This window comes from Excalfactoria chinensis, chromosome 1, assembly GCF_039878825.1.
Source record: "Excalfactoria chinensis isolate bCotChi1 chromosome 1, bCotChi1.hap2, whole genome shotgun sequence".
Taxonomy (NCBI): domain Eukaryota; kingdom Metazoa; phylum Chordata; class Aves; order Galliformes; family Phasianidae; genus Excalfactoria; species Excalfactoria chinensis.
This window is the reverse complement of record NC_092825.1, coordinates 136,638,809-137,215,524: the sequence shown is the minus strand read 5'-3', so window position 1 is coordinate 137,215,524 and position 576,716 is coordinate 136,638,809. Positions and strand designations below refer to the sequence as shown.

The 576,716-nt window shown below is 41.6% G+C and overlaps 5 protein-coding genes across 24 annotated transcripts; 2 read left to right on the top strand and 3 right to left on the bottom strand.

The window, feature by feature from the left end:
* The first annotated feature begins 95,006 nt into the window (after positions 1–95,006).
* IPO5 (importin 5) lies at positions 95,007–130,687 on the top strand. The gene is made up of 26 exons (XM_072348272.1): positions 95,007–95,365; positions 98,111–98,191; positions 102,833–103,025; positions 103,485–103,587; positions 103,828–103,924; positions 104,911–105,015; positions 108,305–108,427; positions 108,515–108,635; positions 111,293–111,380; positions 114,756–114,862; positions 116,305–116,429; positions 116,519–116,608; positions 116,710–116,883; positions 117,119–117,337; positions 117,986–118,069; positions 119,072–119,204; positions 119,292–119,413; positions 120,009–120,105; positions 120,884–121,056; positions 122,041–122,152; positions 122,667–122,722; positions 124,585–124,707; positions 125,047–125,266; positions 126,343–126,571; positions 127,457–127,598; positions 129,940–130,687. The coding sequence occupies exons 1-26, from the start codon at positions 95,087–95,089 to the stop codon at positions 130,024–130,026; spliced, it is 3,483 nt and encodes a 1,160-aa protein (XP_072204373.1). The 5' UTR covers positions 95,007–95,086; the 3' UTR covers positions 130,027–130,687.
* Positions 130,688–142,508: 11,821 nt separating this feature from the next.
* FARP1 (FERM, ARH/RhoGEF and pleckstrin domain protein 1) lies at positions 142,509–336,086 on the top strand. 6 transcript variants are annotated; one of them, XM_072348212.1, is made up of 28 exons: positions 174,903–174,923; positions 175,535–175,652; positions 177,223–177,418; positions 272,129–272,233; positions 276,736–276,778; positions 278,296–278,374; positions 280,521–280,618; positions 285,093–285,207; positions 286,363–286,510; positions 289,148–289,243; positions 289,745–289,908; positions 290,706–290,774; positions 291,520–291,595; positions 293,797–294,037; positions 307,497–307,687; positions 309,448–309,537; positions 311,516–311,649; positions 319,251–319,332; positions 321,869–322,106; positions 323,883–324,013; positions 326,108–326,176; positions 328,992–329,081; positions 329,759–329,841; positions 330,207–330,319; positions 330,784–330,947; positions 333,369–333,476; positions 333,723–333,874; positions 334,613–336,086. In XM_072348212.1, exons 3-28 carry the CDS (start codon positions 177,248–177,250, stop codon positions 334,692–334,694), a joined length of 3,132 nt encoding a protein of 1,043 aa, XP_072204313.1. In that variant the 5' UTR covers positions 174,903–174,923; positions 175,535–175,652; positions 177,223–177,247; the 3' UTR covers positions 334,695–336,086. The 6 variants fall into 6 exon arrangements, with proteins under 6 accessions (XP_072204330.1, XP_072204305.1, XP_072204347.1 ...); XM_072348229.1 differs by lacking the exons at positions 174,903–174,923; positions 175,535–175,652 and adding an exon at positions 142,509–142,787 and having other exon boundaries at positions 307,500–307,687; XM_072348204.1 differs by lacking the exons at positions 174,903–174,923; positions 175,535–175,652 and adding an exon at positions 142,529–142,787.
* A 3,050-nt stretch (positions 336,087–339,136) lies between these two features.
* STK24 (serine/threonine kinase 24) lies at positions 339,137–398,736 on the bottom strand. Its single transcript, XM_072354747.1, has 11 exons — positions 398,566–398,736; positions 386,460–386,690; positions 359,053–359,109; positions 355,598–355,706; positions 355,330–355,487; positions 350,751–350,936; positions 348,946–349,091; positions 346,784–346,907; positions 345,025–345,093; positions 343,526–343,662; positions 339,137–342,074 (listed from the first exon to the last, which is right to left on the bottom strand). Exons 1-11 carry the CDS (start codon positions 398,605–398,607, stop codon positions 342,038–342,040), a joined length of 1,296 nt encoding a protein of 431 aa, XP_072210848.1. The 5' UTR covers positions 398,608–398,736; the 3' UTR covers positions 339,137–342,037.
* An 11,349-nt stretch (positions 398,737–410,085) lies between these two features.
* Positions 410,086–433,011, bottom strand: SLC15A1 (solute carrier family 15 member 1). The gene is made up of 23 exons (XM_072343446.1): positions 432,887–433,011; positions 430,365–430,396; positions 427,553–427,637; positions 427,327–427,468; positions 425,828–425,947; positions 425,571–425,670; positions 425,243–425,333; positions 423,917–424,000; positions 422,391–422,473; positions 421,163–421,249; positions 420,453–420,542; positions 419,813–419,857; positions 419,678–419,710; positions 419,467–419,555; positions 417,853–417,934; positions 416,269–416,394; positions 414,856–415,005; positions 414,301–414,350; positions 413,616–413,723; positions 413,387–413,483; positions 412,822–412,968; positions 411,928–412,035; positions 410,086–410,952 (listed from the first exon to the last, which is right to left on the bottom strand). Exons 1-23 carry the CDS (start codon positions 432,888–432,890, stop codon positions 410,761–410,763), a joined length of 2,145 nt encoding a protein of 714 aa, XP_072199547.1. The 5' UTR covers positions 432,891–433,011; the 3' UTR covers positions 410,086–410,760.
* A 13,011-nt stretch (positions 433,012–446,022) lies between these two features.
* On the bottom strand, positions 446,023–557,883 carry DOCK9 (dedicator of cytokinesis 9). Of its 15 annotated transcripts, none has more exons than XM_072348008.1 (54): positions 557,650–557,883; positions 524,774–524,890; positions 515,567–515,656; positions 513,851–513,933; positions 512,277–512,346; positions 508,215–508,310; positions 507,466–507,600; positions 506,132–506,306; positions 504,808–504,875; positions 502,528–502,602; positions 502,292–502,432; positions 501,743–501,943; positions 501,477–501,599; positions 499,411–499,493; positions 498,883–499,005; positions 497,763–497,842; positions 497,491–497,678; positions 497,304–497,369; positions 496,429–496,521; positions 496,026–496,149; positions 495,540–495,661; positions 494,032–494,118; positions 492,929–493,018; positions 490,423–490,538; positions 490,213–490,282; positions 489,954–490,079; positions 489,753–489,824; positions 483,857–484,003; positions 483,082–483,165; positions 482,556–482,667; positions 480,711–480,889; positions 479,984–480,100; positions 478,252–478,375; positions 477,378–477,511; positions 474,204–474,318; positions 473,951–474,017; positions 472,454–472,501; positions 469,863–469,999; positions 463,971–464,086; positions 463,234–463,371; positions 462,764–462,946; positions 462,013–462,126; positions 461,675–461,890; positions 460,669–460,726; positions 459,158–459,264; positions 455,649–455,771; positions 455,186–455,299; positions 454,491–454,526; positions 453,519–453,665; positions 451,382–451,592; positions 450,062–450,252; positions 449,215–449,315; positions 448,919–449,057; positions 446,023–447,292 (listed from the first exon to the last, which is right to left on the bottom strand). In XM_072348008.1, exons 1-54 carry the CDS (start codon positions 557,761–557,763, stop codon positions 447,170–447,172), a joined length of 6,309 nt encoding a protein of 2,102 aa, XP_072204109.1. In that variant the 5' UTR covers positions 557,764–557,883; the 3' UTR covers positions 446,023–447,169. The 15 variants fall into 15 exon arrangements, with proteins under 15 accessions (XP_072204109.1, XP_072204145.1, XP_072204101.1 ...); XM_072348044.1 differs by lacking the exons at positions 469,863–469,999; positions 557,650–557,883 and adding exons at positions 469,310–469,353; positions 542,322–542,947; XM_072348000.1 differs by lacking the exon at positions 557,650–557,883 and adding an exon at positions 530,291–530,561.
* Between the last annotated feature and the right edge of the window lie 18,833 nt (positions 557,884–576,716).

Sequence of the window (576,716 nt, the reverse complement as noted above, 5' to 3'; positions counted from 1 at the left end):
TATTACTTAATTCTGCTCTTGAAACAGAGATCCTGGCACATCTTCAGTTTTCTGGCATGTATAACCAGTCAGGATTCAAGAAACTAACAAAATATTTTGGGCATGCTGATAATGATGCAGTGGTTTGCTGATGACCTCTGTTGGAGGGATAACCATGGCAGCAAAAGGCAATGTCTTGTGAGATTTCCTTTCTACTCAGAAATATATATATATATATATATATATATATATATTTTATATGTGATTATAGCTTGCCCACCAACACATGCACGCAGTTGGAAACACTTGCAATTATGCGTTAGAAACCAGGACAATGTGTACTGCTGTTTCTCACCATCACTGATCCCAGTGCAAACAGACTGCTCTTCTAGGCTGCCTCCCTTACTCATCTGGAGCATGTACCAACCCTGCCACCCCCTCAGAGACAATGCCAGTATGACACTGCTGAAGCATGCACAGACTGCTCTGGCTGTCCCAAGCTCCTTTCCTTACCCCGTTTCAGCCCAGGATGGCTGTGTTCGTGTAGCTGCCGAGCTCCAAAGATCCCTCTGCCAATCAGGTGCAGAGTCCATAGCAGGATTTGCCTTACTACAAGTGTTCTGAGACACTGAAAATAACCATTGGTGTATTTGGACGTGATATCACTTATGCTAAAGAAGCACCATGGATTCTTCTGTATCTTTTGTGTTGTGGCTGCCAGTACAGAAATCAATCTGAATTACAGTACTGTGTAGAAGACAAAGACCACCATGCAGCTTTAATGCATGATAGAACACTGCAAGGGAGATGTTCTCACTCACTTCTAGCTTATTACCAGAGCTGTCCCCTTTCACTTCTATCCTATGGAACAGCAGTGGTTTGCAGTATTGTGGGCACAAATTATTGGCATGTTGTTCTGTCTGTTTGCTGGTGCCTGACAGTTTCATTGCACCCTTCTCCAGGCATGCTTTGCAACTACGCATTAAATACACAGCTCCAGATATATTTAAAGATGGAAAACTTCATCAAGGTCATAGTTTTCACATCGTTCTGATTTTCATTAGCAAGCCGATTTTATTTTAATTTTGTGAAGCTTTCAAGTAGTCATTTGAAAAATATCCAATATGGGCAATTACATGGCAGAGTGCACAAACAACAAGCTTGTTGTATATCTCCGCCAGGAGCACACTTCAGAGCTCTGCGTACTCAGAAACCATTTCTTCCACCTACACTAAAGCAGCCACTATGGCAGGAGGGCCATTACAGACTGAAAGTTGCACCTGGGGCTTTTATGGAGAAAAAAAAGAAAGAAAGAAAGAAAAGATGGCTAGCGACCTCCAGCCAAAATGCGAGTGCTGAGATTAGGTAAGAATGAGGGAATTAAAGAAGTGTTGTGCCACGTGCAGAATGCCACATAGGTGGCTGAAATGGAGCATCTCTACACCCCAGTGTGTTACTTTGGGTTGTGCTAGAGCCTGGACAGAACCTGCAATCTCTGAGGTCTTTATTTGGATGTAAATCAACAGTCATTTGTCTGTGGGATGTGTGAGAGGGGGATGAAGATGCCAGCTGTTTTGAGCGCATCACTGGGTTAAATCCTGTTCACTCCCAACACCTTTTTGTGATTCCTTTTGTGAGGGGCTGACTATGAAGACCTGGTTATGGTCATGTAGGTTTGAGAAGTGGGCCTGTGCGAACATGAAGTTCAACATGGCCAAGTACAAGATCCTGCATCTGGGTCAGGGCAATCCCAAGCACAAATACAGTCCTGTGGTGGACTTTGTAGAACTAGCAGATGAAAAACTGGACATAGAACCACCACCTGCAGCCCAAAAAGCCGACCATATCCTGGGCTTCATCAAAAGAGAGGTGGCCAGCTGGGCAAGGGGGTGATTGTCCACCTGTGCTCTGCCCTTGTGGGGCCCCAGCTGGCATGCTGTATCCAGGCCTGATGCCCACAAAACAAGAAAGATGCGGAGCCACTGAGGTGAGTCCAAAGGAGGTAATGAGGATGATCCAAGCCTGGAGCATCTCTCCTGCAAAGAGAGGCTGAGAGGCTTGGGGTTCGTCAGCCTGGAGAAGAGGAGGCTGAGGGGGGAGACCTCACTGCAGCCTTTCTGTACCTAAAGAAGCCTACAGTAAAGCTAGAGAGGACTAGACTCATTTATCAGGGAGTGCAGTGATAGAACAAGGGGTAATATTTTAAACTAAAAGAGAGGAGATTTAGATTAGGTATTAGAAGGAAATGTATTACTTGGGGAGTAATGAAGCACTGGCACGGGATGCCCAGAGAAGCTGTGGCTGCCCCATCCCCAGAGGCATTCAAGGCCAGGTTGCACGGGGCCCTGAGCATTGGGGTTTGGTGGAAGGTGTCCCTGCTTATGGCTGCAGGCTGGAATTAGATGATCTTTAAGGCCCCTTCTACCCCAGTCTATCCTGTGATTTCATCACAAAATGCTTTGTTATACATCTGGAGCTCCCTGCTATCTTCATAAAAGAAAAAGAAAAAAGAAAAAAAGAAAGTTAAAAAAGATAACAGCAAATGCTATTACTGCCATTTAACCATGTTTAAAAACTACAAGTCATGACATTAAAATAACTTTATATCAGCTCTCACTTTCCTTTAGCAGGGAGAGGCCTTTGATAAAACAGGAACCCTTATGCCTGAACACCAAACTATAGAAAACATGCCTACATTACAGACAGGAAAGATTATATTCAACAGCTGCCCAAAACAAATCAGAATCTACTTCAGCATAAAATGTGGCATTGCAAATTGGTGTTAAAACAACTCGGTTGTGCCAAATGTCCTATTGTGAAAATGTGATAGTCGTCAGTGGGGAACCTGGCACCTGGTCACCAAGAGAAGGTACACTTTACAAAGGCCAGCAAGAGATCATAGAATCACAGGATCATAGAATGGCCTGGGTTGAAAAGGACCACAATGATCATCTAGTTTCATGGGCAGGGTCACCAGATGGCATGGAAGGAACTGCAGCCTGCTAGCATCAGCCAGCCTGAGATTCTAATTCAGCCCTTCAGATTCTAAGCTGAATTATCAACTTAGTCTGAAAAAGAAAAGATTCAGAAACAGACCATTGATGGTAATTAACAAGTGCACTTTGTGGGCTTTCAGTCTAATGAATACACAAATGAAAAATCAATGGAGGAGGTTTCCAAAAATGAACATGGCAACAATCTTAATCTTGGAGTTGGCTCAAAGACAGCTCCTCCAAAACCAGCTCTGAGGCTGCGTTCCTACTGTACGTTTCTATTATTTCATTGTACATCTTTCCCTCTGGGGAACTCATTAGTCCTTTTTATTGATAAAATAAATACAAGTTTAATTTCCAAATTAAAACAAAAACAAACAAACAAAACAAACAAACAAACAAAAAAACACATTAAAATAATTACATCTGCAATGCCCTTGTTTGAACATGATAAGAGATCAGATCAGTCAGAGGCTAAAAATGATTCCACATCTTCTGAGGGCCATTTTACAGATTTGCTCAGAGTGAAGCAACCACAATGAGTACAACCTTAAATAAAGAGGATTAAGCACTGCAAGCCAGCAAACTCGGCTGAAGCTGCAGTCGGACATTATAAATGGCCAGCTTCATCTCCTTTTTGTTGAAGAAATACAGTATACATTTGTCTTTGTTACAAGGGGGCTGTGCAGTGTTTGTATGAATATGCTATAGGATGGGACAGTGGCCAGTCCCAGCCACAGCGTGGGGGAAGGCACAAAGAGCAGTGCTCAGTCTTTCCCTTTGGGGCTATCATAGAGCCTCAATTACCTCCCCATGACACAGTCAGGCAAGGGTCTGTTTCATACCTGGTATCGCTTCTGAATCATATCTTGCCTGGAACAAGGTTTTGGCAATGAAAAAGATCACTTCCAGCCAAATGAGTTATCCTTGAATTCTGGGAAATACTGCCTGGGAGAAAACTGGAGAGGTGTAATTGCCAGTCAGAAAACCACACAGGATAGCAGGCACCCCTGGTGGTCAGGGCTTGCTTCTGGGATGTGAAGTGACTTAAATCTCCTCCTTTTATGTTTTTCTGTGCTCTGGCCCAACCCTCAGTCTACATCCTCCTGCCGTTTCCACACTGCTGGATATGATGCCCCATCACTCCCTACTAGTGCTACCCCATTGCTCTCAGCAAGAAAACGCATTACCCAAACCATCTGGAGGCTGAACATAATCGTTAATTTGATTCAAGAAATATTTAATATTTATCTATAATCCAGAAACATTTTGATTTGAGGTGGATCCAAAATGAGATTTTGCATTTAGTGTCATCACAATGTTGTAAAAGCAGCGATTCCCACCGCCACTCCCTTTCTGACAGCAATTGAATCTGATTGTACATGGCACGTTTTGTGCTGCTTCTGCCTTCATTAATTAAACTCTTTTGCAACCATGGAGTTGCATCCGTATGCAAGTAAAAGGAAAACTTGGCATGATCTTTTTAGGTACTTTGGGTCAAGTGATAATTTGGCTCCCAACAGCTCAGAGGCAAATACCATTATCCACTCAGCAGCACTTCATCTGTATCAGCTTTCCAGCTGTAGAAAAAGGTTTGTAATTAGGAGGCCTTGGGACAGAGAGAAGTGTCTGGATGCAGACTCAGGGAGGGCTTTCTAAGTGTATTTGTTGCTCATGGCCAGTATGCAATTCTTGCTTTCGATGCACTCAAAAGTGAGCAAAGAGCAGGAAAGAGCAGAAACAACGGAGCTTTCTCCACCTCCTGCACCAGGGCAGAACAGCTCTGTTTGGACAATGACTGTTGCTTCCTGGTCATTTTAAACTCAAGCTCCTGCTCCTACATTTTTGTGATCTTACCACCATTCACCTTTCTCTTAGTCACTGCAGCAAGCAGGACCCCTTGTGAACCGATTTGCCCTCTTTTTTTCTGGCCCTCACTAGTTTTCTGAATCCATGGCTTGAGCAGAACTGAGAAATGCTGAGGAAGCTGAGTTTGCTTCTTGCCCAGCCATGAGAGGCCAGAGATGACCCAGAGAGGATGCAATGCACTGATGGCTCTAACAAAACCACAGGGGATGGTTTTCCTTTTGCTCTGCCCATCAGGAGAGCTAACAGTGCTGTTGACTTTCACCTGTGGACCACTTTTTCAAGAGGTCATTCAAAACTGGAAGGCATAGGCACACTGGAAAACAAAGGCAGAAACTTCATATCTGCTTTAAGCTAAGGAACAAATGCAGTAAAACACATAAGCCAAGCAGTTCAAGTTTAATTCTGTTGCTTATTGCTGAAGATGGTGAGAATTAAAATCAGTCCCTCTTTCTTAACTGTATTCATTCATGATGTCTTTTTTTCAATAATCACTGAAGGAACTGTACCTTGGAAACATCCACCCTGCACCCACCTCCCAGCCCATGTCAAGCACTAAACCTCATTTTCTTTCAGCTGCTTTTGGAGTTCCTCTGTTTCTGCACAGTGTGCCCATCCTTCTCCCACCAGGGAACCTGCTTCTTCAAAAGCAACCAGCAAAGGTCCCCTCTCCCACACAACTCATGTCTGGAGGGTCTTTGCAAGGAGGAGGTGGCCTGGGTGTCACAAGCCCCTAGGACTTGTCTTGGAGCCTGCAGTCATTTAACAGAAGTGAGTGACTGTTTCTTTATGATGGTTCTAGGTAAATTACAGCATAGGCTGCAGCCGCTGCCCACACTGTTTCAGCGATGTTTTGTCCTGACAGCCCCTGTGCTGTGCTCTGAGCAAAGAATGGAGCCTTTTGATTTACAGTACCATGGAACTGATGGTTAGATTCATGATTTCAGCAGCACCTATTTAATTCCAACTGCACCACTCCAAACTCGTTGTACCTTTGAATAAGCAAGCATGCAGAAAGAGGGGTAAGCCTCTGCACGCTGTCCAGTGTTTACGTTGCTCTTGGACATCATCTGGACCAAGTAGTTCAGAGCAAACAAGAGGTAATAAGCCAAAGATGGTCTGAAGAACATCAAGGCTGGAGAGCCCACACTGAGGTCTCACTGCCAGGGGGTTCTCAGCTCACATCTGAGGGTGCAGTTGAGTACAGCTTATCCAGATAAAGGACTTTCCTCTAAGAACATGAATTAACAAGCAAGTGTTATAACTGGTGTATGCGCTTCCAGCATACAATTAGCTGGATTTCTCCCCCTGTTAGATTTCTAAAGCCATGAAAGCCACCAGCCTGGTGAGATCAGCATGCCAACCTCAGCTGGAAAGTGTTGTGCCCCCACAGCACCTACCTGTGCCCACATAGTCTCACAAAACATAGAAACAAAAACCACAAAAATGCCGCCTTCTTCTGGGAGAAAGATGGGAGGAGAGCTATTACCGAAATACAAAAGTTGTGCATTACAGTAAGTCCTTGTTCTCAGAGACACAAATAAAAGGAGTTTCATGATTTCCTGCTTTGAGGAGTAGAGCTGGAGGAGTTAAAGCTTGTTAGGCTAGGGTTCATCCCCTCCTATGTCCTCTGGTCTTCTTGGTCTGTTTCTTGTCGGCAGTTAGTCCTCTTGTAGATATCTGCTCATTGAGAGGTGAGGGCATTGCCCTGCCAAGCAGCTTAGGAGGAGCCAGCACTGCCAACTCAGACTAGAAGACATCTGAGTCTAGAGGCAAGGTGAATGCAAGAAGAGAATGGCATGTCCAAGTCTAGGGCAAAGCCTGGAGCTGGCCACAGGTGTTGTCAGCCTTCACTCCCTGCCTTTATCTTGTAACCAATGTGGACGAATGTCATGCTAGATCACCCTGACTTGAAATAACACATGAGCATCATAAAGAAGAACAGTGCACGGGCTATTACAGCAGCACGAGTGTGTAATGGCTTTAAATTGATCTACTCAACTGTTTAGAAATTTTTCTTGAAAGACTTCACTCCTCTGCAGATTGCTTTTCAGCAAAATATAGCTGCAGCATGAATGCTACTGGTTGTTCTCTACATCTCCGAAACCAGGCTGATAAAAGGGGCACCTTGCCCCAAATTCTGAAGGACCAGAAGGGTGGTGCTGGACATCAAAGTGGGCAGAACTGAGCTCCTCGCAGCTGGGTCAGCCCCCACCAAGGAGAGAATCAAGGGAAGCTGTAGCCTTCTGCCAGACAGTTGGTTGGCCTTCTCAGAGTTAATATGTTCTCAAATGGGCACACAAAGAAAAGGTTCAGGCAACATCCAGCCTGCCACCACTAATTAAATGGCAATTTTACTGATATTAATTGATACTGCTACTGTTGAAATAGAGAAGCCTTTCAGCTGATCAGGAACGTCCGTCTTCTCTTACCCAAAATGAGCATCCCAAGACATAGGCTGAGGTGTGTTAGCAAAAAGGTGAGATGTGGCAGTGCCAGCCTCTGCCTGATGGCTCCTGCTGCACGGCAGTGCAGAGGATGTGATCCCAGGAATATCCCATGGAAGACGCAGACCCACAGAGGATGCTCACAGCCACGCTCCCTTTGGCCACCAGAACAGGGCAGTCCCTCAGCAGTGTCATGGCAGATGCACAACAGGTATATGGGAGAGGCAGGGAATTGGTACCTTATGCTGATTTCTTTACAGCCCATCCAGAGAGAGCCATGCAGATGAAGTTATTTGATCTGCCTGATTTGTACTCACAGAACTGGATGCCATTCAGAGGGACCTTGACAGGCTGGAAAGCTGGGCTCGGGTGAACCTAATGAGGTTCAACATGGCAAAGTGCAAGGTTTTGCACTTGGGCCGGAAGAACCCCAGGCACTTGTACAGGCTGGGAGGAGTTGTCCTTGAGAGCAGCTCAGCAGAGAAAGACCTAGGGGTCCTAATAGATGAGAAACTTAACATGAGCCAGCAGTGCGCTCTGGCAGCCCGGAAGGCAAATGGGATCCTGGGCTCCATCAGGAGAGGGGTGGTCAGCAGGGATAGGGAGGTGATTGTCCCTCTCTACTCTGCTCTTGTGAGGCCCCATCTGGAGTACTGTGTCCAGGTGTGGAGCCCTCAGTACAAAAAAGATATGGTGATTTTGGAAAGGGTCCAGAGGAGGGCCACGAAGATGATCAGGGGGCTGGAGCACCTCCCCTATGAGGACAGGCTGAGGGAGTTGGGTTTGTTCAGCCTGGAGAAGAGAAGGTTGCGGGGTGACCTCATTGCAGCCTTTCAATACCTGAAGGGAACTTACTCCCAGGAGGGGAGTAAACTCTTCGAAAGGGCTGATAATAGCAGGACTAGGGGAAATGGTTTTAAGTTAAAAGAGGGAAGATTTAGGTTGGATGTTAGGGGGAAGTTCTTTACTAGGAGAGTGGTTAGGTCCTGGAACAGGCTGCCCAGGGAGGTTGTGGATGCCCCGTCCTTAGAGGTGTTCAAGACCAGGTTGGACGGGGCTCTGGGCAACCTGATCTAGTAAAGGCGTATGTTTGGTGGCCCTGCTAGGCAGGGGGGTTGGAACTACATGATCCTTGAGGTCCCTTCCAACCCGGGTCATTCTGTGATTCTGTGATTCTGTGATTCTGTGAACTGAGCCAGACATTGCTGCTGTTCTCACCTGTCCTGAGTACTACTCTGAGTTTGCCTTTGGGAGTTAAGGACCCTGGACACAGCTTGGCAGATGTGGACTTCTGAGTAAACAGAGCAGCTGTGATTATTGTTGATCAGCTGCTAAAGTCAGGATGGTATTAGGTATGACCAGGATAAGAAAGAAGACCTCACTCCACCTGGGAAAAGGAGTGCTGGCTAAGCTCCCCAAAGCAGTCAGTAGCTTTCCATAAGGAGATGCCGTAAAATGTGGACATGGACGAATGTTGTCCTGCATATGCAGCCATGCCAGCTGTGGTTCCTTCCCATTTGCTGGAAGAAGCATGATGGGGAGGTGTTGCCCTGCCCGAGAGAACACAAGAAGGAGCTTGAGGCAGAATTTTGAGTCCTGCAACCTTCCTGGCACCTGCTTCCCACAGCAGCTCATTGGCCTCCAGTTCCCCAGCTCTGTAAGACCACAGAAATCCAGCCTACACTCACCACACACTGTGCAGGAATGAGTCAGTCACTGGGGCTGTCAGAGGTGATGCCAGCACAACTGGAAGGAACGCAACCAGCATGTGGGATGGGCGAACAGCAGAAAAACGTTCTGTGAGTGAGTGATGTGCCAGATCTGTTTGTGTCTGCTGCAAAGAGCAGTTCTGTCTGTCATAGGTGAGCAATAGGATTGGCTGATTAGTTTTATGGGGTTTTTTTTGGTAATAGCAGTTGCACAGAAATCTGTGCCACAAATGAATCAGAGCGTGTTCTAATGGGAAAGAGCACAGACATTTTCTTCTTTAGAAAGATCGAGAAAGTGAGGCATGTTCATCTACCTTACCTCACGTATTTTGTTTTGTTGTCTTTCCTGATAAGTGACCTTTGATAGGAAACTTCTTTCATTGCTTCACTCAGATGTGGAGAGGATTTGTTTTGCTCTTATGAAATTGTTCTAGTTCACATGGGTCAGTACGTGTGAGCCTTATGGTTATCAAATTAAGAGGGATGACCTTAAGTAGAGAGCGAGGCTACAAGGAGAGGCCTGCCCAGATTTCTCCCATACGGGTCAGGGCACTGAACCACACAGAGTGGTTTGCCTGTGTTTTCTGCAGTTGTTTTCAAGAAGTTGATAGTGCCCCTGTATCGTCCATTCTCAGAGAACATCTGATTTTATGCTATATAAAAGATTCATGGATTATTATGCTTCGAGGTAGGAATTATTCTCATGTATGACAGCCAGCCTTTCTTAGTCACAGAGACATCTTTTTCCACTCAAACTGCTTTGGAGCTGCTCCGTTAAGCACAGGACCCTCAGGCTGGGTGTGCAGACCTACCTCCTGCTTCCACCCATTAGTGTTACCTTTCAGAAAAAAAATAAAAAAAAATAAAATTTATTTTAAAAAAAAAAGTGTTTGTTTTAGCAAATACAACCTCAACTGCAATATTTATGGGCTGAAGAGACTGTGAGAACCAGCTGGTTCTCTTCCCCCTCATCCCTGACCACGGTGTTGGCTAACCCTGTGGTGCATTGCATGACGCCATTGGACAACACTAATAAAGTCATACAGTCACTCTCTCCCAGTGCTGAGAATGGACCTGTGCTGCAAGAGCTGGATGATACCTGAGGCATCCTCCTGCCTACAAACTTCTCCCTAAAGCCCCATCCACCACTACATAAGATGGGTTAAATGAAAATCTGGAGCACATTTACCATTTTATCTGGTTGTGTTGTATCTAACTAACACAGGCATCTTCACTGTGCTGTCCTCTGGTATTACAAGGAAGCACATAAAGAGTTAAAAAACATTGAAAGATTCCGCAGCCCTTTTTCTATCTTTTTTACAAACGCTGATTTAGATTTATGACACTAAGCTGGGAACATTTTATAGAACCTCTGACTTAAAGCATTGGCAGCACATCACCGCAGAGGTCTGCCTTCCTCTTTCAAAAAAAAAAAACAAAACAAAACATGGAAATAACAGGCTGGAGCAGGCTGAGATGGCAGGCCAGCTGTCTGCTATTTGAATGCCATGAAAACTCAAATACAGCTGCAGATTCAACTTTGTTCTGGTCAAATACAACAGTCCTGGAATGTGCTCCATTCCACTGGGGCATGAATGGTGTCAAAATTAATGCTGCTCTTTTAGCACCACAGATGAAAAGCTGCTTGGCAATTCTGTAGAGGCATTTGTAAATGGGGAATTACTCAGGGCTAGATTGGTTTCTAAGGAGGTCCTGCTAAGATCAATTCCTAACTTTTTCTACCAAACATTTTAATCACTGATTTACAATAATGGAGAAATCATGACTGAGAAACTCAAGGAGGCAAAAAAAGAAATCACTTGCTAGCATGGGCATGAGCAACCCATAGGTGTTTTAACATGGCCAAATGTGAGATTGTGAACCTGTAACTGCAGATTGTAGGTTGAATTTTAGAACTCCATTTCCTAGGTTTGCTAGGGAAGGAAGGAAGGAAGGAAGGAAGGAAGGAAGGAAGGAAGGAAGGAAGGAAGGAAGGAAGGAAGGAAGGAAGGAAGGAAGGAAGGAAGGAAGGAAGGAAGGAAGGAAGGAAGGAAGGAAGGAAGGAAGGAAGGAAGGAAGGAAGGAAGGAAGGAAGGAAGGAAGGAAGGAAGGAAGGAAGGAAGGAAGGAAGGAAGGAAGGAAGGAAGGAAGGAAGGAAGGAAGGAAGGAGTTGGGGGGGAGGGAAGAGAAGGGAAAGGGAGGGAAGGGAAGGGAAGGGAAGGGAAGGGAAGGGAAGGGAAGGGAAGGGAAGGGAAGGGAAGGGAAGGGAAGGGAAGGGAAGGGAAGGGAAGGGAAGGGAAGGGAAGGGAAGGGAAGGGAAGGGAAGGGAAGGGAAGGGAAGGAACAGGATTTTGAGGCCTCTTTATTCTGCATAGAAAAAATGTAACAGCAGTCAGTGGCTTGGTGTTGAAAATAGAAAGGTTAGATGAGAAACAGGATGCAAATCATTAAGTATGCAGTTCTCCAAGTTTGCTTAGCTTGTTGATTTCTACAGTACTGGAAATTTTGAAATCAATTTAATTTTTTTCTGGAACAGATGCTCTTGCTCCAATTAATTTGAAGAAAACTTATGGTCTGCCATATGCAGATAGTCAGAAAGACGGTCACTAACAGTTCCCCCCGGACTTATAACTTATGAGAATAAAAACGGAATTGTTACATGCAGCTGATTTATATTTGATGCAACACAGAACTCTGTCACCTATGTGTGAGTGCTGATATAATTATGCCCCTAATGGATTTATAGCTGCTACAGCAGGGCTGGCTTTCTCACTTGCTTAAACTGAGATACCCAAATTCTGCTCGCAGTATAGTGCCATTATATCGCTGCTTCTGTTTTGGGCAGCAGTGGTACAATGGCAGCATCCTGTCAAGGAGGCATGGGCTCCTTGTCCTCCCACCCCAGCTGTCCTACCTCCTCTCTGGCTGAGGCTGCATGTGTTGGCTTGCCAGGGACCAGGCAGCCCATGTTTCACACCATCTCACCAGGATTTGGGAATAATTAAGCTTTGCATTGCAGCATGCAGCCTTGGTGTGCTCCCAAATGTTAGAATTAATTCTAGCGACTTGCACACGGCTTCCAGCAAGCAAAATGAGGTCTACAAAGTGCTCCTGCGCCAGTGTGGTGCAAAGAACGACAAGCAAGGAAACAGGAAGGGATGAAATATGATTTTGTGATTAGATCTGTTGGTGATGCTGAAATCCTGGAAGCACCATGGGGCTTTTTGTATGTTGCTGGGTTGGCTTTTTTTTTGTTGTTGTTGTTATTGTTTTTTCTCCCATAAGAATCCCATGTCCTTGGTCAGAAGGAAATGCCACCCCGGAGTGAGCATATAGGAAGCATACAATGGGTTTTATTCATACCGAGAATCCTAAACCTCTCCAGTGCTAACAGATTGAAAAAAATGAAGCGAGGATAGTGGTGGATGTGCAAGGCACACAGTGAGTGACACACTGTTAATACAACTAATTCCCTCTCCGAACAACTGCAGATCTCACAAAGGCATCTCTCCTTTGAATAGAAGAGCCTGAATGAAAGAAGAAATGGTGCCGCTCACATAACCTTTTTTGTATGAATGAATCATAGTTCTGGTGCAGAAAGTTAAAAAAAAGGTCTGAAAAAAAAAAATAAACTTACAGCATGATAACTATAAAATTTCTGTGCAAAGCATACAATGAGTTTCTTTATTAATCTTTATCTTGCAAATCGACTGGTATTATTCCCTCCTGTTTTGATCTTACTTTGTTTCCTGTTTAAAGCCAAAAGGCTGCCAGTTGAGGGCTGTTTTAATGTATGCCCTGAGTGTTATTATATTTGCATAACAGTACCTTTCTGAGAGGCTCTTGTTTTCCACCAGCCACACTGCTGCCTTGCTCTTTGTGAAAATCTTGATTGGATTTATGGCCGATTAAGAATTCTGTGTGTTAGGCATCCAGCCCTGCAGATACCTCAGCATATCTTCATTTTCATTAACAGCCCCATTCAAGTATGCACAGCCACTGAAGGGTACGCAGTTAGATGTAAGCATGCACAAAATCAGACTCCCGGGTGCCATTATCCATTCATAGCTGCGAGAGACAGCGGATGGAGAATGAAGTGCCCACGCCAGCTCCTAACCAGAGCTCTCAGATATTCACTCCATCCCCATGTGAGAAACGTGAAGGGGAACTTGATGTGGATAATGAGCTGCTCCACAGTTTGATCCTTCGGCAGTGCAGACCCTGTGGATAGTCCAACACCTGCTCAAAGTGATCTCCGATGTTGTATTTGACTTGCATGGCCTGGAAAACTGAGTACCTTCATGGTGGATGAGTTGCTCTGAAACATTAATATTCTTCACTGCTTACTTCTGACAGCAGACTGATAACTAATGGATAATACCGGTCTATTACTGGATATTGATCTTGAGGAATTTTTGTGCATTTCATGTTGATTAAATTATAGTGCTTTCAGAAAAAGCTAATACTTCAGTTATTAACGTAGCCAACTTGAGAAAAATCACTAAATCAATCATGATACTGTTATCATGGGTCCAAAATAAAGACCTGATTGAAACCTGGAGGGAAATTATTTATCTACATGGGAAAAATTACCAATGAACTCACAGCATGGTTCATTGCCTTTATTAACAAAGGACTTCAAGACGGATAATTTATTTCCCAATCGACGTATTGGGATATTCATGCTATGTTATTGTGCAACGTTAGAGCATTTTTGGTTCATAAACTTTTGTAGGAGAAATTCTTAATCTCCTGAACTAACAACAAAGCTGTTACAAAATTCCTGAAAATGAGGTACCACCTCCTGATACCATTTTGCATTTTGGAACTGGAAGCTTGCCACCTTCCCTAGTTGTCTCTGGCTGTGGGAACCCCAATGGCCACATCATAGAGGCACTTGTCTCTCTTCCCTTGAGCAAGACAACTTACCTCTCTCCACTGTTAACTTCTCAAGTGCAGTGCACTAAGGTCCATTCCCTTCCCAACACTGTGGATGAAGTGTGCCGACCACGCTTAGCAGAAGCTGCAGGTGCTCAGACTCCAGGAGGAAGGGCACCCTGTCACCTCACTGGCTGTCTTATGCACTAAGAATAAACTGTAAGTTACTTGAAATTCACTAGAGTGTCATCTTTGGCCATCTTTGATTAGTCCCTTGTTTTATAATACATAGTGCAATATCTCAACTCCTTTATTGTGCTCATTCCCCATTAACCACTACCATTACCCACACATTATCATAACAAGCAACCCTCCTAGCCATCACTGTTCCTGCTACTAGGTCTTCTTCAGCTTCTTCATTACTCACTCACAAAGATGTGCCTTATGACTACATTTATTACTCCTATTTTGACACACATACAGACACACAGTGTATGATAATGACTCAGTCATCACTGCCCCGAAAATGACTGTCTTTAAATATACAGAATCCACATACCACCTTCAGTCTCCAATACACTTCATGTAATAATTTTGTATGCTTGTCTTTCCATTTCATAAGTATAAATTTCTTGCATTAAATCTGAGTAAAGTTAATAATCCTGAAAACATTCAAAATCAAAAGGCATTCTAGTTTTGAAGCAGTAAAAAAGTGAAATAACCTTTTTCAAAGGCTGTATTAATCTCCATTTGCATATCCTCTAAACTTCAGTGCTTTCTTTATTTTCATGAAGGCAAAATTGGCTGCCGAACAGAAAACTAACAATAAGCTGAATATGTAATGTTCCTGAAGACTGCCAGCATTTACACAAGGTGGGCCACCTTAGCTCTTGCCTGCGATTTTTGGTAGTCGGCCTCCATGCTTGTGCCCATGCTACCTTATGTTACTGATGCAGCACCTGAAAGGAAGGAGATGGGACTGAAACAGGGGGGTCTACCCCTCCCCACACCCTATACAAATATTGTGAGCTTTGCATCTTTGAGCTTTTGTCACTCTTGCCCTTCTTTCCTTTCCCTTCAAATCTGCAAAAAATAAGGACTAAAAATCACCTCTATTTAATCTGGAAAGACTTCTTAGCACATCTTCTTAGCAAACCTTCTATCAGTCTATTTTTGCACATAATTCATTGTCAGCCCTAGTGAGGCATCATGCTGCCAGTTTGGCTGTGTCTCTGAGCTGTGCAAGCCCTTGTGACCATGAGCTCCTCCTAGCAGGTCTGGTGTCATGTGGCGCATACAGGACTCAGCAGTATTTTTATTTTTGATTTCAAGAACTTGCTTCAGCTGGAAACTGAAGACCTGATGCCCTGGAGCAATATAGTAGAGCATTAAAGCAGGTGCTTAGAAGAAGTCCTGTTGAGTGAGGTTACTCATACAATGTCTTGGATGCTCTTGAGGACTGCGTGTCTCATGCCTTCCCACCTACACACCTCACTCCAAGCAGATATGCCAAGAGCAGCCTCTCAGTTTTTCAAAACCTGAACATTTCACGTTGCTTTCCAGTCCATCTTTCACAGCTCTGCATCTTTGCTGTTAGGAATCGCAGGATTAATATTTTTAATATTCATACCAACCATATCATAGAATCGTTTAGTCATTTGAGTTGGAAGAGGCCTTTGAAGGTCATTTAGTCCAACTTCCCGGCAATGAACAGGAGCACCTACAGCTAAATCAAGCTGCTTAGAGCCCCATCCAGCCTGACCTTGAGTGCCTGCAGGGATGAGACTTCCACCACTTCTCTGAGCAACCTGTTCCAGTGCCTCACTACCTTTACTGTAAAAAATATTTTCTTTGTATCCAGTCCAAATCTCCTGTCCTTTAGTTTTGAGACCATTTCCCCTTGTCCTACAACAGACTTCTCTAAAGAGTCTGTCCTCTTCTTTCTTACATCCCCTCTTCAGATACTGAAAGGTCCCTCTCAGGTCTCCCCTGAGCCTTCTCTTTTCCAGGCTGAACAGTCCCAGTTCTCTTAACCTGTCCCCATAGGGGGGTTGTTCCATTCCTTGAATCATTTGTGTGACACCCTTCTGGACACCCTCCAACAAGTCCACATCTCCCCCATACTGAGGACTTCACATCTCAACACAGTACTCCAGGTGAGGCCTTACCATAGCTGAGTGGAGGGGCAGGATCACCTCCCTCACTCTGCTGGTCATGCTTCTTCTGCAGTCCAGGTTACTGCTGACTTTCTGGGCTGTGAGGGCACATTGCTGGCTCATGTCCAGTTTGCCATTCACAAAGTACCCCCAAGGTCTGTGTTCCATCCTTTCATCCCTGAGTTTGTACTGATTGATAGTAGGTGTTGCCATGACCCAGGTGCAAGACCTTGCACATGGTTTTGTTGAACCTCATGAGGTTCTGCTGGGCACACTGCTCAAGCCTATCTAGGTCTCCCTGAATGGCATCCCATCCCTTGGGCATGTAGACCACACCAGCAGCTGGGTGTAATCTACAAACTTTCTGAAGGTGCATTCAATCTCACTGTCACTCGTGAAGATGGACATTGAACCACTGACCACCACTCTGGATAGAATCTCACAACCAGTTTGTCACAACCAGTTTGTCACTAAACAGTCCACTCATCAAATCCATGTCTTTCCAACATGGAGAGGAGAATGCTGTGGGGGATAGTGTCAAGAGCCTTATTGAAGTCCAAATAGATTATATAAGTGGCTTTTCCATTTTCCACTTACACGGTTATGCCACCATAGAAGGCCACTAGATTGGTCAGTCAGAACCTGCCCTTGGTGAAGCCATGCTTGTTATTCCCTATCACCTTGCTATCTTCCATGTACCTTAGCATAACTTCCAGGAGGAATTACTTCGTGATCTTCCCCAGCACTGATGTGTGGTTAACAGGTCGGTTGTCCCCTGCATCATCCTTTCTACTCTTCATAAAAATGGGTATGACGTTACATTTTTCCAGTCTCTAAGGACTTTACCTGACCACCATGACTTTTCAGATATCATTGACAGTGACTTGGTGACTACATCAGCCAGTTCCTTCAGGACTCTGAGATCCATCCCACTGGGATCCACAGATGTTCAGATTTCTCAGGTGGCTGCATACTTAATCTTCATGTGCAGACCTATTTCTGATCCATCTTCTTGAGGACTGTGTAACGGGCAGTGACCAGTGAAGACTGGCATAAAGTTGTGTTTTTATCCTTGAAAAGGATTATTTTTAAGCTCCAAAATGTTGCTACCTCACAAACCACTGCTATATGAATTGCCTCTTTTGGAACATATCTTTAGAAGCCTACGTGGCATCCATGTAAGGATAGCTGCATTAGGTGGACTAAAGACAGCTGAAGTCTTCCACAGTGTATCTAGGACGGTACCCCCAGTACAACCAACCTCATTCTACACATTCAATTCACTCAACAAACTTTCTCTCCAAATTTGTGTATTTAATGTAATATTTTTATATAAAAACAGGTCGACATTACCCCAAGAGACTTCAGTCCCTAAAATTAGATTTGCCAGCTCACAGCACTAAGGAATTACTTCCTTTCTCTTTTGGCCTTGCACTGTCTCTTCCAGCTACTCAGCTCTTTCTGGTTGAGCCTTTCTGAAAGCATTTCTGAATCGTGTGTTATTTCATTTGACATTTTTGGTCTTGTGCTGCATCATTGATCACACACCAAGGAATTCAACAATCTAGCTTCCAGGCTTGGTTTCTACCTAAGATACTGGTGTACACTGAATCACCAGATCTCTGTTGTTTCATTTTTTTGCATTTGAAATGCATAAGCTAGTTTCAAACAAGAATGTAGAACACATGCTTTATCAACACATATCCAGCAGCGTGCTTCAGTATCTCAGTTGTTTGTATTTTGACCACATTGTTCACAGGCAACATCTGAAGGCTTTCAAGATTTTTTCACATATTTCTGGGGATGTGCAGAAGGTTCTGAAGATTTATGGGTTTTCAGTGGTGTTTTCATGTAGAATTATTGCTAAAAATTAATTCCAAGACAGTGTTGGCATTTCCACTGCAATATAAACTCAGCCTGGTTTTTCTTCAATGAATGATTTATTTCCCCTCCATTTTGAAACTCTGATTTACAGCTATACTAGGGATTGTGGCAGAAGCTGGTTAGTTAGCAACAAGCCTCTTGCTTTCAGGTAGGCAGTTATATCCCTATTTCCTTTAGTTCAGTGACAGCCACTATGCTTTTCATAAACAACCAGGGCATAGACTGCTTTAATATTCTAACAGCTTGGCATAGATCTCAAGTAGCAAGGAGAATATCATTTGTGGTTTTGGTTTTAATGTTTATTTGGGGGTACAACAATTAGAAAATCTATCATCCAGGTCTGCAGAGATTTCCTGTGTTTCCACTGTGGAATGTCACTTTACATTTCCTGAGAAATCTGTAGTATTTATTTGGTGGCTTGCTGTTATTTATTTTGCAATAAATTTAGTACAAAGAATCCTAAGGGTGAAAGCAGTTACCATTCTGTTTGGCACGGTCCGAAGTTCGCAGTGTCACAGTCCAGGAATGGTACATTTTCTGTAATTTTCCTGAGAGGTTGTTGAACTCAATCTGAATATTTTTCTGACATAAAATCTCGGTACAGATCTTCCAAAGAACACATCGCTCTAACGCTGTTCTTTGGCGTATAACAAGTGTTGCAAACAACACTGACATCAGAAAAACTGCTGCACTCACTTCAGCATGCTAATAGTTTGGGCTTTGCCAGCTGTCAGAATTAGACCTTTGTTGGTTCTGTGCATCTACAGGTGTGAAGAATTCGCAGAGAAGAGGGCATTGTCAGGCCAGTGAATCAAACTCACTAACAATCTTTCAGTGTCACCACCAGATTCAGCTGTTCACTCCGCGAATCTGAAACCCATGACATAGTTCATTTTTCAGCTGTCGTGCACATTCACATAATGTAGCTCATTCACTGTGTGTTGCCCACTTCACGTATGAATGTGCATTCACTTGAAAAGCCCATGAATACCCTTAGGTTTACAACACAGATACTGTAGTGTGGTGCATTCAGCTTATCTGCATAGCTTTAGGACTCACATGGCAGTATGAATTAATCAAAAGTATAATGGTTTTCTACTTGAAAAGATACCAAAATGCTGCTATGAAGATTTAGTCACTTCGTAAAATACAGCAAAATGTATTCATAAAGTACAGCAAAAGGAAATCAGAATTCTTGGACAGAGTCTGGGCTGCTGTAAATTTCCTCTAAAAGTGAAGCAGAAGAAAACACTCTTCTTTCTCACATCTAGAAAATGTAAACATAAGAAACCCTCAAAAATGTATGTAATCATGTACACTAGTAATAGTCTGGTGTTTTTTTGTTGTTTTTTTTTTTCTGAGATGTTCTTGTAGCTGTGATAGCAGCATGAGGATACAAGGAAGGAGAGGTCGGCAGCTGGAGCAAATATTAATTACCACAGTATAAAGCATGACATCTACGTACAAAGGTTGTCTTGGTATTATTTTCTGTTTCTCTTTGTCACTGACTTTGATATTATATTTACCACTGGAGCAGAAAGGTGCAAGTCATCTGAAAGGAAATCTTGCAATTTTCTGGATAAAATGCAAGAACACTGTAATTATACCCCTGCTTAGTAACCAGATAGGCCTGCTATTTTTTCAGATCTGTCCCCATGCTGTAATACTCTTTAATTGATGTATTAAGTGCTCAGAGGGCAGAGTTAGCACCTTACTGTCTTCACAGATAGTAGAGGGGAGGCCCTTTACATTTTTAGAGACTTCAAACCCTACTGATTTCTCCACATCCACACAGCAAAACCGCTCCTGACTGACCTCACTGCCTGCACCCCAGCAGGGAATGGCTAGCACAAATGCACATCAATACCCTTACCAGTAGGCAGAATGTGCCTCTGCATTCCCTAAGGTGTGCTGTCACAGCATAACATGAGAGTACAGGTAGAGAAGGTCCTTGCTGTTCGGACCAAAACATATATTTGTCAAAACCCGACAGTCAGGAGTATCTTACTTCTCTGGATATCCATTCTCCTGATGTTGCTGAGAAGAGTGATACACAAACCTGTGTAAAAATCTAGGATAAAAACCATTCGATAAAGCATTATAAATTGTGGAAAATAAGGAAAATTGGTTCTGCTCTACTAGCTATATCTCAAGACCTAGCATTATTTCATCATCCCCTGATGCTGTATGGATGGGAGATACAAATGCATATGAATAGGGACTCTAAGCATCTCAGTGATCGGATGTATGGTGTCCTGTACTTCATGGTAAGAGAAGCAAGCACACGAGCATATTTTAGTATGACTGTGTGGAAGCATCACAAACCACTCATATTCCTCGGGATATCCTGAGAAATGTGAGGGACCTGACTGACTGCACGAATAATCATCTGTGGACTTAAAAGAAAAAAAGACTGGCTGGAAGAAAGGTGTAACATTCACTTCACTTGATAGTAGAGAAACATTCTATAGGTTTTAATATTTGTATACTTTCACAGTGTTTATTCCTTTCTCATGTTGTTTCTCCCTTGAATAGTGCAACATCTGTAACAGTTCAGTACTATTCCTTGACCACTGGTTGGTGTTTACATGAGACCCCATGGCCATCTGAAATACCACTAGAGTCCCATGCTGAGATAATTCAGGTGAGTCCTGAGTCTTATCATTGCCAGTCTCTGAAAAGATTTCTTCATGGAAGGAGAGGGTGTGATCAAGAGGCTGTTGGCACCGTGCGTAACTCAGTGGATGTTTTCAATGTGCCTTTGAAAAGAAAGTTGATGCAAACCAAAGAGGTGAAATGAATGAAGTACCGCCAATTAGACTGAGTGTTGTTGCAACAAAAACAAGACAAGAAACAAGCAGAGATCTAAGGTTGCTCAAGTCAAAAGGACAAGTGGGATGTGCAAATACAGGATCTGCAGCAAGGGTATTCAGGACACCTTCACATTCCGAGGTGGTGCTGTTTGAGTAGAGCCCATGTCCCATTTCCTGAGAAAATGGGAAAACAAGTCAGTGCTGTGCTGGGTCATCGCTGTGGTCTCAATAGTTCCGGTGGATTGTTGTTGCAGTTTCCGTGGTGTATAAGGCGGTAGAATAGATTTTAAAGGACAATGAAGGATATGGAGAAGAATGAAAAAAAAAATAAAATAAAATGATGTAAAACTCACAGATTTATCAAAAGTGTATACCTGATATCTTTCCTTGATGGGATTGATTTTTCAGACAAAGGAGATATATCTACTGCTCTGTAAGACCTAAGGTATTGTGCTGCATTGGAAACCATCAGTAAAAATCAACGCTGGGGTAAGAAATGTGAGGCAGAAGAGAGCACATAAGTAGAAGTGATGAAGAGAGGTTATGAACAGAGCTCTTCAAGGTTCAGCCTCAAGATTAATCTTAATTAATGTTTTCACTAATGAACTTGATGCAAAGTCATTGTGCTAAAGTATGCTAAAGACACTTAGGTGAAAGGTTTAAAATATAACAAAGAAAAAATGAGTGATTTTGCAGACTCTCATAACAGAAATGGAATGACATGAAAAATCATGAGGAAGAGGAGTAAAGGACATCCAGACACATAGCAAGATTTGTGCTATAAACCAATGGTGGCATGTATAAAGGACAAAGGAAGAAAAGGACCCAGTTGTATTTGTAATCACCTTGATTGTGGTAAGTTACTAATTTGATGAGGCTGTAGAAAAGGCAAATGCAATCCTTAAACCTTGGTATAAGTAGCAGAAATGGAGAAGTATTAATGCCACTGCATTAGTCATCAAGGAGATATCATCTATACTACCATGTACAATAGGAGACATGAGTAAAGATGAAAGTGAGCTGAAAGACAGACTACTGTGAAAGTAAAGAATAAACAGTTTGTTTTAAGTATAGTTGTTAATACCATGTTTTGCTCTGAAGGCTGGGATTAGGCATGTGCTCTGTGCAGGAGCAAAGAACTCTGAAGGAGAGCAGAAAATAAGAGTGGCTAATGCAGAGAAAAGGAACATGGGGCTTATAACAACTGAAGACCGGGTCTAATGACTTTGGATTTCCCTTTGTCCTATTCACTGCACACTGTACTGACTTTGGGCTACAGTGCCAGCAAGTTGGCTGTTTTCAGTGGAGTTGTGACACTTCATCTGGCCCATAGACAACTAAAACTGAAAAAAAAAAAAAAAAAAGGAAAAAAAATTGTCATAAAAAAAATGAAGAGCATTAGTGAATATGGGTCGCTAAATGTCAGAAGTGGTTCTAGAGAATATATGGACATACAGATGTGGGGAACATGCAGTTGTCCTGTGGGTGGGATGGGACCTGTGCAAGAAACTTCCCAGAGATCCAACATGCGACACTCAGCCGATCTCGAGGGATCTTCAGTGTTGATCTCACCAGTGACTTATGCAGCACTTCTCTGCTTATGGAGCTGTGGAGAATCAATTTGAAAGACCAATGTTGCAGCAGAGCTGAGAGAAGTGGTTGCTGCTAGCTGGTGAGAGGGCAGGAAAGGCACAGCAAGGCAGGCAAACACAGCTCTGTAAGGCATGCAGGACTTTGAAGGATGATGTTTGATTTGGTATCTGCAATCAACTGTGTTTAAGGTTGGATGGATAGAGAGCCTTTATTTTAAAGAATCAGAAGAAATGCTCTTTTATCATGTACTGGTTGAGTAATTACACATACCACTGGCACTATCCATCCTATTTATTTTTATAGGTGAATAACTAGGTATATGAAGAACTATTTGAATGGATCAAACCAAAGAGGTAGAGGTCTGTGGTGTGTTGTTTGCTGTCACTGTGAGGAGGGATCTGCCTGTCAGCCCTTCCTTCCTCACATCAGTATCTCCCTCCATACCTCCCATAATGTTTTGGTGTGTGATGTCTGCTTTCCTCTCTGCAGCATGTGTGAGGCAGATCCCAAAAAACTGCCCCCAGAGTTTTTAGATCTCAGAGCTGAATGGAGTCAAAAGATCCCAAAATTTGTCTCGTATTTCACCGACCCTGAAAGATAACGCTCCCACCAGGAGGAGAACAAAGCTGCAACTTACAGTCCTGAGGGATTAGAGTTTGTTCTGCCTCCAAGACTGTCTTTAATTGTTTCCCTGTTCAGGTCACAGCGCAGGAGTGTTTGTTTCTGACATTCCTATTTACATGCCATACGCAGAATGGATGCACAGAGAACAGTCTTTCTTTGTGGCCTCTCTGCTACAGAATGAGGCCACAGTGCTCAAGGAGCTGCAGTTCAGAAGCAAAAAGGCAAAGAATGAGGGGATGTCATTGGAGTGCTTGCCTATAACTCACGAGTCAAAAATGAGAAGTGGGCAGCAAATCAAGCAGGTGGCCTGGGACCAAAAGCAGCCTAAAATTCTCATTATTTAGGAAATGTGAAAAAAATACAAAGGAAAAAAAAAAAAAAAAAAAAAAAAAAAGAGAGAGAGAGAGAGAGAAACAGAAGTCAAAATCATAATGGAAGGAACAATAGATTGCATTTGTCAGTGCTACCCTACGCTGGCCAGATCCTGTACTTAATGACTGTTGGGAGGACTCCTGCTGCCCACCAAACCCATCAGCTGTCAGTGCTGAGTTCAGCTGAGCACTCGTGCTCAAGTTGCTCACCCCACTCTGATGCACAGCTTCCCAGGGTCTGATGCTGCATTTCCCCACTGCTGGTTCTGGTGTGCTGTCAGAGGCTGATCTGACAAGTAAGCAAAATACTGCGTCTCTGAATATAAACTGTGAGAATCAATGAACTGGGGAAAAGCCAAGCTAAGTGGGAGGAAAGGGCAGGAGGAAAGAGCATCTGGAGTGTATTTAAAACTCCGACCACTTTAATGTATATCATCATAGCATGTAATCCCACGGGACAAATCTTGCGGTGATCCTCCAGGGGAAGTTCCCAGTTGCAACACATGCTCTGTTCCTGTAAGGTCATGGAGTCCACTGCCTTCCCAGAGTTCCCAAGTTTTATAAATGCATACTCTATATACATACACATATAGGATGACACTTCCCAAGAGAGAGTATCTGGGGTGGTGGGAAAGCTTATGTATTTCAGTGACCCAGAGAGCTGTGCCAGGACTTAGCTCCAGATAGGGCTACCCAAGCCCCAGTCAGGGAGCTAAATTACAGAAATACAAGGATGGAGGCATGTTGTCCATCTGCAGGTGTGGGTGGCAGGGACCTTGGTTGCACTGCAAAGATCAGTCTGTTGTGTCTAATAATAAATGGGAAAGAAACTATCAGAACTGGAAACACAGAGAAAGAGATAATGTGTCCAAAGCACCACTTTCCTGGTTAATAAGCACTGGTACCTTTGTCAAACTTGGATCAAATTCCATTGCCTTCTCCACCATACTGCATAATGAAGGCTCTGCAACAGCTCGTGGATTCCTTTTCTTTCCTTCCAGCAATGCCTAAATTTGCACCCAAAATTAAGTGATGAAGCATTAAGAAAGGAGTTTGGGGAGTCCAAATGTAGAACCACTCGATTTGTTTTGTATTTCCTGACTGTGTAAATACACACACACACATGCACAGTGGGGTTGTGTACAGCATGGAGGCAGGTTTACCAGATGGTATATGAACGCTAATTGCTGGCTGTGAAGCCCTTCAGTTTGGAACTGTGGCCATGGCCAGACTGTGTAAGTGAATGCCCAAAAGGTGGCTTTGAGGTCTGTGGGTAAGAAATTCCTTAAATGAACACAGTTTGTTTGGGAGTTTCTTGCAGTCTTGCTGGGAAGCTCCTGGGAGAAGCCCTAAAGAAAAGAGCAGAAACACCAAGTAGGCCGGTGGGGTTGGAAGGCTGTTCCAGACATTACCATGGTAGGGTGAGGATGTTGCAAAATGGGAAAACTGGGGCAAGGCATGAGCTGCTGCCAGGCTGAGGCTCCCAAGGGGCAGGCCACTAGCAGTGCTGCAGAGTGACAGTCCCAGAGGCACTTCCAGCCACAGGCCAAGCTCTGCCTTGACACATGGGAAGAGCCCCAAGGTCCAGAGAGTTCAAAGCAACTTCTGGGACAGCCACAGTGACAGCTTTCATATCTCAGTCTCACCCCATCTCTCCCACACACAATTTGATTTGATACAAGGGGTTGTAAAGGAAGCAAGCATCTATGGATTTGTTTAGGGCTTATGCCAGCTGGCTGCAAAGCCACATGCTAGGGCTATCATTATATCTCTTGCAGACCTCCTCTGGCAAAAGAAGCGTGTTGACCCTGTAAGGTCTGTGGGACGTTGCTTACTGTCATCACACCCATATCAGTATAAATACTGTCACATCCTCAGGACAGCGTGACAAAGCCTGTGCACTGGCTGAGTCACTCGCTGGCTCTCCAAGGATTCCAGCTTCATCTTCAGACTTGAATGTACAACATGTTATAACAGCTCTGTTCCAAAAAATGTGTGCAAGAATTTTGAATGCATGTTTGTTTGGTTAATGACAAGGGATAATTCTACCTCTGGGGATGCACAACTCTCTGTAAACACTGTATCTCTGTTTTTAGTGAAGTGAGTGTTGCACCAGCAGCAATTAAGCCAAAAGAGTGTGTTCAGTGAAGCCCGGTAGTTAGTTGGCAGAACAGATGATCATAGAATCATAGAATGGCTCGGGTTGGAAGGAACTTCAAAGATCACCTAGTTTTAAGCCCATGCTGTGGGTAAGATTGCCACCCACAAGCTCAGGCTGCCCAGGATCACATTCAACCTGACCGTGAACACCTCCAGGGACATCCACAGCTTCTCTAGGCAGCCTGTGCCAGCAATTCACCACCTGATATTTCTTTGTTTCAGGGAAAATCCTTTAGAACTAAGGCTCTGGTTGCAAAGCCCAATGCTGTCTAAAAACAGCTGTGCAACCTCAGCTATTTCAATCATTCTGGCCATATTAAAGCATACTTTTGATCAGGCTAATTTACCTCTCTGTACACTTTGGAGAACTCTTACATTCCCAGTGCTTAAATCAGAGCCAGGAAATTGGGCTTCACAGCAAAGCAAAGCAAGCAAATTCCCAATCAAAATGCACATGATGCAATTGAATGAGACCTGCTCCAAAAGTAATGCTTCCTATTTTATTATGTTGGCCCACGACATGGATGTTGATGATATGGCAATGGAGGTTGAACCTTCCCACCAAGTTCTATCCGCTTTTGTTGCCAAATGATGGATGGCAGCAGAGGGGCGATCTGACAGAATAAGTCTGACATGGAAGTGCGTATGAAGCAAAGGGGTGTCACTGAATTCCTCCAACAAGAAAATATGGTACCCTTTGACATCAATTAATGTTTGCTAAACATTTATGGAGACCAAACAGTGGATATTAGCACAGTGGGGTGATGGGTGGTGCATTTCAGCTGAAAAATTGCTGTATCAGTGTTATCGTGCTCTTTGTACCTGTCGTTTGCATGGAAATGAATAGAAGGCATTACTTTTGGAGCAGCCCACACGTGCTGACAAAGCCCTGCTCTGCCTAAGTGCACACATGTCACTGTGTGTACACACATAAGTGTGTGTGGTGTCGCACCCATTCATAAAACATGAGCCATCTGCTATATGTCTCAGGAGATAAGAGCAGGTTCTCCTCCCCCAGCATTGTATAGCTGATAGAAGTGACTTGGGAGATCTTTTGAATAACAAATGATGTTGATCATGAATTTGCTGGTTTTAGATTGTATTCACCACAGAAAAGATAGGCCCTGTGGATTCCTGTGTGACTTTGCTTGTAGATTCTATACTACCTCTGTTGCATATAATTGTGCTTCATAAAGCAGCCTTCTGTGGCAGAAAGTAAATGCATAAAGACGATGTCTACAACAGCCACGACTCTGACAATGAGGTAAAGGAAGAACTGAACCCGGTTTGTGAAAAGAAAGGGTCTATTAACAGAAACAGAACATGTATTAGGTGGGCCACTTGTACCAGATTTCTGATAACTTACAGGACTCTGAAGCATGACATGCCCCTACTGGGACCAAGCATGTGTTATTCCCAGACTCCATCCTCTGGAGGTATGCTATCTGCAAAAACAAGCTGTGGATAGAGGTCAGCTCTCCATCCATACAAAGCCCAAACCTCCAACCAATCTGCTTCTTCCAAACCTGGAACAGACCTTGGCAAAATTACTTAGCCCTTCACCTCCTTCTCCAGATGAGTCAGGGGTTTCACCGTGCTGCTCATATAGGCTCTGCAAAGACCACATCTGCCTTTGTCAGCCCTGTGTTAGGCATCCATCCACGTTGCAGCCAGCGAAACACTCATATATGTGTCCTGTTTACAAGCACCCTTTTTTTTCATATTCCTTCCTGTTTGACGTTCCCAGCTGCCAGACATTCCTGTTTTTTTTGGCCTCTCGGCTGTTTTCAGGATAGTTGCCCATACTGCTGTTCCTCCTAACAGTGTGCCATCATATCCTGAAGGAAGGCAGCCGCAAGAAGGCTTCCCATTTGAGTCATCTTTTTGTTCAAGCAGGAAGGATGACTCCTTTCTGCCATCCCTACAAGGCACTCCTCCAGTGACAAACCTGGAGTTTTATAGTATTTATTATAATAATGAATTTTCAAGCAGTGACCATGAAGCAATGTAAGTCAATACCATTTTTCTGGCTTTAGAAGAGCCGTGCTGACTTACTTCAACCAAAGATGTATCCCTCTCTGCCTGCCATAGTAGAACATTTCTCCCGGAAGAAAACTGCATATGGTAGGATTTCAGGCAGTTGGAAGACTCTTTAAATTGCATCTTTTATTTCTCTTGCTATTATTTTTTGTCATTATTCCTAGATTCCCTATAAGGTTTTCAGCTAGAATGAATGAAATTACAATTCAGGCTTGGCAAAAACTCCTCCATCTTTGACATACACTGCATACCATATCTGTGACTTCTGCGCTCCTATTAGTCAGTCAGAAAAATTAGCTTTGGAGCCGATGGTTTCCCACTGACTATCTCTGAGGAGGCTGGAGATAAGACTTCCTCTACATTTCCACCCACTGGGACATCATTAATACGGCTTCCTCATGGATGTGAGCTCTCTATAACACTCTGTTCCCAGGCACTCTCTCCTTCTGGACTGCTTTGGTGGAAATGTGATTTCCCCCTGCCCCTCCACCCTGGTATTTCATTCTCTGGCAAGCCTGCAGGTTGCTGTGGTATGCTAGAACAAGGCATCCTACAGCTACATCCGGAGACCATACTGACCACATCTTGATCTATATTGAGTGCTTGTGATTCCTCAGCCATACAACACTGCCACTTCTTCCATCTGGTGACATGGCTCCAAGAAATATCAAAGAGATGAGAAACCTATTTGTCCTTAAGTAGCTATCTGTTTCCTTTTTGAACATTGGCAATAAAACTCCAGCCAAGTGCCAGAGCTGGTCCATTTTTAATTTTCAATTCAATTAAGCACCTAAGAAAAAGGATTTGCACTTGGCAGTTGATGCTCCAAGGTCCTGGTTGAAGTAATCACCCCCGGGAGCTACTAAAGTAAGTGAAGGGCAGAAGTTTCAGCTGCCTAAAACTTTCCCTTGTGTTACCCCTCCTCATCTGAAACCATCATGGGCTAAAACAGGGGATGCAAAGTGGAGGAGCTGGACATGGGAAGCTGATATACACAAAAACTTCTGGAAACTGTACAGACAGCACACTGTCTCTGAGCAACATTGCTCAGATGAGACTGAAGCCTTTCTCTCAGATCATTTTGTTACACAATACAGAGAGGCTGTTGGTGACCCTGGTAGTAGTGCAACTCTGCCCATGCTACAGCACCTATCAGGAGGACAAGGCTGACCCTGGGTTCTCAACAGTGTCCCATTTCTCAACCCCAAGGGAGCAGTGAGGGTAATGGTTTTGGGGGATGTGAGGCGTTTGGTCTGTGTTGATTGTCTTACTAATTCTTTACTATAAGGGTAGGGAAGCATTGGAACAAGTTACCCAGAGAGATGGTGGAAACCCCATTTCTGGACACATTCACAGTCAGGCTGGATGGGGCTCTGAGCAAACAGATTGAGCTGTAGGTGTCCCTGTTAGTTGCTGGGGTGTTGGACTAGATGGTCTTTAAGGGTCCCTTCCAACTCAAACGATTCTGTGATTCTATGGTCTTCTTAAAAATGGAGCCTGTCCAAATTTCCATGCTTAAATATGTTACTCACACATACCTACAGCTCTAAACAGATTAATAATTAATTGACACTAGACAGGCAGTGATGATCTGCAGAAAGCTTTTCAGAGATGTTTATTCTAAAAAACCCAATACATTCCTCCTCATCCCTGAGGAATTCTACAGTCCATAGTTGCAGCAAAGAAGAGACTGCCTGTAAGGACAGATAAGGTCGAAAAGGACTGTAAGGCATGGGAGGAGCAGGATGCTGCAGAAGAGCGGTTCCATGGGCAGTCTATACATCTCCAGTGACATACAACATATGTAACTGTCACCCCACTCCATACCTACCGTTTAACGTGCTTTCAGCAGTGCAGTGTGCTTCTCTGGTGTCCTCTCTGCTGTAGAACAGGAATCCCTGCATCTTCTTGGGGGAGGGGGGAAGGAAAGAAACAAAACCAACGACAACAAACACACCACATGGGAATTCAAGAGGAAACAAGAAAAGAAGAAAGCACTAAAGATCAGTGGAAGGACAACCGGACTTTAACAGGAAATCAGCTATTTGAATGCCTCTTCTCTCATCCCTGGGCTACCAGATGTAAGTCTCTGTCATCTACTCTTCTTTCGAACAAAACTTCCCTATCTGGCATGCAGCTGTGGAAGTGCAGACAATGAATTTACATGAGGAGAGCTCCTAGCAGCTTCCACGCTTCTTTGGCAGATTTGTACAAACTGGATATGACATTACCAGCAGCCAGCCAGGTCCTGCTCCAATAAACACTGCAATTTATTATTAAACTAAAGGGGGCTATCTCAGCAAGGGCTAGTGAACTGATCACCTCTGGCCAGTGTATGAAGTCAGATATACTGGTTTTACCCAGATCTGGGCTGTGACAATGATAAGTTTAAGATAGGAAAAGATGTAGGGGTTAGTTCTGCCTTCAGTTCAGAAAGCTGAATTTTGGGAAACAGTACCTAAAGTAATAAATACTCTCACCATGCATCTTACACTCAAGCTCTACAGAAGACCTACTCTTGCTATTAGGTTATGCTCTACAAAACCTTCCCATGTTTTCCCATTTCTTCACTGAGTGGCCACAGTGCTAATCCTCTTGCTTGTTTCCCAATAGTACTCTTCAGCTTTGTAACTGGATAAGAGAAAGCCCAAAGCTCTGTGTCAGCCAGAACGGGATTTTTTCACACAGAAGAGAAAAAGTATTCTACTTGATTCAGCCATCACATCCAGAAAGACTCCCACAAATTCCTTCCTCTGATACAAAATGGCTATTCCAATTGTCTGTCATTGGGGTCCACTTTTCAATGGCACCATTCAAGTTCTTTGCACCCCAAAAACTTTGCAAAGAGACTACAACATTTCTAGGCAGAAAGCCAGGACCTCTGCAGTTCTGCAGCAGGTGATAGAGGCAAGACACTGGCTGTGCTCAGGCCAAGACTTGAACAGAAAAGCTCTGGATGGTCAGAAATAATATTTCAGGGAGCCACATAAAGGAGCCAAAAAGATGAGCCATATGCTATGGCTAGATATATGATTCAAAAGCTGCTTCTTAAGGAGGGGTCAGATAGGGCTGAGTTGCAAAGGCTGAAGGAATTAGGCCTCTGAGAAGGAAGAGTGTCCTTAGAAAGTTACTCCACACTCATTTTCAGGCAGATAAGATCCCATGAACAAAGTCATCAAATGCTGTCCTGGGCTGCACACACAAGAGTGATGGGACAGTGTTAGGAGTGTCATGTTGTGAGATATTAGGGAGCTGTGGGCAATCCAAGGGACATCCTTGGGATCAGGAAGCAGGTGCTGTGGAAGGTGGCTCATATATCCCTGGAAAGCCAATCCCAGCGGGAGGATATCTTCCTCACAAGAAGGCTTCCCATGAAGAAAATGAAACATCAGCCACATCTGAGCCTGGGATATGTGCTCAGACAAAGTGGAGGGTCTGGAGAGGTATCCTTCAATAGCTGCTAAGGCAAGACAGACCCCAGGCCCTTGGCAACTGGTGCCCAGAATACATTTTCTGGTATAGCCTTCCAATAACTATATATTATCCAAAAGGGGGTTCTTTATGGAATGCAAAAATATCACAATATGCAGTACCACTATTATTCCCAGTCCTTACCTTTCCATATTAAAATCATAATCCTTTCCATCAACTCACCCTTGGCTCAAACAGGCCTTGTGACAAGATATATTTATCTATGTCCATCTGAAATCTCAAGACTATTGTCCAAAAAATTTAGCTCATATCTGCTTTCCAGTGCAGTGCATATTGATGTGCCTTACAGGCAGTGGTTTCATCACACAACCAAGCTCACTATAAATATTTTCGACAGTGGCAGGATAAAGCACTCAGAGAGGGGAGATGACAGCATACTGGAAAAGCTATGACACGTATCTCTAAAGCTTGTACTGAGTTTCAGTTCTCCATGTGCATTTGGGGAGCAAACATCAGTTTGGAGACAGAAGAACAGTTTGAGAGAGTAAGCGGGCAAAGGGAGACTGAGTGACTCACATGTATCACAGAGCTCCTCAAATCATGCTTTCAGCTGAGATCCCACTCTCCTTTCCCACTTGGGCCCCCACAGAGCCACCCACTCTTCTTCCATAGAAGCATTCCTTTCTGGCATTTTTTGTCTACAGTCAACACTGCCTAATGTTCTCCTCCTTTTCCATGAACAAGTCCCATTTACTCAGCATATATCTGCAGGGAGTCTTTCCTAACATGAGGGAGGCCAATGGGAGGTGGTAGTGTACAAAATATATATAAAGTGAGCATAGACTATAAAGGGCCTTAAAAAATGAGACCTTCTTCATTATGTGACACAGTGAAAAAAGAAAGTCAATTGAGAAACACAGAGTCTGCCAACATCAAAGCACCAGTATTCTCCCATAGAAGCTGACAGCACATGGCTTGGACAGGTACAGTCTTTGCTGGGAAAAGAACTAGCTGGAGGGCCAGGCCCAGACAGTAGTGGTGACTGGAGTTAAATCCAGCTATCCCCAGGTCACACGTGGTGTTCCACAGGGTTCATTACTGAGAATCCTTCCTGTTTTATATCTTTATTGATAATCTGGATAATTGCATGCACTCTCAGTAAGTCTGCAGATCACACCAAGTTGGCCAGAAGTGTTGACCTTCCTGGGGGTAGGAAGGTCATACAGAGGGATGTGGACAGGCTGGATATCTGGGCTGAGGCCACTGGGATGAAGTTTAATAGGACCGGGTACCGGATTCTGTACTTTGGCTACAGAAACCCCAGGCAACGATACAGGCTTGGGGCAGGGTGGCTGGAAAACTGTATAGAAGAAATGAACATGGGAGCATTGGTTGATGTTCAGCTGAACATGAGCCAGCAGTGTGCCCAGGTGACCAAAAAGGCCAATGGCAACCTGGCTTCTATCAGAAATAGCGTTGCCAGTAGGAACAGGGAATCGATCACCCCTCTGTACTCAAAACTGGTGAGGCAGCATCTCTAGCACTGTGTTCAGTTTTGGGCCCCTCACTCAAGAAAGACATTGAGGCCCTGGAGCGTGTTCAGAGAAGGGCAATGAAGCTGGGAAGGTTCTGGAGCACGAATCTTATGAAAAGCGGCTGAGGGAGCTGGAATTGTTCAGTCTGGAGAAGAGGAGGCTCAGGAGTGACCTTATCACTCTCTACTGTGACCTGAAGAGAGGCTTTGGAGAGATGGGTGTTGGCCTCTTCTCCTGTGTAACTAGCCATAGGACTAGGGGGAATGGCTTCAAGTTGCACCAAGGGAGATTCAGGTTGGACATTAGGAAAAATTTCTTCTCTGAAAAAGTGGCCAGGTGCTGGAATGGGCTGCCCAGTGTGCTGCTGGTGTCACTGTCCCTTGGGGTGTTCAAGAAACATTTAGGTGTTATACTGAGGCACACAGTTCTGTGAGGAGATATTGATGGTAGGTGGATGGTTGAACTGGATGGTCTTGGAGGTCTTCTCCAATATTGGTGATTCTATGATTTTTGCTTCAGCAGAGCAGGTGGACCATCTGGCCTTCAGAGAAGCCTTCCAACCTCAACCATCCTATGACTATGAGATTCTGTGGAATCTTTGCAACAGCTTTTCAGATGAACACCTGGAAGACAAGACACTTGTATTTGCCAAAGAGAGGTGGTGATTCAGGAATCAGGACATGCATTTAATCTCACAAATGTGTGGCCAAAATTTTAAGAAAGCAGACAAACAGAATGAGTAGAGTGCAAACACTTTACTCAGAAAGATCTAAAAAACAGTTAGAAGTGATGCCCATGGTAAGAGCCTGCCCTGCAAGCAACTTGGTTGCATTCTCCAGTTTTGAGGCATGAAAGGGTTCTTTCCGGATGTCTTGATCTTGATCAGCTAAAGAGAAGGAAAAAGCCTGAGATGTTAGTTTAGACAGGAAAAGAAAGTCTGCAACTGAGAGGAGAATAGGACATTGTCCTAGTTTTTGGTAGTGAAGGTACTTCAACTGATCATGATTACCTATTCTTATAGCAAACTACTTGCATCTCTTCTTAAAGCAGCGCATTTCTGCACATTTCTCTGCTAGATTCTTTCCAGAACTGAGTTATCTAGCTTCCATATGAGGATGTCAAGTGTAATAACTCTACAAAAGTCAACAGATGACAGGCACCGATTTTCTCCTGTCAGCCAACCTTGTCCAAAAAGATTAGATTGGTTCCACATGAGTTGTTCTTGACAATTTCCCTTTTGTTTTACCTTTCAGTTGTTCAACAATAGCTTTATAATTTCTTCCAGTAGTTTTTAGCAAAGTTAAGTTGACTGGCTCTATCTTTTTCTCCTTGAAAATTAATTACAGCAGTTCCCACTTCCCAATTATCAACAGCTTCCTACATTTTCCAGAGTTCTCAGCTATAGCACCAGCAGGCTCCAAACTGTCTCAGGTTTACTAAATAAGTGATAACGAACTTCATCAGACCCTGGGAACCTGAGACCACCTATCTGTCTTATGGACATATTCTCTTTCCCTTTCTTGTTATCCCTCCTATCTTCAGAAAGGGCAAAAAGAAGGATCCAGGGAACTACAGTCTGCTTCACTTGATCTTCATGCCCGTGAAAGCAAAGGAACGAGTAATTCTGGAAACATTTCTAGGCTTCCGAAGGACAAGAAGGTGATTAGAAGTAGTCAGCATAAATTCACGAAGATAAATAATGCTTGACTGATTTGATAACTTTCTATGATGAAATGACCAGGCTTGGTAGATGAGGGGAGAGCAGTGGGTACTGTCTATCTAAATTTCCATAAGGCTTTCAGCACTGTCTCCAATAGCATCCTCACAGAGAAAGAACCGGGGTGATCTGTTGCTTTTAGCTTCAGGAACATCCAGATAGATAGGACTGGTGACTAAACTCTTTACAGCTTCAGGCTGTTGGGATGCACAGACTCACGCTCTCAATTAATCTCTTTTGCAGCTGCACACATTATCAATATGGTAATGTCCAGCTGTATGCAAAAATCAACACTGATATAAATATGCACAGAAAAGTTTAACACAGATATCTTATTTAAAATGGTGCCTGCTTGGTAGTATGGTCATCTAGAAATGAAGGCAAGGAGGTGAAGAGCTGACTGGCCACAGAGCTCAAATCCCTGTCATCTTCATTTGCTTTATTTCTATAGCCAGCAGTGTAGCCAGGAGCTCCAACAGCCAGGAGATCACCAAGCCAATGCTGAAATTCCTTAAAGTTAATTATGTAAAAATAGATGGGCTGAAAAATTAAAAATAAAAATAAAAAAATGAAAGGAGCAGAAAAATCTTGCAAGTTTATAACCATCTCTGTTAAAGCTTGTTGCAGAAACACAGAGATCTTCCTCATCAAAATTTTGCATATTGGTTGCACCCACTTTAAGACATCAACATCAGCAGAACTTTGGATCCAGTGTGTTTTGGAAAATTTCCTAGGAACAGACTTAGGATTTCCTAAGCTTTCTGTGTCTCAAATATAAAAGTCTTTGTATTTATATTCTTCAGAAAATGTCTCTTGCATAAAATTTTCTTCATGGCATTTCAGTATACTTTGGTAGCCCATATTTCCTTAGTGTACCAAACATAAGTCTGTTGCAAATCAATGACATAAGTTCTTACTTTCAGCATGTATTTGTTGGAAGTTTTTAACATGTACTTGTTGAGATTTATGTTCAGTGTCATACAGAACAGGTTGAGGTTCTCTGATGTTGAAAAAAATGCAGATGTAGAGTATGTTGTGCACCAGCAATTACTCCTGGAAAATAAACCGCATTAGGGAATTACATACATATTATGAAGCAGTTCCTTGTAAAGAATAAGGACAGTTAAAGCTGCTTGGGAATTAATTCCAGAGTGAAATGAACACTGTAGAAAAGCAAAGACTGAGTGTGACCTTTTGCAGTCATCCTGGAAGCCCATGACCAGAACTAGCCAGGTGCTGTGTCATAGCAGATACCAGCCAGCAACTTACATGCTGTTAATCTATAGCATCTGACCATTCAAACGTTTTTAAACTTCACCTGCTACAAAGGAAAAGGCATTCACTTTAACCTTCATGAAACACTGCTAACTTCCAATAGTTCTGTTTATGTGCTCACACCTTTTCCTTTCACTGGCATACATTTCTTTTAGTCAGCTTATACCCCCTGGAAGCATTCAAAACTTGCAAGTGACCTGCTCAGATTTTTACTGCAGGAGTTTTTCTTTCTTCCTTCTCTTTCCCTGGCTAAATACCCTCAGGCTCCTGAAAGATTCAAGCCCACTAAGAAAGACAGATGGCCTTTTGATAACTTCTAGTGGAATGTGTAATGTGGGATTCCCTTCCATGCTGAACTCCGTGACCCAGAATGAATGTGTGCAAATTTCAGAATTCTACTTCAATAATTAAATGAAAATATAATAAAGTATTTGAGCTGTTCTATTCCAAACTTACAAAGACAGCTACTAGTATCGGAGTAAAATGGAAGCTTGTACATGGCAATGACTTTAGTGCAGAATCGTGAATAGAATACATGAAAAATGTATTCTAGTACTGAGACAAAACTACATGGAAGGTAGTCTCCTTTCCAAAATAGTTAACTAATTGCACAGATTAGCAGGGTCACTGGGATACTCAAATGCATTACGGTCTATTCTTTCAAACACAATTAGGAGCATTCAATTTAAAAACCAGTCTAAATGGGCTCATTTTATTCCATTATTTCAATCTAGCTAAGAGTAAATCAGTGAATAAATCAACATTTCACCATTAGCTGATTGTTATGGAATTAACAGGAAGCTGGTATTACCAAGTAGTTCTTCATAGATTGGCATTCTACTGCAATAAGCCTTGTTCTGATTAAGCTGCCACTGTGCTTTTATGCTCTTTCATATTTTCATATGCTTCTGAAAAGTAACTGAAGAGGATATTGTGTATGGCCCAGATAAAGCCCATAATGCTCCTTTCTGTTTCACACAAGATATTTGTTGGCTTTTTTCAAGATCCTTTTTACAGTATTTCTACTATGCATGACAAATTGAGCTTACTGGCTGTTTGCAAATCTTACAAGTCTCTCCGTGCTCAAAATATGACTAGGATGAATTAGCCACAGTAAAACTTCAAGCCCCAAACACTGACTTCCTGAGCTAGAAAAATGAATACCCTGTCTGCTCTGAGTAATAACACTTTTCCCTTTATGTACATCCGCTCATGGAAGGAGAAATGAAACACTTAGCCTGCACGTTCCACATGTGTAAGCATCTGACAGCATGCTCTAGGCAGGCTCCGACCTGTCACATGCAATACTGGAAGAATTCAAGTACAGTCATGGGAATTTTTATGCAAGATCTACTTAATACTTTCGAAGTGTTTGACACTTTGTAAGTAAAGAGGCCTCTCACACAAGAGCTGGATGAGTTAACAAGAATTAGAGTAGCAGAGAGTATTATTTGGTTTGCTGCACCTTTTCTACCCCAGAAAGTTAGTCAGGAGGTCTTTCTGTCAGAACAATGTCAGACTATGTAAAAAGTCAAAGGGAAATCTTCAGCAAAACCAGATGAGCTGCTCAAAATTATTTCTGTCCACAGCTGATAGAACAACTGCAAGTAGTGGACAAATTACTAAATGTTAAGAGATGTCTTAAGTTTCAGGAAGATATCACCATATGTAGTCCGTAAACAGATCAGAAATCAGAGGAAACTACATGACAAGATTATGTTCTCTGTCTATGATATTAGCGGGGTAAAGAACAAATAGGTATAATTTTCCTGGATGGAGCAGTGTCAGGCCAGTGGAGTAAATGTAGAACTTGTCAGTGCAATTTCAGACACACTTGTATATAAACATCCCTTAGAACAGAGCTGTCCCAGTTCAAGGATCTCTGTGTGTATATGCTATCCAGTGTCTGTGGAAACCGTAGAGAACCCAAACATCTCCTGCACAATAGAATGAATTCACACACACAAATACAGGACTACCATTTGCCAATAGCAGTGTTTCACAAAAGAGCCATCCCATCTTCAACTTCTTGGTCTTCATCCTTAAGGAACATCTACAAATTCCAGTTGAAGAACAGCCCTGGAAACTGCTAGCCATAACTCAAGTGAGTTCTAAAATCATTACCTCGAGGCCAACAATGCTTTTACAGCACTTCAGACTCTCCTTAATCCCTCCACAGAAGCTTGCTGATGGGGTTATTTCTGTATTTCACGCTGAGTGCCTACTGGGTGTGTATGGGCAACTGCCAATCATAAAAGAGAGCAACTGCTTGCATTGCACTGTCTGCAGACCTGGCTTCTTGGCTAAGCATCTGGCCCAGGACCAGGACCACTGAGGGCTTCAACAAAAAGAGATTAATTACAGGTAACTCTTAGGGCTCGGGTGTTATTTAGATATCGGGTGGCTTAGCTCTTTCAAGTAGTAGGCAGACACTGCCCAGACTTGCAGCTATACTATGTGGGGGCTGCTCATAACAGTGTGCTCACTGAAGGTGCTCTTGAGAAATAACGCAGTCATAGAGTGTTAACTGCATGGGTGTGCTCCCACCTTCAGACACGTTCTGAAAATCTGCCACCTCCGTCTTCTACAAGGCAACTTATTCACGCATCTCTTTGTTTACTGTATTATGTTTAATTGTATCGCTACATAGGATGCAAGGACAGTGAATTGCTATTACTTTGCTATGGATGTATAACCCAGATAAAACAAAGAGGGCTGTCTCAAAAACATGGCATCACAACAAAGTGTCATGAAAGTGAATAATTTAGAATAGAAGTTAATTTGAGGAAAGATTGTTTTATGTTTCAGTTTGGGAAGTAGTTAGATATTTGCGTCAACAATGGAAAGGTGGATAGATACCGCAGTAACATCAAATAAAATATACACTTTCCCTAATGAAAAACAATACAAGAGAATGCAGCATACTAAAATAAGAGAAATAAGAAGTAGCTATTGGCTAATTATTGCTTTTGCAAATGGAAGAGAGCTTCTCTGAGATCATAAGCTGATTATTGCCTTTCAGAAACAATGAAAAGAAGTAGAACATAAGAGTGCAGAAGCAGCTACTGTCTTCAGTTTTAAAATGGAGTTCACATGTTTGGGATTAACAAAAATTAGCCAACAAAGAAGACGCTGTGACTTAAATTATGCTGGGAGATTTGTCTGAGCCAAGCTGACCAAGTACACTGCTTTGTCTGCTCTGTCCTGCATAATTAACTATCTTATTAACTACACAATTGATTCACTACCTTACTGATTGATTGTTGCGGTCGCTCTCTGTTTCTGCTTTCTTTCTTTTTTTTTTTGCTGACAAATTTATCAGTTTAATTGCACAACTGTCTCCTTAAGTGATTCATTCCCAAATCAATTCTCCCACCCACTGCGGAGCCCATCTCGCCCCGCTCACTGCTCTGCTGAATTCTAAGCCTTCACCTGCCTGATCCCCTTGTCATGTGTGACAAGTTGTGCAGCCTCTCGGGACTCACACCGCAGGCTCTGTGTGATATTTTGGACATTAGGAGACTTGATATTTATTCTGCGTTTGCAAGGTGAAAAACTCCACTGTAAATTGGCAGTGATCTGCCTTTTTGTATCTGGTGGTGACTGGAGCTACAAAAGGTTGTGATACAAGACGTGTCAAAAGCCGGTGGTTCTCTGTTCATTACAGAAGCCTCCTTTAAACAACAAGATTGTGGAGATGACAACTGACTGCCATCATAGTGCCCAAGGTGAAACTGCTTTTCAAATTTTAACTACAGAGGATAAGCCAATCCGCTTGTTGCTAGTCCAGAGGAAGACCATTAGCCTGGCTAGCTGGCTAGCTAAAAAGGGCAGGAAAAGCCACTTAAAAATTAACTCTCTACACTTAAGGCCTGGATCCTTCAAGTGCTGAGTTTCTCCACAGAAGGAGGCTCCACTACTACTCTGGGCAACCTAACTTGACTAACTTGCTTGACTAACTTCTCGATCATAATTTTTTCCTTATCTCCTGTCAGTGTTTCCTTTGGTGCAACTCATGACATTGCCTATATTTCTCTTACTGTGCAACTACCAGGTGAGCTGGGATCCATCTTCTCAGCAGCTCCCCTTCCCATAGCGGAGGGCAGCATTTAGATGTTCCCTTGCCCATCTCCTGCACATCATGTGCTCCAGCAATATGACCGTATGATAGCAATATGAGAAATTGCCAAATGTTGCAAGCAGTGGAAGGGCAAAAATGGGTGGACAACTCCAACCCGCAGCTAAACTAATAAAACAACAGGAGAAACTGATGGATATCACATGCAGTGAAAGGAGAGCTTTGGGAAATCCCCTTGGATGAAGGATATCAAAAGATAGTGAGAAGAGAGATTTCCAAGCTTACCAGTGCCACTGACTAAGGCCAGAACTAATAAATAAAAGTGTGCAATCCCCAATCCAGGGCCAGTGGGGAAAAAAACAAAAGGTAGACAGGAGTGGTTTTTATTGTGGGGGAAGAAGAAAAAGGAATATAAGGGGAGTCAAATGATGTGGTTGTTCAGAGGTCATCGGCTAGATTTGTTCCTGCCTGAGGCTGCATGACAGCAATCTGTTTTTTTTCTGTCCATACCACTCATCTCTCTCCGTGATAAGGGAGACCTGGAGGGTTTCTCTGACTGTTGATAAGGGAAGCCCCAGAAGAGATGGAAGATCAACCAGACCTCTCCCACATATTCGGTGCTAAATGCAGGACTTTCTTCTTTCCATTTCACTATTTCCTATTACCAGCTTTCTATATTTTGAGATGCTCCATCTGCATTTCACTAGGCATATCCACAATCCTTCAGGTTTGCTTTATTTCCACCGTGACCTCATCTTCCACCTTTTCTTTCCATGTCAATTAAGTGGCAATACAAGATATAACAGGAAGTATTTTTCATCTACTATAATCAGTACTCCCTGCTTCAAAAGAAATAGCTTGATCCACTAGATTTTATTAGCTTTCTGTATTGAGAGTGTGAGTTTTCAGTAGTGATGTAGTGGAAATGGTACGTGAAGGCCTGAACTGGCGATTGAGCACTTGGTAGGAAGGCAGGGCCAACCCAGGTGAGCCTGGGATAGCTTAGACGAGGGGAGGAGAGAAGTCTGTAGGTTAATTCTACTGACTGGGGAATGGCTTGGCTCTTACATCTGTGGAAGTGCGAAGGACTTCAATCATATGAACTGTTTCATAGAATAATAACTTTGAGTTGGAAAGGACCCTTAGAGGCCATCTCATCCAACTCCTCTGCAGTGAATGGGGACGCCTACAAGTAGATTGGGTTGCTCAGAGCTCTCTCTACCCTGACTTTGATTGTCTCCAGGGATGGGCATCTACCACCTCTACAGGCAACCTGTTCCAGTGTTTCACCACCTTTATGGTGATTTTTTTTTCCTTTATTTCCAGTACTAAAATTTCTCTCAGGGTTTTGCAAATGCCTATTTACTTAAAATCTTAACAATGTACACCGTTTCAGATTGATAACAGGATAATTTTTTTAATTCAAAATGAAAGGTAAATTCATTATAAGCTGCACAATAGCTCATCAAGTGACTTATCTCTGATTGAGGGAAAAGTTACAGGCAAAAGCAGTAGTAAGTAAAACACATCTTTACCTGGATAATATTCCCTCCAAGCTCCAATACTACATTCAGCATTAAAGTTAAGCATGTGAAAACAAGTATTCAGCACTGGAGACTACTGTTTACTTTTTACTTTAAAACAGCTTTCAGAAGCAAAAACGTAACAGTTTGGTTGTGAAGCTGCAATGAACGAGAACTGCTCAGATTAATTCCTACATAATCAATGCAGATCACTTTCATTCCAAAAGGTGACCAAGATCCAAACTGAGCTGGTTTCCTATACTCATATCTAAGCATCATGTCTAAGGAAGGAGTCCTCAAGGCTTCTCAATAACTTGAGAGCCCCAGTCCCACTCAGTTTCCCCTGCAGTGTGGAGCATAATGTCTCATTCTTCCTAGATGGGGAGATGCGATGCATCCACAGTTGGCCTTCTTTGCAAGCACTTGCCTTCTACTTTTCCACTTTTTTTGTGTGTGGAGATGTATTGCTTTCTTACAGTAAGGATGACTGTGAAACTGGCATAGACCCAGTCTCTCTCCTTTCAGAGCAACTGTGTGCATTTTAAGTTGGAGATTTCCAGGAGCACAGGCTTTTTTTTTTTTTCTTTTTCTGTGAAATGTGAAAGTTTAGGAGGCGTTAGGAAAAAAAAGAAAAGAAAATGCTGTCACAGGTCTTCCACATCTTAAATTTAAGGTGATGCACTGTAAACATTTATAGACATCCCAACTTGCAGAAAGCTTAAACAGTAAATCTTCAAGTTATTTTACAAACCATTTCTCCCTTAGTGTATTCATACCTTAGCCTCCCAACCTCTTCTTAGTTCCTCTGCCACCACCTTCCTGCCTTCCCTGGACCAGCATCCCCAGACCACCTCCCTGGGCCTCTCTCTGATCTCAACTTTGCAACAGCCACCAGCTTCGGCTTTGCAAACTCAGGATATTAAAGATTTTTGAATTAGAATATAGAGGGCTACGTGACTGAAATAGCATCTTTGTGTATGTGATTTAAGTAGAGGCCTACAATCAATGTTCACAGTTCCATTCTTGAGGTACCCACAAGTTTAACTTTGGATATGTGGTATTAACTCCTCTCCAGTACTATTAGGACCCATGAAAATGATGTTCTTCCAGTCCTACGCCCAGAGGGACTGGATTTGTTGATGGATCCCCCTTTCCAGTGCACTCAGATGTCTGTACCTCTGATGGTGCTGGCAGTCACTACTCCTTAAGGTCTGCTACAGAGGAAGAAAACAGGATGTTTTTTTCATGCAGCAGCCTGCTGGATGCAGTGTTCACAGATGGGAAGCTGTGAGCCAACACATTAGCACTGCTAACCAGCTGAGGGAAGGGACTGTCCCACTCTGCTCAGTGCTGGTGCAGCCTCACCTTGAATGCTGTGTGCAGCTTGGAGCTCCACAGTATGAGAAGGACATAAAGTTGTTAGATAGTGACCAAAGGAGAGCTCTGCTCTCTGTGACAGAGACAGGGCCCAAGGGAATGGCATGGGGCTGTCAGGGGAGGGGCAGCTGGGGTTCAGGGACAGGTTCTTCCTGGAGAAGCCCACCACCCATGGACAGGGTTTTCCCAGCCAAATAGGTTCCAAACCTGCTGCAACCACAGCCTTGGGTCAGGCATGTGTGCAAAACGTTATGCAGCACTCAGGTTTTATTTTTAGCTGCAAAAGGGATAAGTAGCAAGTCATTGAAAAGACATTTCTCTGTTGCTTATCTCCTCCTTTTGTGAATACAGATCAGCCACTGGGAAAGATGTTTACAAGGAAGCTGTAGCGCATTGCAGACTGTTCAACTTTTATGGAAAGTCCAAGTAAACACATACGTAACTAACCTTTCTACTTTACTATTACCAGCTAATTACCAGAACCAGCAAAATAAGTCATCAGTTTAGGGCTGATCAATGTTATTTGGTATATTTTGTTTTCCAAACAGAACACGTAGCTTCTCCGAAATTAAGGGCAGATTGGATGCCGTGTGAGGTCAGCACAGGACTGAACATTTGATCAGGTGTGGTTAAGGAAAAGAGCCATGGGTTGTCTTCTCTGGGTAAAGCATACTAGGCATTTCAGGGTAGGTTTTTGTTTTTCTTTAATCCCCAGCCCTTCACAAAGTGCATTTATGTTCAAAAAGAGATATTTCTCATAAGCAGGCTTTTTGTGTACAGCAGTGCTTCGGCTGTATCTCAGAAATTAAGAGTCGTCTGTGTGAGATCTGCCTTAATGACTAATTTCCCTACCATAGAGTTTAAAGTACAAAGAACTGCCACCAAATTGCAGCACCAAGCTTTCAGTTGCTATGCAACACTCCTGTCGCAGGTCTCCCTTCATCTTTCAGTGCTTCTACTCCAGCTCCATGGATGAAAGTTATGCAATGCTTTCTAGATACTTAACAGCAGATGTATTAAATTTCTAATCTGATATAAACCAGACTGCAATTTTGTACTAAAAAAGTCACATCAATGAATTTAATAATGTTTCAAATTATAGTCTTTGATAGCAGAGTATCTAGTTTTCAAATTTACATTATGCTGATTCTCCCAGTGTATGAATCAGCGACGACTCTTTTGTCTATGCCATCTTTTAAGTGCATGTGGGATTTTGCCAATATTTTGTAGGGGAAAAACCTCACCTGAAATTTCATGAACCACCTGTTGTCATCCTGAATGGCACCAAGTGCAAAGAACTTGCTGAACAGGAGGCGGAAATTGACTCCATGACTCCTGTAATGGTGGCTGCCTGCTGGTCTCCTTCTTCCTGCTGACCAGTCTGGAGGTACCTGCTATATAACGCCTCCTCCCATACTGAATGGGAGCAATGGGGTTTTCCATCAGCCGGAATCAAGTTTGAAGCAGTAAAGACAACAGAAATGCTTTGATAGTTTTCAGAGAAACTGTGAGTCACTCAGTTGTCTGTGATGTTGCCGTTTAACTCAGATAATGTCTTCCTATTTTGGAAAAGAGTAATTTAGCATTATTTGTGAATTGTGATCAAAATGTAGAGCAATCTAGATGTACTAAGGCAGCTATGCAGCCACGCAGGGCTCCAGAGCAGCTCTCAGTTGGCATAGGCAGCCATTTCGAAGCACAGCAGCCACTAATCATCCAGAAAATAGTGCTGTCACATACAGAAAAATGATTTCCCTTTCTTTTCCCTCTATGGATGAATGCACAGGTTCTCTTGTAGTGCGTTCCAAAATCTGTTTTGAAAACACAAGAGTCTCATTCTATAAATTAGGAAAAAGGTTTAAATTTCATGTGGAATGAAGCTGGTGTGAAATGTTGTCTCTTTGCTGTGATGATGGATATTAATATCTTCTGTTTTGCTATTTGAGTAATAGAATTACATACTAGTAGGGTTGTTTTTTTATATAATAAAATGCATTCCTGAAAATATACTACTTACAACATTTAATTTATGTTCAAAGATAGTCTGGATGTAGGCTGCAGATCTGTTTATTTATTTTCTTCAGTTGTTAACCTGAGATTTATAACAAGCTTTACCATTCAGTGCATTTGTCTGGGATCAGCGGCTCTCTTTCAACACAAATGCTAGGCTTTATAAGGCATAAAGCATAATAGGTTGAAGGCTTTTGTGAAGGCAATAACACTTTAAAAAGTTAGCATTTCATAAAGGCAGATTTGCTTTTTCCCACTGAAAGCTTCATTCTGCTGCAGAGGGAAGTGCAGATGAGTCAAGAAAACAGAATGATTTTCCTTGCATTCAGAGCCTGTGAGTGAAAGCTCATGTTTTTCCCTTTTCAGAGAAGCATCGTGTCCTCTCCTAGCAAATTTTCACGAGCCAGCTGGTTTTTCACAGGGAGTTTCTCCCCCTTCTCTGTGCCATCAGTTGGCCAAGGCTGGGCCTCTCTAGAGTCAGTGCTGGTAGCCCCAGATGCCTGACAGCCCCACGCATTTTCCCTCTCTGCACTTCCATTTCTGCGTGGAAAAGAAATGCATGGGGCTGCTCTTCTGAGCATTTTGTGCCCTTTATTTTTCCTCACAGCTGTTCTTATTTTCTGCCTTATTCTGTTCCCATAGCAAGGATCCAGAAAAAAATGGTGGCCCGTATCTGGACAAGTAGGAAAGGTTTCCTCTTCATTGCCATGCCACTGTTGTTTTGCTGATCAATCATGAATTCCGTGCATTATATATTCTTTTATATAAGTCTGAGGGAGTGCAATCAGTGTTCAGCTTATAAAGTCAGAAAGTCTGAATGTAAAGTCTTTAGAAATCCTGGCTCCTGTTTGGACTGATAAAATATAGCTTTTAAGCGAATTTGACAAGACAGGCTGAATATAATACACAGGGGAGAGCATGGTACATAGGCTTTTGTTAAGGAGCATTTAATTTGACAGTGACCACCTATCACCAGATATTTTCCCTCGCTCTGAAGGAAACCTTTACCCTTACTCTTCTCTTTATGTTGTTTCCTAAGCTTAGGACTCACTTCTGCAATAAATAGCCTATTAGGTGACTCTTAAGTTTGCAGTCTCCATGGGAGCTGTGCTGCATGTTAGCTCAGCATCTCCTGCACAGAGCTTTGTACTGCTGCTGTTCGCTAATAACAAAACAGGGGAGGACATGGGCTGAACACCGACTTTCCATCACACATACTGCTTGCTAACATCCTTTGCGGCTGCTGTGCAAACAGCACTCATATATGATGCCCAGGAATGTCACAAGAAAAAGAATATGCCATGAAGGTTTTCCATCAGCAGCAAGGACACTCAGTTCGCCATAGGGTTTGACTTCATGACCAGTGTGTGAGCCCCAGTCTGCTTGGCTCAGGGATGCAAACAGAGCCTATGAAGTTACCGCCAGCTTTGCACAGAGCTCCCAGGTCCAGCAGCATGCAGTTGCCAACGTTTGCTATTTCCAGGATGTTAATCTTGAGTCAAAGGCTGGCTGCATTCCAGCAGCGCACAAAATCTTTCCTTTCCTTGTAACAATGTGATGAGCTTTAGGGCTCTTCTGGGAAAAAGGTGCTATCGTATATAAGTATGTGGTCCCTATCCTGACCCTTCAATTAAAAATAGCTGAAAAAAAAAATAAAAAAAATCACAAAGTTGGCATGCCAAAAATATGTGCAGCAACCTGGAACTCATACTGTGCTTCCCATTTGTTTGTGACGCAGGAGCTGTAGTGCACATTGCATTAAGGATATTTGGGCATCAGTGTGTACCTATGTGAAAATGTCCACCTGCGCACATGCCCATGTGTAAAGGAGCACAGCCCCTTGCCAGGCACTGCTGCACTCAGTCTCGCAACTCCTTCCTCTGCTGTGCCAACATTGTGCCATTTTAAATGCTGCATTTCAGCCCACTTTATGACATTCCTTTCCAACAGAACCTTAGCAAGAAACAAAATGTATTGCTCTCTGTCTGGTCTCTAACTGGAGCTGGGAAACAAGCATGAGCACTTCACAGAATCACAGAATCGCAGGGGTTGGAAGAGACCTCAAGAGACCATCAAATTCAATCCCCCTTCCAGAGCAGGTGCCCTACAATAGGTCACACAGGTAGGCATCCAGATGGGTCTTGAATATCTCCAGAGAAGGAGACTGCACAACCTCTCTGGGCAACCTGTTCCAGTGCTACATCACTCTTACCATAAAGAAGTTCTTCCACATGTTAGTATGGTACTTCCTATGTTCAGGTTTTAGGCCGTTACTCCTTCTCCTATCACTGCACACTACTGAGAAAAGCCTGACCTCATCCATTTGCCTCCCACCTCCTTTTAGATACTTATAAACATTTATCAGATCCCTCTCAGTCTTCTTTTCCCCAGGCTGAACAGACTCAGGTTACTCAGCTTTTCCTCATCCACTTCTGCTGAATGTCTTGTAGAACAGACTCTCCTCTGTGTCATTTAAAACAATCATGTCAGTTTAAACAATTACAGCAAGAAATTAGATCTCGGATGTGAAATAAACATCTAACTTTGGTTAATCTGCTATTGATCAGGTGAGAATTGATTCCGAATGGACAAAGAAGTCCATATTGGCAATGAACAAGAGACACGTTGCATGAAGATAATAAAACGCATAGCTTGTGAGGCACTCCTGTATACAAGACAAAGGACAGAATAAGAACTACATGTGGATGTAATAAAGAAAGATGAACAGCAATTGACAGTGCAGTGTCACATGACAATTTTTTCCGTAAATTAAGATAATTGAACTAATTAATTACTTTCTTATATCTTGCAGATACCAGAGCAGACAAAACTTACCATGGGTACCTTACTGGAACCCTGCTAAAAGTATCCCCAAACCCTGGAAATCTCAGCGGTGGATTTGCCTGAAGTGCAGATCAAATCCCCAGTTCTCAAGTTTGTTCAGGTTCATAACAGAAGACAAGAAGCAGTGAGGACTGAAGTGGTTAGAATTCCAATTTGATTTTTCTAGATATAGAGAAATTACAACCAGTTTTCTGCCCTGGGATCCAAATTAACACTTCAGTTAAACAGTGGTAATGATAGTATTCAACTTAGACTTTTTAAATCTTTGAAGTTGATTTGTTAATACGAAGTCGCTTTCAGTGGTGACACTGTACACAAGACAACGTATTTAACAAGGTAATTAATGCAGACACTAATAAAGAAGGGAAGAAATCTTGACTTTTCTAGAATGGGGGATAGAACAGAAAATCCTGAGCAAAATTAACTTTTCTTCTTTAAAAGCGTTTCTCACTTTTGGTGAGTGCTCTCACTTGTTTACTTTCAGCTATAAATACCAAGTTCCAAAACACGCTGCACGTCAGTCAAACCATTGTTCCAACGGGGTATGTAAATAAATGTAACAGTGTAGTATTAAAATTACACACATCTATTTAACTTTGTAAGAGGGAAGCATATTTAGAATGCCAGAAGTAACCTGACTCACATCAGACACAGAACACAGACTGGACCTGGAACTGCAACATCGGGTTTGATTTAAATATATAGAGACACATCCTTGTTTGTAGAGATGCTGATACTCACCATCCCAGCAATATTACATTATGGAAAACACTGTGCCAGGAATTTCCTAACAAACCACAGAAAATCTCATATCTGTGAAAGGCAATGACTTCGCAGCAATCATAGTAGCAGGATGTGGGGAGAGAGCAGGAAGAGGGATGGGAATACGATAGGCTTGAGAGGTCCGAATGCTTGGCTCCAAAGAGAGCAGAGGTTGGGGCAAAGGAAGGGATGAGTGCAGAACCTTCTGAAACCCTACTCCTTCCTATCCTATCTCTGTTAGTCAAGGGGATTTCAAGAATATGGCTTTTTGGTTTCCCAGAAGTTTAAGTATGTCTGCCCAAGTAAACAGCTCAATGACAGTGCAAAAAACGAAGAAAAATTTCTCCATTGTCTCATGTCTCCTCTTTGGGAACAGATACCCCTGGGCTCTTGGCTTTTGTCGCCAGCTGATTGCATTGTGCAAGTTGTAAGCGCTCACTAATAAAATATTGGCAACAACTCACCAGGGGTATGGACTGAGGCAACTGTTTGATTTATTAGCACCAATAGCCAAGGTGGGCTCGCACAGCCAATAAAATCAAAAAGCTGTCATTCACCCATTGCTGGACATTGCTCCCCCAAGGCAGAGGCATCTGATCTGCTGTGTACCAGCTCTTGAGCTGCCACAGTTTCCAGTCCAGAATTAAGTTAAACTGCTTCATTTTTCATTATCATCTCTCCCAGAGTAGTGATGTTCCCCTGTGGGCATTTTTCTTCCTCCTCATAGTTCAAAATATCCAGTTTCTAAGTGAAACTCTTGAAAAAATGAAGCAATATTTGGGAGAATCAACCAGAGTTGTTGGCTCTCTGTCTTCCTAAACCTACGCTGCTACTAGTCCTTGAGTTACCAAAGTGAAATTAGGCTTGGTCTCTCTGCGTTACAGGATTACACTGGCCATGTACCCCAACTAATGAGTTCAGGAGCACCATATATGATCAAAAAGCTCAAGACTGGGCTGTTTTTGCCGTATGGTCACTCCCAAACTAAGCTTCTTCTCTTTCCGATGCAACAAAATCCAACAGCATCCTGCCCTAAATGGCTGATTAGTCCTTTCAAAATAGGTGCTGCTGTTCACATGTTGAGTACTTCACTTGTTCCTGTTTGGTCTTATTTATAACAGATGTAAGGGGTTGCATTGCATTATTCCTAAATTCCTAAAAAATAAAAAAAAATAACTTAAAAAAATCTGCAGTACTAATTAGAGGATAGTTATCCCAGCTGGTAACCTTTTATCTTTGCTGGATACTTCCATTTACCAGCAAGGCAAAAAAAAATAGATAACTGCCGTCACTAACATTACAGCAATCAAATGGTGCATGCTGCCAAACACAGGTTGTTGTTTTCTTTTTTTTCTCCAATAAAACTTATTTCCTTTAATGAGAATAAATCTTTCCAGAGCACATTTTCTTTCTGATATGAATAAGTGGTTTGAAACAACAGCACACGCTTGCCTGTGTGACGTCTTTTTAACATCAGATTTCTGGGCTCCAAGGAAACCAAGCATGCACACAATATACAGAACCACCAAGGACAAGGTGTTTTGTTGGCTTTATTTTTTATTATTGCACTATAGCAGCACCCTTTTATCTATTCTGGGCTGTTAGATACCATTTTGAGATACCTACTGGTGGCAATATTTTCACATTGGTCTAATTGTAGGAAAATCATTGTGCAGACACAAGATGTGCTTTCTGAGGTGTATCCAGGAAAGGAAAGCTTTACAGATGTCTCGTTCCACTTCTCATAGGCCATTCAGATAGAAGGATAAGAGTAGAAGGGCACTGTGGGTCTGTTCAGGAAGACTGAGCAACTGAACCAATAGAAAAAAAAAGATGAATAATCCTGTTTCAAAACTGCTCCTTGGGAGGATTTGCTACCACATTGTTGTTGCAGGACCAGCTGATATAGAGGATGAAAGGCTTCCTGGGCAAGCCACTGCAGGGTTCCCTGTTCCTCAGGACTGGGGAGATGACCCCCTCACTCAAGGATCCCACCATACTACAGGGTGAAACCCTCCCAGGCTGCAACAGGTGTGTGTGATAGCCACACTGCCAGTGTGTTTTACAAGAGGAAGAGCACTGCTCTGGGTATATGGAGTAGTAGAGGATTTACACCTGAAAAAGCTTTGGGATTGTGGTTTTGCTTTATTTTCTCATCCAGGTGAATCACAGAACTATAGGGGTTGAAAGGGACCTGTGGATATCATCTGGTTCAACAACCCTGCTAAAGCAGGTTCCCTACAGTAGGTGAAGAAACATTCTGGATTCAAGTATGCTTTGAGAGTCACAGTTGTTTTCCATCAGGTTCCACCCCTATGAAAATAGATGTTTTTAGCCAAGCAGCAAGCACAGGCAGGTCAGCTGCTCCAAACGCTCCCCCCTTCCAGGAGGCAGCTGCCCAGGTTCCAACAAAAGTTTCCTTGCAACTAAAATTCCTGGTGATAAAGAAGAACAGAAGGGGAATGTAAAATAGGGTTTTTAAAATGAGGAGGCACATGTGAGCTTGGCACTACAGAAACCCTGCTAAAGGGCAGCAAGTTGTTAATGTGCAGCACAGGTAGCTGCCCAGAGGTTACCTTTAACCAGCAGCTTAGAAGAAAACACTGTAATGGAAATAGATGGGGTGGGGAAGGAAGCAGCACATGAAGAATGTGCAGAGTCAGTTGTAAGTATGCCAGGGTACAAAAAAGCCCCAAAAGGCCTGGTTAGCTACATCCAAGGGAGAGAAGAAGGGGGGGAAAAGGGGCATTTACAAGCATCGGGAGAAAGTAACTCTTTAATGTATCTGGATGTGGCTCTGGGCAGCCTGGTCTGGTGGTTGGCAACCCTGCATATAGCAGGAGGGTTGAAACTTGATGATCATTGTGGTCCTTTTCAACCCAGGCCACTCTATGATTCCATGATTTAATAAGTCTCAAGGGGGATGGCTGAAGGAAGACTCTGACATGCAAAACGTTAATTTCTATATTGGGTTTGTTTTCATCATGGAAAATAGATACATTTAATGTCTTGCCTTAAAAGATTTACAAGGAGCAAATTAATATACACATCATATATAATAATTCATTCAAACTAATGAATAAGAAAAATAATGAAGAGAATGGTTTAATCGTATTTATCTGGCTGATTTCTCACATAGCACCGTCTGGCAGTCCTTGATGGAACCAGAGCAGAACATCAGCTTCTCCCTTGAGGTGTCTGACTGCCAGGTGCTTCTCAGGGTACTGGACCCCTTCCCTGGGGCCCAGTGGCTGGTAACAACACAGAGTGGGCAAACCTCCATCTACCTTTTTGCAGAAACATAGTTTAGAGAGCTCTTGCTGTTTGAACCATACTCTTATGATCTCAAACCTCTGTTTTTATGATCCTAGTAACTCAGTAGGCTTTGAAGGTGGGGTGGAAATCCCCTTGTCGCAGAAGCTCCCTGGGATACTCCATGCTTCAAGGGAGCGGGACAGGAGCTCAGCTAGAGGAGTGGGCCATCCCTCAGCCACACACACTTCTGGGAAGTAAATGTTTTTCTCTGAGATCCCCATAAGAGAAAGCATGGTTCAGGTGCTCTTGTTAGGTGTTCCAAACCCAGAGTTCAGTGCTGACTGCTGAGGATGTGCTCTTTTTTTTGCCTTTCATGGCTTGTCTGTAACCTCCAGATCTTCGCATTGGGAAGGCATTTTCTTTGACAGGGACCAAGCTAGCAGATTCTGTCTCCTGTTTGTTCAGTCTGCTCATGTTACGTAATTACAGCTGAGGCCGTAGTTACAGTTCCAACCCTTCCACAGCAGGCCCCATTTTAATAAGACCAGAAAATTCCTATTTCTTTCCAGAAACCTTTTGGTCTGATTCTCTGATGATCCACATGAAGTGTGTTCCTTCAGGCTATCTCTGACATGGAGCAGAAATAAGGTCCTCTGGAGCAAACACAGCTCAGAAATAACTACTGCTTCCTGGCTGGTAGTAAGGCAGCAGGTAGGGAAGTTGTCCTGTTGTGAGCCCACACTGGGCTTGAGGAGATGCTCCACAACTATAGCTCCATGCTAAGCCGCCCCCAGAATTGGTTTGTAGTGCAATGGAGTCAAGAATGCATCATAATTCTGTAAATATCTAGTTGTGGGAGTATGAATACAAACAAACAAATGCAAACTAAACCATGTTTAATTCCAAAGAACAGCAAGTCTCCCTGAGGTTTCCCATCCTTCAACACCAGTCAATACCAGAATGAACAAGACTCTCCGATGCCACCGCCGCATTTTGCTGTATCCATCACCTCCACTTCTGACTGTCTTTCCCCTTGATTTTAAGGAGAATTTAAGAAGAATAATAGAATTCAGAAAGACTGCCATACTGACAAGAGGTGCGTGCAGATGTATTCTCATAGCACAGTACATAGTACAAGGGAGGAACAGCAATTTATTTAACACAGACAGTAATGTCTGTCTGAGACTTGCTTTTGTGAACTGCTTATTGTAGGCAAAATGTTAATTAATAAGGTATTTCAAGGGAGTAGGCAGGCCTCCAGGAAGTCCTCGGATTTGTCTGACACTAGCTCAGACTTCAGAAGCCAACATTTGTCATCAGCAGCAGTCACAAATGCATTTTTATAGTGGAGTTCCTTGTGCATTAAGTGGATTGTGTTTAATCCCCCGATGACAAGCAAAACGACATTAGTCACTATCACTTATATAATGAATCACAAACATATCATTACAGACTCACCCTCCATGAGCACAGACTCTGGCAACAGAGAACAGCATGCCAGTCTAAATAAAGGTCATTCCCAGCTGTGATGGGGAAGAGGTGAGTGCTTTTGGCTCTTTCTTACTGCCCTTCCTTTAGAGGAGTTTTCTCAAGACAACTGGAATCTCACAAGAGCTCCTGCCCTTACACCTTACCACTGAAGCTTTGTTTCAGCTCTGTGGCCTGTTGCACTCATCTCTCCACCTTACAAAGCCTGTGCTGGTGGTACGCTGCACATGGGAATGGGGAGTGCAACACACTGTCTCACAAACACAACCAACCTTCAGTGCTGGTGCATTCATTCAAAGCAGTAGGTTTGCTCAGAATCAGATGCTGGTTTGGGGGTGGAGTTTGAGAGGACTTTTAAACACTTTGAGGTGAGCCAGCTGTACCAGCAGAGCCCTCTCTCCATGGATGCCAGCTCCTCTGGAGCTCCATGGGAACACAGCTGCAACCAGCTTCCTTGTGTCTCTTCTGAAGTTTGGCTTTTAAGAGCTTCAGGCTTTCTTCTTAGAGAGTTCCTGCCTCTGTGTTTGTGATTTTATCCCTGTGTATGGGGAAAAAAAAAGAGACTCCACTTAAGGAAGATAAACTTCAAAGAAATTAGCATATCCATTAGCTGTCTGAGTACCAGCGACACAACACCCTCCATCAGGTACATCAACAGCTATAAATTGTACAAAGGCAACTCCCACATTTTGCCCAGTGCTCATTACTTTCCTGGCTCACCAGAAGAGCTCAGAAATAATTTAGGGATTCAATAAACTCATTAACTACTTCCATTTGCAATTTAGGATGCTATAATCTGGTCTTGCTGATTTGCATAAATTACATCTTTCTGACTCATATCATACCTGTTTCTTTCAACCTAGGCTTTTACTTAGGAGATTTACACTACTTCCTAATTGCACATACTCAAGCTTTCTTATTCAAGACAGGTTTTTCTGAAAGTATTAGAATAATTTTAAATACGTGATTAATGGTTTGCCCTTTCTCATTAATGGGCCGATCTTTCATTTTTTTCTATTTCTAAGACATGTTTTTAAAGCGGGATAAGAACTTCTTTCACTGCCCTTAGTTAAGCTGCCGCTGCTACTGCACTTACACTCCTGCTCACCGTTCATAGCCCCATGCAAGGCAACTTCCATCAAAGATGATCTCAGCTCTGAAAGGCACAAGCCTAAGGCAGACAAAGAAATAAAACAAAGGTTAAATGAGGGGAAAAAATACAGTCAACAAAGAAAGCAATTTGTTTCTTTGTAGCCAGGAGGCTGTTTCTGACAAGATGTCAGGGCCAAAATTTCTTTGTATTCAACCAAGTTCTCAAACATGGGATGTAGTTCAGCTTAGGGTGAAACTTTTATCGATTAAGAATGAACCTGTGCTTATGAGTGTTTAATTTACAAAGCTGAGAGTTTGTACTGTTCAGGTTGAAGTCAGTGGGAGAACTTAAAGTACACAGAGCAGGACACAGCACTTGGTAACTTCAGGTACAGAATTTCCAAGTCGTGAAACTAGAGATTTAAGGTCTACACCAGAGACAAGTGACTCCCAGTTACCTTCAAAAAGATGGACTGGACAATATTCTCATCGTGATGAATTAAAGCAAAAAAAGAAAGAAAAAGGTATCCAGATGGAAACTTGTCTCCAGACAGCTTCCATTTCATGAGCTAACTCCACAGACATTGCCCACAACATCTGAAAACCAAAAGAGCCTCAGTGGGTTACTGCAGAGCTCTTGGGATTTTTAAGCTGCTGCCAAGGGAGGTTTGAGTCAAGTAGACAGTATATCTGAGACAGGTTGTGCAGGAGGAGAAGGTGGGTATAGGCATGGCAGATGATACTTGAAAAACTCAGCTGTGTGTCATTGGTCTCCAGTTGGGCCTGAGGACAGACAAGCTGCAGCAAGATGGGGCTTCTGCCCCACTGTCACTTTCTCGGGCATGTTCCATGCTTTGAACACCCAGATGTCTATATGATAAGGAATATGCAGCAGGCTGCAGGCCACAGAGGCTTCTGCCTTGGTCCCTTCGGCTTAGAATCGTAGAATTGCTCAATTGGAAAAGACCTTAAAGATCATCAGTCCAACTGCAACCTAACCGTACCACCCTAACCCAGCACTAAATCATGTCCCTGAGCAAATCATGTCCCTCTCCTGCTCTTAGGGGAGAGGATGGGCTCCAAATCTGCCCTGAGTCATGAATCTTTTCTTCTTTGTATTACATTGTGCATAGCTTAAGGGTCCATAGTGTTCCCACGGCCCTTTCAGTCATGAGCTTAATGATATCATGTTCTGTTTTCCAAAATCCTGAGGAATGGTGCCCCATTCCTTACCTCTATAGTGCCTACTATAGGTTTGTGAGATCACAGTCATTCTAGATATGCAGCTCTCATATAACCTATGCACCACATTAGCTGGATACCTTTCAGGCTTTTCAGTCCTCACAATAAGATTATTTCACGTCTGTCAGGCTGAGTTCCTGGTTAGATATCTAGGTAAGGTACTTACCACTTAGCAGCAGTGCATTGGCACCTAATGTCCATCTTTTTACCTCCAGCAAACCCAAATCTTCTCCCACAGGATTGTTAACCTCATTTGCTGGCTTAAAACATAACTACTGAAGTCCTGGTGATAGATAACACATAGAACACCCTACATCACTTTATTTGCCTCGTCATTCTATTAAAATAAAAGCCTGTGTGACACTCAAGGCTTCAGGAAACAATTTCATGTTTCTTCCATGAGCTTTCTTTTTACTTTTCACCACAATTTGAATTCAGAAATTTAAATTTGGTGTACAAAAAGCCATTTCTGTCACAGAGAACAAATATAGTCCCTGTGAAGAAAACAGAAAACAGGCAGCACATTTATTATTTGCTTTTCAATTCAAATACTTTTTCAAATGCCAAAAGAAACAGCAAATTAGCATACGGGTGGGCTTGCTGATATAATGGACCTGAGAGCAAATCCACATTTTGCTGTAAGAGCTACAGAATGTGTTTTGTCTTCTCCCACCATTTTTCATGCTGAATTTCACTACCCTTGCACTTAGGGTGGAACAAAGTTGTTCAATGGAGTCTTATATAAGAAGCACGTGGCAGAGCACGTTAGCAGCTCCTGCAAGGATGTTAAAATGAGTGAGCCTCTGCATGAGTAAAGCGGTCTGACTGGAAGACCAAACAGAAAGACAAAGATGAGCTTTCAGATGCCTCTTCCTGCATGTGTTGATAATAAGTTCATTTTTTGGAATGGAGGTTACCATCAGTGTCAGACGCACGCAAAAACCAAGGGCCGATCAGCTCCTGTGGGAAAGATTAGCATAGTTTTGCTGAGACTGGTCAGTCGAAAACAAAGCGAATAAGCAACACAGATTTGAAGTGTGTAATGAATATATCCTTTGTACTCTCTAGTCCTTAAGTAAATAATGACAAGCAACTCTGGTTGAGTCATGATATTTCTTTAACAATGAGATTTTATTCTCTATGTCTGCAATAACATTATTTAGTTAGATGCTGTTCAATCTCTAATGTATGAGACTTTCTGTATCTTTTTTTTTCTTTTTTTCTTTTTTTTTTTTTTTTTTTTTTTTGTGAGGATAAAATTACAGAAATGTGCTGAAGGGTATTTGAATGCCTTTAATTTGAGAGCCAACCATAAGCCCACGTAAGGTACTCTGCATTAGCTATTCTAATAAAATGAATTTTCAGGTGCAGCATCAAGATTGTATCAGGGCAGAAATGCTTTCAATCCAGAGTTTTAGCCCGGCTGAGTGAAGCTCAGTAAAGCTTTCAGTTCATTACATAGCACCTTGAAGCCATGGCTCAACTGCTTTTAATTTTTTTTCCCAGCACTAGTCACCATATCATGAAACTCCTTTAAGGCAGAGCATGGAAACTTTTGTAGGCTCTCCACAATATGACTGAAGAAAGATAGAGCAGTAAGACGCCTACACATCTGGCCTTTCTTCAGCAGCCTTTGGCAGGTGTGGGTGAGCTGGTTCTCATCAGAGACTAGTGAGGACTCCGAATGGGTCATCATTGTGTGGGAGTAGATGGCAGAAACATGCTAGAAAAGAAAATAGAAAAGTTTGTTTGCTGGTGGAGGAGATTTAAAAATTTGTGACCTCTCTCAGGTCAATCTGCTGTGGATACCTGTTGTTCACACTAGTTATACAGTAATGTGTAACTAGTTTGACAGCCCGGCAATTCACATTATATATCACTGGCATTTACCCAAATTGTTCATATGTTTCCCATGTACATCCTCAGTCCTTGGGGTTACTCTTACACCCCAGCACACGCATCACTCTATGCCTGGCCTGGTCTGCAGTGGTGATGAATCCTGCACAGTAGTAGATTCTTCCTACGGCTCCACCAACGTACCTCAAACCTGCCCAGTGTGCAAAAGTGCATTGCAGCTTAGCTCCAGCATTCATGGAAGTAAGGCCATGCCAGCATGTGCCATGCAGACCTAAGTAAGTCAGCTGTTTCAGAGCCACCAAACAGTAGAATCATAGAATCACAGAAAGGCCTGGGTTGAAAAGAACCACAATGCTCATCTAGTTTCAACCCCCCTGCTATGTGCAGGGTCACCAACCACCAGACCAGGCTGCCCAGAGCCACATCCAGCCTGGCCTTGAATGCCTCCAGGGATGGGGCATCCACAGCCTCCTTGGGCAACCTGTTCCAGTGCGTCACCATCCTCTGTGTGAAAAACTTCCTCCTAATATCTAACCTAAATCTCCTCTGTCTCAGTTTAAGACCATTTCACCCTCATCCTATCACTATCCATCCTTGTAAACAGCCATTCTACCTCCTGTTTATACGCTCCCTTCAAGTACTGGAAGGCCACGATGAGGTCTCCCCGGAACCTTCTCTTCTCCAAGCTGAACAAGCCCAGTTCCCTCAATCTTTCCTCATAGGAAAGATGCTTCAGCCCTCCGACCATCTTAGTGGCCCTCCTCTGGACCCGCTCCAAGAGCTCCATGTCTTTCCTGTACTGGGGACCCCAGGCCTTGATGCAGTACTGCAGATGGAGCCTCACAAGAGCTGAGTAGAGGGGGACAGTCACCTCTCTCTCCTTGAAGTAGGGACTTCAGTACACTGGGCCTTGCCAGGTCATCATATCCATTGAGAATGAGTTCTCAAGCTATCGGAGCTTTTAGAATCTTATTGGTGATTCCGTGGCTGCCAAAAGTCATGTATGGCACCATGCACCCTACTTTCTAGTAACCTCCTCAGATTACACTGTCCTGTGGCTTACCAGAAAACAAGAATTTGCGTGGTGATGTTTTTGATCAAGTTGTGTTATAACAGACGAGATCTAAAGACACAAAGGCATGAAGCTCTTGCACTACTGCAGAGTAGTTAATGCACAGTTCTTGTGAGCTCCATTAGTGCAGGATAAGGTTTCTCTTTTCAGCTTGTAGGTACAGGAGAGTTTCTTGCAGCAAAGGTGACTGCCTGCAGGGCAGGCTGGCTCCTCAGTACGGGTGGGCACTTGCTAAAGGCAGAAGAGTGTAAAAACGTGTAAGAGCAAACAGATCCAGCTGCCTGTACTGTATAAGAAAACCTATACAGTGACCTGGAAATCCAGTCACTCCTTCAGTCCTTTAGGGAGAGGATGGGATAGGAGGCCTTAACCAAACCTACAGCATACACTGCCTCCATCCTGCAAACCAGGCTGTCACAGTTCACCCTATCCCTTCTGCTTTCCAGAAATGATAAATCCCTGGCCTGATTTCAGCCCCGTAAATCTAGGGAAGCAAAATTCTTGTGTTTCTATGCAGCAGAGAAGATCTTTGCTGGTAGCACTGAAGGCTTAGAAACAGTTTCTCCGGGTTTCTGCTGAATCACTGAGCCACTCGCACCAGGGTGGTGACCTTATTTTGAGGTAAAGCACTGTGAACATTAATAGATGGTATTCAAACTAAGGCTTTTCCATGTCTTCTATAACCTTTACAGATGATAGATCCTTTTTTGAACGGGCAGCAAAATCTCCATTAAAGGTCCTGTACACTTGTGGTTTGGACCACCTTTCTTTCAGCTTTTTCCACCCATAAGAATGCGCTGGCCTATGTCTGTGCTGTGATCTGCAACTGCTCCTGTCAAGTGCTCTTATCACTTAACTGTAGAATAATCAGTTGTCACCTAGTTATGTGTTTATGGCATATACATTAAACCATTTTGGAGATAAGAAAAGATTACTGACACACACACCTTCACTAATTCACTGACAGAGGAGTGAGAGTGAATACAGCTGTCAAGGTACAATGACAGAATACATCAGCATTAGAGTGATCAAACAATGCAGGCAAATATAGTCTATAAACATAAACCTGTTACAACAGCAGTACTTTATGACTTTTGGCAGCCTCAAAGTCATCAATAAGATCCTAAAAGCTCCAGTGACATGTGAACTCACTCTCAATAGATACGTTGTCAGAGCAATTTAATTTGCTTTGTGGTGGTGTCACTCTTTGTTGGAGAAGGACCTTTCTCACCCTCAGAGTTCATTAATGACAGTGTCAAAAACAATCTTATTGCTATGACAACAATGAAGAAAGTTGAATGGAGGCTACTGGATAGCAGAAAGCAGATATTTCAAGAGGATGTACTTGGCAGACAGGCTCAGGCCAAGCAAAATGCTGCTGCTTACAAAATATGCTAAGGTAAGTTCAAATTCAATGTGTACGAGCAGCTTCTCAGTCTTTAAATATGTCTCCCTCTGCATAATTCTTTTAACAGGCGCCATTTAGTAAAAATCATTTTCATATCAGCATATTAGAAAAAAAAAAATATTCAGTGATTTATGTCAAAAAAACCTGGCCAGCTTCACCATTTATAGATGGCAGTATCTTTAGGGCCCTTTTCATCCATCTCATGGTGTGTTTTTTTTCATGGCAACAGTGACCTTGTTTATATTGTTTCCGTTGTTCTTCTGTTTTGCAGTTTAGTCACACAAGCAGCATTTGATGGAGTATAAATGGTAAACACAACTCTGGGTTAATGATTTTTACGGTCTAATTATTTTTTCTGTGGCAACAAATTTCCCTTCTATCACTTTGTAATTTTCTCTCTGTGAGACTCATCGGCTGTCACCAATAATGCAACTCACGGCAGGTAGAGCCTTACACGGTAGCAACCTGAGCCTCCTTCTGGGCATGGATTTAAAGCTCTTGGCTACCTTCAAAGAGAGCTCAAATTCTGGATAGCAGCTGCAGGTTCCACCAGGGTAAGTACACAAGTATTATGTCTATTTTTTCAAATAAATCTTTGCCTGGTGACAGTACTTACATCTCACCAAGCATTCTTGTAAGGCCTCCTCACTTAAGAGGAGGATACTTTAGGATATTCACCCCAGAAAAGCACAAGGTACGTCTGTGTGCATTTTTGTCCCCTATGGAGATTAGGTTAATAGCTACTAGTTTCCCTTCACTCCTTCTGTGCGTGCTTTTGGACTCTTCCAGAGGAATTTCCAGTTTAGGATATCTGCCTGCAGATTCCATCAGTTTAGTAGTGCAGGAATTATCACCGATCTGTTTTAAAAGTCTGTTTTTAGGAGTTCCAGTGGCATCCTGGAGCACTGGAGAAGGGGTGGAGGGGTAAGCACACTCATTCAATGGTCATAGTCTTGAACCAGCAAACAGCAATGATGACCTCCAAGAAGACAAAGAAGTCAAAGAAGATGAGTCCCCAGGGTGCCTCTCAGGCATCCTTTTGTGCCTGCTGGGTTTGCAGGTGCACTATCCCAAGGTCCTAAACAAGCAAGTTCACAGTAACAAGTTTGTAAAGAATAAGTCTTTAGTAAAACTTCCTTGCAGGAAAGATACACTGGTTTGACAGCAAAGCAGAACTATCCTGTGAGAGAACAGGATCGCATATGTCACTGATAACCTCCTTTGACTTGGTTTTGTGGTAATGGCCTTGCATTGCAAGTGTTTGAGACATATGAAACACACCCCAGAAAGTCAGAAAGTGTTTTTTGTTGCTCCTCTACAGGCACCGAGGGATGGGGTTAATGGGCAGAGTGATGATGGGTTGATGGTTGGACTAGATTATCTTAGCAATCTTTTCCAACCTTAATGATTCCCTGATTCTGTGATTCCAAGAAATGAAAAACTGAGTAAGCCCAGATGTTTGGCATCCCAGGGTGAGGCCCTGAATCTACCCAAATCAGAAGCAAGCTAATTCCAAATAACTGTATTTACCTTTATCTAAACTATTGATTTTCCTTTATTTTTGCCCCCCCAAGCTCATTTCTCCAGGTCATCTGCTGTGATCAAACTGATGTGATTCTGGACCATCGCTTGGAAGCATGAGCACCCGGTCCTGCATGTTCATGTCCTGAGGGAGTCACATACTGATCACATAAGAGCAATGCTTTTTATTTTTTCTTATACATTCTCCACGTCATATCTTTACCATCTATTAACCTGATAGGATTAATTGGTGATAGGACAAGGGGGAATGGTTTTGAACTAAGACGGGAGAGGTTTAGGTTAGATATTTGGAGGAACTTTTTCACACAGAGGGTGGTGATGCACTGGAACAGGTTGCCCAAGGAGGTTGTGGATGCCCCATCCCTGGAGGCATTCAAAGCCAGGTTGGATGTGGCTCTGGGCAGCCTGATCTGGTGGTTGGTGACCCTGCACATAGCGGGGGGGTTGAAATTAGATGAACATTGTGGTTCTTTTCAACCCAGGCCTTTCTGTGATTCTATGATTCTATGACTGGTTTAAGGACAGAGGCTGTACGCTACTGTTCACCATCACATCCAAGTCCCCTTCCTAATCATATCTAAGGCTAATGAGGAAATCACAGAATCACAGAATGACCCAGGTTGGAAGGGACCTCAAGGATCATGAAGCTCCATGCTTTCCCCTTCAATTAGTATTACATTGCATTAGCTGACCTGTCATTTTGTTCACCTTGTTTGGTTCTCTGGAGTTCCACTCAACACTCTCCACTCATTACAGATTCAGAAAATATTATTCAACAGGTCAGAGTTTGAGTACTCTTCTCTTAGTCTTTTGCTTTCTTGGAAACGGATTCATCTAATTCTTTATTTCCTGTTTCTTGGCTTTTGCTCCTAGATAATGCATTGTTTCTCTGCACAGAAACTGCTGATGTTTTTACACCTCCTCCTAAGGAACCTTTCCCTCACCTTTTAAAAGTTAAAATAAATTGTTTTTACTTCTTGCTTTTTTATGCTACCTTACATTTTTACATTGCTTTACTGACAGATTCAAAATATTCAACTATGTATCAGTGAAACGCAATTTCCCATTGCAAAAATTGGTGGATTGCCTTTTCCCCTAACAGCTCCTTTTTAATATCTTTTCCTTAATGCTTTTTTTTCTTTCTTTTTTGGAGGTATGAGACATGATTGCAAAAGCCATTATTATAATTTTCAGCAGCAGAAGTCTGAGAATATTAGGAAGAGATGAGGCAACTCCAGGCCAGCCTTTGATATTTCATTGCCATGTTATTATGGCACTCTTTGCTGGGTTCATCTTCTGCCTGCAAGTTGATTAATCAAATTCTTTTGAATACTAAACTGCTGTGCAACCCAATTCTACTAACTTAGCCTCTACTCAAACTCAGACAAGTACCCAGGTAGCAAATATTTTCAACATGAAGTGAAAATGGAAAAGCAAGGAGTAACACAAGAAACTACAGAGAAGTATCATCACTGAAAGCAAGGCCATCAGATGGCTTCCAGGACCCAATCAGGCTGAGCAGTGCCGATACATTTGCATCAATCTTCTTCCTTAGGTATAACTATTTCATCCTTTTTTTGCTTTTCTTCACCAATGAAAAGGCAGAGGAGTGTGTAAAGTGTGAAAGACACAGCAGTTTGTCTGGCCAGAGATATCCTTTTTTGTCCTGCCTTTGCTGTGGAGAAGTCCTGCAGAATGCCTTGGGTCCTAGTCTGGAAACCCCATTAAACGAGCCAAAAAAGGAACCTAAGGACTTATCTTGACTTCTACCAAAAACAGTATCCCACCAGTGCAAGACCTTAGAAAGCCTACTCCTGCTGACCCGTCAGTTAAGCACCTGTCAGAGGTCTGTGGTCCTTGCTGGCCGCAGTCATTCATTTTCTGTCATTATCTTGCCTTTCAAAGATAGGTTTTTACTACACATTAATTGCCCTTGTTAGTGAGGTTCAAAACCATGATAAATTATTCAGTGAGCTCTTCAGCCATATTTACTCACTGAAGGGAGGATGCCAAGGGCCGTGGCAGGGGAAGGCTTCTGCCTCATGTGTGTGATTGGAATGGGGGATGAAATACAAATGTATTTGCGTTCCTTGCACAGAAAATAACAGCAAAAGTCCTTCTTTTTTGCTTGATGAAATTTCTTTGCTGTAGTTAGAGAAATTCATTTTAGGTTATGGCTGATGAGAAGTAATGAAGATCTTGTCTTTTCCACTTCACTGCATCCAAATGTTGCAACCATGGCCTGTTCAAGGAGAATATTCTGGGTTATTTGCTCATATGTATAAAAGTATCTGAGATCAACAAGAAACAGAAGACCAGAAACCTGGTAATTGATGGTACTGTAGTGTGCCAGTGAAAGACTCCTTATGAAATATTGCAATAAAACATTAACACAAATCTCCCTGTGCAAGAAATGTGTACCAGGATGCCTAGCACCCACATCTTGTCACCTAACAGTAAAGGGTTTGCTGCAGTTTCAATGCTCAATTAGATCTCTAACAGGGTGAATATAGATACATCCTATGTCTGCTGCACCACACAGCCCTGCTAGGCCTGTAATGGGAGGGGGCTGCCCTGAGCATGACAGTATTTAATTTGTACTAGAGCAGGTCCAGAAGGCCACAGTCAGGTTTGTCCCAGCTGAAAAGATCCCTGTGAAGATGTGTTGGGTCAAAGCCAAGTCATGTCAGCTTACCATTAGCAAAGGAGGTCCTGTGTCCTATGCACGGGTCTCTTTACCTGCTGCCTCATCACTTACATGCTTCCCTGCACTGAAACCATTTCTCAGGCCGGGCTATTTTGAGGCAGGCAAATATATCTCCTGTGCATGGTCCTCTGCCCCCAGTCACTTCCCCTCTGCTATTGAGCCAACACATATTGTTCCTGGGTCTGTTGGGATGGTAACTTTTCCTACCTTTTTTAACAGATGGAGTGATAAGATTTCTCTGTGTACTTCCTTCACTATGCAGCAGCACATTTTGTTCCATGTCCCCCATCTGTGAGCGCTAATACAGGTAGCAAAAGGTTAAAAGGCAGAGAAAAAGCAAAAAGTGCAAGGTACAGATGTGCGGATGGAGAGATTTAAAAGTTTCTGTGAGGTAAGAGAGAATCATAAGATATGAAGGGAGTCATTCTTTCCCATATGCAATCAGAACTATGATCCAAAATATAGTGATTGAAGTGTCTGTCACGCTGCTTATCTTCTGTGTGCAACAGTATATCCGAAGTCCCATCTGCAACAGAGGATGCACAGGCTTGTGCTTCAGTGAGATGACTGACTATCAAGCATCTGTATCTGTCTCATTGGGTTTTACAAATGCAAGTGGTTTGGCTTGAGATCCTACCAGTCCCCCTCATACTGCAGCAATATTCACTGCAATCATTAGCATGTGCTCAGACTTGCAATAGATCATGGATTCAACTCTCTTTTTTCTTGTTAAGTGTGAATCTAATTCTAATGATAGATGGCAGATGGGCCTGTGTGCTGGTCACACCAAGGGCAGGGCAGGGCAGATTACTCCCCTTGACCTGGACAAATGCACCTACAGCCTCTATGCCATTTTGTGACCTGATCCAGCAATTACACAGCAGCTGGAATGGGCTCCATGGGTAGAGCAATGTCGACAGTCCTGTTACAGACAAACGAAAGAGTCAGTGAAGCCTGGAGAGCAATCAAGCTAAGAAAATATTTGAGAGGTTGGGTGTGCTGAATAGCTCTCTGGCCTTCACTGAGTTGACTGAGTCTGTGACTTAGTTGCCTAAAGGTAGTCAATCTAGTGCCATTTAAAGTATCCTGAATGGCCTGCAAATCCTTATCTGGAAGGTCTGCAGCTGTATCTGTCTTCACCAAAGGGCAACCCAACTGCCACCAGACACCTGTATGGGGGTACCTGAACCCAGCTCTTGATTGTGATTGACTGTAATGGGCTTTGATGCTCTTGCTTCACGTGAAGACTCATATACACTGAAGGCAAGTGCTTGAAGAAGTCTGGATCCCTCTCTTAAAAAGAAACAGTTTATTATTTGTTTTAACCGTGTAACTTGAAATGTGTAACTTTTTTTTTTTAAAGCCATCTTCTTATGTAAAGGTAATGTAGTAGATTTATTCTATGTAGATTAATCAATGCACGTCAGCTGGAGGCTGTAGGAGTGAATAACGAGTTGCAAGGTCTCTAGAAGGAGATTGAATGGCTATTTTTGACAGGGTAAATTAGCATTATTTTTACGCAGTTTTTAATTAGATCCTTCTTTCAGGGTTTCTACAAGTTCCTTACAGTAGGCAGGAAGGTGGTTTTTGTTTTGTTAATGTGTAATTTGACCTCTTTGGTTTTTCTTCCTTCCTTAGCTGCTGGAAAAACGGGCTAGTTCCAGAAATGGGATGAAAGGCAGGGTATGGTGGTAACACTGAAAATATTATAGAAGCATGTTAATGTGTTTTGATGACAAGATTGGGTTTGAATGGATCAGCAGACCCAGAGGTAGGAAGGAACATCCTACCAAGTCAAAGTGACAGCACCACTGGGAGAGAGGGTCATTGTTTGTTCCTCCCTGCAACACCAATACACTCCAAGTCCCAGCATTGTGTGGGCCTTTATTCCTTACAAACCAGCTCCCATTGTAGCAATCCAAGTCATTGACTCTTTACTGTGACCTTTCATAGAATTTCTAGCTCTTTGACTTTTGTACTGAAGGTAAGGCACATCTGCAAGGGGTCTGCAGTATCTGATCTGCGTGGAATGGGGGTTCTGCTGACCCTTATGGATTAAACATCTACTGTATGAGGGCTTTTAATTTCAGGGCACTTGATCAACAATTTAGTGGCCCTCATGTTTCACACCCATTAGTTCCTACAAAATAGCACGGTCATAATCCTCACGCTTGTGTATGCTGAAAAGGAGGGCTTGTACCATGATAACCACAGAGCAGAAATTGCACAATTATCTTATGGCAGTTTTTTTTTTCCAAAGCTGTTTATTAAAATTCTTTCTAAAAAAAGTACATGCTTGTAGAAACACGCTAAGGGGAAGAGTCAGAGATTTCTCAGCTCTGAGCAGACAAAAAATAAGTTTGACTCAGATGAAATTTTCTTCATATAAGGTTGTTACTGTAGTGTTGCCTTTATATTCATCCATGTCACTGGCAAACAACATTAGTGATTCCTGGTTGACTCTTCATGATCCTTTGTTGGAGTTATGAGTCTACAACATCCCTTACTCTGCTTATAGCGTGGGTGCCACTGAGCTACATGGGTCTAAGATCAGCAGGAGACAAACATAGAACAAACACACTTGCTCATTAAGGGTGGGACTGCAGACAGCAGGTTTAGATGTTTACCTGGAGGTCAGGTGCCTGACCAACAGTGGTTTCACACATACAGTCAAAAGAGGATGAACAGAGTTTGGGCCCATAGGCTCTTGTAAGGTAACTAACTCCACTGAGTCAGTGTGGCTGGTCTCCATGGCAGCCATTCACCTGAGGCAGGGCCATACAAGATGCCCCAGGTGAGGCTGGGTAGGTATAATCCATGCCTTCCAGGAGCAGCTCCTGGACATGATGCAGCAGTTTTTATGGCACCCTGAATGACACTAGATAGCTGCAATGAGGCAGTTAAGCAGTGCTGCAGACTCACATAACCATATATTACACTTCCACTGTGTGTTATGCTACGTCTTACTGACCTAAATTGCATCTCACCTCCCTGTGTTATGTTCAGCTTTCATCCAACCTGGTACTCTAGTAGGAATCAGGAACAGAACCAATCTTAGCCTGCTGTTTAACTGAGTAGGAGTGTTTCAGCGCCACACCAGCTACAGTGCAGAAAAGATACAAAGAGAAAAAACGGGGTAGTTAATAGGTGCTCTGTCCTGTTTTTCTGGATAAGGAACACTGGGATATTTTTGTCTCCTCCGTCAGCAAGGATCCATATGGATGCACCAGTTGCTTCAAAAATAATAGTCAGCTTCCACCAGCATTCAGATGGGCCCTATTTCAGGCCCCATGCACGTAGCAAACAAAAGGTGCCACCTAGTGTCTCTGAGCTGTATCCTAAACCAAAAAGGGAAATCATTCGTACAGTGCATTTCATGTCTATTTCTTCATCAGCAGACACAAAACTGATCTCCAGGATGCACAAGCACTTCGATTCAGGCAAGTTTAGGCAATCCAAGGCTTATAAGTCCTCTGTTTCCTTTTATTCCATGCTATACTTCTCCAAAGTCTATATCGACTTAGTCAAAGATATGGATATCCAGGAGTAGAATCCATTGGTTCTTCTGCATTAAACAATTCAAAATCATTGTAAACAATTATTTACTTTTTTTTTTTTTTTTTTTTTTTTTTTTTTTTTAACAGGCTGGAATCTGAAATATAGACTTGCAAATTACTAGTAAATTTCTGTCCTAAGGTGTTTAATTTCATTTATAAAGTGGGAAAATATAGTCATTTGCTTTCCTACAAAGGAAAAAGAGACAGTTTCAAATATAACAAAATGGACGGTACAGTTGGATCTGTAACAGGACTGAACAGCCTAAATCTAGTCTAACTGCTTCTGTGGATGCCTTTGACAGAGGATCTGATCTCTGAAAAACCACTGAGACCCTAACTCTACCTTGCTGTCATCCTTGCAGTGTTAAATCCATCAACGCATATGTCAAGCCAAGCATTGTGGATGGGCTATGTCCATCCTGCTCAGCCCTCATCCCCCCAGAAACCAGGAGGCCACATCTATCAGGTGCCACTCTTGTCCCTGGCTCTCATTACAGAGCCAGAGCAATGCCCCTAATGAGCTACCAATAATTGCTTTTGGTTCAATGTACTTCAGATAAGAGATGGAAAAAGTGATGCTGCCCTGACCAGTCTTTTCACAGGATGAAGCCGAGGAGGGAGCTGCAGACCCCAAGATGCAGTGGGAGAGCAGGTGGGAGTCCTGGGAGGAGGCAGCTGGAGGTTGGGGTCAGTGCTGGGGGACTGTGTTCTACAGCAGAGGTGGACAGAGAAAGCTGCTGTGGCCCGGTTCATGCTGACTTTTGGAACCGATCCTGGCCTAAACCAGCCCTTCCCATGTTTTATATTGAAGGGATCTAGTTTCTTGGGAGTGAGCTGCAAAGCTGTTTTTTGAGAGAGCAACAACTTTTATCTGCATCGATCGGCACCATTGCTATATCCAGCTATTGAGGACCATCCTGCAGCACCTGGAGGTTTACCCACAGATGCAAAATGGATAATGCAAAGCAAGATATGGCAGCTGTTGGTGGCTTTGGCTCTGGTTCACAGTAAGGGACTCTTGTTCTTTTTCTTTTTTTAAGGAAAAAAAAATGTAGAAAACAACACAACAGAGACGCTTTTTGAAAGAACAGCCACATGTGTTACCTGCTTTAATTTGCAGGTGTCTTTCTACCTCCTAGACTCAGATAAGGCCAACAAGAATGGATGAACATGTAGGAGCTCGTATAGCTTCTCAACTTGCAGAGCATAAGTAGAACAACTGCAGTAAAACAAAAGTAAATGAAAGAAGCCTGCCATAGATATATTTCTGCTTTTCACAGAATCACAGAATCATAAGGTTGGAAAGAACCTATAAGATCATCTAGTCCAACCGTCCTCCCTCCATCATACCTACAGAAAACCACTAAACCATATCTCCTAGCTCCCTATCCAGATGCTTCTCGAACACTGCCAGTGATGGAGACTCCACCACCTCCCTGGGCAGGCTATTTCCTCCCCTCAGGATTAACTTCCCTAAGAAACCTCTGCTCCATCCTGTTTGTTGCATTAGCTGTATTCCTAAGTATTAAAGGATTATTCTGTCAGAACAAATGCCATAAATTATACCACTTTTGTTTCCCCAGGACTGCTTTTCACTTTGAAGAAAATATGAACTGCTGGGAGAGCTTACATGGTTGCTATATCTCTTTCTTTCCTAAAGCAAATTGTATGTGAAGCATTCCACAATACACTTTACTCTGCAAATCTTTTCCTTGATTACTGGGATATCTGTATGTATAAATAGATGCTGCTTGTTTTGCGTGTCTGATTCATTCTGCAATGCCACCATCCAGTGTTAGCGACGCTTCACTGTCATTGTGATGATTCTAAAACCCTGCATATTGAACTGGAATATAGCTGAACATTTCAGAAGAGGGCAGAGGCTGAGAAAATAAAACTTTGAGTATGTTCCAAAAAGCAGATTAAAAAGAGAGATGGAGATTTTGCACACCGTTATGAGTTTGATTCACTTCCCTTATTCACTAGCCTAATTCCATAGTAGGAGACCTGTGGGCTTCAAGCATTCTGTTGCCTTCTTTTGGGAAGTCAAGGTCATGCACATGTAACATTTCCAGAAGATACGTTCTGGATCCTTGAGCTGAGTCCCCTGGAATCAGAAGACAATGTGAGCAGACCTTCCAAACTGATCATATTCCAGGTTAGAGCCAGTTGGATATGCATTTTGTATGGAAAACTGTCACTGATGGCTTGAAGCTTCCTTCTAATTTCCAGAATAATTGGTGCGTAGCCAGAAATCACAAGCTCTTTTTATCAGTATTTTTCCTAAATATGATAGTTTTTCTTTCCTATGCATTCACTGATCTCAAACTCAGATTTTTTGAATAATAAAGATGGAATAAATTCAAAGAGCCATACAAGCCATTGCATTGTTTCAAGGTAGGATCATTAGCAATATATTCATACCGTCTCTGACAAATTCGTGTATTATCAGCAACTAAAGGCCTTCACTTATGGTAAATATTAAAATCCATTAGGCAACACATTCCAAACTCTGGTTAAGAAATCTTTTTCTTAATGCCTAATCTGCCTCTTCCCTTCCTGAAAAATTCTATCTGTTTCTCCTTGTCCCGTCCACAACATACATGGAAACCTACACAGAGAGCTTCATTTTACAAGCGGTGTTGGGAGACTGTTAGCACTTTTTCCTCTCCTACTTTAATAGTGGAAGCTATACAAATTACCCCAACCTGTTCACATAAAACATGCTTTCTAGACATCCGGCCATTCTGGGCAGCTTCCAGTTGGCCCCCATTACAGCAAACTGTGCTGTCCAAGAATGGAGGCAGTACTGCAATTAACATACCTCTATGTTGCAAAGTTTGAAATATTCTGTTCCTTTCCATATATTTACTAACATGACCTTTGAATTTTCGATTCAAGATTACCTTGGGATCCACTTGGGCTGTCATATTGTTTCCTGAAGAGCTGCTATATGGCTATTATTCCCTATCTCAGTTTGAGAGTTACTGCAAATGGAACCGAATCTTATTTTCCACCTAGTTCCTCAGAAAACAAAACACGCACATTTAGGCAGCTGCTTTATCTGTTTACCTGATACTTTCTAATTCTCTTCAATTTTCTTGGAACTCATTTGCTTCTCCGATTTAGTTGAAAAGCTGCACAGGCATTAAATTCTTTCAAGCTGTGTGAAAATCAATGACCAGGTAGAGGCAAAAGATGAAAATTACATCCAAGACAGAGGACAAGGTTGCAGTATGAGTGCACCATGTGTTTATTTTGTCTGGATAGTAGCACAGAGCAGAGCCAGGGAAAAACATGTGGTGATGGGAAACAGCGCTTTACAGGGAAGACGGAGAAAATGAGAGGGCATGTTCACACATCTCGCATTGCAGACACAGAAAAGGGAAATAAATCCACAGCTCCATGAACTGGCTTGATTCCAGATTGTTTCTCCCATCACCAGCATTGCAATTTCTCTCAGGTTTCGGTCACTGGCAAATTTAATAAGCATATCCTATTTCCTCCTCCAAGTCATTAGTGAAACACCGAGTCAGTGCACACCAAGGAGGGAGGCTGCTGGACCTCGGCACTGCCCCTTTTCTGCCAGCAATATAACAAGCAGAACATTCTCCAAAAGTCATTTTTCAAACCAGTGTTGTTCCTGTTCTCTTTCAGGTTCTTTAAGCAGATTAAGCAAGTGAAGCTTTCCCATTTCTTCTTGTGAACCACGAGATAATGGTCTCGATGGCAAGTCCTGTTCATCTTTATTGAGAATGGTCCTTCAAAACTCTCTTGAACAAGGATAACCAGAATTGCAGAGTGCAGAATTGGTGCCATGGGATTACTACTGGCTGTACAGCCTACTTCATCACTGCTGGAAATACTCATCTGCTTCTTCACTGTCCCTGTTTTTTTCCCATCAGCTTCACATACAGCTTGCAATCAAAGAATACAGGCAGTTTTTCTTCAGTTTTGCCATATCTGACTGATGCACTCACAGCTTATAGGAAGAAGTAATAACAGCTTCCATTCAGTAAATGACCTCCCCTGTCCCACTTGGTCCTGTTTTTACTGCTGTTTGGGAATACAAAAAGAAACATCATCTATTCTAATTCTCCTCTGCATTCAGAATGTCTCTCACTTTCAAGTCAAAAGTAAATTCTGTTTGTATACTACAGAATCTAAAATACTGATAAACTCCCTTCAATCCACTTTTTTATTTTTAAACACAGTTTTTTTTCACCCTCAGTGTAACAGCTCTACATCTAGCTTTAAAAGGCATTCCATCAGCAATAAGTAACAACTCTCCGTGTTGCAACATTGCCTGCGCTTACTGACCTTGAGGAAGCTGGAACCTTCATGTCACACTAGAAATCTTCATCTCTTTACATGATTTGCACCATTAATGATTTAAATAATAATAACAACAGTTCTACATGTACTACTGGTTGAGCTACATCCATGGATCCTGTCCATTACATAGAAGTAATGGGCATTTTCGGACACATACTATCTGATTTTGATCCCTCTGGTCTCCTGTTGGAAAACGATCCCCCACTTATAGGGCCTTTATTCAACACCTATTTGATGGAATAAATCCACGAGGATTTCTCATCCTTGGGTCAGGACCTCATTTTCAGCTTTGTTTGTAGCACCTGTCACCAGCCTCAGCAAATCTGACTCACTGGCAAGTCTGGAGTCAGGTCAGCCAACGCTACTTTGAGCATCCCTGCATCCCCTTTCATTATACGGTGTATATCCACCCTAGATGATTCAATGGAATGACAAAAAACATTTTTGTTTTTGTTTTACGAGAGGAATGGCTTGTCTACACTGTGCTTGTCTGCTGTGAAGGCAGAGGAAGCACAGGTTTCTTTCTTGTCCTCGAGATCTACCTGTCACCCAAGCACACACAAAGAACTGGAAATAACTGCAAAAGTCTGATGTAATCTGCCTCTCAAGCAGCATCCTGAATGAACCACTGTGGTTTTTGCACTTCACTGTGGACTTGCCACTGGGAAGTCTACCTTTCTTCCACAAGCTGCATAAAGCAGAAAATACATAAAAATATGTTTTATTTTATTCCCGAATGTTAACTGCAAGTGTTTCGCAAAAGAGCAAGTTCCTTTACCCACCCTGAAATCCAATACATAAGAAGGAACTTTTTCTCTCAGAGAGTGGTCAGGCACTGGAATGGCTGCCCAGGGAGGTGGTGGAGTCGCCATCCCTGGCAGTGTTCAAGAGGCGTCTGGATAGGGAGCTAGGAGATATGGTTTAGGGGTTTTCTGTAGGTATGGTAAAGGGAGGACGGTTGGACTAGATGACCTTGTAGGTCCTTTCCAACCTTGTGATTCTATGATCCTATGATCCTTCTGCATGCTGTGCAGACAGCTCCCATGTCTGGTGACAGAGGTTCATCATTCCTTTCCACATGTATGCATTACGAGAATGTATTTTTTCAGGATTTTAATAACATCTCTCACAATTGATACCACACGGAGGACTGGAGAGACAAACCATTTCATCTAATTATCAGAGCCCCCAAGTGTTTTTTTTTCTCCTAGGAGAGGCTGGTATACCTCCCAGTCTGTTTTCAAATCTCCAGTGTATTCACAGAACATATTTCACACCTGCTTTTCATCATTTCATATTCTTTCTGCTCCTGACAACCAGCAGTGCATAACAGAACTCACTTAATGCATTCACTGATGAGCTCTGCTAGAAACAGCAGATCTGGAAACTGATGCACAATACTGGGAAGGATGTGCGCTGCTGCTGGCTTACATTTTAGGGTTAGCTTCAGTCCCTCTTCACCTGCAGATAAATTCTGCCCTTTTGTTAAATCAGGTGTTTCAAATAAGGAAAAATAACACTCGGGTCCTTTTCCCAGGACTCTGGGGAAAGGTTTGGAGGTCTTAACACCAAGCATGTGCCTGAAGTCAAGGTGTTCTGCTACCACAGTGCAGAGGGACAACAGCATTTGACAGAGCTTAGATATGAGACAAAAAGGAGAGAAGCTAAGGAGGACCTTCTGAGAGCCATCAGCAAATCTAATGAAAGCAGATCTCAAGTACGGATAAATAGATTGTGGCTTTGAAGTATGGCAACCCCTGATATGCCAATGTGTTTGGTTTTGTTTTTTTTACATTAAACCTGTGTCCTAAATCAAATACTCAGACTTTGGAAAGATTGTAGAGAGACAGCTTGAGCCCAGAGGTTCTGCTGCATTAAATGAATTTCTTAGAGGAGTGCTGGTGGCTTCCGCAATCCTGCATTTCTACAGTGCATTGGATTTATTTTTTTAGTCTATCTGATAATTCCAGTGAGCTTGAAAACAAACATGGTCCTACTGACAAAACAGAGCCAGTTTTTTCAAGTAAGGTCTTCCTCTTTTTCTTTCTGACTTTTTTTCTTATTTCTCCTTTTCTCGATCAAAAATGGAGACAACTGGTTGATTAGACACAGAAATTCATTTGTTTTCCTTCTTCTCTTAATGAAACAGATTGCAAACATTTGAATATGGTATTTACTGTACAGCATGATGTCAAGAAGAATAACATTTCATGGGAGGAATACTCTGAGGGAAGCAAAGGCATTTGAAGCATTAGATACTTGGCTTTCAGATTTCTAACAGTTTAAGAAGCAAAAATATCACGACATATCCACATGATGAGAAATATTTGCAAACAGAATATATGTGGCTTAAACCCCTCCAGAGATTCCTTGAGGAATTACAGATCTCCCTTCTGTTTACTGAACAGCTTGCCTATTAAAATACTAGAAAGCCAATGCCTTCAAGCAAAAACTTAGATGCTCTCCTCACTTGCACTCTCCACATCTATTTGCATACCCAAAAGAGGATTTAGAAATGCTTTACAATGTGTTTTTTTTGAGAGCTGATGCCTTTATTTAACTTAATCCTCAGATCTAGTGGGTGGCAACCCTGTCCATGGCAGGGGGTTGGAACTGAATGAACTTTGTAAGATCCCCTCCAACCCAAGCCATTCCATGATTCTATGATATTCTGAATAATACACAGAATCATCTAAAAAATAATAAAACTCACTAGTTCAGGAAGGCTAAGGATTACTGTCCCTCCATCTACCAGCATCTTTCTCTTTTATCTCACTAACCCAGCATTTCAAAGTGAAGGTTCACTTTAACATTTTAGATGAGGAATGGAATGTAATTTTAAAAGGCAGGGTATCTATCTTATCTTCAAGGACACTGGTTATTTGAATAGTATTATCTCTTTTGTAATGCTTGCCAAAGTATATGCTGGGAACATAAGCTAGGGAAAATTAATTACAGCCAGTGTTTGTGTACTCCAATGCAAAATCACTGTAAACTGTACCTCAAAGCATCCAGACTCTCAGAAGTGTGAAGAAGTGGATCTGAGATTCTTCTGAACTCAATGAACTGAAGAATAGAGTTTTTTACTGAATACACCAATGATCAACGCCATTACGGTCTCACTCCATTCATTGTACTAGTTTCAATTAACGAGATGGCATCTTCAGAATTTCCATTGCTCTGCTGCAGAACTGTGGATGAAAAACTAAACTGCGGCCTGTGGGAATTGGTTACGTTGTATTTTTTGTTGCTCTGAAAATATAAGAAGGAAGCGCAGGCCTTATAAACGTGACTAGTATTCCTACCTTTAGCAACAAATGCAGACGTAGAGTTGTTGTTCAGCCTCACCAATTGAAGGAATCATTATATAATTTCAATTATCTCCCATAGTAAGCTATGCCAATATAATCATCCATTATTATATGGATTATTTTGCTCTGGTAGATTTTATCCTCCCCAGAATCAGAAAGCAACTGAGAATGGGATACAATTTGTGTAAAGATAACATTCCCATACCCTAGGAAAGAAGGAGGTTGAAAAAAGTATTAAAAATGGATATCAGGAAGACATCAGAATCCACAGTGAGAACTGAGTTTAGCTAACTCATGTTCTTTCTGCTTATATCAAATGCAGAAAATAAGTACACACCCATGGAAACTAGGTCGGAGTGACTAGGGTATATATAAAATACAGCAATTGCATAAATAACTGGGGAAAAACTCAGAAAAGTCCAGGCCAAAGAGATCTGAGTGGATAAGAGATTTCAAAGGCAACAACAGATACTAAGTGACAAGATGACAAAGAAAAATGCCAATCAGTTGATAGACTGAAAAGAAAATCTATTGGCAGATGGCATCAGCAAGGACCAAATGCCTTTCTGTATTTGTCTCCACATTAAACCAGAAATCAATTAGTTAATGAACCAAACAAGAGAGACAAAAGGGTTAGGCCTGTGATTAGGCTAGCATAAGACAAGTTAAAAAGTATTTAAATCAAGAAAGCAATATGTTTTCTTTAAATCAGCCAGGCCTCATGTATATTATGCTAATAGAATGTAAGCAGTGACATTAGCATTCTTTGAGCACACTTGGAAGGAGTACAATAGGTACTGTCAGAGACTTACAGTCCTGCAGGGCTGTCCTTGGCCTAGCACTATCAGGTTCTGAAGGAAGGAGGAAAAGAAAATATTCCTACTGAATCTGCAAATACATATATATATATATATATATATATAAGGTGTTAAAAAGGGTGTGAAGATTTACAACAGGGTTAGATTTCAAAGTCACTGACAATCAGAAGACATTCTTTCTAAAGTAGCATAAGATTTAACAGGGTCAAGTTAAAAACTGTTCACATCTACGCAGGAAGAAATAAGTGCATGAGAAAAGGATAGAAAGTAATGAATGAGAGAGCGGACCTGCAAACAAAAAGGCTTCAAGTTTCAGGGAATCATGAGCAGAAGAACAGGAGTCAATAACAGCCAACGCTGCTGCCAAAAATCATATATCCTACCAGGTCATAACTTTAGGGGTATAGCCCATAAAAACAATAAGGTGTCAATCTGGGCTGCCCATGCTTGTTAGTTATGAGCAGGAGTAATGACTTAAATATCTAACTCTACTTTTCAGGACAAATAATGAAGAAAGTACAGAGCAGAGAAATCAGAATGGTCAGAGATCTAGAAAGGAAAGACTGAACAAGCAAATGTTGCTCAGACTGGAGAGAAGACTGAAAAAGACAACCTGCACCCAAGAAAATCCCAAACTGGGAATAGGTCTGTCTACAGAGAATGCAAGCATGTACAGGCTTAAACTGTAACAGAAAGGATTCAGATTGGACATCACGGGAACAAATAAATCTAACAGTGAGGACACAGAAGTGCAGAGTAAGCCATAGCAGGAATGTGAAAGATCCAACTTGAGAGGCCTTTAAAAATAGGTTGCATTACTGCTTGTCAAGGAATGATGCTCATAGAGGCAATACCATCTTTTGGCACAGGAATAGACTGTATGGCCTCTTAAGAGTCTCTCCCAGCAGTCTTGTTTCACAGTTCTGTGTCTCAAAAGATAATTTGGGTAATCAAGCAAGTTAATTAACACAACTTTATACATCTTAATTCTAGTCTCAGACTTGCATCTCTCTATTTCTAGATAAACAGCTCCAGTAGATTTGCTTTTCAATTGTAACACAAGGAACAGTCTTTAATGAAAGCTGATACTGTAGCACTAGTCTATGCCAAGTATCCAAGCAAACCGCAAGATTATAGACTCCAATACGGAGGCATAAGGAGCTAAAGGGTATGAGCAGCTACTGGCAGCTCCAACCAAGTGCTGCTGGTGGGACTCACTCTATCTCAGCTACTTGAAAGCCAAACAAATTACTACTCACATGTTTTTGAGTACATGACCTGTCAACTACAGTTTCATCCTGCTATGAACTGCATGCATTAAAAGTGGGGGGAAAAAGTATTAAAACTCCAGCAAAAAATTGTCTTAAATTTATTTAGTACCTAAACAGCGCAGTTACATTCACAGTATCCCATTGTTACTGATTCAAATCCATTTACTCTAATTTAGAAGTTGTTCATTTGCAATTTTAAGCTACTTATAGCTGTTCTCTGCCACAGGCAAAGCTGCAGTAAGATCACTCGCTCTACACTGTCATTCCTAGGAAGGACAAAACAAATTACTACAGTTCTTTGAAAAAGAGAGATTATGGTGTGCACATTGTATTCACCACTAGATGGGAGTGGAACATAATCTTCTGGTTGATCTTTAATAGCATTGATAATGTTAATAGTTTCTCGGCTGATTACTGAAGAATCATTCTGTCGATAGAGAGTTGCTTCACCATGTCTAGAACAAGCTATGGGAGCAACACTTCACTTTTACTTAACAATTCCATAAAGTAATTATAACAATTACCCAGCAATTTATGTACACGTGGAAACTGTGTGCTTCTTTTTATCATACAACATCCTCTTGTGTTTTCTTACAGCTTTTTAAGTCAGCCTTGAAAGCCTCCAGACTGGAGTATTTATAGAGTAGAATGCCTTTTCCTAACAGTCCTTTCTTCATGTCTCTACCTGACTTGAAACTGATATCCTTGCAGTACCTTAGTCTCTCATTAGTAGCTATCAGTAGTTATCACATTGAACTGCATATGGATTATCAAAGAAAAAAGTGCAGTCATGAGTTTCAGTCTATTCTTCCTTCTTTAGAATGGAATATATATTAAAAAATAATTTTATTTAAAGCTAACCTTTATGGTTTCACTTTGTTTTTACTACTGCTTAAAAATACGAAGTTAAAGCATATGTTAAAAGAAATACACTGGAGGTTTCTGACATGATGTGGAAGGTGAAGACTGAAGGATTTCACCTTGCCTTTCCCAGTGCAGGAGTTATGGGGCATTCCAGTGAAGTTAGCAAGGAGCTGATTTAAACAAGCTACAGGAAGCACCATCTCCTGTCATGTGTAAATTGTGGAACACAGCATTAGGGACTGCAGTGAAGCTAACATATAATGAATGCAAAAACTGATAAGACACGTGACTAGTAAAGCAGATTCCTGAAGAATGTATCTGTTAGTTTTTGTTTGGGGGTGCCCAGAAGTGTTAAAAGCAATGACCAAGATGCAACTGTACTGGAACTAGTACAAGGTGGAGGAGTGTAGTTCTGTTTTTCTGCTTTTCCTCCTTATTTTTAGGAGTATCTCCATTCTTGTTCCTATTTGATCCTTAAAAATCCAGCCGTGTTTTGGGGACAGCTCCCCGGTGGCACAAAAGAGGCACAGTGCCAGTGGTAAAAACGTCAGTGCTTTCTTCTGGGGCTAACCACCTCCAGGGCAGCACAGGTTTGTGTCTCACTATTTGTTGGCTACAGGCTCATCTGGGAACAGATGCTAAAGAATATCTGCTTTCACACGTATTCAGGAGTCTTATTGTCATTGTTTAGGGTGTAGCCCTTCTCTCTCGGGGTCATCCTATTCAGCCAGTTTTACCATGTGCAAAGAGACTCTGCAAGCAAGATAGACACGGCTTAGAAGGGAACGCACAAAGCAGCCATTTCTCAGTGAATGCACACAAAAGATAGCTGGAATTTAATGAGTTACCAAGCTTTAGGACACTCACCGCACTGATAAGACCCCTAAGGAGCTTTTGCTGGCCTGGAAGGCGTCAGGCAGGCTGGGAAGACTTAGTCCCTCTGCTCTGCTCTGCTGAGTTACCTACTCCTCATCTCTGCTTTTCCTGTAGGATTTCATACCTAGATAAAACAACACAGTGCTTAAACCATGTGCCTTCTCCAGGCAGTTCTAACATAAATATAGCCACCCTGGGCCACCAGCAGTACTTCTGCAGTCAAAAATAGTAGGGATGACGCACAGCCTGCTCTCCTCACCTGCCTGACTGCATATCCATTACAGCAGGCCTGTGACAAGTGTATACAGAGCTGTCCTGCCAGCCCAATGTCAAAAGGGGATTCTCCTTTCTCATGTTTTGCCATACAAATTTTGGTTCATGCCATGCCATGCAAATGCATGGCAATGCCATAAAAAGTTTGGTAATACAGAACTTCCTGAGGTGCAAAATCAGTTCCATTTTCAGTCAGGGGTCCCTAGCAAGATGTCACTGAAACTTTGTTTACATGAGAAAATGGTTTACACAGAGATCAAGATGAAGCCTACGATGCTCAAGTACCTCCTCCAAGCTCTGGCAACAGCTGGACCCCCACATGACATTTAGATTGTTAAAAATTTTGGCCTAAAAGGCTGTTAATGAAATCAGAAGCAGAAGAGTTTCAAATCACAGTACACTGATACATTGAATAGATTGGCTACAGTGACACACTGGATCTTCCTCCATAGCATCCCTCATCTCAGCCATCAGCCTACCCACACACATACCACATCCTCCAGGCAGGAGGCCTCCATCCTGCTGAGTCATGCAGGAGTCAAAGGGCTGGAGTACCTCTCTTATGGAGACAGCCTGAGGGAGCTGGACTTCTCCCTGCATAAGGCTTTAGGGAGACTTCACCTCTCTGTGGCCTTCCAGTACTTGAAGGGAGCTTATAAGCAGGAGGGAGACTGAGTTGTTAAGTGGTCTGATAGTGATGGGACAAGGGTGGATGGTTTTAAACTAAAAGAGGGGAAATTTTAGGTTAGGTGTTAGAAGGAAATTCTTTACTTAAAGGGCGGTGAGGCTCTGGCACAGCTGCCCAGAGAATCAGTGGTGCCCCATCCCTGGAGGCACTCAAGGCCAGGTTGGATGGGCCCTGGGCAGCCTGAGCTGGTGGAGGGCAGCCCTGCCCATGGCATAGGGATGCAGCTGGGTGGGCTTTGAGGTCTCTTCCAACCCAATCCCATCTGTGGCTCTATGATTTCCACAGTCTCTTCTCCCTACCCCTCTTCTTTTTTTCCAAGGAAAGATTCAGTGTCCCTTTTCTTGCTTTACATTTCAGCCTAATTTTAGGTGTGCTACTGCTTGCAGCTGTGAGGAAATGGGAAAAGGGTCACTTCCATAATTAGCAATTTTTAAGAGCAGAATTGGCTGCTTCTGGGACATCACAACTTCTGTGCAGCAGAGTTCAAATTTGTAACCAGGTTGATTGACAGAGGCCAAGGCATGCTGGGGGACAGAGGAGGACAGTTAGTAGGAAAGAGAATGCAGTGCATGCTGGCAGTGTCCCAGAGGAAGCTCCTTCACCGGGATGTGTTTCATTAGAGGAGGTAGTGTTACTTTGGTGTGGGGAAGCCAGGTTATATCAGCATATAACCAGCATACAGTCCTGCACTAAAACAAGGTAGTTTTTGCCACAAAAGCTTTAAATGTTCCTGTTAGCTCATAAGAAAAATACGTTTTTCTAGTTCGCACCAAGAGACTTGCATCAACCAAACAAAAGCTAGTTCTCCTTTGGTCTATATTTATATACATTTATCCATATTTCAACCACATGATGTAACTTGGAAGTTGATTGCAGAATCATAGAACTGTGGGGGCTGGAAGGGATCTCAAGCAATCACCAAACCCAACCCCCCTGCCGAAGCGGTCTCCCTAAAATAGGTTGCACAGGTAGGTATCTAGAAGGGTCTTGAATATCTTCAGAGAAGGAGACTCCACTGCTTCTCTAGGCAACCTGTCCCAGTGTTCCACCACCCTCACTGTAAAGAAGTTCTTCCACACATTTTTGTGGAACTTCTTGTACTCCAGTTTTTGGCCATTGCTCCTTGTCCTATCGCTACACACCACTGGAAAGAGTCTGGCCTCATCCAACTGCCATACCACCAACATCCGCCTCTGACATTGTGGGCCTACATAATAAAACAGGAGGCATCCCTTTCCGAGCAGTCCTTATATATCCTAAACAGTTAATGCTATCATATCTGACAGCTTTCTTTCAGTAATAAATTTGCACTTGTAGTTCACCCTTATAAATGACTTGCATGTAACACAAAGCAGTTAAAAGTATGCTGTGGGCATTTCATCAACTTTGACAGCTCGGCTCACACCCCCTTTACTTTGGCTGGGTCTGTCTAATCAGAGCAAAGGGCAGGATCAGGGGCTGTCATCTCCATAGGGATGACAGCTGCCTCTCATTTGACCTATCTTCCTTTTTTAACAGCTAGAAGTAACCTGAACTGCACTTCATCTCACAAACCCTGGCTCTCAGTTATTTCAAATGGAAAGAAAGCAGAGAAGGAAAAAACTCTTAGTGAACAGCCAAAATATTCTATTTATGGATATGACTTTCGTACAGGGAGACTTCATTCATTTTTAATACTATCTGCATTTTTTAACCTTTGCTGCCTTTGGTTAGTAATTCCATTTTTGCACTCAGAGTAAATGCCCCCCGGTGATGATTCAACTACCACTAAAGGAAGAATGTGAAAGATTTTTTAATATCATAATGTCAGCCGACAAAACGCTGATACACATTTGCTTGGAAATTATGGGGTTAGGTGCACGATAATTCTCAAGAAGAATAAGCAAAAATTCCAATTAAGAGGAAAACGGCAAAATATATCCAATCAAATGATCCAAATGACAGGCAAATAGAATCATATATTTTATCTAAGATAATGACTGCTACAGCTGAAGCGATGGAATCATTCTTCTCTTAACATTTTGAAATAGCTCTGGAGAGAAAAGCTTCCAGGATTTACTAGCTTAAAAGTTCCAAACTGAAGTGCTTCTGGTGACTTGTGGCTTTGAGGATTTCCATTATGACAATAAACAGAGATACAATATAAAGAAAAATTTGGCTGTTTTGTTTTGGTTTTTTTTTACCCATAAATAAGTGTACATGAGAACTAAGCCAGAATAAACAGAGCAAGAGGATTTATATGAACTCTGTGGGCTAACACATTTCATTTTTATGTTTTACGAGTACAACAGAACACAATGAAAGAAACTTTCCTGGTCGAATGGAATAGTATAAAACTCAGGGGAAACAGCTGACCTGAAAGCATGCTGGCAGGACTTGCTAACTCCCACGTGAGTCTGTATTACCTTTTACATATTGTTGTGGGTGATTCTTTTGTAGACAAAACAACTTGCAATTTTCTCTATGGGCCAAAAAGATTTTCTTTAAAGTTGCCAACCAGAAGGCAGTTGTGAGTTACTACTATTCTCCAGAACAGAAAAGAGAAACTCTCTTGAATCAGAGCCATGAAAGAGTGAATACACACACCAGAGCGTTACAGAAGGAGCTGGGTGAAGGCAGACAAAAAAGGCAGGAACTTGACTCTCAGATCAGCCAGTGCAACAGTAATGCATTGGCAGAATGAGATGGCTTAGCACAGCTAATGTGTACAAAAGATGCACAGCTTTTTGTCAGAAACAAATCTGTGCGTGGCCCACTCATTCTTCTGTGGGATTTGGCTGCACTGAGTAAATGGCAGAGGTAGCACGGCCTACCCTGAAGGAGCCTCACCTGCTTGCAGTGAGCTTGTTCAGGCTGGTTGCTGTTGCTGGCACCTCACGCAGTGTCCTGGGCACTGCTCCTGCTACCTTGCAGGATTCAGAAACGCTTCTGGAGCTTCTGTAAACCCTGAAAACCAAGATTTTTCTACATTTTCATAGAATCATAGAATTACCCAGGCTGGAAAAGACCTTGAAGATCATCAGTTCCAACCGCAGCCTAACCAGTACCCTATCTCTAAAAACCCTCTGCTAAATCATATCCCTGAGTACCACATCCAAACGGCTCTTAAACACATCCAGGGATGGTGATTCAACCACCTCCCTGGGGAGCCTATTCCAGTACCTAACTACCCTTTCTGTAAAGAAGTTCTTCCTAATATCCAACCTAAATTTGCCCTGGTGCAACTTGAGGCCATTTCCCCTCGTCCTATCACTTGTCACTAGTGAGAAGAGACCTGTCCCACTCTCACTGTAAGAACCTTTCAGGTACTGGAAGAGCACAATAAGGTCTCCCCTCAGCCTCCTTTTCCCCAGACTAAACAGCCCCAGCTTCCTTAGCCTCCCCGCATAGGGCTGATTCTCCAAGCCCTTCACGAGCCTCGTTGCCCTTCTCTGGACCTGCTCCAGTATCTCCATATCTTTCTTGTGCTGAGGTGCCCAAAACGGGACACAGTAAATGGCTAGGATGTCATGGCTAGGATGTCAGAGAAGGAAGTATATTTATGACTCTAATCCTTCCATCTCGCACAGATACATATAAATGATAATGACACAGATGATGTATCAGTGACCACCCTTCCTCTTATCCTTTGCCCAGCAATGTAGTACGCACCAAACCTGCTGGCTTCCATGATGCTGTTTCTTTCAGATCTGCTTCACAGAAAGAGGAAGGCAGAGGAGAATTTTGCTAAAGGTCCTTAGCATGCAACCATAATTACTGCACCTTGGCCCACAGAGAATCCAGCATAGCCTGCTCAGCAAGACATCCCTCTCCCTTTCTAGAAGTGGTACCAAAAACTGATGTCACACATACCACATTCTTAGCAATTAATTTGATTACTTCGGCAGAGCCAACTTGACCAGGCTAATTCTCCAGCAGATGTCCAAACAGGCTCCTCTGCAGCACTTCCTCAAGACGAGCACCAGTGATGAACACCACAGGCTGTATCTGAAGTCTACACAATGATTTCTGCAATGATGAAGCTCCCTGGAGGTTATCCATAATTCTGAGCACAAAGACAAGGGAATATGACCAGCCAGAGGAGGAGCTGCCAGATCACTCACACTCTGTGTTTCCCAGTCTGCTGTCCAAGGCAGGGAGCTGGCAAGAGCTCTTGGAAGTTAGGCAGTGCCAGCAGGTATAGAGGAGAGCTGTCCTCTTTCTCTCAGCTCAGGTGTGCCTGACTGGGAATTCAGTCATCATGGGCTTCATCAACTAAAGGAGAAAGTGAGGTACTCCCTGGGATAATTCCAGAGCTGGATGAACTGAATTGCCCTTGGGTGGCAGCTACTTTTCTACTCTGAATAAACAGGGACCCTATGGTAACTGAACACCAAGCAGAAGTGCATCTGCCTGCATCTGTTTTTACTTTGACTTTTCAGGTAGCACTTTGATAATTAAAGCAGCTCATTTCCTTTTTGTTAAGAACCAGCCATCTCCAGTTTATTGATAGTAAATTTTGCCTTAGTGTAGATGCATCGGATTAATGACACTCTTTATTTAATCGCTAGCTGTCTTCCATTTAATTGCAAAGAAACAAGAAGTGGTAGCCATACTGAAAAGTTTTCTTGAAGTACAACAAAGCAGCAAGCAACCCACACATGCCAGCAAAACCATACTCAGTACACCCAGGCTGCCAAGCAGAGAGATTTACATACTATATTTGGCAAGTAAAACTGATATTTCATTTCAGAAATGATCAGTCATTGCAACCCGTAAAGTGAATCTGTCAGAGCGTATTTGTGCAGAACGGTCCTCACCCCAGGAATCTGAAACATTTGGCACACCTACAGTTCACAGCCACCACCCCCAAGACACCCACACTCATGCTGCAAGCTGTTGGGCTAATCCCAAAGAAACATGTAGCCGGTCAATGCATTTCTCATGTGTGGCTCAAAAAGGTCCACATGTTTTTTTACTGGAAGACTTTCTGATCGTGCAAAGCCATTGTTTGGGGTTCAGTTCATAGGAAAAAAAAAGGCAGGGGAAACACCCTCTGACTTCAGAGATGTTCCCTTGAAAAATCCAGCTGATCTCAAAAGCAGTCATAGGAACACAGAATCACAAAGTCATTTGAGTTGGAAGGAACCCTTAAAGGTTGCCTAGTCCAACTCCCTTGCAATGAACAGGGACACCTACAGTTAAATCAGGCTGCTCAGAGCCCCATCCACTCTGACCTTGAATGCCTCCAAAGATGGGGCAAGTCCTTGAGGAGCTCTTTTTCAGCTGAGAATCATTAAAGGTGAATAATTGCAATTGAATTTGTTCATAATCTAGGAGCCTAATTAAGCAACCCCATAATCTGGCTCAGCCTTATATTTTTTGTAGCATTTCTGTATGAAAATTATTTATCTAATCCTTCTGCAAACCTTTTTGTTCCATTTCCTTCCTCTGGGAGTGCCCAGTTAGGTAAAGAAGCACACAGTGTCTGAGAATCCTGAGAATCCCCGGAGATCAGCACTCCTGGACAACCTTCATTCAGCTGCTCCATTCCTAGTGTTGCCTAGACAGACTTTTACAATTATAGCACACCCAGGATCTCAAATTTGGATTGCACCAGACATAAGGAGTGACTACAATATGTCTGGCCATGACGTAGCTTGTCCATGAAGCATGAGTAATCTGATCCAGCTGCACTCCACGTTCACACTGTGTCTCTTGCAAGGCCTCTTCTGCCTCTTGCTCCTTTAAGCAGCAAAGGTGTCTGCCCCAGTCATAAAGACCAGCTCCAGCTCTCCAGCCAGGTGTAGCATCTCCCACAGATAAAACAGGCCCTCTGCTGGTGAAGGTGCTGGGCACTTCCAGACTCATAGAGAACTGCCCTGTAGGAGCTCCAAAAGCTTGTTGTGAAGGAAGGTTGTTGCCATCAGCCCAGCCAGACACTACAAACAAGTAGTGGGAAGATTGCTGGTAATCACAGGTGCTTCCAGGAAGGGAAGAGTGAGTCTGATATACAAGATCTGAGTGGCTTTGACACAGAAATACATGTCATGTGGTATAAGACATCAAGAAGCCAGAGATCAATCAAGCCAACCACAGTGCCGGAGCTCCTGCAGATTATGAGGTGTGTGTCTAAAAAGCAGTGCTGATGCCTCAGAGCTTCATCATCTGCATCCAGTCAGGTAGGGGCTCCGGAGGCTGTGCATGTTTCTTAAAGTGGCCTAGTATTAAAGGTGAATCACTGCCAAGCATTTTCATGCCTAAAGCACCAAGATGTATGCCTTTAGTCAAAGCAACCGAACCTCGCCTATCATATCCTCAAAGTTCCTTCCCGCTATCATAGAAATCAGATTGTGTTCTTCTGGGAAACTGAACTGTTTTCTGTCACAAAAATCTTGGCTGTCTTAGATCTAGCAGGAAAACAATGTGCTCCTGCTGAATCTTCACGCTATTCTAGATCTGTGTCAAGGGGAATCTGAAGAAGTCCATAGTTGGAAGGAACTTTCATTTTTCTACTTCTAGTTGCTAGAGAAAGGCTTCTGCCTGAATGCCTCCAGCTTAGTATCTTAGATACTTTGTCATCACACTTTGATGGATATTCCTGATGGTTTGTTGTTTTTTTGTAGCAGATGCTTGGTATAAGAGAAGACTATGCTCTGCATAAGAAGGCATGCCTTAGCATAGAAGAACAAGGCACGCTGGGGAGAAAAGGAGAGTAAGGATCTTTGGATTCTCAGGAGGAATCCTAATGCAATCACACTGAATTTTCCCAAGGGTGCATCATTTCTGTTCTCCTTTTGGAACTTTGTTGTTATTTTAATAGTCTGATTTTACAAAACACCGTGGGCATTGGGGTGATGGGTTGACGGTAGGACTAGATGATCTTAGAGGTCTTTTCCAACCTTAATGATTCTATGCCCACAAGAAAAGCATGTTTGCTCAATACTGTGGTTCCAATGAGTCCCAGTAAAGAAAAAACTCATGAAAATAGCACTATTTCTGACCCCTTTTTCCAAACAACCCCCTTTTCAAGTCAAGCATGGGCTGCCTAGAAAGACTTCTGTAATTATAGCACATCCAAGACCTAAAACTTGGATTGTACGAGAAAAAAAAAGAGTAACAGAAGCAAGCTCAGCTTCTGAATAACAAGCACAGAAACCACAGAGGTAAAACACTGCACAGCCACTTTTACTATATATTACATCATACACCTAAGGGGAAAATTCTGGGGCAGTTTCCTGATGATTCAGTGTGTGTCATTAGCTTCCCTTGAGAATTTTTGAGAACAACAGAATCTGCCTGTCCCTACATTTTTGAAGTATCTGTATCAGCAAGTGGTGAAAAAAAAGTAAACTCAGGAAATATTGAAAGAAAAAATAGGAAAAACCTTGCATTTGACTCTGATGCAAATTGGTCACGCTTTCCCACCAATAACCTTTATTTCACTTGCTTTCATGAACCAAAAAAAACTGATGTTGATTCAATTTTTTCCTATCATTTTATTTGACCCATTGTTGCTGTCGCCACTACCGTGATAGTGTCCACAACCTCACTGTACTCACATCTACTGGTTGGCCTCCAAAGGCATTCGTCAAGCATCTATGAATATCAATGGGTGCCATCTTTTCTGCCCAGAGAAATTCAGTGACACACCTTCTCTTTGTATGTACTTCCACGTCAAACTCCATTCTGTCAGACTGCCCCTCCTCTGCCGTCTGTCACACAACAACATGGAGAGGAATATTGGTGGGAAGGTTTGACCTCTACTGCCATACCAACATCTGCCTGTGACATCATGAAATAACATAATAAAATAGGAGGCATTACTATCGGAACACCCCTCACGTTACCTGCAGTGTAGCTCACTCGAAACAGATCTGTCTATTGATAGAAACCATCAATCAATAGGACCTGCCCTTCTTACAGTTGTTTTATCCACTCTACCAAGAGTCATTCATTTTCATTGGCTGTTTAATTAAACATCTGTCTTTCACCTTCTTGTTACAGGAAAATCCCCACAGTAAACTACTGATGACACCCTTTAAAACGATGACACTTTGTAAGATTTGTTTATATTTTACATTACTTTTTCCAATCTCCTGAAAGGGAGAGAGCAAGTAAAAGGTAATATGTTTCACCAATTCATCCTAAGAAAAATCCAACATAGACTCTCAGGATCACAGCAGTAATACATAAATACATAAACAAACAAACTGTATTTGTTATGTTTATTCACATATGACATTAAAACAAATATTAGAAACAATGGCTACTATAACAAGCTAAAACCATTTAGAACACGTTCCTATTGCTCCCGAAATTAAGCTGGACTTTTGTTCTGCTACACCAATAAGAAGCAACAGCTATACAAACTACAACATTGGTACCCTATGATTCTGGGTTAATTAACGTGTAAGGCACAACAAAGAGATATTTGAAATGCTTTTCTCTAGAAAGACTCATAAATGTTTTCAGGCAACACTTGAGAACCTGTTAAGAAGGATACAGGGCAGAAACAGCACATCAGCATGGGGAGAAGAGATGCTGTACATTTCTTCCTAAATAGCAGCCACGATCCAGCATTATTTTGTTCATATTTCAATACAACAACAAATATTGTGCCCTATCTTTGGCATAAAATAGGTGATTACAGACTCCAAACAAATTCAACAAAAGAGCAAAGAATACAGATGCAAATACTGTGGATAGCATACGTGAGATTTACTTGACTGAAAAGACGTAGAGAAATGTAATGTTGGAAAGCTAAAAGTGACAAGACAAATAAAGTACTTGCTATCCTTCCAAGGTAAGTTTAGTATTCAGGGCAATTAGAACTAAATTAAATCTGAACTAGATTAGAATGAAGCTCTTTGGAGCTCAGTATGTCTTGCAGACTGTTCTCCATCTCTGTTAAAGAAAAAAAAAAAAATCGAATCTTTTAATTAAAAGATTTGACCTTCATTCTTCTTTGGGAGCAACTTTTAGTTTCTAAAGGACAATGAAAAATAAGTGACTGGAACCAATGCCATCTCATACTCTGTGTCTAAGAGACCCAAGAGCAAGAATGGCATGCCACGGGTGGAAGATGGGTGGAAGACATGACAATATTATATGACATGTCATAGCTAAACATCTTCTAAGCAAAAAGGAAATTAAAGCATGATACAAGCACGGTGGCACATCCCACCAGTTTTGTAGTTTTATCCCACTCTAAATACCAACATTTTCCATCTTCATTTCAACCACATGGACTGATTTCCGACAGAGCACTTAGATTTTTCCAAGAATGTGACTAAAGGACATTCTGCTTTGACCTCAACAAATTCTTACCAGTTTTCCTTTGAGGCAATGTTTGTTTGGAAGGGCTTGAAATTTCAGTTGGAGAAATTTTTAATGTAACTGTATGGCATAAACTGCCTCTGGGATTAAAAAAAAATAGTTTAGCTTCTAAAATATTGGTCAGCCTTAAAAACAGAAGTCACAATGTGAATGCTGACTAAAGACTTGTTACAAGTTCTATAAGAAAATATCCTGAAAATGCTGATAAGAGCGATAATCCTGTAGTGCTCTACTGGGCAGGATTTTTGCTCTGCAATAGTACGCCTGAGCTGGCTTTGGCCAGGCAGCTGGAACTAATCCTTAGCACCTGGAGAACACAGAGATACTCACTCACTGGAAAGCCAAGTCAAAGACAAGGCCGTACCTTTACCATATTCTGCCTGAGCATCACAGAACAGATATTTACACTTCTTATTTTTTTAGAATAGTTTAGCAAATGATTCAAGTTCACAAAGACAGGCTCTCCGGATTTTGAAAGTTAAGGTTCTCTGTGCAAACAAATTTCAGATTTTTTAATCAACATTATTTATTATCACAATTATCAATTATTATTAATATTTATCATTCTTTCATTATTTATCAACATTAGAAGCATGGCCAGCAGGTCAAAGGAGATGATCCTCCCCCTCTACTCTGCCCTGGTAAGGCCTCATCTGGAGTAGTGTGTCCAGTTCTGGTCTCCCCAGTACAAAAAAGACAGGGATCTCCTGGAGAGAGTCCAGCGGAGGGCCACAAAGATGGTGAAGGGCCTGGAGCATCTCCCCTTTGAAGAAAAACAGAGTGACCTGGGTCTGTTCAGGCTTGAGAATAGAAGACTCAAAGGAAATCCGATTAATGTTTATAAATATCGTAAGTGTGGGAGTCAAGGAAACATGGCCAACCTCTTTTCAGCCATAAACTGGAGCATAGGAAGTTCCTCACCAATATGCAAAGGAACTTCTTCACAGTGAGGGTGACAGAGCACTGGAACAGTGGCTGGATGAAGCTCCCTGGGCTGCCCAGGGAGGTTGTGGATTCTCCTCCTCTGGAGACATTCAAGACCCACCTGGACATCAACCTGTGCAACCTGCTGTAGAGGGTCTGCTGTGCAGGGGAGTTAGACTCAATGATCTCTAGAGATCCCTTCCAGCCCCTACAATTCTGTGATTCTGTGATTACAGCACAGTTACCTGCATGCACGGCCTCCTATGACCAAGGAAGTTCAAGGAAGATTTAAGGCTCAAGTGCAACAGTGTAATTCATGTTTTTCATATATATCACGGTGATTACATATTATCTCTTTTAGCTTGTCCTCTTAACTGCTTGCTCTTGGCCCCCTAATTGTAGGCTAGAGTCTTTATTGTGATAAGCACATTCACTTTTCATCAAAGGGAATGGAAGTGCCATATACACAACTTGTAATTTGTGCTTACATTCACTACTTTCCTCTGATCACAGGAGGTGATGCTTCCCCGGCATTGATCATCTCTCCACTCAAGCTCCTGTTGCAGCAAAAAAAAACCAGCATTACGCTGCTATTTTTGCTACTCTATCACTTACAGAATCATAGCTAATTTTCTGCCCATATTGTGTGCATACATCCTTCCACCTGCTTGCCAAAGATTCTGACCAAGTGATTGAATCTCCCTTCAAGTCCAACTCCTGGCTCCACACAGCAACACCCAAAATCCAAACCCTATGTCTGAGAGCATCTTCCAAAAGTTCCTTGAATTTAGGCACTTTGGGGTCATGCCCACTGCCTGGGGAGCCTGTTCCAGCACCCAATCACCCTCTTCCTAACCCCAACCTGACCTTCTCCTGACACAGCCCCACGCTGTTCCCTTGGGTCCTATCACTGTCATCAGAGAGCAGTAGATCAACTCCAGAAAGTTCTGACAAATGCAATATTTTACACACACACACACACACACACAAAGCAAGAGGTTTACAATATAAAGCATAGAATAGATGACATTTAACATTCAAGGCATGCTTGAGGCATGTAAATCTTAGTAATTTGGAAAGGTACGGTGCGTAATTATGTGCTTACAGAATATGCTTCCTTCCAATAGATTTCCCAATTATAAGTCAACTAATATGCCAAACCAATTAATGTTCTGCCTAATGCGCAAACAATTACAAAACTGAGTTCTCCAGAGAGGTCTGTTTTTCTGTCAACATAGGAAAAAAGGGGTTGAATTTTCACTGTTTAGCAATCTCTTTTCTCTCGCACATAGAGAAGCTGGAAGTTGTACAGCACTAACTCAGAATCAGCCAAATCTTCAGTTCTGACAAATCAGCATAAATACAGCAGCGATGTTTTTTCACAATGATTTTCATGATCTTTCATGGCTTCTGAATAATACCTGATAAAATGCCACACATAAAGCGGTGCTGCTAAGTTAGTCTTGGCACAGTGTAGAGCTTCCACATCTTTCTGTAGGAAAAGGAAAATGCTGGCAGGAGCTGAGCAGGTACTCCACAATATCTTGCTCATCATTTCAGGAAAAAAAAAAAACAACAAATCTCTATTTTCATTCTGTTTACTTATGAAGTATGCTACGCAGTGAAAAGGTAACTAACAGAAGTGTATGAAAGTAGTTGTGGATCTGCCTGTTCCCATGCAGCCTGGCAAGATGCTTCAAGCATGAAGGGTTGCCAAGTAAATAAAAACGTAATAAGACCTGCCAACATTCACTCATTCAAAACTACATTCTTTCATACTGAATTAATTTGAAGATTGTCAAGCTTTGCCCTGAAGGGATAAAGGGCACTTACTGCGGGTATTATGAGACACTGACAAAAATCTCACTGCTATCCATTCCCCGAGGAGCCTGAATTTGTGATTGATGATGCTGCATTTCATCTAATAGCCCACACAACAGCAATGCACTCATTTTGGAATAATTCTCTTCACGATCATTTCTTGATTTTAAGAGCAATGCTCCTTTTCCACATCAGGAAAAGCATCATCCATAGGCTTTCATGTCTAGCACTGGCACATTGTACCAGTAGTTTAGGCTAACACAGAGAGGGTCAGGAAGCTTATTTACACCGCTCAAAGCCTCTGTGAAAAGGCTTTATGCAGACCAACTTGTTAGACTGACACGTTTGACAAAACATCGTAATAAAAGCAAAAATACAATTGAATTCACCTAAAAGTCTTCATTATAATCATTGAATTATAGAATATCCAATTTAATTTCAAGACGGGAACTCTACAATTAACCATTGCTTTCTTTGTTTTCGGTGAAAGCAGAATCCCTGTGTTTTAGCATTTCAGAGAGTAGTTATGCCTCTCCTTAGCATCTCTTGCATTTTAAATCCTTAATGTATAGGATCTGCAGTATAACTTGCTTGTGAAGTCTCTATCTTGTCATAGTGCTTGTAAACCATCCCAATGACTCTTGAAAGTTCCCACCCAAGAATTCTGGATGTCATTAGAAGCTGATGGCATTCCCCCCAGGCCCCCCAAACCCTCGTCAACTGGTACTCCTATCAGCTCTCCTTTAGGCATGTTTGTATCATCTTCATCAAGCCCAGATGAGCCTTTCCAACACAGCAAATCAGCAGAGGCCATGTGTCAGGGCTTCTTGGAGTATCTTGTAAGAGTTAGGGGCTATAATATAAATACATACATAAATATATATATATAATATAATTGGATACAATGATTGGATCGGGCCCTGGGCAACTTGGTCTAGTATTAATTGTGAAGGTTGGTGTCCCTGCCTGTAGCAGGGGGCTTGGAACTTGACGATCCTTGGGGTCCCTTCCAAACCCAAGCCATCCTATGATTCTATAATGAGTTGAAAGAATATAATCTCTGCTATCACATGCTTCACATGATCTATAACTCCTACCAAGGAAAAAAAAAAATCACCACAATAAAACAGATGAGAGCAGTTTTCTCACAGAAATGCTGCCAACACTCGTTTAGCACCCACAACAGCGACAGCAGCACACCCAGTGCCCAAAGCCAAGTCTATTACTGAACAGGAATTCTTCCCATCCCCGTGCTCTGAGTACAAGAAATAGATGAATGAAGGATGTGTGGATCCTGTCATCTCATTACAGACAGGCTTGCAGTTCCTTACCTTACCCTGCATTTTGGCAGCACAACGCTCAGATGTTGTGTCCTCTTAATGGTCAGCTTGCTCTTGCTTCAGCCAGCCCCCACAGGACCATAGCTTGCTGATGACATCAACTTACTCTGACTTTTGTTGGAAATCTGCCTTCACAAACTTTTCAGTCTCATACTGGGCCTCTCAGGATATCAAGGCTGCTCTTTGTTTGTGATTCATGGTCCACGTGGACCATCAACAGGCACTTTACATAGACAGTAGATCTGATATGGATGAACCTCTTAAGGATTCTAGACATTGTTGGCCTGTTACTATACCCAGTAACTAGGTTTGGATTTATTTTGCTTTATCTCCCTTTCAGAAGGAATGTATTTATTTCCCCTTTATCTCATTTTTTGCTTCTGAAAATTACAGTATATCAAACACTTCACATATAAATCAGCATCAGAAAATGTTTCACAACAGCCAGAGACACCTTTCCTTGTAATGCCTGTTATCCCACACCTCCTATTACTCTGGCATAAACCCTATAGCATTCCTCAGGTACAATAAAACCATTGTCCCCCAGCTCTCCCTCTCTTTATAATCCATTTGCTAGCAGAGATGCGAAGTTTAACAGACAATTCCATAAAGTTATTGCTTTCTGAGGACGTCAATTTCCATATATCCTTTTCATCTGCCTGCAGAGTTTTAAAACACCAATGAAGTTTCTTCAGATAAGCTACACACTTCTTCAGACCAGGCTGTTACAAGAGGTCAGTGTATTCTGACTTCTGCTATTTAATGAACATCCTCCTTTCTTCCAAAACTTGAGATACTCTTTTAGTAGTTATACTGCCTTTTTCCTTAGTTTAATTAAGACAGATTGCAGAAGCTGGGCAACGTCCAAGAGCACCAGGGCTGCTGTGTTTCGCGGCTGCATCTGTTTGAGCTCTTCTCAAGTGCCATTTCAAACCAATCTTTGGAGCTGATACCCGCTTTGTTAGCACAGTTTCTGGCAGCTTCTTGCACTTCAGCTTTGAACTTGCCCCAAGTGAGAAGGAGCAACCAACTTGGCAGGCTGATTACACTGCACTGCTGGCATGTGGAACTCCTTGAGATGCCTTCCAATACCTTAGCTACATTCTACCCGCGTGAAGCTTTTAATCAGATATCACTCAATTCTGACAGCGTTTCCAGCTGATCTGCTGGGTTCTTCTCAGCTTATTCTCAACTCGGTGGCAATTCTCCCTTCTATGTTTTGGATACTATGGAGAAATGTATTCAAATGCCTTCCAAGAGCACTGTTCTACATGACTCCATTGATTTATCACACACACATGTAGAGAGGCCTCCTTCCTCAGCTTTCTCTTACAGATTGCATTGAGTTGCTCCTACCTTTCCCTTCTAAGGGAGCTCTGACTGACTGACTCCAACTTCCAGAGCCGGCCCCAACAAAGATGACTTGGCAACTGTGTGTTTTGCACAGTTGTTTCTTAAAGCCAGTCAGACCATTTCTACGTAACAACCCGCTCTCGGTAAAATGAATGTAAAATGAATACTGTTCATTTTCCATTCATTCTCCAGTCCTCATCCCATACTGCAGTCCGCCCCGCCAGCACCCCGGGTCGAGACGCGCCCAGCAAGCGGAGGTGGGATCACGTGACGTCACGACGCGGGCTAGCAGACGCCTCACGATCTCCCGCGCTTTCCCAACCCCCCCCTTTCTCCAGCACGGCCCCTCCCAGCCCGCGCCACCCGACCGCGCCTCTGACCAATCCTGGCGAGACCGTCACAGCCGCCCGCCAATCAGAGCGCAGCTCGGGGCGTTTTCCCGCCCGTGCCTCCCGCCCCCGGCCCGCAGACGCAGCACTTAAAGCCGAGCAGACCCGCCCCCCGTTCCGGGACGTCACTCGGGCGCTCTGCCCCCGCCGTCCGACTCACGGCTGGGGCGTCATAGAAGAGCAGGCCAATGGGAGGCGGAGCCCCGAGTGTTCCAGCCAATGGGAGCGCAGGAGAGCACGGCCGGCCCCGGAGGGGAGCCGGGAGAAAGCGCGCCGGCGGCTCCTCCTTCTTCTCCCTCCCCTCCCTGGCTGGGCTGGCAGCGCGGCCGGCTTCCCCCGCCCCTCCCCGCCCGCCTCCCTGTCCCCGCCCGCCCGGCCTCCCTCTCTTTCCCTTTCGCAGCAATGGCGGCGACGGCGGCGGAGCAGGAGCAGCAGCAGTTCTACCTCCTGCTGGGCAACCTGCTCAGCCCGGACAATGCGGTCCGCAAGCAGGCCGAGGTAACGGCGCCGTCCCGCCCCGCTGCCGGGCGTCGCGCCGGCTGTCAGTTCCCCGGGGGGGAGCCGGGAGGGGGGCAGGGAGGTGGCGAGGCCGGCCGAGCCCCACGTGTGAGCGGCGGCACAGCTGCCGGCGGCCTCGCGGCCGGGGGGTGGCGGCGATCGGGCCGGCGCGCTCCGAGGGCCGCGGCCGGCCTTCGTTCCGCCACCCGGAGGCCCCCTGGGCTTCCCTGCCCTCCGCCAGGTGGCCGCCGGCGTCCGGCCCGGCCCGGCGGGGAGCGGGACCTCGGTCGCCTCGAGTCGAGGAGTCGGGGGTTAACTCGGGTAAAGCCTCAGCCTTCCGTCAGCGGGGAAATATTTCACCCCGAGCGGCGTTTTTTGCTATCAGCAGAAAGTTTTCCGACGCGCGATTCCGGCCGGGATGCTTTGTGGTGTTAAGCCACGTTAATTCTCTCTCTGTGTGTCACGCTTAAGGCTCTCCATTGTGGAGCGAGGCGGCGAATCGCGCCCGGCGAATCGAATCGGTGCGCCCTGCCTGTGGCGGCCGGCGGGGTCCGCGCCGTGACAAAGGAAGGGCCGATGTCGGCCCTGCCCGACCCCCAGCGTGTGGGGCGGTGGGGAGGGCGAGCTTCGATATCGATTGCAGCCAGCGTTCGGTAGAGACGCAGCAAGTGGTATTGCCTCCTCCCTAGCGTGGGGATGGAACACAGGGGCACTCCGCTGCACCAGGGTTTTCAGTTTTCCTATTTTATTTATTTATATGCATATGTTTTTGGCTCTCATTGTGCTGTACAGCGTCTCTCGCAACTTTCTGAACTGTGCTAGCATGTGATGCGTTAGGTAAACTGAAGCAAATTCCTTGGGAAGCTGTGCTGTAAGGCCTGTGAGATAACAACTGCTCTTGGAAAGCGAGGCTCCAGTGTTGACTTTTACCACTGGTACCACGCTGGAATTTGTTAGATCCTCCCAGATAAGAGGGTTCTGTCCTTTTGGATCCTGAAAGCCACCAAGAAGGGTGAGATGGCACAGGGCCCCCTGAGCAGCCTGCTCCTACCTGAATGCTCCATACAGCCTGGAATCGTTAAGCCTGGAAAAGACCATTAAGGTCATTTAGTTCAACCATCAACCCATCACCACCATGCCCATTAACCATGCCCCTAATAAGAAGTACCAGTGGATCAGGCCCTGGGCAGCTTGGTCTAGCTGTGGTGTCCCTGTTCATTGCAGGGAAGTTTTACTAGATGGCCCTTAGAGGTCCCTTCCTACTCTGAGGATTTTATGATTCTATGATCTCAGTTCACATCGGCTAAGCCAAATAAAGAAGTCAACAAAAGGAGAGCTAGAGCATCTACGTGCTAGAATCATATGGGACCCTTAATCTTTGATGTTAACCATCAGCACAGTCAGTTTTCTAAACTATGCTATTGGAAAGCAGTATCAGGTAGTACAGGAAGTCAAATAATTGGGGATAAATGGAATAGCTGGTATTTGTGCCCATTGAAAAGCAGCAAGATGAGAAATGGATGCGTGCACACTTGATGGACTCATGCTTGGGCTGTTTGTTGATTTATGTGAGGGCTACAATATGTGAAAGATCAGGCTTGAGATGAAGATGTGTCATTCCCTGTTGGCCAGATAATAGGGAAAGCTGTAAAAATCAGCTGGGAGCAAAATCTGACCTGAACTATTAGTTAAATACTTATGTATATCCATTTGTGTGTGAGCTAGTTGTCTTGTATCTACCAGCACAGGGAGTGAGTTCTGCTTTGGCCATGGGCTGCTCTTACTTATCTGAAATCACATTGCTGAACTGCCAAAGTGATCCTAGTTGGCCACTGAGTGGGTCGCTGCCATTCCTAGTGAGTTAAAGGAACACCAGAAAGCATGAGCAGGGATTCAGGTGTCTGTGAAAGCATGGCTTCAGATCCAGGCTGGGCTTGTGCTTAGGAAGCGCAAAGTTAGTTTGTTTATAAACAGTAGCGGGATGTAAACATAAATGTTGGTGGAAATGGTTAACCTGAGAAGACTTTGTCTTGACTCTAAACCTCATTTAATTTTGCAGTCTCCATGAAATGATGGGATTAAATGCAGGCATTCATAAGGGATTCATCTCATTGATTGCAAGTGTCTACTGGCATCTAGAGAGAGCATGATGTGCGAGTGGGCCCTGTGAATGAGGCCTGCTAGGAAATGGGCCCTGTGAATGAGGCCTGCTAGGAAAAGACCTCAAAGATCATCAAGTCCAACTGCTGCCTAACCATAGTATCATGCCTATGAAAAATAACACGCTGGGTATTTAGTATATTAGAAATCAGAATTTACACTTCTAAAATGCTGATGTATACAATGTTTCTGGTAGCAGAAGTTCTGTTATTGCACTGACTGGAGCACTGAGTAACAATAAGGGCTTTTCCTGAAGAGGGGAGGTTTTAAGTGGTCTCATTTCCCAGCAAATTGTGCTTTGAGAAGAGCACACGTGTAAGAAAGTATGCCTTAGAAATGGACAGTATGAGATTCAGGTAGGAGTTTTAAAACCAGAAGTGCTTATTCAACTCACTGTAGTTGAGTTGTGTAAGTCGCTGCCACATGGTGCTGTAAAGGCCAAAAAAGAAAAAGTTCGGGAAAAAGAACTGAACTAAATGCATGGACAGCAGGTTGGTCAGTGGTTATTAACTTCTTGATCATAGCTTAGGAATAGTGTGTTTTTCTAGTAATTGCTTACAATAAGCTGCATCTTCTTTCATGCAGGAGACGTATGAGAATATTCCGGGTCAATCCAAGATCACCTTCCTCCTACAAGCAATCAGGAATACTGCTGCTGCTGAGGAGGTATGTCTCAATCTTTGAGTTCTGCAGTTCTTCAAAGGACCGAGGAGGAGGAGGGAAGGCATCAATTACGGCCATTTGGGGATAAATGAACAAGTTCGGCTTTTAATTGTACCAACTTAATGTACTGCATACTTGTAAATGGTCGGAGTTCACTAGCTCAGGCTTCATGATGTAGGATGTTTAGTCTGAAAAGTAGTCTTTTGTTAAGTGACTGCTTAGATCTCCGTTGCTTTCTGGTTTTGTATTTGGTTTAATAAATGAGTTCTTTCCTTAAAAACACGTAACAAACACCTGAGTGTTACTGCCATGTTCCTTTGAGTTACCGTTGAGAAACACTTTCCATTTTCAGGTTCTGTGCCTAAATGTGTTAAACTTTGCTTACGTATCGTCTGAAACATCTTGTGCTTCTTAAATTAGAATGGGGGGAGATAAGGTAGCAGCTGATTTGGTATGTTTTAATCAGATGACTTCTGTGTTTTGCCTTATCTGGAAAGGATGTGCTCATTAAGTCATCCAGCAGTGTTAGAGGACGAATGGCTAGCAGGGCAAGCACTAACATAGTTGTAGGTTTTTTGATGCTCATATACTAACTGTGGCTTTTGAGTATTCCTTAATTCTGTGAAGGCTCACGTGCTGCTGTGATCAGGTAGTTCTGGTGGTGGAACTATTTGCTTTTAGATAAACAGAGTGAAGCGCTGCTAAGCTTTTAAGGTACTGCAAACTTCAGAGTCACTTAAGAACAAAAATCTTGGACTAGTTTTTCTTCATGTGTAGAGTTTTACTGGACAGCTGAAGGATGTACCGTGTAGAATTTCCAAATGAGATTGTAAGGAGACTGTAGCAGCACTGTTCCCTTCTGGATAATGATCATTTCTGGTTGATAGCCATCAGTTTCAAGGTAGACGGTATTTGTGCTTTTTGATGCTCAGAGGGTATCAGCTTACTAATACTGATGCTAATCTACATACAAAGCCATATTCATCTGACAGTCCTTCGGTATTGTACTAGCGACTGGTTGCAGAAAAGCTGACTAGTTTTCCCTCCCGCTGCTCTGAGATGGTTCTGATGACGAAGTTGTAGAGTGATCTGTCCTGTATTTAAATTTGCATGGAAAATAAGATCCACTGCTGCTCCTTCTTCTAAGGGTGATACTGTGCCCTGGAACTCATAGCTGTATGCACATGCTTCTATTTTTTTATTGAACGCTTATGATAACAGTCTGAGTTGACAACTATGAAGTCATGCTTGTGTTAATAAATGATCTCTACTGTTACTGGTTATTTTTACTCCTTTTATGTCAGCTAAGCAAGTAGTCCAGAGTCTAAAACTTACTCAGAATCTTGCCAACAATTTAGATTTCAACTTGCTCAAGTGCAAAGTAACTTCTTTCTACCTGTAAAGGTAACTTTTACTGAAGATGACAGAGGGTAGCAGTTGTAGAATAACTGGGCAAACCAAAGAAAGGTTTAAATGCTTGTTCAGAACTTCGGTAGATATTATGTAGACATGCCAGCACCAATGAACACGGGCTGCTGGAAGGAGGCTTAAAGTCCTGCCCAGGCCATAGGGAAGCTGTGTTCAGATGCATGTTCATCCTGAAGCCTCTCTCTGCATTGCTTTTTTCCACCCCTTGAAAACCAGGCCAAAGAGAATTCTCCATCCTCTTTACTAAAGCTGTTGTAGAGACTGCAGGATTCTTAGGACTTTTTGGGCAGTGGTTGAGGGGGGGATCCTGCTGGGAGCCTGGTTGCTTTTAGCATTTAGCTGGTGAAACAGGGATTTAGATCCTGCTCAAAGGACAGCTTGTATTTGACATGGGGAAAAAAAATGTTAAGGCAAACTAGAAATAACTTTGAAGAACTATCTTTACAGTGGGTTTTCTCATTCTGAACAAATGCCTAAACTGTGGAAATCATAGTCATACAATGGCCTGGGTTGGAAAGGACCACAGTGCTCATCTAGTTTTAACCCCGTGCTATGTGCAGGATTGCCAACCACCAGACCAGGTTGCCCAAGGCCACAATCAGTCTGGCCTTGAATGCCTCCAGTGATGGGGCCATCCACAACCTGCTTGGCAAAATAATCATCTTTTCCCTTTGTTCTCATATCCTGAACCCCGAGTCCTCTGTTATGAAGTGAGGACTCTGGTGTTGAACAGAAGGGCGATAAATATTCACAGCTTATTTGGTGGGCTTTTAATTCTCAGGATGTATTTGAAGTGTTAGAGGCTGTTCTTTTGCATCTTTGTTTTACCACCTCGATCCGAGAGAGGAACAGAAGAGATATATTCTCTTGCGTTTGTTTTCTTCCTGGTTGATTTTTGTCCTAATTTACAGCCGAGAACTTTCAAGCACTGTGAGATACAGGAACAAACTGTGCAAAACTGAGTTTCTGTTGTACTGACAGCCCTCTTTAACATTTCTTAATGTTCTTTCTCTCCTCTCCATATTGTCACACAGAAACTGCATTTCTTAATCTGAAAACTGTGGGCAGCTTCCTCCTCAGTATTTGCAGGGGAAGGCGGACAGCCTGCCGACTGTTGGTGCACCACAGTTCTCCCTTTGGGCTGTATGGGAACCTTAGGCACTGTGCGCTTTGAGTTCCATGTGGGCCTGGATCCTTGAATGAAGTTCTGCAAGTTCCTCTTTGGTTTACATCCCATGTATTGATTGCTTCCACCTATGCGTGTTTTCTTCTTTGAGGAACTAAGGAGCAGGAAAACAAAAGCAAAAAGAAACAGACACAGTGACTGTGCTGCACCAGTGTAATGCAGATCTCTGTGTTCTGCCTGCCTTGGTGCTTGTCTTTAACTTTACAGTGCATCTGTATTTGTCTTTCAGTATTTCAAATTAAGTTCTTTGGTGGTGGAGGGTAGGATCTCTTAGACTGTATGTTTTAAGGGAAATGAGCTCTATTCCCTGTTCAGCTGCATAGGATTGATTCAGTCAAGGAATGAATGCATCACAGGTCCAGCCATTATCAGATGTGAGAGAATATGTGCAGAAACACAGTGCTGTGTATGGAAAGAAGTTGAATTGGAGTTTTTGCCTTCCTGTTTAGTCCTAGGAAATTTGCTCCTCAATCAAGGCTTTTATGTAAGTTCACACTACGAGTGAGTAGCAATGTGATCTTTCCCAGTCTTAGTTTTTCTAGGAATGGGAAAAGGGAAGGTTCTATTCCTGCTGTAGTACCATTAAGTTTTGGAGGAAAGTTGTAAGGGGGATTCACAGAAGTAGTGACGAAAGAATCTCTTTGCTTACCAGCTCATGCTCATGTGTTGTGATACATTGGTTGAAGGCCTCGGCTTATTATGGGCACTGTAACACAGGCAGACACTGTGACCCCCTTCACTGACTTTCTATCTTCAGTAGGTCTAATAAAGCAGATCTACTAACCCTGCATGTGTGGTGGCTTTGGCCTTTGCTGGTGTGGAGGAGGAGAGTAAGGTCCTGTCCTAGTCCTTCCCTTCTGCAAATACAGAGACATTTGGTGTGCACTCTTTGTGAAGAGGAGAGCTAGACCATAAAAACACACCCTGAGTCTGCAGACTGCAAAACACAACGAGACAGCATCTTTGATGTTATGGCAATACCTGCCATGTTAAAATTCGAGAGTGTTGGTGTTTCTTGTGTATAGCTTATGCTGTAATGATACTGCTGAAAGATCTACTAGAGATCTGACTTTATTAGCTCTACTGCTCATTGAATGCTTTGGAATTCCAGGGACTGTCACTAGTGAAACTGTTGTCCATTCAAATGCATGTTAATCTAAGGATATCTTAAAGAAAACAGAGTTCATTTGAGTTCCCTAAATACAAAGTTTGCATTTGAAATTTGGAAATACTGTGTTTTGTGATTCCACAAAACATTTTGTTCTACGTGTTATGCTTCGGAGATTTGGGGGATTGTTTATAATTACTGCTTGTCCATCTAGAATTAGTAGTTAGTGAACAATGCGCTAAGTTATTCAGAGTGCTTTGCACGTCTTTTCTGTAGGTTTTGTTCTATTCATTCAGAATTACTTGGCTGTTCTTCTTGTTTCCAGTTCTTTTACAATTGTAAATAAATACAAACATGTAAATGACACACTTGTGGAATTGCTGTATGCAAACAGGAAGCATAGAGAATTGTAATATGTACTATTTGTGGTTCCTATACTCAGAGTCACGTTTAAAGTGAAGCAGTTCATTGTAGGCCTGAGAGAGGCTGAAAGCTTCGACTTGTTGTAAAGGAGAATCAACTTAATGACATGTCTAATGATGATTTTACCAGTTATTGTAATTGGCATCTGTTGCCTGAGAGGTATTTTGTTTACCAAACAAGTCTATACAGTGAGAACCAAGCAGTACAGAGCATTATACCTGGAATCTTTCATCATGAGAGCATGGCTTTTCTTTTTCAATACAGTTCAGAGGCAGATATTACAGAATACAGAAAAAAAATTGCATAGGGACCCTCAAAACCAGATAGGTGCTAAGCTTCTAGTTCTTGTAGTTGACTTGCTCGCTAGTTCTGCCTCTATATTGCTCCTTCTAAAACATCAGTTGGTTTATGGAGTGCTACAGTTACTCAGGAAGTGGTTCTCCTTTCTTTGGGATTCACATCAGAACTCCTTTAACGTATGTACTGTCCCATCCAACAGGCAAGACAGATGGCAGCTGTCCTTCTACGACGTCTTTTGTCTTCCGCTTTTGAAGAAGTTTATCCCGCCCTCTCACCCGACGATCAGACCTCTATCAAAACTGGACTGCTGATGATTATTCAGTTGGAAACGCAGTCCAGCATGAGGAAAAAAATCTGTGACATCGTTGCTGAGCTGGCCAGGAACTTAATAGGTACTTTACTTCAGATAATTTTGTGGCAAAAGGTGTCGATAGTTTTATTTTTCTCTTGTGTTGCGTGGGCTTCAGCGCATTGTGTATTAATTGATTTGGGGATTTCAGATAAGATGTAACATTTGCTTATGTTGTACTTGATCAGACAAAAGTAAGATTCCTTAGTTCTGCTTTTTAAATTGCTTGCAGTGAAGTTGAATGAAGTTTTAGAAAGGCGTTACGTTTCAGTTCTAATGAATGTTGTGCTGAGCAGTTACTCTTGAATACTGTTATAGCAGTAAATAGAGATCTCTTTGTGCCTTTAGATCTGCCATTGTAGCCGTATCTTATGCTGTGATTTGGATGCTTCCTCACATCATTTGTTCCGAACTTCAGTACTGATGACCGTTTGCCCTTCTTAATTGAGAGAGAGCCGCTCTTAGCTTGCTTATCCTAAAACTCTTGTTGTGTTTTATCTAGATGAAGATGGAAACAACCAGTGGCCAGAAGTTCTGAAGTTTTTATTTGATTCTGTCAGTTCTCAAAACGTTGGACTTCGTGAAGCTGCTCTGCATATTTTCTGGTAAGCTTTCAGGCTTTGCCACATTTTTCACACGTGATCCAAGTCATATATGTAAAAATATAGTAAATACCGTCACTACTTAATTAACAAGTGAGCATAAGTTGTGTTTATTTTAAGAGCTCAGTGAACCCCAGTACTCATATGGTTGTAATCTGTATCTAAAACAGTAGGTAAGTTTGTGATAGCAGTTGCAGCTGAACTGTGTGAAGTTGCACTAATGTTCTGGTCTTATCTTTTCAGGAATTTTCCTGGGATTTTTGGAAACCAGCAGCAACACTATTTGGAGGTTATTAAAAGGATGCTGGTTCAGTGTATGCAAGATCAGGAGCATCCATCAGTAAGACTGTTGTTTTTGATGGTTTTTCTCACTCCAACTATCGAAGTTTATTGTGGTGGTTTCAAACATTAAGATTCCTAACAGAGAGTTGTGTTACCTGAAGTCAGTGTACATCTGGAGGTGTTTTTACTATGCCTACAGTAAAACAAAAGGCTCAGATGTCCTAAGGTGGGCTCACTGGCTCATAGCACTGCATTGGCCAAAACTCTTGCCTGGCAGTTTTGCTTGGAGAAACCTATTTGAAGTGACTAAATGTAGAGCCAGGGGTTTTAACTGACAGTGTGAGTGATCAGAAACTCATTGTTAAGCTCACTTTCTGGCCCTCATCTTTAACAGAATAGATACATTCCGTACTGGTCAGGCATGGTTTGCTCTATGGACATGCAGCGAGTCTTGCTTTTCTGGAAGGATTCAGATTTATTGATTTGTTCAGAAAATTGTACTTTTGTACTTTGAAAGCATTTCTCTTGTTCAGGAAAATGCTGGGCAAGTGTAGGAAACCCTGCTGTGATATATGGGCTCAGTTTTCTGCTCCTCCGTGGGTTACTTTGTCTGACCTTTGAAAGTCAACCGAGTAACATTTGGAAATACCACAAATCATGCTTTTACACAGAAGCTTGTTTTACAAACTTAAATCACACTTTTTGAATAAGGGGACTTCGAAGTCCTTTGGAAAGGAAGGCGGGGAAGAGAGCTTTGTTTTTTGAGATGGGAAAAAATGGGCAATCCATGCTAAATCAGAAGAGTAGCATGATGAACTTTTTGGTATCTCAGAGGACATGGGTGCTGAGAATCTTACCATTTTACCTTAATTTAAAGCAAGATGCAAAAGTCCGTGTTAAAAACTGATTTCTGTGTCTATTAGGAAAATGTAAAGAGAAAATGATAATCCATCTTAGAGTCTTGCAGTGGGTATAGTTTTAGAAGAAAACAAATGTGTTTTATTACCAGTTCCTGATGTCTTTTTCTCTAATCCTGCTTTCTAGATCAAGACTCTGTCTGCCAGAGCTGCAGCTGCATTTGTGCTTGCCAATGAGCACAATATTCCCCTTCTTAAACATTTTGCAGACTTGCTACCTGGAATCTTGCAGGTGAGAAACCACACAGGTATTGATAATGTGCTGTTAATGTGTCTGTGTTGACTGGATCCCAGCAGAAATTATTTGCCTGCGAACTGATGTAGCGTATAAATCTTTGCTGAGATCTGGATTAATTGTTAATTAACCTGACATCAGTCACCAGCAAGATGGAAACCAAAAAGGGATTTTGTAAACGAAGGTAATTGACAAGGTTTAAGGAAAATAGGGTCCACTTACCAGCATTTAACTGTGTAGATAAATGAGTTTAAATTGTTTGTAAGATATTCAACTGAAAATTGTACCACTTTTAAACTACATTTCACTATCATGGTTGATTAAAATACAGTCTATCTGGTGGTTTTTGGTAGACAATTAAAACCTGTTTACCTGTGATATGCCGTACCTCATCAGCGTAGAGGAAAGCACACAGTTATTCAGAACAAAGTTCTTGAAGTAAGAACAGCACTCTGGATAAAAGGATCTTTACTATTTGATGAATTGAATTTGCTAACAGGATGACTTACTGTGCTTTGTATGATGTGTGAGACTTAATAAGGACCATTTTAGGAGGTTGATAGTTGAGCAGAGGCTGGTATTCTGTAAGTTTATGAGTTGGTCTAAGTTTACTTCTGTGGAGAAGCCTGTTGTAAGCAAAAATGGAGACAGAAATGATTTGAGCTCCGAGGGACTGCTCAAATTTCATGGTTCTGTTCACTATCTGTAGCAATGCAAAAGTGGAAATAGCTGGTTACTTGTGATAAGAACTGTAGTGAACATTTTTTGAATGAGGCTAAGTTTGGGATAAAGAGCAGACTTCGTGCTTGCAGTTGGTACAGGAGGCTATTTTTGACAGAGTAAGCTGTAAACCTGGTCCATGTGAGTGTTGTGGCAAGCTACGGGGAAAAAAAACAAGTGCCAAGGTTTCTGTCTTCTGCACCTGTTGGTGTTCTGCTTGATCTTAAATGGAAAGGGAGAGGAAGTTGTTTTTATATAAAATGATGTTGAAAATGTGCACTAGACTGCACAAGGTGTGTATCTGGATATGGAGTTCACTATCTGGTGGTTTAGTGTTTGATTTTGGCAGTGGTAACTGTGTTGTTTAAATCGTAATTGAGAGGACCTTGGCTACTAAGTACTGCATGAGTGGGAGCAGGGCAGGATTTGGGGTGGGCACGCCATTTGTCTCGATGTTCAGCAATTAAATAGCAAGTTGTTCTAGGCTACAGGTTAATATCCCACTTGGCATAGTATAACTTTGAAAGCTATTTTAGCATCTTAAAGTGCATGTTAACGATTGCGCTGCAGCACCTGGCTTGAATTTTCAACTATTTTGCAACTGTAGATCTCAAGACTACGCTACAGAGGCTGTGTTTTAAAGCACCTTATTGTGAGGAGGTCTTAATTCTCTGGCTGTGGTAACACAAGATGGGTATGAAAATCCCAGTTTATAAATAGGAGATGGGATGTGTTAGAATAGCGGTGAGTGACCTTTGGAGACAGTTGGATGCTTGTTGTTGTTGTTGAAGTATTGCTGTGATTTTAGGTTGCGTAAGATTAAATATCTGACTTGGCAATTCAGTCCTTTCAGCAGCAGTTATAGGAAGCTGGACTTTCAGAAATGATTGTCGAATTTTCTATCAAAAGAAATTGAACTTGCAGCAGTGGTAAAAAAAAAGTGACTGGAACTTCAGTTGAGTCTAATTGCTGGTGTTCTATACTACTAATAATGTTTTAGGACTCAACTTGTCATGCAAGTTCAGAAACCTAGTCTTGTCTCATACACTGACAGTGTTAAAATGATTGTAGAATATGGAGTTCTAAAGAGACTTCCAGAAAATACTGCATTCTCTTCAGAATCAGAATGAGCGATAGCTGCAAGAAAGGAGGATGCAAAGAGATTTTTTTCATAACTGTGATGTTGACAAATGCTGCTTTGACATTGAAAATGAGATTGTAGACGACTTAAGTGGCTTTATCAAAGACATTGGATTCTAGATTAAAGTACATTAAGTTTTAGGGCTTTTTATGTCCTGCTCACAGAAGTTGTAAACACCATCAAGTGTGTGATGCTTTGGTACCGAAGTATCAATCTGGCTAGTTAAAAGTAAGTTCTAAATTACCTTTCAGAGTGTGGCTACAGAATAGGAAAGATACTCTAAAAAAAAAAAAAAAACAACTTGATTTCTTTTTCTCCTTCCCTGTGTCTTGTGCTGGGAAGTTGAAAGTTCTGCCTCAACTCAATGGCTCTGCAGAATTGAGTGGGGGGTGGGAAAAGAGTTACTCAAACTTAGGATTGTGTGTGTTTGTAAGTTTAAGTTATTCAAAGCTATTCTCACGTGACAGTGAAAAAAAGAGCTAGGCTGATTCTTTTCCTTCTTCTGAGGAAGAGTTGAGGTTTTCCTGTGTTTAAAATGCCGTCTTGAAGTTGTGCGTTTCAAAGCATGGGTTTTGTTTGTTTGGTTTTTTGCATGTTGGCATCAGATTTATGACCTTGGTGTTTGCTGGGTGTCAGTTTTCTATGTTAGTTTTAATCTAACTGATAAAAAAGAAAAATAATAGTATGTAGCTTTATGCTCCATAATTTACAGAAAGCTTGAAGGCTTTGGACCCTGTATGTTATTTCTGAATGTGAGCCAGCAGTGTGCCCAGGTAGCCAAGAAGGCAGAAATGGTATTGCTAGCAGGAGCAGGGAGGTGGTCATTCCCCTGTACTCAGCACTGGTGAGGCCGTATCTTGAGTGCTGTATTCAGTTTTGGGCTTCTCACTTCAAGAAAGACATTGAGGCCCTGGAGTGTGTTCAGAGAAGGGCAATGAAGTATGAGGGGTCTGGAGCCACAAGTCTTAGGAGCGGCTGAGGGAGCTGGGATTGTTCAGTCTGGAGAAGGGGAGGCTCAGGGGAGATGTCATTGCTCTCTTTAAATACCTGAAGGGAGGTTGTGGTGAGCTGGGGGTCGCTCTCTTTTCTTGTGTAGCTAGCAGTAGGACTGGAGGGAATGGCCTCAGGTTACACCAGGGGGAGACTCAGGTTGAACATTAGGAAATACTTCTCCAAGAGAGTGGTCAGGCACTGGAATGGGCTGCCCATGGAGGTGGTGGAGTCGCCATCTCTGGAGGTGTTCAAGAAACGTTTAGACATTGTACTGAGGGATGTGGTTTAGTAGGCGATGCTAGCGATAGGTGGACAGTTGGACTGTATTATCTTGGAGGTCTTTTCCAACCTTGGCAATTCTCTGATTCTTTGCAGTCCCTGTGATATACTGTTTGCTTTTTATTCATTCATCTTTCATTTTATCCCTTGTAGGCTGTGAATGATTCCTGCTATCAAAACGACGACTCTGTCCTGAAGTCCCTCGTAGAAATTGCAGATTCTGTTCCGAAGTATTTGCGACCACACTTAGAACCTACATTGCAACTAAGCCTGAGGGTAAGGCTAGGAACTTCTTTAAACTGCTATCTTTGTTCCTTATGAAATGTCTGTTCTGACTGTTGGCTCCGATCTTCTGGATTGTAGTTGTGTGCAGACACCAGTCTCAGTAACATGCAACGTCAATTGGCGCTTGAAGTCATTGTGACCTTGTCAGAAACTGCTGCTGCTATGCTGAGGAGGCACACTAACATTGTTGCACAAGCCAGTAAGTCTTTTATTCATTTTTCTCTGATGAAATAACTTGTCTTTTACATTATTAAACTGACTTTGCAGATGTTCAAGTAGCAAAAATGTATCTAACTTTTATTTTTACTGCTGCTGGTAACTTGAAGTGACAGAGTTGAATTTTCTTATGGAGAAAATACTTTTTTGTCACGACTCTTCACAAATTAATCTGCTGATGCGGCCACCAGAAATTTGTGTAAAATTACAGTGGACTCCCATGAGGTGTTTCCAAAGAAAATACAGCTTTCGTGCTGTTCCTGCTGGCTTTGGGAACTTGTAATGTTTAAAAAAGAAGTTGATGCATTCAGTTCTGAAGTCCTACGTTTGGAGTTTGGTATGTAGGCCAGATACTTTGTGGTGCTGGCAACTGAAGGCTGAAGGAATTGGGTATGTGTGTTGAGCTTCAGTGTTGACTTTAGGCTGTGAATTTAGAAATCAGATGCTCGTGTAAACACTTGAACTAATTAGTCTACTAAACACGCTAATGGTAAATTCTTTGGAGAGGAGCTTTTTTAGTCACGGATTATTTGAGATACTAAAAATAACCCTTCTGGACAGTCCAAGCAGCACTGCTCACTGCTTTTAAATGAGCAGACGCACTGCCTTTTAAACCCGTCTTATGAGCAGTTGAGGACACTGACACAGCAGAATGGCCTTTATTTCTTTCCTTACTCTGCCATACTTCTTTTTTTAATCATAAGCTTGGAAAGTTACAGGTATATAGATTAATAAAGCAGTCATAAAACTTGTGGCAAATGTCATAGTTGAATCTGATTGGCATTATTGAAAGTATTGTCTAGATACTGTGTAAACTTACAGAATAGCTTTCTAAAGAATCATAGGATTACCCAGGTTGGAAAAGACCTTGAAGGTCATCAAGTCCAACCGCAGCCTAATCATAGTACCTTAACTCTAACAACACTCTGCTAAATCACATCCCTGAGCAAGAATGACTATTTTCATATTTAAAATGTCCTAAAGATGTTTAGAATGCTGTGTGTTCATTCCATCCTGTAGCATGCTGAGAATATTAACTTGAAACTTGCTGAATGTCCCCAAATCACTACAAGCTTCTTAGCTAGTCAGGCAGCGTGGCAGAGAAGTCATATCCCTTTAGAATGCTTTATTTTATGTTGGGGAGGTAATTGCCGCTTTGGAATGAAACGTTTGTATTAAGATAGTTCCTTAGGATAAGGCGCCGCATGGAAATGAAATGCTTTTGGTTTGCAACCTGCTGTAAAATCACTCTTAATGAATCGCTAAGATTTAAAAAGAAAGAAAAAGAAATCCTTTTGCAGAGCTCATAAAGCACTTCTGTTCAGAGAAGGAATAAAAAGGTAACAAAAACGGATTGCTTTTGTCTTGGTTTTGTGATGTAGTTTAAAGGACTTTCTGGTTTCATTCGACTAAAAAGTTGCTGAATCACTGAATTTTTCACAGCTGGAAATTGATCTTGGGTAAAACTGTCACCTTGTGTTGGGTTTGTGGCACGTGATCCTGATGTAGGAGCAAGCAGTGTCCTGTTACCTGAGTTTTCTGCTCAGGAATCCACTTGGGTTCACATTTCCCACTTTGAGCTCCATCTTCAAGATAAGAGGTTTTTATTTGCTTATTGTTTAGGAACTAGAGATGCCGCCTAGCTTTGGTGGTGGTTTTTCCTCAGGAGTGGCAAGTCCTGGCATGCTTTGGCAATAAGCAAAGCTCAGTTGTCTTCATTATAAACAAATAACCAGTACGCTGGCAGTAGTTAAGGTAAAGAAAAAAATATACAAGTTCTCTGTAAAGCTGTACTCACCTGCAACCAAATTCATATTCAATGAACAAATGCTTTTTAGGTATGATGACAGCCAAGCAACTTGGGGCGATGGTGTGTTCTCAGCTGTACTTGTTAGCAGTAATTGAGATTGATGTGAGTTGTTGGAACTTTATAGTACTGGTGGCAGATAATGATTGACTTCCACCTTTCACAGTTGTGTCAGTAGATCATTTTCACATGTGCTTATGAGTGTCTGAATTGCTTCTGGGCTCTAATAGATTTTTCTTGAAGAAATAATTTTCAGTGACTGCTAAGTATAGAGAATTCTGACACCTGAGCATCACACTAGAGACTTGTTAGTGTCCATTAAGCTATCTTGATATGTCTGGCTGGAGATGCATAGCCACATCAAGCAAATCAATCCATGACTTGATCTTTTTTTTTGTACTTGTTACACGATACTGATATTTTCATCTGTCATCAGTCAATTCAGCAGGAGTTTCTCTTCTATCCAGTTGTGCAGTGAGGTGAGCTTGCTCAGGACTGTGCCTTTTTGGTAGCTAACAGTAGTAGGAGTACTATGAAATTTATCAGCTGCAGTACACCCCAATCAGGCAGTAAATGTTAGCAGCAGCACAGGCAGTAATGATTTTTTGATACAAAAAGCTCTCAGCTTTTCTTTGTTCTTCTGGATTTTAATGTTCTGAAAATCTGTTCTGAATTTATTGCTGATGCAGTTTGACAGACAGACTTGGCTGAGTGCTCCTGGAAGAAGAAGCCTTTTTCTTCAGTGATTTCTAAAGGGAAACTTATGATTTAGGCTTGTTCTTTGAGAATCGTATTTTAATTAAACAACCTGAGCTTAAAACTTGTTATTTCAGTTCCTCAGATGTTAGCGATGATGGTTGACTTGGAAGAAGATGAAGATTGGGCAAATGCAGATGAGCTTGAAGATGATGATTTTGACAGGTAATTGTGCAACTAGTTGTTTCAATATGCTGCCAACACTGCATGGCTAACGGTAGCTTGTAAATACAGGATGCAAATGACTGCAATGCATTAGAATCATAGAATCATAGAATTACTCAGGTTGGAAAAGACCTTGAAGATCATCAAGTCCAACCGCAGCCTAACCAGTAGCCTATCTCTTAAAAAACAACCACAAAACAATACCACAACAACAAACCTCTGCTAAATCATATCCCTGAGTACCACATCCAAGCGGCTCTTAAACACATCCAGGGATGGCGATTCAACCACCTCCTTGGGGAGCCCATTCCAGTACCTAACCACCCTGTCTGTTTACTCATACCCTGTCTGTTTGTCTCATTACTTTCTCTTTACTCTTGTTTTCTGTCATGAGCAGTATATAAGAACGATCATAGACACTGAAGAGTAAAAACTAAAACTCTAGCATGAATTGATAACTTCAAGTAACAGAAGATAAATGTGGGAGATGTGTAATTGCAAGTAACCACACTTGGTTGCAGTTTATTTGTGGATTATTTAGGCTCTGTGTAGCAAGTAAATAAATCCTTTCAGAATTTTCTTATTGCTGTAATGCACATCTAGAAGTTGCGTGTTATTTTGCCTGCTGTGTTTTGCATGGCTTTAACTTCTCACCTCTGTTTTTTTATGTTATTTACTCAGTTTAGAATTCAGTTCTAATCTCTTAAATTGAGAGCTTTTCCTGAAGTTAGGTGGAATCAAAGCTGAGCAACACTGACTTCAGTCACCTCCAACCATTTGCTACGCATTTTTCAGTATCTAGGCCCTTGAAAAGGTGGCTATTAGTAGCTTATCTTGCCTTAGGTAAGGAAGACCTGCTAAAGATGTCCAGTCTTTCTGAATTCCTGTGTGCTTTGTAGCTTGCTCCAACTTTCCACTCTAGACAGTGGTATGTCTATGGGCTCCCATACCTGCCCCTGTCCAAATAGAAGTAAATGAAGTAGAAGCAAGCAGGAATGTGTACAGTGAGCTGGTTATGTCCACGCAACTGCAGAGACGCAGTGTCTTTTTACCAGGCTAGGTGCTTTCTGCAACATGTGTCTTCCTTGAATCCTCTGATTGTAATTAGTGTTTCAGAACAGTTTGTGGCAGAGGACAAATTTTGTCACATGCACAGAAGAGGAGAAAGCCCTTAAGGAAGAGTAATGAAGGAAAAGCAACTTTTCTTTTAATCAGTGTGTTCTTACTAGAGCTTCAGTTGTATTAGTCATGCGAGTTTTCCTTCTCTGAAGCAGCTTTCCAAACCTGTTCTTGCAGTTTTATATATAGTAATTTTGTAGTTTAGTCTGGAAATACTTACTGCTTTCTAGCAGATCTTTTCCCCCCATCTCATAAATTAGCAAACTAGTTGGAAATATTCATAGCGTGATAGACAGTAGGAGAGAGATGTCACTACTGATCTACGTAGGAACTTGTACTGGATATCAGGCATATAAGCCTGCAAAACTGATGCACAGGAATTAATGGAAGAACCTCTTATGCTCAAGTTGGAACACTTCTTTTTGGTTTCTCTTGATTATGGAATGGGAACTAAACTACCTACTTCTACCCCTTCCCCCGCACCCTTCCCTTCTCCTCCATGGTAATTGAACCATTTTAGTTCATTCTGCTTCAACTTTTGAAGTTTGCCATACTGGCATTCAAGTTTGTTAAGTATTAGAATCTTTTCATTGGCTGAAAATAAAAGTTGAAATCCTTATCAAGTCTTTTAGGGTGTGGGGTTTCATTTCAGTGGCCTGTTTTAGGCAGCTTAGTAAGTACTCTGAATCATCCCCTTGAGGCATGCCAATTTCTCTTTACTGTCAGCAGAGTAGTTCTTCCCAACACAAGCGTGGATTCTAGTGTGAAATTCCTTCTGTTAAAAGTAGGAAGCAAAGATAAAAGAACGAGTTAAACTCGATAAACTTCATCTAAAGGAGAAACTCAGCTGTTCTGGTCCTCAAAATAGTAGGAGAGCTGGAGGGTTTGAAACAAAATCCTAGAAACCAGATAGTTTATGGAGATTGTATTTGCTTAGTTTATTCTTCAAGCACCTTCGTTCATGTTACTGTGCATTTCCCACTACTGAAGTTCATCTTTGTAGGGAGTTGTTAATGAGCATGATATGCTTTCTAGCTTCTTGTGCTTGAGTACTTTATAGCGATGTAAGATGCTTGGAATTTATTTGCAGTCCAAGGAACTGGCTAATGATGATCAGGCTGTAGCCTAGTTAGGGTGTGTTCAGGTCTGACTAAGGGGGATGTGAGTCAGTGTACATAAAAGCATCAGGGATTATTAAGCATTTCCAGTTTCTTTGTCCCTTTGACTTCACACGGCAGTGAAATTCTAATAAGGGGGGAAGGCTCTAATCCAACTTCCTTGTTCCCCAGCAAAAGCTTTGCAAAAACTGCACAGAGATGTGTGGTTGTTTTTGTGAGATAATACTACCTCTATTTCCTCATATTGAATGTATGAGTTAACGGTGGAAGGAAGGAACTCGAGGGACGTCATTTCAGATGAAAGCAGCTAAAAACTTCAGCGAGTTTGCTCCAGTCTAAATCTATGTGCCCAAGCTCTGGCTGGTGATGCTTCTATCTGAACACGATTAATCTGAAGAGGAACATAACAGTATTGTGATTATCTTTATCAGCTTTGTTAGCAGCATGTGAATTTTTAGACTATATGTGCTTTTTAAAGAGACTCGGGGATTCAAGCATGATAGTCTGAAGACCTCTATTTATGGCCCAGCCAACCTGATACTTGAAAGAAGAGGGAGATTCATCCTTTTCTGGACCATTGTTCAGCTTTTCAGTCAGTACAGTGTCTAGAAGGCACTATAATAACCTTGAGTTATTATAGCCATATAAGCCATACCCAGACTGCAGCAGCAGCTAGCTGTGTCCTGGAAACTCCATTCACTTCTCTGTAAAGATTAATTGTACTGGGTAGAACCAGTCTTTCAACATAGGTAAAGTTTGGCTATTCTCAGTTCTGGAACTGGCTGCAAGTCACACATTTCTCACCTGGACTGGATGTTTCTTGCCTGAGTCATTGGCCGGGGGATGTGCTGCTGTGCTACTGATATGGCAGCCTTGCTGGATGACTTACACAAAAATATGCTGGCCAGTATTATTAGTTCTACAGATAGGACGTTTTTAAGTGGAGGGTGAGTAGCTATTCTGTTGCTGAAGCACCCATCACGTGTGCTTTTAGAGTTGGGCTTACCTTATTTACTGACGGAGTCTTGTTTTCTCATTCAGATGGCAAAAGTTTGAGGAGTGGAACTGCACAAAAATGTCGGGCTGTTTGTTTTGCTGTAGATGTCAAATGTTTGTTATGTTTGTCTCTGTTGTTTAGCAATGCAGTAGCTGGTGAGAGTGCGCTGGACCGGATGGCATGTGGCCTTGGAGGAAAGCTTGTTTTACCTATGATTAAAGAACATATCATGCAGATGCTTCAGAATCGTAAGTAGATGCAAACTTGTGCAATTCTTACCTTTTTGGGGAACTTTGATACCTCTTAAGTCTTTCTGCTTCGCTAAGTGATGTATTTCATGCACTGCTTTTGATTTCAGCAAAAAGAAATGCAAGTGCAGAGTACTTTGAAATGCATTGCTTCTCTTTACACTGGACCTCAAACAGCTGAACAGGTGTCAAAAACAGACTGATTTTTGTCTTATTTTCTGCAGTTCTTAGTCAGTGTGGTGTCATACAGTACCTTAAGTGTACCCTGTTCATCTGAAGCTCAGATCTCTTTGGAAGTGCAGCATTTCAGTGAATTTCTAATCCTTTCCAATCCTTCAATAAGAATTTGTCTCTGTCACACCCCCTACTTCCTAATTTGATGCATCAGAGTTAAATATTTGTTCTATGAGATGGTTATGGATATTCTTATCAGTTCCTTCGAATGCTTCTTTTCTTCTTACAAAGGCCTGTAATGCTCGCTCAGTCAGCCTTTCAAAGCAGAAAAAGTATGTTTATTGCATACACTTTCAATTGGCTTGTGATTTGAGCTGTCAGTATAGGAGATAGCTTCCAGACTGGCAAATGCAGTGTTCTGTAGAACCCACAGAAAAGAATGGAGTTAATGGTTATAAGACCTTTTCTCCTGTGAAGAAGTCACACAGCTGATGTGTCTGGTGCTTTCTTTCTGTTGGGTTAGAGCAGTACCTAACAAGTATGTTTCCTTCTTTGGGAGAGGGAAATGCAATAGGTACAGTTTGATTCAGGGATTCTCATTGATAAGAAGTTCTTAACTATAAGAACATCCAATTATAAATAGCAAAAAAAAAACCCATAAACTGCTTCACTGTATCTTCAATCAAGGTGATAATTCATCTCTTCCTGAAAAAGGAGAAGGCGATGAAAGATCAAGTGCCACAATACCCACCTGTCTAAGATGAGATCAATAGGATTTGACGGGGGGGGGAAAGCCTCATTAACCCTAAATGGAATATCAGTGCTCTTAAACAGTTTTGATGCAACTTCTGAGTATTTTAGTTCTGACTATTTGTTATGAATTCATATGTTTGATTCCATAGTCCTTTCTTTTTCCCCCTCCTGACTTAAAGAGTGAAATGTAGGCTGCTCTAACACAGTGGGAAAAAAGAATGTTTCCTTGGTTAGCTCATTTAATTAAAATGCTATTCCCGGATGGTAGTACTGTGTACATAATTGTATCTGCTGCTTAGGTTTTTTTCAGCTCTGGATTTGGCCTGGATTAAATACACAGCAATTTGAGTATCACTGAAAGATGAGAAAAGTCGAAAGCGTATTTACAACATAAATTGGTTGCATTTATTTCCCTTCTCTCACCTATTCTTCCTGCCGCTGCCCCCTGCTACCCCACCCCTCAAATAGAAGTGAATTGTCTTTTTAATATTGATTGTCATTTTAATCTCCTGTAGCTGACTGGAAGTACAGACACGCAGGCTTGATGGCTCTCTCAGCCATTGGAGAAGGCTGCCACCAACAGATGGAAGGAATTTTAAATGAGATAGTTAATTTTGTTCTGCTGTTCCTTCAGGACCCTGTGAGTATCAAGTAGTTAATTATTTCCAAACATTTTCATTTCTGCTCTCGTGACTGTTTCTTAATCATCTGAGGGAAATAATTTTTCAGCATCCCAGAGTGAGATACGCTGCTTGTAATGCTATTGGACAGATGGCAACTGACTTTGCACCTGGCTTCCAAAAGAAATTTCATGAGAAGGTAAGAAGTAAAACAGTGTGTGTGTGTGTGTGTGTGTGTGTTGGAGGGGGGGAGTTTCATTCAGAAACTTGCTATTCTAAAAATGAACGTTTCTGTTTCAGGTGATAGCAGCCCTTCTGCAGACCATGGAGGATCAAGACAACCAGCGTGTTCAAGCTCACGCTGCTGCAGCGCTCATAAACTTCACTGAAGACTGTCCAAAGTCACTGCTAATTCCGTATTTGGATAACCTAGTGAAGCATCTTCATTCCACTATGGTGATAAAATTACAAGAGGTATAAGATAATGAATGAACAGCTTCATAACAGGTGATCTCTTGCATGTGTACAACTAGTGTAGCCAATCTATGAGCTATAAAGCAGTAGACGGACCTACTGTCATTACACACTGACCAAAATGTGGAGATATACATATATGTGTGTGTGTGTGTGTATATATATGTTATTTTAAATGCTGTTCATTGAAAGTATTTGCTTTAAAAATAAAACATTTTATTCTCCTCTCTTCAAGTTGATACAGAAAGGCACTAAGCTGGTTTTGGAGCAAGTTGTGACTTCAATAGCATCGGTTGCAGATACAGCAGAGGAGAAGTTTGTTCCATACTATGACTTATTTATGACCTCTCTAAAACACATTGTTGAGAACGCTGTTCAGAAGGAACTAAGGCTTCTGCGAGGAAAAACTATTGAATGCATCAGCCTAATTGGTCTTGCTGTTGGTAAAGAAAAGGTAAGATCTCGACCTGGAGAACAGAAGGATCCAGGGAGGCATGATTGTGGCCTTCCAGTACTGAAAGGTGGCTTATAAATAGGAAGGAGACAGACTTCTTACAATGTCTGATAGCAATAGGACAAGGGGGAATGGTTTTAAGCTAGAAGAGAGGAGAATTAGGTTAGATTTTAGGGGGACTTTTTTTTACATTCAGAGGGCGGTGGGTGCTGGAACAGGTTGCCCATAGATGCACACTGTAAAAGTGCCGATCAGCAAATGTGAAGGGCTGCCTAAGGAATCTAAGTGATGTTCTGATAGCAAGTTTGAATTATGGTCACAGATCTTCCTTTTATTGAGTGAGGAAGGCAAAATCACGCTTCAAAGTAGAATAACATGATGTATGGGTTAAGAAAAGACTAACCTTCAGTAAGTAACAGCTCTTTATGCTTTCAAGTGTGTGAATAGAAGTACAGTGAGGCTGAAGACCGCAATCTTTTAGTGATGCTTCCAAAAAGAGTGTTTGTGCTTGTATCTTTCAGACTTTTTGACGTTTTAACTTCTGTCTTGATAACATGTTGGACATTAATGCTTGCACTGTTTGGTGTTGAGAGTCTCAGCAAAGGCCTCCTTTGGTTTGCCTTTAAAAGCACGTTTTCCTATGTTTAGTTTATGCAGGATGCATCTGATGTAATGCAGCTGCTGTTGAAGACGCAGACGGACTTCAGTGATCTAGAGGATGATGATCCACAAGTACGTTAAATTTATTTTGTCTCATTTGTTAGGATTTACAATGTTTTTTGTGCACATGACATTCCTTAAAGGGGGGGGGAAAAAAGTAGCTGCACAGTTAGGCTAACAGTTTACCACATAGAATTATAGAATTACCCAGGTTGGAAAAGACCTTGAAGATCATCAAGTCCAACCGCAGCCTAACCAGTACCCTATCTCTAAAAAACCTCTGCTAAATCATATCCCTGAGTACCACAATCAAACGGCTCTTAAACACATCCAGGGATGGCGATTCAACCACCTCCTTGGGGAGCCCATTCCAGTACCTAACCACCCTTTCTGTACATCTTCTATAAGGGATTGACTGCCCTGATTATGTCCTTTAAATCTCTCACAGAAGCATCATTAGGAGATCAGACATCTACAATCCATACTTGCTGTATCATTTGCAAGTCATCACTTGTCTAGTTGCTAGTGCTTTATTTGGCATTGTGTGATTATTCCTTTGCTGTCATCTTCTTATAAATAGTTCCATGAGTTCTACTGGGCAGCTGTTTTAATGAGCAAAGAACTATTTGGACCTGTGCAACTGAGAAATTCCTCATAAAACACTACATTTGTCTTTAGCACCGCTTGCTCTTTTTAGGAATGAGACTCAATGAACAGCATCACTTAAATTCAGGAAATTATTCATTTCAGAAAGAAATGGACTTTTGAAGAGTGTCATGGTTGCCTTACATGTATATCTTATACTACCACATCTTTGATAAGAGATGCCAATGCGTTGTTTCATGAGATGCCAATGCGTTGCTTCATGTAAAGGCTTGGGGGAGAGGTCTTCTCAAGCTTAATTTTTACACAACATACATATCGGATTTAGTGGTTTTTTCAGTCTTTCAAATCTATCATATCTTTGGGGGAAAAAAAAATCTGTTGTAAAGTGTTCTTTCTTTATGACACCATTATAAATGTGTATTAGAATAAAATGTATGACATGAAAACTTCGACTGTCCTCTCTTACAGATTTCTTACATGATCTCAGCATGGGCCAGAATGTGTAAAATTCTCGGAAAGGAATTTCAGCAGTACCTTCCTGTTGTCATGGGCCCTCTAATGAAGACTGCATCCATTAAACCTGAAGTAGCTCTTTTAGACAGTAGGTTTTAAGCTGATGCTTTGCTTGAAAAACACTGAAGTAAATGGTTGTATTTTAAGTTATGTACTTCTTTTTTATTAAAAACAGCACAAGATATGGAGAACATGAGCGATGATGACGGTTGGGAGTTTGTAAACCTAGGAGATCAGCAGAGTTTTGGAATTAAAACTGCAGGTCTTGAAGAGAAAGCAACTGCGTGCCAAATGCTGGTGAGTAATAAGGCAGTCCTGGTGATGGTGTGTATTGCTGGGCAATGAAGTCTGGGGCTGAAATCTGTAACAAAGCTATTCTTTGTAGTACCAAGCTAAATAGCTTTGGTTTTCTTTTGGTGGTAGCACTGAGTTTAGGATTCAGAACTCCAGAAACTGGAGCATAGGCAGTTCCGCACGAGTGTGCGCAAGAACTTCTTTACAGTGAGGGTGACGGAGCGCTGGAACAGGCTGCCCAGGTGGGTTGTGGAGTCTCCTTCTCTGGAGATATTCAAGACCTGCCTGGATGCCTACCTGTGCGACGTGGTGTAGGGAGCCTGCTTTGGCAGGGGGGTTGGACTCGATCTCTGGAGTTCCCTTCCAACCCCTATGGTTCTGTAATTTAAACAACTTATTTTCCTATTGTTTGAAGATAGTTTTCTAGAACTTGAATTTTTAAGGTGAACAGAGCTTTTCTTTGTTTGCAGAACTTCTACAGGACAGGAGATGCTGAAGATTTTTAGTTCTTTTTTGCCACTGTGCTGTTTGTTTTTCTCATTAAATATTGCACATAACCTGGCACGTTAACACGGCACTTTCATGTTTTGTGTTTCAGGTTTGCTACGCGAAAGAGCTAAAGGAAGGGTTTGTGGAGTACACTGAGCAAGTTGTAAAGCTGATGGTTCCATTGCTGAAGTTCTACTTCCACGATGATATCCTATTAATAAATCCTACTGTGGGAATGGAAGCTTAGTTTGGGAAGAATCGAGCATGCTTACAATGTTTCCCTACATGAATAGAGAGTACTAATATTGTAATGCTCTACTCTTTACAGAAGTCTTGTCTTATATTGACATATAAATATATTGACTAAATATTGGCATATTTAGTCAATAAATCCTAGTTTTCCCCTTAGTTTCTTTTAAATAAGCTCATCGGTAATGTAGTAAGCAAGCTGTGCAGAATATTTTGTTGGCATCAACAGATTAAGGCAACTTGAATACATTTCTTCCTTGAAACAACTTCTGAATAGCAAACAGTTTAATTTTTGTATTCATAATCATAGAATGGCTCACGTTGGAAGGAACCTCAAAGATCATGAAGCTCCATTTCCCCCCTGCTTAATTGGGCAGGGTTCCCAGCTGCTTAATCAGGCACTGGACCAGGCTGCCCAGGGCCCCATCCAACCTGGCCTTGAACACTCCAGGGATGAGGCACTCACAGCCTCCCTGGGCAGCCTGTGCCAGCACCTCACCACTCTCTATGTGAAAAACATCCTATTGACATCTGATCTGAATCTCCCTTCCTGTAGTTTAAAACAGTCAGTTTCCCCTCCCCCCTGCCCTTATCCTATCACCTCTAAGAAATCAACACATAACAAAGAGTCAATTTTGGATAGGAAACAAATGTCATTATAGCTACTGGTACTTGTAATCTAAGCACTTTTTTTTGTTGTTGTCCTGAGTTGTTTTATTTCCTTAATAACAACACGTGTTCGAGTGGCAGCAGCAGAGTCAATGCCCCTCCTTCTCGAGTGTGCCCGAGTCCGCGGGCCTGAGTACCTCACACAGATGTGGCACTTCATGTGTGATGCGCTCATCAAAGCCATTGGGACGGAACCAGATTCAGATGTTCTTTCAGAAATAATGCATTCTTTTGCAAAGGTAACTTTCTTAAAAATGTCGTGACAACATTGTTCATAGCCTTTGAAGGTAAAAGAAAAATGAGTGAACAAACATGTTTGCATTTCTTTCAGCTGCTTAAATTAATACCGGAGTTGCTTATTCATCTCTGCTCAGATATTTCTAATTGTACTTACTTAGGTATTTTGGTTCTCTGGGGGGGCAGGAGGGGGTATAAATATTAAGCTAAAATAAACACCAGGCTTGTTTATTTTAACCACAGACCACTCAAACAGTGTGGGTGAAATGTACTGTGAAATTACACCTAACTTGATTAGAATCATAGAATCATAGAATTACTCAGGTTGGAAAAGACCTTGAAGATCATCAAGTGCAACTGTAGCCTAACCAGTAGCCTATCTCTTAAAAAACAACCATGAAACAACACCACAACAACAAACCTCTGCTAAATCATATCCCTGAGTACCACATCCAAACGGCTCTTAAACACATCCAGGGATGGCGATTCAACCACCTCCTTGGGGAGCCTATTCCGGTACCTAACTACCCTTTCTGTAAAGAAGTTCTTCTTAATATCCAACCTAAACTTGCCCTGGCGCAACTTGAGGCCATTTCCCCTTGTCCTGTCACTTGTCACTAGTGAGAAGAGACCTGCCCCACTCTCACTGTAAGAACCTTTCAGGTACTGGCAGACGGCAATAAGGTCTCCCCTCAGCCTCCTCTTCCTCAGACTAAACAGCCCCAGCTTCCTTAGCCTCTCCTCGTAGGGCTGATTCTCCAAGCCCTTAACGAGCCTCGTTGCCCTTCTCTGGACCTGCTCCAGTACCTCCATATCTTTCCTGTGCTGAGGATTAATGTGTGAATAGATCACAGCATGGAAGTTCTGTTAGTTATTTCTGCTAGTAATCACTTAAAGCGTGAATTAATACTTAATGCATGTTTTAGATTTCATTGAGACTTCTCAGGTACCTTAAATCTGAAAAACAGATCCTTTTCTTTCACTAGTGCATCGAAGTAATGGGTGATGGATGCCTCAACAACGAACACTTTGAAGAACTTGGAGGAATATTAAAAGGAAAACTAGAAGAGCACTTTAAAAACCAAGAATTAAGACAGGGTAGGTCAGCAGATATTGCTGTTAATGTGTGATAGCTCTTCAAACAGAATTTAATTGTTTCTGAACACAAAAATGCCTAGTTGGGTTTTCTTTCATTTCCATATTCAACCAACTGGACTTGGAGGCAACATGTTCTGATGAATGCCAGCTCTGGGAGGGTGGGGATGGCATAATTTACTGCAGTGCTGTAGTTTAATCAAAGCTTTATGTACAGATGACTTGATGGCTCTCGTGTCTGTAGTGTTGTCACTTCTGCGATCTTTCATCTTGGCAGTTTTAAAGCAATAATAATGCCTTATTTATATGTGCCTTTTTGTGGTTAAGGACGGTTTTCGTGCTGTTTTACATATTCTTGGTCTGAGCTGTCACTTTTGTTTTTCTGTGAAAGGTCTTTAAAGCTTAAAGACAAATTCTTCTTGCATCTTCAGATTGTGTTTCCTGTATTGTTTCCAAATCTGTTATATTGCTGCCTCGGCAATATAATGGTTTAAAATGTTGTTTTTCTTTCTTTTAGTGAAAAGACAAGATGAAGACTATGACGAACAAGTTGAGGAGTCATTACAAGATGAAGTAAGTTGGCTTGGGGGGCTTTTCCCAACATAAAACACTGAGATTGAAGTACACGACACAGAAATGGTTAAGTCAAAGCATCGTGCATCTTCTCAGAATTGTTTCTTCCTGGAAGAATGCACTGTTGCCATATTCCTTCAAGAAATGGGTCACAGTACTTGTATGGATTGCAAGACATCAGTGGTTTCCTTGCTCAGTGTATACGAAAGGAATAAGTTTGAGATCTAGCTTTTCACTTACGAAAATAGTATCACGAGTATCACAGCAGGACGACAGAATGAACAAATGGCATCACGTGTTTGCTCATGAGAGAATACCAGAGTGACTTTGCTATGATACTGAGCTGGCTTTAGTTTGAAGTAGAGGTGACTCTGGTGTTATAGGAAGAATAATAAAGAATAAGTCACTGCTGCTTATAACGAGAGAGGATACTCAATGAATTTAAGAAATAAGAAGTTTTTGCCACATGATGAGTAATTAAAGCTTGTCTGCTTGAATTTAAGCTGCTTGCAGACCAGAGTTTTCTTAACAAATCATACATGCATCTGTAAATACTTGATTAAATAACAGTGCATTTTCTGTGCCCCTTTCCTTTGGGAACATGAAGCTGACATTCAAAAGGGTAAACTTGGGCACCCGCATAATGGCATTATCTAGGGATCAAAACCAACTGAAAAAGAATAAACAAGTTTTGAGTCAAAAGCCCCTCCTGACTATTTTTATCTGCTCTTATTTGATGTAATTAAGCTTCTTTGTGGCTGTCACTGTGTAGTGATAACGAGAGAAAATGGTAGCAAACAGAACTACTTCAGAGGGGCTGTATCTGCCCTCTGCAACAGAGTTTCAAGGCATTCTTAAAAATACTTTCATTCATATTTGTTTGCTTTTAAAGTCTGAAGTCTGGCTTGTGTGCACTGTCTTGTGAAAGTAGGAGTAGGACTGGAATATCACTTTCTATGTGAACAGAATTAAGATATGATAATGAGCAACACCTGATCATACACCTTTAGTCCCAGAACTGTGTACATAGCCCTTACCTCAAGGCAGCAGGAATATTATGGGATACAGAATGGCAAGGACAGAAGTCAAGAAAGATGATCAAAGAGTAATGTCAGTCAAATATATTGGATACAGCCCTGGCTTGAGCAATAACTTTAAAGTATTGTGTTTAGCAGGCTTTGTGGCATGATAAATGGTCACTAGTTACTGGTCTCCATTAAGGGGGGAAAAAAATAGCTATATTGTTTTCCTGCCTGAAAGTATAAACTGATTAAGGGGACCATGCTGTGTACAACAGAGCAAAGTCAAGTGGTTTTTCCAATGCATGCGTGCCTAGCAGACAACTTGAAATCCTCACTTGGAAATATTTTGCGAATTGATAGCTGAGTCTATGTGATGGTTATTGGACTTCATTGGTTTGATACATTGACTGAGCAAGGAGAAAAATGGGATTAAAATAAGAAGATTAATGTTCCTCATTTTTGCCACATTCGAGCACAAAGGCTGCTATCTCTTTGCTTTTAAATCAAAGCTTGTTACAGTTTGTGTGAGCTTCAGAGGAGGAAAAGGGCCCTCTGTTTTCTGTAAGCGGAGTCCAGTGAAGCAGTAAATCTACACATTTGTCTTTCAACTTTCCACCCCTGAAACGAACCTATGAGTCTGAGGTGATTGGATGCTTAAACAGCAATGGATTTGGGCTTTACACCAAGAGTTCAAAATATGGGATGTAAAGAGGCTATTGTTGTACTAAACAAAATCATCTAACAGCTTTCTTCTATTAGTTCATAAACCATAGTGTTGCATGTGATTTCCTGTATTTTAAGGATCATTAGTCTCAGTGTGAGTTGTATCTTTCCTATCAGGATGACAGTGACGTTTATATTTTGACTAAAGTATCCGACATTTTGCACTCAATATTCAGCAGTTATAAGGAGAAGGTGTTGCCATGGTTTGAAAGGCTACTTCCACTAATTGTCAACTTAATTGTAAGTACCCTGTTCTCTTTTTATTGTGTTTTTCCCTTTTGTTTTTTCGCCCCTGAATGTTTAATGGACCTTCTATGCAGGCCTCTCGGAGAATTTGGTAGATAAAATGTAGCTGTGGTTGTTGTACACAATAGTCAAGTCCAGGTTTAGTTCTGGGTCTGATAGGAGGTTAAGCTGCAGCTATCACTATTGAAACTAATGATTTGTAGTATTAAATCTAATGTAAGAATTTAAGAGAAATACCAGGCTGCTGTTACTGTGACTTTGTTGAAATAATCGCTGACTGTACAAAATTACCTGTTTTTAAGGTGGCTTAAACATGATCTGGTTTTGTTGCAGTGTCCACAGAGGCCGTGGCCAGATAGGCAATGGGGACTTTGTATTTTTGATGACATCGTAGAGCATTGCAGCCCCTCCTCATTCAAATATGCCGAGTACTTCCTGAGGCCGATGCTGCAGTCAGTATGCGATAACAGCCCAGAGGTTAGGCAAGCAGCTGCCTATGGTGTTGGAGTTATGGCACAGTTCGGTGGGGACAACTATCGTCCCTTTTGCACAGGTATGTGTTCACCAGGTAAAACCTCTTGAGTCTGTTCATTTCTGAAGTCTGTGTAGACACAGGTGGTGAGATGGAGGTCAGCCTCTCCTCCAGGATAACCAGTGATAGGAGGAGAGGGAACGGCCTTGAGATGCACTAAGGGAGGTTCAGGTTGGGTATTAGAAAAACCTCCAGAAGAGTGGTCAGGCACTGGAACGGGCTTTCCAGGGAGGTGGTGGAGTCGCTGTATCTGGGGGTGTGCAAGAAACATGTAAGTGTGGTACAGAGGGACGTGGCTTAGTGGGCAGTATTGGTGGCAGGTGGATGGCAGGGCTACGTAGATGATCTTGGAGCTCTTTTCCAACCTTGGAGGTTCTATGGATTATAAGTGTGACATTAATGTTCATTAAAAGTATGCGTGCATGACTGATTTAATTAGTTATTAATGTAGCAGAAAGTTGGCATTTTTCCTCAAAGTTGGATTTTTTGCTATGCAAACTATGCCAGATGGTTTCACCATATGAAATTACTTTTATGAGCTTTTGCTAGCTCACCTTTTAGTAGGCCAGGGGAGTGTCTGTCCATATAAATGTGTATGCAGAAGTGCAGTAGGCAGGCAATGTTGATGTGCGCTGCAACCCGAATTAAAGTGGTGTTTTTCATCATCAGTGTTTATAGAAGCTGATAGATAAAGTTAGTTGTCTATTTTATTTTTCCCATAAACTATTGACTTCTTGTGTATTGTGGGTCATGTAACTTCAGTTAAAAGACAGCAGAAGATAACTATTTTTTTCCTCTTCTGCCCTTGTAAAGCAAACTCAGTCGTGGGTATTAGCTGTTTTCTTGTTTCTTCTGTCTGTATTTTACAGGTTACTAAGCAGGGAAGAACCTGAAAGCAGAGGAGTGCTGGGACAGCTGGAATAGTGGGGCAGTAGTGGGGTGGGATGGCTGGATTTTGTTGCATGGGTGAACAAACACCACAATGTAGTTTATAGACTTCTCTAATATAAGCAGTCAACCTATGTAAGATTTGTGAAGTTAGTAAAATGTAACTTGATTGTGCATTAAATTGTATTCTTCTGTTGTTTCTCTATTAGAGGCGCTTCCATTGCTGGTGAGAGTCATTCAGTCACCAGATGCCAAAACCAAAGAGAATGTCAATGCAACAGAGAACTGCATTTCAGCTGTAGGAAAGATAATGAAATTCAAGCCAGACTGTGTAAATGTTGAAGAAGTCCTGCCACACTGGTTATCATGGCTTCCACTTCACGAAGATAAAGAAGAAGCTGTCCATACTTTCAATTACTTGTGTGACTTAATTGAGAGGTAAGGTGATGTTATCGATGTTATGTGTAAAGCGAGCTTGTTTGCAGATTCTTTTCTTGCATTCGTTTTCTGAAGCTGAGAAGCTGTCAGGTTTAACCTACTTAGACTTTAAAGAAAGTAATTTGGGAAGTCATAGCAGAGTCTTCCAGAATGGTATTGTAAAGTGGAAGTTGCAGTTGTAGAGAGACACCATGGCGATACCAACCTGTATGTGTGTACACACACAGAAATGAAGAGTTCTAATATGAGCACAATTCTCTTGTCCACAGATGTGTGCAGAGTGCTCAGCCTTGCTGTGCACTTCTCTAGAGCTCTGTCTGTCCCGCATTCACAGTCTCTGTGTTACAGCAGTGGCAGGGTTGGAAGCAGGACGTGTTTTCCTTTTCAGTCCCTGGCTGCCAACACTCCTTTGCTCCAGAACTTGGCTGGGAAAGAGAGAGCAAAACTGTTTACTGGTGGTGTCAGCGAGAGTGCTGGCAGAAAGCTGAGGTCACTCACTGGTGCTCTATTGACACCAGTAATACAACCTCCTCTCCCTTAGAGCACTGAGAGAGAGAAAGAAGCCCTTTTAGGCAGGGTATTTCTGTCACTTTATTTATGGTTTCATCTGCATGGAACTCAGCAGTTCCATAAAGTACTGAACTTCTTTCTGATAAAGCGTAGGCGGATTAAAAGCCAGCTGGTTAAATATTAACAGGAGGAGGAACGTTCAGTCAGCAAGCAACAAAGCTATGCATACTTGCTAAGCTGAGTGAAACTTGGATGTAAACAAGCAGCTTAAGAATAAGATATTTCAAAATCACTAGGCTTAAACGTGAAGTGTTTACATCAACTTTTTTAGTCGAACATGGCTTTATTTTGTAATATGTATTTTCATCATAACAGCAACAATCCAGTTGTCCTTGGTCCCAACAACTCTAACCTTCCCAGAATATTCAGTATAATTGCGGATGGTGAAATTCATGAAGCTATTAAACATGAAGATCCATGTACCAAGCGATTGGCTAATGTTGTTCGCCAAGTGCAGGTAAACACTCTCTTTCTTATACATAAAGGGGAATGCTTAGGATTTGCTTTCGGAAGTATCAAAACCATTAAACTAGTCCTGAGAGCCTTGTCTCCTTAAACAATAGTGCTTCAACCAGTGATGATGGACGTTGTTGGACATTCCTAGAACCATTTCTGTTACAACTTGGTAATGATTGCACTTGAATATAGGAGTAAAGTCTGTCTTTATATCTAAGGTTCTCAGATGCTTGTTAATTAAGAGTCTTAAGATGCATAGCCCACCTGATGATAGCATCAGGTTTATTTGATAGTTACAGCATTTAATGATAGAAAGACGATATGGCTGGATGTGGCTCTGGGCAGCCTGGTCTGCTGGTTGGCGACCTTGCACGTAGCAGGGGGGTTGAAACTACATGATCACTGTGGTCCTTTTCAAGCCAGGCCATTTTATGATTCTATGATAGAAAGTAATGTGGCTGGCAAATATATGGCCTATAGAATGTGTATGAGATTTGGAGCAGCAGCTATTCAATCGTTGCCCCTTGTATCTGTCATCCTTTGGGAAAACTTGGGGTTCAAGAGTTGTAGGAATATTGGATTTGGGGAAGGATTTACTTGGATGACTGTGTCAGCCTGCAAGATCTAATATGTCTGGTGCAAAATGACTTCCATTATTGAAACTTCAAATGAAGGCATACAATGGGGAATTAAATCACCAAAAATTAGAAATGAAACTCATGCAAGAGTGGCCACTGTGGATTCTCATTTACTGATAAATGAATCCTTTGCTGTTAGTATTTAAAGTCTGGCTATGGAACTTATGGTTTGTCAATACATTTATTCAGTCTGTGTACCTATATAGGTTATTGTGTATTGTTTTGTCTTGCTTTTTCAAAGTCCAGTCTTGGCCAAGACTGGTAGGTATATATAGGATGGAAACTAGTTTTGTCTCAGTTAAATAATTTAGCTTCAGACTGCGGGGGAAAATCTTAAAGCTTGTGATGTGGGTTTATTTGTTTGGGGGATTTCTTTCATTTTGCAGTTAGTGGCTTTTTTGTTTGTTATTAATTGTAGCTCACTGTTGCCAACCTTGCATCTCTCCACACGTAGTAACAACTTCAGTAGAGCATTGCAAGTGTTTTATCCCATAGAAGGAGCTTGGAAGGCAGCGTAAGTGCTAGCAGTTTCCTGGAATCTGGGAAGCGGCATCAGGCAGAAGGGCTTTCTTTTGCAGTTCTAAGTGAGCTGTTCCACTGCCAGCATCTGACAGGAGTAGCATTATGGTCAGAGCAAGAATCTCATATAAACGTCTTTCCCTCGTGCTTAGTTGTTCTCATGCCAGGAATATTTCAGTGTAGTATCAGTTTAAATGTCATAAATGCTGGCAGAGCACACGTAGTTCTACAACATTCCACAATACATCGAGAGTATAAAATGTCCAATCTTGTTTAAAACAAACTTAAAAAAAAAGAAAAGCAACACTTGGGGTCTTTGTTTCCAAAGTCTGTGAATCCATTTCTATATGCTTTACAAAGAACTGTGAGAAAGGGGCATTTATTATAAAGCTGAAAAATGAAAGCTTGGAATAAAACAGTATTTTAAATGTACTTGAAGCACATTGCTGCTACAAAAGCTAATCCGATGTCAAAGCTGGTCACGTAAGGCAAGGTGCAGGTTGCTTCCATCTTTTTTTAGCTAAATAAATGCTTCTTCCAAGACTTCTTTTTGTTTTCAGGGTCTTCTACTGGTAACTTTAAAATGGTAGCGCATACGAGGTATAGTGGGGCAAAGGAGGAGGTGGGTTTACATTTACCAATAAACAGCCAAATGACTTCTCTGTAGAAGGAAGCTTACTGTTCTTCTATCTAAACAGTAATCCTGTGCATCTGCGGCAGAGTTTCAGCCTCACTCACTCACTGTAGTCATCGTGTTATAACCTCAGTGCTCAGCTCCTCTGAAGATGATGTGCCAGTGCCCAAAAGATAACCTTTTTATTTCAGCACGATTTGGTTTTGCCTGGATGTTGGATCTTTTAACTTCAGTGCAAACGAGAGCGAATGGTTGGGCACTGCTAACTAAAGAATGAAGAGTTGGTTTTTGATTTGACCCACTTAGCTATGGGGAGCTCCCAGGAATTTCAAAGCAAATTACTGTGGTGCTGTTTAACCGCAGCTTGCCTTTGAGTATTTCAGGGCATCTCTCTGAATGCAGAGTCGTGCATAACTGAAGATTTCAGTCTGTCCTTTAGCCTCTGTTACAGAAATTAGCCTGGTGAATGCTGAGCTTTCTAAACATAAAGTTGCAGTATATGCCTTAGAAGCTTGTGAGCCTATATAAACCTGACTTCTGTTTTTTTCTAGACATCCGGAGGACTGTGGACAGAATGCATATCACAGCTCAATGCAGATCAACAGGCAGCCATACAGGAGCTCCTGAACTCTGCTTGAAGGGCCTTAAGCATCATCTGCAAGAAAACTAACTCCAAATAAACGTTTACCCTATTGTTTAGGTTTCTTTTGTTTCTTTATTTTTGAGTAAAACAGAACTGTAGTGCGTGTAGGCCATTCTTCTGCAACCTACAGGCAGTGGCAACAGGAAGAAGCATTCTTTCCGAATGGTGTTTAAATCGGTATCTGTCCCACAACACTGAAGAAGTTTCCTGTAAACCCTACAATAGCACTGAAGAGTATTTTTCTAACGGTATTAGCCATCCATACGATGGCGAAAGGGAAACAAGTTGAATTTTCTCATTAGACGTAATGAATTAAGAAACAGCTTTAAGACCTTGTATGCAGCAGTAGATGTATGTTATGACAGATAAACATTTCTCTACATCTAGTGTTAATTGTATTAATCGGAGTGTGAGTCTTTGTAGGGTAGAAAGTGTCCTTCTGCCCGACAAGTTAGTAGATCAAAAGATGAAAAACCGAAGACAAAAACATCCAGCATGAAGACCTCATTGATCGCACTTTCAGATTCCCAAAAACAACTTGTACAGTGACTCAATGAGGAAAGCTGTTCAGCTTCCAGCCCTTGAATGTGAAGTCTTTTTGGCATGTCTGACAGTATCTCATTCACTCCTCAATAAATGACATTGAAACACAAGAAGCTTGTGTAGAAGTCCAGTGATGTGTGGTTCTTTTAATTCCCCCTTGTGAAAAGATGCAAGTAACAAGCTAGACGAGTCATGATTTTATATTTGAAACTTTGTATATTGTTGCCTATTACAGATTTTATGCATTTTTTTGCTTGACTTTTTAAACAAATTTTTCACCCGAGTGTGTAGAATGGAAACTTAACTGCGTTCCTCTTAAGACAGTAAATTTACCTATCTTAAAAATGTTTTGTGTTCAAGTGTAATTGCATTTCGTAACTTATAAAACTTAGCGTCATTCCAGCTGCAAATGTGTGACGTGGTCTGGCAGTCGGTGCTCACAGGTAGTATGTTTTGGGGTTTTGTTATATAATTGGTTCCCTGACATGAAAGAATCAAGAACTGTTTCAGGTCTCTGTTAGTACAGCAAGAGCAGCACATCATTTCCTAGCTAACCTAAGGCTAAAATAAACATAAGAGTACTGGAGTTCTAACAAAGGTCAGCATGAAGTTTGTGCTTTTATTACTTTCAAGATGCTAGAATATATATATTTATGTGGGTTTTTCCAAGTCAAATGCAATCTCAATAGACCCTTAGAGCATGCATGTCTTTTGAAAGGTTTTCTTCTTTTATAAACAAGAAAAGGTGGAAATTGACATGTAATGAATTTACCATAGAGTAAGCTTAGCTTTGCCTCTGAAAATTGTTTGAATAAAATAGTACAGAATAAGGTATATCAAAGACTGTCCAGGACTGTTATCTCCTAATACTTGTGACATTAAATGCCTTAATCATATGGACTGACACTGCAGTTCATTCAGAAGTAGCTGAACTAACAATATAATAATCTCATATTCCTATTTTGTTAATTGTTTTTCATCTTGCATTTGCCAAGTTGAAGCATTCCTGCGTTGTGACATGAATTCTGAAGGATTAGGTAGCAGTACTGTAAGTCAACTGTCCGACTGTAAGTCAGGGCAGTTACCTCCATCACCAATCAGTTAGTCAAGTCTTTGATCTTTCCTGTTTGTTAAGTTTCAGTTGCCTCGATGTGAATTTCCCCTCGGTCTAAAACACTGTGGGGAACAACTTAAGCTTTTTTTTTCATCTGTTCCCTCAAAATTTCCCTTCTTTGTAATATCTGTATTTAGAAAAAGGCAATTGAACTGCTGTTACGATGCCCAAAACAACATTGACTTTGGCTTTCCGAGAGTTTCTGAGTTTGAGTTTCTGGCTCAGTGGACCAATTTTCACCTTACTTTCAGCCCAAATAACTTGGACCAAGTAGAACTGGAACTGCAGATTGCTCTGTGTGCCAGAGGAGCACCGAACAACATCGTGCGGTTGCTTTGGCCTTGTTAATAATCCCTTTATCAAAGAAAAGAGAGCTGATTGAGCGCACAGTTCCTTGAAGTACACAGAGGTTCCCAATGAACTTGTTAGAGATAAGCCAAATCTGTAGCATTTCCTTAACACGTGTGAGCTTTAAAAGCTGAATACTTTTCACCATTTTAAAAGACTCTCATTTAGCTTCTCCTAGTTTATTACTTGATGTTTATATGATCTTCCTTGAGCAATGAGGTGTGGTTGCCCAGAGTGTGTGGTGCTAACAGTAGCTTTATCTGCAATAACCACAAAATGAAAAGCTGCTGTTAGGAAGGAATCTAGCAGTGGTTACTGATAGGGGAAGGGATGTAGTTTTATTTCAGCCACTTTCAGGTTACACTTCACTGAAATACTCTGCCATGGAATTTGGTAGAAGTACTTGATGTAAGCACAATGAGCACTGCAAATGGCAGCAGTGATCTACGTTGCCAGAGCAAAGAGGTGCCCCGGAGCCCCCCAGACACCCCAACAGAAGTGTTCCTTGTTTTTAGAAGCAGTTCACTTCCCAAAGCTTGGGTGAGTTCCCATTGAAACTCTCACCCATGTAAGAAAATGAGTTGGTAGATGTATGCTCTTGACGCAGCATTTGTGTACAGTTGGGACTCATCGTCATCACTTTCTCTCTGCAGAGACTTCAGTGTAATGCCGAGTACAAGGGCTGGTGTTCCACAAGCGCAGAGCAGCTATGCCAAATGTTTGCTGTTTTCTACAAGTCTGAATCTTTCAGTCTCATGTATGGAGTAAGGCGTGAGAGTACAATGTGTTGCACAGCTGGAATTTTTGATGAAATAAAGCATTAAGGAAGGTGAATTTTCTAACGGCTCTGTGTATGCATCTATGTCCTGGTTATGCATCCACCTGGGTTCTTGATCTGGAGCTTTATTTCTGCCCTAGTGGTATCCATTGGCGTGTGCGTGTGCATCAAGTCTTCTGCATCCAGTAAGAGCGGTGTGAAAAGTCGTGAAGTCAAGTGTCTGCCAGCCTGTATTTTATTTTTTCCCAACTTTGATGTATTTTACTATGGGGAGCAATCAGCCTTTGCTGCTTAATCATTCGGTTCTCTCCTAGTAGTACTTGCATGGATCGTGAAGAGCTCTTAAATTCTAAGAAACGCATTTGTTGACTTCAGGGAACAGGATCTATGCTTCTGTCTGGTAGAGGTGATTATCATCACAGTGGTGCTTGCAATGCTTTGAAGGACACCTCACAGGACAGTTCAGCGTCTATTGAGATGTCAGGAACCTGGGATAAGTACCAGATAATGGTCATGGGATTGATCTCACCTGATATAAGGTATCTGTGACAACATTGGCATGTAAATAATTTTCTGCAGCTCAGTCAACTCAATAAGGGAACAGAGATGTATCTAGATCATCTAATCTACATCTTAATTACATCTTAGTTGTAAGGAAATGTTAGGTTGCTCTCTTGAGCTGGTAGACCAGGTGTGGTTAGTGCCTCCAGTCATCCTTCAGATGGTGCTTGTAATTAGCAGTGCAATGGCACTGGGTAACATCCACAATTGTACCACAGTACAACCGCTTGGAAATAGATTTCCTGGAACCTATTTTTTCCCTACTCCTGGGTTCAAGAAGTACAAAATATTCTCTCCCCATCAGTCTCAGCCATCCCCTTGCTGTCTCACTGAGTCAGCTCTCATGAAGATTTCTCAACCCATTGAGGCGTTTCACATTGACAGGTAAATTATCTGCTAATTAATTCCCATTCACTTGTAAGCTTTAGACAGCACTCATTTCTGGAGGGTGTAAGTTACCTCCATTGACATCTCCTTCTGTCATCAAGTCAGATTTCTGTCTTCTGCTTCATCGCATTTAGCCTCTGATAACAGATTCAAACCACGTGCGTGCCTCTGCCTCTACTGAATTCATTCTTTCCTCTCACGAGAGGGAAATGCAGGCTACCCCAGGAGCCACGAAGTTGCTCTGTTTGTTCTTATCTCAGGAAGAGGTTTCCATGGATTTGTTTCTGATGCAGAAGAGATGCAAGGACTGAGGAACCACTTGGGATATGAGAAGGCTGTGTGTTTCATCCCTGGTACTGGTACTACTCTTGTTTTAAGGAGATCTTACCTTTGTATCTTTCACTGGCTTAACATTAGCTAGTGAAAATTCAACAGTAGTTAATGCCTGAAGGGCTGTTGGTTGTTTGGCCTACGGGGTTGGGTTTTTAATTGGTTGTCTGGGCTGGGTTTTGAGTTTTTCTTGTAGGATGTGGTGCTGTGTGTAGCTTTAACTAAAACCCACAGTTTGGATTCTGACCTGAGAAAAATGTGATCATAACACAGCATCTTTAACTGGGGAAGCTGACCTTGCTGGAATTACCTTAGTTGTTCAATATCACAATTTAAAAATGCCTACTGAGAATAAAGCAGCAAGAGATGCTTTTACTGTGGAGATGTGTAGTCATCATTATTTTGGGTAAAAAAATATCACCAAAAAGTTGTCTGTTAAGTATTCCTGAACGGGGGGAAAAAAAAAGCATAGGAAAAGATGCCACACAAAATAAGGCCATATCAACACTTAGCTTGAAGTGTGTTCTGTGCTCCAGCTAGAGTTTCTTCTGGCCAGCAGATGGAGACGGTGCAGCTGAGTATCAGAGAGTTGTGCTCTGTGCTAGTGGAGTTTACTGCTCCTTAATCCCTGGTTGGAGGTGTCTCTTACTAGGGCTGTTCTTATAAAGAGCAAAAGCTTGCAGACACTGCTGGGGGTAGCGGAGTACAATAAGAAGGTACATTTCAAGTGGAGATGTAGAAAGGGATTGCTAATGGTTATGGCTCTGGAAAAAAGCAAACAAGCAAACAAACAAAAAGCCCAGAAACAACCAGAACCCAAATCAGCACCGAAATGGCATAGGCCGAACCAGCAGGACCTGCTCTCCCTTCATCATTTGTGAATGTAAAACAGAGCTCCGAGTGGTTGCCCACTGTAACTTCTTTTTTTCTTTGTTAAACATTTAATAATGTTTTATAGGTCCTGACGTAGGAGCAGCAGATGGCTGGAAAGTGAGAGCAAGACAAAAGCCATCTCGTCTGTGGTGTCTGGCCTGCTAGGCCCAAACCCTTGCTCTTTCAATAGAAAAGATGCTCTGTTTCCAGCTGTGTTTTGTAGGTCTTTTATCCTTGGGTACCCAAATGATGTATGAGGATGTTTTCAAGTGTTGCAATTAATACGTGAAAGTAATTTCTGATGGGTGTGTCTAGAAATTAAACTGAAGAACCTGGGAAGCTCTGTCAGCATCGGCTTGTTAGTGCTCATTAAACAAGGCATCCCAAGGAATCCTTCCTCAGCAAATCCATAAATCATGGGCTGTCAGGAGCAGGGTAAGCACGCCAGGGGGAGGCTTGCTCTACACTTATCCCATGCCCCATGTTTTCTCCCTCAGGCTCCCACAGCCATTTGCACTCATCCCTCATTACTGCATTCCTGCCCTCACCTTTCCCCCCTACAGTTTTGTTCACACAGAATCTCTGTATACCTCCAAAGCTCTTCTCTGTGTTTCCAGAACTTTTTGATATAGAAACATATCTTCAAACAGGTCATATAGGATCAGCTAGGGTAGGAATCACTTTTTATATAAAGCATATTTCAGTGCTGATGTTCATGTAGACACTCGCTGTGGGGCCTGGAAAGGAAAAAGTGCTTTCTCATCTCGGCGGTGCTGAGCATTGCATGGCTACTAAACAAAAGACAAAGGAGAAATACTTAGTCGAATAAAAGCATAATGAAATGTTCTGACCTTTCCCCTCCCACCCTGCACTGTTTTCAGGTAGCTCATATGCAGGGTTTTTTCAGGTATTCAAGAGTGGCAAACATGAAATGCTGAATTTTAGTAAGTAACCTGTGCAGGGATCAAAGTGCAGCAGAAAGCAAGGCATGCAGCGAGGCTCTCTGCCTTCCCCTGGTAGAAGATTAAACAGCTTTAATGTTAGTGCAGTTTTATGGGAACTGCAGCTCCTCTGTAACTGGCCTGCCTCTTCAGGAGAAGACATTACAGCAGGAAGCAGGGATTAGGGTTTCCTTTCCAGTGCCAGAGGGAGATATGGCACAGTGCAGATGTGCAGTGCCAGAGCTGTCAGCAACCACGGGGAGTCTGCGGAGGGAACGAGCTAACCAGACAGCGGTGAAGCAATTAGAAATATCAAAGGAAAGAATGTGCTTTGGAATGTAAAAGCATGAGATGATAGGCATCTTTAGTATAAAGAACCGGTTAAATTTAGTGCAGGCTATTATTAAAACTCCTGGCACATTAAGACATTTCCTGGGAACTATTCTGGTTAAGCCTGCCCTATTTCAGCAGTAAGTTTAATCCAGTTATGTATTAAACTCATTTTGAAATCTAGTACCTAAAAGAATAAGATTATTTTTTCTTATTTTTTTCAATTATCTTCTTAATTCTACTGACAATAACAAACGATCACCACAGGAAATTAAGAGGGTTTTTATTTTTTTGAGATCAAATTTGTCCTAAAGATCACCAATAAAGAAAACTGATAAGCTTCTGTGCTTCATTCTCCCAGCAAATAACAAATCTCATATTTAAAATAATTACAAAGTGGAAAGCTTTACAATGAACTGAAAGGACATGGAGCACTGTAATGGCGGCGGGAACAAAGACATGGGATGTACAGACCACTCACTGAGGAAACTGCAATAATACAGGAGACATAAGGGATCTTAAGAGATGGCACACAGAGCATCCCCATCCGTGTGCCAGCATCACAACCTCAGGAACAGGACAGCAGTCATCACACATGTTTCCAGCTCTTGGGAAGAGCCCATGCTGCCATGTGCACTGAACAGATGAAGTGCAGTCTTTGCAGTGACTGACCAGTGGGGACATTTGTACAGGGAAGAACATGGAAAACAATTCTGCGTATCACTGTCTGCAAAGTGATGGGAGCTCACGGGGAAAAAAAAAGGAGAGGCTTAACCCACTCGACCAGTAAGGAAACTTTTCCTTCCTGAATCAAAAGTACACTGCAGCAGAAAATAGACAGCCATTGAAGTTCCTCCTTGTTGGTGGAACTGATGCTTCATATCTTTCAGTAATCAAGTAATACTTGATTTTATTAAAGGTAAATTATGCAGATCTTGCTAAGCTGTCTGGAGTAAAATATTGTCTCAATAAATTATTGAGTCCCTTTCATTTTCTGCACAGAAAGTTTCAAGGATTCCTTTTGAAGAAGGGATTTCGTTAATGAAATTAAACCCAAATAGAATCTAATGGTCTTGTTTCCCTTCACTCTGGTGTGTGTCTCAGATGAGAAGCAAATAAATTACCGCCCTCAGCAGACGCGGTGTCTGCTCTGACATTTGGAGGAATTGGCTAATTCCAGAGCCTGCCTTCTGAGGCAGCACAATCAGACAGCGAGCGGATGTTTGCCCTGACAGGTTTTGCAGTTTCTCCCTCCAGCCAAATGCTGGTGTTCTAAAAGTGAAAGCAGAAGGATAGGACGATGGATAAGATGGTAATGAAGTCACCTGTTGTAAGCAGCTGATGTAAAAATGAAATGCCTGTTGTTCAATATGAATTTAGGAAAGAGCCGTGAGGAATCCTGGACGTGATGGTGCATGAGATAAGGTTCCCACACTATCCCGGGAGGATTTATTCAGATGTACCACAGTGTTCCAGATGTATTCGCCTGCAGAAAGTCACGGTAAAAATATTGGCAGAGGGATGGAGGGGAAAGTGGAGAGCAAGAGGGTTATTACAGCCACGGGAACCTTTAAGTCTTGATGATGTTATGAGCCACATTTATTGTTCTGTGTTCTTCCAGTTTTTATATATATGAGAGTACTCTTCAGCTGTAATTACTCATGGTATAAATTCTGAGGGGCTGTAGAAAAAGCATTGTTTTCCCTGTTATAGAACTATGTTTGCCGATATCAGCCCAGATACTGAGATGGTTCTTCTTTGTTGCAGTGTTAAAAGGTCTCAGTATCATTTAATGAATTTAGTTGTATGAGTCTTTCTGGAAACCATCACCTTCCCACACACAAACCTTTTTATAAAGTTTGCTCTGTCCAAAATGACAAAAGCGCTGGAAGGAAATGAGCCATGATACAGGGAGTTCTACCTCAGACTCTGAATTATTAAGAGACATTCTGTTTTATTCTGTTTTCAAGCGGATTTGGTTTTCTTCTCAAAAAAAGAACTGAAAGATGGGTGAGGTTGATTGGTTTCTAAAAGCCACATCCAGAAGCAGGATCGCTCCTGCCGAACACAGCACCTTGCGGTGTGGGCTCAAAGCCCTGCATGAAGAGGCCAGCTCTTCTTTAGTAGCATTTTTATTTAACACACGAAATCATTTCCTATCTGCAAATGTTTTCTTTTTCCATTATCTCTCTCCTCACCATGACAGAAGAGGTATGTTGCTTCTGATGGGAATCGCTGCAGGGGAGAGATACATATTTTGCTCTGACATACAGTGTTTTCTTTCCCTTCTTTTGGGAGAAAGGGTGAAAATGGATTTTAGGAGGGGAATCCTGAATACAAACAGCAAAAGGATCTTCAATTACTTTTTTCAATTTGCATTTTCTCGGCTCCTGTTTTCTTAAATATTCTGATACATGTCACTTGAAAAATATAATTTTGCAGGCAAATATAATAGTTTATTTTCTTAATAATGTTTTTATTTACATTGCAATACTCTAACATCTTTGTCATCCTGGCTTGTATCAGAAATGATTTGGTGAGCAGGACTAGGGAAGTCATCCTTCCCCTGTACTTGGCATTGGTGAGGCCTCACCTCTAATACCGTGTTCAGTTTTGGGCACCTCAGTACAGAAAGGACATGGAGGTGCTGGAGCAGGTCCAGAGAAGGGCAACGAGGCTTGTGAAGGGCTTGGAGTATGTGTCCTATGGTAAAAGACTGAGGGAACTGGGGCTGTTTAGTCTGGGGAAAAGGAGGCTGAGGGGAGACTTTATTGCTCTCTTCCAGTATCTGGAAGGTGCTTGCAGAGAGAGCGGGGCAAGTCTCTTCTCACTGGTGACAGGAAGAGGGGAAATGGCCTCAAGTTGCACCAGGGTAAGTTTAGGTTGGATATCAGGAAACGCTTCATTACAGAAAGCGTAGTTAGGTTCTGGAATAGGCTCCCCGGGGAGAAGGTTGAGTCACCATACCTGGTTGTGTTTAAAAACAGTTTGGATGTGGTGCTCAGGGCCATGATTTAGGTTGTTAGAGTTAGGGTGGTATGGTCAGGTTGTGGTTGGACTCGATGATCTTTTCCATCCTGAGCTATTCTATGATTCTATGAATTGCTACAGAATTTTCAGTGTTATTGAAAAAATAAGCCTTTCTTTTCTTCTTGTATGCACAGATGTGAAAAAGCAACCATAAAATAAGCAGAAGTGATGCAATCTTATGTTGTTTTGAGGAGAACAAGTTGCTCATTAATTTGCAGTGAACTTTTTTGCTCTGAAGCTTCAGGGATGATTCATCTATTGACTCACTGATGATCACCTTAGCACGTAGAAGTGGCTAATGTAACAAACGCATTCATCCTGAAAGACAAATGCATTGGACAACACAAGGTAAATATGATGACATGTAACAAAGATGATGTTGTACAATAATAATGAAGTTAGGATGTGGGGCTTGTTCTGCTAGCTTGATATACAAAGGCTCTCTTTAAGGTCTTGGGAAACTTTTGCATTTAGCCTTAAAAAGCTCTCTTTTAATTCACCGTCCTATAGGAGCAGGAAGCAAACAAAATGTGGTAATTAGCAGGCTGTTAGTACTTCAGTCACTTCTATTTAATAGTTGAGTATTTCACCCGATGAAATTCCTAACGTTTGAGAATGGTAATGGATTCCTTTACTATTTGGCAATGGGTCTTTTTGTGTGTGGGGTTTTTTTTTCTCCCTTTGTTTTTCCCCCAAAGTTAGAGCTATGTTCTACTGCTAGGACTATATAGTTGTTAGTTATCACTGCTTCTAGCTGTAGTTAGGTGTTAAATTCTGATGTAGAAGCAAGAAGATGCGTCAGTCTAACACTGCTAACCCTACCAGAACATCAAGTGGTATGATCATCTTAACTGAAGACTGTAACACAAATATATCATACACAGAAAACAGTGAGGTTGAGGGAAACTTAATAAAGATAATGGTGAAATAATACTGAAAGACTTGCATGGAGAATTCCACCATGCTCTTCAACTGAATTAGCAAAGACATGTGAGCTATCACAACTTACTGACACAGATACATGCCAACGTTAGGAGCAGTAACATTAAGACACATGAGGGAAGGCCTAAAACAGACTGATCAGTGCCTTAGGTTTGCAAGATCGAGCCACAAACCACGCTTTCACCAGAACATACTGATAAATCTAGAGCAAAAGTATTTGCTGAAAGGGTCTTTGAAACAAAATTTCAAACTCCAGGGAAAATATCTGTGGAATGTTTATGAAAAAAAAAAGAATTATGTAGACAAAAGATGTAGCTGAAATACATTTCTATTAGGGCAGCAGGAGGCACAGAGGCAGGCTCTCAAGATATCAGAACCCTTTCAACTAATGTCTTCCTTTCCGCTCCTTGGGTATAGCAGAATTGAACAATGGTGCCCATTGGCTTTTGGTTAATCTGAAATCCAGTTCTTCAGTGCCAGTGGATGCAGACAGAGCTTACTTTTTCTTTCAAAAACATGACCAAACTAGAACCATTTTTCTCAATTCAGCTGCTTTTCAAGAACACGTGCTGTTTCTCTCAGATGATCCCAACTAATTCCACGTCTCATTCAACATGGAAAAAATGTGACCCTGCGTACTACAGGAATCTAACAGCAGCAATTAATGCTTTTCGGAAGCATACAAGCTGCTGCCATGTGTCGTTTACAAAAGAGAAATCCTTTGTAGAGAAAAAGTGCTGTTTATAATTGTAGAGAGCATCAGTGGGAGCAGATGGGTGAGAGATGCCTTTGTGACTGACTGGATGAACAGTGAGAGAGTAAATTCTTGACATCTTTAGATACTTTGATGTCGGCCACTAGTTGTGCTCCATTCTTCCAGAAGACTCAAGAATTGAAGGTCAACTAAATAAACCAGATAGACGCAAGCTTGTCTGTGTCTCCTGGAGGAGTGGCCAACGTGTTACCATCTCTGATGCCTCAGTAAGATTACCATTCAATAAAAGATGTCACTGTTGCTTTTTGGAGCTCAGTAATGAATGATCAGTAGCTGCAGGGCAGTTTATTTCTTCTGTTTAATACTGAGGAAAGTTTCAAGGCCGCTGAGACTTGATAGGCATTGAAGATGACCTCATTAATTTGATTACAACAACTCTGTGTTAGATGTGAATGAGGCATTAGTGACTGGGGAGCCTATATACAAAGCTCCAGGAAATTCTAAATGCTGTTGCTGGCCCTTGCAGTACCACTCTTACTCTAACTGCACCTTAATTAGTAGTTAAAGCTGCTGACAAAATAAGTGTTTGGAAAAAGCAAAAACTTGTGTCTGTGTTCTTAATCCCCGTTCGTGCTGTTAGGATGACCGTGTAGCTTTTCCTCTTGGTTTTCTACAGACAGATCACTGTTTTGTGTGGAAAAGGTCTGAGGAGAATAACAACAGTTACTCTCTTACCAAGTGTTGACAGCTAAGGACAATTTCCAGCCTTTCAGTCAGTTCCCCGTGTGCTTCGGTTGAGGTCTAGGAGCCGACAAAAGAAATGGCTCTCAGAAGGTTGGTTGGCGCATCCCTGCAGGTACACCAAGGTGTCTGTTGTGAGGTGTTTGTGCACAGAAGCGCCACTGCTGACAGTAGAGGAATTTGTCTATGGAGGGTTAAGCAAAGGCACTTCCTAAGGCTTAAGTTAAACAAATGGATAGCAGTGTTTCAAGAGCTTCTCCTAAGTGTATTTGGGAGCCTTTCGGCCATTGCTCTAGAACTCCTCTGAGGAGATGAATGTGTGCCATAGAGGTGCTTGTGCTCTGAGAGAGGCACAGTCCCCAGCTTGCCCCTGCGTGGTGTTCTCCCATCCCACGTACAGGAGGCGTTTTTCAGAGGCAGCCACTTGTTGAATTCTGTCCGGGGAACTGCCGTCACCAAACGATGAACGAAGCGAGCCGGCTCTCAGAGCAATAGGAGCAACCTTCCTACTCGTCCCCGCAAACCCCTTAACAGCACGGTCCCACAGGCCACAGAAAGGGGCAGCGACATACCCTACTTCCATGGGGCGGGAGGGCGGACCCTGCCCGGAACGCCCGGCTCTCACAGCCACCCCTAGGCGGGAGGTGCCCCGCGCGGCGGTGAGCGCCGCTCCCGCCCCCGACGGCCGCCAGGTATCCGGGCGGCGGCGCTCCGCTCCCTCAGCCGCGGGTAGCGCCGAGACGGGCGGCCACGGCGATCCACCGCCTGTGAACACTGGAGGGGGCTGTCGGCCGCCTCCTCCCGCCCGCGGCTCCCCCTCCGGGAGGGGGCAGGGTTAGGGGAGGCGCGGCCGCGCTGCCCGGCGTCCAGTTCCCGCTTCCCCGGTCCGCGGGCGGCAGCCGCCTCCCTTCTCTGCGCCCGGCCGGGTGGGCTCCCCGCGCTGGAAGCCAGACATGGCGACCCTGCTCCCTCCAGCCCCCCGCCGCCCTCCTTCACTCGCCGCCGCCTTCTTCTCCCCTTCCTCCCCGCGGAGCTTTTAATGGCTCGGACCTCCGGCGGCCGAGCGCCACTGCCCCTGCAACAGCCGCAGCGAGGAGAGCCGGCAGCCCCAGCCCCGCGCACGGTAAGGACGGCACGGCGAACAATGGGGCCGGGCGGGCAGCGCGGCGGGGGCTGCGGGGTGGGCGGCGGGGAGCGACCCTCCCCGGGCGGTGACAGCGGCGGGCACCGCTCGGCCCGGCTCCCGGCTTAATCCCATTAGCGCCGTAAGCCGCGGGGCGGCACCGCGCCGAGAGGCAGCCGCCCGCTGTCCGGACTGCGCCCGGCCTCGGGGCAGCGGGGGCGGGCGGGTGGCTGGGTGCCTTTTGTCGGCCCCCAGCCGGGAGCCGGAGCCCCGGGGGCTGCCCGCCTTCCCCTTTGGCCGCCCCTCCGCTCCCGGCGGCCGGCTTCCTGGCCGAGGGGGGCGGAGAGGCGGCTCCGCCGGCGGAGTCCCCTCGGGGCGGGGGGGAGCAGCGCGAGCGCTCTCCGGGCCGGAGCCGCTGCCCCGCTTCTCCGTGCGGCGGGGCCGGTAGCGGCCGCCCGGGGGCCGCTGCCCTCCGCGGGTCACGGCGCGGCCGGGGCTCTGCGACGCCTCCGCCGTGGCCTCGTGTGCGGGCTGAGGAGCCGGCAGGAGAGTTGTGAGCAGGCAGAAGTTTATTTCCAGAGCGGCTGCTCGCCTGTAGTAGGCCTTATCTTTTGTGCCTCCACTTTTTTCATGTGTATGTGTGTGTGTTTTTTTAAAGGGCACGCAAACTCTGTGGAGCCTTTTTTTGTGTGTGTGTTTCTTTTTCTTTTTTTTATCCCCTAAGTTGCCGGGTTTACTCGGTTGCTGGCATGAAATAAATGAAACGCGCTGCCTGTTTCTCCTCCGACCCAGCCCTCCTCGTGGGCTCTCCTGCTGCAGAGCACCGTCTGTCCCTGCAGCAGAGTGGGAAGCGATCGCTGCAGAGGAGCAGAGCGAGGCCCTGCTTTTGCTGTCCCCCGGATACTTTGCCTCTCGCTCCGGGTGCTGCTTCCAGTCTGAGCGCACAGCGAGCAGTTAATGCTGGAGCCGGGCCAACGGCAATAACGCTCTCCAGCAGCCCGGTTAAGCAAAGCCCCGAGCGTGAGCAAAGTCCCAAACGTTCATCTGAATTAAGATCTTATTTATTTATTTATTTATTTATTTTTCTTCTTTCTTAATAATTATTTCGTTCTCCCCTCCTCTCTGTACTGATGGATGTGGTGTCCGGCTCAGAGCCATCCAGAAGCTAGGAGGAAAGCACTGAATCCACTCTATGTGTGTGTGTGTGTGAGAGTGCATGTTCCAGGCACTGAGTTCCACCTGCATGGATGTGGCGATGGGCCGGGATCCCCACAGCCTTCCTGCTCAGCGCTCCCACAGGGATGGTGCAGCCTCTTGCTTTCCTTTGGCAATAGCAAGGGTCAGGGTTTGTATGTGACGTGTTGAGCTGTGACTGCTATTTCTGAAAGCTGAAACAATGCTGTGTCCACCCAGACACCGAGTTCTTCTTTTCCCTGCAGACTGAAGCTCAGGTTTAGCTGTGAAAGGAGCTGTTGGCAGCGGGGCTGCTGCCGTTTTCATGGGAAGGGGTCAGGAAACTGCATTTCTCTGCTTGGTTTTGCTTGGCACTGCCTTATGAATGGCCACTGAAATTGCGCTCTTCTTCTGCTCCGTTTTCTTCAACAAGCCAAATAAATGAGAAGAGTTTATCGACGAGGGCGGAATGTTTGACACACGCAGCAACACGCAACTTGACGTTGTCAGGAGTTGGTGGGAGACTGAAAGTGTAGCACCAGAGCCTGACTTACGCTCAATGGCTGCATTTCAGATCGGAAATCCCTTTCTTTCTGAAGCTGACACAGTTCATCAGTCACTGTGTAATCAGTGTCCTAAATCTGGCTACTTGTAACCAAATTTTTGTGAAAGAAAATCATGGATGATGCATGGCCGAAGGGGAACTGCCATTTAAATGTGATGGTTTAAGTAAGGAAAGACTTGCTCTAGGAGATGTGTTTCTGCATTAAAATTCAGACAGAGAATTGTAAATGTATAGAACTGCTCAGTAAATTTTCCCTGCTGAATTGAGATTAACATAAGAAACAAATGCAAGCCTTTGCTTAGGAAATTCATATATGATGAGAACTAGCATCTAATAAAAAAAGAAACCACAGAAATTCTTGATGCTGCTGAACAGCTTTTTAGGTTATATATGTTCTGTGATGGAGCTGCACTGTTTGCTTCAGAATATCTTTGCATTAAGTCATTGGCTGAGCAAGCCTCCCAGGGGACCTGTGGAGTCTCCTTCTCTGGTGATATTCAAGACCCACCTGGACACTCTCCTGTGAATCTCTTTTACAGAATGACCCAGGTTGGAAGGGACCTCAAGGATCATGTAGTTCCAACCCCCCTGCCTAGCAGGGCCACCAAACATACGCCTTTACTAGATCAGGTTGCCCAGAGCCCCATCCAACCTGGTCTTGAACACCTCCAAGGACGGGGCATCCACAACCTCCCTGGGCAGCCTGTTCCAGGACCTAACCACTCTCCTAGTAAAGAACTTCCCTCTAACATCCAACCTAAATCTTCCCTCTTTTAACTTAAAACCATTTCCCCTAGTCCTGCTATTATCGGCCCTTTCGAAGAGTTTACTCCCCTCCTGGGAGTAAGTTCCCTTCAGGTATTGAAAGGCTGCAAAGAGGTCACCCTGCAACCTTCTCTTCTCCAGGCTGAACAAACCCAACTCCCTCAGCCTGTCCTCATAGGGGAGGTGCTCCAGCCCCCTGATCATCTTCGTGGCCCTCCTCTGGACCCTTTCCAAAATCTCCATATCTTTTTTGTACTGAGGGCTCCACACCTGGACACAGTACTCCAGATGGGGCCTCACAAGAGCAGAGTAGAGAGGGACAATCACCTCCCTATCCCTGCTGACCACCCCTCTCCTGATGGAGCCCAGGATCCCTGTGTGACCTGCTGTAGGGAACAGCATGATAAAAATCCCATTTATTGACATTGTCCACCGACTTGCCTCGCTAGTTCTGTTTCTTCTTTTGGAAACCAGTGAGCTTGTCTGAAAAGGGCCTTTCCAGACTTGATTCCGTGACCTTGAAAGGTGACAATCTGTACTTTCTACAGTGGGATTTGTTGTTTTTGCCAGTGCTTGACTGACTGCAGGTGCTGAGTAGGCCGTGAAGTTTGTAGTTTACAGCTGGACTGCTGACTTAGGGGGAGAAAAGGAGCGACTGCTTTTCTGGTTGTAAAGGCACGGAAGACTAATTACAGGGGTATAAAAGGTCATCAGGCTCAGCCAGCCTGGAATTTGCACAAAATGTCAGTAAATTTGCCCTGCAGAAATATGGACGAGACAGACAATTTAGGTCAGCCTTCGTCAGATGTGGGCGCTATCTTGTTTGTAATCAATTGCAGCATTATGAGCTCTTCAGGCTGGTCTGTAATGAAACAAAGTTGATTAAATATTAGGAGAGAGGAAAATATGAGGCGCCTTTTTGAGGGGGTTTGAGACGCGGAGTCTGAAATGACTTTTAAAATCCGGATACATAAGTTGTGGACATTATTTTTAATGTTTGGGTGTTTAAAAAAGGGCTTAGTGAAAAAGAATGGCGGCTCTGTTGCTATTCAAACAAAATGAAGCCTTGTTGGTGAAATTGATGGAGGTGCCAGCGGGCTGTTTTCTGTTGATCTCAGAGGGAATCATGATTTCTCTAACAAGCCCTTGGAAGTTAGGCATCTGTTTTGGCGCTGCTACGTAGAGTGGAACGAAGAGCATCAAACTCTAGTCACGGAGTTTGGATACTGAGATTCATGGCTGAAGGTGGCCTCACAATGCACATTTGTTGCTGGATGTGAGGAACTGGTGCAGGGCTGGCTGGTATGTTAGTGTAAGGCAATGTGTTTGTTGCCTGGGTTTTCTATCCCTGCTTACAAAGTGGGTGTTGTGCTGAAGCCCGCTGCAGGACTTGTTGCTGCTTTCCAAACCCATGGGGCCTTGCCTATGCACTGCTCTGATACTTGCCATGAAATATATGCATATGTATATATTTATTATTATTATTATTATTTCTGCTACATTAGCATTCAAGCCAGAAGATTTCAAAAGGAAGTAGTGATGTTAGGAATAATTAAAGTCCTGTGTACCTTTCAAATATGCCAGCTTTGCTTAGGGGCCTAAGTAAGGGTGTGGAGCTTGCAGGGTGATTGGACATCCCGGAGTGTCATTCCATCCTGCACGTTTCCTTACAGAAATCCTGCAGCTGGAGATGTGCTGCACAGGTGGCTCTGTCTGAGGGAAAGCTGTGGCTTTCTGAACTGAGACGTTACAGCGAGTCATCCCTACTTGAAGCAGCAACTTTCTAGTGCAGACCACGCAGCAAATAGGACGGGCTGCTGGAGTATCTGGCTTGTCTGGTGCAATGCAGTGTTTTTTTTCCTAGGTCAAAAGATGACTTACTGGCGGACCTATCAGGAGTGCAAACACCAACAAGTTTCAAGTGCTCCCTTCTCCCTCCCAGAGGCTGCTGCTCCTGCTGGCCACTGCTGGGCTTTCTGCACCTCTGCTCCCAGTGGTGGGAGTATGGTGGGCCCTGCAGTCTGGCTGATGCTCACTGACAGTGGTCATTCATAGAATCACAGAATATCTCTAGTCAGAAGGGACCCATAAGGACCATAGAGTTCAACTCCTGGCTCCACACAGCACCACCCAAAATTCAAACCCCGTGTCTGAGAGCAGTGTCCGGATGCTCCATGAACTCCAGCACTCGGGGCCGTACCCACAGCCCTGTGCAGCTCATTCCATGCCCACCGCCCTGTGGTGCAGACCCTGTCCCTGACCCCCAGCTGCCCTCCCCTGACATCTCCATGCCGTTCCCTCGGGCCCTGTCGCTGTCACACAGAGCAGAGCCCAGCGCTGCCCTCCACTCCCTGTGAGGAGCTGCAGCCGCCATCAGGCCTCCATCAGCTCCTCTGCTCTGGGATGAGCACACCCGGAGACCTCAGCCACTCCTCATATGTGCCCTTCTCTCTAGATGCTTCAGTACTGTATCTCCTTAGCCAGGGACCCTTATTTCCAGTCACTTGTACCACAGCACAGGTCACAAGGAGATTTGTCGATTTATTTCAGCAGCAGATGTGGCACTGGGCTGGTGATCAAACAGCACAAGGAGGGTTGTGCTGCTCACTAACCTGTGTACATTTAATTGGCTCTTTCTGCTCTACATCATGTCTTTTTCCTGCTGATTTTCCTCTCTCATATAATTTCTTTCCATGCCTGGAATAAACAGTCGAGCTGCAGAGCTTGTGTTCGTTTCTCCTATACATCTCTAAATGTTATTTTTGGTCGTGTCCCAATGTCTGTCTCCCAATGGAACAATACCTAAGGTGCTCTGGCGGACCTTGGCTAGCCCAGCAGTGGAGCAGGCAGCTGGCTCATTAGTCTTTTATGTCTCTCCTTATCAGTTTTACTGAGAAACTCCCTATCGCTTTGCTTGCACATGTTGGAATAATGAGGTGTTCTGTTCAGCAGGTTTGTGTGGTGGTGAATCTGGCCTGGAAGTTCAGGGAAGGCTGCTATTAAGTAGTATGATATAGTGAGTATGTCTTTGGTAATGGCCTTATTCCCTTCCGAGGTGAGTTTCAAGCGGTCTTACGCAAAGAGGGCTAGGAATTCTGAGCGGGCTCTAAAGCTGAGTAATACGGGAGTTATTTTCCCTGACATTAATATGTAAGTGAAAATGAATTGTAAAAATAAACCTCTTTTAAAGAGGACAAGAGAGTCTGTGGGGGTACAGCTCCCTGCCCTGTTGGAGCCAGGCTTCCCACTGCTTGGAACACAGCAGGTATCTGGAACCTCTTCCTGCTGCCGTGCTCTTCTGTGATGGTGGGAAGGCAACACAGGTGTGTTTGGGGTGGAGTAGATGGATTGCTTTCTGTGCTTTCCTTCCTCTCTCTCATTTCTCTTTCAGCCCGCCATGAATTATCCAGGAGTTTGCTGCTGCTTGTGCTGTGCCATCAGGGTGAAATGATTTTGGCCTGGCTTTATTTTGTTAATTCTCTGCAGTCTTATGATTGCAATAACAGTGGTTACAACTGAGAAAGGTCTGGCCGGCTCTGACTGTGGTGCAGAGTAGCGGTGTCTTTTTCAGATTAAGGAAAAGCATGATTTGTTTAGTTTGTCCTGCCTGAGGGTATTTTCTCAAACATCAAGGCTAAAAGGGAAGGTAAAGATCTTGTAAGAGTCTGCAGAAATTACTGTGGTTTTTCCTCTTTTTCCCCGCTCAGAAGAGTTTTCTTGTTTTTCCAAGTTAGTGTTTAGTCCCTTAACAATGTGGCAAATATTAATGGGAAAGCTTGGAAAGGAGTTTCAGTTCTTGGACCTTTCAGAGGTTTAGGAGTGTGTGTAACTTCATGTACCGAGTAGTTGGAGTGCATTGTAGGAGTTACCCTCTTCATGAGAACCTGCAAGAATAACCCCCACGGAGGCAATCTGCAGCCTCTCTTTGGAGACTTCAGCTCCCATCTTCATGGAAATTCATCCTGAAAATCTGCTTAGCACTGTGTTTGTAAGACATATTTACCTCAAAGATGTTAAACGTTCCATGTTTTTGTTGCATTTTTGAACTGAGGCATCGCCGTATGCATATCAGAAGGCAAACTCTATGACTGTGCAGTTGTAACCAGTGTTCATTAGCTTTATTATTTTATTTTTTTTTACACTTTAGCTGAATTAATTGATGCCATGTGTAAAATAGAATTGTTTCGTGTTCTGACGCAGAGCCATTTTTACCCCTGGTGTCCTTTGAAATGTTGAGTGTAATCGGCCGTACCAGGAAAAATAAACTATTAGAACCCACGAAGAGAAATAGAAAATGAGCAGAAAGGAGAGGGCTCCTAATATAGACCATCAGTAATGATAGTGTGATTCTGTGGTTCAATGAATATTGAACCTGAAGGTAGCAGAAAATATCCTAGTTGTGCTTCAGCAGTAAATAAATAAATAAGAGATAGCAGATGGCGTGATAGTATTCTGGTGGAGAGAAGGGCAAGCGGCTCTGCCATGTGAATATCAAAAGGGTTTTAGAAGGCACTATAATGAAGTCCTGCTCACAGCTTCGCGTTTGCTAATAATATTTGAATTGCGAAACAAGTTGCAAGTGGAACGGTTCCAATGACATGGGGTCGGTTTGCCTAAAGGAGTGAATCAGAAGTGAAATTGGAAGAGAAGAATTTCCCAGTAGGCACGTAGGTGGCAATTTCTCATCCCCTAAATGTGCAATAAGAAGAGGGGACGGTGTCAGGAGAAAGGTGAGGAAGGGCTGGTTGGTGCAGCAGCTGCTGTAGGAAGAGCATTGGGTTGTTAGAAACTAACCTTTCCTAGCTCTGGTGTTTGTTGACTGTGAGCAGGTTGTGTAATGGCACTTTTATCCCATTAAGCAGCAGAGCTGTGGGGTAGGGGCAGAGAGTCCATGTGGAATTCATGCCTGATTGTCCACCATCTGAAGTGTACATCAAGGAATGTTTCAGAGCCCAAGCTAAGAAAATGTCCGTCGGGCAATACCTTGAACATGAGCATTCTTCCTGTAATGGTGTGTGCAGTGACTGCGTGTTAAGGCACCAGAGAAAGTGCTGGAGCAGTCTCTGGTTGTAATAACGCTTCAAGGATCATGCGAAGCAATGGACAAGCAAATGACACTTGATGGCAGCTCTCTGCTTGAGAGAACCAGACCCAGGGAAGCCAGTCCTGTCTTCCTGAATGAAGAAAGAGTACGTGATGGAGGAGAGCCAGGGACTAATAGCAGCACACGACAAGTGTGTGACTGAAAAATTAGATCACTGCCCTAGTGGAGTGGGATGTCTATCTGTGCATACAATGAGAAGGGTGAAGTCAGAAGTGTTTTCTTTTTCTGCAGCCAAGCAGTAGACTTTTCATTTTCCTCCAATTATAAAAGCAAAAAAAACCCAACAGCAAGCTCACCGCTCAGTCTGTATATTCAAGAAGATTCAGGTGCATATGGAAAAGAATGAAAACCAAATGTAGTATTCTTCTTAATCGTGTATTTGCTGAGATTGCTTTGACTCTTAGGGTTGTTGGTAAAATTCCACGGGACGGTGGATTGGACTGCAAAATCCACCTTCAGATTTCCTTTATTTTAAAGCAAGATTAATGTTTGAAAATTGTATTTCATTATGACTTAAGCCACATAAGCCAGACAAGAAGCAAAGGGATGGGAGCAGACCAACTAATATATGGATAAAGCATAACCTGATGAACGCTGAAGTTGCTGACTGGAGGGATAGTGAGTCTGGTTGCGTGTGGATGAGTGGATGTAAATAACAGAACTACGTTTTCCTTCTCACTGTTCTATAAGGAAATGAGAGGGAGGGCTAGGTATACCTCTTCATCTCTTGGCTTGGGATCTCTGCAGAAATCTGTGTTATTGAGGATGTTTCTGGTTGCCTGTCCTTCAGGAAAGACTGAAGGGAAGGGAAAATGGTAGCTCCACATCTATGCGGTTATCTGCAGGAAGATGCAAACTGCTTCTAGAAATTGTAGGGCTTTGCATTATTGGCTGTTCTGGGTTAACCTCGGAGCAGCGTGTCTTTTAGAGAATGGGATCGGAGAAGAGTTCCAGCTTGGCAAGGACAATGTGATTTGGAGACATGGAAGAGAAAATTAATCAGAATAATAGGTCTGGCCATTGCAAGTAGGTTGAGCCTAATGAAATGAATATCCGGAAATTAATTATAAAACCAACCCGATAACATTTAATAGGACTTAGAAGATATTTGTGAGTAACTCCAGTTTTTCTTTTTTTGTAGAGGCATTCCCAGGAGCGGATTAAGAATATCTGCTTTTCGTTTCCCATAGAATATCCAAATCACAGCAAGCAACCCTACTGTGCTCGTGTGCATGTTTCCTTTTGCAATCAAGCAACAGCTTGGCTCAAGTTTGGAAAGGCTGAAGTTCTGGAGGGTTGGATTATATGATATCAGCCGGGGAAAAGTTTCCTGAAGACTTTTGGCACTGCCTGACTCATGTGAAATAAAATACGCTGCAGCAATTTGTAATCTGTGCGTGTGTTAACCAATGGCTGCGTTTATTCTAAGCATTAGCTGGCTTGTTTATGGTAAGTCCTGGAAAAGGCTGTTTTTTCATTAGACTTCCAGGCTAAATTTAATTGGAACCTTGTCAGGAAGAAAAGCTAGTTGGGTCACTTTGGAAGCGTTTAAAGAAGGTTTCGTAACTCGTTCTTTGGTATTCCTCCAGTAAGGCCGGATCCTTTTTATCTGTGAAGCTCAGAGCTCCAGGGGACAATAAAGACTCAAACCAATCGGAAGTAATTGCACCGAGATCATCAGCATAGTTTTGTTTAAATTACAGCGTGCGTTTAGTACTCTCCTGTTGGGAAAGTTTAATCAAATTCCTCATGCTCTAGGGACGGGGCAAGGAATCGCAGCATCAAGGGTGCTCGCCTGGAGGACCTTGTCTTGTATGTGTGTTGAGTGGTCACGGGAAGGGAGCTGTAAAGCTGGGTGCTTGAGCTGGAGCGGTTCTATGCCAAGCTGGGGCCAAAGGCTGCCTGCTAGCTGCCTGCTTTCCCTGCAGCCTCACCTGGCTGCAGCAAGGTGCTTAGGGCATCATTGGAAGGGAACTCTGCTTATGTATTACAGTTGCATGGCAATATATGCCACGGGGTGTTTGAGCCTATTACTTTGCACGTGTTTTTTTCTGTCTCCCCTTTATTTCTTCCCTCTTTCCCCACCTCACAATTCTCATGTGTCTGCACTCTCTGGTTTAGTAGCACGTTTCTTTTTTCTGATTTGGTAATGAAGTTGAATTTCTTTGAGGGTGAAAGAAGAGCATAAGGTAAATTGAGATTCTGTCCTTCTGCCCGTCACTTGTGCTGCTGCCAGAAGGCCTGAGAAGAGCCATTACCTTGTGTTAGTTTTAATGACAATTTGTGAGCAAAAATACACCAAATACCATTGTAACTGCAAGACTGAGATTAGGGAAATGTATTTGATCACTGGAAATTAACAAGCATACGGCTTTTCTTCTTGAAATAGAAGGCAAAGGATTCTAACTCTTGATAATTCAGATCGATCCTTCAACAAAGGAAGGTTCTGTTGGTGCTATTTTAATGAGCTTTTCAGATAGTAAGAGTTGTTCTGTGTTCTCCAACCTGGTGGTACTGATTACGTGTATAATATTTACCTGCTTTTCCTTCTTGGATTTTACACAGTTTTGTTTCCTATGCGTTTTTTTCCCCCCCCATACACTTACCATCTGTGACAGCTTTTTGTAGTGTTTGACCATAATATCTGTGTAAACCTTTTCCATCGATGAGACAAATGAGGTGGAAAGACACGCTGTTAGTTGTTTGTAAGGTTTCAGTAAGCTGATAGCCAAAGCAGTTGTTTGGTGTAGAGCCTTGGAACTTGTTGGTTCTTCTTCTATGTCTTCAACAGGTGTAGCTCTGTGAGTTTTGAACACTTCTCCCTTTCTGTTCTTCTTCCTGCTTGCTTAACAGTAAGTAAGGAATGCAAACCTTCAGAGGCTTGTCTCGGGTTTTGATGGCCCAGTGCTGCGTCTTATCATGCAAGTGAAATACACCTTGTTCTTCTTGCACATGCACTGACTGTGGAACAGTTACCAGCTGTCAAGAGAAGCTGACTGGTGATGTCTCTGATCATGGCTGATTTCATTTGTTTTTCCACTGAGAGAAATCTATCTCATTTTTCCATGGATTCACAAGTCAATATTTTTTCCTATTGCTTAACCTTGAAGAGTAACCGCGTATCTTTGCGGCAGGCCGGACATTATATTCTGACTGCTAATTAGCACTGATATTATCTAGTTAAATTTTTGTTCAGCAGTTTTGTAGAGCAAGGTTCCTGCTTCTCCTTCCCGTTGCCTGCAGAGCTGTATTTCAGTGCTGAACCCAAGTCTTGGGGAACTGCAAACTTGAGCCAGGCTTTGTAGGAATTTTGGCAGTCGTCCTGAATTGTCTTTTGCGTATCCAAAATCAGATTCAAGGTTGCTCCCTATAAGGGCTGATATTTTTATACAGGCTTCTTTCAGATGTCATAAATACCACTGCTTCCATTAAAAGAAAAACAAAACACAACACTCTACTCCATGTAGTTTACGATGTTACTGCTGGGGATTTTTCCTTCTGGTAAATTGGCCTTTGTAAGACTTCTCAGATTCCTCCTACATCTTCAGTCTTCCTATTCAACTTGCAGACCACATCCTTTGTGTACCCCTTTGAATGACTGGTTTCTTGCTGTTACTGTTCCCTTTTGTTCTGCTCGGGGTTGCCCATTCTTGGCATAGGAGTTGTTACCTGCAGAAGGAGCACTGCCTGGGCACTGCTGGGGCTTTCTGCTAATTGGCTTTCGGAAGGATCACGTGTAACCTAGTTACTGGATCATTAGATCTGTCAGTCTCTCTCTTGGCTTCTGGATGTTAATATTTCTGCTCGAGCAACTATTTTTCTTTTAATAGAAAACAGTCTGTGCTGCTTTTTTCTCTTGAAAAAGGAGTTATGTGTTATTTTTACACTGAGCTAAAGCGGTCTGTGATTAATAACCTCAAGGTTCCCTTTTGTTAGCACAGACGTAGTCATTTTATCTGTGTTAGTGAGGCATAGATCCATGGTGACCTATTTTGGTTAGCATGTCTCTGTTTTCTGGGCTGAAGGTTGATGGCAGAAGTGCATCTTGTTATTTCTTGGGTATGCTGGAGGTAAAAAGGGGAGCAGCGTATCGAAGTGGAGCACAGATGACATTAGAGATGTGTTAAGATTATGAAAAATTTAAAGCATCAAACTTGTTTTTAAAGAACTGCCTCTAACAAGGAGTTCATTTACATACCTCCGAGCTGGTTAAGAGCCTTCAAGCAAGCTTGACCTTGCTAGAGGAATTGAGGAAGGTGCCACTGTTCCCTGTATCTGTTATCAGAGGTTCTCTGCTGCCTGGCACTATGTGCTCCTCACTGAGACGGCCACTATTTCTTCTTTATCAGATAGATGCAACTTTGAATGCTCTTTACTGAACGGATCCATTAAGAGAACTGCCCAAAGGACAGCTTGTTTTTGCAGAGCTTGCAGGAAGTTGGAGTAACTTTGCAAGCCGAGGGCTGCAACAGCACGTTATTTATTTCTCCTTAAAGCTATATTGCATCTGGCTGTTCTGCAGGTCTTTCTTGCTAGGAATTTACTAACTGAGGGGAAGAGACTTTACGTGGAATGAGTGGTTGTACTTCTCATTTTTAAAAGTTATCTTTCATTAATAAAAATAATCCCGATTCTTTAACTTAAAATATCTACCAGCTTCATAGTTAGGTAGCTGCTGCTTATTGCTTTCCCTATCTTAAGCACTTTAGACAGACGTGAGACAAGCCATGACTTTCCCAAGCTGCACATATAGTTAGTGTTCCCTAACTCTGACTAACTGCTTGTAGCAGTAGTTGCAAGACTCGTGCTTAGTTGCAAGAAGGGTGCAAATGCCAGGGCAGTGACTGTGTCTGCTTTGTTTAGTAATAACCCCCGTGGTTTTACTAGCAGTTTTATTTAAACTTGACTCACTGAAAGAGAAGTGCCGTTCACTTGGAAGCTGAACTTTCTAAGGCAGTGATACAAAGAACGCCGTGTAGGTCTGGTAAGTGGCAATGAAATGAGATTCATCAGAGCAAACACAGGAGAGTTGTGGATGGCAAAATACCGGCTTTTGGCTAATCACTGGAGGGTGGGAGTGTTTTGTCCTGAGTCCATAGGATGCTCCTGCTAACCTGGCTGCACTGCGTGGGCTGATAGTGCTATCTCTTCTGGCATGCTGAAGGTCAATTGGGGACATCACAATGGGTGAAGGGGGAGTTAGGGCTAGCTAGATAGCAGCATGTGTATTGTATGTGGTCGTGTGTTGTTTTTTCTCCCTGTTGTCCTGCATTGCATTGCAAGTGTGTTGGTAGCTGTTCAGCATTGATTGTAGTGTGGTGACTGATCAAAATGAGTTCTCTTTTTGTAATCTCTAATATCAAGTAGAGCTTATCAAAGTTATTGCAAGGCTAGAAAATCAGCTGGCTCATATTTAGAGTTCACTTTAGCATAGCTAGGACTTAACATACTTCCTGGTGTCAGCCTTTCATTCTGTGTATGAGTTGCTGTGTGTAAACAGGCTGCTTGCTTGTTATCCAGGGATTGCTCATACTTCCCCAAAGTGTTACCTTGCAGGCGGTACCACAGGCACCATCTTCTCTTTCATAGTGTAAGTACCTGAAAAGGTAATACTGCTCTGTAGGTCCTTCTCTTGATGTCTGCAGAAAATATTCTTTTCTACGGGCAGAAATGTTTTGTGTGGCCTTTTTTGAAGGGGCAACAGGGAAGGAAGAATTCCATGCCCCTTGCTAGGCTGTCTTCCAACACATATTTTTTCCTGTTTTCTTCTGGATGATCATATCTCCTCTTGAGACATTCCTTTTCTGCACCATCATCCAGAAAGGCTGGTGCTCATGCTGCAGCACACAACCTCATCTTCAGTCCCTGCAGGCTGACGAAGTAGAAACTGAAGCATGTTTCCACAGAACCAGAAACACAAAAACCATTAAGATTTCTTTCCAAACCAGTGGGGAAACGTCCCCTTTTCCGAAGGGTTCCTGCATTCTTATGGACTGTTTGTGCATCGATTGATTGGGACTCTCCTGGTTGTAATGCAAAATGTTCATTCGTTGTCTTGTTCTGTGCTACCCAGCTGTGAAGACAGCTGGAATGAGGATTTTTTCCAAAGTATCAGAAAACTAGAGGAGAAATGTTTGAACTTTTTGGATGTTTAAGTTGTAACGGGAGGTCAGATTGCAATCGCTGGCAGCACTTTTCTAGTGTTTCACTAGGACTTCCAGTAAAATTATTTCAGTATGGAGGCAGCAGCTTGGAAACGTTAACTTAAAATGAGCAATGTGAGATGGCTGCAAAGTTGAATGCAGAGCTTGGGAAGAGGCACAGCTGTGGAAGGTAAGCAGATTGACTCCAGGGCAGATAAAAAATAATTTAAACATCTTCTCTTAAAAACATCCTGTTAAGAATAAAGCTGGCAAATTAAATTTGAACCACAGTAAATTACTGCTGCAGGGGCCTTACCTGTACCTGTTAGTTTCACTTAAATGAAAAGCTTTGGATGAGTGACAGCCGAACTAAGCAGGTCAAAAGATGCACCTTTTCATTGCATACAATCATTTAAAATATATAAGGTCTAAAGGAGAGCTGCCCTTAAATTTTTTAGATCTCTATTTTGGTATCTTTACACTGGATAAAGTTCTGGTTTTTACGCTTTTGGAAGTGCAAGTATGTTCGTGTTTTGAGATACAGAAAAGCTTGTGAGTTACAGATTACATTTCGGTTTGGCTACCAGATGCAGGGAGGACGTTCTCTTTTGGAATATACTCAGGACTGAAAACTCATTTGGGAGCTTGGAAAGCAGGGGAGCTTTGGAAAGCAGGGGAGCTTTTACTTCTTCCTTTATCCTTTTTTAATCTGTGAGCAAGGTAATCAGACGGGAGAAAATTAGGATTACGTACATTAACACTTGAAATGCATAAAGAATTACAGCTGTCTGCTTGAAGACATTTTGTAAATGGGTGGGTATTTTAGACACCGAATAGATTGCCTCAACATTACAAGACATTTGACTGCAACCGTATTGAACAATATTATTTATGATCTCCAAACCTTAATCTTTCCATTGCATAATAAATCATTTCGTTTTAAGTAGTGATCATGTTTGGGGTATTTTTTCTTATTTTTTCATTTTCTGATGCATTTTTAAGGCGGTGTTTTGGCCATTGTAGTGTTTTCAGTATAGTTCCTTTCAAATGAAGTGTGTTGAGCGTCACAGTAAAATCAGCATTGCAGCATGAAGAGATCTGCTCATTCCCAACGCAATAGCTGTAAAAGCAATATGTGTAAATGCAGCTACGTGAAACTTAGAAATGTGTGTAAATATTGTGTAACTGGTTGGTTACAGAGAGAAGAGGCATTAAAGTAGGTGTAAAGAGTTACCTGATTGCAGATAAATATTTCCAGGATGTATCAGTTGATAGACACGAACCTCTGGAGGAAAATGGCAAATGAAATCTTAATGTGAGTTTTTGTGCTGTTTTTTTTTCCCATTTGGATCATAAAATTTATTAAAAATTCTTCAAAAATAGTCTTTTATTCCCGCTTTCCCAAATTTAACATTGCAGTAGAGCATATATTGAGTAATTAGTGAGGTGAGTCAAAAGGACGCTGTCGAGGTGCAGACTGTGACGTTGCATTATATTTCTTAAATGCTGAAGGGCAGCTGGATAGAAGGACTTTTTTTGTCGTTATTACTCAGACTCCATTTGTTTCCAAGCAAGGCCTGTGATAATTCTCCTGCTAGTCCTAGTCTGGGGAGCTCCATATCATGAGAGGCACAAGCCTGTGCTCGTTTGTGCCTATTTTTGACTTTCACCTCATTTTCCTCTGCAGACAACTTGATGCGTGGCTGATTGTGTATTCAGATGAGATTTCTTTCCCCTATACATGTGAACTTGAATTTCCTGCCACTTCACTTCTTGGGGGGTGAGTGAAATAACCTAGATGCAGATCCTTCCAAGCACAATTCCTGGAAACTGTAGGCTGTTGTGGGCATGTTTATTTTTTACTTGTCTCCTTGCTGTGATAACCTCAACTTTTTGAGGAAGGGAACAGACAGTTTATTTTAAAACCTGCTAGAGCAAAATGCCATTTACATAAGCAACAGCAGATCCCTTCATACTCCTGAGCTCAAGTTTCCTTTGTAGGGACTAGGAAGGCGTTTTGTGAGTATGAACAAACTATGTTTGGAGTCCAAATCGATTCTACCCTTTGATTTTTTAGAGGTTTCTTCTACAATGCAAGACTGAAAACAAAGAATCTCACGTACGCTTAAACTGAAAAGTGCTGTGCTTGAACTTTCTTTTAGGGAGTTTACAGGAGCTTGGTTCAGTCAGTCTCTGTTCATCCTTATAGTCCAGGGCTGTTTTGCCCTCCTGTCTTAGTGAAGCTGGGCAATGAAGGAATACTCTTGTTGATCTGATGGGTAGTCATATAGCTTTGCGGAGTTTTTCCCATGCCCTTCTTCACCTCCCATTCTCCAGTTTTTCTCCCTTGTGGTTCCAAGCTTTAATTTTACAGTAATGAGACTTGTGAATTTTTGCTTGCATACTCTTCGATACCAGAAGTTGGGCAGCCTAGCAAAGATGTGCCTGCTGACCTCCTTTAGCAGTTCAAAGATTTCAGCACTTTCTCCTTCTGTGGTTGGATCTAGAAGGGATTGTCATAGTTGTGGCTGTGGTTCCCAGAGTATTCATCCATGATTTATAGCCAGTCAGTCACAGGCCCTCTCAAACACGCCTGGTGTGACAGTAGCTTCTCCTTTGGGTTAAATGAGAGTGCGGTTAAATAGCCTTTTGTTTAGGTGAGACAATAGTCTCTGAAAGATGTTTTTCTTAACAAAGCTCTTAGGAAACTGCAGGCTTGTGCTGAGCAGTTGGAGCCCTGCTGGTGGTTGGCTTCATTGTCTCACTCCTTGGCTGAATGAATTCCGAAGCACACAAAGGAGCGTGTTTAAAAATGGTGTCATTTTATGGCAGTAATTGTTCTGATACTGTTACCAGAAGAGTTTAGCAAATTCCCCTGGAAAACATCTTTGTTAGGGCACTTTGACTTGCCCACTAAGCCTGAATACAGGGCAGGGGGGAAGGGGAGAAAGAATGACTTGATTGCAGAAGGCACCTGATAGATGCTCTGTGTTGAGCATGTAACAGCATAAGAGGAGCAAAATCTAGATGCTGTGTACAGAGGCAAATAGAGCAAGAGAGTCACTACCTCTGAAATAACCTTTCAGGCAGTGGTACATAAAAACTCCATTTCAAGACCGTGTTTGCTGTTAGGCAAAATGTGAACTGCCATGGCAAAGTTTCCTGCTGGTGAGTAGGTCTTACTGAGGGCTGTGAAGCTTGGTGCAGCATTCCATTCCTTCATAGGGTTTGTTTGAAAAATGCCAGGATCATAAGCTGCTGAAATGGGAAACATGAAAGGAATTTCAGGGGCTGAAAAAAAACCAACAACCCGGAGCAGACAAATATATCTTGACATTAACTTCAAAGGGTCTGTAATACAGAGGAAGTTGTTAAGGCTGAGTTTGACTATAGGTTTGTACTAAACTGGGAAGAGCTGGTGTTGAAAGCACAGAAGCATTGAATAGGGTAAGAATAGGGCACTGATCAGCTTTATGGCCTGAGGGGAAAAACTGGCCTATTCTTCCTTCCATAAGAGAGTTTTCAAATATTTTCTGTTTGAACTACATGTATGGTCATACTGAAGAAATCTGCTTTTCTGATACTTGTTATACCTAGCAGGCACATCGCTGGTGGTGGATCCCATGACTGAAATAGTATGATTCTGAGTGTTTTATAGGGAGCTTTAAATGATGACTTTTAATGGCCGTTCTCTGTCCAGTAAATATTCTTAGAGTTAGCAGCACTCAGGGACATGGAGAGAGAAAGAGAGGAGGTACCAAGAACTAGAGTAGAGATGTATTCCAAGATGCATCTACAGCTTTGCTTTGAGGCAGTGCACTGCAGTGATGCAGTGTTACCACAGGAGGTGGGACAGCAGTTACCTGGTGTCGGTGTTCTGGATGGAGTTGCGCTTTGGTGAAGGGCATAGCTGTTCTTTGGAAGTCACTGAGGGTCACTGAAAGGTCGTCTTGGTGTCTGTGTTGGTGTCAGTGGGTTAATCACTGAGCCAAGGCAACTAGGCCCAAGAAGGTGATCCGAGAGGAGCTAAACAGATGGACCGCCATCTGACAAACGCTGCCAGCATCTCAAGGAAGAGGTGACCTTTTCATGCAACAGCAGAAGGCATATCAGAAACTGAGCTTTGGTGTTCAGCAGGCTGCTCAGTTGTATTTCAGATTGTGTTAAGAGTTGTTGTTGCTGTTATCTGCTGCCCAGGAAGGAAAATGTGGGCAACTGTTCTGTTGCCAGCCTGTTGTGGCAACCAGTAGGAACCAACTATGGCTTTATGCAGAGGTTTGTGTGGTCAGCATTGTTCAGCTGAGAGCTTGGACAGTGGGTGAAAGCAATCTCCTCCAGGCTCCATGGTGGTGAGTGGTTTGTGCAGAGCAGGAAAACCACCACCCGCTGCAGGAGTTACAGGGTGTCTGAAATAGCAGCTGAGCCCAAGGCAGTATCAGAACAGATTGGTTTGTTGCTTTTGTGGCAAAACTCTGCATGCAGAGCACAATAGGAAAGCGTGAAAGGTAGTGTTTAATGCCAGAGAGAGAGGGCAAGGGGCAAGAGAGGTCTGACTGGCCAAGCTGTTATCTGGAAAGAGATTTGAAGTTGGACGTTTCCTCATGAGTGATTCCCAGCGTGTTTGAGGCTTTATGCATGTTTCAGCTCACTCGGTTTCTCTCAAGAGAAGTAACATACCTGAGCTCTTAATATTTTCTAGATACTTAAGCTATAAATGGTTGATGCTGCAAAATGCAAATTCATTTCTCTCTGGAAGCACAGTTAGTGTTTCTGAATGGAAACCAAACTACGTATACTTTCTTTAGGGCATTTTAAGCATGTTTTTAACAACAGATAAGAAATCCTTCAGGCTAACAGCTAGGCACAAAATATAATTGTATTTATAGTACGGTGCTAAGGCTGTGCAAGGTGGTATATGTCTCACCTGGCAAATGGCCGCCTAAATCTGTTAGTACCTCATAAATCTCAGAGAGGCTTCTTTCCTGACATCTTCCAGGTCTGTGGTCTGCCTGCCATGTATTTAGGAGATTCTTGTGAGGAGAGCTGCGTGAGTGGTAGGGGACGTGAAGGAAGCACAAGGTTTTGCACTTCATGTTGTATCTTCCCTTGCCTGTCAGCTTCACAGTCCTGCAGGAGAAGATCACCCTCTTTGTTCTTCCTCCTTCTTCTTCCTCATTGCCTTCTGCTTTTCAGCTTCTCAAGTGACTTTCAAATTTGCTAGCGCAGCACCGTAATTGATTTCAGCCAGCTAGACTGGGGGGCAGGACTTCTTTTGTAACTCGGCTGTAAGGAAGCTTTTAGTATCTGTTAAGGACAAAACAGGAGTGAGTAAATCTAGTTGTTCAGTGTAGGTGAAATTATGGCTTAGTCATACCTTATGCAGTCTGGAAACATGTAGTCTAGCTGTGTTGGTGTAACAGGAACATGCTTAATCGAGTACAGCCACAGCGGGAAGCAAACCTTTGTTTTGTGGCTTCAGCAGCTGTATGCAGCTGGGGAGGTGGACATCAAAAGGTTGGACTTTTCAGCAATATACTCAGCACTGCGGATTCCTGGACCTGGAACACAGGATTTTGTTCTGATGGCTCCAGGCAGGGATCTGGTTTAGTCCTAGTATCCTACCTCAGCCAATGGCCAGTAGTAATGTTCGGAGGAAAAAGATGATCCCTCCCAGTTTTTTGGCAGACTTTGGTTCAAGGGGGCTTTGAGCAAGAAAGTCATTTCTGCACCTTTGTTTAACAGCCCCAGGCAGACTTTCTTATATAAATACATCAAATCATGCACTAATCTGTTTTAATTTTTTTGCTTTCATGGCATCCTCTGGAATGAATTCTGTAATTAATTGTAGCGTGGAAAAAGCACCTCCTTTTCCTCTTGTTTTTAAACAGGCTGCCTGATAAACTTCAATTTATGCTGCCTAATTCACACGTTCTGGGACTTGACTTCCTATCTGCTTTATCTTTATTACAACGCTTTTCTGGTTTTCACTCTGGAAAGGAAAACATAATTCATTGTTCCGTGGGTATCTGAGGTGATACAGTAGTGCTGTTTCTCCCTCTCCTACCTGCTTTGTTTTCCCTCTTCTGTCTTGTTTTGGGCATGGATGTTTTCTATTCTGCTTCAGTTTGTGCCTTCCTGAGTCACTGTTTCCCTTTAATTGCTTTTTGCTCTGACCACGCGGGATCCTGGCTTGTGTGTGTGAGCTTTGTGCAGTCGTTTTTATCTAGCTTCTCCCTTTTTCAATGGCTTCTGAATCAACTTCCCTCCCTTGAATCAGTTGAGGTAATGTGGAGCAGCGTTGCTTAGCAATGCAGGGAAGCTGATACCGCACCGCTTGGGTGCTGTGAATGCTGCAACTGGGCTGAGCAAAAGAGCTTACTTGTCCTTTGTGGCCCATGCAGGGAAAAAAGTCCTGGTGTTTTCCACTGGCTTTAATGTTGTTAACACCATAAAGTGGTTGTTTCTATTTTTTACTTTTCCTTTAGTGCTGATGAGTAGCAGTTTTGGAGACTGTCTGTCTTGGTCCTCTACACACCAAGCAAGGCTGTCATGAAAGCCGAGCTAAGCTTTGTGGGATGTTGCAGTCCTCCAAAGCAGCAGATACATCCACTTTGGTGCTTATGGCAAAGGACTGAAAAGCAGAATGAATGCGATATCCTTAGCCATGTAAGAATACAGAACAGGTTATTTCGTCAGCAAATGTGAAGGGTATGAATGGGAATTGCTAGATTTGAAATAAGTATATCTATTTAACTACCCAAAGCATCTTAAGAGTGCAGCCTGATGAACAGCTGAGCTGTCAGACCGGAGCATGGGCAGCAATAGGCCAAGGGCACACCTGAGTCAGCCAGCCCAAGCCTGAAGGAGGAAGCTGGGTGCTGAGGCTGCAATGGCTGCTGCCACAGCCCGCCCTGAGGTGGGTGGTGGTGGTACTTCTTTCCTAGGTGTTTGACTGAGCGGTTGGTCTCCTATCTCGCATAGCTGGCAGTCTTCTGAACTCACAAGTGCGTTCCAGCGGCCTGCTAGTTTATTCACTTCTGATTTAGGCCATTTAATCCATAGTACATGCTCATTTATCCTTGTCTTTAAGGAACGAAACATGGAGCTGCTGAGGGGATTTATAGCAGGTTCATTGCCATGGTTTCAGACAGCCTTGCGTAGCCTAAAAATAGATACAGGAAAGAATATTCTCTTCCCTTGTCTCCCTTCCCCCAAGCTCTCTCACTAATTGGAATTTCCTTTTCTGTTTGTATATTTTAGTTGTGGATTTAGTGACTCAGAGGTCAAGCAAATTTGTCCAGTGTCCTGTGTGAACAAGGAGAGCTCCCTACAGTACCTGAGGCGCTGGGGAGCGGCCACATGGCTGTGTGCTGTGGCTGCTGCTTGCTCTGCCTCTGACGGTTCAGCTGGTGTGAGGGGACCGTGCGCTGGGGACACCTTTGGAGCCAACAGTGTCAGTGGCAAACCGTGCTCGGCAGGGGAATGCACAGAGCACGTGAGGTGCTGCCCACAGCCTGTGCTGCTGCCTGCTCTGTGCATGTTGAGCAGGCCACAGGTGCACACAGCAGCTCGGCCTGGCGCTGGGGTCTGGCCAGGGGGCTCAAGATCATGGCTGTGGCTGCAGCAGAACAAGCTTTGAGCTATCACTTCAGCCAGCGCTCAGGCTGGCTGCTCTTGGTCTATGCATGTCTGTGAAATGGAGGTAGAATGCTGACTAGCACTCACCGTGGTCCCTTCTTACATGTGCCAACTAAACTATATTTACCTTTGGGTTGGGTAGCTGATGGTTGGGTTTTGTTGTTTTGGTTTTTCTTCCTCTTCAGAAGAGGTGTTGACTGGTTCTGTTAGCAGGAGTCCCAGATGCTTTTAGATCTCTCTCCCCAGACAGGAAGGGCATGGTCTGGAATTGCATCGATGCCTTGAATTTCCTGCATTGCTTCCTGTTGAATTCATGGGCCAAAAGTTATGGCGGGAGATACTGTGTCACGGGGCCTGTGTTCAGTGTGCAATTCCTGAGGTTCACTGCGTGCCTTTGTACGTTGGAAAGCAAGTAAATAGCCCTATGGCATACTTATCAACTTGTGTCTGCCAGTGACAGGTTTGGGGGCAGAGGGGAAGGTGTTTGAGTTGGGAAATCCTGTGTGGCAAATAAGGTGTCAGTTCTGCTGATCTCCTTTTCCTGGCCAAAGCTTTGACTTCATTCAGGAGAACCTGCAGTAAGTTTGATGGTTTGTTTGTGTTCCTACTGATACTGGGCATTTTCTTTCTTCCTGCTTGTGTGGTCAGGGTGGCCTAACCCTTCCCTGTGGAGTCTAAATAGAGAAGGGTCTGCGTGATGTCAGAGCAGAAGTATGTTATTGAATGGCTGCAGAGAATTGCTATTTCCTTCACTTCTGGCATAAAAACATTTGAGCGTTCCCATGTTTCTGAATTGATCAGAGTTGTGACGACTGTGCATCTGTGCATGTATGAGGTGGATGGCTGGAAGCAGGGATGGGGAGAAACAGGGGAGGACCTAAGGCAGGGAGAAATTTGCTGTGGGCATCTATAGGGGTAGAGAGGTTGGGGGTGGGGTAGGGACAGTGCCAAGCATGTTAAATTGTATGCTTTTTTTTTGTCTGGATAATAAGGTGTCATTTAAAGACAGATGCTGTACTTGTAGCCTATGCAGAAATCAAAGTATGCATCTTCAGGAAGTATGAAAATGGAGGATAGTCTTTTCTGGACTCTCAAGGTAGTGTGAGTTACGTTATTTGCTTATTTGAGGTGGGTAGCTAAAGGGAGCTGATGGCCTCATGCTTCTAAGAACTGGATTCTGGCCTTGACAGAAGTCCCTCTGTTGTCAGGAAATGACAAACACTCAGAAAATAGTTAAAAGTCTTGATAAAACTTGAGATTTGCCAGCTAACTCTCAGAAAGCCTTGTGTTCTTGAACGCAGCCTGTAGTAAAAGGACCTGTCTTCACATTCTGCAGCCTTCTTTAGATGTGAAATACTCGAAAAATGATGTGGCCCTCAGAATTTCAGATGGGGAGCATAGAATTGGTGGATTTGCTTTGGATTTCAGTCTGTTTGACCTAGATCAGTAAGTGGATTTTGACTACAGACTCCTCTGAGGCGGTATCTGGGTACCTCAAGGACCTGGGTTTTCTGTCTATAATTCCATATATATGAAACATGGATAAATGTCATTCCTCTTCCTTTCATACAGGTATGGTGATTCTAAAGTTAAGTGTTTTTTCCAAGAGTAAATTTACCTGCAGAAAGATAGTTGTTAATTGTCTTAACAGCAGGGTGTCATTAATAAGCCTTAATGATGCTGCATGGAGGGAAAATAAATACTGAATGTCTTTCCTTTAACTGGCAATGCTACTCTGTGCAGTGACTGAGGCAGAATGCTTTTTGGCAGCGTCAGGGTGGGGAAATCAGGTTACAGCGTGCAAGAACAGGAAGGGCTACCTTAGAGTCTGCTGGCATGCTTTAACTCAAACAGCTCCTAGTTCTTACCTCTTCCTTTAAGGACTTTTTCTCTTATTGAAATAAATGAAAATCCATAATAAGCTTTTTCCCCTTTGCCTTCCTCAATCTGTGCATGGGCCCCTATCTCCATCTTCTTCCTGGCCCATCCCTTCAACCACCTTGGGAGCGGCATTCATCCAGCATGGCTCCAGGTGTGATTAGCTCTTCCTTCCTACCATGTGAGACCCATGGGGAGGTCAGGCACCCTGCTCACCCTGCAGAGCTTGGGTCAGCTCTGTCATAGACAATCATGAAGATGCAAGGCCTGTCGGACTCCTCTCTCCTCTGACAGAGAGGCATGGTTTGCTTGACATTGGGGAAGCATGCAAAGTTCAAGCATGCTCAGCTAGGGAAGGCTCTTGGGAGATATTAGTTATTCACACTTCAGAAGTCTCTGCCTGCTCTATGCCACTATCGGATGCAGTCATAAAAGCTTCTTTCCGTGTTCAGCATAATCTAAAGTTACTTGAGAGTCAGGAGCCAAGAAAAGAAGATGAGTCTATAATGTTCTCGCAGGGGGAGCAATCTAATAGCCAGGCTTCCTGTTGACCTAGCGCACTAGTGTGACCTGCTGTTATGCCCTATGGTGGCTGCGCCGTAGTGGTAGTGGAAGTCTTTTATTTAGGGAGAGCATCCATCAAAATCATCCAGGCAGTGTTTCCTTTGAAGTCCTGCGTTATTTGCAGTGGCCCTCTTTCTTCATGATCTTTCTCTGGCAGCTTCTATGTTGTGATGTCTTAACTGAAAAAGAAATACATAAATACGAGTCATTTCTTCGTTCCATTTAGATTGTAAAGACTGTTTTTGGGTACTATTTCTGAGGATATTTTAGAGAGAATGGTGCAGGCCAGTGGGCAGATTTGGCAATATTTCTGTTTTCTCTGCTTTCAAACTCTGCAAGGAGGGGAACAGAACAAGAAAACTGATGCTTCCCACTGGCCCCTTTGGTGGTAAAAAGTATAGATTCTGCAGATAATGCTTTTTCACACTTGTAAGATAGTAATTAGCTTTGAAATGCATCAGAATCCAGGGAGATGTGATCTGTACTGAAACAGGTTCGCTGATAAAAGTACAGTGATGTGGTTGGTCAGGCAAGCCTGTCTCCAGATCCAGCCTGTAAAGCTTGCAATAGTAGTGCTGGGGTTTGGAGTAACTTATGCCAGCTTTCATTGTGAAGAAAGTTATAGGTAAAATAGGTTATATGGGAAAGCAGTTTATTTTGCAGGCATAACGGCAACTCACAGGTTTTTTGGTCTAACAGGTTTTTTGGTCTGTCTTTGCCTTCTGTGAAAAACAGCCCAAGTCTGTGTTCATGCAGCATATCGAATACTTACAGTTGAGCTGGAAATAAAATGTAGACTTACCTGTGGCCGCAGAACGCCTCTAATAGCTGTTCACAAAAGAGACGTGGTGTTATCAGTTATCTCAAGACAGAGAGGTATTGTGTCTTAGAAGGTTGGGAGAGCTGTCGTCAGACAAAAAGGGACAGACAGTGTCTAGACGCACAGCTCAGCACAGGTAGGGTTTCTCCATAGTTCTTTCAGTGCTTCTACTGTTGGCACAAAGAGAAATGAGATAGAAACGTAAGCAAGTTTGAAGGTTTTGCTGTAAGTTTTACAACTATTTTGCAGGGGGGGGGGGAGGGGAAGGCAGTTTCTAAACTCTGTAGGATATTTCAATCTAGATTGTGTGCAGTCTTAACCTCCCAACCCGATTGCTGCATGTCCACCGGGATGCCAATAAGTCTATTAAGTTGTTTTCTAAACAGCAGTACAAAAAGCAATTTAGTTTTCTTGATGGCCCAAGCATTTCTTGCTGGGAGCTGTGTTGTTACCAGTGTGGTTGTTCTTTGGCCAAGTATAATGAAGGCTTCTGGTAGAAGAATTTATATATATATATATATATATATATATATATATATATATATTCAGTCATATTGAACTGTTTTACAAACTTATAAAATGTCTCTTTCAGTAGCAAATGTTTAAATATTTAAAGCCTGCAGGATTTCTTTCTGTTTTTGCAGTGGGTTATGCACTGTGTATACAATCGTGACCATAAATATGTTTTTCCTGGTGGAAGACCATAGACTGTGCGTATGTAATAATTTTGTGGGATTCTGATCACAAGCTCTGGGCAAGAAGGAAGCTAGTCAAGACCATTACGACTTCAATTTAACATGTTTGGATAGGCATCTTCCCTGGGTACGTAATGCTGAGTGTAGATGTCGTTGTCCTCTGTGGTTACAAGCTTCAGGGTCATGAGAGTGGTGCGAGCTCATGCACAGCTGCTTTTATGCAGCGTGTGCTGGTCAGCTCATGAGCTGCTGCTCCGTTCCTGTGCCGCGTACCATCAGCACAACAAATCGTATGTACCTGGTCTCTGTCTTAACAGGGTAGAGAATGGGGATCTGTGCGTGCTGACTGCAGCATCTTCTGCTGGGTGTCTGCATGCTCAGGGATGGGAGAGTTTCCTTGGGGGGCTGCTGAAACACTAGGGTTGAAATCCTGCTTCTGACAGCTCTCTGGAGGAGTCAGCACAAATACCTCAACTACATATTTGCATTTGGTTCAGAGAAATACTATATCCCGCAAGCTGTTTATTTCTCAAAAGCAGGTCTATCTCAGAATTTTCCTCCCAGCTGCTGAACGGTAGTATTATCATCGTGTGTTATTAATTCTTTCGACATGTTTTTATTCCACGGAAAACATAGATGTTAACTATAGGCTGGGTATGAGTTGCTGGATCCCTTTCAGAATTCTGTTAAATCTGGAAGCAAATCAGATTACTTTCTTCTTCTAGGAGCATATTCGGCTTGGCTTTCCCATGAGGTGTTGTATGGGTGAGTGAGCCCAGAGCACTCCAGCTGGTGCAGCAGCTTTATTTATGCAGAGTGATGGCATGAAAGGGTTTTGGAAAATGCTTTTAATGGTTTCAGGAGGGGTTCGTATTACTGCTGAACCACCAAACTGCTTTAACTTCTTACCCACTTCACTCGTGTTTTCAGTGACTAACTGTGGGCTCTGGGGGGACCCATTGATTGAGAAACTTTCCTATCTGGGAACACAAGAATGAGAGGCTTTTAAAATCCCTCTTTGTATGTTCCTAGCATGTATTACATAGCAGCAAAGTTTCCGCAGCCTTTCCGTCCATTCAAATTGTAATGTGTCTAATAGCAAACCAAGCGTTTATGTAGCAATATCTGCTTCTGAGCTGTTAAGGGATTTGTGGCTACACAGGCTTGACTGGAGCTCTCCATTTCATAGAATCGCAAACTCACTGAGCTTGGAAAAGACCTCCAAGATCATCCAGTCCAACCATCTGCCTACCACCAATATTGCCCACTAAACCACATCCCCCAGTACAACATCACAGTGTTTCTTGAACACCTGCAGGGTTGGTGACTCCAGCACCACCATGGGCAGCCCATTCCAGCACCTGACCACTCTTTTTTGTGAATCAGCCCTATGAGGAGAGACTAAGGAAGCTGGGGCTGTTTAGTCTGAGGAAGAGGAGGCTGAGGGGAGACCTTATTGCCATCTTCCAGTACCTGAAAGGTTCTTACAGTGAGAGTGGGGCAGGTCTCTTCTCACTACTGACTTGTGACAGGACGAGGGGAAATGGCCTCAAGTTGCGCCAGGGCAAGTTTAGGTTGGATATTAGGAAGAACTTCTTTACAGAAAGGGTGGTTAGGTACTGGAATGGGCTCCCCAGGGAGGTGGTTGAATCGCCATCCCTGGATGTGTTTAAGAGCTGTTTGGATGTGGTACTCAGGGATATGATTTAGCAGAGGTTTGTTGTTGTGGTATTGTTTTGTGGTTGTTTTTTAAGAGATAGGCTACTGGTTAGGCTGCGGTTGGACTTGATGATCTTCAAGGTCTTTTCCAACCTGAGTAATTCTATGATTCTATGATTCTATGATTTTGGAGAAGAAATTTTTCTTGGTATTCAACCTGAACCTCCTCTGACGCAACTTGAAGCCATTCCCTCTAGTCCTATCACTGGTTATGTGTGAGAAGAGGCCAACCCCCACCTCAGCACAACCTCCTTTCAGGTTGTTGTAGAGAGCGATAAGGTCTCCCCTCAGCCTCCTGTTCTCCAGGGATCAAGTAAACTACTGAATCCTTCTCCCCTCAGAAAGACATTTGGCTCAGACTCTGTCACTGATTTTGAAGGGAAAGCACAGTTGTTAGGGGAGAGTCACAAGCCAAACAGTTAGAACTGACCATTCCCATTGCGTTGCAGATGAGACACTGTTTTCCCTTCCAGGAATAGCCGAAGCTACCTATTTGTACAGTGTTGTTGGGCTTGGCTGATGTAAAAGCTGAAGAAAAAACTTAAAAATTGGCTCTGTTGGTTTGACTCTGGTATTGGCATTCCTGACTTGAGTAAATAGCATCAATCATTGGCACAAGGGAACACGGTGAAGAATAAAGAGTGGGAACAAGTCCCTAGGGCTTGGGGAGTGGTCACAGCTAGTCCAAGGAAACCTCACGGGAAGAGCCTCCTTGGGGGAGGGTTCCTTTCAGAAGGTCAGCATGCAAAGGTTTCGTTGAATATAATGGCTCATATAAATGTACAATTGCTGCATTTCTACGTAGGTATATATGTGTGTGTATATATTTGTGTGTGTGTGTATTTCTGATGACTTGGTTTGCATGATATTCAGAGAAGGAAGAAAAAAGAAGGGTTCCGTGCCTGCCAGAAATTTCTAATGCAGGGTTGTCTGGAAAGCACAGCACACAAGGAATTAGTCTGTTTACTGCCTTGTTGATACTGTTGACAGTAATCAAAAGTAATTTCAGCTTTGTGTTGTTGTTATTCTTTTTTTAATACCGTTTGCAGACTAGACTGGCTCGATCCACGGAGCAGTCTGTACTTATGCTTCAGAGATGAGATTTTTTTCACAGAGGCAATTGCAAAAGTGTGCAAGAACACGTTGTTGCATTCGTTGATAGATCTACTGACAGGTGTGTAGTTGAGGAGAGAGACAGTGTGCATTAGATTTGTGCAGGGTGGGACTGCTCTTTGCTGACACCTGGCAAAAGACCTGGAATGTGGGACAGCTGCTAGCACCACAGAATCACAAACAGCTCGAGGACCTGAGCGTAATGAAGATAAATGAGCTCAAGCTGGAAGCTGAATGGCCCTAAAGGTAAAAGTAGTAATGAGCATGGTTGCTCTAAATGCTGTACAGACAGGCTTGCAAGATGTGTTTTTAATGTCATGTCTTGTCCTTTACATACATATACGTTCATTATTCCAGATTTCAGCCTACCTTACTGGTACGCTGATTAGTTTGAATGTCTGTAAAGCTGCTGTGGCACTTGACCCGATTTCTGTGGTACAGTCACGCTGATGGGCAGACCGAGGGCTCAGATTTGTATTGCAGTGCAGTTCTCTTACTTGGTAGCACCAAATTAGCTGGAATAAGAAACCAGTGTCAGATTCAGGGACAAGTAACGCAGTCGCTAATGGCCTGCCAGCAGCTATGCGCCAGTGTATGACAGTCTGAGAATTTTACATTGGTTTCCCATTCTACCTAATTTGGTGTCATCAAGCAAAGCAGCGGGATTTAGAGATTTCAGTGTCTGACCGAGATGGGCAACTTTGTGGGCTGTGTTTATTTTCATGACAGGTGATGATTTGTATGCTCTTGTGGTTACTCTGCTTTATTTAAAGCCATTTCTCTTTGCTGCAAAGTGTGCAAAATGCTACAGTATCCAGTTCTGAGATGGGCAGAAAGTAGGCAGCCATAAAAAATAGAAAATCTGTTTTTAGAAACTAAACCCAGTTTAGGGACTCGCTCTCCATCCTGTTCTCCGCTGACCGTACATGGGGACGATATGTGAGCCTCTAGTGCTGGTCTGGACCATACCATACCTAGAGCCTCCCTACTTCTGAATTCATTACAAAAATATAGATCATTATTTTTTAATCCCAAAAGAGAGCCCAAAGGTACAGAAGAACCAGCTTCATGTAATACTTCCTTCTCTCTCTACTATGCCCATTTTTCTTTTGTACTGAGTTCTGCAGTATTACAACTTCAGCTTTTCCAACATTGACTTCAGGGCAAGGATCACCTCTCTTGGTCTCTTGACCTCCAGGTGATGCTTTGCCTAATGCAGCCAAGAATATTGTTAGCCGTCATAGCAACAAGTGCACATTACTGACTCACATCCGACTTGGTGTCCACCAGGACTCTAGATCATTTTCTGCAGAGCTGCTTTGCAGCTGGTTGGCACTGAGCACCTCGTGGTGCCTGCAGTTGGCTGTTCTTTCCCCAGTGCAGGACTCTGCACTTCTCCTTGTTGGACTCTGTGAGGTTCCTGTCAGCCCACCACCCCAGCTTGTCATAGACCCCCTGAGTGGCAGTGTGGGCCTCTGGTGAGTCAGCCACTTCCACCAGTTTAGTGTCATCCATGAGTTTACTGAGGGTGCACTCTGCCCCCATCATCGTGACCTTTAATGAAGATGTTAAACAGGACAGGCCCAGGACTGACCCCTGGGGTACTCTGCTCATTACTAGGCTCCAGCCAGGCTTTGTGCCACTGACCACTGCCCTTTGGCTAGTTTTCAGTCTGCGGTTTTGATTTACTGGCTGTCTTTCATCATTAGTACTCACGGTGTGCAAACTCTCAGCTGTTCTTCGTTTTGGAGCAAGAGTTGAGGGTGGTTTATTTGTTTTGCATTGGTTCATCGTTATTTCAACTGTAGATTTTGCAGATGAAATAATGTTACTTAGTTTAATAGCTTACTATTTTTATCATTATATTTGCTTGATACGAATCTGCCGCGTCATTGTGGAGATACTGGGATAACACTTCATCATACAATGGCTTGGCAGAAACATTAATGTCTGGTGCAGCTCTGGATGGACCTTAGAGACGGTGGCAGTTTCTGTCTCACAGACCTGCCACAACTTTTTTCTCTGAGCTCTTTGTGTTCAGACTCTGCCAAGCATCCTTTCTTTCCTCATAGGTTATTTATATATATAACTGAAGAATAGTGCTCTTTAAAGGAGTGTTTCCAAGCTGGTATTCCTTGTAATCCTCTCTGCAGCTGAAGCTTTCCAGAGGTTTCACAAGAAGCTGAGCATGACAAGCACTTGCGGGTAGTCTGCCTGGATTGCTGCTCCACATTTGTTATCCCTTGGAAGGTCTGGATTTTGTTTGTTATTTGTTAGTCCTCCAGTGCTGCTGTAGTTCTTCCTATCGGTCTGTAAATCATTGAGATGGTTTGAGTCGTTTCGCCCGGTGTCATCTTGACTACATTGATCTCTTTCAGATGTCTGATTGCTGTGTGATCTGGGATACAGGGGTGGGACAGCAGCTGAAAGGCCTGGACTGCAGCCCCTGCCATGTGGCTGCTTTGCTCCGTGAGCTGTAAGGATGGCCATGCCACTCCACTGCACCCATTTCCCCCACACCTTTAAGAGATGGATAGCATACAGTGTGTTTCCATCTTTGCTTTCAAAGTGTGCTGTAACAAAAGTGGGAAGGCCCTCTGTTCCCAGTGATGTGCTGCCTCAGCAAGAGCAGCCTTCAGACTTGCCTCAAGTGTCTAAACCTCCTTGTCTCCTGGGAAGGCTGAGTGATTAATGGATTTGATGAGCATGTATTCCAACAGGCATTCTGCTGGTGTTTCAAATGTTGTCTTATTCCTTTCTTTTCCCTCAGTATTTCCTAATGTTTTTTATGACCTTTTGTTCTCCCCACCAGAACAAAAAAGGTGTTGCTTCTACTCCTAGGTCCCTTTAGGCTACTGTTAGGTCACTTTAATTGTTTTTCCTTCTGACAAAGTAAAATACAGGGAAACTTCATTTGACCTGAACCTTTCAAGTGCCATAAAATGCACCTGTTGAAACCTGGGTTTGAACACTGAGGACCTCAGTGGCACCGTGCTGAGGCCCATCTTGACCTTTGCCAAGTGTATGCTCAGAACTTGAAGTTTTTGTCTGAGCATGTAGATGTGGTATCTGTGTAAGTGGGTTGTTACCATGTACTTAGGACAAAAGCACATTGAATAATTCATCTGATGACACACATGGCTTTCTGTAGTGGCTGCCCTACTGTTGTTGTTGCCCCCCATTGTGTGAGATGGCTTGAGTTGAGCTAGTGGCCTGCCAGCAGCTGCAAGAACTGCTGGCTGTGCTCAGCTCACCCTGGCTTTAGGTTAGCCAGTGTGCAAGGAGCCAATTTAATTTGTTAACCCAGCAAAGAACAAAACACTAAATTATTTTCTTTTGGATTATCAAGGTTCATTGGCTCAGTGAAGGGTCTGAGGGGGGTGAGACTGTCTTTAAAATTCTCCATCCAGTGTCCAGACTTGATCGTTCTCATTGTGACAGATGTTTGGTAGCCTAATCCCCTTGGGCTTCTCATAATGTTCAGCAAGTGTTGATGAATGTCAGTGGGTGCCATTATTTCCACATGGAGGAATTCAGTGGCACTCCCTTTGCTTCATACACTCTTCCGAGTATGTCAGATGCCATTCTGTCAGACCGCCCCTCTGCTGTCATTTGTCACACGACAACAGTGTGTAACGGGATACTGGTGGGAATGTTCAACCTCAGCTGTATGCCACCATCATCTGCCTCTGATGTCATAGGCCAACATGTTAAAACAGGAGGCATGACTTTCGGAGCAACCCTTTCGTATTACAAGAGTTTCTATATTACGAACTGCTGATAGTAATAATAAAAGCCCTCTCAGCTACGTATGTGAAGTGGTTTGGCTTATGCTTTTCCTTCATGTTTCTTTTGGCTCCTAACCTTGGATCCTTTTTCCATGTCTCACCTAGTTTATTTGCCTTTCTGAATGTGTGTGGCCCACTGGATCATCCTGTCAGAAGAACATTTACAGAAAGGTGTGAGCTCCAGAATATTTCCTGATGTTGATTATTTAATGGTATCACTTGAATTGCACTGGATTGATTTCCCCCGTTTTGGATTTGATAAATAGAACAGATTTCCTTTGACTGTATGAAGTATAACTAGCCAAAGACTGCTGTAACAACACAGACATTGTGGAGGCCCTTTCTTCAGTACTGGTGCTGTGTGTGGTGACTTTAGGACAGCTCTTAAAACAGCTTTTGAATTAACAAGGCTGTGGAGCAGTATCTGTGTCTAGTGGCATTTCCAGACACTGTGTGTGCTTACGTTTCCCCATGTACTTAAATGCAGGAAAATCAGATTTATTTGCAAGTACACCTGGAGTGTTGCTCCGTAGCTTTGTCTTCCTGTAATTCCTGCCTCCAAGTGCAGCTTTCTCGTTGACGCTTCTTGTCTCATAAAAGGTTTTAATTTAATTAATTTTAAAGAATAGAATCAATTGAATCAATTCAGCTTATGGTTTAGATCATAGTGCCAGTTGATGAAAATTGAATTGCGTTTGTTTCATTGCTATTTGGCTTGCACTTGGGCGGTTGCAGTAGCATTGCTTTCAGCCTGATACTAAGACAGTGCTGTCTCGTTACAGAAGTCACCAGTTTGTGGCACTTAGATGTACCGCCTGTGTTGTCCTGCGGGCAAACTTCTATGTTCCCCACTGGCTTTTGGTTCTCCTTCACTTGTGCCTATTGAGTTGAGACGGAAAGGTGTGTGGTCCCTAATTTTTCATTCCCTGCCTTCTCAGCTGGTGCATTGCTGCTTCTCTGTTAATCAAAGCACTGCTTAGAAAACTTTACCCCCAGCTGCTTGCTGGGTGAAGTCTGTGGGAACAGATTAGTCAGGAAATGGAAGAGTGATGTGCAGTAAATAGTATATCCTGCTGAAGACAGGCTTGTTTTTCTTCCATCCTTACGGTATCATATTACATGGCACTTTATGCCACTGTTCTTTATAATATACTGTAGAACTGCTGAGGCATTTCACTATGTAAGACTATATTGTACTTCTTTTTTCCCCGTAGGCTTCTCAATAATTTTAACCTCAGAGTAAAACCAGGCTATGAACAGCAGTACTCTTCTTGTGCCTCTGCTTGGCTGGAAAGTTACGTTTCTGTCCTTTGTGTGTGCTCTGTGTTTTGGTTTTGTTTTAATGGTCATTGATCAGCACATAAAAGTCACGGGGAATGGAAATGTAATTACTGAGAAAGACAAATAGACAGTAGCAGCAGGTTGCATCAGAAACATGGCCAGAATGTCTAATGACAGGGGAAAAAACTGAAATCAAATTCTGGTGTGATGTGCAAGACTTGCCGAGTGAAACTAATGATCCTTGAATTAGAAAAGAAGGCTGAAAACTGTGCCAGCTAATGAAAAATCACGCTGAATCATTGTTGGAGCTCGGCTCCCTTTCTAGGATAGAATATTTATTTGGCAGAGATGCACTGCGTAATGTAGTGCAAAAGCTGCGTGGAAACAAAATTAGCAAGCCACTTCCTGAGGCTTCTTTGTGTGGATACAGAGAAGACATCCCTTTTCAGTGAGCTGTGCTGATGAACTAGTAATGGTGGAACCTTCCGTCAGCATGGAACGTTCCTTGAGGTTCCCTTGCTTCTTACTAGGGCTCTGTGAGGAGCCACAGCGAGGCTGGGGAGCCTTGTTTTTCCCAACTAGTGACATTGCTCTGGCTTTTTCTAGGCTCTTTGTGGCCTGTTCTCACAGTCCTTGACCTACCACTGGGATCATGTTAGGCTTCACATTCTAGAGCAGAACTGGTCCCTGAAGGAAACACGGTATTGAGGCCATATTATTGGGATCATCTTATACCCTGTGTTCATTCCTGCTTCACTGGGCCCCAAGCAAGGTGGAAGTGTGAAAGGGCTGGGGGAGACTGGTAGGAGCAAAAGAGAACGTGCCAATATGGCTGGAGGGAATGGTGCTTGACAGATGGGGAGTTGCTCATCTGCTCCTCACCTTCCACCCAGTTTTGGGAGCCCTGTTGGCTGCTAACAGCCTGATTTGCAAGTATATAAAATTAGCATAACTTATTGCGATATAGGTTGTATCACAGTACTTGTTTCCAATGTGGTCTTGTTGCATTTTCCAAGAGAGGACTATTTCTCTTCTCTCATTGTGTGGTACCACAGCCAGGCAGTCTTCCAGTTTTGCTTCATGGTAAGGGTCACCTGGTGGTGTATCAGTTTTAAGTGCATATATATCATAATGCTTACGTGCAACAGCTGTTACATGCAAGTCTTCTTTGCCTTTATTCCCTTACCAGATATAAGAAACATTTCTCTCTAAACATGGGTGAAACAGAGCAGAGGCCAACAGCAGGATCCCGGTTAGGAGCTCAGGAGAACGCTGGGATCAGTACCTTGGAGCATGGACAGAAACCACCTCTGACACCTCCAGGAAAACTCATCTCCATCAAAATTCAGATGCTGGATGACACTCAAGAAACGTTTGAAGTTCCGGTAAGGATGTGAGGGTTGGGTGGCTAAGGATTGTTGGAACGTTTCTCAAAATGCATGGTTTAAAACCAGTTCTTGTTTTATTTCAGCTCTGCAATTTTTTGGTTAATGGATTCTTGTTGCAGAGAGAATGGCAGTTTATATCACTGTTAAATAGATATGATAATGCAACGGAATAACGTTAAGCAGTTAAGTGAATTGTAAATTAAAGTTAGTATTTGGTTTCTGCTTGAACAGCTTCAAAGTAAGTGACTATCTTTGGTGTTTTTTTTCTCCCTTCATATGTTATATCACTGGTTACTTTATGAACATTTGATGTATTTGCTTGGTGCTCTTGTGCCCTTGATCCAGTAAACTATAGCACTAGATGACTTACTTATTCCCCCCTGCCCCCCCCCAGCAATTCCTTACAGCGGGTAACCTGAAATCATTGAAGTTATCACCAGTTTATCACTCATACAGGCACCAAGTGCTCATACATGCAATGAGGGCGGGGAAAGAATCAAAACTACCCCATCTAAAGTTTCTCTCTATGGTCACTGCACACTGATGCTAATCTAGGTTTGTACTTGCCAAGTGCTCAAACAGCCACTACTGCTTTTCTGTGTGCATGAGCAAAGGAATCATTTTGAATTGGTTTTGATGCAGTATCACAGAAACAGTGATGTTTTATGCTATCTAACTGTTAGCAACCACTAATGACTTTAACATGCTGCACTCAGGTGATAAACACGGTAACGCTGTCGAACACCACTGCTGTTATGAAAGAGTGCTGGAATGTATGTGTTCCAAAGTTCTCAATGTTCAGTGAATAGGAAACTGGAAACCTGAGTTCAAATTTCATCCTTTGTTACGTGCGTTTTATGTTGCCATGGTAACCTCCCTGCCTTCTTTGGCTCAGTTTTCCCTTATGTGAAATGGGGGGTAACCAGAAGTGTAGAGCTCACATGTATACCTCTGTATAAAATTGCTTATGCTCACTGGTGAAATGTTATCTCTGTATTAAAGCTGAAAGAGTTATGATTAGGAAAATCCACATAAAAATTTAGTATCTCTTGGAAAGTGTCCAGCGGAGGGCCACAAAGATGGTGAAGGGCCTGGAGCATCTCCCCTATGAGGAGAGACTTAGGGAACTGGGTCTGTTTAGCCTTGAGAAAAGAAGGCTGAGAGGGGACTTGATCCAGGTTTATAAATACCTGAGGTGTGGGAGCCATAGTGGCGAGGCTGGTCTCTTTTCAGTAGTGCGTGGGGACTGGACTAGGGGAAATGGACTGAAACTTCAGCATAGGAAGTTCCACATGAATGTGCGCAAGAACTTCTTTACGGTGAGGGTGACGGAGCACTGGAACAGGCTGCCCAGGGGGGTGGTGGAGTCTCCTTCTCTGGAGATATTCAAGACCCGCCTGGACGCCTACCTGTGTGACGTGGTGTAGGGAGCCTGCTTTGGCAGGGGGGTTGGACTCGATGATCTCTAGAGGTCCCTTCCAACCCCTACAATTCTGTGATTCTGTGATTCTGTGATCCCTTGTTTGTAAGGTGTTGTTTTGTTTTGTATGTGTGTACGTGCACGTGCTTTTTGGTTTGCTCTCTGCTGCTATTTGTGACCTGACTAGAACTACATAGGCAGTCTTAGAACTTCTTGTAATAGAAAGAAATCTCTCCAGACAGGTATTTAAATGTCATTGTTATAAAGCAAAAGGCTCACCTATATAGCAGCTTATTATGGTTCTGCACCCTTCAGAATGCCTGCTGCATACCTACAGTGAACAGAATAAAATCAGTAGTTTTGAAGTACACATGGCTGTCCAAAAATACAGATCTAGTTTAAAATACCAAATTCTGCTGAGAATTTTGCTGCATGATGTATGCAGTACAAAGTCCCAGAGATGACAGATGAGAGATGATGATTTTCTTTTCCTAGCTGTTAAAAGCTTTCAAAAACTCTTGGGAAATAACACAGTTAATCAAAGTTTATAATGCTCTTCTAACAAACATTTAGTAGGAGCTGTTTTCAGATCAAATCCCGTTCATTGAATTGTGTAGAAGCAAACGTGAGTAACAGGTGGCTGCAGTACAGCTGTATAACTCTAGCTTTGCTTCTGGCATTTGAGAAAACATTTTTTTCCACCCTCAGTATTTAGAAGACTCCCAGATTACTTTCTGTTTATAAACTTAAGTGGCTTCTGGAAGACTTAGGTTGTAACAACCATTCAGGTCACTTCAGAGTGAATATTTCCTCAGGCATTTACTTCATAACTACATCCATTTGATGAGAGTCTGGTTGGTTTTAAAATCAAAACTTCTGAAATCTGCAGAATATTTGGAGCAGATTCCTGAAGCTTCTTGTCTCCAAATGGAACTATAAACATGATTTTCAGTCTACTCTAAAAGGCATTAATTTTTTAGTCCCATCTCATAGAAATGGATTCTTTTTTTTCCCCAGTACATGCAAATTGTTTATTCACGTTGGAAAAGCCATGTTCCCATTCATAAGCATGCTTGTTTTTGTTACCAGATTGGTGCAGTATACAGAGAAAAAAGAAAGTGGTGCCATTTCAACAAAATATTTGAGGAGCAGCAAGTATGGTTGTGGGCAGGAGATGTTAAGCATACAGACCTGAGTACATCTGTGCGTCTGCTTTTTAGTGAAGTCAAAGCTTTTTGCACAACCGAGGGTCTGAACTGCATTTCCCAAAACTTCAGCCCCTGGCTGAACCTTCCGAATACGGTATGAGGATAAACTGATAAGCTATCGTGTTTCTCTCAGCTTCAGGGGTTTCACTGGACGTTGTTTTCTCTGTTAGCAAATAGACCAAACTTTGGCTGGTTTTATGTCTGCTTACTCTGTACTTTGGAGGACGGCATGAATTTTTTTATGCCACTTTACTGTTTGCTTGTGAACTCTGTAAAAATAGAAACCAACACTGGTGTTTCTCCTGCCTGACCTCTGAGACAGAAGTAAAATAATTGGGACTATCCATCTGCTTAGTTCTCCTTCCTTGCTACTCCTAGAATTTCTTTTGTTGTATCATCAACCTACCATTAGCTAAAACTGGAAGTCTTAGTCCAAGTGACCTTTCTCATGTCTTGTTTTATGGGTTTTGTGTTTTAGTCATCTTACAGAGGACAAAATTCAATCTCATTGCACTTAGGTAATACCTTTCCTCCTGCCATATGCAAAAATAACCTGTTTTATTAGAGCAAAATCTTTGAGATTTGTCTGCTCTGTATATAGCAACAGAAAAACGTGACCTACTTCCATGCCTCTCACTGCTGGTTAAAAGTAAAGGAACTTCTGTCATTTCTCCTTCACCAAGGGGAAGCCTTGACCAGCTTTTGGTATGAGTGTTTTGGTGCCATCTACCTATGCTGTGTCCAGGTCTCATTAGTATGGGCCTGTTAATCTGTCCTGTACTCTCAGACAAGAGCTGGCTTCAGCTGCTGTAATAGGTGGTCAGTGCCTGAAAGTCAGGCCTCTTGCTCAAGGCTAACGCTTGCAAAATGCTTGGAGCTGTTGGCCGTGGTGGTGGCTCTGTGAGTGGACAGCATGCAAAAGTGTAATCAATTTATGTTTCTTTATTCTTCTTTTTTCTTTTTTTTGCTTTTAAGTGTGCCTTCTGATTAGGCTGTGTTTGCTGAAAAGTGAAAGAGTTAGTTAAGTATGTTAACTGGAGGTGCTCAGAGATCCCACATGCACTGGTCTGTTTCAGCTGACTATTGGCTAAGTTGCAACCATCTGGTGGGATAAACAAATGCGATCCTTTTTTCACTCTGCGAGAGGACAACAGCTTTCACCACAATGACTAAGGTGAAGTTGGAAGAACACCTTTTCACATTTGTACACATGATGATAATCTAGGTAGATCTAGGGCATTTTTGGAAGGTTGACACTTCCACTGTATGGCTTACGAAACTCAACAAATAGAGGTTGTGTATTATACAAGATGTGTTGGAATGTACAGTTCTGCTTATATTGTGTTCAGTTTTATATCTAGTTAGTTTGAAGAGAAAGGGGTTGATTTTATTAAAACAGCAAAAATAATGTATTTTCCTATGTATACATTTTAACCTGGTCTCTCCTGTAGGCTCAAGCCAGTTTATGTCAATAAGAAATTAAGTTTTTAAGGATGGCAAAAAGAGCTGATGGTTGTATTTACTGGAGATTGTTCGGGGGGAGGAGGGGGCGGTAAGAACACCTTAATGTTTATGCCACTGTGACATATATATTATTTCTGGCACTGAAGCAATTATAAAAATTAACAGAATCTGCTTGAAAACTACTCCTAAGCAGAAAGAATCAGTGCTGATCCTTTCCAGGCAATGCCGAAGGCGTTACCGATTCTCATGTGAAGCCGCTGTGATGAGTCAGTGACTCAGACCAGGTTTAACCATGACTGATGTGATGCCTGTCACTGGTCATATCAGAGTCTTGCAGAGAAAGGCTCTGATTTGACTAGAATGACACTATTGGTGCTGAACAGAAAGTCAGAGCTGTTTCTTTCCCTTTAGCATCAAAGGTGAGAGTTCTTCTCCGTAAAGCTCCGGTCTCTTTAATCAAAAACAAACCACACTCCTCTTTATTGTGTCTGAGAGAGAATAGTTGCTGCCTTGTTGTGGCTGTAATTTGCAAAGACTAAAACATGCTTGCCTGTCAGATAACTGCAGTTTATTAAACATCTGTTTTCTGTCTTATGTAAACTGTCTTTCCCTCTGAATGTGTTCAAGCTTAGTGAAATATTCAGGCTTGGAAAATGTCATTCGCTTTGAGGGATTAACACCTGGTTTATTAAGCGAAAGGAGTCTCTTAATAGGAAGCAGGGTGAGGGTTTAATCCTTAGTAAACATCAGCTGTAAACATTTCATTTCTGTTTGCTTTCTCAGAAGAGAAAGATTTCCTTTAGAAGATCTGAGAATAAAGACTGAACCGTCTCGGTCTACAAGTATTTATCTTTCACTGGAGTTCAGATGTTGTGGCAGGGAATTCCTGTGCCTCATGCTCAGACTGTTGAAGAAAAAAAAAGACCTCATAATCCTGCTTGGGCTGTATTTCTTAAGGCTCATGGTCTGGTGTGGGGATTTTGGTTGGTTGGTTTTGTTTGTGCAGCCATATCAAGGTGGCTCATACTCCCTTTGTGGGGAAAGTACCTTCTATTAAGGGTACTCCCAGCCAACTTCAGGCTGGCGTAAGTATGCCAGGAAAAGCTTCATATTAAAAGCTGTCGGTACTTAACAACAAACATTACGTGTTCTGTCTTAAAATTTGCACAGGCATCGTGTTACTCTATTAAGAAATTTCAGCTACGTTTTATAAAAGCATACGTTATTTTCCATAACATTTATGGGCTGTGGTAATTGCTCTGTCATAGATATTTACCTCTGTTCTCAATACGCATATTATAACCATTAAAGTTTCTCAGTATAAGACAGTGATTTAAAAAGGATGTCGGACGGTAAAGCAGTGCAGAAACACGAAGCAGTGTTTTATGCTTTCTTAGGCAGCTTCAACTGTTACATGAACTGCATTTTTTCTTTTTCCAGCTTAGGAAATGAACAGCAGGTCAGCTGTCATTTATTCATCACCTTGAGACTTTCTTTTCTTCACATGACTGAGATTATTTGGCTATCACTGTCAGACTATTTCAGTGGAAATCGAGCATTTAAGTGTTAACCGATTGTCACATCAACCCAACGGGATGTTCTGAAGTTGTCAGAAAAACAATTTTTTTTTCTAATTCTGAAACGCATCAGTTACGTTTTTCACAGAAGAGTGTTTGGGAACACCCAGTAAACTGAGTTCTTCAGAAGGCGATTAGAATGTCCTTGTTGAAAGGCAGGAATGAGGTGAGGATTGTCTAGATGAGGAGCTACGAGATACAGTTTAGAAGCTTGTGGTAGCAACGGTGATGGGAGGATGGCTAGACTAAATGATCTTGTGGTCTTTTCAACCTGATGATTCTGTGAGTCTATGAATACTTGTGATAATACTTGATGTGCTTTTGAAAATGGAAAAGACAATTATTTGGAAGCGAAATGCTGTAACCTGAGGAAGCAGACTGTTTTAAAATGCTCGGTTTTCTGCAGTGTTTGTTTGTTGTAGTTTGCTGGTTTGATTGCTGCAGTATTCAGTAGAATGAACAGGATGAGTGGAAGTGTAATTGTAATTGCTAACAAATCCAGTGCATTTTCAGACTGAATGGGTGAGCGGGTCACTACTGGAAGGAGTAGAGACCGATGCAGCAAGAAGTCCCCATAGCTCGCTACAACTACATGAAAAGAGGCTGTGGCAAGGTGGGGACCGCCCTCTTCTCCCACTTAATTAGTGGTAGGATGAGAGGGAACGACCTCAAGTTGCACCAGGAGAAGTTCTGGTTGGATATTAGGAAAAATTTCTTTTCCAGAAGAGTGGTCAGGCATTGGAACGGGCTGCCCAGAGAGATGGTGGAGCCACTGTCCCTGGAGGTGTTCAAGAAACACTGAGATGTTCTACTAAGGCACATGGTTTAGTGGGGAAATACTAGTGGTAGGCGGACAGTTGTACTAGATGGACGTCTTTTTCAACCTTGATAATTCTATGATTCTCTGATCTCCTGCTTGAGGTGTATCGGGAAGGATGTTCTGACTTGGGTCAGAGGAAGGAGGGGAGCTGAGCAGTTGTCTGCTTCCTTCCTCCCCTCTGAGAGTGAAAGTTGTCTATTCTGACTTTAAAGAGTTTAGAACTTGATGTCAGACTCTCAACTAATCATTCATTGCTTCCTAGTTAAGGGTAAAAACATTGTACATTCAACAGGCTGTTTGTCATCCCTGACTCATTTTGTTTTGGGACAAGATTAATTGCTCCCTGGAGTTGCTTGTATATCCCTGTAAGGGGAGTATAGGGCAATAGCTTGATCTTCATTCATCATCTAGGCACCTAAGTTGTTACACACCTTTGTTTCCTTCTAGCCCCCATCCATGGGAAGTGGTGAGTCTTCTCTGTGTCCCGTAGCTGGCCAGCTGTGCTGGTGGGTACATAATACCTGCCATGGTGCTGCTTTTCTCTCTCCTGGTTGTAGCAGGGAAGCTGCAAAGCAAAGCATGCTTTGGAGGAACGATGCATTAGTGCTGTGCTGCCGTGGTGCAAATGCATGCAATCATTAATTTATTTAAGCCCATTCTTTGCTGGAAAAGGTGGTCAAGCTTAGGTTATTTTCCTTAAGCTCTGTATGAAAAGCAGTTGTCTTTGCTTCTAGCCATATGCTCTGCAGGGATATAATAAATGAGCTAGAAAAGCTTTTGGGTGAGAATAACTGCCTTCCCTCCTTCCCCCCCACGTGTGGTTGTTTAAATAGCTGTGTTGTCTGCAGCTAGGGAATGGCAGCGTAAGGATGATGCTTTGCAAGAGTACAATCTCATGTTAGAATTCAGGCACTTCAAAGCACACCCAGCTTATGCTCTTGCACTAAAACTTGAGCAAAACAGCAAGGGACTTGGGATCAGATGTGAAGCATTATTGGTATGTGATTATATCACACAGCTCGATGAATGGCCATTCAGAGCTCTGAATTGCAGTAACTTGAATTTCAGGTAAAAGCAGATCTCCCTGTAACTTGTTCTCTCACCTGTTTGAGAGATGAAGGCGCCTTTATTACAGAATTTTCAGTTGCTGTCTTCCATTATTTTGAGCAGAGTGGAAAGCAGTTGGTATAAACAAAGGCTTGAGCAGTACAGAATAAACTACTAGCAAAATGTTATAAATTGCCCATTCCTTTCCCTTTCAGTGTATTGTCTATTGGATATGGTCACATGTTAACCATTTTTGCCTGGCAATAACACATGCTGTTGAAGTGCTTATCTCCAGGTTTATTTGTCTGCTCTTGGTTCCTTGCTCTGCATGCAGTCTTTCTGTGCCATTTAGCTTGGGATATTAGTCTTTGGGCTTCATGCCCGTATGATCATCGGGTGTCATCCTGTGCTTTTTCTTTCCTCAGACCTCAGCTTTGCCACAAGCTCTCTCTAGCTCCCTGTGGCTGCAGGATGCCTGGGCTGCTGAGCTGATGGAGCTGCAGCCTCAGCAGCTGCTGGAGGTGGTGTTGACCCATCTCCCTGCTGCACTGGAAGAGGTGCTTCTCTAGCCCTGTGGTAAAGCAGCTCACGGGGCCAATCCTGCATAAAAAGCTTCGTTTTTATCAGCTTAGCTGGAACCAGCAGCTTATTACAAGGTGAGGTTGATGCCTGTGTTGGTACAACAGAGGGGAGGAAAGGTGCAGGATTGTCCTGGCAGTGCTTCAGATTTGAGCAAAGCTGCTGTAGTCATACAAAGCTGCAAAGATGGAAGAGAGTACAAGTGTGCTGTGATACTCCAACCATTATAAGGCATAAATATCTGACTTTATATTGGTTTGCGTTCTAGTGCTTCCTTGCTTGGCACTTAAATATACCTTTTATTGCTTATCCTTCTTGTCTTCTTTGCCTTTCTGCAGCTTCTTTGCCGCTACAGGTTCAATTCCTTGTTACTGATATTCTTCAGACAAATGGGAGATAGCGATGCAGAAAGATTCTTGAGTCCTGAGCATACCTCATTCTAGGTCTTCAACCACCTTCCCTGTGACAGTGACTTCCTTCTTTAGCACACTGTCAGGATGCTGTTACTACAAACCACACGTTAGGCTGTACGGGGGAGCAAGAGTCCATCACTTTAGATCTGCACAAAGCTAAAGAATCTCTCTGTAATGAGATGATTAAATTCTCGTCCACATTCATCTGCAAGATGAATTTGATACTCTCGAAAGGGTTTCCAGCCAGTTCCCAGGTTTAAGAAACTGTAGAAGGCTTAGTAGTCGGCTGCTTAGCTGTCAACTTGTCTCCATTGCTTCAATGGAATGCCTTGACAAGGCTGTGATTACAGCACGTACACACAATTAAATATTGCATTTTACATGACAGTGCGTAAATCACATAAAATGCATGGCTGGAAGTGTCTGCCAGGGTCTTTGTAGCTATCTGAATAGGGCTAGTGTGTTAAAGTCATTCCTGGATAAATATGTCAATTTTGAATAAAAAGTGATGCGTGACACAGACATGAAATGCCTGCTAACAAATACAAACAGCAGCAGCAGAAGTAGATTACAGTATCTCTCTTTCTTATTCGCACCCCTTAATAGGAGGCTTTAACTGATAGAAATTGCACAGACGTAACACTGCCAGAATATAAATAGCAAGTGGTGAATTGTGACTTAGTGCCAGTTTGTTTTTGATGGCCTGTTGGCTGATGCAAATATTCACGGAATCGTAGAGTCACCAAGATTGGGAAAGACCTTCCAAGATCATCCAGTCCCAACTGTCTGCCTACCACCAGTATTTCCCCACTAAACCATGTCCTTCAGTACAGCATCTCAGTGTTTCTCGAACACCTTCAGGGATGGTGATTCCATCACCTCCCTGGGCAGCCCATTTCAGTGCCTGACTACTCTTTTGGAGCAGAAAGTTTTCCTAATATCCAATCCAACCGGAATCTCCCCTGGCAGAACGCAAGGCTACTCCCTCTCATCACTAGTTATGGGGCAGAAGAGGCTGGCCCCCACCTCACCACAGCCTACCTTCAGATAATTGTAGAGGGCAGTCAGGTCTCCCCTGGGCCTCCTCTTTGCCAAGCTAAACAATCTCAGTTCCCTCAGCTCATAAGGTTTGTGCAGGCTCCTCACCAGCTTTGCTGCCCTTCTCCAGGCAAGCTCCAGGACCTCAGTGTCTTTCTTGTAGTGAGAGGCTCAAAACTGAACACCGCACTCAAGGTGCAGCCTCACCATTGCTGAGTACAGAGAGGCAGTCACCTCCCTGCTCCTGCTGATGCTATTTCTAATACAAGCCAGGAAGCCCTTGGCTTTTTTGTCTGTACATGGGCAAGGTATTCATGTAATACACAGCAGCAGGCAGATTTTCTCTGTATTTCTTTCACTGTTACCTTCTCTGATTTGTTACCTTCTCTGATTTCTGATTGTTCCTGGAGTCCTTTTTTCTTTTGATCTTCAATTTGTTTTGCTTTTCTAAGTCTGGTGCTGCTCTCATACCATAACACCTTCATGTGGTTCACAATGAGCTTATTTGTAATAATCTCCATTTAGTAGATGGTGGACAGTATTTGTGTTTGAATGTTGCGTGGTTTTCAGAAGCTTGTTCTTCATCAATCTTTTGCTTTCCAAGGACTCTTGGTGTTTTAGTGCTTCATGACATAATACCGATGCTCAGTTTTATTCCCTTCTGTCATCTAGGTCCCATCTCATTTAAGCTATATTAGATGAACTATCATTCATAAATGAGATGTCCTAAGCTTGCTTCTGCTCTAGAGTTTGTCAAACCTTTCAGGTTTTTAATTTCTTTCTCATGTCAAAGGATTATTTTGAGTTTGTGTCCTTTGAAAGTCTATGGAAACTTCTAAAGCTAAAAATTCAAGCAGAATGAAGATGATTGGAATAGGACATTGAACTTGATAATTCTGGCAGTCTGAAGAGCAAAATAGGAACATCAGGCTGCAGGAAAGCAGGCCTTGTGAGCAGGGGGAGACTTCGTAACTGTAGATGCTTTAAAAAGTCAACAACAGCAAGAAAAAAACAACAGTGCTGAAGATGTCATGAAATCCTTCTAGGTTTACACCAGATGTGGAACAGGTGGATTTTCAAACTTTTCCAACCAAGTCAAACTGGATTGCTATTAATGATGAAACAGAGATAAATGAGGACAGTCTTGTTTCACTTAACATAAGCCGAGTCTTGTATTGCTGTTCCTTTTTGTGTCTGTTCCATGAAATAAATAACTTTGAACAGGTATATACCTTTCAGAGGAAAGGTCACCTCCCTGCAGAGCATTTCCAATCTGCAGCGCTTACCTTTTGTTGCAGGGAAGATCACATATACACAGCTTAGCCAGGAGAGGAGAAAAAGGTCACATAGGAAACAGTTCAGCATTTTCCTGGGCCTGGGGAATGATCCTTTGATGGGTCAGTTAACACCTTTGCTGTACCGAACTGCCTTAGCTCCAATATAGATGCGGCCGTGTTTCAAATATAAATGTGTCATTTTCAAAATGAGAAGGGCTTATTTCAAAGTCTCTTGGAATACAGATTCAGAAGATTTCATCGCGTCTCCTACCAAAAAAACACCAAAAACCAATGGCAGTCAACTACGTATATGATGTATTTGGACCTGTAAAAACGTTTGAAAAAGATTGAGATGAGAGGAAAGTTGAACAGCAGCAGTGGCAGATTAACAATTTCTCATGATGTGCTAAGACAAAAAAGACAATCCTCTTTCATGGTTAACATTTTCCTAAACCCACAACCTCAGTATGCCCTCAGAGCACAGCACTGTTGAAACAGTGTGTCTCATACTTTGGTTCTATTGAGTGTTGTAATGTTAACTTGGTCAGGTGTATGCGATTCGTTACATGCTGCGCATCTGCAGAGTTGGTAGGATAAGGTCTGTGTGGCAAGGCTGATGCTTACTTTTCAGACTCTGCATAAACAAAACCTTATAACACGCAGCCCATCTGCCATTGCATCATTTCACGCTAGTAAATAGGCTAGTACACACACAGGTGTTTTTCCAGTGTGACATTGACTTTTTATAAACATCTGTGAACCTTTGGGCTGGGTTATTGTTTTCAACTTCTCACACTGGTATTTATCAAGGGAACTCAGGAATGTGCCTTTTTAGTCAGGAGGAGGCTCACGGGAGACATTATCACTCACTGCAGTAACCTGAAAGGATGTTGTGGCAAGGTGGGGAGTTTAGCCTCTTCTCCCATGTAACAGTGATTGGACAAAAGGGAATGGCCTCAGGTTGTGACAGGGGAGGTTCGGGTTGGATGTTAAGAAGAATTTTTTCTCTGAAAGAGTAGAGAGGCACTGGAATGGGCTGCCCAGGGAGGTGCTGGAGTCACCATCCCTGAATGTGTTGAAGGAAGGGCTAGATGTAACATTTCGGTACGTGGTTAGTGGGCAATACTGGTCTTATTTACTTGGAAATTGAAATTTTTGATGAAATGGAGCCTATCAGTCTGACCATAAAGCAGTATGAAACAACTGAATAAATAACATACACTAATACTCGTGATTCTGTTCATGTCTTACGTGTTAACATTGAAATTTTCCATTTCTGATGAGTCACCTGTTTTAATAGGAGATGCTTGTTTTGGGATTGACTGGGTAGTTTGACAGAGAATCGTGGTCATTCCAGGAGATAAACAACTTAAGACCCTCTCCCACAAACATCTGAGCACTACTCACAGGGAACTTATTTGTCCTTTATAGATATTAGATCCACTCATGGGTATTTCTCGGGTGAACAGAAGTTACCAGTGGCTTTGGTTTTCATTTATTTCACTTTCTTTCACCTACTTACTCCAAACTGATCCATTTGTTTCCTTAATCTCCGTTTTGTAAGGTTTGAGCTGTTCTAATTTAATTATGTCACAAAAGTGAGCCGGTTGTTATTATTGGGAATGACTGTGTTTTAGTGAATAATAATCTCTTCAGTCACTGTCTGAGTAGTGAAGTGGTTTGTGAAGAAGATGAGTCTGTTTATAGGAGGGCAAGTCTGCTTGATGGCTGCTGCAGAAGTGTGATGGAAGAACGAGAAGAGAGCTGGGTAAATAGGGCATCTTGAGAAACCAAATAAATAGGTACGTTTATAAAAATGTTACTTTCCAGATTTATTTCTTTTTCCATGTATTTGATGCACTGATGATCTAATGCATCCATGCCTTAAACAGCACAGCATGACACAGTCTCTTCAAGGAGAAGCATTACAAAGAAGCAGTAACCGCACGGTGTAGCCAAGTGCCGGAACTAGAGGAGGGATCCCTCCCTCATTCCCATGTTCAGTTGCCTCCTATCAGATACTTAGGCATAGCAGAAAGTTAATGATGTAGCTCTTAAAAATTACTGCTAATTGCAAGTCTGTTATGTTAATATGATTAATTTGAACTGGAAGCTGTAGCTGAGATACTGCTAAGGCACAGTTGTTTATACAGCTATATAGTTGCGTGTGCAGTCATAGCATAATTTCCCGTGCCTTTCTGTATGTGTGCAATGGCAGAAAAAGAGTGACTGGATGATTATATTTCTGGTAGATTCAGTGTAGATATCAGAAGATCCTTCACAAATTACAATGTTTAAAGATACACTGGGGAGGGGGGGGAAAGACTTCAATAAAAATGCCCAAAACAACCGAATTGTGGAATCAAAGAATGGTTTGGGTTGGAAGGCACCTTTAACATCCCCTAGTTCCAACCCCCCTGCTATAGGCAGGGTCACCTCCTGCTAGACCAGGTTGTTCACAGCCTCGTCCTGCCTGACCTTGAATGCTTCCAGGGAGGGGGCATCCACAGCCTTACTGGTCAACCTGTTCCAGTGTCTCAATACCCTCACAGTAAAGAATTTCTTCCTGATATCTAGTCTAAATCTACTCTCTTCCAGTTTAGAGCCATTTCCTCTCATCTTGTTGTTACCAGCTGTTATAAAAAGTCCCTTCCCAGCTTTCCTGTGGACTCCCTTCAGGTACTGGAAGGCTACTATAGCGTCCCCCTGGAGCCTTCTCTTCTTCAGGCAGAAGAGCCCCAGCTCTCAGCCTGTCCTCATAGGGGCAGTGCTCCAGCCCTCTGATCATCTTCATGGCTCTCCTCTGGACCTGCTCTAGCAGCTCCATGTCTTTCTTGTGCTGGGGGCACCAGACCTGGATGCAGTACTCCAGGTGGAGTCTCACAAAGGCAGAGGTCACCACCCTTGACTTGCTTGTCATGCTCCTCTTGATGCAGTTGGCCTTCTGGGCTGCAAGTGCACGTTGTCGGCTCATGTTGAATCTTCTTTCATCAGCTGACACCCCCACATCCTTCTCCTCAGAGCTGCTCTCAAGTCTTCTCTGCTCAGTCTGTATCAACAAATCAACACAAGCATTTACAGATACCCTGAAACGATGGATGCTTAACTTTCAAAACCGAACCTAAGCGATGAGTTTTACACTGAGGTGATGCAAATCAGCTGAAGCCAGCTCCATACTTTTGATATCTGCAAGTTGTAGAGATAAAAAAAAGAAACCCAGGCTTCTGAAATAAAGAAGTGGGAGAGAAAAGAACAATAGTTTGGATTTACGTTGATTTTTTGAACCTGTTTGTCAGAGAGGCGGTGTAACGTTTTGAGTTGTCAGGATTTTGTCCCTCACCAGGATCCGTCTGTCCCATGTGGCCAGAGGGAGTTTGTCTGCTGCTTGGCTTCACTTCTGCTCAATGCTTCTCTCTGCTGCTCCATTTTGTGTACTGGAGCCTTATGACTTTCCTAGCTCATTTAGCCTATTTCATGGTTCAGCTTCTCATTTCCTAGACTCCTGCCCTCTTTCAGCTCTTCCAGGGCAGAACTGCCATGTATATGATGCTGTGATGTGGTGAGTGCTGACCCGTTGACTCCTGCAGGACCAGATGTCTTCTCCAGATGGGCAGGGATAGAGTGGCAAAAGCAGCTGAAGCATGCTTTCCAGAATCCAGCTGAGCTGACCAAAAAGCTAATTCCGAATTACCAGAAAGATAAGCTTCTTGTTGCATTGGCAACTGAAATTCCAGTCCTGACTGATTTGCGATTATTGCAAAAGATAAAAGCAGAATTGGTGAGGCCAGCCCTGCTTCTTCTTCTTTGCTTTCGTTTTCAGTTTCTCAGTGAAGCAGTATTTGAGATTGAGATGTTGACAGGGAATGTTTGTGTTTAAAACCAGATTGGGTTTTCTTGTGCTCATTATTAGAGAGTGGAAAATTTTCTCTCCTTGGTGCAAGAAAGCTTCTATTGAGCCAAGGTTGAGCTGAGTATAACGAGAAGTCAATAAAAGTTGTAAGTAGCTTGAAAGCTATTCCAGTTTGCATGAACTTCTCTCACGTGAGTCTTTGTCCCGGGTAGAAAATGTTTAGCTTGAAGGTTAAGATGAAGGAGGTGACTTTTGATTATCCAAAGAATGAAGGCTGTGTTGGTATCCTCATTCCTGCTCCTTTGCATATGGTTCTTTCATCCATTTAGTCTGTGCTAGTAAAGAAAGAGGGCTGTTTGAAGAAGGCACTGTGGAGCGCTCTGTCTCTCATCCAACAACAGTTGAATTCTTTATGGAAGTATATTAAGTCCCTGACAGGAGAAGGTAGCCAGCTGGCTGCTGCAGCAGGATGTTCTTATTCTGCCTCACAGCCGAAGAGAAGGAGCTGGCAGCGCGCCGGCTGCACTCACAGGGGGAGAGGGAAGGCACAGACTCCTGCAGTATTTTAACTAGGTGGGTCCTTAACCAGAAAAATAAAGGAGAAAGCACGCTTTTTAAGTCTGCCCTGGCCACAGACTGGAAAGTGGCAAAGGACTGACTTTAGTACGGGTAATTACCACCTAAAAGACTCCATGGTTTGGGATAGCTTAAGAATCTGCTTGCTGAAGGGCTGCAAGCAAGTTAAATGATTACGCTGGTATTTGTCTTGCTTGAAATGGCACGCACAGGGGAGGTGTCCCGCTGTTGAAAATAGTGATGTAACAAGATTTAGAGTTTGGATATTCTTTCATTATCCTTTCCTCCTCTACTGAACACAGTTCAAGTCCAGGCAACAGGGTGGCCTACCAAGGAAGATAATTGAAAAGGAAGGAATTCACATTATAATTGGCAAGCGCACCAGAGGGAGAGCACAAGAACAGGGCTCACCGTTCCATTATGCCAAGTTTTGAAACAACACAAGGTACTATCCAGTTGATCATCCATTTCAAAAGAGGCTAGCGGGCGAAAACAGCTTTAAGGGATTTTCCCTCCACAACCAATTAGTGCAGGAAGAGATACGCATGCTGAACTACAAGTATCTCAACCAAGCCAGTCTTGAGGCCGTTGTTTTCCAGCCTGTTATCCCCTGTGTGCTTCCTGGAATGAACTCTCACAAGAAACTATGTGTGGATGCTCCATTAACTGATAAAGCGAAGCTCCTCATTTACATGCAGGAGTTGACCATCCAAGAGAAGTTGTTTTCAGTAAAGTAATGAAGGCATATTGCTGGCTTGCATAGACTCGAAGGCTACCCGGATTTGAGTTCAGTGTCCTCTGCTATATTTTATAACAGACCTTCTCCCAGGTGTATCATAAGTACTGAAGGTAAAGATGATACTAAAGATAAGTACGAGGTCCCTGTGGGTTTTTGGAGGTGTAGTTTTTGGTGCTCCACGGGTATCTGAAATATATATGTTATGGAGTTTCAACTGTTGGACCTGTCACGCATTCACACCATCACGGAATGGTTGAGCTTGAATGCAGCTTCTTCTGGAGGCCATCTTGCCACACAGCGCTGCTCAGGCAGGGCCACCCAGAAGCAGGCTGCCCAGGATCATGGCCATGCGGCTTCTGAACACAACAGAACTTCTCTGGGCAAACTCTTCCAGTGCTCTGTCACCGTGTATTTGTGGTTGCATGAATATGTAGTTGTAGTAAACCTCTGTGTCCAAGACCATCCAAGACCCATGTCTCTGACTGTGGAGATGGCTAAGTATCTGCGTGGTCTAGGTTGAGCTTTTAAAAGATAGGCAGGAAATACTGCTGTGAATTGCTTTCCCTGTTGGCTTTTTATTTTTTAATTGACTTCTCACGGAGAGTTCAGAAAAAAAACAAACTTGAATTCTGGTATCAGTTTACTCTCCCTTCCCAAGCTGGTAAAAGTGAAGTAAGCTCTGATATTTGTGTGTTCATTCACCGTGAATCAAACGTGTTAATTAAAATGATGCTTTTGACCCCTACATGAACTGATTACGGCACTGGTTTAAGATTATAGGTTGTTATAATGGCTGCTGTTTTTAGCCCTACCTTAGCTGCTGTTCATCTACTTCACAAGATTAAAGGTTATCTGACAGCGTTAGATGGAAATAACCAACGTGCCTCAAAATAGCAGAACCATATACAGAGGTGGGTGGGCCTTTTGCACATCCATCTGAAGTCTGCTTTTCCTTTACTTCCATTGGGAGCAAGCAGTGTCACACTGGAAGCAATTAAAAATATAGAAGTACCTTATGTGTATAATGTAGATGTAGCTGCTAGCTGAGATAATGAAAGAAACTGTCAAGCATAGTGTGTTTTCTTTGCTTGCAAATTCGTTTTGCAGCTTGCAGACCTGCTTCAGCTACTAGTAGAGCTCAGTGGACAAAGGTTGTGAGAAGGGCTGGGAATTTATGGTGCTTCTTCAGTTGTTTTCAGTTGCTTGGAAAAGAGGGAAATAATACAGCTCAGGTTTCTCTTAGCAAGTTGAAGGAATTTCAGCCCTTGTTTTCAGACTTCCCACTGCTTGAGGCTTCAAAGCCATCTATGTGTGAAAGAGGGGAAGGAGGAATACACAGCAGGGCTAATCTTACCTTAAAGAAAGCATAAGAGTTGGAACTCCAGCGGTAGGAAAACATCTGAGGTAGCAGAGAGGATATTCAAAACACATGCATTCAGTTCTCTGGGAAACAGGTACTGCATCACAAAGACCTTGGTGTCCTGTTAAGCAGGATATTGATTGCATAGTCAGTCTTTTAAAATCTGTGGGCATTTAATCCATTTTCCTTCTAAAAAAGGTAGGGTTGTTTGGCTTTGTGTGGTTTATTTATCTGTCTGTTATTTATTTACTTCAAAATTTGGCCATCTATTTTGTACCCAGATAATCTGCGCGCAATAAGAACGTGATAAGAATAGCATTTTAAAGAGTTTGTTCTGGATTTAAGAATCAGAGGTGAGGAGAGAGGCTGACATTAAAATCATTACCTGTGTTGATGCCATTTGGATGAATAAAGTAAGACACTTAATAGCTTTTCTTTTTTAACTTCTGATCTGAGTGCTGAGACATCTCTGTCCCTCCTGTTTGTTGCTGAGTGTTGTCAGACTTCTAATGTCTCCTGCTGAAAAAGGAAATTCAGCTGGAATCCCAGTTCCGTCTGTTCTTTTGTGCAGAAGCACTTTCTCACAACAGGGCAGCTACTTAAAGCAGGAATGCGCTGCCAATTTGTCTCGAAGTCCTGCTAGCCACATGGGAAAAGCTCAAGAACAGTGAGAAAATCACGGTCTGTTTTATCCCTTTTTGCATGGGAGCAGGCAAATTCACAAACCTCAAGAAGCACTGGGCACTGGAAATGGGAACAAAAATGGTTGCTTGTTTCTGAGGGCGAGGTAGCTCTGCTACGGACTTCTGCAGCAAACCTAGCTTTGCAAGTTAGGTTGAAAAAATACTTTTAATAGGCAGAATAAGTCTGGTGATTAATGAAAATATCTCGTTTCTTTCCTGCAGTGTAGTAATCTGCTTCAAATTCCAGATCACTGAGCAGATGTCGTCAGATTTTATAGCAATCAAACAGTAGTACTATGTAAATATACTATTTAAAGAGAGAGAGCAGGCATGTGTATATTAGTATGTAATGTTACTGGAACACAGTCTGGCTGAGGCGGGCAGGGCCCTCTGTGTCCCAGCCCCTGCTCCAGCAGCAGCACCCAGAGCAGGGTGCCCAGGCCCATGGCCGGGCGGCTTCTGGAGAGCTGCAGGGAGGAGAGCCCACAGCCTCTGGGCAGCCTGTGCCAGTGCTCCGGTACAGCACAGCGCAGCGCTGCTCCTGGTGTGCAGGGGGAGCCTCCTGGGATACAGTCTGTGCCCACGGCCTCCTGTCCTGGCACTGGGCACCACTGAGCAGAGCCTGGTTCCAGCTTCTCTTCACCCTCCCTTCAGGTATTTATAGATGTTAATGAGATCCCTATGAGACTCTTTTTGCTGAAGGGGTTATTCAGCTATGACGCTCTGAGGAACTGGGAGAACACCTTTGTATCTGTGTTGATAACAAGTAAAATAATGTTACAGATGGCATTCTTGACACGGCTTCTGCTTTAAAACAGTGCCTAAACTGCTTCACAGAATGTTTTCCAATTAATTGCTTCCATTTACCACTTTCACATGTACATTGCAGTTATAGCTAATGTCACATGGCTGACCTGTTCTGTGGTGGTTGTTGCTGTCCTGTACCATCTTCTAAGATTTTTACTGCAATCCAGGTGAATGTTCTGTCATGCCAAATCCCATTGTTACATATATGGTAATAGGAGAGGCAGTATTCCTTGAGAGGCTGTGCGAGACAGACTCCTGCATGATTTAAGGTTCCTTTGTGGGTGGCCAGCTCTATTCAGAGAGATGGCAATGAACGCCCTAAGGGATTTACCAATTTCTGGATCATTGGTAGTTGCACTGATGATTCTTCTGCAGGGCACCATGTACACGTCCTCACTTCACGGCATAGGGGCTGCTGTAGTGGAATGAAAATCTCCTTGAATGCATGAAGCTACTTTTATTTGCCCTGCCAGTGAATTCTCAGGAGCGCACAATCCACTCCTATGAGCCACGAGCTGAGGGATGGAGCTGCATTTGAACTCCTGCCACATGTGGAACATAAAGATAGAGGTGAATTGGGAGATCAGGATCTCTTATCAGGAAGGCTTCAAAGGGAGCTGTCATCGACTGCGTTGAAACCTTTGACACTTGAGCCAGTTCCTGCGTAGAACCAGGTGGGCTGGTTGCCACGCACCTGTTCTGAAACAAAACAAGAATTGCCAGCAGAAGTCTTTAGGACTAGCACATCTATAGGGGTCTTTTCATTTCTGAACGGCGATCATTCTTTATTTACTTATTTTTGAGGCTGCGCCATTAGAAAAACGAGGAGCCAATTAAACAAGCAGAAGCATTATAACACAGCGATATCACAAAACGCTTTTCGGCGCTTGAGCGTTAGCCTTGAAAATGCTTATTTGCATTGTGGTGTTATCAACAAAACATGCCATAAAACACCTGAACTGCGCTGATTTTAGACAGGGCAGGTACAGCCAGGGACAGAAAGTTCCTGCTTAATCTTTGGATTTGCAATCCAATCCACACAGAGAAGAGGGAATTGTTCTCTCTTTGCTTTCATTCACTGTTTGCAAAACAAAAGAGACTAAGGGATGTGGTTTGAAAGGTGACACAGACTTTTGTACCGAAGCTACAAAAAAGTAGTAGTTCCTTGGGGCTCAGCTGAGTGCAATAATCACAAAATAACCATGGCCTTTCATGTGAGAATTAAGGATATTTCAGCACTGTTCCTTGGAAAAGACAAAGCGTTTACAGCCATTTCTAACAGTTCAAGTTATCTGGAATCACTGCTGTAATCCTATGGGATGAGGCTTCATACTCTACAAAACCATCTGTCAAATACTTATTTAGGCTCAGTTAGTACTTTGCCCCCTAGATCCACGCTGTGGGTTTATCTCATGTGCCCTTTGTTTGGGATGTTTTTATTCAATAAACTGTCTCTGATTAATCATAACATTTACTCAGACCCACTCTGTTTAATGTGCCTTTGTGGTGTTTTTTTTCCCCCCAGCTAGCGAGAACAAAGCGCTATGCAGGAATGTAAGTGCCTCTTGACTGCATAAATTCTGCTATAAGAGCCTGAAGTTGCCCAGCTCAAAGAATTTTGTTGCAAGCACTCTGAATAATGTTGTTACTAAGTCAGAAGTGCTGGGTTACTAACTGCATTGATTGGTATTGACACATTAACCTTGAACTACTAGCTCAGTCAGTAGTTGCTGTTTTAAATGCAAGTAGAAATATAGCTGGCATCAGCAGCTAATGTGCTGTTTTACATTCCCAGACTGTAGTCAGGTTCTTCTGTTCCACGTTGGTACATGGTGGCATTTACAGACCTAAACTGTGGAATGGCAGGTGCACTGTGACTGTCAAAATATGCACGTACGTAGGACTTGCGGATGGTACTTACATGCCCTACAAAGGAAGAGAACCAAAAAATGCAAGTACCAGGCAGATTATCTCTATAATTTGATACTGTTAGCAGCTGTTGTCAACTTCTGCCAGATAAATGATTGAAAGGTAGGTGCTTATAGAGCACCGTGCAGCCGTCTACCTGAATAAGTTTACTGTTAAAAATATGAAGAAAAATCAAAGTTATGTTTGGATATCTGTAGAACAGAAAAATAGGAAGCAACCAGGCTGCTTCTGTGGCATTTAAAAAGGAACACTTCAGTATATGCTTCTTCCGTATTCCAAAGAGACAGGCACGTCTTTTTCTTACAGTTCATACATGGCCGCTTTTATTTTCTTACATCTGGATCTTCTGTATTTCTATCTAGAAATATCCCACAGATTCAGTTCCATGTGAAGCGATGTTTATTTCGTTTGTAAGTGAGAGGAAAATACGGCCGTAAACAAGAATCTTTAGCTTTATCTTCCTTGCTCTCTGTTCCAGTGACTGCCAAGCCATTGGTTTCCCACCACGATTCTGCTTTTTCAATATCCATTGGTTACAGCTTCATGAATTCTCACTGCTGGCAGTAACACACGTGTTTTCATTTACTGCATTACGGGTATTCTCCAGACAACCAGTCTGTTGAAAAGAAATTAATCCCAGCAGTGAACTGAGATGCTGAATTCTCAGCAGTTTCTGAATTCATGTTTTTATGTTGAGGCTATTTATATCTGGATTGAATTAATTTGAATATGTAACCAGGTGGTTGTGGTTACATCTTTTATTATCCGTTCTATGTGAAAAGCTAGCAGAATGCAACTGAAGGATGGGAAAATGCAGTAAATGCGGTTGGGAAATGCAGCGTTGTATGGCTGAAAACTCAAGCTTACGTTTCTCTAATTCCTGTCTATGACTGCGGGTGTGATCAGGGTCAAGGAATATAAATATACGGTATGTAATAACACAATGATGTTAAGAGAGGCATGCTATATACAATTTTTTAGGCCTGTTTCATTTTAAAATTTCACTAAAGATGAAAATCTAATGAAACATGGGGCCTTTTTGTCCTGTGGTCCAACAGTGAAAAATCACAGAATATCCAGGCAACATCTGAGGCAACCTCTTTTGAAGGAGAGAAGAGACTTTGTAAGGTAACTTGCAAAGCCTGTTACCAAGCTGCAAATTCATACTCAGCAGGGTTGTGCTTTTTATGTCTTTCTTCCCCCATGAATATTCAAAATGGTTAGCTCAAAGGAGAAATGGGCTTAGTCCTGAACTGCATTTTACACTGAACAGAGAAAGCAAAAAGATCTGATTTTTCCTCTCTTAGATATCAAGCACTTAAACTACCCCATTGATTTTCTTTAGGCTTGTTCCTTTTAGGAGGAAGCTGGCTTAATGTGCAACTTCCGTCTGTAACGATTATCACCTCTACCCTGTTTCACTGAGACTGGAGATAATGGAAGGGAAGCATTGAAAGGTTTTTTTTCTCTCAGTCCTTACTGTTGTGTAGCAAAAAAAAAACTAGAGAAAGAATGTTGTGAAGGCAAGTAGAAACCCCACTGGTAAATTATATAATACTATATACTGTACTCAGCATTGGTGAGGCCTCACCTCGAGTACTGTGTTCAGTTTTGGGCACCTCAGCACAAGAAAGACATGGAGGTACTGGAGCAGGTCCAGAGAAGGGCAACGAGGCTCGTTAAGGGCTTGGAGAATCAGCCCTATGAGGAGAGACTAAGGAAGCTGGGGCTGTTTAGTCTGGGGAAAAGGAGGCTGAGGGGAGACCTTATTGCCGTCTTCCAGTACCTGAAAGGTTCTTACAGTGAGAGTGGGGCAGGTCTCTTCTCACTACTGACTTGTGACAGGACGAGGGGAAATGGCCTCAAGTTGCGCCAGGGCAAGTTTAGGTTGGATGTTAGAAAGAACTTCTTTACAGAAAGGGTGGTTAGGTACTGGAATGGGCTCCCCAAGGAGGTGGTTGAATCGCCATCCCTGGATGTGTTTAAGAGCCGTTTGGATGTGGTACTCAGGGATATGATTTAGCAGAGGTTTGTTGTTGTGGTATTGTTTTGTGGTTGTTTTTTAAGCGATAGGCTACTGGTTAGGCTGCGGTTGGACTTGATGATCTTCAAGGTCTTTTCCAACCTGAGTAATTCTATGATTCTATGATTCTATGATTCTATATTAAGTCCTGGTTAAGTGTGTGCCTGTTATATTGGTCTTCAGTAGTTTTTGCAGTGGCTGGCTGCACCGAGTGGGCATCACTGACTCCCAGAATTTGCCACAAGGAGAGAGATGTGAGTGACGTGCTTCCTGCCACCATAGTGTGGCCACCTGCCACAGTAGTTTCTGTTCTCTGGACAAAAAGGGGATTTCAGATGTTTTACTGGGCTCTTTTTTCCAAAGGTTCAGTCAAAACTGGTCTTGCTTTCTTCTTGAGGACTCGAAGCTATAAATTCCCTATTTATTTATGACGTATTACAGCAGTCTTTGAACACAGCCTGCCTTTCTCAAGATGACAAAAATGCCTAGAATCAAAAACTTTTTGAAGTGTTAGTAAATAGTTGCAGAGTTTGTTTGCAAAGAAGTATGCAGGCAGCGCATTTAAATACATGCAGATCAGCAGTTTTAGAAATCCGAGTGCGCATAGCTAAAGGATGGGAAAATGTCTGTTTTAGAAAGTGTTCTGTTGGTTTCTTTTCCTGTATATTGATTTTACAGATTCTTTTTATCTAGTGACTAACATATGCATGAGGAGTACTTGTGTAATCCCTTGTGTCTGAGGGGCAGCCTCTCTGTACCAACGTTTCCCAGATCAGTCGCAGTCAGAATATTTTCTCCTAGCTTGAGTCCATGCACAAAGAAGAGGAAAACACATGCAGTGGTGTTTTGTAGGTGGTAAAGAGAAAGGAAAATGTGTGATGGTTTTCTTATGGAACCATTCGGGTGACTTTTTTTTCCCGCTGCGTTTATACAAGATACCTGGCAGTTAAAATGATTTTGAGAATATCTCTCAGGCTGTCTGTAATCCCACAGAAAACTTGTGACGTGTGTTTGATTTTACGCCACAGCAAATAACACTGAACAGAGAAAGTACTTTAGAATAAACTTATTTTATTGAGGATCATTTATTATCCTGTTAGCTCAACAGTAAATATCCCTCCGTGCTTTGTGGCAATGAGGAGAAGTCAAACTTGACAGATAGAACTGTTTTGACATTTAGTTTATAGGTACTGTGAGCAGCAGCCAAGCGCCTGTGAATTGTTTGGGGGCTGATTGTTGGCCTCCCTCAATCTTTACTCCATGATGAGCCTCTCTCTGCCTTTGTTGAAGAGTTCATCTCCCTTGGTGGGATCGCAGAAGGTAGTTACCAGATTCCCTTCCAATGAAAACATGAAATGGAGAGGCACAAACGTTGGCATCCCTCAGGACTCCACCACCAGTGAAATGCAGCTGCATTAACAGTAGCCCTGGAAAAGCTGTAAGATGCAAAAGAGCATGGGGAAGTTGTTCTTTGTATTTTCCTGGCATTGCCTTCATGTGCAAGGAGTGCTGCTGTCAGGAAAGCTATATTGATTATGGTACATGAGACAGACTAAAGGTATTGAGACCAAAGCTGTGGGCTGATGTAGGGCAGAAGGGATGGAGAAAGTTACAGATCAGAAAGCTGGTTTGGAGGTAGAAGTGGTTGTCTGACCATTGGTTTCAGCCCCTTCCCCCATGAAAACTGTGCTCTTGGCACTCTGCGTCTGAGCCCAAGGGTTGGTTGGGAGCTCCCTGCTTGGGTCTGGTCCAGCTTTCCCCTTGTAAAGCTGCAAAAGCACTCAGGGCTCGAGGTTGGACAGTAAGCTCAGTGAAGTGATACAATGTCTGAAGTGGTTCCGTAGCCATCTTCTCTTTCTGCTGTCATATTTAATGCAGCAACTTGCAGAGATTATATGTGTTTAAATAAATAAATAAGTTCTCAGTAACTCCTGAGCTTCACTCAGAATTTTCTGGCCTCTGCAGGAATGCCACTAGGCATTCCCATATTCGCATTTTATGCATGAGAGAGTGTAAGCAGGACGTACTAACCCTTTGCCTGGAAGTGCAGTACAATGTAGAACATACCCAGATCAAAATTAGGTTATTCTGAGAAGTCAGTTTGGGTTTTCTCCCAAAATTATGAAATATATATCTGGCGGAGCGCCGTGGGAAGGCCTCCACAGTGGTTTGTTAGGCTTAATTGTATATAGAATGGCAGAAAGAATAAATGCAAATATATTGTAATAGGTATCTGTAAAAAGGCTTTTTATTCTTACTGCTTTTCGGCTAATCCGTATACTTTGGGAAGGGAAAAAATGTGTTTATGCTAATTGATGAAGGACCCTCAACAGCTCTGTATGAAAAGCCTTAATTGTTTGCACACTAATTAGCTAAGTCTAATTTTGTTTCTAATCAGTAAACTAAATATAGGCATAGAAAAATGCTCTGAATTTTTAAGGGGTTATTATATAACCGTTTCACTTCAGCACACCTGTGTTGGAAAGAGCAGATGAGTGGATCAGTTCTGAATGCTGCTGTTGTTGTTGTTGGAGTCAGTCTTATTTCCTGTGTTACCACTGTGATTTAGAGCTTCTAACTTCTGACAAATGTTTAGCAGATGTACTAAGAAAACATTCAGTGCAGCAGTAGGAAAAGCCTTACTCTTTTCAGCACGCCTCTGTGCTGCATCTCTCCCCCAAAGTTAAAATCTCACACTACAAACACTATCAACAGTGCCACTATTTTTTTTTTCTTCGAAATCAATCAAATCTAGCGTCCTTTAAGAAGAAAAATCGATTCAGCCTATTAATTAGCTGAACTCACTATAGCGCCTGGAGGCCAGAATGTCATTCCCATAGGGTTTGCTTTAAAAATACAAACTAAAGTGGAGTGCTCACAGCTTGTCATCAGAAAGGGCTCTTAAGTACATGTGTAATCTTTCATCTGAAAATATATGTGTAAACTTTGTGCTATCTGAAGCAAGCCTGTCTGAATACTCTGATTAGTTATTTTTGGTTTCTTTTCTGCCACATGTTAAGCCTAGGATTTTCAGGCTGCACACATAGCCAGCATCTGGGGAAGTGTTACTGCAGTAAGCTACCAAGATACTGTACCCAGTGAGGCTTTATCTGAATGTGTTGCAAGGCTTTCTCAGCCCTCAGCAAAAAAACCAAGTCATCAAATGTAAATAACCAAAAAATACCAGCTAGCACTTGGTATCTTACACTCCACGAAGCAGAAGGAATTCTGTCACTGCTCACACACACCTTTACCTTGTCTTTGTGTCTCTGGTTTCACCACCAGAGGAACTTGAAGCCGATGCAGTCCTTGCACCAAGGTGCGCCTGCCTGCCAGTGGGCCGCCTGCCTTAAACACAGCATTGATAATGTCAACAACACAGCAGCACATCGCATTTCTGGTTTGCTGAGCCTACCAACTAAATGTGGAAAAGGAAACTTTTACATTGTCAGCCAGGGGTGAACTACAACTGCAGGCCAACAGCCCATGTTTCTGTGTGCTTGCGTAACTACTTATTAACTAGAGGCTTCTAGATCTCCTACATTTTTGGCCATGTCCAGGACACTCATCTCCAAAGATTAATGTAGAATAGTCACGAGCAATGAAACCTGGTTTTTGTTTGTCAGGTTTGTATGATTAAAGTAATAAGCTCTCACCGTGACAGTGGACACGTCAGCAGTACAGCCTATCACTTCCCCTTCCCATGCTGTTTGAGGGATTTCATTCCTTAATTTTCCTTGATTTGTGCTATGTAATGTATTGTTCCAGAGGTTCACCTGGCTTGCACTGCTCAAAAACAGAAAAGAGAAAGAAAACTTCTATGCATTAAGTGTGTGTTAATGACTTGAGGAACCTCCATCCAAGGCAATACATCTGAATGTCATTTAGGCACAGCTTGCGCTCAGTGGCTGATCTGCCCAGGCCTGTGAAAGGGTGGGTCGTTACTGGGACTTTTCTCCTCCAACGTGGTGAGTGAGGAGCAGTTCATATTACTGCCGCCGGACTCAGAACTGTGCCTACTTTGGAAGCGGTCAGCATGGAAGCCTGTCCTGGTTGCACAGTATCGCTTTACTCTGGTATCTTCTAGGCACACTGAACACAGTTCTACTCTACGATTCTGTTATTCTTTGGTCATGACAACATGCTAATTCTGAGTTGTGCACTAGAAGGAATATGCTTTGCTGTGCCTGTTAATTTTCCTTTCTCAGTGTTAGAGTGTTCTAGAGCACAGGGGCTTGGAACTTGTGAATGGAAGGCACCTGATTTGGGAAAGGAGAAAATCAAGAACTCTTCCTCCAAGCTCAAGAACCATCTGTCTCAGTATCAAGCAGTGTTAATCAAGAACCATACATGGATGGACAAGAAGCTTAGTAAATTCCGCCATAAAAAGAAAGCACATAAGAGGTGAAAGCTGGGATAGATGCAGCAGACTTAGGAGGAATATAGAGACATAATCCAAGTATGCAGGAATGGTCTTAATAAAGACAAACCTGCAACTTAATCTGGCAAGGGACATAAAAGGAAACAAGATGTTATTCTCCAGCTGTATCAGTGGCAAAAGGAGGACCACGGAAAATCCGGTCCTGCTGCTGAATGGAGTCTTAATAACAACAGGCATGGGGAAGGCTGAAGTACTCAATGACTTTGCATCCATTTTCCTTGGTGTAAGACTTGCCTTTGGGAAGTCTGTGAAGCCAATAGGAAAATCTGGGAAAATCAGGGGTGAGGACTTTTCTGATGAAAGATGAATTTAGAGTGCAAATAAGCATACTGAACATCCACGCATTTGTGGCACCAGATGGTGTACACCTATGGGTGCTGAAGGAGAAGGCCGTTATCGTGGAAAGACTGCTCTTGAAAAGTCATGGCAAACTGGGGAATGGAAGAAAGCAAATGTTTCTTCTGTACTCGAGAAGAATAAAAAGGGAGTTCTGAAGAACTATGTGTTAGTTATCCCCACCTTAGATCCTGGAAAGGTGATGGAGTATGTAATTCAGGAAACCTTTCTGAAGATGTGAAGGACAGGAAAGTGATTTGACGTAGCTTGGATTTATAAAAAGCATACTAGGCTTGACCAACCCGATAACTTCCTAGAATGAAGTGACTGGCATGGTGATGAGGGGAAAGTAGAGAATGTTGTTTATCTCAGCTTCAGTGAGGCTTTTGATACTGTCACCCATAACTTCCTCAAAGATAGAGCCATGAAGTACAAGCTAGGTAAGTGGATGGTAGGATGAACTGAAAGGGCCGAAACCTGTCTGATCTGCTGCAGGCAACTCACTACTTAGTAGTGGGAGCAATACGGCTGGACGTCCTTTTTAGCCATCTGGATGATGGGATGGAACTTACCCTCAACAAGTCTGCAGGTGATGCAGGACTGGGAGAAGTGGTTAATACACCGGCTTCTTGAGTTGCCATTTAGATGTATCCTGACAGGCTGAAGAGGTGGGCCAACAGTAACCTCAGGAAGTGCAGCAGAGGCCAAGTCCTGCCCCTGGAAAAGAATTACCCCATGTACCAGTACAAACTGAGGGCTGTCTGCCCAGAAAGCAGTTTGCAGAAAAGGCCGAAGGAGTTGTGGCTGATGAGTTGAATGTGGGCTGGCGATACATCACTATGGCAGAGAGAAATCACATTTTCCTGTCAGCACAGTCAAACAGTAGAACAGGATGCCCAGAGAGGCTGTGGCATCTCACACATGGAGGTGATACTCAAAGCTTTAATTGAGCAGAGCCATGAGGATCCTGACAAACTCTGAAACTGGATTTAACTTGGAAGTTGGCCTTGCTTTGATGGGATGGGAGGGAGGCCAGACCAGATCTTCAGAGCTTCCATCTGATAATTCTTTGATTATAACAGAAGTATTTTAAATAGCACTCCTTTCTCCCCTGAAAGGTCCTGGGGGAGAACACAGTCAATGATCTTTCATGTTTGTTTGCTGCAACTTAAACTAAATAAAAACATATGTTTCTGTGGCTTGTAGTTTAATAAGGATTTTCCCACGTGCTGAAAGTATTTAAACTAAAAATATACAGTTTACTTCAGTGTCATCTTCAATCTCATACAGCTTCTTTGTCTCTTTCTGTGTTTAAGCTGTGCCAAATGCTGTCCAGGTCACTTTTTTCCCTTCTCGTGGTCAATGTGCTCTTCACTTCTCGCCTGTACTTTGTTCTTTTTGAAAGAATTCAGTTTTATGGTTCTCCAGGACATAATTATTTGAGTTATTATTACAGCTACTTCTCAATAGGTACAAAGGCCCCACTGTACTTTCTCTGCTAAATATGCTGTAAACCGTGCTCCCCTCAGATTTTGTTGTGACTTTAATGAGGAAGTGTAGCAGGCTACAACATTTTCTGTCATGCTGATTTTGGACACTTTTTTTCCCCTCCACTTATTAAAGTTACTGTTTTTATCCCATCTTTACTATCCAACTTGAGAAGATGAATTCTAGATAATAAGTTGTCATTCAACTGACTTGAGTCTGAAACAGATAAAGGAGACATATTTATTCTTAGTAATATTAGATTTTGCTTAAGTGTGATTCTCACCCTTGGTTTTCTAGATATTTAAATAGCTAAGAAGTTTTACAAAGAAGAAGTATTGTTTGGAATCACTAAATGTATTGAGTCAGAACTAAGCTGTGTTTGTTTTAATCCAGAAAATGCCAGGTCTGCCAGATTTGTAGGCAGTCTATATCTACTGATACCTTGGTCTGTCTGAGGGCTGGATGTGAATGACCAAGATAGAAAAAAGTATTTAATATTCCAGTTTTCCTACTGATCTTATTTTAAGATTTACTAGCATTTGATTGGACTTAAGCCAATATGCCTATTATTTTGCTTTTGACAGGAAATAACATCAGAAATTCCTGAGACGTCTGAGGAATGGGGCGTAAGGAGTTTGCACAGACTTGCTTTGTTTTACTTATTATTATTATTAATTTCTTATTAATTTAATCTAGAACTATATTTATTGTAAAGAAGGAGGGAAGAAGGTGTTGGCATGTGGATTCTAGAAGAAGTTTGCCTGAAATTAATCTAGTGCAAGAGACGGGATAAGGATGTTTGGGATGCAGTCGGTGCTTGCTCACTGTGAGAAGAATCATAACTTTGTGTAAGATACGTTTAATACTCCGAAACTTGTAAATCTCAAGGGTTGCTGGGAGTCAGCCACTGTCAATAAAAAAACTAAGCCCTGGGTTTTGTGTATATTAACTCGGAGATTCTCTTTGCCTGTGAAAAGTTTTGTTTTAATATAAATTCAACCTTGTGCATAACCCTTTGAAGGCTCTGGGCCAAAATGTCACAGTTGAAGCCAATAGGTTCTAGCTTTTTGGACTGAAAGGAATTTTAGAAACCTAAGGAATAAGCACTGATGAGGAAAGTATCTACTTTTGTTTAAAGGAAACTGAAGTCTGGATGTGTCTTGTACCCCCCTGAGAAGCTAATGATTTGTAGAATGAACAGGAGGCATGCTAAGCTTCACTGCTCAGTCATGTCATTTAACGTCTCCTACCTGTTCATCCACACTGATGTCACCCTAGGCAGTAACCAGTTCAGGCTGTGGACCTTCTAAGTTAATTAATACTCTTCTGTTAGTGTCTGTAAGTACTGTTTTATTTCTGACCCTTTGACACACCATTTTTTATTTTTTTTTTTAGATAATGTTTTAAGAGCCAACACGCTCTAACATTCCAGTTGGTATTTATATTAATTTGAGTTCAAATTGTTCCCTGTGGTTTTGCAATCAGCTATTTTTATTATGGTTTCCTGAGGAACTGAAGTTTATAGGATGGCGGTATCTATCCATCTGTCTTTCCACAGAGGTTTTTGAAGCCAGCGTTGGTTAGTTGGGAAGGAGGTGTCAGTGTTACAAAGCTCTGGCAAATTTCATTTATAGCCTTGGTTTGGCAGAGAAGAAACATGCAGATGACTACCCCATTGAAGAATAAAATGTTTAAGATAGGTTCAGCAGTTGTGTATGGTTTGGCAGCCGCAGCTTAGTGGTGCTTCTCACTCACCAGGTAGTGAAATCATGAGAGACAAAGTTGCTGTGGCTGGGGGGGCACCTGAAAGAGTTGGAGGTGTCAGACACGGGACGATGGCTTGTCACAGTTGGGGATGTGCAGAGATTATCGACAAAGAGCCAGTACCGTGGTTAGAAAAATGCATGAGGATGTAGTGAGAAGTCTGGGAAATAATTTTTTGCTGCTCAGAAAACCACTAGCCTTAAACAAAGGAAGCTATTATATGAATACTAGCAGATTCTTGGAGGTCTGCAAAACATACAGCTAATTTTTGGTGTCAGGATAGAGTTCCTGGACGTGGCAGACAGGGTTTCATGTGGGGAATTTGCACCTAGAAAACAAATTGTCACAGAAACTTAGAGAAACAAGTTGGGCTTTGTTTCTCCTAAGCCCCTATGTGAATGATGTTAAGGTCTGTTTCTCTTGGGGACATGGGGAGCAAGGAAAGAAATAAGATCCAGAATTTGGGTTACAGATGTTAACATAATTGTGGAAACTTCTGAGCTGAGCTCTTAAAGTCATCTCTGAAAGACACTGTGCCTAGTGATAACTGAGAAGAAAAAGTGCCCTAGCAGAGGTTGTGCCAATGTAGCTTACTGTCTGAAGATCACTCACTGATACAAAAGAACTGACTATAAACTATCATACTGAAGTAAAGCAGAGATCTTAATTTTTTAGAACAAGCTTGGTTTTTATTCTCTTTGGTATTTAAACACTTCTTGGGAAGTTCAGTGTCAGATAAATCTATCTGTGATTCAAGTAGATGTGACTGTTTGTTCTTCGGACTCCCAGATTTAGCACTGTGGTGCAGAAAGTGGGAAGAGCTTTGTAAACACCTTAGATTGGTTTTAGATATTTCCCTAGGTTTCAGGAACTAAGTGGAGTTTGTAAACTGCAAGCCTCAGTTATGAAGAAACTGAAATGCTCATCTCCATGAAGCTGTCAAAATCTACAGGTTCAGGAAAAGAAAGTGGTGGTTCCTGTAGAGATAGATCATGGGAAGATAAATAGGCACAGTTCACAGGTACTTCAGCAGATTGTCATGCACTGCTTAGGGTATTCTGTGGTTCTGTAAGGTCATATGCAAGCACTGAGTCATGCATTGCAAGTGTGTTTTAATACCAAGAGATCTGATTTAGAATCACAGAATCATTATGGTTGGAAAAGACCACTAAGATCCTCCAGTCCAACCATCAGCCTACCACCAGTATTGCCCACTGAAACAAGTCCCTAAGTACCACATCTGCCCTTCCCTTAAACACCTCCAGGGGTGGTGACTCCATCACCTCTCTCAGTAACCTGTTGCAATACCATTTTTCCTAATATCAAAGTAACCAACTCGAACTTCTCCTGGTGCAACATGAGACTGTTCTCTCCTATCCTACTGCTAGTTACCAGGGAAAAGGCTGACCCCTACATTACCACAACCTCCTTTCAAGTCATTGAAGAGAGTGATAAATTTTCCCCCGAGCCTTTTCCAGAATAAACAATCCCAGTTCACTTAGCTTCTCCTCCTAAGAGTTGTGCTCTGGACTCACCACTATCTTTCTCTGGACATACTGCAGGGCCTCAAAGTCTTTCTTGTAGTGAGGGGCCTGAAACTGTGCAGGGTACTCAAGGTGGGGCCTTGCCCCTGAGTACAAGGGAATGATCTCCCACCTCCCTACTTTCCGATACAGACTAGGATGCCATTGGCCTTTCTGGCCACCTGGAAACACTGCTGGTTCATGTTTAGTTGAGCGTTCACCATTGCTCCCAGGTCCATTTCCTCCACACAGTCTTCCAGCCACTCTGCCCCAAAACCTGTAGCGTTGTCTGGGGTTTCTGTGGCCAAAGTGCAGGACCCGGCACGTGATCTTACTGAACTTCATCCTACTGATCTCAGCCCAGCTATCCAGCCTGTCCATATCGCTCTGTAGGGCCTTTCTACCCCCAGGCAGATCGACACTTCTTGCCAGCTTGGTGGGATCTGCAAACTTAATGAGGGTGCACTCAGTTCTCTCATCCAGATTATCAGTAAGGATATTAAACAGGAAAGGTTCTCCGTAATGACCGCTGGGGAATATCACTCATGACTGGTCCTAGCTGGATTTAACTTCATTCACCACCACTCTCTGGGCCTGGCCCTCCATCCAGTTCTTTATCCAGCAGGGTGTACCCATCCAAGCCATGTGCTGCCAGTTTCTCCAGGAGAATACAGTGGGAGACAGTGTCAAAGGCTTTGCTGAAGTCTAGGCAGAATCCTTCATCCACCAAGTGAGTCAACTGGTTGTAGAAGGGGATGAGATTGGTCAGGCAGAACCTGCCCTTTGTGAACCCATGCTGACTGGGCCTGATCCCCCACTTGTCCTGCACATGACATGTTATCGCACTCAAGATGATCCACTCCATAATGTTCCCTGGCACTGAGGTCAGGCTGAGAGGCCTGTTGTTCCCCGGATCCTCTTTACAATCCTTCTTAAAGATGGGCATCATGTTATTGAGTCTCCAGTCATCTGGAACTTCTCCGGTTGATCAGGACCGCTGAATTAGTAATACTAATCATGGAGTTCATACCACAGTTAGATGATGACCTTCAGTTATTTCTTGTTAAATGAAGAACATTTCCTCTGCATGGAGAAACAAATTAAATAACTTCCACATGCTCTTATAAAGGGAGGATTAACACTAAGAATCATCACATGTCCTTCTGTAATTGTGCTCATAGTGAAAGATAGGATTTGAGTTACACTGAAATGCCCATCAACTGTGATCGTGCGTTTCACAAGCTGTTTTATCAGCAAAATCTCTTCAGCTTTAAATCGCAGAAAGCCTTTCTTGGGTTTTGTAATGCCTACTAGTTTAATGAATTCCTGCAAACAAAAGCACGTATGTATTTATCTGTCTAATTAGAGATAAGCCTGTAGAGCAATTTCTGTTACAGGTGGCCGTTCTCTGTTCCAGCTTGGTTTGCTAAATTTTCTTTTGCTTTACAAAAGCCATTTTTCAGGGGAAAAAAAGAACTGCTAAAACCAACAGATACTATTTACAACGAACTAGAAAATCAAAACAACCTTAGGTTTCAATTTCTCTTCTGTAAAGCTGATTAACTCTTCAATTTTCAGAATCCAAATCAAAATCCTTCCTTATAAGTCTTAAGTCAGCTTGTGTATCCATTAAACGTGATGGAGAGCTGGATAATTTCTAACGGAAACTTACTTGCAGTAGTCAGCTGGAATGCAGAAAATGGGGCCCTGTTTTTTTGACCTGCAGTCGATTCTGCATTCCCCTGTGGTATCACTTAACTGCTTTAGTGGAACTCATGGCATGTCTAGTTTCAAGTGCTCAGAGTTTTTTACTTCTTGTACTTTATTGTTTATTTCTGCAGTCACATTTGGCGTATTTATCCTAATTGACCTTTATGTATACCTAATGTGCAAACAGATTCTATAAAGCATTAACAAATCGATCTCCCATACAGATCTGCCTGCAGTTGTTTGTGAGCTTGTCCTTTGGAAAAGCTTTTCATTTTCAGTAGTGACAATATATTGGGAGCTGTGTTGTCAGTGTGCCAGATCTGAGAGTTGGTAGCTATTCTGTCATGCTAGCAGAGCTGCGAGCCTTATCTCAAGTGGTGAAATTTCATGTGAGTGAACTCCAAGAGCCTGGGAGCTGTGGGTGTGATTGTTGAGCTTGCTCTGCCATTGCATTGCCTCATTTGTTGAGCGAGCTCTTGCTAGAAGATGGCTTTGAGGAAGACATCTAATTGTCCTTCTCTTGGCGTTGATATTTACTTTTCTGGGAATGTAGAGCTGTGGGAAGACCAGCAGGAGCTGAAAGGAGTGAAGTGTGGCATTAAGCCTGCAGGGCTTTGGGTAGCAGCACCCTGAATCAGGAAACCATCTGCAGCTGCCTGCTTTGGAACTGCCAAGCTGCTTTATTGGAGGAAAGGAAGGGAGGCAGAGATGCTTAAACTGTGTGTAATGAAGTGGGGCTGTGCTTAAGGCTTTACAGGCTCCTGACAAGCTGTTGTGGTCTGTAGGAACACTTACCTGTGTACTGAGGTTCCCTGTTCTGTTGTAGTCAGGAGGCTGGCAGGTTGCAGCTGAGGTGAAGGACAGGCAGCTGTTTGGCAAGGGAAGAGGCTGAGGATCTTCACTGCCTGGCTTGGTGAAGAGCTTAGCTTTAGAACAGAGTAAGGAGAAGCATAGAAAAATACCTATTGATTTATTTCTTCAGTTCCATCTTTTTCCCATCTTAAAACTAGAGTGTGCTGTGTTTTCAATTCTGTCTCATTCAGTTTTGTAAGCCCAGAACAAAAAAATCAAGTCATATCGCTAAACTTGTTCCTGACTTGTTATTTTCAGTCACAGTCACATTGCAGGTCCTAAAGGTACCAAATGCAGCAAAAGGAATGAGGACACCAAACAGGAGTAATGTGGAGGGAAAGGAAAGCTGGGGATGGGCAATGCGTTAAGTGTGAGAACTGCTGGTTCTTGCACACCTATGTCAGGTGAACTTCTGCTCTGCAAAAGCAGCCTTTTGTTTTTAGGAAACATGGTAGCCTGGAGGGTTGGGGATGGGATTTTTTGCTTTTGCCTTGCATCATTTTCAGAACACTTTCTTTATCAGCAGGTATTAAAAAATTCTGCTGCGTATTAATAATTTCTCCCAGTGTTGTATTGTGAAGACTCGGTTACATTTGAATTCCTATTTGAGAAATATTGATTAAACATTGACCAATATTTCCAGTTGATCAAATTCCCAGTGTACCAACTTCATCTGTATAAAGAAAACTGAATGTGCAGAAAACGGGCCTATTTTCAGATCTGCTTGATCACATAAAGAGCTCAGTAAAACATTTTCCTCCTTTTTGTCAGGTAAATATTGCAACAAAAGAGAAAAAACACATACAAACAGAGTGGCAGTTCCATATAATTATAGATGTGTACTGACTTGCAGGTGCACAAGCAGAAGGTAATATTTGAAGATATGTTGGTAAACAAGTGCTAAATATGGGCTAATAGTAGCAGCGTGTTTGCCACAAAATCATATTTGCAGTGCATGCAAAAATGAGGAGAAACAAGGATGACAGGTAGGAAAGCTTTATGCTCTTAGCTCAACACTTCCTTGTTATTGGATCTCTAAGCATGCCATCATTGCTTTGTTTCACCCAACTGTATTTGCAATATTTGGTAGGCATCCATTGCGCTAAATTTCTGTTGATTTGATTTTCTACTGAAAACATAATTTGGCCCAGAATTTGGATTTGAAGCTACTCAAACCTGCAAATCAAACCCACCTAAAAGTGAATTGCATTTCTATATCAAATTCATTTTATATGTCGTATGCCTTTACAGTTCTTTCATGCTGTTTCCTGCTCTGAAGCTGGAGAGGCACTTAGCAGAGCAGTGGTGTATAAGCAAGAAGTTTTACAGCTTTCAATAGCCACTACTTACATTTAATGCCATTATTCAAATCTTTGCCCTCCCTTCTGGGCTTTAAAAAAAAAAAAAACAACCTTCAGAAATCTCGCCTGGCAAAATTAATTGTATTTTTCCTATTGTAACACTCACTGCAAGAGGAAGATAAGAAATCAAATACTTTTCTGATTTTTTTAAGAGCTGGGTAATTTTGACTATATCAATAACTATGGTAATTTTCATCAAAATTTAATCAAAATGAGCCGAGGCATAAAGTTGTCTCGTTAAGGAGGCCGAGAAGAAATCTGTGTTCTGTTGGACCCCAAGCTCTGTAAATCACAAGCGGCTGGGAGGCAACCAGAGCTTTTGCAGGATCACATCAGAGGCAGGGTGCTGAAATGGATTGACTGTTGATAGGATTTGCCATACTGGATCACGCTGTCAGCTGTGTGCTTCTTTTCAAGCCCGCCTATTACAGGCAGGCAGACTGGACACAAAGGCTGTGTTGAAATATAGGTTAGCTTATATATAGTACAGCAGTTAGGAGCAGCCTCCCTTTCATGAGAAGTACAGTTGGAAGGTAGGGTTTTTATTGTCATCTGCAACAGAGATTGCTTCAGACTTTATATTGAGGCGTTTCATGGGGGGTATCTCTGAAAATCAAGAATAGCAGCAACATAAACACAGAAGTTGAATAGACGCATCTCAAGCATTCGAAGCTTATTCTGTTGTACTGGAGAGTAGATGAGGTTACATGGGAGGGTGAATACAATAGAGCATTGTATTGTTTTATGAAAGAAAAACACCTCGCTATCCCCTAGTTGTTCTTCCTGGAGAGAATATAAAATGCTGGTTGTATGGTTGTAGCTTTAGAAACCGATAGTCTGTACTTATCAGATCATTTTTTGGGTTTACTTTAAAAGAAAATCCAGAACCTGGTGCTTTCCTGATGTTTAGAGATGACAGAATTTGTTTTCTTACCTTAAATTGTTGGTCAGCTTCATGAAGTTCAGTAATTGAGAGAATATCAGCATGGCAAAACAAAATGGACTTAGCAGAGCAATGGGAGAGCGCATTGATTTGGGAAGGACTTTGAGGTTTTGAATGGGGCTGCTGTATTCCAGCTGCCTGTCTCATCTCATCAGCACTTCAGTGGCGGAGCTCCCCAGAATAGCTAAGATAAGTTCTTTTGACAGGACAGCTTTTTCACTGGTCACATTTATCTGTTTTCTGCCTATGCATGCAGCACCCCCCCCCCCCCCCCCCCCACACACACACATACACACCACATCCTGGCTGCATTTTTGTGCTACTTTATAGTTCTACAGTGTTCCAACAGATGCTCAGAGATCACATTCGGACATGCTTTTCAAAAGTCATTGGAAATAATTTGATGGTGATCCATATGTATTCAGCCTTCTGAGGCTCAAAGCAATAACCAAAGATAAAGATGCAGAAGCAAGCGACCACCAGTAGAGGCGCAACTGTCAGTGTCCGGATGTGGGGTATGGGGCTGCCTCCTGGCCCTAATCTGTCCAGTGGCTCTAACCTTATGGCTCTCACTAAATGGGGAGATACTTCTGTCTGAAAATACTCTGAGGAATTATAGCAACAATGAAAAGGCTTTTCTGACAGTTTGCTTAAATACACGGCACATTTTAGAGAATGAGAGGCAGAAATAGCTTTGCGAGAGGCCAGAACGTGTGTGATCTGCTTATACGAGCACCACAGTTCTTGTGGGATGTAACAAGGTAATTGGATAACAGGCTTCCAGCAGTTGCTCTTGTTACACCTCGTCACGAAAAGAGGAAGAGGTAGTCTATAGCACATCAAGAAGAACATAAAGATAAAATCAAGAGGCAGAGGACATCATGGAAAGGAAAGGACTGCATGCCACAACGGTGAAATCTTTGATTACTCAGCATTATCTTCTTGTCTGCTTGTCACTTATTTCAATGGAGGATGAGGTGACAAAGTCAAGCAAATTACTTTCAGTCAGGGAGCATTTAAAAGCCAGGTTTCTAAGGACATTACAGCTCATTCCTGAGGAGGAAAAACAAAATCTCTTGTCCTCAGTGCTTGTATTAAAGAGGCAGATTTTCTGTGCTCTTGCTTTTAGTAGAATTAGTCGTGCAGTCTGTCTGCTGGGCCTTTGTTCCATCTAACTTTAGTTAATTGAAACTGGGTCTTCCAAACTGTTCCATTTCCCTTAAATTACTTCTTGGTCTAGTTTGGATTTATTTTAAGACAGTAGATCTCATCTTGAAACACTGGAAAGACCTTTGTGTGCGTTGTTAACTTGCACTCACTGTATGGAGGAATACTCAAGTGTGGTCGAGGCAATGACTGAGTTGTTTTCTGCTGAAGAAAAGGGGGTGGCAGTTGTATGCCAAGACAAAGCTGTTTGGGTTACCGTGATAATTCTTCTAGCAGGTGGAGTTGGTTGAATAGATTTACCAGCTGCAGACGCTGTAAATGAGACACGGGTCATGGCTCCTAGGATGGATGGTTTCGGGGAGAAGGGTGAAATTTGCAGTGATGCTGCTTCTTGTGTTAGAGGAAAGCTCCCTTTTATAAGGGAAGAAATCTGCTTGCAGCTCCTGCGCTGTGGGGAAGGCATGGATAAGCACAGGAACGTTACAGTTGTCATTGTGAGTGAACTGTCCCAGATACGTGGTTCTGTATGTGCATTTGTTGCAGATAATCTAAGAAAAAACAAAGAACTTTCTTTTTTTTCCCCCACAGAAATAATTTGTTACCTGGTGCCACTGGGTAGCTATGAGTTGTTTCCTTGATGATCTTTTGAGGTTCCTTTCCAGGCCCAGGGTCGTATTTGAAGTTTGTGTCCCTGTTAGCTCCTGCATCGTGTCAGTCATCTCCCAGCTGCCCACAGCTGCTGCCAGGAATGACCCCTGCTGTCCTTGGGGCAGATTCTCTTGTTGATGAACCATTTCTTGTCCAATTTGATCGTACAGCCTCAGGAAATCATTCATCCATGTCTGTTTACACTGTAAACATTCACACAGCTTTGCTGGGCTGAGCACAGGGGGAACTTTCATTCTCTGTAACCCATCGTTTGCAAAATGCTTATCCAGTGAGGTTTGGCGCTGCTCACCTGTTATCTCCTGCTCAGACTGCAGCTCTTGATTACTGAGATTCATTTAACGGCTGAGCTGTGGTTTCGTCTCCACTTGAGGGTTCCTCTGGGAGCTCTGCTCAATACAAGTAAGATATACAGCACTCTTTCGAAGAGGCCTCTTTTGTTGTCTGCACAGTGTGTGTTACAGCTTCTGAGGGATTCAGCTGCAATAGTCGCATATTACCTCAGTGACTTACAGCATCCTGATGGTACGCACAGATCATTTAATTACATTTGAATGCCATGTGTTTACTGGCTTGAGAGATATTTTGCTTTCGTGAAGCTACCGGAAAAGAAGAGTTACTTTCAAATTCAGAGCCCAATTAGGTTTCTTTCTAAACTTATGTTAAACCATACCCACTGCTGGAGAAGTATCACTTCCTTCAGGTGTTACTGCATGTACTGAAGCCTTTCTCAGGTGCTGTACGAAAAGATGATATTTTGTTCTGATCCGAAGTTGGATCACTTGGGAGAAACCCTTTCTGCATAAAGTGAAGAACTGTTCTTCATCAACAAGGGGAAAGCAGAGTAAGAGGAGAAATTTTCTTTCAGTCTCTTAGTCCATTATACAAGAACACTTATTGTAGCTCAGAAGTGTAAGATCAGGTCTGTAGGTTATGTGATTTTTGTTGTTTATCCATGAAAAGACTTGAGGGAAAGGTGTGACAGTTGTGTTTGTTGGTGAGCTCCTTTTCTCTTGGAGTAGAGCTGAGGCAGAGCATAAACTAAAAACATTATTTTCTTGTACTTGTGAATTTGCTATTTCATTGCTTAGTAACAAAATGTCTTTTTAAACATAGAATCATAGAATCACCAAGCTTGGAAAAGACCTAAAAGACCATCCAGTCCAACCGTTCACCTATTACCAATAGGTCCCACTAAACCATGTTCCTCAACACAACATCCAGTCGTTCCTTGAACACCCCCAGGGTCGGTGACTCCACCACCTCCCAACATTGAAGAATATAATTAAATCTGCAATAGCAGGTTGTTGTAGGCAGGAATGCGGCTCTGGTTTCAACGTGATGGTAGGTTTAAAGAAGAAAAAAAAAAGCAAGACTCCAAAGCTGGTGAATTATTTCTTCTCAAGCTCAGTAAAGTTACATTTGTTAGTAAGATGGACAAAAATCTCAGTCTTGCTGATACAAAAACTGGCACTAGTCTTAGTGTAAAGATACAGCAGTGTTTAAAGTATTCCAGGCAGGATGAATCCCCACTTAGAAGCAAATCTGAGTTTTTATGGGGGGGTTGGAATGAGACAGAAATATAAATAATTGCCTCCTGATCTGGAATTTCCGGCTGGTTTATGGCCAGCTGGAGGAGAGGATGTCTTGAGGCAGGACAGTGTATGTTGGTTTTTCTTCTCATTAACAGTCAGGAAAGTTTGTCCATCCAGTTGCTTCTAGCTGAGGGATCTCAAACAGTTAAAAATGGAGCTGCTCGTGGTTCCCTGCTTACACAGGAAACAACGTTTTTTAAATGCATTATTTAAAATAAGTCATTGAAATTGTTACTTTTGGCAGAAGGGAAGTATATTTCATTGACAGCGTTTCATTGAATATGTAAGACGTGTTTTACCGTGTATTTAAATAATTCTGAAATGTAGTAATGATATCATAGGTTTTCTAAACGGCAGGTGGGCAGCGTGTATGAAGGCACGTGCATCAATTCAGCCACACTAGTCACTGCACAAAATGCAGAGGAGCTGCTGAATTGGGACCATGGATCAGATTGTCCATGAGCTCTGAAATAAATACAGATGATTCTTATTAAAGAAAATCGTATTGCTGTTTTCTTTGGTTGAAAGCTGAAGAGTAAGGTAGTTGAGTTTGTGTGGGTTGGATGCAGCTGCCCCCATAATCCTCAGCAAACCAACGCACATGGGCAAACACTGACTGTGTTCTCATTGCTTCTGAGCCCTGAGAACACCAGCTTGTTGCCCCTGTGCTCAGCCCCTCCGTTGTGCACAGATCGTGGTGAGGCAGTGGGGCTGGCTGCTCCTTGGTATGTTCTTTACAGCATCACCTCCTGTTTTTCCTGCCATTTTTCACTTCCAGATCTCCGGAGTGCTGATGGAGGAGCTGTTATCATTTTCCTTCTCCTTTTCACAGTGGGAGTGGAAGGGAGTGGGGTTCTGGAAGCTGTTTGCTGTTGTTGCACGGTGCTTTCTGTGCTGATTGACTTCCTCCTGATCCAGTTCTGTATAATTCTCCCTGTGACCTTAAGGAAGAAGTTGTCTTTCTTCTCCACTACTCACCTCCCCCATATCTCTTCAATGAGAACTACTTCACATCTGTAGCAGAACAAAGAGAAGTTTAAGAGACTTAATTACCGAAGCTGTGCTGCCATAAATACAGATATAATTGATACCAGAATTAAACCTTGGTGAGTGAAAACACTTACATTTCATGTGTGGAAAAATGAATGCTGTATGATTCTCAAACAAGGACAATTAAAAAGAAATCAGTGACTCCCACGATCACTACTGTCTGCTGCTAATCAACTCTGTTATTTTAGAAAAAAACTTTGATTGCACTTATTAAACAAGTCACTTCCCACATGGCAAGACACTATCTTAAACAAAAAAACTTACTGACATTCCTTATGTAGTTTTCTGCTGCCAAAGCTCCGTGGATTCCATGTAGCAAAAAATAAGACATGCACAGTGATGTATTTAGATACCGTATTGTGACATAACCCCAGACAAATAATGCACGAGAGATTGTGATGAGTGACAGCCTTGGTACAAACCTTGCCCTCTTCTTTGTTGTTCAAACTGTGGGAATTCTAATGCTAATTCTGACAACAAATATTCACTTATCCAATTATGCTGCCACAAGAAGAGACCCTCAATGTATTTCTGTCTGCCTTATGCCTCCCTATGGGGTCTAACACATACTTAAGGTCCAGCGTAAGGAACATGTTCTTTGCTGCACATGAAATTTATACCGTAAATTCTACCTGGACCTGGAATCCTTCTGCGGAAAAATGAGTCATACTGTGGAAATGAAAGAATGTTTGTGGCACAGTGTAAGTGCGGGTACAGCCTATTGAGGAGAAACCGTACCTGGAGCGGTGCAACCTTTGCTTCTCCCCATCCTTATCCTTTGGTCTCTCACAACAAGCTGGAGCCTTAGTGGGCACCTCTTGAGGCCACGTTTGTCTGCTGAGGGACGTGGTGTCCTTTGGGGAAGCGTGTAGAAGATATGGTGAGGTAATTTTAGCTCAAACAATGGGCTCCCACGTCGCCCATCTGATAACGGCCATCCTGCTTGACGGAGATCGCTAACTGCTTTATGCTTCGTGCACCGTCAGCCTTTTACATGTTAAAAATCAAACCCTGTTTATGTAAAGATAGAAAGTGGGGAAAATAGTTTTGTCCCTGTTGAGAATCTGCCAATTTCTGTCACCACTGGCCATGTGTCTTTTATGCTGCCATTTTACTGCTCCGTGGCCTTGTGGGCAGTGGGGCCAACTGGTGCCTTGGGTGATGGAGGCTGCCCCAGCACGTCTCCTGGTGGCCTGTCCTCATCATGTTCTCATGTCTTCTGCCCGCCGCCCTGCCCCTGAGGACCGTCAGGCAGGGACACACAGTGCTGGCAGGCCAGGCCCCATAGGTTTTGGGGGGACAGTTGCAAAGAGCTCCAGCTTGCACTGCTGAAACTGCTGAGCAGCAGCCCTGTCATGCCTTTAGACCATTTTTCAGTAGTTAAAAGCCAATCTTACAGCTACCTTAAGTGGCAAAATGGAAGGAAGCTCTACTGTCTATAAACATTGTTTTTTAAATGACATTGAGTTGCAGTGCGGTGTGCCTTGAAAATCCCCTTTTCAAATGTGTTCTCCGCTGTTTGACTACTTAATATGTATCCCATCAGCTCACTACATGTTGATGCTCTGACAGCTTTAGAGCTTTATATGATGCATGCAAATATTTTGCCAGTGTGAAGCAATGGCAGCTGTGTTACAGGTCTGCTAATTTGGAGTCTCAAATTGTGTTCCTTTCAGCAAGAGCGTAGCATTCCTTCACTCCCTTTACGAAGTGGGAATCAGATCTCCAAGTCTTTACATTTCTAATATTGGAAGATGGTAAAGGTCTACTGTGAATTGCCTCGAGATTAAAAAGAAAAAGGCATCCAGGCCTTTTTTCATCTACCTGTACATAATTATTTGAATACCCAAACCTATTCCTTGTTGGACAAAGGCTACAGGATCAAGCCTTATGCATTTGAAACTCTACTGCAGTATCAAGGTACAGCAAGACAAAGAACATCTCTCAGTACCTCTTTCTTTCCGTCTTTTCCGTGGGATTCACTGTGGCTAAAGTAGAACAATGTTAAGTTCAGTCTATTCCTCACCGTTACAACTCTAAGAATACATTTTAAAAGGATTCTCTGCCCTGTGAAGGCTATTGATCTTACAACTGTATGTGGTTTTTCATTATTTCATCAGTACATTTCAGAAGGTCTGTAGGAGAGGTGGATTTACTGTGATGGCAGCTAAGTAGTTTAACTTAATCCTGAATAAACAAACAGATGCTCCCACCAAGGACCTGGCATCTGGGGCTGTCAACATTTATTACTGCAAGGCTCAGAAGAGATAAAATGATCATTAGCCTTCACAGAAAGACCAGGGATACACTTCAAAGGGAATGTATGTAAGACCACAAGCTAGCCCCTCCAGTTGAGATATTTACATATGTGCATTAGTAGTGGTGCAAACAAAATCTTGTTTTCTGTTCTTGATTGCTGGTTCAAAGCTCACATTTTACATTTTTGTGCTTCTTCCATGAGGGCTAATGCTGCAATAGGTGTGCATTTACAGTTGTATGTGCATTGCCAGTCGTGTGTCTGTGCCTCTTGATATGAGTTTGTACTCAGAGTTTTCTATATGATTTCTGTTGGTTTCTTCTAGGACATCTCAGCTAAGGAAACAAATATTGTCTAGTAATTAACTGAGGTTTGGTTGACTGTGGCCATATGGTAACGTGCTGCTGGTAAGAAGGCTGGGGTGCAGTGGCCAAGTCCAGGGGATTGCATTTAGTGACTTTGTCACATTTACCAGTGTAAAATCACAGGGTATAGGACTGTACAAGTGTTCATATCATCAGTTTTAAACGTGTTGCTGTTAAAACCCTATTTCCACAACTACGTGCTTGAATTAACATTTATGCTCAAACCTCTTCGTTTAATGCAACAACATGGGGGGTTGGTTTTCCCGTTATCATTGTTCTCATCAGTGGTTTTAATATTCAAGAGCTTCAAACCCGAATTTCATCCCAAAGAAAGGTATTCTGTCAAAATGCGTGTATTTGAAAGCTAATTTCTAATAAAAGTAATTGGTTTAGAATGTAGTCTAAATGATTTTTTCCCCGAGCGGGAACACTCCCCACCCCAGCCCCCAACAGTGCTCAGATTTCAGTAGGTGGAATGAAATTCTTTATAAGTACGGGCTTAAGAGCTGTGCTACTATTCCTGTGAGAGAGAAAATGTTTCTGAAGAAATTTCTTTTCCCCCAACTCATGTGAGCTCCTGCTTGATAATATTACTAGTATTTCTAGGACTTCAGTATGAGCACCCAAAGAGGCAAACTGGGTGCCAAATGCTTGGTGGAATTTCATGTCATCTCAAGATCTTGTCTCCAAATTATAGCTGTCCTTTCCTTAAAAAGCACATATGTGCATCACAAAGCGGCACTGTTCTGCTGAGAGGTTTGGAGAGTTGTGTGATATATTCAAACTATGAATTCCAGTAAAATTCCCCAATAATACATTAGCTGAATGGGTTTCACAAGGGTCAAGTTATCCATAAGACAGAAGGGTAACTTTCTGGTCAAGCTTGTAAGCTTATTATAAACAACTATGCTTGATAGAGTGGAAAGTATTTTTATTAAGAATTCTTCACCAAGATTGGGCATTGTTTTTTCAGAGAGTATCCATAGCAGGAGTCCAAATGCTGAAAAATGAATTAACTCAAAAATGTTTCACTGCGTTAGTGGACTTTGGTTCCTGATTTCCTATGAAATACAGATAAAAATTGGCTTCTGGGCTGTTTCTTTCAAATCATGACCACAGAACACAACATCTTCTGAGAACTAACCAGTTTGTATTGCTTCTGTTTGTTTCCCACTTGCTTTTGGCAGTACCTTATGCCAGAGGTAGCTGAATTAAAGTCAATAGGCAATATTATGTCCCAAGGACTTGACCCCCAGTAATTGTGGGATGTTGCTCAGCAACCTCACAGGAGTCCCAAGGAACGAACTGTGCTTAGGAAGCCATCATTTACTCTTCTTTTTTTATCCAAGAGTTTTAGCAATTTGTTGCCAGTAACTACTTCTGCTTAGCGTTTTTTTTTCCCCAAAAGTTTGCCCAATTCTAAACCGTAGCTGTTCTCTAGCTACTTATCCTAGGAGAAGTAAATGAGAACTAGTCAACCCCATGCGCTCGTGTTCCTACAAGGAGCAGAAGGGGCTACTGCTCAGAACACCGCATCAAAACCAGTCTCGAAAGGATTCTGTTCATTACCTGTTGTTCATTACTTGTAAAAAGACATATTACGGTCTGGGTTAACATTCTGATATAAAACAGACCTTTTTCTTTTTTGGGGGGTGCATGACTATCAAGACAAGCAACCTTTTAGACTTCCTTGAACAAGTTATTTGCATGAAGTTCATATTCTGTGGTTCTTTGTGTTATGTGCTGAAAAGAGAGCCAGGTCTTTCAAGGCCAGATTTACCGCTGAGCTTTGTGAGGGAAATAATTATTTTGAGAATAAAGTGACTTTTATTTCAGATCAGTGTGTCTGCAGGGAGAATGGAGCTGTTCCAAACTAGTTTATTTTTCAATACCTATTCCCATCGACCTCTCCATGTAAAGCAGGCATCCGTTCTAGCATTCTTGAGGAGCACTGCCACAGCCATTTAAACGCTACACTCGTATTGTTCAGGGGGTGGTTTGTAGAGCATGGTAGACATGCAGAGTTACAGGATGAAAGTTGCAGGTATTTTTCCACAGGGACAAATTGGTGTCTTACATTGCTTCAAGGGAAATAATTGTATTGCAAGTAATGTTGCAGCAAATCCATGATATGTGCTGTTAACATAAGAGGGGGGGTGGGGGGGGAAGAGAAACAAACCTCCATAATATTAATAGTGCTTTTGGTTCTTTCATCCTGGAACTACTCATGTATCTTGTCTCTGTGTAAACTACATATACATTCAGGAGGTCTTTATCTTCTAAGAGTAGGCTTTTACAGTGGCTGTTTTGATGACAGGTATGAAATTTGCGCATGTAAAAGGTGAAGTCTTGCCTTTGATGCCTTCCCTCTGAGAAGCAATGCCATTAAGCTGCTCCAGATGAGCCTAAGAAGTGTTGGGGGCCATCTGGCTGGGTGTGAATTTTAGACTACAGCACATTTGCTATAAATATTGGTTCAGTCACCTGTTGGGGAGGCATAGAAACAATCTGGGAAAGACCCTTTCCCACAAAACGAAGTTTGAAGGGTATAAATGAGAGTTCACTGGCCTTTTAGTTTACTAATAATATAATCAAATATTAAAACCACAGCTCAGTCCGCTTGCTTTTTCTTTGGAACAACATTTGCATTTCCAGGCTTTAGTAAAGGGCAAGCTAATAGACAATGGAAATTAGATTATGGAAGAGAGGGAAAAAAAGATGCATTTTAGGCCCTTGATTTTAGCAAATTGGTTACCAGAGAACGTAACAGCACAAGTAGTAGAAGTGAAGTGTCATTAGCCAGTTCCACTGAGGTAGTACTTGTGTTTCCAGCCTCAACACGAGATGCTGTGAGCTGAGCATGGTGAATGTTGTGGTCTGCTCTGATCTTCCACAGAAGCAGGCTGTGAGTCCTCACAACCTTAGGAGTGCTGCAGTTGTGTTCAACAGCGGGCTGTTAATTATTACGGACCTTTATCAGTTTTGAGTTTGGGAACCTGTAAATCATCAAACCGGTTTTATCTTCAGCTTTGTCTACCAGCTGGTCAGTCATCCCAACTGTCGCATAGAAAACACAGAGTGGTTGGCCTGATGTTTCTCAGCAACCTCCAGTCTCATTCCACAGATGCGTGCTGTGGTGCTTGAGCTTCTAAATGTCTTTTAAATGGATAAAGGATGAGCTTATATGTGTACCAGTGTACTGGGAGGAGAGAGAGAAATGGCAGTTCGCTGACCAACGTGAAAATCTGTTTACTTAGTCAATCTTGGTATTAATAAAACTCAAGAAAATAGCTGGGGAAAAAACAGCTCACAGTTTTTCTGTAGGCTTTTTACGGCTGCGTTTTTTTCTGTGCTAAGTTACCCACACCAGTACAATCAACAGAAAACCAAAAGCCCACAAGATGTGATGCAGAATCATGGCCTATAGATGAACAGAAACTGCAGGTATGGTTCTTCCTTCATGACATCTATGCTGTGTTAGCAGGAAAATGCCAGGCAGGTCTGCCAGGCTGCATTACATCTGCATTATGTTCTAGAGAACTTCAGCTGGAGTGTTGTGCATAGTTTTGATCACCAATGTTAAAGGACAGAGCTGGTTAATTTCCAAAGATTTTGGAGGACTGCTTCAAGAGTGAATAAAGGGCAGAGAAGGAAAAGCTCACTGTGGAAAACAGGGGGTTGTCCAGCAGTCAAGGTTCTGAAGTGATGTTTGGGTTGTGGTAAAAGCCGAAACAAAGTGTGAGGCATTATTCTGCAGTGAAGGAGAGAAAGTGTTGGCATACAGCTGAACTGTAAGCAGCAGGTGGACCTGTGTGCAATGTTGCACAGGGATTACTCAACATCGACATCAGAGGTAGTAATGAGCATTTGAGACACCTGCAGAAAGAAGCTGATGTTATTCCAGCAATCCATCACAATTTCTCATTACACTTGTTAGAAACCTGTTCCCATCACTCTGAAATGAACCAGGCCTTTTTCAACCAGTGTCACTTTAGCTGGAGTTCACAATTACATTCATAAATTGTATTCCATCTTTGCTTGGCAGAACTCCTCTGGGTTGTCTGGCTTCTGCAAGCCTAAAATAATTAATTGGTTTCTTGCTTCCAAGGCTTCAGTCATGCTGAAATTCAGTGATTTGTGATACCACTAGATACCAAAGTGCGAATCCATCTGCTCACCATGCAGAGGAGAAACAGAAGAAAGTAGTAAGGTAAAAGCTTAGCAGCTGAAGGGGATTGGCAGCCGAAGCCTTCTTGGTGGTATTTCTTTTCAGGTTCATTCTTCCATGCATATAAGTCCTTTTTAACATCCTTTTTTTGTAAGATTTTCAACACTAAAGAGAGGATAAACTAGAGGAGCAAACTAAGTAGAAATCTGGCAATTTAAAAGAAGAACACCCCCCCCAAAAAAAAAACAAAAACACAGAAGAATTCATAATTCTGTGCAAGTAATTGAATTTGCAAGGTTTGCTTAGCAGTATAAATTGTTGTTGGCCATATTGGCTGGAAGCAGATGGTGGTTGTCCCTCTGAAATCTGCTTCTGGATGTTGGTTTTGGAGACTTCTCTTGGCTGCCAAGTTTGTTGTTTTTTTCATCTGAAAATGGTTCGGTGAGCTCCTTTCTCCTACTCACACTGGAGTAAGCTTATTGACATATTGTCACATCACACCTTGCTATGAAATTCCTAGTCCTGTGGCAGTCTCCTGTCACCCATGCAGTTTGTTCATGAAAGAAACATTTGTGTAAAGCTATAAGGGCACTTGAATCCAAAGGCAAGCAGATGCTTTAGTGCAGCCATTCCAGGTTTCTTTCTGATTTGTGCAGTTCCCATACAGCTTGACATTGAATTGCTGATACATTTTTATTATGTTTAACTTTCTATATGTTGCCAGAGGAGATGGGGAGAAGGCTGTGTTCTACTGACACCACCCCTGAGAATGTACAGCAGCAGCATTTAACAAGTTAAACTTCTTTTTCTTCCAGCATCTGAGATGTAAATGTTGTAGGCTATCTGTGCAAAGGTCTAAGTTAAAAGCACCTCTGAAGCAGAATGTGATGCTTCTGCTCTGGTATGCTGTTTCTAAAAGATACTGTCAAGGAGGATTTCAAGGGCATGTTCACTTCCATCATTCATAAGCCTCTCTGAATCTGAAGAAGTTAACTGTAGAGAAGAACTTTAATGAAATAACTCTAGATAGATAACTCTACCTTGCATTGCTTTTTCCTTAGCTCCCACCTGTTAATGTGGTAGCATTTGGAGCATTTTAGGAATTCTTGTGATTTTTTTTTTACTCATTACTCAGTAACCAGTGTGTTTTGAACTCATGCCCTATCAGTGCAAATTAACCTTCTAAGTATAGGTGAGTCCTTTCCTTAACTTCCCAAGTTGCATGAAATCCAGATATGAATGACTCAATATGTTCCGCTACTTTCATTACTAAATATGGTAATTGTGTAATTTAGTTTCCTGCGTGGTAATTCTTTCCAAATGGTGTGGCTTTTTAGGAATGGACAAGGTGTGACCAACCTTATCGATTGCCTCCTGTTATTGCTGTAATAATAATGAATAGCAATTGTAGCTTATCTTCAATTGTTTTATAAATACAGAATGTAAATGGAAGGTTTTGGCATTGCTTGGTCCTGGATTTATACAGAACAATGGCATATACTTTGGTAGAGTAAGGAGTAGAAAGGCAGGTTTTAGTTAAAATTCTCCCTGTTAACTCCAGGGAAAGTTACGTCTCTTAATTGCTCAGCATCCGGCACAGAATAAGCTTAATGTGAAAACAAACACACCAGAAAGCAACGCTGCTTTATCTAGGAATGCTGTGAAAGCTGTGGTTCACCTGTGTTACACAAGCAGAAGTACCGTTGTACAAGCCCTGCACAGTGTTATCAAGATTGATGGATGTTTGTGTGCCAGTGTAACTGGATGTAAGATGAAAAGTAATATTTGTGTGTGCAGTTCATCTGGAGATTGGGAAAAGGCAGCCTTGGAGCATGCTTCTTATATATTAGAAAAATGCAATCTGAGAACCACTGAAAGGGTTTATTTGACCAACTGTTGGAGTGAACTAAGCCAGCAGGATGTGTCTTTAATGATAGTTCATGTTTCAAGCTGAGAAAACTTGTGGAGCTCATTTGGAAACAAATTCCTGCTCTAAGCCCCCCAAATTTAGCATGAGGCCCAACTTTTCTGCCCAGTAAATCTTTTCCACCTGGACTAGAATGCGTGTAAAACTGACTTCTTTTTGCCTATTCTCCCTTTCCATTTTCAGTACAAACAGGCAAGCTTAACTCCAACAAGGGAAGATGAGCAAGTGTAGACACCCCTAGGCACATACTGGCAAACAGGCTTTTAGATTTGAAGGATAATCAGATGTTTGGAGTTTGGATAGAAGTCCCATAAATTAAAAAGATAATGCATTTTTAAAATAATGATGGGCTATAACTAACATGCATTGACCGTAGAATGTTACCAGAATTTTGTCACAATTGTTTGCGGATGCTGAAATTAGTGAAAGAAGACTGAAATGTAGAGTTTCTAATGGTCAGCTTTATCCTGGCGTTCTTCCTTTATCTGTTGCACATACTAGAAGTGCTGCCTTTACTAATGAACGTGCATGTTAAACCCTCTGACCTCAGTGGTACGGATGACTAGCCACTGTTTGAGGCACTGGAAAATTACGGAGACAAAAGAAAGCAGAAGAAACTGCTGTTCTCATCCTCCATGGCCTGAATTCTGCTGCATGCAGGATGCTTGTCATTGTTTAACGCTTCCTGTAAGGACAGTCGTCCCAGTACGAAGAGGAGCACCTTTATGCTGCGTATGACAGTGTGCTGGGGAACAGTCATGCACAAGTAACCTGTTGAGATCAGATGGCACTAAGAAGATGAAGTCAGTTCGTTCTTAAAAGAGGATTGCCTACATTTGTGCACCCAAGCAATAGTGTGAGTCTAACAGCGTGTTCTGATTGTTCTTTCTCAAACTTAAGGAGTATCTGTTACTGTCATTGCTTTCAGTGACGATTGGCTCTCATATCTGCATGCACTTTGAATTCCAAACTGAGATGTTTTGTTCTGGAACTTTGTCCGAGTTGCTCCAGTCTTAATTCATTTTCCTTGTTCCACTCGGATCTTCCTTACAGAAGACATTCCTGCAAAATAGGTGATCTGTCTAGAATGAAAACTGAGATTATTTTTCCCCCAGTGCACTGTCAGATTTCCCTTTTCAGTCCTTGCAGTGGGAGATAGATGTGCTTTTCCTTTTTACAATGGTGCAGTAATGCCATTGCTTAGGGGCATGTTGTAGGAAGCTTAACACCTCCTTGTTCACTGCATTCCTACAGCAGAGAGACATTGGCTCCAAGTGTAAGCTTCAGTCCGGTGTTTAAATATAGCACAAGTATTCAGAAGGGTTCTTCTCTTCTCATGCCCTCCTACCCTCAAGCAGTCCTCTCGGATGGTGTTACTTTCCAGATGTTCTATGAGAAACAGAGAGGAATCGCTGAGGTTTGCACAATGGGAGATAAGTTGGGCTTTTTTTCTTATTAGCTCTGTCAGGCAACCTGATGTACGAGATCACAATGTTACTGCCAAGCTAATTTGGCATTCAAATGGCAATGAAAGAGGAGGGGCAAATAATCTATCAATAACAGAAATAACTGATTTCACAGCCTTGCTCTGTAAGCCTTTCTGATCATTGCTCTTATCTGTGCAACAATAACCACTGGTGTAAAGGTAAAGACTGCAAGGAGTGGGATATTTGGAGCCTCTGTGTAGGTCATTTCACATTCTTTGTTTGCAACTGAATTTCATCTTGCAGCTAAATATAAATTTGAGGGTTTATTTATGCCAGTCTTGAGCTTCTAAAGTGTGAATCCAAACCTAGCAGTTCATTGGCAGGCTGCAAGCATAGCAAGTTGTTCTGCCGTCAATGAGTTCTTCGATGGAATACTAACGGTGGAAACAGGACGGATTCCTTTCTGCAGCTGAGATGTTATTGGGTTCCCTTTCTGGCAAATTGACTCCTTGAAAAACTAGACTTTCTGCTTTTAGAATAGATAACATAGCCTGATTGTTGAATAAAAAAATCTAAAATAAAACTCCTGCTGCTCGGTTTGTTCTTCCCTGCAGTTTGGAAGGTGGAGTGGAGAACCTGCTGACCTACACCATGCTGGCTCTTCCCTTTTGCTGTCTCGTGAGCTTGTACAGAGGCTAAATTGCTTCTTTGATACTCTTGACTTTTCTCTTAATGTACCTGCTTTGCTAAGGTCATTGAAGAAGCGGTAATTCCACAGCACTGAAGTCTGAGTTGGTATACAACGCACTCATTCATTTTTGCCACCTTTTATCCCGTGCCAAGGTGTGCCAAGCAGCCATAGAACAAATAAAACTTTGCAGTCTGATTGCAACTATAGTTGAAACAGGTAAGATATCAAATGTGGAATAAGAACAGAGGAAGTGTCCTGACTTGTTGGTGTAGATTTTTAGCATGATAAGAAGTGAAGAATAGATGACTGACTCTTCTGTCATGGCTGTTGTGGTAAAAATGGACATTCCGGATTTTGGCAAGGTTGGCACTGTGTAGAAGAAGGAAAGTAAAAAGGTAAAGGAGAAGCTGAGACTAATTAACATATGGGATGTTATAAATGGAATTAATAAAGGACCCGTGTCAGTTATAAGGCGTGTGGTTTGTCTGGCACAGTGGGCCTTCCGCAGAGAGTTCTTCTGGTTTCTTAATGGCTTTCAAGATTTCCATTGATTTCCATTAGGATTTTCACTTTGTATCAGTGTGTTGGAAACATGGAGGGGTTTCTATGTTCGTAGAACACTTTTCCAGAAAAAAGTAAAAATAAAAAAGAGTTCTGCACATGAATTCAGTGTTGTTTTCACCTCTCTCATTCCTGAAGTTTCAGTATTTTCCAGGCGAAGTGGCAACATAAGTCAGATGAGTGCTTCTGCCTTTGGGTTTGGCCCTGAAAGATGTTGAGCACCATTAATTTCAATTGACTCCAAGTGGGAGCAGAGACAACATAGGATCTTGCAATTTCTGGCCTTTAATTGGAAATGAATGCAGTGCTTCTGATGTTGAGTGCTCAGGGGTACGTTTCTTTTTATAGAGTCGATAATTACTTGATTCATTAAAAGTAGTACTGTATTGCTGTAAGTGCAAGTTAAGTCTTCATTTCAAACATGTTGCCCAACTTCCCAAAAGCATAGTGTTTAATGCCACTCAACTCATGTATCATTTAACCTAATGATCAAATGGTTTCACAGAGGTTCCCCACCCTTCTATTAACTGTGTTTGGCAAAGCAGCTCTGCTACTATACACATGCTGTAAAACAGCAGTTCTTTTTTATGTGATTTCTTCATAGTGTGAAAGTGTTAGAGACTGATCTGTTTGGAAGATGATGGTGAAATGCCATCTTCCTTCTTGTATGTTTTTCGTAAATTTGAAACACTACTCCCCTCTAGCTGCTGTTCTGTCTCTGTTTCCTTGTTCTTGCAAGAAAGAGTCTTGCAGGACCTATCATTTACTTCTCACTTTGATACTAGGTTCCCCCACAGCACTGTCTTGGAGGTTACTGTGACTACTCTTACTTCAGTCGTGCAGCTATCAGTGTTAAACTGACATAACTCCCAACCGGTTCATTTTTGACCAAGTGGTCTGTATGTATAGCAAAAGTTATGTTACTTGTTGTATTGATAATTCCATACTGTAACTCTCTAACAAAACTTACGGAGGCTTTGCAGCATAGAAATTGTCTCATAGTCTGAAATATGCCATTGCATTGGTATGTGCTTGGTTGAGTATCTTTAAAGGTATTTTTGCAGCCATGAGAAGCCTGAGAACAAGCCTAGGTTCTGTAGAAATTAGCGTGTTAGGTGAACTCACGCAGCGTGCAGAACTCCCAGTTGGTATTGGTGATCTGAATTTCCATGCCTCTTGAGTGAGCAATGCCAGTGTGATCTGCAACAGTAAAAACTGGTCATGCAAACACTGTTCAGCAGAAAATAACTGTGGTAGTACAGGTAGTTTCGTTTAGTTGGTGTTTCGATCATTTCTACTCTGCTGCACACTTACAAGTGTGTTTTACCGTCTCTTAAATTGTTCTAAGTGAAAGGCAAAACTTTCATTTGAGCTCAGCCATTGGATCGGTTCATGCAGTCGGTCTGATTTATCTTCTGCTAGCTCAGCTGCTTACTTCCCTTTCGATCACAAACAAAATGTGCTTAGAGTAAGTCTAAAGATTACTCTATAAAAGAATAATATGTGGTTGTAAATTTACAGCAGGTGAAGAAAGTTACGCCTTAGTGATACTGTGGAAGTCATCGTGCGGTAAGCAGTGTGAATCAAAACTCATAGATTAGTTTCTGGATTTCTCTGCTGCTAAAAATTGTCCAAAGACCTAATGAAGGCTGCACACAGTAATAATAGTGTAGGAGTCTGCTCATCACATGGTCCTTAGATCGAACGTGATTCATATTGCTGCTATCCCCAAGTGCTGTAGTTGCTTGGTGAGTTTAAAAATATTGAGCAAATAACTCTCTTGATTTGCAGTCTTGGTGGAGGATTCGAGGTATTGATATGTACATTTTAAGCACCATCTAAATATGTATCATGTCTCCCTCTCACACATTTGATCTCCCTTGATTCATGGAAGTACAGCATGCTGTGTGCTCCTGTCCTCATGCTGACGTTTAACTGGGGGGTTGTGAAGAACTCTCCCTTCTGTACTTCCTTAAAGCATTTCCAGATGACTTTGCTGTTACATAGCACCATAGCCTCGTGGTTATGGCTTTATCCCAGAGGTCAGAGAAGTAAGCTCTACTGATAAGCCTTTTAAGCTTGAAAGCACTTTCCTCCCTGCTGGGAAGCCGCATGATTACATTTGCAAGAAAGATTTTTTGGCCTTGAGGAGTTGTGTGTTTGACAGTCATGGTGCTGGAGTTCACTTGTGCACCGGGCATGCCTCCTCCCCTGCAAGCCCTATGGAGATGTGCGTGACCAGGTGATAATACTCCGCTGTGGACAGGGAGAGCGGTCCCAGTGTCTGACTGCTCAGTGTGCTGGCTCTGATCTGGTGAGCGGAAAGATTACTGGTACCTCCAACATCTCGCTCCCTGGGATCAGTGGAGCAAGGGAGCCAGCTCTTTTGAGCCATGTGCTGGAAGAGCCAACATTTTTAATGCTCCCACAGCCCTGAGCTTCCCCAAGCTGAAGGTTTGGTTTGTAGAGCCAAGCGGAGTACCCCTCAACAGCATGTAACCCCGTCATATTGTCCTGCATGGTTGTGTTAAACTCAAAACAGCATGCTCTCGGCAGTTCTGTCTGCACAGAGAATACACAGAAAGGGCCTTCACTACTTTTGATACAAGGCCTTGGATTTTGTAGGCATGCAACCTGGTGAGGCAATGGCCTCCCTGGTTCTCCTGCAAGAACCGCGTCTCCTCCACCCTCCTGGCTGTACTGGCCTGGTGGGTAGCTCCTTGCTCTCTGTGTAGTCCAGGGCCTGCTCCTTTTGGGAGACCTGAGTAACACCTGAGGGGAACCTTTTGTGGCACTCAGGAATACAGTCATTGGGCATGGTGGTGTTGAGTTGATGGTTGTACTAATTAATCGTAGTGCTCTTTTCTAATGTTGATGATTCTATGATTCTGTGACCTCCCTCTGAGAGAACAGGTTTTCTTCACCAATGGAGGCATATGTGCAGCTACACCCAATGTGGGTCAGAGCACGTTCTTGCCTCCTTATCAAAAGATCCCTGGTTTTGACCTCTACCGCTCAAGAACACAGAAAGTTAAACAGAGGTGGCCCAGCTATTTCAGTGCTTCAGTGGCAACCGGTGCTGCTGGTCATAAAAAGAACTCACAAACCCATAGTTAGATTTGTTTTTTATTTACCTGAAGTAGGTAAGTGTTTGCTCAACTGCCCAGAGCCTGTGAGAACAGGAATGGGATGCGGAAAACATTCTCCTCATAGCAGGAGTGCTTCTCATGGTTTTGAGAGAAAGGAGCTGCACTGCCCTCTGCAAAGGGCCGGGCCTTAACAGGCAGGGATTTTTAACCTCTTCCCCACCGTATTTTATATTTTCCCTCCTCCTCTGCTTACGAACTTCAGCTGATTTTGCTTGTTTTTTTGAGAACAGAGGAGGAGACTTTGGTGTCTCTTTCACTTCTGTTTGAATTTGTTCCCTCACCTTGCTACCTTCCAACTTAGAGTTTGCAAAGGAGTTTGTGTATATAGTTACTGTGGAACACCTCTTTTGATGAGAGGGGCTTGTTCTGTGTATTTAAACTACACAGAATAAGTAATTACGTAAATACACCTTCACGACAGTCTACAAACCATGTTTTACACAGAGGTATTTTCTTTTGATCTCCCAGTTACTGCAGATCTTGGATAAGACCCAAATTTCTGTATTCATTTTCAAGGGTGTTTTACTTGTTCCTTTCTATACTCCTTGTTAGGAAGTAAGGTTGGGGGCTACAGAGAAGATACTATTTGACACTTCAGGTTTTGTCTTTCTTCAGAATGTTGTAGGTTTGCATAATTAAAACCCAAGTCCAATGCTGCAAAGGCTGACCTGCGTCTGGTTCATCAAGTTGCATGGATTGCAAATTTGTCTTCGTGTTCTCTTAAGCAACTTCTTATTTTATTCCATCATTATGGCTTAGCGAGTGAACTTAATTCATTGAAGGGCGAAAGACTTTGCAGAGTCTGTATAAATCCCATTAAAAAGAAAACAAAAACGAAAATATGACTGGCCTTACTGGTCAAGGAAAAAGGACCTCAAATATAAAAACTGCTTTGGTTTTCCTAGATCAGCAGCCAGAACGCTTGCTTAGTTCGTACAGAAGGCAGATTGGCTGTAAAAGGATGACAAAGAAGCAATGTATGTGGAGAAACATACCACCTCTCCCAGAAATGCTTTTCAAATATTATTGAATTAGATGCAATCAGTTTTGAGCCCCACACTCAAGAAAGACATTGAGGCCCTGGAACGTGTCCAGAGAAGTGCAGTGAAGCTGGTGAGGGGTCTGGAGCACAAGTCTTATAAGGAGCAGCTAAGGGAACTGGGATTGTTTAGTCTGGAGGAGGCTCGGGGGGGTCCTTATCACTCTCTATAACAACCTAAAGGGAGGTTGTTGTGGGCTGGGGGTTGGCCTCTTCTCGCATGTAGCTAGTGATAGAACTAGAGAGAATGGCCTCAAGTTGAGCCAGGGGGTATTCAGATTGAGTGTTAGGAAATAATACTCTGAAAGAGTGGTCAGGCTCTGGGATGGGCTGCCCATGGAGGTGGTAGAGTCACCAACCCTGGGGGTGTTCAAGGAATATTTAGATGTTGTATTAAGAGATACGGTTTAGTAGGAACTATCGCTGATAGGCAGACGGTGGGACCGGATGATCTTGAAGGTCTTTTCCAACCTTGGTGATTCTATGATTCTATGTAATATTTCTTTCTGTGCTCAGAGAAAGGACTTTTGATGATGCATTTGTAGCAGTACCTTTGTCTTCTTAAAAAAATGTCAATACCTTTTTAATTTGTATCACGTTTTATATGACTTCTAAACTGTTTTCATTTCTGTCATTTAAACTTCACAACCTCCATTTTTCAGCTTTAGCTGTGAAGGTAGAATACATGTCTCGGGAATGTCTGAGTAATCACTTAATCTTGAAATACTCTCTGGGTTGTAATCTATTTTTTGTCATTTGGGAGCTACCAACTACCTGCTTACATTTTTCCCTACAGGCTTCTGTGCTGGCTAAACAGGGGAGATCAGCTTTTGACAGGGGACTGCTGTTTACCAAGGATAAAGTGCTTCTTATTTCAGCAGGAGAAGGAAATCTTGCTTCCTACACTGTGGCATTCCCATGGAACTGATTTTCAGTCAAAGTGGTGGGGTAGTGAGTCCCCACGATAAGCATCTCTCTGATGTTTATCTGCTAGCTGATCTTGCCTGTGTGAATAGACAAGAAAGAGCTGAGCTCGGATGGCATCGTTTGAGATGCCTCTGGCGCGGAGAGCACTGCTATGTTCAGAACTGAAGGTCATCTTGATCTAGTAATTCCCTATTAGCATTTAAGGTAGTAACACACCCTGTATATGTATGCATGTGCGTGGGGATCCAGATACCTATTGGAAAAATGTACAACCAGAAGTCTTCGATTGCTCTTCTCTTGTTTCTGGATGCCTGGAAAATCCCCGGAGCTCTCCTTACCCTGTGAGAAATAAGGACATCCCTCATTCTCTCTCCCACCCCCAGCTTTTATGGATGGCTGCTTGCAGTTGCTGATGGTGAAAGTCACAGCCGATGAATAAGGCTGAAGGGATGTCGCTCAGCTTTCCATTCCAAGGAAAGGCAAGTCACTCTTTGAAGCTGAGCTCTGTGTGGGTGTCTGCACAGGCTAACAGGGCTGTGAGTTGTTCTCCCTGGGCCATGTTCCCCTCACCATTAAGCTTTGCAAGGGCTGTGTGGTGCTGGATCAGCTGCTACAGCATGCTGCTGATTAGGGCCTGCCCCTCTTAGCTGTGGATTGGCTGCCATTGTAAAGCTCTCTCAGATATCCTTTCAACTCCATGATGGGCGTTCATTCTGTGTTACAGCATTTGTTCTGGCAGGTCAGTGACTTTATGGAACTTTCTTCTGGGTCCCGTGTCCTAACAGAATGAAAGCTCCTTGCTTAATTGTCCCAAGGAGCCCGGGGCATATTGCAGAAACCCAGCATGTGGTTGTTCTCAGTAACACGTTAACTTGAGTCACTTCATTCTTTGCTGGTTGCTCCTGCTCACATAGGGAATCTGGGAGCATCCCAGCACAAGTGTAACTCAGAAGCAAACGAGCACTTAAAGCTAAGTGACAAATTCAGTGAATGCCACTATCTTTACTCTAAAACAAGATCTGAAGATTTTTGGAAAGGTGTTGTTGTTGCTGTTTTGTTTTTGTGTCATATATACTTTCTGTAAGTAATAGGCAGAAGTTCTTTTGTGCTCCCTTACGGAGCACTTACTGTAGCCAGTATCACGCCGTAGTCTCCATTCATGCTGCAAAACATAGATGTATGTGTCTAGAATAGGTTATTTGCCATGCATCTTTCATTCCCCTATGGGTTTTAGATTTAGAGATCATAGCAAACGGGATGGTTGTATGCAGCTACTACAACTACCTGGTATAGGGAACATGCTTTGGCAAGGGGGTTGGACTCGATGATCTCTGGAGGTCCCTTCCAACCCCTATGATTCTGTGATCATGTGGACTAATAGGAATAACTTTGTTGTATTGCTTTGTTCTTCTGCCATACTCTTAAAGGACTGGAAGATCATTACCTTTATGTTTGAGACTATAGTAGGTCACCAGGTATCCCCCCCAAAAGATAAAGCTACATTTGGAATTAAAGCCTGTATGTTACCTGCAGGTGGTTAATCGTTCTGGGTGTGGACAGAGTATGTGCAAAGAGAACGTGAATCTGTGTGAGAACATAAGGTGTGCTTTGGATTGAAGTAATGGCATGGTGAACTTGTATGTGTGCCACACTGGATGCCTAACTAAAGCAGCCGTTCCAAATGCCTTTCTGCTAGGAAGATACCTCCATCTGCTCTCTCCTCAGCACAGCTCTGCAGGGATGGAGCTGTGGCACTGTGTACTCCTGCAGCCTTCTCAGGGCTTTTGCCAACAGAGAGAGGTTGGCTTTCACGGAACACTGGATATTTTTGCTTTCTGTTATTGAAATGAGCCCAGAGCTGGAGTGGTATTTAAAGCCCTGAGTGGATCAGTGCCGATCCTGGGCCACCTGATCAACTCTTTATTTAGGTCAGGCCTCCTTAGGGTAACCCACAGAGAGCAGCATCTTAGATCCTGATGTAGCTGTAACATAGTCCAGCTGCCTGAGCAGAGTAAGCCAACCCTCTGTAAACGGCCTAACTGAAGAGTTTTGTAGTAGGCCTGACAGCCAACAGATGATTTTTTTCTTTAATGAGCAGACAGCTCTCATGCTAAATCCATGCTTTCCTCCTTCTTAGCAAGATAAAGACTACCTCCTGTTGCACACAATTACCCTTTGCTTGCTCGCAAGTGCTGTAAGGACTTTGGAGGAACAAGGGGTGTTTTGCAGTGCAACCTTATCTCTAACTGCAGCTCTGCCTCTTTCCCAGCCCGAGAGCTGCGGGAACCGAGCAAGAGCAAGGGTAGGCAAACACTGCTAAAAGCATCAGGCATTAACTGCAGCCTCTGTCACTGGAGTACCTACTTGCTGCATGTCGTCCTGCTTTGAAGATGATGAATTTTCAAGAGCTTGAGCCAAATTTCCCAGACCTAAGCATGAGGGAGCAATACATTTGCTGTAAAAGGCGAGGGCACCCTTTTCCTGACTGGAACAGATTGAGCTGCTTATGAGCACAGAGCTTCTATTGTTCTGCTCTGCGCGATTGTGCTAAAGCTTTGAAGCAGCGTTTGCATGTTGGTGTCAGTTTTCTAAGCAGTTTTAGTTTTCTTTACTTCAATTAAAAAAAAAGAAAGAGCAAACCCTGCTACCTTCCCCTCCCAGCCTTTTCTTTTCAAGACTGTTTGACTTGGTGACTGTTTATTTTAGGATGTGTTGTTTAGGCTTCCCCATTTTCCTTCAGCCCGGCTATTTAGCAGCTCCTTTATTGGATGGAAGTCAGTGCGTACCCAGTGACTTAGTGCAAGAGCTTCGCCATTACAGTTGACAGTGATTTGTAATGTAATATTATGCAGTATATTGTGTGGGGTATTAGATATGATGAACTGTTGTGCTCGTCCAGTACTTGTGTTTTTAAATTCCTTTTTGAAATCAAAATGTTAATAAAGTGTCTGCAGTATATTATGCGTGCTGGAACTGAAGGACCTGCAGTTGCCGTTGTGCCTCGGCCATGCTGTGCAGCTCCTGGGCTGCTGGAACCCAACTCCTCTATCTATAGGGTCAGTCAGAGTCTTGAGTCTAATGAAGAGGTGTCATCACGCTCAGCCTGTGCATAAATCTCAGTCATGTGCTAGAGAGGTGAACAAAAAAAATTAGTCTAGATGCTCAAGTCAGATTTAATCGTGCTGTAAAGTTTCAGGGCTGGTGCAATTAATCTAGGAAAACCAATAATCTTCTTCCTGTGGGACTTTCCCAGTCTGCTGACCTGCACCTGACTTGTGTTACATGGGGAACAGAAATCTAGGAATGTTTGAAAACATCCAGATTAAACCAGTGTTTGAGAAGAGCTGGGGTAACATTTATCTTCTTCTTACACCATGCCATAATTTTTTGTTACCTTTTCCGAAATGTAAGATCCTACACAGGATAGAGAAATAGAGAAACATCTGATTACAGATGAAGACCAATAAAATAAGTTGCTGGGGGTTAGTCTAGAAAAGAGCCCAGCAAATTGTGCATTACTATTCTTATCCCTTTCAGAAGGGCCACAGGGATGATCAGAAGTCTGGAGCACCTCATCTAAGAAGACAGGCTGAGGGAGCTGGGTTTGTTCGGCCTGGAGAGGAGAAGGCTCTGGGGTGACCTCATTGCAGCACTGTAGTACCTAAATGTAGCCTATAAACCGGAGGGGAGTCAACTCTGTGAAAGCGTAGATAATAGCAGGACAAGGGGAAATGGTTTTTAGTTGGAGGAGGGCAAATTTAGGTTGGATGTCAGGGGGAAGTTCTTTCCTATGAGAGTGCTGAGGTTCTGGAACAGGCTGCCCAGAGAGGCTGTGGATGCCCCGTCCCTGGAGGTGTTCAAGGCCAGGTTGGATGGGGCCCTGGGCAGCCCGGTCTAGTATTAAATGTGGAGGTTGGTGGCCCTACCTGCGGTGGGAAGGTTGGAGCTTCATGATTCTTGAGGTCCCTTCCAACCTGAGCCATTCTGTGATTCTATGAAAAGGCAGATTTAGAGTGATCCACTGTCATCCACCAGGACACCCAGGTCCCTCTCTGCAGAGTCATCCCCCAGCCTGTACTAGTGCATGCAATTATTTCTTCCTAGGTGCAAGACTCTACACTTGCTTTTGTTAAACCTCATCCGGTTTCTTACCGTCCAGCTCTCCAGCCTGTCCAGGTTTCACTGAATGGCAGCACAGCCTTCAGGCGTGTCAGCCAATCCTCCCAACTTCGTGTCATCAGCAAACTCACTGAGGGTGGTCACTATCCCCTCATCAGGGTCATTGAAGATGTTGAACAAGACCAGACCCAGCACCGACCCCTGGGGAACACCACTAGTTACAGGTCTCCAACCGGCCTCTTCACTGCCAGTGACAACCCTCTGTGCTCTGCCAGTCAGCCAGTTTTCAACCCACCTCACTGTCCACTCATCTATCCCACACTTCCTCAGCTTTGTTATAAGGATGTCGTGGGAGATATCAATCAGGAGTTTTAATCTTCCATATGAAACTCTGGGATTTGTTCTTACTTTGAATGAAATGTCAGTGTATTGGACATGGGATTCCAAATTCCGTAGTTCCAGGAAAATCATCAAGATGTGTGAGAGATGTCAGAGTGGGATAGGATTCTCCAGTGGGGAGAAGAGGAGGCAGCAAAGGAGGAAAGGAGCCGAAGAAAATGTGAAGCCATCCAGGAATATGGTACAGAAGCTAAAGAGAATATATATCTGTAGTAAAACCAGGAAGGAAAAAGAATGCACCCTGATGAAGGGTGTGGAATTAACAGCATTGGAAATGAGACTGTTCACCATTTTCAAATGTAAATGGTTTTTTCTTTTTTTTTTTCTTTTTTTTTTTTTTCTTTTTTTTTTGTTCTTCAATAAATTATTCAGCAACCTCTTAAGAGCTTTAGTGAACCAGTGCCATCATGGCAAAGTTAAGTTCTTTATCATCTCTTTTGATCTCTGCTAATTTGCTGTTGCAAGATGTATAAGTTGTCCTTGAACTGGAGCTCCTCCACACTGGTTGCGGTGCCAAGTGTTTTAACTGCCAGGATGTGTGACAGGCAGCAGAGGTGGAAAGGGAAGATCATACAGTAGGCTTTTAAAGGGGGTTGCAGAGGTTTGGGGTGAGCCAGAAGACCTCGTTCTTTGACTGTTTTATTACAGGAGAAAAGAATGTGTAGGGCCTCGGAAGAAAGTTGATTGACCTGTTTTAGTAGTGCACAACCCAGCAGGAGTAAAACAGTGGGTGCCAGTGCATGTGTCTACCATTTTGCATGTTTGGTGGACAGAGGTGACCAGAGAAATGTGAGAATGTGTGGGTGTCCTGGATTGGAGAAGTGTAACTGGGCTGGCAACTGTCCCCAAATGACCTGGCTGGGGGGGGGAGTGAGTGCTGCTAGGCTGCAGGGGAGGGCTGATAGACTGATCAAAGTGCAGAGAAAGTGTTTTCTGCAGATGTAAGATGTACTTTGCTTTCTGTCCCTGGAGCTTACTTGAGAGAGCCTTGTCTACTTCACATTGTAGAACGTATAAATCTAGATTTGTTAAAAATGCTCCTTTTGCATTGCTCCCTCATTCTTTAATCTAGCTGATATTGTGTAAGTTTCAAAACAACTCCATAAACAGTCTGTTTGAACTGCAATAAGAGAGAATTTCGTAGTCTTTCTTCCCGGTCTCTGTCAGGGAATGTGAATGAAATCTCTCCATTGAGCTGTGATGAAGCCAGGTGACAAGATGGAAAGGGGAGAACCAGGGTGCTGGCAATAGCAATGCTTGGCAATATGCTCCTTAAATAAAGAAACAGAAGCATGGAGAAAAAAAATGGTTATTCTGGCTATGTCTGAAGTCTGAATTTTGGATTTGACAGATCAGAATTCTTTTTAATTTTTCATATTACTGGGAACTTAGGCCAAGTGACCTTATAGAACACACTGTTACTTTTCATTTTCCATAGGAAAAGGAAGGCAAGATGTCGGTGTTCCCAATATGCCATTCACAGAATGTTTGTAAATATTAGTCTGCCTTTTAGTTGACCATTCAGAATACTGAGTACTTTTAGGGGAAAGTTTAGCATACTCCAGACTCAGAAATGTTCCCATTTCTACTTGCATAACATGGCATATAAACCTCTTTGCACCTACCCAAGTGTAGATGGTAGCAAGGTGGGGGTTGGTCTCTTCTTCCAGGTAACAAGAATAGGATGAGAGGTAATGACCTGAAGATGCACCAGGGGAAGTTTGGATTGGATTTTGGGAATAATTTCTTTATACAAAGAGTGGTGAGGAGTTGGAACAGCCAGCCCAACAAAGTGGTGGAGTCACCATCACTCAGGGTGGTCAAGAAACCCATAGATGTGGCACTGGGAACATGGTTAGCGGGCACGGTGGTGATGGGTTGACAGATGGACTAGACGATCTTAGTGGTCTTTTCCAACCTTCATGATTCTATGATTCTATCTTAGTGAGATATTTAGCAGTAAACATAAATATTTTCTCCTGACAGTTGAATGAAGAATAAGGTTGTGTAATTCATTATGTTAAATTTAGCAATCGAGAGATTAACCTGATACTGGTTAAGATGAATACGTGGTGGTTCTCGTTGTGCCTAATTCAGTCCTTGGCATTGTGGGTTCTTATGCCTGCTTAAAAGACCTGTAATAATGAAGTGTGAACAGTTTCCCCCCAGCACATCAGCTAGTCTCCCTGTGAGGTCAGAGGAGCAAGACACAGCTGGGAGTGTCGCTTCATTGGTGGCAGTTCTGAACATCACAAAGCTCGCTAGTGCAAATTTAAGGGCTTGGTGCCCAAAGAATTATAAAATGTGGCTCTGTGCCAGTTTCCCTCCTCCTTGTAATTGTAGAACAGGGAGGACAAAGCTGCTTAACGCAGGAATTTTGGGTTTTGTGTGTGTGTGCTGTAGCTTTCTTGATGAATTAATAGATGTGCAGACATATGCTAGGCTGCTTGTGGTTGCTCTGCAATAGGAAAAGAAGGCATAGCCCTGCAACTCATTAGCAGTTTGCAGTCCCTATCAGCCGAGTTTGTGTTGATAAAGATTTTGCACATTTCTTTTCCTTTTTTTGTTCTCTCTTTTGGGGAGGGTAGAGAAGAGAGGAAGGAAGACTTGTGAACTCTGTTAAGAGAAGGGTCTTTTTAGGAAAATGCATCATCATTTTTGTAGTGCCCCAGAAACATAACACATTTTTGCAACTGAATATGCAGTAATCTTCCATCTAATAAAAATCATGGTGCTGTACTTTGGAAGAAGTGTATCAAATTACACACAAAGTATATGCTTGAGTACTTGCACTTATTTTTCTGGCCTCCATAAAAATCTCTCTTCAGACTGATAAACTCACTCAAAACCTATTTGTAGAGAAGTCAGGTTAGAGAGTTTGGGACGAGAGAAGGTGCACAGAAAAATGGGGAAAATACTGCCCAGGAAAGCCATCTTGGAAGTGTCTCTTCCAATGACGGTCTTGCCACTGCCCAAACGAAGCTCTGCAAAGCAGAAGAGCAATCGTTTTGCCACTGTGTAAAAAGCATGGCTTTGAGAGGGAGTCTTTCTCCTCCTGACAGATTGCTGCTTCTTACTTAGTTAAGCACTGAGCAGTCTCTCTCTTGTTCTGTTTACCTCAGAAGAGACCAGACTGTTTAATCCCACCCAGAAGAGCATTAACATTTCTGCAAGTTCATCAAAGGCAGGATGTAATCTATCAGGAAAAGAGCATTCTAGTTAATGTTCTCACTGGCCTTCTGAAGAGCTGAAGATTTGGGAAGTTATGAATTAAGGAGAACACTCAGGAAGACTCATCTGATAGAATGTGTGGGCAAACCCCAGGACTTTGGGCAAGCCAACTGGTAGGGGCAGCGCTTCTGGTACAGCAACACCTCTTGACTCTAATCTGCAATACCACTAAAATCAATGTTGGTCATCCCCCTGATAAAAAAACTACCATCACTGTGTTCTTCCGGTTGGTGTTGGGTAAGGAAAATTTCAACTCTGACCCTTTCCTGTTGTTAGGGTGATTTCAGGGTAGCTGGCAAATGCAAAGACCTTCTGCTTTGCCACAGGTGTGGGATGTTCAGGTGCCTGGCATTCCAGCATAGCTCCCCTGGGTATTCAAGAGATGGTACAACAGTAAGCAGCAATCCCTTTGGGGAATTACTAATGCAAGCTTCTCTGTGACTGAAGTGACTTTTAATGGGATACAGCAGAGGAGGGAGAGTTTGTAATACGGTTATCTCCTAAGGGATTTTGAACAATATCTCAGTTTGATTTTGCATGCTTGCCTGGGTATATGCAAATGACAGCTTCAAAATAATTTCAGTATGTGCTCCATTCTACTGCCAAAATGTCTGATGCTGCAGCAGATTCCTCAGTCACAAGCCTAAATCATACATTAGTTTCAGACTATAGGATACTGAAGTCATTAAGTCCTTCCAGAAGACAATATCGGGCTCAAAGGGAAAATGATCATATGATAATCATTTTTTCTCTGTTCACTGTCTGAAGCTCTCAATCATTTTTTTGGATGTTATCTGGTGGAAAGGAGTGCATGCGTGTTTCTGTTAACACTTGACTCTTTCCATCTGCCTTCAGTCTCCTTCAGTAGTAGCGCCTACCTACAGTTGCCATCTTGAAGACAAAGAAGTTCCCTATTGCTAGCTGTATACTGGTAATTTTTTCCAGTAGCTGCTGGTTCAAAAACAAATGCTAAAACAATGTTGATACTACTTCTTCTATTGGAATAAAGTGTTTTCCTTTCCTTTGTCATAATCCAGTGAGGAAGCAGTTTAACTGGAATTTTGAGTATCCCTCTCCTTAACAGCTGAAATCATAGACTTATAGAATGACCTGGGTTGAAAAGGACCACAACGATCATCCAATTTCAACACCCCTGCTATGTGCAGGGTTGACAACCACCAGACCAAGCTGTCCTGAGCCACATCCAGCCTGGCCTTGAAAGCTTCCAGGGATGGGACAAAATGCAGGTTTCTTCTAAAACAGTAGTAGAAGAGTCCTGGGTTCCATGGTAGAACAGTCTTGCATGGACTTTAGGCCCTGTAAGCATGAGCAATAAGCATGAGTGCATTCATTAAAAGCATGCATATCAATACAGAGACAACTGTATTGTCTCTTGGGAAAGAGACAACACTTCTGGGAAGAACTTCTGAGATGGACTGCTTGTAAAGATTTTACATAAAGCATAATTTTCAAGAAAACAGAGTTCAGCACGAAGACAATGAGATGAAGAAAGAATGAGAACCAAAGAATGGAGGAAGAATGAGAACCAAAGAAATAAAATTGTGACCCATAGGTTCTAGTAACAAAAAGAGTAGTCAGAGATGAATTGAATATTTCTTGAAATGCACTTAACTGCCTACTTTTTAAATGTGTATTTTAAAGTAAGTGGGCATGGCTCATAAAGTCATTGCACATACTAAAAATTCACGGCACATCAATGCATTGCTGGATATTAGAACTGATGGACATAGATAAGCAAACAAAGTCAAACTAGAGGCAATAATGGCAACTTTAACAAGTGGCTCAACCATTTTTTCTAATTTTAGAGAAAAAATAAGCTCCAAACTGACAGAAAATATTGCTGTTTATTTTGCTATCTGTTGTGTGTTGTACTATTCCATTAATTTTTAAACTGTCTGCATACCCTGCATAACTCATAACTATTGTACCTTTAAAATATGAAATGTGAGATGCGAGAATTACAGACTTTAAAGGTTGTTGGCGTTAATTATAGATTAAGGACTTCTTAAAAGACAATAGTAGACTTTTCTTCTGCTAGCTGTATTGTAGTTTCCTTTTCAGATTGGAAAGGACGGGCAGGATTATGCTTGTGAAATTTTCTTCCGACAGTGCATTCAGAAACAATGTTTAAAAAATATGGTAATAGATTTGAATTCTCATTTTCTGGACTGCAGGCATAACAAGCTAATGCAGCTGTGGAGATGTGCTCAAGTAAGAGAGTTTATGTTATGGAAAAGTAATTTCTGAGTAATTTATAAACAAAATAACGACCCTTGGGATAATATAAAACTATTACTCACAGGACAGTTTTTGTTTTTCACCACTAAAATATTTAACCCTTTCATACAAATTCAAGGACAGCAAGTTGCTTTCAAGGTTAGGAGAACAATTCTGCTATAGCAGTAACAGTGCTTTAGGGAAGCTGATGACTGAGAATGCTGTACTAGCAGCCTCCTTTCACTTGTTCACAAGCAGCAAGCAGCAAATAGCAGCTAACAAGAATTTTAAAAATAACCTCATTTTCTACTTTCATTATTATCATCCTCTAAAATACAGAGGGGAACTGGAAGGTCAAAACAAATATATACATCATAGAATGGTTTGGGTTGAAAGGGACCTGCAGAACCATCTAGTTCCAAACCCCCAGATATATACAGGGACACCTCCCACTGGACCGGGTTGCTCAAAGCCCCATCCAGGCCATTGCCTTCAGGGTGGGAGCATCCACAGCCTGTCTGGGCAACCTGTTCCAGTGACTCATCACCCTCACAGTAAAGAATTTCTTCCGAGTCTAAATCCACCCTCTTCCAGTTTAAGACCATTTCCCCTCATCCTATCACAACATGCCCTTATAAGAAGTCCCTCCCCAGCTTTCCTGTAGGCCCCCTTCAGATCCTGGAAGGCCGCTGTAAGGTCCCCAGAGCTTTCTCTTCTCTACACTGAAGAACACCATCTCTCTCAGCCTGCAGGGGAGGTGCTCCAGCTCCCTGATCATCTTCATGGCCCTCCTCTAGACCTGCTCTAGCAGTTCCATAGAATCGTCATAGAATCACAGAATGTCCTGGGTTGAAAAGGACCACAGTGCTCATCTATTTCCAACCCTCTGCAATGTGCAGGGTCACCAACCACCAGACCAGGCTGCCCAGAGCCACATCCAGTCTGGCCTTGAATGCCTCCATGGATGGAGCATCCACAGCCTCCTTGGGCAACCTGTTCCAGTGCGTCACCATCCTCTGTGTGAAAAACTTCCTCCTAATATCTAACCTAAACCTCCCCTGTCTCAGTTTAAAACAATTCCCCCTTTTCTTGTCACTATCCACCCTCGTAAACAGCCATTCCTTCTCCAGTTTTTACACTCCCTTCAAGTACTGGAAGGCCACAGTGAGGTTTCCCCACAGCCTTCTCTTCTTCAAGCTGAACAAGTCCAGTTCCCTCAACTTTTCCTCATAGAAGAGGTACTTCAGCCCTCTGATAATCTTAGTGGTCCTCCTCTGGACCTGCTCCAAGAGGTCCACATCCTTCCTGCACTGGAGGCCCCAGGCCTGTACACAGTACAGCAGATGGGGCCTTACAAGAGCTGAGTAGAGGGGGACAATCACCTCCCTCTCCCTGCTGGCCACCCCTTTTTTAATGCAGCCCAGATCACAGTTGGCCTTCCGGGCTGTGAGCACACACTGCTGGCTCACGTCCAGCTTCTCATCCACCAGGACCCCCATGTCCTCTGCAGGGCTGCTCTCAAGGGGTTCCTCTCTCAGTTTGTATAAACACCTGGGATTGCCCCATCCCAGTTGCATCACCTTACACTTGGCTGTGTTGAACTTTATTAGGTTCTTATGGGCCCACTTCTCCAGCCTGTCTAGGTCCGTCTGGATGGTTTCCCTTCTCTCCAGTGTGCTCATGTCATTCTTGTGCTGGGGGCTCCAGACCTGGATGCAGTACTCCAGGTGGGGTCTCATGAGAGCAGAGTAGAGGGGCAGAATCACCTGCCTCAGTCTGCTGTCCACGCTTCTCTTGATGCAATCCAGAGTACAGTTGACCTTCTGGGCTGAGGTTGATCCAAAAGTAACACCTCCTATTTTATTATGTTTACCTGTGGTGTCAGAGGCAGATGGTAGTAGTACAGCAGTAGAGACTGAACCTTCTCACCAATATTCCACTCCATTTTGTGCCTTGCAACAGATAGAAGCAGAGGGTCAGTCTGACAAAATGATGTCTGACATGGAAGTGTGTATGAAGCAAGGAAGTCTTACTGAATTCCTCCATGTGGAAAAGAAGCTGTCACCTATTGACAGTCATTGGCACTTGCTGATCGTTGATTGTTGATGGAGACCAAACAGTGGATGTGAGCACAGTGGGACAGTGGATGATGTGTTTCAGCAGTGGTGACGGCAACATGTTCTGGATGACCAGGCACACCTGTCACACTGCAAGATGAAGAGTGTCTTGATCAGCTCATCCATGTGAATCAGCAAGTGATGACCAGGGAACTGTCTATAGAGCTGGATAGCAGCTTCAGTTCATTGGAAACAATTATGGCAATGTTGGAATATCACAGTTTATGCCAGAGAAGTTGCAGGAATGCTCACATAGGAACGGTCTGCAAGTTTGTCAGGATGTACTGAACAAAAATGAGGCTGAAGGTGATATATTCCTGGATTGCATTGCTAGCATTGTTGAGGTATGGTGTCACTACTACATGCCAGAATTAAAATGGCAGTCCATGGAGTGCCTCCAGTGAAAGTGAGAGAAGACGGTCTTTCTCTTGCAACACAATGATACCATACCGGTTTGAAGGCTGCAAAGCGCACTGTCAGTCTTAGCTGGAATGTCCTGCCACACCCACTGTATAGTCTGGATTTGGTGTCCTCAGACTTCCATCTGTTTGGGATGATGAAAAGATGGACTGTGTGGGCAATGTTTTCCTAGCAGCTACACCATCATAGCAGCTGTGAATGGGATCACGTCTGCTGGTTCAGGTATTTACAAGCGTGGCATGCAGGTTCTTACTCATGGCTGGCAAAAATACATAGCTAATGGTGGTGACTGTGTTGAGAAATAGTGTTTTGTAGATGAGAATTTGCTGTATCAAACAGCATTACTATGTTCTTTGTATTTGTTGTAGTTTCCATGAAAATGAAAAGGAGGCATTACTTTTGGGGTGACCTACATATTTCTGTTCATGGATGTGTCACTGTTTTCTTCTGATTCTTTTGGCAATTACTTTACATTACAGATTTGTTGAGAAGCTATTGCTTTGCCTTACTGGTCTAGGCAACTAGACAGTGTTGACCAACAGGAGTAGAGTGCCTTAAGTAAGTGTCATGTTTCAGTTGCAAGCATGAGTACTTCTCCGCAAGTCCTGAGGTCATGGATGTATTTTCTAATTAAACTTGAATTTGATAGGAAGCATGGTAGGTGTTGGGATAGAGAAGACCAAAGCCTGAGTGAGCTGTGTTTGTGAAGGGATTTAGAGGCAGATGTTTGTTATTTCTTTACTCTCATTGCCCATAGGGTGCGGTGAGAGTGGAAAAGTTTGTGTATGACTTGGCATCTTCAAAAACAAAAGAAGCATAGAGCAATAGGTTACTGTTTTACTACTGACACACTGAAGTGTTACCTATTTTGTAGCCTAATTTGTAAGGGAATTTTCCAGTGCCCTCTGATTTTCAGAGCTGCTTGAAATACCTTTCTGAAAGTTTAATGTATGTAAGAGTATGTTCCTATGCTTGGTGTCAGTATCCTTTGTACTCTTTTTATTTAGACAACCATCCTCATTGGATGGTAATGGGATAACTACCCAATCTCGTACAAATCAAATCTGATTTGTGCGCAAAGCTTACAGTGTAGTACCTGTATTGCATGAAATCCAGAATAAAATGCAATTGTTAGTCACAAGAGAATGAGAGGTTAGGAGGTTTGATTGACCCTTCAAAAACCCAATCACTTGTCAAAGCAGTTTCACTTGGTAAATAATCTAGGGTTTACTGCTGATAAGGTAGCAGATTGTACTGGTGTTTTTTATGTTTTTATTGTTATTATTTGTAATGATGTATTTCTCTAGCTGCCATTAGTTCAGGCAGTTAAAGGTGGCGGTAAGGTCTTACTGTGCCCTGATCTTGTAACCTACAAAGAGATTCCTGCTTCTGTAATGTGTCAGGTCCAAATTAGCAGATGAGAAGTATAAAGAGACAGAACAGTTAAGGCTGGAAATAGTATTAGGAAAGTTTGAAGGGATGAGACTAAAGGGCAAAACTAGCTGCAGAAGTACTGCAAGCAGGTCAGCAAATGGAAGAGGGAGCTCTTCGGTGACCCCAGACTGATGCTTGAAACCTGTGTCTGCCCACTCCTTGAAAAATAAGAGCAATCTGAACAATCCTCATTACCAGTTTGGTTCTGCACCAGATGCTGAACAAGAGTTCCCAGGAGTCTGCAGGGAATAATACATGGAAATTAATTTTTGTATTATAACAAATCATTATTTTTAATATTGCTGCAGTGCACTGGCATCATTTGAGTGCAGATAGGCAGAATGAATGGAAGTGGATACTGTTTGAGAGCTACATTGTCTCTTTAAAAGAGGGGTGAAGAAGCAATCCTGTATCTGAAAAGTGCATTAAACCGGCTATAGTTTTATGAATCCCTTACTAACAGGACTGAGTCTGTGGTTTTCTTCATTTATCAGTCTAGTTTTACAAGCTTTTTTCTTAATAAGTCCATCAAATTTTGCTCAGAAACAGACAGCTTCTAGAGGAGAAGGAACCGTGGCTGGCAGTGAAACAAAACTAAGGGAGAAGACCTCAGTGCAGCTGAAAAACAGAAAGCATTCTGGCCAGGATGACAAAGAGATCATGAGCAACCAGAGGGTTGTGGTTGAAGCTCATAGCTGCTCGCTGCTCCAAAGCAGCAGCAGCAACAACAAAGAAGTTCAAGAAGTCTCATTTGAAAGTTGAATGCTTAAATTAGGCATCTATCCTCTTCCATTTTTAGGCATTCTAGCGCTCTTGTATGTTGAGTTTTGGACTCCTTCACGCTTTACTCTGCTTCTTTGGATTGTCAAGCTCAGCATTTAGAAATCATGAATCAGCCTCTCTTTGCCCCCAGTGGCTTAGAAACCATGAGATTTTAAGAAGTAACAGATGTTTTGTTCTTTTTATTTGCTTTCTGGTTTTTGAGCTTGCTGAGTTCATATTTTAAAAGTTTTTCTCCTCAATCCCCAGGCTAACACTTTATTTATTCTCTCTTTAAATTCAAAACAGATTCTTTCCTCAACTTTAGTACTGGGGACTTGAAGAAAAATTCCATGCTCGTGACAAAATCATGAGTTGGTATTGCTTGGTTCTTTGAGGTTGTCTTTGGGAATACGGGGTGAGACTTGATTTTCTGGGTTACTGAGCATAGCCTCTCTTGTTGCAAGCAGCCGTGTTATATAACCCCATCTGAAATTTATTCTGTCTCCATCTTAAATATACTTAGCGTTTACTGCCCCATATCTTCTCTATGGAAAACTTTTCCAGAGCTTCACTAATCGACCATTTAAAACATTTCTTCAGATTTCTAGTCTAAACACACTCATTAGCAGGTTAAAACCCATATGTTCTTTTATTAACACCATGCCTTGGCTGATGTGAATGTGTAACATTCCTTGAGTTTTATTTCCACATGTGCTATCATTCCTGATTCCTGGCTTTGTTCAGGTGTGGTCAACATCATCTTCATTGTTGCAAAGCTTTGAGAAGGATTCAACTCTATCAGTCTAGTCTCCAACTATCTTAAGATTGTAGACAATTTCCAGGGCATAGTGGCTCATCTTTTCTGCCCATGCATTTGAACAAATTCTTACTTGTTTTACTGTTCATTTTGTATTATTTTGCCTTTTAGGTACCTGGCTGCCTACAAGGTTTTTTTAACTCTCCATTTCTTATACTCCATTTGTTTACCTGCATATCTACCCAATTGGTTCTGAAGTTGTTGTTAGGAATACACATTTGTGGTAATAGCATCTTTTCAATGAGCAATGTTAGGTATTTTATGCATTTGAACACTCAATTGTTGACTCATTCAGTTACTGTAAATGTAGTGTTACATCGATGGAGTTATACTGCCCTTAAGAAGTAATGCAATCAAAAATATACATCTGCTTTAATTTAACGGTTGGTCTTAAATATCAAGTTAATATGTAAAGTGATTGAATTGCAGCATGAGAATGAAGTGAGAAAAACCTGCTGCTTGCCTCCCAGATAGTATAGTCTAGCCTGGTATGTAACTTGTCTTAACTGGTGATATATGGGAAGCTAACATGGAAGTAATCTAAACATTCTGGCAAAATATACATTCTCACGGTATTGTCAGAGCTAATCATTAAATTATTTTCCTTCATATTTCAGTCTTTCTTTGAGAACATAGAAGCAGAATAATAGAATAATAAAGTTGAGTAAGTTGGAAAAGACTTTGCAGATCATTAAGTCCAACCATCAACTCAGCCAAGTCCCATCACTAAGCTACATGCTTTAGTACCGCATCCATACATCTCTTAAATGCCTCCAGGGAAGGGGACTCCACCACTTCCCTGGGCAGCCCCTACCAATGCTTGAGCACTTTTCCATGGGGAGATTCTTTTTAATGTCTGATCAAAGCAAACTTAATAGGGGTTCATTCAGTCTTCACATCCAGATCATTCATGAAAATGCTAAGTGGAACTGGCCTCAATACACAGCTCAGGGGAACACCACAGTGCTGGTGACTTGCTGCCAACTGGATTTAATTCCATTCACCGTGACTCTTTGAGCTTGGCCACCCAGTGAGCTGTACACCTGTCCAAGCCATGAGTAGCCAGTTTCTCCAGGAGAATAGTATGGGAAATAAATAGAATCAAACAATTTACGGAACAGGTAAACAACACCCAAAGCCTTTCCTCATTTACTAAGCAGGTCATCTTCTCACAGTGGGAGATAAGATTAGTCAGGCAGGACCTGCAATTCATAAACCCTTGCTGACTGCATCTGATCATTTGATTGTCCCACGTGTGCCTTGCAATGGCATTCAAAATGGTCTGCTCTGGGACCTTCCCTGGTACTAAGGTTAGACTGGCAGGCCTATAGTTTATTGGACCCTCCTTCCTAACACTAAGTTAGTCATGTTTGCTAACTTCCTGTCATCTGGGACCTTTCTGGTTGGCCAAGGCTGCTGGTGAATTGTTGAAAGTGGCCTGGTCAGCACTTCTGCCACCTCCTTTTCTACCTTTGGATGAATCCTGCACAGCCCCATACATGTAGACATTGGAGGAGATCGCTTGCAGTTTCCTGTGGGATTATAGGGGCTTCATCTCTCTTCCTGTGTTACAACTCAGAGGCCAGGTATCCTGAGAACAATTGGCCTTACTAATAAACACCAAAGGAAAAAAGACAGTGAGTACTTCAGTCTTTTCCTCATCTTTCATCGCTACATTTCCTCTTGTAACCTCTAGAGGATGATGATTCTTCTTAATACTCATCTTTTGCTGAAATATTTCAAAAAGCACTTTTAATCGTTTTTTAGTGCCCTTCTAATTTTCTCCGCAAATAATTTCTTATATAAATGAATGTTATTCCAGTCTCAACAGCCTGGAGTATTTGAACTAGGTTAATTGCATGGCAGTTTGCTGTGCCAGATTTTCTGCTGTTGATGTGCTCGAGTTTTACAGACGTCTTGAACAATATTGAAAGGGTGACATTTTTCTGGTTGGTTGGTATGGTTTGTTTGGTTGTTTCTTTGTTAGAATTGGGATAATTATCACTATATGCAGGAACTGCGGGATGTGATCAGACATGACTGATTTCATATATTCTTTGTGGAAGAATCCTTTTGCCTGCATTAAAAACGTGTTTGTTTGGGATGTTTTGGTCAAATCTTGTTCAAGAAGGCATAAGAGTTTTTTTAATTAGTTTTTTAGGCATCAGTCTCTTTGGGAAGATCTTTACTTCTTTGAAGATAAAGCATCAGGCTGAAGAATAATGAAAATATATTGTGTGTGCTTGTTTCTTTACTTTTTTGTTTCCTCCCTGCCAGTTTGTTTGATGTGTAACTCTGTTCTTGCTCAACCCAAGTCTTCTCTGAAACGTGTTTATCCTTCCTTCTTTCCTCTTCACCTTCAGCAAAGGAATACCATTACCGTCATACTGCATTGGCTGTGAGACACTAAACCTTATAGGGAAAAATGATGATTTTGCGGTTGACGCTTGCCAGCCCTAGCTGGGGAGGATGGCAGGTGTCCCCTCTTTGCCCTTCCGCTCACAGCTCAGCAATCCCAGAAGAAATGTATTGCCTACACAAGTCCGCACGCCTGGAATTAGTTAAGAGGCTTATTGTAAGTTCTGTGGCAGGGTCTGCTTTTAGTCTTCACCTTTTTGTGAGATGAAAAGCAAAAATGTAGCTCAGAATCCGACAGCGATAAATTGACACATATCTCTTGTCAGAGCTCCAATTTGGACTCCTGTCCACCTATTGGGGAATCTACAGTATATTGCTTTATTTTGGTTGTTTCAGGCATCCAAATTTTTGAGGTGAAAATGCTAGGCAAACTCAAGATGATGCTTTAGCTGTTCTTTCTCTTCATTGGGGTACTTGGCTACAAGGCTGGTGAGTTTTCTGTTAGCTTGCTTTAACCATATGAACAAATGTCAAGGAAGCAAGAAGATATATTGCCAGGAAAAACATAATATTTATGTTTTCAGTCCTGACATAATCAGGGATGAAATTTTCTTCCATTGGCTGCAGGCTTTAAACTGTATAATAAATAAACTGAATAAAAGGCTGAGGAGTGGGAGAAGCTGGTCTTTATACAGTTCTCAGATTTGTTGGACTTTGATGGTGTCTGCATTTCTGTAATGACACCGATTTCAGCTAAAACACTGTAGGTTGCTGTTTATTTCCATGGAAACTATGGCAGATCCAAACAGCACAGTAACACTATTTGATTGAGCAAATTCCCAGTTACAAAAGGCTGTTTTTCAACATAGTCACCACCATTAGCCAATAGGTGCAAATGAGCTGAGGCACTCTTCATTTCATGGTGTGACCAGAACGTGGCTTGCCTTTCATGTTGCTGTCACCATTGCTGAAATGTACACCACACTCGGCCTCGCTGTGCTCACATCCACTGTTTAGTCTCCACAGATGTTCAGCAAATGTTGATGAATGTCAGTGGGTGCCATTTTTTCCACATGCAGGAATCCAGTGACACCCTTTTGCTTCATGTACACTTCCATGTCAGATGCCATCCTGTCAGACTGCTCCTCTGCTGCCATCTGTCACACGGGAGCAAAGTGGAATGGGATATGGATGGGAAGGTTCAACCTGTAGTGCCACACCACCACCATCTGCCTTTGATGTCATGGCCAATGCAATAAAATGGGAGGCGTGACTTTCAAAGTAGCTCTTCTACAAATGTGAACACATCAGATATGAACTGGAACAAAACAAGCCTTTGGTCCTTTCACTGTCCCTGTGAGAGTGTAGGGGGAATATTTCACTGTGTGCCTCCATTCAGCTGTTGTTCTCCATAAGTTTTAGTGGACCATAGGAGCCTCCCTCACGTTCCTCTTCCATGCTCATTCTTGACATCAGGAGACAGGCCGGTTTTGAAGCAGGGTATAAATACATCTATCAGTGTTTCAGTGTGAGCAGTGGTGCTTCTCACAGTGCTGCTGCCCTCCAGGCAGACTGCCTAACTGGACTGGTGCACAGAAGTATGTGCAGCCTCATTGATGAAGTGCTGTAAGAACATCAAGCTGGTGTTTTTGCAGCTGTTCTGCGTGTTACTGTCACTTAGCATTAAAGGTGTGGATGAAGTGACCTCATGCCTTCGTGACTGTTAACTGTGTATTCCAAGACCAGCCATGTGGTGAGTAGCACAATCACTGCAAGGTTAGAAGAGGAGAAGTCAGAGAGGAATTTGCAGTTTCAGTAGGGCTGAGCATGCTGTTGAGTCTGAGAAGTCCACTGCTATGTGAAGAGTGCTCACAAAGTAGATCAGACATAGTGGTGTCCTTGACTTAGGAGACATGAAGAGTTTTTGTTTCAGGGTGCGTGGCTGACAGGAACTGAGGTCTGTCATTTCATTTTTTCAGTGGGTAGTGAAACTCATCAGATATGTACAGCAGAATAGTAAGTGTTGAAAGGTGGGTTGGAAAACCAAGTTTTGTTTGAAAATGGCTGTTAATCTTGTATGGGTAACTGATGCTTTGAAACTGTAATACTTAGTATTGTAGGAGTGGCTTGTGATTCCAAATGAATAGTGCCCATTATTTCCCTGTAAAAACCATCAGAAATAGTAGCACATCACGTATGCATTGGTTGATCTAACTGCAGGATCAAGTCACTAGTCTTTGACACCTGTTGAAAACTTATTAAGCAGTACTCTTCTTTCTCCAGCATGATTTGTGGTATCCTAGCATGTAACTGTGCTATCATATCATTAGGCTCTTCTTTCTAAGAACGTATAGGGGTTGGAATGACAACTTTGCTAATGACATGGTGCTGTAGGATTTGGTTAGACTGATTTTGTTGTCAGCTTTAAGCAGCTTCAGACATTCTCCGCAAAGTAAGGAAAGCCTTGTTTGTTTGCTTCATTTATTTATCTATTTATTTATGCCGTATGGGTTTCTTTGATGCTAGGAGTTGTGATTTACTGTGTAGCATTTCAAACCTATTGTGAATACTTCAGAAACGCTACTGTCCCTGCAGAGATTACTTGGCTAATAGTGACCGTACAAAACATTTTAGATGCAATAAACAATAACAGTTTTCACAAATCACTTGGCTGCAACATGAAAGATTAGTGCATGTTTTATGTTCTTCTTCTTTTTTTCCCCCCACACAGAACTGGCTGTTTATAGCAATTTCATGCTATTTCTAGAAATAACAGCAAGCAGATTTTTGCCTTTGGCAAATGCAGTCATTAAAACATGGCTGTGAATCGCCCCCTGTGTAATTGCATGCATTGTACAAGCCATGGCTATTTTTCAGTCTGTTACTCTTAAGAGGTGAAGGAAAAGCTATGCAGACGTAAACATACATTTTCAATATAATAATAATTATTATATAGCTTTCAAATGGATTTTAGAAGGTATACTTTTCCAGATTGCTCATTGATGTCCATGTGGAGATACTGGAGTGAGAGACTCAGCATAATAGCATAAAACACTTAAGTGTTTCTTTTAATTCATAATACCTGTTCTTCATGACTGGAAAAGTGTTGTTATTAGACAAGCATATCTTTCCATTATTTGGCATCTACTTCCAGATCTTCACCAGCAGCTTATACAGAAAACACTATTATCTCCATTTTTCATGGTTGAATTTCCTCTTTGTACTTGAAGACCACTGCTGAGCAATTCTCTGCTAGCAAAAATTTGCCCAGGGGGCCACATGAGCTCTGGGAAGTCCTGTGAGCCATTCAAGCTGGCTGGCCTTGCAAACTTCTCAGTTCCTGAAGAGCAGCATTGCAGTGCTAAGGACTCAGAACCTTGCAGGACAGGTCTACAAAGTCAGCATTTGACCTTATTCAGTAGGATAATACTGGGTTGTGAATCTCCTGAAAGCCATTGTTTGAAGGCTAAAAGAATATGGAAGTCCCTCGTGTGATCAGAGTACTGCTGCTGAATATTATGCTATTGAGTCTTGGGTTTCCTCTCACCAGTGCTCTAGATACTTAGTAGAAAACTGCTCATTGTTTGTGTTTATGTAACAAACTTACTTTCAGTGTGGGCTGCAAGACAACACTGAGTTATTTTTACTAACATATGACACCTACACTTGGCATTTAGTCCTAATTTGTAAGTGTGCAAATAGAAAATAGAGGACTCTGCTGATGCTTATGGCCTGTACCATAGCTCAGTTTTGGGGACTTGTCCCAGGTTTTATAGATTACATCTTCTCAGTGCTACCTTCTTTACTTGTGCTTTTTCTGCCATTGCATTGAAGCCCTTTTGTGACAATTACTTTGCTTAAAACAAACAGCTTTGTAAGAATCTTCCTTCTATTCTTCCCTCTATTCTTCCCCAGAAGAAAATGTGCATCCTCTCACAGGCAAGTGGAAAAAATTGCAAGTAAAAAGTGTGAAATCTTACCTGTGTTGAAGTTCCAGAGTGAGATCAATTTCACTTGATTTTCGTTGTTTGGATGTCAGATTCAAGAGGAGAAGGGAAGGTTCACTCCCTTCAGTGAGAAAAGAAGGGTGTCCTGCTGGGCATTTCACCTCAAGTGCGCAATACATCTGTCTTTACATGAGATGTATTTTCTCTTGTGCAACTAAAGAGAGACAAGTGTGGATGGTGAGCTCATCCTAAGAATGTAATTTCTAGGCAGCCTGAGTACAGTGACTTGAACACCAGATTGGCCCCCCAGCACAGCTGGTTGAGTGCTTTGCATGAGCCAAGTACTCAGCTCGCAATTTACTTCAAGAGAAATCCGTTGCTTTTAGTACATTTGTTGCCTTAGTTAAAACCGTATTTAGGAGCATTTGCAGACACTGCTGGAAGCAGTTAGGAGGAGCGTCATGGATTTTAATAGTAATTATTGGAAGTGGAGGAGATTCTGTTATGCTTTTGTTGAAGACATATAGTGGATGGGGCAAGTTCACATCTCCACTGCTTTCCAGATGAATGACTTCTTGCACATCAGCAAACATCTGGTCTCTTGAATTTTTATCTAGTGTATTGAATCCACATGTGATGTCAGAGAAATGACCTCAGCAGATCTTTTGATCTCTCAAGCTTTTAAAATTACTCAGTGTAATGCTAACCCTAATAATAAATCTCCAGCAAGGACACATATCCAGATCTATCCAGCATCACTCAAAAATAAACATAAGCCTTTCCTCAAATATTTGATTTAATGTCAGGATATCCTGCGATGGCTGGTGGTGAGAGTACTTTAATGGGTATGAATTACGTTTTTTATTGGAAATGTTTGTCTTTAGTAGCTCAGTGATTTTAATTCAGTTTTGGGAGGCAGTTTAAAATGTCCTGATGATGTCAGCTATGCATAATATCTTTTGTGTAAGCTGTTATCTGGTTCCTAGCAGTGTAGTAGACAAAATATCTTATGAATGTTAATGGTAATAAGAAATAGGCATACCAACCAGTTAAAGATAATGCAGTCCAGGGGGGGAAAAAGCAGCAATGAGATGAAGGCCAAGCTCAATTTTGGCCAATCTGAGTTTTTCTCTGGTATCCTTTCTACCATTTTTTTTTCCTTCATTTCACTGCAGAGAAAATCCAGTGCAACTGTAGTTAAAAAGAGAGCAAATCTCAACCCAAATGAAGCTCTTTCTGTCACGGAGAAGCATCAGTCTTATTAAACAGCATCTATATATATAGTGATTAGCACCACAGTTGCAGTGCTGGAGAACCATGCTACTACTTTCTGCTCAAGATGGGAGTGTATGCCCTGTGAAGGAGGAGCAGTTTCTGACTGTGATATAATTCACCTTTTCTTGGCTTTAATTATTTGCAGTCTGCTGGCAGTTACAATATGTTGGATGGAATGAATTATCCGGGAGGGGATTGAATTATTGTTTTGGATCACATCTTGGTTTTCAGCCCCTTTCCATTTCCCAGTAGGCTACAGAGAGCAATTAGAATCAGCTTGTGGCTATAGGCATGTGGCAGCACATGGGAGGAGCAGCAAGTACAGGTGGCTGGCACTTGCACACTTTCTTAATAGCTGGTACCTCTCCTCTGTGAGGCAAAAAACATTGCACCCACTATTGGACTAATCTCTGTAATATTTTCACTAAGTAAACCACACTTTGTTATTGGAGAAAACTCTCTTTGGTGTAAGTACCCATAATACACATTGATTCCTTTTTAAGATTTTGTTACCAGAAAAGTTACATTCCAGTGATTAAAATCCTCCTCCCCCTGCCCTTTTTACAATTTCTGAGCCTGGTTTTAGGTCCAAGATGCTACTGCAGTCAGGAAAACTTCTCTTTGGTGAGATCTCCAAATGGCTAGAAGCAGAACTGCAGTGTCTATACAAGACTTGCTTGGTCAGCAGGTCTTAGTCTGACACGGGATATAGTGGCCACCTTCCTCAACTCCCCCAGTGTTTGCTGTGCAGCAGTCTCCCATTGGGACTCAGCAATCACTACCTTCATTCAGCCTGTGTGAACCTGCCATCATTGTGTACTGATGAGCTATTAGGAATTAAGAAGCCAGCCGCGTGCCAGTGACACATGGGTCCACGTATCTTTCTCAGTCTTTGAAGCTTAAGCCATGCCTCAGGCCAAGACCTTGTTTGATTTGTAGGGGTAGACAAGATGTCTCAAGCTGTTCAGTATCATGTAATTTTAACCTCCAGCTTACTAAATATTTACAGTCTAACAAAGCAAAAACTGATAATAGTGCTGCGTCAGGAGTACGCTTCTCTCTGTTTTAGTCGCTTGATGTTCTTTGTCAAGCATTAGGAGACATTTTGATTAGAAATGTGCAAAAAGACACACCAAGAAGTACGCAAGCAGTGATCCTGTTCAATGCCACCGCAGCCTTTTCTGTATGCAGCAATTCTTTTTTTGTGGTGGTCTATCCTTAGTCTGATAGAATCATAGTATCACAGAATGGCCTGGGTTGAAAATGATCACATAACCACAATGATCAACCCTCCTGCTATGTGCAGGGTCACCAACCACCAGACCAGGCTGCCCAGAGCCACATCCAGCCTGGCCTTGAATGCCTCCAGGGATGGGGCATCCACAGCCTCCTTGGGCAACCTGTTCCAGTGCGTCACCACCCTCTGTGTGAAAAACTTCCTCCTAAAAGAGGAGGACAAGGTAGTCTGACTTCTCTAAGTAAATTAGGATGAGGAAGGATAATTTCTGAAGTTGGTAGTGAGATAGTGCTCAGCGGAAAGGACAGAAGTGGGTGTGTATTTACTAACCCAAGTCTTCACTAGGGCTGATGAAAACATGGCAAGGGTGGAGGATATTTATTAAATCTCATAATAAAGACCAAAGTGTCTATTTCGAAAAGAAAAAGCACAACAAACAAGCCTGGAGCGATCTTCTGATGAGCCACTTAATGTAGTAAATGATCAGTGTTAAATTTTAAGTAACATTTAAAGCCCTTCAGATATCCATGATCTTCTAATTGCAATTAGCATTTAACAGGAGGGGCTGTACCTGAAATGTATCACAAGGTTTCCATATTGCTAAAGCTGTTCAGGAGAAACATCATGTTTCTGCGTGGCAGAAACATCACTAAGCAGGCGGTTCCCTGCTTCTTAGCAGCAACTGTGAAGAATCCATCTCCATGGAAAATTGCCTTTCAATTAGAACTTTGTATCAACTGTAGTCACATTAGTTGATAAAAAAGTGGACAAAGAGGGGCCAGCTCCCATGTGATTCAGACTTTAGGTTGACCGGCTCTTAGTCTGGAAGTGCCTGTTTCCCCTCTGTTGATTAGGAAGGATTCTAAGGAAATTACTCTTCTGCCTTAGGCAACTCAAGTGCTTGGAGTTAGGTGGGATTAATCTCGATTTACCCAATGAATAAAAAACATGAGATGGAGAAGTTTGTTTCTGATGGATGCTTAAACCCTGACAGTTAACAACTCTGTGACAGTCTTAGTTGATATACTCAGATGGCGTCCCTGAAGTAATCACTTGTAACATCCAATTACATTGTTACACTGTAAATAAAATTATCGCTCTTCCATAGCTTAGGAATTTGGAAATTACATGAATATTAACAATGAATAAACTTCTTTGTAAATGTGAATTGAAAATGAGATGTGTGGCGTCTTCAAGTACATTTGGTTTTTATCTCTAAGGAAAAAAAAAAAGATGAAGTAGATGAAATCAGAACTTGTCCCAATTTCACACATTATCCTTAAGACACAATGAATTAAAACTCTTGTCTCTGGAGAAACTCAACCTAAGACTGCAGATGTATTCAAAATAGTGGTATAATGTCAGCCTGGCGTTTGGCTTTTAATAGCACATCCCCAAAGTGTTCTCTTTAACGTATCCCAAACAGAGGATGCTTGTTTCCTATGAAGCCTGTTGTTTCTGGTGAAGCTCATTTATACCAGAGCATTATCTAATACTATAGCGCTGTATTAAGGCCTTAAAAACAGTCAGGTTGCTCCTTTGCCTTTGTAAATCTGCTGCACCTAAAGACTGATTCTAAATATTCTGTCCAAAGCCCAAATGGCAGAACCTAAGCCTGGATAACACATGTTTTTAAACAGAGCATGAAAAAAAAACAACCACCAAATAGCACTTTAAAAACAAAATAGAGGCCATAAAGGCTGCTTCGGAGACAGTGTTAATGTACTCGTGATAATAACATGGTGCCAGTTTCCTTTGAAATTTGAAGCCTCTATCTGAGTGACAGAAAGCAGATATCTTCGGAATCTCCGGGCATGAACACAGTTAAATGAGCAGTGAAGTGGGAACATGTGAGCTGTTTCTCAAGTGCTGCACATCAGCTGCAGGCACAGCTAATTCTGCAAGGCATGCACGTGCACACACATGGATACAGAAGAAGGGGTGGGAAATCAGATGAAAGTTGCATATTCTAAGTTCATCTGAGCTCTAGAATAAAACCTTGTTCCTAGTCAGGGGAAGCCCCCTGAAGATTGCTCGGAGGCTTTTTGCCCAGCTTTTGTCTGCTGTTCTCAGCCAAACTCATGTTCAGCTCAGAACTGGCCTTTACTGGCCTTTCTTCCCCAGCCTTCCACCTCTGCACACCGCTTCTTTCACTAGTTTACCACAAATGCATAAGCAAGTCTATGCTCTGTTTGTGCTGTTGCTGTTTAATGCTGGATGGGTGCAGTGCCAGGGTCTTTAGGTCTGAGAATGTTTCTGAAAACCTGTGCTGCTGCATTAAAAAGGGAGGTGGTTACTTATTTTCCCTCGAAAACATGATTTAAACTGTATCATTGTGAGGGTCCTCTGAAATCTGCTAGTGTAAGAAGGCCGCACACTACACTGATTCCACTCCTTATTTTCTCTCTGGTTTTTGCACCAACCAGTGATGCATCTAACACAGAGCTTGTGCCTTCTACTGCAATTCATTAAGCATGTAGGCAGTTGTCCCTGTCTCCCCGTTGTCTGATGTATTCTAAAGTTGTTTTCTTTGTATGTTAAGAACAGCATTTAGTTTCCTAATGTATTAATCAATTTCATGAGGCTGTTTAGAGAAGTGTTGACTGTTTCCTATCTTTTATGGTTACTGAGCTGTTTGAGTCTGTCAGATTGGTGGCCGATCTCGAAGACCAGACTAGAAACTCTTACGAATGGGAAACCTGACTGGTAAAAAACAACCCAAAACTTACTAACTTTTGGGTCCCTAATTATTAGGTAGTTTTTGAGGCTTACGTTTTGCACATGGAAGGTTCAATTGCTCAAAACGATTTTTGTGGCTGCGTTTGGTTCATCAGAGACTAACTCAGTTTTATATTGATACATAAAATACTGTATGGTTCCCCATCTGATTTGGAGGAATCACAGCATGCTATAGTCAAGCTTTTCCTTAGCCCGTCTATGTCAGATTTGCAAAATGGGACCAAGCAGATGATACAGAAAGACCTGATTGTTTCATGCAGGATTACCTTCCTTGTTCTGCCTCACATTGTGGCTGGGGGAGCAGGAGATCCTGTTGGAGCAATAGCCTCACTGAAGGCAAGACCTAGGATGAATGCATTAAGGTTAGCTGCGGCTGTAGCCTGAAGGCTTCATTTAAGGTTGCACTTTCAAGTTAACAATCTGGTCATGAAAAATTCTGTGCTCTGTTGTTAAAATGTGCTTCCTTGCCCTAATAAAGCAAAAAAGTAAAATGTGTGCTGCTCTGGATAGTGTCAGGTCTTGCTCAGATTAATTAATGCTCATGTTGAGAGTGCTGCAGTACTGAAGAGGGATTATCAGAAGCTTTGGCTGTTTGGTTTGATTTTGATTTTGATCTATGCTCTCATGTTTTGCCTGTTATTATTTTTTTCTAGGCTCAAGTTCTCACATTGAAATGATTTCTTCAGAGGTTTTTGTTTTAGAATCATGGCTAAAATAAAAAGCATCCAAATAAGAATAGTAAATTCTTACTAGTTACTTACTGAGGCCTCTTGCACCTCAGTCTGGTTTTGTAGTTAATAGCTCCAGTATAGTCATAATTTTCTGTAATCTCACGTTTCAGGTCTGCATGCAACAGTTTCGCTTTTCACATGGATTGATTTCAGAATTGCCTATTCCTTCAATTCAGTAAAGTGTTTATTTGTAGCTAAACAAAGTGAGGAAAAAGAAAAAAGAAAACAGACAAGAGGAGGAAGCGGTCTGAATAATAGAATGATTTTATTTTCATCTCAAAACACTAATTAATGATTTTTGTAATAAAGAGAACCCTAGAAGGTGATCAGGTGGTTTTTTTGCTTTGAAACACAGAGGAGTGGAAAATTAGGAGGCAAAGGGTAGAGGGGGTGTCACAGAGATTGGGGTTTCTATCCCCAATTACATGCTGGCTGCTACACTGCTGAATTACACTGAGAGCACTGAATGGTACCATTATATTCCTTTTCAAAAGTTCTGGACTATGAAATTCAATCTGAGGTATTTTTAATGAGTGTTCTGAACTTCAGTTTCAGCTCTTCTGAAGAAACAAGGAGCGCACTGTGCTGCTAAATAGCGCTGAGGCCAAGGGTTAAATTCATTCAGTTTTTTGCTTGCAGGGAGGGAAAGTAATATCAACATTCATTTGACAGGTATATACTTACTTCCAGAGCTCAGCTTCAGGAAAGCAACTTTCCATAAAGCAAACTTTATGAAAAATGAGGTTCTATCAGCTTCACATCAAATTCTCTCTGAAAACAGGGCTTGTGATGTGTGTTTTCCAAAGCCAGCAGCTGCCACGCTCACTCTGTGGTTGGGCTGTGGGCATCCTCGTGCTGTAGCAGGCTGTGCCCGTAGCTGTGGGACACAGCCAATGCCATCCTGCTGGAGACATCTGCTCAGTCACACCTCCTGGCCCTCAATGAAGTATAGACTACGCAAAGCCAGTCTCTATCAGATAGGAGCCTCTTGGCATCCCTTGGTTTTGCTGTTGTGGTTGGGATGGCTTTGTGGTGGCCTCCTCACTTGTCGAACCCCTCAGCAAGCTTCCCCTTAGCCAAAGTACCTTTTCAGGCAAGCTTTGTTAATGTGGACCTGGCTTATAAAAGCCATTTAGTGTCGCCTTCCATTTTTTGCAGTTATTTGCTTGAGAGGTTTCATGCACATGCCCTGCAACTCACTTCAAGATCTGAAATTCATGACTTGCTCTTGCGAGTCATCCCCATTCTGTGTCAGCTCTGCAGAAAGGAAAACAGTCTCTTTCAGCAGTGTATGTTTGCCTTGCTAATGGGAGAAAGCGGACCCACAAACCATGATTTAGCTTTGCTAGTAGAATTAGGCAGAGATGACTCAGCAATTGCCAGAGCTAATTTTAGGGAATAAGATGACGTATTTTTAGTAAGCTTTTTCATTGTTCTTTTAATGCCTCATTTTTTTCTTGTCCACAGCGCGCTTTTGAAATGATGGTAAAGAAAAGTAATTTGGTTTTAGTAGCTGTGGCTCTGGCAAAAGGCTCCCACTGCAAGTCTCCAAAACTGAAATGGTCTCCGTGAGAAATTCTGCAGCTTACTGTTGCTTAGAAGACTTGTTCTGCTTTTGCTGAGATCCTACAGATATCTTACAGTTATCTTTAGAAGGCAGCAATTACAGTTGTACTACCAGAAGCAAAGTTTAGGGTTTTGCAGGTGGGCATTATTAATAATTCTTAGGCACGTATGTGTAACATGCAGTTTTTATAAATCAATAGAGAAAATGTAAGATGGAGTCATTTGTACTTGTTAGCTGAGGGCAGATTTCAACCAGTTAAATGCTGTAATGCAGTTAAAGGAACTAGGAAACAGGGGAACTGCTTCTGAAGTATTTTGTTATGCTTTTCACCACAAATCTTGTTGTGGAATAAGCAGATGTGTACTTAGATTACAGCAACTAAAGAATGGGTAGGTTTTGGACTGTTGAGTTTGTGGTGTGTAGCTGAGAAGTTCCAGATTTTGGTATTGGTGTAAAATGAATTCTTCTGTGGGATTGTGTTCCTAAAGCCACCTGACAAGGAAGCTCTCCAGGCAGCAATAGTGCACCCCTTTCTTTCCAGGCTCTTCTTCACAAAGGGCTCCACTTGTTTCACAGAATCACAGAATTGCAGGGGTTGAAAGGAACCTCAAGAGATCACCAAGTCCAATGCCTCTGCTAAAGCAGGTTCCATACAATAGGCCTCACAGGTAGGCATCCAAAAGGGTCTTCAGTATCTCCATAGAAGGAGACTCCACAGCCTCTCTGGGCAGCCTGTTCCAGTGCTCTGTCACCCTTACTATAAAGAAGTCACTCAGCATGTTATTAGTATGGAACTTCCTGTGTTCAAGAAGAACTTAACCTATGTTTCACGGTAATTGTTGCTGGTTCTACATTAACAAGCTCCTCGTCAAGTAGAAATTAGAGTAATTTGATAGCAGAAAATACATTCAAAATTATTATCAGTCTGCGCTGGTTAGAACTGCAAAGAAGTGAAGCAATTGGATTGCTATACCCATCTCTTCTCATTTATCTGTCTCCTCACTTGAATTAAGAAATAGCATATATAATACAAAGTGGATTGTATCTTCCCATTAAGTTATAAAGCAGTGATTTTATGAGCCAAGTAAAAAGAGACCAAACAGAGCCTCCAGTCCCAGCAGCTTTACTGTACTGTAATTATAGAGGTCTGGAGACACTTGAGAGTGCTGTCAGACCAATACAAAATTCAGCTACAGTAAACTCTCAAGTTTGATTAAAAATTTAATCAAAAACAAGTGAAAATACCCTTATCATGATACTTTACATTAGCATCGCTAAATCATCTTTTCCTTCTTACTCCTGCAATACTTAACTATTAAAGAAGAGAATTTAGAAGCAACAATAATATTTTCCTTCTTTTCCTATTAAGTGTTTAATTTTCACCTGAATTTTACATTTGGGTATTTGTACTAATGTTGATTTGGGGAATCAGAAGGGAGAGTTTCAAGTCTAGTCAGAACAGTCCTTCTGCTTTTGACATAAGCCAGTTTATCACGGGCAGAAATCCTACGGTTACACATCTACATATATTCCAAAGCAGAAAATTATGTGTTTCTTTTGAAGAAGGTGCTAAAAATGTGAGTGAATTAGATGTTCATTAAATTCCTTTTCCCTGTATTTTTTTGCCTCAGTAATTGTACATCAGACTTTGAAAGGCAAGCACTACTAAGGGGATTTCAGCCGTTGTGGTGAGCATAAAGTAGAGAAGCAGCCCACCGAAACCTACAAAGAAAGGAACGCTAAATGGTCATATTGTACATGTATGGCAGATGATCAATTGCCTTTTTTTAGTGTAGTATAAGGGACTTATTTTGTTACTCCATTTGGCCTCAGTCCTGCCTTTGAGTGTATGCGCACAGTTTGTGCAAAAGCATGTGGGATACGTTCCAGGAGTGGAGCCTTCAATGATGTTATAGTGGAAGTATCTTAAAAGGAATGAGTTGCCTTTGGTTTATCATGAAAATGTGCTCCTTCTGCTCCATCCCTCCTAATGGAATTGATCCCTTGGCTGTAGTGCAAAGTGAGGGCCCACATGCCTAATGGCAGTCCCTCAAAAGGTAGGTCTTAATTTCTTTGCCAGCACATAAGGGTGTGTAGGGCGCACATCCTGAGGCGTCATCTTTCAGAGTAAAAAATGTGACCAACTGTGGTGTTTTTCTTACACCCTGGTTCTTGTGTCCCAGCAGGAACAGGCTGCTGCTTGGCACTGAACATGGCAAAGCCCACTTCTTCAAGACTTCCCAGCCTATGCTGAACAGTAAACTAAAAACTAGTAAGCTCGGGTTTAAGAGCTATCTGTGTGATCTAAAGCTATTTTTGTGGTCATCTAATCCTTCCTATAGGATTAACACCTACACTTTGAAAGCGAGGAGAGGAGAAAAAGGGCAGAGGTATCTCCAGGTATCTTGGCAGTGTTAGGTCTAGAGGAATGACATCCAGACCAGTGCTTATTGCTTTAACCCACTCTTTGAGTAGTAGACTTCTGTTAAAAATGAAATATGCATTTCATTTTATGCCAGAAAAGAGAACTGGATAAAATATGAAATTTGTCTTCAGATGCTGTCAGAATTGTTCTATTACAAGTAGTTTTCGAGCCTACTTTCAAGTATAAATTTTTGCCAGTTATTTAAGAACCCTGTTGCTCAGTCTCATCTTTGAGGTTATTTTTACGCTGTTTGCTTATCGTGAACACTTCATGCTTTTTCTTCCTTTCAGAGTTGTAGATACATATATAATTTTTAACAATTTTGAATAACTGAGAAAATTCATGCTGTTAAGAGCATGGAGTTGTTATTTTTAGTATTGACTGTGACTCAATACAACTTCAGAAACACTTAGGAAAATACCGGGCAAAGTTTTCATTATCGTTTCAAGACAGTTGTTAAACTGAATTATAAAATGCTTTGGAAATCACAGTAACCTGAAGTATTTGGCTTTGCCAAATTGCTCCATTTTGGTTCTGAGCACTCAAAACATGACAGGAGAAGGGCCTTAAGGAAAGAAGGAAGAAGCAAATAGGAAGTGCTTCCTCATGAAGCTGTCTCTTGGCTTTGGCCAGAAGACTGATGAGACATATTTTTAGACATTCCAGATAAATTGGTTATTTGTGTTTTTGTAGAGATTTTTGTTGTTGTTTTAGCCCGATTTTACTGCTCAACAAAGTAAAAACAAACGAAAAAAGCTTTCAGTGAAATTTGGCTAGTCAGATAAAAATAGTTCATCACTGCTTGGTCCTAAGCTGACACATCGGTTTGGTAGATGGTTATTGAAACGCCTGCTGAATTAATTGCTGGGAGGATGAGAAAAACATGCCCCAAACCCCTTCTTTTAATGTTTTGGACATTTTCCAGATAGTGCTGTGCATTTCCTTTTAAATAAATAAATCTGTATTTCAGTCTGTGCCAAAGGATGGTCTAAACCTGTGTGTAGAGGGATTTTTTTTGTTTTCACTATTGGAAGTCTCTGGAATGTTAAAGAATTGTTAAATCTATTACAATTTTAACCAGTGGAAGAATATAAGCAACTTACCATTGGGGATTTTTGTGGAAGTAGAGGGAAATTGAATTGAATAAGGTTAAAATAATAAGCAGACAGCAAATGCTGAATGCACGATCCTTAAGGTAGGCTACTTTGGGTGCCTTCATAGCTTGCAGCTAAATGTGGTGATGTACATTATTTATAATGTAGAAGTGAGTGGCCTGACATTCCCTGAAAATGTAAAGTGACTTTTAAAATGTAATTTCACAGAACGGAATGAAAGGCCAGTTCAAAATACATTAAGCAATAAGGATATGTGGCTTGAAATCAGTGAGCTTCTTTTCACTGCAATAAATTAGAGTGTTACTTTAGTGTAGCTAAATGCCACCTCAAGAATAATAGCAGGGATTCACCTCTAAACTGAACCCTGTTAAACAGGTGTCTGGACTACTTGTTACCAAGAGTGAAAGAGTACCACTGTTTTGCTTAGGAAAAGTTCACTGCCAGTGTTCATTGATAGGTATTTTGGTAGGAGGTGTTGCCTTTTGGAGTTGCAGTCTTTCTTCGTTGTTTGACAGTCTCAAGTTGTGCCAGGGTAAGATTACGTAAGATATTAGGAAGAACTTCTTCATGGAAAGATGGTCAGTCATTGGGACAGTCTGCCAAGGGAAGTGATGGAGTCTCCATCCCTGGAGGCATTTAAGAGACATGTGCCACCAAAGGAAATGGTTTAGTGATGGGTCTCGATCAGGTTGATAGCTGGACTTGCTGATCTTGAAGGTCTTTCCCAACCTAAATGATTCTATGATTTTACAGGAATCTGGCTGTCAACAAAAATAGGATCAGGGGACTGACAACTTCTGCAGCTTCTTCTCTGCTCCAGGGCATTACGTGTGAACTTCTCCCACTTATATGCCACCAACATACTGTACTTTTCTCCTGCTTTTTTCTCACTGCCTTTCATCCATGGTAGCTGATGGTCTGGAGGTACGGTCTTGCCTCAAGCCTTAGTCATGACAGCCTCCATTTCAACATACCACTGTGTGCTTTGTCTTCCTCTTTATCATCACTTTCATGTCAGCTCTTTCTCTCCTCAGTGTGAGATCCCACTTGATGAGGCTCAAGAGAGCCTTCTCTCCTGCCTCCTCTTCTCCCACTCTCAGCATCTGGACACATCAGCAACCTTCTCAGCCCTTCCTCATCTCAATGTTTGAGGCTCTCATGATGGTCATCTATTGGGAAGTGGCTTGTGTGGCAAGGAAAGGCCCTCCTATGGCATAGTCTTTCTCTGCTCCACACCCTTACTTGCATGCAGAGTTATTGGGAGCTCATAGGGCCTCGTGAGTCAGGCCTGCAGCCCACACCAGAGTGGAGCAGGGAAAATGGCCAAGCTGTGGCTTGTGAGATGTGGGTGCAGTCACAGAGCCAAGAAGTTTTGCCTCATGGCCGAGACAGACATGACAGCAAGCTCACATCTGGCAGCTGGAAAATGCCTTCCATGTTCTGGAGGAAACTTGTGTTGTCCCACAGGCCTTGTAAGCACATTGAAGTCAGACACTACTGCAGGCTGCAGATGCTGTCACTGGTACAGCACACTCATTCCTGAATGCTTCCTCTGTCAGCCAGCGTTTGCTGCAACCCCAGTGAACGCTTTTTCAGTTCCCTACCCAGCAGACTGAGATTTTAATTTATTGTGTTTAAATTTTTTAGTAAGGATGTCATGGAACAGCGCTGAATCAACATCTCTGTAAGACCAGAGAGTTCCTGCATGTTTGGATGTTTCTTTTCCTTCTGGTCCTGCAAGGCCGGGGTTGTCATCAGGCTCTAAATCCCAGCAGATTTTATATGTGCAGCGTTTCCCCTTGAGTAAACTGTCAGATTTTATTTTGACTTAGACTGATCAAAGCTGAGATGAGTTTAGGATAATTACTGTATTTCCACATACTTGAGTAAGAAGCATTTCGCGTTACTGAGGCATACATCAGAGAAAATGCCGAGTGATGTAAATGCTACAAGACTGCTGTTTTGTTGTCTAAATGCATAGAAGGAAAAAAACAAAAAACAAAACAAAACAAAAACAAAACCTGTTTGAAAACACCCAGCAGGTTTTAATCTGCTGCTTTTACTCGTGGTCTGAGATCAGACAGGCTTGCTTCCTTCCACTAACCTTGTGTGGTAGAGTAGCACAGGTGTTAACATTAACAAACAGTTAATAAAGTATCGTAAGGGAACATTACTTCCTGGTTGCGTAGGTCTGTTAGAGGCAGAAAACCTTGAGCAGAAACCTGCTCTGCAAGTTCCTTTGGAGATAGATTTGGCTTTTCCTTTGCAACTTCACTCTCAAAGTTGGCCAACTGTGATGGATGGTGTCACTGTGTCCTCCTGCATCACCTGGGTGGAAGTGCCACCGTGGTGGCATGTTCCTGCCTCAGAAAATGGGCGTCCCTAATTTGTGAGCTTTGTTACTGAGTATTGACTTTTCACAAGTCATATTAGACAATGCTAGATAAATTTCCTTTGGAAAGATATTTCATACTTAGAGTTGTGGCTGGAAATCAGGAATTACCCTGGTGGAATTAGGTGGAAAAATGTGGGGGGCTTGTTTTTTTTTTTTTTTGTATGGTGAAACAAGAGACCAAAACCCCATCATGACAAGTTTTGGGTTGTAGCAGCATTAAGCCTGATGGAGATGCAGGAACCTGGGCTTAGGTTTGTCCTTTCTGATTCAGCTAATGGTTTTGTTTTGTTTGCTCTTTTACTGCTGTTTCATTTTGATCTCATAATTATTTACTGGGCAGAAAGGAAAAGGGTGAGTCTGTAAGCTGAGCACAAGGGTGCTTGGCTGGGGTGTGATCAGGACCGTGGGTCTCTTTTAATGGAGGAGTTTGTGCTGTTTAGTGGTGGACTATTGTTTATTCGCAAGTGACTAGAAATCTCTTTTTCAGGGACCTTTGATTTAGAATACATGCATTTCTGCAGATAACAAAATATTTGATTTCGGTGATTAGCCTTTTTATACCAAGGAAGCGTAGTGTTTTTCGTTGGGTTTTATTATTATTATTATTATTATTATTATTATTGCCATAGAACTGCTGGTGAGCTGTAATTTGCAGTATTGGCTGCAGGTGTGGATTTAACTGATGTGCTGATGAGAAGAATCCTCACAATCAGCAAAACCGTGTCTCTGGGAGCTAATATTGGGCTGAACATCTGGTCTTTGTAGTGGGAAGATGTTTACAGCGTGGAAGGAAACGTTAGCTCTCAAATCCTCTGATTTACTCATTAGCTCTTGTGAGAGTAGCACAGAGGAGCCTTGACCAGCTTCAGTGCTTCACAGCTATTTTCTGTTTTATAGTATTTTCCTCTCAAAACCAAGCATGTACTAAAGGTTGATCGAGAGCTGCCATCCAGAGATGAATAGATATTTTCCGTGGCTTTAAAACTAGCGTAATTATTTTCAACTGCCCTGTGGGTATGGCTGGAACAACTGCTGATTTTGTTAGCTGCATTGACAGTGTTGTTTGCAAGATGACTTCTCAGTGCAGTAATTTTTCTGCCACTAATTAAAAGCGTCCTTGCTAATCTGCAGCATTTAACCCTAGGCTTTGTTTTCTTCTTACAGCAAAGAGCTCCAGGGAAAGTCTTGCATGATGCCGTTTGCAACCACCTGAACCTTGTTGAAGGTGACTATTTTGGCCTTGAGTTTCCAGACCATAAAAAGATGATGGTATGTAAAAAGTTAACTTTCACCCGGTTTTCATCTACATATGCACTTTATTCTATCTTCCAGCTCCCTACTTACAAGGTATGTTTAATTCTGAATTTCAAAAGAGAAAAAAACATAACTTTGTTTAAAAAAAAAATTCTTGCCTGCTGGATATGAAGAAACGTTTTTAAAACCTGATTACTCCTGTCAGGTTTCATCTGTGTTGAAAGTAGCAGCCAATTCAAACATGAGTTGGAAAAGTGTTTTATTTTTATCAGTTGCAGTAGAGCAGCCAGCAGCAGGTCTTCTGGAGAGTCTCAGCTCTGATTTTACAGTCACAAGTAATTTGGAGTGTGGAGTCTGCAGACAAAAGTTGCAGTGATGATGATGGAGTTCAGTGAAAAACATCTTGGAACAAGAAGGCTGTTAGATAAAATAGAACAAGGTTAATAAAAAAGAAAAATAAGGAACCAAAAAAAAAACAATCTACAAATAAGCTGTTGAAAGTCCTTTATATGGAGCTGTGTGACACAAGCAGGGGTGCTGGTCCTGACACTTTGGACTGAGAACAGCTACTGACAACAATCAGACATTGCATTAATGCTTCCAGGGTGGGAACGGTATCCTGTAGCAGAAAAAGCCGAAGGCAAATGACTTCCCAGTCTCTAATGGCTTTTGTTCCGAGGTTTACTTCACTTTAGTTCTCAGATGTGACCTCCTGACATGTCTGCTCAGTATCTGGGTTGTTTGACTGGTATGTTCTAGTGCATGCTGAATCTGCTGTCTATGCAGTGAATTCTGCATCAGTAACCTGACTGATCTAAAGGAAGTGACTTAAGGCAATTTGAAAAAGATCTATTTCTGTCTATATACAAATTTTCTCTCAAAGGAGCAGTATTTCTTAACCAAAGGCTGGAGAGGATTTAGCTGCTGCTGCAGTAACCTGTTGTCGTGTCATAGTGCAGGCTTATGGAAGCACTAAAACTGAACAGAATAGGTTGTAAAGCTTTACATTATATAACTATATTTAAGAGGAAATTTTGGCAAAATGGACTTTTAAAACTGATGCACTTCACAGCTTGCTCCTGGATTTACAGGAGATGCAGCTTACTACAAAGTTTCACGTTCTGCCAGATATCCTTGGCTAATGCTTTAGGTAACTTGAGAGATTAACGTAACTCCTTAAAACAGCGCAACTGTCTGCTGCTATTACAACAGGGGGTTCCTGTAGCCGTGTTAATACCAACATGCCGACATTCGTTATATATGTAGGTAAAGCTGAAACAAATCCTACTGTCTAGTTGGACTGTCTAGTAGTACATTTGCTTTTTAGTCTTCTAAAAAATAGCGAAGGTCACTTGATCAACCTTCTCTACTTCACAGGTCATTAAGTTTCAAATAGATGACCCTTTGTGTTTTGCTCAGAGACCTGAAGTAAACTAACAGTTTTCAGTCTTGTGAAAACAAAATGGTTTATTTGCTTGAGGCAGAACACGGGAGGGATTGAAGTGCTGCCAGTGCCTGAGGCCATTGCAGCGGCAGGCTGGAAATACATCCAGATGATCTCAGTGGGGGATCTAGCGCTCTGATGAAGAGGAAGGCAGAAAGAAAACGCCAAGGCTGTTCCCAGTTTGACCTAAAGGAAAATGCTTCCATGCATCAAGGATGGTAACTCGTATAGCTCCTACTCTTGCAAAAGGAAGTACTAGCCAAGTATCTGAAAGTGCTGGTCAGTGTATCCACCAGTTGGATATTTGCTGTTCAAAAAGGGGGATAGCCCCAAATCTAGCCTGTGTCTAGACAGGTGTGCCTCAGCTGTGAAATTCAGTGGGATTAATATCTTTAGGTAGGCTCCGTGGTATAAAAAGGATGTTAAGGTCCTTGAAAGCATTGAGAGGAAATCAGTGAAGATGGTAATGAATCTGGGAGGCATGTCCTACTGGGAGAGACTGAGGACATCTGATCTGTGCATTCTGGAGAAAAGAAGGTGCAGAAGCAACTTTATTGCTCTCCGCAACTTCCTAAGGAGGGGAAGCGACAGGAGTTGCTGGTTGCTTCTCACTGGTGATAGGATCCTCTGCTGGGCTCCTGTTTGATGGTTGGATGATCTTAGTGGTCTTTTCCAATCTTAATGATTCTGTGATTGTAAGGATGCATGAGAATGGCACAAAGCTGTACCACATGATGTTCAGACTGGATGCTATGAAAAAATTGACCATGAGGGTGGTCAAACACTGGATGAAGGTTCCTAGCGAAGTGGTTGATGCCTCATGCCTTTCAGTGTTCAAGAGAGACTTAGATAATGCCCTCATTAATATACTTTAACTTTTGATTAGTGGTCAGGCAGTTGGACTTGATCTTTGTTGTTCCCTTCCAATAGAGTTATTCTATTCTGTATTCCATTGCATTCTAAAAGCAGCTTGCAGAAGCTGTTGCAGCAGAGGATTTGATTATGAATCATTGCTTTAGCGTGCAGCAGCTTTCTGGATGAGAGTGATACTTACATTTAAATTGTAATTCTCAGTTTCTATGGCGCAGTTGAGACAAATGCTCCTGTGGGATTTAAAACTTGTTGAGCTTTGTAATGGCCGTAGTGGAGAATTCAAGCATTGTGCAAATAAATAAACTGTGGTTAGTTTTGTATCTAAGAAATAAAACACACGTACGTATTTTGCATTCACATCATCTGAAGATAATTAATTGCTTGTCCAGAGAAGAGGGCGATGGCAAAGGCAAAATAAATATTTGCAGTGTATTTGTTTGGATGTAATCATATGTATGTGAAGCTGCACTCGCAGTTCAGCTGTGTTTGTTTCAGCATGCCAGGCTCCAGACTTCATGTATTACATGTTGACAGTTATATGTCATGGTGCCCAGCAGCATACGTATATGTTCAAGTGTGCTGTGTATGTAGAAGAGAATATGTGCAGGAGAGATGAACATGGAGGATCTGAGGGCTGCACTTTCCCCCAGCATGAAGAGAAATGAGGCATTGTTGCTAAGCTTGGGATTTTACGGAGTTTCATCATACTTGATGTCTGCCCCAATTCTCCAGCTGCTCCAGCCCAGTCACTACTGCAGAATGCCAGACGTTGCTTCAAAAATAAATAATCTAGCCTTTGTAGTTCCAAAGAAAAGGAAAAACCGGGATCCTAAGTCAATCTTCACATTTTATTCTTCCTCTCCAGCTTACAAATCAATCTTAGATTGGCTGTGTAGAGATACAGTGTTGGAGCTGCATGATGTGTAAGCTCTGATTGCCTGGATTTGGTGACAGTAAAGAAGTCTTTGTCTTGCTCCACCTTTCTAATCTCTCCCTACGTACATTCAGTATACACTGGCATTCAACAGTCTGGTAAAGGATGCTGGAACTTGTAGTATGATTGGGAAAAATGGGGAAAGAAATGACATACTTACTGTGCTCATGCTGTAACATAAATTTCCTCTGGAAAAAAAGAGATTTTGTTTTGTATCAAGTAAAATATATGCCTCCCATATTCTTGTAATTTAGCTTTTCCGTATTCTGGCCTTTTTTTTCTCCACTAAACCTGGCAAGGTCCCTGGCCCTTCATAGCAGATGAGGTACATGCCAGCTTTCTGGAGAAAATAAAAAACAGTTGAAGTTAATGAAATGCCAAAAAGTGTCAGAACCAGTTTAACAAGCGATAAACGTTATTTTCCTATTCTTGTGTACCCAACTTTCTTTAGCCCTTCCAAAGAAAAGAACTTTCCCAGGCTGAAAAACATAAAAAGAATTCCATTGAGAAGCATTAGTGAGTTTAAAAGGACAAGAACGTGAGGACTTTGCTAATGGGAAGCACTCATAAAGTAATTGCAGAAATAGCAAACAACATTGGCACAGCTACAGCTGCCAAACGGGCCTGTTTCTGTCCGGTTTCTGAGGTGATCTTTGAAAACTGATGCTTTTAGGATGTTTCAGTATCTACATAACCTGAAATTATGCAAGGTCACCGGTGTATTCTTTTCTATATGTATTTTTTTCCCCCAAAGAAAGACTCAGTTAATTTGTTTTTTGCTGCCGTTAACCATTGTGAAGGCTGTAGGATGTTCCTCTACAAGTTCTAGAAGTCTTCGAGGAAGGCTCCATGCTATTGAGATAACAAAATACAAATCTTGGGCACAGTTATCAGCCAGAGATGGTGAGCTGTCACACTTCCCTAGTTTCTGTGAGTCATTTGGCCTTTATCTTCTACAACCCAATGAAGGAGGATAGGTGATTCTTCCAAGCCTTTTTAATTGAGACTACAGAGTGGGCTTTTATGTTTTAAAATGTTATTTCGGTCCGTTTCTTCTGTTTTGAGATCTAAAGCAGAAATACAGCAGCAACAGCTTACTAGCAACGCTGTTTCCTGAGCATCTTCAAGAGTGCTGGGGAGAAGACCCCCATGTGGAAAACCAGATAAATAAGTGGAAATCTAAGTGGTGCAATTAAAAAATGCTCTTTTGCAAGTAATAGTTTGTTCAGAGCTGATAACACCTCCTTTTTTTTATTTTATTTTCAGGTGTGGCTTGATCTTTTGAAGCCTGTTATGAAACAGATTAGAAGTAAGTACTTCCTTGCTGTCGCTTATTGTGCCAGTCCACAAGTGGCTGAGTAAACAAGGAATCTATCAGTTGGTATCTTGATCGTCTCAACCTCCTCTACTGAGTTTTGTTTGGATTGTTGTTTTCTTTTTTTCATTTCTGTTCTGACTTTATAGAAGACTTGGAAGTCGTGTCCCAGCAGACATTGAACACCTGTGGTTTACCTTTTGTACAGAAGAGGCTGAACCAGCAGCAAATTGAGAAGGCTTAGTCAGGCCCCAGCAGCACTGTGGTAGTGGTAGCAACGAAGGCTGCTACTGCCTCATTGTTGTTCCTTTTGGTTGAGAAAAAATCATGCAACAGTGGAAGGCTATGAAGGAACGTACGTTTGTGAAAGGTAGCTGTAGTGAAAGGTGAAATAAAAAGAACAGGATGGGGGAAAGAAAAAAGAAAAAGAGCTAGAAGATGTTATTAGTGGGAAGGAGCTAGCAAATTTGTTGCAGCTGCCAGGGACATTGCTGTAGAACTTGAAGGTGTCTTAGACCTAGAGAAGAAAGCTGACAGGTTAGGGAAGTCAGGGAATGTTGTGATGGGTGGTGGGAGAGAGAAGGATTATATGTAGCCATCAGTTTTAGTAAGAGTAGAATTGAACAGGACAGGCTTCAGTGATTTATTTCTCTGTCAAATATCAGTAGAAGTCTTCATTTACTGAGCTTTACCATTAATTTTTCCTAGATGTTCTTCTGATCATATTAGTATGAGTCTGTTCTCTGGAAACACTCCCTCTCATGTGAAAGAGATGTTGCTCCTTTTGTCACTGATTGTATTTGTCAGAACAAATGTGCTGCTGTTAAAATAGAAATAATAATTTGCTGGTGGACTTGAAAAACAGACTGTATTCTAGCTCCCTCCTGTTCTGAAGCAAATGTAATAGACACACATTATATATTTTATTGGAACAACTGACGTAATTACCAAAACAGACTTTATTTTGGCAGAATATCCCTCCACCAAGTGACTGTTCTATTTTATGGTGCATATGTTTTATTTTGTCATTTGTCAGTAACCTGAAGAGCATCAAAATTAATAACAAAGGATGGGAGATTGGTTTATATGTTGTATTGGTTGTTAATATACACATGGTAGCAAAGATGGTAACAAATGTGCAGAAGTAATAAGCAAAGGGAAACTCACCAGTGGTGGTGCCTTGGCTGAAGAAGCTGGAGCAGTCCTCACTGGTGAGCAATCTCCAAGAGATTCTGCCTTAGTGGGAGTCAGCCCTTAAATGAGGTCTCAGAGGGGATGGAGTCAAGCTCCACCCCTTCCGGAGCACAGCTACATCACTCTCACCTGTGCTCTCACAGCTGACCCCACACTTGCCTCAGCTGATTAATCAGAGGTTCAGGCTGTGATTACCAATCTCCCATACATATGTACACACAGCGGATCCCACATACCCCTTGTGCATTGTTCTGTGGTATAAAGTTTGGCCACCACGTTACCAAGATATCAGTAACTTCTTTTGACCTTTTCCCTAGGACCGAAGCATGTTGTTGTAAAATTTGTGGTAAAATTCTTCCCACCTGACCATGCTCAGCTGCAGGAGGAACTGACAAGGTTAGTAGTTGTCCGACTATATATGTTTTTTAATCTGAAATCTTTGGTGAATAGAGCAAAGGATGCGGGATCTGAGATGAGTGGGTGAGAATCGATGACTCCTTGTCTGTGTTAACACGAAGTTATTTCGCCCCACCATTGAGTGCTTTGGGGCACTCCTCTACACTAAGGAACACGTGTGCCTGCACGAATGTATGGGACTAAGCTGCTCTGCAGGAATTGCCAAGTTGTAGCAGCTGGGAGACCCTGTTCATGTAGCCAGCGCAGATGCCAAAGGTCTGCATGGCTCCATCCATTGACAGATGAAGAAATGGACAGAAAAGGGAATTAACTAAAAGAGGAAGGGACAGAAGAATGGAAGGGTAGACATGCATGTAGAAAGGGTACCTAAGGGGTATGTTTGTTTTCAGTGCTCTATAAAAACTTGATTTGAGCTCTAAATTTCACTCTGTTGGCATAAGGACATGAGTTGCATTTCCCTGTAGGCGGATGTGTATGCGAGGGGAAAAAACAAACTGCTTGATGGCAGTACTTCTTTGCTGAAACTTTTTAACTCCTGATCTAGAGTTATTATTCTTTGCAGTTACATTTTTCTGTTCTGATTCTCTATTTCCATTAGTGGTTTTTACTTTTAATCCTCCCATAAGATGACATTCTCTTCTACAAAGAGCTTTTGTATCTGCATAAATACCTTAAAAAGAACAAGTTCACCTTTGTGGTGTTCTGTGTTTCTCTGTCTTGGTTTGATAGCAGTGCAATGGAATGAAAGAAAAATGATAACTGTTACTGACTTGGGCAGAGAAAAGTGGAAAAGTACAATAGGAAGAAGGAATATTTACTTGAAAGACAGTGAAAATAATAAAGGACAGCTCACAGCATTATGTGGAGCTTGTTTCTGAGTAGATATTCTGCATAGCGGTTGCTTAGTATGTGCAGTGTAAACTGATTTCTGGTGATCTCTTTCTGTGCCTGGAGACATATCTCTGAATCTTAATGACTTTTTTTTTTGTTAGGTTTTAAACGTGTGTGCTGGGGATCTTGAATGTATGTACACAGCAGTGTGTAGGATGTGAAAGCATATCCACAGGGAACAGTTTTATCACTTGGAGAAGCAGAGAATATAATACTTCTGTGCTTTTTGCTTCTAGGAGGGTGAATTTTGTATGGCAAAGCAAATGTCTGCAGGTTTCAAAAGGACATTATTTAGATCTGCTATGTTATTTCATGTACTCCATATGTTGACATCCATACTCTTCTGCTCAGTTTGCATTTTTGGCATTTAATTCACCTACATCTCATTCAGAAACTCACGTTCAAATGCGAGTTCTCACTGAATATATTAAAATCCAGTCTTAGTAAAAAGTGTTGAGATTCTTGTATGAATTCCCTAGAGGAACTGTGGTCACTGCAAGGCTTGTTAAGGTGCCTGTCCAATTTGGGTTACATTCCAAATGTAGGAGAAACGCCTGCTATTAGGTCATTTTTTTTTAGGTAAGAATTTGATGCTGAATGAAACTAACCTATTTTAATTTCTGTTGAAGCTGAAATAAATTTAAATGTTGAAATAGTGCTGTGGAACTGTGATGTCTGTGCATGTAAACTGTGAATATAGACTTGCCCTTGATGACTGGTTTGTAAGTGTATGTGTTAAAAATGGCTGTTAACAGTGCAGGATTACATGCTGCAAAAGTATTGGATCTAGATAAAGTCATGCAATAAAGACCTTGCTCCTTATTTCCAAGTGACTGCCAAGGTAGAAACTGTAGTTCCCCTTCTGTTCTGGTGTTTCTTCGTAGTTGCAAGTAGGTCGGTTATCTTGAGGTGCGGTTGCTGAGTGTGTAATAGCTGTCACATTTGCTCTTACTGTCACATACTTCCATATCTCATTGATTTGGTTAAGAGAGATAGAAATGGAGAAAAGAAAAAGAGATGCATTTTGGTTCTGCCAAGCAGGCAGCTACTATTTAAGATGGTAATGGCAGTAATACAGTACTTGTGTTTTACTTAGCCTCTAAACTTAGGATATTCAGATCACTTCTGTAGATGCTGAAAAGTAAAAGGAATGTATTGCAAATAAATGGACCTGAAATTTAATACTTCTTCATCTTTCCCTCTTGCTTTGCATAACTCTATATTTGTTTTGCAGGTACCTATTTGCATTGCAAGTGAAGCAGGACCTGGCACAGGGAAGGCTAACGTGTAACGATACCAGCACTGCCCTCTTAATCTCACACATAGTACAGTGTAAGTTCCTTCCTTTCCAGGAGGATTAGACATGCTTTGCTGGGTTACCTATTAGAAGCTAGTATGAGATGGCTTTAGTCATGTTGACAATTTATTATATTTCTGTATATTAGCATTAAAATGCAGAGAATTTACTCTTTTATTTAAAAATGAGCTCTTGGCCACTGGATTTACATTTTTAAAGTACTTATTTGATGGTCTATGCAGGGTCCTTTAAAAAGCAAACTTTGTGGGCAAACAGGTTGAATTCTTCTGAATTTTTGGTTCATTATTTATAGTTAGTGTTGTATTATGTCAGCAGAGCATTCAAATTCTTGGAGATCTGGACGCTGTCTACAGAATGTAGTAAATAAACATGTTTAGAATGCCAGACTAAGTTACATTCCTAAGAGTAATCTGATAGGGAAGAAAAAAACCCAACAGATTTCAAGCTCTTTTTTTGGTAATTGCAGTGTATGAACAAGAAGACTGTTCAGTGGACTTATTTGTCATATCATACCTTCTTTCGACTTCAGAATCACTTGGAAAGCAATGCATGTTTTCCACTTGGAAACCAAGACTGTGGATACTCTTGTTGAGAGTAAGAGTAGGAAAAAATAGTTAATTCGCATACGTGATGGTCAACTAGACCGTTGTTCTAAATGCCTTTGTGTGGAAATTGCAGTCAACAAAGGTGTTCAGGAGTTCTTTAGTGTTGAGTAGATGAATCTCATGATTCTTTCTCATAGTCTGTTTGAGTTTTAGAGGAGTTTCTCATCAAGTGTTACTGAAGAGCGAGATATTGCATGGTTTTGTGTCTACCATGGCCATCCTTGCCCAATGTGACTGAGTAGCAGTAAAGTACAGCAGCTTTTGGAAAAGTCTGAACTTTTCAAACCATTTCAAAACTGAGTATTTTTGCAGCACAGGCTTTAAGAATAAGTCCTTAGCTAGCAAGCTTTTTGCATATTTTAGTTTTCCCTATTAACAGCATTCAGCACACCAGTTATAGTTCTTCCCTTCTTTAAGCTAGTTGTAATTTTCTGTCTTCTCTGCTGAAAATGTCTTGATAATTCTGGGGAAGTTGATTATCATTTGTTAGACTGTATTCTAGGAGAGTGGGCCTTCCTACTAGATGTCTTTGCACCAAATAAAGATGTTGGGGAGAGAATACCTTAGTGCGTGTTTCTGTTGTAGAGATACTGCTTTACGATCTTCCCTTCTTGAACTCTTCTATTGCCTTTATGTTATTTTATTATGACTTCTACGTAGATCTTAGTTGATGTCTTGCTCATCTCTTATTGATTACTCAATTAAATTCTTCACTGAACCCTCCTTAGCTCTGGTGCCTGGGTTGCTGAATGCAACTACTAGCTTATGTTCCAAAATTAACAGCATGAAAGGATGAAACCCCGGGACATTCTTGTACTTGTACAAACCTTCCTTTTCACTTCTGTGCACAAACTCAAGTTTTACTGAATGTACTTCAAAATTCCTCTGCCATGCACTTGGCCATTCACCCCGACACACCAATGAGGGAAGGAAAGAAGCTTTCTTTTTGAAGTGTATAAAAGTGTCATATCACCACCATGACTCTTATGCTACTGAGATGCACTATAATGTTGAATAAAACTGTTTTCCTCTTGAAACCTTTTTAGTTCTTTGTCCCCTTCACCTGTGAGCTTGATGGGTAGACTTCTGAACTGTAGTTTTAGGAAACAAGTAGTATTCTCCCCATGGATGGTAAAGTAAAATACTTTTATATTGAGGGGGGAGGGTGGAAATAAATAAATAGGTTTTTTTCCATCTTCTAAAAGGAGAGAGGCAAGGGATTCATCCCGCAGTGGTAAGATGGTATCCACAGAATCCAAACTGCTGCTTTGGGCAGAGAGATGTTGTGCCTCATGGTGCCTCTTCACAGCTCCCAGCTGCAACTTGGGCTGTTTTAGATGTTTATGATTTTCACCCACCCCCCTTTCTGTGTGTTTGCTAGAAACCCCGGCTAAAACTTCACGACTGTCTCATTTATTCTCCCACCTTAGTCTCATGAACATTTTTTTTCTGTGAAAACTGAATCTGATAAGAAGCTATGACTGTATCTTACCCACATGACTGTCTGTTATATTTATTTTCTCTCTGCCTTAATATTCAGTAGCTAAAAAAATACTCCATATATGCCTGCTACAAAAATAAAACTTGACAGCTGATAAGAGTAATGATATCAAAGAGGAAAGATTGAGAACATAGGAGTTTAGGTATTGTATGTCTTATCGATGCTGTGCCTACCAGCAGTTTCCATGGAGGATATCTGATTCCAAGTGCCTTTATATTATGTATACAAGCTTATGGCAGTGTTGTGGACTGTTTGTTTTTTTCTTTTTTAATGAAATCCAATGTGATAGCAAATAGGTTTATGTTCAATTGACAGGTATATTACAGAAAGAAATTTGTACTTGAAACATTCTATTTGAAAACACCTCAAAAGCATTGTAGAAAGTGTTGAACGAGGGGACAATGATACAACAAATGATGCAATAAAGCAAATGTGTAAAGTAAGAAGATGGTCTGATTAAACAAAAAGAGGTGCAATATAAAGCATTAGACATGTCGGAAGTACTAATGCAGGCAGAATATAGAGAGTGGTGTAATGCACTTGCAAGCTCAAAGGAGGGAAGCCTCAAATGGGAATCAATCTTTAAGCTAAAACAGAAGACTGTAAAGAAGACCTACATGCCAGGCTGGTAATATTCAAAATGCATCTCCTTTGTAGGGGAAGTGATGGCAGAGCTGGAGAAGGAGGGCTGGGCTGAGAAGAAAGAAAAGATGCTTGGTACAAGGTCAAAGAGAACAGAAGTAATTAGGAAGCCTGGAGGACAATTTTGATCATGAATTTGCAGTTGACAGGGAACATAATAAAAATCATGTAGCGGTAGAATAAGTTGTATGTTCTCTGGGCTCTGGAGAAAGCCCTACATAGAGTGGTTAACTGCTTCTATGTACAAAGGTCTACAAGGCACGAACAGCATTTTAAAGAGTCTAGTCCATGCCTTTTGAGGTGCTGCAGACTTAGGCAGCCTTATGGCCCCAGTAAAATCTTACTTTTCATTTGAGTTAGGGTTAAAAATGTACCCCAGAGATCTGAATCGCAGGAAGCAAGTGGAATGGGGGTGATGGACCTGCTTCAGATCTGGGAATTAAAGAGACTTCTTTACAAAGGAGAGTTCTCTAATAGTTTGGGATGCTTCTGTGGCCACATACCTCAAGGAATGACTCAGAGCAGATGAAATGAGGAAGGGAACGGAAATCAGACAGTGTTACCAACTCTTCCATCTCTGCAGCCTGGTTAGGTTGAAAGGTTGATTTTCTGTCATTTGTAGATGCTGTGGTCCTCATCTTCCCTGCCAGCGTGAGTTTATTGATTCTCATGTTTGCAAGTATGTTTGCTAACAGGCAAACTTTTGCCAGAAATCACTTTGCAGTGTTACAAGCATCTCCTTAAACCTTTCTTCTATCAAAAGCCAGCTCATCTCGGACAGAACGTGTTTAAGAGATCATTGATATGGGTAGAACAGAGGGTGAGGCAAGGATCTGAGTCTGCCGTCTGTCTGCAGCCTGGATCTAATACGGGGGAGCTGCATTTTAATTTCACTTACATTAATAAGATAGCAGCCTTTTGTTGCAGTGTCGTTTGTAATGTTCTGGCAGATCTGCAGGCAGAGGTTTCTAAATCATTCTGTGAAAAACCGAATAGCAAGATTTTTAAGAAGCATTCCAAGAATAGCAGGCAACAAGATAGTAATCTGGCACCCACACATAGATTGCCTGACCCTCTCTCCCCTCAGAAGGAAAGGAAATCTCACTGAATGGGCTGCAAAATGGAAGGTGGGTGTGGCATACTGTTGCACACACATTGCTGAATAACTGCAGCAGATGGGAGCAACTTTGAGGAGGAGGGAGACGGAACTTGTCTCAAACTGCTGCAGAATTAGTGGAAGGTGAATGTTTCATAACATGCTGAGTACACGGCCGCGTTCAAACACACAAACAAAACCATCTCACTTCATATCTCCCCTGAGATTACAGTGTGGGGCATGGGCTTGGGGGGGAAGCTTGTCTTTGTCAGCTCTGGGGAAAGGTACCTGAGCACTACCATGCATAAGAGAGATGGATGTGTTCTGCTGAATTAATGCTGTTCTCCCTGTTACCCCCACTTTATTCTGCACGTAAGTCAAAGCAGCACCATGATGATTTCATTTGTTCAATTAATATCTGGCATCAACGTATGTGGTTGTGGGTGGGAGGAACCCTTGGGTTGCAGATACTCATAGAGATGAGAAGGGAGGAATGTTTATAAGATAAAATAGTAGGGGTTTGAGTCATGGTTTGCTGTGATTGCTTCTCTACCCTCTTCCCAGCTATCTGTACCTTTTGGATTGCCTGAATAACTTGGATTTAATTCAGTGTTTTAATAGACTTTTCTTAAAATTCTCCATAGCTGAGATTGGGGATTTTGATGAAACCATAGACCGTGAACACTTAGCGAAGAACAAGTATATACCTCAGCAAGAAGCACTAGAAGACAAAATCATGGAATTCCACCGTAATCACATGTAAGACTACTTTTCTTTTTTAGTCTTCTTTTAATTCAGTGCAGTTTTATTACTACGTGCTATGTTGTATATGCAAAAAAGCACATGCAAAAGGGCAAAAAACTTGTCAAAAAACATCCAAGCCTGTGAATTTCCTGGAAGTTTTGTTGCCTTTCTCCCATCATCATAATAAAATGTTTAAAGAGCAATTGCTTTTGATATTCATTCAAGCATGTCCTTATTTTACAGTCTATTTCATCCAAAATGCTTCACTGCTGATTCCGTGCATGCAGATGTGATTGCAAATGATAGCTGATCAGTCAGGCACTTGTGACAATGTGACAATGCACTTTTTGATTTCAAGGACATTGAATGTTGCTTTTTCACGTTTCCGTGCTGTATTTAGAGATGGATAAAGAAGAGATTTAATGATAGTTTTGGGAAGAGCGGAGTGTGCTTGAGGAATTGGGGACTTGGGGGATCAGCACTCAATGTAATGGCACACATTAGTGACTTGGTCTCCTAAAGTCTTGAGAAAAAAAGTACAATTGTGGAAAAAAACTGGAATAAGACATAAAAAGGGGTTGGTTTTTTTGCTATGAAAACACTTCAAGACTTTAACAGTTGCATTTTGAACTGGAATTGGAGATGAGTGTAGGGAGCTCTACTGCAACGATAATCGGAACTTTTGCTTAATTTAGTTGTAAGAAATTTCATACTTGTGGGTTTCAAACATTTATGCTAAGATGTTCGTACCTTCTGTTTCACTTCATTTCTGTATTGCATTCACTTTTACAATGAACAACATCCTCACAAACATCAATTTCTTTATTTTTATTCTGTAGGAATATAACATGTTTCTTCAGTGGAAAAAAATTAGAGTTACTTTTGTTAAAGGTAACAGCTCAATATCCCAATTTCAGGTGTTTCAGTACTGGAGTGATTGAAATTTCTAGTAGATTGTAAAACCTGTGAATACTTTGGTATTGGTCTGTAGTGAGATGAAATATTTTTTTTATCTGATAAATAATTGTGTGGAGGTAGACAAAACAATTGGACGTATTAGCCCTGATGGCTCTTAGTCTCTGGTAAAATGTCTTTTTATTCACTAGAGGACCTGTTGTTTTTTCTTAATCAGTGTGAATAATTTGTGTGTCTTCTGTTTTGTTTCTCAAGGGGACAGACACCAGCAGAGTCTGATTTCCAGCTTTTGGAGATTGCCCGTCGGCTGGAGATGTATGGAATACGCTTGCATCCAGCCAAGGACAGGGAAGGGACAAAAATCAACCTGGCTGTTGCCAACACAGGCATTCTGGTATTTCAGGTTAGAGCTGCTCAGCATGTGACTTTGCTCATTATAAAGCAGAGTAATCTCTTAGATCAATAAGAATCCAAGACCTCAACTGTATCACAAAGAATTTGTTTAAGAAAATTTAGGAATTTCCAAATCTTTTCTAGCAATACCTCAAACCTTAAATAGCTCCACTATGTCCTTTGCTTCTAGGGACTCATACCTTTTTTGCACACACAGGCTAGAACTCGATCTTCAACTACAGTACGCTATTCAAAATGCAAACTGATCTGCAGCTCGCAATTTGCAAGTTGGTCATGCAGACACCTTCTGCATAAAGGAGCAAGCAGGTCTTGTAGGCACAGTGCATACTAAATGGTTGTGAAACAGGGACAAATAAGAGATACCTGGAGTAGAAGGTGAAGAATACAGGAAGTGAATGCAAGCTCTCTGTAGTGTTGCGGTATCCTTGACCAGCCTTGGCCATTCTACCTTTGCTGAGTCGGTGGATCCTACCTCTTTCACCAGAAGTTAGCAAGCATTTTCCTTAGATTTCATTGCTTTACTGCCTCACTCAGCCTTGTTCATGAAGCATTATTAGCAAATTTATTGAATTTTTGTTCTCCAGTTCCCCTTAGGGAAATAACAAATTGGAATTCTATAGATATGAAAGTACAGATAGTCAGCTTGCATAATCTGGTTTCACTTCAGTTGAGTTTGTGTCTACTGGCATCCCAAATGCCTTTTTCTGCACAGTGTCAACAGCAGTAAGTAAACTGTTCTTTTAAATGTCCATTTACAAGTATTTACCACCATTCATTTCTCTTCAGTTAAAATAGTGCAGCGTTTCCAGCCTTGAAGAGTACTTTGTCTTTTTATTAAAAGAAAACAACAAAAAAACAGCAGCAACAAATGAACTCAGAAGTGCCTAATCCAAAGCTCTAAATTAAAACATTAAAATAATGAAAACTCTGAGCAGCTAAATGGGTTGACAGTGTAGCTACAAAACTGAAGCAGGAAAACATGAAGTTATTGTGAGAAATGTACACAGCGCTACCGCAGTTGTATTTACAGACCCTCCCCTGCTCCCCCACAGCACTTTCATCAGTTGAATTAATGAATAGCAAAGCTTTATAAATTTGTCTTGCACTTGAAGGAACATATCCAAAATAGCATGGACATCACTGAATCCCAGCAGACTGCTGGGGTCTTTCCAGACTGATGCAGCAGCTAGCTGAAGGCCCAAACTCTAAAACTCAGCCAACTCTCCTTCTTGTAGAGTCTTAAGACTTTCAAAGAGAGGTGGGTTGCTTTTGAACTTTCAAAAAAGCTTGGAATTTTTGCTGGAGAGCATCTCTCCAAGGCTGAGATCTGAGAGGGGAGGGATGGTCAGGCTCTGACCTGCTGGAGTCTGCCTAGTAATTGGAGCCTTCAGTCCATTTATTTATTACGGATATAGCTGAGAGAAATTGAAATGTAAAGATCACATTAAAATCACATCAGTATAAAATCGAAATAAAGGTTCACTGACAAATGGCTTAAGCAGTACCCACTCAGAGTTACTTTGAAGTCTGCAATTTATTAAGAAATCAGTGTATTCTGAGTATTCTAAAGGAGGTTAATTATGTGATTCTTAGACAGCAGACTGACTTAGAGATCATCACACTGTCACTACTCCTATGTCTGTCTGATGACGGAGCCCTAATCAATGTGAATTTCTGCCTTCAGCCATCCTCGAGTTGCTGTTCTTCAAAACCTCTGTACTGCTCTGCAGGCATGTGTGTCTTGAAGTCTTTACTGAGCAAGCTAGTGTAATAAATGTTCTAAAACAATGTCTCTGCTTCTGACTAACATAAAGACACCTCATCTACAGAGAGGCTGAGAGTGCTGAGGTCGTTCAGCCTGGAGAAAAGAAGGTTCTGGGGAGACTACATTCCATTAAAGGGAGCCTACAGAAGGGAGCTACAAGAAAGAGGGATTCTTTACCATGGACTACAGGGATAGGGTGCGGGATAGCAGTTTTAAAGTAAAAAGAGTCGATTGAGATTAGAGTTTAGGAGGATGCTCTGTACTCAGAGGGCAAATGAGGCTGTGGCACAGGCTGCCCAGAGAAGCTGTGGGTACCCCATCCTTGGAGGTGTTTGAGGCCAGACTGCATGTGCCCATGGGCAACAGGTCTAGTGCAGTTTGTCACTGTCCACAGCAAGGGAATTGGAGCTGGGTGGTTTATATGACCCCTTCCACGGTGATACTGAGGCAAAGGGCTAATGATGCCATCGTTGGAGATAATGGTATTTCAGAGGGATTTCTTTCAGGCTGTTTGTTTTTGTTGTATATATTTTTTTAAATGTTTTCTTACATTTTGGAATCAGATAAACTATTTAGATGCCTTTTACTTCAGTTGCACCCTATGAAGAGACAAAATAGGCTGCTCTGCTTTGTACAGCAATACTGGATTCTGTAGTTTCACATCTATCAGCTTACCTAGTCCTTCAAAAGTGCACGAGCCTTAAGTGCCTGCCTTCAGTCACACTACTGGGTGCTTATGGTTAAGAACGTATGTCACTGTTTACAGTACTAGGGGATGAATGAGAAGAAAAACCAGTAGTGGTTTGAATTTCTCCATTCAGATCTGTAATGCATAAATTCTGCTGGCTCTGTCCTTTGTAGGGTCACACCAAGATCAATGCCTTCAATTGGGCTAAGGTTCGGAAGCTGAGCTTCAAGAGGAAACGCTTTCTTATCAAACTACGGCCTGATGTGAATGTAAGTCCTTGTCAGATGTTATTTGATAAATTTCTGCTCCCAGATAAAACGTATGTTTTTATCACCTCTTGAGAGTTTATTAATTGCTTTTGTTCACTGTTGATGTGTTACTGCATGCATCAAACCAGCATCTCAGATGGCCAACCCAACCAGAGGAAATGTAAACTGAATGTCACAGTGTCTTCTGTTGACACCTGTGGAGCTATATCATTGGTTATTAAGTTGTAGCCTGTAAACCACCTCTTCACGTGTTACTCTTGACACCTTTTCTTTATCTCTGTCATACTTGTCAATGAAAGGAAGCTTAAGCAACTGCTCAGATATTGCTAAGCAGGTCATTGATGTCTAAAAGGAAGAATAGGGTCTATAAATGCTGAAAGCCAATAAGTTGGGAAAAATCTTTTTTTCTTTTTTGTGTAGCATAGAACTTGCTTCATTAGTGCATCTCTGTATTGTGTGTTGCTTGTTTGCTCACACTGCAAATGCTCTCTCAACTTTCAGAGTTCATTCCAGGACACTCTGGAATTCCTTATGGCCAGTCGAGATTTTTGCAAGTCCTTCTGGAAGATCTGTGTGGAACATCATGCCTTTTTCAGGCTGTTTGAGGAGCCGAAACCAAAGCCCAAACCTGTTCTTTTTTCTAGAGGTTCATCATTTAGGTTCAGGTGAGACCTGCTTTCTTCTTTCCACCTTTGTTAACCTCGTATTTCAAAATCACATCTGTATCCTTAATCATCTAGGACTAAACCCACCGTTTTCAGCTCTGCATCTGTAGTTTGCTCCTTTATATGTTTAATTCTATCTTCTCAGCTAAAACAGTACAGAAAACACTGGGGAAAAAACTTGCATTCATTTCATGGTAGCTGTTGCAAAGTAACTGTCTAGAGGTAAGGTATGATGATGTAGTGACACTAAGACCAGATCTACCTGCAGTATTGTTAAGTGCTGTAGGAAGGCTTTGTTGGAGTTTTCACTTCTTGATGTTTTGCTGTTGCTTCCTTTTTGTAGATAGAGTATTGTGCATGTCAGGGGTAAATACCCTTTCTTTTTGTTTGGGAAGCTGATATAAATTGAACAGTCAGAAACACCTTCTTTGTTGAGATAGTGTTGTTGGTACACCACAGCTGCCTTGAGCAGGAACCTTGTAGATATGGCCATTCTAACTATCTTCCCATTTTGTTTCCTACTGGCAAAATAAATGTATTAAGATACAGAGAACTAAGGTAAACAAGCTATTAATTTTTGAGTTTCTGACAATAAATAGTAAAATGTAGATGCATTCAGCTTATCTCTTGCTTTGGAGAACAGATTTTGCCTACATCCTGCATTCACTGTGAGCTGTGCTGCATACACATATGTGTGGTTACTTTTTTCAGGGCTTTCAGTAATACACTGGAAAGCCTATACTGAAGTAACAATTCAGTACCTCAGATTAATAGTATAACCATTTTTTTTCTTTCAGTGGCCGGACTCAGAAGCAAGTTCTTGACTATGTTAAAGAAGGAGGGCACAAAAAAGTACAGTTTGAAAGGTGAGAGGAAAATAAACGAGCTACCCAAATATTTTTAATTAAAGCAGCGGTTTCCATTTACTTGTGAGAGCTTAGCATTATTCAAAGTAAAAAATCCCTTTGTTGTTGGTTTGACGGTTTGTTACTTGTATAATATCCTCTTGGTCCTGAATGTTTTGGCAGAGGTTTGCGTAACTAATCTGTAGTTTATTTAAAATCAATAGTCTTTAATTTGTTTTTCAGCAGTGTATGCCCTACTTTTACAGGTAAACTCTTCTCATACTGATTTGCACCCTCTTCAGTAGGATGCGATTAATACATGTGAGCAGAGAAGGATTTAAATGGGTTTTAAGTGCACATATTAATCTGAGAATAAAAGAGAAGACAACAGGAGTAGGTACAAACATCCTCAAAGGAGAGATCTCCAGGGAAGACATCTAACTTTGATAGAGTGCGTTCTATTGGAACTCAACTTATTTCTAGTGAGCAGAAATTCATGGACAAACTGCCACAAAGATTATGACAATTTATTGGTAATGACTCATGTTCTGCCGATGGACCATTTTTCGCTTCAGTGCCTCTCTCTTTTATTACAATAGTATGTTTTCAACACGTAGCACGTTTAAGCGTTACAGAAAGGAGGATCAGTTTTGGAGCAGACCTTTGTGAATGCTGCTGCTCCAAGTTTTTGTTTTCGAGGGGGCATGTCTCTTGATGAGGTAAAACTGACATGGCTTCTTACTGTGATTTTGCTTTTTTTCTCCAGGAAACACAGCAAGATTCGTTCCATCAGGAGTCTGACAGCACAGCCTTCAGAACAGCATACAGAGGTGCCAAAACAAGTCAGTGATGTTGATGAAATCCTGCATCATGCCTTTTATATTACCCACCTCCGACTGATCTTTGGAAACTTTAGGAACATAGGCTTCTGCTCACTTCCCATTTAAGCATGAGCTCAGGAACCCTGGCTGTTATGATGTTCAGCTTTTTGATGTGGAATGTGTTCATTTTCACTATGGAACAGAATTGTTTCCAGACAGCAGCACAAGCATAAACAGTGAGCTTGTCTGAACTGTGCTAAAGGCCACCTGAAAAACTGCAATCCGTAGTGTCATTGCTGGGGTTCCAGGTTGTTGCAGGTGATTGCACTTGGGAAAATGTAATTATTTTCCTTCTCTGAGGAGTGTTGGCTGTCCAGGACAAGATATTTTGTTATATTAACATTATATTAATTTCTTCAGAGAAATTTCAGCTGTGGCCCTTGAAGTCATTATCTCTGGTAGATACCAAAAGTATTTGTCTTATGCTAATAGTGACTATATGTTAGGAGTTTGCAAATCCAGTAGTTTGCAAATACAGTGAAGCTGTAGCAGCTGTGTGTTTCCAGGTCCAGCCAGTGGCAGAGCATGTGTATATAATTAGCAGCCACACAAACATGCGGATTCATTCATACACATGTGTATACACATGCAAATATGCACACAGCCAGCCATACAGGTAAAAACAAACAGAAAACAATACTCACACAAACACAAATAGCACCAACAGCCTCAATCATATTCCAATCAGACTGGTCAGGAAGAAAGTCTGCTAGTGGACAATATTTATACATGTATACAGTATGGAATCCCTCCAGTTACTGGTCTTAAATATGAGATCTATCTGTTATTGGATCCTTAAATTTCTTCTGTTGATGTTACCTGGACACATAAGCCTCCAAGGCTAATAGCCCTGCTCCAGTTGCCTCTACTTGGATCTGTACATGTGTACATACACGTGCAGTCTTTCTCCAGTAACATCATAGACACTCAGTCTGCCCCATAGCTAAAGCCTGGTTCCCAGCTACCTTGTAAAGACATGAATGTGCAGATGTGCTTGTCCAGTAGCCAGCTGCTCCCAGACTTGGTACATTACCAGCACACAGTCCTTAGGCCACCTTGTCTCTCCAGTAGCTGGCTTGGACATCCTGTACTCTCCAGTAGTCATGTCCCCTCTATTTTTCTAGTGCTTGGCCCAGATTTATGGCTGCTCCTATATTTGGTTCTAACTCACTTATCCTACTCACCAACTAGTCCAGTTTGATGATTTTCAGTATTTATGCATTGACCTGCTCATGCAACCAATGTGCACATACTTTGGCATCCCAGAAAGACCCAGCCACAAGCTGATAATTCTCCCAGGACAGTCTCCAGAGGAGCTCTGTTTTTCTGAGTAGGTTGTTGGGGTAATTATCCCCTCCTTACCAGTGTTTTTTTGTGCTCATCTGTGTTTTATCACATAACCTTACATGTGGTCGAGATTAAACAGCAGGTGCAAAATAGTAGGTTAATGTATTCGAGAATGTTACCCAGTCTTCCTTTTGATATTCACAAGCTTTTTCATTCCTGCAAATCCAGGAAATTCAGATAATTCTGCTATGAACGCAGCCTATTTCAGATATCTTTTAGCTTTTTAATATTACAAAGACAAGCTCAGGTAGCTGGTGCATAGTTACTGGTCTGATGCTGGCATATTAGTTTGCAGAAAAGCCAGTCCCTGAACCAGAGGCAGATATGCTCGTGGTTGAATGCATGGTCTTCAAAAGCCCATGTGTGATCTTTTGGGCTTTTTTGAGTTTGAAGTAGGCCATGCAGGATTTGTCTTTACATGCTTTTTTATCCCTCCAGCTTCAGAGTAGTATAAACAGTTGGATGTTCTCAGTGTTGATGGCTACCTTAGAACATGGAAATACTTGAGATCCTCCGTTTTACGTATTGCTGCTGTGTTCTGCCTTCCCTTTCTTTCCTTGTTTAGCTTATGTATTTTCCCCCCATCATCTGCTCTGCTCTTTGGAATCAGAGACCTTTTTTTTCTTTTTTCCTTCTAATTCATCTTGAAGCTTGGGTCACTTCTGCTTTTAAGAGATTCCTATGTTGCGGAAGGACATACTGTAAAATTGTAGTGCATAAATTACACCTAGCCTTTTCCCTCTGACTCCCTTCCCTCTCAACCCTCTCTCCCTTTTGTCTACCCCTTCCTTCCCTTTCCTCCTTTGTCTTTCCAGAGCTCCAGCTTTGCCTATGGAGATGACAATGATGCTGCAGCAGTGCAGAGCTGCCAGCAAGGAAAGGAATTGAAAGCTTCAACGGAAGACACTGGACAACACAAGAGCCCTTCCTTAAAGAAGAGCCCAAAAGAAGGCAGAAAGGTGGATGGAGCAGTGGTGTCAGCAGTGGAGGAGGAAGAGGAGGCTGCTACGGACAGGATTCAGCAGAACAGACCTCAGTCACAGCAACCAAGCACAGGTCCAGCATCCAGGGCTGCTCATGGCAGCAGCACCTCCATTCCTTTCATTGACTGCAGTGATGTAGATAGCGAGTATGATCTCCTCAGAGGACAAATAACCCGGTCATATTCCCAAACAAATGACAATTATGAGGGTGATTTGACCAGTGGTGCCTATATTCACTATAGAGATGAAAATCTTAATAGAGCTAGATACAGGGATTCCTCAGCTTCTATAAAATCTTCCCAGTATCTCTCTGAAGAGTACCTTGATGATAACCCAGCTAATCTCTCCTTCTACACTGGGGGAAGCCCCAGGATGCCAAGGCACAGCTCACTGGTTGATGAAATGTTTAGAGGGCCAGGGAGCCGTAGTCCACTGGCCACTCCTTTGCCTCCCAGTAGCAAAGGATCAAGCCCCAACATGAGCCTCAGTAGAGCTGGCTCTCAGGGTTATATCTCAGAAAATGGGCATGACAGCAGGACAAGAACTGGGGAGGAAGACAGCTATGCCAGCAGCTGCCATGGGTATGGCAGATATTCTCCAGGTTCTCAGCGGCCTCATGCACAAAAAATCCTAAATCTCTGCAATAAATCAGCTACAGATCCATTTATCTTGAGCCAGATATCCTCCACCCCTGGGCAGGAGTATAGATCTGAGAGACATTGCAAAGGGGGTGGGGTGGCTAAGATGTCTTCTCTTGAAGGCAAAATGATGGCCAATGGTATGCCAGCTGGGGGGCAGTCGAAGCAGAGCCCAGTCATACAGTCACTGCATGCCAGTGGCGTGATGGATCACATGGCTGCAATCCAGGTGATGGAGGGCTCCACCAGCAGCGGGACAGAATCTAGTGATTCTGACTCGGAAATCATTAACCCCTTCACTCACCCCCTGGTGTTTGGAAATCCCGTTGTGCTGAGTTCCTCTCCTATGCCAAGAAATAAGTACTCCTTTGGAAGCCTTCAGCTTGATGAGGAGGTAGAAGAGGATGTGTCTGTGGGTCTCAGTGATGAAGATGGTGTGCAGGTCTTCAGCTGCTAGGGAGTAGGGACCAGTGGATACAGCAATTGCTCATCAAAGTGATGGCATGTTCTGGGGCTTGTGAGGAGTGGCTGGTATTAAGCTCAGAACTTGGGCTGTTTTACATATTGAGCTTGTACTGACCAGCCAGATAAAAGAGGTGCTGAAAATGCAATTATAAGGCTAAGTTTCATTTCATCTTAATGGTAATTTATCTGCTCTGAAAGGCAAGAGGGGAGGAAAATTATTACTGATTTAGGTACCTTTGTAAGACTCTATATACTAACCTGTTCTTTGTACGAAGTCACGTTTGAGGTGTATGTTGTAGTTTCTTTGATACTTGACTAGTTATTTTTGCAAAACAAACAGAAATGTTGTTAGATAGGTACACTGTACTCTTGGATATCTAGTACAATTCTTCTTCTCTCTTGTATAAGGAGAGCTACTTAAGAGTGCCTCAGTAAGCTAGGGAAAAAAAGAATAAACTTACAGCCAAATACAGGCAGCTTGATACTCAAGACCAAGGCTTGCTGATATCTCAAAAAATGCTGGCAAATCTTTTCATAGTAAGAATGCATTTGGTCTGCTCATCTTCATAACCCGTTTTATAATCTTCAGATGAGCTGAGGAACAACGACACTATTGGCTTCTTATTTAGTGAATTTAACAGGCTGATTTGTTGATGGAGTTTTTGAAACTCCAAACTCCTCCTTAAGCAGGAAGGAGAGCAAGATGAAAGATAAAACTCAAGTGAAAGAAAAAAAAACATAGATTGAATTGGCTCTAATTACAAGTGGTATGAATATTATTTGCAAGGCAATCCTTTCTATCTGCTATCAGTGTGGTAGAAAGATTAATTGCAAGAGAGTTGGTCTGTATTTTTCCCCTTCCTCTTTCAGTGGTATTATTCAGAGACATCAAAGTTCTGTTGTGGGTGATTTTTGGTGGGAGGTTCAGAGCTGGTGGCTGTTGGGGTTTTTTATTATTTCTTTTTTTCTCTTTGATCATGAAAAATCTTTATCTGTACACTCTGTACAGGACCCAATTAGTCTGTCATAGGCTATTCTTTTTAATTTTGCCACCTCATACATTTTTCATTCCCTGACACAGAGAACGATGGGACTGTGTTTCAGGCTGATCGTTTGCAGTAGTGTGTATAGAGTAGCAAGATTCTGTCACACGTGCAGAAAGACAGACTAAATCCCTGTCACATTCTTTTCACAATCTGTAAGTATTGAGAATTAGGCCGTATCCTATTAAAATGTGTTTCTGGTTTCCCAAAGATAATAAAATCTAGAGGAAAGGTCTCCGATATGGAAGATATCAAGCAGTTGTTAGTTGGGAGACAAGATGCGCTCTTTAACACTAGCCTTACTTTTAACTTACACAGATTTTTTTTTAGGTTTTGTGGGTTTTTTTTTTGTGGGGGAAGGGAATTAAAGTTGAGAATATTAAGTGACAAACAGCACTTACTGTACTGCAGGTCACCTGCAGTGATCCGCTTCATGCAGTACATGCGTATGTGGATGGCGGATCCACCCACTGATGAACAAGCTACAGGACTTTGTAAATCTAGACAGCATACAATTTTTTGAGATCATTTTTGCAAATGTAATAAAATAGGAAGTCTTTTTAATTTTTCTAATGCCTTGGTCTATGCACATTTTGAGAGTTTAATCTTTTAATATTTAAAAGGATGCATTAGTTTAGACGTGCTTTACTTTTTTGCGGTAAAATATATCTGTGTAAATACAAGTTTTAATCTGCTCGTCTACTTTAAAGTGCTTGTTTTTAAGGATTAGATAACTCATTTTTTAAACGGGAATCATTTTAAAGCATCTCTTCAGACCACGACGTTTTGGCCACGGTCCTTTGTTCCTATAGTTAAAAGCATGACTCTAGAAACAGGGAGATTGCTAATTAGGGGAAAGCTTGCTTGTATATTATTCAAAAAGAAGGTGATTAGTGTTTTGGATTTAGAATAGTGCTAAATGGTTGTGTTGGACTTTGCAATATTTAAGAAGTGTAGATAGTTGAAGCTTACATTAACAGATGGTGTGAGCATGGGGAGTACGTGCATGAATCTCCTGTTGGTTTTTTCTTGTGCCTGTACAGCTAAAGAAGAAGGAGTTGTATTATACAGTAAAGTAATAGCAGACTGGACATATCCCTTAATTGCTTTGTTAGCCAGTAAAATTAGAGCTCAAGTAATGGGTTTCCACTGAAAGGATTTGCAATCTTGTTTCTGGTACTTCATAGGAAAGTGAACAGATTTCATAATGTTTGGATTTAAGTGAACATCAAATTTTCTAAGCGATGTTTACTATTTTGCATCCTTTCAAATACTATTTTCTGCCCTATTTTTCTTGTCTCACATGCCTACAGAGGTAATGGATATATACAAGAACAGACCTGCTGGTAGCTGGAATTAGCTTAGTTGCTGATAAAGTATCTCAACAGCTTTTTATTTTTTTCCTTTTGAACACTATCCTCATAAGATAAGGATTTTTTTTACAACTTTTTTTTTCTCTCATCTGACATTTTTTCAATTTCAGATGTTTGTGGTTGTCGTTTTGACATGTGGAATTTTTCCAGTCTGAAGGAATGAAGTTTGTAAATTACATAGGAAGTCATTTAGGTTAGGATTAAACTTTTTTTGCAGCATTCTTATGTTGCTGAAGCTCAGTTTAATATCACTAGACAAGCATTTAATTAAAAACAATCTGTGGGCCAAATACTTCCTCCAGACATGTGGTTGACCTCTGGGTGCTTGCCAAGAATGGTAAGCAAGAGAGCAATTTTAAGCTGCTGTTTCCACGTAGGATCAGGTCCTTCAGAATGCATCTGGCTGTTTGTTTCTGTGGGACAAATATACAGAGACCTTGGAGGTGAGAACAGAAACCTTTGGGGCAAGACTGCAGGTGACGTGAGGGAATTCTTGCGCTGGTTCACAAAATACAGATCGGAAGAGGAGCCTGTCAGTTCAAGTTAATCCCTACAGGGTTTGATTGATCTGCATACCCTAATCAATGGCAGTGTTCTGAGCACACCTGTGTCTCAACTGTTTGAAAGGTGTTTGTTGGCCAAGCGAAAGATGTAGTTTTCTCACCAGTTCCAGTAGATTTTGGAATGCAGCTGGCTGGTACTGTTGGTTCACATTTCTACATTTTCTGTTCACAGCAGTTGACTTTGTAATTCAGTACTCATACAGTGTCCAGAGACCCTCAGACAGTTGCTACAGCAAGATCTAGCAACTACTTCTCATCTGAGTGAGTTGTGCTGTGCCATCCCTCTCCTGTCCTTCCAAAGGACGTGGAGGAGGCCTGTGGTTGGGCTGTCCAGACTGCCAAGCCATCTCTGTCCACAAATTTGGATGAACATGGATGAACATAGATGCAAAAGCACTTGAGGGGTTTCTCACTAAATAATGTAGATAGATGTAGATGTAGATAGATGTGGATAGAAATTTAATCTATGAAACCCTCTTCTTTCTTTGCTGTTCCAAGTACTTGACCACATTTAGTAATTTGCTACAGTGAACGAGAAAAGTCACATTAGATAACTTTAAGTTTTCTCCGTCCCACCAGCAGTTCAAATCTACTATGTCCTCTTGGGTTCTTCTGGAGTTTCTTCTCCTATCCACCCTTAGTGGAATCTGGTTTACCTCAGTGATCTGGGATATAAAATTTGGAAATAAATTTCTAGATTTAGGAAAATGTAATAGTGGCAAATTGATGGAGGACGTGGGATCTACACAGGGCAGAGCTTTGAATAGTTGTTATCTGAGTGGACCAGACTGTTTTGGATGTAAGTCTGCATTCCCTAGCAAGAATATTCCTTATGCATGATGAGAGAGCAGTGTTCTCTGAAGAGATTGATGCCTGCTGCTGCTGTTGTCTCACATCACTCATAGCCTAACATGTACACCCCATTAGCCTTTGCAGTGTACGCTAAGTATCAATTATACCAAATCAATACTGTAAGAGAATTTTCCTCATATGAAAAATCCTATGTAACTGAAAATTGTTTTTGTTATATTTGCATATATATTTCATGAGTTACATGGAGTTGAGATCAGTTGGAGTAGATGAATTATCACAGTGAAAGAGTCGCATGTTAATAACCTGAAAAATCAAATCAATCTACCAGTTTAAGACTAAGGGGAAGGCAGAATTAGGCAGAATTTTCTCAAGCAGCAGCAGCAGCAATGCTGAACATAATCATCAGAACCCAGCGAAGGGTGAAAAAACAATGTTTTGTGAATTAGTTCCCTAAATGGGGCTCGTTAGCCCAGACTGCTTCAGGACCCATGTTTTTCCTCCCTGAATATTAGTGTTGCTGTGTTCTGTTTGCGCAGGTGTTTGTGGAACAGCTTTTATTAGTAGAAGCAGTGGTATTCATTCTGAAGCAGTACCTTTCATGCCAGAAGTTCCTGTCTGGCCCACTTATCTGGACATGCAATTACTTGGTGGAGACTGGAAAAAGTCAAATGGAAAATGGGATAGACGGATCTAAAACCCATTTACAGCTTCTTTACTTCATTTAAAAGCAGAGATGTTTCAAATGGTCTTCTTCTGTCCTACAGTGAACACACTTTCAGAGTCTCCATAGTCAACTTCTTGAGGATTTCAGGGGTAAGAAGACAAAGGGAAGGAGAAGAATAGGAAATGTTTTACTTACACTAAAGATCTAGCCTTATTTATTTACAGTCCCCTTTGGAATAGCATGCTCTTTAGTATTCATGACTTTAAGGTCCCAGTGGTTCTCAGGGTACTCAGAGAGCAGGAATTGTGTCAGTTAGTTCAACTGATGAAGCTGATTTTGAATACTGAAAACCAGTGATTCAGATCTCATCAATATGATTTATATGCAATTAGCTTGAAGTGTGGCTATTTCTGGAGAGGTTCTTCAGCACAAGAAAGATGTCTGGCCCATAAATCGTGCCACACACCATGTTTGTTTAACTAGTCTCATTTGTCATAATGAGGCACCAGGCTGCTGTCAGAGGTGACTTTAGAATGATATTTTAATTGCACCAATTTCACTTCTAATGACTAAAAGTAAATTAATGATGCAAGTTTTTCTCAGCTTCCACCTGCGTGTGAAGTAGTTGCAGTTGGATGTTGCTTACCTTTGTGGGGTGAGGTTGTGGACTGCCAGAGATCCAGCTGGAAAGGGCAGTGAGTGTGAGGAAAGGAGCATCTGTGTTCAGGCATATGTGAAGTGAAGGAAGCCAAAGTCCTTTTCAGTCTTTCGGTAATGCGTATCTCTCTGAGTGGTGTAGTTTCTTAAGGCAGCTTCTGTATATTTTAGCATATATCTTTGCTCTCAAAATATAGGGGTTCTTCCTGTTCTCCATACCAAATAGGAAAGGCCCTTTGTATATGAGAGAAAACTGAATTTCTTGGAACAGTAGACATACACCTTTCTTTGCTAGATGCTGTCAAAGACAGGTGGTAGGAGAATACTCCTTTTGTCACAAACCCAGCAGGTTGTTGCTGTCTCCTACTTGATGATGATGGTTTGGTTTGAGCTTTCCTGATCTTAAGTGGCTGATGCAGAACATTCCCATCAGAAGGTGCCAAAGGTTAGGCTGACATGCAGCTTCTCTTAAATGGGGTTGGCACCTGGCTGGCTTCAGTCAAGCTACATCAGGGAAGATTTCTGCTGGTTCTGTCAGGTTCTGGAAGGGAAAAGAATATGAGTTCCAAGACATACAAATGAGCTTAATCTTTCTTACTCTATTTCAGTAATTTCTCTACTTGCTGAATTATGCCGAGACAAGGGCACGTATGTTATTATTTATAAGGGAAGCAGCTCATGTGCTCCATGTAGATCCTGAACAAAACCATCTTCTGTGTCATTCCCTACAGTTAGGCTGTTGAGCTGCCATTGATGCTTTTAAATACTTAAAAGAACACTGCTTAAAAATCAAAGGCTCAGTATGAATAAAGAGCCTGGATCGGGTGGCATGTTGCAGTTCTTTAGAGTATTTTTTGTTCTTTTCTGCTTCTGTGGTCTATAGAGAGCGCATAGAGTAAGCAAGACGCTTGTTTTCTGTTGTTTGTTATAAAAAGCAGTGAGCACTTTTCTTTTAAATGCTATGAAATTTGGGAAGCCTGTGTGCCTGGCTGAGCTGTGTACTCACAGGCGTGTTTTCCACAAGCGTGAGTGTAAATAATGATATTAAGCAGTGAGGGAGGTAAAGAGCTTAAATTTGCATGATATGAAAGTAAATACTTAGTTTGCTCTAGAATTATTTGTTTTAAGGTGTAATTTATGATTTTTTTTGCTAAAGTTTTGGCCCCTGAGAACCATAAAAGTCTAAAGGTTTTACTCATAGAAATAAACTCTTAAGGCCAGTAATGTTAAATCTGTCAGTGGCTGAATGAAGAGAACTGGAGGAAAATGAATGTTTTCTAATTTGAGAGCTTTTCAGCTTGTTGAAATTAGATTAGATGCTTTCTTTAAGTTGCTCCGAATCTTGTTTTGAGAAGGAAACAGTTTGCCTTTGATTTTTACAGCAAGATCAGAGGTAGGTCTGTGTTGAGTTCAGTGAGCGCTAGTGTTCATGCCTGTTGCTTTTCTGTGAGGCACTTACAAGCTTCGATTAGCTGAATTCCCTATTTTTCCCCTTTCCTGCTAAGAAACCCACCTGAATCCACTAACAAAAGTTTGTAAGCTTGGCTGTGTTTCACCTATTTGACCCTTTCCTGATTTCTGTGTGCACACATGCATAGCTTTATTTTTTTTTTTCTTTTTAAATAAGTAAGTCTCAGTAGTCAAAATTAATCTTTAAAACTGAAAATGCTGGGGACTTCATTCTCATTTTTGTCATTTGTTTAATACCGTTTAAAGAGAAACATCTTTTGTTTCATTGTATGCACTTGTTTTGTCAGCATGTACCTCTCTGGGAGAAAAAGCCTTTTCAATGTTCTGTCTTTATCCTCAAAGCATGGTGTATCTTCTGTTCCTTGCATTGTTTGGAGCACTGTCTCAATGTCCTTTTACTGCTGAAATACCTATTTGTATTGGGAGTACCTAATTCCTCTTATTACAGTGATCTTGTCTCATAGAGCACTCCTCATCTCAGAACTGGAGAAAACAACCCCTCCACCCCCAGGCTGTGAGTTTCATGTTGAGATGCAGAAGAGCGGAGGGAGGGGGGAAGAATGTCTTCTTTTCCAGGGCATTGCAGCTCCATTGAGCACAATTGTACTGCCTTTCATTTCTTAATGAAGGCAGCACCTAGCGATGGGTCACTCCACCTGCCATAGCCTGTAAGCAGGATCACTGCAGTCATGGGGAGGTGCCTTGTTGAAATGGACAGTATCTGTGGCTTAAGCTTACATAGGGGCTGAATGTATCTGAATATTTGCAGTTTGATTGTAGCACCAGGTCATGTTGATCTAAAGACAAACAAAAGCAAACTAACCATAACCCTGCGTACAGTAGAAGATCCTTCTATTCTTCACTCTTATTTTTGTCTGGGAGGATCAAGGCCAGACAAAGGACTGGTGCCCACTGACCCCATGTTCTTTTCGGGCTGCAGCATTTACTCCTTGCTCTTAAGATCTGAGCATACCCTGATGTAGGCCTCGAGCAGCTACTGTCTGATTTCACACTTACCACTGTACCACTGTCTAATACTGCACTACACCAGTAAAGCATGGACCTTTACCAACTGGGGAGGATGCTGGCTACTAAAACAACACCAAGCTCAATGAGAATATAAGCATGTCAAGCCATGTAACTGTGTATGCATGGAATTAATTTTCTTTTCCTTTTTTTTCCTTTTTTTTTTTTTTATTTTTATTTTTTTTTAAGTTTTACCTGTATTGAAGGCTTTTACTCATTCTGACTGGTATTTTGCTGTAAAACTATCACTGATTTAATTGTTCTGTCCATTTGCTGGCTGATGCTTTGTCCTGTATCTGAGGGAACTGGTTCATTGAGGAAGCACACCATTCTCCCAAACCTCTCACTGCCACTCCTGCCATGGGCACATGGCAGAGTTCTGAAGGTGTGAAGTCAGCAAACCCTTCACCCTGCCATGTTCCCCTCATGCCAGGCAGGGTTATTGGTTTTGTGTGACATCGCATCTCTTCCTGAGACGTCTTTTTCTTGCCATTCCTGCTCAGTTTTTGTAGTGCTGCATTCAGGGATGTTTGTACATGAATTTCCAATTGATGTGTAACTACTTTTCAAGATCTTTAATTCTAACAAGCTGTATCCAACACTCCTGCTTATTTTGTCTAATGGAGAAGAACAGACCGAAGCACTGGTCCCCCAGAGAGCTGGGGAGAGAACAGTGGACACTCTTCTTAAACTCTTCTCCGATCTAAGGTACTCCAGTCATCAGCAAAAAACATGGGAAAACTCTTGCCCATTCCTCTGGAGCTCTGTGCCCCCATGTCATTTGCAATTACGTGTCTTTCTCTGACCAGACTTTAAGTTAGAAGCTAGAGGTAAGCAACCACTGTGACAATGGAAAGTTAAGCTAACCTCAGCTGTGGCTAAAGTAGCAGCAGATGTTTTCTTATTGAGGAGCTTCAACCGGAGTAGTGCGTAAAAACTCATCTACCCTTAAAGCTGAGTAGTTAGGATCTGGATGTCACATTTCCCAATTGAAGTAGCTATGGAACAAGTCTAACAGGTAATAACCCAGGAGTCCTGCAACATGCCAGGTACTTAGAAAAGCACTATCTTAACTCTTAACATTTAAATTTCTAATAATGACCCTATAAACCTTGAGAAGAGTATAACCCTTACAATTGAACTTGAATGGGGGCTGTAGCTGTACATAAAAGTTTCCAGCAGAATTTCAGTCATTTTCAGTTATGGCTGATAATTCCATAATTGATACTTTTTACTACGTGGTACTGCACAGGGGAAAGTAAACAAAAACATCTTCACACTCCTGTACTTTTTGTTGCTGCTGAAACACGGTTTGCAGAGATGGGAATCATTTCATTTGAAGTAGATGCAGAATGCTAAGTGGCATAAATTGGTTACTCATCACTTTCAGGAAAAAGGGAATAAAGCAGGAAGGATATATTGGGCTCCATCTTCCTCAGAAAGAGATGAGCCTTCCCTTGTTAGGTTAAAGCCTCTATCTTGAGATTGTTGCTCATTTTATGTTGCTTACGTTGGCAGCATATAGGTAGCACACAGTTCAGCACACCTGTGATTTGAATTGACCTGTGGGATGGACTTTCTTCATCAGCTGAAAAGCAGTGATGATGAATGCTTTTTCCTCTTGGTACTGGATATATTTAAACACTATAGCTCAGCTAGCCCAAGTCTTCTTGGGCACCAAACTCAACACCAGTACCTTTGGCTTAATATCTATGTTTGATGGTAGCTTAGAGCAAGGCAGGTACTGCTGATAGGATGAACTGCAGCCACCCAGCCTGCCCCTCTCTTCTTAGGTCTTAAAGTTCTTAAGCTCAGGAAAAGTATTTAAGCGCTTGTTTAATTCCTGTCGACTCTACCAAGGATATCCTTTTAGTATGTTTTCAAGCCATCTGGAGATAAACATCCTTTTGTATCTGTCCTTTGGTTTATGTATATATAGAGCTAGCTCCATTATATTTGACAGATGGCCCCCAAGTTGAAGTCTCAATCTAAATAAAAATGACTTGCAGTAAGAGCAAAGAGGATTCTGTGGTACTGGCTGCAAACCATTAAGGCCTCTAAGGTGCTGAGCAGTCCCGTTTCTTATCTGACAACTGACATGCTAATAATTTGCTGTCAATCAAGGAGTTCTTTTGGGTAAAATGGGAGGAATTTCAGTACCTTGTAAATAAGATTGGTCTTCCCTTTGCTTCTGTTTATATTCTGCAGAATGTAGTTGCTGAGTAGGGCATGTATGGATACACTCTTCTGTGGCAGGAGGTCAGATGAAACAAGGAGGAAAAGGCTATTCAGTTAACGTAGATTATTTGTCCCTCACCTCCCTAGAGAGGAGAAAATCACTTTGCAGCATTGCCTTGACCTATCAGCATGACACGTGCTGATTGGTGATGGTGGGAAGAAGACCTTCAGTTTTCATTTCTTCGTGATTCATTGACATTCTCACAGCAGAGCAAGTTGTTTTCCTACTTTTTACCCAAACAACGTGTAATGTGTTCATCTTTATGGCCATGTTGGTTGTAATTAGGCCCCAGAATGCGCTAAAGTAACAACATTTTGAGGCCCTTTTTCAGCATAGTCAACTTCTTACACCTAGCTTTAGTTTTCAGTTGTTTGGCATGTTGGTGAATGGGGTCTAGCTTCCTGCTTGTAGGGACTGGTGTTTGAACGTGGCTCACATCCGCTTTCACACCAAAAAAGAAGGGGAGAATGTAGCGTTTCACCTTGCTGCAAAATAGCCCTTTGAGTGGCAGTGGTGTGTTGGTGTGCAAGTCTGTCATCAGTGAGGGTACACACGATGCTGTGAGCCACCAGGTGCAGTTTCTCTTGATATTTTTATAACACTTTTCTGAAGTCGTGTCTTCCAAGTGTGGATTAGGAAGTCTTTTTAATTCTTTGTACATCTGATATTTTATAGTTTTAAACACTCTACTTGTACTGATAGAAATGCCAGTACACCTGAAGTTAGGTGTAGAGTTACAAATAGGTAGATAGATATGTTGATTTATCTATATCTATCTATCACAGATAGGTGCTATTTAACTTCTAGAATATAATGCCTGTGAACTTCTCACAGAGGTGCAAATCATTTATTATGCTGTCATATGACAGGCATAGTGCCAGAATTTCTTTGTTTCCATGTTTGAGGTGATATCACTTTTCTTATGTCTTTTGTAATGTAGAGTGTAGCACTCTTAACCTTACAGCCTTGCTATTAATCTGTTTCACTATTTCTCATTGATGAATTCCATTTCTTTTGAAAACACTGTATCCAGTTGTGTGCTAGAGTCAATAAAATTGACATTTGTGTAACAAGCTGTGGCATTTTCTCAAATTTCACTGAACACTGATTTAGTGTGAAACTGTTGATAAAATCTTTCTTGCTAGCTGTAATAATACATAACTTGATTTCATATCAGACAAGTACTGCTTTGATTTATACTAGGCTACATAACTGTCATGATTACGTAAACTGATGACTGTATTGTGTTGTTCCTTCTCTTTTCAAAGGATTGATATATAAACATGAACTGCTTTGGAACTGGAAAACATTCACGTTCTAGCAATAAATCTTAAGTTCTTCCAAAAATAATAATAATAATAAAATAAATAGGTTTTACTACTGGCCTAATTATATTTATTGGTGCCTCTGTTGACTGGAGTGTCTCACCTGTGTTGTACTAGCAGAAACATTTACCTGTCATAATCTAGAGAGGGTAAAAACCCATCCCATGACAGTATAATGTATTTGCCCTTAAGTATACATGGCAATGTATATTTTACCTTTAATCCTAGCCAGTCTGTTAGCTGTGATAATCAAGAGCTTGTCACAGAAAGTGGGGTTTTTTTTGTTGTTGGGTTTTAAGGTATGATGCCAAAACTGTACAGATTGTAAATGTTCTTCCGCATGAAAGATCCATCTTCTGAAACAGGTTTAGATTTTCAGAGGTTTGGAGGAGGGGATGACTGGGAGAACAGTGGGCATTTTTGGCACACTCTCCTTTGTGCAGTCGGCAGTCTAACTGCTCACTTCAGTGATACTTAATGTAGCGTATGCGAATCCATGGAAGTGTAATAATTAATTGTCTTAATTCTTTACTATTTTAAATCCAAAATTAAATGGGATTTTATATCTGTGCTAATCAAAAGTTGTCATGCTGTGTGCATTAAAAGTATTGCTTTTCTTATGTAAATGTAATGCTAGCATTTCCATCCCAAACAATCAGAGGAGCATGGAAAGACCTACAAGGTATAATATACATACTTGTGTTGTGTGTAGCAATTGGGGCACTAGTAGTTTTCTCCCTTCATGTTAGACATACGTGGTGTTCCTTAGCAGAAATACTACTGTAGAAAGTCTTTGTTTCTTTTTCTCTAGACTTCCACTAGATAAACTTGAGTCCTGTAGCTCCCTATGGGGTACTGATTTGAGTCTTTTTAGTTTCCTAGAAAGAATGGCGCTCCTAGGGTGACTCCCTTACTGTTTTATTTATTCTCTTTAATAGAATAGGTGACAACGGTGAAGATTTTGGTATTAATTTGATGTGTAGCTGTAAATCTTGCAGCTCAGTTATGTATGCCCTAATCCCTTCCTTACAAAGACACTAATTTCAGCCAGTTTCATCAGCCAAGAGAACACTCTAGTCCCTTAGATAATGCAAGTGTATTCAGCTCCTCTGACTTCAGGTCCATTTGGGCAAGTTTGAGGACCATAGTGGCTGTGTATTGTAATGTAATTTCACATGCTGCAACTTCAGGTTGTAATTTTTTTTGTACTTTATAGACTGTGTCCTAACTGGTCTCTGTTGTACCATTTTTTTTAGCAGGTTCTCTGACTGGCAGCCCTCATCTTTCAGAGCTTTCCATCAATTCCCAAGGAGGACCATCAGTGGCAAACATGTCATTATCTCCAAACTTGAGCCCTGATGCCAAGCAGTCATCTCCCTTGATAAGCCCTTTGCTGAATGACCCATCATGCATCAGGACTGAGGAAGAGGAAGAGGTCAAAAAGAAGGTAAGGCAGAGGCAGTGGGCTTTGGCCCTCTTCTCTCGGTTGTGTTGTGTCTGCTGTTATCAAAGCTACTGATGTCTGTGCCCCTTGCAGCTTTCTCATTATAGATCCACGTAAACAACTTGAGTTGGGCCACTTGGTATCTGCTGCCCTCAGTCATGATGTGTCCAAGGGCTCCCTGTGCTTTTGAGGCTGAGCATCCAGTTTAGAGTGTGTCTTGCCAGAACCACAGAGGGGCTGCAAGTGAGAGCTCAGAGGCCTGGATTCATCCTCCCGAACAGAGGTGCAGGAGTTAGGGAGTTAGCTCCTCTTTAAGAAGCAGAAGGAAGAAGGCCTCCACATCCCTAAGGTGGGATAAATTGGGGCCAATCCTTTGGGCAGCAGTGTTAATTCTGAGGGATTTTTTGATAGGGTCCCTTATAAATCTGGTCTGTTTTTAGAGAGAGGAGTTAATTAGTTTGATGTAACAAAACAGTTAGATCCAGTGGGGTAATGGAGGGAGAATTTCCAGATAGCAGACAGAAAAGGGGCAGCGTAGAGCCTGTGTGGAAGCATAGAACCCAGTCTGTCCCTGCAGGGAGGAACACTGGGACCATATGGGAGTGGAAAATACTCTCTTTGAACTCTAGCCTGCAGTGCTCAGCTGGAAGTGTCTGGCTCAGCCCCATCGTTGCAGCTAAACCATAAGGGAGCATCGCATCCAAAACTGTCTTCAGTGACAGAATTGATTGTGCCTGAGCCAGGGTATTCTCAGTGTCTGCCAGCTCATCCCTCCTGTGCTGCAGGAAGACACGGGCTGTGCTCGTGCTTCTGTTGCCTGCTTTTTTTTTTCCTGAGCTGGGAGCATCTCAGGAGGAAGAAGGCAGGAACTCAGCTGGCTTGGGTGAAAGTGGTGGCATGTGTATGGAAGGCACATGAGAGGAATCTGAGAAGAAAAGCCAAGAATCTATTAATAGACTCACAGTTCTCTCTGCCAGCCCAAGGTACAGCAGCAGGCTGTTGTAGTTTATACCAGCTGATGATGGTTCCCATGGCATTATACCCTGACTGGGAAATACCCTCATGGTCTTCACGTCCCTTTCTGGTGCATGCTGTACATTGCTGATCTTCAGGGAGGAAGCACAAAGCAAAAGATTAATGGATCTTCCTTTTAACTTCATGAGCAGCACAGAGCAAGAACTGAGAGGTCAGAAGCACTGTTGCCTCTTGGATAACACAGGAAAATTAGAGTTGGGTTGTTTTTTTTCTGAAACTTGAAATTTATAGAATACCTTAAAATCCTTCTCTCTCACTGCTAAGTTGACCAGCTGCACTGAGAAAATCATCCGGACCTGATTATTTTTTGTTAAGTATTTTGCTACAGATTCTTGCTCTGACAGTGAAACCTAGAATAATTAGGCACTAATTTTTGCAGCATTTCTCAGATGTGGTTCAAGTGGTTGTCTGACCTGCAAAGGAGATATATATATATATATCCTGCTCCACAGGTATGCAAAAAGCCAAAGAGAACATCAGCTTTGAAAACCTGGTGGGAGAAAGAAATCTATGATGAACCCATAGAAGGTGTTTGTTCTCTTGCGTTGGCATGGCAGAATTGTTTCCAGGGCTTCAGGGCTTATGAAAAGTCAAGCATGAGTCACAGTAACCACAAGCAAGGGTCACTAGTTTGTAACTCTCTTGGTGATTGTTGTCTGCAGTTTTTTTTTCTACAGAAAGCAGCTCCATAAAAGCAGATGAAAACCTAATGTGTTTGCAATTTGCAGAGGTTCCCAACTGAGAAGGCTTACTTCATTGCTAAAGAAGTAGCAACCACAGAACGAACATACCTGAAGGACCTTGAAGTCATCACATCGGTATGTTTACTTTAGCGATACTGGTGAAACATGTGCAGCAGCAGTCAGCCAGTATTTCACCCGCTCCATTTAACATCGTAACTGTTCCACACCACTTTTATGTGCTGCACTGTAGGTATTCTCTGTGGTGCACAGGAGTACAACTCTAGGGAGGAAGTAACACAGAAAGCAGAAAGTGAAGGTTTGCCCTGTGGTTAGTAACATACACTATGAAACCCTTTCAGGCTGAGGAACTTGGAACACAGTTCAGTTATTCTTTCTTTCTCTCTTGCTTTGTGGTTGAAAACCCACAGGCATTCTTAGTAATTACAATGATTTCTCTTAAACATGAAGTTCCTCCCTAGGGGGTCATACTAATGTTTCCTTCTGACTTAAATGCCTTCCATTTATCAGCAAGTGTGGTAGAGCACCTATTGGAATGTTTCTGACTTTTCAATAAGTAGTATTTTGACTATTTTGTAGCATCTTATCAGTGTGTGGTTGTTAGAATCACTCGGACAAGTGCCTTGTTTGCACACACAACAGTTCTGTTTAATTTTCAAGAGTAACATGTGCAAGATTTGGCCTTAAACAATAGTTATCTGTGAGAGGGAGCTGGGTCCAAACCCTCTAAAAGTATTTCAGCAGTTCTATCAGTTCCAGACTTCCCAGATGTTTAATTGCCCAGTGTGTGAAACTCTGTGAGGTTGTCCATTAATGGTGCATTGCCACTTCTTGCATCAAATGTTGTAGTAAAGAGGACATGCTGCAGGGAAGAGTCTGTTGCTACCAGTAGGGAACCAGGAAGAGACACCTCCTCAGTTTCTCTTCTGCTGCAGGATACCACATTGCAGATGAAGTTGATCTGACACCAAATTAGACACAGCTGATGTAAGCTAGAGCAGCATGGTTGTTAGAGCCAGCAGGATAACTGTGGCTTCTCTGCCTACTGATCCTGGCTTTGCAGAGATGCCAGGCTATGTGAGACAGTGATCGTTGCTGCACTCCTGACAACAGATGTGCTGCTTTCATCTTTCATTTCACTCAGCAGCTGCAGAAGCAGCAAGTTTTACCTCTTCATAGATCCCTGCCAGTTTCTGCCTTAGGCCAAACCACCACCTAACTCTTTATCCTTGTAGCAGGCAAATTTGAATAGAGCCTTAGGAAGCCTTAGGAGGCTCACAATGAGACCCATCAGCTGTGCCATGCAGATCTCTGGCCCAGGAGGCCACTGGGAGAGAATGAGCGACCAATGTCATTAGAAAAGACAGAGCAAGTTTCATGCAGGAAGTATGAGACTTGGTAGGCCTGCAGTTCTTCAGTCTTAGTTCTGCTCGGTGCAGAAGTAAAATGACAGAGAGGGAGGCTTAGGATTACTAAAGGTAATAGTAAGCCTTGGCAAGCCCCATAGCCCTCTGGTTTTACATCACCCATGTGTTTCCCATTGTAAAATAAAAACTGAGCAGGAGCCTGTTGCAGTCTTAACAGTGCTGGGCCTGACCCTCCTGTTTCCTGCTCCCAGCATCTTGTCTTTAAAGTGCAGCATGCTGTGCTACTGGTTCACTTTGCAAGTTCTGTGTTCTCTGTCCATGAACAGCACTATGAGCTTAAGTCATTGACTCCTGTCAATGGGATTTCGGACAGAACTCAGCAAAGTAAAATGCAGAGTATATTTTGTGGTTTCAGTGGAACACTTCCAAGTGTTCTCTTGAGAAAATCCTCTTGCACCTACAGTATTTGCAAATCCAATTTGGGCTTGAAAAGAATTTTTGAGATGGCAAAGAGGAAGGGAGTTTCTTTCACACCCATGCTGGGGCTGACCACTGATAAGAGCACCAGTTCAGCAGGTAGAGGACATTGGGATAGCTGGAATTACATCCCTCGTGCCAGCTGGAAAGCTCCCTACTGGGTTAGGTGTGTAGGTGTTTGATGCAGGCAGCGATGGTCATACCTGCTGCATGCCACCCCCTTGGTAACTATACTTCTTTTCTGTTTGTAGTGGTTTCAGAGTGCAGTGAGTAAAGAGGACTGCATGCCCGAGGCTCTGAAAAATCTCATATTCTCCAACTTTGAACCTTTGCACAAATTTCACACTGGTTTTCTCAAGGAAATTGAGCAGAGACTTGCTTTGTGGTAAGATTTATTTGTTTTGTTGTTATTTAGCAGTGTTATTTCACGGGGCCTAGCACTTTTGCACTCCCTTTCTTTGCTCGCTCTTTGTGATTTGATTGCTGTGATTCATTTGTGAAGCTATAGCTGTTGGTTGTTATCAGGCTGCATGTACTGAGTCATGCTTTGTTCATGTTTACTTGACAGACTCTATTGTTCAGGTGTCTCAGTCAGGTACAGACACGTGTAAATGAGATCGTAACATTGTATGAAGCTTTCTATTGCAAATGTCAGTGTTTCTTTATGGCTGCCCTTCTGCAAGCAAGGCTTATGAGTCATAAAGAGGAGGAGGTGAAGGACCAAATCCTGTTTCTGTCTAACGGGGCTAAGCTGAGAGAAATTTCAGGGCAGCAGCAGCCTATTCTACAGCACCTCATACTTGGCACTCTCAGAGTGCACTCCACAGTGGACAAAGAATGGACTATCAGAAGATTACGTTGGGCTTAAAATTTATCTGTCCTTACTTTAATAGCGGCAACAAAACACGGCATGTGTGTGGAATAGCTGTGAATTCAGTCATTCTTCCCAGGCAGTGCTCTAACTCAGTGCATTTAATCAGCGACGTCAGAGCAGACGTGGCGCACAGAAGCCCTCTCCTTGCTGTGATTAGACCTGTCTGGACTGGAGTGTTATTTTCTGTGTAAACATCCCCAGTGGGTTATCTTAGGTCCTGGGAGCCAACTTTTCCTACCTAGTTAGAAAAGCGACCGTGGAAAACGCTGTGAAAGCAGTGAATGTGTACCTTGCAGGCAGAGTGGGTGAGTGCCAATCAGTTTAATGCCCATATAACTAATGAATCAAAGCAAAAGCGAGACAATCTTAAGAGTGCCTGGGTTTAGCTCTTGTGTTGTGATGAGCGAGGTCACGGAATGAGAGCGCAGCACTCTGCAGACTAATACTCTCCAAACACACCTTGCAGTATCATAATTAGTGTGTGGTTTTGGAGAAAGGAATGTGCTGTTGCCTCTTAGAGCTGAAACCCTCAGCTATCACTTTGTGGTTGCTGCTTGACAGAAGCTTACTGCGCAGCAACCCTGCCTGCGTGTCCTTTTCTTCGTTGGGCAGCTGTTGCTGTTTTAATTGAATCGGGATACTTACAGGCTGGTACTAATTGCTTTTCAATAAGGAATACTTATGACAGGTATGCTGAGAGGGCTTTTTCAAATGCTATGAAGTTGTGATTGTTTCTCCACCCACGCTGTAGGATTAACTGCACTTGAAATGGGGTTGAAGGATGTGTGGTAAGAAAAGGAAGATCTGTAATTCATAAAGTGCCAAGTTTTGCTCTTTACCAGACCATTCTCATATAGTGAGCTTTAAGTGTGCTAATTCCTAGGGCACGTGTTGAAATAGATTCCCTCTGTGTCTTCTGGTTGCTAGTGTTACTACAGGTGTATGCCAATCTCCTGCTCAGATGTGATGCTTTTCAGAATTGAATTATGTTGCAATAACTGCCTAACCCAAGGCTATTGGGTTTAGAGAATAGAGAAAGTGGAAAACACATCTCTTTTGAACTCCACAAGAGGTTCAACAACTGCAAATAAGACCTTGTGTTTTCCAGTTTGTGCATATTAGGGACAAAACTCTGCAACCCCATTGGAGGTCCCCAGACGTGGGCACTGAAGTGAAAACGTAGTATCTGGGAAATTCAGCTGGAAGAAGAAACTCCTAATGAATATTTAGGCTTTCTGATTTTCGGTGGTTTTATTTTTCCCTCCTCTTCAGTTAGCTTCTTTTAGAGCTGAGTTAGCCTTTTGTTTTCTAGCTTATCCTTGTGTCCAGAGGCTGTGGTTTCACAGAAGAGCAAACCTCACTCTAAGACTCCTAATGCCATATTAAACCTGTAGCCTTTCTATGCTACAAAGTGCTGATGTGCTGTGAACTTGGTTTGCAATTAGAAAATACTCTGATGTGGTAACTTTGCTCCAGCTGGGCACCTCAGTCTGACTTTGGCAGATCAGCTCTTGCATGTCCTTCCATGGTCAGTGTCGGGCCGCTGTGAATTCTCTGTGAGCTGCTCTGATTCGTTTGACAGGAAAGCAGTCACGTTCCTGCTCCCAATCTGGACCCAGCTGGCAGCTGACAGCTCGGGTTTACCTAGTGTGTAAATGTTTGCTTTTTAAAGTTCTGGAAGATTTGAATATGTGAAATTGTGGGGGGAGGCAGACTAGCTGGCAGGTGTTGTTTCAGAGGTGTTGGTGTTTTTATATGCCACACATGCTGAAATAAGTCGCAAGCAATAAACTCTTATCCTGTAGAGATTACTGCTTAATTAAATGGCGAGAGACAAAAATAAGCTTTCTCTCAGTGTGTATAAGAGCAACATGGTAAGAAATTTCTCCAGCAGTGTGGTGAAGGTCACTTAGCCTGACGCCCATGCTGTTGTCATCATCCCCATACCTTTGGCCCTGGGTATTTGAAGCCACTGGTTTCAACACAGGGCACTGACCAGCCTCTAAAGCAAGTACTCAGATCCTTGTGAGTCTGGCTGCCACTGAGCTCCATGACACCACTGCAGGATGCAAGCCAGCTCATTTATATCTGATTTATCTGCATTGGTTCTTTTATCAGGGAGTGGGGAAGAAAGGTGAGACGAGCATGCTCTGCATTCATCAGAAATAAAGGATCTTTGGATAAAAGTGTGAGACACTTTATCAAGCTCCCAAAAGCCCCCACTCCTCAGGTGTGCTATGGGAGCTCCTAGGGTGCTGTGTGTAGGCAGTACAACCTAAGCATTGGTTTACTTGTGGAAGGTGTGCTCCAAGCCTTTGCTTTGTGTGTTGGAAGCTCCTGCTGAAAGCTGCGCCTGCTCATACCTTGGGTCACATTGAAACTGATGCTCTTCAAAAAGACTGTGAAGGGACTAAGGCCAGGGGAAGATTGCTCATAACAGCTGTTAGATAACTCCAAGCTTTTAATTTATTTAAACATCAATAGATTTTTTAGTATTTGGCTCAAAGAAGCTCAAGTAATGCATATTATTAAAAGCATTTCTGGCTTGCTGGATAGCTTCGGAACTGTTTGAATCTGCTACCGAGCATCTTAAGGGCTGGTTTCCTTTTGACCCAGTTATGGATTCTGGCAGGACTGATTTGTTTCTTTTTACAACTCACCCATTTTTCATACTAAGAGCAGAAGATCCCACTGAGGACGTTTTTAACAAGATGAGAACTGATGCTGACACCAATAACCAACTGCATAACATTGGAATTTGCTGCATTTTTTTTGTTTCTGGCCGTGATGCTGAGCGGATTCCCAGTGCTTTTACTGTGTGGCATCACCACATCAGCAATACCGTGGTCTGGTCGATATTTTCCATCAAAGGAGTCCCCAACCCTTTTTGCTTCTCAGTGCGAGAAGTATCTCAGTGTCTCAAAGCTGGCTCTTACTGTCTGGGGCCTGGAGGTTTAATGTTGAGGAGGAAGAGACATGGACATTGCAGTGTGACGTGCTCCATTAGCATCTGGCCAACTGACTCTGAGTAGTCACTTGGACTCTACTCCTTCATTTATGTAAGCTGTTTAAGGGGCCAGTCATTTGGGCCACACGCAGTATTTTCCTGCCAAAAAGTTGAGCTCATCTTCCCACACCCATTCAAGTGTTTGTATCGAAGGTTTCCAAGCTGATTTCTATTAATTCTGACAGAATATGGCAAATGAAAAACCATAAATTTGCCCCCTTGGTTGACTGCTATGCTCTGCAGAGAGCAATGCCAGGGCAAACCAGAATAGCCACATCTGCCCTAGGAAGCCCCATTAAGAAGTGTGAATTGGTCTGTGGGGCCCTTATCTATGTGCTTGAAAGAAAAAGCCTTACATGGTTTCAAGAAATGTAGGCAGCCTCATCCTCTCACAGGGAAGCCAGTAATTTGAGTTCCTGTTCAAAGGCACTTCTGAGGAAAGCTGCTGCTGGGTTCTACCAGATGTGGCTGAGAAATATGTGGCTGGTAATTTGCAAGAAAGCTCTTAGATCTTAGCATATGAAAGGAAAGGGTTCAATCAGGATTCTTGGGAGCCCCGGTTTGAAAACCTGTAATAAAAAGCACTCAGAGAGGTGTTAGGCAGATGAACTAAATGCTGATTTATTAACCGTTGTTTTGTTGGGGAAGTAGTGCTTGTGGTCTGGAAAAACAGCCTTATGATCAGTTTACATAAACAAAGCTGCAATCCTTATCTGCCTTCTTACATGCTCAAGTGCCAACGATTCAGCTAGTGTAAAAACCAGCTGCAATGGTGAATGTTAAAGATATGGCTTGATGATAGAACTTTAGTCAGTAGTGCTCTTGGAAAGCCTAAAGCATCTAAGTGCTTAAAGATGAGCTCTACTATCCAGGAAGATACGCTGTTCTTAAGCCTGTAGCAGAAGGTCACACACTGCACATGTAATTTGCTGCAATTTACACTTTTTGCTGTAGTTAAAGGGCTGCAGTTTAAATTGTTACGTTGACCTGGAAAGAAATCTGTAATGAGATGAGATGCCTTTGCTTCTTTCTTTGCCTTCCCACCATCACCGGGCTTTTGTTCCTTCTGTTGGCCATCCTGGAGGACTGAGGGTAGTATGGGCTGACCTGGGATTTCCTTTAATTCATTTTTCAGTGATGTGAGCTGAAAAGCTAGAAATTTAATTGGAAAACTCAGTATAGCTACTTATGTAGTCCCTGTAAGTCGAGCTGGTGGCCTTTTGTAGTATTGTATAAGGTATTTTTCTGAGTCTCTTATCAGGTAAAAAAGATTGGTCACCTTTTACTTCACTTGCAGTTATATGCTTGCTTGTGTAAAAAGGAAGGGGCTTTTTGGAGACAAATGGGAAATGAACTTCTTATAGAAGGTATCTCCACTGCTCAGCATGACTTGAAAGCAGCATTAGACCTCGCCACAGCAGAGTGAGGGCACATTATTTTTGAGGAAACCAAATCCTATGTTTTCTATTGATCTGAGAGTCGTAAATCAGCTCTCAGTGAAGATTGGTAGCAACCTCATCCCAGAGCTGTCCCCCTTGTTACTGTCAGATAGATACCGTGTTCAGACAGTGACCTGCGAAGATGAGGGGTAAGAACAATTCAGCCATCAACACACAGCAAATGAGCAGCTTCTCCCTCAGCAAGCTGTGCTGTTGTTCAAAATATACACTGCAGGGAGAGCTCTGACTTTTGCTTCTGAGTTTTGCTCTGCTGAAGCAGTCAGACGCCATCAGATAGGTTGGGTGCTTTTTTTACATTGTCCATGATTTGAACACTGAGGAGCTGGAATAAAGGCTCTGTAGCACAGGAGTTGCAGTAGAGTCCAGGGAGAGAGCTCAGGAGTAGAGAAGGGGTTTTAGGGGCCTTTCCAGTATTTTAAGGGATCATATAAACAAGGTTGGATATTAGGAGGAAGTTTTTCATGCAGAGGGTGGTGACGCACTGGAACAGGTTGCCCAAGGAGACTGTGGATGCCCCATCCCTGCAGGCATTCAAGGCCAGGCTGGATGTGGCTCTGGGCAGCCTGGTCTGGTGGCTGGTGACCCTGCACATAGCAGGGGGTTGAAACTAGGTAATCCTTGAGGTCCTTTTCAACCTGAGCCATCCTATGATTCTGTGATTTAGAAGGTAGAAGACAGATGTGCAGCCATCCTGCCCCAGCCCTGCTGACCCAGCCATCAAGTTTCTGCATTTTCTTAGAGTTTTACTTCTTCCAGAAGTACCTGTCTGCCTACAGCACAGGTTACCTCTCTGGTTTGATTAGCCAGTACCTGGAGAAAAGCTGTTGCCTCCCTCTTTGTATCTCTGTCAAGATGCTGAGCAAGATGAAAGCCCATACTGTTAGGAAAAAAGAAGCATTGGGCAAAAGCTAACAAAGAGGAATGTTCCTGACGCCATGAGTGGGACTGATGTGCTGATATGCTGTGCAGACTGAGCTGAAGAGAGGCCAGAGGGGCAGCTTTTAGGAAATAAGGACCTGGCTACTCAAGGAACAACTGCTCTAAATATGAGCTGAGTTCACCAAGTCAGGGGATGCACTCATTGTGACTTTGGTAGGATTGGAGCCAGCCTTTGAGCAGTTGGCTGGTGGATAAGGACTTGGCAAGGAGTGTTCTAACCAGCTAATGTGCAGCCTTACGATCAGAACAGCAATTTTCTATAGACCAGACTTTTGTACTCAAAGAATTCAGAAACAGTGATCTTGTAACATCCATACATGCCTCTGTTGTTCTTTGCGATATAAATTTTTTTCTTAAGACTGTTTATTTAACATAGTGTTTTTGCGAACATGGAAATGCTACTTACAGTCACCACTAACACAACCCAGCTTCCTACCCCAGCATAACCTTTGGTTTCAGAAGATGTCTGTAGAGAAGTGTATTTTTCTTGTTTACGTACGCGTGCGAGTGCCTGAGGGACTTAACACAATAGGACATAATTAAAGACAGCTGATGAAACTGGATATTGTTTGGATGAACGTGGAGCAATCCCTTGTTTATCAGCTGAGTCTCTTTGTTTATGGGAGGATGAAGTGGGGGATGTTGCCACACAGAACCCACAAACCATGCCCTCTGCATTTCCTGGTTAGAAGGGCTCACGGAGAGGTTATCTGCCATGGATGTAACAACGTTTATCTTTGCAAAACAAAGTACGTGTCAGAATATACTCATGTAATAATGTAGAGGTTTAAAATATACACGTTGTATGGTAGTGCATCGCTTTGGCTGAATTGCAGTTGCCCTGCCTGCAGATCAGTCTCCCAGTGTGCAGACATAGGAACTGCACTGGATTTAAAACACTGAGGACAGCATGGAAAAAAAAAGCCATCCTGCAGGAAACTTGGAAGCGGTATTAGCAATTGGAAAGAGAAGGAGGCAGTGGTTCTGCCCTTCCCCTCCCCCTCTCCTTCCCCCCACTGGTTTCCTTTGGAAAATCTAACTTAATTGGAACAGTTTGGTTCTTATGCTTTTTCCTCCTGTGTTCTCTCAAGGATGTGTTTGGATCCATTCAGTGTGTGGCATCCCTGCCTGTTTCGCGCATGGGTTTGAAGCAGAAATGTCTTTTTCATCAGGAGCTGAGCTTCTCGCAGAGGCAGCACCCACCCAGGCACAGCTGGCCGGGAGGGAGTGGTTTGCAGTTCTAATACTGAAAGTGATATACTGAAAACTAATTCCCTGCCAGTCTGTAATGCTCGTGAGTCAAACCCAGGTGCTGGGCAGATTGCTTTGTCTCATTGTCCCTTGCACAAGCAGAGAGATTTTCAGGGTGGAATCCTCTTGGTTTTGCTATTCTTAACAGTGGTGTCCTTCTGCTGTAAGCCCATGATGACGTTTTGATGCCTTCCTTTTTCTGGAGGCGTTTTCAGTCTCCTCTTGTACATTTAAAAACCTTGGCAATTCTCTTTAGAAGTCCAATCCTGTGAAGTGATGGCCATGCTGCTGCCAGGCCTGCAGGGATCCCGTTTGAAAGATACCTCAGCGTGCTGCTGAGCACAGGGTTAGGGCCAGAAAGAAATGAGCTGCTGGGTTCCTTTCTGTGCCTGTAAGTGGTTGTACAAGTGGTTACATTGCTCGACTAACCTGTGTGCTCTTTCTGTTACTGACAGGGAAGGCCGCTCTAATGCTCACATTAAAGGAGGTCACCAAAGAATCGGGGATGTTATGCTAAAGAACATTCAGAGTATGAAGGTAGGAATGATCTCATAACGATTAAGCTTTCACGTGGATTAGAATGAGTCTGCGTTTCATTTTTGTGTGATGTTGCTCAGTTTTGCCATTTGTAATCCAAGCTTATGCTGTACAAGTTTCTTTCAATGAGGTATCGTGTTTGGGAGCATTGGGATTGCAGAATTGCAGTCTAACTAAACTTCTTAGCCCTTTTCCTCAGCTCCCTCTCCAAATTTAGGAACAGTCAGAATCACAGTATGACTTGGGCTGGAAGGGACCTCAAAGATCATCTAGTTCCAAGCCCCTGCCATGGGCAGGGTGGCCAATCACAAAACCAGGCACTAGATCAGGGTCCCATCCAACATGGCCTTCAGCAGCTCCAGTGCCAGTGCCTCGATGTTCTCTGACTGAAAATTTTCCCCCTGACATCCAACCTAAATCTAAGCTCATTTAGTTTAAAACCATTCCCCCTTGTATTATCACTGTCTGCCCGCATATAAGGTTGGTTTCTGTCCCGTTTATAAGCTCCCTTTAATTACTGGAACAATAAACACAGAAGTTGAGGAGCGCATAATTCCCAGTTCTTTGTTCTTGCAAATAACACATCAGAATTTGTATGTCTGAAGAGGTTCTTCAGAAGCCAACTGTTCCCACTTGTGTACGCAAATAAAAGTATTAAAGTATGGCAGGAGCAGTGACCTTAACCTGGGTGCTGGTTTGATTTTGAGAACTTCTACTTGTGCACCACGGCACCAAGGGAGATGAAAGGTTTTCGAATGAATGAGAATAATTAATTCTCATCTCTTTAAAGCTGAAAGCCAAAGTACGTGTGTGAGCAGTGTATGTAAATGTAGCTTGACGTTAAGAAGGACAGATGGATGCGCAGAGAGGTTAAGTGGCATGGAAGCCATTACAGAATGAGTGGTAAAAAAGGGAACACAGAAATCCTGATTTACAGCCCCCAAAACACAGATGGCTTTGTCGCCAATAAAGTTGGAACAGCTTTATCCCATCAAGGCACAATTCAGATGCCTCGGAAGAAATACAGGGCGCTTTCCTACCCCTCCTCTCAAGAGGGGCACACCTTTATACAAACAGTTTTATGGAATCTCAGGGAGCTTTTGACAAATTGTCCTTCTGCTCTCAGTACCTTGTAGTATTAAATGTTGTCCTTGGTTGTCTGATCTGGTCCTTCGGCAGCTGCTCTAAGGATGTTATGCAGTGCAATATAGACACTGGCTTGCTTTCACCGCCACTGTTCTCCCTTTCCCATTAGAGGATTTTGTTCCATTTGCTTTGAGAACTATTGCTGTTAAGCACAGATATGTGGAGTAAAGGGGCAGAATCCAGTTTGACCTTAAGAAGTGATACAGTTAGTTAAAACTCTACGTCTTTATAATGAGACCGTTCAAAAGACCTGAAAACTGACACCTTGTTTAATTAACATAGGAAGACAATCAGGAACAAATAATTAACGGGCAGCCTCTGTAGTTGTCCCAAGGATCTGCAGTGTCTTTGGTGAATACACAGTGTATGGGGGAAGCAGCTTGCCTGCAGGGGTGTGATGTTTCTGGGAAAGGTATCACATACCAAGGGGAGAGGAAGTTGATTGGAAATGTGTCAAAAATCAGGAGCTTTAGATTACACCAAACTGTTACCTGAATACAAAAATCTGTTCAATACACCCATTTGATTTTGTTTTGTTGCTGGATGATATTTTACCAAGTGTTGGAAAACCTTATCTAGCTACTTAGAAAAGCTCTGTGCTGCCTGAAAAAGCTATTTACCTTTTGCAAAACACAAACAAAAACCCTTGAGTTCGTTGTTAAAGAATAAAAAATACTGGTAAATTGTTTTAGATGGGACCCAGCAGTGTCTGTGGTGCTGTAACCTAAAGGGGAACTGTGTATTCCTTGCAAACTTTGGTCACTCACTGGTGAACAGCTACCACTGCCAGTGGGATCATGTTATGAACTGCACTAAGCAGTAGAGGATGTAAACCAAGGATGGAACACTCTGGCTTAACCATTTCTGCTGTCAATATTTTGTTCAGAATCCCAGGAGGTGCAGCTTCTCATTAATAATAGGGGAACAGTGGCCAGAGATCCAGTTACCTGCATCTCAGTTTTCCACAGGCACCAAAGAGATGCCACAGATGTACCTTCATCACCTATGAAATCCAGTTTTGTTTCCTGGTACTGCATCCATGCTGCCTCTCTCCCTGTTGCTCCTGCTTGTACGAGCTGTGTTCACGTCATCTCTGTGCCTTTGGATTTCTCATTGATGTGAGACAGTTAGCTTTGTTCACTCATGTACTTCGTCTTAAGGGGAATGCAGAGGGGATGAGGGGTGTACTTCACACTAGTCATTACATTTCTTCTTTTCAAGTGCATATCAGAGCCACTGTGTTGCACAGTGGTTTTGTTTGCAAAATCCCAATGGCTGTGATAGCGAGATTTTTTTACTGGTACAGGTTTGGAATGAATGGCTGTGAGTCACATCTCAGTGCTCGCTAATAGCTCTACCATGTGCTTTTTCTTTCTTTGTGCCTATTAAGCAACTGACAATTCACCTGTGGAAGCACAATGAGATTTTAACTGAGTTGGAGAATGGAATCAAGAACTCTCGCAAGCTGGAGACCTTTTGTAGGGACTTTGAGCTACAGAAAGTTTGCTACTTGCCTCTCAATACCTTCCTGCTCAGACCTCTGCACAGACTTATGCACTACAAGCAGATAATGGAGAGGCTTTGCAAACACTACCCACCAAATCACGCAGACTTCAGGGATTCAAGAGGTAAGCAGGGCAAAAGACATCAATTCCCAGAGCTGGGGAATGTTTGAGGTGCGCATACAAACAATTTTTTTTTTCCTACAGCCTAATTAAAAGAGGATTGAGTTGCAAAATCAATCACTCAGAAGACCAGAAACAGTAGGATTAGAGTTGCTCTTGTATACACATTATGGCACGCTGTGAACAAACACTTGGAAGAGAAATCTGCTGGGGGTTATTAAGTACACAGAAATGACATGTAATTCAGGAAGTCTCTTGAGCTGAAAATAGTTGGGAGAGAACATGGAGGACGTGCCAGATGTGCTTATCTTATTCTCAGCTTTCCCTAGATATCCTCTGCTAACAGAGGATATTGGCCCAGGTGAACCCTTGATCTGACCCCGCGTGGCTGCTTGTTGTTATGTCTTAATACAGTCTTAGGGAGAATATTATTTTTCCAGATAGACACTTTGTTCTGTTACCACTTCCATGATTTGTTTCAGGAACTCAAAGCTGCCAACGTATTGGGGTGGGTGGGCTTTTTTTGGTGGTGGTGTTTTGTTTTTTCTAAATGTGAATAAATTTTCATCTTGTAGTCTGAGTTCACTGCAGTTTCTTGTTATCTGCTTTCCTCTTTCTATATGCTGGTTTCCCATCCCACTGTACACTGTCTCCATTTGAAGACAACTGTTGACCGAATGGTTGCCACTCAGTGCAGGATGTGGGCAGGGGGCTGTGCTCAGTGTGGCTGCTCCAAGCTACACCATGTTAGCTGAGTTGTCTGGCTGCATTCCCTTGGCTGCTGTGCATTGAGAGCCGCACAGGCAGTGCACAAAATAAGGAGGTAACTTGACCAGTGGCAACAAGAACTAACACAGAGGCCCGTGTGACAGAAATGCTGACTTAAACGTAGCTACTGCCTGAAAGAGCTCAAGGAGTGAAGGTCTTTACTTCCAAACGCTATAGAGGCCATCATTTACTTCAGTGATACTGGATTATTCCAGGCTTCCAGGGTTAACTATTGTAGGACATGTTCATTCCAATCTACGTATATATATATATATATATATATGTATGTTTATGTATATATACATATGGAAATCTGGAAAGTAATCATAGAACAATCATCAAAATACTGAAGTCTGGAAAACATCTGCTTAAAATGGGGTTTGAAAAGTTCAGTCTGTTGGGGCCCACACTTGTTTTATAAGCATTGTCATAACTGGCTCGTTTCTGATCTTGGAAATAAATTTGTGCTTCTGTGGCTTCTCCCAGGACAGAAGAGGGAGAAACCAGCTTGGGTAGGGACAGCAACCCCAGGTACCTTGTCAATGATACAGAGACTTTATTAATACTTATTTAAAAATAGCCTATCCATTTGGATGTATCCAGGTTGTGCTTGTGTACACGATGGCACTGGGAGCCAGTCTGTGAGCTGATCCCCTGGAAAAGATAAAGTGATAAAGTGATTCCGTGCCCAATTCCCTGAGTTAGTTGGATAGTAGAACCTCTTCATTGGTGCCGTGAATCAAATTGAGTATCCCTACGAAGTTTCTGTAGCTGAAGTGTAGCGAACTTTCAGATGTAGAAGTTGGCTGCCTCTTCACTACAACTCTCCACCCTCAGCAAGATGATGCCCAGAGTTTGTAAGGCTTTTTGTCTGCCTGAATAGGTTTGTGCTGTGAAGGAAAAGGGTTTCACAAGGAGGAGTGGTGCTCATGAGTTTCTTTCCGAATATTCTTTGTAAGTTTATAAAAAGCATTTTATGGTTTTGTTTAGTTACATTCTTTTGTTTTCTAGCTGCTTTGGCTGAGATTACAGAAATGGTGGCTCAGCTCCACGGCAATATGATAAAGATGGAGAACTTCCAGAAGCTGCACGAACTTAAGAAAGACTTGATAGGCATTGACAATCTGGTGATCCCAGGAAGGGTAAGTAGCAGAATGGTGATCGAGGTCTGGTACCATTTCAAAGCATTAGATGTATTTTAGAAATCTGGATCTTAGGAGCATCTGTGAAACTGCCTTTCCTCATATGAACATCCTTCTCTCACCAAAAACTGTTGTATGTAAGCATAATAATACCATAGAAAACAGCAGCCTTCAGAGCAGGAAGAAGCTTATCATCTTTATTATCTTTTAACAGATTTCATTAGGCTTGTCTTATATATAGATTTGGATGGCTGTAGGCAATTCCAAATGTCTATTAGAGGAGGCAGTAAAATTGTGATATTTATCACAGCATTCAGAGCTTGAGCGTTTCCTCATCTCATTCTGCTCTTTTTTCTCTCATTTTTTTTTCCCCAATCATGTGCTCTAGCTCAGTGTTAGAGCATAGCAGAGTAAAGAGAAGCGAGACATTTGTGCTGGAGGACCTTCAGCTTGGTCACGATACCTGGCTCTGAAACTCATGGCCCTGAGGACAAGCAGTCTCTTTAGTCTACATGTAATGTTAGGCAATAATTATTGAGACAGTGTTGCCTTAAGTAAACACTTTTAATTGTGTTATAAAAATACGGACGTGGCTTCTGTTCTTCCTGCCTTACTTTTTTCAAAACAGAGCCTTATTTCAGTATAAGTGGCCCTCTGCAGAATTCGTAGCCTTTTCTGCTTTTCTGTGCACATAGATCTGTGCATTCAAGCTTGAGAGTTGTCTGTTGTCAAAGTGTTTTTCTCCCCGCTCCCCTGACTTCTGTGTGTAATACACAGAAACGCTACTTGCGGCGACTGAAAACACGTTGCCAGTCTGTTCTTGCCCCCCATGCATTTTTGTGAAATAGATGGGAAAAACAGATGAGTTTTGTGTTGAATTGCAAATACAGCAGTGATTTAAGGCACCCTGTGGCCTAGGGTCTGCTCACGGTGCCATTTCCTCGCCTCGTGCTACTGTGGGGTCATGCAAGAAGTTGCTCCTGACAGACCTGTGCTCGTGTTTGTGTAAGAATTTACATATTTAAGGAAGCTGCACGCAGGTATTTTGGCTAGCAGGTTCTGACAGATGCCCATGGGTTGCTGCTCTCCAGGCTTTGTGCTGCTGGGCTAAATGCAGGCCAGGCTGGACTCAGTGCTGCTGAGCCACTGCTGCTGTTGGCTGGGTTGCCCAGAGGAGGCCCCATGCCACGTCTCTGAGGAGAAATGCTTGCCAGTTATCAGCTGTCCTCAATATGGCTTCAGGGAGCCATTGTCCTTACAGTGCCCCAGCCTGCTGCTGCCATCCTGGTTCCTGTGCTGGATGGTAAAGCATCCCACATTAGGTTCTGTTTGCAGATGGCAATGACCCTGCAGCTCTTCTGTGAGTTCGTGCAGTGCTTGGCTGTGGTGAAGCTGAGCCCATTGGTGACCATGAGGTAGTACAACATGAATAGTGATTGTGTTTAGTATACTTTGTGTGTTTAGTATACTTTGGCGTCAGCAAAGGCTTCCAGTGGTCTCTCTGGCACCATGAGCGTGACAGAAGGGGCAACCTTTCTAGGCACCTCTACTTAAAGTAACCTTCACTTAAGATAGACTGGACATGTCATAGCAGCCTTAAGGCTAAGGAACATCTCTCTGAATAGATTAATCTTCAACAGTTAGTTTGTTGCTAAGCTGCAGGCAGTTCTGGTGCTTTATCTGCCTTTTACATGCACAATAGGAGTAAAACTACCCTCAGAAGACTGTAATAAATAAATTTAAACCTCTTGGCTGGAGGGAGTGACTGGAAAATGATGTTTTGATGGGTTTCATATACATGGCATTGTGGGTTACATTATAGATCACAACAAATCCAGGTCATCTCAGACCTTTGAAAATTCTGATTCAGGGGCTATTCTTTCCATACTGTTATCCCTAAGCATCATTTAACAATTTGATCTGAATGCACTGTATGACTTGAAGTGGACTGTACTAGGATAGCACATGCTGCCAGATCCATTTCCCTTTTTTTATGCTGCTGGTGTTGATTTGTTCATCAAGTAGTCACGTTTAATTTTGCAAAAAGAAAACAACCCAAAACCTGCCTATTTGTTTTGTATTTCCTTCCCACAGGAGTTCATTAGACTGGGCAGTCTTAGTAAGTTGTCTGGAAAAGGTTTACAGCAACGCATGTTTTTCCTGGTAAGCAAGAAGGCATTTTTTTATTTATATATTGAAATGTAATTATAGGCAACTATCAAGCAAACTGTTAGGCTTAAATTGTGATTTACAGTATTTTTAAATGGTCGTTTATCAACATAATGCACGACCTCAGTGGTTGTTAAGAACATGTTTCTGTCCAAAACCAGCATTCTCTTTGTGACTGCTTCTTACTAACACTATTATTTTCATATGCCGCTGTGAGTACCACGTTAAAATAACACTTATAGCAACATGGTGTAAATAAAAGCAGAGTCATTAGAAAAAAATAGAAAGTGGCACTTTGGGATTTTTATCCCAAAAAGAAGAGTAACTCCTGGTGATGTAAAAAACTAAACCCCATAATGCTCTCAGCAAACATTACAGAGCCACATTTCTCCACAAACTGTCCATTTCCAGCCCATTTACCTGGAGATAGATTGAGAAATTCTGGCACTAGGAAGGATCACAGAATAGTACACAATCATTAAGTCTGGAAAAGACCTTTACAATCATCTACTCCAACTATCCATCTACCACCAATATTGCCCCCTACACCATGTTTACATCTACACATTTCTTGGACACCTCCAGGCAGTTACTCCACCACCTCCCTGGGTGGCCTATTCCAGTGCCTGACCACTCTTTCAGAGACATTTTTCCTTACCCCATTTTCAGGATGGTGTCTCTTCTCTTCCCTTGGAAACTGACATGTTCCCAGGAACCCAGCACTGCTGTGGCTCAGCCACTGATGTGGGGGGACTGGGATGCCCGGCAGAGTTAATGGATTTTACAGTCCAGTGGTACAGGGTAGGATATGAAAGTATCAGTGCAGCAGGAGAGGAAGACTCTTCCTTGGCTTCTTGTGGGCAAAAGATGAAGACTGTGTGTAGAAAAGCTGCAGAACATGCTAGATTTTATGGAACGTTCAGTATTTACTCCCCCAGATGAGTCTGACATAAAACCAGCAGTTTTGTCTTGGTGGGATTTTGCTCTAGCTGTAAAGGTACTAAAATGAGAGCCTAGTGAATGCAGGGCTTATTTTCTTGCATAGCACTGTTGTTCTTACCAAATGATTCCTTGATATTGTATAAAATGTTAATAGAGCGAGTCTAGACTCTTAAGTCAGTCTTAGTTTTTGGCAGTTGCTCACACTGTCAAAGAAGTCTTTCATCTGCCTTAATCACTACAATCTTTTTTGGAGATAAAAGCTTGAATCTATATTCCCTGACTCCAACTACGTGTCTAATTATTGGCAAAATTTAATCCCCCTCTAGTGGCCAGTCTGTATCACTTCATGAATTACTACTGTTGGGTTGTACAACTCTGTAGGGAGAGTTATGCTTCCCACCACAAAGGATGATTCTCTTGATGGATTCGTCATGTTTGAGAAGGACCTCTTTTGACCCGTGACTGATGATGACAGGCCGTTTGTATGACAACAGCACACAACATAATGCAGCTTAACATTTGACAATTGCCTAAAGTCATCTACTTTTAAGCAGGTTTCACAGCTTCTTTCTGAGCATGCGGAGTGTGAGATAGCCAACTGAAGAGTAAAGGTGGACACACTTGCCTTGGGGGCACACTTTCTTATCTTCCCACACAAAAATTAGAAAAAAATCAGTAATGAAACAGGTTGATCTTCCTCCACTTCAAAGTGCCACAGAGTGTGAAATGTCTTATTTGGTTTCACTGCTGTGCCTTGTTAGTTTTGACCCAGAGATTAAAAAAAAAAAAAAGAAATATTAGAAGACATGAAATGAAAAATGATGGGAATATGCCTGAGATTAGCTGGGAAGGAAGGCAGGAGTAGCAACAGGTAATACTGGGATAGTATGGAAGCCAGTATTTTCTCTTCAACATATTATCAATGACATCGTTGATGGGCTCGAGTGCACTTGCCAATGACACCAAGCTGAGTGGTGCGGTTGACACACTAGAAGGAAGTCCAGAGGGACCTTAACAAACTCAGAAGGTGGGCCCATGTGAACCTCATGAGGTTCAGCATAGCGAAGTGCAAGGACCTGGGGAGTTCTGGTGGCTGAAAAACTGAACACGAGCCAGCAGTGTGCTTCTGCAGCTTGGAAGGCCAATGGTATCCTGGGCTCCATCAGCAGAGGGGTGGCCAGTAGGGACAGGGAGGCGATTGTCCCTCTCTACTCTGCCCTTGTGAGGCCCCATCTGAAGTACTGTGTCCAGGTCTGTGGCCTCCAGTACAGGATGTGGATCTTTTGGAGTGGTTTCAGAGGAGGGACACTGAGAAGATGAGAGGGCTGGAGCACCTCTCCTGCAAAGACAGGCCGAGGGAGCTGGCCTTGTTCAACCTGGAGAAGAGAAGGCTGTGAGGAGACCTCATTGTCACCTTCCAGTATTGAAAAGGAGATTATGAACAGGAGGGGAACCAACATTTTATTCTGATAGATAGTGATAGGACAAGGGAGAATGTTTTTAAGCTCAAAGAGGGATGGTTTAAATTAGAGGTCGGGGAAGTTCTTCACAAAGGGAGTTGTGAGACTGGCACAGGCTGCCCAGAGAGGCTGTGGATGTCCCATCCCTGGAGGTGTTCAAGGCCAGGTTGGATGGGACCCTGGGCAGCCTGGTCTAGTGCCAGATGTGGAGATTGGTGGCCCTGCCTCTAGCAGTGGTCTTGGAACTTGATAATCCTTGGGGTCCCTTCCAACCCAAGACATTCGATTTTGGATTTTTGCATTAGGACTGCCTACTGGTTAGCTTTCTGGTATTTACTATGTTAATTATTATTTTTTTCTACATGTATGCTTACATTGTTCTAATAATGTTTTTTCTTGCTTTTTAGTTTAATGACATTTTGTTGTACACAAGTAGAGGCCTGACAGCAACAAATCAGTTCAAAGTCCATGGGCATCTGCCATTGTATGGCATGACAGTAAGTACTGTAAGAGCTTGGATTCGCGCTTACTTGGTCATTTAAGGTCCCATCACAATTGCTTGCTCACTTGCTTCTGGAGTGAGAGCAGTAGCAAGGGGTTGTTCTCGGGTTCAGAGTAGTTGTGGGCTTGTTCTGTAGTTTCAGCAGAGGCAAAGCACAGTGCTTGGTGGATCTGTGCTGGGTTCAGCATGTGGTCTTGAAGCCTTCTACACAAAGGTGGTTGCATGGCAAAAATGAAGAAGGACATCTAGGGGGGCTACTTCCTTGTAATGCAGAATAATTCTCGCTAGGTTGGGTCTTTAGTTTTTTAAGCAACAAACTGAGCCATGATTCTTATCAGTAATTAATCACGAATTGCTTGTAGGCACACTGATGGAGGCAAATAATCATTAGCAACGATTTCATTTCTGTGGAAAAATAGTTTCCTAACATACCTGTCTATATGTCTTGAAGCTGAGGTAGTGGGAGACTGCAGGCAGCAGTTCGTCATTTCCACTGGAACTTCTCATGTTCTTGTATGTATTTCGTACTGTTAGATAATCAATGCCACGAATAACTGATTTTATAACACCTCATGCTGCCCCCCAATGGTGAGAGCTTGCTCAGTTCACTGTTCCAGCTTAAGTAGTAATTACTTGCTACAGTCTGATTGCACTTTGACTTTTCTTTCTCAGATTGAAGATAGTGAAGAGGAATGGGGGGTACCTCATTGTCTAACACTACGAGGTCAACAGCAGTCCATAATCGTTGCGGCAAGGTAATTTGATGGAGACAGCCTACGCGGTTATTGTTGAACTGTAAACTGTCCTGCTCTGTGGCTTTCAGAGTGGGACAGGTAAGAGAGCCAATAGGTGTTGTTTTGGTGGGATTTGCTCCTAGGAGAATTTCCAGGGCATATTCTTCTGTGAAGCTACTTGCCAAAACAGAAAGTGAAAAAAAAAGCAAATGAGGCAAAATAGTGGCTGTTGTGCAAGGCAGAACCAAAACTAAATTAGGTGAGAAGCAACTAGCATCACAGGACTTTGTTTGTTTGAGTTAAAAGGAAGCTCAACTTAGCACCGTTTCTTAGAGCTTGCTTTCAGCCTGGTTGAGAGCAATTAAAACCTGAGTTTTCATTATTAGTACCCGTGCTGAAATGGACAAATGGACCGAGGACATTCAGATGGCAATAGATCTGGCAGAGAAAAGCAGCGACCCTGCCCCTGAGCTGCTGGCCAGCAGCCCCCCCGACAACAGTAAGTAAATGCTGGAGAGGAAGTTTGGTTAATTTCAGTCAGTACAGTTGGTGACTGCTTCTAAGCAGAGTGCTGAAATGTGCTTGCCACAAATCAGATTGTTACATTTGAAGTTGAGGGATATGTATATTTATATGTCTGCCATTGTAACGTTCTCGCTGATGTTAGCAGAAAGTTTCACTGAATTGAAAAGTGACTTAAGCATAATGATGTCAGGAAGCGTTATACAAGACTTGGGCAGTGCCTGTCCTTGTAAGGCATTAAAAGCACCAACCAAGCATGGTTTTCTTTGGCAGAAACATGTAAAAGTAACCTCGTTAGTTAGCATCTCTGCAAAACTGTTTCTAAAAGTGTACTTTAAAGCTGGTTCACCACATCGTGACCAGATCTGACTTGTTTAATTTTTCCAATAATATGTGTTGTTGCATAGAAGAAGAAAGATGCTTTTTCCCTGCATTTCATAGAGTCTCCTGATGAAACTACTGTAGACCAGGAATCTGAGGACGACCTCAGTGCATCCCGCACCTCACTCGAACGTCAGTCACCACACCGTGGCAACACTACGGTGCACGTCTGCTGGCACAGAAATACCAGCGTTTCAATGATCGACTTTAGTATTGCTGTGGAGGTATCGGCCTCAGAACCATCTGCGCTGCAGCTCCAGACACGCTCTCCAATGACAATTTCCTTTTTGCTCCTCCTTAAGAAGTGCAGCGTTCCTTGGTTTCCTCTCGGGGACGTTTCAGGCACACCGCTAAACTGCTCCCGTACCTCAGACGGCAGCACGAGTCATCAGTCCAGGCACACACAGCTTTACTGCCTTAGTGCATCTTTTTAAGATCAGTTAGAGCAGTAATTTTATAAGAAGAACTGTCCAAAAAAAGTGCTGATGGTCTTTTAAAACTTAAAGCGGATCGAATTGCCTTAATGCTTTCATTTACAGAGGCATTAAGTCATTGCTCGAGCTGAAAGGATATTGTCTCTATCTGCTGCAGCCAGGTCTGGTTATGTGTAGTACTAACTTCTGTTTCTTTACCCAGCCATCCTTTCTGGAACCTTCTCTCATTGCTCAGTCTCACCTGCTTTTCCTTTTTTTGTTGTTTTTTTTTTTTCTTTTGCATTTTTCACCTCAAAATAAATACCTTTCTTGTTTCCCTGATCACAGCTGAGTCCATCTGATACACGTTCCTTAACCCTGTGCTCAGTGGATGACAGCCAGACTTGGACTTCTCCCATAATGAAGGGACAGAGACTCTTAGGGCCCTCTTGGTTTCAGGGTGAGGTGTTTGGGTGTCCCTCCTGCACCAGAGAGACGCCGCAAGGGGCTTTGACTGCTTTGTCATGGTCCTCTTCATGTGGTAGTGTGCACTTCAATCACATGGAAGTGTGTGCTCAATGGAGGTGGTGCAAGGGACCTTAAAACTCCATTGACCTCTCCTCCCAGGCAGACAAGAGGTGGTACCAACTCCTTACTGCTCTGGAGGGGACACCCTGACACAGAGCTAAGGACAGATAGCATTCAGGTTGTGAAACTGCCCATCATTTTAGCAGGAGAGTTGATGAAACTTAATCCAAATAAATGATTCCCCATAAGAAAACACTAACTTCAGAGCCCTCACGGTGCTCCCAAGCCAGGTGTGTTTTCTGCTCATTCTGCCCTTAAGTCCTGCAAAGGTGGAATAGCTCAGCATGGAGCCAAGTCTCACACGTTTCCTTAAAGCTTATTATAATTGGGCATTGAATACTTTTAAACCCGTGATTAGTTCAAACAGTTGAAATGTTTAGTTAGGCAAACCTCCCTGCCCAGCATCAGGGCTCATTGATCTTCACTTTTGTTCCTCCTTGTGACTCAGCCAAATGCAGGCACAGCAGTGAGGACCATGGAGCACACTGGAGCCATTCACTGTTCTGTTGAAAGCATCTCCAGCTCCACCGCTGCTCGGTGTCTGCAGCTCATGCTCATGCTCACACGATTCTCTTGGTGCCTTTCACTTCAGCATTACCGTTCATTTTCTTTGTGTCTCTCCCTCCTCTCTGTCTCTCCTGTGGTAGAAGATCCTCTCTCTGTCAGTGACTGTACTTCCCTACCTGCTGGACTGATCAGTGACCAGCGACCTGTTTCCATTTCATGTATCTGCTGGTACCGAATGCAAAGCCTGTCCTTTTATGATATCCTCCAGAGTGACGAGGTAACAGAAAATGAAGGAGTGCCTGTAACTTAGGTCACAGTGTCAGCAGAGCATGGCATTACCCAACGCAAAGGCCTTAATGCACACCCCAGGCTGGTGAATAGTTTGTAGTAGGTGAATTGGGACCACCAGACTTGGAGCATTAAGCAGTGCAGATTAAATTGTTAGTTTCTGCGCTGTGATGCAAACAGTTGTTTGGATCCAGATGGTAGTTAAATACTTGCTATTCCTCCTCCTTGCTGTAAAATACCCCAGATCTGGCTCAGAATAAGGTGAATAGTCGGTGTGTTTGACAAGTCCCCATGCTATCTTGCTGCATACTGAGAGCTTAACCTCTGTCTGCGGTGCTGAAGTACGTCATGATTTTCCTTTACATCCCAAATTCATGTCAGCCTTTCTGTTTCCATTGTTCTATTTAAGTGTCATTTGAAGAGAACACAGATGAGGATAGCGAGACTGACTGACGGTTGCTGATACATGATTGATGGCCACTGCAACTCAAAAAATATAAGCAGAGTAGTTGGAAGTTTTTGGAAGTACCCAGCTACAAACACAAATGTATTACAGAGTACTGCTTAGTTGTAGAAAACCCCATTCATTCGGTCAGAACACCTTCATATGTGGCAAGGCAAATGCTACAGGCAGATTGTTGTTCTTATGGTGATTAAGTTGTGGCCAGCCCTCACTTAAGGAGTGGTGGGTACTTCTGGTTCTATGCTTACTGCCAAAGTAATGGCATTCAGTAAGTTAAGCAGAACTGCAAACATGCTTTCCGTGGGGCTTGGCTGCTTCGCATCTGCTCATACATCTCTGCAGCGTGCATTTCACTGCTTTATTTGACTACCTCTGATCTGTTTCAGAATCAGCTGTCTGGAAACCTCCTAAGGAAATTCAAGAACAGCAACGGGTGGCAGAAGCTGTGGGTGGTGTTCACCAACTTCTGCATGTTCTTCTACAAATCGCACCAGGTAACACGGCCGGGAAGGGTTTTCTGTTTCCAGTGTGGGAGCAGGGCCATCATCAGTGGTGGGTGCTGCCCCTTGGGGCACAGAGCAGTTCTGACTGCCCCTCTCTACTGAAGCCACAGTGGTTGTTGAGTGGCATTTCTAATGGGGAGCCTTTAAACGACTGCATATCTGTTCTCCATTTCACCTACATCCTGCCTGTGCTTGAGAGCAGTTGAGTGAACAGCGCCTTTCCCCATTGCTTTTCAGGACAATCATCCCTTAGCCAGCCTCCCTCTGTTGGGATATTCTCTCACCATTCCTTCCGAATCTGAAAACATTCACAAAGATTATGTCTTCAAGCTGCATTTCAAATCCCACGTGTACTACTTCAGGGCCGAAAGCGAATACACGTTCGAAAGGTAAGTCAGTCGCTCTTCTGGAAGGTGGCCTTTTTTTTGTCTTCCTGGATTTATTCCCAGAGTCAGCTGGTACAGTGTCTACTGAGTTAGTTGATTCAGTAACACAGACTTGTAGCTCAACAGAATGAAAGGCGTTGCCCTTCAAAGTGCATACAGAAATATTAAGCCTGGTAGCGCCAGAAGCTATAGCAACTGTGGTAGCGATGGCTGCAGAGATGAGTTGTGCGCAAAAAAATCTCCCTTCTGAATTACTGAGGCTGCCTGCACAGGTTGCACTGTATGCCAGGCTCAAGGAAGCGTGTAAGCAGACCTCTTACTAACAGAGTCACTTCTGTCCCTCCTATACAACTCCCTGCAACACCCACACCTGAAACAAAACACAGCTTTGTCACAGAAGCTTCTGCTCATGCTCTGTTCTGCCACTGCAGCGTGTAGCTCTTACACATCCCACAGAACTCCAGAGAGATGAGGTGGTTAAGTCACTGTTAAGTTGATGAATTTTGGGTCTCCTCTCCCCCATCCACCCTCTCTCAATCTCCTTTTCTGCATACTTTTGGATCTCTATCCTCTTAACCTGGATAGGGAATACAGCAGTAAGCACGATGCTCCCCCGCTAGGCACAGAAAATAACGCTTTTCTACAACCAATAGCCCACACATTGACCAGGAGGAGAAAGTCTTTCAAGGAATCCTTCCTTGGGATCTTGCCACCCTTCTGCTTTTCTCTCCCCTCTCGCAGATGGATGGAGGTGATCCGAAGTGCCACCAGCTCAGCCCTGCGCACACGCGCCCTGAGCCACCGGGAGCCCCACACCTACTGAGCACCACAGCAGCTGCTGGTTTTCTACAGGACATTGGAAACTCTTCCTCCCCTTCACCCCCCTGGTCCCGGAGCTTAGTAAAACTGAAAGTTGGTGAAAGGAAAGAGAAAAACCAACCAGAAACATCTGCAGTTCCTCCGCTAAACCGTTTCAGTTTTCCATATGTTGAAAATAGCTTACACACCATCCCCGTGGCTGCGGTTCGTTCATGTCTTGTATTTCGTCATTCTGTGCTGTTTTTAGCTTGTGCCAGTATTAAAATATTGTCCTTATTAGAGTGCCAAATGCCAAAAGACATTTTGTCGCCTCAGAGATTGCACCTAAAAAAACCGGCCCCGCGATCTGAACACTTTCTCTTGGGAGGCGAACACTATTTCTTCTCTTTACATAAAATATATATTATTATTTTTTTTTACCATGTTAACCTGTAGCCTGCTGGAGTTTTAAACGTAGATGGACTTTCACAGTACAGACTCTAATTCTACATACAGCGAGCGGTCCTAGCCAGGAGCAAAGTAACTTCCAGCTTTCTGTTTTTCCTCCAGCCTTTCTAAATGTACTGAACAAGGAATTACTGATTTTCTATCTTTAACAGAGGAACGGTTTACAGCTCGCTCTCATTTCTCATTGAGGTTAGAGATCCATGTGGTTATAAACAAGTTACAGGATTCCCACTGAACCATTTTTTCAGTGCGAGTTGACCAAACTGATCATCTGTTGGCTCGGGAAAGTGAATTCCACTTGCAAGATGAAGCAAAATTAAAATGACCCAGTGCAATATTGTTTGGGCTGTTACTGTACTGTGAGTGGTGTGTACAAGAAGGAATTAAAGGCTGTGGTGACGTTCTGCTGTTCGTTTTACAGACTTGAAGGAAAAAAAAATAGAAATCTAACCTGTATGCTCCAGGAACCACAGCTTTGTGTAATTAATTTGTGGGGTGTTCTGGTAACACGTGGACTAAAACACTGTACATGGGGTGGCTGCTGAGCCCCAGGCTTGTTTTGCTGCTGGAGTTTCAGTAGCGACCCTAACATCACCTAGCACCGTTCTTGGGTGAGCTGTTGGCCCATCCAGAAGGGTGTCAGCACAAAGCCTGCTCTGACGAGATGCTTTTCCTTATGCTTTAAGAAACGCTTCATCTTGAAGTCAGTATCAAATGTCTGTTAGCAGAAGAGCATGCTGGAAAGCCAGCCGTCACCACTCAGGGCCTCAGTGCTAGGCAGAGGGGCCTGAATGTCAGTGTGGGAGAGGAAGCTGGGACAGTGTTGCCCCCAACTTTTCTTCGTCTGGCTATTCACTGTGTTAAATGCTTACCTATATGCGATGTATAAAATGGCTTACAGCTTTGCTCACAACAAAAGGGAATAAAATACCTCACAATACTACCACACATCTTGCTGTTTCAAGACAGTAGAGACTTCTTTCTATTCCTCCGCCCCAGTGAATACCGTAACAAAATCAGAGCTCCAGGTGAGGAGCAGGATGGATGTGCACATGTGTTTCAAGGAACAGGCTGGGTTTTTCTGGCCAAATCTGTGCCACTCTGACACAGGGAAACAAGCAATCCAGCTATTTCATAGACTTGTAGAATCCTTAAGGTTGGAAAAGACTGCTAAGGTCATTGGGTCCAGCCATCAGCTCCTCACCACAATGCCCACTAACCAACCATGGCCCTCACTGCCACATCTGCATATTCCTTGAATGCCTCCAGGGACAGTGACCCCACCACCTCCCTGGGCAGCCTGTGCCACTGCATCACCAGTTTCTGAGAAGGAACATCCAATAGTATCCTAATATCCAACCTGAACCTCCCATGGTGCAACTTGAGGCAATTTCCTCTTGTCCTGTTAATTAGTTAGGCAGGAGAAGAGGCCGACCCCCACCTCACCATCACAACATCCTTTCAGGTCATTATAGAGAGCAATGAGGTCCCTCCTGAGCCTCCTCCAGGTTGAACAATCCCAGTTTCCTCAGCCATTCCTCACAAGCCTTGTGCTCCAGACCCCTCACAGCTTCACTGCCCTTCTCTAGATGTGCTGCAGGGCCTTGATGTTTTTTTTCTAGTGAGGGATCCAAAACTGAGCACAGTACTTGAGGTGTGGCCTCTCCAGTGCTGAGTACGGACCACCTGGCTGTTGGTCTTGTTGAAGTTCATGTGTGGTTCTGGTAGCTGGTTGCAGCTTCTCTTTTAATATTTTCCTTAAAGTTTCAATTTAATTATTAGTTCTGAGAATACTTAGAAGATTTCTAGTCAGGCTGCCTTCTCAGTAGCTCAGATCTGTTAGAATTACATCACTTGGGTTGGAAGGGACCTTAAAGCCCACTCAGTCCCAGTCCTCCACCCACTAGTGCCCACTACCAGCTCAGGCTGCCCAGGGCCCCATCCAACCTGGCTTTGTACACCTCCAGGGATGGCCAAGCACCTCTGTTTGTTGGTTTTAGGGGATAGACAGAATAAACAGGACAACTGCCAGCTACACGAATATACTTTAGAATTAAGAAATAAAAAGACATTTGTCTGAAATGAGCTAGGTGAAAAAACAGAGAATATGTAAGTATTGCCAAAGACTGCTTCACACCACTAAAATTGCAGATGCCAATGGCTGCTGTGTCCCCGCGTCCATCCTTTACAGCTGCCGGTGATGATAACATCTTCTTCATTATTTTATTATTCTCATTATTTTTAATGCAAATTCTGTGGAGGATCATGCAGTGATGTGAGATAAAGTGACTTTTGGTTTAGATTGCGGAGGCTGGTGGGATACTGTCTCCATCAGTGCTATCCTCCAGAGGAGCTTTCTAAAGAAGGAAGTCAGCAGCTTTTCCGTGTAATTATTAGTCAAACCTTCCAGTTTTGTTTGATTTTCATTATAATTAGTCAAACTTTTTATTATTATTTAAATGGGAGTGCATTCGTCATCATTTTTCCAGTTTTTTTTTTATTCCTAAGGTTAGCCCAAATCTGAAATAACCATAAAAGAATAAATGCAGCTATCTGGACAGCTCTTCCAATTGTTTAAAGTCTATGTGTGGGGCTAAGCTCATGGAAAGCTGTCCTACACAGACACTTACTGTTGGCCCCAAGCAATGATCTCATAGTATTGTCCATGGACTCAGTGGGGCTTGGAGATGCTCTTAGTTGGGTCCCCAACCCAACAATAAAGGACTCCAAAGAAAAGCTCTCACAAAAAAATCTCATTTCAGAAACAAAACCAGGGGCCACAGTGCACGTTGTGCCAGCCCAGAACACAGTGGAGGAATGAGCAGAACCTGAAAGGTCTGATTTGGGCCATTTCTCCTCTTCCCATGGGACCAGTTATGCAGCCCTTCCCCTCAAAGTAGACACCCGCCCTAACTCTTGTATGTACGGATACACAACTCCAACCACCAGAGCACACGCATCCCCAGCAACCCCCGGGGGCAAAAAAGAGTTGTCTGTGGAGGAGGAAAGAGCAGTGTGGCACTTGTGCGTTTTGTGACAGCGGGAAATAGCAGTGAAACGTAGGAGTGTGAATGTGAGTTTGTTATTCAGTTATATGGGTGATCAGAGATGCACTGTTCGGGTTCAGCTGGTGCTACTCTATGAGAGCAGTTCTTTAGCTTCCCAGCGCAGGATGCAAAATACAGAGCAGTTTTAAATCGCTGCCATTTGGAAGTTGGCACGTTGTCTTACTGTAGGACAAGCTGTCGTGCAAAGCTGCATAGATTAAACCCAAACAGATCGCTATCAATCACTTCTGTGTGTGAATTAACAATGAAACAGCAAATACCCCGAGCTCCCCACATGGCCCGGCCATCTGTGAGCATTAAACATACCGAATTCCCCAACACATAATATTCTCAATGCTCTTTCTTGGAAATCATCGCTGCAGATGAAGCAAGAGTAGTCTTGTACGGACTCTGAGATTGTTACAATTGAAAACCACACCGATTTATAAACTTTCTGCTTACCAGCAGTGCCCTGAATCTAGGAGCCCACCAGAGCAGAACCTCATCTCATTGACCGCTCAGATGGCAGAATTTCACTACGCTTTTCCTTCATTATTTCACAAGTGCATCAAATCAAAGGCAGATGGGGGAAGTATGGGGGACAAACAAGCAGGGTGTGAACATACAGTGTGCCGGCCAACATGCACACTCCAACCATACCCCTCTGTCCCACCCGACCTCTATAGGGAGAGCAGAACAGTGGTGCTCAGCCACCCACAGCCATTGGGTCCTTACCTACATGGACACACACAGACAAAAAGGTGTGGGCTGCAAGTAAGCATGGCGCCTCAAAGAAGGCAGCACTTTGTTGCTGTACCAAAGGCGTTGTGTGCTGTAGCAATCGTACCATCAGACTTCAGTAATCTAGTGACCCACTACAAAGTGCAACCGCAAGGGAAAATCGAGCTAAAAGAATAGATTATACATCTGGTAATTACAAACAGCAAGCGTTCAGTGCAAACGACCGACTTTATTTATTCTTTTAAACAGCGAGTTTGTTTACTGCCTAATCCTGAAGTCCCTGACAAGTAAGCAGTTCCACCAATGTAAATGTTTGCATAAATAGGGATAACAAGTTGGTGCTCGGGATATTTGAGACTGAGTGAAGATGTGTTACCCGCACGGACGCTGTGACACAGACGTGTTGTTAGCATGAGACAATCTCAGGAATATCAGCACACCTATTTTTTCCTCCAGAAACCAAGGCCGCTCTTCTTTCAAACAGAGCTCTTCTGTTACCAACATTGACCCTATTTTTAAAGCATCGATACTTTGTCATAGCAAATGATTGTAACTTTACATTCAAGATACAGCATACTTTTTCAATGAATCCCAGTTTAAGATACGTTATATTTAAATAATCTATATATTACATAAAAAAATACACATCTCTACCATAAACAAGGTCTCGTTTGTACCCAAACGCCCTGCCCCCTTTGGGCAGCAGGCCTTGCTGCGTGCCTCCCTTTCCTTAGGCTCCTCAGCCAGCTGGGACACCCACCCAGCAAACTCCACCGCAATCCACTCAAATGGAGAAGTACTTCCTGAACGTACAACCCTGGAATGCAAGAAAAATGCAACTAAAAAATATATGCATTATTTATTACTTCTTTAAAAAAAAAATAAATCATAGCGTACCGGAGAGCTTCATCAGTTTTCTGATTGAGAAACTCTTCAACTCCCACCATGAGTTTAACATCCCTGCTGAATCCTTGAGTTCCGTGCGTCTCCAAGTAAGCTAACTTCAATCTTAAGTGCTTAACATGCTTCCGTTTTTCTATTTATATTTCCAATGTCAATACAGCAGTTTATTTCCATGTGCTATAACGGCGTGTATCTACCGAGTGGCTGAACATCGAGATGCAAGAAGGTGCACTTCCCATTGCCCCGCATTCAGCTGCACGCTTCACAGAGCTGAACTCAACTCCTCAAGAATAAGCGTACCCTTCACGTTCAGGGGCAGGAAAACAACATATATAATGATCTCGATCAAAGAAGAGTTACAAACCATTGCTTAGATGTATGCACTGTTCGATTTATCTTGTCCATAAATAAAACCAGGCCATTGTTATGTTGGCAGATGAAGTACTGTGTCTAAGAACACGGCTACAAGAATGAGAGCACAGATACCCAGTTGTTTCAACTTGATCAGAAGTTTCATAGCTCTGTTAGCCTAGCAGCGTCTTCTAACACCGCTAAATCATTACATTAATAATTAAGGCTACTAATATGCATACAGTAAGGGCTAGCTTGGTGCTGAGAAGTCCCTCACCAGCTCCCAGAGTAGTTACAGAGACTGGGTCCTTTTTGTTGTGGAGACAGACCGATATACCCATACTTATTTTAATCCTTTCTTTCAAAGCTTGTATTTTTATTACAAATAATAGTAATAAAACATTGAAACAGATAAGATGCCTAACTGTCCAAAACCTAAAACCACCTCTTTTTTTCCCCTCGGCAAAACTAGGCAAAAAGAATCACAAGCACCTGAACAGCCTTGGTGACTCAAACCGAGGCAAAACTCAATGTCATATTGGTAGGTTAAGAAAAACTAAGCCACCTAATCGACCGTGTAACTGACGCTGCTATTTCCAAGGGAATCTGAGCTTAACACCAGCTATCCTAGAAGGATAACCCTGGAAATTTCAGAGTTCCAAATTTGCTTTTTATCTGGGAGATAACAGGACAGCACAGAGCCCTCCTGACTCAGTTTTGCTGCCTCTGTGTCCGGCGTCTATCAGTAAAGGGATTCACAGCTCAAGGCAGCAAGACCCAGCACTGAATAGATGGATAATTTTTCTTTTACACTGCAAGACACTGATTGTAACTGATAAAAATAGGCATGAAGGAGAAACATTGGCCTCTCTGTCTTAGGGCCAACACCTCTATGTTTCAGAATAAATGCAAGTAATAAAAACGTATTTGTGTGAGCATTCAAACGTGTTTTAGGTAGAAAAAAACATTGTATCTGAATTTCACAACAAGCTTCACAAATATCTATTACTAAAACTGAAGGGCACGTAAGGTTCAAAACTTGCATTGGCACAATTTAAAACAGAGGTCATGAAAGAGCTCATCCTACAGGAAAAACAATAATTTAAATGTAAAGCTCTGAGAAAGAAGGTGTATTAAATTTAAAACAACCAGAAGTAGTACCATAATTGGAAAATCACGCTCTGAAAATAGATAAAAAGGAAGAAATATTGAGGAAACAGAGCAAAACTGTGTCTTTGCTGAGGTACAAAGAGAAGGGCCCATTGTACAGGATGAACTATTTTCCAATGGCAAATCCTTCACATACAAAAAAAAATCAACCTAAGATTCACTTGTCAATCACACGGATCGAGATTTACATGTAATAAAGGCAAGGCAATACTCAAGTTATGGCCTGTCAAGTATTTACCCCACTAACGTTACCTACAGAAGCACTTTACCATTTTGTACACAGTGATTCCTTATGCACGTCGAAAGGCTTTCAGTTTAAAAAAAGACATTATATACATATCTGTACACAATTCCAACAAGCATATTCCATCTCCCAGTGGAATTCTTAAAGCAAGATACCTGAGGTTTCTCAATATCTTCAATTACTCTATCACAAACCGAAATATACATCTCAGATTTTACAAAAAGACACCTCCCTGGAATATGTGCATTATCATTAAAAAAAACTATAGCTTTAAGGAGCTGAAAAAGACTGCCTCCATCTCAGAGACTCCACTGTCACTCTTGCACGTTGAAGAATGTCCTTTCACCAGAGGATATTTCGGTGACTAAGGGGCAGAACAACATCAGGATTCACTTCTTCAGTGCAGACACCTTGGGATCTCCGTTGTCTCAGAAGAAGAGTACTTTAGTAGGATGAAGTACTTCCTCCAGCTAGTGAATATCTGAAGAGCATAAGAAATGGTTATTATTGTGACTTTCAGAACACTTTATGCGACAAGCAGCAATTAAAACTTATTATTCTGTTATGTTGTTGAAGTTCTGGTCTTTTTCCTTCCACAATGACATCCACCAGCACTGTAACACTTTCAAAAGAGAAAAACCATGGAACTGAACAACATATAAAACACAACTTTATCAGAACACTGCAGCAACACCTCATATTCAAGTATGTTAGCAAGAAGTAAACCATATGGTATATTTTTATATAATGTGGGCAACATTTAGCATTTCTAGCCTTCTTACTTGGCACACTGACATCATAATCATTCCAAAATGTTGCTGGGGAAGGAAACTTGTATTTCTTAATCTAAATTGATTCTTCAATCATCCAAAGAAAAAGATTCACTTTAATCATATTAAACTTTCGATCAACTATATAAAATACTGCAAACCATAACTGAAAAGGTAAATGGACTCAACTCAATTTATTGGGCAGTTCTTCTGAGGGTCCCAATAAATCCACACAGTCAAACTCAGGAAATACAGATTTCAACAGTCATAGGAGAAATGAAAACCTCAACAGCAGCGTGTTGTTGAAGAGTCATTTTCAATAGTTTACTTAAAGGTGGAGAAGATACTGCACATATCCGTGTGCAGTACACATGGATACAAGGAATGACCAAATGATGCAGCAGAGCATCAAGTTTCTTGTAGTTTTCAAATAAGGACAGATTATGTTTTCAGAAGTTGACTAGCTCCTAAAATACCCACTAAGCTGTGGAATGGTTCAAATCCATTTTAAAGGAGGATCCTGTCACTCATTTCTTTGCTTTAAGGAAGGAATATTAGCATGCTAACGTGCTGGCTTATTCTTTGATACACGAGAAACTTCACCTTTGCATGACCCATCAACAGACATCATCTATGAACGTTTCTCTCTTTCAAAGAAGAGGAAGCATCCGTGACAATATGATACTATGGCTGAGAAAAACAGCAGTAGTCAACATAATCAGAAACATAAAGAAAACAAAATGCTAAGGAAATGTGACAAAAGTAATGACTGTAGGATCATCTCCAGCACCACATAAGTGCTATGTGACATCCTCAGCACTAACCAAAGTGTCAGAGTCCCCTGCAAGAACTGCAAATGGAAAATGCCGCCCAGTCTCATGTGATACAAAATATGCTCATCAACAGTAGCAATGTCCATATGGACTATCACTTCATGCTAGAAATCGGAACTGCTGATAAAGTTAGGTGCTTGGGGTTTTTACACAACTACACAGTGGAAAGCAGAGAAATGTTTTTTTCATTTATTAAATATTATATTTATATTAATATATATTAATATCAAATATTTTCATTTATTAAATATTTTTATTATTTCAATTTAGCAGTGCCTGTAAAGTAAGATCTGTAATTTTCTGTAATCCTTAGTGAATTATTCCATTACCTCTGAAGCCTCTGCACAAGCTGCGACACCATGTTATCTGTGATGCCTGGACAGGCCTCTTCAGCTAAATAAATAGCCTTCTTCAGTTCCTCTATGGAATCCGTGTTACCACCACACACTTCACTTTTCTCTTTCAACTGAAATAAAAAGCAGAAGAGGTACATTAATAAAATATGCATAATATTTCCATAAACAGTGTAATGCAAAAGCTTGCTATAAAGTGACTGTCAGTGTTCAGAATGTTAGGGTTTGACTTTTGTTATTCATTCTTGCATCCTAAAGACCTTCTTCTTCCTGAAGATAGCCTGTGCAGCAGTTATGCAGCAGGATGTCATTCGTCTTCACAAGACTTCAATCATTCACACATCCTTTTCATTCAAGTATTGTGGCACTGTCCCAGTGAAGATGCACTATTTAGCTGCAGCTGTTTGGTTTCAAGATGTGTTGCTTATACATCCGCTTTAATATACACACATCAATAATAAGAACCCAGAGATTTCTAAGAGGTGCATAACAATGGGCATAGTGAAGAGAAAATGGAAAGCAAAGAAGGTATAAAAATGGAGGGTGGACAACACAAAAGAGTGGATGCAGGACCCACTTCATTTTTAGTATGGGAAAGGGAGAAAGAAGACCTGAAGGAGATGCAGAGCAACCTGTGAAATGTCTGAGAGATGGGAAGGGTAAAAGTTGAAAGGAATGTCTGAAACAGGGACAAGAAAGAGAGCAATACATAAAGCACTCAAATGGAAATAACAAAAATCCCTGCCCAAAGCATTCCTCCAGTTTCCATAGGAGGATGATGGGCTAATTTAATAATGGACTTGGAATAACCAACACAGAAGTTGTACCCTTTAAATAAATGAAATTGCTTTTGTGCGCTCAATATCCTTCCTGAGCAGCATGCAAAACTCTGCAATAATCTTGACACACCGCTTCACTCATTAGAACAAAATTAAGCCATTTTCTCTAGGAAAACAGGTCCTCTGACTTTCTTTCTGTAACGCTTACAATGATTGAAAACAATATGTATTGAAATAAAAAGCTTTCATAGAAAAGATAGAATGAGAGGGAAGGGTTATTTTTTTATGGTTATTTCCATCAGCATTTTTAAATAACATCTTCATAGATTTCCATCTTCCCTTTCATATGATAGTTATTTAAGCATTTGGAAATAAAACCAAAACATAAACCAAGGCAAAACTGAGAATGGGAGCAAAATACTGCTCTCAACCCTGAAGTTTAAATGTTAATTTCTTGTTGCTCTGCTCCACAGCCGCAGACTGCAACAGAGAAGAATTTAAAGCTTGTAACAGGTAGAATGACACGGAAAATGGTAAGAGGAAGCTTTGTTGACATCAGATCAATTTAGCTGGAACTAAAAGTGTAAAAAGTCAAGTTCCAAACAGGTTGCAGAAACCTCTTATCTTTCCTCATACTTTTCTGTTTTTCAGAGACATAAATCCTAGGACTGAGTAAGATCTAAAGCAATACGTTACCTCTGCAAATAAAGGAGAAATAACCGTAGACAAGCATTGGGATAGAGGCCTTTTGGGGACATCCTTTTCCTTAAAAGAAAAAAAAAAGCAACAAGGTTCTTAAGAATTTTATTTCCCAAAAAAAAAAAAAAAAAAAAAAAGCATTTTCATTGCATTCTGTTTCAAATTAAACAAAAGAAAATAGCTCAAACAGGCTACACTTCATGAAAAATGTTTCTATGCATAGAAAATACATACAATATCTTACAACAGACTGTTCCAAAGCACTGTGGAAACTGGAGGCTGAACTAAAGTTTGAGGGTGTGGGACCTCAAATACATGCAAACTTCAAGTTACAGGAGAAAAAACATATATATATGGATATCACAGAATCACAGAACCATAGGGGTTGGAAGGCACCTTTGGAGACCGTCTACTCATAGAATAGAATTATAGAATTGGCCTGGGTTGAAAAGGACCACAATGCTCATCTAGTTTCAACCCCCCTGCTATGTTGCAGGGTCACCAACCACCAGGCCAGGCTGCCCAGAGCCACATCCAGCCTGGCCTTGAATGCCTCCAGGGATGGGGCATCCACAGCCGCCTCGGGCAGCCCGTTCCAGTGCATCACCACCCTCTCTGTGAGCAACTTCCTCCTAATATCTCACCTAAACCTCCCCTGCCTATGTTTAAGACCATTCTCCCTTGTTCCATCACTATCCATACTCATAAGCAGTCATTTCACCTCCTGTTTATACGCTCCTTTCAAATATTGGAAGGCCACAGTGAGGTCTCCCCGGAGCCTTCTATTCTCCAAGCTAAAGAAGCCCAGTTCCCTCAACCTTTCCTCACAGGAGAAGTGCTCCAGCCCTCTGATCATCTTAATGGCCCTTTTCTGGAGTCCTCCTAAAGCAGGCTCCCTAGAGTAGGTTACACAGGAAAGCATCCAGGTGGGTTTTGAATATTTCCAAAGGAGAATCCACAAGTTCTCTGGGCAGGCTGCTCCAGTGCTCTGTCACCCTCACAATAAAGCTCTTACTCATGTTCAGATAGAACCTCCTGTGTTCCAGTTTGTACCCACTCCTCCTTGTTCTGTTATTGGCGCCACCATCCTCTTGCCAATCACCCAGCAGATATTTATAGGTGCTGATCAGATCCCCTCTCAACCTTTTCTTCTCCAGGCTGAACAGTCCCAGGTCTCCCAGCCTTTCCCCATAAGGTAGATGCTCCAGGCACCTCATCTTCTTTGTTGCGCTCTGCTGGACTATTCTGGCTCATGACCAACCCGCTGTCTACCAGGACACTCAGGTCCTTCTCTGCAGAGCTCCTTTCCATCAGGTCAGCCCCTAACCTGTACTAATGCATGCAGTTATTCCTCCTCAGGTGTAAGACTCCACACTTGCTCTTCCTTCCAATCCTACGAAGCCAAATTCACCAAATCCTACACACTCCAATATTCACTGGGTGCCTCTCACACAAGCTGAAGTTCACCCAGCCAAAAGAAAATGTGGAAAATAAAATACTGTCTGGTCTTCCCCCGGTATTTGCAATAGCGTTTATACACATCACAAACTACAGAAAAAAGACACGTTTACAGAATAACCAAACTTTAGGATTTTAAACAACTGTGGAACACACATTTTCAACAGAAGTTCTGAACAATTTATAATTCAAATGCCGTCAAGAATATTTAATAAGTAGAGCTGTGAAAAATACTGAATCATGTAACTAAATTACTAAAGCAAGAGTCCTTGTATAATACAATCAACATTTCAAGCACCTTATTTCTTTGTAACTCCAAAGGCTGGGCTGCTCCATTCTCTAGATTCTTGGGATCTTTTTCTCTTATTGTGAAGATCCATTCTCCTGAGTCACTCCCACCTGAAGCCTGGCCATCTGGTTCACTTTGAAGAAAGGAAAAATAAGTTTTATTACCTACACCTCATTGCCTATGTTCATTCAACATACATGTTGGTCACAAAACCTCCACTGAAGACTGAAATCGGGATTGTATTGTATGAGCCAATGAGCATCAGGACAAGTGTGAAAGATAATGCAATTATCTTGGGGGAATTTAAAGGCTTTTATTTAGAAATTGAAACCAAGGTACTTCAATATAAGTTAAATTAACTTCAAAAATATAAAGAGAAGCATTAAAGATTGAAAATAACCTCCCAAGTAATGTAAACAAGTAATGTGAAAGTTAAGACTTAAGTTAAGACTCAAGCTTTGGATACCTTTGTGAAAGTCAATTCATTCCCACTGTGAAGGCAAATTTCTTCCCAGTGTCAAAAAATGGCTAACCATGTGGGGATGCAGTAAGGATTTAACAAACTACGTCACCCATTTTTTTGTGGATGGCATATCAAAAGAAAATGTATTCTCTAACTCCTCCCAAGTTGAAAGAACAAAAATATTTTTTGCTGATGCTAATCAGTCACAGAACTGCATTTCATTTCTCCCTGTAACAGACCTCTAACTTTGTTTCTTTATGATCCATGAATTAAGATTGATCTAGAAGAAAACCACTACCAATTAAAAGATCATCTTTTGGCCACTGTACAAAAAGTATTCCAAGTACCATACCAAGCTAAAACCAATGTAATTATTACAATAAAAATTTTCAACATTTCTGCTTGAAGTCGCATAGAACTTCAGGCTGTCACTGAATGACGCAAATCTACTTTCTGTCTACGCATTAGCTCTAGAGAGTTGATCAATTTGGAAGGCTAGCATCCCATCGGATCAGCATGCCAAATCAATTCATCCTTTTATCACCTCTTTTGTAAGGGCTGCTGTGGAAGCAGAAAGGGAAGCAAGCTTAGACAATGAATTCTATCATCTCATAAGCACTCAACCACCTCTTTAGTTCCTATGCCAAGCCATTAACGCTGGTCTCATATTCCACAGGAGAAATGAACTACAACCTGCTGCTTCAGTTAGCAACTGATCTCAGATTAGTTTTAGCACCAGCAATTCAGCTTCCACATCAGGATTGGAACTGTGATCACTGGAAGGAATCAAGGCATTAATAATATAGGACAAACCTATATCTGACATGTAGGCCAATGTACATCAATCAACCTGACGTTTGCCACTAGCACAGACTGGAACTGCAGAGAATAGCTTGCATTTTAAATTATAATTAGGAATTGAATAGGAAGTTCATGAATAAACAGTAGCAATCCCTTCATCTCATTTTAGAAGGTCTGCAATCTGGTGATGCCTAAGTATTTGGGAGTAACAAAGTTAACTTATTAACATAGCCATAACTATTTTTAACTTGACTTCCTACGGAAACTAATTCTTGAACATATTAAGCAGTTCCATCAAATTTCACAGACAGAAGTTAAAAATAGAATGGGGAAAATCACAGCACTCTAAAAATCTGAAGTTTAATGATAAATGTGGTATAGTGGCCTAATCTTCCTAGAAGGATAGGCACATCTCATAAAAACACTCAGTCTTGTACTCTCAAAACCCCATTACCATGGAAGCATTATTCCACTAACCCTTTCCTATATACAAGGATATGCTTCTGCTTGCTAACTGCAGATGCCAAAACAAAGGCCAACCTGCCACCAAGCTCCCCTCCTTATTCAGCTGTATGCACACATAGCACAGTGTACATGTACGCTGCTACCTGGCTGTGCAGGGTGAGATCCAGCTTTTGCTCATATGACAGGTGCACGGTTGGCCTTATGTCTAGGAAGGACCCTACAGTCCACTTAGAAGAGAAGAATATAGTACAGAATGAGCCAGAAGAATTGTTTTCAATGATTAAGTTATTTGCATAAAATCCCTTGCAACATTTAAATTAAGATTGCATTAGCTTACCATGGCTGCTAACCTGAAAAGCTGTAATTAAACAACAGAACACAGGAACATACATGCTAAAAATAATGTGCTAAAATAAAAATGTTACAGATTCGTTAGACTTACGTATCTGAGTCATCTGAGCTGGAGTCGTCGTGACTTTGTTCAGACTTCCACCTCCTGTGCCTATCAATAAGCTCAGTCAGGTAGGAAGTTTTCTTTGCATTTCGTAAAATGAATTTGTGTTTTAAGAGCTCCTTTGCAGTAGGTCTCTAGAAAAGAAAAAAGGAGGAGAGGAGAGGAGAGGAGGGGAGGGGAGGGAAGGGGAGGGGAGGGGAGGGAAGGGGAGGGGAGGGGAGGGGAGGGGAGGGGAGGGGAGGGGAGGGGAGGGGAGGGGAGGGGAGGGGAGGGGAGAGGAAAGGGAAAGGGAAAGGGAAAGGGAAAGGGAAAGGGAAAGGGAAAGGGAAAGGGAAAGGGAAAGGGAAAGGGAAAGGGAAAGGGAAAGGGAAAGGGAAAGGGAAAGGGAAAGGGAAAGGGAAAGGGAAAGGGAAAGAGAAAGAGAAAGAGAAAGAGAAAGAGAAAGAGAAAGAGAAAGAGAAAGAGAAAGAGAAAGAGAAAGAGAAAGAGAAAGAGAAAGAAAAAGAAAAAGAAAAAGAAAAAGAAAAAGAAAAAGAAAAAGAAAAAGAAAAAGAAAAAGAAAAAGAAAAAGAAAAAGAAAAAGAAAAAGAAAAAGAAAAAGAAAAAGAAAAAGAAAAAGAAAAAGAAAAAGAAAAAGAAAAAGAAAAAGAAAAAGAAAAAGAAATTACTGCATTTGAAAGTGCTATAATGACTCAATATATGAAGGCTAAGAAAACCAGACCAGACTTGGTACAAATGAGTACTTACAGAGACATACAGGGTCTACAAATAATATTTCTACCTGATATTCTAGAGAAGTGGAACTACATCTATTCTTATGTAGACACTAAATGATAAAACTTTTCCTAAGTATCAAACAATATACTAACTTGTCTTCCTTTGATACTGAAATAATGGGGAGCCTGGGGCGTCACTCATGGCAGACTTTTCTAACACAGCCATCATTATGAGAATTGTTGCCTCCACTTGAAAGCTGTTGGGCTACTTTGTACGGTGATCTACAGACCTACCTCTTAAGGGTCATATATAAAAAAAAGTCCATAAGGAGATAACTCCCTTTTAAACCAGTTTCTGCATTGAGGTTAGACACAAGAAAATCTCTTCAAGTAAAAAAGAACTTAACGGGTTAAAAATAATTAAAACTGATAACCTGTTTATAAAACCTAAAAAGGAAGCACCTGGACCTTGAGAAGTCTCCAAAAGTAACATGTAGTTACCCACATTTAAAGAAGTAACTGAAAAACATTCCACCACCAGAAACCAGACAGATCTCTTCTCTAGAACAAATAAAGGTAAAGGATATTTTAAAATGAAACAGACCCCAAAAAAGCAAAGGAAAAAATAATTAAAGTATTGTGCTTGTATAATGGATTCCAGTGATCCTATAATGTAGAGACTTCTGGACGTAATTTGTTAAATTGAAAGAACACACACAAAAAATTGCCAACACACTGGTTATGACCAATAGTGTTCATCCCAGGCAAGGTAATGAAGTAAGCTTACAGTTTGCTTCTTTTTAAAACACGGAATCGTAAATTAATATTATTGTTACCAATAATTATATATATATATTATAATAATAAATATATATCTATAATATATATAATTGTTACCAATAAAGAAAAAAGTAACTGAATCTCAAAAGAGCACATTGAAACTTCTGGTTAGATCTTTCCCTATAACTCACTGATACAACTGCTTCCTTTAAACTCCTGTAAACAAGTTTTTCCATAAAGAATTCATGTAAACCAGTCAAGTTCCTGACAACACACAGAAAAACAGCTGAAACTCACAAAGCTTGGGTCCTTGTTCAAGCAGGCTTCAACAAACTCTTTGAGGGATTTACTGAAGTTTCCTTCCAACGTTGGTGGATTGTTTTTAGGGATGAGGAACAAAACTTTCATTGGATGTAATTCTGAATGAGGTGGCTCCCCTTTTGCAAGTTCTATGGCTGTTATGCCTAATGACCAGATGTCTGCCTGTAAGAAACAAAGCTGTTACGATTGGGTCAGAGAAAGAGGAAGCAATATTGATGTCAAAGTCTGATTTAAAATCTTTATTGTAAATCACTTGATTATATTGTTTTTGTAAGCGTAGTCTGATTATATGGTTAACCACATAAAGCAAACGACACAGAGCTCATCAGTTGCTTTTATGCTGTAGCATAAAGCAGTTCTGACTATTAGAGCTTACAAACTTAAATCAGTTACAACTGATTTTGAAACACAAATCTTTTTAAATACATTAGTAAAGTTGCTACAAACCAGCACTTAACCTTACTGAAGTTTACTGTTCAAGTATGAGGTAGTAAAAGATACTGAAATACAACATGTCAAAACACTGATTTTTCCTCAATAAGCACCAACTAGTACAATTTTAAGAAACAGAATAAATTAGAATGTATTTCTTTCTGAGGCTTAACATCATCTTATTTATCATTCTTATTCACGGACTAGAGAAACATGGTCTAGAGCAGTATTACTCAACTTTTTTCAACTCAAGATTTCAAACAGTTAAATACACAGTCCAAGTACTTGGTCCTAGCTTCTGAAACATGGGGAGTGCTTTTCTACCTGATCTGTCCAGTGAAGCTCCTGAGAGCCAAAATGGTCTCATCTAAATCAAACTTCTCTAAGTCATGCACATAGACAATGCAAATCCAAAGGGTCGCTGTCATGTTAGAGAGGTAAATCAAATCACACAGCTGAGACCAGTGTTAAGACTCCTAGAATTTAATGTCAGTGATGAGTTGGATTCACACTGTTACTGGATGTGACCATATGCATACTGATTTTTTTAGGAAGGATTACTTATATGTATTTTTTTTTCAGGTTTTCATTGTCAAAATGGTCTACTTGTTCCAGGGAACACAGACTCCCTACATCCAAATCCTACTGCCAAATCTGCCTGAAGTAATGCATTGTAATACTTAATGTTCTGCTGAATACAGTGAGGGAGGTGAGGCACTGGAAAGTCTGTCTATAGATGTGGCTAATGCTCTGTCCCTGGAGATGTTCAAGGCGATGCTGGATCAAGCCCTGAGCAGCCTGATTCAGCTTTGCATGTCCCTGTTCACTGCAGGGGAGTTGGACTAGATGACCTTTAAAGGTCACTTCCAACTCTAAGGATTCCATGATTCTATAAACAAAACAGACATAGAAACCAATCCAACCAATGATAAGGTATCATTCAAAAATACTCATGTTTTGATTATCCTTTTTCTTCTGAAGCAAAAGCAGAACAAGCTTCAAGAACAGTTCTGATGTGAACTGCCTGACTTGATTTCCAAACAGTGCATTTGGAACATTGCTGAGCCATAAACAGGTTTATTTCCAGGTGCTAGATAAAGTCTTCATTTATCAGTACTTTCACAGAGAATCATTAAGATTAGAAAAGATCTCTACGATCATCTAATCCAACCATCAGCCCATCCGCATCATGACCACTCACTGAATCACAGAATCAGTAAGGCTGGAAAAGATCTCCAAAGTCATCTAGTCCACCCATCAACACCATTCACACAATCACAGAATTGTTAGTTTTGGAAAAAACTTTCAAGATCACTGAACCACTGCTTCTCTATCAGAGCAGGTTCCCTCTAACTCATGGGTATACAACCTTATGGCTTGCCTGCATTGTAGTGAGTGAAAAGGAACTGTCTAGGGCTGCATATATACATTAATCATATATTTCATAAATAATAAAAAATCTCAAATTGAACACAGAATTACATATGTAAATAAGCTCCAAGTTCCATTTTTCTTAATGACAGCATTTATCAGCTAAGTTCTCCTCAAGCCTGAGTCTAATAGTGAACAACTTTCCTCTGACAGGAAATCTTTTCTTGGTTGTAAAGAAAAATTTTGCCTGAAAAGAGAATTCTTCATGTTAGCAACTTAGTATTATTTCCACCTTATTCTAAATCCCAGTTTCTCAAAAGAAATGTGTTAAACTCATAAAAACTGATAACTTTCTTCTGTCAGACTTTCAGTCACAGGGGGAGTATGTAAACACATGCATATGTTTATAAAAAATCAAGTTCATATGTGTGTGTGTACATATGTGCATAATTCTTTCTTTCTTGTCCCTTAGGTATCTACTGCCTTCTACTTGATGTCATCTTTCTCCACTGAAAACAAACAATGAAGTCCAACAAACCTGGGCTGCACAATAGTTCTCTGAAGCTGCAGCTTCCTATGGGAAGCACCAAAAATATTAAAACAAATTCCCTCTGGAACTGTATTGTATCCTTAGAAAGGATATCAAAACAGATGCAACAGATGCAAGTACTGACTTCACGTACATCCATCTATGCCTTTCCAGGGACCTGCTTGTCTGTGACGAGCAAACTTCAGGCACAATGGGTGCATATCACCTCTGCAAATGGGGAGGGACAATGTCAACTGGTCTTCTTTGGATTCATCACCCCAATAGACATCATTCAAACAACCTTACATCGTTACGTTTACTCCACATTAATATTTTTTACTGCTTTAAATCCTGAACAAAAATTACTCTTCCAAGTTCAAATGGGAGTTGGTAATTTGCTCACTGCAGTGCAGACATAAAGAACTTCCCTTCCTTGATCTAATGAGTAAAGTTTAGCCTGACTTTGAACCTCCTGTAGTTGAAAGAAATGGGTTTAGTGCAAGAAAAGAAAGTTAAAAATTAAATATTTAATTCTTCTATTAGAAATAAGATAGTATAAAGGGCAGAGAACTAGTAATGGGAAAACTAAAGCAAATAAAAGAAGATGAATTTCAGATGGAAAAAAGGCATAAAAAACACAAAGAAATAAGAATTTACAAAAGAAGAGAAATTAGGTAGGAAGGATCTTATGTGGACATTAAAGAGCAAACAACTTGGAGAAAATGAAATACACAATATGGGGACAGATAAATATAAAACAGGAAACAAAATAATAAAACAGGTCATAATTTTAATAGAACTATTACAGTCATAGTTTGACTTTTCACTACTTTTGCCATGGCTGATTTCCCTTAGCAGCCACATTTTTATTATCTCTGTGGATTACTTGGGCCTACAATGTAAACTATAAGAGAAAAGGAAAATGAAGTTTAATTTTCCGCCATCAAGTACTGTCCTCAGTATAGCTACTTAACATATTAAAATGCCAATATTACAGCTAACTTACAGAACACAAGTGGAAATACTATGTTCTCAAATATACAGGTGTGAATTATTTCCTGAAGTCCAATAGAAGGTGCTGAAGCTCACTATCTGATTCAAAACTATTATCTTCTGCTACTAAGTATTAGAATGCCTTGTAAATATAATTAGTAATATATGTCTGAGATAAAAAAGAATACAACAGTTTGAAAATGGGACCAAACAGAGTAAAAACAGAATGAACAAATCCAGTGTGAGAAACACATGGCATATATGAATTATAGAATCATAGAATCACCAAGGTTGGAAAAGACCTAAAAGATCATCCAGTCCAACCATGCACCTATTACCAATAGCTCCCACTAAACCATGTCCCTCAACACAACATCCATTTGCTCCTTGAACACCCCCTGGGTCAGTGACTCCACCACCTCCCTGGGTAATGCAGTCCAAAAGCCCCACCTTACCTTGAAACTACAATATTGGGAATATAAATTGCGAGTTGAATTGTCAAGATTCACAAATTTTAACAGGAAAATACATAAATTGTATGCATTTGTTAAATCCTGAATTAAAGCAGTATTTTCAAAAATACAGGAATTATGCCCCACTTTTTCTGTCTCTCTACCTTAGCAAAAGATAAAGATATTGCACAGGTACATTTGTATAGCATGCTTTCTAAAAAGTAAACAATAATGCTATATTAAAGTAGTTTTGTAAGTTTTATGAATGTTAACTGAAATGTTAAAATGAAGCAATGAGAAGACAAATCATAGAATCACAGAACCACAGAATTACCCAGGTTGGAAAAGACCTCGAAGATCATCAAGTCCAACCATAGCCTAACCTTAGTACCCTAACTCTAACAACCCTCTGCTAAACCATATCCCTGAAAAAAAATCCATTGTTCTAACCAAAAATATTTTTGAGTGTTTCACATGAGGAAGTTCCTCAAAAGTCTCTGTCTTTGATTCTGAAAAACTGTTTACTAGAATGTTTAATTCCAAAACATATCTGGATAAAGATGCAATGTAACCGTATGTTAATATCTGAAAATGTTGACAATAGATATCAATATACTGGAATATCAGTCCTTGTATACATTATGCTGATAACATAGGGCAGGCCATGCTCAGGAAATCCACCAACTGCCCATAATATTAAGAGGAATGATAAAAAATGCCCTATCAAAAACCTTAATCTTTATTACAATAACCAGATAAAACAAAATATGACTCTCACCTTTGAATCATAAGCAGATTGCTTTATTACTTCAGGTGCCATCCAAAACGGTGTTCCCACGAAGGTATTCCTCTTTATCTGTGTATCTGTTAGTTGTCCTGCTACTCCAAAATCTGCTAGTTTTACTTCTCCTTGTTCAGACAGCAATACATTAGCCGCTAGAGTAAGGAAGAGGAAACAGTTGAAATTAGAAGATTCAATTCTGCAAGGGTCTTTGTTTATTCTTCATGAGCTCTTCAAACACTATAAGAAAACAAAAACAATTTACCTTTAATATCTCTGTGGATTTTCTTTTCTGAATGTAGGTAATCAAGACCTTTGAGTATCTCCCTCAGTATTGTGGCAATCTGGGTTTCATCAAGTGAGCCAGGTTCTAACTAGGAGACAAAAGAAATACTTATGTGTGTGTGTGTGCATTTATGAAAGGAGAAATGAAGAGACCAGAAATAGAACTGAGTATAAAAGAAATCACTCATTCTGGCATACCTTAAAACTTTTCATTTGCTAACTTTGTAACATAAGACACAAAAAGATTATCTGCAAACAACAGAAAAAAATAAACCCACTACAGTTCTAAACTAAGTTGTCTTATGACCAATAAAGAAATGCTTCTCTAAAATGCTTTTGAAGGCTCCATGGAGACACAGTTAAAAGTTATTTCTTTGTTGTGGTCATGTCATAGATACATGTGGTTTGAAAACCATTTACACTGTAAGCTCTTTCTTAAGATCACATTTAACTTAGATGTACAAGTCTACAGGCCTTATATGGACCCAAATCTCATAAGCCTGAGGAGGAAACAAAGACACTGAAGATGCCACATCAATCAAATATCACGTCACTATGTGTCAAATATGATTCTGTGAAGCTGTCCAAAACACAACTCAAATCACTATGCTGACAAAGCACTGCATATTTTATAAGTTCTTTTTTTCATACAAAACTGAAGGTATAGATCTACAAATTATTGGAAAGGTCATGACCTAAAAGAAGCTTCTTAACTAGTAGGGGCATTTGGAGAGAACAAAACTGAAACTCTGACTCTGCATATACTCAAAATGGGGAGTGGGCAGCGCTGAGCTCTGCTCTCTGTGACAGCGACAGGGCCCAAGGGAACAGCATGGGGCTGTCAGGGGAGGGGCAGTTGGAGGTCAGGGACAGTGTATTGCAGCAGAGGGCAGTGGGTATGGAATGCGCTGCCAGAGTTCAAGAAGAGTTTGGACAACAATCTCAGATGGAGGGTTTTCATTTTGGGTGGTCCTGTGTGAAGTCAGGAGTTGGACTCCATGACCCTTGTGGGTCCCTTCCAACTAAGGATATTCTATGCTTCTACTCCAGTATTACGGTCTATCCAACAAGAGCAGACACTGAAAAGCATTTCAGAAAAAGATTAACACAAAAAATACTAGTACAAACCTCAGGTAGTAGGCAGGAAAAGAGCTAAGATTTCATGTGATGCTGACAACAAATTTGTTGTATTTGTAGTCTTACTTTCAATCTTTTTTGCTTTCCTTTAGCTTTGAAAACTTCATCCTCATAAATAATTCACCTCAGCATTGATATTACCTCAGCAAACCTAACATCTACAGAATAAGATTTTGTTCTTATGAGAGCAACAAACAAGCATATATATTGCCACTCCCCGGAGCTCACTAAGGCATTCTCAAGGCTTTGCTTCTGCTAAGCTGTAAATGCCAGTTCAAGAGTTGGCAACATGATACAGAACATCTAAAAGTGGTAAGCGAACATCTGACAGAAGAGGTGATCCCGAGTGGGCAGGAAGTTGTGAAAACAGACTGTGACTGAGAATATTAGTGTTTGTCCTCTTGCCACAAACCTATCAACATTGAAAACCAATGTATGCATAATTGCATAACATGCACTACCTCTTTTGAGGTGTGACTTTGAAAAATGCCACTGTGAGCTGGTCTTGTTCAGCCTGGATAGGTCTCCAGGCAGACCCCACTACCCAGAGAAGTTGTGGATGCCCCATCCTTGGAGGCATTCAAGGCCAGGTTGGATTGGGCCCTGGGCAGCTTGACCTAGTGGGTGGCAGCCCTGCCCACCACACGGGGTTGGAGCTGGGTGAGCTTTGAGGTCCCTTTCAACACAAATGATTCTGTGATATTCAAGCAAAAAAGGTACAGAGCTAACGCGTCACATGTACACTTCAACCATGGAATCTGAGGTCCCCATTCAATCTTACTTCGTGCTCAGAAACATGATAAAGCGTAACAGTTCTCATGCCAGATTTCAACTGAGAACCATGATGCACATGTTAGAGCTAGGAAAACACGCAGCAGGATATGAATTCAGGGTGGATGAAGCACACACAAGATGCTTTATGTACAAACCCTTATGTGATGGTGTCGGTTCTTTGTCAAAATTTCTTCATTAACACTTCAAGATATGATCAAAGACTTTGTACTATTCTAGGCAACAACTTACAGATAAGTAAGTGATCATCACAGAAGTGAATGACTAGGACTAACAAAATACAAAGAAAATCTTATAACATCTGTTTTCTTTCTTTCTACTCTTCTGCACCTTCTTACAGCAGCAAGTTACAAAAGCAGCGTCTAATTACTTTTCTGTCTGGATAATAAATAACGTTCTCTTTTAGTGTATCTTTATCAGGAATGTTATCCATTTCTATACAACCCAGTGTGCCCCCAGTGGCGCAGCGGTTTAAGCTGCTGCCTGCGGCACTGGAGGGCCCGGGTTCGAATCCCCCCTGTGGCGCAGGGGTAGAAGTGCCGCTTCGCTACACAGGGGGCTCGAAACCTGGGAGTTGGACTCGATGATCTCTAAGGTCCCTTCCAACTCGCACGATACTATGATACTATGATACTATGAACCACAGAATTCCTACGTAGAGGACATGGAAACTAGAGGTAGAAATGAGTTCATAAATGTAATACAATTAAAACATGGCATCTCAATTGCAGGAAGTCTGCATTTAGTAGACCCTCCTCCCGTTTTGAGGATGTCACAAACAGAATTCCTTCACAAAGGCCCTTATTCTTTTACCACATTTATCAGTTGCCTCAGATGACAGCATACTATTCTAGAGGGACAGTCAATCTAAGCAGGAATAACAGTTTTCACATACCTAAAACATGCATTCTTATTTTACAATGTTATTTTTATTCAACAATAAATACGAGACGGTGTGCAATTTTCATATACCCTTTTGTACTGGTTGAAGTGAATCATCAGAATCTAGTCAAATAAAATGCAATCTGTGGTGAACTTCTTGAATTATCATTCAAAATTGGATAATTTTTCATTAATTTATATGGTGCAGTCAAACCTAGTCTTTCAAAATACAGAAAATATTCTTTTCAGCCTCTTACATTCCCTAGCTAACTGAAGATCAGCATCCTAAAATGTTTAGGTCATGATTCCAATGCTGTTTCTTAGTTTACTTCCATCTCTAGAAATAGTCCACTGTTTCACATGGAAAATAATGTTTTCCTGAGATTGACAAATTCTTTTTCTTCTTTACTGAAACATCCAAATTAAAAGCTTTTATTTAAGGCATCTGGTTACGCTGCCTTCCAACTTAAAAAGTTATGATCTTCTAGCTCTAAGACCATTAACTTTCTGTTATTACTACAACAAACAGTATGAGAGACAAATGATACACTGCAGCTTTGAGAGTTATAACTGAAGAAAATAATTATGTAGGTAAGGTAAAAAAATCATATATTCTTTACTCACTAGATCGAGGGCAGAGCCTCCACCCAGATATTCCATTATTATCCATAACTTTGTATCCTGCAAAACAGAAAACAACAAAAAACATATTATGTTTTTAAAAAAATCAATTACCAGCAAGTCAAAATGAGAATCATTCTATTTTTCTTGCAAAAGAATCTGAAGTTTTAAAACACCAAGAACATCCAGCTGATTCTATAAAGTACTTGTTATTCTTTTAAGAAATGGTAATATTTTTTGTTCTATCTGCTGAGGAATTAACTTAAGTCTACCACAAGCTGTTGACACAACTGTGTGTGCTAAAATAACAATAAAAACATTAATATTCTTCATCCTGTTAATCTAAATCAACAAGAGGAAGGCTAATTCATATTTACCAGTAGGTAAGAGCATGGACGGTATAAGTTAATTAACTTCTAAATAATTGATGCATGCTCTTCAATGTCAAACTCAAGTTCTTTTCATGGTACCTCTCTTGTCTGCTACTAATACTACTCTAATACAGATTGAATCAAGGTAAGAAGAAATTTCTCTGCCACTCCCTGCCAAGGAGTGATGCAGCAGAACAACTCTTGCCCTTATGCTGGAAGCATACAGGAACAGCTTGAGCATCTAATCCAACTGTCAAAACCTCAGAACTGGGAAATAAAAGACTGCAACCAAGACTGGACAATTATTCCGAGGCTCTGAGTAAACTATTAACTCCCAAGAGCTGCCCACCCAGTCGTTCTTATCACCCTCCTCAGTACAGCTAGCAAAGTAGTTGCTGAGACAAGAAAAAAAGGCATGGGACGCTCAAATGGAGCAGAATGAACTCCTACGTTTAAAAATTCTCATTACAGACATTCAGATTCAAAATTACATCATGTTAATTATATTTCCTTAATATAAAATGTCTTGATTTTATTAACTATCTCTATTCATATAAATACCACTAATCATTTTCTTTGATAATTTGCTGCCTAGGTTGAATTTCACGTAAGACTCGTTCTTCACATCCCTACATTGCTTCATTTTTTGGAAAGGTAATTCTTAACTTTACTGTGTCTTACCTAACAAGGAATATGGGCAAGTTTTCTCCACTAGTGTCCCTTCATCTAATATACATATAGAACTTTGAACGACTACGTTTAAGAAAGATGAAGCAATCTAGTAAGATGCAAAATAAGGATCATTCGAGATGACTACTACAGTTTACCACTACAGTTTTAGACAGAAAATAAAAGCAAATTTAAAAAAGAAATCTATATTCTGAAGGAATAGTTTAATATCTGGGAATGTTTAATGCAACATATACACAGTAAAAGACACCGGACCCAGTCACTTCTTCTCACTGTTTGCAGTGCCTTATTCCGAGGTACAATAAGAAAAGCATTCAGTTCATCCAGCTTACAGTAATGCATCTTCTGTTGATAAAGGCACGCAACTCTCACCCCTTCTCTCCAGTATCACAAAATGTACCATTTTTAGACAAGATGCTAAACTGGAGTTCCAAATCATCTACTATCTTTAACACAGATCCAACTCAATTCAGATACTTGCTCTTCAGGAGTCAACTAATACTTTTTGACTAGCATACAATCTTGTTAAAAATATTTTAAAAGAACAGGAACATATTTTTTTAGGGGAGAAAAAGTATCTTTAAAATACAGCTTATCTTATCTACATAAAGCATTTTGATAATGCTTACTTCTGCAGACACCACAGATATCTAGAGAATTACTGACCACTTTGAAATCAGAGTCCCTTAACAACCTTGACATACATTGCTACTAGTTTTTCAGATTTTGCCTTAAATACTCCATGTTCTGACAGCTCCAGAGAAGCATTCACCTGAGAGGTGCCTTCCAGTAAGTCCACTTTACCTTCAGAAATCTTCCTAAGCCCAATCAAAATTATTACACATATAAAATGACGTATATTATATACACATGTGTTCCCATCCAAAAACTTGCTTTCTAAAACAGCGTGAAATGCTTTGAATATTTCAATTTTATGAGCCTGCAACACTCTTTTTCTACTGTCTGTTATGCTGTGGATTACGAGAAGTAAAAACTCTCATTACAATATGACAATTTCTCTTAACTGTCCACAAAACTGGACAGTAAGCTCTCCAGACTCAGAAGAGTTACTTAAGCTGCAAATCAGAAATCTAGAAGTAGGATAAAATACTTCTTAAAAAAAATGAATATAATTTGAATTATGCTGTTACACAGTAGTGTAATATAAAGTTATACAACCATAAATTACAAAAATCAGTCTATTTTTCAAGACTCCATCAAATAGATAAAACAGCTGTAATGAATCTTACTTTCCCTTTTGACTAGGCCCAGCTGAAAACCTTTAATCTACACACATCGCTTAACAAAGAAAATACAAAAGAAAAAGAATCACTTTTGGTGAAACAATTTTAATCAATTGCTAAATGCATATTTTAATTTTAGAGCCAGTAACCTGAATACACTCATTTTATGCTAATGCACCAATGGCAACCCCCAAGTTGAGTACCACTGTCTATTCCCTTTGACACGACTAGAGCAACACATCTCCCTCCTCTCGGTCCTTCTTTTCAGAGTATCTCTTTCATACTCCACATTCCTTATCCTACTGCCATTTTCCTTTTCAATGCTGCAGAAACTCCCTTTTTTGCATGTACCTCTTTCACTGTTTAGTACATATTCCCCATTTTTCCTTTTGCTAAACACCAACATCACTACATTTTCTTCCATAGCCTAGATTAATAATTACATATTACACAAAGTCAATTCATTTACAAAAAGAAACTACACTTATATTCTCAGACTAAGAACACTAATTGTTCAATTTTAAGATCTGAAGACTAATTTTCTTATTTTAAGCCTCAGTCCCAACAAAGCATTCATTAGACTCCCAGGTACAGTGGAGCCACGGTGAGTCAGCAACTCAAATTCAGGATTATTGTTTTTCTAGATGAGCACACTAATGAAGGCACATGGTACATTTCCTTTTTCACAGCAGCGAAAGAGGTTTTCCTCTCATGCCATGAAACTGAGGAACAGAACAGCTTTGGAATATAGAAGAAGCTCTGTTACAGAAAGGCAGAATTTCTATAAATCCTTATCAACTAGTTTGTTCTTCTTTTAGTTTGACTTCCAACTTTAACTCTGAAACCAAAGACCTTACACTAGCAGCTGTATCTGATGATGAATTCACCATTCATCTACTGTTACAGCGTGAAATTATCTGTAAAATGAGTACACAGCAGGTAAAGAACATCTACCATGTGAAATCAAGGACCATCCATTCCTGCCCTAAACACACACAGTTATTCACCAAAAGAATTCTCCCTCTACAGATACAAAAGCTGATTTTAACAGAAATCAGAGCATAAATAGACAGAAACACAATCAAAATGTTTCTTTGTAAGTCATTATGAAGTTAATAAAACATTTAATAAACATGGTGAGGCCGAGCTGCAGAGATGCTTTGTGTTTTTATTTATTTACCTAGCCGGAAGAATGTACACACACATTTCTTTGGACTGTGATATTAAAAGAGATACACTTAAAGCAATCAAGCTGAAGTATAACGAAAGTATATCTAAAGCACCTTTCTTGAAGGACGGCAGGATCACTGAGGATAATACAGAGCCATAAATGAGAAGGATCGGAAGGACTGGAAGTGACAGCACCAGCCAACCTGTATAGCATTTCAGAGTTTAGCCGATTCTAAGAAGAAAGAATGACTCTATGGTTCTATGATTCTGTGACTTAAGGTTGGAAAAGACCACTTAAGATCATCTAGTTCAACCATCAACACACTCCCAGCATGCCCACTATGTCCCTCAGTGCCACATCTACATGTTTCTTGGACACCTGCAGGGATGGTGATTCCACCACCACCCTGGGCAAACCTTTCCAATACCTGATGACTCTTTTTGAGAAGTTGTTTCTCTGAATATCCACCAGAACCTCTCCTGGTACAACTCTAAGCCATTCCCGCTTGTCCTATCACTAGTTACACATAAAAAGAGGCTGAACCTCACCTCACCACACCACAACCCCCCTTCAGGAAGTTGTAGAGAGCAATGAGGTTTCCCCTGAGCCTCCTCTTCACTGGACTAAACACCCCCAGCTTCCTCAGCTGCTCCTCACAAGACTTATGTTCCAGACCTCGCACCAGCTTCATTACCCTTCTATGAACATGTTCCAGGGTCTTTCTTGTAATGAGGGGGAGCAAAAATGAACACAGTACTCAAGTTGTGGTGTCACCAGTGCCAAGTACTGAGGGATGATCACCTCCCTGCTCCTGCTGTCAACACTATTTCTGATACAAGCCAGGCCTTCTAGGCTACCCAGGCACACTGCTGGCTCACATTCATCTGGCTGTCAACTAACACCACCAGAATCTTTCCCTTTGTGCAGTTTTCTAGCCACTCTGTTTCAAGCCTGCAGCATGGAGTGGCATGAAGTTGTGATCAAAGTGCAGTAGCTGGCACTTGGCTTTGCTGAAGCTCAAACAATTGCCTTCAGCCCACTGATCCAGCCTATCCAGATCCCTCTGTAAAGCCTTCCTACTTTCAGGCAAATCAACACTTCCTTCCAGCGTGGAGTCATCTGCAAACTCACTGAGGATACACTCAATCCCCCCCATCCACATCATCAATAAAGATATTAAACAGGACCTACCCTTATTCTGAACCCCGGGGAAAAAAAAAAAAAAGTCAATTAATGAAGTTGGGAAACAGCACAACGGCAGGCACCTCTTTGTATTCTAAGTGAGACAAGAAAGAATATTTTCCACTTTAAATTCACAGTATGTAATTAGCAACAGGATAATAGTTATCTATAAATACCTACAAAATCCTTTTACTGAAGGCTTGTTTTGTTCTGGAGACAAACCATCTGTGCATTACGCTCAGAATCTGTATTTACAAATGCTCTACCTTATGTCATTGATCACACATCAAAAGAACCACGAGCTAAAAACTGCTAACAAAGATAAGAACTAGCTTAAGTCGATCTGCATATACTAAAAGTTTAACTCTCACTGGATTAGTAGAAAAAAACTACAGTACTGGAATGTAGGGACAAAACAGCCTGAAGAGAACGACCTCAACTAACCTGGGAAAAACAAACTGCTTACAAAACTGGTATGCACTGACCAACAGATGTTTTGTTCAATAAAGCTTCCATTTGCTAAAGTGATACAGGTCAGGAAGACAGACATATTTCAACACAGGAACAAATTCAGTATTTATTTTCATACTTATTCTCCAGCAAAAGAAACCAGAAGCCCTAAGACACACAACCCATATAGTAGAATAACCTCTCTAAACTGCATTCCTCCTTACACTCCTCACAGAGATTTGCCTTTCATTATGTCGTCATTTAAAACCACCAAGGTAAGTCTGACATCCGTACCAAGCAGCGTTTTTTCAAACACTTGCTGTTTCTGAAGTGTCTGATTTAACAAGCAGGATTCAGTGATCACGGATCTCACGTTCTGCACCAACTGTAAGCTACTTTGCCTATGACTCCCCATTCTGGAAGGAAAGGAGGATTTTACAGACACTTTACACCTGTGTTTTTAACTGTGTATCTGAAGCCCAGGCTGCCCAGCAAAGCCACCAGGTGGCACGAACACATAGTGCCAGAGGTGCTTTCTCTCACCATCCCTCAGCAAAGGCACAGCCCCAAAACAAACTGTGTGATCAACCCACCAAATGACAGAAGCACAAAATCACCTATCTGAAATGAATCTGAAAATATTTGGCAAACCAGTACCCATCACGAAAAGAGGAAGAGATTATTAACCAAACAATATATTCTATTTCCTCTCAATCATTGCGTTCAACTTCAGGCATCCTTTTATTCACTCACCATATCCTTTAAATATCAGGTCACAGTATCAGCCCCTATTTTTCACACGGGATGAAAAGCAGTCATGCCCTGCCTGGCATTAGAGTCCTGACTGCCTGTTAACTCATCTGTGAGCACATATGCAGCAATAATGTATAGATCAATCAGGAACAAAACAGTTAACAAACAAAAAAAACAAAAGGATGCCATAAATGTTACATTGAGTCAGCAACAGGAGACAGTATTTACCTATTAGTAGCATTCAATTCTCTCAGACAAGATCAAACCATATCAGAAACAATAAATGTCGACAATCCTCTCGAATCTCAAGATGTGTATCAAAGAGAATCAAGACCTTCAAAACACTGTACTCTATAGCTTAAACTCTCAGGAAAGAAGATGAGGCATAAATACAAGAAAATAGTTTAAGGCTGTCATAGAGAAGGCACCTACGACATTAAAGCATTGCAACTCGATCGTTGCAAGACTGCAGTACTTGCAATCCTTCCAGATAGCCGAATTCCATTTCTAGATCCTCAGAAGAGCAGTAGAACAGTTGCCATTTGTAAACATTGAGCTCTTCAGGAGTGCAAGATGGACATTAAAACTACTCAGCAAATACAAGGTTTGGGCAACAAATACATGCCGCTCTACTACACAGCATCAATTCACGTGATATCTAGAGTAATCACAAATATTATCCACATATACTAGAGATTCCATTTATATCTAATCAGAACTTGGTACAGTGTATGTTAACAATACAAAACTGCAACAACTGCTTTCATGTAACATTTTTCGGTACATGGTCGATGAACAAGGAAGATGAGGATTGCACCCTAAAACATCAAATGGCATATCGATGCATCCTAAAGATTATTCAGGGGGATTAATAACTCTTTTGACAAATGAAACGGATGCAACAAAAGACAGAAATTACCAATCACAAAAGAACGTTACGTGCATGAAAACAGAGGACACTCAAAGTCCATGACGTGCTAAATCACAGAATCATTAGCGACAGAAAAGACCACTAAGATCATCACGTCCAACTATCAGAGACAAACGTGAACTTTTATTGAATACAACTTGCCATCCATGCTTGTGCACGTGTGTAATGGCCAGGGAGACCTTGATGGGGATCGTGGGATGATGCGGCTGAGGCCCCGCTTTGGTATGAAACACCAACGCCAAGCACATGAGATGTGGGGAAGGGAGAGGGCAGCGGCACTGGGAAAAGCCCAGAAACTCGAGCAGGGGCTGGAGCACGTGCTGCGGGTGAGCAGGGCTCGTTGTGACGACCCAGCAGTGGACCGTGGCATCGCTGTGAGACGGGCAGTGATGTACCCAAGCGAAGGTCAAAAGAAGGCGACGCCCAGCAGCCTGGCCAAGCCCTGGTTTGAGACATCACCAGGCAACGGACTGTGACCCCATAGTCCATGCAGGCTTTGATGCGGGTGCAGCAGCTCAGCCCAGCAGTTCGTGCCTGGCCTCCGACCGAGCGTGTGTGCGAGGACTGGAGTGTGGACAGGGCGAGCTTTGGTGCTGGAAAGCGCTCTGGGTGCTGTTAGCACAGCTCCCAGCGGCCTTCTCAGAACCATTTGTTCTTTACCCGAGCCTGCCGGGAGCAGGCGGACGGGACATCCTAGAGAGGCGTGTGCAGCAGCATAGGTAGGTAGGCGGCACACAGACTGGCAGCGGGGGGGGACAACTTGAGGGACCCTTCCCAGGCCGGAGTCTGACTTAATGTCTCTTGTCCTCTTCCAGCGTGACACCTGCTGCTGTAGCATTAGTGCTGGGGAGCGCGTTGCCATCTCCCGCTCCCCCTGGCCCACCGCAACCGGTGGGAGGATGGAGGCAGAGTTAGAGACCCGCTGCCCCGTGTGCCTGGAGAACTGGGACAGCGCAGCATACGCCATGCCTTGCTGCCACCAGTTCTGCTTCCGCTGCATCCAGCGGTGGACGAGCACCAGGCCCCAGTGCCCGCTCTGCAAACGGGATGTGAAGACCATCATTCACTCCGTGCAAGCGGACAACATCTACAAGGAGGTGGAGGTCAGACCAGCTGCACAGGCATCCGCTGCTACACGGAGACCTGCGGTCCACCTGGCAGCCCGGCCATGGCCTGCAGTGCCCACGCATCCTGTGGGCAGCTTCTCCCCTGCCACCTGGGCTTCCCTCTTCAGGGAGCACCCGGCCCTGCTGCGGCCCCTGCGTTCCTGGCTGCGCCACAACCTGCACCGCATCCTGGGCACCGAGGAGCCACAAGCAAACATACTGACAGACAGCGTCACCTGGGCCCTGCTCCTCGTCGGCCTGGCAGAGGGGATCCTGACAGAAATGCTGGATCCTGACCTGCACGGCCACACGGTGACCTTCGTAAGGCACTTCATCGCCTTCGCGGAGCACAGGTGCAGCCGGGTGGCTCGCCGTTTGCTGGGCCTCAACGTCCCCCCTGCTGCTGGGGCACAGGAGGCCACAGCAGCAGAGCCCAGAGCTGCCACACGAGAGGAGGCGCCTGTCCCTGGCTCAGCACCCTCCAGCAGTCCTGCCAGCTCTAACAGGGACGAAATGCCGGGCAGGGCAACAGAAGAGTTTCATGGGCATCCCAGTCGCCCACACCGCAGCCCTGCAACTGTCCCCGTAGAGCAGGCAGCGCCTCAGGAGGAGCCAGGAGAGCCTGTGGCAGGGCCCTCTGGCACCAGCCCACCTGAGGGGACCCGGCGAGCCCCAAAGAGGAAGGCCGGCGACTCACAGGCCTCAGCGCCATCAAAGAAGAGGCCACCCCGCCGGCAGCAATAGAAGAGTGGGGCAGCTGATGAGGCTGGGGCCAGGCAGCACCTGGGACACACACTGGCCCCAACGGACCCTTGTCATCTCCGTCCAATTCTACCTCAAATAGAAAATAGACCGCAAAAAATAAAACATAGAAAAAAACTTAAAAACAGAGCGTTGGTATTGATAACAGCACAGCTGTTGACGCTTCCCCATCCTTGATGCTCCCTCCCCTTTTTCCTGCTGCCACGCCACTGCTGGCACTGTTGCATTCCAGACAGGAGCCCCACGGGCTTCAGAGAAGGCAACGGCAAATCTCTGCTCCTGGGGACGAACGTCCCCGGGCCGTGCTACAGCTGGGGTCAGCCAGCTGGAGCACAACCAGGAGTCCTGCAGGACACCAGGCTGAACCTGCAAGGAACCTGGGCTGACTTGCTGGACGCTGTCTTGGGCTGCGTGACGCCAGGTGCGACCCGCAGGTCAAGGGCGGTTATCCCGCCCTCTGCTCAGCCTTGAGGAGGCCACAGCTGGAGCACTGGGCCCAAAGCTGGGCTACCCAGCACAAGGGATAACAACCCACTTCTCCCCACTGCGAGGGGACAATTCAGTTCTACCGCACAAGACCCACGGTCCATCACTGTACAACCGCTCTTAAGTAGGGACCTATACACTTCCTTCTTTGCAGGTTTTTGACATGTCTCTACAGAAGACAAAACCAGACAACAATCTTTCAGTGCCTATTCTGTCATGGTTTTGTGCTGTCAATATTCTACATCATGACATCATGTGCGGTATGAACTGTTTTGGTGGTATAAGAAAGTGTAACAGAGGGTATGTGGAAGTGTAACAGAGGGTATGTGGAAGTGTAACAAAGGGTATGTGGAAGTGTAACAGAGGGTATGTGGAAGTGTAATAGAGGGTATGTGGAAGTGTAACAGAGGGTATGTGGAAGTGTAACAGAGGGTATGTGGAAGTGTAACAGAGGGTATGTGGAAGTGTAATAGAGGGTATGTGGAAGTGTAACAGAGGGTATGTGGAAGTGTAATAGAGGGTATGTGGAAGTGTAACAGAGGGTATGTGGAAGTGTGGAAGGTTCATGCTCCAGATCTGTGGAATGGCAGCATCCTGAGTACTCAGCTCTTGGAGGAAACTACATATCCCAGGGGACAACGCGGCCAGAGACGAATCACCAGAGGAGGACACACATATAATCTCGCTCCCAGGCTGGAACGTCCCTCTTTTTCGCCCTGTCTATCGCTTTGGAGCGCTCCATCCCTGCCATCTCGCTCTATCAGCAACGTTCCAGCCTGTCGCCTAGAGATTGCAGTAGGCCCCCGGTTCTCCGGGACTCTTTTTTCTCTCTTTCTTTTTCTCTGCCTTGTTTGATATAGTAGTTGTAGTTATATTGTATCATATTGTGTCTCGTATTTAGTAAAATAAGTTCTTTCCTTAGATTGCTGCCGTTGTTTTTGTTCATTTCTCCCCGTCTAGGGGCAGCAGCCTCTATCACGGATAAATCTAGATAACCCGATTACACTATTCACACCACGTTCCTAAGACAACACAGCTGGTTCCTAAACACGGTAGTACGTGCCCTTGCTTTTCTTGCACATCTGGTGAACAGAAAGTTCTCCAGCCTCACTGCAGAATAAAGAACTCCACCATCATTCCCATGCTCCCTATGAAGCATACTGAGCTCCAACACTCACTTAATCCCTCACTCAAATTTCCCCCCCGCTCATGTTCTTCCATCTAATTCCACCTCACATCACAACACAAGCTTTTACAGGTTGGTGTATAGTCTTATCAAAGGGAACGTTGCTTGTCTATGTCGTCGGATTTCATTTAAAAAGGAAACAATTCAACAACCGGCAACCACTACTTGTCGTATTACCTACAGACAACAATGCCTAAAGAACCCAAATGTCAGATGGCACTGCAAAACATTAGAAGTTGGCTCATAAGAACAAAAGAATTTCATGAGAGAACGGGGATAGTGACACAAGGATCGCCACAGACATCAAAGATAACCACTGGATAAATCGGTGGGATTAATAACTCTTTTGACAAATGAAGTGGATGCGACAAAAGACAGAAATTACCAATCACAAAAGAACGTTACGTGCATGAAAACAGAGGACACTCAAAGTCCATGACGTGCTAAATCACAGAATCATTAGCGACAGAAAAGACCACTAAGATCATCACGTCCAACTATCAGAGACAAACGTGAACTTTTATTGAATACAACTTGCCATCCATGCTTGTGCACGTGTGTAATGGCCAGGGAGACCTTGATGGGGATCATGGGATGATGCGGCTGAGGCCCCGCTTTGGTATGAAACACCAACGCCAAGCACATGAGATGTGGGGAAGGGAGAGGGCAGCGGCACTGGGAAAAGCCCAGAAACTCGAGCAGGGGCTGGAGCACGTGCTGCGGGTGAGCAGGGCTCGTTGTGACGACCCAGCAGTGGACCGTGGCATCGCTGTGAGACGGGCAGTGATGTACCCAAGCGAAGGTCAAAAGAAGGCGACGCCCAGCAGCCTGGCCAAGCCCTGGTTTGAGACATCACCAGGCAACGGACTGTGACCCCATAGTCCATGCAGGCTTTGATGCGGGTGCAGCAGCTCAGCCCAGCAGTTCGTGCCTGGCCTCCGACCGAGCGTGTGTGCGAGGACTGGAGTGTGGACAGGGCGAGCTTTGGTGCTGGAAAGCGCTCTGGGTGCTGTTAGCACAGCTCCCAGCGGCCTTCTCAGAACCATTTGTTCTTTACCCGAGCCTGCCGGGAGCAGGCGGACGGGACATCCTAGAGAGGCGTGTGCAGCAGCATAGGTAGGTAGGCGGCACACAGACTGGCAGCGGGGGGGGACAACTTGAGGGACCCTTCCCAGGCCGGAGTCTGACTTAATGTCTCTTGTCCTCTTCCAGCGTGACACCTGCTGCTGTAGCATTAGTGCTGGGGAGCGCGTTGCCATCTCCCGCTCCCCCTGGCCCACCGCAACCGGTGGGAGGATGGAGGCAGAGTTAGAGACCCGCTGCCCCGTGTGCCTGGAGAACTGGGACAGCGCAGCATACGCCATGCCTTGCTGCCACCAGTTCTGCTTCCGCTGCATCCAGCGGTGGACGAGCACCAGGCCCCAGTGCCCGCTCTGCAAACGGGATGTGAAGACCATCATTCACTCCGTGCAAGCGGACAACATCTACAAGGAGGTGGAGGTCAGACCAGCTGCACAGGCATCCGCTGCTACACGGAGACCTGCGGTCCACCTGGCAGCCCGGCCATGGCCTGCAGTGCCCACGCATCCTGTGGGCAGCCTCTCCCCTGCCACCTGGGCTTCCCTCTTCAGGGAGCACCCGGCCCTGCTGCGGCCCCTGCGTTCCTGGCTGCGCCACAACCTGCACCGCATCCTGGGCACCGAGGAGCCACAAGCAAACATACTGACAGACAGTGTCACCTGGGCCCTGCTCCTCGTTGGCCTGGCAGAGGGGATCCTGACAGAAATGCTGGATCCTGACCTGCACGGCCACACGGTGACCTTCGTAAGGCACTTCATCGCCTTCGCGGAGCACAGGTGCAGCCAGGTGGCTCGCCGTTTGCTGGGCCTCAACGTCCCCCCTGCTGCTGGGCCCAGAGCTGCCACACGAGAGGAGGCGCCTGTCCCTGGCTCAGCACCCTCCAGCAGCCCTGCCAGCTCTAACAGGGACGAAATGCCGGGCAGGGCAACAGAAGAGTTTCATGGGCATCCCAGTCGCCCACACCGCAGCCCTGCAACTGTCCCCGTAGAGCAGGCAGCGCCTCAGGAGGAGCCAGGAGAGCCTGTGGCAGGGCCCTCTGGCACCAGCCCACCTGAGGGGACCCGGCGAGCCCCAAAGAGGAAGGCCGGCGACTCACAGGCCTCAGCGCCATCAAAGAAGAGGCCACCCCGCCGGCAGCAATAGAAGAGTGGGGCAGCTGATGAGGCTGGGGCCAGGCAGCACCTGGGACACACACTGGCCCCAACGGACCCTTGTCATCTCCGTCCAATTCTACCTCAAATAGAAAATAGACCGCAAAAAATAAAACATAGAAAAAAACTTAAAAACAGAGCGTTGGTATTGATAACAGCACAGCTGTTGACGCTTCCCCATCCTTGATGCTCCCTCCCCTTTTTCCTGCTGCCACGCCACTGCTGGCACTGTTGCATTCCAGACAGGAGCCCCACGGGCTTCAGAGAAGGCAACGGCAAATCTCTGCTCCTGGGGACGAACGTCCCCGGGCCGTGCTACAGCTGGGGTCAGCCAGCTGGAGCACAACCAGGAGTCCTGCAGGACACCAGGCTGAACCTGCAAGGAACCTGGGCTGACTTGCTGGACGCTGTCTTGGGCTGCGTGACGCCAGGTGCGACCCGCAGGTCAAGGGCGGTTATCCCGCCCTCTGCTCAGCCTTGAGGAGGCCACAGCTGGAGCACTGGGCCCAAAGCTGGGCTACCCAGCACAAGGGATAACAACCCACTTCTCCCCACTGCGAGGGGACAATTCAGTTCTACCGCACAAGACCCACGGTCCATCACTGTACAACCGCTCTTAAGTAGGGACCTATACACTTCCTTCTTTGCAGGCTTTTGACATGTCTCTACAGAAGACAAAACCAGACAACAATCTTTCAGTGCCTATTCACACCACGTTCCTAAGACAACACAGCTGGTTCCTAAACACGGTAGTACGTGCCCTTGCTTTTCTTGCACATCTGGTGAACAGAAAGTTCTCCAGCCTCACTGCAGAATAAAGAACTCCACCATCATTCCCATGCTCCCTATGAAGCATACTGAGCTCCAACACTCACTTAATCCCTCACTCAAATTTCCCCCCCGCTCATGTTCTTCCATCTAATTACACCTCACATCACAACAAGCTTTTACAGGTTGGTGTGTAGTCTTATCAAAGGGAACGTTGCTTGTCTATGTTGTTGGATTTCATTTAAAAAGGAAACAATTCAACAACCGGCTATCACGACTTGTCGTATCACCTACGGACAACATTGCCTAAAGAACCCGAATGTCAGATGGCACTGCAAAACATTAGAAGTTGGCTCATAAGAACAAAAGAATTTCATGAGAGAACGGGGATAATGACACAAGGATCGCCACAGACATCAAAGATAACCACTGGATAATTGCCCTCTCACTCCTCCCCCAACTATCCTGTCAACACTAATTGTCCATGTCTTTTTAAATCAGCGTCTTTACGTACTGCCCAGTGCTCTCAAAAATGTGAAGAGCAACTGAAATGCCAACCGCTTTTCTGAGTTAGCCACCTTTAAGCTTGGAGTTTAAGTTCTTGCTTCCATGTTTTAAGCTATGAAAACAGCAAGATAAGATTTTTATGAAATTCAGCTGAAGATAAGTATTCATCAAGAAATTAGATGTGAAAATACTGTCATGCTGAAGTACATAATCTTGTATACTATTAAATAATACAGTTAAAATCAATTTCTGCTCTTCAATGAATGATTGAATTTTACTATCAATTTGGAAGGCTTTGAAGAGAAATAATATTGCTTTAGAAATCTATTCCCTCCAGAAAATACTGATAAAGGAGCATCTAGATTTACTTTTGAAATTAATTTCAGTATTCCATGAATTCCAGGGACTCCAAATAATACATCATTTTCCATTTATTGCTGGGTCCCTTTTTATTATAATGCACATCCGCCAACAGACTACAAAGCAGTCTAGCAGCTCTTAACTCTATAGAATAAAGCCAAAATACATTTTTTCTCTGATTCTAGAAGGATACTCTAATGGAAGAAATAAAAACTGTTCCTGTTTCCTTATGATTTAATCTCAGGAGATAGCAACTACTCAATAAAATTAAAATACATCTGTGATCCTCTTTAATTTGTTCCACAGGTACAGAATGAACTTGCTAAGCTTTACACTAGCTTCTGTGTGCTGTTCTTATTGGGGCTCATGCGGTAATACCTTGCAGAGATAAACAGAAATAGTAGAATATTTCCCCCCAAAAAAGATTTCCAGTTTTATTCATTTAATTTTATTATTTTTATAATTTGAAAACTATTTGAATATTTTGCCTCATTCAATAGCAAATGAAGGGATACATAAATGAAATTTATTATGAAATAAATCAAAATTGCTACAGTTGAATAGCATCGTACATTAGGTATGTACATATGAAACTTTGACAGTTGACTACTGTAACAGAAATTGCAGCATTTGGAAAAGGAAAAAAAAAAAAAAAAAAAAAAAAAAAGCACCGAAGATATAAAATAGCAACAAAAAATAGCAAGAAAGTTGTTGAACATTCAAAGAAAAAAAGAAAAAAAAAAAAAAATCAAGCCAATTTAACCAATCAACACTCATTTTAAGCCTGGAGGAGCTACAAGTTGATCATAATATTCATAGGTAAATCTGAACATAAATAACTTTGGAAGGGAATTAGCTGGTATATTATAAGATGTCCTTTTACATATTTAAGCTACAATCTACAGGAGCTTTACTTTCACATAATAGAGCCCAATAAGAAGACAAGCAACGTGGCCACCATCAAAGTAGCCAGAAAGCTCTTGCCTAGGTTTTATAAAGGCAATCTAATAGTAAGAAAAAAGAAAAAGAAAAAAAACAACAAAACCCACAGTGAAATCATAGAAGGAAAAATAAGGCAAAAGTTGTTACCCAGGGTACCTAAGTATACAGGACTTCATACAGGAGTCATTCCTAAGTCATACAGGACTTAGGAACAGAGATAGCTTATGTGGTCTGAGAGCACCCACTGTCAACTGAATCCTCTCCAAATCCACACCCCTAGAAAAAAATCTGCTCGGCAAGCATATAATTAATATTTACTACTGGTCTACTTTCAAATATTCTCATAGTGGGGAGGAAAAAAAAAAAAAAAAAAGGCAAGAAAATCCTTCCCTGTGTTTTTAGATACGTTCTTAGTGGGTTTTATATGTTCACTGTAATAAGAACAAGAAAAAGATCTATAGCTCAGCTTTCCTATGACTGACCTAAAAAGAGTTTGGGAAGAGTCTGAAATCGCCCCTGAGAGCTCTGCTTTCATTTTATAAGTAAGTTAATATGTTTTTTCCTTCCTGCTTGTTCTTAATTTATCTTTCTACTGAGTAATTATTCTATAGGCACTTAGGAGATACAAACAGCTGTGCTGCATCTCGGTGACATCTCTGACAGGACAAAAAGATTCCTGAATATTGCCCTCCAGGTGAATTAAATGCAGTTTCTGAGATAATACTCTCTAAAAACCTAAACATACAAAGAGTTGGGCAGAAATTAGCTGGATATAAAAAGAGATCCACTTTAAAAATAATTTAAAAAAAAAAAAAAAAAGAGAAAGAAAAAAGGGAACTTTAAAACTGTGAAGAGCAAGCATGTTTTTTTTCCCCTTTTATCTTAAAGAAACATGAATTGAGAGAAGTTCAAGTTTTAAGTCTCATCCAAAATATGAAAGACAAACCAAGGGATGGAGGGGAGCGTATGTCCGAGCACAAAGCCAGGAAGTGTAGCTAGCACCTTTTGCCTCATATTAAGGGCATATTCTTAAGCAAAAGTACAGGGGTTACTGCCAGAGATGTGAATCTCCATGAGGACTGCAACGAGCTGATAAGGCCTTACAGAGCTCTCAAAAGATTTTCATGAAGGAGTAAGATCAAAAACTTTTAGGAGATGGTAATGCTGCACTGAAGAATATTACCAACTGGGGTGCAGGACTGGTGAGTGCATTTTGTCTGGGGAGCATTTCTGAGGCGCTTACCTCCTTTGAAGTCTCTTGGCGTCAGGATGAATGCTAGCTGTCCTCGGGCTGCCATCCCTTTGAGGGGAGGGAGATACAGATGAGCCCAAAGGTTCTCTTCTAAACACAAGTCCTTATGCAAGCTGGCCAAAAGGTCCCTGCAATCAAAGAAATCATTGTGGTTTTGCATGTGGCGCATTTATGTCCTTTAATCAAGGTTTGTCAGCCATCTAACGTTCAACCACAAAGGAAAAAAAAAAACAAAAAACTGAGGGGGAAAAAAAAAAGCATCTGCCAGGTAGGCAATGCAGAACAGAGGCTAAGGAGAGACAAGCTGCTCATTCCAGTTTGGCCATCATGTGCTCCATGAAAAACACAGGCAACGAGATTTTTCAGACTCAGCAGAACATCCTCAGTGTACATTATTATGCATGTACAGATGTGTAAAAAAAATACTTGTCTTTGGAAGCTTTTTCCAACACACTGAAATTTCTTTTTCAGGTCACAGGGAAAAACATGCTTTCATTCCTAAATACGTGCACCGGTCAATGCATTCCACAACCGAATACAGCAGCCACCTTCCAACCATTACCTCTTGCAATTACTTCAGCAGTATACAGTTAATCCTTAAATGCATTCTTTTTGTCACAGACTACTTGTGACGGAGCTTGCAGAGCACTTGCTGGGAGAGGGGGGGGGAACAACAAAAACACTAATGCAGTAATGCAAGTTCTGTCATAGCACCCATCAAAGAATCTTTCTGCAGAACATTCATCAGACTTGTGTTTGCATCCCAACATGCTGGAGCCACCAGCCCTGTGTTTTCCTTAGCCTGAGTCATCTCTAACACTGCCCACATTCTCAGGCCCTTTGGCACAGTTCCTGGACACACACCCCTTCATCACACAAGAGAACCCTTTCAGCTCAGTTGTCACAAGCCTAGACATGTCATATTAAGCACATGGCTTCCCAAAGCTCTAAGCTAATGGACAACCTTGGTTTATAACTCTTCTATTAGAATATGTTATAGCAAAAGCAGACACATACATTTCTTGTATTGGCTGCAAAACCAGTTCCTAGCTATTAACCACAAGAAACTTATACAGCAATTAAAGAACTACATGCATTTCATGTTCTGAAGGAGTGGGTACTCATTTATTTGGGACACTAAGTGAACACAAGTCCATAGTCTTCCATTTCTCACTGATTTAAGGCCAGTTTCTCTCTCTGCAAATAACGGGATGGAAAATTAAAAAGATCATGTCACTTACAACCATAAGGTGAAGGTAAGCTTTTTTGTCACCTAATGGGGGTGGCAGTTAGTGATTCCCCTCCTCCCTGTCCATCAAATAAAGAACTACTTTATAATCATGTCTATCCAGGCCATGCTTCATGGGAAAGAACTAATTCCAACCTGCAGCAGATCCAGAAATTCCATCTAAAGAAGCAGTCAAAGAATAACGAGTGAGCAACACAATTATACTGCAAGCCCAACATTTCTTCTATTCACCAAGAATGCACGAAACAAAAAGGTAACCTAATCAAAGCTCTCTATGCAGTTGAATTTTACTGATAAGTGCACCAAATGGTTATTCATAAACTCCATGAAGTCACAAAATAAGAAATTGAAAGCCAAGGTAAATCAGCAGTAGTTTACAGAACTCATTTTCCAGATGAATTATACTATAACAAAAGCAGAACTATCAAGTGAATTTGGCATCCAATTAACACAGAAATTAGTACCTTTTTTTTTCCACCAAGACATCACCCTACTTGCACCTCAATATCTTAAACCTATTTCTCTGGAACAGTTCATGTTAATTACACTCAGCTTTTATAAATTACTCCCTGTTCTAGACCAGAGACAAACTTCTAATAAATGAGGCGCAAGAACCCTTTCACCTCCACTGACAAAATACAACTGCTGTAATGCTTACATTTCTTCCTCTTTACCATTATGTCAAATTAAATTCAGAATGAAAGGTATGACTCAAGTTTACTTCTCCTTTGCACGGATATCAGTCCACGCCACCATTTAGCCCTTTTTACCATCTGTATACACAACTCCCAACTTTCACACAACTGCTCTGCAGCCTGTAAGTCTTCACTAACCTTTTCCCTTTAACTCATGGGTTCACATCGTTCTCATTTCCTACTGTTTTTTCACATAATCTTCACAGGCCTGTCCTTCTTCCAAACTCCACTCCTGATCTCTTACTACTGCTACAAACACCTTCTGTTTCCATCCCTCATTTCCATTCAGCCTTCGCCCTCTCTGTTTTCATTGCCCTCCTACAAATTGCTGTCTCAAGGAACTATTTAAAAAAAAAAAAAAAAAGAGAGAAGGAGAAAGCCTCAGTATCTCCAAGAAGTGATTTTTTATCCCAACTGTTATGTAGTCACTTAAACATTTTGCAGTATAGTAAAAAAAGATGGGGGAAAAAAGACAAAGAACTTAGTCAAAAATATGGGCTCCAACACTGTTCTTTTAATGAGAGCTAGTTCACCACACAAACCTATCTGGTGGGAGTTGGCTGAGAGAACAGGGAGGACGTGAGGGCTTCAAGGACATAACGACCTTGTGAGAAGGCTTAGTGAGGCAGAGGGGCGGGGACCAGGAGGCCAGGGTCCTGACTTGTCATGGTGTCAGGATACTGTTAAACCGTTTAGTTGGGGTGGAAGGCAGCCAATCATTTGTTGTGCTGTGTCTGGGTTATCCAGTTGTATTATGCCACGACTGCAGTTGGGGGGTATAAAAGGTTGTTTTGGGGGGGTATAAAGGGTTGTTTGTGCCATGATAAAGTTGTACTCAGTTGTTAACTCACATTAAGTCATCTCTGAGTTCCACAATCCCACTCCCGCACCTATCCACCGTGGAACTCTCCTCTACAAGTTTAATAAACATTTAGATCGACGTTTAGAACTTCAGTATATATTTAGAAGTTCAATATATATTTTGTGTCTAACCAACTTTTCAAATGAAGAGCTAGAATTCAATTGATCACAAGAATTATGTAAGTGCCCAAATATAAGAAAATGAACTGAGTAATGAAATCTACCTAATGTTAAAGATACATCACAAAAATAATAGTTATGTAAGAGCACACTGGAAGTTTAAATGGGCCGTGGTGCTAGGACAAGCAAGCAAGTCACAAGGTAGAGTTGGATTTTCCCCCTCAGCAGCAGCTGGAAAAGGCTTCAACTGTGTTGCCACACTCATCTGCTCTTTTCCAACACCTCACAGGCCTACAGCAACATACAGCATTAAAGGACATATGTCAAACAATATTATATACTGTTAACAAACAATACTACATCATAAGTACAACCAAACTAAATAGTAGACTTCTTGTAACACACTGTCACCAGAAAGCATGGTCCCTCACTCCGCCACCAATTTCTGCTTAACTGGTTAATCTGTGAGCACTGGGGTCTGCTTTTTTGGAAAGATGGCTTGTCTTTGGAAGGAATGAAAAGAATTCACTGGAAAAGTAGTTTCTCACATGAACCAAGTCATTCTGCAGCCAACACACCCAAGTACGGTGGCAGAATTCCGTAAAGCAGGATGGGGGACGAGATGCTGTTGCTGCCTGTTTGAGATCGAACTGAAAACAGGAAGCAAGGTGTGAAACTACGCACAGGATTATTTCACAGCACATAGAAGCCAGGAGTCAAAGCATCACAGAGGCAACTTTCAAAGGCTTCACAGCAAGAACACAGATATGTTACTTCCAAGAAACAGTCTTTTTCACTGAGCTTTTAAAAACTGATTTAGAACAAGATCAGAACTGCATGACATGGTTGAGCATCTAAATGTCAGATAATTCTAAATACAGTTAATTATAAACCTTCAGTTTTCCCAAGATAGATCAGTGATGCTTCCAATCTTGATATGTTTGTTCAGTAAGGATTATTTACCCGTGAAAGGGAAACAATTAAGAACTAATTACACTGATAAATCTAATACAGATATCAGAAACTGGTTAAGAATCTCTTGGACTGCTAAAGGGAAACAGTGGAACAAAAAGCTAGAATTAAAAACATTATCTATGAATAAAGGCAAATGAACAACTCCTTTCTCCTCAAGGAGTACAGCAAAAGGCTACAGGCAAACACACAAGCAGTAATGGCTATGGACAACAAAGGTTTCGAGTTGCAGTGTAATCATCTCTGAAATAAGAAGGGACCTAACTATATTAAGAATGAAAACAGGGCATCACAGCAAAACCACTTGAGATAGAGACAGTTTACAAGTTCTTCTGTACACTTTTGCTTTGCTCTTATTTATTACCTTTATGGGCTGCACTAATGGAAGCATTCAACTTTTCTTTAATCTGGCAATCCAACTAGGCCTTGAAGCCCAGCAAAACCACCTCAGAAATTCTTGTTGCCTCTTTCAGGTTGTCCACTCAGATGCCAGCTTCTCACTTAAAGCAAATGAAGACAGACACCTCTGCAAGGCTGCTGCTGCCTAGAGAGAACTGAAGGCTTATGAGGGGCTTCAAAAGGAAAGCAGGCATACCTTTATAGGAACTGCCTTACTGAACGTAGTGTCTTATTCTGTTCCACACACTGCTCCATTAAGAGAGGAGAAAGAATGCAGTCACAGCTGTAGGCATTCCTACAGGATAAGACAATTCCATCAGGCTTTGGTTAAAGGAACAGAGAAGGCACAGTCTCCTTAACCCCTCACAAAACGCAGTAATGACAGTGCTGCTGAAACTGGAACACGAGAAATGAGAGATGCAGTTACAGCTCACTTTTAAAACTTACTTATTTGTGAGCCTAATCCCCTAATCTAATTCAGAGAGTGTGGTTTCCAAAAGGCTCACAACACAAGCAACAGACATCAAGAAACTACTGACACACCCCAGTGCTGTGGATTCCACAGTCCTACATCTAAGGAGGTAACCCCCACACTATTCTCCCACCCTGACAAGCAGGATGTTACCTGTCACAGGCTGCCTGCTCTCTGCAAGATCACAGTGCATCAAGTTCCTTACATTTTGACTATAGTAATTTCTGACCCACAGCATGTATTTAAGGTCACATGAGTTCAAAGATGCTTATAAGTGTAAGAGAAAACAGTTAAAGCTATAAAGCCAAAGGATGTTGGCCTAAAACATACTGAGGCCACATATAAACACATTCAAAATTACATTGTCTAGATTGCTGTGGCAAGAATGCCCAACATACCCACTGTAGTGTCCTTGAGTTGCATAAAGCGTGAAAGCTTTGATTTCTAAGTTCTGAAAGTATGAATGTAAAAATAACTACAAGTGATGTAAAATCCACCTCACACTTCTTTATGCTACCCTCCCTTTAAAAAATATGCATCATTACTAGGTAGAATTAGCTTTGCTCAACCAATCACCCATGACATCTTGGACACCCATGGACATGAGGAAAAAATTCTTGTCAAAAAGAGTGGTGATGCACTGTTAGAGGCTGCTCAGGGAGGTGATGGAGTCACTGCTCCTGGAGGTGTTCAAGAAAGATGAAAATGTGGCAATGAGGGACCTGGTTAGTGGGTATGGTGGTGACGGGTGGATTAGATGATCTTAGTGGTCTTTTCCAACCTTAATGACTCTACGGTTCTATTTTGGCACAAGAGATCAGAAAGCATTGAATGATTAGTACTTAAACAATGAAAAGCTTCCATCTATACAGACAAAGTCACTTCCAATCTTTCCTTAGATAAACAAAATCAAGAGGCATTCCAAACTCAACCTATTCATGAAGCCTTTTACTGAATGCATTCCAGTTTTCCAGCCACATCAAACTGGCCGTTGCTATTCCAGGAATGGCCTCAATGATGCCATCTACACCAAGGCTCCAAACAGTACGTGATTTGCTTTGCTTCAGCCACAGCCACAGCATTCCTTACAGAGCTCACGTTCACCTGAGAGCCTAAAATCAACTGCTTATTACTTTCAGAATCACTGTTTTTCAAGAAAACAGATTTCTTTCTAGACTTCATTTACATGAGGGAGTTGTTCTGCAGAGCCCCATTGATCAGATTTCACAGGAAGCAGCATGTTTTGTTTCCAGGAGGCTATATTGTGTCATTCATAATGTTTAACCATAAATTCTTTTCTATTTTCCTGCAGCACATATATGAACAACAGCTTGACTTAGAGCTACAAATCCCAGACAAATAAATAACTATTGATACAGCTATAAATACCAAAATAAAAACTATCAACAGCTATCCTTAATGTCAGCTCTTTCTCTAGATTTTTATATATATTTTAAGCATTCTTTATCTTACAGAAAGGGGGGGAAATTGCCAGAACTCTGGTCTTCACTGGGTCAAGAAGTTCGAACCATTATGCTAGAAATAAACATCTGAGGGGTAGAAACCCACGAGCTTGGAGACACTGTTGTTTGCTTCTTTATTATTAATACATATTATGGAACTAAAGAAAAAATAAGACAAAGCAATTCTTATGTATTTCTAAACAAGTATACAAAACAAATATGAAATTACATTGAACTTTTATAATAAAGCAGCAATATAAGTTACTAACAAAACTGAAGGAGAGTTATTAGTGAGGCATCTCTCCCTTGGAATTAAATCAGATTCCAAACAACGCAGTTTAAAATTGGACAAGGAAAATAACTTTAGAACCAAACCTAAGCTACTGAAAAATGGGTAAAACAGAGTAAGATGCAGAAGGCCGCGTTGCCAGGGTCCTAGACAGAGAAAGATTCTGAATTAACAGCAGTACTCTTCAAAAAGTACAGTACAGCAAAACTCAGGAGAAACAGCAAACAAGCTTGGAGAGTATTATTTTACACAATAAAGAGACAAAGAAACACAGAGAAACCTCCTTCCATTACAAAGAAGGCAGTGGGTGCTGTTACCTAACATCTAAAGAAAGCAACAGTCTCAGAGGTTTCATAAATCAATTATACAAGGATCAAAAAAGTGCTATACTTCTGTCCATGGGACATTTAAATCAGATCACAAACAGAACCATAGAATGTCTTGGGTTGGAAGGGACCCCAAGGATTACCAAGTCCCAAGCCCACTGGCACAGGCAGGGCCACCAATCTCCACATCTGGCACTAGGCCAGGCTGCCCAGGGCCCCATCCAACCTGGCCTTGAACATCTCCAGGGACGGGGCATCCACAGCCTCTCTGTGCACCCTGTTCCAGCACCTCACCACTCTCTTTGTGAAGAACTTCCCCTGACATCCAAACTAAACCATCCCTCCTTGAGCTTAGAACTATCCCCCCTTGTTCTATGACTATCTACCCATGTAAGAAGTTGGTTTCCCCCCTTTTTGCAATCCTCTTTTAAATACTGGAACGCTGCAAGAAGAGACAAACCTCTCATTTGAAAGACATCAATGAGTAGATATGGTTTCCACAAAAGAGAATGGAGCCACCGCCTATGAAGTCTATTATTGATACAGGTTTTTAACACACTGTGACAAAGGTGGAAGTCAGTCCCTCTAAATATACACACCCATATAAACCATGCTGTTGTAATCAGCTCAGAGAGCAACAACCTAATTATTTACTACCTCCTGTGGCAGACAAAAAACTTTTGTCCTAACCCAATGAGAACATGAATATACTGTCCTTAAAATGAGGCCTTAGCAAGGAGCCCGTGCATTTCTCTTTTAGGTAAAGATGCTGGGGTTTCTGACAAAGACACGTCCCTCACGTTAGCTTATATTCATAGCGAAAACCTAAATCAGAATCCATCTGATGGTTATATTTCTGTGATATTTCTGTTCCAACTAATTCAACAATTACACAACAAGAGAAAGAGGTCTCAGGCAAGTACAGCTGCTCTGTAGAACCTTTCTAAAACTTCATGCAGCTTAACCGAAGCAGGTGTGGGCTAACACAAGGAAGAACAATACAAGAACAATTTCTCCCAGCTGAACCAAACAAATACCTAAATATTTTGGCAACCTATGGAATCTTCAAAAATAGATTTTCAGGGCGTTGTTCTTTAACCACCCTTGGTGAAAATACAGAACACCTCTGAAAATCTGTCAAACGTTTTAATGGATGTGAGAACAGGTTTTCCACAGTTCTGTGAGTTTCTTCTAGAAAGGGACGTGAAATAGTCCGCAGAGTCCCAGGTGAGAATGATCCAGCAGATACGTGGCCAGTACTCATCATACTGCATGGGCTTTAGAGAGTAATTAATGCAGTGCTGGACAGTATGGCAGCACACCCTAAGATCGTAACATTTCCCTACGTGATCCCGTCAAAGTATCTCAATCTGCAAGGAAGAAAAAAATAGCATCTTTCTCATAATTAGTGCTAAAATGCGCAGCCATGGAAGAAATAATGCCTCCTTATCACTCAAGACATGAAATATAGAAATACAGAACATTTCTGGCGATGGATATCACATTATCAGAAACAGAGAGTTAAAAGATGGTCAGATTCAGTTCCCTCAATACAACAATCTTAACTTGCAAAGGCAACAAAGATATGCAACAAATAAACCACCAAGATTCCCAGCCTAGATTATGAATCAATTAATTTAAACATTAATACTTATTAAGTTTTATCTACACTAATATAACACATTATTACTATTCAATAATAGATCTCCTTAATAAGCTCATTGCATAACGTTTCCTTTTGAAGATTCTATCACATCAACATCATCTAATTACCACATATTAATTTTTAACAGCAAAAAGGGGATTTTTGTTTTGAAGACCATAAATTCTGTGGTGCAAAACGCCTTGCAAAACCATATAAATTCAGAAAGAAGTGAGATACTGAATTAGCATTATGAGATGTACAGGGTTGAAGGTATGTACAAGAAAGATATGCTTTCTTCTAGGAGTAGCTGAATCTAAATACAGCCAGCGTTAGTGCAGCATCTTAGAAAACCGACACATCAAGATGGAAAAATCAGATTGCTGCACTTGACTGAAGGGACACTGAAGGCACAAGGATTTGTCCTCTTCACAAGAACAAGCACAAGTATTACTCACAAAAGTTCCTTCCAGCCAACACCTATCACGCTAACATGCCCTACACTCTCCTCCCTCCTTCACTTTGCAAAAAAAACAGATACCCCACTGTCTTCACCATATGTTGACATTTGCTCATCAAAAATCAAACAGCAGACTCTCAGCCACATCACTACTATCCCTTGTAAAATCTATCTAGTAGCATCGAACTTCTATTTTTCTTGCATTCTATGTCACGTATCCTCTAACATTTTGCTTTTTCTCCTACAAAAGATCTGAAGTAGGGAGACTAATCCCACTTCTGCCATTCCTTACAAGACATATTTTACTATGAAACCTAGGCTGAGAAATTCCAAAAGAAGCTATAAAAGCTATAATGGCACATGTATCCAATATACTATTCTGAATTGTGTGCCTCCTGATGTGCCCCTGTTTTGGCAGGGATAGAGTTAATTTTTTTCAAAGCAGTTTGCATGGTGTTGTTTTGGATATATGACGAAAGTAGTGCTGAACACACATCAAATGCTTCAGTTGATGCTCAGCATTGTTTATGCAGTGCCAAAGTCTTTTCTGCTTCTTGTGCTACCCTTCCAGGCAGCCTGGGGGTACACAAGGTGCAGGGAGGGTATGGCTCATCTCAGCTGGCCAAAGGGATATTCTATACCACACAACACCCTGATCAACAATAAGAGCTAGAGTAAAGAGGAAGGGGAGGATGCTCAGGATGACTGACTTACCAAGAGACCATTATGTGTGATGAGCTCTGCTCCCATGGAAATGGCTTGATGTTTGCCCATCAATGGAAAGCAGAAATTGAATTCTTTTGCTTGTGCACGTGGCTTTTGCTTTACCTGTTCAGCTCTTCTTATCTCAGCCCACGAGATATAATAACATTTTTCCTTTCTGATTCTCTTCCCCGCACTATTGGTGGGAAGTTAGCCGTGCGTTAACTGAGGTTAAACCACAACACGATGCGTCTGAGATCTAAAGGACACATAACTTAAGGGCGGTACTGGTGACAAGGTATTGGGTTACAAAACCATTTACAGTGCCTTCAGTGATGAGCTGTCCAAGCAAACTGGTTCAGAGCACAAGAGGAAAGGACTCCCTGTCTGCCCTTCAGTTACACATCTCCAGCATTAAGATAAAATCCAGAGCTAAGAAGGGGTCAGCCTTCAGAACCTTCATATTTTTGCTGATGAGGTAGAATGTTTCCAAAAAATAGAAACTGAAAGATAGTTTAGAAGTATTTTCTGCCTACTCCTACCTCCAACCCTTTCAAGTGTACAACCTCTCACCCAGCTTGTCATTTAATTGCCAGAAAATAAAGAGCTGCCCAAATAAGGGACAAAGAGATATAGTACAAAAAAATTCCAAATACTTTCCATGCCTGCTAGAGGTAACAAGCCATTCTATCCAGCCAATTAAATAAACAAACAAACAGATTTATATCTGGTACACTTAAAACTGAAGCCTGAAATCTAAATTTCTCATGGGGATTTCAGGGAAGGGAAGGGAAGCAGATCCAAAAAGCAACTAATGCAAAACCCTTCCATTAGCTTCACTTACAGCTAATGTACTGTTGGCTAATGCTCATAGATTGACTACTTTAAAATAATTCTGATCAAGACAAGGTTCAGTCTCTTTGGAAAATCAACGTACGTTTTGTTACTAATCAGACCTTGACAAAAACTGCAAAACAGCTGATTCTGCATCACTTTTAATGTTCTGACAACAAAAATGCAGATTTAGGTTTAGTTTTCTGAAAGTGACCAACTGTTAATGTTACATTCACCTAACATTTGGAGAATCTATATATGTTACTTAGAAAGAGCTTAACAAATTAATGTGATTTATATTAATTCCTTTTGTGCAGAGACAGCAAGACACACATTTTTTCCCATTAAGTTCTTCCACATGTCACAAAAATACAGTAACACATTCCTTCTTTAGAACTGAAAGAGTAAAAATAGACACTTCTTCAGCTGAGGTTTGACTGAAACTTTGCCCTTGAAGATAAGCACGACTGGATAAGGTGGGAAAGAATTACTGGTAAAAATCAAATGACCATCAAATGCGAGTGAGCATCTTACCTTTAAATAGGATCCGTAATATTTAGTTACATAGGGACTGTCACACTGACTCAGCACTGTGATTTCCTGTTGGATGTCTTCTATTTCATCTTCTGCTTCTTCTAGGTCAATGATTTTTATAGCAACCACTTTCTGAGTCCGATTGTCAATTCCTTTAAAAACTTCACCAAAAGAGCCCTTACCAATTTTCTCCAGTTTTGTAAACAGTTCTTCTGGATCTGCCTTCAGAGTCTGTTAAAAATAAGAGAAAAACTACTCAGCATTTATAACGTTAAAATGAAATCTGACATTTTTAAAGGCTGCACACCCTTCAAACTGTACAGAGTCCTATTTATCCAGCTACCCTTTTTCTATCTCTATAATTAATGTGTTCTTCCTACCTCCCCTACGTGCACATATTGCAACATTTATGCTTCCCTGTATATAAAGTACAAATTTGTCACAGTCCCTGTAACCAGGATTTCTCCTATCTAGCAGAAGAAGATGCTATTGCCTCAATTCATTTTTCTTTGCTGATAAACTGCACCTAGGAACTGAGAATGAAAGACCCTCACAAAGATCTGGTTTCTATTAAAATTAATGTGGATGAAATACAAAATAACGTGGGTTGTTTTGTTTTCTGCCGTTCCTTGCTCCTTAAATTGCTTCTTTCCCAGAATGCTGCCTTACTCCCTTGAATTTTTCACATACCTCCTCCTATATGGATTTTGTTCCTACTCTTCAGTGCACTGACTAGGTTCATAGGAGAAAAAAGATCAGTAATGCCTACATAAGTGTTAAGCCAAATGGTTTGTACTACTTAGACAAACTTTGCAGAAGAATGGGGCAATAAAAGTTTATAAGTTACCACAGACAAGCACTGAGACAACATAATCCTCTTCAGCAATTAAATTTAGCTTATGATGCACCTCTCACCTACACTTAACGTCTATTTCTGCTTCTATCTCAAAGGTTGCAGAACTGGTCCTTACAACCCCAAGAAGGAGATCACCAAGAAGATGTTTTAGTGCAGGTAAAGCTGTAAATCACACAACTTTAACATCTGAATAAGGGCTTTTGAGGACCAGAGAGCTTTGACTGTTCCAGTCCAGATATAAAGCAGGGAGTTTGCGAAGCAGCCTGGATTCTATCTCTAGGTGTTTATGGCTTGTGGTAGCAGCAGTAATGGGAGGATGGTTGGACTAAATGATCTTATAAGTCTATTCCAACCTTGTGATTCTATGATTCTATGAAAAAGTATAAGTATACTACAACATCTAATACTTTAAGCTGCAAGACATCACGGTTTTCAGAAGATGATTCCAGGAACAGATGGCCAGTGAGATCACTCCTTCAAAAGTCACTTATCAGTGCATGCTGTGAGACTTCAGTGGCCCCAAGAAGTTCCCCCCAAAGCATCTTTGTGACCTTCCTACCAAAGTCAGCTTAAGGAAACAAACAGAAAGACATGGGCTTTTGTGACCCAATAGAGCTATATATTCAATTTGCTTCCACCGAAACGAGCTTGAATTTCAATGTAATGAGAATTATATACTATGACATCCTACATACATAATACGCTCATCTGTCTCCCGCCTGGAAACCAAACCAGAGCACAATTTCCAGCACACAGTTACCAGCTAACCCCATGGTGACACCGACCAGCACTTCAACCTCCAAGAAACCACAAAACTGAGCATTAAATCAGTTCGTACTGAAGCAGTTCTCCTCATGTGCCACAGAATGCTCCTTTACCAATATTCAAAACAGACATGTCTCTGAATAAGTCATTTACACAAAAATCCCAGTGCTTGCATCAAATACTTTCTCTTATGGAAAACAATTCTTGGTCTGCCTTTTCATACATACTGTGTTAAAACTTGGGTTGAGATGGACACAGGGATCTCTGCACACTCAGTTCATCCACACAACCTACATGCCTGGCGAAAAGATCTATTATCAAAAACCCTTTTCCTTCCCAAATCAGACCTTTTGTAAACACGTATCTTAATTTTAAACCTTAAAAGTTACCGCTCCTGAACTTTGTTCTGAGCCACGGGAGGCAGCAGCTGTACAAAGAAATCTCTCTATCCTGTCTCTGAGAAGGTCCACATTTTCTTCCCAGGAGATCAAGTGCTTGAAGGCAGAGCTGTAATCTACTGGCGGTTTGTCTGCATGGAAAACTACCCGTTGGTCTCTCTTTAATAATCTGCTCTATTTCAGAAATGGACAGATCAGGCCTCCAGATATATAATGAGCTGCTTGAATTTGCAATTACACGAGTGGCCAATTCCCATTCATTCCCCCAAGATAACAGCTGGGAAGGATTCTAGCCAATTTTTGTTTTGTTTCTGCAAAGACTTCCAACAGCCAAAATATACAAATAGCTTTACAAATAGTCTCTCCATATGACTGAAAAGAGAAAAGCGCTTTCTATAGATACAGTCACTTCTTTTTGCTGACTCTGCTGCAAAAGTTTTCACATTGCATTTTTCTACTAATGTTATAATACAAAATGAAGGGAACTGATCTAAGAACCTCAACACAACTGAGCAGACTGAATACAGTGAGAAACCACAGAACACGACTGCAACATCTGCTCCAAAAGGATCAAGTTAGTCATCTTGTTTGGCAAGGAGCTAAGCACTGCCACTACAACACTTCTTTCCAAGTATGCCACACTATCCATTCTGCAGTAGAACAAAGAACAAAAAAAAAGGTACATCTATATCTAATGATTACAGAAAATCCAATGCCCATACGTTAGTTAGGACGGTGTGTTATATGGCTTCTCACACTCTTAAACACCCTGCTATGTGCAGGGTCACCAATCACAAGACCAGGCTGCCCAGAGCCACATCCAGCCTTGAATGCCACCAGGGATGGAGCATCCACAGCCTCCTTGGGCAACCTGTTCCAGTGCTTCACCACTCTCTGTGTGGAAAAACTTCCTCCTAATATCTAACCTAAACCTCCCCTGTCTCAGTTTAAGACCATTCCCCCTTGTCCTATCACTGCACACTCATAAACAGCCATTCCCTCTCCTGTTTATATGCTCCCTTCAAGTGTGGGAAGGCCACAATGATGTTTCCCTGAAGCCTTCTCTTCTCCAAGCTAAACAAGTCCAGTTCTCTCAACCTTTCCTCATAGGAAAGGTTTCCTCCAACCCTCTGATCATCTTAGTGGTTCTCTTCTGGACCCACTCCAAGAGCTCCACATCCTTCCTGCACTGGTGGCCCCAGGCCTGTGCACAGTACAGCAGATGGGGCCTCACAAGAGCTGAGTAGAGGGGGACAATCACCTCCCTCTCCCTGCTGGCCACCCCTTTTTTAATGCAGCCCAGATCACAGTTGGCCTTCCAGGCTGCGAGCACACACTGCTGGCTCGTGTCCAGCTTCTCATCCACCAGGACCCCCAAGTGCTTCTCTGCAGGGCTGCTCTCAAAGAGATCTTTCCCCAGTTTGTATAAACACCTGGGATTACCCCAACCCAAGCACAGCACCCTGCACTTGGCCTTATTGAACCTCATTAGAGTCTTGAATTCTCATCCGAACAAACTACTCCTGAAGCCCAATAGAAAATGTTATCAAAATTCAACTTTCTTAGAACACGTACACACTTCTACCTTTATTCATAACCATTCTACCTAAGACAAAGCTTTAACAGAGTCCCTTTCTGATAGCAGCCTTTCAGCACCTAAAGGGGGGCTATAAGAAGGAAGAGGACAGACTCTTTAGCAGGGTCTTTTGTGACGAGGGGAAATGGTTTCAAGCTAAGAGAGGGGAGATTTAGACTGGATATAAGGAAGAAGTTTTTCACAATAAGGGTGATGAGGTACTGGAAGTCCAGAGTGGTAATGGATGCCCCATCCCTGGAGACAGAAGCAAGATCAGGCTGGACAAGGCTCTGAGCAACCTAATCTAGCTACGCACATCCTTGTTGACTGCAAGGGAGTGGGACAAGATGACCTTTAAGGGTCCTTTCCAACTTTAAGGATTCTACAGTTCTATGATTTCATTCCCATTCTCATTTATAATGTCTTTTTATGAAGGCTTACTTACCTGGTTATGGCATAAATGGGATGAACAAAACTATTTTTCTCTTTAACCTGCAAGAATCCCAAGCCATCTCCATGTTCAAGTTCTCTGATTATTTGAGTAACTGATTTCAATTGCAGATCTGATTTCTCTATGCCTGCTCTATTGAAACAGACAATGATCTTTCAGTACTTCTTCTGTACACTTTTCATCTTGCCAAGTCAACTTCCAATTCATCAGTCCAACCTTCACTCCCTATTGAGCCCAAGCCCAAAATGCTCGGGCAGGTTCAGAGATCTCTGGTGAATATCAGGTACCACATGGTGAACTGCCTTGTGACTGCTGATGATTACTGCCACTGCTACCACATTTGGAGATAAAAAAACAATGTTTTGAGCCTTGTTTATATAAATGCAGATAAACTGAAACAGACGCTGTAATATGATGTTGCAGACAGCGAACCCTATAAAACCATTAAGGACTGGAGAAACTAATGGAACAAAATAAAACCTGACATAGAAGAAATTCATCAAGATAATTTCTGGCTCAGGAAATACTTGAGCAGTAAAATTTACCTTAATTTGTGGAAGTATGCCTTGGAAGCACTGCAAATTACCACATTCCTACACCTTTTTTCTTAGACATCAACTCATAACACCACCAAAGACAAAGCACTAGACCAGATGGACTGCATCCAGCTGATGCATTCTGAAAGCAGCTGCATCCAAGTCAGACCTCCAAAAAACAAATGACAGTTTATAGCACAGCCAGCGTATGTTATAGTACAAAGTTAAGAACTTGTGAAGTCAGACAGGAAGATTTTAAGGTCACTGCCACTTTAGGAATTATTTTCCCAGTTTCCTCCTACAATCAACTTCCTACAAATGCGAGCATCACAACAGATGCACAGAAGAGTGAGGTTCTATCCTGTGCCAACTCACTGAGGTTTATGAGTTGGAATAGCTGCTGGACAAAAAATGCTTGAATTTGTGCTTCAGTCTTTCGTACCTTGGATTTTTCATACGGAATCTCCTCTTTGCAAGGTCTAGTTGGTCTGAACTGTGCCATTAATTAGCCTCGTCTCACTGACTGATAGGAAGAAAGAGCAGCCTGGAGTGTTTTAGCACTTCTGCATAGAAATAGAAGCAACATAGCATATCCATTACTTCTTTCCGAATGGCAAAACAGCGTTTAACGTGAGCAACAATGTTGTCCAAACAAAAATATATCATCTCTATTTTCAGCCACAAAAAATAGTGTGCAAAGACATGAGTTTCTTTCCAAGAGACACTGTTGTGGTACATTGCTTACATTAAATTAATGTCCACAAAGACCAACAAGCCAATCTAGTAGACAAGCTCAGGCAGGTACTTTTCACAATTAAGAGGGGAACTCCAAGTCAGAAAGCCACTCACAGTACACAGCTGGAACACGCCAGGTCCCCCTTCACACAGCTTTCCATTTCAAAAGCAGCCATACAAAAGTTTTCCCGAAGTGCCATTCACAGTCTTTCCAAACTAAATCACCTCAGCACATATCAATATCAAGCAGTGTTGACTTTTTGCTTTTATCCTCGCAGAGTCAGCTGCAGAACTGACAGTCAAAGAGATATATTTGTATTTGCCCAAGAAAACCTCATGAGGTTCAACAAATCCAAGTGCAAGGTCTTATACCTGCATCAGGGCAACTCCCCCTACCAATACAAGCTGGGAGATGTAAGGATTGAGCACTGCCTTGCTAAAAAAGGCCTGGTGGTACTGCTGAATGTCAAGCTGAACATGAACCAACACTGTGCCCTCACAGCCCAGAAAGCCAACCATATCCTGTGCTGCATCAAAAGCGGCATAGCCAGCAGGGCAAGGAAGGTAATCCTGCCCTCTACTCTGTGCTGACGAGGCCTCACCTGGAACACTGCATCTAGATATGGAGTTCTCAGTACAGGAGAGACATAGACCTGTTGGAGCACATCCAGAGGAAGGCTACAAAAATGATCTAAGGGATGGAACACATCTTCTACAAGTACAGGCTGAGAGAGCTGGGACTGTTCAGCCTAGAGAAGAGAAGGCTGCAAGATGACCTGATAGCGGCCTTTCAGTACCTGAAGGGAGGCTAAAAGAAGGAAGGGGACAGACTCTCTCGCAGGGTCTGTGCTGACAGAACAAGGGGATATGGTTTCAAGCTAAAGAAGGGGAGATTTAGGCTGGTTATGTGGAAAAAGTATTTCACAGTAAGAGTGGTGAGGCACTGGTGTAGGTTGCCAGAGTTGTGGTGGAGGCCCCATCCCTGGAGACATTCAAGGCCAGGCTGAATGGGGCTCTGAGCAACCTCGTCTAGCTGTGGGCATCCTTGTTCACTGCAGGGAAGTTGGACTAGATGGCCTTAAAGGTCCCTTCCAACTCTAAGGAGTTTAACAATAATTTTTTAAGAAATCAACAAGAAAATAACAGATAAATAAATAGAATCATATCCTTCGGTGGTTTCACAACATCAGGAAGAACTGCTTCCAGGAAAGAGAAGCCTCAAGTGTTACTGCTCAGCATTTTACCTTTCTCGGAAGCTGGTCACAGCTTTTGCTTTCAGTGATATAAATACACGGTACATGAATAGCTGATAAAATACACAAGATCATTTCCTGTAGTTGGTGGGAAACTGAAATAAGACACAGCCAAGATGCCATAAATTCTACCATGAAACTTCAGCAGGAACTGCAAAACTTTGCACCTCTCACAGGCTTTAGATGTTGAACAGAGATGAAGATAAAAACATCAATCACATGCATCACAGTGACCTTACCAATGCTGACATCTGACAGTTCAACTCCATTACTCTGCTTTCTAATTAGACTGGAACATGCTTTAAGCATTTCTGAAGCGGGGAGAAGTTGCCTAAACTCAGCTTATCATAAAAGTATTCCTCATCCATTGCACAACCACTTTCATCTGCTTTTAAGGAAAATGCATTTGGGGCTCAAAATACAAAAGCTTTGGTTCTTTATCGATAACATGGAAACATCACTGTGGAAATTCCTACCCTTGTGACAAATGGCTGAAGAAATTACAGTAACGGAAGCATGTCAGAACAGAATGTACGTCGAATCAATGCTAATTGAGGAAAAGAAGAAAAAAGAAGGAGTTTTAGGGCCTGCAGCAATCTCATAACACGAGGGGAGACCTAGCATTTGATAAGTCAGTCCGTTTCTTATTTACTCTTATGAGAGAAAGATATTCTATAATGAGAATTTCTCACTCCGCATCCCAAATTCAGTATATGATTAAGTGATGCATCCCAGTGAGTCATCTATTAATTGTCACAAGTACATATCCACAAGGAAGCTTATCCCAAATTAAGAGATACATATGGACAAACTGAAGTCCTCAATTTAAAGAGCTTACCAGTGCAAGGCATTGTGATTACAGAACTGCATCCACACAAGCGATCACTTTTATCCACACACTATACACATTAACTAAATGGGACTCCCACAGCCTAGGCAGGTATAATATCAAAGTAATAATGAGATCAAATTATGACAGGACGCGGTACTTTGCACTAGGTGCCAGGCTGACTCAGTTCATCAGCATTTGATCCTTCCCTGCCAAAGATAGGGAACATAAAAAAAATACCAACATTTGAGATGTAGACAAGATAAATATGTTCATTTCCTATCTCGGGATCACAAAAGATGCCATAATGTAAGTCATCATAGAAACTTTGTTTATCACTTATAACACAAGTCTCAACATTTAAACATATTGGCTATATCCATACTCTTCTGTCTCCCTAGGAACCAAGATGACAGCTGGCACCTTACCCACACACGAGGCCAGGACACAGAACCTACTGTGACATCTGACTAGGCTGAGTCCAAGCCCTGTAAGAAGGACATCTGAAATAGATCTGCTAGAAGCCGTATCTGCCTATCTGTTCTGGAAGCCCACCTGACTGAAACATGTTTTTACTGCTCTGAGGCTGTTGACACTAACAACGAGACAACAGTAAGGTTAAAAAGGTGAACAAAGTAAGTGACAATGACAGCAAACCATCCTCAATGCAGCCGACACCAGAGCGCAAAACCAAAACTTTGATATGCTCGGCTCTTGGAAACCTCTCCCTACCCCCTTACCTCTGCATAAACACCACACTCTGCTGTTACATAAACATTTATAGTTAAATAGGAACCTGGAAAGCATGTCTGAAATTAGGAGCTCCAAAACCACAGAAGGGCTGAAACAAGGGAGCTTCAAGACAGTAAGGATTCACTATTGTCAAGCCTTACTGTGTGCAAGAGCTGTCCAACTCAATCCTTCAGCTATTTATGATGTGATGCAGACAACCCAAAAAGGTGATAGATTGAATACCTCAGGCTGCTCCCCAAAGACAGAGCAGTCTTTACATTAGGATCATTACCACTTACTGCCCACCTAACAGAAAAGAACATGCAAAGACCACAGGAAGGAAAGGACAAAGAAGACTAATGATGGAGAAAGCCTAAGTCTAACTATTGTCATTTTAGCTGCACAGTCTGAGTTAATGGCTCCATGGTTTAATAACATACAAATTGAAGCTTCACCCTGCCATCAGTGGCTTCCTAGGAAGCTTCACCAACAAGCCATACCTAGCGTGTCCAAAGGAAACCAACTCTCGCTTCTCTACATACACGTGATAGAGCTTGGGAATGCAGGGGAAAAACTGCTCAGCAGCCATTCGTTCACTAGAAGCTGCTACATGTGACTTCCCAGTATCAACACTCCCAGTGCTGGTAAGAGTTGACTTCTCTAGAAAAACTCCAGCCACGTGCTGCATAGCCTTGACGCGGCTTTTGACCTCCAGAGCCACAAGACGCCAGCACTGCTTCTGCAAAATGAACACTCTTCTGTGCTTGTGCTGAAGGATGAGCCTTGCAATGTGCCACAGAGCCCCAACATCTGTGCCCTGGATATTTTATAACAGGCAAATCACGATCATAACGGTCCAAGGATCATTCAAATAATTGCTATCAATGACTGCAGAGCATTTAGCAAACTATAACTTCAACAAAATTAAAATCTGGGGAAAATAATTTCCTATATACAAGCTGCAGATGCAAAGCAGCAGAGGCTACACAGCCTTTCAGTGCCTGTAATAATCGCTTTAACTGGCACTTTACTGCCTAAACGCTGCTGGCTGCCACAAAGGCACCTCCTATGGACTGTCCTCACTTCTCCAGGATCTGTGGTTGGATGGAGTCATTTGCCTTTCCTCAGAAGGAGTTCTTTTAAGCATCCTTGTTGTTAGTACCATAAGGTTCGATTCAAAAGGAACTTCACACAGCTGGCATTATGCAAAAAGTTGGGATAAAAATAAAATAAAATAAAATAAAATAAAATAAAATAAAATAAAATAAAATAAAATAAAATAAAATAAACAACCAAAAAAACAACTGCTTTTCTGGTTCTCAAACCTCATAAACAACAAAAAAATGCAAACAGATCACATACGGCTTAAACCTAAAACCTTTTTAAGTGGAGAAAGAAAGAAAGTCTTTTAATCCCTATTAATTTCAGCATCTTATTGCTAAAGATTACATTAAAACTGCTTGCTGCCAGATATCCGACAGCCTGATGTACTGCAGTGCTGTGTTCTGTGGCTTCATCCTTTAAGCTTTTATTTGCAAGTCTACATTTCCTGAGCTTTCTGGTTCAAGACATTCCTAAGAAACTTCAAAACGCATTACGGTTCACCACGCACCCATACCATTCATTTACAAGGGGAGCACTTCACTATTTCAAATGGTTCCATAAAGAAACTACAGAAGCTTACCAAAGCCTCGAACTGCAGGCCAGTCTGAAAGTCACTTTTCCAGGTCACACACACCTTTCTGAGCCAGCCTTGCAAAAATATCACAGGCAAGCAAGCATTGTTTTTCCCAATGTCAGCTGTCCAAAGCACAAAGAATGAAGACAACTTACTGTTGGGTTAGTAGTGATGCCCCTTTAAGCCACACACTCCAACTCCTATCTGCAATGAGCCCTAAAACTAAGAGCAGTACAAACACTGAGCACCAACCTATTTGCACACACAGAAATTTAGGTCAAAACTCAGCTCTGTTTTCACTCGGGCTGGAACATGCCCGCTTCCCAGCAGACAGTGAATCTCAGGTTTTGACAGCCTTCCAGCACCATCCTACATTTCCTCCACAGTTTCTCATTCCTTTGGCTTGCTCTGCCCACTCGCTTTTTATGCATCACTCTTCAACCATCAATCAGATATGTTGTTCGGAGACAAACACATTAATCCCTCATTCCTCTCACTGTTTACACACCACTCTGCTCATGCCAAACACCACAATAAAGCACTGCTCCTGCATGTGATTTCTGGGGGTCAAGAAGTTGCTCTTGTTCACACCGGGATGCTGATCTCTTCTATCAGCACAGCAAAAGACGTAAGGGAGAGCTGCATAACGTTCTCTCTGACATTGCTTACAACATTTGTTACAGAAGCCGTAGGTGGGCAGAAAGGATCACACTACAGAAAAAGAAAACACGGTCCCATGATTTCGACAATTTAATCACACTGCAGAGAACTGAGCCCTATTTCTCTCCTTTACGTAAGTCACAAACCTTTATCTTCTTCGAGCAAGGATGTACCTCGCTGCCTGAGCATTCATCTGCAAATAAAGTCAAAGAGAACTGTGTACTAAGAACAGAGCACTACGACTGCAGCAAGCCCAGACAGAATGGAAACAGATCCAGGCACCTTGAAGTGGGTGCAGAAAATGAGCACGTAGCTTTCACGTCGCTCTCAGACTTGATGCCTCTACCTACCAGCTTTACTTTGTTATTTTACACTGTTGCTAAAGTTCCCAGCCATTCCAGAAACTCTCACAGTAAAGGAACACGAGAACAATAACAGTCCTGAACAAAAAGATTTGGAGTAAAACCTCAAATGACAGGGGGGCTAACAAAATCCTGAAAGCTTACCTATTAAACACAGCTAGCAGTATCACAAGCTACATAGCAAATCAAGTAAGCTAGGAAAAAAAACAGGTCATCAGAGATGCTAAAAATGACGTGCATCAGCAGAACACACGTATTGCAGGAGCAACCCTCATTCTATTACTTCCCGGCAGCAGCTCAGACGTTTTCCATTCTAAAATACCACAGATTCTCTTTAAGTAGGTTCTGGTTCTCGAATGTTTCCTCCAAGGTGTAGCGCTAACCCAGTCCTCTCCAAAGGGAGGGGAAAAGGAGTACTTTTGTGCCTTTACAAATCAGCAAAGTGCGGTGCGTGGAAGGTGAACTTGGATGCCCAACCGCAGTCCCTACAGAGTGGTGAAGTAATGGAGAGTAAGGGCCTGTATACCCTGTTTGGCACCCAACGGTGCCATTCACGCTGTGCATAAGCATCTATCCTGCTAATTCACATCCTCCAGTCATGCACAGACTTTGGATTCAGGAGTTAGAGCCTGGTTTGCAAAACAACACAGCCCAGAGCAAACCAGCCAAACGAAGCCCAAAACCTTTCAATCCAGGAGACAAACTGAAACAAACTTTACCTCCTGCCCAGAAGTTACTCTCCGGGAGGTTGGGGCCGGCCAGCATCTAGTAAGCAGAAGGAAACCTGAAGTACCCCACAGGTACCAATGACCTTAGGGTTTTTCTGCCAGCAGCTCGCGGTTGCAAGGAGTTCAGCCGGCAGAAGGCCACCCCGGCTGTTTAAAAACCACGGCTTTAACACACGGCCGGCAGGTCGCATCCTCGAGGCCGGCAGCCCCCGGAGCCAACGGCAGGCTCCAGCCTCGGCCCCGCCGCGCCAGCGCTCCGGATAGGCACTGCAGCGCTCTGAAGGTCAACAGCCGGGCCCTGTTCCTCTGGACCGAGGGTTCTCGCTCGTGGCGTGAAAATGAGAACACGGAGCGTGGGGAAAACACCGCGTCCTCCCCCGCCCCGCGCCGAGTACCGAAGATGGAGGGAGCCCCGCGCAGCCTCTGCTCGGCCCGCACGCTCCGCTCCCGGCGGTTACGCCGTGCCACGGCCGCCAGCGCCCGGGGCGGCCCGCCCTTCCCCCGGCCCCGAGCCGCGACGCCCGCCGTGGGGGCAGCCGCTCCTCACCTGCATCCCCGGCAGGCCCGGCTGCACGGGGGAGTGAGCCATGGCGGCGACGGCGGCGGCCTGCGGGAGGGGCCGGCTCTCCTCAGGCGGCGCCGGGGGACGGAGCTGAGCTCATCGCCGCGCTCCCACACTCCTCCTTCTCTCCCTTCCCCCGAGCCGGCAGTGCCCGTGCGCGGGCGGCGGCGGCGGAGGGGCCGGCCCAAGCGCGGGCTCTTCGGGCCCCGTCACAGATGCGACCTCATCGCTCCTCGGCCCTCCTCTCGTCTCTCCTCCTCCGGGGCTCTCCCCGCCCGGTGAGGCGGTACGTCGGGATGGCAGAAACCCTAGACATTTCGCGTTATGTCCTTTTCCTGCCTCTCCCCGACACCCGGGGGCTTTAAGAAAGGTCACGGTAACGCTATAGCTCTTGCGAGGCGTATGGTTTCAGGAAGTGCCTGACTTCCTGTCAGAAGGGGCAAAAGCAGTACACCGAAATGGCTGTCTTGATGTTTTCACAGCAGTTCCAAGTGGGATTCGAGAGGACCAGTAGTCCAGCTCTCCCCTAGGCAAGAGAAATCCTGCGTCTGAGTGAAGGTTATAAGAGTTTCACAAAATCATGGGATACTTTGCGTTGGAAGGAACCTTCAAAGGCCATCGAGTCCAAATCCCCTGCAGTTAACACCCATAGATAGATCAGGTTGCCCAGTGCCTGATCCAGCCTCGACTTGAATGTCTCTGGGGCATCAACCACATCAGTGGGCAACCTGTTCCAGTGCCTCACCACCCTCACTGCACAATACTTCCTTATATCCAACCTAAACCTTTGAGCTTGAAGCCATTTCCCCTTGTTCTATCAACACAGACCCTGCCAAAGAGTTGTCCCTTTCTTTCCTGTGGCTCCCCTCTAGATACTGAAAGGCTGCTATCAGTTTGATGGTGTTGTGTTGCCTTAGTCCTGTTGAAGCCAGGATTCAAGAGTTCCATCATGTACATCCTCAGTGCACTTGTTATGCTGAAAGGTGCTCTCCTTTTGTCCCCACAAATTCGTAGGTACTGAAATCACCAATGCCTGGTGGCTGATGGGTCTGCAATTCACAGGACAGAGGTTGGCTATCTTTTCAGCTGAATCAATGGAAGGAGTGAGCATCCATCATAGCATAATCATAGAGTCATAAGAATGGCTTGGGTTGGAAGGGACCTTAAAGCCCACCCAGCCCCAACCCTGCTCCCCACCAGCTCAGGCTGCCCAGAGCCCCATCCAGCCTGGCCTTGAGTGCCTCCAGGGATGGGGCACCACAGCTGCTCTGGGCAGCTGTGCCAGCGTCTCACAATACATTGCACTAGAGAGCATTCATACAAATATCTGAATTGCAAGAAAAGCTTTAAAATATAAAAAGGTTTCTTTGATACTCGGTTAGACAAACTCCCACTGAAGGTTATTCTTCAAAGATATTCTTTGTTGCCTACATGGGCTGAGCTAATGCTGCACAATCTAGTTTTCCTGAGACTTGTTAGAAACATAAACCCCCGTCTGAGCTTGAATGAAATTAGCTAGCTGCCTCCTATGGCACGTGTGTGCGCGTACTCACCTCAGAAATACAACTAAATGTACTCATTCTCAAGGACAGGGAGACATGGAAAGGATGATGGTTAGGAGCTGAATAGCAACGTGACCTACTGGAGGTATTTTACCAGTTGTTCATGAAGGACTTGCTAGTTTCCTTCATGCTATAATGGATTTTGAATTATACTTCTTTTAGCTTCCAAAAATACAATTTACTAATGTGTAATTTCCTAAGGAAAATAAAAGCTTTATTTCAGTTTTGTCTCAAGATCAAGTGCACTACAAGATGTTGTTGGAAAACTTTCTGCTACACTGATTTCTATCTCAAAGCCTTTTTGCAATCTATATTCTTTTTTCCCTGAAGTAGAGCTTTAGTACTGTAAAGGACCACGATTTGTGAATGTTCCACTGGTTGTAGTGCATTTAATTCACAGTCCTGCACTACGTGCTGAGCAAGAGGCTGTGCCTGAAGAATGGTACTTAGAGGGAGCAGTCAGTTTTACTCGTTAAGTACTTGGAAACTACTGAGCAGATTCCAAATACAGATTCTACATCCTAAGCCTCATAGTGGTCTAAGTTCTAAGTGAGGTAGGAGATATTGAATGTCAAATTTCCACCAGTTTCCATATGCTGTATACTGTATCTTATGCTCTGACCCAATTCCAAGTACTTCCCAAGGCCTGGAGAATTTTAACCAAAATACTTTTGAATATAATCTAAAAATAATGGACGCATTTCTGTTTGCTGTTAGTTTGGAAATGCTAGTCTGCAAGTTTAAACATCAGCTCTTTCTTCCCAGACCAAACATTGAGAATTTTCTCTCATTTTCCCAACCATGTCATGACAACTTGCCATCCCAATACAGTAGTGGAGACTTCAACACTTACTAGTAAAGTGGTTCCTTGCATGTTTTTGAGGTCAAGTGTTTCCAACATGCAGAGATTCAAATCACTGTGCTGATGTCTGAATACCTGGTTTGCTTTCATCTTAGAACAACAGTTTGAATACGCAAAGAGTTTCTGCTATACTGGTTACATAAAAAGATCATTACAAAAGAAGAATATAATTATGTCTGGCAGCGACTGAACTTCCTTGTATGAGCTACATACGAAGAAAAAGCTTCTTTTTTGTTTAATTTAACATTTCTGACCAAGACCACAGCGACCAAAACTTCTCAGATGAGCCATGCGGGGCCTTAGATGTTTTCCAGAAGGTAAGACATGCCAGAAACTTAGCTCATTTAACATCTGTAATATACCGCAAATAAATAACTATTTCTATTTTGAAATAAACACGCTGCAGAAAAAAGCACCGTGGATTGTAACAGATGGAACATTTGTCTACATAAATTGCACATGGGAAATATAGCAGTGAATAAGAAGCAGGCAGAAGCTTGCCTGGGGAAGAGATGAAAACAACAGGGCTAAACAGGTGATAGCGTTGCTTACAGTAAGGTATAGCAATGGCACCCAAGCAGATAGGATAGAGTTGTCCATCCCGTAGGGCTGCAGCAGTATCCTGCTGTCATTGACTTGTCTGCAGAGCTGTTACCAGGACCACAGCACCATTCTGGTTACTGCTAAGCTTGCTGCTCCTTTGTTGGGTTGTTTTTTTTCTCTCTTCATCATCATTTTTATCTCCTATCTTTTGAGTTTCCTGTTTTCTTTTTCTCCACTTCCTTTACTGATCAATTCGTTAGCAAACTCTGATTGCAACCTGTATAAAAATGTTATTTCTTCACTTAACCATACAGTCTAGGCTTACAGCCTTATTCTTTTTGGTTTTCAATTGCTCTGCTAGTATCCTGATGGACCTTTGTTCTCAGAATGAGGTTCTCAATAGTTTGTCAGTAAGTCTCAGTAAGTCTCCCTCTTGAATTCTTACATTTTAATTTGTCTGTATCTAATAATGCAAAGCAGCTTTTCCAAGGTTCTTCATAAATGGATCTGAAAGAACCCAAGTTGTCCCAGGATAAAAGGAGAAATCCTCAGATGGATGTATAACTGATGGTAAGTAGGAAAGAAGAAATGGAAACATCTCATGATGGAGGGTGCTGTCCATACGCTGTCCCAGGAATCCATTTAGGACCAGTCTTGCTCGGCATTTCCATGGATGCACTAGAAGAGGGACCAGAGAGGAATGGCAAAATGGTCTCACATTGTCAAGTATCATGAAGTAAAACCAAAATGAAATGCAAGGAGCTGTAAAAGAATCTCAGAGTGAGTGACTGCTGAGTGACGTTACCAGCAGATGGGAGTTCAGTGTTGAAAACTGTACGGGAAAAAGTATGCAGGAAAACAATTTACATTTACATACTGTAGTTCCTATCAGTCAAGAAAGAAATCTGGGGTGTCACTGATTTCAAAACAGTCAAAAGATAAAACTACACTAGGAAATACAGGGAAAGGAATGAAGGGTAAGGGAAACAACACAATCATATCTCCATATAAGCCCATACTTTTCCTATAGACTGTTCAGTATCTTCTATTTTCAAAATGCTACTGTAGCATAGAAACCAGAAATTGAACAAAAACCTTCTCTGTATGGAGAAATTAAATATGCTACATCTCCTAGGTGCAGGAAGGAGACTTCAAGGAGGTGATAGCTCTCTGTGACCTTATGAATGACATGGAGAAGATAACTAGGGAGTGACCAACTAGGGAGTGACCGTACACTTATAAGAAGAGCTAACCACAGAAAACTTCAAGATAGAGAAAAGCAGGTAACAACAGGAATGAACAGTGGAACTCACTGCCACAAAATGTAACATTTGCATGTGAAAGGTTTCTTTACCTACAAATCACAAACAAAACCTTGTAGGCATTTCTGAATGGGAGGCTGGGTAGAAATGTCACGTGTCTGACAGCAAAGATTTGTGTTCAGGTCCTGAGTTGCCCTTGGATAAACAAGGGATTTTGCTCAGCGGCAAGGCACTTCATTTCAACTTGATAGTTCTGAGCTGGGGTGGACGGTCTGCTGGTGAGCTGTGTCTGCATGCCACTATACAACTTCTGGTGGAATGAGGATTCCTTCTACAAAGCTTATGCTAGAGCCTTTCATCCTGACAACATGCCAACAGTAACCCTGTAGCCATGTATTTATGGCAGCAGAGGAAGCTTATGTAGCTTCAGAAGCACACAGATACCTTCTGCGGCTATCCAAGGACGTGCATTTGGGTTATGGCACAACAGTCCATCTTGTCAGAAAATGATTTTGTTTATTGCAGAAGCACAGCTTGACATTAAAAGCGGGCCATCTACTTTAAGCCTCATGAATGCTGATTGGGAAAAAAAGAAAAAAAAAGAAAAAAAAAAAAAGAAAAAAAAAAGAAAAAAAAAAAAAGAAAAAAAAAGGTTATTAAGTTTCCGTGTTCCCAGAAGAAAAATTCCAATCTTTTGCTCAAATGGCTAAAAATCATGCTGTTATACATCTATTCGGCTTCCTGCAGGGGTATAACTCGTATCTTTCCTATCAAAGTGCATGTTTTGAGATTCTCATGAGTAGGAGAAAATCTACTTTCTCACAGTCCTGAGAATCATAATGGGTAAGTGGGCATGAAGCAGGAAAGGGAAGAAACATCCTGAGCGTTGCATGGCCTTTATTAATATTGAGCAGAATATAAGTGCCGGAAAGTATCTTAGTATTCCAGACAGGCAATTAAAATTACATGGGGATCGAGAGCTCATTAAGAAACATGAGACTGATCGTACTGTGCTGTGCCACTGCCCCCAAAGAGCATCATTTCATTAAATCTTGCTTTTTATAGACCTTTCTCTTGCCCCCTTGTTACAGAAACCACACGTACACAAACAGAAGATGTACCTTTTGTATCCTCTTCTCTTATTCCACATTTTGTAACAGAGACATCAGCTCTTATCTCAGGTTAATGTCTGTGTACACAACAGACTAGCACAGTCTCCAAGCTAAATGGATGCATGACCCCATGGTCATGGTGAGTTGCTCTAAACCATGACTATGTCCCTATACACTACATTTCATCCCAGATTTCAAGTGTTTGCTTACAGGCTACTGTATTCCCTGGAGAAGAAGTTGCTCTGCATCTTGCTACCTTATAAGTGATCGTCCTACAATCAACTGCAGTATGTTTGTTCAGGGTTTGTCACATTTTAGCCTCTTATTAATCTCATGTCATAATCCCAGAAGCTACCTATAATATTGTGTTGGCAGAAATGTATTCTTTTCATCCACCCAACACAGAAATCCAGGGATTCCTGCAAGTTTTAATTGTCAGTCTGAACTCAAGAGTGTCGATAACAAAAGAAAATCATTACAGAGCGATGGATTCTTTCAAGATCCGGTTTCATGTTAAGCTTAATCCAGTTCAACTGCTGTCTGCCGCCAAAGTGCAGATCCTGCTCTTCCCTTTTCCCAGCCCTGGCTCTCTTCCATGCTTTAGCAATCACATGTCTGCATGGCAGCTCCAATGTATGATCCCACAAGAAATGCATCCACAGCTGGCTGGGGGAGCTCTCAGTGCATAGCTGAGCCTGCCCATTCCACAGCAGAACAGGGATACCATGATGGGAGGCAGGAGGAGGTCAGCTCACCCTGCTCAGTGGGAGCCTGCAATAATCTTGGCTGAGTTACAAAGGGATCATCCACCCAGGATGTCCTTTGTGGAGTGGGTTGATGGCTCCAGCTCCCTGACACCACTAATCAACCTTCTCAGCTTGCAGCAAGGACTTTTTCTTCCCCCACAAGAATGCTCTGAGCGCATGCTCTGAGCCCTCCCCATCGCTCCCATCCCACAGCCTTCTAAAAGTAGGTACCCGGTAAGCTCCTGTAGCACTCGCTGTACTCTGACAGTCTCCTGCAATCTTCCACCTCCTCCTGTAGACCTCCTTTCATTCACAGAAATCTGCCTCAGCCTCCCACTTGCATCAGACCTTTGTCAAGATCCCAAAGCAGCCTCGTGCTCCTTTGGCTTTTGCTATCACCGGCTCAGTTTTCCTCCTGTCTTTTTCAAGGGAGCAGCTTTCCCGGGGGCTTTGAACTGAGCATAGCTCTTCTTTCAGCTGCGAGTGGGTACCTGGGGCTTTGCTTGCAAAGAAGAACAAGTTCTATCTCACCACATCTGCTCTGGTGTTCTTCCATCCCACTGTCTCCTGGCAGCAGGGGATTTGCCTCAGCGCCACAGCTGCCTGTAGAAATGGTGAGAGGGAACTGCAGGGTGCAAAGCAAAATGGCCGCTCTTCGCTTCTGAGGAGGCTTAAGTGAGAAATACACAGATGGTCCGTTCCTCCTGGATCAGGTACTAGTTTCTCATCTTAATACTGCGACTGAATTACGCACCGGCATTGAGTCCTGCTCATTCTACTTCTTGGACCCGGAAGATCTCCTGCTCCCAGCTGCCCCCTCCTGTCCCATGCTCCCTTGGCCATGGCCCTCTGCTCCCTTCTCTTGAGAAGCTCTCCAGTGGCAACGTGCCACCTGTCTCCAGCAGGTGAGGAAAAGCTGCTGTAGATATATGTGCTCAAAGGCTCAGGCAGGGCATGCTAAAGCCAGTGGAAAGATTCCCATGGACATCACTAGACTTTGGGGTTTTGATGTTCCTGGGCAGCACATCGGCTTCTCAGCCCAAGGCATGTCTTCATTTCCCAAGTTTATCAGACACTGTAGCCAGTCACTTATTTCCACAAGCAATTTTCTCACAGGGCAAGCATCGCTTGCATTTCAATGCAGCTCTAGGCTTGCATTCATTTTTATTTATGAAAATGAATAAAATAATTGTCACCTGTTCCTTACTAGAGCACAAGTTTTTTCTGTATGTTTTTGTGTCACTTCTCAAGAAGAAACACAAGGCCATGTAATCGCGTTCTGCAAGTTATACAGAGGAAGAAGCACTTCACAAGCATGTGTTCCTATGACGTAAAAACACTGTTAGTATGCTGTGGTTTGGGTTTTTAACCAACTTTTGCTGAGATTGCTCTTAAACCATCTCAGTTTGCTCTTAAAATTAAGCTCCAGGCTTCCAAGCAGTCTACGTGAGGATGGGGGCACACTGCTTTGGGCTGCTAAGCGTGCCCCTCTCAGTGTCCATCTCCTTTAGGCACCTCACTCCTTGCTCCTAGCAAAGGTCTGGCTAGAGGTGCCCCAGGAGTTCCCATCCATCCAGAGACTCTCCCTAACTCCTCCCATCCCATCCCAAAGTTGCACACATCAGCCCTTCCCTTACTGTTTCAGACTGCAATACCAAGGCTATCCAGATCTTTTCTCCTCACAGCCCTGCCTCCCAGGGCTTCCTCATCCCTGGAGGTTCTCAAGGCCAGGTTGAATGGGCCCCAGGCAGCTTGAGCTGGTGGGCACAGGGTTGGGGCTGGGTGGGCTTTGAGGTCCCTTCCAACTTAAGCAAATATTCTATGATGATTCTATGACCCAAGTTACAACCTGCTGCAAATCTCTTCCTGCCCCCATAGGAGTGAACTGTTCTGTGTCTGACTGACTTTTTACTTGGTCACAGAACGGCTGCTCCTACCAAACCTGCTTGTGGCTGAGCTTCGTGGCAGGATTAACATTAACATCCACTGATTAATTCTGGTGATTCTTGTCATCGTTTTGAGTGTGAGTGCTGGGTCTTGCAGCATGGCCAGATTTATATGACAGCATCAAACTCTCTTTATATAATTCCATTTGGGATATCAGCAGTTTTAATTGGTTTTCAGAAGCTTTAAGACTGCAGATGTAACTTCTGACAGTGCCACCAGAGGGCCATCGCTTGACTAAATCAGTCAAGATATCCTTATTTCCCTAAACACACAACAGTCCCATCGTCTTCAAAGCACATGTCTTCAGAGCACAGGCCTTATGAGGAGCGGCTGTGGGAACCGGGATTATTCAGTCTGGAGAAGAGGAGGCTCAAGGGAGACCTTATTGCTCTCTACAATGACCTGCAAGGGGGTTGTGGTGAGGTGGGGGTCAGCATCTACTCCTGCATAACTAGAGGTAGGACTGGGGGGGTTCAGGTTGGACATTAGGAAAAAATTCTTCTCCAAAAGGGTGGTCAAGCGCTGGAACGGGCTGCCCAGGGAGGTGGGTAAGTCAGAGTCCCTGCAGGTATTCAGGAACCATTTAGATGTTGTACTGAGGGACACAGTTGTGTGAGGAAGTCTCGTTGGCAGGTGGATGGTTGGACTGGATGGTCTTGGAGATCTTTTCCAACCTTGGTGATTCTTGGATTCTATGAAAAGCAGGAGTGATATATTCACCACGTGTGTTTTGGAGGATAACCTCGAATTTGGGATGACTAGCGGAAGATCATGCAAGCGGGAGCAATGCAAGAGGGCTTTGGCTGCACCAGGCCCAGAGCCACATCACTTTTCCAGCCACTTCTGTGTAGTCTTCTGCCATCTGGTGGCTGGAAACGACAAGTGGGTGCCGGCAGGGGAAACGTGCTCCCCTACACAACACACTTCGGGCTGGAATCCAATGTCTGGGCCAGAAAGGGGTGCAAGGGGTCTGGAGCTCAAGGAGGAAAAAAAGAACATTAAACAAAAGAGGAAATGGTTGTATATTTTATTCCTGCTAATACTAAAGAGAACGAGGAGTCCCAGAGCATAGCCTTGTGGCCAAAAGCCCAACCTGGATTAAACACAGCCCTCATTTTCACACTCATCTGGGCCACTGGTGGGTCTCACTTGGGTGAACTCCTGCAGCAGGGAGAGCCCTGCCTGCCTACACGCGGGAACAGATTGCAGCACAAGATGCGCTCAGTGTCATTAATTCAGTGTGGTGCTCACAGCACTGATCCCGGTACCCTGCTGAGGTACAGCACAGGCCCGAAGCAGCTGTGCCAACTGAATTAACCTTTACTTGAAATGCTTTTTCAAGATAAGACCTTTAGGAAATAAGACTCCCATCTAAGTAGAGACACGTTCAGTTTTTAATACCAAGGAAGCACAACAGAGCTCTGGGACTCCCGATTTTAAACAAAGTTCATTGTAATCAAATGATGTTATTTTCCCAAGTGTAAGGAGCGAACGTTCAATATGAAGTAAAAAAAGGTCTATCTGGGCTATAACGGAAAGAAACTGCCTGGGACACGCACTGCCATCAGCTGAATCTCATGGGCAGGCAGCTGGGATTTCACCTTAATCTCATCAGGGTTTTATCTGCCGCTCACAGCAGGTGCAGGTCAGATGAGGAGCAGCGACAGCGGATAGAGAGCAAGCGCTGCAAAAGGGGCCCCACTCAGCTTTGCTCCTGGCTCTTGCATCGCGTTTATGCATTTCTTATTCAGCTACGCAGCTTCCCAGCTCCACGCTGTATTTCCTCCTCACTACCAAAATGCAGCCTGTCGTTACCCAACACAGCCTCTTTCACCAGAATAATCTCCTTATGGCTGTTTGAGGTCTTGCAGCCATTTTGGCGTTTCAGGGGAAGCCAGCCTTTTCTTTCTCAGACATCTGCTGCCAAGGCAAGGCCATGTCACTGAGCTCTGCGCTGAGCAGGTTTCCTTAAGGATGCGCTTGCTGTAGCACTGCAGAGGGACGTCAGTTCAGTGTTTCGCACATCACTGTGATAAAAATAATACCGTCTGGTTTCTACAAGCTGTCCCATTGCAGGAAAGCTCTGGGATCTCCATCTCACTGAAGATGACCCTTCGCAAAGCACAAGCGGTTTGGCCACATCTGCTGCCCAAGAAAGCAATGATGGAGATGACGTAGCAAAAAATCTGCACCTGCTTCTGCACTGGCATCAACCATGCCACCACACTGCCAACGCTATCCCTTTAATCCAAGCTCACACTGCTCCCAGCTCCTCCAGTTCTCTGAGCTGATCAAACAGCCACCCCAGCCTCTCCTCCCAAACAACAGCCCCCATCCCCAGCTCTCCCGCTGGGTCCTTGTGGCCTTGATGTTGCTGAGAGCTTCCAGGCGATCCTCCCAGCAGAGGGAGGCCCCTGATCTTCAAGCACGGTAATCTTCTGAAAGTTTCTCTCATTACATTGCACAGCCTGTTTCATTTAAACTCGGAGTTTTAATCGTGTTAGCTTTTCCTGGTCTTTTTTTTCCCCAGCAATGCAATCTGTTTGGAAGAACTTGAGTGAATCCGTGGAGCTGGCCCCAGTGGTCATAATAAGTAACAGGAGACAACCTCAAAGCTGTGCAGTATTAGCAAGGATGCAGGCATGCACATCCCTCTCTCCACACAACGCACACATCTGGCTGCAGGGACAGATTTTCATTTGAAAAAATGCAAGAGTGGTGAATGAAGCATGAAATACAGAACCGTGCTGCTGTCTGACTACGAGAGCTGAAGTTAGGATGACTGACTTTTAATTGGATTGATTTCAGCATATCTTCCCTGTAACAGAAGATGACCCTGCAAAGGGCCTCATAGTCTGGACAGCAGCATGCAGAGCTAAACAGGGACAGATGTAGGGATAAATCTTACACCTCTCTAATCCTCAAAACCAAAACGCTTGATGGCAGCCCAAGGGATGATTCCTTTTGCACAGCTCCAAGACACACAATCAGAGCAATGCTAACAGGGGCTGCCCAGGCTTCTGCATGAACTGCTCTGATGTTCTCAGAGGACCCTTTTGGAGATGGAGCCTTGGGGCTGTCCCAGGAGCAGGAGGCGGCCCACCACTTTGTGTCCATGGGAAAGGCTCTCCAGGATCGCTTGTGACTCACAGAAAGATGCAGGAGAAGAGCACCTTGTGCAAGACTTATTATGAGACCAGGGATGGGGAAAAGGGAGAGGTCAGTATGGTTTGGAGAGGGACAAGCATGTGTAAATAGAGAGGTGACAGGAGACAAAGTGCCAGCTACATGTAAAAGAGTTGCTGGACAGTGTGCTTGCCTGGCTATGCTCCGGGCCTGACCAGCTCAGTCTCTCCTACCTTTTTAAGATCCTGGGTGACGCACACGCTATTCTACATGTGTGTGTGGATGGAGATCCGCGCAACTGTAAGTCATAGTCTTACACTGCTTTCAGTATTTTGTGACAACACAAGTTTTATTCCTGTTGGTTATTCAAAACATCATTTGCCATTGTCTGTTCACCTCAGTGGACATCTCATTAATACAATTAATTAAGAACATACCAATGGGCGGTTCATAATAGGCACATAAAGCACATCACAGTGTGTGTCCAAGTTACTGCTGTGTGGAGCACAGACATTTTAATCTGAGAAATCCAAGAGCTTTTCTCCCATTACCCATAAGGACATACAAAAGAATTTAAGGCATATGTGACCTGCTTTCAAGTAACAGCAAGGCTAGAAGGGTCACACAGACAGTTTGGCTTCAATTACTATTTCTTGGCAACACCTTTTTCCCCCCACCCCTCCACGTTATAAAATTGAAATACAGTATAAAAATACATCTTTTTTTAGAGTGTCTAATAGTGCCAAGTGCAATTTCAATGTTTTAATGCTATGGTATCGAGCTTGAGGTACATTTTAAGAGTGCAAATTCTGCAGGAGTTTCCTCAGGATGCCATCTTCTGTACAAGAGATTAATCGTTTCGTCTCGCTTCCTAAGAGGCTGTACGTTAAGTCAGAACAGCTTTTCTTAGTCTCTCCCATGAGGTATATTACCCAGTGATGTCAGCAATACCCTGATTCCTGTTATTGCAGTGACACTTAATGGGCTACCATGATTTACAAATGCTCTTAAATACACCTTCTACATCTGAGAGACAACTTCAGATTCTTTTCCATACGAGTCCGGATCCTGTTTTATTTGTTTCTTCTTTTCTTCCTCATCAAGCTGGGCTTCAACCTCATTTGGATCAGTGTACGTATAAAAATACGCCATGACAGCAAAAATAATGCAAACTGCAAACAGCAAGGCAGCAAAGAGAACATACTCTGCCCACTGGAAGAGAAAAAAAGAAGTATAATTTAGCCATCAACAGCTATTCTTCCAAAGAATCACACCATTTTACTGTTGGCAAGGAATGAGGTCCATTCCAAATATGGAACTCAGCACACACAAGTGCTGCATGTTTTGGAGAACTAAATATTAGGTATGTTTCTATGGACCACAGTGGAGAGTGAGAATAGTAACTCTACTTTCAATGTGCTCTCTCTTTATCTCCATCTGAAACCCCTCAAACAGCTGCATTTCACTCTGTCTCCAATTACTTCAGCTGAAACCAGGACTGACAGATGTGTTTCAATGACAGGCTCTTCCCTCTCTGAAACATCACCCCTTTTTGATTCACTAGGGAGTGCCATAAGCAGTCTGAAGAAGATTTGTCCAAATGTTCTTCATCAGAACAAGGACTGCTTTTATGCCTTAAGGAAGAAGGTTTGAAACCAACGGAGCCAAAAGAAAGAAGGTACGTGGCAAGGCTGAGATACACAGATGAGGCAGAAGTGTCAGAATTTAGTCCCAAATCAGTTCAGAAGTTCTCACTCAGACCTTCCACACCATGAGAAACAATCTATTACACAGGCATTACACTCTGATGTTTGCCAAGTGAAAGAGCCTGATGGAGCAAGAGGTGGGAGTGACAAGCAATTGATGCAAAGGGTAGAAACCTTGGTTAAAGTTATAGTTGTTTAAGCTTTTTTTTTGGTTCGTTTCTTTGATCCAAAATAGATAATAAAGATTTATAACTCAGTTGCTTAAGTACTCTTAAGGGATTGTTCAGTAAAGCACAAATTCTACCACAGACTGGAATACTCTTCTAGCTAAGCCTCATGCATTCCAGTTATAAATACAAAGCCACTGTAATACCTGATGTTCAAAAGTTACGGCTGAGAATTATCAGCCACAACTCCCCTCATGTAAGAGCCTCTTTCTAATAGTGCAATACAAAGGCACACTGATCGCATGTGCACTTACCTGATCACTGAGTTTGGATGCTCCAGCCACAATAAGGACAATGATGTTACCTACAGCCACTGTTAGTAGCCATCCTGCCTGCAGCACCGACTTCATATTAGACGGCGCCTGTAGGAGGAAAGCACTTATTTTTTAGTCACGCTGCTAACGCTTCCTGATGTTTACAGCATATTTCACATTATAACAAACACTGGTTCTCCATGGGGGAGGAGGAATTATTTACCTGTTTCATTGTTAGGACTCAACAGATCTCAAGAAAGCTTTGAGAAACAAGAGCTTTCTAATTACTGCTGAAACACTTTTTACACTGCGTATGCTAAGTAGCCAAATGTAAAACGTGCCTGCTACCTCACTTTGTACACACTAAGTGAAGAAAAGGAGCGCTTCACAGCCAACCAAGCCGCAACGTACATTCTCATAACTGCATAAGATACTAAGAATTAAGGGAAGGAACACAGAGCTAGCAATACAAATTGAAGTTCAAAGACAAAGGAATTTAAAGTGTACAAACTGCTGTAAAAGACTGCAAGGGCAAAAAAAAAACCATTAAACGGGTGCAACTTTGATGTAGAAGTGTCAGCAGTGGCTCAGCTTATAGTTGAGGGGTCTCCAGTTTGGTTTTGCAGTCATGTATGAGGTGATTTGAAAACTGGTGAGCAAATCTTCAAGTGATACTTGAAGTTAGCTCCGTGGAAAACAGAATGCTAGTGAAACAAGCCCATTTTGCACCTGCCCATAGTCCTGCTAGGGGGCTCTAGAGAATACTGTTCAAACAAAGCAGTAACATGGAACCACCTTTTAAGAACAAGAAGCCTCAGGAGATGTCCGTTTGTACAGGTTAGGAGCTTAAGAGTTCTGAGCTAACATGTGAATGATCTGAAGAGCAAAGCCTACCTGTGAGTAGGAAAACTCCAGCCCAGTGACAGAGAAGACTACTTCTGCACATGTAAGTATGAAATACTGAGGGATCTGCCAAGCCATATGGACTGTATTGGGTTGGATATCTTCAATGTATCTCAATTGAGTCACGTCTTGAGAACACTAGCAGTAAAAAAAAAAATAGATGCATTAGGAACAGCGGTAAAGATTCTGTACACCAGAGGAATTCTAAACAGTGCTGTGTCATCTATATAATCATACATAAAGTTCTGCGAGAGTAAAACGTGTTGCGTACGAAGCACCACACAGCATGCAAAGAAATGCAATTATTTCACAGCAGAACTCATGCGAATGCTTCGTGTCAAGCAGGGCTAAGGATTTAAAGCCACTGGTGATTGATATGGATTTTTTTGTAGTATGTCGTTACCATGCTCAGCATTATCTTTGTTAGTGTTTCTGTTCAGACAGTTTAACATAAGAATGATATGTTTAACTAAGGGGTAGAGAAATAATTGTTCAAGGGGTTTACAATTAAAGAACATTATAATGGAAAACTGTTGTCCATTCAACAGCAACTCACCTCATTAATTACGATCGTATAAGCACCACCATATCCAAACACCTCTGAAGTCGTTGTGCAATTAGTTGAATCTGCAACAATTACTATTTTGTTTGTTCTGAAGAAAGGAAAAAACAACTCAGCCCATTTATACAGACAATATTGTGTAAAATAAATATTATATCTGTTTCCTGGGGTCAAGTATGTCTGTTTCTTTCAGTGGTTAGATTAAGGTAAGGGACATGCTTACCTTCCTCCTGAGAAAGGACTGTAATTACTGATACTTGTCTCTTCCAGTACTCCAAAAGCTGTGCCACCCATAGTGATGTTGACTGTCTGAGGCAAATTATTTACAAACCTTTAACATATAAGAAGGATTAACACAGTGGTTAGTATTTCAAGGAAAGCAAGTTTTACTTCATGTTTTGGCAGTACGAGTATTAAGCCTTTAACTTTTGAAAAGGAACACTTCTGAAAGAACTGTAAAGCCCCAAAGACACGGCTTCTGCAAGAAGCAAGACAAACCTACATCATCCTATTGCTTTCATTGGGAAATGAAGAAAGCGAGTACTTACTTCTGTCAGTAACAAACAAATCTACAAATGGAAGATATAGGGAAAAAACAACCTATATAATTGGTAGGACATTTCTTAGCCACAATTCAAAAGAAAGTAGACACGTTGTCTACAACAAAAAAATTCTAGGCAGTGTGAAACCTGCTTCCAAGATTTAGCTAAGATACACCCCAAATAGATACATAAGATAGCTTTTTGTTCTGGATATTCCTATACTCCCTGAACCTCTAACTGAGGCATCCAGCAAGAGGACATCTCCTACAGTATAGGAAATAGCATTAAACAAGAAGAATCCCCAGAAGAGGGAGACTGAAGAAGTAGTCATGCTACTGAAAAGCTGAGCAACAAAATCAGTTTTACCTGATTAGACTCTTTCCTTCTTCTGGTTTTGATGTGAAATTATCAGAGTGCTGGTGGAAGAGACCATTAGTCAAGACACTTCACTGGCATGAGTGAACAGTTTAAACACACACTGTTACATACAACCAAGAACTCACAGAGGTTTCAGAGCAAGATTCCAGACCTTATATTTAGGTTCCTGCTAAGAAACATCTACTCAAAAATTCTTTAGGACCATGCATGTAAATTCAGCAAAACAGTAACTGCCAAGTTAGGTTGGCCAGATATTACAGTATCACAGCATCGTGCGAGTTGGAAGGGACCTTAGAGATCATCGAGTCCAACTCCCAGGTTTCGAGCCCTCTGTGTAGTGAAGCAGCACTTCTACCCCCTGCACCACAGGGGGGATTCGAACCCTGGGTCACCGGTGTTGCAAGCAGCAATTCTACCACTGCGCCACTGGGGGCACACATATTGGTGAATTTTCTGTTGTTCTGTTTGCTTTAGGGGGTCCCACACTCCACATAGACAGTTGCTATGGCACTAATGTACTTCTTAGGATTTATGGAGACTTACCAAGCTAGAAACAATGCCTGTTGTTGTTTTCTTAATGGTGACAGTATGCGTGTTGCTGCTTGTTGAGTCGATACTTTGACTTCTATTCTCACTCCCAAAGTTTATGATTACAGATTCTAACTGGGAAGTCTCAAACATCCTGTAGTTCGTCTACAAGGAAGACAAACAGCTGTGAATTCCCACGTGATAGCATTTGTCTCTGCCTCTGAGGAAATGCCAAATCTGGGGGGATCAAAATTCTACAGGGATGTTACATCCAAAGTAACAGAGATTGTGAGTAACTCCTGGCTTGTTGTCTTTTCCGTGCCAGACGCTAGTTTTGTTTGAATGGGGATTTCTTCCTTTACACAAACTTCAAAGCAACAAAAGTTTCCTACAAGCATCATGGAAAAACTGTACATTTTGCTGTCTATTTCTTTCTCCAGATAAACCAGACTTGCTGTTGCCCAACAAAATTCTGTTTAGCAACAGAGACTGCACTAGTATAAACCATTTTCCAAATGGCAACGTTTCCTACAAGATGCTGATCCAAACCACATCTTTCACATTTAATGAGCTACTATTGTCAGGATACATAGTTCAGATATTCTAACTACACCTCACAAGCACGGGATGTAACACAACCTGAATGATAAATTAACACATTTATTTTATTTATATATATATATATATATACATATATATATATATATATCTTTGCTTTATAGATGCATAGTGCAATCCAAAACGTCTGGATTATTCCTGTAGTAGAGAATGGAGTATGTTTTTACACCCTTAGTTTTCAGGTGTTCATTATGATTGTATCAGTTCCACTTCAGGATTCAGCTTGGGCACCCTTATCTTCTCCCCACAGCTCAGTTTCCATGTGAGCTATATCTGGAGGACAGTGGAAGAGGGCTTCTCTTCTATGGAAACAGGACAGCAGACTACCACAGAATATGCCAGTAAGACTTCCTTGCATTCAGTATTAAAAAGATCTATCAGCTCCATCGTGTTTTGCTGTCAGTAGAGCTAACAATCAAAACTGCGCTGTAAAAGATCCTGAAAGGGTTCTTCAGCAGCAAAATCTGGAGCTCAAGTGAAGTAGCCACAGAAACATATTCTAGTTTACGTAAGTGATCACTTACAATAAGAGCAGTGACTTTCTAGGCCTGGATGGATTTTTAGTATTATTCTTATTAGAAGGAATAGCAGTCCCTACTGTTCAGAAATGGCATCTCTTTAGCAAGAAACACTGTATGTTTTTAGTGATAAATCATTCCTTAACATAAGAAAATGCCTAAAATGAATAGATAGGGTTAAAAAAAAATAAACAAACCATAGAAAATACTCAATTTTCAACCATCAGTTAAGAACCACTTTGACTTGCTCCATTCAAATTTGACTTTCTATTCCCCATCTCCCCGTACTTACTGACTCCATAGGAAGAACAGTCACGTTCTGACGATCGGGCAGAAATGTAACATCTGCACTGCTACTGTCTAGATTTATTATTTTGATTTGGGCCTGTCCAGATGCAGGGAAAACTGGAAGAGTTTTCTGTAGGGACAAAGAAAGAAGCAAATCAGTGCTCTACCCTAAGCCACTTGAAGGATGTACTGTAATAACTACGCTGTTATTCATCTCATGTTGAAAATTAGCATTTGCCCAATGATTTGTGGTTGTCAGCCATAAGAATGCAATTTTAATCATGTTTTAGTTACTAGCCTCAAAGCGTTCTGAATGCTCTCTCAGAAATGATGTTTTTCCTTCACAATGCTTCCATGTTCCTCTTCTTGTAGGGTGCTGCCTCTACCGACACCACTTGGCACTTCAGGGGACAGGCATTTTCTCCCTATCCTAGGAGAGCACGGGTTTCTATTTCTTTATGCATGTTCTGACTTCGTTTCCCAGCCCTCATGCTGCTCAGAAACACACACAAACTCTGTGCAATGTGAGGGCCCAAAGGAAATGAAAAACTTCTGGAGACTCCACTTTCCACCCAATCTAACAGTTAGTAGCTTCTGCTCTTGCAGAGCCTCAAGAGCTGCACTTATTTCAATTCTTCCTTATCCATTCTGTACTTTGGTCTTTTTCATTCTCATTAGGTCTTATTTTAGTTGTGTGACTGTACCTAAATCTTCCTTTCTGCAGTGTGCTCCTGTGCAACAGTTTGGAGAGTTACCAGCTGTGACCAAACCTCTGCCCAGCGTGAGCACGTGTTTATCTACAGCCCTAACCCTTTGATCAAGGCATTCAGAATGTGTCCTGCTGAAGGCCAGATGCTTTGCTCTCCATCAGAAGACAGAGGCAAAATAAAGTTTGAGCCCAGACACCAAGTAGTGATCTCCTCATTCCTCACAAAAGGTATTTAAGAGGTGAGCAGCTCATCTTGATAGTGCACTAAGAAAGGTGGACACTTTGGGATGGCAATTCAGATCTTGGGATGCAGTCACTACCTTCCAGAAGTGTCACTGACTCTCCAGCTACAAGGAAAACCCACATCTTTTACGTGTATTAAACATCATTCCTTCCTTTGAAGCAAGAAAATCAAGATATGCTGAGTCCTGCCTTAAATAGGTGTCATAAAATCATCCTTGCTCATGGCATGATGATGCTTCCCAGTCTGTGTTGAGTCACACTTCACCTCCAGTTTAGATGTCAGAAGAGATCAGGGATACAAAGCAGCTCTCTGTTAGGGAAAATCTCTGTTTTTTTAGCTTCTAATCTGTTTAAAGAACTGAGGCTGCCTTTGATGCATGATTTATCATAACAGCAAATGAGATGTTTTGCAGGACGATGATTAGCGCTCTAATATTACTACCTATGTCTAATATTACTACCAATGAAATCAGTGGATTGCAAGATACTTTTATATTTTCACTCCCTCTACTTCTGTGCACACATACTTATTCCTGATTTACAAGTGTTTTACACACAGCATTTGACTTGTTTTCACCTTAAAAAGACTGTTCTGCATTAACAAGGTACTAGAATTCAGCACATGGCTGAACTTACATCTATTTGCACTTGCAAAAGGGCAGCAGCGATGAAAGCCAGGCCAGCAAGGAACATGCCAACAGTGATCTTCCTCAGGGGCCTAATGCAGCAACAGAACATATCTATAAGTTAAGACAAACATTTGATTCAAAGCTTCAATCGTTAGTTTTCTTTTCCGCAGTGGGAAATTAAGAGGGCTACAGGTAGCACATAATCATAATTTGAAGGGCTGATGTTGTCAGCATCTAGCTATCATCCTTTGTAGAGTTCAGTTACGCTACTGGGAAATTAAATTTCCTGCAGTATCTTAACCTGTTGCTTTGCATCTGCTGGGCTCATTCCTGGGGTTAACCATCATCTCAACAAAATTGGTTTTGGGTTTTCCGCATTTGAACTGGGAAAGTCAACAGAAGGGGAAAAAAGCCCACATCTAGTATCATCAATAGCTTAGAAAACCATGAAATGGCAAATTTACACCTTGTACAAAAGAGTAATAACAACTCATGTCTATATCATGTTCAAAAGAGTAATAACAACTCGTGTCTATATCATGTTCAAAAGAGTAATAACAACTCGTGTCTATATCACTGTGTTTAAATCAAATACTGAAAGGAGCAAGTCAGGGAAATATATTGACTTAAGAGGCAGCGACTGACATTAAGTTGTAAGGGTGAATGTAAGGTAGCTATTTTATTTATGGCATCAATTGTCTGATGCAGAACATCCACTAACGAACAGAGGTGCTTCCAGCACAGCACCCTCCCACTAGTTCTTTGTAATTGGATCGAAAAATAGGATTGCGTCTTGCTCCATAGACTTTATTCTAAGGAATGTATTCTGCACATAAAGAAATACAGGGGTAAATGTGATGATAGGACAGCCTTTGTTACAGGTGACAAAGGTTGGGATAACCCAGGGAACGAGAAAACTTGTGTTTCAGGAACACAGGGTAATAAGCTGAGGAGCTGGGTGCTGGAAGCTTGAGCTACTCCTGTAATGGATCCACCCAAGCTCAAGGTAAGCCAAGTCCAGAAGCATCACTAGTGCTGACAGAAGTCTAGAAACCAGTAGCTTTCCTGTATCTTGTTCAGTTTGGTGAGCCTTTTCCATTCCTCCTGCTTGCAAATGCTGTCCAGTTCATTGCCAATATTAAAAGTAACACGCAGTACCCTCTAGAACTGTCTCACTGAACACTTCTGTGTGAAAACGCCTGCCTGGGACTGGAAGGAAAATCCATCTGGTCTTAGGTAGTTTTAAGCCCAGAAGATATCAGTTGCAAAAGATTATGTTGTGTTTCTATTTATGATATTTGGTAGGAGAGGAGAGTGTTAGACATGGGGAAGTAGAAAACATTAATGGTAGATAACATCTTTTTTGCAATCAAAGCAATTTGACCTCACCTTGAAGAGAAACCACACCATCACTTTCCTATTAAATTCTGCCCCTGTGGTCTGTGGTGCCTTTGTTTACCTCTCAGAGTTCTTTTATTACATTTTAATTATTAACCCCATTTTTAATACTATATTGTTTTTCTCTTGGCTGAAAGCCTGTTTTTGTTTAGGGCAACAAGAGCCTCTTAAAGAAGTCACTAAAACGAACCTCTGCTGAACTCAGGTAAAAACATCAACTTACGTAAAATTGATCTTGCATTTCTGGATTAAAGGATAAATCACAGCATCTACAACTGGGACCATTATTATAATCAGGATTGGATTGACAGTCTGTTAAAGATGAACACAAAGAGAAAAAGAAGTAAGTATTTTCCAAAGCCCCTTTTTACATGTATATCATGTATATCATCTTTGGGAAGTACTTAGGATTGTCAAGTAGGAGATTACTATACCTGCATTTGGTCTGGCTGAATCTGAATAGCTCCCTAGTAGGGGGGGAAAAAATAACATAGATGTTAGTATTATGATAACAAATGAAACAGGTCTGAAAGGTAAACTGTAGGGGGAGATAAAAAAAAGTAACCTACAAAGTCCCCATCCATTGTTGTGGCTTGCAGTGTCCATCTCGATCCCTTGACAGAAGAAGAGAGAGTTAAATCCCGTGGTTAATAAGTCTCCCAAATTTCCTCTTGAATTGTTTTCCTAAGTAAAGTGTTTGGAAAGGTGGACAGCACAATAAAAGCAAAGATAGCTTGCTACAAGAACATAAACATTTGAGCAAAGTGATCTTCACGGTCCATTTCACTTTATTTACTAGCTTCAAGAAATCATGAAAAAAAACAATACTCAAGAGAGGAAACGAGCACAGATGCCACACTTGGAGCCTCACCAGGATTTCCAGCACGTGCTTCTCTCATCTGTCACTGCAGGAGATGAGCCAGAGAGGCTGTGCAGAGCGGGCACGTGGCTGTCAGCTAAATGCGTACAGCCCACCGCCCCAACCTGCTGCTTCTCACAGCGGCACTGGACCCCACTGCCTGACTGCTCTTGGACCACAGGACACTGTGTGAGCACTGATTCAGAGTAACCTCTGTGAGTCATAACGGGGCTGAATTATTCGTGGAGTACTTCCCGCCCTTACACGAAGATCTTTTTGGGTACAGTGCCTCCAGAACACAGAACAACAGGGCACATTTAGAACTGCAAAGAAAAGCGTTTCCATTTTACCTGCTGGTCAAAAAGTGCCCAGAACATGGGGAGAGGGATGTAAAGGAAAAGCACCTTCAACACCATCTTGGTTTGAGTAATCAGTCGTTTCTGTAGATAAGGAGAAATACAAATATATTTTTATATATCTCGGTGAAAAACCCAACACTTCCACTGCAATTTGCAGTGCAGCAGCAGGTGGAGACAAGAGACCTCTCATGCAGTGTTTACCCATAACCTGAACTTTGGATGTTGCCAGAACTACTCCTAATTTCTGTTAAAAAAAAACCCCACCGGGGTGAGGTGCCAGTTAAAGGGAACACTGACAGCAGGAACGTCTGTGCTTCTTGGCACGCCCGCACGGCAACGGCAGCAGATTTAGCTCTAAGCTGTTCTATTTTCCTGGTAGGTTTTAGCAGCACTGCTTAGGAGGCACTTGAATGACAAGGAAGTGTGGAATGCATTTCATGCGCGAGAATTACATATAGGCAAAAGTAAAATAAAGGGAAGGGGCTAAGGTTTGTGCTGACACCAACAGAAGTGCAGGGTGTGTAGGGTGCAGGGAGCAAAGGACAGAGCCAGGGGACTATGGGACATAAGCCAGTAACTTATACATGATCAAGAGGTGAAAAAGCTGTTAACCCAGCTCTCAGGGCAATGGATCGGAGCAGACAGCACACAAACTGGGGCCAGGGGATGCTGAGGGACAGCAGTGCTCACACAGTACTTACATCATACTTCTCGCTTGCCCAGTCTAGCCAGTGCTCTCTTTTGGGATACTCTTTGCTGCGATGCCGAAACCTGTTTTTAATGGCAAACTGGAGAGAACCCATTAGAATTTTGTTTAATGATGTTAAAATACTTCTAACTATAAAACAGCTTCTATTATTACAAGTGACACTCCTGCTTCTAGCACTCCTCTTTAGAGGGTACCAGGGGTGACATCTGTTACCTGCTGTAAGCACTGGAAGGAATAGTGCATTTAAGGCTTCATACTGTCTATCCAGTCAAGTGTGTACCTGGGATCAGGTAAATCAAGCAGAGCTGCTCTGAGCAGCTCTAAAGTGGATTGCTGTTAGGAACTGGAAGACCTGCATACTTAAGACCAACTTACATATAGCATGAGAATGTCAGATGCACTGTTCCTCAGAACTGAATGGCTGTAAGAGCACATTCCACTATAAGAAACTGCAGCTTGTGGAAATGTATTGGTACTGAATATGCACAAAATATAGTCCTGAAGGACTCCACAAACTTTCTGAGTGTGACAACATGCAAAACCAAGCTGGGCAGGGCCAAAGGGGCAGTAGTCTATGAGACAACCAGAGGCACATACAGAGATTTGGTTTGTGAAGTGTTTATAGGACAAGCAACGGTCTGGGCTGTAACAGCCTCGCAGGTCTGCATGGAGGACGGGGAAACCCATGAATGAGAGAAGTGCCTTCATCTCAAAGTTGAGACACTGCCAAGTTTGGGATACGCAGAGCTCAGAAAGCAAATTTAGCTCCCTTCCTCACAGGCTTTCACTGATATATAATGTCCCAGCCTCCTTAGAACAGTGGAGATCAATATTCTCTGCATAGTAAACAATAAACTCTTTCAATAGCCAATAATTCTTTGTGGGAAGTTATACTACTGCCTCTTGACTCAGGTCAGTGCAGACTTGCCTGTCTCCCTATAAAGCTGTATAAAAGTACATGAATGAGCAAAAGGATAATTCCCAGAAGATTGGATAAGCTTTCACACATTGTTAACATCTTGCTTTGTTTTCTGTGTGTATCAATTGAAATATGAATAAAGACAAGTAAAAAGGCAGACTAAATTTGAAGGTGTAAGTAAGAAGCCTTCAGGAAAGAAAAGAGTTTTCCTCATACAATATAAGAATTCTACACTATGTACAAGTACTGGGCAGCTTTGAAGGTTCCTGTCAAGCTTTTTGAGAATACAAGCACTACTTACTCCAATGCATTTAAAGACTCGGATCATTATATTGCCTTGAGGTTGAACTTTTTTGTACATTCCACTTCCAGCTATGAACACAACTGCAGGAAGCAAACAGAAAGGAATCTGTGGTTAATCGCAAACAGTGGCAAAGAATTTAGTGTGAAAAACATAATTAAGTAGCTGCATCAAGTTGGGAGTAAACTCTGTAAGGAGGAATGAACTTGACTATTGCTGTGTTAGTGCACAGCAAAACAAATCAATTATTAAATATCAGTAAATATTACTATTAAAGATGCAGGACTAAACCCTGATACTCTTGGGATTAGTGTCCATTCTTGGTAGGATATGAGTTATGGTCAAAGCAACCACCACTCTGGATCTGCTCTTTGGCCTTCCTTCACTTCAGTAGGAACTCAAGAGCCCAGGACACTGCATGTCACATCACGCAGGGACACGTGAGACGCCACCTGAGCCACAGCATTTGTCAGCATTCTCTCAGCTCACACACGCAGACACGTTTCCCAGCCTCACCCTCCCACGTGTTGGCAAGGTGCGGGATAACACGAGCAGCTGCTGTCACCCTGGGTTGGGTGCACTGATAAGACAGTGACAGCAGAGCTGGTGGCCCATCTGGGTGCCATGTCCAGGAGAGGACATGACCAGGAGAAACACTGCAGCACACATCAGCCAAACCAGTAGGAAAAAAAATCAGATAATAAAATACAACCTCCAAAATCTGCTGATGTGAGTATCAATTTCTTGGTCTTTGTATGGCAGCTGAAAGGCTCAAGGAGCAATCTGCAGTGCAGCTAGTAAAAATACACCAATTTGATAAACACTGGCATACCAGTGTTGTATTTCACTAGTAAAAGGGCAATTACTCCACACAGTTCACTGCTATGAACAATATCTGAAAATTGCATTTTCTGAGTCCTCATCCTACATTTAGAAGACCTTTTATTGATATAACCCAGCATACCAAACAATTTAGACAGGATATTACATGACTATTTTCTATCATAACATAGAATCATAGAATGGCCTGGGTTGAAAAGGACCACGATGCTCATTTAATTTCAAGCCACCAGCTATGTGCAGGGTCGCCAACCACCAGACCAGGCTGCCCAGAGCCACATCCAGCCTGGCCTTGAATGCCTCCAGGGATGGGGCATCCACAGCCTCCCTAGGTAGCCCGTTCCAGTGCGTCACCACCCTCTGTGTGAAAAACTTCCTCCTAACATGCAAGCTAAACCTCCCATTTCTCAGTTTAAAACCATTCCCCCTTGTCCTGTCTCTGTCTACCCTCGTAAACAGCCGTTCAGCTTAATTGTGCCTCAGCTCCACCAGTCTCTCCTTTAAAAGGGGTAATACTTTGGGTCAATCTGTCCTCCCTCCAAAAAGGTTTCACAAGTCACATACTGCAGAAATAATCAGGTATTTCTAGAGATTCATACTTGCAGATTTCAACTACTTTCTCATGATTCAGAAATCATTATCATCAAAGCACAGCAAGAAAGCAAGATGGAAACAATTCAACTTACCTAATGAAACAGCCATGAGGGCAGCAGGAACTCCAAATGCCAGCGGGTAGCACTGCTGTTTGCTGTGAATGCCACATTCTTGAGCTGAAATATAAAGTAACATTAGATACAAATCCCAGAGACTGCTGCCAATGTTTCACATAGAGTTTCTATTCCTTGCATTCACTGTTGACTCAAGGGAAAAGAAATCTCTGCTGATAACTGACAAGGTGAATGATCTCTATGCAGTTCAACTTATGTTACTGAGAAGGGGAATAATGCATCACAGAAATCTTAGAATGGTAGAGGTTGGAAGGGCCCTCTGGTCCCACTCCCTGCTCAGTAAACGGCCACCCAGGGCAGTTTGCACAGGGCCACATTCAGGTGACTTTTGGAGGTCTCCAAGAAGGGAGACTCACACTGGTATAGTCTCTGGGCAATCTGTGCCCGTACATTTTCATGAGGGAAAAAAACCCAGCTTGCAGATAACTCATGTTTGATTATTTTTTTTTAATTACTTATTTATTTAAGCAATTACAGAAAGTCATGGTACAGCTTTCCTCAATCAAATTGGTTAGTTTTTCCAAGGTAGTTTTCACCCTGCATCACCATGGAAGCAAATTGCGTGTAGCAGCATCTGCACATCTCCTTCTGTTTTGGGAAACAGTAGAATTTGCATAAAGCAGACCCCTAAAACACTTCCATATGGTCAGTTCCATTCAGCTGCCATGAAGGAATTGAAGGACTAGAACTGCAGCCCAGTGCATTAGGATTATTCCAGAGACTGAACTGTATTCTCTCACTTCTGAGAAAAAGCAGTCTTCCTCAAACTCACGTTATCACCCTGAACCAGCTGTATAAGCTTGCTACAAGCAGAAGAGAAACCAACCTTGTACCATATAAAAACATGATTTATCACATGGATCAGCGTGTTTGCACATTCATAAATGCTTCTACACTTTATGTGGGCACACTTCAGAAAGAATCTCCTTCCGTTCCAGAGCAGAGCACTCCCACTTTCCCTTTTGACCAAACAACACAACTTTGAGTAACTGTTTTAAAGGCATTGGAGGAGGTGCAGTATTTGTACCTCTATGGAATTAAAATACACTTTAGCTTCAGAATTTGTGGTGGCTTGAGCATACCTCTTCAGGATCGAAGTACTAGATCTGAAAGCAACCCAGACTGGAAACCCTCTTTAGTAGTACTTCATCCTTGAGAAGTTGGATGACATACAAGAAAACCTGAAGACTGAATTTCCTGTTAATTTTAGCCTGTATGACTTGCATTCCAACACTCATCCTTTATTGCTATCTAAGCTCTTCATGAACAAATGTGTGGACTTACCTCTGAGAATTGGGGTGATTATAGTGGATATGAGACTTCCAGCATTAATGGACAAATAAAAGATAGAGAAGAATCTACTTCTTTGCTTCTCCTACAGTAAGAACAAAAAGGCTTTTCAAAAATGGTTTTAGAAAGGGCTAGCCAGAGCCACTTTATCTAGCCTAGATTGAACTAACTTAGTTTGCACAGTTCAAGACAAATTGTTAGCTACCTTCTTCACTCACAAAGCACTACAACAAGGCACTTTTCTAGGTATGTACTTTATTGTATTGCTGTAATAGCCAAGCATTGGTAAAGATACATGTGTGACTGAAAATCTGGAAGATACCTGGTGGTCTTCAAACTGATCCCCACCAAACGCTGACACACAAGGTTTGATCCCACCAGTTCCAAGTGCAATGAGAATCAAGCCAGTCATAGACAGGGCACTGGGATAAAGTAGAAAAAGATAAAAGAAATTGTTCTGCTATCTTAGTTTTATATAAAAGGTTGACTGCAAGACAGTCGAAATGCAAGTAGTGTCATTTTAAGTCTTAAGCTGTCCACCCACCAACCTGGAGAACATGCATGTACAGGCCAACTCACATGTGCACTGTGATGTTATCGGGACTGCCATCTCTGTTTTGATCTGTCATTTCGTTTATGGAACTTACAGCCATGACTGCCTGCCCAATTGTATAGACAATGGACAGGGACACAATGGTCCTGTTATAAAGAGAGGAGATAAACTTTTACATACATCGACAACTAAAAGTTTATACATACGCATAGTTGATGCAGACTTTTGCTTAATCATATAATGCTATTTAACTAAGCAAGGTACGATGACAAATAGGCTCTCTAAGCACCACAATGTCATGGGAGATATTTAAATCTTCAGTTACTGTTGAATCACTAGCTCAAGAAAATGCCATGTCGTATTTCACATACAGTGAAGTACAAATTGACTACTCTAAGATATGCAACTTATGCTAATTTCAATATTGCTTAAATATTCTCTATGTTCTTTTATTTCTTTTTCCTCCATGCAGCTTAAATATATTCTAAAGACGGAAGCTCCCCTAGGAGATACTGTTGTGAAGGCAGTATTACGAAATCACCATGTCTCCCATGCCTTTAACGTCCATTCTTCTTCCTCGTATGGAAGAACAGGCTCCATTCAAACTCTGATGGAAATTAAGTACTTGGCTATTGTTCATCTTCCAGAAACAGCAGCCCCAGAGGGAAATCAGCCCACAGTAATAAAGGGCAAAGCTCAGGGATCTAGGACAACCCAGATCTGTTTGATGAAAGCCCCACAGCAAGCCTGGAGCTCCCTGGTGCAAGAGCAGTAGAGGAAGCACTCATTCGGTGATCAGGTTCTTCTTTAAAGCATGCCATCTAAATTAATGGATACACATATGTTCTACCTGCAAGGCATCAAACTGTTTACAAAGAGACGTCACTGATCAGACCAGCTACAAAGAGCACACCTGGCAGTGATTACAGAGCTGGTCTCCCAGAGGCCATCAGCCTGGCAGAAGACCACAAAACCTGCAGACAACCAGCTCCAAGGACAGCCCCATCTCTAATCTCTGGGAGACCTTTGACAGCATTCCTCGCTCATAGCCCTCAATAAAACTCTTTATTGGGCTTTTTCTGGAAAAGTAAACACTATTAGAATCATGACATTTATAAAGAAGAGCAAGATCAGGCTGTTAGACATAATTTGGCTATACTTTAAAGCATTTAAAGCACTTCATTCAGCATTACTTCTCTGAACAACTGCATGCAAGCAAAAACAGTTCATAATTTAAGCATGTTGCAGTTCAGTAAGACCTCCCACTGACCTGAGCCAATACTGAAATTACAAAATATTTTTGAATATATTCTAAAAATCTCAATATTGGGAGACAGTATTTCACCATTTCAGTGGCTACTTGCAGGTGCTGAGCTTAACGCACGAGCAGATCAGTAATTTTGGTAATCCCTGGTGCAGCTTCAGATATGAGGGGGGGGTGGGGGGGTGGAAATGCCAAGATCCTACAGTATATTGGTCTGGGTTTATTGTTTGTTTGCTTTTTGAGAGAAGAATAAGCACTTACTTAAACTTTCCCAGCCAAGAGTCTGCAATGAGCGCTCCCAAGATGGGCGTCAGGTAGCACAGAGCAACAAACGTGTGGTAGATGGCCGTAGAAAAGTTGTCATCCCACCGCAGGAAGTACTTGAAATACAATACGAGCACAGCTGTAGGAAGAACAAAATAGGTTACAAACCAGAGTCAGGGCTGGGTAGCAGCAGAGACAAGCAGACACAGGATTCAGGTTGTACCTCGCATGCCATAGTAGGAGAACCTCTCGCAGAACTCATTGATGACGATGAAGAAGATGCTCAAGGGGTAACCAAAGCAGCTCGGCTGGAAACAAAAGACAGCAGGGGCTCAGAGCTGTGCAGCACAGACTACAACAGTGTGCTGTGCTCTACTGCTTGAGCAATCTCCATCCAGTCTCTGCCAGAGCAGTTGGGTGCTCAGGGTGAGGAGGCTGTGTGGGCTGAACTGGGAGGATGCCATTCACCCAAATCCAGAGTCAATACCCACTTTCTCCTCCTGGTTCTCAGATCTCAGACTTCCCATCTTCTCTTCACATGACACCTTTAGCAAGGCTATATTTGATTTCCAGCTACTGCGCTTCGCACATCTGAAATCTTACGCAATCACAGTAATTTTGACTGGTAATCAAAGAAGCAAAAAGCCAACATTCTTGGAAAAGAAACTCCAAGCCCCAGCAACACAAGGAAATGAGAAGCCTGGCTCTACAGATAAATATTAATCAACCATTTCCTTCAGTCTCAGGTACGCTCCTTATCCTTACAGGTTCTCTGCAAAGAATCCTTTATTTCTTGCCAATAAAACTGACTTAACTCCTAAGCTGAAACTGCACGGCACCATCTGCCAGATTTCCTGATCCTTCCACTGTTGTGATGGGCATCTCCATGGCTGCTTCAACACAACTTATTACACAATTCTTGCCCATTGTGACAGAGGAGAAGGCCATCCTTCAGTTGCAAATTTACTCTAACCACTGGAATTGGACATTAAATTTCTGACCACACGCTTTTCTTAGTGGGTGAGCATACGGTCTGATCTTTGGGTGAACCATTATCCGTGTAAGGAAATTAAAGCCATTTTTACCTGTAGATTAAGTTCAAAGAAACTTTATTGCATCTGGATATCATCAGAAAGACAGCTAGGAACAATAGGATAATATACTTTTACAAGGGCCTGAGAGCCATCTGAATGTAGCATCTGTGAGCCATATAAAGCTGATATTTAAATGTTTCTTGCTTTGGTGCTTAAGAATAAACAAATGTGTCTATGCGAGCTGTCTACAAAGGAATGAAAAAGCAATGCATGTTTGAAGGGTTGATAATAAATAGTTGAGGGGTGTAAGACATTTCATAGGTGAAAATGATGAAATTTAAGCAGCGTGGAAGGAAAGGAACTTGATACAGGGAAATCCTGCCTGGAGTGGGTAAATCAGAGAGCTCACATCACCAGTAAACTCCGGACAAAGCCTTAATGAGCAGCACAACATGTGACAAAACCAGCGTACTGCAATAAGCTTTTTGTAAATAATAAAAGAGAAATTAAAGTAGAAGGGGTGAGAGTGTCACTGGCTTTAGAATGACTCAGCCGTGAGGATGACCAAGCAGCCCCAAATGCTACCTCCTTGGCTATTGCTGTGCATGTTTTATCTGTGGTTTGGCAAACAATTTTCATCCAAAGAACCTGACTTCAGCCAAGGTGAGCACTGGGTGCGACTCATTCAGCTTTAGAGCAACAAAACCCAGAAGCCTAAACAGATCTGTTGCTCTTGATTTCTCATGTCCTCCACAGACTGGAAGAGGGGTCTCTAGATGAAGACCATCCACATTAATCCCAAATTCCATTGGCACAGCTGCACAGAGAAGCTGTGGATTCACCATTCCTGGAAGCATTCACAGCCAGGTTGGATGGGAGCCTGGGCAGCCTGAGCTGGTGGGTGGCAGCTCTGCCCACAGCAGAGGGGTTAGAATTGAGTGAGCTTTAAGGTATCAATCAACCCAAACCATTCCATGGTTCTATGAAGATCAGATAGGAGTGCCGGTCTCTCTCAGCTGAATGTACAAGCTGCTCCAGATGACCATCCCCAACCTGGGCACCACTTTTAGCAGCCTGGAGGTCACACAGAAGAGAGCGCACAAGCCAGGGAATGATCATTAAGCATGCAAACATTTGTGCAGCCACATGGCAAGCTGGGGAGGAGAAGCCTAGTTTGAGAGTACAGGGGGAACAAGCTGTCAGGAAAAAATTAGAAGTAGAGCATGAACATTGCTCCAGAGTCATGGGGAACCATCATGAAAGGTTTGTCTCAGCATCTATTAGCTGTGCCTTCATGCATTACACATGCATACATTTACTGACATAACTGTTGTGATCCCCATGTCCAGAAAGGACTCAATCCACCACAGAAGAGGTAAGAACCCAGAAACTGCATCTTATTTATAACACTCCATAACATTCCCCTGCCCCGGGGATCCCAGGTTCAGGACAGGCACCACCCAACTGCACACCCTTGGCTTCAGCTACTGAGGAAGCTGTGGGAAAGTCTGCAGGGAAAGTCCGCAGAGTAAAAGCCTTGAAAGATAAGAAACTCAAGGCTGCAGACAGCTGTAGGACTGCCAAGAGGTACTGCTAACAGCTCAAAGGAAGGATGAACAGTTCACAAGGAAGAATGCCACAAGGAGAGCCAGCAGGTGCTGACAGCTCAGTGACAGTGAGGATGAGCTCCATGGATCCTCCCCTCCCAGCTGGTATGTTTGTGGCCAAAGGCTCTCCAGACCTCTTATCAGGGTGGTGAGCATGCCAGTGCCTAGCTGGGGTGTAGGAAGCTGCCAGGCTATCTGGTGTTTGTGTTGGCCAGTAACTCATTACTTTACATATAAAGTATGTTTATCTTATGTTTACAGGGTGTTGGTTTTTTTTTTGCTGTTTTGATTTGGTGGTTGTTGTTTGTTTGTTTTTTTGCACAGCTAAGTTTATCTAAAGTAACCCAAAGAGCAAGCACAGCAACTCGCTATGGCATAAGAGAGCAATACTTACCACTGATCGGCCCTTACTCTTACTTTTTGCAGCTGTGGGGGAGAAGGAAAAAAAAACAACACGTGTTAAAGCAAACTGAGTCAGACTTCTTTAAAGCCAAAGGGAAACACGGGGAAAGCTCACCTTCAAATCGAGCATTGTTCATTAACCACACATAGACTTAAGATAAGTGAATTTTCAGTCAGAGGGACTCGCAGTGCAAAAAGACTATCAGAAAGCTCGAGTTCCTCTTCTTTTTCTGACTAAAATGTAGCCAAAGCTTAGATTCACATAACCTGCCAGGGTAACGTGGAGAAGGACTGACGAGGCAAAGTGCTGCCTTCACTGTGGCAAGCACTCCCACAACTGCACAGCACACACAGTTCATCTCTGGAGAAGCAACCCACTCCAGTTCACCCACAGGGCTGTCACCTCCAGGACAAGCTGGGGGTGAGGAACGCAGCTGAAGCGCCCTGCAGAGGTGGTTGCTGAGTCCTGCCCATCACTCAGACCTAACAAGTGCTGAGCACACAGCCCGACTGGTGATGCACGTGGCCACACGTGTCATCTGGAGGCTGATCTGGAGGGTCCTGTGAGCACTGTCCATCAGGGTACGGTCAGCTGAGCTTGCACTACACCAGAGGGAAGCCAGCACCCACAAAGTGGATGTCAGCACTTCCCAGAGCACCACACGAACATGTTCATTATCATTAAGATAAGGCCAAGAACAAGATGTGAACTTTGAAATCCCTGCCTGCAAAATAAGTCAGCCCATAATAGATCCCTATAAGAAAGATATGTTTGCTAGCAGTTTAGTCCATAGTTCAGAACAGATGAGAACAGCTGACGGCAACACTATGCTGTTGGGCATGATACTTTAATAAAGCCTTTTTGGAAAGCTTAAGAAAAATAAAATCAATTACTCGATTCTTTCCTTCTCTGGATAGCTGCTTTTATGGGAACGACAGGATATATTAAGAGGGTAATTCGAGAATGTATTTCCTAAAACTCAGGTCCCATCCAGAAAGTGCTAACGCACCAACTTCAGGGCACATGCAAATACCAAATCATTAAGGGTACTGGCAACATCCCCCACACAGCTCGTGTGAGCAAATACATGGAAAGTAGATAAGCATTAGTGATAGTCTTCCTAACTCCACGGTTATTTCTGCTTTCTGGCATTTCCCAATATACCGTAACACCCAGGGAACGCCAGCCTGAGCAGCCTGCTCCAATCTGCTACCTCAGCCTTGGGTAAAAGCTAAATAATCATTACAACAATAACCATGGAGCTGGCAGGTGGCTGTTTTGTTCTTTTAGTGGTTTTTTTCCCCTTGCTAGAGGGTGAAACCACCTCCTCTGCAGGAAATCTTTCAGAAGCATTCCCCAGAGAACACTGACTGACTTCATTTTTGGACACCTACGTATCAACTACTTTGACTTTATTCCCTCTATTCAGCACTGAGATGTTGTAATATATACATACACGCACACAAACCCCCAATTCTATAAAGAATACAACATAACATATAGAAATATGATGTAGTACATAAGCGGTGTTATTCAGATAGCCAACATGTCAACATAGGAACCTAAACTGCCCAAGCAGCTCCAGTTTCAGGCAGCCTCAGGGACAGACCTCCAAACGAACAGAACATTTGGCATTCTGCACCAATTTCAGTGACAAATCTGGGGTGGCACGTCAGAGCACTCCCTCTTCAGGGCAAACCTCAGTAACTCATTCTCTCCCCACAAAAAACAAGCCCTAGAACTATTCTTTTTCACTCTAAGCAGCCACATGCTGTATTTCCTTGAGATATCGAGCTATTTTTTTACCAGCTCGAGATCTCACAAGGGATGTTCCTGCTTCACAGCCAGCTGCTCTCATGTGGGTGAGTCTCTGCCTCCTCCTGGAGCAGCCTCACAAGGATGTGTGGCTGCAGACCCCCTTCCAGAAAGAGGCTGACACAACGAGCGCTAAACAAACCCATAGCATAGTAAGCCTGATGCTACATGGGTACAGAGGGTTTCTCCCTCACAGGGGTCCCATCATCTTCCCCAACAAGACAGCAGTAGCCAGGTGCCTCGGGGCAAGCTCTGTCTGCTCATCTCCACCAATACAAGAGGCAGTCAACCCATCTGAGCTGCAGTGACACTGGCTGTACTGGGCACCCTGCACTAGATGCCCTGAATTGGTCCTGTTGGGCACTCCATCCATATTGGGTGCCCCACATTATGGGGCTTGTGTTGGACTTGCCAGCCATCCCACATTGGTCTTGTTGGGCACCCTGTATTGGGAATCCCATGTCGGTCTTGTCTGAGCATCCCACGTTGAGCACCCAGCATTAGTTCTGTCGAGCATCTCAGGCTGGGAGCCCAGGCAATGCTCCAGTCTGGAGGGCCAACCGCACAGACGGATCCTCCCGGGCACCACAAACTGCCGAACAACTCAACCTCTGGCAAACTCCCTCTGAAAACAGCTCTACCCCTCAGCGGGATGAACACCGCGCTCGACCCGCCCGCGCGCCCATCCCCGCACCTACCCATGGGGCCGGCGCGCTGCTGGCGGCCGCGTGGGGACGGAGGGACCGAGGGACGGACAGAAAGCGGACAGCGGGAGGGAAGGAAGGAGACGGGGGCGGCAGGGATTTTAAGGCGGCTCTGCGGGGCCCCCGCCCCGGCCGGTCCCGGCGCCGCCCGCAGCCGCACAGGTGCGGGAGGGGCGCGGGGCGTCTGCGGGAGGGTGTCCGCCCTCGGCCCGACGGGGTTCCGAGGTGGAGGCAGATCTGTGCTTGCTGCCGGGTTTGTCTGGGCGAGGGTTTGGGGGCTTATTTACTATGGGCTTTGTTGTTGTTGGTGGTGGTTTTGTTTTGTTGGGTTTCGGGGTGGATTAGGAAAGCTGCACAGTGCCGTGGTTTGAATGCGCTCAGAGCACAGAAACAGCAAAATATCAGTCGGTGGTGCCAAAAGAGAAATTCCTCCTGCAGGAAGCATGGAGCCCTTTGATGCTTGCTGCTGTTACGCGACAAGGCTTTATGCAATCGCTCTGCTGGCCTCCTGCAGCACGCACTTAATGATTACCTGGCTGCTGCTGGGCAGGTTGGTTTCATTTTGGGTAATAATGAGGAGCACCTGTAGCCCAGACTTAATTCAGATACACAGAAGGCTTCCCTGACCCTGCTGGAGAGCTCAACGTGGGTTGCTGATGTTGCTTTACATGGGGGGTAGTTTGCTTAGAGGAGCACGACCCCCTATTAGTTACTGTAGACTCTTAAAGTTTTTGACATAGGATCATTAGCATTAGAAGGGACGTTAAAAGGCCATCTAGTCCAATTCCCCCACAGTGAACAAGGACATGCACAGCTAGATCAGCTTGCCTTGGCCATTGCCCACCACACTCTGCACTCAGTCCTGCAGCCAGTTCTTTGTCCATTGAACAGTCCACCCATGAAAACCATGTATCTCCAATTAGGAGAGCAGAGTGTTGTATGGTACTGTAGTCCAGACTGTAGGCCTTACTGTAGTTCAGACAGATGACACCAGTGTCTCTTCCCTTTACAGCATCGTAAAAGGCCACTCTGTTGGTCAAGAAGGATTTACCCCTGATGAAGCCATGCTGGTTCTCCTGTATCACCTCCCTGTCTACCACCTTTCTTTCTTTCAGATGAAGAAAGAGTGTATGGTTACAGCCGGACATACAGCATGTACACTTGTAAGAAACATAGCTTGTACTGTAGTAAGAGAAGCCTGCCCTGCAGTGCACACCCAGCAGCACAGCAGTCAGTCCCTACTGGGGTTGTCTGGCCAACAAGCAGTCTGAAACACAGTGAGTAATGCCAACATCACGGACAGCTCGCTCCCATGCAGAAGTCACTGAGGTGCCTCTACCGTGTTGAGCTGTTAGAATAGGAAGGTGAGATTCCTCCCCTGAGAACTAGATTTGGCCATTTAGCCTTTTCTCCTTGTATAAACCACAGTGTTGGTCAGGAATTTGGGTTTGTTACCAAGAACATCCAGTAGAAACCGTGTGCATTTTGTGGAAGTAAACAATGGGCCTCAAATGTCACGTCCTGGAGGAGACATCCAAGTGAGAAGTGCAGAATGAGAGAGGCTGCAAGCTTTCCTACTAGTTCGAGATAAATACACTATGTGGGTCACATTGGCTTCCGCTCCTGTTATCTCTCAGAATTCAAGGCCTCTCTTAAGCCAAACATGACAAAAACTGCCACACAAATGCCCTAAAAATGAAAACAGATGATTCATTCTGATGAGTACAAGAATGTTTTAATTCACTCCACAAAGACGGAGTTCCAAACTATTGCTTCTTATGGGCTTTTGGACCGGTCTGTTTGCATCCAGAAAGCTGCTGCATTAAGGATGATCTTTGTGGGAGCATTTTGTCACCGTCCCAGTGACAAGAACAGAAGCTGAGCTCAGAGGGTTTGGAGTTCCTTCTTGGGCCTATTTCATAGGAGAGCTGGGAAGACAGCAGGACTACTAACAGCAAATGCTCCTCAGGGATAGAGCTTCGCCTTCCTTCTTTACAGCCTCGTACTTGGAGGGAGCACAGTGCATTTTCAAGGCATAACAGAAAACTTAGGGAGCCTAACTTCAAACAGCTAAGCGACATGTGGTGATTAGAAAGTACGGTATGTGACTTCTGACTTCTGTAAACTGGGCAGGTTAAAACTATGAATTATTCCAAGAATGTGTCCAAGCACAAACATCTTGGCTGTTTGGGCGGACATTTTAATTGATGGGTATCTCACTCTGTCATTAATTAAATGCCACAAAGTAGAGCTCAGCTAAAGGTTTGGGGGAAGTTGGTACAATTGTTTTCTTGAGGCCCTGGCAGAGAAAGGCGATGAGGAGACTTTGACCAAATTGAAAAGCTGATAACAACTATTGATTATTTAAAGACCGAGAACCTGAGCCAGGAGTGAAGATTAAAAAAGAAAGCAACAAATTAATGTTTGCTTAGAGTCTGTGCATTTAAAATATGTTTTTGGCTCAGTGTTTCAAACTGAGAGAAGAGTAAGCATAAAGAAACTGCAAGCATGCAGCTCGTCACTGAGTAGCTGTTATTGGACAGAAAGGTGAGAACTAATTCAGGTAATGCATTAATTGCCAAATGAACAGAAACTAATGGCTTTCCTTCCATATCCATGCTTTCTTTGGGCTTTGCAGTGGCAGGTAGGAAAGCACTGGTTGCACATCCCATGAGAAGTTTATCATCACATTCTAGATTGTGAATCCGAGGAAAAAGCGATTAGTAATCAGATGGTGCATACAAAAGCTTTTCAGAGAGTACCTGCCCTTTCTGATGTAACTGAGACATCCTACTAAAACCATGAACGTTCAGATAAGGAAGAAAATAAGGTGAGCTCACCATGACCTTTCCCGTAACACGGTATCATTTCATTTCTTGCAGAGAGGGCGTGCTGGTAAGGCAAATGCTTGGTTGGACGGCAGGAAAGGGATCACCAGGCTGAGGGGAGGCCTGATGGCGGCTGCAGCTCCTCACAGGGAATGGAGGGGCAGCGCTGAGCTCTGCTGTGTGTGACAGCGACAGGGCCTGAGGGAACGGCATGGAGATGTCAGGGGAGGGCAGCTGGGGGTCAGGAAAAGGAGCTGCACCACTGGGCGGTGGGCACGGCATCAAGGGTGCTGGAGTTTAGGAAGCATTTGGACACCACACTCAGATGTATCATTTGATTTTGGGTGGTGCTGTGTGGAGCCAGGGGTTGGACTCCATGATCCTTGTGGGGTCCCTTCCAGCTCAAAACGTTTAATGATTTGGTGCCTGGGGTCACTAAGATGGGCTGCGTGCAACCACCATCGGGCCCAGCCAGCCCCAGCAGCTAGGTGCCGTATGCGCTAGGTTCTGAACGTGGGACACCCAATGAAGATAAACTTTGCCCCCAAAGCATACAGACCTGCTACCTCAGGAGCACATCCAACCAGAGCAGGGGTATGTGTGGGAAGAGCTGAGCTGTGTCCAGCAGGGCTCTCCCCACAGGAGCAGGCACACTGTCATCTGCAGCCCAGAGCGGAGGCAGCTCCCCTGTCAGACTGCCCACGCTCACACTGTGTAGGCGCAGGGCAGAGTGAAAAGCGGGAAGGAGGGCCCAGACCTTTATATAAATAAAGCAACTAATGTAAGCTTTATTTACTTGGAGCCGCCCTGGGCTGATGCCAAAAATCTGTGGCTCATTAAGCAGTGCCTGTGGCAACAGGCAGTTAAGCGAGCTGGTGCAGACCCAGTGAGCTAATGGTACACGATACATTGTAAAATCACTTCTGTCAACAGCGGTTTTTTATTCTTCCTCAAAACACAACTTGAGGACAATAGCTCAGCCTTAAGAGTGTTTATTTCCAGCTTGTTTACTCTCCAATAACACCTGCAACACCTTTCACCTTCCCCTGTACTTTACTGCCCAGGAGTGGGAAATGGCTGCTCTCCTCAGGACCAAGGGGAGTCCCTGCTCTGCTGGGGTTTGCCCCTCTTCCACTTACTCCTCATACCCATCTTGCATCATGATGGCATCTCTGCTGGTGTTCCCTTCCTGGGGGAATGTGAGGGGAAGCTGCTCTGTGCAAAGCCATGACTGAAAAGGGGAAGTGGAAGTGCAGAGCTGTGTGGAAAACACACAGACCATTGCAAAGAGGTGCTGAAGGCCTTGCTTTCAGGCTTGGAGATGCAACCATCTCTTCCAGCCTTGAAATACCCCTGCACACTGACCCTCAGCCTTGCACACCACAACCAGCAGACATGGAAAGCACACACTGTGCTGTGTTTGTGTGGTACACCAGGAGAGCAGCTGGGCAAGCAGAAATGCACAGTGATCCCAAAGCTATTGCTGAGCTCCAGCCAGCCCTTGGGCAATGCCCTGCTGGGCCAGTGGAGCCCGGAGTGCCGGTGAGGGCACTCCCAACAGTAGCGTGGGGCAGACAAACAGGAGTCCTGGCTGAGTATGAAGGGAGGCTGGTGAAGGAAGTAGGGCACAGCAGGGGAATTCCTAACTCCAAGCCTCAATTGGATCCTTCCTACTGGAGAGAAACAGGCAGCTTTGAAACCTGGTAGTATATTTAAGAAGAAAAGACAAACAAAAGTGTAGGTATCCTGCACTCACTTGGAATTCAAGCCTTTCCCTGTACTGCGTGTCACCAAGGGCAATGCAGGTTTGCTGAGTGTCATTTGAAACATACCAAAATCTCAAATGCAGCTCTTCATTGAATAGTTTACTTTGTACTTCCACAATGATATTTTTCTTCTGAAACATCAGATTCACACTGAGACCTGCTATCTCTGAGTGAACATTCGGGCTTTTCAGTGCATCATATCTTCTCAAGTTTTATCTTCAGCATGTTATTAAACAAACTGTACTTAGATTTTTTTCCCTAAGGATGGCACATCAGAGTCCTACCAGGGCAACAGCTGTAAAGACAGGATGAACTATCTTGTAAACTTATGCAACCAGTCCTACAAAATGAATCATGGTGTTGACTGAAAAAATGCAGGTACAAATGTCATCTCTTGACCAACCTGTGTTTTGACTCGAGAACATGTTAAAGACTTATAGAATCATAGCATGGCTTAGGATAGAAGGGACCTCAAATATCATCTATTTCTAGACCCCTATCATGGGCAGGGTTGCCAGCCTCTAGATCACACTGCCGAGAAGTCCATTCAGCCTCGTCTTGAGCACCTCCAGGGATGGGCATCCACAGCTCCTTTGGGCTGCCTATGCCAATGCCTCACTGCCCTCTGTGTGAACTATTTCTTTCCATTGACTTGAAGTGACCCAAGATTTAGGGACTGGCGTGATCTGTCTTGGAGTTGTGGAGATTATGGTTCACATGATAAAGATATTTTTTTTCTACTTAAATCTCATAAGGCTGGCTACTCACATTTTCAAGGGAAAACTTCCTGTGATGCTGTACATCATTTTTGGGGTGTGGGCGTTTACATTTTTTGTAATACTTGTCCAAATACATCACTGCCGATCTCAGCAGTTATCTTCTTTTTTTTTTCTTTGCTTTTGTACTCCCTTGGGCAAGTGATTTCCTTTGAGCAAATAACAGGGATGGGATGCCCCTTCACCTTCCTATAGTTGGAAAGCCCAGAGTTTGCACTCACTTGAACTTATTTACGCTTCCTGCTAATTGCTCAAGCCATATTCCCAATTAAGGGAAGGTGTAGGAATACCTCATTTTGGGAATTCTTATTATTGCCACATAAGACACATGAAGGTACAACTGAAGATTTAGGAGCCTTTGGAAGTTACTCAGACACCTGCAGCTGCCCACCCCTGGGCTCTGTCTCACCTCATGCATGGTTTGCTCTTCTAGTTGTCAGAGTTCACAGAGTTTGTAGTTCATTCTCCTCTACAGCTTTTTCCAAAGGGCTGAGCTTTACAGAACGGGCTGTGGTGAACCTGGTGGTCTCACATCCAGCCTACGGAAAAATCTGCTAAGATTTCAGCTTGCTAAACCTATACAGCAGGTACACTGTATAGAGAAATATTTTCTGTAAATGGAAACAATCATGACACAAAATCGATGCAAGGCAATACTTCCCAACAACCTACGTTGAAAAGTAAAGAGAAGGCGGGGAAAAGGCATGCAAGCAGAATAAACGGTGCTGGTTTCATTTGTTTGGGAACTGCTGTAGAACAGACCAGCCTTGTAGTGCTCTCTTACACAAACAAGTGATTACAGCTGGCCCTGAGCAAAGCTCTTTAACACACTCCTAGCAAGATATCGATAAAGCTCTAAAAATAGGCAGCCGAGAACAGAAAGGCGAGTTGTTATGGAAAGGCCATAGGACACCTGGGCACTTCAGTAATGGGATCTGCAACCACCACCCAGCAAAGCAGGATGGCGTAAGCTGCATGGCTCACTTGGGCCGGAGGGACTGAGAATCACTTTGTGCATCAGAAGTGAATTTGGGTTTATCCCTGCAAAACTGCAGATGTTTCAGATGGAGCACGTACCAGTACAGAGCCCACTTCTATCTTACTTAATACTGGAGTTAAATACTGGAATTAAATCCGCCCAGTCAGAAATGTTTGACTGCCTCAACATTTCATTATGTTGTATCTATAGAATGGACTTGTACATACTGACCTCCTTTCTGATAAAATCGGGTTACCTATTTATTCTTGTTTCCCCAAAGTACAACCTTTCCTCTACTTACTGGTGTGTCCCAATAGGAGGCATCCATGGACACGCTCATCCTCCTGTAGAGAAAGATTAACCCTGTTCTCTATTTGAGAACTCTCTAAAAGTGGATCAGAAAACGTGGCCACAAGACAAGGTATCATCTTTATCCTCCTTCTCTACTTATGCAGTGTTCCTAGAGAAACTCCGCAGTTCCTGTTTGTTGCGGGTCCTGCTAAATCCACTTCCTTTTCCTACTGTTATTGGATCTCACAGACTCCTAATGAGACCTCTTGGCTATCACTGGTTTGGGTTTGGGTTGTTTTTTTTCTGTGGTGCACAGTCTGAACTGTCCCCTGTGTTTCCCTTAGGAACAGCTGACAGTAGGTGCACACTTGCCAATGGGAACACCCCAAACCTGGGCTGGTGTCTGTGGAGCGCTGCACCTCGCACCCAGCTGGGACCATACCTTTTTCACAGGTAAACAATGCCGACTGTTTTATTTTTCTGTAGTATCCTCAGAGAGTCTGTACAGTCATTTGCTGCCCTGATGAAGCTCTTGAATGATGCCCACCTTGTTACGTGGTGTCATCAACAGAGAGAGACAGCTCTGGTGTGGGTCCTGGCGAGCTCTAGTTGCAAGATGACTCTGATAGGGAAGGGTCAAGAGGAGATTTAGGACACCATTATAGTACACATGTACGGATAGGTTCCAAACCTTGGTGTCTGGCTCACCTTAAACATGGCAGAGGAAGGCTTTATCCACAGGAAGCTGTGGCAGGGGTGGGCAGGACCAAGGATCAAGCACTACCTGGGAAGACAACAGCTGAGACCAACCCAGCGTTTGAGTGAGATTGTAAAGCTGAAAGGTTAGTCCTGGCAGAAGGGATACGCTGCTCCCCACTTATCTCTTTTCCTTCACGGGGTGGGACACCCATTGTAACTTCTGCTGTTATGCAACGCAGCCGTATACATTATGAAACTATTGCCACATTCTGCCAACAGGCACTGCTGCATTTTGTATCGGGGTGAAGTTGGAGTCACATGGATTGCTTTTAAAGTGACTTGGGATTATGGAGCGCTATTAAACTGCCATTTAGCTTTCATGGTAGCATCTGGATTTTTTACATCAGTCTGACGTATTTTACAGTTGAGAGATGGAATAGATACGATAAAATGTAGCCGCTTCTTCATTCTGCAGCTCTGTCCTTTGTAGCCAACAGGTTCTTGGGAGCCACAACTTCAGTGAGGGGGAAGCTGAGTGTGAGGGATGCTCAGGGAGCTGGATGGCACTGTGACTGAAACTGTAATTTTTCCTCTTCTTATATCACCCACAGATATTTCAAATAAGAAATTGATCAGTTATTGTTAAATCTAGGAACTGGGAAGTTGTTCTGATGACAGCTGAGCATGGCTCCATGCACTGCATTTAAAAAAAAAAAAAAAGGAATTTTTAGTGCAGTTTTTGGTCAAGAATTCATAAGCTTCAAGGCACTATAAACACATCCTGGTAGGAAAAGAGGGAGATTTGTTCACGTCTTAGTTTACATACGGTGTATAGCTAAGCGTATAGTCAGGATGCAGCATGTTAATACCTAAATTGAAAGGAATAAAAATTAACTAAAATATAGAAACAAAGAAGAAAACTTTAAAAAAAGGGCATTGAAACAAGTTGAATTGAAATGCTTTTTATCAGATACCACAGAATCACAGAGGCATGCTAAAAGGGACCTCAAAGCCCACCCAGCCCAACCTGTGCCATGGGCAGGGCTGCCCCCCACCAGCTCAGACTGCCCAGAGCCCCATCCAACCTGGCCTTGAGTGCCTCCAGGGAGGGGGCACCACAGCTGCTCTGGGCAGCTGTGCCAGCGCCTCAGCTGTCTCTGAGTAAAGATTTTCCTCCTGACATCTAACTGTAATCTCCCCTCTTTTAGTTTAAAGCCATTCCCCCCTGTCCTATCACTATCAGATGGGTTTAAAAGTCAGGCCCTCTCCTGTTTATAAGCTCCCTTCAAGTACTGGAAGGTCGCAGCGAGTTCTCCATGGAGCCTTCCAATCTCCAAGAGAAGACTCCTTGTACATGAAACTGGATTTGGGAACTCCAGGTTCTAAGAATTTCTGTGCAGGACCTCAGTCCTTTTAACAAGCTTTAGCTTCAGCTAAACGTGGACCTAAAAAAGATCATTAGCTGTGAGCTAGTGTGTGCAGCTTCAGCTTGGTACCCACACGTTACCACAGCTGATGCAATGAAGTAATTCAGTAAATACATCTGCTTACTGTAATGAATATCAGACAGAAAATATCAAGACCTCTGGGACTGAGCACAAGTGGTGAATGCAGTGGTTGAAGTGGGACTGAGAAGTGATTGAAGGGGATTAAGAACCTTTATCTCTTTTATTTCTAATCTGAATTTACCTGGCTTCAGCATCCAATTGCTGTTTTCTTTACCCAGATTTTAAAAGCCCCACAGTATCCACCACACTCTTTGGCATGGTTACTTCTGTTTTACACTCCTCAGTCTTTCACTGGGCAATCAAAACAGTATCCCCTGGATCCCGCACCGTAAAGGATTTTCTTTATCCCACAAAACATTGCTTTTACTCCTTATGGTCAGAAATCCCAGATTTCAACACTTTAAAATCTCAGCCCCAGCGTCTTCCCAGTAGCGCATCACTTTCATACTGTTTTCACACCAGAGCTCTAGGGTAGGAGGTAAAGCCACCACACCACATTCCATTTGCATTCACTTGTTGCATCCGTGCTCTTCACCACAGAATGACACTAACAGTTTGCTCATGGCAAGCTGTGTATTCCAAACAGTCCTTCAATCCTTTGCACCGTTACTGCTTCCCAAAAGACAACTCATACGTTTGATTATCTTGTTTCTAGAAATGTGACTTCACAGATGTTGGAACCAAAATACTCACGGCTCCACATCTGGAACAGTTCAAATCTGAGAGACAGCAACCTTTGTTTTTACACACTTTAAGTTGGTGTGATTTTTATTGTTTGGTAGTTTCTGTACTACCAGTTAAAGTGTTGAATAGTGCCACTACTACACCAATATTTACCAGCAGAATTTCACTTGTGATTTCTCATCAGTGGTCTCTGAAAACGTTTGCCAGGCTGTTTTTCTACACCTGGACATGTTCTCGATGAATCATAGAACCATAGAATTACCCAGGTTGGAAAAGACCTTGAAGATCATCAAGTCCAACTGCAGCTTAACCAGTACCCCATCTCTAAAAACCCTCCACTAAATCATATCCCTGAGCACCACATCCAAACGGCTCTTAAACACATCCAGGGATGGCGATTCAACCACCTCCCTGGGGAGCCCATTCCAGTACCTAACCACCCTTTCTGTAAAGAAGTTCTTCCTAATATCCAACCTAAACTTGCCCTGGTGCAACTTGAGGCCATTTCCCCTCGTCCTGTCAATGAGAAAGGTCTACTGTAGGGGGCTGTAAAAAAAAAAACAGCACAAGAAGTAACAAGGGTTGAAGAATGTATTGATAACAGCAATCAAACTGGTAAACACTGAGGAATGTGCTGTCTGTATCAAGAGCAGCAGGTTTGAGCTCCAATAGGGCTACAGCTTGGTGACTTGTCAGCAGGAGACCTGAGCTCTGATAACATGAGAACGGTGGTGAGGTTGCAGCACGTGTCAGAATACTTCCTGCTGTCCCAGCAGGCGGAAAGGCTGCAGCCATAAAGATATGGGGAAACACGGGCAATAGATAGCCACCTCCCTTGGGGCTTATGGGAGACGAGGTAAGCCAGGCTGAGGTGGAAGATCACACAGTAACAGCTGAAGGACACACACATCAGGCTGAAAAAGTTTGTCGATGCCAATGAAGTACCCACATGGTGAGGCAATTGCTCTGTAGTCAGCATTGTCTTCCATATGGCTCTCCTGCCAGGCTGGTGTGATCACCTGGAAATTTGTATCTTGGAGCTCACAAGCAAGTGGTGTAGGAACAGCACGAGGTGAGAGCAGGAAAGCTGAGTGACAGAGATTAAATGGCATCTTCCCTTTCCTTGTGCTCTTGAATTAAGTTTTGTTAACTCCCTACTACACCGTCAATGTGAATTACAAAACATCCCCTGCATTCAGAGCTTCTGCAAATAGAGACAGCTGTTTGACCAGACCCACGTTCTGTATAAGCCTATCTTTAGTTCCTCTTCATTTGAATCTCACAATAGATCTCCCAGTGTCTCGGTCCCCACCAGCACCATGGCAACAAGAACATAATCCTCCCACATGGCCTTTTCTGAATATTGGGACAATGTGAAGAAAATTCTTCAATTTCTGTACTCTCAGACCTCTTTCAAAGGAACATTATTAGCAGACCAGGATCTTTCAGCCAATTCTCATTACACTTGGTTTCAATTTTTAGGCCTGCAGATACTGAATACCTCATAGAAATAAAGCTCCTTTTGGACCATCTGGGATCTATGAAATATTTTGTCAGCTCCAGATGAAAAGCATGTTTTCTTGACTGTTTCTAAAGACAGAATACAAGCATTTTCAGCCTATCTATCTCCACACTTAACCACCTGCCTAGTAATGAGGCTACTTCAAAGCTAGCCTGATTTCAGACAAATGCCTGATTATCTTCAGTTGTGCAAGACAGATTTTTCTAATGACCGTCTTACATTCCTTTATATTCTGTGCTTTAGTTTCCTCTTCTTTCCATTTAAATATTCCACTTTTTATAGTCATTAATCTATAGCATTTCTTCTCGCCCAGTCAAATTTTAAGACCTAATTTGTACCAATTTCCTTGACCAACAAGCAGTTGAGATTTAGACTTCTTTGGAACTGAGCAAAAAAACCTCATTCTGTGGTTACTGCAGCCACTCATTAACAGATACCAATCTGATCACAGGATTCTGTGCATGCATAGCCATTATTTCATACTAATAATCTATAATCCAAAAATGTTAAGATACAATGGTTTTCTAAAGGGCACTAAGGAAGTATATTTCACTTTACTACTTCAAGCATGTCTCTTAACATGAGTCATCTGCTCCCCTCACTCATCCCTGCAGTATGCATGGCAAGTTAATTATCCATTGTAGCAATACAGATGTTTGTTAATATATTACTTTTATACTTTATATGTGTAATATATATATATATATATATAACATTATACTTTGTGCTTTGTTAGCGCATGACTTAATTTCTCTTCCAGTTCTGAATGGTTCTGAGTCAGCAGTATCCATCTCCAAAACAGATGCTATATTTTAGTGTAGGGTGTGACCTCCTCCATTTTGTCTTTCTCTAGCAGACTGTAACTGGTTTAAACAACAGCCACACATAAAACCAAGATATAACCACTGTAGGCACATTTAAATAGATTGTTTCCAAGCTTTATTATCTGTTTTTACAATGGACTAGCAAACTGGCATGAGAAGATGATCATGCTTGAAGTTATCCATGTAGAAGAAGGATTCATCACTTGTGATGAGAGAAAGTTTTAAGCAAGTGCAAGAAAACCCCAAACCCAGCCCTGAAGGGACTGCTAATGGACGAACAGAAGGTTTTCTTCTTTTTTTTCGTCACAGGCTAAATAGTTATGCTGACAATTCTTCCACTTCTTAAACTTGTAAAAGGCATTTGCCCCCTTCCATTCTTTGACATCGATTATTATGGTTAAAATGGCTACTAAAACTGCACTAAATCAAATATAGCTCTGAGCTTATCTCCCACTACACAACGTTCAGACTTCTCAAAGCTGTGGAATGAGCAATGAAGTGAACGGTTTTGCTTAACTAAGGCTCTTTTCTTGCAGTTATCTGTATGCCCTTGAGAACTTATCTGTTTCATTTACAACTTGTGCAATTGAAAAAAAAAATGACTCATTACTTAATAGCTCCATCAGAAGTTTTGGCTCCTTCCGTAGCTGTTCTTCTAAGAATGTTGACTATTGCAAAAGGATGAAGCCAATTTCTGACCAGTTTTCAAACATGAAATGCCCACTCAAACGTACCCATCCAGCAGTCTGAAGCATTTTCTCGTAGACAGGAGGATAACTCTTCCAGACAGACATCTGCTTTTCCTCTCACACTTGAAAAAAACATCTCATCTCTCACTTTCATTGATTTCAAAATTATTGGCGTAAAACTGCTTAAACCAGGATGACCTGTTGGGAAAAACCTTACAGGAGTAACTGGCAACAGATGAATTTGATGCTGCGCTACAGAAAATGGCAATCGATATCAGAAGGCAAAATGATTGCTGCTGTCATTTGATGAAGAGTTCTGAAGACTTCCTAATATTAACTGCAATGGTGAAAATATCCCTGTTAGTTGTTATAACATGTTACTTGGATCAAACCAGACGAATCCCATGGCCTACGATCCCTTGAGCACCAAGAAATAGGCAATATACCCCAGAAGCATCTTCATCTAACCTCTGACTCAAGCTGCAGAAAGTTTATTTTAGTCAAGCTTTCATCCTTCACCAATTTTACAGGTAAATCTAAAATAAAAACCAGAGCACACAGTGAGAAAAGTAACTACTTTTTTCCTTTTAATATAGATGTAGTACAGAATGTTTAATTACAGCAGGACAGTGCTTCCAGTTAAATAAAATTAAAAACCTTTATTTCCCCCAAATATAAAATTACTAAATTAATGTCTTAAAAGAATAAGAATATGGAAAAAAGCTTTAAATTATACCACCATTTACCACAGTAACCATGATTACCAATTACATACTCCGTTGCTTTGGCAAAAAAGTATTTTTTCTTTTAATAACTGCATATAAACCTAACATAGCAAAGACTGTATACATCTTTATATTGCACTTATTTATATACATGGATAAATGAACAGTAAAGTCTGCATATACTTGGAATGAGCAAATTTTCACAATAACCTGAAAGCAGGAGAAGAGCTGGTATGAATATTAAAAATGCTTAGAAATGTAATATATTTATGTACAGACTGTATGGACTGTATTAACAAACAATATGTACAGAACAGTTTACTTCTATTGATAGTTTAGTATAACTTCGTGTTCATTAATACAGACCTTTGGTTGTATTCAGTTGTTCAAGATCCAAGCTCACGTACTTTCAAAATGCAACAAGGTATAAAATAAAGCATGACGATTTGCCAAATGGTACAAAAACTACTACTGTCAGTTCCATTAAACCCAAGAAACTAGTGTCTCTGTCTAGTCCCAAAAATAATTCCTGTGCTTGGAATCGATCTCTATGTGCCATACACAAAAAAGAAAGAACACCTGAATGTTACATATCTGCAAAATTACATCCCACGACACTTTTTTGTAATGTGCAATTCATCTTAATAACACTTTCTAATGGAAAACAGAAATTAACTTCAACTTTATACTTTCTCAACACGCACTTCCGTGATGACGCTGTGAATACTTCTAAGTGTTACCAGAAAGATTAAAAAATATATATGTGCCTCCTTCACTTACTCCAAAGGACTATCACCAGTAATTGCTATTTGCTTATCACTGTCTGCCTTGATATCTAAGTGTGCTCAGACTTCTTTATGTATTATGCAGCTTGCACGTGCCCAACATTTAGCTTCAAAATCATCCTGAGTCTGCACACAATGAAGCAAATCCAACTAGAAAAAACTAAATCCAACAAAAAAGCCCCACCATACTTTACAAAACAATCATGCAACTGAAGAAGAACTGGGCATCCCATGAACTGTTGTGCTTGTTGGAGTTCCACTTATGGCGTTGAAAATGTGCAGCGAATTGGGCATAACATTGGCCTTTTCTTCAACCGGAGTAATCTTAAAATGGAAAACGTATATTAATCAGAATGTTCCAAAAGGACATAAGCATTTACAAAACAGCTATTCAAATACAGCTTGCAGTAGTTCAACGAAAGGATTTCATTTCTAACATCACAGAATCACAGACTGGTTGAGTTGGAAACCCCCTTGACCAACTTTCTTGGCTCAGGCAGGGTGACCTAATAACACCTACTCACCTAGAGGATGAATAAAGAGAGAGAGAGCAAACTTGTTCTGAACAAGGTACACTTTTTACGATGAAGATTCATCCTTAGCTTAAAGGAATTACATAAATATTAGACCAAGTAAGAGCAAAAGTAAAGAAAACTAATTACCATCCCATCTGATATTTGCAAGCAAAAGGGGGGAAAAAAAAAAAGAAAAATAAGTTAAGATTCTTTTATAAAATTTTCCATACGAAGTTTTTGCAACTCTTCATATAACCCACACCATTGTAAGACAGCTAATAGTTGTTGCTTTTTTCAATGACACAACAAACACCGTGAGAAGCTCCAAATACAGCAACAGGCAGGCACAGAAGGGTAATATTCTTAAAGATCAGGGTGAAGGCCTTTGTTATCCTAAGCCTTCGAGATGCAATTAATCTATTTTTTTCTTTATTTTTTACATAGAACGTTGTATTTATAAAACCCACAGTAATAGGCTAATAGTATTAATCGATGCTGTACATTCATATTCTGTTCACACTGCCTTATAGTATCAGTTGTTTGTCCCTTCTCTTTGTTTACCTTCATCCAATTTGATTTACTCCTAAAGTTTCAAGCGTGACATCTTTTCTCCTACCCTCAATCTTTGGAAACTCACACGTGAGCATGTTTTAAACATCAGCATCTTGCATCGAGTTCAAAATATTTCTTCCTGTGTTCAAACCATCATTATATCCTTTTACTTTATTCCTGCACCAGGGGAAGATAAAACATGCTCTGACAAAACGGGATCACTCCCTACAAACCTCATCTCACCATATTTCCCATTATCAGTGGTTACAAGAAATCTGTATTTGTGATAAGCTTTTCTCTGCCACGGTGTAACAAAAGAATAAGAGAATGAAAACAAATCCTGTGCGTGTGCTGTACTCTTGTGCTTCACCAGAATCTATAGCACAGAGCTACTCAGAGCATTGTATTTGAGAAGAAAAGGTGAGGAAATACAAGGAAACAGAGAAGCATGTGAACAGAACTTCATCCCACTGACAAATTGTTGAATGCAAAAAAATTGCCATCGACTGAAATTAGGTTTCTGGGACACTGCATGAAGGTCTCTGTAGACACATCAGTTTTTCTTGGTGTAAGTTTTTACGTTATAAAATTTGTTTGTTATCTTAACTGTACTCTTACTCTGCATGAAAATCAGGCTGGTGCCAATGAGATTAATTTCCTTAATGAGTAGGACTTAATCCTGAAGGTCAAGAAAGCATGTGCAGAAAACTCACAAACAAAAACACTGATGCAGTTCCAAAATTCCATGCTATGCTTACACTCAGAGAAATAAAAGGAAAATGAGCAAGCACAGTTCCCTGAAGTACAGCATAGTATGTACTTTTCCTACGCATTTCAGCTACATTTTGAGGAGTGGAATGCATAAATTCATCTCAGCACCTACTTGCTCATGCATTATTTCAGAAAGCTCTTTTGCCATTTCTCTGTAGTTGGCTTTCATTTCTTCTTGATATTCCAACTGATCTTCCTTTATAAGTCGCTCGTTTACACCAAGAGCATGCCCACAAGCTTCAACAAATTGCCTGGTTTAGATAAAATAATAACAAAGATCTCAAATAGGAATACAAGAACCAGACAAGTTAATTACAAATGCTATTTAAAAGTGTTTTTAAAAAAATCTTTTGTCAGTCTTGAATTTTTATTGATTTTATTAAAAAGCAAACAAACATGCACACATACCTAAACACTTCCTTCAGTAGCTTCACTTTATTGTCTGGGTATCTTTTGGTGTTTGTGTCATCTAAGAAAGCTCGTGCGTATGCTAAGGGACCAGCGTTCACCTAAGAACAAGAATTACAAAACACGGTTAGTTCTCTTACTCGCTGCCTTAGCAATAACAGATACCATAAGCATCCAAAAAGCCAACCAAATATGTAAAAAAATAAAATCAAATCAAACAAGAAATCCCGGATTTTCTTCCTAAGAAATAACCAGTAACACCTGTACCATACTGATTTCTAGTTGCTAAAATTCACACACAGCGTATCCTATTTTGGTGGTGGTGGACCTGATCACTTCTTTTTACTACAATCAGTTCTTGCTCGCCTTAGGTAACGATGATAAAAAAGAAACATAAACAAAACCCCAAAACATTACGCACTGAGATGTTCTTCTATTATCCTTCTCCCATATTTCAGCTCCCCCTTCATCCCCTTAAGTATCTCACCAAAACACAAAACCAGCAACAAACACGCTGCTGCTAATGTGAGCAGACCTACAGCTATGTGAATGGTGTGAATTTTGGCTCAGGTGGGAAGTCACTACTTGATTCTAGTTTCAGACCACTACAGATTCCGGAAATATAATCCTAACCCTACCATAGAACCAAATGTCAAGTGAACAGTGTTTATATGAAATAATTTTATTGCTTTTCCTGTTCTGGGAAAAACAGCCAACAGCAAGCATACTACTGACTTAAGACATTCTTGAAAGGGCAGAATGGAAATTAATGGTAAAATGCTACTTTGATGCTTTTTCAGTGACAGAAACAAGCAAAATAACCGAATGGCAAAGTGAATGGTCTTACCTGAACACTGACACTCCCTTGTAGCTTCAACTGCAATTTGATCATATCTACTTCAGCTGAAGCGCAAAGCTGCCTGAGTTCTGCAACTTTCTTACTCATTTCATCAATGGCCACTTCAATGGGGTTTAAATCAGTGTGGTGCTGGTACATGACTGGAATGCGCTTCTTCACATATGGGAAACAGTGTATAGCTACGGACAAAAATGAGTTTAATAAAGCTTTTAAAAGGTGTTTGAATAAGATGAACTTCGATAGAATATTAAGAGAAAACTCGTCGTCCACTTTAATGATACATTAACTTGAAGAACTGTTTGCACAGGGAAACAACATACTGAAAATTTAAATACGTGTATTAAAGCACAGAAATCTCACTGTTGTTACTATAACAGTAACCAAGAAATAAAACATTACAACTTAATCCACACGGGAACGGTAAAAAGAGTTGCTTACCATCCACATAGCTCAAAGAGGAGAAGAACTAAAAAATGGCAAGCCAACGTTATCAGTTTCCTCTTAAGTATTAGCTATGTGAATCTGATACTATGAACTGATATATGTGTGTATATGAGGGGGAAAAAAAAAAAAAAGCTGATTTATTTATTTTAGATGGAAGGAAAAGAATCTTTTACATTGGGGGTGGTGAGGCACTGGAACAGGTTGCCCACTGATGTGGTTGACGTCCCCGGAGACATTCAAGGTGAGGCTGGATCAGGCGCCGGGCAACCTGATCTATCTATGGGTATCCCTGTTAACCGCAGGGGATTTGGACTTGATGGCCTTTAAATGTTCCCCATCCAACTCTAAGGATTCAATGATTCTATGACTGATTCTACTAACTCATGTAAGCTCAATTTAACACCAACATTAAGGCAGTGATACACAAGCTCACACGTTCATCATATACAAAACAGAAAATAGCCTCTTCCAAAGAAAAGTTGAAACAATTCCAGGTTTGTTGTTCTTTAAAGTTTAAAGAAAAAGCTGTTTGATAATTATCACCTGAAGAAACCAATGGAATGCCCAGTTTGTGGTAAAATAAGGAAAATATTCTAACTGGCAGATTTTACTCTGCACGCTTCTGTACAACAATTTTGAGTATAAATTTGAAGTGCATGCTCATTTTAAGATTTGTTTTACAGAACATCGTTTAAAACATTCTGATATGCTTTGCAATTCTTGCAAACTCCAACATTCCGAGATGTCCGAAAGGATTTTTTCCAGGCAAAATACAAAACATACGGAAAAGCCTAACATCAAGAAGTAAACAGGGTTCTCAAAGAGCAGTTTTCTCTTAAAGGCAATTTCCATCTGATGAGTTACCTGTCAAGATAGTCCGCCGTTTGCACTGTTCTTCTACTCCTCCTTGTCTTTTACCAGCTTGGGTAAAAGGCATCTCAAACATAAAGCGACGGATGTTATGAGTCCTCTCAAAATCTGTTTTTCTTTCTTGTAACTCTTTTTCTTCAAAGTAAGGAACTACATGTGTAACCTGAATATAGGCATATTTTGAATCTAAGTCCTTTGGATTTACCTTAAAAACATAAAAAATAATAATAGTTAAAAAAAAAAAAAAAAGAAAGAAAAAGAAAAAGAAAAAAACCAATCCAAAGAGTTAATTTGTGAATAAAGTGGATTTAATTGCAGTTAGGCAAATTCCAGGTATTATGTTTGGTTTGCTCCAAACATAAGAAATGTTAATGCTTTCATGGGCTTCTCTGATTTCAGTTTCTAATTGTTATGAAGCCTGATACAATCATTACATGCCTTTTTTTTAACACTATAATTATTTGCCATACACAAAACTGCAATAAAAAGAGTTTTCTTCATGCATAAATATTTTCAGAGAAGAAAAAAAATAGTAGAAACAAATACTGTCCTCTGTGATGGCTAATACAAGAAGAGACTCAAGACCTGTCATGGGTCTATAATGGTTCCAAAGAGTAAGCTGGGGGTCACACTGTAGGCTCCATGTTCAGTATGGAGTTTTAATTCAGTAAAAGTAGCAACTAATCTCCTGTAACAGCAGATTGGGCTTCCTAAAATCATTGCCCAGCAGGGTCCCTAAATGGACTGATAATATTTGCTCATGTAAATTTCCCCCATTATTAGATAAAGAGGGGACCCTAAACTTGTTCACCCTTCTAAATGTTGTCACTTGCCATTTCAGTCCCCTGTCAAATATTTGTTATCTCTGCCTGATTCTGAGCCATTTTACTTTTATAAACTGTGAAAAGCAGCGGTACAAATATGCACTTGAAGTCAGCATTTAAATGCTGGGAGCAAATGTGAACAGAACTTAAGTTGCCCATCTGTTATCAGTTTTTAGAGGGACGTGCTGCTTGATTTGAAAATCCACAATATTTTCCAATTACTAGACCGGAATTTAGGTGGTAATTTATGGATTCATTCCAGCGTAATTGATAGAAATGTTCCCCTCGCAAGCTGACAAACAGACAGATTATAATTATCTGTAACAAATTCGGTACATTTAAAGCCTTTATTTAGAGTACACTGGAAGAGCTGTGAAAAACAGCATACAATATAAATCTCATTTCCCAACACATGGAATTAAACCCTTGCATAAGTTCTCCCTCCCTCTCAAGTTGCAGTTTGAGTAGAAGTACTGAAAAGCCCATCATTGCTGAATGTAAATGGTTGAGAAGCACAGCACTTTGTGATCTTGCTTACAGGATCAATGAACAGAAGAGACAAGAAATTATTATGAGAAAATCAATGTAGAGTCTGGAGCCTTGAACTGGCTGAGGAAGGGAATGAAAGGAATGCAGAAAGGCATGTTGTGCCTTCTCAGCCTACGGGTTACCACAATTCTCTTTCATTCAAAGGTTCCAGCTATTCCTATCACAAATCTTAAAAGCAGCAAGAGGAGACTACAGAGGCCAAAGTAGTTGGACTTGACCTTTGAAGGTCTCTTGCAATAGAACTATTCTATTCTGAAGGGATACATGGCAAATTTTATCTCAGAAAAATATTTAACCAGGCTTTGGCAAGGTGATGGTGGTGGAAGAAAACACATTTATCGCACCAAACATCATTAGATACTTAATTTTTTTTACTGAGAGCACGTTCCAGGTAAAGATGATAAGAGATGAGCATCTTGGGAGACCCACAGTTTAATACCACACTGGTAAAAAGAATAATAATATGAACATGGTAACAATACGGCTGTCCTTAATCACAGAATGGTTGGGGTTGGAGAGGATCTCTGGAGATCATCTACTGCCAGCTTCCTGCTGAAGTAGGGTCTCCTACAGCATTACAGAATTACAGAATGGATGAGGTTGGAAGGAGTTGGCTCTCCCATGCCCTTCAACCAGCAGTTTTTATACATGCGTGTTGTGAACCAAATGAGTAAATGACAGTGATCCCACATCATTTCAAGTGGATTAATGGGAAGAAGTGATATATTGGAATCCTTAGGAGAGGATAAAAAACATACTTTGCCAGAATCCTGAATCATTTTGACGTTTTCAGATCCAAATTTGTCCGAGTAGAGTTTTTGGAGTCTTTGAGATATTTCTGAAAGAGGAGTGAGTTTAGGCTCCTTATAAATATATTCCTTTCCATCTTCATCCTCAAAGAATCCCTGCAAAAGAAAAAAATTTAAGTAAACAAAACGTTGGGAAAAAAATAAAAAGCAACACTGAACGATGATTAAGATGAACGTGTTCGTGGTTCAAAGGAAACCAACATCAAACATCAGGTTTCAAGCAAGTGTAAATAAATTAAATCTAAGTTAAAAAAAAGATTTCCTAAGAAAACAACAACAGCAAAAAAACCAGGAAAGCAAATCAACACATACACACAAAAAAACAAAAAACAAAAAAACAACAGAAAAAAAGGCAAAAATAATCATTTACTCAAGAATGAATGAAAGATAACACACAAAGTTAAAACTGTAAGGTTTGTTGCCATTTTATGGTGTGCCAAGCTTTTGATATACAAGTATTCTCTTCACTTTTATATAAAAAGTGAACTTTCAGCACTGTTTCACTTGCCAAAACAGAGGTTTTGTTGCCTTGTACAACTGATTCACAAGCAAGGATTTTGACAACAGGTTGGAATTTGATTTATAAAAGCATCTTAATTAAGCGCCGTCCTACTTTAGCATATACTTCATTATTTTTGTGACATAGAGCTTTTTTTTCTTGAAACCGTAACCAAATGTTACATAGAGTACGTGGAAAGTGAAACAGGTGACTGATTTAAAACAAAAAGCCATGTCTGAATTCGTGTTTAAAACCAGAAAATAAATATTTTTTTGTCATAAAATGTAACAGACAAAAGAGAAAAGCGCAACGTATCATATGTAAACACAGGCTAGATTGACAAAAATACCCACATCAAACTACAGTGAAATGCAGTATTTTTTTACTGCATTGCTTGCTTTATAAGCAGTTACTATAATTACCTCAACATCTGTTTCACTGTCTGTAAACTGGTATTGCTATAAAGTTATAAAAGACAACAGAATACATGTAAAGTTATACCGCTCAGAGTATGTTGCAATTCTCCATGCTCAGCTGAACAACTAACGACTGCGCTATGCATGTAGGAAGTGTATTATTTGATGCTGCGTGCTACCACACTCATACATATGCAGTGTAAACACATACTAGAGGATGTGAAGCTGTTCAGTACACAGCCAGAACTTTTGTTTGAAGCATGCATACTGATGTATAGACAAGAATGATTTCTTCTCCAAATGGAACTTAATGCTATTATTTTTCTTAATCGCAGTGGCTCTGAATGCATACCAATCTAAGAAGCAGCCTTGCCAACCACACCGTAGCACTACAGACATTAAGTCAATGCATTGCTGAGAACTGACGTTACAGAAAACTTACCGCTGCCTTAAGGTAGTAAATAAAAGAAGAAAGAAAAAAAAAAAAGCAAAACATTTACTGAGGAAAATAAGAAAGAACTGTATTGGAATTGATAAATATTTCAAAGTAAGTTAATGACAGTGTTAAACTACTTATTTTATAACATATTTCCTGTGCTTTTTCTGTCATGGTATCAGCAAAAATGATGAAACAGTGTATCTTGTAAAATAAATAAAGGCTTTTCTTATCGAATACTGCAGTAATGATAAGTTATACTCACCTGTCCAAAGAATGCTACCCTGAAGTAAGTTCCCAGCAGTCTCTTGCCTGTATGCATAACTTCTGTTACTTTACTGTATGCACGATGAAGTGTGTCATATAAATGAGCAAGCCGCTAAAAATCAAAAGAAAATAATAATGGGGCAACAGGATAACACAGAACACTCCTATCTTGGAGGCACGAATGACGTTCTTGTAGTTAATAACGCCTAAAGACTATTCTACTGAACAGTAATAATATGTTTAGCACCTTTACAACTTGGCAACATACAAAGTTAAATTCTAATCATTCATATTTATTTGAAAACATTAGAATTATTTAAAATAAAAAGATGAACATTTCAACACGTTCACATTCCAGCTGCAGTAGTTATAATTTTGTTCTACGACATGTACTGTTTCATGTAGTTAGACTGAAATATCAGGTTTTTCTCATTCAAGTCTAATTCTAATGAATTTAGTACCTCAAAATCTCTCCTTTTCTCGTAAATGGGAATTATAAGTTTATATATATCAGCAATCAGCTCATAGCGCTCCGCCTTCCAGAGTCCATCAGCACACTGCTCCAGCAATTCCATCAGCACATCCTAGAATTGGACACACATTTGGAAAAGAGAAACAATTTGTTGGTCATTAAAAGCACGTTAAGATACCACAGCACAATTCCTCTTTCAATTGGAAAAAGAGATTCTGCCTCAAAAGACAATTTTGTAACTCTTTAAAAAATGCCTGGGGATCCAATATCCTTCGCTAGAAGCCAAGTGTGAGACAGAGAGAGACCTTCTGGTACCACTGTCGCCATGCTAGTCAAGCCAGAAGCTGGAAATAACTTCTTTTACTCTCTGAAAAGATCCAGTGCTACTGTATATCCCTCTTTCCTTCGGTAGAGGACTAAGACAGCAGAAACACACCACTAAGAAAAGACACCTTTACTTCTGAAAAGAGTAAAAAAAAAAAAGAAGACTGAAAAATACTACCCTTGTTCATGTGCTCAAATAACCCCTAAAAATCATCTCCTTTCCCCCAGTCCTTATGGGGCTGTACATACTCTCCACTATTTTCACTCTCAACAAGCCATGTGGTGGTGGTAACTGAAAGATTCACGCTGCTGCTGGACCACAAGAGCTATCTGCAAGTTTTAACTCAGACACAAGGGGGCATCCAAATACAGCAAAACTTCATTTGTCCACAGGAAAGAATATAAAGATGACAAGCTGCACATGGGAAATGCTGTACCTCGTAATGCAGATTGCTAATGAAGAAAGAAACACCCAGCACCCCAGTCTAGCTGAGGCGGGCAGGGCCCTGTGTCCCTGTGTCCCAGCCCCTACTCCAGCAGCAGCACCCAGAGCAGGGTGCCCAGGCCCATGGCCAGGCGGCTTCTGGAGAGCTGCAGGGAGGAGAGCCCACAGCCTCTGGGCAGCCTGTGCCAGTGCTCCGGTACAGCACAGCGCAGCGCTGCTCCTGGTGTGCAGGGGGAGCCTCCTGTATTTCAACTCCAAGAACGGCTCCAGACATTCACTAATTTAAACCTCCCTTTGCACTGGAACCCACTGCCTGATAAATAGCCTGCACTCAGTAGTTATCTGCATAACTATCTTTGATTCTGAGAAACCGCCCAGAGTGAGAAAAAGCAGGATAAATGGTAGATGATTTCACTCCAATGCATACAGATGAAAGGAAATCTAATGATCATTTTTCTTAAACTACCAAATCACAAGGGGAAAAAAAGAAATCTCTTGTCCACGAAAAGGTTATACATCTGAGAATGTGCGAGTGGAGCAATAGGAAAGCATTTGCTGGCTGAGGAAAGGCTTCCCCTGGAGTAATACTGCACTACAAATCTATTTGTCGGGTTCTTAAAGTTATGGATTCTGTTTTGTAAGAATAAAAAGCACTCGTCTTGCTTTGGGTTGTGCTACAGTTTTCATTACGCAGCTGTAACACAGAGGTGACAGGGAAATTGTCTGGCATTTGAGAATCTATATTAAGTTTTCCTATTTGGAAAGGGCCGCAGGGTCACAGAATAGTCTCCTTTATGCAAGGCATGCTGTGAAGCATTAAGTTGCATTTACCAATCTGAAGTTGGAATAACATTAACAGTGGCTGCTCATGTGAAACAAGGCACCATGAACAAAAAAGAAAGGAAAAAAACAAAAGCCAAAAGGTATATACTGACTTAATATTTGAGGTGGAACAGTATTTTGGCAAATTATATTCTGGAAAAAAAAGAAAAGAAAAACAAATCTGAATTAACTTTTTCCAAGCTTTTATTCCTCACGGAATCTGGCACTGGACAGCAGTCTGTCAGCCATCGCTCAGAGCTCTGACAGATGAACTGTTTACAGCGAAGCCTAGAATGGAAAGGATAATAGCTTCCAGGCTTTTGCTGTGCAATTTGTGACATCCACAAGACTGCAGTTCTACAAGGAGAATCTGACTGATGCTGATGAACAGGCCTGTCTGGCTGCACAACTGTTTTAATGAAATACATACAGTAACTGTTAAAAAACAGGTCCTCCCCCACTCCACCTCCATCCCACCAATTACTATTTTGGAGATTTACTCCTAAATAGCAGTTACCAGATAGAGGAAAAACTGCAAGCACAGATTCATTTAGCTCAGTAGTAGTAAAGCAGTGCTTGAAATACATGTTTGTATCTTCCCATTACTCTACCCCACAGATTCCCTTATTATAAGAACCTACTGAGGTAACGCTCTACATGTGATATATTCCTATTCAAGAAGCAAATAGAATACTTAAAGAACTTCTATACAGTCCTAGACATCTTAATTTATCCACGATTTTTAGTCTGTTCTTAAGAGACTGAAGACTCCTTTCACAGAATTATCCCTCCCAGGGCAAACTATAAGAAGTTATTTGAAAAATGCTAACTTTTTTTTTTTTTTTCCCTCCAGTTACACATATACATAGCTAAGTTTAAAAGAGGATTCCATAGAGGGAAAGAGAAATTTGGCAACATTTGAACTCTTTGCAAGAGCCACAGGCTTGTAATTTCAGCCTTGGCATATTTTTGCTCCATGGAAATACTGAGAGATGGAAATAAATCTGGGCAGGGTTCAATGACTCAGAAATAAGCTGTATGTTCTTTTTACACTGAGTGACTAATCAGAAGAAGGACATTCCAATTGAAAAACACAAAAGAATTAAGCTCTGATAAATGGTTTGTCAGGTAGACACTGACAAGAGCTTCCAACAAAAGTTTCCATTGACCATACTCAACGAAAATCCAACTCTTGGCTCAGTTAAAATAGCTTATATTTCTCTTTGCCTAACATGACACATTCATGCTAGCTGAGGAGAATCTGTGTTTTAAACAATATAACACATAATAATAATCAAAACCCCAAAATCTGTCTCTGAGTGTTTTTGGAAACAAAAAGTATTACATTTCTTATTTCAAATAATTACAACTTCTGCCTTCACAGAAAAAGGCAAGTCTACTATTTTAGTCTTAAAACAACACTGCAAAGTAGCACCAGAACTTGGGAGTAAAAGCTCAAGGCCTAAGACCACTACATCTATTCCTCCTCAATTTGTTAGAATGTGTTCAATTTGCAGGCAAATTATTTTGTCACACACCTTCACTCCATACAAATAAGAACACAAAATATTTTTGTTGGTACAATTATGCCTACATAACACTGATTTCTTTTCCAAGTCAGTTGCTATTACTAGTTGTCTGTCCCTCACGCTATCAACTACACTAGCAAATATGCAGCATGGTCACAGCAATTTTTATGCTGATGCTTTATGTCAAGTATATACATGTAGTAAATTCCATAGAGCCTGGACAACTCAGAGAATAGTTGAGGCTTTTTTTCAAATGTCTCTATTAGGATAGGAATAGTGGCAAAGAAAGTGATAGTTGTCAGTCTCAGAAACACACAACCTGGAAAAACAAATGGCACTTTAACGTCCATCAGTTCTAACATGCTAATGTTTACTTACTTCATTGAAGTGAACATCTTGCATTCCGACGTCCTCCATCATTGAAGCTTCTTCATCTATATTAGGTGTGATTACCCTGAAGGCAATACAGCCTTGCCTGAACATCCCTATCATTGACAAAGAAAAAACAGACAAATTCACTTAAATATTGGCAAAAAAACCTTCCTCTTGCAGAGTAACATTAGGCCACTTTGTGATGCTGGATAAGTCAGAAGCTGTATTTAAATATACTTACCACCAAAATAATTAAGGAACACACAGCTTCTCACTGTACGATGAAAAGAGCAGAGCTCAACTATAAATAGGCTTTTTAAAAAAACACATTAGTTTGGATTCTGACCTACAAGAATATGTAGTGTCTGAATCTTCCTGTTTTATCTTAAATCTGCATCCAATTTATCCCATCCCCAGCCTAAGGTAACTAAGGTCACTTTTACAGCATTTCGTAACACTGATCGTGCAAGAACTGTACAAGAACTAGCCCTGACATATCCAAGCCTTCAGTCTGAACAATATGGACAGACTGATGTAGACTATACCAGATAGTCAGAGGATGGCTGTACGGGTTATTTGGTGGTAGATACAGAAAGTCAGTCTAGAAATAAGCAAAAAAAATATATAAATTCAATCTAACTTTCTTTACTGAAATATATATTTGCTAAGAAATGGTTTTGGAATATACTAACACAAACCCTATCTCTTTTACTCATTCTGTTTAAGTATTTTTTATTATATCAGATTGCTGAATTAAGAAGTCAGGCCATATGGCCGAAATATGTATTGTAAAAGCCTCAAGAGCAACCAATGGCAAGTACGGAAGCACAAGGACTTGTACATATTTACTTCACCACTCATTACTAGAAGGATTCTTTCTCCTCACTCATGGGAGTTGGACAACCAGTGGCTTTACTGAATGACTGCCTCAAATGCATGTTTATGTCTTGCTCCTGGAAATACTATAGGTAGAACTTTGACTCCAAATTACTAACAGGAAGTTAATTTCCATATGACAGGAGACAAGATTAGCAAGTCACACGAAGAACCACAAATATGAACAGATTATCACTTGTTATGGGGTTTTGTTAGACTTGCAGCACTTGGTACTGTAACTTAAGACAACACAGTTTCAGATTTGGTCACAGAAGAGCTTCTCAATCACTGGAGAAGGGGTAATGCCTATATGCTAAACAGTATCCTACCAGAGGCAAAAAAATAACGAGAGAAATTCTGTACACCTGAGAAACTACTTAATGAATAAGAATATTAATTGATAAAGAGAAAGGGTCTAACCACTTATTAGCAACTATTGTGTTAAATTAATTTTCTTTTCCCTTCCTAAAAATCCGACTTTACCTTCAGCTAAAATGCTGGCTCTTAAACATGCTGCTGTAAGTACGCTGTCCACTTACGGCAGGATTTTTTGTCTACAACTTCCTCGGGGAAACTATTGCTGTTCCTTAACACAGTGAAAAACAACCAACCCACATTTAAATAGGACATCAAAATCATACCTTTCCGTGTGAGATATTCTGCAACCAGTGCTGCTACATGAACATAGCACATTGCTGCCTAAAAGCAAAAACAGGAACAGTTCTATAAATGACAATCATAATGCAAAACTGAAAATGAAGTATGCATGAAGAGCCCTAGACCGGGATAATTTCTTAGGTTTTTCCTTGTTTGCTGCTTTGAAGGAAAATACTTGTGTAAGAATTCTCCACCTCACTTACGCAAAACAATAACTGGGTAAGCTTATCACCTTATCACCAGAGCACTGAGTAGCGCTCAGTTTGAGACTGCTCACTGCCCACAAGCTAATGACCTCATGCTGTAATAACAATATCATAGTATCATAGTATCGTGCGAGTTGGAAGGGACCTTAGAGATCATCGAGTCCAACTCCCGGGTTTCGAGCCCCCTGTGTAGCGAAGTGGCACTTCTACCCCTGCGCCACAGGGGGGGGGATTCGAACCCGGGCCCTCCAGTGCCGCAGGCAGCAGCTTAAACCACTGCGCCACTGGGGCACACAATAGGCTAATTTCTTCCAGGGATGTGTTTCAAGAATCATGTGAAGCAAAAGAGCTACTAACTACTCCAGATTTGATGGTTCTTCTGATGAATTTCTTTGTCTGCCTTTTGGCTATAGACGAAACAAAATGTAGGAAAAAAATGGATACAGCAGTAGCAAAAAAAGAGGGTTGTGAGAGAGAGGAATTCAAGGCATAGCTTCAAGTATTGTAGGCAACTGATAACTGGAGAATATTAGTAAGCAGAAGGCCTGATCCTTCTACTGTTTACACTGAGCATAAGTAGCTTAACTGCTAGAGCATTTAAACATATTCCATGCCTTAATAATCAGAGCTGACTTACTTAGACATACTTAGGAAAACATCTCATCAACCATTCAAAATTAAAAATCATTATTATACAGTAACATTGACACAATGTATTTTCAATTTCAAGAAAGTTAAGCTTGCATTTATTTAGAAGCTAAAAAAAGTCTGATCTTTCTCTCACCTCTGAAAGATCCCCATTTTTAACGTGGATCCTTGCCATGCTGTCTAGCCACGTCTTCCTTAGTTCAGGTGTACTAGCATAAGACTTTGCCAAACTGTACTGGAGGTCTACAAGCATTTCTGGATCATTCTCATGCTCCTTCATCTGAGCTGTAGCCATCAGTACTGTACGAATACGCTTTGTTAGATCCTTTACATCAGAAGGAAATGTAGTGTGCTAAAAAAAAAAAATAGAAAGGTTTGTTTAACTACTACCCCTTTATCTACTACTCACATTGCAGAAGAAGTTAAAATGTCATTGCAAAAGGTGCTGGTATAGAAAGAAGAATAAAGCCAGACCTTAATAATCCTGTCGTGATTGGCACAATTATTGATGATGGACAGGGACTGCTGAAATCTAGTTCCTCCAATTCCAACAACATCAGCAATTAACTGGCTTACCGAAATAATAACCTTGACAGAAACAAATGTCTAGTTAGTGCATATTTCATGAAATACCTTTGAAACGCACCTATAATGCAACTACAAGGAAAGTTTTCTTCTTTTAAATAGAAAGACTCTTCCTTGAAGTAAAATGCTATTTGTCAGACTTTTTTTTTTCCCTCAAAAAAAACCCCAAATGTACATTTGTACAGCAAGACAAGCAAGAAAAAGGAGTCTTAATATAAATTTAATGCACAAGCATCCTCTGGTCTAAAGACTGACAGCTGGGTGAGCTAGGCAGAGCTCATAAAAGTAATGAACTATTGTTCCCAGCCTTTTCTTAATGTATTTCTCTTTTATTTCAGACTTCAAGGTGCTTGCTGCTTCATTTCTTGCTCCTTCAGACACAATGCCGTATGCTACTTAATCAAAATAAATAACATGTTTCCTATTCATGAATGATAATTTCCTACATCACACTGGGTCACTGTATGGCTTCAAATCGTTCCCTTGTACCAGATATACTCTTCTTAGGACAGTACTAGGCTTGCTCAAATAAAAAAATATATTTCTGTCTTTATCCAACAGGACTTTGCACTCTAGCATGCAGCTGCCCACCCACACAATGCTTTAAAACATGAAAAAAACAAAAAGAAAGCATACTAACTTGCAGATGTGTTCGAACAAAAGATTTCTTTCCTGTGTAATCAAAATTATTTCTCATTAAGAAGTACAGTAACTGCGAAGCTTCCGTCCGAATTGAACTCAGTTTGGAATTACAGTACTTCAGAATCTCATAGCACAGGGCAGAACACATATCAGCTCTGCCCTCATAAAACGTAGAAGGAAACTGAGGAAAAAAGCAGAACAGAAAGAAGGTATTCATGAACACCCCATTCTCAACAAAATAAATGTGTTCAGAAAAATACGAGTATATTAATAGCTCCAAACAATTGGAAAAAACAGTTATAGTAGTTTACAAAACAAAATAATTTTTATAGCAATTCGAAGGATAATTGTTCCAGGCTCTTTATGAATTTTAATTTGGAATCTTTAGTTCTCAAACTCCTAGATTGTGTATTTCTAGTTATAAACATGGATATGTGCTTGGAGATAAATTATTTTAAAACTCCTTACCTTGAATATAAGTGCCCTTAAAGCAATGAAAACGTTTTTCAGTGCTGTTTCAGACTGATTCTTTTGAAGGAAGCAGAGGTACACATCAAATACTTTTTTCATTAGCGGGTTATGTCCAAGATCTGTCAGTAGCTGATTCTTTAAATTAAAAATGAGAATTTAGGAATTTTGCACTGCAATGCATTTGTACCATTCTAAAAACACACATATTTCAGAACAGTAATAAAAAAATCTGCATAGTATTATTGAGACATTTAATAATATAAACATAACTGAGGTTTAATGAGATATTTCTACCATTTCATTGATCTTGATTATAAAGAAAGCGCTGTTAACTGATGAATGATTTCATATAGGAAGAGATCATATTTAATATACAAACCTAAGCAAGAGCATGTCCAAATATTAATTATGGTACTGGGACAGAATTGGTTTTACCACTCATATTAAATAGACACAGATTCGAGAAATACTTTTAGAAAGTTAGGATGAGGGAGGAGCTTTTCCAACAGATGATCAATAAGGAGTACAACGGGTAACCAAAGCATTTTGACGCAACAGGTTGTGAGCTGCTAAATGTCGCAACAAAGAAATATTAGGAATGCTAAAAAGTGCCAAGTGATTGATAGTACTACAGTGTACGCTACGCAATTTAATGTCAAATTTTAAGAACAGCTTTGCAAACAATTTTTTTTAGTACAACTATAGGAGATGTTAACATAAATTCAAGGACAAACCTTAAAAGCCATTGTGAATAATGATAGAGTATCCAGAATTGTAAGGCAAACTTCTGTGGCAGTATTTGCTTCCAATAAAGACTGGTGAAGAACATCTGCATCTGAATGGCCATAGCCTACAAAAATTAAGTGTAAGTGCTTAGTGCACAAATTTAAATGCATTTCATTTCCAAAAGGCTTGCTGAACTATGAAAAGGTTAACATGTGAAGCCTGACAGGAGTTAATATTCAATACAGAAAAATAACTAATATCCAAATTCAAATATTTGTCAAATATGTGCAAATAATTATTTTAGCATAATCTGCACAAGATTATAGAATAAAGTTCAAATGTCAACAACAAAAACAACACATAGCAATGAAAACATTAAGATTTTTCATGCTTCATATGTATGTATGTATATGCACAAATGTACATATAAAAATATATACTTATACATATGTATGTATGCATACATGCATATATTCATCAAATAAATGCCTCGGTAGCATGGAGTTACAGCTGAAAACATGGCGATTTAGTGCTGTTATAATGATATTGAATTCAATTGTTACAAAAATGCAAAACACCAAAGGAATACATGCGCTTAAACACAGTTGAAGACCCAAGGAAGTAATTATGCGCTGTAGGAATAGCATGCAATAACTATATTTAACCAAAATATTTTATTGCCTTTTATTCTATAATGTAGCCAAATAATTTAAAAAACATAGCATGCTTCAGCAATGGTTAAAATATGTTGTTTATGTTTTCTAGCACTGATCTTTCAAAAGTGGATTGACAGATGCGTTCTGGCTGCTTCACACAGATTTGGTGTGGATTGTGTTAAAATGTTAGATCAACTTAGTGAACTTAGCATCACCAAATCAATGAGAAGTATAGCTTGAATTCATCGAGTCTAATGCAAGAAGAGGTTCTTTTAGGCTGTCACCCAGCCATTTCTTTCTGCACCCTTTGTTACTCTAGCTGAACTAGGCAACTCTAGTTTCCTCTCTCGTTATCCAGACTAAGTAGACCTACCATTAAGTGTAGCTTAAAAAGAAAAGTCATGGTGTTTGTTTTTAAGAACAAAACTATGAAAAACGAACTTGAAACAAGCAAATAAAAAAAGCTACGAAGTGTAGGAAAAAAGATTGGTACAACCTGCACTAGCGTTTTCTGTTAGGAAGCATACATCTCCTTCTATATATATGCATATATATACACATATATATGCATACATATATATAATGTGATATTCTCCCTGCCTCTACTTCATCCTTTTCTCATGTATTTTCTCTATAATTTCAGTTCCATTACCTCCTTCACCTCTCTAATGACAGAAAGGAACAACCAATATTTGGAAGCAAGTTTTAAGGTAACAGCCACTTGCCAATATTTTCATTTTTGTAAAAGTATTCTTTTCCTTAAATAAATTCAAGAAAAATCCTTTTTCATGGCAGTCACCTTTAGGTGACCAGTAGTCCTACAGCTTTGGTACCACGGAAGATATCAAGAGACGATGAGTATTTTGAGAACGCCACTGAGGACAGGAAAAATACTGTTTAAAGAAATAATTTGTTTGCTCTTCTAGATAGAAAGAAAGGTTATTATAAATCCCACGTTCCAGAGTTGTTCCGGTTTTCAGGAAGAGTAAAAAAGATAATGCTGGTAATTACAAGCCATCTGTCTTACTCCAGTGCCTGCTAAAATCAGAGAAAATTATCCTGGAAGCCACTGAAACACACTTGAAAGATAATGCAGCCATTGGACTAGGCCAAAAAAGGGTTTATAAGGGGAAAATCCTGATTAACTACCTACCCCTTTAAGACAAAATCACCCATCTAGTTGACCAAGAGAAGCCAGCTGATGTGATTTTTTTTTTATTATTTTACAAAAGTTTTCAATGCTCTCACAGTATCCTTCTGGACAAAATGTCCAGCATACACCTAGACAAGTACACAGTTGGATGGGAGAACAACTGGTTGACAGGTTGGACTCAAACTGCAGTAATAAGTGGGGTTACATCAGGCTGGCAGTCATCCACAAGTGAGGATTCAACACTGCTCCATTTTAGGGGCAGTTCTCATTAATGCTTTTGTGAGTGAGCTCAATGCAAGAACCAAATGTTCTTTTTTGTTGTTGTTGTTTTTGCAAGAAAGCTTGCAAACAATACTATATTTTATGGAACTGTTGACTCCCTCAAGGGCAGAAAAGCCTTGCAGAGAGATCTAGATGAAACAGTAGGCTGGATAATCACCAACTGTATGAACTTCAACAAGAGCAAGTGACAGATTCTCCATCTCAGACAGGGCAATCCTGGATACATGTACAGAACAGGAGATGAGAAGCTGGAGATCAGCTCCACAGAACAGGACCTGAGGATTCAGATCAATTGCAAAGTGAATACACATTGATTACACGTTGTGCTCTGGCAGCCAGGAGGGCCAACCGCATCCTGGGGTGCATCAGACACAGCACTGCCAGCCAGATGAGAGAAGGGATTGTTGGATTGTCCTGTTCTGCTGTGTGCTGGTGTGGCTTCACCACAGTGCGCTGCGTGCACTCTGGGGCACATAAGATGGACATGCAACTTGTAGAGATCATCCAAGAAAGAGCTGTGAATACGACAAAGGTTCTAGACAGCAAGATGCAGAAGGAGCAGTTGAGGTCTCTTGGTTTGTTCAGCTCAGGAAAAAGAAGACTAAGAAGAGGCCTAATGGAGACCTACAGCTTCCCCACAAGGGGTCCAGAGGGGAAGATGCTGATCTCTCGTGACAAGACCAGAGGGAATGGCACAGAGCTGCGTCAGGAGAGAGTCAGGTTCGGTGTTAGGAAAAGGTTCTGCACCAGAGGGTGGTCAGGCGTGAAACAGGTGCCCCACGCAGTTGTCACAACCCCAAGTTGCTGGAGATCAAGGAGTGCCTGGACAACACTATCAGACAGTGTTTGGATTTTGGGTGGTGCTGTGAGAAGCCAGGAGTTGGGCTCGATGAGTCTTGTTGGTGCCTTCCAACTCATGATATTCTGCTCTTCTGACCAGAAGCTGTAGCCAGTCCACAAAATTCCAAACAGTTCAATTTTTTTCTTTCCGTAAGTAATTTACAATAAACTAGCCTTTGATTACGCTGCATTGTTGCAGAAGTTTTGGGCAGGATGCAAAGAAAGTAAATCTCAGATGGGCTTCATTAGAAGACTGATTTACCACATATGATATGGAGATCTACCTGGACATGGCATATGAACATGCATTTAAAACTATCTAAAAACTCTGAAAATAGAACAATCTTTAATGACTGAGCTTGACAATAACTGTAAGCTGCTACTAGAGATGAAAGCATATCTCTTCTTCTTATGTACATTTGTATGTCACTGTATTATACTGAGCTTCCTCCTCTCCTCCAATACATACAATACACATATAGATCCAACTGCTTGCTGTTTCTTCTGAGGCTTCAAAAATTTCAATTAAAGTCTTAATTTCTTTCACATTTAGTCACAAAATTATACCGAAATTCCTCAGAGATCTGAAACATCACCTTTACCATGATATCAGCTCTTTTTCTTAGATTAATAATTAAAAAGGGAGAAATTAAGTTTATAAATTACACTTACAGACAATGTTGTTTCTTAAATCATTATCTTTTGGCATGAGAGCAATGATTTCCATCCTAACTGTATTAGCACACATGTTATCCAAAAGATTTATTAAAGCTCTTAACAGCTAGCCGTGTACCCAGGCAGCCAAGAAGGCCAACGGCAACCTGGCTTGTATCAGAAATAGTGTAGCTAACAGGATGAAGGAGATGAGCCAGCTATGGTGAGGCTGCACCTTGAGAACTGTGCTCAGTATTGGGCCCCTTGCTACAAGACACTGCAGCACTGGAGCATATGCAGAGAAGGGCAGCAAAGCTGGTAAGGGTTTGGAGCACAAGTCTTATGAGAAGCTGCTGAGAGAATTGAGATTGTTTAATCTGGAGAAGAGGAAGGCTCAGTGGAAACCTACAATGACCTGAAAGGAGGTGGTGGCGAGGTGGGTGTTGGCCTCTTCTCCCAAGCAACAGTGATAGGCAGTGAGGTAATGGCCTCAAGTTGCACCAGGGGAGGTTCATTTTGGAAATTAGGAAGCATTTCTTCTCTGTAAGAGTGGTCAGGCATTGGAACAGGCTGCCCAGGGAACTGTCCCTGTACATGTTTAAGGAAAGAGTAGAGGTAGTATTTTTGGGACGTGGTTTAGTGGGAAATATTGGTGGTAGGTGGAAGTTGGACTGGATGATCTTAGAGGTCTTTTCCAATTGTAATGACTCCATGATTCTATTCTATTCTATATAAATAACGCAGATGGAGCGACAACAACACAAAAGTCAGAAAACAAGGCAGAAAAAAACCAAAAATCAATTCAACATTTGACAGAGCAACACGTTTTTTCCTTACAAAATCATAATATGAAGTCTAGCATCCTTATATTTATTAAATGTACAGCACTAAAAGCACTGCTGTCACTTAACTCAAAACTAAGTGAATGAGACACTGTCTTTGATAATTCCTTCAAACTAGTTGGAAAAGAACAGAAAGTTTATTTTTACATAAGCATGCATCCATTAAAATCTTTCAGCTCACTGTCCTTAAAATTAGTCAACTTTGTTGAGTTTTGCCCATAAAGTCCAGAAGGAGCCAGATGATTTATTTTTAGGACTTTTTAAAAATGAATATTCCTCTACAGAATTCTTTACCATATAGAATACGTAGTCATACAGTTTGATGGCTCTTGTGTGTATCAAAAAACACATAAAAATTTCTAGAAGCAGAACTGATACAGCATTGATACAGCAGCAGTAGACCGCTTATGTGAAAAAATATCTTCCACAACTATATCGTTTTATGAAGTATTTAATTCAAAGATTTGTACGCTTTATATTTAAAATGATACGAAAGTGCGTTTACTAACAGGGTTGTTTTTTTGTTTTGTTTTGTTAGTTTTCCACTGAACTGCGAGGTAAGTCTTGTGTAATTACGTTAAACCGTAGCTTTATGTTACAAATAATGAGCTAAAAGGTTTTAATAATCTGTAGGTGACAGTTAGATATGCTTTGGGAAATCAAGAAATGAGTATAGTGAAAGTCAAATAACCGCTTTACTGCACACCATCCTTTTCAGACCTAGTGTTCATCTTACTGTATTAGTCAAACGGTTTAACTGCTTTTGAAGCTGAAGATTGCAAAACGGTGCTTCAGAATTCTTCACATAAAGCATAACTTGCAATTTAAGAGCAGCATATTTAAAAAGATAGGACGTAAGCAGATTTAGTTTTCAATACAGCAGTCTTATAGAAGCTGACTTCAACCTGATTAAATCTTACCATTGTCTACAGAAATTCCAAGAATACTTGATATCTTTCTCACACTGAAAACAGAAAAATCACTTCATTATTGGACGCTTTTTTACTTCCAGACAAACTAAATCACGGGCTTCACATTCTCTGTAGAAATTCTAAGAAGCTTATTTCTCCTTAGGAGATGTCAAAACATGGAGATATGGTCAAAGCGGTAAGTTTTATTTTCAGATTAATTGTATGACCGAGTTGGGGGAAAAAAATGAAGCTTTATGAAACAAATAGAAAACAACAGAACTCTGTAACAATGTGTCCAACAGAGTAGAAATGCATTTAATTGTAAAGGAAAAAACAATGGTTCTTTAAAAAATAGTGTCGTTAACCATGCTCCATGTTATGGCATCAGCCTGTATCTGTTGTTTTATCACAAAGCAGGGAACAGACCATCGACTTTTTCCAGTTATTCCTTTGACCTAGAATAACAAAATTGAAATTGAAATGCACTGGTGTGGCTCTGGGACCTGTCTGGTGTTGTGGTACTGGTTGAAGATGATGAATGTTACCATGTCATGAGACTTACTGTGGTTAAAAGTGAGAGAGTTATCCAGGCTGCTCAGCTGCTGTAATCTGGCATGCATCATTCCTGTTCTGTTACGGGAAACAGGCAATGTCTGAGATTTTCGATCATGAACTATGGATCCCAACCCCTCCTGGTTCCTGCAAGATGGGTGAAATGGGATAGAAGCAAAAGTTAGACATGTCAATCAGCAGCAAGATAGGGAAGTGTTAGTTAAGCAGCTACAGCACAAGAAGTTTCACAGAAAGTGCCATAATGCAACCTATTTCATGTTTTACTTACAAAACAAAAATAGGCAGCTTAAAAAAAAAAAAAGAAGAAGCATCACAGCAAATGCTTTCCTAAAAACCTCAAAGCACAACAGCAAAAGCACACGAGTAGCTGCTCTGAAAATGCTAGACTGACTTCAGAGCTCTTGCGCACATAAATATTTGAGAATACAATGATTCCGAAGATATTCGGAACCCAAAACCTTATGTAAAAATTTTAGGAAGAAAAGCTAGAAAATGACACATAATGGTAAAATGAGAAAGCGTACATGCAACAGGGAGGAGGAATTAACCGAGGGATTATTGTGGATGTCTTACCCAAGCAGGAAGGGAGAAGAGCCATACACTTTGTTAAAGTTGCAGCAATCAAGTGAAGAGAACAGAAAGGTGATCTGTGTTAGCAATCAGTACAGGCTAAATTCCTACTGTGTACCACCACCAGAGCTAATGGAAAATGAAAACCAGTGCCTGAATATTTTCCCTGTTCCTTTTCGCTCTCTGTCATTCGTGTATTTTAAAGGTATGTGCATTGACTGTCATATGCTTCAGTGTCACAACGTGAAAGATGAGAAAGCTACATTAACTGGGGAAATTCGGTACTTCTGCAGAACACAAATGATATCTACAGCTTAAGTCTTTGTTTAACATGACATGCACTACACAAACTAAGAGATCAGTAAACAAAAGGAAGGAGGGCAGTTCTTTTCTAAAAACTAGTCAAAGGAATTAAACTATTTATTTTTTGGGGGGGAGGGTTGGCTGGTTTTGGTGTTCATTTTTTTCATATGTTTTTAAATATTTTTATCAATTTATTTATTTATTTATTTTTACAAAAAGCCTAAAAATTACAGACTTCTGTAAATATTCTGTATATTAGAGCACAATGGTTAAAATCGAAGCCTTAGGAAAGACAGATTTGTCTTGCTTGCTGATTATCATTTATCTTTTCTAAGTTGTGTAAACATGGAGGAGGTCTTCTCCTGAAGGTAGTCATGTTTGTTGTTTGTAGAAACACATCCACACACCACTGAACTTAAACGAAGGAGCTAAACATCTTAGAATACCTTCCCATCCAAGGTCTGCAATTACTCTCCCACCAAGCTCAAGAGGACCAGCATTTGAACAAATTTAGTTATAACAGGGCCACAGTGTATATCACAGTGTGAAGCCTAAACAGATTGCTACATTGTACTCTATTACAAAAGTACTTTGCATGAAAGAACACACAAATGCAAATGTATTCAAATACTTGAGTACAAGGGCTGCTCCAAAAGTAATGCCTCCCATTTTATGATGTTAAGCCACACCATTAGAGACACACTGTGGTTACAAGGCAGCAGAGGCTGAACCTTCCCAGCAATGTTCCATTACACATTGTGACTGTGCGACAGATGGCAGCAGAGGGGCAGTCTGACAGAATGACATCTGGCATGGAAGTGTGTATGAAGCAAAGGGCTGTCACTGAATTCCTCCATGCAGAAAACACGGCACCCACTGACATTCATTGATGCTTGTTGAACATTTCTGGAGACCAAATGGCAAATGTGAGTACACTGAGGCAGTGGTGATGAGGTTCAGCAGTGGGGACAGTGGGTCACTTCCACTGGTGCAGATTTTTATGAGCACAGCATGCAGGCTCTTGTTCATTGCTGATGAAAACGTACAGCTAACAGTGCTGACTATGTTGAACAATAGTGTTTTGGAGCTGAGAATCTGCTCCATCAGACAGTGCTTTTGTGCTTTTTGTATCTATTGTTGTTTCTGTGAAATAAATAGGAAGCATTACTTTGAAAGAAATACATACTATATGTGTATTTCTGAGATATTCTCTTAAACAGCAGCCAATGGGAACCATACAGGTACCTAGAAGTACCTGGGACTTTGAACTGAGAACCAGCAGAGTAGAAATGTCTACTACTCACATTTCGTTGGAGACATTTTATTAAATTTCTATAACATTTCAATTAACATGGTTTCATGGCCAAGTGAAAATGAAATACTAAAATGATAAAACATTACTTCAAGGAAAAAAGTCTTCAGTGAAAAGATAGTAGGAGGGGTGGGTGAATTGCAAAGTAATTTATAATAAACACGGCACACACCATTCTGTATCCTACCTAGAAGTCTGGCATCTGCTTCAGAATTGTCAATACAGTAACCATTTACTTCAAACTGTTATGTATAATTTTACAATAACATCTCTACTCCCATAATGATTTATTCATAGCAGAGTTTTGCACCCATTTTGACTTTTAGAGGATACAGTACCGTACAGGCTATTATTCATAGTGGACAAGACAGTAACATTTAAATTCCACACAGTACCTGGCTATGTATCGTTTTCCCATGTACTGGAACTGATGTAAGCACACTCTACAGAGAACACATAAAAGGTCAGAAAAATAACAAAAAATCCTTTATAAGTTTATGTTCATTGGAATTACTCAACTTCTTTTTTTTTCTTGGTTAACTTTAAACTCTTATGCCATGAAACTTCATCTCTCTAACCCTTAAAATTAGTTTCCAGTCCCCAGCCAAGTATAACTGGACACGGGTCCTCTGAAATCAATCATGAATGGTTGATGTTTTCATTAAATTTGGCTTGGTATAAAAAGAGCACAACAATCTCAACTTTTCTGCATCAAAATGGCTCGTACGAGTCTAGCAATGACAAGCTAGAAGAGTCAAATAATGAAAAAACAGAGTACATTAGAGAATTATTAACACAAAGTTCAAATGTTATGGCACAACATGACAGAATTATTGAGATTGGAAGGGACGTTTGGAGGCCATCTGGTCTAATGTCTGTGCAGATGTGGCACTTGGGGCCATTCTATGCATCATCTGATCTTAAGGATCTTTTCTAACCGAAATTCTATGATTCTAAGATGGGAATTTTGTTTTGTATTCCTCAAACTGATATTGTGATGGTAATCTGAGATTACCGACTAGATAAAAAAACTAATTCTATCTAGCCCTTAAACAAGAAGTCATTAAGGGAAAAACAATGTTCACTGATTTCATAGTTTATACCTCATGCTACAGTCTACCACCTGTGTTCATTTACCTGCTCAGTTCTGTTTCCGGTACAATCAATATAATGCCAGCTGTACTCAGTGTTTGAATTAAAACACTATTTGTAACACATTTCTAAAATGAACTTTGAGTATCACATTACATAACAATTAATTACTGATATTACAGTGACCGTGCCTGTAACAACTGAAGTGAAGAAAAACAGATCAGTGAAACAAGACATACAGAAAGGCTTCTGTGTTGCACCACTTCCAGTCAATAGCACCTTCCTTATTTTCTATCTATCAATCAGTTTTCATTAATAAATAATACTAGATGTGGATAGGCTGAAATGTAGCAGCTAATAAGAAATAATGGTTTCATCATATATTTCATTTCCAAGATGCAAGAGGAAAGCTAGGAAGACAATTCATATCCGTTTGTTTCCAAAGTTATTTGATTCAAATAATTTTCATATGCAGCCATTGCACAAGTTTGCATTACGAGATGCATTTGAGTGATGGCAAGTCAACAAGACAGTCCATTCCTCTTGCACAAGCAATGAAATTCTGACTGCCACTTACTGTGGTATGGAACCTTTTGAGGTCATTTCTGCATAGCCTAATTCCAGAAACTATTATGGAGTTGCACAGACATGCAATAGTGCACATCAAGCTAAGGATTTCTAATAAAGACTTACTCTGGTATTGCTTTTCAAACAATGAAGAGTAACATTTATGTCCATACTCACGATTTTATCAGCATAGCGAAATGTATGATTTTATGATAAACTGAAAAAAATCTTACTCTGTAATTGTGAAGAAGTCCATGAGCTCAGATTTCGTAGCCTTGTTCCAATAAGTAAACAATGCATCTAGGAAAATGAAAAATATGAAAAACAAGACAAAGGCAGTAAGCACAAAAAAGAGTTAGAAAGCTGTTCTTGGTTTTCAGATAATTAGGATCTCGATACTCTAAAGATGGCTTGTGAGGTTACAAAAGGTATGAACTCACGTGCATTAATCCAGCGCACAGTTACATAATTTTGAAATATACCTACCTTCTGACATACTTCTCAAGATATGAAGGAAACACATGAGCAGACTCTTGATCTCTGCTTGGTCAAGTTTGTCATATCGAACTACCGAACTTCCTAAGGTGCTGCTCTGTTGGTTCTGAAAAGAAAATCAACAGTTTGGCTGAAATATCCCTAAGCTGACAACGAACTAAAATGCTTTAAAATTGCCTTATTAATTCCTGCAACAGAAAAAGGATCTCAGAATCGAGACAAAAATGTTTAATGTAGAGATAGGCCTCTAAAGAACACACTATACACATGAAGTATAGAAATTAAACCTCTTTACTTTTGTTTATTTTCATTTCTTTCTTTGCAGAAATTTTCCCCCAGGGAAGGTAAGTAAGAAGTTACCTTAAAAGTGACTGCAAACTGAGGCATGCCCTTTCTGCTTAGTGTAAATACTTTAAAAATACACACTGTTAGGCAACACATATGCTCTTCTTTGCTTTTGAGGGTCTTACACTGAACTGCAGGCAGACCTGACTCCACACAGTTCTACTGAAAAATGAAGAATCCCCAGGGAAACATACATGTATGGGAATAGTGTGCATGCTGGAAGACCATCTACTGATAAATAATCTGCCTTTGCCTTAAAAAAAAAACCAAAAATCTTTCTTCCCTTTTATGAAGTTCCTACACTTGTGAGAAGCTAATCTACAATACTCAGTACTGAAGAAAATCAGAAAATCTGTCCATAAAGAAAAAAGTATATATATAAATGACAACTTGCAAAATATTTACTACATAAAGAGCTACAGAAAGAAAAAAAAAGCAGAACTGAGAATATAGAAATAGAGCTTTGGCAATTTGTAAAGCAATCATTTTTACACAGTCAAGTCTTATAAAATCCTCAGTATGAAGCTGAATGTTTAAAGGATATATTCTACCCTTTTCATTGCCTATTTCCTCCCTTCCGATATGAGGTTACAGATCCCAATGGAAGATGAACCAGTCATTTAAACTGTTTTCTGGAAAGTTAATGTTCTGGTATAATTGATGTGTGCAACAGTTTCTACACAGAAGCTTGCTGACATTGGACTCATCAACTTTTTAAGGACACATAAAAGCGTAGGAAGTAACCCTTCATATCAACATTAGAAAAACAAAACAAAAACAAAAATGAAAATAAAAACGTAGACATGAGGGAGAAAAGCACTTAGTTTCTGAAACTGAGTTCCAATATCTCAAGGACTGAACAGTCCTTCCAGGAACACTCCTCACTGAAAGTAAGAGAATTGCTAATCCATTACACTTTGCAGCACACGCATCAATTGACTACCGAGCCCTTTGAGATGATGCATGTTCTCAAAGCAATCTATGCAATCTCTCGTATAGTAGCCATTGTATGCATGGAAACCACATGATGTTATAATAATACTAGACAGAAATTAATTTGGAGGAAGTAGACACCTGCATAAACCTGATCACTTCTGACTCTAAAGGTTCCCCAAACCATTAATTTTAAATAAATGGGGTATCTTCATTGAACAAGGAAGTACTACTATACAGTTTTAGGCGAAATGAAACAGAACAGGCAATTAATGGGTAACAGAACAGAAAATGATTTTTGAGTTTTCTATAATTTTGATACCATTTAGAAATAGAACTCTCTCTAAAAGTTGAAAGTGTACACAGATAAAACTAGTATTATAGCTACTTGCAAGTTTAGGTTAAAATAATCGCAGTAGCACATAAAGAAAGATCATACTAAAATAGAAATAGTTTCTAGAAAATTATTTTTCCACAAGTCTAGTTCTACGGGTTATTCTGATTGAAAACTAGGATAAAACCAAGCAATGAGCAAAAATTTAAAGATACATGCAGTGAACAACTGATCTAACAGAAAGTTTGGAAAGCAATGACTAAGAAGCCAGAATTCAGTATTATTCACACAAGATATAAACAGCATGCAAAACATGAACTCTCTATTACCTAAACTGGCAGAACAGAGCAGAATTTTCAAAGGATTTTGACTCCTTTGAAAACCCTTTTAATGAAAACACTGCATGTTAGTAATTAACAGCATAAAAACTAAGTAATAGGTAACGGTATTGCCATTTAGCAACAGCATGTGCCCAAGGCATTTCTGTCAAAGATTGTCAAAGACATGTTTATATTAATATATAGACATACTTATATTAAGAAATATAAGACTCAAATTCTGCTAATAGTTAAGCTGACTGGATAGTTCTGACTTAGCTAAATTACATACATGAACTATTACAGGTTTGGAATTCACTGGTAATTTACATGGTTGCTTTGTATGTATTTGCCTTGAGATTCAACTGTTGCAAAAGAAGTGGCAAAACTATTGATCACAGTTCACTCAGAAGCTTAACTATACCAAGCACAAAAACCAAATACTTCTTGTAACTGAAGAGAGAAAGCAGCATGCATAATTTTCTCTGGCAAAACTGGAACTGTCAGAAGCGAAAAATCCATAGTAACACGGTTTTTCTTTGCAGGGTGAGAATTTTCTTCTTCTCCTCCATCAGGACGCATAGCATGAGCAGAGTGCCTTCTGAGAAGCTTCTCTCTCTGCCACACGAAGGCATGTCAGGGTCAAGGGAAAAAGTTATCATGTTGTGACATGCACAACAAGATCTAAGAAAATGAAACGTGATCAGCATAAACGCAAACTCTAGATAGACATGACTGAGTAACTCATAGCTACCAGAACCAAAAGTCCTACTTTGTAACAGGTTCCAAATGAAATGGTTTAGAATAGTTAGAGTATTCACAGTAATCGATTTAAAATGTACATATATTACATATATTGTGTGTTCAACAGAGTGATGACCTCCACAAAGTCTCGCGTAACCAGAGTTCAGTTCTCACAGGCAATATTTAATGCTCGTAACCCCATGCCCTTATCTAAAGGGAAAAAAAACAAGTGCTGGCTTATGTTTCTAAATTGGAAATCAGACTGCATTTCTTGCAGAACAGCTTAATAAAAACACTGCTAGAAAAGCTCACATGACATGTGTTTCTCAAAAGAAAAAAGATAAAATAGAAGCTTATGAAAACTCTGCTCTGAAGTTATTCTTGAATGCCCAGTCCCAGCGGAGATAACAAAAGTTAGCTTAAAATTTCAGGAGCACACTTCAGTGAGTACTTTGTTGTTCTTTCTGAGGGGTTTTTTGTTTGCTTGTTTACCTTGTCAAGGGAATTGCTTTTGTCACTGTGCCTTTCAGGAAGACTGTTTCCTGAGTCCGTACTTATAAGAGAGCCTCTTGAGTCAGCGTTCCTCACACAGTTAATATTTGGAGTCGAAGTGGTGTATGGAGAAGCTAAACAAAGAAAATGTAAAAATCTCAAGCAGTGCATATACTGTAAAAAGTTACTCTGTAGTCAGACTTCTAACCCCCCATATATGTATATATTTCTCAAGAAGACAAATAATTCCATTTAAATACTTCTAATGGAGATTAATTGGTATATTTTCAGCAGATATGTACATGTATATATATACATGCTTACAGATCTATGTAGAAATACATACAGATGTATCTAAAAGCAGACCAATATATACACGCTTATATGAAAGACACAACTGCAGAAACTTTCTTTTCCTCATCATTTTTTAATTGACTAGTAACTGATGCAACTAATTATAACAGATAACAACAAACAGAAAAACAAGTTAAAAAAAGAGGATAGCCACGAGTATGCACAATGAGCATTCCACACAGAGGTGGTCATTTACAAAGCCATATGGCATGGCGCTCTTGCTGTAAGTGACTAAGGCTAGTCTTGTCTTTTATTTCTCTGCAGCCTACAGAGAGCTACCAACTTTCATGAGGGGAAATTTTTTTTAAGAAAGCAGTTCTTTCCAAAAACCAGCTTTACTTTCAATCAAAAAAACAAAACTAAATTAAAAACACAAATATATCTCATTTGCAGACTGCATTCTGGACCACACAGAATAACTGACTGCATTGGGGTTCCACACAAGTGCATACTCAAAAAGCAGGACATTTACTACTAGTAACAACTTCTTCCTTTTTTTGATTTAATATTAAGTGCTTACCAATGCCAGAGATAACACCAAACAGATCTTTAGGGAGGTTATTATCCAGTGTGTTTACTGTTTTTTGTGGTGTTACTAGCTGATTCGCAGTCGGCAAATTAAGTCCATCATCCTTTGCACTCTGCTAGGGGAAAAAAAAAAAAAGGAAAATATGATTATTGTTTTCTGACATTATGGGTCTAGTTAGTAATACATACTTTATTTTCTAATGCAGAATTTACTACATAGAACAGCAGAATCATTATAGCTGGAAAAGACCTCTAAGATCATCTAGTCCAACTGTCAACACATCATCATCATTTCCACTAAACCACGTACCTAAGTTCCACATCTCCACATTTCATTAACACCTCCAGGGATGGTGACTTCACCACTTCCCTTGGGCAGCCTGTTCCAATGCCTCACCACTCTTTCAGAGAAGAAATGCTTCCTAATATTCAAATTGAACCTCCACTGGCACAACTTCAGGCCACTACCTCACTGTTACAAGGGAGAAGAGGTCAATCCCCACACTGCCACAACCTCCTTTAAGGTCATTGCAGAGAGTGATAAGGTCTCCCCTGAGCCTTGTCTAGACTAAACACCCCCAGTTCCCTCAGCAGCTCCTCATTAGATTAGTGCTCCAGACCCTCAACCAGCTTTGCTGCCCTTTTCTGGGCACACTCCAGTGCTGCATTGTCCTTCTTGCAGTGAGGAGCTCAAAACTGAGCACAATACTCTAGGTGCAGCCTCACCAGTGCCAAGTACAGGGAAACCACCACCTCCTTGCTCCTGCTGACTGCACTATTTCTGATACAAACCAGGGTAACATTGGCCTTCTTGGCCACTTGGGAACACTGCTGATTCACATTCAGCTGACTGTCAGACAGCACCCTCCAGATCCTTTTCCTCTGCTCATCTTTCCTGTCACTCTACCCCAATCCTGTAGCATTAACTGGGCTCACTGTGACTAAAGTAGAAGACCCATCACTTGGTCTAGTTGAATCTCATATAAATGGACTCAGACCATTGCTCCAGCTTGTAGGGCCTTCCTACCCTAACTCAGATCAACACTTCCACCCAGCTCAAGACTTTCCCTGATACCAAGGTCAGGCTGACAAGCCTGTAGTTTCTGATCCTTCTTGTAGATGGGTTTCACATTCACTAGCCTCCAGTCCTCTGGAACCTCAGATTTGATAATTGTATACAGCTATAACATTTCAATATATTCCTGTTTGGTTTTGTGGGGTTGACGTTTTTTGTTTTTGACACTTCAACAACACTATTCCTACAACTTCTTTAGCTGCTCTTGTTAGCACAGACAATAAGATGCAGCAGGTCCAGTCCTGTGTGGTCTACAGTTGTTAACAGAATGATAGAAGCTTACACCAGAGACACAGAAATAGCAAGATGCTACACAGTATTGTAATCAAATGACATTTGATTTACACTGTGTTAGACTGTGGCCTGACATTCTCCACAGATCTTCAAAGGTTCAACCGAAGAGCAAGTTATGATGCATTTATTGAATGTAGCCAACTATGATGTCAGGCATGACTTAGCTGGATCAGAGAAAGGGCAATCAAAATCATAAAATGTAACTAGAATTTTCAATCTAGTATAAAGTAAATAAACTCCCAAGAGTTCTGGAACTTGTGGAGTTTTTTCCTGAAAGTATATATTATTTTATATACATACTACCAACAAAATATGATAAAAATAATCAGAATATCAAATAGAAACGGTCACTCACATTGCTGGAAGGATTAACAGGAAATGGAGACACATCTTTAACATTGATTCGTTGGACATTTTCTATAAGCAATCCAAAGAGTGGCAAGTACATAGTGGCTATTCGTGCTTGATGGAGCTAAATGGAGTTTGAAAAGAACATTTAATAAATATTTGTTAAGCCAGAGTTCACACTTATAAATTCCCAAGTGGAAAAAGTAGTGGTTGTCACTGTATTCACTATAATTTGGTCATTTTATTTGTTGTTTCAATATAAGGCAGAAAAAAACCTACAGGAATATAATTTTAGCTACAACTAATGAAGTAAACTAATCTTATGTCAGCTTGATCAGCTCACGACAGCATGTTTATTATATTCAGTTTACCAGCAGTAGATGATGTACAGAGAGTTGTCAAATATTAAGAGCTAGCACTTGATGAAATTAAGAGCTTTAAAAATAGTCGTTATATATATCTAAACAAAATGGTTACCAAAATATACCAAAAAACGACTATCAAAATATAATATATGTAATTATTCTAAAAAGATGCGTTGTGGGTCCTCTTTAGTAAATGTATTGGGGCCTACAAATTGTTTTAACTACAGTCACCACTCATTTTCATCACAGATATCTGAACTCAAACAGCATGGCTGCGAATTAATAGCTTTTGTGAAAGAAGAAAAAATTCTCTGAAAGTGTGCACACAGTATTTATCATCTGATACTAATGACACAGAAATACACTTACCCTGGATGCGTATCTATCATCAAAAGAGTGCTTTATCATCAAATTCTTGAGCACACTAATAGCAATCTGCCGCACTTCTCTGAACTCTTGCAGCGCATTTCCCACCTCCCTTAGAAGCAGCCCCACTAAGAAGTGATTCTTACAAAACTCATCCGTTAATGAATAATCCAGCTGAAGGTCTGAAAATAAAGCAGAAATTCCATGTCAGGAATGGTATAATTTAAATAATTTATTGATTAACTTAAGGCCGAACACAAAGGTTATTGACAAATTCATGTTCAGACATTTGTCTATATCATAACACACACGCGGTTAATGACATAACTATGCATTAAACAATTGCAAGTTATATTCAATCAGTAGTAAATAGAGAAATGTAAGCATATGAGTATACATATATATCCAAATTGCATATTCTTAAAATACTGTCCAATATTCAAGAGTCTTCCTTCTAAGCTTACCATGACCAGCAACTGATAGCTACATATTAAACTTAAATCTACATTCATGCACTGAAACGGCACACAGGGCATAAAGGCTATGAATGTCCTGTACTTCAGAAATCACTCTGTGGGGTAGAAGGAGAATTTATATTTTATTCTGCAGTTCAGCCCCAAGAATATATAAGCTTGAAAGGCTGCAAGCCAAACATGGATTAAGCAGATTTAGATTTCCATACTGCAGTTTTGAGTTCCTTCTTCATTGTCTATCTTCCAAAACCATTGGTTATGAATATAGATGACAAATCCTGCTAACATCTGTGATCTTAGTTAATTCATATTTTCTAAGAAAATATTCCCCCATATTTGCTGTAGATACCAGAAGTGTAAGAGACAACACGTGCCTCATACATTTCAACTGAAGCAATTTCTTCTCAGTTTACGTAGGAGAGCATGAATGTACTTAAATAAGTCAGCTTAGAAATATGTAAATTAGAAGTGCATTAATATAGCAGACATTTGTTTTTCCAAGATCAACCAGAAGTACTACATTTTCCAGAAATATTTACATATTTAGTGTCGATTGCAGCAGAATTGGGATTAAAGAATATTTTATTAAAGAACTCAAATCATTACACTGCATTTTTATATCACAAAGTATTTAGTATCCATTAGTAACTATAAATCTATGCTAAGTCACATACAGAGATAAATCCATATTATATAGACACATATGCACATACAAAAAAAACAACAAAGCAGATCTTACAGAGTAAAGTCAAACTGCCACACTTTAGAAGTATTTTGTGTAATAAAATAATCCATCTCTTTTATGTAGTAAATACAGAACTTAAAAGAAACTCTCCCAAAACAGGAATCCATGAAATCAGAAAGCACAGGCTTTCTACAGTCCTTCTTGAAATGCACACAGGAACCATTCACATCACCTGAGAGTTCTGTTGTTTGGGATACCAAAACAGGGCCAGAAAGATTTCAGATAAAGGTCTTTTATTCTGGCTAAAATCCTAGGTCACCGGGGAACAGGATTTCAAATCATTCTTTACTGTGTAATCAGAACCACTATTTTCTCTAGATTTGCTGCTCCTTTAGGAATAAAAGGTAAAAGCCAAGGACAACCACAAGCTCTATGCTGCTGTCTAGCTTGTACTCCCAAATCTTGTTCTATCACCTTGATGAAAGTTTAGTTACACTCAAAACTTAATATCAGAACAGGAAAGGGAGACAAGATTCAAAAACGCACTTTACCATATCTTCTAGTAAGTAGATACTTTGTACAGATTATTATACCCAAACTATTCTCTCAGTTAAAGGAAGAGATTAAAACTTGAGGCTTCCATTTCAAATAGTGACACCTAAGAAACACAACATCTCTGAAAGAATTTACCTTGGTATCTCTGAACTCTGCCTTTTCCAAATGGCATTGGTAGATTCAAAGGTATGTAGTGCTCATGATTACAGACTACGCGGAGAAATTCGAACTTGAATTCAAAAAGTGTCTGCAAAAAAAAAAGTATAAATTAAACAACTGATGCAGTAAATTGATTAACATCATAAAATCAGCTTTCTTACATATGAGAGTGATTTCCTGCAATCTTGCAGTGCAAGGGATTAGAGACCTGTCAATGTTCTGTAGCTCATCAAAATGTACTTTCAGAACAACTCATACTTGACAGTATACATTCTATGTTTTAGAGTAGTACATGTGCTCTACGGTGATCAAGTTGAAACTGGAGTTGGGAATCAAGATATGAAAAAGTGATTCCATGAAAAAAAATATATATAGATTTAGTGTAGAGACTTCTAAGAAACATGCTTAAATGGAGCTAGACATAAATCTGAAGTTGTTGTGTAAAACTCTACCCATATGCAACGAGCAATTCCTAAAACAATTTTGTTTAAAAACAGAATACCTTTGGATCTCCTGGTGCAAAGCAGCTGATGTAGTTATTGATTTGCTTGAAAACAAAACCTCTATCCATAAAAGTAAAACACCTCTGGGGAAAAAAAAAAAAAAGAAAGAAAACAAGACAGAAATGATTAAATATTGTTTCAGTATCCACTTATTCTGTATCGTACTAGTTATTTTTCTGAACACACTATTGATATTTCAGTCAGTTTGGATATAAAAAACAAAACAAACTTAGTACATACATACACATACTAAATTGTTCCTTAAAATTCAGAACATAAACAAACTAAAAACAGAAGAGCTGTTAGAGGATAAGAAATCTATCTTGGCATAAACAAAGATGACATGCCACTCACAGCTTCATCTACCATTTTATTTCCCATCCCTTTTTCTCCCTGCTGGTTCGTAATGGTTGACAAAAGAAAGATACTATAAGCCTCTCCTTATAAAGTACATGTAAATAAAACACAACCCCCTGCATGAAGATTTTGTTGGACTAGAGAGTAACAAGATGATATCCGAATGGGGAAAACAACATGAAAGAAAGTTTTGATAAAATACAAACTCGTGAAAATCAAACTTCTGAGCAGATGGCTGTTTCAATAGTGAAGACAAATCATACCTCAGTGCATTTTAACCTGGCCGTGGAATTAAACTTCAAAAGCATTATGCACACTCAGTTTTATATAAGTTGAACTTCAAAATTCTTTAAAATCTATGACGGAACAGTATTACAGAAACAGTAAACTGAAAACCAAAGTCACTCACGTACTTACTTTTATGAAGGCAGCAAGGCTATGGTTTGCATTTTTTGAAGCCTCCGGATTGTCTCTGTACTTCTGAGTGATGTGAGGCATTAACATATTGACAACTGTTTCAACTGCATGATGGAAGGAAGCTGAAAATCGCTGGTTTCGCAACAGCTGGTAGACAAAATTCAGACATTCACTTAATACACCTTATAATGATAAAATACATCAGAAAGCTTATTTAAGGTAAGATAAAAAATAACCTGACAGGGAAGGGAGAATCAAAGTTTGCAATTCTTTTTCTCATTATAATTTAAAATAACGTTTTCATTAAATTCAAGGTTTTCCTGAGCCATTTTAAAATGAGGAGGAAAAAAGTGCATTTGGTTGAAAGAAAATACGGCGTTATTAGAACTTCAAACAAGCAAATCTTTTCTGTTTGATGGAAAAACCACATGCATACAAGTTTGTATGTGTAAAGTAATAATACTGTTCTATACTAAAATACTTCTGACAAAAGAAGCTAAGAATAAATGGAAATCTTAGAATTTTGCCTGTTTTCCTTTCCAAAGCAGTACCCGCTTCCTCATGCACAGTAGTTGCATTTTAACACTCCATTTTCTGTCTTGAAAAACAGATTTTGCTGCTCTGCAACTATGCTTTTTGTAACTTCAGCCACTGTAGAAATTCTCATTAATTCTCATTAATGTTTTCTGTTGCTCATCAGCCACTGCAAATCTCAGTTCCTCCAGGCCTCAACATCTTCCTCTCTGTTTTATGGTTTACACTCAGAATTGTTTTCTCTTGCTTTTAAGTTCTTTGTCAGTTAGCTTACCAGATTGCTTCTACATTTGTTATTTCCTTGTTTCTGTGTACCTCATCTGTGTACATTATCTATCAATGATTTTATCAACTTGTGTTGGTCATTGATTTCTCTTCAGCATTTTACCACTATAGAGCCTCTTCTTTTCTCCACCTCTCATAGTCTTCACTAAATTGTATTTTGTCTAAAGGCACTTTAGCTTGGAGAATGTAAGAGATTATTCTTCTATACCATTGACTCAAAATTTGCTGAAGGACACAGATGAACAAGTCTAAGCAAGTCCTGGTCAAGGGTTGAGAAATCCTTTGAGGGACACAGATGGACAAGGCCAGGGGCAACAAGAGAGAGATAAGCTGCAGATGAATGGCTGTGAAGTGGTCTTTTGTGTGGGCTAATCTTGAGGAAGATGGCCATCTCAGGGGGTGCTGCACATGGCTCTTACCCAAGCACCCAGGAATGATAGGTAGGCAGGAGAAAGGAGGAATAAAAGAGGGATCAGCAACCATTAAGTTAGGTTTTCTGACATCACATTCCTGACAGTGTGAACAAGAAAGGTTTTCTGACATCAGATTCCTCATGACCTGACACCTGCATGCTGAAGAAGATGCCTGCATGCTGAACAACAAGAAGGTGTCTGCCATCAGATTCCTCACTCCTGCTTGCTGACGGATTCTCCTGGACCTGCTAACTGAATCCTGCTGCCTGCTCCTGGACTTACCCTGCAGCTTCTTCCTGCTACCTGCTTGCTGCCCAAGGCTGGCAATGCTGCTGCTGCTCTCTCCCCCTGCACTTCTGCCTCGGACCATTGGAACATCTCGCAACAGAACCACTACTGGATCCTGGTGGTGACTATCCCTGCTGTACACAATTCTTGCCTCTTTCTATCTTTTCTATCACCCACCTTCCCTTTCCCATCACCCTAAGTTGTCTGTCCTCCCCTTCCCCTTCTCCCTGATTAAGATTTGTAATAAACTGGTCAGACCAACATTTGAACTGTTGTTTCTTAATCTCACGCCAGGTGTACATATATCAAAGAACCTTGCCTCCCTCCTGTAAATTGGAGAGAGACAGAGAAGGCTCCAGGGAGACCTCATTGCAGCCTTCCAGTAATTGAAGGAACCGTATCAACAGGAGGGGAAATGGCTGTTTATGAGGGTGGATAGTGATAGAACAAGAGGAAACGGTCTTAAACTGGGACAGGTTTAGATTGGATATTAGGAGGAGGTTTTTCACACAGAGGGTGGTGATGCACTGGAACAGCTTGCCAACCAAGCAGGTTGTGGATGCCCCATCCCTGGAAGCATTGCAGGCCAGGCTGGATGTGACTCTGGGCAGCCTGGTCTGGTGGTTGGCGACCCTGCACAAAGTAGGGGACTTGAAACTAGGTGAGCATTATGGCTGGAGCATCTCTCCTAAAAAGTCTTATGAAGTCGAGCTTGTTTAGCTTGGAGAAGAGATTCTAAGGAGATCTCATTGCAACCTTTTCGTATTTAAGGAGAGCTTATAAACAGAAGGGAGACCAACTTCTTACACAAGCAGGTAGAGATAAAATAACTAAAATGGTTTTAAACAAATTGAGAGAATTAGATTAAATATTTAGAAGAAATTTTTCAGTGTGAGGGCGGTGAGGCACAGGAGCCAACCTGGTTGCCCAGTGTGCAGCAACCCTGGCCATGGCGAAGGCGCTGGAACTTCATGATTTCTTAAGGTTCCCTTCTAAGCCATCCTGTAATTTCATGATACAGAATAGAAACACTGTGAACCTAAATTAAGTTCAATAATAAACTGATACAGCAAGGAGTGCAAACAAATGTAAAATGGAAAAATATTTTCCATTATCAAGTTTAGTTTGTTTTAAATTAAGTATGATTACTACACACTTATACAGCAATGTCTGAAAGTCCTAATTAAAAATTGCAGCAACATTTTGGCAGTTTCAGTGCTGTATAAGAAAATCTCTATATAAGCTAGTACCATCTTAGATTTACATCTATAGAACCTACTAAAATCTATGAAATCACTGTTCTTCTTTATAGAATGAAGACTTTTAAAGTGGAAAGTACCATCAGTACTTGGATCACATTTTTGTGGTCTACCTAATTCTTTCTAGCAACTTAAAATCATAAGTAAAATGAATTAGCAGTCAGTACTTTGAAAATTCATGTTTTTTTCACGAACAATATTTGCTCAGTCTGCCTTATTTATGATCATGCTGTACCAAGTAATCAAATCTATGTATCTCTGGCATCTGTTGCTGACATACTGTTCCTTTACCAATTTGTTTTCTCCCAAACGAAAATCTTGTTAAATTGAATTTGTTCCTCTGATGCATGTGCTGCTGCTCTCCAAATATAATTTGTTTGTAGGATCACATGGGTCAGTAAAGGTTCATCAGCTTTGAGCAGATGAGTCACTTGTGGAAGAAATAAATAATAATAAAACTTTTAGTCATGTGAATGATCATCAATGGTAGCCATGGTAGCTCACCATGTAAGAGATGCAGATTAATGGAGAGATGCAAATTAATGGAGAGAATACTAAAACCGTGGACATCGGTCGAGTCATTCTGAGAAGTGAATTTCATTTGTCTTCTGTTTGTTTATACAGATTCCTGCTTAAAAAAAAGATTATATTCTACCATACTTATTTTATGCACCATCTGATTTCAATAATCATTCTTGAAAGAAATTTGTAATTAAGTTAAGGGAATGGGTTTGCATGAGAACAAGTCAGTGGTTTCTCTGTAGGTTTTTTCAAACCAGTATGCTGCTTCCAAACTTGTGAGGATTTGTGAAGGGCTGTCAGTCCTGTTTAACATGCTAAAGTTCATTTTACGACAAGGTCATCCATTAAGTTGATTAAGGGAAGCCAGTTGGTGTTATCTTTTTGGATTTCAGATATTGTTTTGCACAGTATCCTTCTGGAAAAACTCTGTATCATACCGATAGATAAAAACATAATAACATAAACGAGCAATTGGCTGATAGACCCAAGAAGTTAAGAGAAAATGAGTTTACGTCAGGCTGGTGACCAGATACTAGTATTAATTACTAGTTATATTACAAGTTATATTAGTAGTAACTAATACTAATATAATTAATTGGATGTGGGTATTCTGAACAAGCTTGATGATGATAAATTGAGAGGAGATATTGACTGTGTTAAGAGTGAAGAGGCCTCACAGAGAGATCTAGACAAATTAGAGAGCTGAGCAATCACAAACCACATGAGGTTTAACCAGAGCAAGTGCTGGATTCTGCACCTGGAAAGGAACAGCCGTGGCTATACACAGAGAGATGGTGGATGCAAGATTGGAGAGAGTAGCGCTGCTGAAAGGGATCTGGGAGTCGTTATTGACAGCAAGTGTGCTTAGGCAGCCAGGAAGGCCAAGTGTGTGCTGGGGTGCATCAAACATGGATTGCTAGCAGGTAGAGCAAAGTGATTGTCCCAAGTGCTGGAGTTCATGAAGCATTTGGACGCTGCTCTCAGACATTTGGACTGATTTTTGTGTGGTCCTCTGCAGAGCTGACAGTTGGACTCTGTGACTCCATTGGTCCCTTCCAACTTGGAATATTCTATGGTTTTATGATTTTAGTTCTTCTAACGTTATTTAAATCACACAATTCTAATTCAATACCAGACGTCTCTGGAAATTTTCAACTTTAAGTAAAATGAATGTTTTCTGCTTAATCAATTATTCATTTCCATTTAATTTATTAATTAAATAATATAATCAATTTAAGTAATTATAATAAACTCAAAATACACTGCAGTGAAATAAGAAATGCTCAATTCACATAACGAACAGAGACAAGAACTCCTTTCTGAAGGAACACCGAATCAGTAAAGGAAATCTAAATTTGTAGATTCTGCTGTCTTTTCCTAAATTCTCTGAACAGACATCACTAAAACAGAAAAAAAAAACAAACAAGAATATCTGAATAATTTGCTCACTTTGGTTTAAATTAACAGCATTTCTGTTGACAAGTAGTTGATAAGCTTTTTCTTTTTGATAGAAATTGTGAGAATCTCCTAACAGCTGTTCAGATAACACATGAACAAGAAGTCTGATATCTTTAGTCCAGAAGGATTCACTACACCTCATGCATAAAAGCCCTATTGTGCATATATTTGTATTCTAAAAACTCCTACACAAAATACTTGTCCTACTTCCCTAGAGAGCTTATTTTTAATAAGGCAGTGTCAAAGGTTTACTCTATCAAAAGCTACGTCAATCTGTAGCACTAGTACCATGTAAATGTCTTGCTCCCCTACTCAGCTAAAGACCAATTTCTAGATTAAACAGCCTGCAAATACAGGGTTTATGGTCTGTAAACTGCATTTTCCACTGTACTCAGAGTCATTTAATACCACAGCTACAATGCAGCTCACAAAAATTACCACATATTTTTGGGTAGTTTAGGGGAACTTTGAACTGGTGATTGAGCACCTGGTGAAGAGGTGTGGCTAGCTCAGGGAGCACAGGCAAATTTTTGGCATCTGTGTTCTCCAGGGACCAGAAAGGGTGGACTCAAGAGCCACCCTGGGCTCATACAGGAGCCAGCCACAGAAGGGAGAGCAATTTTTGGACACAGGATGCTTCCTGTGAAGTGATGTTGCATAGTCAAAGAGCCCCTTCACCAGATGAGTGAGTTCAGCTGTTCTTTCTGTATATGACTATTGGCCTACCAGTGAAATACATTACTTGGAATCACCAAGAACCTATCAGAAGCAATTTTACTTCTTCTGGGAGCAGAACATTGGTTACTTACATTAAAGTCAAGAGTGTTGACTATTGCTTTCTAAGTCACCACACCAGGAATATTAAATGATCTTACTAAAGGGTCTAGCGATTTATGAAGATCCCTCTAATACATAGAATAAAAGGCTTCTGTCCTTTAGAATAGCTTTCTACATAGCCCTATAGATTTTTCTCCTTCTTGGCTCCTGCTTTTGCTCTCCCTGTCTCTCCTTTCCTTACAGTAGATATTATATTTTTAAAGTCTTTTTCTTCTAATATGTAGCAAAAATGTGACTGAAGAAAGAAGACACTGCATAAATTGCTATTAGAGTGACTTCATTTTGCAGAAGTTGACATACCTTCACTTTAGAGTTTTCTATCAAATGCTGGGCCATTGATTTTATCAGAACTTCAAAGAAGAACCATGAATACTGCAGAGAAAAGAAAATATTCTTTACAATTGCCATATGCATTGAACAATTGCTTCAACACAATCTGTTCATAATCTTCACTTATGATTAGATGAGATCACAAAGTAAAAAGTATAGTTCAATATATACCTTAAGTAGCTTGTTGCTTGTAAGGAAGTCAGCAGATGGCTTTAGAATTGTTGTCATTGACTTTGTCAGTTCTTCATGTACTGTCTTATATTCAGAAGCAACATAGGGTTCAGCTTTATAAGCATACTTTGGGAGGAAAAACAGAAAATAATAGGAAACTATGACGTAATAGGAAACAATAGAAGTTGAACAGGTACATCTATATATACTCCTTTTAGAGTTTATTCACTTTTCAACTGACTTTTAAAACACTGCCTACCTTGACATAAGACCTCAAGTAGCTATCCAAGCCTTCTTCATGACACTGAGCAACAATGTGGATAATGACCCTAAGTGGAAGTCAGAAACAAAAACCTAGTGAAATGTCATGGGAAAAACTGTAATTTGAATAACAAAAGTGTTACTCAGTTATAAACTTGCGATAAGCCAATCATAATTTAAACTCTGTGATGCACTTCAAATTCTTTACCTTGTCACATTGACTGCAACTTCCTCTTGGGTTGCTCTAGTAAGAACCCTAAACAACTGGTTGAGAACAGTTGGCAGGAAAGCTATCATCACATGGCCTTCCATAGCATGAAGACTCTGCAAGAAAGCAGTAGTACTGTCACTACCTTGTAACGGAGACGCTATATCACAAGTTCTGAAACCAGAAAACTTACTGTAAGTCTTCCAAAAAATGTTATTTAGTGTTGTTTACTTGAAATACAACTACATAGAAGACAATTGAGAAGAGTTTCCAACATAAATGTTTGGTAAACATTTTCAGTGTTCACGTAACTTAAATGAAGTTTCATTAAAAACTTTTTTGGAAATGTTATGTCAACTTTTCTATTTACATGCATACTACTTAATGTTCTATTGAAATGAATAGCTGCATAACACAGCAAGGTTAAACCTACACTCTAACACACTTTGCTGTTTCATCCATGAACGCAGACACTTAGCAAATAGAAATTCCACAAAAACATACAGATTGCTTACCTGTCACTGCATTACCCGCAGTGATAACTGCAATAGCAGTTACACCTGTTAGTTCTTCTAATTTGTATTGCTCAAAAGTCCCAAACTACCTAATTCTGGAATCTAGAGGCTGGTAATTACTAACAACTCAGCTTCAAGATATGTTGTCCATCTTGCATATACACAGACACGATTATGAAACACCTCTAACCATTGAGAGCACAGAGTCTTTGCAGCACCTACAGGAAGAGATTTCACTTGGAAATCCTCTGCTTTATATCACATGTAACATGTGTAGATGATTGTCTACAATACAAAAGACAGTATATGGCAATTCATCTTACATAGTTTTATGCGACAAAATTTTCTAGAGTTAAAAGTCTGCTGGGGGTAGGGGGGAGGCACATTTGCTGAACAAGCATATGGACAACATATTTCAAACAATTTCATTTATTGTTAGGTAGCTGTTTGTCATTGAATATTTGCCTATATTCACATTCAGGATCTGAAGTATTTTTCCTTCCAACAAGCACTTAGATTTCCATTGGAAACAGCAGCTTCGCTGTGCAGCATCTCTTCTGTAAGCCTCGAATATCAGTACAGGATAAACACACAAACAGAATTTCAGATCACACTTTTGTCTAGAATGCAAACCTTTTAGGGTAGGTGCTGTTTTAAATAGAACTCTACCAGAAGTTGACTTGTAAACTGGTGATGCCTTTGATTATTTCAGTTAGACTGAGATGGCTAGTAGCTGTGCCTCCTTGATATCTCTGGCAGCTGTGCAGGGAACTTCCAGAAAATACATCAACTTCTGAGATATTAAGTGATGTTTGGGCTCATAAAATATGAAGGAGAGCATATCAAAATCTTGAGTGAGGTGAGTTTCAGGACTTCTAATCAGAAACGTTAGATGAGCTTATGTAAAATATTGTTAGGGAGGGGAATAGCAGAACAGACAGGAGAACAGTTGTCATGTTCTTCAACTCAGCCCACTCTACCAGTAACACAGCATTGCTGACTTGGCAGAGGAAATGAAACGATTCCAATTTTAAGATCTCTGTGTGTAAAGGTAAAAAGTATTTGGGCCCCTGGGAGGCCCAGCTAAACAGAAATTTGACCTGCTGGTACTGAGGATAGCAGTAGTTTATATTTACCACAGAAGACCAAGGTAGCAGTGAACAAATGCAAGTGGAACAAGTCAATATGCTGCATAATCCAGGGACGTGGAATGCGTTCATATTGTGTGGTGAGAGTGGCCTGGTATTTGATGACAAGCAAGAGGTTTAAACAAATTCTGCTACTGCAGTATTCTGATCCATGGATTTTGCTAAGACATGATCTAACCAAGACACTACACAGCTTTGACAGCAGTTGCTGTCAGTGTATAGTGTCCTGAAGTCTTAGGGCAGGGAAGATTGCTCTGAACCAGGATTTTGACATAACCATGATCACAAAGCAAATACAGCTGAAGTGTTGTGCCATATTCAGTAGTTAAGTTCTTACATGAGTGTCGAGAACAGACGATCCAGTTTATGAGCAGATGGTATTTAATTACATGAACAAACTCTTGTGTCTAAGAAAACCAGGAGTTACTTGTGATACCTGAAATGGATTTTAAGATGACCAAATCTGGGATTCCACACTGAAACTATGGCCTATTGGTTATGGTAAAATTGCTGTGGGAACCACATATTCTGTCGATCTCATCTTAAGAGAACTATAAACATGGTGCTCATGACCTCCTAAACAAAAAACAACAGTTACCAATTCCTCTTCATTCCCACGTTTGAATTGATTAATTTGACACTCTAAGCCATTGGTATTCTGAAATTATCAGCCATACTTAATCAGCCAATACCATCCATATGGTTATACACATTTATCTGGTGTAGGAAGCATCTTTTGTTCTGCCCATACTTCCATATTCCGTAAATGAGACCCAAATAATGTCTGAGGTATACAAAGGTAAAAATCAATAGCATTATCAGTTATTCACTGCCATTTTGTACCTTAAGATATTTTACAAGTTCGGTTCCTAGTGCACGAGCTCCAGATTCAGTTTTCTGGCAGTACTGAAAAAAATTATGCAAGTGCTGGTCCTGAGAAAGACAAAAAAGAAACATAAATTAAACAATATCTAATATTGCTTTCAATAATTCTTAATGGAACACATTAAAATTTACATATTTAGATATATACATATATAAATCCATATAGGTGTGTATCATTTTGGAAGCTGCATCTAAGTGTGCTACTCTGAAGACTAACTTTGTCTTCAAGTAACATTGATTGAAGCAGTACTCCTATGAAGAAAAGCTGAGAGAGCTGGACTCATTCAGCCTGGAGAAAAGAAGGTTCTAGGGGGAACCTCATTGTGGCCTGACAGTACTTAACCAGAGGGATACCAACTTTTTTACATGGGCAGGTAGTGATGGCTCAAGGGGGAATGCCTTTAAACTGAAAAAGGGGAGATTTAGATTAGATAAAAGGAAGAAATTCCTCACTATGAGGGTGGTGAGGCACAGAAGCAGGTTGCTTTGAGAAACCATGGGTGCCCCACCTCTGCTGGTGTTCAAGGCTAGGCTGGATGGGGCTGTAGGCAGTCTGATCTAGCAGCTGGCAGTCCTGTCCAGGGCAGAGGGGTTCCAACTGGTTGATCAAGGTCCCCACCAATCCAAGCCATTCTATGCATGTTTTTAACACACATTTCCCTCAATTTTGAAGATCTATTATGCAGAATTTCACCAATATTTGCTTCAAACCATCTGACATGCAGAAACTAGGATACTTAATGTTAGTTACTACAATTGATTATCTATTTTGTGAGTAGTCATAACAGGACTCATTGCTTTGCAGACATGCCACTCAATATCTTGCAGACAACTACAACCCCCCCATCTAGCCAGAAGACTTGGGTTGGAATGGATGATGTTAGGCAACTGACTCACACTTTTTTTACATAGTTTCAGTTTAACATTTGCTGCTCTTCACAGCTGATGTGAAAGAAGGAAACCATACAGGCTGCCCAAGAGGCAAAAACAGTAAGACAGAAGCATATTGCATTTAACAATCATACATTATTCCTAGAACTCTAATTTGTTTTGTAACTCACCTGAGTATACACAGTTGACACTAGATGAGTGGATATTTTTAACAGTTGTTTGCCTCCATCGACCCATTTAATTTCAGGACCAGAATGCTGAACACAGACAAGTAGAAGTAAAAAAATGTAGCAGCATTACTAGAGTAAGACAGTGCTTTCTTATAGTGCCACAAACAATTTTTTTTTCTATACAGGTTGAAATGTGTACAATGAATAAAGTCATTAAAAAAAAAAAAAAAAAGGGAAAGGAAAATTATGCAGGCAACGTTACCTAAAGCATTTATGAAACTCGAATGTCATTTTGTATGTTTTGGTGTTTTGTCCTGTTTATTTCAAGTCCCACTGTGGTTTCCCTACTGGCCAACAAAATTACTTTTAAGTCCCAGAATTCATGTTCCTCCTAAAATTGTGCAGACAAATTTTTGGCTATAGAGAAAGAGCCACTTGTTTTCAGAGAAAGTAACTTAAAAAAATAATTAACTACTGACAGGGTTTAACGCAGGTCACTGACAGGTAGCAGGCAGTGCTTCCTTCCCATTTCATTTGCAAAGAGCTGATAATGGGAAGGCTCAGCTGTCAACCCTGATAATCAGAGAGAGACTTTACTGCTAAAGTTACGGCTAACCACCTATGTCTTAACCTCCTGCAAATGGACGTGAGCAGAGATGAACAGCAGAGGCATAAAGAATAAATATACCTACAATATGAAAAGATGAAAGATGTGAAGACATCAATGGCTGGAAAGCTTACAGTAACGTTTAAAAAAAGGGTGGCAGAATAGGAGGAGAGTAGTACCTCTTGCTGTTGATTTTAAGCCTCTTCCTCCATAATGAGTCAATTTTCTCTCTGCATTTCATTCACTTAATCAAATCTCCTACCACATTTTACATTTTGTATTCTTCTTTGTTTTACTTTCATTACTATTAATTTTGCAAGCTTTCTGCTTTGAAAAATACGACCATAAATTTTACCAGTGAAGTATAAGGATCACAAAAATTAAGATGTGAGAATAATACTTTTTCAGGAATAAAGGACTTACTGAAAGGAGACAGCATGAAATGCTGAAAAAAATTTAGTAAAGGACTTCAGATTATTTGCATATCTTTGTAAACTGAAAATAGTTTAATACACTTAAAAATTACTAACTTTAATTATTACTACAAAAATGAAACGAATCCATTTCCTGAATACACCAGCTAAACAATAACACATGTAATCACTTAACGCTTTAAATTAAAAACTACTTTAGGGCAGGGTAGGTTCAAATTCTCTTAAAAGTCAGAATTTAGTCACAAGTTTTGTCTCCAACTTGTGTCTGAGGGGTTAGTTTGTTTATTTTTTTTGTTGAAGTCAGATATGTAACTTTGGCAAAACGCTCCATTTCAACTATAAAAGACAGAAACTTGCACTAGAAAGTGGATTAAAATATTATCAGACTCTGGAACTACAGTTAATCCTTCTCACTCTGTTTTTTTTGTTTGTTTGTTTTTAAATTAGAGCAATTTTATACACCGTACCTTTCCAACTCCTGCTTCTTGATAGCTAAGATAGCCTGAAGGAAGATTTGCTGACACTGGAATGTGTTGGTCATTTGTCACTACTCTTCCATCTTTTATTAATGGAAGCCAGGAATAGCCAACTATGGAACACGGAGGAAAAATCATTTTAAATGGGTTATGAATCTATTATATAAATGCTTACATACACCTCTGATATGCAATTCATAAATCAGAAAAAATTAGTCAGATAGCCAGATGAACTGAACTCAGACCATTAGAAATAATTGTTAAAGGCAAATAAATTGTCAGTATGAGTTTAAAAATTAAAACATTATAGGCAATCTAAAACATTTAAATTAGAAGAAATACTTAAATCTTTCAGTCAGTAGAATATAATCAGAAAATATCACATAGATCAAGACAACAAAATCATAGCTTACCAGATAAACATATTGCATAAAATCTCCCCAGTAATTACTGAAAGTAAACCATTAGCAGACAAACCTTGTGTTTCAACAACGTCTTTCTTCTTTGTACTCCCTTTGCTTGAGTTGTCACAGCTGACGTGGTAGAAGGTGAACAACAAATGATGCTTTTCATGCAACTGAGTGGGCAATTCTATTTTAATCTGAAACGCAAAGAATCACAACCTTTGTATAAGTCTAGAACAGTAAGAGGTCATACAGGTTGCATGGTCCGCCATAAAAGAATTTCCTGTTTCTATAGTATTGGAAGCAAGATTCAAAAGTTACACATATAAAACTCACACATTTTTACTGCAGTGAAAGATAGGAATGGGGGAGGGGAGCTCTGAAATCATTAGCAAGACCTTAAAATCCTCAAACCCTTTCTAGTATTTTTGAAACTTGCATAACACAGAAGAAATGGCTTGAGAAAGGTAATTTACCTCATCATAAAACTCTGGATTTTGGTGGTGATGCAAAACAGCAGCAAATGCACTTCTAGTAAATACTGGTCCACCTGGTCTCCCATAGATACACTGATGATAGAAAAAAAGGGAAATCTCAGGTAAATGTTTCGTGTAGACTTTGAAATATTGCACCTTGCATTGCACTCTTAAATAAGAATTAGTGTTTTGTAATGCAATTATCATCTATCAAAAGTGCTGATCTTTAAAAGATAATCACAGGTTTAATATGGACATGTACTAGCAGCAATTAAGAACAGATAACTCACTGAGTCTAGTTCATCTCTTTTCAACTGTGAAATTTAGATACATGTATTGTATTAAACATTAAATTAAATTGCTATGAAGTTGACAATATGAAGAATTGAAGGACTCTTGATTTGGCTGGAAAAAAAAAAAGGCAGGCCATTTGAAAAACAGTATTTAAGGAAAGTTAACAAAGGTACTTCAGAAAGGTGTCTAGAAGTTATCTGTGTGTTGCTATTACCAGAGCTTATGTGGTCCTGCCTGTCATCCTGGTTCCCTTTGCAAAGACATAAGATTACATGTCCTGTAGCCTGCCTGCTGTGCAGCAGATTGAACACAGTGGTTTCACCTCAGGACTTCTATGTTTTTCATACTTCCTTTCTTTCAGGCACCTCCTGAAACACTGTGGTAGCTCAGTACCAAATAGAAAGTTGGGTTCTCTATTTCATATAAAGCTTTCTTGTTTAGTATTGGAATAGGCAAAAACCACTTGTTTGCGGCAATTTATTATAGCAGTTTTTGTTGATATAAATCAATCAAGTATTATCATCCTGCTTAGATAAATCTTCTATTTTTTCTTTAATCAGTCACAAAAATCAAAGACTAACCTTTAAAGGCAAAGAATCCTCTTCATCAGAATCCTTGAACTCAATGCATACTGCAATATTTCTAGCCTAAAGAAGTATTTAAAAAACAAGAACTCAAACACTTCATTGGAAGGATCATCAGACAAACATACTACATAAACGATCTTAATCAAACTAGAAAAGATATACACTGTTTGCCTATACTCACCTTTGCAAAAGACTTTTGACTGTCATATTTCAAGTGCTTTGGATAAACATAAAGATGATTGTTGTAGATGGTGAACGGCTGAGTGTGTTTTGGTATACAGGGAACAAATTCCTCTATTTCAAATGTTATTAGTGTCTTGGTACTGTTTTCAAACTGTTTCATGGGAATGTATGATGAATTTACATAATCTGAAAATATACCAAAAATCAATATAAAGCTGAAGTGAAAAAAAAAAACTGAATGTCTATTTAATGGCCTTTATTAATACTTACTTGGAAAATCTGGTGACACGTTATCAATTGTAACATCCAGATTTCCTAAAATAACAGGAAGCTTGGCCATTTTTTCAGGTCTATAGAAAGAGAGAAAAGCAGAAAGAAAAACAAAACAAAACAAAACAAAGTTGGGCTAAATATGCAAAGCTTTCAGAAATGCCAGGAAAAAGAAGATAATAGGAAACAACCAAAAGTAACATCCTGAAACTACTGCAGAGGAAGCAGCTGCTGCATTTTCCCAAAAGACCAGCCTGTGCTATAAAATCATTTACTCTGTTTGGAGTCTTCATTCTTACTCCAATAGCTCAAGCCTTAGATGTTAAAATCTCCTACCAAAATTCCTGCACACAGTTGCACAACCAAGACACTAAAATAACCAAAGGTATTTCCTTCATTCACAAAGTATAGTGCTGCAGTAGGCAAATTTACTGTATTAATTTCAAAATCAATAATATCACTGCAAGCAATTACAATGCTATGTAAACTTGAATGAAGCCTTGAGAAGCTTGCTAAGATGGAGTTAAAATACTTGTTATGAACCTCACCTTCTCATCAGATTTGGTAAGTAAGCATGAAATAAGCTGTAGGAAATGCCTTTAGAGATTTGTGATTGTTGCTTTTTGAGATTGTTCAAATTAATACAATTCTAACTAACTGCTGCACAACGGAAGTGGAAATACCTTCACAAAGCAATTAAGATTGCACTAATAAACCTAAATATTTTAGTTTGTTTAATATGGTCACTTGTCAGCAGGGAATTAAGCCTTGCACACAAAATGCAGTCATTAAGAACACTGTTTAAAAAAGCAAACCATGACCAATCTACACTCCCAAGGAGAGTAGAGATACTGACTTAAACTGCTTTCCATGAAAGCTGGCATCCTTTCGAAGGTCACTGAACACGATACATGTTCATCTTTCTTTCTTTGAGAAGCTGAACACCGTATTGTGCAGCCATAACTCTTAAGACACAGAAGGCATGAAGGCCTTGGATGTTTGAGTAACTTCCATATTTGAAGTGAAAACATAAATACATACATCAGAAGATGATCTTCAACTGAAGCATCTAATAACCAAAACATTTAGTAATAAGATAAAGCAAGAAAATGAAACTTACTTCCTGAAATCTGCTAACAATTTCAGCATGTCTTCATTTGAAAGTTTATTACTGTCTTGTCTGAACAGAGGAGAAAATCTTGCATTTTTGTCCAGCATTCCTGAGGCATCTTTAAATAATGTCCTGAAAGTCAAAATTTGCTTTCAGACGTGTTAACACAAGTGTTGCAGTTCTCTTGAAGAAACGTCTTTACTGCAAATTAGAACATGTTGTACCTCCCTTTGTACTAAGTATTTAATACTCTTTTCTTTGTAAGGGAGTTTTAACATAACCTTTTAATTCTCAGTAAAATTAAAACGTTGACAATGAAAACCAGTTCTCAGTATTCAATAGCTTGAACGATGATGTCATGAACTTCTACCTCTTTTCCTATTACAAGGCTGAAGTTTCTTTGCTTTTAAGAAATCTTTGCTTACTTCAAAGTAAAACAAATATGTTCATAGCAGATCAGGTTTTAAAGGGACATGCAGAAGATAACGTTAAAGAAAAGCTAGGGAATAAATACAGGTTGGCAAGGTCTGTCCTTACCTTGCTGCCCAGGCAAAAGGCATTCTGTATTGACCTAATCTCTGGCATGCCTGCTTTGCATTTTTCAAGACTTTCTGTGCAACCTGCAAGTGACATAAGAAACAGCCATGTTTTAAAAGGAAAACCCACATACAGAAAGTGATATAAATCATATAAATTAAAATACCTCCTAGCTACTCATTGCAGGTTAAGCAAGGCCTGCTAATCTCCTATTTTAAGTGATTAGATTTCAGCCTTCTTTAATATGTAAATTTTCAGCGATTGATAATTAGAAAAGAGGGTGAGTTGGGATAAAGGGAACAAACTGCCAATGCAACTAAGCCCAATCATAAAACCACTGTGCATATTCATTAATAGCAAATCAACATCTGAGGCAAATCTTTTGATTTTACAACATATTTTAAGCAGCTACTACACTAACAGAATATTTAGGTCAACAAATTAACATTCTATTTTTCAGTGACAGAACTAACATCATTAGAAGTGCTGCTCTGCTACACAGAAGGCTCAAATCCCGGGAATTGGACTCGATGATCTCTAAGGTCCCTTCCAACTCACACGATACTATGATACTATGATGGGGAAAAAAAACAGCTGAATAGAAGAGTGTTCCTGATTATATACAAAAACTTATACGAAAGCTAGAGCAGAATTCAACTGCTTTTTAAGACAGGAATGCAACTCCAGACAAAAATCCTTGATCTATGCTGTTGACATCATGAATAATTGTTTCTACTGCTATGCCCTTAGAGTCCACTCTTAATTATCTTTTCCAAAGGGGAAAATTACACTTAAAAGTACAGGACCTTGATAAATAATTATTAATTATCAACACTAAGCATTTAAGGGAAGAAGAACGAGTGATTTCTTAGCTAAAGATTGTTTTGCTTCCATTTTCCTTTTTGATCGGAGTAGTAATTCTGCTCATTGTACTGACATACGGGAGAGGCTGACACTGGTGCTCAGTACTGTTCTGCTTTTGTTTCTGATTAATTAATTCAAACTAAATGTTCAGTTGCTTAAAGTTATAAGCAAACAAAAGCCAGAAACGGACAGCGCAAGTTAATATAACAATGAATGCTCTCATTCGGTCATTCCTGTAACACAGGGCAATGTAATTCTAGCACGCAGCATCAAATTTTGGAAACACTTGGGCTTAATTAACCCTCCTGTGTGGCTCAGGCCCAAGACTACCAAAAAGCAGTAGCAGTTTTGTTTTAACTCAGTAACAGCACACGCTTCAAAAACGGACTCCTAAAATACAACGCTGCTGTTTTCTAACGATAGCTACAAAAAGTCTTAAGTATTCCTGGAAAAGCAAATCAGTAGCCTGCTCTATATTAAGGTCAAGTGAAAAATACAGTTTTTTAGCCGTAGCTTAGCCAGAATTAAATCAGTAGGAAAGAGCAATGCTCCCCTGTGGAGACTGAAAGTTAACCCTTCCTTCGTTCTTTTCACTAGCTGAAAACAGGAGAAATGTGAACATTACCCAATGTTGCCAACAAAAAGCTTTTATCTTAACATCCTGATCCAACTATTTAAGAATCTCTCTTAGCCAAGGAAATTAAAACACCGTTGCTGCAGTGACAGACAAGAAGCAGCAACTGAGAAAGCTTCTTGTCAGGATGGTTCTAAAAGTATTAAAATAGTTCTGAAGAAACATAAGAGTGTAAATATGAAAACTACAGTATCGTATGTTCACCAAAAACCAAACCCAAGACAGAAACAATTATAATATATAACATAGTTAATTTCTGACCTATATTTAATATTTCATTGTTCAACAGTTTTCAACTCAAGTTTTCACACTGAAAATAAATATTAATTTCATCAAATCAGTCTATTCATAAGACATTAAAAATATATCATTGTTGTTATAAAAAGCTGAATAATTTTCATAAAAATATGCTAGAAATAAACTTTTAATTAATAATAGTTGCTACTGTTACCTAGAACTTACTATATCAAATCATCACCTATGGAGGAAGTAGGTTTCTGACTAACAATTTCAAATCAATCCATCTTGCCTCGGTATTTTTTCAGTACCACGAAAGAAGATAACATACCTTTGCAGAATCTGAACTTTTCATGTATGGTTCAGCACAATGTGTAATACTTCCCTGTAATACTTTTTCTATTCTAGCCACAAGGAAAATGTCTGGATGAGGACACGTGACTGAGAATATTCCCTGGAAATAAAACAGAAGATAAGGATAAAAGGAAAAATGCATACAATCTTGACATTACGTAATGGAAAGCTGTGTGAAGTGTTTAAAAAAAAACAACTCTCCCCTTCTAAACAGAATTCAAGCCAAGTCTCAATAACTCTCACCTGCTTTGGATACTGTAACATTGTTTCATAAGCGTCCTGAATCCTGTGTGAGCCGTCATCACTGCCATTCATCATCTGTTGAGGTGCACTGCTTATCATGTGCCGTACTGAGCTGTGGTTCAAATCAACATGGAAATCTGCTGAGATCTTCCGATTGATCTTAATATCAAACAGTGATAATGTGACAAAGAAAGGTTCTACCTAAACATTTAAAAAAAAAGAATGACATGTCAGCACTGGCATCTATATTACCATAAGTAACATGCATGAAAAGAAGATAAGTATTCTATAAAGAAAGGGACACTCTACATAGTACTGACAAGGTATAGAAGACAGTAAAAGAAAACTTTAACTTTCTACACCACAAGGAGATTTGTAACAAAGCTACTTATTGTATGATTTAGGCTCTCATTTTGACTTAAGAGTAGGAAATTTAAGAGTAGGAAAAAACAACCCACATTTCTGAGTTAGAGTAAGAAATTTTGCCATTGGGAAAAGTGTCAAGCAAGCATTAACGACAATATTAACAGAAAATAATTAATTACTTACATTTGTTGTTGGTCCTTCTTCATTTTCAGCAACACAGCTTTGCAAATTGAAAGACAAATCATTACACTTCACAAGTATTTTTTTTCCAAATTTCTCTTCAAATGGCTTCACTTCTGGTTCAATACCGGAAAAGTCAAGTTTCTTTAAAAAGACAAAAGAAATCTCAGTATGTTGGTTTTCATCCCAAAAGGCTCAACAGAAAAGAAAATAACACGGTTCCTTGTAAAAAGTCTAACCTGTGCATCAGGATCCAAGGCAAAAAGTTTAACTCTGCTTTCACTTTTGAGCTTGATTTCTGCTTCTCTGGTACTCTGTCCAAAACAAGAAAAAAGGTCTTAATATCATATTAAGTTAGCTAAGTTATGTGATCAGAAACCTCCCCCCCTCAACATTTTTTGTTGTTTTTCTTTTTTTCCTTGAGCTTTACTGCCAAATAAGTGGTTTTCCTGTGGGTAGATGAAAACAAAAACAAAAGCAAACCCAAACCTTCCAAAAGGCAAAAAGACAGAAACAGAAAAGTTACTTTGCAGAGCTACGAGGTACACCTATCTTGCCCAGGATTTGTGAACACCTAAATATTAACATTAAAATAAAGGAAGTAGAACAAAATAGAAGGTGAAAACCAGTGTTATACATAGGCTTCTTTTCCATAAAAAGGTCTTGTGTGATCTTTTAAAGTCAGAAGAGATTAGAAGTGGACATATCATTGAGCCAAGATTAAAAGGATAGTAGGGTTGCCGTTCCCAGAACATAGCTAAACAGGGATACAAAGTAATACTTCACAGTCTATCTTTGGATCATCCTGTGCTAGTTTGAAAGGTTTTGCCAAACCAAAATGTTCATCACTGACCATCAGCAGGAATGTCTACATCTGCTTTGTCAGAGGTTGAAGAAACTTCTACTATTCCTCAAGAAAACAAAAAAACAACGAACTACCAGCTCTAATAGCTCAGATCTTATTACAAGCCAATAATAATAATAAAGATCAACCTAAAGGCTGCGTAACAGAAGAGGAACTTTTGAGGTGTGATTTTGAATATGGATGGCTCAATGGATTTAATTTACTATGATCTCTAGTGGACACAGGAGAAAAAGGCAACAATCTTAGTTAATGTTACAAAATAACAGCTGTTGACTTGAAAAAGGAAGTTTCAGAGATTTACTCATAAGAGTTAAAACGTTTTCTACCAAGACTGTTTTTCCTTGCTGTCATGGGCTCTAAAACCACCCCTGAAGGAATTTCTCTTTCCTCATAAGGATATTGGGTCAATTATTGTGACAAACTCCTCTCAGAACCAACAACAACAATAGAACAACTTATCTAAAAGAAGGCTCGATGCCTTAGAATTCTTACACTGGGGGAAAAAAAATGAACAACAGCAAAAAAACCACCAACAAGCCAAAAATAATAGCTGAAAAGACAATGCAAGAAAGAATAGAGGACAAAAATCCTCAAAACAAACAGCATTTATACAAAATAATCAAGTTAAGGCGTAACTAACATACAAATGCAAGCAGGCAGAAATTTCCCTGCTCTTGTCAGGGAAAAAAAAAAAGAGGCTAGAAAAAGAGTTTTAGAGCAAATAGTAAATGTGAACTTGAATGGGAAAACCAAATAGTTTATTTTGAAGGAAACAGAAATTTAAACAGGTTGTATCCACAGGAAAAGAAAAAAAAAAAGCCAGTGCTTAGAGAGCTGAGGAAAATAACATGCTAGAAAAATATCTAGCTTAGAGGGTATGGAAAGGTTATAGAAACAGGAAGCAGCATTTGTTTTACTAAAATTATATGCAGGTGCAACGGCCCTCAGTAAGTTCACACCAGAGGTCACTGGGAACCTATGTATTTCTGCCATAGAGTATTCACAAAACTTACTACGTCACACAAGTCACTGATATAATCAAGTCTGCAAATTGGCTGTGGGAGAGTAACAATTATTTTCTGTGAGTTTCTACTCAATTTCCTTCTTTTTCTATTTCATCTTACTTATTAGACATTGCCACTATGGAAAAAATGTTCATATTCTCATAAAACATTAGCTAAATAATCTTTTCCAGTTTTGTTGTGGATATGTAATAATGGAAAGGTCTATAGAGTTTCATCTCAAAGGCAATTCAGGACACTACAACACTTCTATAAAAACAAAATTAAAATACAAGAACTATGTCAATACAGAAAGTATCCATGATTTTGCAACCTCGTTACAAGCAGAAGTACTTTAGAACACATTCACATCACCACTGTTATTAAGCTTCTCTACAGTTTTAACTAAAAATAAAACTTCACTTTAGCATATGTATGCTATAAAACAGCATTTTCTTTTCTATTGGAAGCAACCTGGCTGGTGTCTTCAAAATTTATTTAAAGCAACTCTACATACTGTCTAAAAACAGCATTTTTTTATTATTTCATTAGTGTATAAGATTTTGCTGTTTTATTGTATACAGGTAAGTGCTAAAGCACTTCTGAAGAAGTGATCTAGTTAGACTAAAGTAATCATTTCCTATATAAATTACCTTGGTTATTTCAGGATAATAACTGTCAAAACTACTTGATGAGCTTTCCATTTTGCTTTGTTCGTCATCTGCAATTAAAAAACACATTAAAAAAAAAGACTTACAAAATTCCGAAGCAAAGCTATTTCCGAGTAGTTTGTTTGTAACTCATATCCTCTCAAAATAACAACTAAACAACTAACATAAACAGGTTGTAGTTGACTCTGTCATTTCACTTCTACGCAATGACTTCTTAGTAGATGTAGTCAGTTATGTAAATTGGTAAACTAGCAGTTATTCCTCATCTTACCTAGAAAATAAACATTAGCTTTAAGACTAGTTTTGATCTTTGTGTGGTGAAAGATGCGCAGTGATTACACTTCTGTCACTCTTTCCACCATGATCTGTTACTTGACCTGAAAACAAGTTCCCTCTGTACAGATTTCCAAGTCTACTTTTCAGCAGTTAACTGGAGTTACAATGCAATCATTCTGTTAGCTATAACTATCATCTGGTTCTAATGTCATTTGGTGATCACTGACCAAAACGTCCTTCACAAAGCTGAGGGCATCCCTTTTTAAATTTGATTTCTTTGCAAATGTATCATGTTAAGTTTTGATGATCTTCAGCAAAATACACGATATCTCATTTTTAATTCTAAATGGTCCTTTGGCATATAGTGATATCTACAAGTAGATCAACTTTTCATTACCTCTCCAGGATTCTTATGGACAGAAATGCCCTTGGTTCAATACCAGTTTTCCTTCCCCATCAACTCGCAGAACAAAAAATACACAAGAGGAGATACGGACTATCCTTTGGTCACCCAATTACTAAGTATAACTACACCACATTCCTTACAGGTGTCTGACTTATCCATACTCAAAGGGTTCCAACAAAAAATAAGCTATACTCAAGCAATCTTTATGAACTGTGTAATGTGGCAATGAAAATTACATTTAAGTACCTCGCTGTTACCACAATGCCCTGTTTCTTCTGCCTAGAGCAGACACAGAATAGATTACTCCATTTTCAACAGTATTTTATGCTTTTTAAAACATGCGCATCCTCAGTTTTATCTCTTCCTTTAACAACCTTGGTGATGATTGGAGGAGATTATGGGCTTTGTTATCTAGACTTCTGTCAGGCTCATTAATCTCTTCTGGTCAAATTAATATAAAATTGTGCTTATATTGATGCCAAATAGCCAAAATTCTTATCATTATGACAAACAATGAAAAGACGTACAATTTTGTATGACCAAAAGGAAGTAAGTTTAGCAGCCTTTATTTCTGGATGCACGTGTGTGGTCATTGCTGTCAGTGTTGCAAGAAACCCTGCTTACCTTCATGAGATTCTCCATTTCTCTTTTCTTGCATTGCAGCCTCAAAGTTAAGCTGAAGGATTTTGTTCAGAGTGTTTATCCATTCTTCCATTTCAAGTTCGCTGTCTGCAGCTAAAAGGTAACTACTCTTGTCTTGCATCTTGAGTTCAAACGCAAAACGTCTGACTTTATTGTTCTACAATAAAATAGAAGATCTAACGATGACACCTCTATAGTCTATCTACTCACAAATCAAATTAAGCCATCTTATCCAGCAATTCTGCATTTCAGATATTTTAACAAAACCAGTCTCTATTTTGCACAAGTGCATTACTATAATGTGCCAAAACAAAAAAAGTTCTATCAGAAAAGCAAAAGGAAAGATGCACTGTAAGAACTGGAAAAAAAAGACTACGAATGTGTTTAGGAACTGGGTTTTTTGATTGTTTCAAAAACATGAATGAAAGTAGCTGTAGTAGAACTTGCCAAAACTGATAAGTAAAATAACTTGTATAAACCTATATATACAACTTGCAATACGAATAAATTTACCCCATAGTTACAGGGCTTTTTATGTGAAGTGTATTAAATACGTATCCAAAAACACTATTACAATATTTACAAAAGAAAATCCTCTGTAGAGCTGTTGTATCTCTTTGCATAAACCTTCAAATAATAAATGTATTTTTAGTAAGCTATATTTCTATTACAGTTAAAAGAACTCTAAAACCCAATGCTTTTTTCAAGGTATGCCGTGCCCAACAAAACAGTTACATGATGTACTGTAAATATAAAACACATAACAGAATCACAAAAAAAAACCCACCTCTTTTCTTTGGCACTTGCTACAGACAAACATTTTTTACCAAAGCCCATAACTTTTTTAATAAAGAGAAGCACATACAAGTAATGTTATAAAGGTCAAATGAAAGCATCTGGAAGGATGACTGAAATTAATACAATTCCCACAACAGGAATCCCACACAAGAAGCTATGTAAAACATTTTACAGCCCATGTAAGAACAAAATGTAACTGAACGTAACACTAATTTTTTTTTGCAATCATTACTTTGCCATAATTTCAGGGTGTTACTTTACGTCTTTGCCTTAAAATTCTGTCTGGTATTTTTGAGAAATATTTGACATCAACCAGCAACTTCTGCTGCTTTCAGAAACATTTTTCAAATTCAGCCTCTTTCAGTTTAAAATCTATTTCACTGTTTTTGCAGCACATGCAGGTAAGCATCTGCTACGCAGATGAACATCTATGACCAAAATTATCTGTATTTTTTTATTTATCCATACCAATTTCACATAACATGAAGAATTAACTTAGTCAGAACAGTTATAGTTACCTGAACCACTCCCATGCATGAGTCTAGAAATATAGATCCCTTAGGCTCTTTTGATATTTTTTCATCTTTGTAGAAATTGAGATTATAGGATCCATCACCAAGTTGGATTAAGTGGAAAAATCTTCTTTTAAATGACTAGTGAAAAGAAAGGTGTAAAGAAAAAGAATTATAAAAGACTGGTATTAATTGGTTTCATGACATAAAACACAGAAGTGCTATTTACACAGTCAGTTACAGAAGAAAAGCTTTTACTTGCTCATAACCTACTCAGTATCATTAGAAAACAAGACTGAAATCAGTAATGCATAAGAAACATTTTTAACTGAAAAGTCTGCAGTAAGATTTTACTGCATTATTTGAAGGTTTTTTCTGCCTTTTGGTATTTGTAACTGACTCTACAGCATTGTATGTAAAATAGGTATTTACTGTGCTAACCATTGGTTTCTAAATGAAGATGCAATACAAACAAGAATTTGTACTACATTATCCCTTCTCTACTATTAACGTTCTAGGGCACAGCTGAGAAAAGTTTGTAAAACACTACACTTCTCTCACCACTCACATACTTAATTTTCAATGCATTTTTAAATTCAGTTATATTAAAAAGAAAGACTTCACATACATCTCTCATTCATCCCATGCTATTTTTGTTACAAGTAAAGCACATGAAATTGGACTTCACAAAGGCGCAGCGGTATTTTAATAAGGGTGTTCATTCTTCATCATGCGTAGGACATTTATAAACTTACTCTCATTGTCACGCTGATCGCACTATTCATGTTGCCTTTGTACAGCCATCCTTGTTTTGTTATTCCACCTTTCTGAGACCCGAGAGATGCTGCATCCTGGAGATGAAGGAAGGAAGGAAAAAAAGTTTGGCATCACAAACTGAAACTGTGATACACATCAGCAAATTTCAGAAGTTATTTTTTTAAAGATGGAATGGTTATGTTCAAAATGTAATGATAAAAGTGCTCTATAAAATTATGCATCTTTCTAATCCTAACTACTTTAATTAAAGAAGAGGGATGAGACTGACCTCATCTAACTTCTGATATGCAACAGGGCCACTTATATACATAGGTTTTCTCCGTGGCCATTCCAAATAGACAGCTGATTAGATCTTTTGATAGCCGAATATTAGACAAAATAAATTCCCCTGAGAAGGGCTAAAGGTAAAAAGCTCAACAGAATTTACTTTGTAAGCTTTCCTTGTGTATTCTACTCTCATGTTGCAGTAAATGTTAGCAATTTCTATTATCAGAAAGAAGAATATAAGATTGTGCTTACCCAAATCTTCAAAACAGATTTCTCAAACCATTTGCTTTAATACATATTACTTCAAAGACATTTATTTTTTAGTAGTTTACAGAGAACTAAGTTCTTGTATTTTTTAATTCATTCTGGTCATTTGCATTTCAGAACCTAAGCATTCTAAGACAAATAAGACCAAATTTGTCAGCAATGGCAAGTACAAAAACAGCATATCCTGTGCATTTATCAGCCAGCACACCCACTGCCTGTATTCCACCTACATTTGCCAGTTCATGGAATTCAGAACTACATCCAGACCCACAGGATGTTGATAACAACAGAGAAGTAGTACTCTACTACTGAAACCAATCAAAGTGATGGATTTACAACTTCCATATAATAAATATTAAATCATCAATTCAAGCAATCATTAAAAGCAGTGCCAAGCAGACACTTTACCACAGTTTCTAGTTGAGGTAATCCATTCTGACGTAACAAAAGCATTAATTAATTGACGTGTAAAGTTTCAACTGTCTACAGGAAAAACTCTCATCACAACCAATCATTCAAAATCAGCCGAGTGTCCAATTGAAAACAAAACCACAATCAACCACAATACATCTTCAAACTCCTTTCCTCAGTTAATAAGAGAAAGAAGCACAGAAATTAGTAACATGAGTGACACAGTCATTAGGTTCAACAGCTGAACCAAATTTTGAATAACATTCATTAGTTTCTAGAATCAAGAAACATTCTGTAAGACATCCCTAGTTAATTTATTTACAGCTTATTTATTCTGCCTAGCTTGCAAATTTATAGGCATGTGCAGAAGTGAACTTCAAAGAACTGCTAACAGAAGGCAAAAGTTGCATCAATGTGTTCCTGCAAAAACTACAGTCTGCCTGAAAGGAAATCAGGTCCAACAAGCATGACGTAGTTCCCAACTTTCATAACGCCTGACAGGTGCCCCAGAAGCAAGGACTAAAAATACTAAATTTTCACATGCCTCCATGAATCTCACTCTTTGAGCAGTGCAGCCTACTTATTTCACATCTTCAGTTCATTAGTCCTTCTTCACTCTGTTCTTCATTATCTAATTCTTGCACCACAATCCAGATACAAAGAAGACAACTGAAGACACTGGGTTTACAACTATGCTTCTCCTGCTACACCAGTGAGAGTTATCCCCTCAGAAAGGATGGTTTAAAACCACAAGTTCAAGAAGATGAAGTTATTATCTGTGTAGCATGTCACAAAATAATGAAATTACATCTTTTCTGTAGTTTCATAAGACACAAAAGGACCACCTGATTTGACAAGAATTTCTTCATTACCCATGTTACTCAGAATTCAGATTTGTCTCTGTTTAGACTTTCCAGTTCAAAGTCTCTGAAGTGCACCATTTCCAAGCTCTGTTGAACCGCATGATACTTCCTAATAGCAAAACCAACCATCATTTGGTCCTCCCTAGTTACACCATTACTATGAAGTACAATTCTTGCCTACAAAGCCAAAAATCTACTGAATTTTTCCAGGCTACCATCTGTTAATACAAAATAACACAAAGCTCATACTCATTAACACATTACTTTCACAATGCAAACATACTTCCTGTTTCCAGCTGATAAGTTAATTTCCTTACTTTTATTATTACTGTTGGACATTGCGCTTCGCGTTTTTAATGGTCTTTCCCACTAACACTGCCCCGAAATTTATTCCAACAGAGGCTGTTTCAATAAAAACAACTCCTTATCTGGACCCCATATCCCTGGCTAATTTAAAAAATTCCATTTATAAACATTAGCTTGTTGGCTCTATAGCATGAATTACATTTGCAAAGGTAATTCTCCCCCTTTTTAACAGGTTAAGCTTAAAGTAAATCCTAATCTGTTTTTCCTCCAATTCTAATCACCTACAGCTTTGTCTTTTTCTACCATTCCCCTGATAAATCACCTTTCAAAAAACCTGTAGAGAAGAAAAAGACAAAGCACCATTCAATTTAAGATCTGCACATCTGCCTTTTGGCAAATAAATACGTAAGTATTTGTAAGAAAGGACTGTTCAGTTTTTGAAACTATTAGAATATTAAAAAAAACAAAAAAAACAAAAAAAAAAAACAAGAATCACTTTTCAACCAGCAAGATATTCTTCCCTGGAGGAAACAATCTGTTTCCCTCATCCTATTCCCATTAATCTCTCTTTTCTTCTGATTACACTTTAAGTTCCTCTAGAAAGAGCAACAGATCCCCTCTCTAGCAGCTATTAACTCTGGATGAGCTGTGTTGTTACTGCCTGCTCTAACAGGAAATCAGGCAGAATGAAACAGGAAGTCCCCCCGCCTACACTTACATTACATGTAAGAAATGCACCACCTGGCAATACCCATGCTCTCTATTTTTTCAGTACTTAAACTCCAGCTATAAACATATTTGCTTAGTAACAATAACAGTAAATCCTACTTTCACCCACTTTCCCCCCCCCCCCATGTTTAACTCACTGTTTTATAATACACTCTGTTAGCATGAATGTGGTAATATTTCTGACAAGTCTTCTTAAATTCAGTATAACAGAGAGCATTACTATTCTCATGTTACATACTGGAAAACTCAGGATACAGACACATGAAATTACCTGTCCATCCAAATATCACAGTGCATATTAACAGTAACGATAGAGAAACGGCATCCTGAGACTCTTTGGAAATGTGCCTGTTCAGACACACTTCCTCAACTACATTTTCACATTTAATCCAAAAAAACTTGTAAGGAGCCATCTTTGTTCCACAAGCAGCAGTTCTGAACACAAGGAATTTATAAACAAAGTAATTATCAAGGATATAAGCCGCAAAAATCATTTTATTTTGATTTTGATTCTATTTTTTCTGTGATGCAAGAGTTCAAGTACTCTTAAGAGAGAACTGGCTTCTAACCAGTTTGTGTTCTGAAACAGGGTGTGGAAAAACTAAACAAATCATACAAGTAACAGAAACAGTTATCGAATAAAGTCACATTCAAAACATAGCAGAAAACTACTTGAGAGTATGGGCACCTCTGGCTTCCCTACTCCAATAGCAAAGAATGAAAGCGCATAAGACGTTGATAAAGACTAATAAAGACTCTAATAAAGCTTTATTAGCTTCGATTTTCACCACATATTTTCAGGACCTATCCCGCATCCACATTTCTATCAATCTAATTTTAACTCAGATTATATTGTCACGTATTCTACATTGTTAATCAGTTTACTCATTTTACTCAGCTCTGCACAGACACAATATAAATAGACTTTATGAAAGCTCCAAGATGATTCTTCACCTCTACTGAAAAGCTTCTACATTTTCAACATCTGTCAAAACTTGTTTTACTCATACTAAGATCTCAAGAATAAAGGGCTCTGTGCAAGGAAGTACAGTAACTAATCCCCTCCCACCCAAATCAGGCTGTTCAATGCACTATCTGGTTTTACTTGCTGACATCAACGCATAACTTATAAACTCTGCTTACCCTATCTCAAGATTCTTGACTGAAAGCAGAATAAAGGAATTATTATTATCTCACCTCGTCCTTGTCTGCTTCTTCATCCACTTCATACAAATGCACTGGAAGCTTCTCCGGTTTTGTCACTTTACTAGGAAAGAAAAAGTTTCTATGATTCTAGAAATTTGGTGATTGGTTATATCTTCCATATGGCAAAAATACAGACGTTATTTCCTTAACTAAAGAGGAAAAAGTACAAGAATATCTAGCTAAAAACATACCTTTTCACAATCTCTCTCTTGTCCTGCAATTTTCCTAACTTGCACATCTGCTCACACTCTTTCTATTATTCTGCAAGTCACTGTCCCTTTGTGTAACTGAGGAGAAACAAATGACTTCTTGTTTGCTGCAATCTTAATATCTTAGGTGCAATAATTAACAACACCTGCAATCTGCAATAGCAATTATCAACTGCAATGCAAAAGGTCATCTGGACATAGGAAGGGAAAAACAAATGAGACCAAAAGCAACGATGTTGCTGGGTTTGTCAATTTAAAAAGGGACATTTTAGAAACAAATTTTAAAAAAGAACAATGGAGGCTCCTTCTTCTCCCTCTCTCTGTCAAGGAACCACTCCTTCTGTCAAAATGCTTTCTGGAATGTGACAGAAGTCATCAGAAGATCCATCCACATGCCATAAATATAGCAAAGCTTCTCGCTAATGGGAATAATATCTCCTAGTGAAATCAAATCATCTTCACATAAACTTTCAATAAAACCTTTGTTCCAACAATTTCTACAGCTTTTATTAACGATTAATGAAAACAGAAAAATGAATATCAACCATTAAAAGCAGAACTGAATTTGATCAAATACATACTGAGAACTAAATTAGTAATTTTTCCTTTATGCTGAAAGCACATTTAAATCTGCAATTCTATTTTTATCCAAGAACTTCTCTGAAAGAGGCACATAACATCACAGTTAATTGCATCTCAGCAGCTGTGAGATGATGCGATATTTATTGCATACTGTATTGAGGATGAGCACACACACACACACACACACACACACACACAAAGCTCATCCGTTTTAAACTATTTTTCATTGAATACAGGTTTAAATATGGAAAACATGAACATGATTTCAGAAAAGCAATGCTCATGTTTCTTCTTGGATTTCTAGATAACCCTTAAAACACCGTCTGCCAGTTAAGGGTATATATACAGAGTATTAGCACAACATTTGAAAATACATGTGTTCACCTCACCTCTTTCAGTCTATAATTATTTGCCTAGTCTAGGTTCTATTCCTTAAGCTCGTAAGGAGAGTTTGAAAACTGACCTCTAAAACTGTGAAAACAATAAACAACCATTTTACCATTAAGTTTCATCTATTACATGAGTTTGTTTTTAATCTCAAATTTACTTATAAGCTGTCAATGACAGAAATTCTTGTATTGACCTCCCTATGAATAAGGCAATGTTACGACAGCATCTTCCCAGAAAATGGTTTAACAAGATCTTAAAACTTCACATTCCATATCAGTTCCATCCTAGAAATCATTATTGTCTTTACTACACACTGGTATAGCATATAACTGGTTATACCCATCAAATTCAAGTCTGTATTATACCAGTGGCTAACATACTTACTTTGGAAGCTGTCGAAACTCTGCTGAGTAATCTTCATATTTATAGTTAACAACATGCCAGTCTGAATTGTAGGTTTTGATGCACTACGGTAATGGAAACCAAATATCAGTATTAACTGAAAAACAATCAACTCCATAACAGCATTCCCTAGACACACCTATGCAAAAAAAATCCTTCTCAGATATAGTTGTTTATGACCTAGTATGATTACGCAGTGATCTCTGAAAATTCTCTACATTTTCTTTCTTTTGCAATGCTGCTTTTTGTATTAAGTGATGTTCAAATAGGATCTTATCTTATAGATGTGTATCACTTCAAACCAGAAAATGGTGAGTACATTCAGCACGTGGATTAACCACCTTCAGCTGTCTGAAAAGTTAAAGCAGCATTTTACTGCAGTTTAAAACATGACAGACACTTTAGAAAGCTCAGCATTACAAGACAGATGGATTACTAAAATAGAATATTGAATTTTGCATGCACTTTGATGGAGAAACTAAAAACTCCTTTCTCTCAAGATTTACGCTTAACATGCTTTCAGCTGCTGAAAAGCAATCGCCCTGGACTAGGACACAGGAAATACCGTCTTACTCCACCCATATTGCTAAAACATAAAAGTACTGATTTATCTTGGCTTTGAATGAAGTAACATAAAACTGATAAAATCTGTTGTTAGAAGTCATGTGGTACAGAATTTTGTGATCCATTAACAGATTTACGTGCACAAAAACGCTGCAACTAACAGTTCGAAAACACTTCCTTTCTATTTCAAAATATAACAGTAATATCTATAAAGCAGTTTGTTCCACAGAAAATCACTGTACTCCCCCCTCCTTGTGGATCACCTTCAGATTTATCTTAGAATTATTTGGATAAAGTATTAACAGTAGCTATCACTGTGGAGAAATCATTTTAATGTTTAAAACAGATTAAGCTATTTGAAACCATCAGCTTTTCTAAAATTACAACAGATATGCACTTGTTGTTTCAGGTGTTAAAATACAAGCTGGAAGTATATTAGTAGAAAAAAGAGTAGATAATATAAAAAAGACAAAAATTTTAAGCCTTTTGTTCCTAAGGGAACACAACAAGACACAAAATGTCTTGTGTAACAGTCAGAACCAAGGGAATGACAACATCAAAAAATGGTTAAGAGAAACTAAGTTTGAGAATGTGCTTTTTTTACATGTATCATAGAAACTGAGGACGAAGGATTAATTTTGGCCTCTACAGGCTTTAATACAAGCTTGAATACCTCTGTTCTAGCAAACAGGATTACTGTGAATAAACTGAGAATGTCAAGTGATTCTGGGATTAAACAGTTCAACATAAGTAAGTCACGTTGATTCAATTGGGTCCAATAGTGCCATCAATATCATGCATGTATATCACCCATATTCAACTGGCAAAGTCAAAAGCATGAAGAGTAAGAGAAGGTGGAAGGAGAACCATCCTCAAAAGTCAGTGACACAGGCAACAGTATTCACAGCTATCCTGTAATCCTTTCGCTGAAGAAAATACTTTTTTTTCCTGGGAATTTTCCCTTGACAAAACTATAGAGAACTAGTTTTCAAAACAAAATATTGAGTTAAAGGGCAACATTGTTTTTTTCAGTGTATTCTTTTTTCTGTTTTTTTTACAATAAATGAAGCAGAAGAAATACAGGTCAGGTGCAATATTGCTATCACACACAAACACATAAGGTTCCAATTTTACCTCAGTAACGAACAAGCTCTGAGCTTCCTTCTCTGCATTTTCAGGAACTGTCGAGTGAATGTATCGACTCTGTCGTTTCAGTAATGCTGTCTGATAAATAACAACAACAAAATCAATGACACTTGCAAGTAAAGGAAAGAGAATACAATATGACAACACTCAAGTTATATTGCTGCAGTCAGTAGAGAAGCTCAGCAGCGAAGATCCTGTGAATATGGCAGAGCAGCCACTTGAAAGAATTTAGTTGCATTCAAACATTAGCAACTTGTTCCTTCCCTCACAGCAAGATCAAGGTGACAAGATTGGAAACAGGAAGAATTAGATGCCATTAAGAAGTGTTTTCCTCTACTATGACAACAAAATGCTGGTAAAAATAATTCCACCTTGACAATGTAACCAATTCTTTGAACACAGACATGAGGGTAGTGTTATTGCTACAGATAAAAACTATTGCTCAAGAAAATAGCAACTTCATACCAAAATAAGAAGGATAATTCAATTGCAGATCTCAGTTGGGAAAAAAGAAAAAAGAAAAAAAGAAAAAAGAGAGAATTACACTATGAAACTGAAGGTGAGAATGAAAGCCTAGACCCCTTTTATGTCCTCCTGTCACCCAAAGCATGCTTACCAAACCAGAACTTACTCCCAGTCTATGCCAGAGTTCAGAAAAGAACAGCTGACCGAGAACAGGAAATGTCACTGTGACTATGATTTTCTGTTTCAAAACCTAACACTATACTAAGCCTTAGGAACTTTCAACTAGGAAGCGTAAAAGATGAAAACTTCACAGAATCTTCTGGCCCACAAGTAAGTGAATGCACAACAGAAATGATTTTGTACAGTTCAGAAAACATTATAAAAAGTCACAGCTTATGTCATCAGAGATGGACTAGTGAGCTTCCACAGGCTGTGTCTGGAATGGGGCTGTGATCCCTCACTTAAAAAACCCCAAAAACTCCACATAGTAATGGTCAAGAAGAAGGGATATCCATCAGTGTATCATCTTATACTGAGATACTTATCCCTGCTGAGAGACTGATCCATGAGGGGATGGTTTGGTCATTATCAAAGGCCGTTCCCATTATCTGGGGATGGCTTTTAAAGCTGGAACATTGAAATACAGTAAAGGCTTAAGGAAAGAAAATGCAGCCTATGTTCATGGTCAAGTCAGTCATCTCCTCTAGTACTCTACTGAAAAGTGACAATGTTAACTGCTTGAGTACGAGAGGTGAAGTAACAAAACAAAACAAAAAAAAAATACAAAGAGCTCACTCATTTTTTATTTGCAGGTGTTGCCCTATTGAATATCCATGAACTCGTCTATAATCAAACATGGTTCTTTTGGTTTTCAGCAATCAAAAAGTGATTCAATAGATTTTATTACCTATCATCTTTAACAGAAGTTTGAAGGTGAAGCTCAATTTGCTGTTTCTCTTAGCAAACACCAGCAGTGGTGAGAAAAAGGTGAAAAACTGTGACTGTCATACACCCACAGCATGAACATACAGGCTATTTTTTCTCCACTTGCAATCTTTTGAAAACATGAGAATATATATATACACACACAGATCACTTTTAATCTCAGGACACTTTTGGCATCATTCACTGAACTGAAAAAAATATGAGAGACACCACTTCATCACGAGATTATCAGAGACGCCATCATCAACATTCTGCATATCATTTTAAAGCTACAGAAGTGAGACCGAATGTCCAAACTGCAGAAGGAGGAAGGGAGGGGAGTGCTGATGTGTGAGTGATGGCATTTGTCTTCCCGATGAACTGTTATGTATGATGAGCCCTGCTTTCCTGGAAATGGCTGAACATCTGCCTGCAGTTGGGAAGTAGTGAATGAATCCCTTGTTTCGCTTTGCTTGTGCTTGCAGCTCTTCCTTTGCCTAGTAGATTGTCTTTATCTCAACTCACGGGTTCTTGCACTTTTATCTTTCCAGTCCTCTCTCTCCTACTCAGGAGGGCTGAGCACAACAATCACTGAGGAAAAGTAGTAGGGGGACAATAAAAAAATAAGTAAGTAAAGCCAGAAAACTTAAAGAGCCTCTCCTCTTTCAAATTAGAGAGACTAGAGTAGCATCTTACTAGGTATTTTTCACAGGAAAGCCATGAACTTAATTGCCCGGTCCTGCACTATAATGAGACTTGGTGGGTGGGACTGAGCTGGTGGTACATACCTGTGCAAATTCTGCTGCTGTTCTCCTGCTACACAACTACCAACACAATACTAAGGATTTTCCTTAAAAGTAATTACTAACACACCAGAACAACAATACTTTAGAATGCAAGCATTTGTATGCATGAGCAGTATAAATCCAGAAGAAAAAGCAGGAAGAAAAAACTTCTTTCTACAACATTTTTTTCCTGACATCTACATTGGTTGAACTGTTTTGTACAAATTATGTGTTGTACAGCAATTTGGGCTCAAATTGCTAATTGATTTGCGGAAGCATCAGGAACTACAGAACGTTTGTCTCATGCCCTCCAAGAAGATCAAAACCTTTCAGCTACTGTGTTACCAAACTACGGAAGACAGCTTCTAACATCAGCTAGGATTCTCATGCACTGCAGCCAACTCTCACTGACACCACTTTCTGAGCTATTTCGAGAGATTTAGCACAGCAGCACAATGCACTTAGGTTTCACAGGGAGGCCAGGGCAGAAAATACTTTTTACTGACTCACACAGCCCAAGAGCTCTTAGCTACAGTGTGCAATCTTACAGAATCATAGAATGGCCCGGGTTAAAAAGGATCACAATGCTCATCTAGTTTCAACCCCCTGCTATGTGCAGGGTCACCAACCACCAGACCAGGCTGCTCAGAGTCACATCCAGCCTGGCCTTGAATGCCTCCAGGGATGGGGCATCCACAGCCTCCTTGGGCAACCTGTTCCAGTGCGTCACCACCCTCTGTGTGAAAAACCTACTCCTAATTATCTAACCTAAACCTCCTTTGTCTTAGCTTAAAACCATTCCCCCTTGAATCTTCGGATTCACCGTAGTCCTCCTTCCAGATTCCTTATGGCAAAGTAACAGCAAAATGACTACAGTTCTTTTTAAGACAAACCTGCTTCCATGTGGAACTAAGGACCAGTCAATGATTTTGTTCTAGAGTGTCTTAACACAATGCATACTTACCTATTTAAAACAAACACAAATGCACTGCAGCGGTGGCTGACCCTATTCTAGGTCACATCTTATTCACAAGTCATTGCTGCAGACAGTCTTTCATTTTATCACAGTAAAAAGGATATGCAAGTTTTTCCATACACAAAGTATTTAATTTGAACTTCGGTTTTTACTTTGTTGTTTCTTAAATAAATCACACACCAAAGTACTTGCCGAAATTATTCACTTCATTCTGGGAAATATGGTGACAACACCAACATATCTATAGCAAGAAAATAAAGGCAGCAATTCAACCACCTCGAGTATGCATACAAACTGTTCCTGAGCATTTTTACACTGAACAACAGAACCCACATGCAGGTATTTCAGAGGAAAGAAATATACAGAGACAGAAGCTGGCCAACATACAACATTCTTCAAGTCCATCTGGTCTGTCTGGAGGCCAACCAGACATGCCTGAGAGCCCTAGTTTTGTTTTGTTAATCTTCAGCTTTTGTTTTTTCTCCTCTTATGTTTTTAAACAGGGCTGTAACATATTTTTCTCTACACTTCGGAGGTGACTGAGTATTGGGAGCTGTCTGAAAATGTTCTCTGTAAATTGTCTGCCTAGTGACAGTACTGTGATTCTACACTGGCATAAGAACATACAGCATCACTGCAACACCACATACTCCTTGCCAACACCTGTTGCATTGTTGGTTTTTCTTTCTTTCTCCTCCTCTTCACAGCTTATTCCTAGTGATGGTTGTTAAACATGAGCTATTAAAATTTCCTGCAAAGCCCACTTCGCCCTATGCATCCCTTTAAAATCCCTGACATTACCGTTACTGAAAGGTGGTTATTGAAAATAATGGGGAAAAAGAAGCCATGAAGCTGCGAAGAGAGAAAGCACAGGAGGATGTTACTGTGTTGCAGTAAACAGCAGTTTGACAGTAAAAAGCAGTTGACAGTAAAACAAGGACTGAAAAAACAAGGGCACAAAAAACAGGGAGAAGGCTGCAGAGTAAAAATTCAATGGTCTTTCACCCACATTATCACACATTTGGGATGCTGATTTATGGATGCAAACTGATAGGAAGCAGTGACAAATTGTTTTAAAAGACAATCAATGGAAAAGATGGTGTGATGCATGCTAAATGATGCCCTTTAGGCTACGAGGTGTCAGAAGAGACCTGCCAGTTGCATGGGAAATGCCAGAAGCTGCATTATATGGTAATTTCTAAGATAAACTGAATCCCAGATTTTGATAACTCAGACAAGGACTCAAAAACATGAAACAGATTTCAAAGGAAAAAAAAATGCTAATGAAATTTATTTGACCGTTAAAAAAAACAAATGGTATTTCATCAGTTTACTTTGTCCTCTAAAATGCTTAGACTTCTTTACTTTTTCCTTCTACCCCTGAAGGGCCTTCTTGAAGAGTCCTAGGCTTCTATTTCTGTAAAGCTGCGGTGATACTTATTTCCACAGGTACTTAACCTGCATTAACTAAAACTCAAAAGTTTTAAGTGAACGTGTTCTAAATCCATTCAACTCAAAGTCAAAAGGATGAAAGCTGAAAGCTAAGCACCAAAATGCCTTCAACATAAAAACAGAGTAACTTTGTAATGGTATATTTAACTTCAGTAGGAACGTACTTATGTAGTCTTTGCTACAAGCAAATCTATTCTGTACTGAGAAGAAGTTTAACTGTAAGAATAGAAATAGCTCCCAGAGGTTAGGTATTTTGAAAAACTGGACACAAGGTATCTCATTGCAAAATGAGCGTTAGTAGAGTTTTAGGTTAAGGTTTCTTTTCATAATTTACCTGCTGCGCAGTTAACATAAGCATCGTCCATTTCAGCTATTGAGCTTATGGTAACCTTGTGGTTCATGAAGATCATTAGGAAGCCATTTCACTGCTTAGTACATGAAATGCAAGTGATTTGGAATAATACAGTGAGTTACAAAGAGACACAAAATTCCATATAAGAGTACCCAAAGGACAGGAGAAAGAATATTAGTGGAAGGCAAGAGAATAAAAGTAAAAATCTCAAATGATTAAAGACTGACAGAACTTCAACTGAGGTTAGCAAGATTAATGGGTGAAGCTCCAAGGAGGCGAAAAGTATTTCTATGATAGTAATAAAACAAATACGTTATATGGGGACTATAGTGAAAATGAAACAAAAACAGACAGCTACAAAAGAACAGACTGCAAAGCACACAGTTGCTCAAAGTTTAGACAGCCCAACTAGTAGGAACAAAATCGAGCTCCACAAAGTAAGCAGCAAAAAGGACCTCCAAACATACAATGACTGCCCTCACAAGTTCGATGAGAAGTTAGGAAGTAAACCAGCTAGAGTGAAGTCATAGAGAAAACTCAGAACTTAAGCTTGTGAAAAGCAACTGAAAAAAGTCTTAAGACCCAGTAGGTACATAAATTTGCTGATAAAGAGGTGCTCCAGAAACTAGAGACAAGCAAAACTTGCTACATTTTGAGTATGATAGCATTAAGAAAACAAAGAAACGCAACACTTTAAAAAAAGAAAAGCAATCCTACTTACTTGCATTTGATATCAACACAAAGCATGACAAAAAAATCATGCTTTTCAGAAAAATATATACAAAGGAGAGAAAACTGGATTGATAATCTCAGCCAACCAAATTCAGGATGACAGCACATGCAATTAAGTGGAACATTTCATATAATTCTATCAGTTGACAGAAAAACAGTCCTGCTCTCAGAAAACTGACAAAGGTTGAAGAGTGCTTTCTGCTTCATCCCTGCTGATACATTTCTTTGGTAATTTTGAGGGCTACAGCTACTTCTGACAGCACATATGGAGAACAGTCAGAGATATCAGGACAGGGGAGGTTTAGGTTAGATATCAGGAGGAAGTTATATACATGGAGGGTGGTGACGCACTGGAACAGGTTGCCCAAGGAGGCTGTGGATGCCCCATCCCTGGAGGCATTCAAGGCCAGGCTGGATGTGGCTCTGGGCAGCCTGGTCTGGTGGTTGGCGACCCTGCACTTAGGAGGGGAGTTGAAACTAGATGAGCGTTGTCGTCCTTTTCAAGCCAGGCCATTCTGTGATTTTATGATTATTCGAAAAAAAGTGAATTACTGGTTCTGTGTTTTTTCCTCCTTCCCTTTCCTAGGGAAATAACTTGAGTGGGAGTAAGGCAGAAAAGCAAGCAACAGACTGTCAGAGAAGACAGCTGCTGTGCAAGCTTTCTATTTTCTGATACAGATTTTGAGTTCTTATTAGTGCTTCTTTACTACCTAGAAACTTAGATGCAGTAAGAGTTTACAAACTGAATTTGGCATTAACAGTGAATTCATAACAAGACATTAAATGAGTCTAACAAAATGGTGGGAAAATTCTGAAGCAAAAAAACAAAATGGCAAAGCAATTTGAAGCTGCTTAGAATCAATACAAGTCTGCACTGTTACAATCTCAACCCTTAGCTGCTAAAAAATTAGAAAACTATGTATTGTATTTACTCAAGCAGAACTAACAATAAGTCAGTTACATAATCAGTTGGCAATGAGAATCACAATAGCGATGTCGATGCTCTTAATATACTTCAGTAAGTTACACAAATCCCAAATAATTTGAATATTGCAGAGAAAGTATAAAAACACTTTCTAAGAACGTTGCTTGCAACCAAATATGAACAGCAATTAAAAAGTACGTTTTTGTTACTGACTGTATGAAAACCATGCCCACAAAACTACATTTCAGTTAACTAAAAGCACTACCTGAAAAAATGTTATCTACATTAATTACAAATGCTTCCAGTTTCTCCCCAAGTAATTTCAACTTTAAGACAAACTCAGCAGTGTTATCACTATGCATCTACAAACTAAATAACTTCCACGTTTTTATTAGATGACCGAAGAAGTGCTATCTTGCTGCTGGAGAGCAAATAATAAAAGAGCACTGAAAATCTCTTCTAAAGTGCTAGTTTTATGGCCATGTTGGTAACAGATTAACCTTACTTCTAATATCTTGGGAAATTATCAGGGCTTGGCTTCCTTTTTAGGCAAGTGCTTCTTAGACTGTAAACAGTTTAACCTAAGCATGAGGAAAAACTTCATAAAAATAAAATCAAAACGCTATTAAGAGGAAATGGCTTGAACAGGTTTTTAAACAATGGCTTCCACCTACAAACTGTTCAAAGTGTGGATACAGGCAGTTCTAAAGATTATAACTCATTGTTTTAAATTGATCTTATGGGGGATGAGGGCAACAAAAAGCACATGAGTAGAGGCTTACCAAGAGCTGCCCCTGCATTGTGTAACAGCAACAGTTAGGAAAAAGGAAATTAAGAAAACAGATGTGAAGCACAATGGCAAATACAGAAAATACGCCATTATTTAAATGACTCAAGAGGTACAGGAAACCATACTGAGATTTAAGGTTTCAAAACGATAAATGACTATGGAAAAAAGGGTTAAAAGGCTTAAATTGCTCAAGCATAAATAACATAAGAAGTTTCTGTTCTCCGACAGTAATACCTTCTTAATCACAGAATAGAATTGCTTAAGTTGGAAGGGACCTTTAAGGGTCATCCAGTTCAACTCCCATGCAATCAACAGGGACACCTACATCTAGATCAGGTTGCTCAGAGCCTTGTCCAGCCTGGCCTTGAATGTCTCCAGAGATGGAGCATTCATTGCCTCTCTGGGCAACCTGGTCCAGTGCTTAACTACCCCTACTATAAAAACACTTTCTTATATCTAACCTGAATCTCTCCTCTTTTAGTATGAAACCATTTCCCCTTGTCCTACCACAACAGACCCTGCTAAAGAGTCTGCGCCCTTCCTTCTTACAGGCCCCCTACAGATACTGAACGGCTGCTCTGAGGTCTCCCTGGATGCACTCCAACAGCTCTATGTATCTCCTGTACTGGGGACACCATGTCTGGATGTAGTGCTCCAGGTAAGGCCTCACCAGAGCAGAGTAGAGGGGCAAGACCACCTCCTTTGCCCTGCTGGCCACACTGCTTTTGATGCAGCTCAGGATACGGTTGGCTTTCTGGGCTGCAAGGGCACATTGCTGGGTCATCAAAGCATCACAGATGCTGGAAGGGTCCACAAGCCATCATTGAGTTCAACCCCGCTGTTAGAGCAGGTGCTTTACAATACTTTGCAGAGGTAGGCATACAGCTGCGTCTTGAGTATCTCCAAAGAAGGAGACTTCACAATATCTCTGGGGAACCTGTTCCAGTGCTCCGCCACCTTTGCTGTTCTGCTTGTTAGTACTGAACTTCCTATGTACAAGTTTCAGGCCATTACTCCTTGTCCTATCACTATGCACCACGGAGAAGAGCCTAGACTCATCCATTTGCCACCCACCTCCATTCATATTTATCAGATCCCCTTCCTGTCTTCTTTTCCACAGGCTAAACAGACCCAGGTTACTCAGCCTTTCCTCATACAGGAAATGCTCCAGGCCCTTTACCATTTTTATGGCCCTCCACTGGGCTCCTTCTAAGAAATTCCTGTCATTTTTAACTGGGAAGCCCAGAATTCAACATAGCAGTCTAAATGTGGTGTCTCACCAGAGAATAGTAGAGGGGGAGGATCACTTCCCTTGACCTGCTGGACACATTCTTTTTTTTGGCAGGAAGTGCACTAACATGGATTTTTTGAGGTGGATTATCATGCATTAACAGATTGACGCCCTTCACTGCTATGGTGGAGAAAAAAAGCACTTCAGAAGTTAAACTACGATAAAAAGCAGGTCTGTTTTTGAATGAACACCACATGATTTCCTACTCCAGAAAGGGGTGAAACCATCTAGAAATGATTGATGGCCTACTGCAAAAAGCAATTAAGACTGCTGAGCTGCATAGGTAGACTTTATCATCTGAATGGATGAAGAAAGTGTGCTACTTCTACGACTATAACCTGACAGAATAATTGAGCACTATAAAGGGACTAATGGTAAATACTTCTTCCTTTTTATTTTTTTAAAACTAGAGAACATTAAATAACAAAGAAATATGAAATTCTCATGACCATTGCTGCTAAAAAACTGATTTTTAGAAGGTGGAGGACAGAGTATTAAATTACCTGAAAGTCATCATAAGGGAACAGTAGCATCTCACGTAAAGCATCATTCAAAATCTGTGTTTTCCTCTGAACGATGACATTTTCGTAGTCTATTGGTTCTATGAGTTTTGGCTTTGCCTAGGAGAAGAAGAAAAGAAAAAAAAAAAAGATAAGGAATTCAGGTATGAAGTGAGGATAAATTACAAACTGATGGCCATTGTTGTAAGTAGCTTTTAAAATATTGGCAAAACCTGACTTCTTCCACACCAAAACCTGCAAGTATTCAAAATGCACACCAAGTCACATGATATCATACAAGTAACAGCAACTGCTTACACAGAAAAGCAAGCTATTTGCCCCAGAGAAGAAATCACTATTTCCCTCAAAAACAATAAGATGCAAATAAACATCTGCATATTTTCCACTATTAACAAAAATGTTTAAATTTTGCTTCATACTGTCCGAAGAACTCTGATCCGGGTCCAGCAGAGACTGAAACAGTCTTAGCTTTGAGGTTTGTTTTAATTCAATAACCTGCATTATGGATAGGCTAATTCACTTTCTTTCTTCTCTATAGGCTTTTTTCCAGAATTCCCATACATAATTTTTCTTCCTCCTAGTTGCCTGAGTACCTCTCTTCAGTTACTATACACTAATAGAACATTTAAACACCGTACAGCTGTCAAGGCACTACAGCTGGCTGTGCACAGGGAAAAATCTTCACTTACCCTGCCAAGCATTCTGTTCACTGGTCAGATGGTTACACAGGTTTAGACAGAGTTCAGAACGATGAATCACTCCAAAACCTTTATTTATTTTTAGCATGAATTCTCCAGCAATGGAGGCCTTTTTGATCCCACAACTTTCTTTTTTCTGCACTGACTTCAAATTATAAGCATGTTCAAAAGCAAAAACTACAGAAACTCAGAGGAAGGTGGGCCTTGTTATTTTTACTGACTAACTAAACTTATAACAACTTCAAAAAGTTGTGAATATAAATTACCAAATTATTTGCATTTATGAAGAAATACATGATAAAAACACACAAATACTATACATTATGGCAACGGCTGCTAAAGCTTTATCTACATCTAAGTACTGACCAATACTGTAAGCTTAAGCTGAAAAATTGAGCTGAACCATTTTCACATAACGCCTCAGAAACATTACTCCATCTTGAAATCAGGTCTCTGCCTGTCACAGAAGGAGGTTGGAAAAGACCTCCAAGATCATCCAGTCCAACCACCCACCTACTACCAATATTTCCCACTAAACCATGTTCCATAGAGCAACATCTAAACGTTCCCTGAACACCTCCAGGATCAATGAATCCACCACTTCCCTGGGCAGCCCATTCCAGCACCTGACCTCTCTTTCAGAGAAGGAATTCTTCCTAATATCCAAGCTGAATCTCTCTTAGTGCAACTTGAGGCCTTTGCCACTTGCCCTACTATTGCTTACACAGGAGAAAAGGTCACCCCAATCAGTTCCCTCAGTCACTCCTAAGACTTTTGGTCCAGGCCCTTCACCAGCTTCATTGTCCTTCTTTCTACACGTTTCAGTACCCCACTGCTGTTGTTGTAGTGAAGAATCTCAACCACGATTCCTTGTTTCACAGAATCAAAACAAAATGCCAAAGAGCTAATTAAAAAAAATAAAAAAGTTCAATTTATAAGCAAAATTCAATGATGATGCGGGGTTTTCAAAAAAAACTCAGTCTAAATTACAAAGCACTGTATTATCCATCAGATACTTAGTTGATGGTTCAGGTCCATTAAAAAAAGAACATTTTTCAGAGCCCAAACATTTTTGACCAGACTTTCTGAACTGTCTGTACTTATGTTAGGTTTCTTATACAGACATAGTTCCAGTTATTTGACTTCTTGCCTCCTCTGCAGTTTGCTTTACCTTCAGAAATAAATTAGCTTTGCTCACATTTTGCTTACGTGCAGCAAACACACAGTAAAAAAAAAAACAAACTCCTACCTTACTACAAGCTTTTAAACAACCTAAAGCTCTCTGGAACTGATGTCCTGAACACACATCGCTAAGTCATTGGGACACTGCTGTAACTCCACCATCTCCCCATTTAAGCAGCGAAGCACTTGACACAGAAATAATCATTCCATAAAAACTCTTGAAGACTTTCCTTCTTCGAGTTTCTCCAGAGCTACGCATTTGTTCCTTAGTCATTTGTCAGATTCAAAAGGAAGAGGATGTTTTATCAGCTTAAAGCAGAAACGAAGAAGAGAACAATAAACAGCATGCTACCTTGGCATTTAGCCAGTCTTAAAACATCACAAGGAAGCCGATTCTCTCTCGAGCTCTCTTTCAGAGAAAAGATTTGCCCAGTCTGCTACTGCACGTAATATAAAAGATACTGGGTTTGAGCAGTGTTACTGAATAAGACTTATGGACCTGCTGATGCACACAAAACAGCCTGGTCAAGACTGCAAAACCACGTCTCGCACACAAGACTTAATTTTTCCTATTGATATGCAACAAGCAATGTTTTTATTGAAGTAACCTAAGGTAATGCTAAGAGCGCAGGGTTTCATGGTGTCCACCACTTGGGTTAGCCACTGCCGTGCTTGTCAAAGACAAAACGGAGGAAAGGATCTGCCCTGCATCACTCCGTTATTGCCAGTGCCCTACTGGCACTGAAATTTATCAGAAATAAGCAGCATTTTAGAACAGCTGTCACAAAATCCACATTAAAAAATCTAATCTGCTAAAATATCATTAATGTATTTGGACAAGTATTGTCCGTGGCTCTGTGTAAAGACCACGTTACCACTATGCGTATATTCAAGCTACAACATGCCTTCAGCAACAAATCACAATTTTTCAACCCGTGAGATGTGAAAGAACAAAATGCACTCTTTCAGTCACCTGTTCGCATGCTGACGTAAATGGACCAGAAGTATTTACTCGAGCTACAAAGAACCACCCATACGAAGAACAGACGGTTGTACAAGCTTTAATTATTGTTTTTTACGGAAACACCATGCAAAAAAAAGAAATGCTTCTTTTTGTTTGTTTAAATAGAAAGTCTAAAAACTCTCACTCTATTGTTACAAGAGAGCAGTCACAGAAAGCAGGGAGCTTTTCCAAAATTCAGTGAGCATAGCCTAAATTATTGTGTTTTATTCATCAGGTATGTTCAGTTGATGGTTTGGGTCCATTGAAAAACAAGAACACTTTTCAGAATCCAAACATATTGATCAGAGCTTCTGAATTGCCAGTATTTATGTCAAGTTTTCAATACAGATCCAGTTCAAGTCACTAGATCTCTAGCCTCCTGTGTAATCTTCTTTACCTTCACACACAACATAGGCACGTTGTGTCCTGTTAAGTTCTCCAGTTAGCGCACAAACCTCAAACAATGGATTTACACTTAGGCGCTGCTCTGTGAGACTCGAGCATCTTGTGTTTTAGACTTCCAGTTTATTTCCAAGAAGTAGGTCAGGCTTCCCAGAAACAACTCCTGATTTGTTAAGCAGTTACTGCTTGTGAATTACTATCAAAGTGCGGCTGGACAGCACGCGTACTCATCTGGTGACTTCTACAATAGTGAGAGTAACAATAGCTCATCCCAAGGAAGGGCACCACCCAGAAAATCTAAATGCTTTTTCCATAGGTTCTTCTTGCTCGTGCACCTCAAAAGTAAATATATGACATGATCTAACTCAAACCACGGGAAAACAAGAGTGCAGACACGCTTTAGCTCACTGAAAATAGCACATGATTCCATTATCTGAACCTACTGTGTTCTCTATCATTCTTGGGGGAAAATAAGAAGATTAATCTTTTAGAGGAACCTTAACCAGGGAATAAAAGTTTTGGTTAGAAACTTAAGGCTTTTTTTTTCCCCTGAACACATTTCTTAGAAGCCTGACTTAAATCATCTTGGTATTGAGCAGAGCAGGTAGAGAGTCCCAGGATGTCTGAGGTAGGAAGGCAGTGCACGCAGTGCAGAGTATCCTTGTACCATTTCATCTAGATACCCCCCCCAAAAAAAAGCAAAAACGGATATCATACCTTCTATAATTACATGCCGTCTATTTGCTTGTCTATATATGTAACAGATTAAGACAAAATTAGCAACTGGAAGGAAAGCAAAGACACTTTTTATTTGACCTATGTGGAAACTAAGTGTTCTCCCTTAAAATATTGACCTTTGTTTTCAGTGCATCCACTTTACCTGAAAACAGCAAAAAAGATGGGAAACGGTGGTGGTAGACGAACACATGAATATTAAAATTAAGCAGTATCCAGGAAATTAAAAGGATAACCTTTGTAAATGGTTATGATTAAACACAGTAACCTTCTATTCGTTTTTTTTTCCTAAGTGCATACAGTCACTGAACAACTGCAGTACTCCACGTATCTGCAGAAACACTAAATATCCTCTCAGAGTATTCATGGGGGAATAAAAACAGTTCTAAATAAAGTTAAACATTCCAAAGTCAGGAAAGCGCACACAAGATTAGCTCATGTTGTACTGATGAAAATCTGGCCCAGAAATCAGAACACACCCATGCAGAAAAAACATGTTTTACTAACAACTGCTCTGAGTAAAGGGAAATGAAAAAAAAGCAGTGCAAAGGAAAAGAAACTTTGTCTTACAAACGCACATGTAAGCTTCCAGCTATGTACAGTAATAATTCCCATGAAGCTACAGATGTACATTAGTACATAGGCCAAAATGTTTGAGCCTCAAATGCACATAGTATGGAACTTAAATCAGGGCTGGGGGACTCGGGTCGGGATCACAGTTCCCTCTAAATTCAACTACAGCCAGACACAGAAAGAGGAGACTTTCAGCCTTTTACACAGCAATTAGGTGTAAGATATCATTAAATAAAATTGGAATTTTAGTAAGAATGATTTACGTGCCTCTTTCTACCTACACATTTTTAACAACCCTTGCTCCGTTGGTTGAAGAGGTTTATTACCCCGGCTACAGTCAGACAGTGGATACATTACTGCTACATAAAGAGTTAACTTGATCATCTCCTTTACATACAGGAATATCCCCTTCCCCCTCACTTGAAGTTACTTAAAAACTTTTAATTCCCAAGCAACGTGCACTGAAAACATGGAGAATCACACCCTTAACTCAAGTACACCTGAATTTAGACAGATCTTGGAAAATGTAAAGAAAACTTTACCTTTGCACACACAGTCTTTAGAGAGTTCAGGTATACTTTAATTACTAGAATGGATTTTGAAAGGCGAGTAGTATTCACACCAGGTTTGAAGTACTAAACAGCTACACTAGACAGAACAGACACTGAAAAGCAGCTGGTAAGAAAACAGAAGTCCAAAATCACACTCTGAGGGAATCAGTGTTGGACCAGAACTGTTAAAATTAATTTAAAAGGCAAGCGATACACAAAGAACAGAATACAAAACTAAAATACACCTACACACATAAGCACGCTGGAACTTCTCATCAGCAGCAAATTAAGCAGCTTTTCAGACAGGGCTGAAATTACCAGAGGGCAGAGAGGAGCTTGTTCAAACAGTTCTTACCAGCACTACCACAGGACTGTCCGCTTCTGCTTCACAAAGACCTGCATCCTTGCGCTGCTGTGGAGATTCTATAATGAGGTCTTTTTTAGGATTTCTGTTTGTCCTTGCCTGCATTCTTTAATTGGAAATACGAAGAACAGCAAAACTGTTTGCGTTTTGGCATCAAAATAATTAACATGCCAGTGATCCAGTGAAAACAATAGCTTTCTCCCACCACAAGCAGCAGAAAGTATGAACGGGTCTAACTTCTCAGCTGCAGTTTGCTACGTCTGTCATGATGGGAATGCATGACAGACAAAGGCCAGCCCCCAAGCACGCTGTATTCCTCTGGGGGGGGAAAAAAAAGAAGGTGGATCCGTTTTAATGCCTTACAGTTATGAATCAAACACAAAAGAGAATGTGCATTCCTAAAATGACCGTGTGAAACAGTCCAAGGCTTTTACGGCACTTATTTAATAAGGGACTCGGTAATTTGAAATATATTTATTGTAGAATTTCCTTCTCTATTTTAGAAGTATAAAGTTGTTTTGCTTTTGTCTTCTGATACTAGTATCACTTACTGAAGTACTATCAACACCAGCCTCTACTCAAGTATGCACCTTAGGATCAATGCCCGCAATAGAAAAGTTGATTTCTGAGGGGGCTTGGGGAGGTCCCTCAGTTCCTCCACTGATTCAAGCTAGTTAGTTCATTCCTATCTCATACACATGGGCTCTGTCAGTTCATTCCTCCCTCTTTGGAGCCCTCCGGCATTTCAGACATTGATCACCAATTGCCAAGAAAACGCTGAGAAGACAATGCAAGAAAAATCTTCACACATCTCAAATGAAGTCACTTGAGAAAACCTCAGCTCTGCAGCCAGGAGGAGCAGTCAGCCAGCACTTACTGCCTTTGCCTTCTGTGTGGCCTCTTTGCAGTTTCTGATGACACAAGAGTATGGAGCAGAGGATCTTCCCTGTCCCATGAGGTTTGCAGAAGCATCTCTTGGCCTCACAATTCAAGACCAGACAGCACTTAGTGGTTGGCATCTTCCATCTCCAGACTTAAATGTAATATGAGCTCAAGTCATGCTTCACCTTTGCTTTTTTATACCAACACAATCTCGTGTTTTATTGGTACCCAGAGGTGCTGCTCAGCAGATGCACGTTCCCAAACTAAGAGGCAATGACTTATTGGCACCATTGTTGCACAGCTCTTTAGCCAAAGTGCAAAGCAATTTTGTAAGCAGCTTAGTTGACTGTTTTGATAATCCTGAAAGTTTGACTAACACAGCTCCCTCATATAGTACTTTTAATACTTGACTGTATGCTAAACTCCTCCTGAAGCAGTGTGAACTGATGAACAACGTTCTTTCAACCCAAAGAGATATTTTGGTTTTATTTTTGCTTCTTTTCAACACTAACAGGTTACAAACTCCAAATATACAAATCTATAACAGTGATTGTATTTACTCACAAAAAAAACACATCTGAGAGACAATTCAATTTCAAAGGGAAGTACATCCCTAATTTAGATTCTCCATCCATTTATCCAACCAGACAGTTTTGGAAACTAAGCCGCTACTTTCCTTCAGTTCTTAACTCTGCTTCACTTCCTGGGGCAATTAATTATCTCACTTCAGTATAACTGACATCCTAAATTTAACTTGACATCAATTTTTATCTCTTACAGAAAAGAAAAAGTCACCTTAATATGAAGAAAGCAGTTCAACTTGTAGAGAACCTCTAATACCCTCTTTTTTGACTAGTAGTTGTATGAAGGCACAGCTTCAGGAACACATTTCTTACTCTAAAGGCATAATTTAAAATGCTATTATTCCTTTCTCTTCCCCTTCTCCACTGCCATTCTCTCAGCTCTCACACCTGAGTAAGATATTCTTCCTTCAGCTTACTGCAGTTGGGACCAAGTGCAGAGTCTGACCAACAGTCTGCCCACCCCATCCGCAACGGTTGCCCATTTCCAATGAGTCCACAGAGAGAAACAATACAGTTAATATTAATCAAGATAATCATGATTCCCTATAACTCTTTTTCTCTAGTTGATTAGCTAGAGAATTACTGATAGTGAAAGAATTGATAATTACTGATCAGTAATTCTCTAGAATTAAGGTCAACGCACTTACTTTCTAATCAGCCTTTTAAGCATGTAGGCACTCTAAACAACAACACTCTACAAAGCTCCTTTAAGAGTTAAAAGAAGGAAACGAGCAGTTTATTCAAATTTACAAAAACAGATCTTCCTGCCTAAGTCAAGTTAGACAATAGCTCAAGAACACTTAGTTACACTTCTATATTGCACCAGCTCCTTTTGTTTTCAGAAAACGGAAGTACAGCGCGGCTTAGACTAAATTATACCATTACTTGAGGATGCAGCTGCCAAACAGGCATTTGGTTCATTGCGATGGGTTATGATTATACTTCACTGAAACCAGAAATGCACAGCCTTATTATACACAAGGCACTTCCAAAACCACACTAGTAAAGAGTTAAAAATACCATGCCTCTAAAAAGTTTCTTCCGGTTAATATAACAACACAAATACAAAAAGACTGTCACTGTACAAAAGTTACTTGACTGCATTTGCAGTGCAACTCCCAGAATTGCAGGAAATGATTAGCTAATAGAGACCTACCTGAAAAATAACTCAGATTGTTATGGGAACAACACATTTCATCTTTTCAAAAATACAGTCACTTGAAGAACTTCACTTTCCACCATGGTTTTACCCACGATACTTTTCATATTGAAAGTAATATAGTGTCAAGTGTCAAATATTTGGCTCCCTTCTTGCATCACTTTCCCTGAAGGAGTTACCTCTGTAATGACAAAATTACATGGGTAAAAAGAGTCCTCAGTATTCCCAGGACATCTCACTGTTTCATCCAGCAAATTTACTGCTCAAAAGACAAGTTTTCCACATACACACTCTTATTCTTTCAATCCTTTTCATTCCAATTGCTGATTTTTCTAATGTAAAATATCACTTCATGAAGAGACAGTAATGAAGAGAATGGGCATTTTCTCTGGACTGGAAAGGATGCCTATGCAGCAAAAACAGACTAAAAATGAAATTCCTTAGGGGGGCTTCTTTAGCTTTAAGTCCCATTTACAATCTGTATCAAGATTACTAAACTAAAGTCAGTGCAGATGCCTGCCAACTGAACTACTCTAATTCTGATTCTAATAATTCCCACTGTGTGGCTGAAATCAGCATTCACTGTATCCACCTGCTATCATTACAGTCAAATTCAGTTCTGTCAGCTGTTTTAGGGAAAGAACTGTTGCATAACCTGTAGCAACAGAGGACCAAGGGAAGAAAGGGGAAGAATAATCCTGCTTTAAGTCTGTAGACTCTATCCATTTGAAAACAAGAAAATTTACTAGAACACCAGATCTCCCCTCTACACTTTTGGGGATCTTTAAAAGCCCTCATAGCCCACAGTACCTCTTAACAGATAACTTCCTAAAAAGAAAAGGAAGGATGGACTGCTGATAGTGTTTTGATGCTTCGTTCTCTCACAGTTTTCTTATTTTGGGGCTTTTGGTTGGATGGTGAGTTCTGGTTTCAGGACACTAGTTCGTATGAAAACATGGATCCACTTAAGTAGAATAATAACCACTATTAAAAGCCAATATTTCTAGCTGTCATCTGTATCAGTAAGAGATACTCTAGCACTGCCCTCCCACACTTGGCATCCTGCCTTGCAGCTGTGTTAAAAGCATAACACTTTGCAAGTCAGTGGAAGATTCACTCTTGTAGCTATACGCATCTGAGAGCTGCCAAGTTTCTTAAATGATTAACAGATACGTATTTGCCCTGGAAAAAATATACCGAGACATTCAAGAGAAAGGCTCAGTAAGCTGACAGCAGATGGAATACAGCACACAGTTCACCTGGCAGCTCCTTACCATACACCTTACATTCAGATGAAATAGAAAAGGTCACAAAAAAAGTCAGTAAGAAAGACTCGTTCCTTCTAGGAATGGCCAAAGAACGGTTTGGGTTGGGAGGGATTTAAAAAACATCTATTTCTAACCTCCCTGCCACACATAGGGGCATCATCCACTAGACAAAGTTGCCCAACTTCTCTGGGCAGTCTGTTCCTGTTCCTCACCTTCCTCAATAGTGACAAATTTTCTCCATAAATCTAAATCTACCCTCTTTTAGTTTAAAGCCATTCTTTGTCCTATCACTATTCTTCCTTGTAGGGTCCTTCTCCAGCTTTCCTGTAGACAGCCTTTACGTACTAGAAGGCCACAATGTGGTTTCCCTGAAGACTTCTCTTCTACAGGCTGAAAAACTCCATCTCCCTCAGCCTGTCTTTGCAGGAGAGATGCTCCAGTCCTCTGATCACCCTTGTGAACTCCCCTGGATGCTCTCCAACAGTTCCATATCCTTCTTCTGCTGGAGACTCCTGAGCTGAACACAGTACGGCACATGGATTCTCACAAGAGTGGAACAGGAGAGACAATCATCTCCCCTACTCTGCTGGATACTTGTCTTTTGATGCAGCCCAGGATAAAATCAGCTTTCCAGGCTGCAAATGCACGTTGCCAGTCCACGTTCTGTTTTTTGTCCGCCAATATCCCAAGTCCTTCTCTCTAGGACTGCTCTCAATCCACTCATTGCCCAGTATATACTTGTGCTCGGCACTGCTCCAGCTTAGGACCTTGCACTTGGCCTTGTTGAACCTCATAAGGTTCAGATGGGCCTACTTCTTGAGCCTATTGAGGTCCTCTTGAATGTCTTCCCTCTAGTACATCAGTCACACCACACAGCTTGGTGTTGTACACAAACTTGCTCCTCACAGACAATATCACTTTTAATATCACTGACAAAAACGCTAAACAGTGCAAATACCAGTCACTGAAGAACACTTGTCATTAGTTCACTTCAACATTGAGCACAACTCTGAGTGTGACTATTCAGTTGATTTCTTATCCACCAAATAGTTCATCTATCAAATCCACATTTCTTCAATCCAGATCAATGACAAGGATGTCATGTGAAACAGCATTAACTTTGCACAAACCCAGGTAAACAATGTCAGTTACTCTTCCCTTATCCACTAATGACCCCCTTCTTTGAGCAAGTGACATACCTGGTGCATGAGGGAAAGGCAGCTGTTGTAGTCTACTCAGACTTCAGCAAAGCCTTTGACACCACCTCCCACTGTATTCTCCTGTAGAAGCTGGCAGCCTGTGACTTGGACAGGTATGTTCCCCGTTGCATAAAGAACTGGCTGGAGGGCTGGGCCCAAACAGTGGTGGTAAATGGAGTTAAACCCAGCTACAACAGGGTGTTCCTCAGGGGCCAGTATTGGCGCGTGTTCTGTTTAATACCTTTATTGATTATCTGGATCAAGGTATTGAGTGCACCCCCAGTAAGTCTGCAGATGACACCAGGCTGGAAGGAAGAGCTGATCTGCCTGGGGGTAAGAAGGCCCTTCAGAAAGATCTAGGCAGGCTGAATCACTAGCCTGAGGCCAGGGAGATGAAGTTCAACAAGACCAAGCGCACTTTGGTCACACTGACCCCAGGCAATGCTACAGGCTTGTGCCAGTGTAGCTAAAAGACTGTGCAAAGGAAAAGGACCTGGAGGTAGTGGTAGACAGTTGACTGAAGGTGAGCCAGCAGTGTGCCCAGGTGGCCAAGAAGGCCAATGGTATCCTGGCTTGTGTAAGAAATAGCATAGCCAGCAGGAGCATGAAGGCTACCATCTCCCTGTACTCAGCTATGGCAAGGCCATGCATTGAGTAGATTATTAGGCTTGGGCCTCTCACTATAAGAAAGTCATCCAGGCTCTGGAGCTCTTGATAATTGTCTCTCTGCTTTTCACATGCTTTGACACAGTTTCAGCAGGATCTGCTCTGTGATCTTACTGGGCATATTGGTGAGGCTGACTGGCTTCAAGTGCCCTGGGTCTCCCTCAGCATACCAAGTTCCACACCCCTCCTCATCATATTCTGTAAAACATGCATATGCTAGATACTGCATAGAATGTTGGCTACATAAAAAGTTAACTAAAATAATCCAAGCTCACTGAGCTTCCATGGTTAGGTCACACTCAGTAAAGCAAGAATTAAGCTCATTCAGGATTAACTAGTATCACAGTTCTTCCAGTACCACACGCTCAGTTGAATTGCAGCTTATATGTACTCTACATTCCATGTGCTTGCGCCTCTTGGCAAGTAAAACACAGTGACTGTCATTAATATTTCAACCTACCTGCATGTCGTGTGCTTGTGAAGACGTTTGTTTATTATCAAGCAGACATGTAAGTTTTCCAATTTAATTATTGAACTTGGGCTTCTGTTATTTCACAAAATAAGTTAACATGTTTATTAGTTCCACAAAAACAAGGTTAAATATCCCACTAGTTTAGCATTTCTGCTGGCCTCTTGAGTTTTCAATAAAAATAGTTGTGCTACTTCTATACATTAACTATATATATATTTTTTTTCCACCCAAGCTGGATAAAAGTGACATACATATACAGACTTCAAACAACTATCCCCAGAGCTCATCCTCAGTCTTCAATACCTTTTCCTGAGTATACAGTGTTTAAGCTTGTCTTTTGCATGCCAGTACACTGAGTGCTGGCCAACCTATGTCTAAGAAACCTCTCACAGTCATCTTTCAAAGACTTTCATTTGTCTCAGGAACCACGTGTTCCATGAATTTGTTCCCTAATTGTTCCTGTTGAAAGGCTAAAGGTTGGACATTCAAGTATTCTCTTCAGAGTCTAAAGACAGGTTTAAAAAAACATAAAGAGCCCTGAAAATTCTACAAGATCCATCAGGAGATTTAGCCAAGACTACATGTCAACACGTAAGATCCTGTATTTTCATTACCCAAAGCAAAAAGATGAATGGAGATTAAAAACTGTTCTCATACAAGGGACACAAGACTACACAGTAGTTAAGATGTCGCAATCAGACAGGTCTGTTTCTTCCTTATTAAGAGGTCTAATGAGGTCTAATGCTCTGAGTGCTGATGGATAAAAGCTAATTTTAATACAATTGCAGGCTTAAGCATGATATGACTGCAGCCTAAAGGAGTAAGCCACACAAATTACCTGCATGCCACAAGGGAATTGCTGCATAAGCTGTTTAAGCACATAAAAAAACAAACCAAAAACAAACCAAAAAAATTCCACTCACTCACCAGTCTCATTTCCCTACAACCTTCTCTCTCCTGTATTTCTACTTGGTTTCCACTGAACTTTTCCACTCTGAAGGAGCAAGTTGATAGTAATTTGTTAATTCAGACAGCAAGGACATAAGGCCTTTTAGTAATGAACCTTATAAGCATGCCATATGTTAGATTAAGAAAACAATCAATTTAAAAAAGTAATTTAATATTAGCCTGAAATCAAAATATTTCCAACTGAAATGATTACTGTGGAGATAATTTCCAGAATGACACAGCTGTCTGCTGTCATTAATCAACCTTCCAATATGCAGATTTGGGTATATTTTCAAGATGTCCCGGTTCGTTATGAACAAAATGACTCAGCAGCAGCACAGAAACTGCAGCCACACAGAAATTCAATAAGGCCTAATGATGATGTTGCTGTAAAGTCAACAGGTTGCACGGACACAGAAACTGCAGTTATTATAACAGGTTGTTGGTTCTGTTTCCAGAAAAATCCCCGAATCCATCTGTTTTAGAGCTGAACATACACTATTCCAAAATGCCCTGTATTTCTTCTTGGAAATTTCGTAAGCACAAATGTAATACTGTTATTCAAATTAATGTCTTTTCCACAACAGGTTTAATACGATTTTAAAACTATTTAAATTGTTAGGCCATGTCCTGCACACACCCCAGTTACTAAATAGCTTTAACTAAGCTTTTGTAAAATGTCATGGGATAAACTGCAGCGTTGACTACAACAAGGAAAGCAAATGCAGTAAATACATATATATATATATTTCAAGCAAAAATCCAGCTGCTTTCTGCAATATTCAGACATCTAAAAGAAAATTATTGTCCATCAGCTCAGCTTGTGTCAATTCAGAAGCTTTGTCTTCTCCATTGGTCTTACCACTACAGCCAGTTAACTTCTTTGTTCACTCAACATCTCAACAGCTTATTAGCAAAGCTACTTTTAGTAATTGTGGTTTTCTTATACCTACCATCACCATTCTCCCATGCTCATTTTTCATCTGTATCTCCCATAGTAAACAGTTGTTTAGGCCCTAAACAGTAGAATAACATAACCCTCCTAGATACCTGTTGGTCATACTATGATTGCAAATAAAATACAATCCAACTGTAAGAATAAAGGCCATGAGAAAATAAAATCCTGCCACCTTCAAGATACTGCAATACATTAGAAACAGCACAATATCATGCTGAGAATGGGCTAAAAAACAAGTCACAGGAGAATCAAAGCTAAGTACTGTAATTTTGAATTTTGACAAAGCCACAGTAATATATACTGTAATTGATTTCCATGCAATCATAGAATCATTTTTACATTAAAAATAACCCTCAAGACCATCAAGTCCAATGACCAACCTGACCTACTGATTGCCATCACTAAGCTACATCCCTTAATGTCACATCTGTGTGTTTCTTAAATGCCTCCAGGGATAGTTACTCCACCACTATTCTTGGGCAGCCTCTTCCAGCACTTGACACCTCTCCATGAAGAAATCCTTCCTGATGTTCATCCCAATCCTCCCCTGACTCAACTGAAAGCCATTTCCTTGTGCCTTGTCACATGAGAAAAGAGACAGACCTCCTTCTAGCTGCAACTTCCTTCCAGGTAGTTCTAGAGAGCAATGAAGTCTCTCCTCAGCTTCCTCTTCTCCAGACTCAGCAGTCACAGCTCCCTCGGCCATTCCTTGTAAGTTTCACACCCTTCTACTTACCATAAAACTAAGCAGATTAGAATATTTTTCCTTAACATTTACAGAAAACAAATATGGCCTGGGAGGATATTTGAAGAGAATACAGTTGCATTAATTTTCTCGTTAAAAGTTGCATCATCTCAAAATAAATTTATAATCTTACAAAAACATTGGTTTATACCCCAATGAACATAGAGATCCTGTGAGGTCCTTCAGACTCTGTGCTGATGAATAAGATAACGTGTATATGATGAGCTAGAAACGTTCCTGTATGAATGATATGGCACGTTCGCTGCAAGCTCAAATAATCTCAGATGGGTAAAAATAAACTGTGTTCCCAAGAAGGACATTCTCACTCAGCCTTCATTTTATCTTTCATCTTCAAGCAAAAGAGCACACCTGCTTAAGATAAAACTTTAATTAGACTTAATAAGGATATAGATACAGCTTCCTGATCTCTGGACTACAATTTAAATGGGAAAAAAAAAATAAAATCATATAGAATGCACTACATCAACTATTGCCGCCTCCTTGTTTCTTCACAGGATGGAGCTTTTTCCTCCCAGGAGAACTGCCTGAGTACTTTCTGCTCACAGGAAATTTTCACAGATTTTCAACGCCGGTTTTGCAAGAGGGTCAATGTGTAGTTACAGCACAGAACTCCCTGAAATTTACGGGCGTTTTGACAACAGCTGTGTATCAGGAGATATTTGATCCAAACTAGCTAAACAGAGCAGATAGCAGAAACAGCCAAAAAGGCAGTTAATAAATTGCAGCTGTAATATATGCTACTGCACAAACAAATAAGTAGGTGGAGTCATACACCCACACAAGCATCTGTTGCAACAAACACCACAGTGAAGGAAAACACAGGAAGGTGACACACACGGTCATTCTCTTTTCACACTGGCCATGCAGCTTCCCTCCTGAGGAAGTACATTCCTCAAGTCTTCACCACCCCAAAATGGCTTCTTAGGGAGAAGCAAGGCCTCTTCTATTGCTGAAAACCAGTCTTTAGAGATGGAGGAAATGGCAAAATCAGGTTCGAACAGCAAAGTATGAGAAAGTATTTAGAGTTATTTGTATACATTTAGATAAGCTTTGTAAAATAACTTGTCACTACTGCCAAGATCGCAGTGTCTTTCCTGCTTTCCACTCTTCAGCAGTAAATCAGGAGCAACTGTTCCCAGTCTGAGTCACCAAAAGCCATAGCAAGGCTCAGCTGTGACTGGCAAGATGGTCACCTCTCAATGAAGGGCCAGATTTTTTCTTGTAAGCTCTTGAAACCTTTCACTTTCACAAACTACAGCAATCCAGTACAGTGAGCAGGAAGTCATTCTGACCCCTCAATTCCCCAATCTTATATACTAAGCCTTACATTATTTATCCTGAGAAGAAACTTATCTTCACTTGCTACTTTCAGCTAAACCAAAGTGACAAAGCCATACAAATGTAAATATTTATATGGAAAATATAAACAAAGAAACAACATCAAAAATAGACCCCAGTTGTGTTATTTAAAAGCACTTGCAACTTTCGGAGTAGAAAAATGTCCCATTTAACAGATCTGGAACTTCAGTAGTACTTGGAAGGCTAAGGATATTTTGGGTTAATCTTGCTATTTTGCGAACCATTCTGCAGGCCCAAATTAAAAAGATATTAATCCAGGAAAAAAATAGCACAGAAAACAAAGATGAAGAAGATATATATATATATACATAATACAAATTACTTAAAATGATTTTTCACTCCAATATCCTATATTACATTCTATTTGTGTAATGGAAGGCCAGAAAAGGTGCTGGTTCCCGAATTCAAAGGCCTGCAAAAGTTATTAGAAGTAGTCGCTGTCCGGTGCTTAACAACTGTCTAATAACCATCTGTATGAGGCCAACTTGCAGATGTCTAACAGCATAAAGAGGTTTCTAATACACAGAAGAAGCCATTTTATTTGTAATAGCAAACAATATTAAGAATTTATGAAAAGCAATACTATCATGAAAGGCAATACACATACTGTCAGCTATTTTAAGCATCCAAAGGCAGTTCAGGTTCATTCCTGGAAACTAAGTAACGTGTGTGTATATATACATATATATATATATACATACACAAATACACATATACACTGCACATACACGTGTATACATGCATGTATACACATGTATACATACATATATTCTTTCCCTGAAGTTTTACTTGCATGTTTACACACACACACCCCTTTTTTCTCATCTTTCAGTTCAACAAGAATGAAGCTGACCAACATAAAGGCAACAGCTTTATGATATTTCTGAATGCTTTCCATATAGCTGCAGTTGCACGCTGTGGGTATGCCAGCAAGCACTACAAGCTTGCCGAAATTTCAAGGTACCACACCCCTCTTCTTCCAACCACCTTGTTGGTGAGTAAGCAATTAACAAGCGACCTAAAATTAATCGAAATAAATATTTAACTCCTTAATTCATCCAATTCTGAAGCAAGCACTGCTCGTTAGCTATTGCAATTCCACCCCCTCAAGCCTAAATGTAATATATCTGACGCACACAAGCGTCACTAACCTGCAGGGTACAAAGAAGATAGTCTCACTTTAAAGCAGGTTTTCTTTGCACCAAGCAACACCTAAAAAAGCATTTGAAAGCAGAGAAGGTGCAGAAAACAGTTACTGCTTCCTTTAACCATTTTTTTTTCTTCTAGAATGCTCTTGTACACATTCCAGTAACTTAAATGGAAACAGAATGTTTTCAGAGAAAAAAAAAAAACTATTATTCATCTGAAAAATAAACCTTAAATCCTGGGTTACCATTTTCCCAGCAATGCATTCCTCAGTTTTTCCAAATAATGTAATTATCTCATTTGAAGTGCCAAACACATTCCGAGAGCAGGTTAAGAAAGATTTAACATATGATCTTCTGTACCAATCCTGCTCATAGAGAGCAAATTGTTCATACTGTTAATACAAATCTAAATGACATAATGAGTATGAAGCCCAAGCTTTGATGTTACAGCTGCATGCACACGTGTATTACATGTCACATACATGCACTAGCATGCTATGCTATCAAGGCAAAGCATACCGAGTCAGTATACAGCAGACATTAAATAAGCATGGTATTTAGTTTAGCTTTCAAATAGCAGATAAAATTATTACTGAAACAAGTTTGTATTTACCAGAGATGAATGAATCAAGATTCCTGAATCTTCATCTGGCAAGCTGAATGCTGTATATTCAAGGGCATTGTTTTCCCCTTGCTGTTTGCAAATATAACCACAGTTTCTCTCAAAAACTGTTCGGATGCCTTTAAACAGAACCACGCTTGTAGTGCAACCCATTCCAAATCCGGTGAATTTTGCATCTCTAGCAGCCCCGACTGCATTTGCAGAATGTAGTCTTCCTTCGCTCAGCTCGGATTATTTCCCCGTGCTTTGCAGAAACATTTCTTTGTACAACCTTCATTATGTCCGACATTCAGTACGTTCCTCAACTGGAAGCCATCAGCTACCGAAATGTAATCCTATTTGTTTAAGCCAAACACTGCCAAAAATCCAGCTGCCGAAAAAATCAGAGGGTGATGAAAAGCAAAGGATACCTCAGCTGAAGAAGATAAGAGGCTTTCAGCATGCGCTCTACTCCACAAGAGAGATGAAAAGATATTCCGGAGGGTCTGGGAAACAGCTCCCAGATTTCAAAGATCCTCAGAACATAATCAAAGATGAAAGGAAACTGCAAAGATACTGCTGCAGTTTCTGCTGCCAGCCACAAAGAATCCTCATCTGCTGCAAGAAAGCACTCTCCCAGAATGCCTAGCACAGAGTTCGTACTAGCAAACAGTTCTTTCCTTGACCTATTTGTGCTTTTTAATGTTTAAAAGCAGAAATGTCACACGCAAGGACTCAAAAATGAAGGGAAATGATTAAGTTGTTGCTGCTAGTGAGAAATAAAACCCTTCAATCTAACCTAGATGTTACCAGCGTGCTGTTCTTAGTCCAGGCAAACCACAAGGGAGCTGGATGCTGACAACTGTCGTTATTTCTTCTTTTCTGCCTCACACACAAAAGTAGCCACTTGGAGTAGTGAGTCCCCATCTGCCAGAACTGACTTTATGAAGTCACCGATAGCAAATAGCTGTGCTCTCTTTTATTATTTTAATGACTATTTGACTATTCTTAATTAAAGGGACTCCAGGGAAACATGAAGGGAGGGGAAAAACAGATCAATGATGTCAACTACACATTTGTCCCCATACAAACTAACGTAGGGAAATGCTTAGATGCTGTAATGAATGATTCAGAAGAAATATTCAATGTTCATTCACATTCTTCATTTTTACATCTAACCAGTTAATGCATCTCAGAATTACACTTCTAACTCAAATATAGTATAATAGTATGTAGAAACACTGACTAAAAAGGAAAAAGAATCAATACTTGACAGCAATCCAAGTAGTTCCTTCCAGTCCCGTATTCTCCAGGGCAGCTGTTATCATGTTCCACACATTGTAAGAAATATAAATTGTGTTACAGCACTCTGTCAATAAGGAGTAGTTTCAGGCAGAGGAAAAAGAAAGTGAGGATGAAGTATTTAGCACAAATTCTACTCACTGTACAGCAGCTCATCGTGCATCAGACAGTTCTTTCAAACGGTGAGAAAATGGCCTCACTTTTAAAGCACCACGTAGGATGTGGAAACACACAAAGAGTTCATTGAGAAAGACAAACAAGATGACAGAATCACAGAACGATGGAGGTTGGAAGTGGCCTCAGGAGGTGCTCAAATTCAAAGCTGATAATGAGTAAATTTGATTCTGACTGCATCTTGAATAAATTTAGCATCATGTTCCTACAGTATCTTAAAAAAGGCAACTGAAACCGACTCGGATCAATACAATAGTGATAAATATGGCATAAAAAGCATTCCAAATTGAGCCTGAAAGGCAGATAAACATAAGGTCATAAGGGATGGGAAGAATCCAGATTGAGGAGGAGCGCGACCAGGTGCTTAAATATTAATACTGTGAGAAATCTGAATAGGTAAAGCACACTGCCAAGAAGCTGATTTTTTCCAATGCCACTATGGTGGAGCAAAGTGGAGATTCCCAGCTTTACAATGGATATTCCTGCAATTGTGATGAGCATCCTGCACTGCACAAAACAGTGAACGTGCAGACAGAAATGGGACACAGCTGCAATACTATCCACGAACAGAATTACATCTCAAAGTGAAACCAGGAGAATGGAAGAATTCTTGTGAGGGTCTGACGGAACTTTCTCTACCAAGAGAAGAGAGCTAAGGGACAGCCTGAGGTAGCCAAACATTTTAATCCAATGGCTAACAAGTAAACAAAACAAACAAGCAAAACATATGAACAAGACTGTATTGTTTGTGATATGAGTAGCAAGCTGGACATTACAAACTGTCTTTAGCTGCACCTGGTTTATGACAAGGTCTTTCTCCCCTAGGAGGGAAAGAAAGGAGGGCTGTGGAGAGATGACATGACTAATGTTGCTTCTCTTTGTGCAAAAAGGTCTGCATGCAGATTTCCAGAGTTATTTAAATTAGCATGTATTGCAAATATTGCATTCCTAGACTAGACTGCCTAGTTTATATGGGATGCAGTGAGCTTCTCCTTGCTACGTAGTGTACTGAACCAGTACTGACTGTGCTACAATACTCCTAAAGCTAAAAAGATGAAATGGCTGCTCCAAGTTGGTTCTTCAGAAGGCTGTGTCCATCTAAGACATGGGCAGTTAATACAGAAGAAGCTCAAGCCACCCTCCAAAATAATTGTTGGGAATTGCTTAACAGAGGTTCCACAATTACTTTTAAAGTTTAACCACCAGTCATCCCCTTATTGTTTAAAATGCCTAATGATCACTGTGTGCTACGATACCACAAGGCTTCAAAATATTAAGTAGCCCTACAGCAACCAAGAGAGTTCCAGCAAGCAGAATCTCAAAGGTAAAAAGTAAACATATGCCAGTAAACAGGTCATTTTAACCAACGCCTGCAGTTTCAGTTTGATGCTGGTCAGCACCCTACAAAGATAGAAGTCTTTAAGAAAAAGCTGCCTGAATTGATTTAAAATAGTCTTGTAAAACTCTCAGTAACAAGAACTTATCAGATGGAACTAGACAGAAATCAAACTAAGGAGAGCTTCCCATCAAGTATGTTGCCACAAAACAACACAGACATTTTGTCTTCAGACATGCCACCATTACAGGAAAGCGTTTCATGAAGACGCAAGGCCATACCTGCAGGAGAACGTAACTCAGTCAGGATTTAAGCATCTAGGCATTTATGGCACAAAAATACACATAACCCCTTAAAACATTTGAAGTACTTAAAATTTTACCAAAGAAATTGTCCTTGACATTTAACATTCTCAAACGGATGACATCTTGACAACAGCGAACATCTGGTTCCTTGGTGATTTTAACACATACTGACTCAACTCAGCTTCTCACAAAAACCTGACAGCGTCTGTAGGTGGAGCACTACCTTCCATCTGGCAGCAGTCTGTGAATCAGCTGGGAATGCTAGAGATGTGGGCCCAAAGCCACCTCAGCCCAGAAGGGTTAAAACAAACACCACCTATGGAGCGCCCCTGGAGTGCTTTAATAACTAGATAATAGTGCAACCAGACCAAGGTACTGGCTTTTGTTTGGTAAAGCTGCAGGAAAGAACTGAGATCCACAAGCCCTGCAAGAGGGAGAATAAAGAACAGTTCCTATTTACAAGTACATTCCTAGAGGAGAAGAAGAAAATTCAGGTTTTGGTTCCTGATATAAGGACTGCTGAGATCTTGGATAATTCTGCCTAAAGCGAATGCTCAAAGGAGATCTTATTGCTATCCACAACCACCTAAGAGGAAGGTTAAGAGAGAACAGAACCAGGCTCTTCTTGGTGGCAGTCACACAGCAGGAGACAATGCATGCAATATTTAATTTAGATAAAAGACGTTTTTGATGTGTATATATAATTTTTAACTATGAAAGGAGTCAACCTCCCCATGTGGATAGCAAAACTAGACTGGCACAGTCTCTAAACAACCAGACCTACTTTGAGCAGGGAACTGGACCAAGTAACTCATATTTGTCCTTCAGTCTGTGCCCTTGCGTGACTCTTTGGCTCTGTATCAGGTAGCCACATACCAACCACTGAAACAGAGAAAAGATCCAAGAGAATTCTGTGCTTGAAAAGAAGGCCAGCTATGCTTCCTCCAGGAGATAATCTTGACAATAGCATGTAATTTTGAATGAGAATCCACACAGTCAGCAAGGCCCTAAGAAGAGATACACATCAAAGAGAAATGAAAAAGCTACTGTAACATTAGAAACCCTAACTATATCACCAGGCTGAAGACCAAGAGCAAGTTTATCATCTACATAATTTGTCAAAAAGACAAAAATAAGGCTGAAAGCATTGAAGACTGGAGACAGAAATGAAGGTTGGAACATTTAGCCATGGAAGCTTGTCATAGCCAGCATATCAACATAAGCTGATTCTAATCTACATACAAGGGCATGTTTATATCTATTACGCCTTTCTCACATCTGGGCAAGTGGGAAGGAAGCCTAAATGATGCAACCCATGGAATGCTAATTCAGAGACTTTAATCTTGCGTACACAGTATCACGTACGTGCTGATGGAGAGATGCACACATTTAAAACCCCACTAATTGCAAAATACTAAATGCCATAGCTAGTACTTTCTTGTTGCATAACTGGGAGCTGCATAAAGGTCGACCTCACAAGTCCATTCTACACACGTAATAACACATCCTCATCCACAAGTGAGCATGGGGAAGAACCAGTAAGGCACACACCTTACGTTCAAGCATAACTCAAGCATATCTTGAGGGCAGCCATGCTAAGAATAACCCAGAGAACTTCAGGAAGTTGCCCAAGTTAAACTACACTGAGCAAATGAACTTTCATTAGTAAGCATGAGACATAAGACACCTATAACTCCTTTAATTGCTTTATGTTTCAAAGCATAGCATGGGATTCTGGTATGAAATATGCTCACATGACTCCATCTAGTGGTTACAAAACTTCCAGCTTTCTCAAGCTCGCCTTTTTACTCTGGGCTCTTTAAACAACTGACATGATAGGCACAACATACACTTCTTATAATTAAGTGCAGAACATGTCACTAACAATATTATTTTCAGGAACACTGATGAAACCATACTAAAGTACAGTCAAAATACAGCAGACTAGGGAAAAAATAAACAGTTAAAGCCCAGTTTCTGAGCAACAGTACTGTGTTCAGGGAAGAGCATCAGGAACTCAGAGCTCACATTAACTTTGATTCCCCTTACAAAGGCTATTCAGATTCAAGTTATTCTCCTTTTCTTTGTTACTAGTTCATTAAGGAACAAGTTCCAAGTTCCCTCCAGCATATCACTAGCTGCCAAAAACTATGCTGGAAGTATTATCCCTTGATATTTACCAGTAAGACTATACACAGTGAGAATTCTTTTCTTCCCAAACTTCACAAGGGAAAACCTTGTGGATCATGCTGTATGCTACAACGAGGAAGAAGTTCATAAACAACATTCTTAGGCCATCCGAGGCCATGCACAATACCAGGTAGATAACTCCATGGCAGTAACAGGCCTGGCAAACAAGACTCCCAGGAGAATTTTGGAGGAAACTAGAATAGCACCCTCCAAGTAATTACGAAGTGTGTCATCTCTTCATTAACCTGAATGCTCTTTTTAGACTGACTCAAATTGGAGGTTCAACAAGAACTCAAGATCCCCCTCAAGACTAGCAAACACTAAGAGCGAAGCCTCCTTAAACATTCTTAATGGCAAACATACAACAATGACTTTCAACTAAACCACCTACTGAGTCGGCTGCAAAAGTATCGGTGCCAGTCTGTGCAAGAAGGTGCAAATGTGCTTAACAGAATGAGGTCGGAAGCACCACTTAACATCACAGCACTGGGGCACTGGCAATGCTTTCAAACTGGAAATGGGATGAGTACCTTTCAAACATTTAAAAAACACAGCCTTTTTAATTACTTTGTTTTAAGCCCACAATGCTAGTATTTCCATTAACTAAAAGTTTCTTCACAAATCTGTTAAAATGAGACTGAGACCTATCTCACTATCCTTTTCTCCCACTGAAATCTTTCGTTGGAGCATGTGTCAAAACACAAGCATATCACACAATCACAGAATGGCTTGGGTTGGAAGGGACCTCAAGGATCACAAAGCTCCAACCCCTCTACCACAGGCAGGGCCATCAACCTCCCCATTAATACTAGACCAGACTGCCCAGGGCTCCATCCAACCTGGCCTTGAACACCTCCAGAGACAGGGCATCCACAGCCTCTCTGGGCATCCTGTGCCAGCACCTCACTACTCTCATAGTAAAGAACTTAACACGAACACAAGAACACAGGCTCTGTCTGGATGCACAAGCTGACAACTTACATTTCTACACATCCACATGCATTGAATCCTAGGCCCCTGAAATCAACTGCACTTATGATTTCAAAGATGATAACACACAAATTGTAAAACATTACACTACACACTGATGTAAACTGATATTGAAATTCTTTCCCTGCTTAGTAATATGAAAGCATTACCCATTCTCAGTATAACATGCAGCCATTCCTGGTTGGAGGATTAACTTTATAGCAGTAAAAACATAAACTACTCCGAATTCACAAAATAACTCCTTCCCAACCACAGAGCACCTGAATGTAGTATAAGCAGTTCAGCCTGTGACTCAAATTTCCAAAGCTAGAGCAGCATCTGTCACCATGCTACCTCCTTTGAAGTCCACAGCTACAGCTCAGTATCAAAAAGCAACCACGAGCACACAAAGCAGCAGCTAAGGATTATTTATTTACACGTTGGCTCTATATTACAGGCCTTCCTGTATTCTAGCTGCTCTGAATCAGCATTACTCCTCCTCAGTTTTGTTGCAACTAAACTTAAATCTTGAAAGTTTTTAAAATATATTTTGGTTATTCAGTTAATTCTGTGTCATAGAATGGTTTGGGTTGGAAGGGATCTGTAACATCCCCTAGTTCCAACCCCCTGCTATAGGTAGGGACACCTCCCAATAGTCAAGATTGCTCACAGCCTCATCCAGCCTGGCCTTGAGTGCTTCCAGGGAAGAGGCATCCACAACCTCTCTGGGCAACCTGTTCCAGCGTCTCACCACCCTCACAGTAAAGAATGTCTTCCTAATATCTAGTCTATATCTACTCTCTTCTAGTTTAAAGCCATTTTCCCTCATCCTATCATTACGTGGCTTAAAAAAGTCTGTCTCCAGCTTTCCTGTAGGCACCTTCAGGTACTGGAAGATCACTATAATGTCTCCTCAGAGCCTTCTCTTCTCCAGGCTGAAGAGGCCCAGCTCACTCAGCCTGTCCTCACAGGGGAGGTGCTCCAGCCCTCTGATTATCTTTATGGCCCTCCTCCAACAACTCCATGTCAAGTCACTCAATACTCCCACTGTGTGAATAACTATGTTTCTTAGTAGAAGAAACTACAAAAGGGCCTATTTAATTTCAGCTGGTAGGGACTGTAACATTGTTTATGCACAAACTTGATCCCTGAAGGTTTCAAACCTTTGGAAGAATGGGATGTTAGTATTGTTGGTGTTTTTGGCCCATATTTTTATTTTCTAGTATTCTTTTCTAGGATAATCAGAAGAAGAAATTTTCCAGAGTACTACCAAGTACAGAGAAGAAAAAAAAAGAAAGAAATGTAAACTATTTTTCCTTGAGTTTCTCAGAATTATGAAGTTGATATTTCTTGAACTACTGGTATCAACAATATTGTCTCAGACAGAAAAATTAACCAGAACTGCTCTTTCTGGACACAACAATATTCAAGGGGCTAAATAATAAATTTCCCTCTTCAAACACCTGATATCCTTCCTTATTGATGGCAAGCAGAAAGAAATTCCAGTTGGCCCTGGAATACAAATGGTTTTGTTGTTTTTTCCTTGGGAGAAAGCCCCAAACCAAAGGCTGGCCTGGGCCCAGTGGCTTGGAGTAGAATTCCAGCTGAGGTTTGGATTCACACTGACAGCACCACATACGCCAGTCTGAATCAGTCTGCAATCTGGTTGCCTCCTTGGGACGCAGAGCTAAGGTTAATTTGTTCTTACAAATACCCATCGGTAGCCCCACGTTGACACCACCACCTAAAATAAAGCACAGGTTTACAGAATGGAGACATGAGATGGCTGAAGTCACTAGGGCCAAGTCCTGCCTGAGCAGGGCCATGTTAGTCTCACCAGTCTGAGGTGTGAGATCCACAAGGTTTCCAACAGAGATCTGAATCGTGTCTTTCTAGTTTTTCCCACTTTAACTGCCAGAGCCTCCAAGACAGGCAGCAGACTTTGGAGCCAACATCAGAATGCACAAAGACAATATGCTTAATTCCCCATTCCTCCTTTCATACCTGAATCATCAGTCAGAAGGGAGGGGGGGTGACAAAGTGCTCTAACAGATATCTTCGCACCAACAATCTGATTGCAGGGGCGGGGAGTGGGACTCTTAAGTTTTCCTGTTTTCTTAATGTGTCTCCAGCAAAGCTGGTATTTCTTTCAACAAGCAGTAATAGTATCTGCTACAGATGTTGGATTTCTTTTACCAAATGTTCGCTCTCCAAGTGGGTTTTCTTCACAAAAATCCCTTTCAGAATTCCTGCTCGACTTTCTGAAGATTTCTGGGTGCCTCAGCCTACCTTTTTCCCAAGCAGAGTCCATTGTACCAATGAAATCCTGGTCATTGTTTAACACATGAAGTAAACCAAAGAGTTTTAAGACTGTTTTTTCATTTGTTTGTTTTGTTTTTAATAGGACAGGAAACTTCTATTCTGAGTTAATACATGCTCACTTTCATTCTCACCAGAATAACTCCAAGTACTTCCACAGGAAAAAACAGCCCACAGCACTCTCACAATATGATACCCAAGATTATTTCACAGTTATCTTAAACTCAATCACCTACTTACATCAGTGCCTGTGGAGTAAGACAGAATGCAAACCTTTCCCCCCACACACACACATGCCTATCTTCTGTATGGAGGTCTCAGGTAAGTTTACACGCTCGGAATAATTAGAGTATCTTCTCATCTTTAGGTATGCTATTTCCAAAATCTTTCAATGAGAAAAGCATTGTGTAATACACAGATTACTTATGCAGCTTTATGCATTTTACGCTTTGCATAATTAATGCTTTTGATGGACACAGATGATCTAAGGGGAATGTGGAGAGACAAAGAAGAATGAATCTATTTTTCCCTTCTTTCAAATGGAGCTTTGCCTGCTGTACCCACATCAAGTAACGTACCCAAGATCATTTGACCTCAAAACCTTTAACTAAATACTAGCTAAGGAAGAGGGATTTCTGTATATTTTTCATACACCGTACTTTCAATATCAGTGCATTAGGTAAGTTCTTCAAACCCCATTGCAAATTTCAGTTCCTCGGATCCAAGTGATAAAGATGAGACACTGCCTCCTCCACAGTGAGCCACTGGCACCAAACCCCCTCTCAATACTTACAGAAGTTCAAGGTAAAAGCAACACATGCAGTGCCTTTCTAAGAATGATGCACCCAAGCTTTCTGCTACCTGAAAAACAATACCCCTTATTAGCTTCAATGAGTTACCGGTATCTTTACCAATAATTTTTAAAGCAAGCGTGTGAATTTTGCAGTCTTAAATCTACTTCAAGAATACAATGTCAGGTTATGTGGTCAAACTCACCAATTATTGAGTTTCACATGTAAGTGCATACACATGACAGCTATCTAATCTCAGGTACTACTCAGAGGCAAGTGATCACTCACCCCAACAGCCATATACACTTAACAGTAATTTGAGCAATGACACCTATGCATTAACAATAAACAGTTGATATTAAAGTTGGAGTTTGCAGAACTAGTAATTACAGAACTTTTTGAAACACTGGCATGGGTCACGATGCAGCATAAGCAAACATGTGGCTTTAAGTTGGACATAATGTTGTAAGTTTATTGCATAAGATGTTTAATATATGGAAAAATATTGTTATGGAATTCCCAAGTTTCATTTCAGGTGTGAAAAGTTATACTGTTATTGAGATATAAACATGTGATCTTGATTGGGCTTTTAAGGGCATTAGTAGAAGGGGGAGAAGAAAAACCCTGCAGCATTCTGTGCTGCATGAGCTGTTGACACCACAGCTCAGACCACCACCACCACACACCTGATGTTTGCTGTATTAGAAACAACAGTTTTAAAAGCATTTATTCCTGTTTCAAACAATCATCCTTATCTCTGGGCCAAGAAAAGCTCTAGGAAAATAAATAAATAAATAAATTAGATGAAGCTAACAAGAACGATCCGCTGCTGCTGAATGGGTTAATATATTTCTGTTCATACAAGAATGTTTCCCCTCACAATCTCTTTCTGAACAAGCATGCCGACATATTACATTTATGCAAGTCTTAAGGTATTTATTAGTAGAAACTTTAGTGCTATAGCCCAGCCTCTGAATCTTCCCAACCACAAAAATGTCTCGTACCCAACAAGTCCTCTTAGCAGCACCAGACTTGCCAGAAACAACCATTCCATTACTGGTGTTTTGCATCCAATTGAAAAGGTTTTTGCATGCACTTTGCTGAAGTAAAATAAGCATATTTATCACAAAGATCACATACTCCGCCAACTTTTATTTCCTTTAGGAAATGTAAGTGGTGCACTCCATAAACTAAAACCACCTATTCAGGTTGAGCATCATCTTCCCCTCCCTCCCCTCCATCCTAAAGTTCAACAGTTCAGATACTAACTAAGCACTACAATTCATATGCAGCTCCTTCAGGCTGAGATGCCTTGGGATGATGCTCAACTGGAAGCAACCATTTTTCTTTGAAAATCCTTAGTGTCAGCTCTCATCTCCTTGCTTTTGCCTCCCCATTCATTACGATGTACTTCTAAAATCGTTATGTATTTAATTTCACATTCCATTTACAGAAAGCCCAAAGCTTTATCCATGTTTCAACCTTTACAGCATCCATCAACTACTCCAGTCCCTGCTCTCTGTCTCAGCATCCCTCCAGCATTACACATCACTTTCTCAGTTGCTGGCTTGCTTTAGGGAAAGAGAGAACTATTTCTATACAACACAGCAGCTAAAAATCTCACCACTGATGAGGTTTTAAATACTCCATTCGCCATACATGGAGCAAACATGCGGAAAAGCACACAAACCCTCTCGGTGTACAGAACATATGAAAGGATACGCATATCGGAGAAAAAAAATACCAAGCCAAAATGAATACTGCACAATCCTCCAAATAATAGTGTGCATGGAGAAGCAGTGTGTTAATGCATAGCAATAACATAGTAAAGATCAGAACTGCAAAGACAGAATTGACACTGTGTTCAAGTTCAGTATAAGCCTCCTTAAAACAAAGAGCAACCAATCAAATAACAACAGAACTCCACTAATTGTTGATCCAAGTGTTGTTTTAGAGATGCAAGCACTGTTTTTATGATATACTGACTTCCCACTACATCTGAGAAGCTCCATTTCTGCAGGACTTTTAGAACTTAACACCTCTACCATGTACTTAAAGTTACATACGAAGCCTCAAAATGACTATTTCAACCTTCAAACACTCAAACCTACTTTGCATTAAATCAAGAAGGAGTACTGCAGAAGATAATCTGGGGATCACTTAAATTCCATACCATTTTCCCATATCTCCAGTGTGTACAATGTTGATTTTTATATAGAGGAAACATCTGCCAAGTTATTTGGAACGATGTAAATCTTCTAATTATCTGCATACATGATAATGGCACTTTACTGTTAACTTGGCATAAGATGAGCCAACTTGGCATGTCATTCTCCTAGTTGGTTGTTCATCCATCCTTAAATGTAAGGTTAATTTAGGATAAGGCACAACACCTATTTTGTCACTACAATAATTTATCATTATCATTTCAATGAACGAGATACCAAGCTCCATCTTTCTCCTTTCCATGTTTTAGGTAATGTGGTATCACTTACCGAGATCACTGCCAGTTCTGCATAAGGCTACAACTGCATTGAAATCTGCTCTTGATAAGACTGCTGTAGAAACAGACTTGTGATCCTCACAGCCCTCCCCCCCAGACATAAATGTATTTGGACAGCCAAAGGCACCAACATGAAGTCGCACAACGTAAGTCAAAAGAAGTCTGAAGTCAAACTAGTGGCAACGTGCAAGAAAATCATGTTAAACAAGCATGCTAATGTCATGCAGGAAATAGCAAAAACTGAATCCAAACAATCAGTATATATCATCATCATAGTATTGTGCGAGTTGGAAGGGACCTTAGAGATCATCGAGTCCAACTCCCGGGATTCGAGCCCTCTGTGTAGCAGAGCGGCACTTCTACCCCCTGCTCCACAGGGGGGGATTCGAACCCGGGCCCCCTGGTGTTGCAAACGGGAATTCTACCGCTGCGCCACCGGAGGCACACATATCTTAAGTATCAGAAACAATGAAAAGTTGAGAGACAATTATTAACATTTGCAACTGTGCCAACTAAATCATACCTGTCGGTTCAGAAAAATAAAACAAATAAAAAGAATGGATGAGATCTTAAAAGTTGCCAAGATAGCTTGTTTCATTCTGATTAAAACTGGCTTGGCCAACCACATCTGCTTACTATTCAGCCAGGCTATTTAGTCTATCAATTGATCGAAATTCAATGACATTCAGCTCCAACGGAAAGCAATATGACAATATAATATATGTCATGCTATCCTACTGATGATGCTGTTTTCAATCCTCTTTCATGAATACAATTCTGGGAACATTTATGCAGCAGAAAAGATGAGCGTGTTTTAGAAATGCTACCTGGTAAGCCTCATTTAAACACAGGAGATGCTTTTTATTCAAAACAGTGCAAGACAGACTGTATTGTTGATGGTAAAAATGGATGGGCTTGTTCACTAGAAGCTACAATAACAAAACAAATAATTCATGCAACTTCACAAGTATTAGCAATTCTTTTCTGTCTTCTACTGCAAATAATCATCAAATAATCATGGCATGACTTGTATCGCTCATCAGCACATCCTAGAGCAGAGATGTACAATCTGAAGCAACGTTTGCTCATACACATCTGGGCAGCTGATCCACCAAGAACTGCAAGCTTAGATTCGTTCCTTCCTACCTCCAGAACCCTCACTGCAAGCCCAGCCAAGGGAAAACAGAATTTGTCCATGACCCATGTGATGACAGTAAGATCATATCAGTTACTAATGCTGAGCAATGTCTGGTAGACAACCCAGTTCAGAAACTCCTTGGGGGCTGCTCTACCAAAGAGCTTTTGAGGAAGATTAGGGGAGGAGAAAAAAAAAGTGGATCTTCAAAGCAACAGATCCAAATAGAACCTTCGACAACAACTTCAATACTGATAAGAATCCTGTGTCTATCGTATCAGCCTAAGAAACTTCTCTGGTAATAAAACCCAGGAACTCTGTCAGCCCAGAAGCCAGTCAACTTAGAGAAGTAAATATTTCTTATTTCTAATACTTTTGAAGCATTGAACAGTACTATCCTAAACACCATTTCAAAGAAAAAGAAGTACAGTTTCATTCTAAACATCACGATGCCCTATAAAAAGTTACAGCAAACTCAAAAGTTAACTCATAAAGGAACAGTTGGGAGCACTAGGCTTTCATTACAGGATTTCAGCATCATGTGAGGAGGACAGAGGAGTTCGGTAATAAAGTAGAGGGTGTGATAGTAAGGAGGATGTAACAGCAGGGGCAACATCACTGGCACAGGAGGGTGAGCTTCAGCACAAGGCTGAGAGAGACAGGGATGTTGCTTTGCTTGCCAAGCTAACAGAAACAGATCACAAAGCTGTCCTGATATGTAAGTCATCAGTTTCGCTTTCAAAAACAGCAAGGAAAGACCTACAAAGTAAGACTGAGCCAGTACTCCACTTACCATCACTTCCTTCAGCTCATCAGAATTCTGCAGGATAATCTGTTGTGGCAAAACTACTTTGAACTGAATACTTAATGAATAACACCACTTGATGTATTCGACTGAGTTGAGGAAGTAAAAGAACGAGGAAAACGTTTTCCAGATCATCTCAATGATACCAGTTATAAGTGAATGACGCCAGTTATAAGTGAAATGCATCCAAAGGATGGGAGCAAAAGGGCTGCTTTGTTGGGGGAGGGAAGGCAGGAAAGGTCGCTGATTATTCCAAAAGCAACTTTACTTCCATACTTTATACCTGAATTCCCTTCGTACTCCCTCCCTAATTCCTATCTGTCCAGAAAAGAGTAGATCCCTGGAGAAATGTTGATGTCAAGTAGATGTTCTGCGTGCTGCTGCCTTGTGGAAAGCTGCCACTCAGGCAGACACTGAACTGTTCCTATTAGTGCTTGTGTTATGTAGTCCTCGAACCACGGTTATATAAAGAGCAATTGAATTTCAGAGCCATCACTTTCATAAAGTGTGCCTTTAAACTACAGCTGCAGCATGCAGTCCTGACATAGATTGGTGCACGTTAGAAGAGAAGCTGTATGTTCTGACAAGCAGTACAGAGAAGAGCACACTTGGCATTACAACACTGACAGCAAACGAGGCAGGACAGCTTCCAGCATCGGGAATCCCAACACCGAAGCCTCTCTACTTACACAGGGTTAAGAGCTTACTGAAACATTCCCCTGGGAGATAACGGAACCACACTCAGCACAAACGCATACCGTGAAGAGGAGCCCTATGAGAAGCTCTGACCCACCTTGCGAGGCCACCTAAAACGTCACCACCTGAGCGCAGCCAGAAGCAGCCATACCTCTGTGTCACAGCTCCGCTTGGCACTAAAGTACACTCAGCACTTCAGGTTAAATTAATGCAGCAAACCGTGAAGCAGTGAGCGCGGTGCGGGCAGGAGGGACGCCCAGCACACTCAAGCGCTATTCCTGCCGGCGCTCATCCATCCTTCGACTCGAGGCGAGGCACCAAACACAACAACAACAACAAAGTGCCCTAATCGCAAGACGTGCAGACGGCGTTAGGACGGAAAGAATGACTTCTGCACCATTTGCCTGGCTGCGAGAGCGCCCGGAACAAGGCGAGCGGCGAGCTGCAGCCGTCCCGCAGGTGGAGGACGGCAGGAGGCCTCCGGACGTATCTAGGACGCAGCTCTGTCCCCCGCGAAACAAAAGGCACAAAATTACAACGGGAAGGAGCGGAGCGAGCGGCGGGGCGGCAGGTTACCGGGCGGGGCTCCCCCGCCGGCGCTGCCCGAGGAGGAACCGGCAGGAAGGCAGCGCCCGGCCGTGCCCGCCGGGCCCCGCCGCCGCCGCCGCCTCCTCCCGCGGCCGAGGATCGCGCCCCGCAGGGACCCGAGGCCCCATCTCCGCCCCGGGGCCGCCGCCCGCCTCCTTCCCGGCGGCCACGCGAGGCCGCGCAGCGGCTCCCCCCGCCCGCAGCCCCCGGTGCCGCGCCGCGCTCACCACCAGGACGGAGCCGCGCACCACCTCCGAGACGCTCTGCCGCAGCTCGGCCGCCGTGCCGGGCTTACTCAGCGCCCGCGTGAACTTGCGAGTCTCCGGCGCCGCCAGTGCCATGGCTGCTGCCGGCCCGTCCGGCTCCGCTCCGCTCACGGTCCGGCGGCCGGGCGGCCCCGCGTGCGGCGGCGGTAGGGGCGCGCGAGCCCCGCCGGGGGGTGTCGCCGCTCCTGTCAGGTAGCCCCGCCCCCCGGCAGGGCCGGCGCGCGCCGCGCTCCCACCTCCGAGCCCGCCGGGCGGGGGCGATGGGGCGCCGCCGCCGCCGAGGCCGATTGGCGCGGAGCGCCCGGGCCCCGCCCCCACCTGTCCCCGGGGCGGCTTTGCGATTGGGCGGCCGGTTACCTGCCCGCCGAGACTCCCCACCCTCATTGGCTCAGCGCGGAGCAGAGGCCAAGGTGAGGGGCGGGGCTGACGGGAGGCGGAAGTCGCCTCCCCTGTGAGCGGGTCCCGCCCCTGTGGGCGGGCGGTGCCGCGTAACGGCTGCGGGGAAGGTCCCGCCGGGATGGAGGCGGCTCCGTGCGGGCAGCCCGCGCTCCGTCGGGTTCAGGGAGCGCTGCACGGCGCCCACCGTACTGCGGTGCCCTGTGCGAGCCGCGGGGTGCGGAGCTGTTGTGGCTATGAGTCAGTGTTTAAGCTGCTCCGTCGGTGGATCGGGGGTGAGCAGCTCTGCCAAGGTTTACCTGAGGTAACGGGGATGAGCGCGCTTAGGATCATCAGGCGGTATTTTCTGCCTCAGTCTCCGGGCTGTGGCTTAGATTTCAAACCCCCGCAAGTAAACGCACCTTGGGTGTTATATCAATAATGGATGAGCCTTTTTTTTCCAAAATAAAATGTTACTGTCAAAGCAATCGGATAAGCCCCAATTCTGCCAAAAATCAAATCAAAGATGACTCATCTACTGAACTTATGATGGCTTGAATGTAAAATGGCACAACTGAATCACAGTTGTTTATATATTTCCTATATATATTGCACAGCTTTGGTAGAAGGGAGATGGTTTTCCAAATCCACAGAGAACTTTGAACGATACCTGTATAAGTACACAGAGTAAGGAAAATACATAAAAGATCAGCGGCTTACTCAGGGACAGTGTACAGGATACCCAAAGATGACATTCCCAGTTCTGGGTCTGTTTAGCCTTGAGAAAAGAAGGCTGAGAGGGGACTTGATCCAGGTTTATAAATACCTGAAGTGTGGGAGCCATAGTGGCGAGGCTGGTCTGTTTTCAGTAGTGCGTGGGGACAGGACTAGGAGTAATGGGCTGAAACTTCAGCATAGGAAGTTCCGCACGAATGTGTGCAAGAACTTCTTTATGGTGAGGGTGACGGAGCACTGGAACAGGCTGCCCAGGGAGGTGGTGGAGTCTCCTTCTCTGGAGATATTCAAGACCCGCCTGGACGCCTACCTGTGCGACGTGGTGTAGGGAGCCTGCTTTGGCAGGGGGGTTGGACTCGATGATCTCTAGAGGTCCCTTCCAACCCCTACAATTCTGTGATTCTGTGATTCTGTGATTCTGTGAATGCATCTCCTTGACAATAGAAAGTGGAAAGAGTCTTTACATGGGTGGACAGTGACAGGACAAGGGGGAATGGTCTTCAATTGAGACAGGGGAGGTTTAGGTTGGATATTAGGAGGAAGTTTGTCACTCATAGGGTGGTGACGCACTGGAACGGGTTGCCCAAGGAGGTTGTGGATGCCCCATTCCTGGAGGCATTCAAGGCCAGGCTGGATGTGGCTCCATAATTATACAAAGATTCTGAGACACTCAAACGGGTAATCAACCTGTCTTGGTTAGTTCTAGAAATCAGACATATAGGCTTATTTTGTGCCTATTAAAAGTGCAAAGTAAGAGATTATTAGAGCTAACATAAGATAATGAGAATCTTTGGCCAAATTTTGGAAAGTCAAGGTGTGATTCATATGTAAGAATTCAAGAATTGTTGAGTATCTACTGCCAGCAAGATTTAGTGGCCTTTAGGCCTGTCTCTTACTGTGATCAGTACTTTGCCTTGCAATGCAAATACAGATTACCAGCTGCCCGTGAAACACGGAGTTGTGGCACTGAGAGACATGGGTTAGTGGGCATGGTAGGGATGGACTGATGGTTGGCCTTGATGGTCTTAGAGGTCTTTTCCAGTTTTAACAATGCTATGATTCTATATCACAGTTATTTATCTGAATAAACAAAATTAACCGGCAGATCTCTCTGAAGTAACTATGTCATGACAATAATAACTGAATGCAAACCTGTTTAGACTTTGACTTCGTTATAGTGCTATTCATTGTCTTCTTTAGTTTATGTAAAGAAAGCACAAAATATTCCTCGATGGAAGTTTGTAGATGGAATAACATAGATGGAGCAGTAAACATATACAGTGAGATATTGCTTTTGAAACAGAGCCTGCTTTTGGAGGGGAGGAGGTTTGGTGGAAATAGGTCTTAATAAACTTTATTTTAATGAAACGAGCATGAAGGCATCGAAGTACAAATAATATATTAAATGAAATTATAATGCTGCTTTTGTATGGTTATGATCCGCTCAAAAAGTTTAATGAACAAAACTTGGCCACAGACGCAGAGGAGTATTACAGAGTAGTAGTAACACCGTCAAACATGGCATTCCTCAAACAATTTCAGATCTACTGGCACCACATTTCAGTACAAATAAGTGACAAATTGTAAAAGCCATGAAAATCTGCCTCGCAGTGAGAGACTGAATAAGCATCTGCTTAGCTTACAAAAGCTTGCTCATAATGTACTAGGATTTGCAGGAGAAGAAGGTTTTGAATATTAAGAGGCTGGTAAATCTGTCAGATGAGATGACAGTGAGAACCAGTAACTGGCAGGTGAAATTATACTAATTTAGCATAAGCATAAGATTTAGCCTCAAGAAGAATTGTTTGGTACGGTATCCCGAAGGACCCGCTAAACTCTGTCTCCCAAATTCTAAATTAAGATGCAGTGTCTTTTCTAAATCCTGAGCTCATCATCATCCCTCAAATTACGGACTCAAAGCAAAGTTCACTTTATGAAATTTCTTGGCTTAAATTGCTACGGAGTTTGAGCTGGATGACCATAATAGCTTTTCTGGTGTTCACATCCATTCAATTAGGGAAAGAAAAGAGCTGACAAGCTAATGGCCACCAAATCATAACAAATGATGTAGTCAGAGAATGTGCTAAAAGAAAAGAGGAGGTATGGGAGTACTCACTAGACATTAGATATACAGACAGTCTGGATGTTTTACAGGTAATAACCAACATAGAACTGGATCATAAAATCTCTGGATCCCTTCCCTTCCCTTCCCTTCCCTTCCCTTCCCTTCCCTTCCCTTCCCTTCCCTTCCCTTCCCTTCCCTTCCCTTCCCTTCCCTTCCCTTCCCTTCCCTTCCCTTCCCTTCCCTTCCCTTCCCTTCCCTTCCCTTCCCTTCCCTTCCCTTCCCTTCCCTTCCCTTCCCTTCCCTTCCCTTCTTGCCTCAAAGGCAAAAGCATAAAGCACTGCATTTTGTCAGTGTTTTACTTTAAGTAAGCTACTAGTTCTCTACACTTGTAAAATTCAAGTAAGACAATGCTGCTAATGGAAGGCTTTCATAGCATCTTCAAACATACTAACCCATTCAACCACGAGCTCCAGTGTGTTCATTTGAGCTCCTTATTAAAATTCTCCCAGTGCCTGAAAGGCATAATGAAGTGGGTTTTTCTTCTGCATCTGGCTAAGACTGACTTTCTGCTAGATACAGCTCATCTGTCCTTCCCAAATGCTATGCAGGCAGCTCACATAGCTAATTCTGAATGGCAACTTCAAATCCCTCTTTCTTTTCCTGTGGAACATAAATATGCTGAAGAGTATGTACAGAAATGTACAGACACATACATTGTGATGTTACTTTGATGATGGAATACTGATCATGGAACACAGAAGAGCTGTCCCTGAGATAGCATTTTTATCAGACGGTGTCCTCAGGTCTACAGAATCTTTTATTCACTTTAATTTCAAATGGCTGGAATATCTTTGATATTTTCTTTCATTGTATTCATAGGAAAGAGCATAAATGTGTGTTCGTGTGCCTCTGTTGCTTGTAAACAGAAGTGTTCGGCCTTACCTGGAAAGGTGGGTATATTGTGTGGCAAAGGGCAAGAAGACTTGGTGGAAGTTTCTCAGTAAAATGTTGGCAGTATGTTACTGTTCCTAAAGTTATATGCATCATTACCTGCTTTGTGAGCTGATGTCACCCGTTTCAATGGAGCTTTGTGTTTCAAACTTGGTTATTGCAACCCTGCCGAAGGAAACTTGAGGAAGGATCAAGTAAATGCACAATGAACATTCTGCCCATCCAGGTGCTACTCTAGAAGCTCATTTTTTCCAGTTATACTTCTGATGTTCAGTGGCAGCACTGAAGGATTAATACAGGTGACTAAATCTTTCTCTACAATGATACACCACGTAAGTACAGCCTCTTTTTCATAAAAGTAAGGTGGTGTTAACTCTCGTGTCCTGTCTGACTTCCAACTGCGCCATTATAGTCCTATATAAATAAATTCCTATGCAAGTTCTGTACAATGCAGAAAAAATTTGCTCAGTAGTGATGCAGATTTCTAGGTAAGCTGGACTATGTGCCAATTTCTGGATTTTTTTATCTAGAATCATGGAATATCCTGAGTTGGAAGCGACCCGCAAGGATGACTGAGTTCATCTCCTGGCCCCACACAGGATCACCCAAAATTCAAACCCTGTGTCTGAAAGTGTTGTCCAAACTCGAACTCCAGCAGCTCGGGGCTGTGCCCACTGCCCTGGGCACCTGTGCCATGCCCATCTCCCACTGGTGCAGAACCTTCTCCTAGTCCCCAGCCTGAGCCTCCCCTGACAGCTCCATGCCATTTTCTCAGGCCCCTGTTGCTGTCACCAGAAAGAAGAGATCATCACCTGCCTCTCTTCTTCCTCTGCTAAAAGGAATCTTTCTTGATGTTGTCAAGCATTCAATTGAAACTGCAGAACGGAGTGATTCAGTTACTTTAATTCTTCAAGGTTCGCTTACGGTATTCATTATTAGAAGATGACATCCCTTACTACACAAACCAGTAATATGTTTTTTGAAGTGCAAATATTTGTGACTCACCACCCAGTTTAAACAAAAAAAGAGCGTGAAAAGATGGCTGGTACCCACCTAAGAGATGAAAGTACTGACGAAGTCTCCTGTAGACACTTTAATTCAGAGTAGTCTTTATGACTACAAAACCTCCATTATAGACTTGGCTGTTCTTTCTTTTAATTTGGCACAGCTTCCATTTCTTTCACGCTGAGTAGGTAACTTCTTGATACACTTCTAGTTTGGATAAATGTTCCTTGTTTCAAAGCCAGTTTATATGCAATTCCAAGGCGTGCAAGGAGAAATAAGTAATATGATGTGAGCTGTATTCAGCTGAAACATTCAAGCAGTGATTGTTCACAGTGTATGTGAGTCTGAAAGCTCATAGTTCTTATCTCCATGGCAGAATAACTGATGCAGCAGAGATCTTTGCTGGCACAAGGAAACTGTTCTCACCGTATGCTGTTCACGACAAAAGGAGAACAGACTTATTTGAATAGTGCCTACTTGCCCACTACGGTACTATGTTTAGAAGCTTGTTACTCCAGTATAAATATATACTCCACAATAACAGACTTCTTAATTGGAACTATGCTTTCTTCCTTACCGATTCATCTGGCTGTCACGTAAAATAATCATAGCAGTTGTACTGTCGTAAATAAAACCTAGCAATAAAGTAATCCACGCAATACATTTTTATTAGCTGCATAAATGCTACTTTTTACTGGCTTAAGCTTTGACAGTTATCTAAACTGCTTGTCATCCTTTGGTTGACTTAAAGCCAGTCAGCGGAAACATCAGTTTTTAAAGTTATTCTGAAATAGCTGCAGAATAATCTAAAAATAAATGCAAAAGCAAAGGAAAAAAAGAAAGAGAAAAGAATACATATCCAGAAAGAGATGAAAAGGAAATGATAAAAAGGCTTGGAAAGTTTCCTGTCCCTTTATGATTTTTGCATATTTGTTGACCATGATGGTATACCATAACAATGGGCCTCATTCATATGGGCAACCACAATGAAACAACTAGAAATAATCACATGAGGAACAGCTGCAAGAGTGAGTTTGTGGATGTGGTGTGAACCAGAAAATCATAAAACAGAATGTAAAAGTTACTGTGCATGACACAGCAATGAATGGAAAATTATTTCCGAGAAATAAATACTTCATAACCAATCCTGGACTATTTTGCTGCTGCATTCATAACTGGGTGTGATGCTACCTAAAAGCAACACCTCTTAATCAAAGTGCTTTTATTCTTATGATGACTTGAAACCTCTCAGACTGAGTGTTATGATAAAACAAGGATTTCTTAGCAGCTGGAATTTGCTAAGCTGTTCGCACAGTGACACTGGAGGGGGATCCCTGCATGTGAATCGATATAGAGCAGCTTGGGATGCCTACTGTCTGTCTCCTGTTTTTCCTATGAAACATGACAAATGGAAGTTCACGAGCATTGCTCATCCTTCCTTTGCATAACAAAAGGAAAAATGTAATTTTAGACTTCATTTCCCATGTCTTTGCTGACGTGCAGTCTGGTATATATTTATATTGTTTCAAAAAATATACATTACCAAAAAGAAAGAATAGGAATTTGCATTGAGACCTGTTCTTACATGCTACAGAGTATTTAGATCTCTTAGATTCTGCTCCTCTCTATACCAAATAACCCTCGCTTTTGATAAATTTTGTTTTAATTGAATCCTTGAACAAAATAAGTTGGCAGCAAAATGATTGAGTTTTTGCCTACGTGTAAGCTACAGCTATCCTGCTCCGTGTAGAGTTATCTATCTGCAGCAACCTCCGCATCTAAGAGCCTGTATTTTTTTCACGTGGAATAAAGGGTGTTTGCTGGAAAGTTTGGAATATTTTTTAGCACATTCCAGTCGTGTTCCTTCTCACTTTCTCCTTGCAACTTAGTTTTAAGAAAAGGAGTCGTTGGAGCTTGTGGATTACAGATCTGTTTGGGATACTGTCTGCCTTGCGGTATCATTCCTACAGTCGTTCTTTACTGAGCCTTCTCAAATCGTGCTTCCGTTTCCTTGTTCAGATTTGCATTTCGCTCCACTTATTTGCGGTCATACTTTCTCATTGTCTAAGTTATTATTTTAGGAAAAATCCTGATGTCTTCCTTCCAAGTGAATCCACCCATCGCCTCCTTCTCTTACTTTGGTTTGTAAGGTCTGTTTCAGCTTTGTTCCTTAGAGCAGATATTGTTTTTATTGGTCTTATCACAGACTTTCCTGCTTATGTTCTTCTTTGGATTACTGACCATTTCATTAGTTAGCTAGAAAAGAATATAAAAGCTGCTTGTAACCTGAGTTTCAAACTGGGGATATCCATAGTACATTTAAAGGAGAGAATCCCATAAACAGGAAGGATGGCTAGAGAATGCTGCTATAAGTAGATTACCCAATATGAGGTAAAAGAAACAGGCCAGAGAACAAATAATTAAAGGTTACGAGGAGAGGAGAGGAGAGGAGAGGAGAGGAGAGGAGAGGAGAGGAGAGGAGAGGAGAGGAGAGGAGAGGAGAGGAGAGGAGAGGAGAGGAGAGGAGAGGAGAGGAGAGGAGAGGAGAGGAGAGGAGAGGAGAGGAGAGGAGAGGAGAGGAGAGGAGAGGAGAGGAGAGGAGAGGAGAGGAGAGGAGAGGAGAGGAGAGGAGAGGAGGTGGAGACGCCAAAACAGTGCACCAAAACAATAAAAGGAATAAAGTATTTAAGCCAGCCAGTTCTGTGATATCCAGTTAGGACTAAGCATAAAAGGAATGGGATAAAGGAAATTCTGACTTCCAGTTAACAATTCTGCTGCAGCAGTTTTAACTTCTTGTAATTGTAACCTAATAGTTTCCTGGAAACTCGTAGCGGAAACACATTCAGCCTATTGAAAGGCAAGCTTTTCAAGCCAGCCTTTACATACAGCTAAAGTGAACTAAAAACTTGAGTTTATTCCATTTTTTTTTTTCCTAGTGTATTTCATTGGGTTTTATAGAGCTACAGTGAACTAAGCAAAATGGTTACAGTACTTGCAACTGTTAGCTTAAAAATAAATTCTTCAATCAGAAAAAATATATAGAGACATAATTTTCTTTCAGGAAGAAGTACCGTGTCACCTTGTCTTTCAGAAATCAACTATTCCCTGCCTAAAAGTCTATATGACTTTAGAAAAGAATAAATAACTCTGATTTAATGAGCAGTACAAGTAAGTGTCCCAGAAAACTGAGATTCTGCCTTTTTGCTCAAAAGAGTATTTGTTCTATCAACCAGAGGAACCATGGAACACAACAAGTCAGCTCCCTGAATTTGGGTATAAGGGCTGCTCCTGGTGCTGCCCCGCGTCAGCATCATACCCACCAGCTCTCCCTGGAAGCCGCTGACTGACATGCCACTTTCAGTCTCTAGCCATTGCACAGATTCAGCTTCCCTTAAGCTGTGCCTTGTTTCAGCTCCAGCTGTGGTATAAAACTCTAGCAGCGTATAAAGCTCTAGCGTAGGAAAGTTGATCGGGGCTGCAGCATCCCATGGAAGAGGCAGTATAATGTACCAGAAGTAATAAACTGATGCAAAATGTTAAGGAAAAGCTCACTGTAATGACTGGACATTGGAAAATCTGAACTTCAGGTAGTAGCTTCTACCATAGCCAGAAAGAGCTGTGAGGAGCTGTTGACACACCAGAGAGATGGGAAGCCATCCAGAGGGACCTAGATAGGCTTGAGCAGTGTGCCCAGGAGAACCTCATGAGGTTCAACAAATCCAGATTCAAGGTCTTGCACCTGGGTTGAGGCAACCCCCATTACCAATACAGACTGGAGGACAAAAGGATTGAGTGCAGCCCTGCCGAGAAAGACCTGGCAGTACTGGTGGATGGCAAAGTGGACATGAGCAGTGTGACCTCACAGCCCAGAAAGCCAACCGTATCCTGGGTTATATCAAAAGCAGCATGGCCAGCAAAATGAGGGAGGTGATCCTCCCCCTCTGCTCTGTTCTGGTGAGGCCTCGCCTGGAGTACTGCATCCAGATATGGAGTCATCAGTACAGGAGAGACATAAACCTGTGGGAGAATGTCCAGAGGAGGGCCACAAAAATGATCCAAGGGATGGAACAATTCTCCTATGAGGACAGGCTGAGAGAGCTGGGGCTGTTCAGCCTGGAGAAGAGAAGGTTGTAGGGTGACCAGATAGCAGCCTTTCAGTATCTAAAAGGGAGCTACGGGAAAGAAGGGGTCAGACTCTTTAGCAGGATTTGTAGTGATAGAATAAGGGGAAATGACTTCAAGCTTAAAGATTTAGGTTGGATATAAGGAAAAAAAATCTTTCACAGTAAGGGTGGTGAGGCACTGGAACAGGTTGCCAGGAGTGTGGTTGATGCCCTGTCCCTGGAGACTTTCAAGATGAGGCTGGATCAGGCCCTGGGCAACCTGATTTAACAGTGGTGTCCCTTTTCACTGCAGGGGAGTTGGACTAGATGGTCTCTAAAAGTCCCATACAACTCTAAGGATTCTATGATTCTATGAAGTACTATTCAGATGGCATAGGGTTGAATGGTCTCCCGTCATCAAGAATCTCCAGAGGGCTGTTCACCTGCTCTTCTTTAACCAGTTAGCTCAGCATGAGAGGATTGCTCCCTGGAGGTGTCTCCGTATGACCATCAGCACTAAAGGTACAATGCAAGTAGCGCATACAGCTATCTACCTGTTAGATACCTAACTTTCCTTCCTGCTGTTGTCATGCATGAGTCTTAAGCAGCAGGCTGAGGGAGGATGAGAATATAGAAGTGGAACTTCATCAGCGATACGGATGGAACATGTTTGCACCGGAATCAAAAGGATGGCTTTTAATCTTTCTGTGAGTTATCAACAGATGTGTCTCCACAGTGCAAGAAAATCCAACAGGAAGGGGAAGGGCAGGGGGAAGGTAGGAAAATTACCTATGATAGCATTAATTATGTGCATTAATAGAACTCTGGATTTTTTTTATGGTTTAGTGACTTTAATCTCTAAAGTTAAATCTTAAATCTACCTTGCTCATTCTACTCATAGGAAGATGTACTTTATTCAATGAAAAATCCTCATCAAACAAAAATATTTGTTGGAAAACATGGTAATAATCCTGGAAAGTGTTAAAGTTACGTTATTAGAACTGCTAGCAGAATCGCTGTTGACTTCATAGTAAGTATATCTCCAAATTTAAAATGAATTAACTGTTCAAGCAATAATTTGCTATCAGGTGATGTGCTGTTGGTGCCAGTCACCCATAGACACAAGATGGGCAAAAATATATGTGTTTTTGTTAAGTTGCTTGAGATTTTGTAAGTGAGCTTTGTAAAAAATAATGATTTTCCACATAAAGATGGCTATTAGTGCAGTGGACACTGGCACAGAATTTCTGAGAACATCTGCTGTGATGAGAGCAGCTACTACCAGTGTTGGAAAACTGTTTAGTGTAAGCTAAGTCGTATAAGAAGTCAAGTATGTGTTTACTGTGTGAAGATCATTTCCTCCAATACTTGAAGGGAGTGTATAAACAGGAGGGGGAATGACTATTTACAAGGGTGGATAGTGATAGGACAAGGCAAAGTGGTTTTAAACTGAGACAGGGGAAGTTTAGGTTAGATATTAGGAGGAAGTTTTTCACACAGAGGTGGTGACGCACTGGAACAGGTTGCCCAAGGAGGCTGTGGATGCCCCATCCCTGGAGGCATTCAAGGCCAGGCTGGATGTGGCTCTGGGCAGCCTGGTCTGGTGGTTGGTGACCCTGCAACATAGCAGGGGGGTTGAAACTAGATGAGCATTGTGGTCCTTTTCAAGCCAGGCCATTCTATGATTCTACAATTCAATGATTTTAAGCTGAGTCTTTGCTTACACCTTTAAATCAAGTTTTAATGCTGATTTTCTAATCATGGCCTTCTCAATAGCATTCTTCCTTTTGAAAGTCTGCATCACCAAAATAGACATTTCAGTTCTCATTAATTCAGCAGCTGTTAGGGTTGCCATAGACTGTCAGGGTTGCCATAACTGTGGCAGTTCAATTACTTTATTTCCTGCCTACCATTTCCTTTTTGTATTAAAGCTGCATATGCAGCTTTGGGAAGGAGCTTTTGCAGCATGCTCTACATAGCACTCAGAGGCATGAATGAAATAGCTGACAATGTTGATAGTCCCTGTGAAAGCTTTGCATTGATGTTTGAAAGACTGCAGTGGTTTCCTATTTGTCACTGTTTGCGCATCAGAGTGTTGCAATTGGATCTTTAAAGTGCTATGTGCTCTGGATGGTATCTATTTACAGTGCTACTTCCATCCCAGTGACAGCTGAGATAATCACATCTGCTTTGGTTTGCACCTCAGATACTATTAGGAGACTAAAATAGTAAAAAGAAAGGGGGGAAAAAGCTAGAAAAGCCCACCTTCAGGTTGGTGCCATGTCCTTGACCCTGTCAGTTCATCCAATGGAGTCCAAGGGCATATCACGGCCATGAAAATAACCATGGTTTAAGGCGTTTGCCGTCATATTTGAGATAGCATGAGTTTCACCAGGGCTTCATCACTAAAGCAATTGTTTTGTGTCAGGCAATGCTAGGGTGGCACCTGGGGCTGACCACATCCACATCCAGAGGTGGTCAGGAAAAAGAAGCTGCTTTGTTTTTCTTAAAAGAACTGTGGTCATTTTAAAAACTCTCTGCACAGATACCATTCCTGGGTGCAAGTGAACTCAATGACAGCATCAGCTGAGGTTGATATCCCCACCCTACATAATAGAAATGCATAGAGCAGGCAGGAATCACCTTCTAGATTCCTGTGCAGTGATGGAACTGCAGGAACCTATGGCACCATAGGTAAGAAATAGGATTGTCAGTTCTGTGTGGGTGCCACTTCTCATTACCATTACTTTTTTTCTTTGTTAAGAAGAAAGGTTAGCAGGAGTGTTCTGTTCTTCCTGGTAACATAATTATCTAATGGCTTGGAGCTGAGTAACAGATAACGTATGTAAGGACTGCAAGATGTTTCCCTAAATGCTGCTCTTTGCCATAAAAAGGCTTTGCTAAGGAATGAAGTTTGTTAAGTGGGTTATCATGGATAACTACCCAAAGCTTCTCCTTTTCTTCTATGAATTCTGGCATATCTTTTAAATGACTTTTCTTCTATCCCAGCTGAAGATTGTTACAGTCAAATAAGAATTCTTCCTTTTCTGGGGTCAACCAAAGCTTCAGAAAGTGAGACATCAACATGCACTGAAATTGAGTTTGATCAGCTGAATGCTGTAGGATGGAGAGCCACTCAGTGTGGCTATAGGCACCTGCAGCACCTATATGGATCAGGTAGGCAATGCACACACAAGGCTGGGTAAATGTTGGTAAAGGCTGGGTAGTGTTGGGGGTATGGCTTGTATACAGTTTATCCATTTGAGGTGCATAGGCTGTTCGATGACAATCCCCAGAAGTGGCCAGCTGCCAGGAAAACACAGGAAAATCCACATCTAGCCTAGGGCAGTGCCAGAGGTCCTCCAAAGTACGCAGCAGTCTTAGCCTTGGCTGATCAGCCTCACACTGAGTTTGCAGTTTCTGTAGCATCCCGGTTCTTTACAAAGGCATCTTTCTCCTGGCAGGTTTTTCTACATTCCCGTCTCTCTGGAGGTAATGCTGTAGTTTCACCATTTTGGATTCAGTCCCTACATGTCAGCCCTCACTTCCCGCCCCCAGCTTTGCTGATGTGTCAGCTTCCACGGCCATCTGCAGCTGGGAAATATTTCTCTCTAGGAATCTGTGACCAAAGCCTCACTCAAGTGACTCTGACCGCATCCCTTCAACTAGCTAGACTGTCCAACTCACCTAGAGATAGAGCGATGAGAAAAAACAGGAAGACACGCCGTTATTCTGCCTGAAGGGTTTTAGTGTTTGCCGTCCCTGTTGCGCAAACAGGGACTTCAGATTCCCTGCAGCCCTCCCTCGGTCCTGCCTCATCCTCCGCCACATGACTTTCCGTAAGGAAGTTCACCTCCTTTACTGGCGATCAGCCAAGCCAGATTTTCCCTTGCCAAGGCTTTATTGCTGCAGATTTTCCTAAGCACGGTGTCATTGCCTTTGGCATCGCAGTGGCTCGAACACCTGAGAGCAAATTCTTCGTTTGTTTTCAGAACAATGCTTCATTCTCCCCCTATCTTGTTTCTCTGGCTCATTCAGTCCCTGTTGTGTGTCGGAGCCATTCTTTGACAAAGAATTCCTCGGAGCGGGGTAGGGCTGTTGTCATTCCCTCCGAGCCTGCTGTGCACAACCTGCTACTGCTGGCAAACTCTGCACGAGTGATGTCATCCTTTTCAGACCTTACACCACCATTCAGAGGCCAGACATTGTGTTGGCTTGTGTTGTTTGTGTATGGCTCCTTCATTTATTTTTTTAAAGGATTTGAAATTTGATCCACGCTTGTCTTTCTGCTTCTGGTCCTTTCAGTCTGAGAGCCCTGAGATCCCCTTATTGGCCTCCGCAAGACCATTGTCCTTCCTATTTAAGTTCCAGCTGGCTTAGGTAACTTCCTTTGTTTCACAAATTCTCGTTGTTTTGTTAACATTTAACCCGTCTTCCAGCTTTCCAAATCGGAATCTTTTGTTCGAAATCCAAGTAGCCTCGCCTCTTTCAACTGCTCCAAACAGTAAGACTGGATATTCAGCTCCAGACCAGCCAGCCGGCTCCAGCATTTCACTCCTTTTAGTTACCTGCTGATTGAAACATCTTCCTTAAATACGCTTCGATTTACTTTAACGTTTTCACATTCTGTAATACTCTTCCATAATTCATCTGCCTGGTTTCAAAGGTATTAAGTGCTTTGGCTCCTAGCCAGAAACGAAACTATTACCTGGCCGCTTTCCATTTTGCTGTAGTTGTAGTATTGCTGTAGTCCTGTCTAAGTACGTAGGCAAAAAGAACTTTGCAAGGTGTCTTTCCTTAGCCTGTACTGGCACTTCTCTTGGTTGCTTCTCACAGACACGGATCAAAACCTCCTCCACTTCTCTACACTTCCAGGGATCTCCAGCGTTAGTGGAATAAAGTACAGCTCCGCTATTCTGCTCAGACGTTTTCTCAGCTTCTTCTGTTCGTGACAGTGTTTGCTCAGCAATGACTCAGAACAGAGAAGTGCGAAAGAGGTCAACCTATTTCAGATCCACAGGCTGGAAAGGTTGCAGTTATCCACCCCAACAGGAAATACAGGACTTCCTTCAGAATGGATGATATTGAGGGATAGAGGTTACAATAGCCACAGAGCCTTGGGCTAACGTGTATGAGAAGTGACTTGGCCTAAATTAATTAAATTAATTTAGTGAAGGTAAGAATCTTCCTTGAACTAAATATTCTGAGAAGAAAAATCATGTACAGGCTGCCCTAGGAGTGATCTGAAAAGGATTTCTTCCTGTTCTGGTAACCTAAAAGCCACTGCATTGGTGGCAATAGCCTGCCAATAGGAACTGGGGCAGGAATCCTCTCGCTAGCTGCATGCTAACCTGTAAAAGGTGATTTGCTCAGGCTCTAGTTGGATTAATAACTTCAGACATATGGTTTATATACTGCTGGATGAGAGAATATAAGCCAGTCACATAACACCTGTAAAACCACAGATACTCCAGCTGCACTCATAACGCAATTCACAGGAGAGGTCTGAACACTGAGGAGGGCTGAGGAGCTGTAAAGGAATCTTCCACTTCCATTTGAGCACATTAGGTTTGTTTAACTTTCAAAGAACAGTCACTGAGAACTATGAATACCTGTTTCCTCGCCTACTTCTGAATAGGATATGAATAATGATGTAAGGAAAATGTGAATTTCGGACTCCTTTTCTCAGGTGACAAGTGGTAGGATTTGAGGATATGGTCTCAAGTTATGCTAGGGGTGAATCAGACTGAATGCTATGGAAAACTTCTTCATCAAGAGGTGGTCAAGCATTGGAAAGGGCTGCTCAGGGAAGTGGTGGAGGCCTCATTCCTAGAGACTTAAGAGACATATGGATGTGGCACTAAGGGATGTGACTTAGTGATGGGACTCAGCTCAGGCTGGTGGTTGAATTTACTGATCTTGAATATATTTTCCAACCTAGAAGATTCTATGATTCTATACCACCTCTATGTAATATTCATAGGTACTAGAGTCATACCTTACGTGCTCCAGGTGCTTTGTCAATTCTATTAATAAATCATTACTTGACTCTCGTTGAGTGACTGCATTTTAGTGAAGAAAAGGTGGGGTACTTTGCCTACAGTAACAGGAGTCATTGGTGGAATGAGGATTACAACACAGGATTTCCTGCCTCCCCAGATACACTCTGGTTCTTCCAGGTGAGGCTGCCAGCTAAGCAGGTAATTACACCTATATCAGTCACACCTTTTATAATTTTCTTATCTTCATTCATGAGCTGTGATTCTCCTACTTAACTCGGTTACGCTCCAAGTATTAATTAGCTTTGCTTTACAAAACAAAACAAAAATCAGAGGAATTTTACATTTGCGTGCTCCTGAAGTCTGTGCCAAGAAAGTTGTTAACCAAGACTCCCACAAGACTAGTCAAAAGAGAAAAAAGCTCTGTTATAATATACTTAAATGGTGCTTAGCTCTTTGCAGGCCAAAAATGGCAAAGCTGTTTAATCATCCACAACTATGAGGGCAAATTAGTCACAAGAAAATTATAGGTGCGTATATTGTGTGTGTTCAGGCAGGAGAACTGTGTGCTTAAGCAAAAGTAACTTAAACACAGTTAAAATAAACCCGTTTTCTAAGTGAGCTGCTTTTACATGAAGTGTTAAGTAAAAGCTGTATCTGTGCTCAGTTGTGGAGGAAAAACAAGCCAGAACCTCAACTGCAAAAAAGTATTACAGTTGGATGATGGGTGCAGCCAGATCAACTTAATCCTTCTAAAGATCTGTATCCAGTCTTATTGTAACCATCTGAAAGTCATTTTGACGGATGGAGAGAAAATGGCTGTATTGAAAGCCATATTTTCTTACACATGGGGGAAATTGTTGGCCAGTTTTCTTAGATTTGTTGTTTTATTTCATTTCTGTGCTATTGGACAGGTCCGCCCTCCATTCCGGTCATGCAGTATTTTATCATTTGGGGTTGATTTTACATTGCTGTTGTTTAAAAATGCCTCATCCTTCTGACATCTTATCCAAAGTAGATGGCACATTTCTGAAAAGACATTGTCTCTGTTGGAGAAGGGACAGATATCAAAGGGGAGCCTCAGAAAACCTCAGATTTTCAGTTCTTGTTTTTAAAAGGAGACTACAAAAGATATTAAGTCTCACAGTAGAATTATGTGATGCTGTAATACATCTCTGTGCTGCAATACATCTCTGCTACTTTCTCATCATGCAATTTCTGCAGTGCTGAGGCAGAACGGCAAAGGCTGGTGCTGAAAAATGACTGTTGCTGGCCTGTTTGCACTTGCATTGCAGACACATAATTCCATGCTCCAGGGCTGTAAGTCATGATGAGCGAAATATATGCATGTGTATATGTATTATACATTTGAATCTGAATTGGAGCTCATATGAATGTGAAAGGAGACTCAAACCTTTATGTTTGCATCATTTTTGAGTACTTGTCTACACAGAGTCAAGACTGAAAAGGGAGAGGAGAGGAGAGGAGAGGAGAGGAGAGGAGAGGAGAGGAGAGGAGAGGAGAGGAGAGGAGAGGAGAGGAGAGGAGAGGAGAGGAGAGGAGAGGAGAGGAGAGGAGAGGAGAGGAGAGGAGAGGAGAGGAGAGGAGAGGAGAGGAGAGGAGAGGAGAGGAGAGGAGAGGAGAGGAGAGGAGAGGAGGAAGAAAAAGAAAGAGAAAGAACAAAGAAGTGGAGTCAGCATATAACCACGTGGTTTACAGGCAGGGAAAAATTCTGATTGTCATCTGAACTGTTGACCTACAGTATAGAAAGAGTCCCTGCTGATCCCAGCAGTCATAGGTCAGGTGTTGCTTGGTTTTGTGTGAGTGAGATGAAACAGCGGAGCTCCATGATCTCAGAGTCATAGTGCTGGCCCACAGTCCTTGGGAAGGAAACAGTGAGGGTAACAGTGGTGTATATGAGTGAGCACTTCAGCCCCTCTGGACAAATCCCCAGCTAGAAATGGACATCTGATTCTCACTTGTGAATCTGAACTTTGGAGTAGTCTTTTTTACCATCACTTATCTGTAAAGCTTATTCCCAGCATGTTCCTTTTGTCTCTTGTGGCTGCAGCACAGCAGTGGCTGGCATCCATGTCTTCAGATTCTATAGCTTTCCTTTTTTTATAATTCCAGCTGTCTGGGGTTCTCGTACTCTTTCTCTTCTAAGGAAGAATTCTTGCAAACAGTGGTCACTGTGGATCCCCTTTTATAATCTGAGAGAACACCAAAGCCCCAGCTAATGTAAGGCCTCAAAATCCTTCCTAAAATGGTTGTGACCAGCCAGAGAGAATCCCGATTCATTCCCTCTTGTGTTTATTTTTTTTCCTGGATCCCTGTGTAAACCCTTTTCTTTTCGTGAGCGGCCTAGTAAATTATAAACCTTTGTGTGAGGCTGGTCTTGCACCACTCCGCATCCATTATAATTAGGTTTGACAGCAAGTCACTAAACTAAATATTGCTGGCTGGTAAACAGAAGTTATGAAAAATTCCACCAAACCTGTTTTCACAAAGGAAAAGCCTGAAATAACCACTGCTGGAAAGCTGCTGTGTACAAAATGATGGCTTAGACACCCATGCTGAGGTTCTGTATGTATTCTGTGTAAGATTATGTTAACCTCAAGATAGCTTCTCTTGCAAAACAGGGAAGTCTGTGCAGAGGGAAGTTATAGAATAGTTATTAAACTCTAAATGTGTCCCATATCTGTGACACAAGAGCTTCCCCATGGAGACAAGCCTTAGGTCACTTGACATAGGAAGGTGAGGCATTTGGCCCCTGGCACTTTTGTCACACAGTATATGAGGCCAGATCTCGATTTACAGTCTTTGGAAACTACATCGTTTTATCATTAATCATTTAACCATTAAATTGTTAAGTCATTTAATTGTTAACCATTTAATCATTTAATTAGACTCCTCTCCTGCCATAAAGTAGCGTGACCAGTTGACAGATTAAATATACATGCAAAGAAATTATGGCACATCCATAGCAGCAGCCAGGTCCTTCATGCTTGGGAAATGGGAATATGCAGAATGAGTCGACTAAATTAGGAGCACCCTCACAGCAAGGAAGAGACAAAATAATCCCTTCTGGCTCAGGAGACAGCTTGGTTATGCAAGGAGTTCATCTGTCAGCAAACATTCCTAGGCACAGAACTGATCAAACAGATAGATTGTCCTGTATTTCTATCATACTGTAAATAAAATCCCAAACACTCCTTTGTATGCTGCGACTTAAGGGAAAAGGGTCAGTTGTCAGTAAACCTTTCTAGGAGACAAGAACAGCTGTTGTTTAATCACCCCTTAAATAGGCCAACATCTAGAATCCCTTCCAAACGTACTTACATTTTTTCTGCTTGATAAAATCATTATTTGTAAACATATTCAAATGCCCTTAATTGCTGGGGTCCTTGGGAACGTCAGACAGGATGCTGATAGCGGGATCATAATTACTGCTTTCTCATCAAGGCCATATCAGTACCTGGGTTTTCATAATACTGTCAGCTGGTTTCTCACACTTACTGACTTTCCTGTAGGATTTGACAGCGCAGACAAAAAAGAACACCACACTTGCACCTTTATCTCTGCCCATTGTGAAAAGCTTTCTGATTTTTCCCACGCTCTGATTAAATTCTTGAAGGTCTTCGTTCAGCGGTGAGTAATCGAATTTCTGTTCGCATCTCGGTTCTGTTCTTAAAGGTCTAAAACACTCTTCTCTTGAATCCAGGCCAATGCCTTATTAATTATGCCTGCGTCTGAGAAGATCATCTTGGTTGTGGCTGTATCAGCCAGACAAAA

Bases quoted from the DNA above. Each gene is read 5' to 3' on its own strand.
- SLC15A1 (XM_072343446.1), bottom strand. The intron at 422,474-423,916 runs GTAAGTTGAATT...TGCTTCCTGCAG, and splicing joins CCTCATGGCTGTTTCATTAG to TTGTGTTCATAGCTGGAAGT. The intron at 412,036-412,821 runs GTAGGCTTTGCT...TTCCTCCTACAG, and splicing joins TGGAGTTTTCCTACTCACAG to GCGCCGTCTAATATGAAGTC.
- DOCK9 (XM_072347981.1), bottom strand. From the start codon at position 542,483: ATGGGTTGCACTACAAGCGTGGTTCTGTTTAAAGGCATCCGAACAGTT. The intron at 464,087-469,862 runs GTAAGTCTCATG...TAATTTTTGTAG, and splicing joins CTCTCTCACTTTTAACCACA to GCTATGGCCATTCAGATGCA. The intron at 451,593-453,518 runs GTATGTTTTTTA...TATGTTTTTAAG, and splicing joins TGATTCAGGATTCTGGCAAA to GTAAATCCAAAGGACTTAGA.
- STK24 (XM_072354747.1), bottom strand. From the start codon at position 398,607: ATGGCTCACTCCCCCGTGCAGCCGGGCCTGCCGGGGATGCAG. The intron at 355,707-359,052 runs GTGAGTAAAGAA...TTTGTCTCCTAG, and splicing joins GAGGCTCTGCCCTCGATCTA to TTAGAACCTGGCTCACTTGA. The intron at 349,092-350,750 runs GTGAGTTTCAGC...TTTCTTTTCTAG, and splicing joins TGAACAAGGACCCAAGCTTT to AGACCTACTGCAAAGGAGCT.
- IPO5 (XM_072348272.1), top strand. From the start codon at position 95,087: ATGGGAGCGCAGGAGAGCACGGCCGGCCCCGGAGGGGAGCCGGGAGAA. The intron at 114,863-116,304 runs GTAAGTAGATGC...AATCTCCTGTAG, and splicing joins CATGCAGATGCTTCAGAATC to CTGACTGGAAGTACAGACAC. The intron at 126,572-127,456 runs GTAAGGTGATGT...TCATCATAACAG, and splicing joins TTGTGTGACTTAATTGAGAG to CAACAATCCAGTTGTCCTTG.
- FARP1 (XM_072348204.1), top strand. From the start codon at position 177,248: ATGGGTGAAACAGAGCAGAGGCCAACAGCAGGATCCCGGTTAGGAGCT. The intron at 307,688-309,447 runs GTAAGGCAGAGG...TGCAATTTGCAG, and splicing joins AGGAAGAGGTCAAAAAGAAG to AGGTTCCCAACTGAGAAGGC. The intron at 333,875-334,612 runs GTAAGTCAGTCG...CCCCTCTCGCAG, and splicing joins AGCGAATACACGTTCGAAAG to ATGGATGGAGGTGATCCGAA.